The 576,716-nt window shown below is 37.8% G+C and overlaps 3 protein-coding genes, 1 long non-coding RNA gene and 2 pseudogenes across 12 annotated transcripts; 3 read left to right on the top strand and 3 right to left on the bottom strand.

Annotated features, from left to right (window-relative positions):
• Positions 1 to 13,822: 13,822 nt before the first annotated feature.
• On the top strand, positions 13,823 to 14,087 carry LOC123331236 (annotated as a pseudogene).
• Positions 14,088 to 93,987: 79,900 nt separating this feature from the next.
• Positions 93,988 to 438,960, top strand: SLC4A10 (solute carrier family 4 member 10). Of its 9 annotated transcripts, none has more exons than XM_025275927.2 (27): positions 93,988 to 94,211; positions 190,793 to 190,928; positions 220,409 to 220,490; positions 256,424 to 256,570; positions 272,836 to 272,974; positions 287,704 to 287,864; positions 299,658 to 299,846; positions 309,280 to 309,371; positions 310,326 to 310,415; positions 318,207 to 318,364; positions 322,756 to 322,843; positions 326,239 to 326,385; positions 333,542 to 333,642; positions 336,597 to 336,771; positions 337,342 to 337,475; positions 337,876 to 338,121; positions 390,952 to 391,057; positions 396,884 to 397,045; positions 398,537 to 398,650; positions 399,662 to 399,823; positions 409,926 to 410,177; positions 411,366 to 411,434; positions 417,824 to 417,997; positions 418,709 to 418,831; positions 428,828 to 428,895; positions 431,451 to 431,567; positions 436,889 to 438,960. In XM_025275927.2, exons 2-27 carry the CDS (start codon positions 190,848 to 190,850, stop codon positions 436,953 to 436,955), a joined length of 3,444 nt encoding a protein of 1,147 aa, XP_025131712.1. In that variant the 5' UTR covers positions 93,988 to 94,211; positions 190,793 to 190,847; the 3' UTR covers positions 436,956 to 438,960. The 9 variants fall into 9 exon arrangements, with proteins under 9 accessions (XP_025131712.1, XP_006074351.3, XP_044790625.1 ...); XM_044934690.1 differs by lacking the exon at positions 93,988 to 94,211 and adding an exon at positions 432,419 to 432,435 and having other exon boundaries at positions 190,575 to 190,928; XM_044934688.1 differs by lacking the exon at positions 93,988 to 94,211 and adding an exon at positions 432,397 to 432,435 and having other exon boundaries at positions 190,577 to 190,928.
• LOC123465290 (transmembrane protein 126A) lies at positions 253,297 to 254,107 on the bottom strand. The gene is made up of 2 exons (XM_045164044.1): positions 253,976 to 254,107; positions 253,297 to 253,940 (listed from the first exon to the last, which is right to left on the bottom strand). Exon 2 carries the CDS (start codon positions 253,931 to 253,933, stop codon positions 253,340 to 253,342), a length of 594 nt encoding a protein of 197 aa, XP_045019979.1. The 5' UTR covers positions 253,934 to 253,940; positions 253,976 to 254,107; the 3' UTR covers positions 253,297 to 253,339.
• LOC102414536 lies at positions 356,841 to 357,419 on the bottom strand (annotated as a pseudogene).
• A 5,813-nt stretch (positions 438,961 to 444,773) lies between the features above and the next one.
• Positions 444,774 to 529,806, bottom strand: DPP4 (dipeptidyl peptidase 4). The gene is made up of 26 exons (XM_025275905.2): positions 529,430 to 529,806; positions 528,824 to 528,911; positions 507,851 to 507,946; positions 507,353 to 507,444; positions 505,990 to 506,070; positions 498,455 to 498,507; positions 498,272 to 498,344; positions 497,351 to 497,471; positions 490,128 to 490,288; positions 488,601 to 488,713; positions 479,332 to 479,467; positions 477,169 to 477,213; positions 474,594 to 474,701; positions 474,254 to 474,321; positions 473,041 to 473,094; positions 472,539 to 472,660; positions 470,769 to 470,816; positions 470,430 to 470,528; positions 468,254 to 468,323; positions 464,690 to 464,884; positions 462,270 to 462,324; positions 461,560 to 461,659; positions 458,641 to 458,705; positions 447,844 to 447,916; positions 447,513 to 447,586; positions 444,774 to 445,887 (listed from the first exon to the last, which is right to left on the bottom strand). The coding sequence occupies exons 1-26, from the start codon at positions 529,433 to 529,435 to the stop codon at positions 445,786 to 445,788; spliced, it is 2,298 nt and encodes a 765-aa protein (XP_025131690.1). The 5' UTR covers positions 529,436 to 529,806; the 3' UTR covers positions 444,774 to 445,785.
• Positions 528,835 to 554,394, top strand: LOC123331227. The gene is made up of 3 exons (XR_006547765.1): positions 528,835 to 528,966; positions 530,247 to 530,438; positions 553,971 to 554,394. It is a non-coding gene; the product is annotated as an uncharacterized LOC123331227 (long non-coding RNA).
• Positions 554,395 to 576,716: the final 22,322 nt, after the last annotated feature.

Below are 576,716 nucleotides of genomic sequence, written 5' to 3'. Positions count from 1 at the left end.
TGCTGCGATGAACATTGGGGTACATGTGTCTCTTTCAATTCTAGTTTCCTCTGTGTGTATGCCCAGCAGTGGGATTGCTGAGTTGTATGGCAGTTTTATTTCTAGTTTTTTAAGGAATCTCTACACTGTTCTCCATACATAGTTGCTGTACTACTTTGCATTCCCACCAACAGTGTAAGAGGGTTCCTTTTTAACTGTACCCTCTCCAGCATTTACTGTTTGTAGATTTTTTGATAGCAGCCATTCTGACTGGTGTGAGATGGTACCTCATTGTGGTTTTGGTTTGCATTTCTCTGATAATGAATGTCCATTTTGAAGGAGATCAGCCCTGGGATTTCTTTGGAGGGAATGATGCTAAAGCTGAAACTGCAGTACTTTGGCCACCTCATGCGAAGAGTTGACTCATTGGAAAAGACTCTGATGCTGGGAGGGATTGGGGGCAGGAGGAGAAGGGGACGACAGAGGATGAGATGGCTAGATGGCATCACTGACTCCATGGACGTGAGTCTCAGTGAACTCTGGGAGTCAGTGATGGACAGGGAGGCCTGGCGTGCTGCGATTCATGGGGTCGCAAAGAGTTGGACACGACTGAGCAACTGATTTGATCTGATCTGATCTGATAATGAATGATGTTGAGCATCTCTTCATGTGTCTGTTAACCATCTGTATGTCTTCTTTGGAGAAATGTCTGTTTAGTTCTTTGGCCCATTTTTTGATTGGGTCGTTTATCTTTCTGGTATTGAGCTGCATGAGCTTCTTGTATATTTTTAAGATTAATTCTTTGTCAGTTGCTTCATTTGCTATTATTTTCTCCCATTCTGAAGACTGTCTTTTCACCTTGCTTATAGTTTCCTTCATTGTGCAAAAGCTTTTAAGTTTAGTTAGGTCCCATTTGTTTATTTTTGCTTTTATTTCCATTACTCTGGGAGGTGGGTCATAGAGGATACCACTGTGATTTATGTCAGAGAGTATTTTGCCTATGATTTCCTCTAGGAGTTTTATAGTTTCTGGTCCTACATTTAGATCTTTAATCCATTTTGAGTTTATTTTTGTGTATGGTGTGAGAAAGTGTTCTAGTTTCATTCTTTTACAGATAGTTGACCAGTTTTCCCAGCATCATTTGTTAAAGAGATTGTCTTTTCTCCAATGTATATTCTTGCCTCCTTTGTCAAAGATAAGTTGTCCATAGATGTGTGGATTTATCTCTGGGCTTTCTATTTTGTTCCATTGATCTATATTTCTATCTTTGTGCTAGTACCATACTGTCTTGATGACTGCAACTTTGTAGTATAGCCTGAAGTCAGGCAGGTTGATTCCTCCAGTTCCATTCTTCTTTATCAAGATTGCTTTGGCTATTCAAGGTTTTTTGTATTTCCATACAAATTGTGAAATTATTTGTTTTAGTTCTGTGAAAAATACCATTGGTAGCTTGATAGGGATTCCATTGAATCTATAGATTGCTTTGGGTAGTATACTCGTTTTCACTATATTGATTCTTCCGATCCATGAACATGGTATATTTCTCCAAGTATTTGTGTCATCTTTGATTTCTTTCACCAGTGTTGTATAGTTTTCTATAGGCGATCAGCCCTGGGATTTCTTTGGAAGGAATGATGCTAACGCTGAAACTCCAATACTTTGGCCACCTCATGCGAAGAGTTGACTCATTGGAAAAGACTCTGATGCTGGGAGGGATTGGGGGCAGGAGGAGAAGGGGACAACAGAGGATGAGATGGCTGGATGGCATCACTGACTCAATGGATGTGAGTCTGAGTGCGCTCCGGGAGCTGGTGATGGACAGGGAGGCCTGGCATGCTGTGATTCATGGGGTCGCAAAGAGTCGGACACGACTGAGTGACTGAACTGAACTGATATATAGGTCTTTAGTTTCTTTAGGTAGATATATTCCTAAGTATTTTATTCTTTTCATTGTAATGGTGAATGGAATTGTTTCCTTAATTTCTCTTTCTGTTTTCTCATTGTTAGTGTATAGGAATGCAAGGGATTTCTGAGTGTTAATTTTATATCCTGCAACTTTACTATATTCATTGATTAGCTCTAGTAATTTTCTGGTGGAGTCTTTAGGGTTTGCTATGTAGAGGATCACGTCATCTGCAAACAGTGAGAGTTTTACTTCTTTTCCAATCTGGATTCCTTTTATTTCTTTTCCTGCTCTGATTGCTGTGGCCAAAACTTCCAAAACTATGTTGAATAGTAGTGGTGAGAGTGGGCATTTTTTGTCTTGTTGCTGACTTTAGGGGAAATGCTTTCAGTTTTTCACCATTGAGGATAATGTTTGCTGTGGGTTTATCATATATGGCTTTTATTATGTTGAGGTATGTTCCTTCTATTACTGCTTTCTTGAAGTTTTTTTTTTTTATCATAAATGGATGTTGAATTTTGTCAAAGGCTTTCTCTGCATCTATTGAGATAATCATATGGTTTTTGTCTTTCAATTTGTTAATATGGTGTATCACATTGATTGATTTGCAAATATTGGAGAATCCTTGCATCCCTGGGATAAAGCCCACTTGGTCATGATGTATGATCTTTTTAATATGTTGTTGGATTTTGTTTGCTAGAATTATGTTAAGGATTTTTGCATCTGTGTTCATCAGTGATACTGGCCTGTAGTTTTCTTTTTTGTGGCATCTTTGCCTGGTTTTGGTATTAGGGTGATGGTGGCCTCATTGAATGAGTTTGGAAGTTTGCCTTCCTCTGCAATCTTCTGGAAGAGTTTGAGTAGGTTAGGTGTTAGATCTTCTCTAAATTTTTGGTAGAATTCAGCTGTGAAGCCATCTGGTCCTGGGCTTTTGTTTGCTGGAAGATTCCTGATTACAGTTTTGATTTCTGTGCTTGTGATGGGTCTGTTAAGTTTTTCTGTTTCTTCCTGGTTCAGTTTTGGAAAGTTATACTTTTCTAAGAATTTGTCCATTTCTTCCAAGTTGTCCATTTTATTGGCATATACTTGCTGATAGTAGTCTCTTGTGATCCTTTGTATTACTGTGTTGACTGTTGTGATTTCTCCATTTTCATTTGTAATTTTGTTGATTTGATTCTTCTCCCTGTTTTTCTTGATGATTCTGGCTAATGGTTTGCCTATTTTATTTATCTTCTCAAAGAACCAGCTTTTAGCTTTGTTGATTTTTGCTATGGTCTCCTTTGATTCATTTGCATTTATTTCTGCCCTCATTTTTATGATTTCTTTCCTTCTACTAACCCTGGGGTTCTTCATTTCTTCTTTTTCTAGTTGCTTTAGGTGTAGAGTTAGGCTATTTATTTGATTTTTCTCCTGTTTATTGAGGTAGGCTTGTATTGCTATGAACCTTCCCCTTAGCACTGCTTTTACTGAGTCCCATAGGTTTTGGTTTGTTGTGCTTTCATTTGAATGTCATGTTGACTCTTGTACTGGTAAAATTTCATAGTTTCTGGCAATGGAATCCACTTTATTAAGTTTAAGTAAGAAAGAATTATTAAGCTCACAAAATTAGTGGGAGAGCAGAAATAGTAGGCTATAGGTTGAGCTTTGTTGTAGGTTGAGTTCTCAGGAAGCAGGCAGAGTTTTGAGTATAAAATGTTTATTAGGGGTTAATACCTGTGATTCTGGGAGTTGGTGCTAGACAGGGAGGCCTGGTGTGCTGTAGTCCATGGGGTCACAAAGAGTTGGACATGACTGAGCGACTGAACTGAACTGGATACCTGTGAAAGTAAAGGGGAGGGAGTAGGATTGTGCAGAGGAAGAAGTCCAACTGCTCATGGAGATCAAATAAAGTCTTATCCCATGTGGAGGACTATATCATCAACAATTCACCCATAGTACCATTCAGATTTACTTTCCCTTATGTTTGGGAAGTAGCTCCATCAAGATTCTGATGGTTCTGTCTTCCTGAGGAGAAACTTAGAAGGGGAGATTAGGAGGACAAGCCACAGTATCTGTCACTATAGTGGACTCTGTGTTGTGAATGATGCTCATTGTTTTCTTCCTCCATTATCCAGCTTAGATTTCTCTACTCTCACTGGCTACTCTATTGGCCTCGAGGACTCATTTAGTGTCATGAGCCAGCCTCTACTTAGGTCAAGGTTGCTGTAACTATGTATTTATCGTCACAGTCTGGCAAGAGAGTATTAAGAGGTGCCCACACATGTTCTGTGCTCCACTCATGTTCCTCCCTACCCCAATGTGTAACAATAGTCCTGCCTCCTTCTGATGACCAGGGTCATTACTGCTTCCAAGATGATGATTTTTATTCTTGCCTACTGGAATAATGATTCCAAAGTTGCCTAGGTTACATCCATAGCTTATAATACAGTGGGATTCTTGCTGTATCACTGGGTAAAAGCGTGCCTGCTTTGAGGACCAGGACCTCTGGCTCTAGATTCCAAAAGCTGCAGTGATGGGAAGCACAAAGTCCTCCCTTGGGCCATTAGTAGTAATGGTAAATAGAGCCATACTCGCTTCTGCCTTTTAGTTCCCAGGCCGTATACTTTTTCTTTTGAGGACATTGTTATGTATATTGTTCTGTATAATCGTCTTTGATCTGTTAATAGTTAAGTTTTGTGTCTGAAGCATGAACTCTATTCTTGAAGAGTACTCTCTCTGAGATGTTCTAGCTGTGGCTTCTCCAGAGAGCTGAATGGTAGTTAATCAGGTGGGATTATCTACCTCCTCCATTCCCTTAGTGATATATTCTATTAGAAGACTATCAAAGAGTGCCATCTTCGTTCCAGTTCTTACAGTGAAGTGAAATGCTTTTTTTCAAATTTTGCTTAGAGTGTACTACTTACTGCAGAAATCAGTCATAATTAAGAAGGGTCAGTTTGGAAACCTGTAATGAGACTACCCTTTTCCTTTGATCAATTAAGTTTTTCTGAATTCTTTGTGCCTCTCTTATTTCTTCCTTCAGGTTATCTTCATGCTCCTCCAAGAATGGTCCTCATGGCTTAATAATAGGATTTTGGGTAGTAGGGATTAGAATGAGGCAATTTATGTCGGCTAGAACTTCAGCCAGTATTCAGGAATGTTCCAGCATGCCCCATGAACTGGATCAGAGGCACACCAGAAGTCATTTTGCTTTTACAATTTTTTCCTGGAGAAAGGAGTGTTTTTGAGTTAGTGCAAAGCTGGCATGTGAATGCAATAGTGTATTGTCTGTTTCAGGCATTAGTTCCATGTTTTGGCTCAGTGGACTCATCCAGTTCTGGGGAGAGAAATGCTGCATGTAGTAATTGAAGAAGCTTTCATGAGACTCTTTGGGATTATGGGCACAAGTAGCATTACTTAGGCTTAAGTGTGCCACATGGTGCAAAGTGGGAACAAGGTTATCTCTGACAACTTAGAAATTGGTGCTCTAGAATCATTGGATAGTAGCACCTTTGACAGACACAGCAGTCATTTCATGGTGGATACCATCAATATAGCAAAACCTGGAAACCCTTAAAGTACATTTAAGGCAACAAATACTTTGGGTGGAATGGGAGAGAAAGAATGACAAACATTCTAAAGTAATTCTATTTGAAAAACTGATTAATATTCACATTTGAAACATTCCTTGTTGGAGAGTGCCTTACAAGTTTAATGTCATGTGTTAGTCGCTCAGTTGTGTCTGACTCTTTGTGACCCTGTGGACTGTAGTCTGCCAGGCTCCTCTGTCCATGGGGATTCTCCAGGCAAGAATACTGGAGTGGGTTGCCATTTCCTTCTCCAGGGCATCTTCCCAATTCAGGGATCGAACACATGTCTCCTGCATTGCAGGCACATTCTTTACCATCTGAGCCACCACGGAAGCCCATTGTTGTCATATTAAGGGATTATTAGGAGCTAATATCGGAGAAGGCGATGGCACCCCACTCCAGTACTCTTGCCTGGAAAATCCCATGGACGGAGGAGCCTGGTGGGCAGCCGTCTATGGGGTCGCACAGAGTCGGACACGACTGAAGCGACTTAGCAGCAGCAGCAGGAGCTAATATATTTGTGATGAGAAAAACTCAACATGGACACCAAAATTACTGTGTAGAGTATTATTGGAAGGCTTGTATTTAGCATAGGTAAAATGCTGAAAATAGTTTTAAAAAAACATGGAAATGGAGATATAGAAAATTTTTTAAAGTTATAGAAAATAAATGTTTAGACTCCCTGACATTATTATGCTTATTTCTGTAGCCTCAATCTGGCATAATATCCAAATCATAGTAAATACTTTATAGCTATGAGGGAACAAATCCTTTTATGGTTCTCTTTATTAACATTGACTATTGATGGTCAAGCTGGTTTTAGAAAAGGCAGAGGAACCAGAGATCAAATTGCCAACATCTGCTGGATCATGGAAAAAGCAAGAGAGTTCCAGAAAAGCATCTATTTCTGCTTTATTGACTATGCCAAAGCTTTGACTGTGTGGATCACAATAAACTGTGGAAAATTCTGAAAGAGATGGGAATACCAGACCACCTGATCTGTCTCTTGAGAAATTTGTATGCAGGTCAGGAAGCAACAGTTAGAACTGGATATGGAACAACAGACTGGTTCCAAACAGGAAAAGGAGTTTGTCAAGGCTGTATATTGTCACCCTGTTTATTTAACTTATATGCAGAGTACATCATGAGAAACGCTGGACTTGAAGAAACACAAGGTGGAATCAAGATTGCTGGGAGAAATATCAATAACCTCAGATATGCAGATGACACCACCCTTATGGCAGAAAGTGAAGAGGAACTCAAAAGCCTCTTGATGAAAGTGAAAGTGGAGAGTGAAAAAGTTGGCTTAAAGCTCAACATTCAGAAAACAAAGATCATGGCATCCGGTCCCATCACTTCGTGGGAAATAGATGGGGAAACAGTGGAAACAGCGTCAGACTTTATTTTGGGGGGCTCCAAAATCACTACAGATGGTGACTGCAGCCATGAAATTAAACGACGCTTACTCCTTGGAAGGAAAGTTATGGCCAACCTAGATAGCATATTCAAAAGCAGAGACTTTACTTTGCCAACAAAGTTTCGTCTAGTCAAGGCTATGGTTTTTCCTGTGGTCATGTATGGATGTGAGAGTTGGACTGTGAAGAAAGCTGAGCGCCGAAGAATTGATGCTTTTGAACTGTGGTGTTGGAGAAGACTCTTGAGAGTCCCTTGGACTGCAAGGAGATCCAACCAGTCCATTCTGAAGGAGATCAGCCCTGGGATTTCTTTGGAAGGAATGATGCTAAAGCTGAAACTCCGGTACTTTCAGTTGACTGAGGACTCCAGTACTACAGTTGACTCATTGGAAAAGACTCTGATGCTGGGAGGGATTGGGGGCAAGAGGAGAAGGGGACGACAGAGGATGAGATGGCTGGATGGCATCACTGACTTGATGGACGTGAGTCTGAGTGAACTCCAGGAGTTGGTGATGGACAGGGAGGCCTGGCGTGCTGTGATTCACGAGGTTGCAAAGAGTCGGACACGACTGAGCGACTAATCTGATCTGATTAATTTTATTGGCCAACTGCTTATTTTTTGTCAGTTTATTTTGGACTTTCAGTTTATTGAGGGCTTTCTAATGTTTCTTCTTGCCACTATTTAGACATAGTAGGTTTTTATCCCCCCAAACAGAAGTACTTTAGAGAATTATTCCCCTTTTCGCATTCTCCAACTTCTTTTAAAATTCAGTTTAAATTGTTACCATTTGGGACTAAAAAAAAAGTCAATAACCAGGTTATGTCTCTTAACTCCTAGCCCAGTGATCTTTGCAGTAGGCTATGCTACATTTCAATTCTATGGGATTAGATCTGTCCCATCACCTTAAATATAAGTATTTGTGGATGCTGCTGCTGCTGCTGCTAAGTCGCTTCAGTCGTGTCCGACTCTGTGCTACCCCATAGACGGCAGCCCACCAGGCTCCCCCGTCCCTGGGATTCTCCAGGCAAGAACACCAGAGTGGGTTGCATTTCCTTCTCCAATGCATGAAAGTGAAAAGTGAAAGTGAAGTCGCTCAGTTGTGTCCGATTCTTAGCGACCCCATGGACTGCAGCCTACCAGGCTCCTCCGTCCATGGGATTTTCCAGGCAAGAGTACTGGAGAGGGGTGCCATTGCCTTCTCCAATTTGTGCATAGGAATATGCAAATTAATTATGCCTGTATAATCAATATTATATAATAATTATATACATGCAACATATTGTCCTGAGCATGCAGAGTTGATAACTGCTCACCTTGTGTCAACAGTAGGACATATCTGTGAATGAACTGCTTTTTCAAATATGGTGTGTTACTCTTTAGTAGTCTATACACCTTGGTCACCTTTTCTGATGTTGATGAAATGGTGGGCCTTTTATCCATCATTGAGATATAGTCTATAACCCTAAAGCAAAATTAGACCTTTTCCCCCAGCTAATTGGTTATTATAGCACTTGAACCCACATCCGTATCTTAATTAGCATAATGTTTCTCAGTTATGTTAAGTGGCTTAGATATTTGATCCTAAAATATCATTGCAGGAGAAGATAAAAATTTGGAGATATGAAAAAGTCTGTGAACATGAGGCTATTAGAATGTTATATATGTGTCCAGTATGTCTAAGGGTTAAAGCAAAACATAGCAATCATTTATTTGGAGGAGTTGAGGTACAGAGTTTATCAATGTCATCCCACTGATGGCATGAAAATAAAGGTCTTATGCAGTCAGCTGGCTGGAACTAAAGGCCACATCACCATGATGAGAAAATTTGCTGAAAATGATGATGTGTGAGATGAAATGATCATTTCCTTTTTGACAATTATGAAGTTAGGATAGATAGTGTGGGAGGTGTAAGGGTTACAAAGAGGATTAGGTGTAAGAATAATAAGGCAGAGTGGGAGGATAGCTTTTAGTGCAGATGGTAATGTAATATATTGTGGCTATATTGTAGGGCACATTAAAACTAGCTAAACAGACAATTATAAAGCTGATGGAAATGAAAAATTTTCAAGTTATCTTTATAAAGAGTGAATATTTCCCTTTTATCAAAATTAGGAATTGTTAACTCATTTATGAAATAAAATACATTTTGACTATATTAACAAAATGAGTGGATATCATTTTTGTAGAAGCCTAAGTGAAGTGATTATACCTATTTTCAGCAAATCTGCATCAATAGTAGAGGCCTAAGTATTGTACTCCACTCTTTTAGTAAGCATTTATTTGGATAGCCTGGCCTAATAAAAAGTAAACAGATTGTTGAGCAAGTTAGGTAGAGTGCAGAAGAAAATGCAGTTATCTTGGCTAAATTGGCAGTGATATCATAGCACAGGGATTTATATATTAGAAAGTTTCTCCCATAAATTTAATAATTTAATAATATACCTGTACTGCCTATAAACAGGTGCTCCATTTTAAGAAGCTTGAGTGATCCACACTAACTGTTGCTGATAAAACATGCTTCAGCAATGTATTTATTCCCAGAAACATCTAAAAATAAAATGTTAGGAAGGATAGCTTTCTGCTGAAATTAAAGTCCATTCTCCTGTGGGGAGCATATTTGTACACATGAGGACTGCCTGGTGCCTTAACAAAGTAGGCACTCAATAATGTTTATTGAACAAATGTGTGAATGAATGAGAATTGCACACAATGGGTAATCTTATAAAAAAGGCTAGCAAGAATCATGCAAGTGAAGTCATTTGAGGGATTTCAGGAAGGCCATTCTGTTCCAATTCATTATCCCCAGGATCTTTATATATTGTCTAAAATTGCATATTTGAGGTTCTTGCTGTTAAATTTCTTATTAAAATGAAAAAAGTCAGAAAAAGGTAATAAATTATCTGTAATACATAACAGCACACTGGTTTATAGTTTAGAAATTTTACCCCATAAAAACTGAAGGGAAATAGTGAGGGTGAGGTTAGAGGTTTGGTCAGAGGGAGGGAGAGATAGCTTAATTTTTTTTTGTGGGGAGGAGAAAGGAATTTCCTAGGAGGAGGAGCCCTCTTTGTTACCTTAGGCAGGTGGTATGAAAATTTTTTGTCAGTAATGGGAAGAAAAGGAGTGAAAAAAAATAATCAAAGCAAAATATCTACTATGTTATTTTTATATTAGTGAAGAATCCAAGAAGCTAAATGCCTATTGTGTTTTCATACAATCTGAGGGAAATGACCATGTAGATTTTGTGAATAAGGCTTCATGTTTTATATCATGTGACCTGATACTCTGGTCATAAGACTGGTAACCGGGGATTGGTGTTATTGCCAAAACACCCATCTGACCATCTGTTGGGTGGCCTGATTGGAATAGACACTCACTGTTGAGTGGTGATTAGATCAGCAAGGATTGTCTGTCTCAAGAGTTTTGAATTCCTGACAAACAGAAAGAGAGTCAGTAGAGGGAAAGGTAGACAGACACTGAGTCATAAGAAATAGTTAGTTCATTAAACAAAAACTGAATATTCTCTGTGTACCAGACACTACTCTAAAGTGCACGAGATGCAGTAGTGAACCAAAGTTTACCTTCATGGGCTTACTTTCTGGTTGGGGAGACTGACAATGAGTAGAGAATAATTATGTGATATTATTTTGGGTAGTGTTAAGTCCAGAAAGCAAAGTGAATCAAAGAAAGAAATAGATTTCTTTTAGGGTGGTCAAGGAAGGCTTCTCTTAGGAGGTATAGGTGGCCTACTGTATCTATGGGCTCCACATTCTTGGAGTCAACCAACTGCTGCTGGAAAATATTCAGAAAAAAATTCCAGAAAGTTCCAAAGCAAAACTTGAATTTGCTGCATGCTCAATAACTATTTACATGGCATTTCCATTATATTAGGTATTATAAGTAATCTAGAGATGATTTATAAGGGATTATGTTCATAGATTATATGCAAATGCAGTATTTTATTTAAAGGAATTCACCTGCAGTTTTTGGCATCCAAAGGGATCCTGGAATCAATCCCTTGAGACTATCAAGGTATGACTGTAGTTGAATAGAGAGAGATCTAGGTGACGTGAAGGAGAGAGCCATGAGAGCATCTGGGGTAAGTCTGGGGTAAGTATTTATAGACAGAAAAGATAATATGTGGAGAAGCTTTGAGGCAGGAGTATGTTTGTCATGGGTAAGGAATAGCAAGAAGGCAAATGTTATTGGAGCAGTGAGAGATAGAGTATGAGATTGGTAGCTAATGAGATTGGGAAGTATCCAGGGATAAAATTATATAAAGCCTTACAAACCATGGTGAAGCACTTTTGTTTTATTTTAAATGTGATGGGAAGCCAACAGGCAATTTTGAACAGGAAAATGACGTGATATGATAAGCACTTTAAGAAGAACTTGGGCTGCTGTGGGGGCGAACTGACTGGGGGAAGAAAATGGAAATAGGATGATAGGTTAGAAGGGGCTTGCAGTAGTTGACGAGAGAGAGCATGGTGGCTTGAGAAAGTATTAGCTGTGGAGGTCACAGGAAATTGTTGTACGCAGGCTGTATTTTGAATTTAGAGCAGTCAGGGTATGCTAATGATTTTGTTGTTGTGTATGAAAAAGAGAAGACTGAAGGATGGCTTAAAAATGGCAGAATTACTATAAGACAGGCAATACATACTTGAGGCAGAGGAGGTCATTAGATGAGCACATTATCAGGGCAGCTAGTTGGTTACAAGAGCTGCTTTGGGGGCTTTAAAACTGCTGTTGTATTCTGAACAACAAGGAGCTATTTTTGCACTTCTCCATGTTGTCTGGTTGTACAGTGGCTGAGTCAGTTTCCTGAGTTTTCATTCTCATGTATTTTTGCAGTAAATATGTCTCATATGGGCGCATCTATATTCCCTGCAACATGAAAGGCCATAATATAGTTTTGCTGAACACTCTCCAACTCCCCAGTGCCACATAAATATTACTGATGTTTATACCACTTAATACAGTACCTTATCAACATTTTCAAGCATTAAGCTTTACTCTTAAAAAACTTTGGTTTATCTCTAATGTTTCTTAATAATGGTCTTACAAAGCAAAATTTAAACTGTTTGAAAAATCTGTTTTTAAAAAAATCACCTGAAAAGAGGGATGCCATGACCTTTTCCAAAATTATTTAGTTGTTTGAATAGTTGTATATTCAGTAGCTTCACAAAACGAGTAACCTCCTTGAGAACTAGAACTGTATTTGTGCTCTATTACATCATATAATGCCTTGCCTAGTGCCTGACAAGCAGAAGTACAGAAAATCTTATCTTAAGGAATGAATGAATTGATGTATGCCAAAACAACAACAACAAATATTTCATCTTTACTGTTTAATTTATCTATAGAGACTATCATTCTTTTTTCCGACAAGTTTAGTGATCTGGTGCAAAACTTCCTTACAGTCAATGTAGAAGTTGATGTGAAAAGGATATATAACTACAGAGGGTAGATTTCAAGGAGTTGAGTGAGAAACTTACTTATTTGGGTTTGAAATGTACATGTCATTTGTTTACTTAAGCTATCCCCACCCCAATTTTGTGTGTTACATAAAAATAAGCATAACTAGAATAAGAAGAGGTTATTTTTGTTAACATCTGTGTACAAATTATTATTAGCACTCCTAATCCAAGAGCTTAATCATTGGCATGATACCTGTATCACCACCAGATGCAAGCTTTCTGAAACTAACAGTAAATAAATGATTTTGAATAATTTTAAAAAGAAACAAAAATGTAAACATTTTTTTCCCAAAGCTATCTCATTGGTTCAAAGCTAGCCCATTTATAAATGAATATTTTAAAAATGTGCCATTGTGTTTCTAAATTACAGTTTTCCTTTCATATAAAACAAAAATAGACATCCGTGAATAGTAGTTGTTATGAAAACAGAATTTTAGAGGATGTACCAACATAACTAGAAAAAAATACAGAAAGATTTTCAAACAAATTCAATCCTCAAGACAAGAAACTAACTTTTGTTAAAAATGGAAACCTACCACCAGCCACATCTGCCAATGAAATATTTTGTGGACAGGCTTGGGATAAAATAGGTGGTGAAGACACACTGAACTTGTAAAGGTATAGTGAATTAAGAATATAAAAACTGTATGGAGTTGGCCCACAATTTTTCTTGCTCTCTATTTAATTTCTACTAGTAGAATCAAAGGATATGTTATAGGTAGGAAGGCTTTCTTTTCCTTATATTAGTCTCAAAAAGTTAGATTTGGGGTTGGGCGGCCGCTTTGAACTGGTAACTTTACAACCCCATAGAACACCTCCAATGACAAAGCAGGTGACTTCTACCTTGGGGTTTTCCCTTGCTCCTTGAGGTCAACAGCTTGTGAATGACATCCATTAGGATGTCAAGAAACCAAGCAAGAAACCATTAGGTTGCCACAGACACGACTGTGCAAGGGGAACACAAGCTAGCAAGGAACGGTGTGGTTTTCTGGACTCTGTTTTTCTGATAAAGGAACCCTGAGGACGAATCAGTTTTTGCAGGTCTAAAACCATGGCCCGGGGACCAATAACACTCAGGGGTGTGGCCATAAGAGTTCTTTTCGCATGAGTGGGAGTTTCTCAACCCTCTTCAAAAGAAATTGTATTGCAATGTGATGATGGAGAATTATAGTAACTTGGTCTCAATTGGCCATTTCATTTCTAAGCCAGAGATCATTGTGTTATTGAAGGAAGGAAGAGACCCTTGGATGGTTGTGAAGGAAGAAACAAGAAGCTGGAATACAGATTTGGATTCAAGTTGTAAAATAATCAGCAATAGAAAAATGTTTGTATCTGGGAAACATTCATCTCTTTTTCTGCATCAGATCATTCACAGTGGTGAGAAACCCGATGAAGAATGTGGGAAGGCTTTTTGTTGTGCCTCAAACCTTGCTCAACACAGAAGAGTTCATATTGGAGCAGACTGCCAGGACTCCAAGATGGCATCAGTTGTACCATTTAAGGAAAAGAAACTCCTGCATGTCAAATTAAGGGAGCTGTCAAGCTGGATACTAATGCGAGATTTCATCCCTAAAGGCATTGCTGGAGCATTTCAGAGAGGTTATTGCCAGTATTACAACAAGTTAAACATGAAGAAAGGGAGCGTTGCCGGGCTTTCTATGGTGCTGGCAGCTTACATGTTTTTCAACTGTTTGCCGTTCTTACAAGGAACTTAAACAAGAGCAGCCAAGCGAGTACCACTGAAGAGGGCATTCTGCATTCTTTGCTGGGCACCCCTGAATCCTTTCATAGCCTAGTGGAGATTTAACAGCCAATAAAAGATGACTGGTTAAAAAAAATCTCTCAGCAACTTTCATTTCAAGAAATATGAACTATGATCACCATTCTGTATATTATATCCCCATGAGTTAATTATTTTATAATTGGAAATTTGTAGCTTTGGCCTCCTTCACACGTTTCAGCCACTGCCTCTGGCAGCCATTAGTTTCTTCTCTGTTATCTGTGGCTTTGGTTTCATCTTTTTTTCTTCTTTTTTCAGAGTCCATTTGTAAGTGAGATCATACAGTATTGGTATATGTCTTTCTCTGTCTGACTTCACTTAGTATAATCCATGTTGTCACAAATGGCAGAATTTCCTTCTTTTTATTATTGAATAATATTCAGTTGTATACATGCCACATTAAAAAAAAAACTCTCTTAATGATCTCTTGTTTCCATGACTTGCCAGTTGTAGAAAATGCTTCTTTGAACACTGGAGTGCAGATATATTTTCAAAATAGTGATTTTGTTTCCTTTGGGTAAATACCAAAGGAACTGTTGGGTTATATGATAGTTCTAGTTTTAATTTTTTGAGGAATCTTCATACTGTTTTTCTTAATATCTGCACTAGTTGACATTCCCTCCAGCAGCATGGGGCTTCCCTGGTGGCTCTCGGATGGTAAAGAATCCGACAGCTGTGTGGGAGACTCGGTTTCGATTCCTGGGTCAGCAAGATCCCCTGGAGAAGGGAATGACAACCCACTCCAGTTTTCTTGCCTGGAATTCCATGAACAAAGGAACCTTGCGGGTTACAGTCTGTGGGGTTGCAAAGAGTTGGATGCGACTGAGCAACGAACACACACACACAGACACGTACCAGCAGAACATAAGGGCTCCCTTTTCTCCATGTTCTTGCCAACATTTGTTATTTCTTGTTTTTTTGGTAATAGCCATTCTTACAGATGTGAGGTGATATTTTATTGTAGTTTTGATGTGCATTTCCCTGATTATTGCATTCATCTCACACGCTAGGAAAGAAATGCTCAAAATTCTCCAAGTCAGGCTTCAGCAATACGTGAACTGTGAACTTCTAGATGTTCAAGCTGGTTTTCGAAAAGGCAGAGGAACCATAGATCAAATTGCCAACATCTGCTGGATCATGGAAAAAGCAAGAGAGTTCCAGAAAAACATCTATTTCTGCTTTATTGACTATGCCAAAGCCTTTGACTGTGTGGATCACAATAAACTGTGGAAAATTCTGAAAGAGATGGGAATACCAGACCACCTGACCTGCCTCTTGAGAAACCTGTATGCAGGTCAGGAAGCAACAGTTAGAACTGGCCATGGAACAACAGACTGGTTCCAATAAAGGAGTATGTCAAGGCTGTATATTGTCACCCTGCTTATTTAACTTCTATGCAGAGTACATCATGAGAAACGTTGGGCTGGATGAAGCACAAGGTGGAATCAAGATTGCCGGGAGAAATATCAATAACCTCAGATATGCAGGTTATTGACACCACCCTTATGGCAGAAAAGGAAGAAGAACTGAAGAGCCTCTTGATGAAAGTGAAAGAAGAGAGTGAAAAAATTGGCTTAAAACTCAAAATTCAGAAAATGAAGATCATGGCATCTGGTCCCATCACTTCCTGGCAATTAGATGGGGAAACAGTGGAAACAGTGTCAGACTTTATTTTGGGGGGCTCCAAAATCACTGCAGATGGTGATTGCAGCCATGAAATTAAAAGACGCTTACTCCTTGGAAGGAAAGTTATGACCAACTTAGACAGCATATTAAAAAGCAAAGACATTACTTTGCCAACAAAGGTCTGTCTAGTCAAGGCTATGGTTTTTCCTGTGGTCATGTATAGATGTGAGAGTTGGACTATAAAAAAAGCAGAGTGCTGAAGAATTGATGCTTTTGAACTGTGGTGTTGGAGAAGACTCTTGAGAGTCCCTTGGACTGCAAGGATATCCAACCAGTCCATTCTAAAGGAGATCAGACCTGGGTGTTCATTGGAAGGACTGATGATTGAAGCTGAAACTCCAATACTTTGGCCACCTGATACGAAGAGCTGACTCATTTGAAAAGACCTTGATGCTGGGAAAGATTGAGGGCAGGAGGAGAAGGGGACGACAGAGGATGAGATGGTTGGATGGCATCACTGACTCAATGGACATGGGTTTGGGTGGACTCTGGGAGTTTGTGAAGGACAGGGAGGCTTAGCGTGCTGCAGTTCATGAGATTGCAAAGAGTAGGACATGACTGAGCAATTGAACTGAACTGAACTGATGATTAGTGATGTTGAGCACCTTTTCCTGTACCTGTTGGCCATTTTTATGTCTTCTTTGGAAAAATGTCTATTCAGGGTCTCTCCTCATTTTTAATTGGATTGTTTGCTTTTCTGTTAAGTTGTATAAAGGTTTTTAATAAATGTAGATTATAAATCAATTTATGCTCCAGTAGAAAATAAAAGTGGAAAAAAAGTTAGATTTAAAACACTGCAAATTTTCTTAAGTCGTTTTGGCTATCATATTATACTTTAAATAATTTTGAAGTTGTTTACATGATTAGTTTGTACTTCCTTGGAAGTAATGAATTTCATTTTGCTACCTCTTACTGTTGTAATGGGTTCCCTGGGGGCTCAGATGGTAAAGAATTTGCCTGAAATATGGGAGACCCAGCTTCGATCCCTGGGTTGGGAAGATCACCTGGAGAAGGGAATGGCAACCGACTCCAGTATTCTTGCCTGGAAAATCCCATGGACAGAGGAGTCTGGTGGGCTATGGTCCATAGGATTGCAAGGAGTCAGACACAACTGAAATCACTTAGCATGCACTCATTGTTGTAATATGCTTTTTTTCAAATTAGTAAATTCATCATTGCCGTGAAAGAAAAGGTCCTCCCCTCAGAGTCTTGGCAATAAGTTCAGTACTTTGTACTAACTTTGAAATGTTATATAGGATTACCAATTTTCTTATTCCTAGAAATAAATAAAGTAAGCAAAGATGGTCTTACTGACTTATTGTCACTTGAACATGGTCATTGAACATTTTTCTCTATGTATATATTATGACAAATAATATAAAATTCAGCATTTTAAGCATTTTAGTATCCAATTAAGTTATATTTAGTACATTCACAATGATGTACAACTATCATTACTCGCTAATTTCAGAATATTTTCATCACCGAGAAAGAAACTCCAGACCCATTCCACAGTCACTCCCCGTTTCTGTCTTCCCATAAACTCTGACAACCACTAATCTGCTATGGATTTGCCCATTCTAGGTATTTCATATAAATGGAACCATGCAGCATAGGGCCTTTTATGTTTGACTTCTGTCCTTACTTCTTACATTTGTTTTCTGTGTGTCATATTTTTTGTTTCTCAATTTCTCCATTATTACCTTTTGTGTTTAATTAATTTTTTTTTTATGATATACTGTTTTGTTTCCTTCTTTTTTTTCTATATTTTTTAGTCATTTTCTTAGTGGTTGCCATGGGGATTAAAATTTATAACAATCTTGTTTGAATTATTACCAACTTATTTTCAGTAGTACACAGAAACTCGGCTAGTATACAGCTTCATCCCAATTCATGTTTGCATTGTCATATGCCTCTACATTATGTGTCTATTAACATAGATTTGTAATTATTGTTTTATACATTTCTCTTTTAAATTATATTGGAAAGGCGAACAATAATATGCATTTCTTTTTAAAATTATATTACAAACCAAAAATACAATACCACTAGATTTTATGTTTATCTGTATATGTTTATCTATATCTTCATATGGTTTTAAGTAACTATTTAGTGTTCTTTAAGCCTAAAAGACTCCCTTTTAACATTTCTGGGACTGGTCTTTAGTAATTTAACATTTCTGGGACTGGTCTTTAGTAATGGACTTTCATCTGGAAATGCTTTAATTTCTTCTTTATTTTTGAAGGAGTTTTTTTGCCAGGTATAGAATTTTGGTTAACAGGTTTTTGTTTTTCCTTTTCACCACTTTAAATAGATGTTCTCACTGCCTCCTGGCCTCCATGTTTTTGGATGAAGAAATTGGCTCTTAATCTTACTGAGGTTTCCTTATATAATGGCAAGTTGCTTCTGTCTTGATACCTTCAAGATATTCTCTCTTACTTTGTCATCTTACAGTTTGATAATAATATGTCTTCGTTATGGACCTCTCTGAGTTTATGTTATTTGGAGTTCTTTGAACTTCTTGAAAGTGTAGATTCATGTCTTTCATCAAATTTGTTAAGTTTTCAGCCATTATTTCTTAAAATATTCTTTTTCTTCTCTCCTTCTGACACTGCCATTTTGTGTATATGTTGGTATGCTTTATGGTACCCCATTAGTCTTTTAGGCTGTTCTTTTTCTTTATTTCTTTTAGTTTCTGCTTCTCAGTGTAATTTAAATTGCCCCATCTTCAGGCTCACTTATTCTTCCTTCTACCTGCTCAAATCTGCTATTGAACTTCCCTTGAGTTCAATTAGAGGGGCTGTTGTACTTTTCAGCGCAATATTGTATGTATTGTTTAACTATTGTACTTTTACAGCTCTAGAATTTCTATTTGATTCCTTTTTATAATTTTCATCCCTTTTATGGTATTCACTTCTGAATCATGTATCATTCTCCTTATTTCTTTTAGTTTTTCTGTTCTTTGTTTCCTTTAGCTATTCAGTGGAAAAGTTATGACCAACCTAGACAGGCATATTAAAAAGCAGAGACATTACTTTGCCAACGAAGTTCCATCTAGTCAAAGCTATGGTTTTTCCAGTAGTCATGTATGGATGTGAGAGTTGGACTATAAAGAAAGCTGACCACTGAAGAATTGATGCTTTTGAACTGTGGTGTTGGAGAAGACTCTTGAGAGTCCCTTGGACAGCAAGGATATCCAACCTATCCTAAAGGAAATCCTAAAGGAAATCAGTCTTGAATATTCATTAAAAGGACTGATGTTGAAGCTGAAACTCCAATACTTCGGCCCCCGATATGAAGAACTGACTCATTTGAAAAGACCCTGATGCTGGGAAAGGTTGAAGGCAGAGGAGAAGGGGATGACAGAGGATGAGATGGTCGGATGGCATCACTGACTCAATGGATTTGAGTCTGAGTAAACTCCAGGAGTTGGTGATGGACAGGGAGGCCTTGCATGCTGTAGTCCATGGGGTTGCAAAGAGTCAGACATGACTGAGCAACTGAACTGAACTGATAAGTAAAACAGTTAACTCACAATTATTGTACATTAATAGTATGTCTGGTATCTGTGTTTCCTCAGAGATGGTTTCTTTCAGTTTTTTTTTTTTTTTTTCCTGTGAGTGGGCCATACTTTCCTTTTTATTTGTATGCTTTTAATCCTGAACATTTTGAATATTGTGATATTGTGACTCTGGAAATAAAAATCTCCTTCATCTCTTGGGATTGATGTTATTGCTTTTTGAAGGCTGCAGTCATCTCCTTAATGGCTTTTGCGAGGCATTTTTGCAAAACAGAGTATCACACAAGATACCGTCATGCACAGTCTTGAAGTCTGTGTTTCATTATCTTCACGGTCAGTCAGTGATCTAGAAGAGACTTCCTTCAAAGCTTGGATCCAATAAGAAAAGAAATAAAAATATGTTCTCACCTTAAATTCTTTCTACAGACACTTCTTGGGAAGCTGCATTACGTTGGTGGGTTGAAATAATAGCCAGCCTCTGGGCTAGTCCCCTGGAAGGGTACTACCAGGCAGATAAGAACACTTACCACAATTTTTGGAGGTCAGGGTCCCTATTGCCTAACTTGGCAACATCTAGCTACACCAAGAATTGGGCTTCTATTCCTATGGCTACCTGCTATATGGTAGACTGATGGGTAATAGAAGCTGCTATGCAAAACACTGAAATTCACAAAATTTATCAGCCTCTTTCTTCATCAAGCACTCCTTTAAACACTACAAGTGTTTGCCTAGATTGGAGTTTCCTTGTAGTTGATTTTGCCAGCTTTTGCCAGCTAAATGGTTGTTTTCATGGAGGGATTGATTCCTGGAGTTTCCTACTTGGCCATCTTCTGTGATATCACTCTGGGCCATGTTTTAAAATTCATTAGCTAATTTTCTCTTGGTGCATTTGGATCATTTACACTTAATGTAGGGCTTCCCAGGTGATGCAGGTCGTAAAGATTCCATCTGCCAGTGCAGGAGATGCAAGAGACACGGGTTCAATCCCTTGGTAGGGAATATCCCCTGGTATAGGAAATGGCAACCCATACCAGTATTCTTGCCTGAAAAATTCTGCAGATAGACGAGCCTGGTGGGCTACAGTCTATGGGTTGCAAAGAGTTTGACATGACTGAGCAACTGAGCATGCAGGCACACTTAATGTAATTATTGATATAATTTGCTGTTTTGTTGCTTGTTCTTTCTTTTCTCATTATATTGTTTCATTTTTCTTGTTTTTACATTTGTTACTTGAATTATTTAGAATTTCATTTTAACTAATCTTTAGAATTTTAAAATGTGTTTCTCTGTATATATTTTAAAATAGTTGTTCTAAGCATTATATTATGTGCGCATAACTTATTGCAGTCTTACTGGTGTCAACATTTACTTCCATTTAGGTCCCTTTAAATGCCTTTGGTGCCTCAGACGGTAGAGAATCTGCCTGCAAAGCGGGAGACCCGCATTCGATCCCTGGGTCAGGAAGATCCCTTGGAGAAGGGAATGGCAACCCACTCCAGTATTCTTGCCTGGAGAATTCCATGGACAGAGGAACCTGAAGAGCTGCAGTCTGTGGGGTCGCAAAGAGTCAGACACCACTGAGCGACGAACACTTTGACTTTCAGGTCCCTTTATACTCCCCTTTATAATGTTGTTGTTGTTCAGTTGCTCAGTCATGTTTGGCTCTTTGCGACCCCACGGACTGCAGCAGGCCAGGCTTCCCTGTTCTTCACCATCTCCCAGAGCTTGCTGTAACTCATGTCCATTGAGTCAGTGATGCCATCCAACCATCTCATCTCTGTCGACCCCTTCTCCCTGCCTTCATTCTTTCACAGCATCAGGGTCTTTTCTAATGAGTTGGCTGTTCACACCAGATAGCCAAAGTATTGCAGCTTCAGCTTCAGCATCAATCCTTCTAGTGAATATTCAGGATTGATTTCCTTTATGATTGACTAGTTTGATCTCCTTGCAGTCCAAGGGACTCTCAAGAGTCTTCTCCAACACCACAGCTCAAAAGCATCAATTCTTTGGCATTCAGCCTTCTTTCTAGTCCAACTCTCATGTCCATACATGACTACTGCAAAAACCATAGCTTTGACTAGACGGACCTTTATTGGCAGAGTAATGTCTCTGCTTTTTAACACACTGTTTATGACAGCTGTCCTCAATATTTTCCTTCTTGTACATTGAGAATTGCATTACACAGTGTTATAATTTTTACTTAAACTGCCTAACATAATCTGGAAAACCCAAGAGGAGAAGGATAGTCTATTATGTTTCCCCATATTTTTGCTCTTTTTGCATTTCATTCTTTCTTAATTCCATATATTCAGAGTTCCCTTCTTTTATCATTTCCTGTCTGTTTCAAGAGTTTCTCTTAGCTATTCTTTTTGAGTACATCTTCTGGAAATAAATTCTCTTACTTTTTTACATCCCCCAATTCCCTTCATTCCTGAAGGATATCATAACTGAGTATAGGATCTTGGGTTGACAGGGTTTCTATAACACTAAAACTATTCTAAAAAGTCTATTTTAAAAAAGGACCCAAGAGATTGATATTAAACCAAAGAATTACTTTGAAAATTGTTAACTGGAGAGCAATGCTTAAATATTTATTCCATCTTTCCTATAGGAACTATATTTCAGGGCCACTGAAAGGGAAAGCCCTATTTTAAAAAAGAATTCCACAGTTAGCGAAAGCTCTATTTTGTCATAAGCAGTGGCATAAGCTTAGAAAAAAAGCTAGAATTAGAAAATTAACATTTCACAATTCCTAATGAAATTATTATTTCAGACAATGAGTATTAATTGGTGTTAAAACTGTTAGATGAATGGTTGAAAATGAGCTGGACATTTGATTGGTGCTAAAGTCACATCACAGAGGTTCCATCTGAAAGCAGGGGAGGGACAGTATACAGTGGATGAGTAGTGTTGTCAGTACCCTAATGCTGTTTAAAAACTGTTTTCTTTTTTTTTTTTTAAGGCAAAACTAAAGAATACATGGTTTAGGGATCCATATACACATGGATAAAACTTTTTTTTAAACAAAGGGATGATGACATTCAGGATAGTGATTACTTTGAGGGAGGCAAAGAAGTAGGGTCAGAGAAGAACACAGAGTTTTAATCCTGATAATTTTCTTATTTTAAAAACATATGCTGGATTCATGTATTGTTTTGTATGTATCATGTATCAAACATTTCCTAGTAAAAATAAGAAATATTTATGAAATACTTATAGTGAATGTTAGGTTACATTCTTATGTATGAATATTTAGTCACTGAGAATGAAAAATAATATTCTTACCTTTAAATTGCTTTTTTCTGGATGTTGAAAGTAGTTTAATAGCTAAAGAGCTGAGATGGCGCTATTTTTAATAGGTCTTTCTTTGTTAAAAAAAAGAATGTTTAGTTCTGTTTCTCCATCTGGATAGCCTAATATGCATTTCCTAGTTTCTTTTTGCCAAACCATCTAAAATGGCATGATATCTGAGAGGCCGTACCTAACTTAAACTTTTTAATGGTTATTGAAGTGAAACTTGGTGTAGATTTCATTTCATATAATACTTTAGAATTCATCATATGGATCTTTAGGATGAAATGTATGTAGGAGCTAACAGTAAGAGTGTATTTTTTAGTCTTTTATTACTGTTTCATTAAGGATATTTACAGGACATGTTTTAGAGATAATATGGTTTTACAAATTTATGAATGTAATTCCAAGATAATGTGATGAAAAAGTTTGTTTTTCCTATAATATACAGACCCAGCATCATTACAGAAATCTTCAGAAGTGACCTAGGCACTATATAAAATCAAAATTCTATCTATTGACTTAATATAAGGCATAGTTCAGAGAAGCCACACAATTCTTATATGGTACCAGTTTCATTCATAACTAGATGTAAGTAATTCATTGTCACAAAATATGAAGCATATTTGTTCCTAAGGGTCTCTAAAACAGCCATGTTAGACTTTATGGTGCCTCTCAATTTCTAATTCTGTCAGGGCACTGCAGAATATTATATTAGCAAAACAAAACAAACAAGATAGATTGTATGCACACGTGCTTGTGTGCTGGTTCTAAGCAAAACTGTAAAACAGGCAAAATTAGTGTTACATGACTCCCCCCGCCATCAGCCTTTCAAATTTGTTTATGATTTGTATTAGTTTCTAGTTTATTTTTCCAGGATTTATTTTGCAAATTAGGCAAATACATAAACACACACACACGCATTCTTGTGTCCCTTCCTTTCTTATGAAAAGGGTAGCATGTTTTGTGTCTTGCTTTTTTCACATAACATATCCTGGAGGTCCAGCAAGATCTCTTCAGTCTTTTGTTGTGACTGGTTGCTATCTATACACTTTATGGATGTACGATAGTTTAGTTAACCTGTCACTTCTAAAGGATATTTGAATTGTTTTCAGTTGTTTGGTATGACAAATAATATTTCATTGAATAACCTTCTGCTGTGTTGTTTTGTATTTCTTGAAGTTTATCTTCAGAGAAGATTGCGAGAAGTGGGATTGCTGGGTTAAATGGTAAACACATCTGTAATTTTTTTGATGTTACCAATTTCTCAATAGAGCTCACATCATTTTGTATTCTGGCCACAAATGTTTGAGAGTGCCTGTTTCTTTATAGCCTTGGCAACAGAATGTATTGTCAAAATTTTGGATTTTTGCCAATATTATAGGTTAAAAAAATGGATCTCAGTATAGCTTTTGGTATTTTTCTTATGAGGTGGTAGAACATATTTTAACTTGTTTAAGGGCTATTAGCAATTTTTCCTGTTTTTCTGTTAGATTTTGGTCATTTTCTTTGTTTTTCAAGGCTCTCTTTGTAGATATCTATATGCACACATACATATGTATATATTTTTGCCATGCAAATTTATTTTGTATTTATAAAGTCAAACTTGTCAATCTTTTATTTTATTTTATGGTTTCTGAATTTTAAATCATAGTTAGAAAGACTTTGCCATTCCCAGGTTATAAAGGTATCCAACCATAATTTCTTCTAGTACTTACATGCTTTCAATTTTTATATTTAGACTTCTGAGCCATTTGGAGTTTATTCTGTACTGATCCAATTTTATCTTCTTCCAAATGGTTATCCAATTGTCCCAGCGTCATTTATTAAAAAGTCCCTTTCTCCAATCATTTGAGATGCCACTTTAATGATATACTAAAATTTGCTATGTACATGGTTCTATTTCTAGACTTTATAGTAGTCTGTTCCATTGGTCTATTTATGTGTCAGTAAATTATAGAGGCTTTGTTATGTTTTTAAGATCTGATGAGGCTAGCCATTCCCATCCATATTACTTTTCTTTATGTGTAAACTTTAGAATCAACATATCTAGATCCAAGAATTTCTTGTTTTTTTTTTTTTGAGATTGTGTTAAATTAAACTTTAGGAGAACTGATCATCTCAGAAGCTTGATATACCTTTTGTTATTCACATCTATTTTTTATTTTATTTAATGAGAGTTTCATAGTCTTCTACATGTTGGTTTGCACTTTTGTTTTTCATTGTAGAGGTTTTCTATTATATTCTAGTTGGTTTTAATTTGTATTATATATGAAAGCTGTTGATTTATGGGTTAATTTTCTCTCCTGGTACCTTATAGAGTTAACTGTTGTTGTAGTTTTCCCATTGATTTTCTTGGGTTTTCCAGTTATGTCACCTTGTTATTTGAAAATAATTTTCTTCTTTCTAATTTTTATTTATTTTTAATTTGATTGAGTTGGATAAAATTTCAGATACAATTTATTTAGTTGTGCAGCTTTATTTCTGACTTAATTTAGAATATAGCATTTTTTTTCAACTTCTGCAAGGCTCCTTCTATGCCCCCATTAGGCCTGGACAGCCTCTTTACTTCTACTAGGTCTTTTTCACCCATATTCTTAGCATTCATCCATATCAAAATATGCTGTCTTTTGGCATACTTACTGAAGGCCATGCTTTCCCTTCTGAATTGCAGCTTTGTAAATGAGGAAAATTCCCTTGTAATGAGTTTTAGTCCTTTATCAGGCAGCTTAAACCTAAATCCTATTGTTTGTTTTTTAGTAGAAGTAGACAAATAGTCCTTATAAGTATGAAAAAATTTCTTATGTATTAAGACTGCTGCTAAAATATCACTGTTCCTACCATCAGTAAGATAATATATGTTTTCTATGGGTAATTAAGATGCAATTAATAAAGCATGATTACTACCTCTCTGGTTCTTGGCTAAGCTTTAATTGCTCTCTTCTGTTTTGTTTCAAGCTTTATGCCAGCTGGCTTAGTGCCTTTAATCTCTGAAGTAGCCACACTGTATCATTGGTGTGAACTTCTTTAGAATATGGAAGATTGAATAGGATGCAGAACTATGGGACAAATCTTTGGAAGGTTGGACAAAATTGAGAAGATGAGTCTTGCTACTGGGAAACTCAAATAATTTAAGATTAAAATATAATTTTCTCTTTCAAATGTTTAAACTCAAGACAAATGTGAGTAGCATAACATGTTTTAACTATTAATTTTTCTGAAACAAAAAGTTTTTTTTACTCTGAATTTTATCACAATACACTTTACCAGATATATCTTCAACTCAAAATGACGTTTGATATATGAAAAGAATATAAACTGTCAATCTCAAACAACCTAAAGTCTACCAGAGATGGCAAATAACTCATTTCATGTCAATTTTGATTGACAAGGTTAGAAGATTATGTTGAGTGGTTCAGAAGTTGCATCTAGGTTCAGAGGAAAGGGTGTTGTGATGTCTGCCAAGAGCAGCAATGGAAAAATAGTGACATATATACCTTTTTGAGGGCTTCCCGGGTGGCTCAGTGGTAAAAAATCTGTCTGTGATGCAAGAGACATAGAAGACGTGGGTTCAATCCTTGGTTCGGGAAGATCCCCTAGAGGAGAGCATGGCAACCCACTCCAGTATTCTTGCTTTGGAGAATCCCATGGACAAAGGAGCCTGGTGGGCTACCATCCACAGGGTCGCAAAGAGTCAGATATGACTGAAGCGACTGAGCACGCACACATGGCTATTTAAAATACCTCACCTGTGCTTCAAAATACCAAACATATGGGATGGGCACTAATGAACTATGTTTTAGAAAACAGCCTTTAAATCTAAATTTAAAAATATATTGTCTGTAAAGAAATCTCATGTGTTTTTAATGTGTCCAAGTCTGAATTTCTAAAGACCATCTCTTTCTATGGTTTAAACATGAAAATCACTAAATAATTATGGAATAACTTGTAGATATTCCAGTAGATTAACCATAAGGAGGTAGTGTAATTGATCTCTGCCATGTGGGAATGATGGCAAACTATTAATCAAAGCCTTTACAAATTGTCATTCATTACCTTGGGATCAAGCCCTCAGCTCAACAGACATAGAACCTTAATTTTGTCATTAATTCGATCCATATATTATCAATGAGTCACAGTAGCCAAGCACGTAGTATATATTTGCTAATTTGTGCTGAGAACTTTACTGGAACAGGTACTAAAAAACCATAATTAAAGTCTGATTAGCTCATGATTCTTGTAGTCAAGTTACTTGGGAAGCCAAATCTTAATCCAAACATCAAATTATTGATTTATGAATAAAAATGTAACTACCATTAGAACTAGAATGAATACTCAAATCTGCATACCTACATGGGAATTAAAGACATAGTGTTCTTTTCTAAGCTTTAATCAGAACAAAGAAAGTTTGATTTATTTAGTAGTCTTTTCAGTGAGTTTTGTTTTGGCCCAGCACTGCCAAAGTGTTGGGAGGCTTCCTTATCTATGTATTTGGTTGGCCAATTCCTTTCTTTATGATGTATTTAATAAAGCATGGCAATATAATTGGTCAACTAGCAGCCAAATCTTTTAGGCTTGGCTTCCATTTGCCTTTCAAGGTAACTTTGAATCTCTACACTTGCCGTTAGGCATTCAGAGTTTTAAAGTCATAGAACAACCTTACTTCTCTAATTTCCAGGTTCTTGTGGGAAGCCTCACTAGCTCATAAGTACTTAGAATATATCTTACTGAAGAATTGTATTTAGGTTTATTTTTGGTGAGTAACCTGAGAATTGTTTCATTATCTCAGTTGTTTAAAACAGATGCAATAAAGTTAGGAAGGGGAAAGATGATTAAAAGTCACAAGTTGTGTGCCAAACAGAGAAAGTTTTTAATGGATGTTAGTATTCAGTAAACTATTTCAGAAGTGCACAGCTTTTCACACTTTTTTTGCTGCATGCTCCAGCTTTAGCCCTCAGACCTCTCATGCAGACAGCACATATGTTCCATGAGGCTGTGCTGTTAAAGTTAGTATCTAATGATGTGTGCTATTAGTCAGTGGTAATGGTCCATGGAAATTGAACTGGGCTCAGATTGTTATCCAGACAGTACTGCAGTGCTTACTAAAAATGTATTTCTGTTTTTTTCCCTCATTTTACTTGAGACTGTGTTTCTAATGATTTTTATTTCTGAAAACCCCACACTTCTCAAATTCTGTTTTATTCAACCCTGAAAAACAAAAGCTTGACCCCCTTACCAGTTTCATAGTAAATGCATACTATTAAACTTTATAGCAACACTTAGTCCTCTGTAGCTGTTTCTAGTTCAGGAACTCTAAATGTTTCATAAACATAACTTTCTAATATTTCATTTAGTTAGATTTGGGGGAAGGAAAGAAAGTGGCAAGTTTAACTTTAGTGTTAATTCTGTGATCCCTGTGTGGAATTACAATTGGTTATGGTGAAAACATTTCCAAAAGGGAAATAATTATTTTATATGAAATTGTTACTATTGGAGCAAATTCACAGGTATGACTTGGGGACTTACTACTTCTCTAGAGAACTGGGGACATTTACAAATGATTTTTATTTTGAAAGATCTTATGGTATGTAGTAAGATAAAATATTAAAAAAACAAAGGAGTGTTATTTTAAAATTAATATATCTGAATTCTGGGGTGGAAGGTGACTGAAGAAAGAGTTTAAGAAGACTGTATTGCACTTGGATCAGACTTGTGCACCTCAAGACTCTTGGTGATGTTTAAAGGAGGAGATGAGAAAAAGAGATCCCAGCATTGTTTTTCTTGTGATTTGAAGTTAGGGAAATCTTTTGGGGATGAGTAAGGAGTCTTTGACTGGGGCAGGTTAAAGAGGGAATTGGGACTGGCGGGCAGAGTGAGACAGAAGTGAAAGTGTGAGTAGACAGTGGAGGTGATGGTAGTAGTTCTGAATCTTTGAGTTAGTGCATTTGGCAACTGATTCCAACTCTTTGGGGAGAAGTTTTAATAATGTTTAAATTTTAATAATGAAAAGATATTGCACATATGTGAATCCAGAGGTGGGCCCTAAAAATGGAAGTATATGGCATTGGGCTTACTAAGAAATGACTCTCCCTCCATTGAGCATACTTAGTGGGGCACAATTCTGATATCCAGAAAGAGGATGCAGGGTCTAATTCTGTGTTTCAGCTCCTTTCCTTCAGGGGTAGATCTTCAACTTCTGGATACATTTTCTGAGTTTGGATAACATTTGCTTCCTTGAAAATCTGTGTTCTCAGTTGAGAGACTTCTTACAGCCTTTTTCTGTGACAAGATATTGAGTTGTCCTTTTCCTGTTGACTAGAACTCAAAGTTGGGACAGGGAGGCCTCATGTGGCTTAAATAGCATGAAACAATTAGAGGCTAGGCCCTGCACCTGTTTAGAACTTATTACGAGGTACACAGGTTCTACTCAGACAAGGCAATGGCAACCCACTCCAGTATTCTTGCCTGAAGAATCCCATGGATGGAGGAGCTTGGTGGGCTGCAGTCCATGGGGTCACAAGAGTTGGACACGACTGAGCGACTTCACTTTCACTTTCCACTTTCATGCATTGGAGAAGGAAATGGCAACCCACTCCAGTGTTCTTGCCTGGAGAATCCCAGGGACGGGGGAGCCTGGTGGGCTGCCGTCTATGGGGTCGCACAGAGTCGGACACGACTGATGCGACTTAGCAGCAGCAGCAGCAGCAGGTTCTACTACTCCTAACCATCATCTCCTTCCCTCCTTCTCCTCCCTCTTAGCTATCCAAACAAAAAGCCAGAAAACTAGGATGAAAGAAAGAAAAAGTTCTGGAGTTGAGTCATTAGCCTAGAGGGAGAGTTATGTGGCTTTTCTTTTTCTTTTTTTCACCGAAGAGAAGAAGGGGTATTCAACCCACATAAACTAAGTGAGAGAGGTTTCCTTGGAAATATTTTAAAGTTCTGGTTTGATGCCTGCTTAGTTGTAGACTTGCTGATCTGTCCAGTGCCTATCAGAACAGGAGTGTAGAAATTGGAGAGTGCAGGGTGGGGTGAGGGGCAGTGTGGAGCAGCCTGCAGTCCATTGTGATTTTAGGCCAATAAAAGATGGTGTGAGTTTCTGAAGAGTCAAGTGTGATGGTCGCTGGGCTTTAGCCATCTTGACAGAAGCCTACTCAAGAGAGATTGTCTGTCACCAGACCAAGTATATCCTGGCAGAAAGAAGATGTGAAATGAAGCAATCTCCAGGGCTGTAAACTGAAGGGACATTGGAAGAGGAAGGACAAGCTGGAGACAGATTTTCAACCTCATGGAACCATGTTTTCCTAGTGAAGGAGCCAGCATTTGAATGCCTGCCACACAGAGCTCATCAATCCCCAGCTTTGGCCAAGAAAAGATAACAACAGGGATCAGATAAGAATGAGCCACTTATCTCCAGCTCTTTCCTTCTTGTCAATGGGCCCTGAGAAAGGCTCCCAGCAATGGGGCTGGGGAGGAGAAGTAACAGATCAGACCATTTTATTTCTCACTCTAGGTCTTTAAAGCCTGGATACCACTGCAGGGGAGAGGATGAAATAAACTCCAGGTTGGAGCTTTCATATCAGATTGGGCTATTTTATGCCTGAAAAATGATCCAGAAAGTTCTGTAATTGTTCTGAGATGTCAGTAAGGGACGAGAAAGGGAGAATTAAACTAGTGTATCTGAAGACAGCGAATGGAGAAATATAAAACCCTTGAATGTCTATATCCTATCTGGGTCAGACTACTCTGCATTCTGGGGCTGCTTAGTCATATGTATTCCATAAAAGTCACTATTTCATAAAAACCAAAACCCCTCGATTCATGCCTGTAAATTGTCACCAGAACCCATCTCATCTTCACCTGTAGCAAATGTGAAAGTGGTTGAGGGAGGGAATGAAAAGGATTGTAATCTAGTAGATCCTGTTCAACTTAATTGGGAGCCTGCTTCCTTGACTAGCAGTAGAACTGAGATTTTTGATGAATTTGTATTACCAGTTCAAGGTGTTACCCCAACACTCATGCTTGTTACAGGAGCACAAGGACTTGCTTTAGATTCTGGCTTCAGTCTCTACCTGCCAAGGCCAGTTTTTATCCAGAAGTAATACTCCTCTGTTACAGCCAGTGTGTCCAGATGGGATGGACCCTCTAGACTCTTTTTCTGAAAGAATTTGGGCCCTCTCAGTATCTACAGATGAAGAATTTCTACAGTAGTGGGAGACTGACTGCTTTCTCCTTGTTACTAGTGGTTTAGGCAAAGGAACATTGCCCCTTGGGGATATTTGCTACTGCTACTGCTACTGCTAAGTCGCTTCAGTCGTGTCCGACTCTGTGCGACCCCATAGACGGCAGCCCACCAGGCTCCCCCGTCCCTGGATTCTCCAGGCAAGAACACTGGAGTGGGTTTCCATTTCCTTCTCCAGTGCATAAAAGTGAAAACTGAAAGTGAAGTCACTCAGTCGTGTCCGACTCCTAGTGACCCCATGGACTGCAGCCTACCAGGCTTCTCCATCCATGGAATTTTCCAGGCAAGAGAACTGGAGTGGGTTGCCGTTGGGGATATTTATTGCACTCTAAATTGTTATGTGAAACTCTGTGTTTATATCATTAAATTTTTAATTTTTCCATGTAATTGCATAGTCTTCAGAATTATTAAACTACTACTACATAATACATTCATTCCTTGATATATTGGGGATTGGTTTTAGGTCTCCCCCTCCAGATACCAAAATCCACCAATACTCAGCTCCCTTATATAAAATGCTGGGCTATTATATTTGCCTATAACCTATGTGTATCCTCCAATATACTTTAAATCATGTTTAGATTACTTGTAGTATTTAATGCAATGTAATGGCTATCTGAATAATTGTAAATAGAATATAAATGCTATGTAAATAGTTTCCTGCATACCTGCAATCTCAAGTTTTGCTTTTTGAAACTTCTGGAAATTTTTCCCTAATATTTGTGAACTTTTTTGGTTGAATCCAAGGATGTGGAATCTGCAAATTCAGGGGGCTGACTGTACTCTATTAAGAATATATGTCACACTTTCCCCAATTTTGGACACTGAACTGTTTTTTCTTATTTCCTAATAGAAATGTTACTTTGTATACCTGTTATTTGCCTTTCGTGGATTTTTGTTTCTTAAATTTTTTTATGAATTGTTTCTTCAGTAGAAGAATTTAAGAGGTATAAATGTTCAGTTTTAAGAATCTTTAAACATATTTGGATGCATAGTCATGAAAAATATTTCAAAATTGTCCTTCGCCGCCTCCAAACCTTCCACATCCCTGTCTGATTAACCTTCCAAATACATTTTTTTTTTTCATATCATTCTTGTGTTCAGAATTTTTAGTGGTTCCCATTGTCTCTTATTTTGTATGAGTTAAAACTTTTGACTTCATGGTTTTCATTCCAGTCTTTTTGGTTCCAAAGTTCTTTTAGTCCTTGTCACACTATATTTACATATGGATTCCTTACTCTATCCTAATTGCTCTGCTCACTGTTGCTAAAATGCACTGCCTCAACACCTTTGCTCACATCATTCCATCTACATGCATGCCCTCTTTTCACTTTTAATTCTAAGTTCTATCCATATATTAATGAGTACTTTCAAAAAACGTGCCTTTTTTTTTTGTAACCAAGTTTTACTTACCCATTCCTACCTTGTGCAAATTTGCTTTTTTCAGTTCTAAAGTTTTTTTTTCCCTCACCTCTAAACTTTTAAAGTATTTATTTTAGTGTTAATTTTTCACCATCATTTATTTTTCTGGTCTTCCCAGGTGGCACTAGTGGTAAAGAATTCGCCTGCCAATGCAGGAGATATAAGAGACGTAGGTTTGATTCGAGAGTTGGGAAGATCCCCTGGAGGAGGGGAGAGCAACCCACTCCAGTATTTGTGCATGGAGAACCCCATGGATAGAGGAGCCTGGTGGGCTATGGTCCATGGGGTCTCAAAGAGTCAGACACGACTCAAATGACTTAGCATGCATGCACATTTATTTTTCTGCTTAGTATTATAGATTGCCCAGCATGAAATGCCCAAGACTGAACAAACAAAAACAAAAACCAAACCAAATGAATAAGCTCCCCACTCCCCACAACATACTCACCTGAATGGGACTAGTAGAATCTAGAGAGCTGTTATTTCAAAATGGAAGTAGTCTGTCCTGCAAGAATAGATAATTTGGGTAATTCTGAGCATAGACATTTTAAGGGATCCTTTAATTGCAGTGAAACTCCAGCAACAACATACATTTTTATCCTGTAATGGTGCAGTGGCATAACCAGAAAAATATACAATAATATTGCTCTTTTGAGGTAACAAAATTCTTACATATGATGAATATATGGCTGAAAATCTAGTTATTTTAAACTTTGAGTGTGTATCTGTTGAATTATGTAGAAAATACCTGCAAGAGGCAAAGCATTATGCTGCTGTCTACAATTTATGCATGTCTTGGAAATGAGGTCTACAACTTGTGAGTCTTGGGGGAATTCTAACATTAACTTAAATCTTTGTTTCCAGGGTAGAGGGAAGTGTGTCTTACCTCTTTTCTCAAATGCCTGAGCCTGAATGGAACCTCTTTGGCATTGGCTTTTTCGTACAGTATCAGCTCAGCTTGAAACAATGAAAGTAGTGTATCTGATCACAAGCAGTTGATCCCCAGACATGTTTATTGATGGCACTATCAAGGAAAACAGCATACTGACATACAATACAAAGAAACTTGGCAGACTTTATAGTGGCAATTCAGTTTTGGCATTTATATTGGTAAAAACAGATTACAAGGCTTAGTGCAGCTCAAACCTTATTTAAGCTTGCAAAATGTCTGATTTGATCAGTTGGCATTCCACTGAGAGCAACACCTCTATCTCTAGGAATTCCTCTTCTGCAGTTTACACGGGTGTATTGCCTGTGCTTTGCTTTGAGTGTGTTATATAATCTAATCTTTTTCTTTCCCCCCGATTGACCCCATTCAAAAAAAATCAACAGTCACCGTGCCTCCGTCAGTGCAATTCTAAAATTTTTAACTGAACAGTGACACTTAGTGGCTAGAAATATTCATTACAGTGCTCTTCCTCAGGAATCTCCATTAACATGTCCCATGGTAATAAAATAAATGATACCAAAATGTAGTCTTCTTGGCAAAGTAATATATAGTATTTGAAGTGTTGTTGGTTTTGCAGCAGCTGTCATTCCATACCAACCCATTTAGTTAAAAAGCAAACAGGTGGCCTACACATATTGTTTGTACTACATAAATTTTAAAATTTTCTTTAGTCCTACGGAAATAAATGGGGGCATTTTTGCTGTTGATTTCAATTTACCAGAATATATAACAATGCAGTGAAGATATTATTAATTAAGAGCACTGTTGAAAGTGATTTCTCTCTTCTAAGCAAATATCTATTGCCCTGAAATATGAACAAGTATCTTAAGCTAGACAAGTAATTTACACTTATACCTATGAGACTGAAAAAAAAAAAAAGCAGACAAAAAAATTACTGTCCTTAATTAACCCTTTTGTTTTGGTACCATGGCATGTAAGAAGTTAAATTATAGTGAGGTTTTTAAATGTTTACTCCAAGATCAAGAGTTTATTCCTTTAAGATCTAGGTTAAGTTTTCTCTCAATTTTTATTGTATTTATGGATTTATTTTTGACCTTTAAAGAAGGTTTCAGGACAGTAATTAGTGTTTTATTTTCCTGTAAAATGAAAGCAAGCTTTCTTGCCTGAGGTTAATGTGTTTTTGAATCTCTTGAGGTACTGTGATTAGAAAGCAATTTATAATATTGTCTTCTGCCAGTGTCGCATGTAACAGAGATGAGTGGAAAATATTTGATTAGTGGGTACAACAGCATATGGCAAGATAGTCATGGAAGTGAATGTAAACCATGTTGTTAGACTTATGTATTAGATTTTTAGATACCAAAGTAAATACAATGAAAAGAAATTTTTTGAAAGAACTGATTTTAGGGGGTGGGAGGAGAGAGGTGATACAGTTGTTTTTTTAAAAGTGTAGTGAAAAGTCTTCTTAAACTTACTCGACGAAAAGATAAATTAGAATGTGATTATGAGGTTTATAGAAACACTGAAAGTGCTTAAAAAGCCTTTAAGTAAGACACACATTATCCAAAATGATAATTTTATTTAGATACTTTCTCAGTTGAGTAAATTGAGTAAGCAGTTAACTTAATTCTCTCCTCTCTGGCTCTTTCGACTCTTATTCCTCCTCTTTTTTTTACCCTTTCTACCTACCCATCAGGAGATGATGTTCCTCTTACAGCTGTCAGGGTATTATGGATGTACTCTTAATCCTTAACAGGCTGTGCTGAAATTGCCTGTAATTGTTTGTTTTTTCTCAGTTGGCAAACTCTTTGAGACTTGGGATTGTGTGTCTTATTCACCGTCTCTAGCATCTAGCACAGTGCCTGACATGTAGTAAATACTGATTACTTAATGTCTGTAGGGGCCAGAATGTTGGAGTACAGTTAGAGTGAAGAGGCAAAGTATAGTTTCTTCCTGGTCTCTAAGGGTTTAGGGACCCCATTGCTTATGGGGCTCTCTTTTGTGCTTTTCCAGAAGGGATGATGAGCCTCTAGGCTGTTGATGTTTCTTTTTTCTGTTGACAGTTTAGAGGTAATGGTTTGGGATTCAATCATCGTATATAAAAGTGGCCATTCTATTTCAGAGAGTGAGCAGTAAGTAAGAGTTCTGTTTCAGGTGGTATGCAGCAGATTCTTTATGTAATTCTCCAAATAGACATACTATCAAAGAGACTGTGTTCAGTCTTGGGAAAGTGTAAATCAAAGTACTATGGTGGAAATTATGTTGGATTGTTGAATGCAAGCTTAGACCTGGAAGGTTAGATCTAGTTCTACTACTAACTCTCTATTTAACCCTGACCATGTCATTTAATCTCTTTGATTCTCAATTTCTTTTATGAAATGAAAGAGTTGGGCTGAATGACCTCTAAGGATCCTTCTTATCTTTAATATTTAATACTAAGCTTGCATTGCTCACGAGGACATAAAACAAAGATATTGAGTTAGATTTTAATTACTTAGAAAGTCAAGACAGGGCTGTCCTCTAGGTGAAGTATAGGCTAATAGAAATTGCCTACTCTTTCTTTCATTATTTGATTTAATACAGATGTTCAACATGTCGCTCAGTTGTGTCTGACTCTTTGTACACCAGGCTTCCTTGTCCTTCAACATCTCCCAGAGCTTGCTCAAACTCATGCCCATCGAATTTGTGATGCCATCCAACCATCTCATCCTCTGTCATCCCCTTCTCCTCCTGCTTTCAATCTTTCCCAGCATCAAGGTCTCTTCCAATGAGTCAGTTCTTTGTATCGGGTGGTCAAAGTATTGGAGTTTCAGCTTTAGCATCAGTCCTTCCAGTGAACACCCAGGGCTGATTTCCTTTAGGATGGACTGGTTGGATCTCTTTGCAGTCCAAGGGACTCTCAAGAGTCTTCTCCAACACCACAGTTCAAAAGCATCAGTTCTTCAGCACTCAGCTTTCTTTGTGGTCCACCTCTCACATCCATACCTGACCACTGGAAAAAACATAGCTTTGACTAGATGAACGTTTGTTGGCAAAGTAATGTCTCTGCTTTTTAATACGCTGTCTAGGTTGGCCATAGCTTTTCTTCCAAGGAGCAAGCATCTTTTAATTACATGGCTTCAGTCACCATCTGCCGAGATTTTGGTGCCCAAATTACAGAGTCAAGATACAGAATATTTGGAGTCAAGATACAGAATTTGGAGTCAGGATACAGAGTATTTCCATCACAACAAGGGTGTCTCATATTGCCCTTTTATACCAACTCCCAACTCCTTCTCAAACCCATTTCTAAACCTGGATAACCCTAATATTTTATCCATTTATATAATTTTGCCTTTTAAAGAATGTTATATAAATGCAATCATACAGCATATAACCTCTTGCGATTGACTTTTTTTCATGTATTACAGTTCTCTGGAGATTTATCCAGGTTGTTGCATGTGTCAATAATTTATTACATTTTATTGCTCAGTAGCATTTCCCAGCATGGATGAACTACAGCTTGCTTAACAGTTGGCTCATGGAAAGACATTTACATTGTTCCCAGTTTTTTTCTATTATGAATAAAGCTGTTATAAACATATTCGGGCTTTTGTGTGACCATAGCTTTGAGATAAATGCCTGGGAGTGCAATTGCTGAGTCATATGGTAGTTGCATGTTTGGTTTTTAAAAGAAACTGCCAAATTGTTTTTGAATAGCTGTACCATTTACTTTCGTACCATTAATATATGAGTGATTCAGTTTCTCTGCATCCTCACTGGTGTATGGTGTTGTCATTATTTTTTATTTTAGCCAGTGTGATAGGTATGATATCTCATTGTGATTTTAATTTGCATTTCACTAATGACTAATGGTGTTAAACATCTTTTCATGTGCTGATTTGCCATTGGTGTGTCTTCTTTAGTGAAATGTCTCTTCATGCTTTTTTGCCTGTTTTCTAATTGATTTTTTAAAGCTGTTCAGTTTTGAGTGTTCTTTATATATTCTAGATACGAGTCTTTCGTTGGCTATGTGGTTCACAAATATTTTCTTCTAGTCTATAACTTATCTTTTTATCATCTTAGCAAAGTCTTTCAATGAGTAAATTTGAAAATTTTGAAGAAGTCCAACTCATCAATTTTTCCTTTTATGTTTTGTACTTTCTGTACAATCTGTTAAATCTTAGTACTCTGTCTACTCCTAGATCCTGAAGATTTTCCCCTATTTTAAAAAAATGTTTTACTGTTTTAAGTTTTATATTTAAATCGATGATTCATTTTGAGCTGCTTTTTGTATAAATGGGTGAGGCTTATGTTGAAGCTTATCTTATTGCCTGTGGATGTCCATTGGCTTCCCAGGTGGTATGTGGCATTAGTGGTAAAGAACCTGCCTACCAATACTGGAGACATGAGACAGGAGTTCAGTCTCTGGATCAGGAACATCTTCTGGAGGAAGACATGGTAACCCACTCCAGTATTCTTGCCTGGAGAATCCCCATGGCTAGAGGAGCCTGGTGGGCTATAGTCCATAGGGTTGTAAAGAGTTGGACATGGCTGACATGACTTAGCACCCATGCATGGATGTCCAATAGCTCCAACACCATTTGTTGAAAAGACTATTTTTCCTTCATTAACTTCTTTTGTACCTTTGCTAAAAATCAGTTAGGCTTAATTAGTATGGGTTTTCCCCTGTGTTCTCTGTTTTTTTATTCCATTGATCTGTGTGTTTGTCCTTCCACCAAGACCACACAGTCTTGATTATAAGTCCTGAAATCAAGTAGAGTGATTCTTCCCATTCTGTTCTTTTTTAAGATTGTTTCACTATTTTAATTTTTTTGTCTTTGCCATATAAATTTTAGAATAAACTATGTATCTAAAAAATCTCACTGGAATTTTGATAGGAATCACATTAAACCTATATGTCAATTTGGAGATAATGGACATCTTTAGTATTATTGAATCTACCAATCCATTACTATGGTCTGTCTATCTATCTGTCATTTGGTTTCTTTTATCATCTTTGTATATTTTCAGCATGTAAATTATGGATATATCTTGTTAGAATTATATTTAAGTATTTCATTTTGAGCAATAATAAATGGCACTATATTTTAAGTATCAATGTTTATATATTATTAGCTACCATATAGAAATAAAACTGATTTTGGTATGTTAATCTTGTATCCTGTGACCTCACTGAAATAATTTATTAGCTCTAGGAGGTTGGTTGTGTGTGTGTTAGTGTGTATAGATTTCTTAGCATTTTCTATATAGATAATCATGCCATCTGCAAAAAGGAACACTTTTATTTCTTCTTTTTCAATCTTTTTATCTTTTTTTTTCTTTCTTGTCTTATTGCAGTGGCTAGAACTTCTCCCACTATGTGTTGAACCAAGAGTGGTCAAAGCAGACATTTTTGTCCTGTTCTCAATTTTAGTGGGAAAGTCACTGTTAAGTTTAATGCTAGTTACGTATACATTTTTTGTAGATTCCTTTTTACCAAGTTGAGGGAGTTCCCTTTATGATTATTTATCAGAGTTTTTTTTTTTTTAATTATGAACAGTTGTTGAATTTGTTAAATGCTTCTGCATTGATTGATATGATCATGTGATTTTTCTTCTTTAGTTTGTTAATATGGTGGATTACACTGATTGGCTCAATTATTGAACTAGCCTTGAATTCCTGAAAGAAATTTCAGTTGGTCATGGTGCATAATTCTTTGTAACATATTGCTGAATTCCATTTTCAAATATTTTGATAAAAGATTTTGTATTTAATTCATGAGGGCTATTTATCTGTAGTTTTCCCTTTCTTTCTTTCTTTTACTGTCTTTGTTTGGTTTAGGTATCAGTGTAATTAGTATTAATTCATAAAACAAATTGGGAAAGATTTCCTTCTTTATTTTCTAGAGAGATTGTGTAGAATTGGTGTTAATTTTCCCTCAAATATTTGGTAGGATTATCTAGTGAAACCATCTGGGCCTGGAGATTTCTTTTTTTAAGTTGATAATTCAATTTCTTTTATAGTTATGGGGATATTCAAATTATGCATTTAATATGAGACAAGTTATGGTAGTTTGGGCTTTTGGGAATTAGTTCACTTCATCTGGGCTTCCCTGATAGCTCAGTTGGTAAAGAATTCACATGCAATGCAGGAGACCCCAGTTCAATTCCTGGGTTGGGAAGATCCACTGGAGAAGGGATAGGCTACCCATTCCAGTGTTCCTGAGCTTCCCTTGTGGCTCAACTGGTAGAAAATCTGCCTGCAGTGCAGGAGACCTGGGTTCAATCCCTGGGTTGGGAAGATCCCCTGGAGGAGGAAAGGCTGCCCACTCCAGTATTATGGCCTGGAGAATTCCATGGACTGTATATTCCATGGGGTTGCAAAGAGTTGGACACGACTGAGCAACTTACACTTTTCACTTCATTTAGGTTGTCAAATATGTATATAGAGTTATTCATAGTATTCCTTCATCTGTTTGGTGTCTGCAGGGTTTGTAGTGATGTTTCCTCTTTTATTGTTGGTATTGGTAATTTGTGTCTTCTCTCATTTTTTCCTTGTCAGTCTTGCCTGCAGTTTGCAATTAAAGTGATCTTTTTGAAGGACCAGCTCTTTTTTTTTCCATTGATTTCCTGTATTTTTTTTCTGTTTAATTTAATTGATTTCTGTTCTTATCTTTATTATCCCTTCTTTCTGCTTGCTTTGGGTTTATTTTTCTCTTTCTAATGTTTGCATTTAGTGCTATAAATTTCTATTTGAGCACTGCTTTAGCTGTGTCCAACAAATTTTATGTTGTATTTTTATTTTCATTCATTTCTATGTATTTTAAAAATTTCCCTTGAGACTTGTGTCTAGTTTCCTTTTTTTTTTTTTTAAATTTTTTTTTTTAGATTTTCTTGTTGTCTTTCTGTTTTTGATTTCCAATTTGATTCTATTATGGTCAGAGAACATTCCTCATGATTTCAATTCTTTTAGATTTGTTGAGGTTTGTTTTACAGCTCAGGATATAGCCTCTCTTTGTATATGTTCCTTGGGCATTTGAAAAGAATGTGTATTCTGCTCTAACTGTGTGGAGTGTTCTCTAAATGTTGATTCAGTTCTATTGATTGATAGTGGTATTGAGTTTTTTCTTCTATACCCTTGCTGATATTTTATGTCTTCTATATAATGTTCAGTGGGAGTACTGAAGTCTGGAAGTATAATAATATTGTATTTATCTGTTTCTTCTTTCAGTTCTTCTGTTCTGTGCATACACATTTAGGATTGCTTTGTCTTGGGGGATTGACCCTTTTATCTTTTATGATGTATCTTTCTGTTCTGGTCATTTTCTTTGTTCTGAAATCTATTACTTTACCTGATATTAATATAGCCACTGCTGCTTAACTTTGATTAACGTTTGTGTACTGTGTGTTTTCTCATCTTTTTACTTTAACTAGGCCTATATTGTTCTATTTGGAGTGAGTTTATTGAAGATAGTATTGTATTTTTCTAAAATTTCCATTTGATTCTATCTTTTCTTTTTTTGAAGCTTTCTATTTTGTTTCAAATATGTTTGCAGTTGCTCATTAAAGCACTTTGTAATGGTGACTTTAAAATATTTATTAGATAATACTGGCACCTCTGACGTTTCTTATTGGCAGCTATTGATTTTTTAAAAATTGAGTTTTAGGCCTTCCTGGTTGTCAGTGTGGTAAGTGATTTTTGATCAAAACCTGGACATTTTCATATTATATTATGAGACTTTGGATTTTATTTAACCTTCCCTTTTGGTTGACTTTCTCTGACACCACAGTGGAAGGTAGTGAGGAAGTCTACCTTGTTAATATGAGGTGGAGTCAATGTTGACAATTGAGTGGGAATGGCTCCTCATACTGCTGGGTGAGGGTGGGGATTCTGGTTCCCCACATGGTCTCCACTGACACTGTGGTAGGAGTGATCTAATTACCTTTCAGTTCAGTTCAGTTCAGTCCCTCAGTCCTGTCTGACTCTTTGCTACCTGTTTGATGGCAAAAGTCTTGTTCTGCGCTAGAGCCTCTCTGACTCTCTCCCTCTGTGCTAGGGAGGGTGCTCATTACTGCTGGGTTGGGGAGAAAGTTCCCATCCTTCATGTGGTTTCTACTGATACCGTAGGGAGGAGGAGATTATATTACTGGTCAGCAGAGGTGAAAGTCTCAGCTTTCTACTTGGCTTTCTTTGTCAGCACTCTGGTGAAGGTGTTGGAGCAGCTCTTATGAGAGTTGAACTCTAAGCTTTCCTGTCAGCCTTTTCAAGTATGGCTTGGAGTAGAGTCACAGTTTTCTTAAAAGTAATTAATTAGTTTGACTGCACCAGTTCTTAGTTGTGCCATGTGGGATTTTTGATCTTCCTTGCGGCATGCAGGATCTGTAGCTGTAGTGTGTGAACTCTTAGTTATGCCCTGTAAACAACTCTTAGTGGTAGCATGTGAGATCTAGTTCCCTAACCAGAGGTTGAAACCGGGCTTCCTGTATTCGGAGCACAGAGTCTTAGCCACGGACCACCAGGGAAATCTGAAGTCACAGTTTTTGTTGTGGTATTTGGCTGGAGTAGATAAGTTATTGTATAAATTTTTCCGTTTCACTAGGCTGACCTTTTGCTCACCCTTTGGTGAAAACAAGATTTCACTGGGACTGTTTTGTCTGTGGGCTTCCCTGATGGCTCAGCAGTGAATGATCTGCCAGCAATGCAGGAGATGTGGGTTTGATCCTGGGTTGGGGAGATCCCCGGAGGAGGAAATGGCAACCCACTCTAGTATTCTTGCCTGAAAAATCCCATGGACAGATGAACCTGGGGGGCTACAGTCCAAAGGGTCACAAAGACTTAAACATGACTGAGTGTCTGAGCATTTTGTCGGTACCTGCTGATGTCGTCAAGGTTCTTGGGTTCTTCAACTGCAAGTCTGGGATATAGGACGCAAAAGTAAAACCCAAGGAACTCACCATCGTGTTGTTCGTTGAGTTTTAATGTACTTAGCCAATCTGCTTTCTTCTCTCTGCTTTTCAGAATCTTCTGTTTATTTTATACATAGCCAGGATTTGGGGAATGATTTTTAAATTTGTAGTATAGTTGATGTACGAGGTTATATAATTGTACAATATAGTGGTTCACAATTTTTAAAGGTTATAGTCCACATATAAAATATTAGCTGTATTCCCTATATTGTATATCTTTGTGGATATATATAATATATATATTGTATAATATACTCTGTCACTCCTATAATATAGCCTTGTAACTTATTTTATGCATAATAGTTTGTACCTCTTAATTTCCTACCCCTATGTTGCCTCTCCCCTCTCCCCACTGGTAACCACTAATTTGTTTTCTGTATATGTGAGTCTGTTTCTTTTTTGTTATATTCACTGGTTTGTGTATTTTTTATATTCCACATGTAAGTTATATCATGTAGTGTTTGTTTTTATCTGTCTGGTTAGTGTAATGCCCTCCAAGTTCATCCACATTGCTGCAAATGGCAAAATTTCATCCTTTTTTATGGCTGAGTAGCATTCCATTGTGTGTGTGTACATCTCTCTCTCTCTCTCTCTCTCTCTATATATATATATATATATATAAATATATATATATACACCACATTTTCTTTATCCATTAATCTGTTGATGAACACTTAGGTTGCTTCCATACCTTGGCTATTGTAAATAAGGCTCCTATGAACATTGGGGTGCATGTACATTCATGAATTAGTGTGGTTTTTTTGGTATATATACCCAGGAGTAGAATTGCTGAGTCCTAGGGTGATTCTATTTTTAGTTTTTTGAGAAACCTCCATACTGTTTTCCACTGTGGCTGCACCAATTTACATTCCTACTAACAGTGTATAGGGTTTCCTTTTCCTCCACATCCTTGTTAACATTTGTTCTTTGTAGACTTTTTGATGATAGTCATTCTGACAGGTGTGAGGTGGTATCTCATTGTGGTTTTGATTTGCATTTCTCTGATGATTAGCAATGTTGAGTGTCTTTTCATGTGCCAGTTGGCCGGCTGCATGTTCTCTTTGGAGAAATGTCTCTTTAGGTCTTCTGCCCATTTTTTTAATCAGTTTTTTTTTTTTTTTATGTTGGATAGTATTAACTGTTTATATATTTTCATATCCAGGATTTCTAGTTGTACCCAGTGGTAGGAATATGGAAGAGTACCTCTACTCCATTTTCCTGGAATAATGTGTCTTTTAATTCCTCAAAATAGAGATATTTTATTAGGAAGTTAGGAGCTGTGTGAAGAAGAGTGGAATAGTTATGGGGAAAAGAAGAGAGTTTCACTGTGGTTTATTTATAGTGTTTTTGAATGTTTGAGAAGAGTAGAGGGAAACAGATTCTGCCACTCCTAAAAAAAGTGTGAATACCAATTGAATATTGGTGCATTCATTCGTTCACCATTCAGCACACATTTAGAAATCAACTGTATGCCTGGCAGTGTGATTGATGCCTGGAATACAAAGACAGGTAAGTTTCTTTTTGCCTATTAGGAGCTCAAAAACTAGTCTGTCGAAGCCTGACATCCAAATAAGAAAATAATGATAACATCTTCTGGTAAGTAAACTGAGTATTGAAGGATAAGTTGAAGTTCTATAGGTGAGCTGGAAAAAGATAATGAAGGCAAAAGAAATGGCTTGCTTAAGAGCACAAAAGCATAACATTCTGTGGATTTAGGAAAACAGCAAGCATCAATGTGGAAAGAATAAGGGGGTCATATATGTGAGTGGTGCAATATTAGGCTAAAAATACAGGTTTGAGGATTTTAATATGGTATGTCATGCTAAGGAAGTTTTACACTGTCTAAAGGCAATGGAGAGTATACTTTAAGCTATTTGACTGAGCATTTTAAAATAATGATTTTTGTTATATTTATATATATTCAAATGTATCCTTTAATATCCTTTTACATATGTGGATGTAAGACTTGACAGTCTGACTTCTCTCTTTTTCTTTCTACTTTCCCCTGTACAATCATCTGTGGCTAGAAATGGGGGAGAGAAATGTTCACTGAAACATCTAGAGTGATTTGTGTAAATGTAACAGATGCACAAGTGCAGCTCAGGATGAAGCTATTGTTTCAAACCTGTTCTCACAGACAGTTTCAGTTTTACTGGCTGGGTGTGTGACTATGTGTTTAAATACAATAACACCCAGTATTCATCCTAATAATCACCTCATAATTTGTTTATCCCCTCAGTCATTTCAGTTTACTTATAAACAGTGGTCTTTCATAGATTCTAGTAGAACTGTACACTGATGGGGCATATTAATTTTAGGAAATGAAAAATCCATATCTTCTCCAAGAATGGGAATGTATGATTTAGCTCATCTTGTTAAAATAGTTAAGATATTCTTTATCAGGCAGAGTGTTACATTAATTTTTCACTGTTTTCTTCTTAATCCTTCACATTTATGATCACTATTTCTTCTTGTCTTTAGGTATATACTATTAGTATCTATAAATGTTTCCCCTCTTCTGTAATAGCATATATTCAAACCTTACGGTATCCCTAATGTATTGGTGTATTTAAAAAAATTCCGTATACAATAACACTTTATTTTTATGCTGTCTAAATCTTTTATTTAAAGACATCTGGTATGCTTGGCTCAGCGGACAAAATATGACAGTGCTGAAAAGTAGTATTAGCAATTCTTATGACTTCTTACATATTTTAAGATGTTTATGCAGAAATTACATACTGTAGTGGATAGAGTAGCAGACTAAGAAAAATTTATCACTGATATACAATTGCCTACTTGTTTGTGACCTTGGAAAGATCAGTAGCCTTTTCTGATTGAATGATTCTAATTTTAACCACAATTTTATAATTGTGAAAGAAGAAAAAATTGCTTGAAATATCTGTGTAAGAATAATACTGAGATTTTAAGCATAGCTCTTATTTTTTAAATTTAGCATATTATATTGCTACTGTTAATGTTCCTGAAGTGGCTCACTTGAATTCAGTTTCTTGTAGTGATTAAAAACATCCTCTTAATATAGCCAGTGGAAACTTTTTGGCTTGAATTTCTGAATGAATTATAAATGAAAATATAATACTCACCTGTACTTTTACTTGTTAGATAAATTCTTTAGATGTTAAAACTGAATTAGTATTAAACTAAATTTGAGACATTGCTATACATTTCAGTTATGTTTTGCTGCTTACAGTTTTAATTCAGAAATATTAATTGACTGAATCCTATCTCTGTAATGAGACCATGACGGATAATGCTAATTATTAGATATGTGTAAGAACCAGCTCATAGTTTGTGATATTTCAGCTTGTGTGTACTGTCCTCTGCTGGATGGAAAATGTTCTTCCAGTTCAAATGAGTCAGCACCTTGCTGCCTTACTAGTGATTTATTTTGCTTAAACTTTGAAAGTCTTTGTTTGCTAAGGATGGAGTGAAGAAAGTTTCACTCACAAGCCTGATTCCCTCACATATAAGTGATTCTGGGAAGTTCTTTGATTGTGGAATAATTAATTTTGCTATAAAATTTTTACAGTTATCTGGGAAACTGGTTAAAAAGAGGAACTTTAGTTACTATGGCATGTCTATAATTTACATATATTTATGTATCTTTTATTGAAGCCAAAGGTCAAGATTCAGTCAAACCAGGGAACTCATCAAATCATGACCATTGGCAGTTTTTGTATGGTGAATAGCCTTGTGATTTTTGTGCATTTCTTTTTAAGACTGAAGTTACTTAAAAATTGGGCATGCTTGGTAGAGGTGCATGAGAAGAATGCTGGAATTTGATCTAATTCACTATGTACATGCCAGATATATTTTGCTTTCCTGAAAAAGTTGTACTATCTTTACTCCTTCTCTATCTGTTGCCTTTCTAAGCATGATACCAAAGGCAAATATCCTGAGAAAAAGTGATAGCTTTTACTACAAAATTTTAAAGTTTCTGTCTGCCAAAATCCATTATAAACAAGATCAAAAGGCAACTGACAACTGGGGACAATGAGTGCAATGCATATGATGAACAAAGAGTTAAAAAAGCATGTAGGATGTGTTAGGTCATCATTTCATCTGGAGAGCTAGGTACTGTTGTTATCTTTATGTTGCTGCTAAGTCGCTTCAGTCTTGTCCGACTCTGTGCGACCCCATGGACTTCAGCCTACCAGGCTTCTCCGTCCATGGGATTCTCCAGGCAAGAACACTGGAGTGGGTTGCCATTTCCTTCTCCAATGCATGAAAGTGGAAAGTGAAAGTGAAGTCCCTCAGTTGTGTCTGACTCTTAGCGACCCCATGGACTGCAACCCACCAGGCTCCTCTGTCCATGGGATTTTCCAGGCAACAGTACTGGAGTGGAGTGCCATTGCCTTCTCCCATCTTTATGTTATAGATGAGGAAATTGAAATTTGGAGACATCGTACTTTTAGTGATAGATTAAGGCTTCAAAACTCAGGCAGTCGTAGCCCGAGCCTATGCTATTAACCATTATATTACCTGCCCTCCATTCCTATAGATATCTAGAGACATGAACAGGCAATTCACAAAGAAAGACATCCATTAACCAGTAAACATGTAAAACATATTTACTTTTTAAAGAAGTCAAGTAAGTGCAAATGAAAATAAGAAGGTACTTTTTTATATGAAACTGTAACAGATGAAAAAATGATTATGCTCATTATTGGCAAGATATAGAAAAACCACACAATTGATAAATCCTTTCATTGGGAAAATTACCTTAAAAATTCTTTAAAATTCTATAAAGTTTTAACATTACAATTCAATTTTTAGTTCTTTGTCTGAGAAAATAACTGTATGTATGAGGTCTGGTTTCAAGGACGTGAACCCAATATTTGTTTATGATAGCTACACACTAGAGTCAGCCAAAATGCCCAACAATACAGTGGTTAAAAAAATTAGTGTGCATTTATAAAATGGAATACTAGTAGTTGTTTAAAATGATAAAAAATTATTTAATTATATATATATAGTATTAAGAGGAGAACCAGGTCATTAAATCATGAGGATTCCATTTAGAACATGTAAATTTTACACTAATAAAAGGCTGGAAAATTTAGAACAAAATATTGGTAGTGATTATCTCCAATTAGTGGGACTACAAGTTGGTGTTTTAAAATTTTCTAAAATTTCCATAATTTAAATTTTTTGATTTATGTTGAGGTTTGACAGAAAACAACAAAATTATGTAAAACAATTATCCTTCAATAAAAAAATTAAAAAAAAAAAGAGCTACTATGAAATTTCCTTTAAATTACCTATTTTTAAGATTTTTAAAAAGCATAGCCACAGATTTGCAAAAAGGAAATTTTGGTTTCTCTATTTTTTAAGTTCTGATTAACAATACATCTGGATCATTATTTTGGTCTTAAAATTGATAGTTATCAGTAATGTTATTCTCAAGTAAACTTGAATGATGTTATTTTATTCATAATTTCAATGTGAATTTTTCTTTATCTCATTTGTTGGCCAAATTTTTCTTTTTTTCTTTTCTTTAATCTCTCCACATTAATATTTGCCTTTCTATTAGCTATTTTTTTCCAGTGTATATTCTACTTTTTAAAAATACCTGTCTTGTTTTTAATATTTATTCTTTTGTAACACACTATTACTGTTGTTCATTTTTCCAATTTTCCTTTTCCCCATGCAGTGAAAAGTTTGCAAATTTGGTTTGAAATTTGTTGAATAGTAAATGCCTACTTGGTTATTTTATCATTAATTATTAAATATAATTAAGATTATAGAACCTAAGTCTCAATAATTGATGTTTTAATTCCAGCATTTGTTTATAAAATTGCATCAGTGTTTTTATTTTCTGTTAATGTGTGATTTATTTGTTAGGTCTTGTTCCTGAATAGCTGGATTTTTTTCCTTCCCTGAGAAAGTGACCTGTCTTCCCTCTACTTTCAGTAAGTCAGTTCTGATTTATATTTGGAGTCATGGCACAGTACTAGATGATTCAAGCAGAGGAAGAAAAAAGATCTGTGGCACTTTATTTTCCACTTTCCTCTGATAAAAGTCCTAAAGATATCTAATATATGCTGTTTTGCATTTTGCTTATATGTGTCATGCAGAGTAAAGTGGGCAGGGATTAGAGACCTTTATATTGAAAGGAATTATTTTGAGGCTGCTGTGACAAATCCAGTGGCTTTGATTTGCTGCAATTCTATAATTTGAACACTAAGTGGCACTAAAGCCTAGGTCACAGATGAAATATTGTCTATTTAAATTATAAGATTCAGGGGTCTCTTGATGGGTATGGCTTTATGAAAATGCAAAAAGGATCAGTAAAAGGTACTTTGAGCTCAAAAAAAAGATAAAAAGTTAGTTAGATAATCAAGTTATTTGGGGGAACTAGAAGTTTACCAACTCTATTGTTGTTTGAATATATTTGAAAGCAGAAAGTAAACTTGTTAAAGTGACCAAAGATGATTTACCTCCCCGCAACCTATTCTTGATTATTTTCCCTTTTTCTTTACGGAAGGGAAGTGAGTCTATACTTGCAGACAGAGTGCTCCCTTATGTATGTTGTTAATCTCCTATTCATCCACAGGTGGCAATACTGACAGTAAACACTACTTCTGAGCTCAAGCATCTTTAGAGACTGTTAATTATACCAAAAATGTATGTTCATACATTTGATTGAATCTGGGATATATCAGTGTCATTCCAGTAAGAAAAATATTAGAATTTATTTTGGAGGAGAAGAAAATTATACTTGTTTTACTTCTCTAAGCTTTAAATTCTTAATTTTTTTTCTACTAACATTCCACTGGTTTAAATACTTTCCCCAGAAGAATGACATATTCTTATCTCTTAAATTTTTTTCTAGCATGTATTGGACTTCTGGCTGTATCTCTTTTTATTATTTTAAAATTATTTTTTAAAAATTATTTTCTCTAAAATTGCAACACATATACTTTACAGTCTCTTTAGGGTTAATATTTTACTAATTCATCTGAATGATAAGAATTTTGCATCATAATCCATTTACCTACCTTTTATCATTATTATTATAATTGTTACTTATCTTTTATATAAATTAAGAGGAAAGAGCAATCTTTATATTTAGTCTGATATTTCTAATATTCTTAATGCTTTTACAAATATCTGATTTCTTCTCTGGTATCCTTTCTCTTCAGACTGAAGAACTTCCTTTATCATTGCTTGTTGTTCAGGCATCTTGACAATAAAATTTCTTGTTTTTATTTTGTCTGAAGATGTCTTCATTTTGCCTTTATTCTTAAAGAATATTTTCACTGGGTATACAATTTTGGGTTGGCATTTTTTCCTTTTAGAATTTTCCTATGTTGTTCTACTGTCTTCTGATGACCATAATCTCTGATGAGAAGCCAGTGTCCATGTGAGTCCTTGTTCCTCTGTAAGTACTTTGTCATTTTTTTCCTGACTACCTTTAATACTCTCTTTATATTTGGTTTTCATGTTTTTGATCATACTGTACTTAGAGTTTTATTGCTAAGTTACTGAAACTGTATATTCGTATCTTTCACCGTAGATGAGATATTTGGGGCCATTATTTCTTCCATTTTTTTTTGAAAGGGGGTGCACAAATTTTTGGAGAAGGCAATGGCACCCCACTCCAGCACTCTTGCCTGGAAAATCCCATGGACGGAGAAGCCTGGTGGGCTGCAGTCCATGGGGTCGCGAAGAGTCGGACACGACTGAGCGACTTCCCTTTCACTTTTCACTTTCCTGCATTGGAGAAGGAAATGGCAACCCACTCCAGTGTTCTTGCCTGGAGAATCCCAGGGACGGGGGAGCCTGGTGGGCTGCCATCTATGGGGTTGCATAGAGTCGGACACGACTGAAGTGACTAAGCAGCAGCAGCAGCAGCAGCACCAATTTTATTTTTCTTTTTTGTATTTGGGTCTTGGATTCTATTTTAACCTTTAGTCTTTTTGATATTTTACCACGTATCTCTTTAAGGACCAGCTTACATATTATTTATTTTATATTAGAGGTAGTGTTCCCTCATCTGAGCTTCAATTATTATTTGTTTATTGTAACATTCATAGTTAATTAATCATATATGTCTTTCTGCCCAGCAGGATTTTGCACTACGTTAACCAGGAACTGATTCACAGATTTAACATATATGGTATTTAGCATAATAAATATTTTGAATTAAAAAAAAAACTAGTGAAATTCCCTTATATATAATTTAATTGTGTTTATTGTCTTCTGGTTTCTAGTTCTAGTACTTGTATTGTAGCAAACAGTATCTTGGTAAAGAAGAGAATATAAAAATGTTAATGTATATTAAACTCTAATTACAAGGGTAACATCCATTTTTATATTTTCATATAATATATGATTAGTTTTTTCAGCTATTTTATTTTCTTTTTAAATGCTGTTAAAATATACATAACATAACAATTACCATCTTAACTATTTTTAAGTGTACACTTCAATGGTAATAAATAAATTTATTTACTTGTTAAATTTTAGGAATTCTGTATGTATTCTGAATATTGATCCCTTATCGGATACATGATTTGTAAATATCTTCTACTATTCTATAGGTTGCCTTTTTACTCTATGTGAGTGAAGTCACTCAGTCGTGTTCGACTTTTTGTGACCTCATGGACTATAGCCTACCAGCCTCCTCCATCCATGGGATTTTTCCAGGCAAGAATACTAGAGTGGGTTGCCATTGCTATTTCTGCAAAAACATTGGGATTTAAAAAAAATTGCAGTGTATTTCATTGACAGTGTCATGTTCATTTTAGGTGTACAGCAAAGTGATTCAGCTGTATATATTTTTTCAGATTCTTTTCCATTTTAAGTTATTACAAAGTATTGAGTATAATTCTCTGTGCTGTTCAATTGGTCTTTGTGGTTTATCTATTTTATATACAGTAGTATCTGTTAATCCCACGTTCCTAATTTATACCTTACTACCTTCCCCCTTTGATAACCATAAATTTGTTTTCTATGTCTGTGAGTCTGTTTCTGTTTTGTAAAATTTTTAAGATTTGTAAAATTTTGTAAAATTTTTAAGATTTCACATAAAAGTGATATCATGGTAATTGTTTGACTTACTTAGTATGATAATATATAGGTCTATCCATGTTGCTGCAAATAGCATTATTTTGTTCTTTTTTATGACTGAGTAGTATCCTATTTGGAGAAGGCAATGGCACCCCACTCCAGTACTCTTGCCTGGAAAATCCTGTGGACAGAGGAGCCTGGTAGGCTGCAGTCCATGGGGAAGCTAAGAGTCGGACACGACTGAGCGACTTCACTTTCACTTTTCTTTTTCATGCATTGGAGAAGGAAATGGCAACCCACTCCAGTATTCTTGCCTGGAGAATCCCAGGGACGGGGGAGCCTGGTGGGCTGCCATCTATGGGGTCGCACAGAGTTGGACACGACTGAAGCGACTTAGCAGCAGCAGCAGCAGCAGTATCCTATTATATATATGTACCACACCTTTATCCGTCCATCTGTTGATGAGCATTTAGGTTGCTTTCATGTCTGGGCTATTGTAAATTGTGCTTCTGTGAACGGGGTGCACATATCTTTTCAAATTAGAGTTTTCATCTTTTCTAGATACAGACTCAGGAGTAGTATTACTGCACCAAATGATAGCTCTATTTTTAGTTTTTTGAGAAATGTTCATACTGTTTTCCATAGTGGCTGCACCAATTTACATCCCCACTAACAGTGTAAGCTCCGATACTTTGGCCCCTTGATGCCAAGAGCCGACTCATTAGAAAAAGACCCTGATTTTGGGAAAGATTGAAAGCAGGAGGAGAAGGGGAAGACAGAGGATGAGATGGTTGAAGGGCATCATCGGCTCAATGGACATGAGTTTGAGTAAGCTCCAGGAGATGGTGAAGGACAGGAAAACCTGGCATGCTGCAGAGTCCATGGGGTTGCAAAGAGTTGGACACAACTGAGTGACTGAACAACAACAACAACAACAACAACCATATAAGAGGGTTTCCTTTTCTCTATACTCTATGCAACATTTATTATTTGTAAAGTTTTGATGATGGCCATTCTGATTGGTATGGGTGATATTCATTGTAGTTTTGATTTGCATTTCTCTAATAAGTAGCAATGTTGAGCACCTTTTCATGTGCCTGTCAGCCATCTATATGCCTTCTTTGGAGAAATGTATATTTAGGTCCTCTGCCCACTTTAAAAACATTTATTTACTTATTTATTTGACTGTGCCAGGTCTCAGCTGTGGCATGTGGGATCTTTTGGTTGTGGCATGTGAGATTTAGTTCCCTGACAAGGATTGAATTCAGGTCCCCTGCATTGGGAGCACAGAATCTTAACCATGATTGGGTTGTTTGGATTTTTTTTTTTTTTTTTTGTCTGACATTACTATAGCCATTCCTGTTCTCTTTTGTTTGCTATTTGCATGGAATATCTTTTTTCATTCTTTAACTTTCAACCTGTTTGTGTCTTTGGATCTTAGATGAGTCTCTTGTAGAAAGCATATAGTTGAATAATATGTTTTTATCCATTTTTCCAGTCTCTGTCTTTTGATTAGGGTATTTAATTCATTTACATTTAATTATAGAAAAAGGTGTAATCCAGAGTAAAATATGATTAAAAGTAGAGGTACCTTTCTTAGTCCCCATGAGAAACTTTTGAGTGTACTGGGGCAGGGATGAGTCATTTTATTTGGATATTAACAGAAAGGATGCAGGAAGTTGGAGCATTTAGGGACATCCGAATTACAAATAAAAGAATGAGATACCTATTGGGGTAAGTGTGGGAAAACTTTTGGAATGGTAAGTGTCTATGGAGGGTTGTGGAGAAAACATCTAGAATGACTCAGAGTAATGGTAAATTCTAGCTGATTACAAGTATTAAATCCATAGGTTCAAGCTGGAGGCTATAAATGAAAGGAAGGATTCTCTGGTTTTAAAAGTATTTTCAAGCCCACAGCAAACATTATTCTCAATGGTGAAAAACTGAAAGCATTTCTTCTATGATCAGGAGCAAGACAAGGGTGTCCACTCTCACCACTATTATTAAACATGGTTTTGGAAGTCCTAGCTACAGCAAGTAGAGAAAAAAAGTAAATAAAAGGAATCCAGATTGGAAAAGAAGAAGTAAAACTCTCACTGTTTGCAGATGACATGATACTGTACATAGAAAAACCAAAAGAAACTATCAGAAAATTACTAGAACTAATCCGTGAATTCGGCAAAGTTGTGAGATACAAGGTCAATACACAGAAATCACTTGCATTCCTGTATACTAACAATGAAAAATCAGAAAAAGAAATTAAGAAATCAGTACCATTCACCATTGCAACAAAAATAGTAAAATATCTAGGAATAAACCTACCCAAGAAGACAAAAGACCTGTATATGGAAAACTATAAGACACTGATGAAAGAAATCAAAGATGACATAAACAGATGGAGAGATATTCCATGTTCCTGGGTAGGAAGAATAAATATTGTGAAAATGATTATACTACCAAATGGAATCTGCAGATTCAATGTGATCCCTATCAAATTACCAATGGCATTTTCCACAGAACTAGAATGAAAACTTTCACAATTTATATGGAAACATGAAAGACCGCAAATAGCCAAAGCAGTCTTGAGAAAAAAGAATGAAGCTGGAGGAGTCAACCTTCCTGACTTCAGGCCATGCTACAAAACTACAGTCATCAAGACAGTATGGTACTAGCACAAAAACAGAAATATAGACCAATGGAACAAGATAGCGAACCCAGAGATAAACCCACACACCTGTGGGTACCTTATTTTTGACAAAGGAAGCAAGAATATACAATAATGCAAAGATAGCCTCTTCAATAAGTGGTGCTGGGAAAACTGGACAGCTATGTGCAAAAGAATGAAATTAGAACACTGCCTATCACCATATACAAAGATAAACTCAAAATGGATTAAAGACCTAAATGTAAGGTCAGAAACTATTAAACTCTTAGAGGAAAACTTAGGCAGAACACTCTATGACATAAATCAAAGCAAGATCTTCTTTGCCCTACCTCCTAGAGTAATGGAAATAAAAACAAAAATAAGCAAGTGGGACCTAATTAAATTTAAAGGCTTTTGCACAGCAAAGGAAACTATAAACAAGGTGAAAAGACGACCCTGAAAATGGGAGAAAATAATAGCTAAGCAAACAACTGGCAAAGAATTGATTTCTAAAATATACAAGCAGCTCATACAACCCATACCAGAAAAGCAAACAACCCAGTCAAAAAGTGAGAAAGGAACCTGAAGAGACATTTCTCCAATGAAGACATACAGATGACTAACAAGCACATGAAAAGATGCTCAATATCACTCATTATTAGAGAAATGCAAAACTACAATGAGATACCACCTCACACCAATCAGAATGGCCATCATCAAAGTCTACAAACAATATATGCTGGAGAGGGTGTGGAGAAAAGGAAACACTCTTGCATTCCTAGTGGGAATGTAAACTGATAACAACCATTATGGAAGATGGTATGGAGATTCCTTAAAAAGCTAGGAGTAAAACCACCATATGACCTAGCAATCCCACTCCTATGCATATACCGTGAGGAAACCAAAATTGAAAAAGATACATGTACCCTGATGTTCATTGTAACACTATTTACAATAGCTAGAACATGGAAGTGACCTAGATGTCCATTGACAGATGAAAGGATAAAGAAACCGTGGTACATGTATATAGTAAAATACTACTCAGCCATAAAAATAAACACATTTGAATCCATTCTAATGAGGTGGATGAACCTAGAGCCTATTATACAGCCTGAAGTAAGTCAGAAAGAGAAATATAAATATCGTATACTGACACATATATATGGAATGTAAAAAGATGGCACTGATGAATCAAGATTGCTGGGAGAAATATCAATAACCTCATATATGCAGATGACACCACCCTTATGGCAGAAAGTGAAGAGGAACTAAAAAGCCTCTTGATGAAAGTAAAAGTGGAGAGTGAAAAAGTTGGCGTAAAGCTCAACATTCAGAAAACGAAGATCATGGCATCTGGTCCCATCACTTCATGAGAAATAGATGGGGAAACAGTGGAAACACTGGCTGACTTTATTTTTTGGGGCCCCCAAATCACTGCAGGTGCAGCTATGAAATTAAAAGATGCTTACTCCTTGGAAGGAAAGCTATGACCCACCTGGACAGCATATTAAAAAGCAGAGACATTACTTTGCCAACAAAGGTCCATCTAGTCAAAGCTATGGTTTTTCCAGTAGTCTGGTATGGATGTGAAAGTTGAACTATAAAGAAAGCTGAGCACAGAAGAATTGATGCTTTTGAACGGTGGTGTTGGAGAAGACTCTTGAGAGTCCCTAGGACTGCAAGGAGATCAAACCAGTCAACTGTAAAGGAAATTAGTCCTGAATATTCATTGGAAGAACTGATGCTGAAGCTGAAACTCCAATACTTTGGCCACCTGATGCAAAGAGCTGATTCATTGGAAAGATCCTGATTTTGGGAAAGATTGAAGGCAGGAGGAGAAGGGGACAATGAGGATGAGATGGTTGGATGGAATCATGGACTCAATGGACATGAGTTTGAGTAAACTCCGGGAGGTGGTGATGGACAGGGAAGCCTGGCATGCTGCAGTCCATGGGGTTGCAAAGAGTTGGACATGACTGAGTTACTGAACTGAACTGAACTGTAGGGTGTAAGAAGAACCATTTCAATTGACCCATGTTATTTCTCCCCTAAGGTGGCATAGCTCCATGTTGAAACAGATCTCTGAGTACATGACTTCTCCCGTGGGGGAAAGTGAGAAATATGAGTGAGTGCTTGTTTTCTCAGCTGTTCAGGATGCTGCCAAAGAGACTGACTTCTTTCTCACTCCGTATAGAATAGTCTGTAGTGTGCCCTAAATAGGAGAACAGCAGGCAGTGCTCTTGAAGGGCATCAAGGGCTTGCTGATCCTACTGTGTCATGTACTCCATCAGGAAGCCCATCCATGAGTAACTGGTGACTCCTACTTCCTCCCCGCTTGCCCACAGGCCCACCTCATCCACACACTCCCTCCTCAACCATGGCTGGCTACAAGAAAGTGAGCCTCTATAGATGACTAGTGACCATGAGCAGAAAGTCAGACTGACTCTACAGGACTGGGAAAAATCACACTAACTGAGCATCCAGCACTGTCCTAGGAAAAGCAAAAGAGAGGCTGTTAGCACCTGGCCTGGCTTTGCATTATTGAGAGGTGGCATACAATCTTAAGAGGGAACAAAAGATATAGAGCAGGTGTATCCATAGGAAAAGTTTAAGAAACCCTGAGAATTCCTAACAGAGTGGACAGAAGGTATTTCTCTTCTGAAGCCAGCCAGTAAAGAGTGAAGGAATTGATTGCTTCTTCATATGTGAAAACAGCAATGAAAGACTTTGAGGAACATCAAAAATCAAGGAAACTGACCCCAAAGATATAGAGATCTGTGATTTTCCTAATACAGAATTTAAAATAGATGTTTTAAGGAAGCTCAGTGTCTAGTAAGACAACGCAGAAAGACAATTTAATAAAATCAGGAAAATAATACATAATAACAAGAAGTTTAACATAGATACAGAGATCATAAAAAGGATTGAACAGGAATTTTGGAGCTCAAAAAGACAGTAAGTGAAGTGAAAAATCAAGAATGAGCAACAACAGGCTGGATCAAGCCTAAGAAAAAATTTTTAAAATAGAAGATAGGTCATTTGAAATTATCCAGTCAGAGGAGAACAAATGAAAAAGAATGAAAAAGTGTAAATAAAACCTACATGAATTATGGAATTCATTAAAAGAAATAGTCTATGCATTATACAGGCTCAACATTCAGTAAACTAAGATAATGGCATCCGTTCCCGTCACTTCATGGCAAATAGATGGGGAAACAGTGGAAACAGTGGCTGACTTTATTTTTTTGGGCTCCAAAATCACTGCAGATGGTGACTGCAGCCATGAAATTAAAAGACGCTTACTCCTTGGAAGGAAAGTTATGACCAACCTAGACAGCATATTAAAAAGCAGAGACATTACTTTGCCAACAAAGGTCCGTCTAATTAAGGCTATGGTTTTTCCAGTAGTCATGTATGGACGTGAGGTTTGGACTATAAAGAATGCTGAGCACCGAAGAATTGATGCTTTTGAACTGTGGTGTTGGAGAAGACTCTTGAGAGTCCCTTGGACTACAAGGAGATCCAACCAGTCCATCCTAAAGGAGATCAGTCCTGATTGTTCATTGGAAGGATTGATGTTGAAGCTGAAACTCCAATACTTTGGCCACCTGATGTGAAGAGCTGACTCATTTGAAAAGACCCTGATGCTGGGAAAGATTGAGGGCAGGAGGAGAAGGGGATAACAGAGGATGAGATGGTTGGATGGCATCACCAACTCAATGGACATGAATTTGGGTAAACTATGTGAGATGGTGATGGACAGGGAAGCCTGGCTTGCTGCAGTCCATGGGGTCGCAAAGAGTTGGACACGACTGAGCAACTGAACTGAATTGAATGCATTATACATTATTGGAGTCCCAGAAGAAGAGAAGAGAGAAAGTGGGATAGAGAGCTTATTTAAAGGAATAATGGATCAGAACATCAAAAATCTGGGGAGAGATTTGGATATCCAAATTCATGAAGTTCACAGATTCCACCAAAATTTTGACCCAAAACAGTCTTCTCCAAAACACAGTATAATAAAACTGTCTAAAATCAGAGAGAATTTTAAAAGCATCAAGAGAAAAGATATTCCTCACATACAAGGGAATCCCCATAGGACTATCAGTGGATTTCATAGTGGAAACTTTTCAGGCCAGAAAAGAGTGCCATTATATGTTCAAACTGCTGAAAGGTAAAAACTGCCACCCAAAATACTCTACTTGTCAAAGTTGTCCTTTGAAATTAAGGACACATAGCTGAAAGTTCTTTAAGCTGAAATGAAAGACACAGTAGGGGCACAAGGTGACTGTGGACAAGCCAGTATGTTTTCTAACTTTACTATACACTCAAAAATCTCAGGTCTTATCACATAGTTTGAATTTTAAGAATTTGCTTTCTAATAAGTTCCCAGGTAATAACAATGCTAATGATCCATGTATAATACTTTGAATTTCAAGGACTAATTCAGTGCATATTAAAATCACCTAGGGAGCTTTTTACATTCCCACTGTATGGTTCGCAGCCTTACCATTTAAATCAGAATATAGAGGAGTGAGAACTAGGGATAAGTATTTTTTAGGGACCCCAGGTGATTCAAAAGTACAGTGAAATTTGGGAACTACTGGAAGTATGCTAAAATAGTCCCCCACCACCTTCTGGTGAATACAAGGCAATTTGTTTAGGCCATTTTCATTGTAATATAAAATGGATATCCAGCTGATTGGTGGGAATATGCAAGAGGAAGATACCTACATATATGTATTTATCTGTATACCTATCTATCTAAAATCAAGCAATCAATCTATCTGTCTGTCTACCTATCATCTATCTATCTTACATGACATATATAAGAGCTGGAGAGAGAACTAAAGTAGAAACTGAAGAATCTGACTCTAGATCACCCTGGTGTTTTTGGTGGAGGCACTTAACCCAGAAATGAATGACCTTTAAAGGTTTCATTGCCAGAGGGAAAAAAAAAACTTCCTTTACTAATTGCTCTTTGCTTACTGTCTATCCATATGTATAATCTCAGTTAAACCTGATGAAAATATTTGCAACAATATACTGACAAAATAGTATTCAGAAGGTATAACAAACACCTAAAAGATGAAAACCCTAATTTTAAAAAAAATGAGCAAAAGACACAAACAGGAATTTCTCCAAAGTTGGAACACAAATAACCTATAAATATAGAAAGGCTGCTCAACCTTGTTTGTAATCAGGTAAATGCAAATAAAAATTGCAAGATACAATTTCAGATCCACAAGACTGGCAAAACAAATGGAATGGAATTTATTAAGTATTGACAAAGATATGGGACAACAAGAATTTCATCCTTTACTGTTGGCCCCAGAAAGTGATATAATCACTTTGGAAAACAATTTAGCTTTACCTACTAAAATGGAACTTCTTAGTGTAAGTTGTTCAGTCGTGTCTGACTCTTTGTGACCCCATGGACTATAGAGTGCATGGAATTCTCCAGGCCAGAACACTGGAGTGGGTAGCTGTTCCCTTCTTTAGGGGATCTTCCCAACTGAGGGATCAAACCCAGGTCTCCCGCATTGCAGGAAGATTCTTTACAAGCTGAGCCACCAGGGAAGCCCTTCTTACCACCTTATAATTCCACATTCTGTTGCAGGAACATGCTTTAGAAAGGCTTTTGCACAAATGTACCAGAAAAAAATGTATAAAAATATTTATGGCAGCAAAGTTTGTTGAATCTAACCTTCATTAACAGAAGAATACATAAATATAGTGAAAGTGAAAGTTGCTCAGTTGTGTCCAAGTATTGAGACCCTATGGACTATAGCCCACCAGGCTCTTCTGTCCATGGGGATTCTCCAGGCAAGAATACTGGAGTGGGTTGCCATGCCTTTCTCCAGGGAATCTTCCCACCCCCGCAACCCCCCCAAGCGATTGAACCTGGGTCTCTTGCATTACAGGCGGATTCTTTACCATCTGAGTCACTGACAAACTCGTATACTAATAATAAAGAGGGGCTTTCCTGGTGGCTTAAGTGGTAAAGAATCTACTTGATGCAGGAACATCAGGATACATGTGTTCAATCTGTTGGGACCAATCCCCTGGAGATTGGTTGGGAAGATCCCTGGAGAAGGAAAAGGCAACCCATTCCTGTATTCTTGGAAAATCCCATGAACAGAGGAAACTGATGGGCTTCAGTTCACGGGGTTGCAAAGAGTAGGAATAACTGAGCATGCATTCACACCACACACACACACACACACACACACACACACTAATAAAGAGCTGTGAAGTTATTTGCCTAGCAATACTATACAGGCATTATTCAGTTCAGTTCAGTTCAGTTGCTCAGTCGTGTCCGACTCTTTGCAACCCCATGAATTGCAGCAAGCCAGGCCTCCCTGTCCATCACCAACTACTGGAGTGCACTCAGAATCACATCCATCGAGTCAGTGATGCCATCCAGCCATCTCATCTTCTGTCGTCCCCTTCTCCTCCTGCCCCAATCCCTCCAAGCATCCGAGTCTTTTCCAATGAGTCAACTCTTCGCATGAGGTGGCCAAAGTACTGGAGTTTCAGCTTTAGCATCATTCCTTCCAAAGAAATCCCAGGGCTGATCTCCTTCAGAATGGACTGGTTGGATCTCCTTGCAGTCCAAGGGACTCTCAAGAGTCTTCTCCAACAGCACAGTTCAAAAGCATCAATTCTTCGGCGCTCAGCTTTCTTCACAGTCCAACTCGCACATCCACACATGACCACAGGAAAAACCATAGCCTTGACTAGACGGACCTTTGTTGGCAAAGTAATGTACTTTGTAATGTACTAATGTAATTACTTTGTTGGCAAAGTAATGCTGTCTAGGTTGGACATAACTTTCCTTCCAAGGAGTAAGCATCTTTTAATTTCATGGCTGCAGTCACCATCTGCAGTGATTTTGGAGCCCCCAAAAATAAAGTCTGACACTGTTCCCACTGTTTCCCCATCTATTTGCCATGAAGTTATGGCACCAGATGCCATGATCTTTGTTTTCTGAATGTTGAGCTTTAAGCCAACTTTTTCACTCTCTTCTTTCACTTTCATCAAGAGGCTTTTTAGTTCCTCTTCACTTTCTGCCATAAGGGTGGTGTCATCTGCATATCTGAGGTTATTGATATTTCTCCTGGCAATCTTGATTCCAGCTTGTGTTTCTTCCAGTCCAGCGTTTCTCATGATGTACTCTGCATAGAAGTTAAATAAGCAGGGTGACAATATACAGCCTTGACGTCCTCCTTTTCCTATTTGGAACCAGTCTGTTGTTCCATGTCCAGTTCTAACTGTTGCTTCCTGACCTGCATACAGATTTCTCAAGAGGCAGGTCAGGTGGTCTGGTATTCCCATCTCTTTCAGAATTTCCCAGTTTATTGTGATCCACACAGTCAAAGGCTTTGGCATAGTCAATAAAGCAGAAATAGATGTTTTTCTGGAACTCTCTTGCTTTTTCCATGATCCAGCGGATGTTGGCAATTTGATCTCTTGTTCCTCTGCCTTTTTGAAAACCAGCTTGAATATCAGGAAGTTCATGGTTCACGTATTGCTGAAGCCTGGCTTGGAGAATTTTGAGCATTACTTTCCTAGCATGTGAGATGAGTGCAATTGTGCAGCAGTTTGAGCATTCTTTGGCACTGCCTTTCTTTGGGATTGGAATGAAAACCGACCTTTTCCAGTCCTGTGGCCACTGCTGAGTTTTCCAAATTTGCTGGCATATTGAGTGCAGCACTTTCACAGCATCATCTTTCAGGATTTGAAATAGCTCAACTGGAATTCCATCACCTCCACTAGCTTTGTTCGTAGTGATGCTTTCTAAGGCCCACTTGACTTCACATTCCAGGATGTCTGGCTCTAGGTCAGTGATCACACCATTGTGATTATCTGGGACATGAAGATCTTTTTTGTACAGTTCTTCTGTGTATTCTTGCCACCTCTTCTTGATATCTTCTGCTTCTGTTAGGTCCATACCTTTTCTGTCCTTTATTGAGCCCATCTTTGCATGAAATGTTCCCTTGGTATCTCTAATTTTCTTGAAGAGATCTCTAGTCTTTCCCATTCTCTTTTTTTCCTCTATTTCTTTGCATTGATTGCTGAGGAAGGCTTTCTTATCTCTTCTTGCTATTCTTTGGAACTCTGCATTCAGATGTTTATATCTTTCCTTTTCTCCTTTGCTTTTTGGTTCTCTTCTTTTCACAGCTATTTGTAAGGCCTCCCCAGACAGCCATTTTGCTTTTTTGCATTTCTTTTCCATGGGGATGGTCTTGATCCCTGTCTCCTGTACAATGTCACGAACCTCATTCCATAGTTCCTCAGGTACTGTATCTATCAGATCTAGGCCCTTAAATCTATTTCTCACTTCCACTGTATAATCATAAGGGATTTAATTTAGGTCATACCTGAATCGGAGAAGGCAATGGCAACCCACTGCAGTACTCTTGCCTGGAAAATTCCATGGACAGAGGAGCCTGGTGGGCTGCAGTCCATGGGGTCACTAAGAGTCGGGTACGACCGAGCGACTTTACTTTCACGTTTCACTTTCATGCATTGGAGAAGGAAATGGCAACCCACTCCAGTGTTCTTGCCTGGTGAATCTCAGGGACAGGGGAGCCTAGTGGGCTGCCGTGTATGGGATCACACAGAGTTGGACACGACTGAAGTGACTTAGCAGCAGCAGCAGCATACCTGAATGGTCTAGTGGTTTTCCCTACTTTCTTCAGTTTAAGTCTGAATTTGGTAATAAGGAGTTCATGATCTGAGCCACAGTCAGCTCCTGGTCTTGTTTTTGTTGACTGTATAGAGTTTCTCCATCTTTGGCTGCAAAGAATATAATCAATCTGATTTCGGTGTTGACAATCTGGTAATGTCCATGTGTAGAGTCTTCTCTTGTGTTGTTGGAAGAGGGTGTTTGTTATGACCAGTGCATTTTCTTATCAAAACTTTGTCTTTGCCCTGCTTCATTCTGTATTCTAAGGCCAAATTTGCCAGTTACTCCAGGTGTTTTTTGACTTCCTACTTTTGCATTCCAGTCCCCTATAATGAAAAGGACATCTTTTTTGGGTGTTAGTTCTAAAAGGTCTTGTAGGTCTTCATAGAACCATTCAACTTCAGCTTTATTCAGCATTACTGGTTGGGGCATGGACTTGGATTACTGTGATATTGAATGTTTTGCCTTGGAAACGAACAAAGATCATTCTGTCGTTTTTAAGATTTCATCCAAGTATTGTGTTTCGGACTCTTTTGTTGACCATGATGGCTACTCCATTTCTTCTGAGGGATTCCTGCCCACAGTAGTAGGTATAATGGTCATCTGAGTTAAATTCCAGTCCAATTTAGTTGGATTCCATTCCAACCCATTCCAGTCCATTTTAGTTCGCTGATTCCTAGAATGTTGACATTCACTCTTGCCATCTCTTGTTTGACCACTTCCAATTTGCCTTGATTCATGGACCTGACATTCCAGTTTCCTATGCAATATTGCTCTTTACAGCATCGGACCTTGCTTCTATCACCAGTCGCATCCACAGCTGGGTATTGTTTTTGCTTTGGCTCCATCCCTTCATTCTTTCTGGAGTTATTTCTCACTGATCTCCAGTAGCATATTGGGCACCTACTGACCTGGGGAGTTCCTCTTTCAGTATTCTATCATTTTGCCTTTTCATACTGTTCATGGGGTTCTCAAGGCAAGAATACTGAAGTGGTTTGCCATTCCCTTCTCCAGTGGAGCACATTCTGTCAGATCTCTCCACCATGACCCGCCCGTCTTGGGTTGCTCCATAGGCATGGCTGAGTTTCATTGAGTTAGACAAGGCTGTGGTCCTAGTGTGATTAGATTGACTAGTTTTCTGTGAGTATGGTTTCAGTGTGTCTGCCCTTAGTATGATCTAATTGTTTCCAACACAGAGGAGACTTTAAACCTAAATTACCATAGCCTGGTGTTATCTATATAAATCCATCCCATAATTGTGGGAGATTTTTTCCTCCTTTGCTGAAACTTTTCTTGTTGCTCTGATTGATCTTGAGTAATAGAAAAAAGCTCAAATTTGTGACCAGAGTCAGAGCAGGCATAATTAATTGGCCCAGTGAGGGGATCCCATCTAGTAATATCACAGTAACCTGAATATAACTATAATTTTTTTTTTAAGTAAATTTTCTCAGGGCCAACCAATTAGAGTCTTGTAGTAGATAAATTTAACAAGGTAACCCAGAACTAGACACAGGTAATTGGCCACAAACCCAACAATTGAATTGATTTCTAAAACTAGCATAGAATCAGGCCTATGATAGAAAAGCATTTGATTTATATGCAGAGGTCTAAGAAGTCAAGAAAACATAAATGATTATACAAATCAGGTCCAGCATCTTGGGCAAGCTGTCTACCTCTGATGTCATCGTCTTCTCATCCTGGTGTAGTGTAGTTTCTCCTTCTTGAGCATCATTTTAAAGTGAGATCAGGTCAGCTGTCTTCTCTATAGACCAATCCATTGTAGGGGCCGGTCAGGGCACTCTGGCTGGTTGTCCGTATCAGGAGGAGACTAGGGACAAAAGGGTCCCAATTGCGGCCGCTGGGTCTGGTCCATTGGCAGGCAGTCTGGCACCTGAGTACCCCGAGTGGTCAGGATGTCAGTCTCAGCGAAGAAGAATCCCCGCCAGAGTCGCCATTTGTTGCAGGAAGGCGGACCCCTTCCAGGGCCCGAAACTGGGCTCTTGTCTAACACTCGGAAATGAATTGTCGGAGGAGACACATGTGCTGACAAAGCAAGAGACTTTATTGAGAAAGTGCACCCAGGTGGAGAGCAGTAGGGTAAGGGAACCCAGAACAGGCATTATACATATTATCAAATGTAATCCTCAACAGTTAAATGATATTGGTACAGTTATTATCTGCATTTTAAAATCAGGATACAGAAGATTATAGAGAATTACAGATTTTCCCAAGGCAGTACGATTTGATTCAGCATTTAAGTCCCAGATTTAGCTCTTAATCACCATGCCAATGGAATTGGGATATAGAAGCTTGTTCTTAAAGTGTGATCGCTGGACCAACATCATTAGAATCACCTGGCTATGTGTAAGACAAGGTGAGGCCCAACAATTAATGGCTTAACAAGCGTGCCAGGTGATTCTAATGCACATAAAAGTTTGAGAACCACTGGACATACAAGATTCTACTAAATATTAATTAAAAAAGAGGTTATTATTTCAGAAAGAGAGAGGGATAGTCACTAAATGATAATGAGTTAACTGGCACATTTTCTTTCTTGAAACTTTAAAAACTTTTAACTTTTTCCAGCTTTAATAAGGTATAATTGACATATAATATTGTATAAGTTTAAGGTATATAATGTGATGATTTGATACACATGTATATTGCAAAATGATTACCATATTAAGGTTAGGTAATGCTTTCATCAACTCATGTAATTATCTTTTCTTGTAGTAAGAACATTTAAGATTTATTCTCTTAGCAACTTTCAAGTATATAATACAGTGTTAAATATAGTCACTATGTTCCCTGGTGGCTCAGATGTTAAAGAACTTGTTTGCAATGCTAGAGACTCGGATTCAATCCCTGAGTTGGGAAGTACCCTGGAGAAGCAAATGGCTACTCACTCTAGTATTCTTGCTTTCAGAATCCCATGGACAGAGGAGCCTGGTGGGCTACAGTCTATGGGGTTGCAAAGAGTTGAACACAGCTGAGTGACCTTCACTTCACATGCTGTTTATTAGTTCCTCAGAACTTTTTAACATTATAATTAGTAGTTTGTACACTTTGACTGGTATCTTCCCATTTTTTCCCACCCTGTCACCTGGCAGTCACTATTCTATCCTCTTTCTATGAGTTAGGGTTTTTTAGATTCCATAAATAAATTAGTACTTTTCTTAATCTGTTTTTTTTATTACACTTAGCATAATACCCTCAAGGTTCATCCATGTTGTCACAAATGGCAACATTTCCTTATTTTTATGACTGAATAATATTCCATTGTATATATACCCTACATCTTCTTTATCTACTCATCCATAACAGATATTTAGGTCTTTTTCATATCTTGGCTGTTGTGAATAAATGTTTCCATGAACATGGTGGGGCAGTATCTTTTTAAGAGAGTGATTTCTTTTCCTTCAGATATGTATGATGAAGTGGGATTGCTGGATCACATGGTACTTCCTAATTTTTGAGAAAGCTTCATGCTGGTTTTTCCCCCATAGTGGTAGCAAAGTGTGCCCTTTTGGTTTCTGAAAGAGTATATGATGCAATCACATTAACTTTTTAAAAAATGTTTGATGAAATTCACAGTGAAGCTATTTGCATCTGTGCTTTTCTTTGTAGGAAGATTTTAAATTACTAATTTAATCTGTTTTACTTGTTATATGTCTATTCAGATTTTCTATTCTTGTTTCAATTTTAATAGTTTGTCTTTCTTGAAATATGTGTACTTAATATGTTATTAATATGTTGGCATAGTATTCCAATATTCATAATATTTCCTTATAATTCTTTACATTTCTGTAAGTATAGTAGTGTATGTCTCTTTAACTAACATAATGACTTATTTCTATGTCTTCTTGAAGTATGCGATATAGTTATAATAATCATTTTGTCTTTGTCTACTATTTCTGCTTATCTGTTTTATTTCTGAGTCTATTTTTCTTGATTGATTTTTAAATCCTTACTATGGGTTGTATTTTCCTGCATTTTAACATACCTTATAATGTTTTATTAGTTGCTAAACACTGAATTTTACCTTGCTGAATACTGGGTAATTTTTAATTCCTGTAAATATTCTTGAGTGTTTTTTTTTTAAGGACACAGTTAAGTTACTTGGGAACAATTTATCCTTTCAAATCTTCCTTTTAAGGAACAAAGCAGTCTGTAAATTAGGGCTAATTCTTCCCCACATCTGACACAGTGCATTTCTGAGTAATCTATCCAATGCCCTATGAATAATGCGTTTTTTTACATGCTTAATCATTATCCAGCTAAAAACTGGAGGGGTCCCTCTACATATCTCCCTCTCTTTACAGCTTTTTCTTTTTTTGTTTGCTGTGCTCACTCTAATTACCTTGCCCCCTACCCTCCACCTGTGAAGGTAGCCTCTACTCCTAAATTTCATCTGTTCAACTTAAGGAGACCATCAAGCTATGCTTGGAGTCGCCCTTCTTGTACTACAGCCATTCTCTAAACTTTGGTAAGCTGGAGCATTCAGACGGTCCACTTTGTTTCCCTCTCTTAGGGATCACTGTTCTGCATTGCCCATGTTAAATAACTGTTTCACATATTTTGTTCAGGTTTTATAAAGGAGAGTAAATCTAATCACTGTTTCTGTAATGACTAGAAGTGAAAGTGGAGCTTATATTTTAGGGGAGATAGTTAATAAAAAGATGATTAATGTAAATTAAGATTTGAGTTCTTTAAAAAGAGATTTCAGGGAAAATTTCCTTGAGGATGAACTTTTAGCTTGAAATCTGAATAATGAGGAGAATGTCATTTGCAGATTTAGGGGAAGAGAGTTCTGGCATGGGGTAAAAATCTGGCTAGTGCAAAGGTGCTGCACCTAGAATAGATGATTTGAATCAACTCTATCTCTTTCTTTTAAAATTAATTCATTTATTTTAATTGGAGGCTAATTACTTTACAATATTGTAGTGGTTTTGCCATACATTCACATGAATCAGCCATGGGTGTACATGTGTTCCCCATCCTGAACCCCCCTCCCACCTCCCTCCCCATCTCATCCCACAGGGTCATCCCAGTGCACCAGCCCTGAGCACCCTGTCTCATGCATCGAACCTGGACTGGCGATCTGTTTCACATATGATAATATACATGTTTCAATGCTATTCTCTCAGATCATCCCACTCTTGCCTTCTCCCACAGAGTCCAACAGTCTGTTCTTTACATCTGTGTCTCTTTTGCTGTCTCGCATACAGGGTCATCATTACCGTCTTTCTAAATTCCATATATATGCATTAATATACTGTATTGGTAGAGAAGGAAATGGCAACCCATTCCAGTACTCTTGCCTGGAAAATACCATGGACAGAGGAGCCTGGTAGGCTACAGTCCATGGTGTTGCTAGGAGTCGGACATGACTGAGTGACTTCGCTTTCACTTTTCACTTTCACACATTGGAGAAGGAAATGGCAACCCACTCCAGAGTTCTTGCCTGGAGAATCCCAGGGACGGGGGAGCCTGGTGGGCTGCCGTCTGTGGGGTCGCACAGAGTCGGATGCGACTGAAGCAACTTAGCAGCAGCAGCAGCATACTGTATTGGGTGTTTTTCTTTCTGGCTTACTTCACTCTGTATAATAGGCTCCAGTTTCATCCACCTCATTAGAACTGATTCAAATGCATTCTTTTTAATAGCTGAGTAATATTCCATTGTGTATAGGTACCACAGCTTTCTTATCCATTCGTCTGCCGATGGATATCTAGGTTGCTTCCAAGTCCTGGCTATTGTAAACAGTGCTGCGATGAACATTGGGGTACATGTGTCTCTTTCAATTCTGGTTTCCTCAGTGTGTATGCCCAGCAGTGGGATTGCTGGGTTGTATGGCAGTTCTGTTTCCAGTTTTTTAAGGAATCTCCACACTGTTCTCTGTAGTGGCTGTATTAGTTTGCATTCCCACCAAGAGTGTAAGAGGGTTCCCTTTTTTCTGCACCCTCTCCAGCATTTATTGTTTGTAGACTTTTTGATAGCAGCCATTCTGATCAGCATGAGATGGTACCTCATTGTGGTTTTGGTTTGCATTTCTCTGATAATGAGTGATGTTGAGCATCTTTTCATGTGTTTGTTAGCCATCTGTATGTCTTCTGTGGAGAAATGTCTGTTTAGTTCTTTGGCCCATTTTTTGATTGGGTTGTTTATTTTTCTGGAATTGAGCTGCATGAGCTGCTTGTATATTTTTAAGATTAATTGCAACCCTATCTGTTTAACCTCATCATTTGCAGTTGAGTGAAAGTGAAAGTGGTTCAGTTGTGTCCAACTCTTTGCAACCCCACGGACTATACAGTCCATGGAATTCTCCAGGCCAGAATACTGGAGTGGGTAGCAGTTGTCTTATTATGACCTTATTATTCAGCCAATATGAGCTCTTTTTAAAATTTATTTTTAATTGGAGGATAATTGCTTTATGATATTGTGTTTGTTTCTGCTATACATCAACGTGAATCAGACTTAGGTATACATATGTCCTCTCCCTCTTGAACCTCCCACCCACCTCCCACCCCATCCCACCCCTCTAGGTTGTCACAGAGAACTGGCTTGTGAGATCCTTTCAATTTCTGAGTTAAACTGCTGCTTTTCTTTCTCCACTTAGGCCATCTCCTCAATATAAAATGCCTTATTCTTTATTTCTACCTCTGGAAATCTTACTCCTTGCTAATAACTAAGGCCAATTGCTATCTCCTTCATGGGTCTTCCTTGATAGCCTCAGTCAGCCTTTTCCCTCTGAATTCCTAATGCGTATATATATATATATATATTTTTTTTTTTTTATACCCAAGGTTCTTAACCCTAACTAGGTACTGATTTTTGTACTTATTATAGTCTGATTTTTCTTGGTATTTTATTTTATACTTTTCTTCAGTGCCTAGAACACCTCCTAGCATACAGTAGAACATTAATGAATGTTTATTGGGTAAATGCTTATATTATACTTATTTGTGAATATCTTTTTCTGAAATGACAATTTGATATAGCTAATTTGAAGTAGCCCTTTTGATTTGTAAATTGTAAAAGTACTTAATTTTTTTGTTTTTTTGAGGGTGGGGTGCTGTGCCATGCAGCTTGCAGATCTTAGTTCCCTGACCAGGGATCAAATCCATGCCATCCGTGCCCCCTGCAGTGGAATCTGAGTCGTAACCACTGGACTGTCAGGGAAGTCCCTGAAAAGACTTTTTAGAATTTGTGTAATGTGTTCAACAATACTGACTTTTATCTATGCATGAACCTTACTCTGTGGCTTGTTTCCAATCAATTTCTGATCCCATAACCAATCCTTTCCTCTTTACTGAACCTTCTTAACTTAGAGATCGTACACCAGTGTCTGTTGCACATATTGCTTGGTTGATATAACACTTTATTTTTACTAAGGTAGCATTTAATATTTATTTCATTCTTCTCTAAAAGCTTTTCAAGAATTATTAATAGACTTTCCTAGAGTTTCTAGTACTTTGCTACTCAAATGAGGTTTTCATACCAGCAACATTGGCATCACCTGGGTGCTTGTGAGAAATGCAGGATCTTGGGCCCCACTTCAGACCTACTGAACTAGAATTTGTATTTTAACAAGATTCCCAGGTGATTCATATGCATAGAACATTAGTATCATGTTTTATTTTACAGAGTTGTAACATGAAACAAGTATTTGTCCAGTGAATAAAAAGCTTCCAGATCAAATATGAGTTGTACTGCAAGTCCTTTATTAACAAATTATGTTGAATAGAAACTTTATGAGTTATGTAATATTAACCCATTTGCTAGTTCTGCAAATTCCGAACCCATCCACTATTGACTCTTTTGAATATAATTTATAAATACATCAGTAAATGTCAAAATGCCCATAACATAGTCATTTCAGCATAAGGCAAGTGGTTAGTGAAGGGGCACTGGTTTTAGAATTGAAAGAGAAAGAAATTCAGTTTAAACTAGCTTTGAAATAAGATGCTTATTGGCTTTGGTAATCAAACCACAAGAAGTGCTGGACTGTACATAGATTTGAGGGATAATTATTACTTGTCACTCATTACATCTCTCCTTGCTTATTTTCTGTGATATTTTATGCATTCTCCTGCAAGTATTTTTCCTATGGTGAGAGTCATGGTCTCATATCAGCTCTAGAGCCTCTCATTCCTCCAGTAGATAAGCATGGAGACTAGATGTGTCCCATATCAAGTTTAAGAACCCAGGAGAAAGATACTAATGCTGTTAGCTCACATTGGGTCAGATGCTCATTTCTGGACCAATAAATGCGAGCTAAGTGGGACATTTTCCATAAAAGAGGCAAAACAATAAAATTCCAATATAAGATCCAAACCATGGCTCTGAACTTGTATTCCACGGATAGGGTGGTTCATATTTTTTCTGCTAGATTCCTTTACTGAATTAATGTCTGGGACTACCAAAGCAATTTTTTGTGTTTTGCTGATATGTCTTGGTGGTTCTTTCCACCCTCTACTAGTTATTCACACACTGAAATATTGTTATTCTAGAAATGTACTGATGAATAAAGATGGTCTGAAGTTCTCAAAGCTGTTTTCCCCATATCCATTTGTTCCCATGTGGCATCATGTGGCAGGGCAAGCTCAATCCTCACCATAGAGAAATCTATAGCAATCCTGGATTTCGGAGAAGCTCCTTTTCATGCCCAGTCTAAGGCCTGCCCCATGATGATTGACAGAAAGAATCATCTATTTCTTTTAGGGAAATTCTCTACCCTCACGTGTGATGTAATCTCCATTACCCAGACAAAGAATAAAAATATTGAATAGTATATTCCTAAAAGTCTCTGTAATTTAGTAATAAGTGATATCAAGTGGGAGATATTAATATATATGTGGGAAATATTTCTCTTGTTCTAGAAGGGCACAGTTGGGCTAAAGATTAATCCATTTTATAGTGTTTAAATGACACACCTCTGAGCCTTCAACACCAGTATTCTTTTTTTTTTTAATTTAATTTTATTTTTTAAACTTTACATAATTGTATTAGTTTTGCCAAATATCAAAATGAATCCGCCACAGGTGTACATGTGTTCCCCATCCTGAACCCTCCTCCCTCCTCCCTCCCCATACCATCCCTCTGGGTCGTCCCAGTGCACCAGCCCCAAGCATCCAGTGTCGTGCATCGAACCTGGACTGGCAACTCGTTTCATACATGATCTTTTACATGTTTCAGTGACATTCTCCCAAATCTTCCCACCCTCTCCCTCTCTCTCAGAGTCCATAAGACTGTTCTATACATCAGTGTCTCTTTTGCTGTCTCGTACACAGGGTTATTGTTACCATCTTTCTAAATTCCATATATATGCGTTAGTATACTGTACTGGTGTTTTTCTTTCTGGCTTACTTCACTCTGTATAATAGGCTCCAGTTTCATCCACCTCAATAGAACTGATTCAAATGTATTCTTTTTACTGGCTGAGTAATACTCCATTGTGTATATGTACCACAGCTTTCTTATCCATTCATCTGCCGATGGACATCTAGGTTGCTTCCATGTCCTGGCTATTATTAACAGTGCTGCGATGAACATTGGGGTACATGTGTCTCTTTCCCTTCTGGTTTCCTCAGTGTGTATGCCCAGCAGTGGGATTGCTGGATCATAAGGCAGTTCTATTTCCAGTTTTTTAAGGAATCTCCACACTGTTCTCCATAGTGGCTGTACTAGTTTGCATTCCCACCAACAGTGTAAGAGGGTTCCCTTTTCTCCACACCCTCTCCAGCATTTATTGCTTGTAGACTTTTGGATCGCAGCCATTCTGACTGGTGTGAAATGGTACCTCATAGTGGTTTTGATTTGCATTTCTCTGATAATGAGTGATGTTGAGCATCTTTTCATGTGTTTGTTAGCCATCTGTATGTCTTCTTTGGAGAAATGTCTATTTAGTTCTTCGGCCCATTTTTTGATTGGGTCATTTATTTTTCTGGAGTTGAGCTGTAGGAGTTGCTTGTATATTCTCGAGATTAGTTGTTTGTCAGTTGCTTGATTTGCAACACCAGTATTCTTATTTATGGTTACATCACAGATTTCTTCATGATTATTCTCTTGAAATAAAGACAGTCTTACTTTTAAGAACTGTAACTCTTGAACACCTACAGTGCTTCTAAAACAAAGCCACTTTAATGTTTTACTACACCAGTGAGGTTAGTAATAATTTTTGGTTTGAATAATCAATATTGATAACGTGCAGTGTTTAAAGGGTTCTAAGTATGTGGTTCCAGTAGAGTTAGGTGTGGTGGTTTTTACTGTAGAAGTGTTTTTATTCGTTGAGACTCTTCCTGTGAATTTATAGTCTAATGTAGTTTCATAGGACTACGGTGCTATTCATTCATTTATTCATTTAACTAATTACTGCATGCTTTCATTCACTTGTTCACTAAAAATATTTGTTGAATTCATAATAGACATGCAGAGCGATGATGGATCCTGAAAAAACAACAGGGAACAAGACAAATTTATTCCATACTATCGTGGAAGAGACTCTAGTAGAATATTTTGAATGAAGCTCAAAATCAGTATCTTTTTTCACTCTTGGTGGAAAATAAAAACCCAAAAACTTCCATGCCCTTATGAAGAGAGTCGCACTGTTGTTATCCCTGATGTCCTGACCTGACTCTGGAAATTTTATTTAGTTTACCATAATGATTCATTCATTCATTCAGCTGAATCGCATTCTTTGCTTCCTGTCTCCAGCAGATCTATGTCTTCTGGGCCACAGGAATTAAAATTTCATGGTGAGAGAACTGACACCACGATACAGTTTAAAAATATTTGTGCACTTTTATGTAATCAGAGATTTTAACAAAAGAAATGATTCTTATTCATCTCTGATCAAACTACTAAACTCTTTTCCCAGTGAATATTCTACCTCCCCTTCTGATAAAAAAGATTTGTTGCTTATTTTATACATATTCTTACAGTTAATTTGTTTGAGACATTATTGTTACATTGTTGTAATTTGAGTTGAATGAGTCCTATTACTTCAATATTTTGCTAACTTGCTGCAGGGAAGGAAGCAAAAACAACAAAAATAAACCTCACAAATAGGATATAATGAAATAATTTGAAAAGACAAGATAATTTGAAAAGACAATAAATTGAAAAGACAAGGTGTTTATTTTCACTTTATTCATCTAGTTTTTAAGGTAAACAATAACTGACTTCTATTTTTTTAATTTTTGAGCCTACCTTCCCTCCAGTTTCTGCTCTCTTTGCTTTCTTTCTTCGTCTCCTGGAGTATAATTGTCTATACTTAAATTTCTCTCCTCCTATGGTTTCTTAAATTGCCTCCTACCACTCTATGAATTGCTCTTGTGAAGGTCTTCAGTAACTTCCTTCTTGTTAAATACAAGAGGAATTCTTACTCCTCATCTGTTTTGAGTAATGGAAATGCCATTCTTCCAATTTTCAGGCCCAAAACCTTGGCATCATCCTCAATTCTTTTTACATCCTGCAAGCCATCCTTAAGCAAATTCTGATGGCTCTATATTCAAAACATATCCAGAACTCCACCATTTCTCATCTAGTTCAAGCCATTATCATTTCTTGGTTGGGTTATTACAATAGCTTCTTACCTGGTTTCTCTACTTTCTTCTTTGCTAACCTGTCTATTCTTGACACTTATTCTCGTTGCTGGAGAACTGATTCACTCCAATTATAGCTTCGTGGTCCACTACTTCACTTCTTTCAGGTCTTCATTTACATGTCACCTTCTTAGTGAGGTCTTCTATGGCTACCTACTTAACGTTGAAAACCCAGACATGCCTTACTCTTCTTTCCTGCTCTCTATTTCTTCATTGTACTTACCATCATCTCAGATACTGTATGTTTTACTTATACCTATTTACTTTTTGTCTTCTCTATCCCTTTACAGAGAGCCCATGGGGTCACACAGAGTCAGACATGACTGAAGCGACTTAGCAGCAGCAGCAGCAGCATCCCTTTACACCAATTAGTCTTTTTGAATTTTTTATTTTCCTACTATATCCCCAGTTCCTAGGACAGAAATTATCAAGTATCTGGCACATAAAAGTGCTCAAATAATTATTCATTGAAAGGAATAAATTTTGTTGCTTCTAGGATAATTTTCCATTGGGTCAGAAATAGTCTGAATAGGTTTATTTCTATAGACATAGTTTTTACTGAGAGGGAGAATATTATATTTTTTTATTCAACTATAATGAAGAGCACAGCATAGGGTCTTGTAGGGTATTACAGTTTTGCAGGGGAGCTGAAATAGATAAAACATCAACACAGATTTATACAAATAAAAACAATTTTAAGAATATATTGAGTTTAAAGATACTTCTGAAGGTTGAGAAATGGTTGGATGTATTGGGAAAATGGTTTCTAGAGTTGCAAACTGGGAATCAGGAATAGTCGAAGCACATATTTAGGTAATAAATGGATCAATGAAAAGTCTGGAAGAGTTGAACCTTTTGAAGAAACACAGTCCATCATCAGGCTTTCTCCTGGTCCCAAACCTATATTGCCAACTCTTTTCTGATTTGTCTGCCTTCAGATGACTTCCACAACCTCAAATTCAATGGAATTATTATAATGGCCACCATTTGTCGAGGAATTACCATTTACTTGCTGCTATTCTAAGTGCTTCACATGTGCTAGCTGATTTAATCCTCAGAACAGCCTTGAGTTGGTTCTTTTATTACTTTAGTTTTATAGGTGAGGAAACTGAGACAAGGGATTTTTAGAAATTTGCCCAAGGCTACACAGATATTGGGGCTTCCCTGGTAGCTCAGATGGTAAAGCATCTGCCTACAATGTGGGAGACCCAGATTCGATCCCTGGGTCGGGAAGATCCCCTGGAGAAGAAAATGGCAACCCACTCCAGTACTCTTGCCTGGAAAATCCCATGGACCGAGGAGCCTGGTAGGCTACAGTCCATGGGGTCGCAAAGAGTTGGACACGACTGAGCAATTTCACTTCACTTCACCTCACTTCACACCACACAGGTATTAGGGCTTCCCAGGTGGCTCAGTGGGAAAAGAATCCACCTGCAATTCAGGAGACATAGGAGATGCAGGTTTGATCCTTGGATCAGGAAGATCTCCTGGAGGAGGTCATGGCAACCCATTCCAGTAATCTTGCCTGGAGAATCCCATGGACAGCGGAGCCTGGCAGGCTATTGACTGTAGGGTCACAAAGCACTGAAAAGGACTGAAGTGACTAAACATGCAAGCACACTAATACTAAATGACACTTCTGAGTACAAAGTTATATTCTTAATCACTGTTGTTATTTTCAAGATAGAATTTTGTAGGTGTTGTCTCAGTCTGTTTCTTTTACTGTTTTCCATATGTTGTTGAATGTTACCACTGTCTGTCAAGCCAAACTCCTACACATATTTATCTTCTTCTTTTTCTGCATTAGAATAATCTATAAGTCAATGTATTTTTCCTTTTATATATTTCAGATATATATATCCTTTTAGATATTTCATATCTATTTTCTTTTGTCCATTATTACTGCAGATATAATTCAGGCTCTTAATCATCTCTTATCACCAAGGATAACTAGTCTCTCTGCCACCAGTCTTGTCCCAGCATCTTCCATGTTATAGATTTTTTTTTAACTGCTTATATGTCGTATCACTTTTCTGCTTAAGATCCTTAAAGAGCTTCCTATTATCTGTAGGATAAAGTCCAATCTTATTTTGAGAATGAATTGGGCGTATGTCTTTGCTTCTTCCTTCTTTCCCTCCAGTTTTCTTTCATACATTCCATGTATCAGCCATATACAACTTCTCTGAGTTCTGGAACACTTGATATTCCTCTTGTCTGGAATACTTTTATTCTCTTCTCCTCTACAACCCATGCCATAATAAGTTGTCATATGGAGTGTTAAGTGAATTTTGTCTTTCCCACAGAGTTTCCCACAGTGTTAGCTCTCTGAGGATTTGCTTTATGCCTTATTTTTCTTTATAATCTTTGTACCTTTATACAGTTTTATTTATTTAGCACATATTGTAATGTATAATTTATTATAGCACATAATGTATGTACTGATTTATAAACCATAAGTCAATGAATGGATGAATATACAGATGAGTATCAGTAGGTATATATTTGTTTTTGCAATTTTGGGAATACTCTTCAAAGACTGAGTAGTTGAGGAAAGTAGTAGAGACAGTTATCTGATTGGGCTGGTTAACAGTGAGGTACAGAGTTGGAAAAGTTTCCCTTTTGAGTTTAGTTGAGTCTCTTATTTTTTGGATTAGGAAATGGAAAATGGAAATTCACTCCAGTATTTTTACCTGGAAAAATCCCATGGACATAGGAGTATTTTGGGCTACAGTTCAAGGGATCGCAAAAGTCAGACACGACTGAGTGACTGAGCACACAGTCTCTTATTTAGTTAATAAAATAAAGAAAGTACTAGCATGATTAATTTAAAAATTATAATTTTCACTCCAGTCATAAAGAAAGGCAATGCCAAAGAATGTTCAAACTACCACACAATTGCACTCATCTCGCAGGCTAGCAAAGTGATGCTGAAAATTCTCCAAGCTAGGCTTCGACAGTACATGAACCATGAACTTCCAGATGTTCAAGCTGGATTTAGAAAAGGCAGAGGAAGCAGGGATAAAATTGCCAACATCCGTTGGATCTTCAAAAAAGCAAGAAAATTCAAGAAAAACATCTGCTTCATTGGCTACACTAAAACGTTTGACTGTGAATCACAACAAACTGTGGAAAATTCTTAAAGAGACGGGAATACCAGACCACTTTACCTGCCTCCTGAGAAATCACTATGCAGGTCAGGAAGCAACAGTTAGAACTGGACATGGAACAATGGACTGGTGCCAAATTGGGAAAGGAGTAGGTCAAGGCTGTATACTGTCACCCTGCTTATTTAACTTATATGAGGGTAATCATGTGAAATGCTGGACTGGATGAAGGACAAGCTGGAATCAAGATTGCCGGGAGAAGCAGATGATACCACCTTTCTGGCAGAAAGTGAAGAGGAACTAAAGAGCCTCTTGATGAAAGTGAAAGAGGGAAGTGAAAAAGCTGGCTTAAAGCTCAACGTTCAAAAAGCTAAGATCATGACATCTGGCCCTATCACTTCATGGCAAATAGATGGGGAAATAATGGAAACAGTGACATACTTCATTTTCTTGGACTCCAAAATCACTGCAGATGGTGACTGCAGCCGTGAAATTAAACGAGTAAATGACCCTTGCTTCTTGGAAGAAAAGCTATGACAAACCTAGGCAGCATATTAAAAAGCATAGACATTACTTTGCCAAGGTCCATCTAGTCAAAGCTGTGGTTTTTCCAGTAGTCATGTATGGGTGTGAGAGTTGGACCATAAAGAAAGCTGAGTGCTAAAGAATTGATCCTTTTGAATTGTGGTGTTGAAGACTCTTGAGAGTCCCTTGGACTGCAAGGATATCAAACCAGTCAACCGTAAAGGAAATCATTCTTAAATATTCATTGGAATGGCTGATGCTGAAGCTGAAGCTCTGATACTTTGGCCAGTAAATGCGAAGAACCGACTCATTGGAAAAGACCCTGATGCTGAAAAAGATTGAAGGCAGGAGGAGAAGGGGATGAGAGAGGATGAGTTGGTTGGATGGCATCACTGACTGAATGGTCATGAGTTTGAGCAAGCTCTGGGAGATGGTGAAGGACAGGGAAGCATGGCATGGGCGGTTTATGGGGTCGCAGAGAGTCCGAGCCAACTGGGTGACTGAACTGAGTTGAGGGTGAATAATCTGTCCATGGTTCCCGAACTACTTAGAGACAGAGATTTCAAATTCCATACCTTGCCCATTGTAAGGCACAGAATATTCTTTTAATGTTCTTTGGAAAATTTTGAGTATATGGTATATTTAGAAACCCATAAATTTTTAGTGATAGGTTATGGAATGGTTTGGATACTTAAGAGTGTTGACTGACTGACTTAACCTGTTTCAACCAGTTAGTTGCTGGTCTTGAATTTGAGTCAGAGTCCTCAATTTTACCTATTTAAGTATTATGTTAGTGCAGAATACAACATGTTTAGTCCAGTCTCTTATTTAACTAATAAAATACTAGGGTGTGTAATCTCTCCAGATGGATCCAGAACTACTTAGAGACAGAAATTTCCAGTTCCACGCCTTGCCCATTTTAAGATGTAGTAAAATGTGGAGGTCAAGAAGCACAGGAGAGCAAACTTGCCTGGACTTAAATCCCAGCCTTGCCATTTACTGAGTCTGTGATTTTCAAAAATTCAGTATTATTTTCTGTAGAGTGGGGAAGGTATCCACATCCCAGGGCTAATGTGAAGCTTAAGTAAGTTAATACAGTGAAGCCCTCAGAGATTGCAGCATAGTAAGACAGAGGATGAGATGGCTGGATGGCATCACTGACTCGATGAATGTGAGTCCGAGTGCACTCCAGGAGATGGTGATGGACAGGGAGGCCTGGCGTGCTGCGATTCATGGGGTCACAAAGAGTTGGACACGATTGAGCGACTGAACTGAACTGAAGACTAATGAAAATATTACCTATCATTTTTTATTTAAAAAGTGTAGTAATAATGCTTTATCCTCCACTGAGTTCCCACTGAGTCTACATTATAGGATCTGTTATTCTGTATTGCAGTTCTTTTCATATCTCAACCCACTATGGACTGTGGGATTTTAAAGGGTAGATATCTTGCTCCAGTCAAGGATCTAGCATAGTGTCTAACACACAAGAGGCATTTGATATATATATTTAAAAAAACTAATAAACTTTCTTATCCTTGGAAAATAGCAATTAGATAAATATTTCATAGTATTTAATACTAAAAAAATAATTTATTGGAAATTTGTGAGTTATCAGGTCTATGAAAGAGAGCATGGAAAAAGAATGCTATGTGTTACTTGGCCAAAGAAAGACTTAAACCACCTGGCTCTGGGCATTGCCCCCTGCAAGAATTCTCACCCTGACACAGTAGTTATCACTCCTGTTATTTTGTCTAGACAAAGGATCACATGCTCCCTACTCAGTCTTTTCTGAATGAACTTCAGATCAGATCAGATCAGTCGCTCAGTCGTGTCCCACTCTTTTCGACCCCATGAATCGCAGCATGCCAGGCCTCCCTGTCCATCACCAACTCCCGGAATGCACTCAGAATCACGTCCATTGAGTCAGTGATGCCATCCAGCCATCTCATCCTCTGTCATCCCCTTCTTCTCCTGCCCCCAATCCCTCCCAGCATCAGAGTCTTTTCCAATGAGTCAACTCTTCGCATGAGGTGGCCAAAGTACTGGAGTTTCAGCTTTAGCATCATTCCTTCCAAAGAAATCCCAGGGCTGATCTCCTTCAGAATGGACTGGTTGGATCTCCTTGCAGTCCAAGGGACTCTCAAGAGTCTTCTCCAACAGCACAGTTCAAAAGCATCAGTTTTTTGGCACTCAGCTTTCTTCACAGTCCAACTCTCACATCCATGTGTGACCACAGGAAAAACCATAGCCTTGACTAGACAGACCTTTGTTGGCAGAGTAATGTCTCTGCTTTTCAATATGCTATCTAGGTTGGTCATAACCTTCCTTCAAAGGAGTAAGCGTCTTTTAATTTCATGGCTGCAGTCACCATCTGTAGTGATTTTGGAGCCAAAAAAAGTAAAGTCTGACACTGTTTCCACTGTTTCCCCATCTATTTCCCATGAAGTGGTGGGACTGGATGCCATGATCTTCGTTTTCTGAATGTTGAGCTTTAAGCCAGCTTTTTCACTCTCCTCTTTCACTTTCATCAAGAGGCTTTTTAGTTCCTCTTCACTTTCTGCCATAAGGGTGGTGTCATCTGCATATCTGAGGTTATTGACATTCCTCCCGGCAATCTTGATTCCAGCTTGTGTTTCCTCCAGTCCAGTGTTTCTCATGATGTACCCTGCATAGAAGTTAAATAAGCAGGGTGACAATATACAGCCTTGACGAACTCATTTTCCTATTTGGAACCAGTCTGTTGTTCCATGTTCAGTTCTAACTGTTGCTTCCTGACCTGTACATAGGTTTCTCAAGAGGCAGGTCACGTGGTCTAGTATTCCCATCTCTTTCAGGATTCTCCACAGTTTATTGTGATCCACACAATCAAAGGCTTTGGCATAGTCAATAAAGATGTTCTTCTGGAACTCTCTTGCTTTTTCCATGATCCAGCGGATGTTGGCAATTTGATTTCTGGTTCCTCTGCCTTTTCTAAAACCAGCTTGAACATCTGGAAGTTCATGGTTCACGTATTGCTGAAGCCTGGCTTGGAGAATTTTAAGCATTACTTTCCTAGCATGTGAGATGAGTGCAATTGTGCGGTAGTTCGAGCATTCTTTGGCATTGCCTTTCTTTGGGATTGGAATGAAAACTGACCTTTTCCAGTCCTGTGGCCACTGCTGAGTTTTCCAAATTTGCTGGCATATTGAGTGCAGCACTTTCACAGCATCATCTTTCAGGATTTGGAATAGTTCAACTGGAATTCCATCACCTCCACTAGCTTTGTTCGTAGTGATACTTTCTAAGGCCCACTTGACTTCACATTCCAGGATGTCTGGCTCTAGGTCAGTGATCACACCATCGTGATTATCTGGGTTGTGAAGATCTTTTTTGTACAGTTCTTCTGTGTATACTTGCCATCTCTTCTCAATATCTTCTGCTTCTGTTAGGTCCATACCATTTCTGTCCTTTATCGAGCTCATCTTTGAATGAAATGTTCCTTTGGTATCTCTGATTTTCTTGAAGAGATCCCTAGTCTTTCCCATTCTGTTGTTTTGCTCTATTTCTTTGCATTGATCGCTGAAGAAGGCTTTCTTTTCTCTTCTTGCTATTCTTTGGAACTCTGCGTTCAGATATTTATATCTTTCCTTTTCTCCTTTGCTTTTTGGTTCTCTTCTTTTCACAGCTATTTGTAAGGCCTCCCCAGACAGCCATTTTGCTTTTTTGTATTTCTTTTCCATGGGGATGGTCTTGATCCCTGTCTCCTGTACAATGTCACGAACCTCATTCCATAGTTCATCAGGCACTCTATCTATCAGATGTAGTCCCTTAAATCTATTTCTCACTTCCACTGTATAATCATAGGGGATTTGATTTAGGTCATACCTGAATGGTCTAGTGGTTTTCCCTACTTTCTTCAATTTAAGTCTGAATTTGGCAATAAGGAGTTCATTGTCTGAGCCACAGTCAGCTCCTGGTCTTGTTTTTGTTGACTGTATAGAGCTTCTCCATCTGTGGCTGCAAAGAATATAATCAGTCTGATTTTGGTGTTGACCATCTGGTGATGTCCATGTATAGAGTCTTCTCTTGTGTTGTTGAAAGAGGGTGTTTGTTATGACCAGTGCATTTTCTTGGCAAAACTCTATTAGTCTTTGAATGAACTTACAAGAAACCTAAATATGAAGCAGAGTTTGTATGCATTGTTGGTGACACAGATACTTCATTTTTGGCTTGATCAGGATTACTGTTAAAATTTTATGTCTGTAGTACCAACTTTGAGTTTGGAATTGGTGCTCTTATTTTTTTTTTGTGGTAATTAGAACTGGGGTAAACTTTTCCTCTGGCAACCTGGACAAATTAGAGATAAGTTATAGCATGACACAAAAAGAAAATGCTTCAAAGGCAGATGGCCTGGATTAGAATTCTGACTCTACTGCTTAATAGCTCTGTGGATTTCAGTGTTATTTAACTGCACTTAGCTTCAACATTTTCATGTATAAATAGAGGTTAAATTTACATATCTCAGAGTTGATATGAGCAGTAAATTAAATAATCATACAAAATACTTGATAGTATCTGACGTGTAGTAAACACTAAATAGATGGTAGGTATTTGTTTTTAAACAATGGATGTCATGTTAGTTCATTTAGGATCTATTATAATACAGTGCTATATATTGTTTGCTAAATAATTATAGATATTTAGCTATTAAATATTAATACTATTAGATACAAATAATATAAAAACATTAAAATTTTTTCCTTTTAGGAAAGGTAAGGACTGTAGTTAGAGAAACATAAAGTATAGGGATCAATTTTGAAATAGGTGATGCACAGATGTATCAGAGTCTCTTGTTAAAATACAGATTCCATGTCATCATCCCAATTTGCTGGAGATGGGACCTAGGAATCACATATTTTCAGAAGCACTCAACTGTATTCTAATGTAAATTGCCCTTGGATAAGCTTTAAGAAATACTTACCTATAAGGTATGTTCTTTCTTGAGAATTGTTAACTGATTTAAGTGTTTCATTTTTATATGAAGTTGTTTCTACTGAGATGACTTAACCTCTAACATTGATAATACAGCACCTGGTAGACCTCTTAGTTTGTGAGTATGTGAAATGATAGCATCTATATTTTCTGGGTGGAATTTCAAGGTCATATGAATTGTATTAATTCTTCTATTAAATCTATTATCAATTTTATTTGAAAAAACATGCTTCTGATTATAATGTCCGATTTAAACTAATATTTGTAATAAATCCAGTATTTAGTTTCTTTGCCCATGTTAGTTATTTAATCTTGATTTAGAGACCATCAACTTTAAACACCAAAACAAGGCACGCAAGCAAAAATAAAAACAAACCTGAAAGCAGACTCCAGTCAACCCTTCCTCCTGAATTCTACATTGAGCAACAGTTACTGTTTATACTTATGTAGTATGAACATAATAATGCTTATGCTTTTTTATATGCCTCTCTACTGTAATGTTCTCCTAACTTACTTTTTAATATGGCAAACTATTTCATATGTTTCATATACACTTCTCCTTTGGGAAGTCTTCTCTAATTTCCCTTGCTTCCACTAATCTGGATTAGGTCCCCTTTCTATTTCTTTCATATGCTTGTCACAGTGTTATAGGAAATGTCTGGAGTGTTTATTTTCCTTCCATACTGTGAGCTCCTTGTGTCAGGCACTTTGGATTTTCAGTTCCTAGTACAATACTGGCTCATAGGACATACTTAGTAAATGTCTACTAAATGAATAAATCAATTTATAATGTATTTTTCTGGGTTTATGAGATGATTATGAGAGGTAGCATTGAATTCAAACACTTTTATCAAAGTTAACTTTCTTATCACAATAAAAGAAGAATTTTCAGTTGTTTGATTTTGTCTTGTTTTATTAATATTGAAGTAAGATAGTCTTTTTAATCTTAATTATTCTTCCCCCTACATTTACTTAACTGCCTTACATTTCCTTATTTGAATATTGACATTTAATATCTCAGAAATGAATGAAGTAATAGAAAAGTCAATTTTAAGTTTGAGAAGCCTAAACCCAGGTGGACACAATTCCCAATAACAGCACTGTAAGAAAAGATGAGCACTGAAGAATTGATGCTTTTGAACTGTGGTGTCGGAAAAAGACTGTTGAGAGTCCCTTGGACTGCAAGGAGATCAAAACAGTCAATCCTAAAGAAAATCAATCCTGAATTTTTATTGGAAGGACTGATGCTGAACCTGAAACTCCAGTACTTTGGCCACCTGGTGGGAAGAGCTGATTCATTAGAAAAGACCCTGATGCAGGCAAAGATTGAAGGCAGGAGAAGAAGGGGACAACAGAGGACAAGATGGTTGGATAGCATCACTGACTCAATGGATTTAATGAGCAAGCTCTGGGAGATGAAGAACAGGGAAGCCTGGCATGCTACAGGCCATGGGGTTGCATGAGTGACTGAACAACAACAAGAAAAGATGAAGAGCTAGGCTGTCCATAGCAGAAAATTTTCTGGAGGGGAGGGATTGGAAAGGAGCAAGAGCTTTAACTGCTAGTGTGTATACTACCCTTGTGGCAGAAAGTGAAGAGGAACTAAAAGGCCTCTTGATAAAAGTGAAAGAGGAGAGTGAAAAAGTTGGCTTAAAGCTCAACATTCAGAAAACTACGATAATGCATCCAGTCCCATCACTTCATGGGAAATAGATGGGGAAACAGTGGAAACAGTGTCAGACTTTATTTTTTGGGGCTCCAAAATCACTGCAGATGGTGACTGCACCCATGAGATTAAAAGACGCTTGCTCCTTGGAAGGAAAGTTATGACCAACCTAGATGGCATATTGAAAAGCAGAGACATTACTTTGCCAAGAAAGGTCTGTCTAGTCAAGGCTATGGTTTTTCCAGTAGTCATGTATGGATGTGAGAGTTGGACTGTGAAGAAAGCTGAGCGTCGAAGAATTGATGCATTTGAACTGTGGTGTTGGAGAAGACTCTTGAGAGTCCAATGAACTGCAAGGAGATCCAACCAGTCCATTCTAAAGGAGATCAGTTCTGGGTGTTCTTTGAAGGAATGATGCTAAAGCTGAAACTCCAGTACTTTGGCCACCTGATGTGAAGAGTTGACTCATTGGAAAAGACTCTGATGCTGGGAGGGGCTGGGGCCAGGAGGAAAAGGGGACGACAGAGGATGAGATGGCTGGATGGCATCACCGACTCGATGGATGTGGGTTTTGGTGAACTCTGGGAGTTGGTGATGGACAGGGAGGCCTGGCATGCTGCGATTCATGGGGTCGCAAAGAGTTGGACGCAACTGAGCAACTGAACTGAACTGACTGAACTGAACCTTGAGAGAGAGCCTTGTATTCTTTCTTCAGTTGTTGAGCCTTTGTTTGGGGTTGGACGGCAAAGAGAAAATGATAGATAATTCAGATAAATTTGTAGTATTTTAAAGTAGAACCATTTCCCAGTCCTAAGTAGAGGCTTTGAAAGCTTCTCCATTACAGATACAGCATAGAAGAATAGGATAGATATATTTTTATAGTAGTAAATGATCACCTTTAAAGATTCTTTGGATATTAGATTTTCAATCAGGACTTCAGTTTCATATTTATGATAGATAATTCTGTTGTTTGAAATGTGATCAAAATAAAAAATGAACAGACTGGAGGAATCACACTCCCTGACTTCAGACTATACTACAAATCTACAGTAATCAAAACAGTATGATACTGGTACAAAAACAGATACATAGACCAATAGAACAATATAGAGAACCCAGAAAAAAATCCATACACTTATGGTAATTAATATAAGACAAAAGAGGCAAGAATATACAATGGAGGAAAGGCAGTATCTTTAATAAGTAGTTCTGGGAAAACTGGACAGCTGTGTGTAAAAAAAATAAAATCAGAACATTCTCCAGTACCATATTCAAAAAATAAACTCAAAATGGATTAAAGACCTAAATATAAGTCTGGATACCATAACAGTTCCCAGAGGAAAACACAGGCAGAACACTCTTTGACATATATCACAGTATCACAGCAATATTTTTTTTTGATCTCTCCCCTACAGTAAAGGAAATAAAAGCATAAATAAACAAATGGGACTTAATTAAATTTAAAACCTTTTGCACAGCAAGGAAAACCACTGACAAAACAAAAAGACAACTTACTAAATGGGAGAAAATATCTGCAAATGATATGACCAACAAGGGATTAATATCCAACATGTATGAACAGCTCATATAACATCATCAAAAAAACAGACAACCCAATTAAAAATTGTCAGAAGAACTGAATAGGCATTTCTACAAAGAGAAAATGCAGATGGTCAACAAGCACATGAAAAGATGCTCAACATAACTAATCATCAGGGAAATGCAAATCCAAACCACAGTTGAGGTTTCACCTCATCAGAATGGCTATCATCAAAAAGAACACAAATAACAAATGTTGGCAAGGATGTGAAGAAAAAGAAAAGTTTGTACACTGTTGGTGGGGAATGTAAATTGGTGCAGCCACTATAGAAAATGGTATGGAGGTTTCTCAAAAAACTAAAAAGAAAACTTCCATATGACCTAGCAATTCCACTCCTGGCTATATAGCCGAAAAATACCAAAACACTAATTTGAAAAGATACATACATCAAAATGTCATAGCAGCTTTATTTACAATAGCCAAGATATGGAAGCAACTTAAGTCTCCATCAACAGATGAATGAATACAGAAGATTCATACATACACACCACACACACACACACACACACACAGGAAAACTACTCAACCATGAAAAAGAAGGAACTTTTGCAATTTACATCAAAATAGATGGACTTGGAAGGCATTATGCTAAGTGAATCAAGTTAGTGAAAGACAAATTATGATATCACATGTGGAATCTAAAAAAATACAATAAACTAATGAATATAACAGAAAAGAAGCTGACTGACAGATATAGAGAACAAACTAGTAGTTACCAGTGTAGGGGCAATGTTGGGTCAGAGAGTGAAGGTACAATCTATTGGGTGTAATATAGGCTCAAGGATGTATTGTACAACATGGGGAATATAGACAATATTTTGTAATAACTCTTAAATGGAAAGTAACCTTTAAAAATTGTACATAAATTATTTTTACAGTTTAAAAAAATTAAGAAAGTATTCAACCATTAGGGAAAAAAAGTAATTCCCATTCCACCCCCTAAGTTTTAAAAGGAATATGTAAATGAAACATGCTGAAATATTAACAGCGATTATCTCTTGATGGTGGGATTATGAATGTCTGTCATTTTTATATTTATACTGGTCTGAATATTGAAAAAATTCCAGAATGCAATGGCTTGTGATTTCATCTTGGTTTGCTTGGTTAAACGTCACTCATCTTATTTATAGTTCACGTCTTTATCTTCCCCGTTAATCCTTAGTTCAGCAGTGTATCCCTACTTCATACTATTTTAATATTCTGGACATCTCATTCTCTACCATCAGTTCAGTTCAGTTCAGTTCAGTCACTCATTCGTGTCCGAGTCTTTGCAGCCCCATAAATTGCAGCACACCAGGCCTACCTGTCCATCACCCACTCCCGGAGTTCACTCAGACTCACGTCCATCAAGTCAGTGATGCCATCCAGCCGTCTCATCCTCTGTCATCCCCTTCTCTTCCTGCCCCCAATCCCTCCCAGCATCAGAGTCTTTTCTAATGAGTCAACTCTTTGCATGAGGTAGCCAAAGTACTGGAGTTTCAGCTTCAGCATCATTCCCTCCAAAGAAATCCCAGGGCTGATCTCCTTTAGAATGGACTGGTTGGATCTCCTTGCAGTCCAAGGGACTCTCAAGAGTCTTCTTAACACCACAGTTCAAAAGCATCAATTCTTCGGCGCTCTGCTTTCTTCACAGTCCAACTCTCAGATCCATACATGACCACTGGAAAAACCATAGCCTTAACTAGACGGACCTTTTTTGGCAAAGTAATGTCTCTGCTTTTCAATATGCTATCTAGGTTGGTCATAACTTTCTTTCCAAGGAGTAAGCATCTTTCAATTTCATGGCTACAGTCACCATCTGCAGTGATTTTGGAGCCCCCAAAAATAAAGTCTGACACTGTTTCCACGGTTTCCCCATCTATTTCCCATGAAGTGATGGGACCAGATGCCATAGTACTTTGAAATAATCACCTGTTTCGTTTTCTACAGAGGCAAGGATTATATCTTATTTATCTTTTTACTGACATATATTACAAAATAGGTGTTTGATAATTCTTTTTGTTGAACTAATTCAACAAAAGTTATTTTATGGGTAGCCCAAATTAAAGGTTCAGATAAGATTTTTCTCTTCATTAGAAAAAACTGCTTATAAATAGGTTGAAAAGACATAAGTGGAGACATATGAATTGTGGAACTCTGAATATTATTGCAAGTTTAGAACACAAGTTCAGGTTCTTAGTTAATGTAAGACCATGTATATAATATATCTGAACATCATGTGTAAAATATATCTGAAGACTATCTTCACTAATAGTTTGGTTGCTTGCGATGAAGCTTAGAAATTGCTGTGAGAAAGAGTTTTGATAGCTTTTCTTCCCTTTTTCCTGTATGGCATTTGTCATCCCTTGTTATCTTGTTTTTTTTTTTTGACAGTGTAAACTCAATAATAAACACTGAGATATTTTTCTTGTTTGTCTTAATTTGAGAATGTATAGTAAAATTCACACATGAGACACTGTGAATAATGATTACTTCAGTGTAATTTTTCATAACTTTATAGAAAAAGGACAAGTTAAGGATTATTTAGCTATAAGATTATTTCAGTAATAAGTGTGATAGTGATTATTTTCAAGTTAGGAATAGAAATGATACATTTAGGACCATTTAACAAAGACAGTGATAATTAGGCTTAAAGGCTGATAATTGGAGATGTAATAAGTTGAGGCATACATATACTTCTTGTTTACATAACAAGTAAAGAAAAATTAGAATTTTTTTTCCCACAAAAGGAAATTCCCTAAGGATTTTAAATCTCTACAGTAAAGGTGAGAAAAATGCTATTAAAAGTTAATCATTTTGTCTTCTAGTCTACCTCTGTTTTTTGCATATATTGTTACTTACGCACTTATCAAATATTTTATTTCTTTTCTAAAGTATGACCTCTGAGTCCAGGATTCTTGTTTGTCCCTGTGTTATTGCTAATGTGATATATACTCAAATATTTACTGAATTGAGTTAAATTGGATTAAGATGCTATCCTCTAGTACTCAATTTAGAGAGCAGGCCTACTATAGGTTTCCCTGTATGAGTCAAAGAATGAAAATCAAGTCTTTGTTCCACTGTTTAGGACTGGAAAAGCCAGTCATGAACTAAGAGAAATGGGACTCAGAGGATTTCTTAAATCTGGACATTCACCCAACATTGTAATGAGCTTCCTAATTATTTCATATGTTCCTTTTCTAATAGTTGATGGCTAGAATCATGACTATCGAGTTGGTGGCTAAGAACATCTGTAAAAAAGGAGTAATATTTGACGCCTTTAAACTCTAGTATTATACAATGAAGTTCCTTGTGTGCCAGATTTGGGACTGGAAATTCTTACCCTTTTCCTTGTTGGTCAGATATCATTATTTTTAAGCTGTCAAGAAAGAGCATTTTTGTTATTTCTTGAGTTTGTTAAATTTAACTAAATACTTTTGGATTGGTAAATCAGCCAGAACTACGTAATATGTGTTAGTTGTTCAGAACATTTGTACAGGTTCCAAAAGATAGAAGTACAAAGGGATAAAAATAAGTAAAAGATATGAACAGTGCTATGATATTTTTACACATGTGAAAAACAAGTTTTTGAAATATTAATATTAAGCTAGTAATGTAATCACCAATATAGTATTAGTATTCAGAATATATTTCTGATCTTGTTGCCTACCTAAAGTTCAGATACAAAAAAGAGATGAAGCAAAGGACTTTGAAGTCTAAACCAGAAACCTAATATTACCAGAACTGAAAAGGTATTCTCTTGAAAGACTAGTGTTGGCAGTACTTTTTAGAATCCTGTGTCTTCTTCAAATACAAATACTATTAGACAGCTTCTTTTCTAAGATAAACATTGCATTAATGTGCATATCTTAACCCCCAGGGGTTAAAATAGCAAAAGGAAGTAGGAACTGAAAGGATATTGGATGCATGCTGACTTGTATACTTGGGGGATTAATAAAAAATTGAGGTCAGCAAGAGTCCCATGATGCGGGACAGATCAAGGAAGGAAGCACACCATGGTGGTTGTGTTCCTTTCCTACTGGCCATAATGTGAGCAGCTGGAGAGGAAGGTGGCTCTTGTGTTTAGTGCTTTCTGTAATTCCTCTCTGTTTGTATGGTTGGCTTGTGGCCGATCACTGCTTTTTTTCATTCATCAGAGAGGAAAATTCCACTTTAATATTGCTGGGTATGATAAAATAGCTTCAGTAGCACAGCGCCTTGCACGTAGTAGGACTGACTGAATGAAAATCTGACTATTGTCTCATTCCAGTAGAGTGTCTGAAGCATTTAGTTTGTTGGACAAATTCAGTCTCGCAGTATTTAATTTGGTGTTTGAAACTGTCAAAATGTTCTAATAAAATCTGATTGGATTTCTAAATGAGAACAGACTAAATAGGAATGCATTTTTAACAATCCAGGATCCAAGGAAACTTGACTATAGTGTAAAGAGCTCTGGACTTGAAAAAGCATGAGTTACCTGGGAGTATTCCCACAGATATTATGTAGTTGAAAAAAAGCAGCTCATGCAATTTGGATTTCCTCTTCCCTGCCTTCTGTTCACTTTACCTCCTGAGTTTGAAAATCAATGGAGAAGTTGATCTCTAAGAGCCTATCTGTTACTACCATCCAAATACTAACCAGGCCTGACCCTGCTTAGCTTCTGAGATCAGAAGAGTTCAGGTGCATTCAGGGTGAATGGCCACAGACTATCTGTTAAATTGGATGGTTTTCCTCAGTGTGTATGCCCAGCAGTGGGATTGCTGGGTTGTATGACAGTTCTATTTCCAGTTTTTTAAGGAATCTCCACACTGTTCTCCATAGTGGCTGTACTAGTTTGCATTCCCACCAACAGTGTAAGAGGGTTCCCTTTTCTCCACACCTTCTCCAGCATTTATTGCTTGTAGACTTTTGGATAGCAGCCATTCTGACTGGCGTGAAATGGTACCTCATTGTGGCTTTGATTTGCATTTCTCTGATAATGAGTGATGTTGAGCATCTTTTCATGTGTTTGTTAGCCATCTGTGTCTTCTTTGGCAAAATGTCTGTTTAGTTCTTTGGCCCATTTTTTGATTGGGTCATTTATTTTTCTAGGATTGAGCTGCAGGGGTTACTTGTACACCAATGTTCATCGCAGTACTGTTTATAATAGCCAGGACATGGGGGCAACCTAGATGTCCATCAGCAGATGAATGGATAAGAAAGCTGTGGTGCATATACACAATGGAGTATTACTCAGCCAGTAAAAAGAATACATTTGAATCAGTTCTAATGAGGTGGATGAAACTGGAGCCTATTATACAGAGTGAAGTAAGCCAGAAAGAAAAACACCAATACAGTATACTAACACATATATATGGAATTTAGAAAGATGGTAATGATAACCCTGTATGCAAGACAGAAAAAGAGACACAGATATATAGAACAGTCTTTTGGACTCTGTGGGAGAGGGCGAGGGTGGGATGATTTGGGAGAATGGCATTGAAACATGTAAATTATCACATGTGAAATGAATCGCCAGTCCCGGTTCGATGCATAATACAGGATGCTTGGGGCTGGTGCACTGGGATGACCCAGAGGGATGGTATGGGGAAGGAGATGGGAGGGGGGTTCAGGATGGGGAACACGTGTACACCCGTGGTGGATTCATGTCAATGTATGGCAAAACCACTACAATATTGTAAAGTAATTAGCCTCCAATTAAAATAAATAAATTTATATTTTAAAAAATTGAATGGTTTTGCCGGTAAAAATTCTGCTACCTAGTGACGATTTTATTCCCAGAAGTTATCAATGTTTACCTCATTCACTGGAACTTGTTTAATATCTGGATATATTCTGTCAGGTTATGAACCTTAATTTTAAAGCCTGAAGTTGAAGACAAAGATAGTAGATTAAATGAGGATTACTTTATCTTTCTCCACTTTGTTTTTGCTAGGCTAGAGTTCAACCTCTTGGATCAGAGACCTTTAGATACATGGGCTTTTTTGGTTTTTAGAAGTCTAACATCTGCTGTCAAAATTCTGAGTAAGTCTTATACTGGTAGAAATAGTAGCTCTAGCATACGTAAGCACTTAAGAAATGATTGTTTCAACAAAATATCTGTATGGTTTAATAATACACATTGTAGGAAAATAGTAATTAAAAGTCACTTAAAATACTGTTTTATTTTTTGACTCTTGGAATAAAAGAGTTCAGACTTTTTCCTAGTTATATTTAAATTCTGTTTTTAAGAAATATAAACTGGGTGACTTAGGGTTTCTTAATGATATAGAAATAATTGTTCTAAATAGAAGTTATTTTTCTTCTAGTCAGTTGTGTGTGATTATTTGTTATGGTCATTTGAGTAAGAATGGAGCTTTTATTCTTCAGTTCATGGTAGAAAGTCAAGTTCAGAACTTATGGTTACTAGAGGAAAGGATGGGGGAAGGTATAGTTAGGGAGTTTGCGTGGACATTTACACACTACTATATTTTAAATGGATAACCAACAAGGACCTGCTGTATAGAACATTGAACTCTGCCCAATATTTTGTGGCAGCCTGGATGGGAGGGAAGTTTAGGAGAGAATGGATACATATATATAATGGCTGAGTCCCTTCACTGTTCACCTGAAACTATCACAACATTGTTTGTTAATCGGCTATACCCCAGTACAAAACGAAAAATTAAAAAAAAAAAAAGAAAATCTAGTTTAGCCCTAGATTAGCAAATTCTTTATCAGACATCTTATTATTTAAATCCTTGGTTTCATCTCAATGTGCTGTACACAAAGTTGCTACTCAAATATATTAATCATTATGGCTTAAGAATAAAATATTTTCTTATCATAAAATAATAGGAGTTTATATTATAAAAATTGCATTAAGAAGGAAAATAGATATGTATAATTCCACGTATGGTGAACATTGTGGAAAATTTTTGTGTGTTGCAGAAGATAATTAATATTCAGTCCTTCCGATGAAGAGTTTTTAAAATCTGGTGAAATTTTTCTTACTTAAACTATCTTAATAATTTTGTCGTTATCTTTTAACCTTTCTTCATTTGTAACCTCCTACTCAATCTGGGGTCCACTGATATATGACTTCATTACTTTAGGAAATCTGTATAGTCACTCAAAAAACAGTTTCAACAGCTTTTCCTACAGAAGAGCTTCTTGAACTTTTTTTTTCTTCCATGTATTAGTTGGAGAATCCCCCACCCCTCTTTCACTGAGACTAGTAAAGCAAAAGGGTATGTTCTTGGGTTACTTTGGTTTAGATTCATTCTTTTTAAAGTTCTTTAGTTTCCTCTCGGAGCAATGATACAAAAATACACAGGGAGGGAGACAGGAGGGGGTTCAGCTGGCAGGGGACATGTGTATACCTGCGGCTGATTCGTGCTGATGTGTGACAGAGGCTAACACAATACTGTAGAGCAGTTGTCCTCCAATAATTGTATTTTGTCCTATACTTCTCAATATTATACAATTATAATCTTTGATAATTATTAGTTACTCAAAAATACATTCTTTCCCTGTTATTTTTGTTGGGAAATAATAGAAAGATATTTTATTTGTAACAATGTGTGATATCTAAGGTTTTCACAATTAAAATATTGAAAGTATTTGTCTGCCAAATTCTTCTTAAGTCAGCAATGACCTAAAATGCTGGATTTTTTTGTTAGCGCATAATGTAGTTTCACTAAGAGATCAATTTTGATGTCATATTATCTGTTTTTAGTGACCCCAGGTATTCAGAGCAGGATACCAAGTACCTTATTAGATCATCTTGTTTGAATTTTGTCTCCTGTCAGTTTCTGGGAATAAAGTGAATTGGTTCAAAGTGTCAAAATCTGGCTGAACTGATTGGAGTCCGCCTTGGACTAGTCTATATAAGAAGTTAGCGTCTTATGTGAGTGTCTAATGTCCATCAGACTTGCAGCATTGCAGACTGTACTTTATGCCAGTAGCCAGGTGTGGGCAGTGATACTGGCTGGGGAAATCTTTCTTACCGGCCCAGGAATCCAAGGCATTCCGTGCAAAACCTGGCTAGCAGCCCGAGTGAGTAGGAGCCATGTGACTCTGGTGAGTTGGAGTGTGCAATTGCCTCCTGCTTCAGAGCTACCTGATCCGAATACTAAGCAGAGCGAGTGCCGGGCTGAGTGTAAGACACTGAAGACACTGCAGAGAAAGGTGCTTATTCCAGAGGCGTTACAGAACATGGAGATTAAAGACCAGGGAGCCCAAATGGAGCCGCTGCTGCCTACGGTAAGAGATAACCTGCTGTCACGTAGATTAGCAGCGTTTGCAGCAAAACCTGTCAGGCAAGCGGTCTGCAAGCTAGGTTCAATAAGTGTACTTTTGGGGTGGTGGATAGCTCCCACGACATATGGACAGGGGTCTCCTCCCATCTTGGGTGACTGAAATGCATAATACGAAGCACATGATTTTTTTTCCCCCTTCTCAATATGGATGCACGACGGTGATGAAATGTCTCATGTTTGCTGCTGTTTGAAGAGATGGCTAGGTTTAGCAGCAGGGGCAGCTGTGTATCTCTTTCCCTGTCTGTTACTGCCTGTCTCTCTGTTAGGCTGTGCAGTCAAGCCCCTGCAAAGAAGCCCTCTTTTAATCATTTTTCTTCTGTGATAAATTTCCTCCCCATGCCTCATCCCCCTGCCAGTGAGGTGAGGGAATCTGCTGCTGTTATAGCTCTAGAGATTTAGTCTCTGCAGAAATGAGGGAAAAGGAAAACAGAAGGAACGTGTGTGTGTGTGTGTGTGTGTGTGCGCGCGTGCTGTCAGTTCCTCTCAAAGGGAAATGTGTCATGGTTCACATACAAAGAAGGTATGTATTTTGGGGGTCAGGCACACGATTCAGTTTTGAATATCTGAAATGTCCCTGAACTGTCATTTAGAAATCGCCTGTTTATCTCTAGGTCACAGGCTGCCTCCCTGGATCTGATTCCTGGGTGAGCAGTTGATTTGCCTCTCCTCTCCACAATCTTTGGCTGGCTCACAGACTTTGTAGTTCTTCAGGCAACATCCTTTCTCAGTCTAGAGCAGCTGATGTTGCTGTGTTCAAGGGAAAAAAAAGAAAATAAAAACAACAGTACTATTTTCTTGAGGCAACAGAGATGCCACGCGCTATCAGCACTGTCACGGCTCAGGGCAGCAGAAATCTCCTCCCTGCACCAAACCAGGCCGAGGGGCTGTTCTCAGCTCTCTATTACTCAGGTTGGTGACCCACCTTGCAGACTTGGGACTGGCAGCAAGCTGTCCATTTCTGAGACCATTCCTAGTCTTTGAACACATCTTTCAATCAAATAATTCCCCAGGGGGAGTGAGTAAATTCTGGGCCACTGTATATTTAGGGCCTTACCTCTCCTGCCGGGCTCAAAATCTGCAGAAGATTCCAGTTTGCATCTCGGAATTGGCTGTGGTTACTGAGCATGCCCAGTTCTCCTCAGGACGCCAGTCTTGGGCAGGGAGGGAGCTGGGAGATGAGAATAATGCAGGGGTCACCACTAAGAATGGAGCCTAGATCTAAGGCAGGGAGAGTGTCAAAGGGGAAAAAGGAAAGCTTGCCAGTTGGCCTGCCTGCTTAAAAATAGAGAGATTTCTTTACAGATCAAAGTGCAGTTATTTTACAAAAATGAGACTAAAAGTCTTATCTGTATTTCCAAACTTGAATAGATACATAAATTAGGATTCTGTGGGTATTCAGAATAAAGAGTATCAAGAATGTCAGATAATAATTGTACCCTGTATGAGAGAGAGGAACTAAACACAGGAATTGGGGAATGAAGTTTTAAGGAAGATTAGGATATAGGGGAAGAACGTTTTTTTTTTTTTTTTTTTTAATTGGGAAGGGTTTTGGAGGTTGTCTTAGAAAAGCAGGCTGAAGTCAGTTTGATGTGGTATATGAATTGTCCCAGGTGGGAAATATTTAAAGGGTTTATGACCAAATGAGGATTAACTGGAAAAGTTTAGAGGATGATGACATTATTGGGCTAGATGGACAAACAGTTTGTGACTTAAAAGAGTAGAGAAAATACAAGTTTGACTAGAAAAGGTCTGCAGTAAGTTGGCTGGACATTTTTGAAGAGTTGAAAGTGCATTTCATGTGGATTATGCCCAGCACAAAATTGTTACAAAAGTTAATAGCAAGAGAGAATCATCTTAGCAGTTCATTATAAGGAAAATAAGCAAGAGAGGCTAAAATTCTTGTTGAATTATTGGCCTACTTTTATATCTGTATAGTATTTTCAACCTCTTCAATTGCTTTTATGACCTCTCTGCCTCAAATAATCATGTTGAGTAAAGCAGATTTTACTGTCTTAATTTTACATATAAGGAATGAAGACACAGGTAGTTTGAAACACATGTTTAAGGTCATATTAGTGATGAAACCAGAACTACAATATAGGTCTTTTAAATCTAGTTCAGAAAATAAAGCTTTTTAAAAAAAATATTATATCATTAACCAGACCTATAATAGTTGGACACTGGGCTGGAGTTTCTATACTTGGAAGAAAAAGGAAGAGATAGTTTGGGGCTCTGTTTTAGAAAATTAATCAGATGACTTTGCAAATAATTATGTGAGAGGCAGTATGACATAGTATTTTAAAACACAGTCTTACAGGTTCCAGCACTGCTACTTACATGCTATATAATTTTGGAAGACAGATTTAAGTCTTAGTTTCGTCAACTGAAAAATGGGAAGGTGATGGTAATTTTCTCTTGTGTTTTGTGATGAACAAATGAAATAATCTGTGGGAAATGGCTGGTATTTAGTTCTAAGTAAAAGCTGCTGTTATCATTGTTGATGGAAGTATAGATGAGATAAATTCTAGGTTTAAGGCTTTTGTGACAGATGGCTTATCAGTACTATCTGCTCAGAAGGAAAAGTGGGGAAATGGAACACTGGAAAACACTGTACAGTGGAGGTGGAAGGTGGAGTTTTTAGTTAGAGCTATGGAAACTTTGCAGCAGAAAGGCATTAAAAGCCAAGATTAGATATGGGAAAGCAGCAGGCAGAGGTAGGCAGAGAAGTAAGAGAGAGAGAAAAACAATAAGAATGGATAAGAATGCAAATGCCTGAATATATTAATTCTGACTTAAGTGAAAGGGTAGAATACATTCTTCTTAAGCCTCCAACTTTTACTTTAATTTAGTATATATAGAGTACATCTTCAGACTTTGTGTGAAGGAGGCCCTGCCAGTTCCCCTTTTCTCTTAGTCCTTCCAAGCGAGTGTCAGAGATTATTTTCTTCTGTTGCACCAGGCATGGTTGCGTTTGTAGGCCCTAGGTACCCTAAGGGTAGGACATTCAACTCTCATAGGCTCAGAATTGAGTCTGGTTTTCATTAACACCTGACTGTTATTTCTAAAGCAATAGAACAAACTTAGGTTCAGAAGATTCATTAACTTATTAAACGCCTGTGTGCTGTGCTTAGTTGCTCAGTCATGTCCGACTCTTTTTGACCCTATGGACTGTAGCCCACCAGGCTCCTCTGTCCTTGAGGATTCTCCAGGCAAGAATACTGGAGTGGGTTGCCATGCCCTCCTCCAGGGGATCTTCCCAACCCAGGGATGGAACCCAGGTCTCCTGCATTGCAGTTGGATTTTTTACCAGCTGAGTTACCAGGGAAGCCCATTAAATGCCTAATATTGGCCAACCATGTTCTTGGTGGTGGGGGTAAAGCAATGAACAAGACAGACAAATGCCCTGTGCATGTGGACCTCACAATCTAGCTAATCTAGAGTAGAGATAGGACTCCATTTAACTTTTTGAGAAACTGCTGTTTTGTCTTCAATATTTAATCATAGTTGTAAGCTCTTTGATATGAGTATATATAGAAACTCTATGTAATAGTAATGATGGTGGCATTACTTTAGAGGATGGAATTAATCTTTTAAAAGTATGAACCAAAAAAAAAAGTATGAACCAGTTTATTGCACATCACTTTCAGTTTTCTATTGACAGTGCTGAATTTGTTTTAGGGGTAAATAATTGGATAATCTTTAAATTATAGGCTATGGAGGAGGCTTCTAGGTGAATCTTTTTATAACAAATATTTCTATTTTATACCTTTAATCTTAGATGATATGTAGTGGTCCATGTTAGATCCCTTCTAAAATTCAGATGTCCCAAAAGGAACTTAATTTAAGTTAAACTTACTTATAAAACTGCCTTGAGTTATGCCGCTAGAATAAAGGTTGCTTTTTTAAAGGTAATGTACTATAGCATAGCAGAGAAGGCAATGGAACCCCACTCCAGTAGTCTTGCCTGGAAAGTCCCATGGACGGAGGAGCCTGGTGGGCTGCAGTCCATGAGGTCGCGAAGAGTTGGATACGACTGAGTGACTTCACCTTCACTTTTCACTTTCATGTATTGGAGAAGAAAATGGCAACCCACCCCACTGTTCTTGCCTGGAGAATCCCAGGGACGGGGGAACCTGGTGGGCTGCTGTCTATGGGGTCACATAGAATTGGACACGACTGAAGCAGCTTAGCAGCAGCAGCAGCAGTATAGCATAGATGGTAGAGTTTAGTACCATTTAGAATATTCATTCCAGATTTCCAAATGACCCAGTATATTGAATTGTTTTATTTGTGAAAAAATATTATGAAAACATTTTATATTATTATCTTAAGGAAAAGAAAAATGGAACTTAAATGTCAAAGTAACAAAAAGAGCAACTTAGGTTAACTAAGTTATATTGATGTTTCTATTTTATTATAATTTAGATTATATGAATTTAAAGAAAATGTACTCATTACACATGGTAATACATAGAAAGCAAGAAATACAGTATAAGAAATTAATTTTCTTATAAGAATTTTCACTTTCATGACTCACTTTCATGGTGAGTGAATATAGAAATAAATTATATGTATAGGATGCTAAGATAGGTATGAGTTGTTGTTGGTCAGTCGCTCAGTCATGTCCAGCTCTTTGCAACCCCATGGACTGCAGCATGCCAGGCTTCCCTGTCCTTCACCATCTCCTGGAGCTTGCTCAAACTAATGTTCATCGACTTGGTGATGTCATCCAACCATCTCATCCTCTGTTGTCCGCTTCTCCTCCTGCCTTCAATCTTTCCCAGCATCAAGGTCTTTTCCAATGAGTCAGTTCTTTGCATCAGCTGTAAGTATTGGAGCTTTAGCTTCAGTATCAGTCCTTCCAATGAATATTCACAGTTGATTTGCTTTAAGATTGACTGATTTGATCTCCTTGCGGTCTAAGGGACTCAGAAGAGTCTTCTCCACTACCATAATGCGAAGGCATCAATTCTTTGGTGCTCAGCTTTCTTTATAGTCCAACTCTCACATCCATACATGACCACTGGAAAAACCATAGCCTTGACTAGATGGACCTTTGTTGGCAAAGTAATGTCTCTGCTTTTGAATATGCTGTCTAGGTTGGTCATAACTTTCCTTCCCAGGAGCAAGCGTCTTTTAATTTCATGGCTGCAATCACCATCTGCAGTGATTTTGGAGCCCCCCAAAATAAAGTCTGACACTGTTTCCACTGTTTCCCCATCTATTTTCCATGAAGTGATGGGTTCAGATGCTATGATCTTAGTTTTCTGAATGTTGAGCTTTAAGCCAACTTTTTCACTCTCTTCTTTCACTTTCATCAAGAGGCTTTTTAGTTCCTCTTCACTTTCTGCCATAAGGGTGGTATCATCTGCATATCTGAGGTTATTGATATTTCTCCTGGCAATCTTGATTCTAGCTTGTGCTTCCTCCAGCCCAGCGTTTCTCATGATGTTCTCTGCAAATAAGTTCTCTGCATATAAGCAGGGTGACAATATACAGCCTAGAAGTACTCCTTTTCCTATTTGGAACCAGTCTGTTGTTCCATGTCCAGTTCTAACTGTTGCTCCCTAACCTGCATATGGGTTTCTCAAGAGGCAGGTCAGGTGGTCTGGTATTCCCATCTCTTTCAGAATTTTCAACAGTTTATTGTGATCCACACAGTCAAAGGCTTTGGCATAGTAAATAAAGCAGAAGTAGATGTTTTTCTAGAATTCTCTTGCTTTTTCAATGATCCAGTGCATGTTGTCAGTTTGACCTCTGGTTCCTCTGCTTTTTCTAAAACCAGCTTGAACATCTGGCAGTTCATGGTTCATGTACTGCTGAACCTGGCTTGGAGAAATTTGAGCATTACTTTACTAGCATGTGAGATGAGTGCAATTTTTATTTAATTGGCTTTAATTTAAAAGAATTGAATGAATTTTTAGTTAGATGCAATATTTTAAAATCCTAGCTCAGTTTTTAGCTATGTGAATCTGGGTAACTTATTCAGTCTGTTTTAGCATCAGTTTCTCATCCATCAAGGCTAGATAAAATTAGCAACCTATCAAGAGAATCATAAAGACTAGACATGTTTGTGCTTAGCACAAGCCTGAGACAGTACCTATTAATATTATTACTTCACAAAGATTGTCTAATTATCATCATCATTTCAATTCAGCACTCATTTGTTTATGCTAGAATAGGACAGTGGAAAGAATGATGAACTGCGAGTCAAGACCAAGCTCTGCCATTAACTAGTATAAGTGCCTGCCCTTAAATACATGTGCTTATCTCTTTGATGTTCAGCTTCATCTGTAAATTAAGTTAGTTTAAAATTCTAGTCTCCAATTGATTGCTACAGTTCTTTTCTGACCAAAACATATCTTATTTCAAGCAGTAAATGTATTATATATTAGTTATTCCCTTTTTCTAAATAAGAGCAATAAATCTCAAGGAGTATCTTAGACAATCTTTAAATAGGAAGGATATACTAGAACTTTAATTTACATTTATCTAAAAATAAGTAAGATGTAACTAATGTTTACTATATAGATTGAAAGTAGTATCTTCACAAAAAGCCAAATGATCAAGTGGCATGTATCGTATGAGATATGAGAAGGGAAGAGTGGACTTTTCTCTGCATAGAAAATGGGTTGAGAATGGCACCCACTAGTTTCCATTCACTTGAAGCATCTTACAATGCACTGCAGTCTATACCCAGTTTAGACTTCTGAAATAACCATCATCCTAAGGTTAGAAAGTAATGACACATTGGAGGTATGATTATTTTTCTGCCAGTCTCTCTTGACTATTTGAGTTCTAGATGAAGGTTCAGATATTTTGTAATCTTCCATCATAAACTATCCCACTTCTTTATCTGATTGCAGTATTTTCAACATAAAATTAATACTTGCAGGCTTTTAGATTATACCATTCATTAGTACTAGGTCAAGAAGCATGAGTTAGAACCAGACATGGAACAAAAGACTGGTTCAAACTGGGGAAAGGAGTATATCAAGGCTGTATACTGTCACTCTGCTTATTAAACTTCTATGCATAGTACATCATACAAAATGCCAGGCTAAATGAAGCACAAGCTGGAATCAAGATTGCCGGGAGAAATAGCAGTAACCTCAGATATGCAGATGACACCACCCTTTTGGCAGAAAGCAAAGAGGAACTAAAGAGCCTCTTGTTGAAGGTGAAAGAGGACAGTGAAAAAGCTGGCTTAAAACTCAACTTTCAAAAAATGACGATGATGGCATCAAAGAGCTGACTCATTTGAAAAGACCCTGATGCTGGGAAAGATTGAAGGCGGGAGGAGAAGGGGACGACAGAGGATGAGATGGTTGAATGGCATCACCGACTCAATGGACATGAGTTTGAGTAGGCTCTGGGAGTTGGTGATGGACAGGGAGGCCTAGTGTGCTGTAGTCCATGGGATCACAAAGAGTTGAACAAGACTAAGTGACTGAACTGAACTGAGAAATAAATAAAAATAAGAATCCCATTATAAAGTGAGCTTTAATATCTACATCTTCAAAAATGAAAGTTCTATGAAACAAGGTGCTATAAAGTATAAGGCATTGTAGGTTGCATATTGCAGGATTCCATTTATTGAAATGTCTGTAATAGGCACATTCTTAGAGACTAAAATGGATTAATGTTTTCCAAGGCTTAGGGTGTAGCAGAGAACTGAGAACTAAGAGCTCTGGGGTTTCTTTTTGGAGTGATGGGAGTGTTCTGGAGGTAGGTAGTGGTGAAGGTTGCACAACATTGTGGAAGTACTGGACACCACTGAATTGTACATGGCAAAACGGTCAATTTTATGTAAGAAAATCACAAAATAATTCATTGTTTACTCATTATCACTAACAGGGAGAAGGTTGATTTAGACAGTGCTTGTATTATTCATATTTATACAAATCAATGAAGGGGCAAATAAGATACTCTGGAAAATTAAAAATAACTTCATGTATACACCCACACCCAGTCCATACCATAAAATTTGTTCTCTTTGTGAATATAATGTTGAGGTTGGCCATGGTTTCAGCAAACTATTTGTAGAGATCTTCTGAAATATATATTCAAAGCTGAGTTAAGAAAGTATATGTCATATACAATATATAGAGAGGAAGAGAAGTATTTAACTTGGGTAAAATTGTTATTTCTTATCCAAATCACCTTTCTAAATTTCTCTTGATACTCTTTAAACTTTACCATAAGGAAAATCGAAGCAACTAAGTTTCTGAGAAGCTACTTTTTCCATTAAAGGTCACTTTGTTTTACTAATATTTTTAGGGTCATTGTTGGTCTAGTTTCATAAAATACTATGTTACTATATGGTAGGGTTATAGTTAATGTTAAAAGAATTTTTCAATGAGATTGTGCCATTTTACAGTTTTGGTTTTTCCACACTTTTACTAACATTTTTTTTTTAATACCCATTCGGAGTTAATTTTTATGTATGGTATGAGATAAAAGTTGCTATTTTTTGTTTTTGCTTTTTTTTTTTAAAAAAAGATAGATATCTAATTTCCCCAGCATCATTTGTTGAAAACACCTCCTTTCTCCACTGAATTTTCTTGGCAGCTTTGTTGAAATTAAATCGATAATAAGGTTATTTTTTTGGACTCTGATTCTGTTCTGTTGATGTACACGCATAAGTGAAGTGAAGTCGCTCAGTTGTGTCCGACTCTTTGCGACCCTATGGACTGGAGCCCACCAGGCTCCTCTGTCCATGGGATTTTGCAGACAAGAGTACTGGAGTGGGTTGCCATTTCCTTTGCATATCTTCACCTTAATACCACTGTCTGATTATTGAAGCTTTCTAATAATATTTAAAATCAAGTGGTATAAATATTTCACTTTTGTTCTTTTTCTAAGTTGTTTTGGCTCTTCTAGATACTTTACATTTCCATATAAATTTTAGGGCCTGCTTGTCGACTGCTATGAAAAGCCTGCAAGGGTCTTAATAGGAATTGCTTTGAATTTGTAGATCAATTTGAAAATTGCTATCTTGACAATATTGAGTCTTCCAAATGTGAACTGTCTCTACAGTTTTTAGATCTTTAATTTCTTGTGGCAGTGTTTCCTAGTTTTGTCTTGTGAGAATTTTTATGCGCTGTATCAAAGATGACATAAAAATTCCTGAGGTGCCATTTGTACAGACGTTTCTATATTAAGCTTAGACCCAATTCCAAATAGTTCAGAACTCCAGGGGTTTTCTCAGAGGGCCTAAATGGAGTTTAATATATGGACTCAGTGTAATAGAGTGAGAATGTAGTGTAGCCAAGGATTCTGTTTAGTTTTGATTTAATGATAAAGACCTTACATTATCAGTATCATCAAAACTTGCTCATTCATCATGAAAGTTGTGCTCTAAAAATCTAATAAGCAAGTTTTTAAAGAATTTTCTCATTCCATATTGAATGTGTTAGGTTGCTGGAGTGCCTCCAGTATTTATTTGTACTTCTGCTTCTTGCTTACCCTGAGAAACCAAAATTATTTAGAGATTGCTATTGCTTTCTAATGGCTTTTTTCCCTTTTTGACACATGAGGGTTTGATATCAAAGATGATGACCTAATCAAATTCCAGAAAGCAAATGCCATAAAAAGTAGTTAGATATATAACAACTACTGTAAAACATAGCTTTGTTTATGAAGCATATTTGATTATTGTTATATTTGTACTGCTTCTTTCATAAGTACAGTGGGCATAAATACAATGGTGATTTTTTGTTGCTATTTAAGCTGCTCTGGTAATAAGCTTGTTCAAACTCATTTTGATTTGCTCGGAAACAAGAATATGGTTAAAAAATGAAAAAGAAATGTAGACAGTAGACATAAACCTAATATATAATATGATTGTAATTTGAGTGCATACTGTACACTTTGTTTAATTAACAAATAGCTTCACAGTATAATGTCTGTCCAAAAATCTGATTTTTATGTAATCCCACAGAGCACTTCTGGTAGATATAAAATTTTGGTATTTTTTTCTGCTAAGCAAAAGGATTATTGAAACCCCTAAACTCAAAGACCACTTGCGTCAGAATCATCAGGAGGACTCATTAAAAATGCAAGTTCTGGGCCTTATTCAAAGTTATAGGCTTAGAATATCAAAGGGATGGTGCCAGTAAACAAGGAATTTAAAGAATTCTCCAGGTGATCCTTATGAATATGGAAGCTTGGGAATCTTTACCTAAACAAACAAACAAACAAAATTCTTTGAATTATTTTTCCTGTGGGAATGAATGGTAGAAGACAAAAGCTTGCAATAAAATAGAGCTGTTTTTAAATTTTTATTTATTTTTTAAATTTAATTTAATTTTATTTTTTAATTTTACAATATTATATTGGTTTTGCCATATATCAACATGCATCCGCCACAGGTATACACGTGTTCCCCATCCTGGACCCTCCTCCCTCCTCCCTCCCTGTGCCATCCCTCTGGGTCGTCCCAGTGCACCAGCCCCAAGCATCTAGTATCGTGCATATACTAACGCATATATGTGGAATTTAGAAAGATGGTAACAATAACCCTGTATAGGAGACAGCAAAAGAGACACTGATGTATATCATATATGTTTTTTTAAATAAGTCATAATGGATTAGAAAATTAAGTTCTTACTGCTTGTTTTACTTGTTTAGCATTTAGTACATATTACGTATCACTTTGTAATTTTTATATGTATGTAAAACTATTTTTACTTATATATAAATACATATACATGTAACTTGTTTCCTCAATTAGAGTGTAGGTTCTTAAAAGTAGAGTCTACTTTAGATACTTTTGTGCCGCTTTCACAAAGCTAAGTGCAGGAAAGTCCTTCTTAAATGTCTCTTGGGTTATTAGGCAGCGACACCAGTAGACATCAACTGTCAAGAACTGAAACTGAAGACAGACATTTCTAACTGTTCTAATTTGTAGGTATGACAGCATTGGCAAGTTGCCTAGTGGTTCAGAGCCTCCCTTTACTTATCTATAAAATAGGGATGATAACAATAATAGCATCTGTCTCATGGGCTTGTGAGGATAAACGAATTATGTACATATTACGTACATAATTGTGTACCCATACATATATATTTGCATGTATAAATATTATGCACTCATATTATGTTCCCATGTATATATATTTGTATATATGTTATACTTTTTTTCAGTAATGACAAATAGTGATTATTGTTGTTATTAGCTTAATTTTTTTCCTTTGAAAATAATTATATTGAAGATTTTTATAACTAATATGCACAATTCATTCAATCAGTGATTCAATAATGCTTATAAAATAACTTTATTCATTTAACAGTAATAAGATGTGTGCCAGTAATATAATCTTGGAAGTATAATAAAATATATTTTTCCTAATTATAAAATTAATATATTTTAGGGTAGCTTAGAAAGCATAGAAAAATAAATACAAAAGGAAACATTCATTTTACTATTTTTTAGCTCTTTATTTTGAGATTATTTTATACCTAAAGAATAATTGCAGAAACAGTACAAAGAGTTCCTGAATACCTTTCATCTATGTTGCCATGCTAATACCTTACACAACTACAGTTATTAAGTCCAGGAAACTAACATTGGGACAATTCTATTAACTAAACCAAATATTTATTAGCGTATCACCAGTTTTTCCACTAATATCCTTTTTCTGTTCCAGGATTCCATTTTGTGCTTAGGTATCATGTCTCTAATCATCTCCAATTTGTGAGGTACTGTCTTCCCTTATCTTTCATAACTTTGACACTCTTGAGGTATACAGATTTTTTTTTTTTTGGTAGATTATCTCTCAGTTTGTGCTTGTCTGCAGTTCTCCTAATTATCCTGAGGTCATGCATATTTTTTTATTTAATATCACTGAAATGAAATGAACTGTTCCAGTGCATCGTGTCAGGGGATAGATGATGTCTTATTTCTAGGGATATTAACCTTGATTATAGAAGTGTTGGTTGGATTTTCCACTATAGAGTTAAAAATTTCCTTTTGTAATAATATCTTTGGGGAGATACTTTGAGACTATGCAAATATCTTATTTCTCTTCAAACTTTTGCCTACTAATTTTAGCATTCATCAGTGAATATTTCCTGTGTATTACCTATTTATTACTTTTTTATTTGCTTAATAGTGACTTGCTATTTCTCTCATTCTTTCTGCATTTGGAAATTAGAATTTTTTTCCTGTAAGGAATAGCTGTCACTTTTCCTCCATTTATTTATTTATTTATTTAATTGCTTAAATGGCAACTTGCTCCAATATTCTTGCCTGGGAAATCCCATGGACAGAGGAACCTTGCGGTCTGCAGTCCATGGAGTCACAAGAGTCGGCTATGACTAAGTGATTAAACAACACAAAGATATTTATTTTATTTTATAGGCCGTAATCCAGTACTCTAAGAATTAATTCATTTAGTTGCTCAAATGGTTTTATATTTGGAGATTAGGAACTCCTTTCATCTGACTTCCATCCTTTCAACATGCCCCCATTCTTTTTTGAGCATTTCAGTAGTATCTGGGACCGTAAGATTTTCCAGGGTCATCTTTTATTTACCCTGCCTCAGACCCAGAATCAACTATTTCTTTAAGGAGCTACTAGGCTAAGTGTTAAGGATATTTATAAATACTGCCAATTTTTTTTTTCTGAAAAGATTATATAACCAGTTTTAACTTTCGCTTGAAGTTTCACTAGTGTTTTAAAAAGTGACAATTTGCCTGGTAAACTTTTTAACAACATAGCCTTTTGTATTCCGTTTCCAACTTTGTTACTCTTATGTAGTGTTTTTCTATAAAGTAGGTTTCTTCATATGAGGAAATATTGAACTACTTGAAAAATCCCTCTGTTTAATTCACCTTACATAACGTATTACCGAAATGCTGCATAAGTCGATTATTAACATCTGTTTTATACATGGCTCCTTTGTACAGTGAAGGTATGAGCCTCAAGCCTGTCATTACAGATCTGTACTAGGTACCATTTTGGCCATGAGAATTTTCAGTCTGATAGAATGAAATGGTTCCTCTACTTTCTCAAAAAACACAGACATTATTTAAAAATTTTTTTTTAAAAGAATGAAGTTGAGATGAGTCCAGTTAATAAGGTGTTTCAGTGTCTTGTCATTTTCCTCAGCCTTACTGTTACTGGGCTTCCCAGGTAGTGCTAGTGGTAAAGAACCTGCCTGCCAATGCAGGAGACATAAGAGACAACGGGTTTGATCCTGGGGTGGGAAAGATCCCCAGGAGGATTAGTCTGTTATAGAATAGATATAGACACTCAGATCTTATTTGCTGTGTTAAGATGATTCTTATGGACAGTGGTTTCAATTTTATCGATCCTTAAGATGATGAGACTATCATTTTTATTTGAGCCATCTAGGATCTTTCATGTCATCAAAATCATGTTGAGGAAGTACTTGAAGATCCTGACTGATGACAAACTTGACAAAAGTGAAATTTCTAGACCTTACTATCTGTTGTTATTTAAATAAAACATGATTTGGACTCTGAGCATAATTCTCTGATTTAATAATTCTTTTTATCTCATTAGTGGTTTGAAAAAAATTTGTTCATAAGAACTGGGGTTAGGAGTAATCTTTTTAAAATCAAGTAATTTAGTAACAGTTGTACAACAGTAACTGTTGCACATTTGTCTTGGCATTGTTAGTAAAAAAGTACTTTCTATTTAGGTCTTTAACATAAATATCCATTATAAATGGTTATCATAAAAGCTTAATAATAATAATTTCTGAATATTAATTCTCTTAGCTTGGTACTAGAAGCTTAGAAAACAGTACCCGTCTAATAAAAGGTACTTGGAATCTCATACAGACCATTTCTGTAATGTAAGGTAATAAAAAATATTTTTTCAAATCTTTATGAGGGCAAAAACACAGAAATGGTGAACTCTAATTTTGTCCATTCAAAAATCAATGATGCTTTCTCATAATTCAGGAAATTCTAACCCTAGTATATTCATTTAAAGCATATTGAGTCAGCCTTGAACCCAGCTTTAAAAAGATCAGCCTTACATGAACTCAATTTTAGTAGCTTATAATTTTGCTTGTTCCCCTTTTATGATTTAAAAACATTATTTCACTTCTGTTCACATCCTTAACTTTAACTCTCTCTCTTACCTATATAATTCAGTACTCCTAGTCTGTCTCATCTAAATAAATTTCTCCCATCTTTGCAGATGATTGCATGGTCTAGCATAGGACGAAAAAAGGCTTGTATCTTTGATTCTGCAGAATAATGTGTCTTGATGCAAAGTATCTAGTTAGCTCACAGTATCTAGTTAGCTCAATAGCTCTTGATTTCATATAGACCAAATATTTACCACCTAACTTCAATGGCACCCCACTCCAGTACTCTTGCCTGCAAAATCCCATGGGCGGAGGAGCCTGGTACGCTGCAGTCCATGGAGTCACTAAGAGTCGGACACGACTGAGCAACTTCCCTTTCACTTTTCACTTTCTTGCACTGGAGAAGGAAATGGCAACCCACTCCAGTGTTCTTGCCTGGAGAATCCCAGGGACGGGGGAGCCTGGTGGGCTGCTGTCTATGGGGTGGCACAGAGTCGGACACGACTGAAGTGACTTAGCAGCAGCAGCAGCAGCAACTTCATGACTGCATTGAAACTTTTGACATTAGAATCAGTTTTTCTTGGGAAAATATACTTTCCTGATGTTTTTCTTGGTTCAGAAAATATCTTGAAGGAAGGAATGAAAAGCCTTCCAAAGTCTATTGAATCGCAGATTGCTTCATAAAATAATAATTTGATGATGTTTCAGTAATTTATAAACACATGTTTATATTTATCTTAAAAGTACCTGCCTATATAGAAAGCAAGAAGCAAGAGCACTTGACAAAATGCAATTGAACTTAATATATAAATAGTTCATATTATTTAGTGAATCTGAAATTTCAATTAATTAATTTACATTAATTACTATTATAGGAGCCCTTATATTGGGTGAGAATGGAGAAGTAAAGAAGTAGCTTTACTGTCTTTTAAGAAATGCAGCAAGGATTCTATTAATACCTCTCTGGGAGCTATCATGAAATGTTCCAATCATGGCCTTAAGAAATATTTTGCACTGCTTTGATCATGATGTTTTTGTACAGATGATCTATGATAAAAGGAGAATAAGATCCATACAAATAAATGAGACTCAAAGATAATTAAAGTGATCTTTTTAAGTCAATAGTTTCAGTGTTCTGTGTTTTTTTGTGAGATGGCCAGTCAGGTACAGCCAGGAGAGGCTGAGTAAAATAAAATTTTCATCACTATCCAGTATTCTTCAAAGAAAAATAAACTCACAAACTAGAAAAATATATTTGTCAAAAAAATTTGAGGACTTTTGTACTACAATTTGAAATGACAGTAAGGTTAGAGTAAGATAAATATGGATGGATCTTAATCCATCTAACGCTTCACAATAAGTGATTAGGCATGTGAGAGTTAGAGACCATTTTATTTTCAAAGGTAATAATTTAATAATCAGAAGCAATTGAGGAGGACATTATGCTAAATGAAATAAACCAGATGCAGAAAGAGAAATGCTGCATGATCTCACTTATATGTGGAATCTAAAATAGTCATATAGAAGCAGTTAGTAAGAGAGTGGTTAACCAGGATCGGGGGAGACGGGGAAATGGGAGGTGTTGGTCAAAGGGTACAATATTTCAGTTATGAAAAATAAATACTTTCTGGAGAGCCACTATATAAAAAGTGAACAGAAAATATATATTTAAAAAAAGGTCAGGAGGAGCATTATTTTATAAAATTTGTCAATATTGAACAAAAGATAGGATTGAAACTATGTGTCAGTTGATCAAGTATTAATAAATATATAAAGGGAAATTATGTATGTGTTTGGAACAATATGATTACAAGTGACACGATTATCTCTAAAAGAGTTTGTGTTCTATGTTCTTTTATAAGGTCATTTTTTACAATGGTCACCCACTCCAGTACTCTTGCCTGGAAAATCCCATGGACGGAGGAGCCTGGAAGGCTGCAGTCCATGGGGTCGCTGAGGGTTGGACACGACTGAGTGACTTCACTTTCACTTTTCACTTTCATGCATTGGAAAAGGAAATGGCAGCCCACTCCAGTGTTATTGCCTGGAGAATCCCAGGGACGGGGGAGCCTGGTGGGCTGCCATCTATGGGGTCGCACAGAGTCAGACACGACTGAAGTGACTTAGCAGCAGCAGCAGCAGCAGCAGCCAGTTGTGGAAGAGACATGAGAGAGGCTTAGGAAAACCATGTTTATTATACTTAAAGGCCATAGACCGGAGAAGGCAATGGCACCCCACTCCAGTACTCTTGCCTGGAAAATCCCATGGATGGAGGAGCCTGGTTGGCTACAGTCCATGGGGTCGCTAGGAGTCGGACATGACTGAGCGACTTCACTTTCACTTTTCACTTTCATGCATTGGAGAAGGAAATGGCAACCCACTCCAATGTTCTTGCCTGAAGATTCCCAGGGACAGAGGAGTCTTGTTGGGCTGCCGTCTATGGGGTCGCACAGAGTCGGACACGACTGACGTGATTTAGCAGCAGCAGCAGCAGGCCATAGACAGGTCATCCAGGTCAAGCAGAAGCCCGGATCTTAGTCAGGTGGCAGAAAGCAAGAGCAAGGAAAAAGTTGAGGCCAGGGCCTTTACTGGGGTTTCTGCTGGAAAGGCAAGGTAGGGTAAGCAGTTTAGAACTGTCCAGTTTGAATACCTCTGGCAGGCTTTGTCTATTGGGGTGATCTCTAGTTGCCTGGTTACCTAGTCCTAGGATGATTTAGGGCAGGAGAAATATTGGCTTGGTTGTGTAAGTTTAACAAGGAGGAAGTTGAAGGTATAGACTTGGGTTTGGTTGGTTTGCATATGAAAGGCATGTTTATGGACAAGTCCTTAATTTTCTGTAGAATTTAGCTAGGCCTCAAAGGAGGAATCTCTCCTCCAGTCTATAAGGTTCCAGATGCCATAGTACAAATAGTACAAAAAATAAGAAAGTATATACAGTGACCATAATTGGTCTGATGATGAATAGATGTCAAATAGATAAATACAGATAAACACAGAACAAATGGATATCCTGTATTAATCTATAAATTCTCTTTAAAACAAAATAAAATAACTGTCAGGCCAGGTGTGACCAACCCACTTTATCTACATCCATTTGTGGGAAGGATTTTGGGAATTTCCCCAACACCTTTTTATTTTCTTAGTTTTATATGCTCCTCTGAAACTATGGACTTTGATGGAATTTTTATTAAAAATTGCAGATATATCAGTAATATATTTTATATTATACAATCTCATGATATTACTTGCTCATAGCTAATGTATGTGTGTGTATGTATATTAATACATATATATGTGTATATATTGGAGAAGGAAATGGCAACCCACTCAAGTATTCTTTCCTGGGAAATTTCATGGACAGAGGAGCCTGGTGGGCTACAGTCCATGGAGTCACAAAGAGTGGGACATGACTGAGTACATAAACACACACGCACACAAATGTGTATAAATGTATATATATGACATCAGCAAAGAGAAATGTATAGGAAAGACAATGTATAGTTCTCGTTAGCCTTACACTGATTTTTCTCTCTACCCTTTCGCAAATGGATTAGTGATTATTTAATGTTAGTCTGACTTCCTAATTACATACTCCTTTCTGATAGCCATTAAAGTGGTTTGTTTTATGTAAATAAAGGTACAAGGGTTCACCTTTGATTATTTTGGAAAAGCCTGCATGAGAAAACACATTGTATTGTTTGGACTTTGATATATTTTCAGGAAGCTAAGATTTTTAAAAAATGTAATATTCCCAAGAATTTATTGTTGGCAGAACATTCAAGTTGAAAACCAAGTAAAGGAATTTTGCATAAATCTGAGGGCCAGTCAAATAAAGACCAATGAACGTTTATCAAATGCTGAGAATGTATTTGGAAACTTCTTGAATCTTGGTTCATTTTTGTTCTGCTGAATTATATACAAAACTCCATTTAATATTAGTAAGCATTTACCTATGAATGAAAGGAAAAGACTTAAGATTCATTACAGACAGCTTCTATACTGCACATGACTATTCTATGAATTAAATCAAGTTTTTATAAAAGTTTGACAGAGTCTTAAATTTCCATTTAATAGTTAACTAACTACAAAATTTGGTAATTGCCCAATGTTTTCTTTGACAATTTTAACTTCTAGTACTAGTGACACTTTTTTGGGAAAGTCAATGGAATTCTGTGATCTATTTGTAATGTAGCTAAACATATAAATTGATTAAATTTCCAAAAGAGTCATTTTCAGAGTCAAGGTAGCAATGCATAAAAGCAAAGTATGTTATGGCTCGTAATTAAAATTTAGAGTACTCTCTGTTTAAACTCCTTGGATTAATCCTATTAAAGTCTGGCTACATTTATTTGTGATGCTCTTCAACTTGAATTGTTAAAATTTGTTTTAAAAATTCCTTTAAATCAAATTGACTCTTAGGATACAAAAATTTCTCTTCCACTCATTTTTCCAGTTTAAATTTTGCATCACAAATATATGGGAACTGTTTTGATCTGTGAAGCAAGAAACAAAAAAACTTCAGACTAAATTGATAATTTCCACACTATAATTTCAGGTACTGTGGAAGTCTTTATAGCTACACATTACAGCTCAGATTCATTCCTGTATAGACCATTGACTGATGTGAAGTTTCTATGTGGGAATCAAAAGAGAATCAAAAGAGAACATATCTCCAAATGTCTAAATAAGTAAAAATATATTTTATAATCAGGACTACTGATTGTGCTCTGAAGTTTTAACCAGCAAATGATTTCTCCTTTGTAAATTAGTTGCTTCAAAATTAGACATAACCATTGTCACGATTTTTATCCTTGAAATATTGACAAAAGCTTATGGCATGCCTAGCTACTATGATATAAAAACATTTCACATTTTGTTGAATTTCTTCCTTTTGTCCGATGTATTATTTCTGGAATTTTCATTCTTTTTGGCAAGCAGAATTTTATGACAATGCAGTTTCTAAGATTTTCCTCATCTATTCATAATTCTAAAATAGATACTATTCTTGTAGACTGCATATCTTTTATGCTCAAAAATTTAGAAGTCTTTTAAACATTCATCCTTTTTCTGGAATGATTATACAGAATCTTATTAATTGAAGACTTAACAAAATCTATTCTGATTGTTCTCGCCTTTGGAGAAATCAGATTACCCCAATTTAACTGGTTCCTTAGATGTCCTTGTAACCACGTAGTTAGCTATATTTACATGCCTATCATGTTTAATAGTGTTGTAATTCTTCAAACAGTTGAGCAAAATAATTTCAAGTGTTTTAAAGTCTGTCAGAGTTACTGTCAAGAAACACTTATTTTCATGTCCAAATTAGAGGTGATTAAACTGTGAACAATTTGAAACATTGATAATCAAGAAGATACGTCCAAATCAATGTACAAGTCTTATTTTTATGTACATGATTATAATTGAATTTTTGATGTTGTGTTTGATCAACAGTTTAGAGCATTTAATACAAAGTAATTTAAAGTTCTCAACTAGTGTAGATATCCACCAAAATTTGAAATTAATTTTGCAGCCAACTTAGAATAAATGTATAAATTGTTTTGTTTAAGGAAAAAACTCTTGGAAAAAGGGGTGAGTGCAACATAGTCACCAGAGTGATTAGTTATCTAATAAGTTTCTATCAGCAAAAAAGGAAACCTAGGTTGATTGAGCTAAAATGAAAGTATTAGTATGACATTATTGAAATTTATGATAATTCTCTTGGAAACTTCTTTTTCTACATTCAGTTTCTTTAAAATTTGAATATGGGCTACCTTGGTGGCCCAGTGATAAAGAATCCACCCTCAGTGCAGGAACTGCAGGAAACAGGGATTTGATTTCTGTTTTGGGAAGATCCCCTGAAAGAGGGTATGGCAAACCACTCCACTTCTCCACTTCTTGCCTGGAGAATCCCAGGACAGAGGAGCCTGGTGGGCTATAGCCCATAGTGTTGTGAAGAGTTGGATGTGAACATGACTGAAGTGACTTAGCACCCACACATTTCTGGATTTTTTACATTACAAAATTTCTTTCCATCATCCAGATGTCATATAGACCAACAATTTGGGTTAGGTCTAGTGTCATGGGCCAGTTTTTCACTAAGAGCAGTTGGACAGGGCAGTGATACCAACCCAATCAAATAGCACGATGACTGGTTTTTAAAAATTCTCCAGAAGTTCTTGTACTAGCATCCATGCATTTTTCAAAATATTATTATATCCATATCTCAATTCTGTCTCCCCGCATCCTCTGTCACATCTCTATGTTAGTAGGGCAGGCAGCATTATTATCCTGAAAATGTGATCAACAAATTCGAGCTCAAGTGGGCATTTGACCATCTTGCAAGAAGTTAGTCTCTACTGTGTTAGTCGCTCAGTCACGTCCAACTCTTTGCAACCCCATGTACTATATAGCCTGCCAGGCTTCTCTGTCCATGGAATTCTCCTGGCAAGAATACTGGAGTGGATTGCCATTCCCTTCTCCAGAGGAACTTCCCAACTCAGGGATCAAACCCTGATCTCCTGCCTCGCAGGCAGATTCTTTACTGTTTGAGCTACAGGGAAATCCTAGTTAGTCTAAAGCAGGGCTAAAACTCAAATGTCTTAAATCTTAAATTTGGTAACATTTTTCTGTTACTGTGTGAAATGGCAGAATTCCCTTATAATTTCCTCAGGTGAGGCTGTAACTGTATTTTCCAAAACAGTTTTCTTCTGTAGTACTTCATTAACTCATACACTTATTCATTCAGTTATTTATTGAAGACATACATTATGTGCCATTGAATGTCAAGGACTTGGCTCAGCTGATTTCAGTTTTCCTTTATGCTTGGTACTTCCTTGGTACTTCAAAGAACTTTGAAGAGATAGTTGTAATGTTTATTAGCATATTGTTCTTGCTAAGACTCTTAATAAGTAGGACTAAAATATTCTTAAAACAAGAAATTCATAAAGCTTAAAAAAAATTAGTGTATTTCCATTTAAGAAAATATAGAGGCCAAGGTTTCTGTTGATCACCACCCTGACTGCTTGCTCCCTCCATTCTTCACAGAATTAACCACTCTTTTCAGTTTGGTGAGTGTGCTTCTAGACACAGCATGTACCCATAGATAATATATAACATTGCAAGCGTTTACAAAATGACATCATACTATTGCTTTATAAATTGTTTTTTCTTTTTTTTAAATTTAAGCAGTATGATTTGGGAATCTATATGTATTGGATAACTGATCTAATTGTTTGTTAATTGTTTGTCTGTTTCATATTTCATGGTCTGTGTAACCATTTTCTATTATGGGCATTTACTCTGTTTTCAATTTTCTTTTTCTTTATGAACAATGCCATAGCAAAACATGTATTCTAGAGTTGCATTTAATGCATTTTAATTGCATTAACTTTTTAAATAAATGCTGAGAAAATTCCCCTCCAAATTGGCTGATCCAATTTTATGCCTCTTCTGAAATATTTTTGCTAACCCATGCCTTCTCCCAAATGTGATATGGTATAAAAAGTTGGTTTTGCTAAGCTAATATATGAAAAACAATTTGTAATAATTATAACATTTGTATTTCCTTAGAGTATTTTTATGCAGCCTATGAGATTTTTTAATTCTTGCCTTCTTTCAAACATATTATGAAATTTTTGTTTTGCCAATCTAATGGATAAAAAACAATATGTTTTTAAAACATTTAAATTATTTAAAAATTATTTCCTTTGAATATATTTTTGATTTGATTGTCCATTTCTTCTTCTGTCCACTTGAAAAAGACTTTTTCTTGTAGATTCTTACATAATCCTTATATGCTATGCTATGCTAAGTTGCTTCAGTCATGTCCGACTCTTTGCGACCCCATGGACTGTAGCCCACCAGGCTCCTCTGTGCATGGGATTCTCCAGGCAAGAATACTGGAGTGGGTTGCCATGCCCTTCTCCAATATAATCCTTATATGCTCTAATATTTGTTTGTTAATTACATTATACATTTTATTTTGCAGATTTTACGTGTTTATTTGTGATATTCTTCCTATAGAAGTGTTTCATTGTGAAGTAGTCAAATACTTGGGTAGACTTTCTTGTAGTGATTCAAAACCTAATGACTTTTTAAAACTAGCCATTTTACTTTGGAATAAATTGAGATTTATAGGAAAGCTGCAGAGATGCAGAGTCCCCATACACTCTTCACCCAGTTTCTCTAATATTAACATCATAAGTGGTACATTTGTAAAAATAAATTAATGTCGGCGTATTCACTTCAGCCATACTGCAAACTCTATTCAGGTTTCACTAGTTTATCCACTTTTGCTAATTTTCTGTTCTGGGATCTTATCCAAGATACATTGCATTCAGTATTCGTGTCTTCTTAGACTCTTCTGTCTGTGATAGTTTCTGTTTCCTCATTTTTCATGACTTTCAGTTTGGTTTTGTCTCACATTTTTCATATAATTAAACTGAGGTTATGTGGTTTAGGGAACATTACCACAGAGGTGAACTGCTTTTCTCTTTACATTATATCAGGTTGTACATGATACCAACTTGACTCATCAGTGTTGATGTTAATTAACCTTGATCACTTGGTTAAAGTAATGTTTGCCAGGTTTTCTTCATTATAAAGTTACTGTTTTATCCTTTCCATACTCTATGGAAGCAAGTCATTAAGTTCAGTCCACATTCAAAGAGAGAGGAAGTTCTACCTCCTGGAAGGGGGTAAGTATCTACATATATTATTTGAAATTCTTCTCTGAGAAAGATTTATCCCTTCTCTTCCATTAATCTATATATCCAATCATTTATTTATATCAATATGGACTCATGCATATTTATTTTATTCATTGGATTATGATCCAATAATGTGTTAGTATTTTTTTCTCAAATTATTCTAGCTTTGGCCATTGGGAATTTTCAGTTTCACTCCTCACTATCTTTCATTGTTGTTTTGAGGGATCATGTTGAATTAAAGAGAAAAGATATATATGCCTTGGGTTAAAAAAAAAGTAATAACACACAAAAATACTTATTTTTCCAATTATATTGAAATTATATGTATACATAATTTCCAGTTATATTGACCTTTTGCTTTGAAAATACCTAGGACTTAAAGTGATATAGGACATTTCATTTTTAAGAATTCTTTTGTATTTTGACAAGTCTCTTTATAAAGTTGTTTCAACTTATTACTGTCTAGTTATATTTTGTGTGTGTGTGCTAAGTTGCTTCAGTTGCATCTGACTCTGCGACTCTATGGACTGGAGCCCATCAGGCCCCTCTGTCCATGGGGATTCTCCAGGCAAGAATACTGGAGTGGGTTGTCTGTCATGTTCTCCTCCAGGGGATCTTCCTGACCCACGGATCAAACCTGCGTCTCTTAGGTCTCCTGCATTGGCAGACAGGTTCTTTACCACTAGTGCCACCTGGGAGTGGCAGCGTATTAAATAATGAATGATTTGTCCACTATATATAAAGGTTGCTGTTAAATTAAAAAATTTTTGCAAACAAGAAATATAGGAAAATTATTGCTTATCAATTGCAAAATTTTGTTTTTAAATAAGTGACTATATGTAGAATATATTAAAACCAAAGTGACCACTACTTAACAATTACTTATTCAGAATTTTTGGAAAATCTCTTATCTTTGAAACTGCATTCTAATAACATGTATAACATTAGTATAACATAAAATTAAATAACATATTTTTGCATAAAAGTGATAACTTGCAAAAGAAAATACTGTTTGGTTCATGGGCCACCTGTCATTCAGAGATTCCTAACTTGATGCTAATATTCAAGCCAATAGAACATAGACCTCAGAATCAGAACATTCTTTTGTAAGAATTTTTAAAAAATAGTTTGATTTATAAATATATTGTGAAATGCATATGTATTCTTAGTATAGGTGTCTATTTTATTTAGTCTCATATGATAAAAACCAAAGCTCATTTAAAATGAAATTTGAGAATTGTATGGGCTTAAAATTGGGATCCTGAACATGAAAAATATATACAGTGTGATCAAATTTACAAAGATTTACAATTTGCTGGATTCTAAGATAAAACATTTCAGATGATATTGAGAAGTATTTGATGATTCTACTTCAAACAGTAAATCTATCATCATTAAAATTAATATTTTAATGCTAATTAATTGTAGCAAGCTATAATAATCAAAACCAATAAATTTGCAGCATACAGAGTTAGTGATGTTGCTCTATGAATTTTTTTATTAATTAAATTATATGGTCACTGGGTGGGAAGATAAAACACTCTGTCTTAACTAGCTTACTCTGAACCTCGGTTTATCTGAAAAAGAGAGATCTAATAACACCTATAATTGCACGGTTTTTATAGTTATTAATGAGATAATTAGAAACATCTAATATTAACCCTGGCACATAAGTATAGATCCACAAATGTTAATTCCTTTCTTTTTTGCTTTATCATATAAAACTTATTAAAAAATAAGTGTTTTATAGTTCACTGATAGATTTTTTTCTAGAGTTATTAGTTATTTATAATATATTGCTTATATTTTATCTATTAAGACCACTATGGATATTTATAATGAATCAATACAAACAAACATTTTATAGGAGTTTTTTTTCCCCAATGGGGCAAATGTTCATAATTGGCTGAGAACACATTTTATAAAGAAATTATAACAACAACTTTTTGTTATATAAGATACTACCAACTAAAGAATGTCACTCCTATTCAGCTGTACAAGGATGAGGTCACTAGCCACGGCAGGCGCTGACTTTTAACACACTCTGAAAGGAGTTTGCTTCCCAGGTGGTTCAGCAGTACAAAAAAAAAAAAAAAAAAAAAAAATCTGCCTACCAATGCAGAACATGCTGGAGACATGGCTTTGATCCTTGGGTTGGGAAAATCTCCTGGAGAAGAAAATGGCAACCCACTCCAGTATTCTTGCCTGGGAAATTCCATGGCTAGAGGAGCCTGGTGGGCTAGAGTCTATAGAGTTGCAGAGGGTTGGACACAACTTAGTGACTGAGCAATGCACCAAAAGGCGTTTAGGGCAGAGATCAGGAATGAGGCACTCTGTGCTCTGGGAAAAACTGGCAGAACAGGCATTCAGATAATTAGATATTTTCAGGAGAAAATTTTAAGAACCCAATTTCTTATATCTTCTCACAAGCATTAAAACCATTAATGGAGACACCTGCTCCTTGTGACTAGCAGCAACCTTCTACTGAAATGCATGCTTGATTTCATACCTGTTACCAAAATCATATATACACTGACCTCCCCCACCACCTCTTTGGAGCAGATCCTCAGAGCTACCTGAAAGGCTGCATCCTGGGCTATATAGTCCTCAGTAAGCCCCAAATAAAACTGAACTCATAGCTCTCACATTGTGTATTTTATTTGTGTTAGTTGACAATATGATGACAGGCATTTATGGTTGATTTGATAAATTTATTAAAGCTACCCTTTCTGTAATTTGGACATTGTTACCATGGGAAGCAAAAAAGATATTTCCGTGAAATTAAAGTGTTAGCTTAAAAAACTAAAATAAGAAATTATAATAGACACGGGTGCATTTGTGCTAAGTCACTTCAGTCCTGTCTGACTCTTTGCGTCCCTATGGACTGTAGCCTACCAGACTCCTCTGTGCATGGGATTCTCCAGGCAAGAATACTGGAGTGGATTTCTGTGCCCTCCTCCAGGGGATCTTCCTGATTCAGGGATGGAACCCACATCCCTTATAACTCCTGCATTGGCAGGCAGGTTCTTTACCACTAGCACCATCTAGGAAGTCAGTAGACATGGGATCAAGATGCAATCCTCGGGGCAATGACAGTAAATGACAGAGTATTTTAGATAATAACATGCTTTTTTTTTTTTTTTTTCCTATTTATAGTGCGCTTCCCTGGTGGGTCAGATGGTAAAGCATCTGCCTGCAATGCGGGAGACCCGGGTTCAATCCCTGGGTTGGGAAGATTCCCTGGAGAAGGAAATGGCACCCACTCCAGTACTCTTTTCTGGAAAATTCCATAGACTGAGGAGCCTGGTAGGCTACGGCCCATGGGGTTGCAAAGAGTCAGACACGACTGAGTGACTTCACTTATTTATAGTGAGCTCATGCCATACTTGCTTATATTTTTTCTTTCCCTGCAAGCAGTGTGTGGCTTTTAGATGTTTTAACTGACTTGTTAATTTAGGAGATGGTTACTGCCTCAACATATGCTTACATTTCTTTTAGATTATCTTATTTGTTGATATATAGTTATTTATGCTAATATTTTATGATCCCATGTATTTATGTAGTATCAGTTGTAATGTCTCTTGTTTTATTCTCATTTTATTTTTTGAGTCTTCTCTCTTTTTTCCTTAGTCTAGCTAAAGTTTTGTCAATTTGTTTATCTTTTCAAAAAGCCAGCTCTTAGTATTGTTAATCTTTTGAGTCATTTTTCATTTCAGCATATGTTTACAGATTCCTTTGCCATCTCTAAAAACAAGAGTTTACAGTTCTTAGTTGTTTGCTCTTTTTTTCTTATTCAAAGTCAATCAGGCTTCTTAAATCTGTGACTTGATGCTTTTCATTAGCTTTGGGAAATTCTTAGCAATTACATTTTTGAATATTGCCTCTCTTATTTTTATTTCCTATCCTCCTGGGATTTCATTCAATTTAGGTTAGATTTTCTCCATATCTTTGACATCTTACTCTTTCTCTTGTATTTTCTATAGATTAATTCTTTATCCTTTTTTTTTCCTAGATTTTTTTTTTACCTATCGCTCATTCATTGAGGTCTTAGTTTCATTCATAATAGGTTTTAGATCTATATTTAGTTCTTTCTAGATGATTCTTTCATCAACATGTGAGACTCCTTTTTATAGTTTTAGCTTTAGACACATTTTAACTGATTTTTGTGGCTATAACTATAATAAGTACAGTTAAAAAAACAAAGTTCTGTCTCTGATAATTCTTTTCCAAGATGGGAAAGTGGTGAGTGTGTTTCTGTTTGTTATTTATGGTGGTCCCTATTCATGTTATATAGCTCATTTTCTATCTGGTTAGGTTTGGTCATGTGCTGAATATTATGTTTGTGAAATTATTCATAGAAATAAGTTAAGGTCTAGGATGATGCTATAAAAGACATTTTCTTTGCTCTGCTGCTACCAGGCATCCAGGGAACCAGCAATTCTGGAACATCTTAATCCATTTTTATGTCACATCTTTCTGTGCCATTCAGATAACTCAGTGCATGACCAAAATCAATGTTAAGGCTGTTTTACTTTCAGTTTATCTTTATATCTAGGTTCCTGCCTTTTGACATCTCCACTCCTCTAGACTTTACTCCCCAATTCAAAGAGGCTGTCAGAAGATATAGTTCATCCTCTCAACCAGATTAGATCAGGTCAGAGCAGCAACTGGCCCCAATCTGTATTTACCTCTTTGCTTTTCAGTCTGTTTTTTGCCCATTAATTCCTTACTGTTTCATTAACTCTTCTATGCTTTTAGAAAGATTTTAGTTGTGGTTCACCCATATTTTTTAAGTTTATTTAAAGGATTTTAGAGTTATCAGTGGGACGATTGGTTTGAATTACTCAATCCACTATTACCAGAAGTGCAAGTCCCTCTACAATGCCTGTCCACATTGGAATTAATGTAAAGTTTAAAAATAAAATAAAATTAAAAAAAAATAAAAAAATACATATTTATATAGTTCTTTGCAGGAAAATATGAGCAGTCAGTAAGTCAGTCCAGTTGCTCAGTCATGTCCAACTCTTTGTGACTCCATGGACTGCAGCACGCCAGGCTTCCCTGTCCATCACCAACTCTGAGAGCTTACTCAAACTCATGTCCATTGAGTAGGTTATGCCATCCAACCATCACATCCTCTGTCGTCCCTTCTATTCCCGCCTTCAGTCTTTACCAGCATCAGGGTCTTTTCCAATGAGTCAGTTCTTCACATCAAGTGGCCAAAGTACTGGAGCTTCACCTTTAGCATCAGTCCTTCCAGTGAATATTCAGGACTGATTTCCTTTAAGATTGACTGGTTTGATCTCCTTGCAGTCCAAGGAATTCTCAAGAGTCTTCTCCAACACCACAGTTCAAGAGCATCAGTGCTTCAGCACTCAGCTTTCTTTATGGTCCACCTGTCACATTCATACATGACTACTGGAAAAACCATAACTTTGATTATAAGGACCATTGTTGGCAAAGTAATGTCTCTGCTTTTTAATATGCTGTCTAGGTTTGTCATAGCTTTTATTCCAAGGAGCAAGTGTCCTTTAATTTCATGACTGTAGTCACCATCTCCAGTGATTTTGGAGACCAAGAAACTAAAGTGTGTCACTGTTTCCATTATTTCCCCATCTGTTCCCCATCTGGATGCCATGATCTTAGTTTTGAATGGTTTAGTTTTAAGCTAGCTTTTTCACTCTCCTCTTTCACTTTCATCAATAGGCTCTTTAGTTCTTCTTTGCTTTCTGCCAAAAGGATGGTGTCATCTGCATATCTGAGGTTATTGATGTTTCTCCCTGCAATCTTGATTCCAGCTTGTGCTTCATCCAGTCTGACATTTCACTTGATGTACTCTGCATTTAAGTTAAATAAGCAGGGTGATAATATACAGCCCTGACATGGTCCTTTTGAAATTTGAAACCAATCCATTGTTCCATGTCTGGTTCTAACTGTTGCTTCTTGACCTGCATACAGATTTCTCAGGAAGCACGTAAGTTGGTCTGGTAATTCCCATCTCTTTAATAATTTTCCACAGTTTGTTGTGATCCACACAGTCAAGGCTTTAGCGTAGTCAGTGAAGCAAAAGTTTTTCTGGTATTCTCTTGCTTTTTCTATGATCCAGCAGATGTTGGCAATTTGATCTCTGGTTCCTTTGCCTTTTCTAAATCCAACTTGAACATCTGGTAGTTCTCGGTTCACATACTGTTGAAGCCTAGCTTGGAGAATTTTGAGCATTCTTTGCCAGCTTGTGAGAAGAGTGCAATTGTGCAGTAGTTTGAACATTCTTTGGCATTGCCTTTCTTTGGGATTGGAATGAAAACTGACCTTTTCTAGTCCTGAAGCCACTGCTGAGCTTTCCAAATTTGCTGGCATATTGAGTGCAGCACTTTCACAGCATCATCTTTTAGTATTTGAAATAGCTCAGCTGGAATTCCATCACCTCCTTTAGCTTTGTTCATAGTGTTGCTTCCTAAGGCTAACTTGACTTTGTATTCTAGAATGTCTGGTTCTAGATGAGGGATCACACCATTGTGGTTATCTGGGTTATTAGGATCTTTTTTGTGTAGTTCTTCTATGTAGTCTTGTTCTGCTTCTGTTAGTTCCATATCATTCTGTCCTTTATTGTTCCTGTCTTTGCATGAAATGTTCTCTTGATAGCTCTAATTTTCTTGAAGAGATCTCTAGTCTTTCCCATTCTATTGTTTTCCTCTATTTCTTTGTATCATTTACTTAAGAAATCTATCTTCTATCTCCTTGCTATTCTTTGGAACTCTACATTCAGATGGGTATATCTTTCCTTTTCTCCTTTGCCTTTCTGTCTCTTCTTTTCTCAGCTATTTGTAAGGTCTCTTCAGACAAGCATTTTGGCTTTTTGCATTTCTTTTCCTTGGGGATGGTCTTGATTGCGGCCTCCGGTACAGTGTTACAAACTTCTGTCCATAGTTATTAGGCACTCTTGTCTATCAGATCTAATACCTTGAATCCATTTTTCACTTCCTCTGTATAATCATAAGGGATTTGATTTAGGTCACACCTGAATGGTCTAGTTGTTTTCCCTACTTTTTTCAATTTAAGTTGATTTGGCTGAATCTCATCAGGGCCTCATGAGCTCCACCATAGAGCCTTTGAGCCGACGGCCCACAAACTGGAGAACAGTTATATCAAAGAAGTTCGTGTACTGTTGCAAAGTTCTAGGGCCTACAACAGATTCCCCAACCTGGGGGTCTGGTAAAGGGACTAAAAACTCCCAGGGAATTTGACTCTGAAGACCAGTCGGATTTGAATACAGAACTTCCACAGGACTGGGGAAAGAGCCTCTTGGAGGGCACAAACAAAACCTTGTGTGCACCAGGACCCAGGAGAAAGGAGCTGACCATACAAGAGACTGAACCAGACTTGCCTGTGAGTCTTCAGAAATCTCTGGTGGAGGCATGGGTCAACAGTGGCCTGCTGCAAGATCAGGGGCACTGACTGCAACAGTCCTGGAAGTGTTGGCCAAAGTCCTTTTGGAAGAGGTCAGCACTACCACCATTACCCCTACCATAGTTTTGCCAGAGGCCAAACTACAGGGGGGAACATAGCCCCACTCATCAACAGAAAATTGGATTAAAGATTTACTAAGCATGGCCCCACCCATCATAGCAAGACACAGATTCCCCCTCAGCCAGTCTCTCCCATCAGGAGGCTTCCACAAGCCTCTTATCTTTATCCATCAGAGGGCATATAGAATGAAAACCACAATCAAAGAAAAATAACCAAAGTGATCACATGGATCACAGCCTTGTCTAACCCAGTGAAACTATGAGCCATGCCATGCAGGGCCACCCAGTGGGTCATGATGGAGAGTTCTGACAAAATGTGGTCCACTGGAGAAATGTATGGCAAGTTCAGTTGAGTTGCACACTTGTGTCCAACTCTTTGCAAACCCATGGACTGCAGCACTCCAGGCTTCTCTATCACCAACTCCTGGAGCTTGCTCAAACTCATGTCCGTCGAGTCAATGATGCCATCCAATCATCTCATCCTCTGTCATCCCCTTTTCCTCCTGCCTTCAGTCTTTCCCAGCATCAGGGTCTTTTCCATTCAGTCAGTTCTTCCCATCAGGTGGCCAAAGTATTGGAGCTTCAGCTTCAGCATCAGTCCTTCCGATGAATATTCAGGACTGATTTCCTTTAGGATTGACTGGTTTGATCTCCTTGCAGTCCAAGGGACTCTCAAGAGTCTTCTTCAACGCTACAGCTCAAAAGCATCAATTCTTCAGTGCTCAGCTTTCTTTATGGTCAAACTCTCACATTCATACATGACTACTAGAAAAACCATAGCTTTGACTAGACGGACCTCTGTCAGCAAAGTAATGTCTCCGCTTTTTAATATGCTGTCTTTTCTTCCAAGGAGAAAGCATCTTTTAACTTCATGATTTCAGTCACCATATACAGTGATTTTTTTGCCTTGAGAACCGCATAAGCAGTATGAAAAGGCAAAAAGATATGACACTGAAAGATGAACTCCCTAGGTTGGTAGGTGCCCAATGTGCTACTGGAGAGGAGTGAAGAAATAGCTCCAGAAAGAATGAAGAGGCTGAGCCAACACAAAAACACCACCCAGTTGTGGATGAGACTGATGATGGAAATAAAGTCCAATGCTATAAAGAACAGTATTGCGTAGGAACCTGGAATGTTAGGTTCATGAATCAAGATAAACTGGAAGTGGTCAAACGGGAGATGGCAAGAGTGAACATCGACATTTTAGGAATCGTGAACTAAAATGGACTGGAATGGGCAAATTTAATTCAGATGACCATTACGTCTACTACTGTGTGCAACAATTCCTTAGAAGAAATGGAGTAGCCCTCATAGTCAAAAAAAGAGTCCAAAATGCCATACTTGGATGCAATCTCAAAAATGACAGAATGATCTCTGTTCATTCCCAGGCAAACCATTCAGTATCACAGTAATCCAAGTCTATGCCCCAACCACTAATGCTAAAGAATGAATGATTCTCTGAAGACCTATAAGACCTTCTAGAACTAACACGAAAAAAAGATGTCCTTTTCATCAGAGGGGACTGAAATGGAAAAGTAGGAAGTCAAGTGATACCTGGAATAACACTCAAGTTTGGCCTTGGAGTACTAAATGAAGCAGGGTGAAGGCTAACAGAGTTTTGCCACAAAGACACACTGGTCATAGCAAACACTCTCTTTCAACAACACTAGAGATGACTCTATACATGGACATCACCAGATGGTCAATACCGATATCAGGTTGATTATATTCTTTGCAGCTGAATATGGAGAAGCTCTATACAGTCAGGAAAAATAACATCAGGAGTTGAGTGTGGCTCAGATCATGAACTTCTTATTACAAAAAATATGGGCAGAGAACTAAAATTTTATTCTGTACCTAAAATTAAAAACAAATCCCCATGGCTATATTTTGCTGCTTGTTTGCTATTTCAACTTGAGATCTATTCTAACTCAGAAGGTTTGAGTGGATGACTGCATGTAAATTTAAAGCTTTGTAGGAATCTCTATTTCTGGCAAATAATTAACTTTTAAGGAAAAACACTGGCGAGTATATAGATGGCCATGCCATTTTGTTAGAAATAAAATTTATAACACATGTTCAAAAATTTGAGTTAGATTTGAAATCTTACTCTGAAACTTTTAAAAGATGAAATAATGTTGTGTCAGAAAATAGCATGACTGTAATTAGATTATGTCTAGTAAGCATATTTAAATGGTTAGTTCTTATCTAAGGTGTAAAATTTGATTTTACATCTTCCATTTGACTGCAATCATCCATGTACATTATAACTAAAATGTCAGTTATGATGAAGTACCATAAAAAGATGTATTTAGTTTTATATTTAACTTTTTTAGTTAAAAACCTATTATTTACTTTATAATGTTTGTAGATATAGGAGCACTAAGAAAGAGTGAAGGAAATATTTCCTTAGTTGATGTTTGAGAGAACCCTATTCATTATCTTTTAGAGGGAGTGTGTCTTTTAATATAATTTGATTGTTTAATGCCAAGCATTGTGCTCCCTTGTCCTGTTTCCTGGGTTGCATGGTCAGCATATATTTCATGAGGTTTTATGTGATTGCAGCACTTATCTTCATTAGCAGAAGTGATTCTATGCATGATCATTAGGGCAGAGGCAAACCAGTTAGCAGCATTTTGGGTAACAAGTGGTTCAGTATTGCTCATGCTGCCTGGCTTGTAGTACTTCTGTACATTATGCACTTACCATGGGAACCAATGAATAGGGAACCAAGTAAGGCATACAAAGAAAAGATAAGAAAGTCACTATAATTTGATAAAAACTTAGTTGGTAGATATTTAGGCATCAAAAAAGCATCATTTCAAACATTCTAAAACCCATTTAACTTTTAATAATGAAACATTTGCCTCTTTTGGTTTCTTTTTCTTTCTTCTTTTTGTTTAGAAAGAATATTGAGTTAAGAAGCATTTCAGTCCTGTATTTCAGATAATATAATTCCTAGAGTTCTAGGGAGGACTTCTGGAACTAGACACTGTAACAGCAATGTAAATCTCTGTAGGTAAAAAGGAGAAGATAATAGTTCAAGACGTTTGAAGGAAGATTTAGAGGGAAACATATAGCAAATAGGAAGAAGAAATGTTTAAAGACAGCTATGGATAGTGCAGGAAGTAACATGAGCATATGAAAGAATAAGGAGAGTGGAGGAACTAGGTCAGTTAGTTGTCCTGTGTCATTTTTGCAGAAGACTGGAGAAGAATAAAGAATAACAGAAGCAAAGGAATACGCCAGTAGATCCTTCAGTTGACGCCGTATCTGTGAATCTACTTTTTCAGGATTACAAATAAAGAAAGGACATCATAGACTGTGAACAGAGAGAATTTAGTGACTGATGGAAGTTAACTAGATGCTTGATTGTAGAAACCCAGGGATCGAACCCAGGTCTCCCACATTGCAGGTGAATTCTGTACCAACCGAGCCACAAGGGAAGCCCAAGAATACTGGAGTGGGTAGCCTATCCCTTCTGCAGCGAAGGAATCAAACCAGGGTCTCCTGCATTGCAAGTGGATTCTTTACCAACGGAGCTATCGGGGAAGTCCAGTGCTTGATTGATGCTTTTAAACTGTGATGTTGGAGAAGACTCTTGAGAGTCCCTTGGACTGCAGGAGATCAAACCAGTCAATCCCAAAGGAAATCAGTCCTGAATATTCATTGGAAGGACTGATGCTGAAGCTGAAACTCTAATACTTTGGCCACCTAATGGGAAGAACTGACTCCTTGGAAAAGACCCTGATGTTGTGAAAGCAGGAGGAGAAGGGGACAGCAGAGGGTGAGATGGTTGGATGGCATCATTGACTCGATGGACATGAGTTTGAGCAAGGTCCAGGAGTTGGTGATGGACGGGGAAGCCTGGCATGCTGCAGTCCTTGGGGTGGCAGAGAGTTGGACACGACTGAGTGACTGAACTGAACATATGAAAATAGGGCTTCATTGTTATAGGACAGCTACAATTAGAACTACAGATGTTTTATTTTCTTTTTCTGTTCTTGGCTTCTCTCTTAAGTGTTGTGGAAAAGAATATTGTGAAAAAGGTAGGAGGCCAGGCATCAGAAGGCCAAGATCTAGTTCTTATTCACTAATTGAGTGAAAGGCCAACCTCTGAATGGTAGTTTCTATAGCTATAAAGTGGTAATAATAACAACAACTATATTACTTTCTTATATTGCTTCCTTATTTTAGTATAAGGAAGCATTGTGCTAGGGAGTCTTAGAGACCTAAGTGTAAATCCTGGCAGTCTCTTTTCCCTTTTTGTCTCATTATTTAATTTCTCTGATTAGAAATATTCTTATTTATACAATAAAGATACAGTAACTACCTTACAGGATTGTGAGAATTAATATGGCACTGTTTGTGAAGAATCTAGTGGGGTACCTGGCACATAGAAGGTGGTAAATGTGAGCCCCTTCCTTTACGTAGTGACATTAGAAATTTGCTCCATGGCATTTGGTCAACTTGTGTGGGTCTGTTTCTTTAGTCATTATTTATGCCTACCCCATTTGCACTCTGATGTATTTTGTTTTTATATTCCTTGTAGCTATTTGCATGCGGTATAGATAATTGTCTGTATGTTTCTGATTCTGCCAGTAAATGCTAAGCTGCTAGAGGATATAAACCTGTCTTGTTCACTCCATATTCTCCACCATGCGTAAATCATAGGCAGTTTTTCAATGTTCTATATTGGAAGGATCACTATTAGGTTCTGAATGAAGCTTCTTTGCTTGGTAGTGTCTTCAACTTGACTCTAAAGAATGGTTAACACTATAATACATAAGGATGACTATTTAGAAATTCAACCCTGTGTTTGTTCATCTGCTTTTGGATTTTGTCCTCATGCATGTACCTGTAAGCAATTGTCTTAAGTTGATACTTGAGTAGATACTGATTATTTTTGTAATGTTGCTACTTTAAGTCTATAATCTCTAGATCCTCTTTTAAAGGCTTCATTTGATTAGGTCAAGCCTTCCCAGAAAAACCTCCTTTTTGACTAAATTACTATTAATTAAGGGACCTTAATTGCATATACAAAATCCCTTCTCTTTTGCCACATAACATAACACAATTATGGGAGTTACAGTCTTCACTTCTGCCTATTCTCTGGGTTAGAAGCCGTTATAGGTCCTGCCCACACTCAAGGGTAGGGGATAACACAAAGCTGTAAATACCAGGGAGTGGTAATCATGGGGGCCAGCTTAGCCTTCTGCTTACCCAAGTGTTATATAAATTTGTGTCTGTGATTGTAAATTATGCCAACAAACAAACACTATGATTTGAGAAGTTCTACTTAAAGGAGACCAGTCCTGGGTGTTCACTGGAAGGACTGATGCTGAGGCTGAAACTCCAATACTTCAGCCACCTCATGTGAAGAGTTGACTCATTGGAAAAGACCCTGATGCTGGGAGGGATTAGGGGCAGGAGGAGAAGGGGACGACAGTGGATGAGATGGCTGGATGGCATCACCGACTTGATGCACATGAGTTTGGGTGAACTCCGGGATTTGGTGATGGACAGGGAGGCCTGGCGTGCTGCGATTCATAGGGTGGCAAAGAGCTGGACACGACTGAGTGACTGAACTGACTGACTGACTTACACTTTGAAATTAGTGATACTTTAATTCATTACTGTGAATGAATTAAAATTTTGCATTAGGATTGTTTAGTTTTTTAGACTGAATCAATTACATTTTAGATATCCTGGCCCAGAAACAAACAAAAAAAATCAATTTAAAGAAAAATCCAGATGAATAAAAACATTTAGAATAAAACATGGTAATGTTTGCCTTGCTTGTTTACTAGGTTCATGCCTTTTTAGTTTACTTGATAGAGAACAGGAGATAGGAGTTTGTGAAAAATTCCTGGTTTTGTGTCTCTTGGAACTTAAATCTGGTGATTGTTTTAATGGTTTAGCAATTTTGACTGAAATTCAAAATATAAGGGGAACTGGAACTGTGTATAGTATGGCAAACTTATGTTTAATTTATGATCATAACCACCAAGAAAAGGTATCTGGCACTTATAAAATATTTTTACTATGTCTTAATAATTTTATATATCTTTTAAAAATGAGTATTCAAAAATGGAATTGCTGGGGAAAATATGCTCAGAAAAAAACTGTACAAGAATAATTATAGGAATGTTATTTATAATAGACAAAACATGCAAAAACCTGAATGCCCACTGACTGATAAATGGTTAAATAAAATATAGTATATCCACATAATGAAATATTATGTGTAAATAAAGAGGAATAAAGTACTGATACATGTTATAACATGAACAAACTTTGTAAACATTATGCTAGTTGAAAGAAAGAAATCATTCACAAAACTTCACATATTGCATGATTCCATTTATATGAAATGTCCAGATTACGCAAATCCATAGAGACAGAAAGTAGATTAGTGGTTGCCTAGGGTCGGTGAAAGGGAGAGGGTTGACGGGGAAGAAAAGTGACTAATAATGGGCACAGAGTTTCTTTTTGGGGTGATAAAAGGATTTTGAAATCAATTGTTGTGATTGCATAACTCTGTGAACATACTAAAGGCTATTGGATTGTACACTTTGAGTGTGCAGATTGTATGTATGTCTCAATAAAGGTGTAAAGAACATGGAGTTGCGTGGCATTCTAGCATTTTGATACAGCCAAATTATATACTGCTCTCCTTATCTCTCTTTACTTTGTTCCGAGCATTTTATTATGTGGCAAGTTTAATCTGCTAAAACTTGAGTATACAAAATTGAAAAATGTTATTCTGTATTAATGATTTTCAGTAAGAAGCAGTGGAGGTATGTGAGAGCATTATTGTCCAACTTTTACTATATTTTCTCAAAAGCAGTATACAGTCCGCTTGAATGAAAGTGAAGGACAAATGTACCTTGTGAATTCATTAAATACTTCTGTGTGTGCTGTGCTGTGCTCACTTGTTTCAGTCGTGTCTGACTCTTTGTGACCCTGTGGACTGTTGCCTGCCAAGCTCCTCTGTCCATGGGATTCTTCAGGCGAGAATACTGGAGTGGGTTGCCATGCCCTCCTCCAAGGGGATCTTCCTGACCTATGAATCGAACTAATATCTCTGGCATCTCCTGCATTGCAGGCAGGTTCTTTACCCACTGAGCTACCTCGGACACCCATTAAATCAGATATAAGCACTGATTATATGAATACAATTTCAGAACACTGCAGATCACATGTTGTCAATTTAAAATTATAATCTCAGCAATTTTTAATTTATATTATATAGTTTTCTTTTCTCACTGCTGCTTATTAGAATATTTCAATTTAATTTACTTCTCTGCCAGTGTAATCATAGAAAGTCAAATAACAATAATGTTTAATGACAATGTAGGTGAAATAGAATAGATGCAGTCTTTATTCTGATTGTTTTCAGAGTACAAGCCTTCATGACAGTCTGGATACTTAGCTTCTGTTTGAAAATGCTTTATGAAAATTTCTTAGAGATAGAAAGCCTCTGAGAATGTACTTCTTTTCTTCCTAGTAATGTTTGTTTATGGTTGTCTGAAGAATTCAGTGGAGTGGGTTGCCATTTCCTCCTCCAGGGGATATTCCTGACCCAGGGATTGAACCCGTGTCTCCTGTGGCTCCTGCATTGGAGGCAGATTCTTTACTGCTGAGCCACTGGGGAAGCCAATATTTTTAAGTTTTCTGTTTGCTGGTTTCATTCCCATTTTGCAGATTGAATTACTCAAACTGCATAGTTCAGGTGATTTGTCCAAAGCTGAGTAGGGAGTATAAGTGTTGAAACATAAGCTTTCAGCAGAAAATTATGTGTTTTCACTATAAATTCATATTTTAGTACATTAGGATATTTTACTTCAGGCAACAGAATTTTATTTCACCTTGTAATAATACTCATAAGCTAAGCACAAGACCTCATAGCCATTACTTTTAAAAAGCATAAATAGTAGTCTTAAGAAATATGCTTTATGAAGAGATTCTCCTCATTAATAACTATTTTTATAGTGAATAATATCCTGACTATATGGAGTCTTTAATTTTTTCCCAGTGCTATGACCTAATATGGTGTGATAACTGCTGTGTACATTCCTGATATCATAGATAAGTGCTGAAGAGACCCAGGCTCTTTTTGTATGTCTTGGTGGGTTAAGTCAAATATTTTAGAGAATTATTTTTTAATAAAAAACATTGCTTAATTGTACATATTTAAAAGTATGTCTAAAATAATCAAACCTCTTTATTCATTGTTTTGAGGAGGCAAATACAGAATGGCACTCTAGTCTCTTTAAAATTATTATTTATCTTAGTTTTATATAGTTATTATAATTCGGAGAAGGCAATGGCACCCCACTCCAGTACTCTTGCCTGGAAAATCCCATGGATGGAGGAACCTGGTAGGCTGCAGTCCATGGGGTCGCTAAGAGTCGGACATAACTGAGTGACTTCACTTTCACTTTTCACTTTCATGCATTGGAGAAGGAAATGGCAACCCACTCCAGTGTTCTTGCCTGAAGAATCCCAGAGACGGGGGAGCCTGGTGGGGTGCTGTCGGTGGGGTCGCACAGAGTCGGACACGATTGAAGTGACTTAGCAGTGGCAGCAGCAGCATAATTATAATTAGATTAGGGTCTTCCCTTGTGGCTCAGACAGTTAAGAATCTACCTACAATGCAGGAGACCCGGGTTTGATTCTGGGGTCAGGAAGATACCCTGGAGAAGGGAATAGCAATCCACTCCAATATTCTTGCCTGAAGAATCCTATGGACAGACGAGCCTGGCAGGCTACAGTCCATGGGGTTGCAAAGAATTGGACACGACTGAATGACTTTCACATAATTAGTTTGTATTTAAAAGAAGCAGTTTTAAAAATAACTAATTGTCAATAATCCCTGTGACTAGAAATTATTCTATCTGATTGAAATAGTAGTTGTTTAATTGCTAAGTCGTGTTCAAATCTTTGCAACCCCATGGACTACAGCATGCCAGGCCTTGCTATCTCGATCTCCCAGAGTTTGCCCAAGTTCATGTCCATTGAGTTGGTAATGCTATCCAGCCATCTCATCCTCTGCCGCCTTCTTCTCCTTTGGCCTTCAATCTTTCCCAGCATCAAGGTATTTTCCAATGAGTCAGGTCTTCTTATCAGGTGGCCAAAGTATTGGCACTTCAGCTTCAGCATCAGTCTTTCCAATGAGTACTGAGGGTTGCTTTTCTTTAGAAGTAACTGATTTGATCTCCATGCAGTCCAAGGGACTCTCAAGAGTCTTCTCTAGTATCACAATTTGAAAGCATCAGTTCTTTGGTGCTCAGCCTTCTTTATAGTCCATCTCTCACATCCATACATGATGACTGGAAAAACCATAGATTTGACTATACGGACCTTTATTGGCAAAGTAATGTCTCTGCTTTTTAATATGCTCAATGGCACCCCACTCCAGTACTCTTGCCTGGAAAATCCCATGGACGGAGGAGCCTGGTAGGCTGCAGTCCGTGGGGTCGCTAGAGTCGGACACGACTGAGCGACTTCATTTTCACTTTTCACTTTCATGCATTGGAGAAGGAAATGGCAGCCCACTCCAGTGTTCTTGCCTGGAGAATCCCAGGGACGGGGAAGCCTGGTGGGCTGACGTCTATGGGGTCACACAGAGTCAGACACGACTGAAGTGACTTAGCAGCAGCAGCAGCAGGCTTGTCATAGATTTTCTTCCAAGGAGCAAGCGTGTTTTAATTTCATGGCTTTCAGTCACCATCTTCAGTGATTTTGGAGGCCAAGAAACTAAAGGCTGTCACTGTTCCCATTGTTTGCCCAACTATTTGCATGAAATGATGGGACCAGATCCATGATCTTCATTATTTGAATGTTGAGTTTTAATCCAGCTTTTTCACTCCCCTCTTTCACCTTCATCAAGAGGCTCTTTAGTTCCTCTTCAATTTCTGCCATTACAGTGGTGTCATCTGCGTATCTGACGTTATTGACATTTCATCCTGCAATCTTGATTCCAGCTCTTGCTTCATCCAGTCTGACATTTTGCATGATGTACTCTGCATGTAAGTTAAATAAGCAAGGTGACAATGTACAGCCTTGATGTACTTCTTTCCCAATTTGGAACCAGTCTGTTGTTCCATGTCTGGTTCTAACTGTTGTTTCTTAACCTGCATACATGTTTCTCAGGAGGCAGGTAGGGTGGTCTGGTATTTCTACCTCTTTAAGAATTTTCCATACTTTGTTGTGATCCACACAGTCAAAGGCTTTAGCGTAGTTAATGAAGCAGAAGTAGAGGTTTTTCTGGACTTCTCTTGCTTTTCCTGTGATCCAACGGATGTTGGCAATATGATCTCTAGTTCCTTTGCCTTTTCTAATCCAGCTTGAACATCTGGAAGTTCTCGGTTCATGTGCTGTTGAAGCCTAGCTTGGAGAATTTTCAGCATTACTTTGCTAGTTGTGAAATGAGTGCAATTGTGTGGTAATTTGAGCATTCTTTGGCACTGCCCTTCTTTGAGATTGGAATGAAAACTGACCTTTTCCAGTCCTGTGGCCTCTGCTGTGTTTTTCAAATTTTCTGGTATATTGAGTGTAGCACTTTAACAGCCTTATCTTTTAGGATTTTCAATAGCTCAGCTGGAATTCCATCATCTCCACTAGCTTTGTTCATGGTGATTCTTCCTAAGGCCCATTTGAATTCACACTCCAAGATGTCTGGCTCTGAATGAGTGATCACACCATCATGGTTATCTGGGTTATTAAGATCTTCTTTTTGTATAGTTCTTCTATGTACTTTTGCCATTCTTCTTAATATCTTCTGCTTCTGTTAAGTCCATATCATTTCTATCTTTTATTGCACTCATCTTTGCATGAAATATTCCCTTGATATCTCTAATTTTCTTTTTATTTTATTTTTAAACTTTACATAATTGTATTAGTTTTGCCAAATATCAAAATGAATCCACCACAGGTACACATGTATTCCCCACCCTGAACCCTCCTCCCTCCTCCCTCCCCATACCATCCCTCTGGGTCGTCCCAGTGCACCAGCCCCAAGCATCCAGTATCGTGCATCAAACCTGGACTGGCAACTCGTTTCATACATGATATTTTACATGTTTCAATGCCATTCTCCCAAATCTTCCCACCCTCTCCCTCTCCCACAGAGTCCATAAGACTGTTCTATACATCAGTGTCTCTTTTGCTGTCTCATACACAAGGTTATTGTTACCATCTTTCTAAATTCCATATATATGCGTTAGTATACTGTATTGGTGTTTTTCTTTCTGGCTTACTTCACTCTGTATAATAGGCTCCAGTTTCATCCACCTCATTAGAACTGATTCAAATGTGTTCTTTTTAATGGCTGAGTAATACTCCATCGTGTATATGTACCACTGCTTTCTTATCCATTCATCTGCCGATGGACATCTAGGTTGCTTCCATGTCCTGGCTATTATAAACAGTGCTGCGATGAACATTGGGGTACACGTGTCTCTTTCCCTTCTGGTTTCCTCAGTGTGTATGCCCAGCAGTGGGATTGCTGGATCATAAGGCAGTTCTATTTCCAGTTTTTTAAGGAATCTCCACACTCTTCTCCATAGTGGCTGTACTAGTTTGCATTCCCACCAACAGTGTAAGAGGGTTCCCTTTTCTCCACACCCTCTCCAGCATTTATTATTTGTAGACTTTTGGATCGCAGCCATTCTGACTGGTGTGAAATGGTACCTCATAGTGGTTTTGATTTGCATTTCTCTGATAATGAGTGATGTTGAGCATCTTTTCATGTGTTTGTTAGCCATCTGTATGTCTTCTTTGGAGAAATGTCTATTTAGTTCTTTGGCCCATTTTTTGATTGGGTCTTTTATTTTTCTGGAGTTGAGCTGTAGGAGTTGCTTGTATATTTTTGAGATTAGTTGTTTGTCAGTTGCTTCATTTGCTATTATTCTCTCTCATTCTGAAGGCTATCTTTTCACCTTGCTAATAGTTTCCTTTGATGTGCAGAAGCTTTTAATTTTAATTAGGTCCCATTTGTTTATTTTTGCTTTTATTTCCAATGTTCTGGGAGGTGGGTCATAGAAGATCCTGCTGTGATGTATGTCGGAGAGTGTTTTGCCTATCTTCTCCTCTAGGAGTTTTATAGTTTCTGGTCTTACGTTTAGATCTTTAATCCATTTTGAGTTTATTTTTGTGTATGGTGTGAGAAAGTGTTCTAGTTTCATTCTTTTACAAGTGGTTGACCAGATTTCCCAGCACCACTTGTTAAAGAGATTGTCTTTAATCCATTGTATATTCTTGCCTCCTTTGTCAAAGATAAGGTGTCCATATGTGCGTGGATTTATCTCTGGGCTTTCTATTTTGTTCCATTGATCTATATTTCTGTCTTTGTGCCAGTACCATACTGTCTTGATAACTGTGGCTTTGTAGTAGAGCCTGAAGTCAGGTAGGTTGATTCCTCCAGTTCCATTCTTCTTTCTCAAGATTGCTTTGGCTATTCGAGGTTTTTTGTATTTCCAAACAAATTGTGAAATTATTTGTTCTAGCTCTGTGAAGAATACTGTTGGTAGCTTGATAGGGATTGCATTGAATCTATAAATTGCTTTGGGTAGTATACTCATTTTCACTATATTGATTCTTCCAATCCATGAACATGGTATATTTCTCCATCTATTAGTGTCCTCTTTGATTTCTTTCACCAGTGTTTTATAGTTTTCTATATATAGGTCTTTAGTTTCTTTAGGTAGATACATTCCTAAGTATTTTATTCTTTCCGTTGCAATGGTGAATGGAATTGTTTCCTTAATTTCTCTTTCTGTTTTCTCATTATTAGTGTATAGGAATGCAAGGGATTTCTGTGTGTTGATTTTATATCCCGCAACGTTACTATAGTCATTGATTAGTTCTAATAATTTTCTGGTGGAGTCTTTAGGGTTTTCTATGTAGAGGATCATGTCATCTGTAAATAGTGAGAGTTTTACTTCTTCTTTTCCAATTTGGATTCCTTTTATTTCTTTTTCTGCTGATTGCTGTGGCCAAAACTTCCAAAACTATGTTGAATAGTAATGGTGAAAGTGGGCACCCTTGTCTTGTTCCTGACTTTTCTAATTTTCTTGACAAGATCTCTAGTCTTTCCCATTCTATTGTTTTCCTCTATTTCTTTGCACTGTTTACTTAGGAAGGCTTTCTTATCTCTCCTTGCTATTCTTTGGAACTCTGCATTCAAATGGGTATATCTTTCCTTTTCTCCTTTGCCTTCCTGTCTCTTCTTTTCTCAGCTATTTGTAAGGCCTCCTCAGACAGTCATTTTGCCTTTTTACATTTCTTGTTCTTGGAAATGGTTTTGATCACTGCCTCCTGTAAAATGTCATGAACCTCCATCCATAGTTCCTTAGGCACTTTCATCTATCAGTCGAATCCCTTGAATCTATTAGTCACTTCTCCTGTATAATCATAAGGGATTTGATTTAGGTCATACATGAATGGCCTAGTGATTTTCCCTACTTTCTTCAATTTAAATTTGAATTTTGCAATTAGGAGTTCATTATTTGAGCCACAGTCAGTTCCTAGTCTTGTTTCGGCTGATTGTATAAAGCTTCTCCATCTATGGCTGCAAAGAATATAAACAGTCTGATTTCATTATTGACCATCTGGTGATGTCCATGTGTGGACATAAATATATTAGACATTTATATGTATTTATGTGTGTACATATACACATATTATTTTCAGATTCTTTTCCAATATAGGTTATCACAAGATAGTGAATATAGTTCCCTGTGCTATACAGTAAATCCTTCTTGTTTATCTATTTTATATATAGTAGTATGTATCTGTTAATCTCATACTTCTAATTTATCGTCCACCACTCCTCTCCCCTTTGGTTATAAGGTTTTCTATGTCTGCAAGTCTGTTCCTGTTTTGTAAATAAATTTATTTGTATTGTTTTTTGGGGTCTTCCCCAGTGGTTCAGCTTTGATTCCATATATACATGGTATACAATACTTGTCTTTCCCTGTCTGACTTACTTTATTTAGTATGATATTCTCTAGATTCATCCATGTTGCTGCAAATGGCATTATTTTACTCTTTTTTATGGCCGAGTAATATTCCATTGTGTATATATACCACATCTTTTTTTAAAAAATACATTTTATTGAAATATAGTTGATTTACAGTGTTCTGTTAGTTTCAGTTGTACAGCAAAGTGATTCAGTTATACATATATGAATTTTTATTCTTTTTCAGAATTTTTCCTATACAGGTTATTAGAGAATATTGAGCAGAGTTCCCTTGTTGCAGTAGGTCCTTGTTGCTTATCTATTTTGTATATAGTAGTGGGTAAATATTAATCCCACACTCCTAATTTATCCCTCCTCCCACCTTTCCCTTTGTTTACCATAAGTTTGTTTTCTATGTCTGTAAGTCTGTTTCTGTTTTGTAAATAAGTTCATTTGTATATATATTTTTCAGATTACACATATTAAGGGATATCATATGATTTTGTCTTTATCTTTCTGACTTACTTCATTTAGTATGATAGTCTCTAGGTCTATCCATGTTGCTGCAAATACCATTATTTCATTCTTTTTATGGCTGAGTAATATCCCGTTATATACATATACCATATCTCCTGTACCCATTCATCTGTCAATGGGCATTTAGGTTGTTTCCATGTCTTGGCTATTGTAAATAGTGCTGCAGTGAACATTAGGGTGCATGTATCTTTTCAAATTATGATTTTCTCTGTATATATGCCCAAGAGTGAGATTGCAGGATCATATGATGTATGATATAATAGATCATATGATATCAGATCGTATGATAGACCATATTTTTAGTTTTAAAGAAATCTGCATACTGTTTTCCATAGTACCTGCACCTGCTTAAATTCCTATTAACAGTGGAGAGTTTGCCCATTTTTTAAATTGGGTTGTTTTGTTTTTTGTTATTGAGTTATATAAGCTATCCATGGAGAAGGGAGTGGCTACCCACTCCAGTGTTCTTGCCTGGAGAATTCCATGGAGAGAGGAGCCTGGCAGGCTACAGTCCATGGGATTGCAAAGAGTCGGACACAATTTAGCAGCTAACACTATATGAGCTATATTTAAATTATTGAAATTAACCCCTTCTCATTGCATTCTTTGTAAATATTTTCTGTCAGTTCATAATCTGTCTTTTCATTTTTCTTATGATTTCCTTTACTTTGCATAAGTTTTAGGTTTGAAAATGTTTATTTTTGCTTTTATTTCTACTGCTTTGGGAGACTGGTCTAAGAAAATATTGTTGTGATTTATGTCAGAGAATGGTTTGCCTGTTTTCTCTTCTAGGAGTTTTATGGTGGCATGTCTTATACTTCAGTCTTTAAATTGTTTTGAGATTATTTTTGTATATGGTATGACGGTATGAGAGAAATCAATAATTTCATTGATCTACATGTAGCTGTCTAACTTTTCTAATACTACTTACTGAAGAGACTGTCTTTTCTTCATTGTGTGTTCTTGCCTTCTTTGTTGAAGATCAATGGACCATAGATGGGTGGGTTTATTTGTGGGCTCTCTATTCTGTTCCATTGATCCTTATATGTGTTTTTGTGTCAATACTCTTTTGATTACTGTAGCTTTGCGGTATTGTCTGAAGTCTGGGAGGGTTATGCCTCCAGCTTTGTTCTTTTTCCTCAGGATTGCTTTGGGTCTTTTGTGACTTTATATACATTTTAGGATTATTTGTTCTGTGTTCTTGTTTCTCTACCCAGGACTGAACCAGTTGAACGTATGCTTAGTAACAGTTACCTATTGGTCCCTAAATGGACAAACTGTTGTTACCTGTGTATGTCCTAAGTAAAGCTTCTTGCAAGTGTCTATTTTGTCTTGAAGTGGATATTTTTGAAAAACCAACTTGGTGATGAGGGTGATTGTTAGACTGACAACATGTTTCTTTTTAACTTTCAATCAAGAGGAAAGATAGATATGAACCTGGTAGTTTTGGTAGAGAGTATTGTTCCCTCTGCTCAGCCACCTGGCTTTATCAGCTAATCTGAAATTTGCTGTAGAGAAGAACTACAATATCATGCTACTGCTCACAGTACCTCACTTGCCTTTTAGGAATCTCTCTATAAGTCAGTTTAACTGTTTATATCCTATATCATTTCTGAAGGGACTGAAAAAATGTTTTACCGTATTGGAGCTAAGTTTTCTAGAGAAAAACACCCACATTGTAAACCAATTTTAGGAAGATAGGAGTATTCCCCCAACCCCTGCAAAAGACTCCCCCAAAACTGAAGTGCAGAATGAGAAGTTTACCTTTGCTTATTTTGTACTTATAGTTACTCATCTTTTTCTTTGGTAGCTTGGTTTTAGAGTTCGATTTTTCTCTACACAATTATTTTAGGTCACTAATTTTCACTATTTTTGTTCATTCTGAATCTTTGCTTTCCCTTTTAAAGATTGTTGTTAAGTTGTGATATGATATTGTAATCATTACATCCCATTAGAATGTAATATTATCTAACACTTCCCTTTAACATATTTGAGTCTAGACATAGTCCTTATGAAATGGAGAAAGAGGATATAAAGTGGAGGAAAATGTAAGTTTTAAAACTGTTTAGTTAAAGAAGGTGAAGACCAGAAGTCTGTGGGGTGAGGGTGGTAATATAGGAGAAGCAGAAAACTCTCTTTGAACATACAGTTGCATTATCTGTGTTGCAAGGTATTACAAAGTTGGAGCAGTAGTAAAAATTTGTTTTATCTGGACACTATTTTTCTTTCAGGTTGTTTCCAGAGATGTTGATAAAACAGATTAGTTCTATTTACAATTATTTTTCAAATTATTTCTATTCTATAATATGAATTTTCTTGATGGCTGCTAGTTTAGTAAGAGACCTTGATATTTATGTAGAAATGTGGAAGCTATGTATTTCATAATCATATGAGTTTTCTGTTAATATATATTTATAACTTTATTAACCTACCAAGAAAATTTCTGAAGCAAAGTAATATGATGATCTTAAAGAGCATTTAGCAGTTAGATTTGCTTTATTGCACTAGTAAAATGTTAAGCTTCAATTAGGAAATATTTTAAATTGTTGCTGTTGGTTGTTGAACTAGGAAAAATGAAAACAAGAAACTCTGGGATTCTAACTCTGATTCTTCTTTTTTGATCTTGCATGTAATGCTATTTTCTTAATAAAATACATAAGAGTTTTTTGGGTGTATCTATGATTTAATCCATTTGAGCTGCTATAACAAAAATGCCACAGACTGGGCATTTATAAACAAAACAAATTTATTTCTCACAGTTCTGTAGGCTTGGAAGTCTAGGATCGAGGTGTTGGCACATTCAATGTCTGGTTAGAGCCCATTTCCCAGTTCACAGAGAGCCTCTTTTGGCTGTGTCCTCTCTTGGTGAAAGTGAAAGTGAAGTCGCTCAGTCGTGTCTGACTCTTTGCGACCCCATGGACTGTAGGCCACCAGGCTCCTCTGTCCCTGGGATTTCCCAGGCAAGAATACTAGAGTGGGTTGCCATTTCCTTCTCCAGAGGATCTTCCTGACCCAGGGATTGAATCCAGGTCTCCCACATTGCAGGCAGACGCTTTAACCTCTGAGCCACTGGGGAATCCTCTCTTGGTGGATGAGGGCAAAGAACTGTCCAGATTATCATTTACCAAAGCACTAAATCCCATTTATGACTGCTCTGCCTTCAGTCAGTTCAGTTCAGTAGCTTAGTTGTGTCCCACTGTTTGCGACCCCATGAATCACAGCACGCCAGGCCTCCCTGTCCATCACCAGCTCTTGGAGTTCACTCAAACTCATGTCAGTCGAGTCTGTGATGCCATCCAACCATCTCATCCTTTGTCGTCCCCTTCTCCTCCTGCCTCCAATCCCTCCCAGCATCAGGGTCTTTTCCAATGAGTCAGCTCTTCGCGTGAGGTGGCCAAAGTATTGGCGTTTCAGCTTCAGCATCAGTCCTTCCAATGAACACCCAGGACTGATCTCCTTTAGGATGGACTGGTTGCATCTCCTTGCAGTCCAAGGGACTCTCAAGAGTCTTCTCCAACACCACAGTTCAAAAGCATCAATTCTTCAGTGCTCAGCTTTCTTCACAGTCCAACTCTCACATCCATACATGACCACTGGAAAAACCATAGCCTTGACTAGATGGACCTTTGTTGGCAAAGTAATGTCTCTGCTTTTGAATATGCTATCTAGGTTGGTCATAACTTTCCTTCCAAGGAGCAAGCGTCTTTTAATTTCATGGCTGCAATCACCATCTGCAGTGTTTTTGGAGCCCAGAAAAATAAAGTCTGACACTGTTTCCACTGTTTCCCCATCTATTTCCCATGAAGTGATGGGACCAGATGCCATGATCTTCGTTTTCCGAATGTTGAGCTTTAAGCCAACTTTTTCACACTCCTCTTTCACCTTCATCAAGAGGCTTTCTAGTTCCTTTTCACTTTCTGCCATAAGGGCGGTGTCATCTGCATATCTGAGGTTATTGATATTTCTCCCGGCAATCTTGATTCCAGCTTGTGCTTCTTCCAGCCCAGCATTTCTCATGATGTACTCTGCATATAAGTTAAATAAGCAGGGTGACAATATACAGCCTTGATGTACTCCTTTTCCTATTTGGAAGCAGTCTGTTGTTCCATGTCCAGTTTTAACTGTTGCTTCCTGACCTGCAAATAGGTTTCTCAAGAAGCAGGTCAGGTGGTCTGGTATTCCTATCTGTTTCAGAATTTACCACAGTTTATTGTGATCCCCTCAGTCAGAGGCTTTGGCATAGTCAATAAATCAGAAATAGATGTTTTTCTGGAACTCTCTTCCTTTTTCCATGATCCAGCAGATGCTGTCAATTTGACCCCTGGTTCCTCTGCCTTTTCTAAAACCAGCTTGAACATCTGGAAGTTCGTGGTTCACGTATTGCTAAAGCCTGGCTTGGAGAATTTTGAGCATTACTTTACTAGCGTGTGAATTGAAGTGAAGTGAAGTCGCTCAGTCGTGTCCGACTCTTTGCGACCCTATGGACTGTAGCCTACCAGGCTCCTTAGTCCACTGAATTTTCCAGGCAAGAGTTCTGGAGTGGGTTGTCATTTCCTTCTCCAGGGGATCTTCCCTACCCAGGGATCGAACCGGGGTCTCCCACACTGCAGGCAGACGCTTTACCGTCTGAACCACCAGGGAAGTGTGTGAGATGAGTGCAATTGTGCGGTAGTTTGAGCATTCTTTGGCATTGCCTTTCTTTGGGATTAGAATGAAAACTGACCTTTTCCAGTCCTGTGGCCACTGCTGAGTTTTCCGAATTTGCTGGCATATTGAGTGCAGGAGTTTCACAGCATCATCTTTCAGGATTTGAAATAGCTCAACTGGAATTCCATCACCTCCACTAGCTTTGTTTGTAGTGATGCTTTCTAAGGCCCACTTGACTTCCAAAAAGGCCATTTCCAAATACTTTGACATTGAGGATTACGATTTAACATGTGAATCTGGGTTGGGATTGGAGGGAGGGGCACAAACATTCAGGTTATTGCAATGAATGTGTCACAAAAGTTGATATGAAAAAATGAACAGAATAGTTGAAACTTTTGTGCGGTGTTATTGAAAAAATCCCTAAAAGTTACATGGGCTAGCAAATAGAACAGCATTTGTGTTTAAACCTTGGTAAATTGTAGAATGTTGATAAATTAGACATTTGATGAATAAACCAATAGGAAAGCATTTTTAGAATTATAGCCAGAGATAATGACCCCACAGGAGCCGTTACAGATTCCATTACAATGGCTTTATGTAAACAAAACTGCCTCTAGTACATTTAGAGGATACATTTAATTTGGTCTATTACTAGACCAAATTAAATTACTTAGATTTATAGTTCATCTTTGAATACATCCTTTTCCAACAGTATTGCTCTTTTAAAAATGAACTGCATAAAGCATTAAAAATTTAAAAAGAAAAAAATATAAATGGGAAACAGTGACATCTTATGTCTAAATTTAGTGGGTATTGTTTTTCATTTTTGGAGAAGGCAATGGCACCCCACTCCAGTACTCTTGCCTAGAGAATCCCATGGATGGAGGAGCCTGGTAGGCTACAGTCCATGAGGTCGCTAGAGTCGGACACGACTGAGTGACTTCAGTTTCACTTTTCACTTTCATGCATTGGAGAAGGAAATGGCAACCCACTCCAGTGTTCTTGCCTGGAGAATCCCAGGGACCGGCAAGCCTGGCGGGCTGCCATCTATAGGGCTGCGCAGAGTTGGACACGACTGAAGTGACTTAGCAGTAGCAGTAGCAGTTTTTCATTTTTGGTATTTTCTGATTTTTAGAGGAATGAGTTAATATGACATCAGAAAGTTATATAGTTCCATAGTTGCTTTTATGGGCAAAGTTAGGTACTTTGGGGCTTCCTGCCTAGCTCAGTCAGTAAGGCATCTGCCTGCAACGAGGGAAACCTGGGTTCGATCCCTGGGTTGGGAAGATCCCCTGGAGAAGGAAATGGCAACCCACTCCAATATTCTTGCCTGGAGAATGCCATGGACAGAGGAGCCTGATGGGCTACAGTTCGTGGGATCTCAAGAGTCAGACAGGACTTAGTGCTATCTTTAGGTGCTTTAGCCGATTTTCATATTCATGTGGTTTTATATATACATATGGTTTTCCCAGTGGGCACATTTATTTTCGTGTGAGTATTTGAAGTTTTGAGAAATAATCTAAAAAGTGGCAACACCAAAAGATTCTATTTAGTATCTTGACATTTATTATAAATATTTATTAATAATGAATGTTATTTATTAATGAATATACAATTAAAATTTGAAATATATTCATAGAAAAGTCTCTTATGACATTTCATATGTGAAATATTTCAGAAATTGAAGAATGTATTTCTATAAACAGAATTACAGTAGCATAACTGAAATCATCCAATGAAAGACAGGTTTAATCTAAAAATAGTATCTTTTGATAAATGCTACTATAGTAATTCCTTAGCATGAGGTATTGTACCCTTGCAATTAGTGATAAATTATTTTGTATCTTAGCTTTTCCAAAGAAATTATTGTATCTTATTTTACTTTTCAAGGTCATGTATCTGAGAGCCTGTGTGGTATGCTGATAACAAAGGTAGAAGATTAATATTTTAGCCTGGCCTATGGCATGGATAGTCATTTTTTAGAAAAACATAGTTGATGCACAATATTAATTTCAGGTGCACTACATAGTGATTTGATATTTACATGTATTGTGAAATGGTCACCATAATGAGTTGAGTAAACATATATCCACATACAAAGTTATAATAGTATTGACCATATTCTTTATGCTGTATATTATGTCCCCATGGCCTATTTATTTTATATCTGAAAGTCTGTACCTCTTAATCTCTTTTGCCTATTTTGCCCAACATTTACCTACCTCCCCTCTGACAACCACCTGTTTTTTTCTCTGTATCTGTGAGTCTGTTTCCATTTTGTTTTGTTTACTTGTTTGTCTTTAGATATAATTATGTTTTGAATGAAGCCAGCTGTGGTGTTCTCTTATCACTAACTAAATATGATACATATGTTCTAATCTTAGTTGAATCCTTTTGCTTTGTGTAGTTAAATTCTATATGTAAAATGGCAGTGGTTTTCACAGAAAAGAAGAAATAGGAGATAGGTTATGTCCTATGGAAAAGAAAACATGTTTGAAGATTGGTTTCACCACTCATGTTGGGCTCTGGGGATTTAAATTAAAGGTTGAATACATAGTACCAGACACTTTGAACTCCTTATTTCTCACAAAGGAGCTAAATCCTAAGGTCTTTAACAGATGGAAAGAGACATTTATTTTTATTTTCATGAATAAACTCCATCTTATTATAAAAGTTAAGGTTTATGTGCAAACTTTCACATATCACACTGAGCCATATAGAACATTGGTTTGTATAAACTAGTCAAATTTGAGGTAGCTAGATAAAAAGTAGGAAGAGCCCAGAGACCATCTTTTCATATAGTTTATGTGTTGATATGTCATGGCCATTCATATATTTTCTCTTTGTTTGTTCAAAATTAAGTCTTTGGAGAAGTCTGTATATAACCCTTAAAATGCTATCATTTAATAGGAAATTATTTTATTAAAGTGACACCATGATTTTTTTTGTCCTTATCTATAAATAAACACACAAACTCTCAGATATTTTAAATTTCAGTGTAAGAAAAAAAAAACCAAAATAGTAAAACAAGGACAGGCATCATATACTTGTGTTATTGGCAGAACCAGGTTGAGATAAAAAGCTGTGTTAGTCAAAAAGTAATTGCTAACAATGAAATATTTTTGAGAATATAAAAATTAACATATAGTTTTGTCATGACAAATATCGAACCAAAGAAAATTTTAGAAGCTTGAAATGATACTCTCTTTGTTAGAATGCCAGTTCCTTGGGTATGTGTTTCCTTTTGTCACCTGGGGCAGTTTTTCCAACACGTAACACATGTGATGTTTTTTCTGCATTTGGAATAATCAGCTTTTCCCTGTGCTCATTAAGGGGGAAAAAACTGCAGCCAAGGTATTAACACAAAGCAAGGTATTAACAGTGCCCAATCTCTACCAAATACCAAGTTCCTTTGTCTATTACCTAATTAACATACTTTAATGAGTTCACCAAGTTTAATGAATACTTCATGTAAAACTCAGCTCTTTCTACCTCCTAGATTAATCTGACACCTGATGTAACAGATCTGGCTAGATATTATGAATAATTCATGAGCAAGTATTTCTCAAATAACAAATAATAAAGAATATGAAACATTTAATATAGAAGGAATTCTTAAAGATTTGCTATACACTTACTTGAATATACTATAATTCTTTCCAGCATCTATTGAAATTCATGTTCTAGTTAATAATAGCTTGAAAGAAACAGTGTAATTTATGTAAATATATTTCTGTTCATGCTAATGATTTTTAAAATGCAATGAACCATTTAATAGTAAAACTCACTGCTTATAAGTTATAGTCTATAAATAGACTTGGTTACTTTGACACTGTTGGGTTGGTTTGCAAAATCTTTAGTTGTATGAAGTGAATAATAAACATACCTTTCATTAAAAATAGGCTTTTTGAACTATTGAAACTGGAAAGAGTATTTATCATAATTTTTATTGACTTGTATTGACATATAGTTTATGGATTCATATGTATGTGCAACATTTCATTTACCTTATTTGGGGATATAATAGGCCTGAGAATTTTAAGCACCCTGTCTCAAGGTAGCATGTGGATGGTAGGATCTGTTTTCCTCCCATTTTTCCAACCTACTGAAAAAAAGAGGGGTGAAATATATGGATAAGTTATCTAATTTTACGATTTTTGAAAATATTGAGAATATTAGCAAGTGTTATTATTGTGTTCCAGGTTCTGTTCAAGAAGCTGGTGAAACAGTGATGAAAATTAATACCTCTGCCCTCAGGGAGCTTATATTCTAATGGGAAAGACAAGTTAGCAAATAATTGCAGTACCCAATATGTAATATATTATGTACATACACTTAGCCATTTATAATTCAGCAGTAAAAAGAAATGTCTAATTTGACATTGCATAAAGTGGAACAGAAGAAACTGTGACATCCCTACTTACTATTTCAGCATATGTTAAATATAATCTACTCATGCTAAGTTGCTTTAGTCATGTCAGACTCTGTGCGACCCTATGGGCAGTAGGCCACCACGCTTCTCTGTCCATGGGATTCTCCAGGCAAGAATACTGGAGTGAGTTGCCATTCCCTTCTCCAGGGGATTTTTCTAAAAGGGATCAAACCTGCATCTCTTACATCTTCTGCATTGGCAGGCGGGTTCTTTACCACTGAAGTGAAGTGAAGTCGCTCAGTCGTGTCCGACTCTTTGCAACCCCATGGACTGTAGCCTGCCAGGCTCCTCTGTCCATGGGATTTTTCCAGGCAAGAAAACTGGAGTGGGTTGCCGTTTCCTTCTCCAGGGGATCTTCCCAACCCAGGGATCGAACCTGGATCTCCTGCCTTGTAGGCAGATGCTTTTACCGTCTGAGCCACCCACCACCAGTAGTGCCACCAATATAATCTATAACCGTAAGCTAATATGGAGGTTTTAACATATCAAAATCTAACACGATACTGGATGCTTTGGGCTGGTGCACTGGGATGACCCAGAGGGATGGAATGGGAAGGGAGGAGGGAGGAGGGTTCAGGATGGGGAACACATGTATACCTGTGGCGGATTCATTTTGATATTTGGCAAAACTAATACAATTATGTAAAGTTTAAAAATAAAATTAAAAAAAATCTAACTATTACAATAACTTGATGTCAGTTACTTTGAGAAAAAAGTACATTCAAATAATACTGCCTTGAATCAAACTATGTTTGCTGTTCTTTTTTTTGACTTGTTTTCAGAGCCTACAGCAAATTGCTTTGATTTAGAGTTGCAGATTTTCATGCTTTGAGGGTAGATTTGGTTTTCCAAAAGATCCAGAAATTATCCAGAACAAAAGATATCAAATACAATAGTTAAATAAGAGTGCAAAATTATTTTTGTTGTTTAAAAATTATAATAAAATAACAGATACAGCAATCAAACAAGAGTGTGACTATGAGGCAATGAGTTTTATTTTCTTCTATAATTGTACACTGACTGTAAAGGCAGTTTCAAAAAAGGTGTTATCAAAACATGCTGCATTGGAGCAGCAATGCTGATATATGTTGCTTCAGTAACAGCAACTTTAGAGTTGCAGTGTGTATGTATTATTTGACTAATAAATGACGTATTGGGCGCAGATGGTAAGAATCTTCCTGCAATGAGGGAGACCTGGGTTTGATCCCTGGATTGGGAAGATCCCCTGGAGAAGGGCATAGCAACCCACTCCAGTATTCTTGCCTGGAGAGTTTCATGGACAGAGGAGCCTGGTGGGCTAAAATCCATGGGATCACAAACAGTTGGACATGACTAAGCGACTAACACTAAATGACATTGAAAACTTTTAAATATTCTACTAGAATAAGGACTATCAGATTTTCGTAAGCCTTCTTCTAGGGATTCCCTGATAGCTCAGTTAGTAAAGAATCCTCCTGCAGGGCAGGAGACCCTGGTTCTATTCCTGGGTCGGGAAGATCCGCTGGAGAAGGGATAGGTTACCTACTCCAGTATTTTTGGGCTTCCCTTGTGGCTCAGCTGGTAAAGAATCCTTCTGCAACGAGGGAGTCCTGGGTTCAATCCCTGGGTTGGGAAGATCCCCTGGAAAAGGGAAAGGCTATCCACTCCAGTATTCTGGCCTAGAGAATCCCATGGACTATATATAGTCCATGGGGTCACTAAGAGTTGGACGTGACTGAGTGACTTTCACTTCACTCACTTCTGGTCTATGTACTTAGAGTTTTGGATTGAAGAGGATAGCAGCTGGGGTTGAAGAAGAGGAGAAGAAACTTGAATATGCCAGCAAGGAATGAGTGAAGGAGTCAAGAAAATCTGGCCTAGGTGGGAGGGAATTCAGAGAAGATATGTTAATTGTTTGAAATTATCTGAAGGGCTTTCATGTAGAAGAATTAGGATTATTCTGTGTGTTCTAGAGAACAAAGCTAGAGCCAGTGAATGTGTGATACAGAGCAACAGTTATCTTCATTGGAAAAGGCACCTTCAGAAGCAGTAAGCTCCTCATCACTAGAAGTATTCAGGTAGAGAACACATGATCAGTTGATCATATTGAGGGGGAATTGAAATATTAGATGATAGTGTTTTGTCAACCTGTGATTCTGTGACAGCTGAAGATTTTCTTTTCCAAAATAGACTTTACTGGTGCAGGGAATCCAAAACATTCTTTACATACATTTCAATTCTCATATCTTGGAATATATTCAGGTTATAATATAGTCTCTTGGAATGCATTACTTGGTTTTGTTTTTTTTATCCCCAGAGAATATGGATATGCATAATCTCCCCCTTTTAGAGGAGTCTTTTATAGAAGATTTCTAACATTAATTTATCCTTATTCCTGGTTCTCTATCTTAAATTTGTGCACAGAGAAATAAGACTGCATTTTAACCTTTCAATTTGTTTCACTTTGAATGTTCTTCAAGATGCCATATTTCATTAAATTAAAGCGTGTCATGCTATCAAGTTCTAGTTTCTCATGATTTATGCTAGGAATTTTGTGTGGAAGTTTTCCTCCCTTTTGAGTGAATCAGTTTGTTTCTATTTCATGCTGAATTTTGCTTTCTGTCAGTATTTGTGATAAACTAGCATCTGAATTGGAGAAAGCAATGGCACCCCACTCTAGTACTCTTGCTGGAAAATCCCATGGACGGAGGAGCCTAGTAGGCTAGAGTCCATGGGGTCGCGAAGAGTCGGACACGACTGAACGACTTCCCTTTCACTTTTCACTTTCCTGCATTGGAGAAGGAAATGGCAACCCACTCCAGTGTTCTTGCCTGGAGAATCCCAGGGGCGGGGGAGCCTGGTGGGCTGCCCTCTATGGGGTCACACAGAGTCGGACACAACTGAAGCGACTTAGCAGCAGCAGCGTCTGAATGGACCTAACAGAAGCAGAAGATATTAAGAAGAAGTGACAAGAATATACAGAAGAACTGTACAAAAAAGATCTTCATGACCCAGATAATCAAGATGGTATGATCACTCACCTAGAGCCAGACATCCTGGAATGCAAAGTCAAGTGGGCCTTAGGAAGCATCACTATGGACAAAGCTAGTGGTAATGGAATTCCAGTTGAGCTGTTTCAAATCCTAAAAGATGATGCTGTGAAAGTGCTGCACTCAGTATGCCAGCAAATTTGGAAAACTCAGCAGTGGCCACAGGACTGGAAAAGGTCAGTTTTCATTTGGTGATGGACAGGGAGGCCTGACATGCTGCAGTCCATGGGGTCACAAATTCGGACACGACTGAGTAACTAAACTGAACTGAGCATTTCCTATCCAGAAACACTGAAAGATATCTCTAAGTAAAAAGGCACTTGATCTGTTTCCCTTATTTGAGATTATATATTTTACAAAATACAGATTAATGTTTTGGGGCTGCCCCCCTTTACCATCTAAGGAGATTAATTTGGCAGTTAAATGTGCCATGGTTACTTTTGGTGCAATTAATTTGGTACACAGGTAATGTTATGCACAATGCTAATACGAAGGCTCCCCTGGTGGCTCATTGGTAAGGAATCGGCCTTCCAATGCAGGAGACATAGGTTTGATTGGTCTCTGGGTTGGGAAATCGCCTGGAGAGGAAAATGGCAACTCACTCTAGCATTCTTGCCTGGGAAATCCCATGGGCAGAGGAGGCTGGCGGGCTATAGTTCATGGGGTCACAAAAGAGTCGTGCATGACTTAATGACTAAACACCAGCAACACAACAATAATGTGAATAACACATTTGGATTTAGAGCTCAGTTTATGATGATAGGTACCTTTTGTAGTATTAAATTGGTAATAAGAATATCATGTGATATATAAATATAAAGCCCAGTTGATGCTTTAAAATGTGATTAACCCTCACTATTCATCCAGAGTAGGCAGAGGAAAGTATGTTACTTTTTATTTTTATTTTAAGGATGAGGCAACAGACGCTCATTGTTGCTGTCACTGTAAAATAGTAGCGTGGTGAGTCATAATTTGGTTTCCCATCCAGGTCTTCAACTGGGTGACTCAGTGAAACTGACTAGACACATTCTGAAGCTGTGGTTTGATACATTCTCCAAGGGCTGAGGAAAATGACCTCCTTTTCAGGGTTATAAGTGCAGGGCCTGGAGTCAAATGATCTGTGTTACAATTCTGGTTGTACTGCTTACTGTTTGTATGCATTTTGCTGTCATTTTGATCCTCAGTTCTTGTATCCATAAATTTGTTATAATAATTGTACCTACTTTTTTGAGTTGTGGTGAGGATTAAATGAATTGTTACATATAAAATGTTTATAACTATGCCTGGCACAGAGTGATAAATATTATTATTTTAGACTCTAGGGTTACAGTATCTGTTTTTCTGAAAACAACCTTTTAAGTTGCTGTTTCCAGTTTTCCCTCCCTCCCTTTTTTTTTCACAGGCATTTATTGAGCATTTCCTTTGCTGTAGGCATTGTATATGAAGGGAAGAATATTTTTTTCCCCTGTTTGTTAGAGTGAACAATCTGCTGGTCTAGAAGGCCTCTTGTTTTGAACTGTTCTGCTGTCCAGAATGAAGGAGGCAAGGGTACTAGACTCTTTGATTCCCCTCATTTCTTCTTGTCTTTCAGATTTTGAATCCTTTCTGCTCTTGGCTAAATTTTATCCTACATCCACCTCATTTACTCCCCTGTTAACTTTGCTTTCAGATCATAATCAGGTCACAAAATTAACTGTCTGCAAGTGTTTTTTTTTTTTTTTTTTTTTCAGTCTGGCCCAACCTAATTTTCTTAGTTTTTCGAAAATTATGATTATTTATCTTGAGCATGTTTATCTCTACACCTTTGCTTACATAGTTCATTCTACTTGAATATAGTGTTTCCTGAGGTCAGGTAATTACATTCTCCAGATCCCAGATCAAGCCTTATTCTTCAATAAAGCCTTCTTAGAACACTCTAAGTGAAATTTATCTTCCTTCTTTGAGAGCCTGTTGCTGAACATTCTTTGAATGTGGGAGCCATTTTAATATTTCTTTGTATCCTTCCTTCTGACATTTGGTGTTGGACAGGTAAAATAATAATAAATCTTCAGTAAATATCAGTTGATTTCATTTATTGACACATGAGGCAGTTTCTTTATATTACACATCTTAGTGTTAAATATAATATAAATTCCATGTCTGAATATAACTGAATTATGTTAAATCTTTTTCATAGCAATTCAGAGTTTAGGGAATTTTTAACTTTTATATTATAATCATAATGCTAGGTATTGTGGGGGTATGTAGAAGGTTAATATGATCTTTGATCTCTAGGTACTTACAACTCAAAAAGGGAGGGAAAGCATAAATCAAGGCCAAAAGGAAAAGATTCTTAAGAACTGGTATTACTGGTGTGGGGAAAGGACTATTTAATTTTGATTAGGAGAATGTTTTATTAAGAAAATTGAGCTGAGCTTTAACTCCCAAAAGGAATTTGTTAGAAGGAGAATGGGGATGTTGGCAAACTGTCATGATAGGAAGGTAGGTCCTCGATGGGATGTGCTGAGGTGAGGCTGGTGATGTAGTTGGGAATCAGTTCATTAAAGATTTGATGGCTTTTGAGAAGTGAAATAACATGGACCAAACTGGTTAAGCATGACAGCCCTGCTGGACTCTTTATTTAGTGATAAATGAGATTTGAATGATTTGAAAAGGGAATTTCAATTTTACTGTAAGAAAATTTTCAGCTTTATGCATTTTTAGAAACTTGAAAAATATCTAAGGAGTGTCTTTCAAAATTTAATGCTGTAAAAAAAGCCCAGCATTTCTAATGAGAAATTAAATAGCAAGTATCTACCTCCCCTTTCTGTTTTGAATTAGAGGCAGCAGTCTTTCTGATTAACTGAGTTGTTCCTTTGCCTATTGATTTTCTGTATTGTCTTTTACTTTGAGGGGTGTTAGAAATATGAAAACATTTTATGCCGTACTACTTACTTAACTTTTTGTGTATAGAGTTTTGTTCTTTCAAGATAAACAAGCAGTTCACAATTTAGCAGAATTAATTGTGGCATTAACAACTGAGGTTATCAGGCTTTAACCTAGGATACAAATTATGATCTAATTCTTAGTCATTATTAAATTCCAGTGCTAAATTATACCAAAGTGACTGTCTAATTTTATACCTGTTTAAGTATAAAGAATGCTATGAAGGATTTTTTTTTACTTTTTTCACTTAGCTGTAATTATTATGGTTATTTTAGAAATTTGTGTTCAGAGATACAAGGTAAAAGAAAAACATCTTGGAATGGTGCAGCTCTGGAAATAAGGACAGTTATTTTAGGTCATCAAAAAAAAAAAAAAAAAAAAAAAGGGCAAACCACTCTGGAGTTTTCTGAGACTCAGACCAATGCTTATATTGTCTGGGTATGTTAATATAGTGTTATCTCATTCGGAAACTGCCTCAGGCAGGGAGCTGAGAAATGAATTGTACACTAACTGATACACTAAACTATAGAGCTAACACTCTTGAAGCAGTGGAATAACTAAGAATGGAATTAGCAACATGGAATTAGATACAACATTCTTGGATGGATGTTGAAAATGTCTGAGTTTGTATTTGGCCTCTTTCCCTAACTCATTGTGTGACCCCGAGATTTTAGTTTCCTCAGTTTAGAACACAGCATTCATTGCCTTGATTTCAGTTGGTAATGGTTTTGTCTTGAGGGTTAGTTTCATCAGATCAAGGTGTTCTTTGAAATATTTGATAGAAATAACCTGGTGAAATAATAGTCACTGTTTCCAGTGATGGTAGTCACTTAAAAAAAAGAGAAATTAGCATTGATTCTGAGTAAGTTGCTGGGGTTGGAAATGGGGAGGAGATAAATAACCATTTTATCAAAATTATCTAAAAGATGCAATCTGGTAAGATTTTTCCTGAGAGCAATGAGTATGATTTACTTTGACAAGCAGATTAAACAAGTAACACAGCCTCTGCTTCTATATTTCATTAAAATGCCACATAATATTTTTTAAAAATTGCCTTGAAATTGGGTATATTAGATAACAACGCATTTTTTTTCTTAAATGAAGACTAGAAGTTCATTATTTGAAAAAATCTATTTCCAGACATGTTTAAAAAAATAGAATCTATTAATATATTTAAAAATAGGTGCACTTCAATAAAATGTTCACATTTATTATCAGTTGAAATGGTTAAACATCATTTAATGGATAAATATTTATTAAATATTTTCCTAAGAAGGCAATGGGGTGTACTGAAATGATGTGGAATGTGGCATTAAGCAGGTTTGAATTTGAAATCCGGATCTAATATTTCTCTATGTGAGACTTTAGGAAGTATCTTGACCTCTCTAAACCTTAGTGTTCTTTTAATTTTTTTTTAAATAGAAGGATACTTAATTTACAATGTTGTGTTAATTCTGCTGTACACCAAAGAGATTTAATTATATATGTATACATTCTTTTTAAAATATTCTTTTCCATTATGGTTTAATCACAGGATATTGAGTATAGCTCCTGGTGCTATACAGTAGGATCTTGTTGTTTATCCATTCCATATATAGGAATTTGTATCTTCTAACCCCAAATTCCCACTCCATCCCTTCCCCACCCGCCTCCCCTCTTGGCAACCATGATTCCTGTTCTATCTGTGAGTCTTTCTGTTTTGTAGATAAGTTCATTTGTGTCTTATTTTAGATTCCATATATGAGTGATATCTATTGTCTTTATCTTTTTCTTCTTCACTTAGTATGATAATCTATAGGTCCATGCATGCTGTTGTAAATGGCATTATTTCATTATTTTTTATGACTGAGTAGTCTTCCATTGTATATATGTAACCACATCTGTTGATGGGCATTTAAGCTACTTCTGTGTCTTGACTGTGGTAAATAGTGCTGCAGCAAACATTGTAATGCATCTTTTCGACTTATGGTTTTGTCTGGGTATATGCTCAGGAGGGAGATTGCTGGATCATAAGGCAATTCTATTTTTAGTTTCTTGAGGAACCTCCATGCTGTTTTCCATAGTGGCTGCACCAACTTACATACTCACCAACAGTGTAGGAGGGTTCCATATATACATGTTAATATAAGGTATTTGTTTTTCTCTTTCTGACTTACTTCACTCTGTATAACAGGCTCTAGGTTCATCCACCTCACTAGAACTGACTCAAATTCACCCTCTTCTATAGCTGAGTAATATTCCATTGTATATATGTGCCAAATCTTCTTTATCCCTTCCTCTGTTGATGGACATTTAGGTTGCTTCCACATCCTGGCTATTGTAAATAGTGCTGCAATGAACACTAGGGTTCATGTGTCCTCTAGAATTGTAATTTTCTCAGGGTATATGCTCAGTAGTGGGATTACTGGATCATGCGGTAGATTTATTTCTAGTTTTTTTTTTTTTAAGGGATCTGCATAATGTTCTCCATAATGGAGAACACCAACGTGTAGGAGGGTTCCCTTTTCTCCACAAAATTTGCTAGAATTTTGTTGAGGATTTTTGCATCTATGTTCGTCAGGGATATTAGCCTGTAATTTTCTTTTCTGGTAGTATCTTCATCTTATTTTGGTATTGGGGTGATGGTTCCATTGATTCTTAAGTCTATTTTTGTGCCAGTATCATGCTGTTTTGATTATTGCAGCTTTGTAGTATTGTGTGAAGTCTGGGAGGGTTATGCCTCCTGCTTTTGAACCTTAGTATTCTTATCTGTAAAATGGAATAAAATTCTTACTTCACAAAATTGTGAGAGTTAGGAATAGCACATTTAAAGCACCTAGAGAAGGCAATGGCACCCCACTCCAGTACTCTTGCCTGGAAAATCCCATGGACGGAGGAGCCTAGTGGGCTGCAGTCCATGGGGTCACGAAGAGTCGGACACAACTGAGCAACTTCACTTTCACTTTTCACGTTCCTGCATTGGAGAAGGAAATGGCAACCCACTCCAGTGTTCTTGCCTGGAGAATCCCAGGGACGGCGGACCTTGGTGGTCTGCCGTCTATGAGGTTGCACAGAGTTGGACATGACTGAAGCGACTTAGCAGCAGCAGCAGCAGCAGTACCTGGTAGGTACTAGATGAGTGATGTATTATAGCAGATATTTAATAGATAGTAGTAACTACAAATATTACTTCTATAAATATGTAAATCATTTTGTTGAGCATGTACTTGACACAAACTACTGTATGATGTCCTAGGGATATATCAGTGAATAGGATAGAAATGACTGTTGGTATTAACAAGTCTGCATTCTACTGAGACAGACACAAAGAGCTAAGGTTTTTTGTTAAGCTAACTCAAACATTAAAAAAGAAACCATCTTCATTTTCAAGCATCTATCTTTCAAGCATAACATTTCTCAAAATGTGCAAGCATCTAGTGCTTGTTTCTCCTTTCAGGTTATAGCAGCTTAATGGGACTTTTAATAAAAAGTTCTTAACACTGCAGACCTGTCCCACTTCAATAATATTAAGAAAATAAAATCTATTTCAAGATTAGAATTGTGACGTTGCAATCGAAGCAGCTCACTGTAGGTGTAATTAACTTTGTGTGACAGTGTCCTGTAAGGCCAGAGCCTGTATTATGTAATGAGGGATAACTTCCACTTGGCCACTGACTTAATTGTGCCCTTGAGGCCTTCTTGAAACCTCATGAGTTTCCTCTCATTCTATTTTTGTATTTGATTGCCCTTACCATATACTAAAGATGACCTTCATCATAGTGAATATCTTTCTGACAGAGAGAGGATAGACCTGAGGTCTGCCTGCACAGTGTCTGTCCAGCTTAGAAGGCTCAGAATATCAGTTGCTCTGTTAGCTTTTTTCAAATAATAATCTTTTCAAAACTAAAAAAAAGGCTTCATTGCAGTTTTTTATTTTGAAAGATAGTTATGGGATTAAAAAAATTAAGAAAGCATTAAAAGTAAAAGTAAAGAAAGCATAATATATGCTACACTTGTTAGCTATGTGACTTTAGTCAAGGCTTTTCACCTTTTTGGCTTTCTGTTTTCCTCATCTATACGATACAAGGATTCTAATATTTTCTAAGTACTTTTCTAACTCCCAAAGAATTCTATAGTTTTGTAGTTCTTGGACTCTTTTTCTTATATATTATTTTACATTTCTACATTTTGTCTGTTTAAATATAAAATAGTTATATTTTGCTGCAATTCACTTTTACCAAAAAAAAATTGTGAGAAATGTGTAAAGCATAAGCTCTTAATTTAGCATTTTTATTTCAAAATAAATACCGTATATCTTGGCTTTGCTTTTCTATGCATATTTTTAAAATTCTCTGTCACAAGTATTTGAATCCCTCAATGAAATAATGTATCTTTTCTTTGGATTTTTATTCAAAATTAGATTTCCATTTTTGAATTAAGCAGGCTGGGAAAGCACCATTTATACTAAACCTCTAGATTAGAACCTGAGGGACAGAGAGCATGGATACATTTCAAGGTTCCATGAGTCAGTTGAAATTGTAGGCACAACACTTTGTGGATGTGTCTTATGTGTATATAAGAGAGCTGTTGTCAGATTATAAAAAGCTGTTGTCAGATTATGTTGTTGTTTAGTCGCTCAGTTGTCTCTGACTCTTTGTGACTGTATGGACTGTAGCCTGCCAGGTGCCTCTGTCCGTGGGATTTTTCAGGCAAAAATACTGGAGTGGATGGCCATCTCCTCCTCCAGGGGATCTTCCTGACCCAGGGATCAAACCAGCGTTTCTTGTGTCTCCTGCATTGCAGGCATATTCTTTACCTGCTGAGCCATCAGAGAGGCCCCAAAAGAGCTCATAATTCCCCAAAATTTAAGAGCTGCTTACTGCTTCAGGTAGATTAGCAAAAAGGTGTTATTTTGAAAGAGGGAGGCCTTTTTTCTCTTCTTCACCAATCTCATTTTCATTCTTTTCTCTCTTTTGCTGTGTATTTTAAAATGTTGACTTTAGACAGATTCATTTTTCTCATAACCTGAATTCCTCCAGCTAAACTTCTTTGAGGACGAAGTTTGGATGCTTAATTTAGATAATGAATCTGGGGGAGTTAGGAAGTGATTGAGTATGAAATGGGAATACAGCATTGCATTCAAGGTCTGGATACCTCCAAAGAGATAAGAAAGTGCTTTACCTACTTAAAAAGTAGTTCATTTCTGCTGTTTATAGTGAGGAAATATTATACACATGAAACTAGATGCTCATATTTTCCCTCAAAATACAACAGTTTGTTTTTATTAATGCCAAAATAAGGGATGATATAAATATTTAAAATTTGTATTGAAGTATAATATGCACATGATAAAATGCATATATCTTAATTGTGCAGCAAGTGGATGTTCGCATATGCATACACCTGTGTAACCACCATTCTAGTAAATAGATACAATTTTTTTCAACACCTAAGAATCATCTCTCTTGCCCCTTTCAGTCAATTTTTTCTTATACAGAAGTAACCATTTTTCCAGTGTCTATCACCAGAGATTAATTTTTCCTGTTTTTGAGCTTCCTATACATGGAAATCATATGGTATGAATTCTTTTTCCTGCTAGCACTTTTTAAAAAAGATTTGTTGATTTATTTATGGCTTTGCTGGGTCTTTGTTACTGCACATGGGCCTTCATTTGTGGCAGGTAGGGGCTACTCTTTAGTTGTGGTATGTGGACTTCTCATTGCAGTGGTTTCTCTTGTGGAGCACGGACTCTAGGCACACAGACTTCAGTAGTTGTGGCTCATGGCTCTAGAGCCACAACTCAGTAGCTCACGGCTCGATAGTTGTGGCCCACAGGCTTTGTTGTCCTGTGGCATGTAGGCTCTTCCCAGACCAGGGATGGAACGTGTGTCTCTTGTGTTGGCAGGCAGATTCTTTACCACTGAGCCACCAGGGAAGCCTCCTGAATTCTACTTTTGATTATCATTATATATATGAGATCCATCCATGAGCTTTCATGTGGTAATATTTCACTCTTTTGTCTGTACATTACATTACATTGATATACACCATAATTTATTTTTTACCCATTTTACTTTTGATCAGTATTGGATTATTTCAATTTTTCGCTATTATGAATAAAATTGACAAGAACATTCTTGCATATTTCTTTTGTAAAAAATATTTATTTATTTGTTTGGCAACTCTGGGGCTTAGTTGTAGGGTCTTTAGTTGTGGCATGTGGGATGTAATTCCCTGATCAGGGATTGAACCTGGGCCCCCTGCATTGGGAGCTTGGAACCTTAGCCACTGGACCACCAGGGAAGTCCCCATATTTCTTTTTTATAGACATGTAAACTTCTTTCTCCTGGGCTAAAATTATTGGGTCATAGTGTATGCATACATTGTGCTTTAGTACCTGTGGCCCAACAGTTTTCCAAGGTGGTTTTCACATTTCCACCAGTTACATATGAGAATTCTATTTGTTCCACATACTTGCTAATTCTTGGTATTGGCAGCCATATTTTAGCCATTCTGGTGATTGTTTGGGTGACATAGACAGTTCGTTCATGCATGGGGAGGAATTTAAGACTTGTGTATCTTTAATTTGTTTTTCTGTTCAACAGATATCAATATTTATTTCAAGCTTCTTGTGTTCAAGATGCTCAAATGTATTTAGTCCAAACTCATTAAGTCACGTTTTGGTTAAGTTCAGGAGCATAAAATACTTTATTAATTAGACATTTACTAATACTTGTTAAGTACTTAGTAGTGTGTTTAGTGCTGAGAAGGATACAAAAAGTAAAAGTAGAAGCATAGTGCTTGCTCTCAATGATTGCACAGTCTGTGTAGGGAGATAAAAACAATGCATATAAAATGCAGAGTCCAAAATGACATGATGACATGTAAATGCTGAGTTGTATGTGATAGACTGAGTAGTATGGAAAAAAGGAATTGACATTGGTGTTTTTTTAGATAAACTTTACAAGCACTTTTCTTCCTCAGTTTCTCATATTGAATCAATTACTAAATGCTATCAATTCTGCTTTCTGAATATCTGAAATCTCTTGCTTCTTTTACTGTAACTTCAGGTCAACATTTTTGACTTGCTGGTTTGTGTGTCCTATATTGAAATTGCCTTGGGAGTGATATTTCTCCCTTCATTTCGAGTCGCTTTTTGTCTATTTTCCCATTAGAATGTTCTCTCTAAAAGCTAGGTTTCATCATTTGAAGTCACTCTCCTACTTGATATTCTTCAATTGTTTCCTATTATTTTGGGGGCAAAATCAAACTTTTTACCAAGTTACTTAAAATTTTTATCATATTCTATCTCTGGACAATATTTCTTGCCTTGTATGTTGCCACCTCTCACGGGTATACAAATAATTTTCTGTATACCCTGAATTACTTCCATTTTTCTGAATCTGCTATGATATTTCATACTTTTGCATATGATATTTTCCTTTGTGTTTCTATTCCTTTAAAACTTGAATGAAAGTTTACTTCTAGGAAACCATTTTTGATTAACCATATCTCGTTTAAATGTTCCTTTTCTGTGCTCCATGTATTCAGAACTCCATGTATTCTGCTCACAGAGTATTGTAATTGTTGGTTCATTTATTCATTTTCTCTAGTTGACTGTGAACTTCTTGAAGGCAAAGCTGCTGTCATTTATAATTAATAGGCAGTCAATAAATATGTAGATTGGCTGGAATTTTAGTCACTTACTATATAGAATTTTTCTAAATGAACAGGATGGGATAAAGTATTTTTGAGAAGTGGAACATATACGAAAAGCATGGAGGTGGGAATTAACATTATGTGTATGGGCAACAGGAGAATTAAATGGAGAGGTGTCTGGAAGAGTGGCCTCTACTGGACTGAATGGATAGTTTATGTTGAGGAACAGAGGACTAGAGACTGAAAAGGTGGGATGAAGTCAGATTATGGAGGCCTTTAAGAGTCTTAAGAGGTTTAGGCTTGATACGGATAGCAAGAGGAAGTCATTAGAGGTCTTTGAATAGGGGAATAAAGTAATGAAAGAAAGTTTTAAGGAATATTATTTTAATAGAAATCTGCAGAATGAATATTAGAGGAGATATTAGAACCTATGAGATCAAATATAAGTTTTTCAAGGTAATCAAGATGAGATGATGAGAATTTAGATAACAATAATGACCCTGTGGATACAGAGGAAGAGATAGATCAAGTAATATTTTAAAGGACATATTGATATGACCAAACAATAGACTGGGACATAAATCCATTTCTCTTTTGAACTCTTTTCTGTTCAGTAAGAAACTGGGGATATTGGCTTACTCAGTTTTACATGAATATCAAATTGTACACCTTTCTTCCCTTCATCTTGGGTGAAGTTGATACTCTATACTTAAGATCCTCATTATTATTTACTGTCCACCCAAATCCATTTATAACACTCATAGGGAACATAATGGACTGACAATCTTCTTTTCCCTGCAGTTTGCTGTGAACATCATGCTCATGACTCACATAATTCCTCACTGTCAGCACTTCAAACCAACCATGCAGTGGTGAAGACTTAATCATCGTGTGGCAGGAATCCACCTTGAATCAGAGGCTCATAGAAGTTTGAAAACAGAAAGAATTTTCTACTATACATATATATAGTATATAACTGTACAGTTAATATTCATTTTTGAGGTGAGATCTGAGGCTAGAAATATTCCCTGACTTACCTAGTGTAATACAGCTAGTTACTTCTTAGTCTTCTGAATTTTAGTCCAATAAGCCTTTAATTATATCATAATGTATTTTCTAACCCTAATATTCTTTATTCCAAAACATGATTAGATCTTTCTTCAACCAAAATTTTAATAGCTTTACTCCTGTATTCCTGTACTAACTGAACAGGCTCCTCATCTTTACCAGGATCTGTGTCTTCAGGAGCTACTTAACTCAATTACACACCTTCTATTAATACCTACCTACACATGACAGCCTGTTTGGTCTATAGAACATATATAGCTGTTATAATACACTCCTTATTAATGTACTAAGCTTTCCTCGTATTTTAAATCTTTTAACATGATTCAGTTCAGTTCAGTTCAGTCTCTCAGTTGTGTCCGACTTTGCGACCCCATGGACTGCAGCATGCCAGGCTCCTCTGTCCTTGGGGGATTCTCCAGGCAAGATACTAGAGTCGGCTGCTGTGCCCTCCTCCAGGGGATCTTCCCAACCCAGGGATTGAATCCAGGTCTCCCACACTGCAGGTGGATTCTTTACCAACTGAGCCACCAGGGAAGCCCTGTGTTAGTTGCTCAGCTGTGTCCAACTCTTTGGGAACCCATGGACTATAGCCCACCATGCTCTTCTGTCCATGGGATTCTCCAGGCAAGAGCCATTCCCTTCTCCAGAGGATCTTCCCCACCCAGGGATCGAACCTGAATCTTCCACATTGCCACCACCTGGAAACTGTTTCTTGATCTTAATATGTCACTTTATCTTTACTTTGTCCATTTTCCTAAAGTGTGTTTAAAAAGCTAGTCCCACCAAATACTTTGTGGAAAACAGAATTCCAAATCAAATATATTTGGAAAATACTCATTTTATATTTCTTTCTTAAATTCAGTGAACTCAATAGCAAAGATTCTAAGAAATCTAATAGTAAAAACAATTTCATAATTTCATATAATCCATTGTTTTTCAAGGATACTTGTTTGTGGAATTATTTTTGTTCTAACATTAATTAATATCCCTTAATACTAATGTACCTTAAAAGGAGTGAATACAGATGATGGTTTTAGACTTCTATACTTGTAAGAATGGTAAGTGCTACTGGTAAAAGAAAGCTGGCCAGATGAAACTTGAATGGGAAGATAGATGAATTCAGTTTATAGTTTCTAAGATTGAGAAGTTAATGTGTATTTGAAAGTTTACAGGATTTAAGTATGGTGAGATGCTGTTTTGTTTATCTAATTCTGCACAACAAACCACACCCAAATTTAAATACCAGTCATTTGCTCATGATTCTGCAATCTGGACTGGGTGCATATTGATACCTGTTTGGCTGTTCTTGAGAGTTCTCATCTAGGGTTGGCTAGGAGTTGGGCTCAGCTAAGACTCTGGGATGGCTGGGTTTTTTGCCTCACTCCATATAGTCGTGGGACCTCTCCTAATTGTATCTCCTGTAGGGTAGACAGACTTTTTACATGGCAGCTCATGGTTCCCAACAATGCAAAAGTGGAAGCTGTCAGGCTACCTGCAGACATTGACTCAGAATTGGCACAACATAAATTTATTCTGCATTTTCTGTTTAAAGCAAGTCACAGGCCTAGCTCAGCTTCAAGGTGAGATGACTACATAAGGATGTAAATACAGAGTAGCATTGTTGACAGGGGACCACCATACAACAGATTACTACAGATGCCATACAGCAAAGGGAATAGAAAGTGGGTCCCTTTGAGAAAAAGTTTTAAATTTCCTAAATAGTTGAGTTTTTCCACACTAGAACTTTGAGTCAAGGGTTGTATTTGGTTTTCTATTACATTCCTGGGCTTCCCAGGTGGCACTTCCTTGATAGGGCTTCCCTGATAGCTCAGTTGATAGAGAATCCACCTGCAGTGCATGAGATCCCGGTTCAATTCCTGGGTCAGGAAGATCCGCTGGAGAAGGGATAGGCTACCCACTCCAGTATTCTTGGGCTTCCCTTGTGGCTCATCTGGTAAAGAATCTGAATGCAATGTGGGAGACCTGGGTTTGATCCTTGGGTTGGGAAGATCCCCTGGAGCAGGAAATGGCAACCTACTCCAATATTCTTGCCTAGAGAATCCCATGGACAGAGGAACCTGACAGGCTACAGGTCACAGGGTCACAAAGAGTCGTAGATGACTGAAGTGATTTAGCATGCATTATATTCCTAGCTATCTGCACAATGCGAAGTACTTAGGAGGAATTCAATAAACTTTTGTTTAATAAATGAATATATCTAAAGAGCAGATCAGAGGGTTAAGTACTGAAAAAATAGAAAATGAATCACAGATTGGGATGTGTAGAAGACAGAGAATTAGCCAAAGGGACAGTTTCAATGGAAAGGATGGTGGATGATAGTATTCACTGTAAAAGTCAAGGAGAATTAAGGTAGAGAAAAGCCTTTAAGATTTTATTAGCATTCCTTAAAGCAGCAAGTATCCTTCCTGTTCTGTTTTACTTTGTTGGTTGGTTGAAGAGATTTCTCAAATTTGTAAATCTCTAAACTTAACTAAATTTCTTGCTTTTGGCACTTTAAGTGTAATGACCCCAGTGAATTCATATAATGATAATTAGACTTAAAGGGGAATAATGCTTTTCAAGTAACTGAAACATTTTTGTAAAATGTTATAATTTTGTAAAATCTTTAATAATATATATAAAAACTCATAGGATCAGGAAATACAATAAACTCTAGAGTCACAATCAGCAGTGGAAATCATATCTAGGTTTTTTTAAATTGTGATAAAATTTACCATTTTAACCCTTTTGAATGTGCAGTTCAGAGGCATTAAACACATTCACATTGTTGTGTGATCATTATCACTGTCTATCTCCAGAACTTTTTCACCACCTAATTCTGAAATTCTGTAGCCATTAAACATGAACTCCCCATTTTTCCCTCTGTTCCTTACAATTCCTGGTAATACTATTTTACTTTCTTTCTCTATAAATGTAACTGCTCTACATTCCTATATAAGTGGAATCATACAACAGTTTTCCCTTTGTATTTGGCTATTTGACTTAGCATAATGTTTTCAAGGCTCACCCATGTTGAAGCATGATTCAGAATTCCATTCTTTATAAGGCTGAATGGTATTCCCATTGCATGTATATACCACAGTTTGTTTATCCATTATCCATTCACCTGTCCATAGATTGTTTCTACCTTTTAGTTTTTGTGACTTTTTTCTTTTGTTTTTTTGCATGAGAATAGTAATTTTGAATTTTTCTTAGCTTGAAGTCTGTTTGAATTCTCCATATTTCCTTTCCTAGTTCTGCTTATTCAGGAAATTTTCTGGAAAGATGCCCCAGAGAGAACAGTGAAAGACATATTACAGCTATAGATAGAAAGCAGGGCCATTCTTTTCTCATGGTTGGAGAAGGGCTTGAATAAGATGACGATGTTTGTGTGAAAATAGAGTTTTTATAAAAGGAAAGGGACATAATTTTGCCACTTAGGTAGCTGTGTGATCTTGGATAACATACTAGATCTATCTGAACTTTGGTTTCTTCAACTGTAAAATGTAGAAATAATATCTATCTCACAGGTTTGTTGCAGGAATTAAATTAAAGTACTTAGCTCATTAGAGGTTAATAAATTGAATGAAGGTTCTGCACATTTTCCCCCTGGCATCATGGATTTTGGATTTCACCAATATTAGATCAAATTCCAGGGATGATATAACTTAAAATGTGGATTTGTTGCATAATCTTTCAGGGGCTGGAGAAAGTGTAGTGAAAAATGGGTAATCATCTCCCAGACCTGCTGATACTGAAGTCCAAAAAGAGACCGGCTCAAAAGTCACATGGTACACATATTAAGATGCTGTGGGAGGAGAAGATAAGCAACAGGTTCACATATGGACCCCATAGAGAAGCATAAGGCAGATAGCCTGATTGCAGGTATTGACTTGCAACTGAGCAGCTTTATCACCTGGGAAACTCAATTTTGCTAGACTCAGGGTGATTCCCAGCAGAAATTTATTCAGTTATGGTTATTGATTCTTTTAAGCAACACCAGGTAGGTCAGTTAAAAACTAATGATAGCTACCACTTATTGAATGTTTACTATGTTCCAGACCTTGTGTTAAGTGCATCACCCGTGTCATCTCATATAATCCTCACAACCATTCTATGATGTATGTACCATCATGAATCCCATCTTATAGATGAAGAACTTGAGGTTTAAGTAATTTGTCCAAGATTGTATACTAAAAAGTGGTGAAGTTGGAATTTGAGCTCAAGCACTTTGTCTTAACTGAGCCTTTAACTACTACACAAAAATGATTTTTCCCCTTTTTATATCCTGATAACTATCATCCAAAGTTATTTGACTTAATACCAATTACATTTACCCAGAATTTATCTCAAAGATTCTCAATTACTAAGTTATAAAAGGAATAATTAGGAGGGTTAAAATGAGAAAAGATTCAGTATTTTGCTTAATGTTAATTTTTATCTCTCTACATTTCTACAAAGAGAAGCACTATACATCAAAATAATTCAGGGGCGAAGATGTTGCATTTAAGCTTGAGGAGGATGCTATGAAATCACTGAATATTGTCTTTTTCAAGTAATATTTTTATTCTTAAGTTTCCTTCTCTGGAACTTATACCAGAGCAAAGGGACATTCTTTCATTACATTCATCTGATAAATATTTATTAAACATCTCCTGGAGATTATGTATTCTCCATATTTTTTTAATTATAAAGGTTTAGATTTGCAATATTAAGAAAGGAGTCTTGCCTTCATGGAGGTGATTGTCTGGTGGTGGGGATGGACAGACAAGTACTATAATGAAGGACGAGGTCCTGGGGGCAGAAGAGTTAGCCCTCAACATAGAGGTCGAGAAAAAAGCTAGAGGAAAGATAATCCAGTTGAAGCTGAGTTGCCTGAAAGTTTAAGGGGAAATGATTAAAAAGAAACAATAAAACTAAAAACCAAGTGACAAACTTGGAAAAAGATGTACAGTATATGTGATACAAAATATGTGATACGTATGTATACTACTTTTATAAACAATTTAAAAATCAAACTTCTTAGACTAGGTTTGGAGAGAGGAAATTAACAAAGCACATTGTTAATGTCTTTGTGGAAGAACAAAAAGAACAAGCAATTCTCAAAAGAATTACAAATGACCCTAAAATAATAGAAATGACAAAAATGATATGTTTTTCAAATATCAACTTATTAAAAATGAAAAGCTTGATTATAGCCAGTGTTGATGAGGCAAGGGTAAGAGAAAGGGGCACTACCATTCTCTATTTATAGACACAGATTAGTTTCACTTTTCTTAGAGGATCCTTTGCCAACATGTACTGGGAGCATTCATTTCTTCTGTAAGAAAAATTTACTACTAGTACTTCATTTGAAGGAAATACATAATCAGAAGTCTGAGCAAAATTGTGTGTAGGAGTTATATTGCAGCATCATTTACATCAGCAAAATGATGGAAATCTTACTGGTTGATTGATGAGGTTTGTTTTTGTGACAGATTGGTATCCTGCCGTTAGCAATGGGTTGTAGAAGACTTTTTGTGTGCATGTAAGACTTTCAAGAAAGTAATAAAAAACATCCATAATGAATTCCTAAGTTAAAAAAGGTGTGTGTGTGTGTGTATACATTCCTAATATATACACATATATACGCATACCTATATTCCATATATATACACATATATACATATGTGTGTGTGTATACATACCTAATTATACTTTTTTCAGAATATGTATATATATATTCTTTTTTCAGAATACATATATATACTCAAACATATATATGTATTCTGATTCTGTGGATGCCTTTAAATATTGGAGGGACATACATCAAAATGTTTGCAGTGGTTCTCTCATTGTGTTAAAACTGCAGGTAAGTTTTTCTTCTTTGTGCTCTGTTTTCCATAATAAGCAGGTATATTTTAGCAATTAAGAAAAAATAAATGGACATAGTTTAAAATAATATCTTGGATTTATAAGTTAAAATGATCATATAAGTTAGTGTCAGTTCAGTTATGAAATTAAGTGAATTATAATAATTTAAAAGTTTAATATAGCCTTTCCTAACTTCTCTGATTTTTTTCTCCCTAATCTATACTTTTTTCCAAATAAAATGTCTTATAGACATTTATTAAGCAATGTCTTCATGTTAAGAGACATGGTCAGCTATGATCATCTTTCTCTCAATACAGTTGTTCTTTATTGATCATAAAAAAATAACAGTATAATTGTAGTTTATTCAGTTATCAAAGTGAAAGATCTTAATTATAGTAAGAAAACCACTTATAAACAAAGTTTTTAAAAACTTTGTTTTTAAAGTAAACACTAAATAGGGTTACCAAGGATAAGCTCTCCATTCTAAAAATCGTGTCTAAAAATAGGATAGAAAAGCCATCTGCTTTAGAAGGCTTAGGTGTTAATCCTTACTGAGGCAGAATCACTTGACTTAATGACCTCTTGCTATTGCTTATAATTTTTAATTTTATAGTCTTTAAGAAAGAGTATTTTCTCCATTCCTTGTATTTAGAAAAATGAAAAGTATACCCTAGAATAATGATTATAAAGTTACTGACTCAAATAGAGTCTCTAAATATATCTTCTGTGTAGAGTCTGAAATGCATTAGTACTGGCTGAGATTGGATAGTTAAGACGACAACTATTACATTGTTTCACTCATTAGTTCTATAAAATTATTAGGTAAAACTTCTACCTTCAAAACTATGGTTTTAAAATTGTTCTTTGAAACTATTGCTTTCATGTTAGGGAATGATTTTTTTATTGTGTAGGAACTGACTGAAGTATCTCTTTTGGCATTTTTATGTCCTTTAGTCTTCCACTCACAACTAAGTGATAAGGTATATTCACAATATTGTTGATGCAATTTAGTGGTTGCTTTCACTATTCAGGAAGGAATAAAGGGAAAATTATGAAAGCAAGCAGAGTGCTATCAGGCATGATTGATTTTCTAGTAATTAAGATTTAGAGATCATAGTCTTTTAAAAACAAGATCTTTACAGATGTTATAATGAATTTTTAATTTATGCTTCTGGGCACCAAAACTTTTTGCTATTTAAATCAACACTTTAGTGGGCAAGTCAACTCTGCAGTAAGAACAGCAGGCTCTTGGCAAAACTGGGAAGTAAAACAAACACATTTCTGGACCTTTCACCTTTTCTTTTGGGGCATTTCTATTCAGATTCTTTATCTAGATTCTACTTGGCAAGCTCTGCCCTGAGTACCCCCATATTCCCAGACTACTTAAAACTTTCTCATTTTTCAAAGAAAGTAGTGGATTCATGACACATACTCATCTTCAAAATGAATTAAAAGTTCCATTTAAGTAACATAATTTCTTAATCCAGTAAAATATGGAATGACAGCTGGTGCTGAGAATTTCAGGCACTGTTGGGATTTTTCCTGTGTCTTAAATCCCGGTGTGTGAGCCTGCCCAGTCCATCTTGGTCTGTTTCCAAAGCTACTCATACAGAACCTTGCTTATTTGGTTTCCTTTTATACTATGGCAGGTGCTGTTTGTGTACTAAAAAGATCTGGAGTCAACAACATAGAATCAATTTTCTTAAACTGGAATTTTAAAGAGGTGAGGGTCACATTAATATAGATATTAATAGATATTAATTTTATTTCTGTGTGAATATACACTATATATACATGTGTGTGCATAGAGAGAGTCTGTATAAAATATCTTTCACATTGTGTTTTATTGTCTGCAATCAGATATTATACAAAGATGAGAATATAAACTTTCATTGTACATTAAGAGAATAAAAAGCACATTTATGCAAATTTAGCCCAACAGTTTATTGCCTTAAAAATAGAAAGTTTAGAATTTAAATTTAAAAACTAGAGACTGTGTTCCTACAGATATATAATTAATATTGTCATCAATAAAAATATTACTGAGCACTTATTATGCACTCCATTCTGTGATTTTAAATAATCATAAAATGTTTCCTGCCATAACTAAGTTTATAATCTAATTGAAGTATCAGATAGCCTTTTATTCTTTAATTCAGCAGATATTTATTGAATGTTTATATATATAATTAAAAATCCTTTCAGAAAAATGGTACAGATAAACCTATTTGCAAAGCAGCAATACAGACACAGATATAGAGAACAAACATATGGATACCAATGGGGGAAAGAAGAGATGGGACAAATGGGAGATTGGGGTTGATATACACACACTATTATGTATAAAATAGATAACAAGAACCTACTGTATAGCACAGGGAACTCTACTCAGTGCTCTGTGGTGACCTAATGGGAAGGAATTCCAAGAAACAGGGGATATGTATGTATGTACAGCTGATTCACTCTGCTATACAGCAGAAACTAACACAACACTGTAAAGTACTATACTCCAATAAAAATTCCTAATAAAGAGTCTTAACAGGTAAGGATGGACTGTTCAAAATATTGTTTTTATTTAGACCTTGTTGCAGCTGTGCCTTTTCTCTGACATGGTGTTCAGCTACACTATCTAACAGTTACATATGAACTGCCTAAAGAGTTTTAACCATATTTGATTAAGTCATTTATTACAACAGCCTCTTTCTCACCTACCAAAGAGCCAGCCTTCTGCTGCAGTGTATAGAGCACGGTCTGAAACACACTGTGCGTCCTTGGGTTCCATATGCATCAAGACATAGGCAGTTAAAAGACTCCCATTCTTTTGCAAGTGCCTTGTAACAAATTTTATTTGTTAGAAGAATCTTTGAATTTTATCAATAAAAAAACAATAAAAATTTTTTAAAGAAAAAAATCCTTTCTCTGAGGAGTTTACAGGCTAAGGAGGAGATAAAACACACACATGGATATTATGAAACAAGCCTGTGAATGACAAACTACATTAAATAGACTTTCAAATAAAGTATTGTGTATTTGGGAGCTCATGTGCATAAAAAGAAAGATGTCAATGTAATGTAATATAGGCTAAATGCCAAATAAGTGAGGTTCATAACACGGAGCTTTAGAGGAAGGAGGAAAGAATAGTCACTTAGATATGGGTAATTGAAGAAAATTCCACTTATGAGGTAAGACTTAAATTCTTCTTAAAAAAGCAAAAATTACTAAGTAGAGCCTGTTGGTAGAACACTCTAGAATAAGGACTTAAAAACATATTGTTTCACTTACTGAAATTTGCCTTTTCATAAATCAGCATTTTTCAAAGATTTTAAAAGTTTTTTGTTGCTATGTAGAAATATAAAATCAAATTATTCAAATAAAATGTGTAAGAATAATGAAATATTATACATTTTCCTATGGGATGCAGTTTTATTTATTTTTGATTTTTAAAATATAAATTTATTTATTTTAATTGGAGGCTAATTACTTTATAATATTGTATTGGTTTTGCCAAACATCAACATGAATCCACCATGGGTGTACACGTGTTCCCCATCCTGAACCCCGCTTCCACCTCCCTCCCCATCCCATCCCTCTGGGTCATCCCAGTGCACCAGCCCCAAGCATCCTGTATCATGTATCAAACCTGGACTGGTGATTCATTTCATATATGATATTATACATATTTCAATGCCATTCTCCCAAATCATCCCACCCTCGCCCTCTCCCACAGAGTCCAAAAGACTGTTTTATACATCTGTGTCTCTTTTGCTATCTTGCATACAGGGTTATTGTTACCATCTTTCTAAATTCCATATATATGCATTAGTATACTATATTGGTGTTTTTCTTTATGGCTTCCTTCACTCTGTATAATAGGCTCCAGTTTCATCCACCTCATTAGAACTGATTCAAATGTGTTCTTTTTAATGGCTGAGTAATACTCCATTGTGTATATGTACCACAGCTTTCTTATCCATTCATCTGCTTATGGACATATAGGTTGCTTCCATGTCCTGGCTATTATAAACAGTGCTGAGATGAACATTGGGGTACACATGTCTCTCTCAATTCTGGTTTCCTCTGTGTGTGTGCCCAGCAGTGGGATTGCTGGATCATAAGGCAGTTCTATTTCCAGTTTTTTAAGGAATCTCCACACTGTTCTCCATAGTGGCTGTACTAGTTTGCATTCCCACCAACAGTGTAAGAGGGTTCCCTTTTCTCCACACCCTCTCCAGCATTTATTATTTTTAGACTTTTGGATAGCAGCCATTCTGACTGGCGTGAAATGGTACCTCATAGTGGTTTTGATTTCCATTTCTCTGATAATGAGTGATGTTGAGCATCTTTTCATGTGTTTGTTAGCCATCTGTATGTCTTCTTTGGAGAAATGTCTGTTTAGTTCTTTGGCCCATTTTTTGATTGGGTCTTTTATTTTTCTGGAATTGAGCTGTAGGAGTTGCTTGTATATTTTTGAGATTAGTTGTCTGTCAGTTGCTTCATTTGCTATTATTTTTCTCCCATTCTGAAGGCTGTCTTTTCACCTTGCTTAGAGTTTCCTTTGTTGTGCAGAAGCTTTTAATTAGGTCCCATTTGTTTATTTTTGCTTTTATTTCCAATATTCTGGGAGGTGGGTCTTGGAGGATCCTGCTGTGATTTACGTCAGAGAGTGTTTTGCCTATGTTCTCCTCTAGGAGTTTTATAGTTTCTGGCCTTAGGTTTAGATTTTTAATCCATTTTGAGTTTATTTTTGTGTATGGTGTTAGAAAGTGTTCAAGTTTCATTCTTTTACAAGTGGTTGACCAGTTTTCCCAGCATCATTTGTTAAAGAGATTGTCTTTTCTCCATTGTATATTCTTGCCTCCTTTGTCAAAGATAAGGTGTCCATAGGTGCGTGGATTTCTCTCTGGGCTTCCTATTTTGTTCCATTGATCTATATTTCTGTCTTTGTGCCAGTACCATACTGTCTTGATGACTGTGGCTTTATAGTAGAGCCTGAAGTCAGGCAGGTTGATTCCTCCAATTCCATTCTTCTTTCTCAAGGTTGCTGTGGCTATTCGAGGTTTTTTTGTATTTCCATACAAATTGTGAAATAATTTGTTCTAGCTCTGTGAAAAATACCATTGGTAGCTTGATAGGGATTGCATTGAGTAGTATACTCATGTTCACTATATTGATTTCTGATCCATGAACATGGTATATTTCTCCATCTATTAGTGTCCTCTTTGATTTCTTTCACCAGTGTTTTATAGTTTTCTATATATAGGTCTTTAGTTTCTTTTGGTAGATATATTCCTAAGTATTTTATTCTTTTCGTTGCAATGGTGAATGGAATTGTTTCCTTAATTTCTCTTTCTATTTTCTCATTATTAGTGTATAGGAATGCAAGGGATTTCTGTGTGTTGATTTTATATCCTACAACTTTACTATATTCATTGATTAGCTCTAGTAATTTTCTGGTGGAGTCTTTAGGGTTTGCTATGTAGAGGATCATGTCGTCTGCAAATAGTGGGAATTTTACTTCTTCTTTTCCAATTTGGATTCCTTTAATTTCTTTTTCTGCTCTGATTGCTGTGGCCAAAACTTCCAAAACTATGTTGAATAGTAGTGGTGAAAGTGGGCACCCTTGTCTTATTCCTGACTTTAGGGGAAATGCTTTCAATTTTTCACCATTGAGGACAATGTTTGCTGTGAGTTTGTCATATATAGCTTTTATTATGTTGAGGTATGGTCCTTCTATTCCTGCTTTCTGGAGAGTTTTTATCATGAATGGATGTTGAATTTTGTCAAAGGCTTTCTCTGCATCTATTGAGATAATCACATGGCTTTTAGTTTTTGATTTGTCAATGTGGTGTATTACATTGATTGATCTGCAGATAGTGAAGAATCCTTGCATCCCTGGGATAAAGCCCATTTGGTCATGGTGTATGATCTTTTTAATGTGTTGTTGGATTCTGATTGCTAGAATTTTGTTTAGGATTTTTGCATCTATGTTCATCAGTGATATTGGCCTGTAGTTTTCTTTTTTTGTGGCATCTTTGTCACGTTTTGGTATTAGGGTGATGGTGGCCTCATAGAATGAGTTTGGAAGTTTACCTTCCTCTGCAATTTTCTGGAAGACTTTGGGTAGGATAGGTGTTAGCTGTTCTCTAAATTTTTGGTAGAATTCAGCTGTGAAGCCGTCTGGACCTGTACTTTTGTTTGCTGGAAGAGTTTTGATTACAGTTTCAATTTCCGTGCTTGTGATGGGCCTGTTAAGATTTTCTATTTCTTCCTGGTTCAGTTTTGGAAAGTTGTACTTTTCTAAGAATTTGTCCATTTCTTCCACATTGTCCATTTTATTGGCATATAATTGCTGATAGTAGTCTCTTATGATCCTTTGTATTTCTGTGTTGTCTTGTGATCTCTATTTTCATTTCTAATTTTATTGATTTGATTTTTCTCCCTTTGTTTCTTGGTGAGTCTGGCTAATGGCTTGTCAATTTTATTTATCCTCTCAAAGAACCAGCTTTTGGCTTTGTTGATTTTTGCTATGGTCTCTTTTGTTTCTTTTGCATTTATTTCTGCCCTAATTTTTAAGATTTCTTTCCTTCTACTAACCCTGCATTTCTTCATTTCTTCCTTTTCTAGTTGCTTTAGGTGTAGAGTTAGGTTATTTATTTGACTTTTTCTTGTTTCTTGAGGTACGCCTATATTGCTATGAACCTTCCCCTTAGCACTGCTTTTACAGTGTGGGATGCAATTTTAAATGTTGAACATATTTGACCCATTTCATTGTGGGAAAATATTCTTTGTCTGCATTATGGTAGAATTTTCTTTCAGCATGTTGCACCCAAATTATTTAAATACAGGGTAATAAGTACCTTATGAAAGTTAAACCTTAGAGCCAACATATAATACATAGAGATATGAAACACTGATTTAAAGGGACCAAATGACTCCCAAATCTAAGAAAGTTTATTCAACTATTAACATTGGTAAAGAAAGACTATCCAGTCAGAAGGAGGAATAGTCAGCAGCTAAACATGGACAACAGAAGGTGACTAGGGCAAATTCTGATAGTACCCATTAAGTCCAGTGTAGGGAACTGTGTCCTTGACCTATCAAACACCTTAAATGACTGATAGATATATATGGGATGTCTTAAAACAATCAAACATTGTACTTTATACCCTAGTCATCTAGGTTTGATGCTATCCTCACTGAAACAGGACTTCCCTGGTGGCTCAGATGATAAAGAATCTGCCTGTAGTGCAGGAGACCCTGGTTTGATCCCTGGTTTGGGAAGATTCCCTGGAGAAGGGAATGGGTACCCATTCCAGTATTCTTACCTGGAGAATTCCATGGACAGAGGAGCCTGGCGGCCTATAGTCCACAGGGTCCCAGAGAGTCAGACATGATTGAGCAATAGTACTTTCATTTGGGCTTCCTTTGTGGCTCAGCTGGTAAAGAATCCGCTAGCAATGTGGGAGACCTGGGTTTGATCCCTGGGTTGGGAAAGTCCCCTGGAGAAGGGAAAGGCTACCCACTCCAGTATTCTGGACTAGAGAATTCCATGGACTGTATAGGTCATGGGGTCACAGAGTCGGACATGACTGTGCAACTTTCACTCACTCACTCACTAAAACACTTTCTAATTACAATTTTTCTTTCTCTGGTGATGTATTGGAGAGAGTTACTCCACAGTCATGTACTTTTAAACTAATAAATCTTGGTAAACAAACAAAATTGTATTCTGTAGGGTGGAAGTGCCTGTAATACGCTCTTTTGATTACTGTAGCTTTTAGTATAGACTAAAGCCAAGGAATGTGATTCCTCCAGCTCTGTTAGTCTTTCTCAAGATTGTTTTGGCTATTTAGGTCTTTTGTTTTGTCTATTTGGGTCTTTTGTGTTTCCATACAAACTTTAAGATTATTTGTTCTCATTCTGTGAAAAATACCTTTAATATTTTGATAGGGATTGCGTTGAATCTGTAGACTGCCTTGGGTATGACCATTTTAATAATATTAATTCTTCCTATCTAAGAATATGGTATATCTTTTCATGTGTTATTTCTTTTTCATTTTCTTTCATCAGTGTCTTTTAGTTTTCCGAGTACAGGTCTTTTACCTCCTTAGGTAGGTTTATTCCTGGTTATCTTATTCTTTTTGATACGATGGTAAATGGAGTTGTTTCCTTAACTTCTCTTTCTGATAGTTCATTGTTAGTGTATTGAAATGCAACAGATTTTGATATATTAATTTTGTATCCTTCAACTTTACTGAATTAATTGATGAGTTGTAGGGCTTCTTAATAGGCTAATTCTTGCATTCTACAACTATAGCACTAAAGAGAATAAAAATTAAACAGAACAAACATTTTGTGACATTTACTGACACTTAGCATACTTGCCTTATTGAATCATCTTTGAAACTGCTCCTGTATTTGCCATTAGAGTACCAGTTTTGAAACAACTATCCCAGAAAGGAAGATATGGATTTCATTCTTTCACTACTTCCATAGATATTTTCAAGTACATGTTAAGTTCAGGAAACTATATTAAGTGCAATATAAAAATGATCAAATATAGATTTTTATCTTAAAGAACTTAATAATTAAGACAGATTAGATAAGGGCATATATAACACTAAAAGAAAGCACAAATATTTCAGAGAAGTCAGAAAGGATAATTGAGGATTTGTTAAAGAGCTGTGAGAGAGCTAGGTAAGACTGAAAGTTTGTGGTAAGAGGAATCATGGAAGATTTGTTTGTTAAATTTTGATGAATTTATATGTGTGTGTGGAGAAGTAAGCTAAATTCAATGTCTAATAAATTTAGACCTATGGAGATGAGGAGAAGAAGGCATGCATTCTAACAATAACAATAATAGTTGTAAAGCATTTATTATGTTCTAGGTAGTCATTGTGTGCATTAAGCATTTTATATTTTTATATCATCTAATCTTCCAGGAGCACTATATAGATAGGTGCTGTTATTTTCTCCACTTTACTAATAGGGAACCTGAGGCCTGTGGAAGTTTTATAGCTTGTAAAATGGTCTTCAGTAATAAATAGCAGCACCAGGATCTGAACCAAGATCAAAATGTAATAGCATGAACAAAGCTAGAGGCCTCAAGCACAGAATGATTATTGGGAATGGTGAGCTATTGAGTTTAGGTGCAATATCAGACAATTTAAGGAGGATCCTGTTAATAACATTGGAAAGATATTTCAGGGTCAGACCATGGAGGTCATCAAGTGCTAAACTAGAACATTTGTAGAGAGTTCCTGACTAGGTAATGACACAGTAGTTTGAGATAGGTTGCAAATAACAAAGATAAAAAATGGTTGCTGGATTTGGTGACTAGCTGATTATTAATAAATCAACCACATTTATTCTGTGGTTACATTATGCCAGGATTTTGAGGCAGATGGCAAAATTGAGAATAATGAGGGCAGAGGTGGTTACTGTATTTGACAAAGGGAAAGGAACTGGTCATCTTCCCTTGTTTATTATATACTATCCCCCCATACCTTTAGCTTAACAACTTTTAAAATGATCTGTTGATTCTTCTTTTCCCTGAACCAATAAACAATAATAGTATTATTATTATTTTCATTGTTTATTGAGTTTATATTGTGTTGGCCAAAAAGTTTATTTGGGTTTTTCTCTACCATCTTACAGAAAAACTTGAATGAACTTTTTGGCCAACTCAATATATTAGTAGTTTGTGCTGACTGCCTTATATATATTCTCTTACTTAACCTTCAAAACAGCTTTGTGAGATACATGAAATGATGAAGTATGATTAAGTGTATTTTACAGGTGAAGAAACAGGTGAGGAGTTTAAGCAACTTGCTCATGGTCACTAACTGGTTAATCTAAGATTTAATCAATGTTTGTCTGACTTCAAACCAGTATAGTATAAAAGTTGTATTATATACCTAATTTTTAAAAAAAATATATTCTGCTTACCCAGGTCTGGAGGGTCTACACTCTCATCCTCAGATCTTGAACTCAATCATTTATATACTTCCAATTGTTTTATAATCTTATTGTATGTAGTTGTTTATTCTTCTTCATTTTTTTGACACTATAACAAACTTGCAACTGTGTCTTTCTTAGAATGGCAATAGCAAATATTTATTCAGTGATTCCTCTGTGCCAGGCACTGCTTTAACTGTTTCATATGTGTTAATTACATTTCATCCTTACAACAACACTAGTAGGATTATCATCATTTTACATAAGCAAACTGAGGCAGGGCTTTCCAGGTGGCGCTAGAGGTAAAGAACCTGTCTACCAATGCAGGAGACAAAAGAGACTGCGGGTTTGATCCCTGGGTGAGGAAGATCCCCTGGAGGCAGGCACTGGCAACCCACTCTAGTATTCTTGCCTGGAGAATTCCGTGGACAGAGGAGCATGGAGGGTCCATAGGATCACACCACACAGAGTCGGACAAGAGTGACTTAGCATGCAGGCATGCGCAAACTGAGGCAGACAGTATATAAATATTCCAAGTTTGTAAAACCAGGATTTGAACTTCACAGTTTGCCTCCATAGCTTGTGCTTTTAGCTATAAGCCTGAATCCTTTTAACAAAGGTTATTTAGGGGTATTTTTTGAGTCGTTTATTTGCAGTAAATAAAATTTATTTTTAATGTGACCCAAGTCCTATATTAAAATCAAAAAGGACAAACTTGTTTTCAATTTTTCATAATGTTCCTTTTAAATACAATTTTCAGTTCAGTTCAGTTCAGTAGCTCAGTCGTGTCTGACTCTTTGCGACCCCATGAATCGCAGCATGCCAGGCCTCCCTATCCATCACCAACTCCTGGAGTGCCCTCAGACTCACATCCATCGAGTCAGTGATGCCATCCAGCCATCTCATCCTCTGTCGTCCCCTTCTCCTCCTGCCCCCAATCCCTCCCAGCATCAGAGTCTTTTCCAATGAGTCAACTCTTCGCATGAGGTGGCCAAAGTATTGGAGTTTCAGCTTTAGCATCATTCCTTCCAAAGAAATCCCAGGGCTGATCTTCAGAATGGACTGGTTAGATCTCCTTGCAGTCCAAGGGACTCTCAAGAGTCTTCTCCAACACCACAGTTCAAAAGCATCAATTCTTTGGGGCTCAGCTTTCTTCACAGTTCAACTCTCACATCCATACATGACCACTGGATAAACCATAGCCTTGACTAGATGGACCTTTGTTGGCAAAGTAATGTCTCTGCTTTTGAATATGCTATCTAGGTTGGTCATAACTTTTCTTCCAAGGAGTAAGCATCTTTTAATTTCATGACTGCAGTCACCATCTGCAGTGATTTTGGAGCCCAGAAAAATAAAGTCTGACACTGTTTCCACTGTTTGCCCATCTATTTCCCATGAAGTAATGGGGCCAGATGCCATGATCTTCGTTTTTTGAATGTTGAGCTTTAAGTCAACTTTTTCACTCTCTTCTTTCACTTTCATCAAGAGGCTTTTTACTTCCTCTTTACTTTCTGCCATAAGGGTGGTATCATCTGCATATCTGAGGTTATTGATATTTCTCCTGGCAATCTTGATTCCAGCTTTTGCTTCTTCCAGCCCAGCGTTTCTCATGATGTACTCTGCATATAAGTTAAATAAACAGGGTGACAATATACAGCCTTGACGTCCTCCTTTTCCTATTTGGAACCAGTCTGTTGTTCCATGTCCAGTTCTAACTGTTGCTTCCTGACCTGCATACAAATTTCTCAAGAGGCAGGTCGGTTGGTCTGGTATTCCCATCTTTCAGAATTTTCCACAGTTTATTGTGATCCACACAGTCAAAGGCTTTGGCATAGCCAATAAAGCAGAAATAGATGTTTTTCTGGAACTCTCTTGCTTTTTCCATGATCCAGTGGATGTTGGCAATTTGTTCTCTGGTTCCTCTGCCTTTTCTAAAACCAGCTTGAACATCAGGAAGTTCATGGTTCACATATTGCTGAAGCCTGGCTTGGAGAATTTTGAGCATTACTTTACTGCATGTGAGATGAGTGCAACTGTGCAGTAGTTTGAGCATTCTTTGGCATTGCCTTTCTTTGGGATTGGAATGAAAAATGACCTTTACCAGTCCTCTGGCCACTGCTGAGTTTTCCAAATTTGCTGGCATATTGAGTGCAGCACTTTCACAGCATCATCTTCTAGGATTTGAAATAGCTCAACTGGAATTCCATCACCTCCACTAGCTTTGTTCGTAGTGATGCTTTCTAAGGCCCACTTGACTTCACATTCCAGGATGTCTGGCTCTAGGTGAGTGATCACACCACCGTAATTATCTGGGTCATGAAGATCTTTTTTGTACTTCTGTGTATTCTTGCCATCTCTTCTTAATATCTTCTGCTTCTGTTAGGTCCATACCATTTCTGTCCTTTATCGAACCCATCTTTGCATGAAATGTTCCTTTGGTATCTCTAATTTTCTTGAAGAGATCCCTAGTCTTTCCCATTCTGTTGTTTTCCTCTATTTGTTTGCATTGATCTCTGAGGAAGGCTTTCTTATCTCTTCTTGCTATTCTTTGGAACTCTGCATTCAGATGCTTGTATCTTTCCTTTTCTCCTTTGCTTTTCACTTCTCTTCTTTTCACAGCTATTTGTAAGGCCTCCCCAGACAGCCATTTTGCTTTTTTCATTTCTTTTCCATGGGCATGGTCTTGATCCCTGTCTCCTGTACAATGTCATGAACCTCATTCCATAGTTCATCAGGCACTCTATCAATCAGATCTAGGCCCTTAAATCTATTTCTCACTTCCACTGTATAATCATAAGGGATTTGATTTAGGTCATACCTGAATGGTCTGGTGGTTTTTCCTACTTTCTTCAATTTAAGTCTGAATTTGTTAATAAGGAGTTCATGATCTGAGCCACAGTAAGCTCCTGGTCTTGTTTTTGTTGACTGTGTAGAGCTTCTCCATCTTTGGCTGCAAAGAATATAATCAATCTGATTTCGGTGTTGACCATCTGGTAATGTTCATGTGTAGAGTCTTCTCTTGTGTTGTTGGAAGAGGGTGTTTGTCATGACCAGTGCATTTTTTGGGCAAAACTCTATTAGTCTTTGCCCTGCTTCATTCCATATTCCAAGGCCAAATTTGCCTGTTACTCCAGGTGTTTCTTGACTTCCTACTTTTGCATTCCAGTCCCCTATAATGAAAAGGACATCTTTTTTGGGTGTTAGTTCTAAAAGGTCTTGTAGGTCTTCATAGAACTGTTCAACTTCAGCTTCTTCAGCATTACTGGTTGGGGCATAGACTTGGATTACTGTGATATCGAATGGTTTGCCTTGGAAATGAACAGAGATCATTCTGTCGTTTTTGAGATTGCATTCAAGTACTGCATTTCGGACTCTTTTGTTGACCATACTCCATTTCTTCTGAGGGATTCCTGCCCGCAGTAGTAGATATAATGGTCATCTGAGTTAAATTCACCCATTCCAGTCCATTTCAGTTCGCTGATTCCTAGAATGTCGACATTCACTCTTGCCATCTCTTGTTTGACCACTTCCAATTTGCCTTGATTCATGGACCTGACATTCCAGGTTCCTATGCAATATTGCTCTTTACAGCATTGGACCTTGCTTCTATCACCAGTCACATCCACAGCTGGGTATTGTTGTTGCTTTGGCTCCATCCCTTCATTCTTTCTGGAGTTATTTCTCCACTGATCTCCAGTAGCACATTGGGCACCTACTGACCAGGGGAGTTCCTCTTTCAGCATCCTATCATTTTGCCTTTTCATACTGTTCATGGGGTTCTCAAGGCAAGAATACTGAAGTGGTTTGCCATTCCCTTCTCCAGTGGACCACATTCTGTCAGACCTCTCTCTCCACCATGACCCGCCTGTCTTGGGTGGCCCCACAGGCATGGCTTAATTTCATTGAGTTAGACAAGGCTGTGGTCCTAGTGTGATTAGATTGACTAGTTTTATGTGAGTATGGTTTCAGTGTGTCTGCCCTCTGATGCCCTCTTGCAACACCTACCATCTTACTTGGGTTTCTCTTACCTTGGACGTGGGGTATCTCTTCACGGCTGCTCCAGCAAAGCACAGCTGCTGCTCCTTACCTTGGATGAGGTACTCACCACTGCCCCTCCTGACCTTGAATGTGGAATAGCTCCTCTAGGCCCTCCTGTGCGCTCGCAGCCACCACTCCTTGGACGTGGGGTTGTACCTCTGGCCGCTGCCCCTGGCCTCGGGCAGGGGTAGCTCCTCTCAGCCGCCACCCCTGACCTGGGAGGCGGGGTTGTTCCTCCCTGCCACTGCCCCTGACCTTGGACGTGGGGTCAGTCCTCTTGGCCGCCACCCCTCGGGCATGGGGTCCTTCTGGCTTCTGCCCCTGACCTCGGACGTGGGGTAGCTCCTCTCTGCCATGCTAAGTGTGCCGATTGCAGCTGCTCGTGCAAATTTTAGTATTGCCCAAATTGTATTTTAATGAAAGCTAAATCTATCAGGAAGACCATAATATCTTAATATCTTCTGCTTCTATTAGGTCCATACCGTTTCTGTTCTTTATTATGCCCATCTTTACATGAAATGTTCCCTTGATATCTCTAATTTTCTTGAAGAGATCTCTAGTCTTTCCCATTCTGTTGTTTTCCTCTATTTCTTTGCATTGATTTGAGATTGTACTACATAAATATATTGGGATTTTGTTTTTCATTCAATATTCTATTACAGTACACATTTCATTGTCATTAACATCTTTGTTGGTTACTAATGCATTCCATTTTGTTGTCTCATAATTTAGTTAACCTTTCTCATATTATTTCTGTTTTTTCTCTTCTAAGAATGTAGCACCAAACATCTTTGTGCAGAAACCTTCATCTGCCTATTTCTTTTGTACAGATTCTCCACATGAAATACTAGAAAGGACTCAATGTTTTTAAGAATTGTAATGTATTTTGCCAAATTACTTTGGAAAGTGAACTAATTTATACTTTAAAAAGCAAATAAATAAATAAATAAAAAGCAGTATTACATAAAACAAAATAGATTAGTTAGGTTTTCAGAGGTATTCTCTGGAATAAACTTTTTTTGGGGGAAGAGGGTCTGCTTCGAGCAACAGGAGCAGCCCCAGCATGCCACCCAGCCATACCGTGGGTGGCTCCAGAGTCTCATACATTTGTTTCATGCTAAAGATTTTATTGTAGAGGATGCTACCCTCCTATTAGTAGTCCTCACCCACCATGGCTTGTGGGGTCAGTAGCCTGGCTATATCTGAAGTGAGTTTTTTTAATTATATAAGTTTCTTGGGTATAACATTATAATTTGGCATCTGTGAACAAAGTGATCACCACCACAAATACAGTTACCATACATCACCATGCACCTCCTTCATCTATTTTGCCCACCCTCCAATCCCTTTCCCCCAGTAACCACTGATCTGTTCTCTGTTTCTATGGGTTTGTTTTTTATTTTATTTTGTCTGTTTTGTCCTTTTAGATTTCACATATGAGTGAAATCCTACAATGTTTGTCTTTCTCTGTCTTACTTCACTTAGCATAATAACCCCTAGGTCCATCCATGTTGTCACAGATGATAGGATTTCATCCTTTTTATGGTTGAGTAGTATTCCATTGCAGAGAAGGCGATGGCACCCCACTCCAGTACTCTTGCCTGGAAAATCCCATGGATGGAGGAGCCTGCTAGGCTGCAGTCCAGGGGGTCACGAAGAGTCGAACTCGACTGAGGAGCTTCACTTTCACTTTTCACTTTCATGCATTGGAGAAGGAAATGGCAACCCACTCCAGTGTTCTTGCCTGGAGAATCCCAGGGACGGGGGAGCCTGGTGGGCTGCCGTCTCTGGGGTCGCACAGAGTCGGATACGACTGAAGCGACTTAGCAGCAGCAGTGTTCCATTGTGTATATGTATCACATCTTCATTAACAGTTCACCCATTGACGGACACTTATGTTGCTTCGAGATCTTGTCTATTGTAAATATGCTGCAATGAACGCAGGAGTTTCGAATTAGTATTTTCATGTTTTTCACTTCAATACTCAGAAGTGGAATAGCTGGGTCATGTAGTAGTTCTATTCTTGATTTTTTTTTTAGGAATCTCCATACTTTTTCCATTCTGCCTATACCAATTTGCAGTCCCACTAACAGTTTAGGATTTCCATTTCTTTACATTCTTCCTAACATTTTTCACATCTTGTCTTTTTGATGATAGCCATTCTAACACATGTGAGGTAATAGCTCATTGTGGTTTTAGTTTGTATTTTCCTAATAATGACATGATATTGGACATCGTTTCATGTGCTTCTTGGCCAGCTGTATGTCTTCTTTGGAAAAAATGTCTGCTCAGCTACTGGGTCCATTTTCAAATCAGGTTGTTTGTTGTTGAGTTGTATGAGTTGTTTATATATTTTGGGGTATTAGCTTCTGATCAGATATATGATTTGCAGATATCTTCTCTCATTCAGTATGTTGCTTTTCATTGTGATGATGGTTTCCTTCATTGTGCAGAAGATTTTTAGTCTGATGTAGTGGCATTTGTTTGGGGCTTCCCATGTGGCACTAGTGGTAAAGAACCCATCTGCCAATGCCGGTAGATGCCAGATAATGGTTCGATCCCTGGATCAGGAAGGTCCCCTGGAGGAGGGCATGGCAGGCCACTCCAGTGTTCTTCCCTGGAGAATCCCATGGAAGGAGAAGCCTGCCATAAGGTAGGTTATGATCCATAGCGTCCCAAAGAGTCGGACACAATTGAAGTAACTTAGCATGCCCAGTCCCAGTTGTTTATGTTTGCTTTTAATCCCTTGAGTTTGGAGTCAAATCCTCAAAACCATTGCTAAGACTTATGTGCATTAGGTTACAGCTTGTGTTTTCCTCAAGGAATTTTATGATTGTAGTTCTTACATTCAAATCTTTAATTCATTTTGAGTTAATTTTTGTGTATGCTGTCAGATAGTGGCCTAGCTTCATTCTTTTGAACTGAACTGAACTGATCCAGTTTTCCCAATACCATTTATTAAAGAGTCTATTGTTTCTCTACTGTATGTTCTTTGCCTCTTTATCATAAATTCATTGTACATACACATGTGAGATTTCTATTCTGTTCCATTAATCTGTGTTTCTTTTTTTGTGCCAGTACTCATAGTGTTTTGAACACCATAAGCTTCGTAGTATAGTTTGAAATCAGGGGGCATGATACCTCCAACTTTTTTCTTTCTCAAGGTTGTTTTAGCTGCTTGAGATATTTTGTGGTTCCATACATACTTTATTTTTTAAAAGTTATTATTTTAAATATTTATTTATTTATTTGGCCATGCCATGCAGCATGCTGGATCTTAGTTCCCTGACCAGGAGTAGAACTCATGACTCCTGGATTGGAAGTACAGTCTTAACCACTGGATCACCAAGAAAGTCCCTTCATACACATCTTAGAATTGTTTTTCTAGTTTTGTGAAACAGACCATTGGATTTTTGATAGGAATTGCATTGAACCTGTAGATTTCTTTGGGTAGTGTGGGGTAGTATGGACCTTTAAACAATATTAATTCCTGCATTTCATAAACACTGGATATATTTCTATTTATTTGTGTATGCATCAGTTTTTTTCATCAGTCTTATAGTTATTGGTGTACAGCTCTTTCACCTTCTTGAAATATTCCTGGATATTTTATTTTTTTGATGCTAATGGTGATGCAGATATAGAGAACAGACTTGTGGACACAGTGGGGAAAGGAGAGAGTGGGATGAGTTGAGAGAGTAGCATTGAAACATATACATCTCCATATGTAAAACAGATAGCCAGTGGGAATTTGCTGTAGGACACAGGGAGCTCAAACCTGGTACTGTGTGGCACCCAAGAGGGTGGTTGATTCATGTTGATGCATCACAGAAACCGGCACAATTTTGTAAAGCAATTATCCTCCAGTTAAAAATAAAACTGAAAAAAGAGAATGTTATATCAATATGTCTTTCTGATAGTTCACTATAAGTGAATAGAAATGCCAAAGATTTCTGTATCTTGATGTATCCTCTGGCTTTACTGAATTTATTTATCATTTCTAACAGATTTTGGAGGGTTCTGTCTTTAGGGTTTTCTATATATAATACCATGTCAGCTGCAAATAGTGACTGTTTCACTTCTTTCTTTCCAATTTGGTTGCCCACTACTTCTTTTTCTTGCTGAATTGCTATGGCTAGGAATTCCAATTCTTTGTTGAAGAGAAGTGGCAAGAGTGAGCATCCATCTTTTTCCTGATCTTGGAGGAAAAGATTTCAAATTTTCACCATTGAGAATAACATTAACTGCTGGTTTGTCATATATGTTTTTTTAATTATGTTGAAGTACATTCCCTCTATAGTTTGTTCTCTATATCTGTGAATCTGCTTCTTTATTGTTAAAATTTGTATGGAAACACAAAAGACCCTGCATAGCCAAAACAATTTTGAGAAAAAAAGAACACAGCTGGAGGAATCATGATCCCTGACTTCAGACTACTACAAAGCTACAGTAATCAAAACAATATGGTTCTTGCATAAACCAGATATATAGAGCAATGAAACAGGATAGAGCCTAGAAACAAACCCATGCACTTATGGCCATTTAATCTACAACAAAGGAGGCAACAGTATACAGTGGAGAAAAGACAGTCTCTTCGATAAATGTTGCTAAGAAAGCTGATCAGATACATGTAAAAGAAGGAAATTAGAACATTCTCTAACACCATATATAAAAGTAAACATAAAATGGATTAAAGACCAAAATCTAAGACTGGATATTAAAAAACTCCTGGAGGAAAACATAGGCAGAACACAGCATAAGTCACAGCAATAATTTTTGGATCCACCTCCTAAAGTAAAGGAAATAAAAGCAAAACTAAACAACTGGGGCCTAAATAAAAGCTTTTCACAGCGTTTATTTAGGAAACCATGAAAGAGATGAAAATACGACCTGCTGCTGATGAATGGATAAAGAAGATGTAGTATATACACACAATGGAATACTACTCAGCCATATAAAAAATAATTAAAATTTGCCATTTGTAGCAACATGGATGGACTTGGAGGGCATTATGCTAAGTGAAATAAGTCAGACAAAGAAAGACAAATACTGTATGACATCACTTATATGTAGAATCTAAAAAATACAACAAAGTAGTGACTATAACAAAAAAAGAAGCCTGATCATCAGTGTTGTGACAAAATATATGAAAGACAAGTACAATTTTCAGTTTATTTTTTGTTTATTCGTTTATAATAATTTTGCTCAAATTTAAGCACATTTTGAGAGGTCACAGAATGAATGTCAGATGAGCTTTCCTTCTCAACACTTTCTGGCTATTTTATAAAAACTAAACACATACATGTGAAATTAATGACAATACAATGGAACATGATGAAAGTATATGAACTGTCAAGACGAAATCTATAATAATTTAGGAGGTTATGAATAAACCTTGACACTTCTCTCTACCTCATTTCTCACATTTAGTCTTCCATCACATTCTTTCTAACTAAAAAGTATATCTGCTGCTGCTGCTGCTAAGTCTCTTCAGTCGTGTCCGACTCTGCGACCCCATAGATGGCAGCCCACCAGGCTCCCCCGTCCCTGGGATTCTCTAGGCATGAACACTGAGTGGGTTGCCATTTCCTTCTCCAATGCATGAAAGTGAAAAGTGAAAGTGAAGTCGCTCAGTCGTGTCCAACTCTTAGCGACCCCATGGACTGCAGCCCACCAGGCTCCTCCGTCCATGGGATTTTCCAGGCAAGAGTACTGGAGTGGGGTGCCATTGCCTTCTCCGAAAGTATATCTGGAATCTATCAATTTCTCTCCATCCCTACTGCCACCACTTGGGTTCAGGCCACCATTATCCCCTGCCCCAAATTATATATCTTGTCTTTTCCAGTTTTATTTTACTCAATTGATTCTCTCCCATAGCCAGAATAATATTAAACTACAAAAATGATTGTGTTTAAGGGTTCCCATTCCCCTGAAGTTTAAGTCCGTCCTCTTTAAATGGTTTCTGAGAAGTCCTGTGATTAGACCTTGGTTTACCTTTCAGCCTCATCTCTTCTCTCCATCCTACTAAGACTTCATGGTCTCACCATGCTGTATTCAGCACCCCTCAGATATCATTTACTCAAGATCTTCTCAGTTTTAACAGTAATTCCTTAGGAAGATCTTTTCTGGTCCTTACGTTAGGGATCTGTCCTATTAATCAGTCTCATATCCCTTGATCTTCTGTCATGGCAAAGCATACTTGTTTAATTATCTGCTTTTGTGATGGCATATCTTACTTTGTCATGAATTCTGTAGCACAGCATCTGACACAAAGAAGATGTTTAATATTTTCCACATGAATAAATAAATATAGAAAGGGAGATAGTTGTTAAGATAGCTCTTAAAGAAAACTTACCTATTTTGATTACAATAAGAGAGTAAATACTGCATGTATAAATCATAATACATATGATTTTCCATTCAGGTATGTCATTGTATACATACAGCCAAAACTACCAAACGTTTTGTCTGAACATGTGCAGTTAGAGGCAGTAATTTCTCTAAGGGTGTAATATGGATCAGACTATTAAATAAGACTAATTTCTTTCTTTCTACAAATAAAAATTAGATCTATTTAAGGTATAATCATTTCCCTTAAATTTATTGAGATATAATTGACATATCACATTGTATAAGTTTAATTTGATATACTTACACATTGCAAAAATTACCACCATATGTAACTTTCAAGTATATAATACAATATGATTAACTGTAATCACTATCCTGTGCATTAGATCCCTAGAACTTATTCATCTTGTAACTGGAAGTTTGCACTTGTGACCAACATCTCCCCTGTGCCTCTACCCATCAGCCTTTTAAAGAAGCCCAATTTTTAAGACTCATTAGTCTCCATGATAATACAAATTATGCTCAAATGTTCATCATATATTGTGAATGGGAGAAGGGAAGTTATACTGGTTTGTAATTAGTTTACACTTAAGAAACATTTTCTGTATAGTACTGTTAGCTATCATTAAATTTCATTTAGTTTATATCACAGGTATACACATAAAGCATTCATAGGTATATAAAGAAAGTGTTCATTAATTCAGGCTATATATAATGTGAGGACTCTTTTAGGGTAATATGTTATATTTGGTGTCCTAATTTTACATTCAATTAAATATAATTTTAGTCTTTGTTTTATTTCTAAAACATGATCTTTTATCACATGGTAAAGAGAAAGTATTTCCATTTATAATCTTGGAGGATATCAGTTTTCTATCATCAGAGTATTTTATTAATCTTAAAATTCCTTAATTCTACTCTGTTGTGGTAAAAGAAAGCATTATAAGAATCTCAATGAACACAAATAATATGCAATGAAAAACCACAATAAAAATGCCAATAACATAGGTTTAATTTCCTAGATTTAGATTTAACCATGCACTTTTGGAATTTGATAATAGCATTTTGTGTTTTGCATATTAAGTTCTATAGGAGATTTTGTACCTTTTATTAATAGTATAAAAATTATTTTGATTTGAAGTGTGTTGGTCTGAAAGATATGAAATAAAAATAGTTCCTGAGAATTAAAAAGTAAATATGCACTTACTTATTTATCTATCTGCTATTATACACAATTATCAAAGATTTCCAGAAGAAAAATTCATCATTTTTAGGAAATTCTAATTTTGATGGGTTGGATAAGTGACGATGCACATGGTTTGGAAGAAAGAGTCCTTTAAGAGAGAGTACAATGTTGCTTCTTAAATCATTAAAGCTTAGTCATATGTGGAGAAAATTGCCCAATAATTAAGAACTAACGCTTTAACATGGCAACAGATGCATTGGACAGTTAATTAAATAGAACATTGCTTATTTGTAAAGAAATGACAAAAAATTCAAACTTTCCTGGGCACGTGAAATCTTTATAGTATCAGAAGTGGGAAACCTGAAAGACGTGACTCATTCTCTGTTTGGATGATGCAGAATTGCTCTAAGCAGTAAGCTTACTGTTTTCAGACAGCATTAGCAGCTTCAGCACATACAACTGTGTCATCCTCTCTTAATACGCAGTGTTTATAACTGCAAAGGGGAGATGATAAACAGCATATGAGATCTGATATTTTCATGATGACTTAAACAGATACTGATGGACAGATCTGCTGTTTGATGTTTTCTTCACTAGCCCTGAAGATGCTGAGACATAGAGGTGGCTGTGATTATCTTTTGTAAGACAGGAAATGCAATCTTTAGGGATCTCTGGAAATAGAAAGGTCATGCAGTCTGGAACCTGTGAGTCTTTTCAATCTCTAAGTCATCAGGTATGACCTCATGAATTATGATGATGCTGTTAGATTGTAGAGTTATTGCTTTTTCTAGCTCATTTAGAATATATTAATCAATGTAATTGTTTATTATTAGATTCTCCTTAGGATATTTGAACAAGTAATATTTATAGTAATAGATGCCAGATAAACAATATGAGTTTTAGAAATGTGTGTGTGTGTTAAGTTTGTTTTTACTTTAGCTTTTTATGGGGAAGTGGGAAGTAAAGAAAGAGATCTTTTGTATGTGATTAAGGGCAAGGTTTTGGGCGCTACAGATTTTTCCAGATTAAACCTGAATACAGTCAAATTGCAGCTTTTATTTTGAATGATAAAAATAGCATAAATCTTTCATACTGATAAGTATACACCATAGCTAGCTGCTTATATATAGTGACATATTAAATTTTTTTTATCTGGGATTTCTTAAGCATAGAAATAGATGTAACTGCCACTGTACTGTGCAACCACACACAGCAACCCAACTGTGATGAGTAGAATTTACGTTTATCAGCATCTGAGCTATTTTCTTGAAATTATCTTTCAGTATCTAAATTGTTTTAAAAGGCATTGCTTTTAATTATATTTCAGATCTATTGACGTAATGATGCTTTGGTTCCTTAATGTAGAGATCTGCTAAGGCACTGCTTATAGATTAAAGCAGATAATAAATCTGTTTTTTTTCTTTGTTTTTTTACAAAGAAATCCGGTGACGTATAAGCTTGTTTAAGATTTTTGATCCAGAGATATTCTACTTTTGCTTACTTTCATTTTCAAAATGAAAGACTTAATTATATTAAACATGTTAACTACAAAGAATAGAAAATCATCACATCAAAGAATTTGGATTTATATATTCATTTTATTCTGAAACTCTGCTATTTATTTTAAACCATTTTCACCTATCATGTTATAATGCATTTAACTTTGTTTTTTTATAGCATATCCTCAGGGTTACATGCTTGGATAAGAAGCCTTGCCTCTGTTTGACATTCAAGTTTTGAAGGAATTTTTTTTTTTTTTTTTTGTATTACACATATTTCTGCCTCAGTATTAGGAGACCTGGCAGATACTTGCCAAGGCATCCCATATTAAATGAACAAAAACAGAGAAAATGTTGCAGCATTTCTCAGAAGATAGTTTTGTCTTCATGATTCCATAGCTTGATTAGGGTTTAATACCCCATCAAGGTAAAATGTTGTGTTAAATATGAATATACTTATCAAAGACTAAAATGGAAATCTTAAACAGTGATTTGATTCAGTTAAGGGGTCAGTTTCTCCTTTTTAATTGAAAGCACACTAAAAATTATGCTTACTGATATTGACTATTATTTTTTATATGCTATTCAGACTACTTAGCCTGCTTAGATTCTTATTAGCAGGGAAGTTTGCCATATTCTTAAGCTTGATTAGTTTTGGAATGATTTGAATATACCTTTTAGTTGCTACAAAACCTGTTTAATCTGTTAGAATTTATTTCCAGTATTTGCATGTATTAGTCACTATGAGTACATTCTGTTTCTTGGCATTGCTTTGGGATTCCTCTAAGTATTGGTTTCACAACATTCTGCTAGATTTTTCACTGTGTTTGTGACCTTTTAAAAGAACCAAACCATAAAGATTTTTAGTTACTTTCTTCAGTGACACTTAAATGAGGATATCTCAATAATTCTGTAAGGTGAAAAAATTACAGTCTTAGTCTCATTTCTTTTACAAGGTGGATAAAAGTGTTTCTCTGTTGCTATGTCAGAGTATATAACATTAAAAAGTAAATATTAGTTAGAATGTCAGAGACATTTAATATAATGTCAATCTTTTTCCTGTACAGCAAGATGATCTTGACCTTTAGAATGGTGAAATTGATTGTAAATCTGTTCAGTAACAATTGGTCATCTTCTTTTTGTAATGGTTGCCTTTATTGGTACCATTTTATACATGCATTTCATTATACATTGTAAAGATTTTTAAAGGTAAGCTGTCTATAAACAACTATTTGGGTAATTGTTCAATTCAGTGAGCATTATGTGAAAGCTGATCATTTGCACAGTATTGTATTTGGTGTTGAAAGGAATACAGAAAAGAAAGAGTTGTTTCCTGTTTCCAAGATTATGAGAAAATGTACATAATGAATTATGCTCATATTTTGAATTGCCTTTTCAAAAGTGGTATGCTACTATCAGTTCTAATTTATTAATTGGTGAACCTTAGGATGAGTTACATATAATTCTTTTTTCCTCATGTAAATCTCTTGATATTAGAGACATTAAAGATTGGATCAAACTATAAAATCAAGCATTATATAATTTTGATAACTGCATTAACTTCTTTTATAATAAAATTATTTTTATTAGGGCATTATAAACTGTTAATAAAATTCAGTTCAGTTCAGTTCAGTTCAGTCGCTCAGTTGTGTCCGACTCTTTGCAACCCCATGAATCGCAGCACGCCAGGACTCCCTGTCCATCACCAACTCCTGGAGATCACCCAAACTCATGTGCATCGAGTCGGTGATGCCGTCCAGCCATCTCATCCTCTGTTGTCCCCTTCTCCTCCTGCCCCCAATCCCTCCCAGCTTCAGGGTCTTTTCCAATGAGTCAACTCTTCACATGAGGTGGCCAAAGTATTGGAGTTTCAGCCTTGTACATTGTATAAGCCATAGTTTTCAATTTGAGAGCAAAAATATTGGCAGCATGCAGAAGCAGGGACCCCCAACTATCATTTCAAAACAGGGATGTGACCAATTTTGTATAATCCAGTTTGGGGATGGTTTAGTCACCAAGTTGTATCTGACTCTTGCGACCCCATGTACTGTAGCCTGACAGGCTCTTCTGTCCATGGGGATTCTCTAGGCAAGAATACTGGAGTGGGTTGCCATTTCCTTCTCTAGGGGATCTTCCTGACCCAGGAATTGAACCCAGGTCTCCTGCATTGCAGGAAGATTTCTTTACCAACTGAGCTATATAGGTTATTATGGAAGGGGATTTTGATTTCATAGGGATTAAGTTTTGGAAGTAAGGAGTTGTAAGTTTTGAACTGTTTGATGCTAGGTAGGTCAGGGTCATTTGGGGAGCCTGTTGAATAAATTGGGGAGGATAGGATTTACCTTAAGCTCTGAGGAAGGGGACTGGGAGGAACTAGTAGGGAAGTAGACCTTAACCATCTGGCTGTTGGACATCCACACACAACTGTCTTCTCTTTCATACCAGTGTGCTGGCTGAAAGCAGCATGGAGGTGGGTTGTTATTGTTCAGTTGCTCAGTTGTGTCCGACTCTTTGCAACCCCATGGGCTGCAGCATGCCAGGCTTCCCTGTCCTTCACCATCTCCCGGAGCTTGCTCATGTCCATCGAGTTGGTGATGCCATCCAACCATCTCATCCTCTGTTGTCGCCTTCTCCTCCTGCCTTCAATCTTTCCCAGCATCAGGGTCTTTGCCAATGAGTCAGTTCTTCGCATCAGGTGGCCAAAGTATTGGAGTTTCAGCTTCAGCATCAGTCTTTCCAATGAATATTCAGGACTGATTTCCTTTAGGATGGACTGGTTGGATCTCCTTGCAGTCCAAGGGACTCTCAAGAGTCTTCTCCAACACCACAGTTCAAAAGTATCAATTCTTTGGCACTCAGTCTTCTTTATGGTCCAGATCTCACATCTATACATGACTATTGGAAAAACCATAGCTTTGACTATATGGACCTTTGTTGGCAAAGTAACATCTCTGCTTTCTAATATGCTGTCTAGGCTTGTTTTCCTTCCCTGGTGGCTCAGAGGTTAAAGCGTCTGCCTGCAATACGGGATACCTGGATTCAATCCCTGGATCAGGAAGATCCCCTGGAGAAGGAAATGGCAACCCACTCCAGTATTCTTGCCTGGAGAATCCCATGGACAGAGGAGCCTGGTGGGCTCCAGTCCACAGGGTTGCAAAGAGTTGGACACGACTGAGCAACTTCACTCACTCAGGCTTGTTTTAGCTTTTCTTCCAGGGAGCAGGCATCTTTTAATTTCAGGGCTACAGTCACCATCTGCAGTGATTTTTGGGCCCAAGAAAATAAAATCTCTCACTGATTGCATTGTTTTCCCATCTATTTGCCATGAAGGGAGGTGGGTAGAGAAGATGCAAAAACCTTATTTCTCTGGAATCCCAGGCTGGTGCATGCTGTCCAATAATGCTTTTTTTCTTGAATTAAAGCAATAGAGAATTATTTACAAGTTCTTCTGGTTTGTATAGTATGGTAGTTAAGCATCCAGACTGCCATGATCACTAGATTCAAGTCTTACCATATCAAATCATACACCACTTACCAGCTGTATGATTTGTGGGCAAGTTACTTAACCTTTCTGGGTTTCAGTTTTCTCAGTGTGATACAGACATAGTAATGGTGCCTGTGGCAAAGAATTGTGAAGGTCAAATGGGTTAAGGCATGTAAAGCACCTTAAGAGTTCTGAAATATACTAAGCACACTACTGCCAACGTTACTTAGTGGCAGACATTATTATATAAATTCTTAGAGCTAGGATGAGCTATTGGTAATGGTCATTGTGAGTTTAATTTTGACCTCTCACCATCATTCTTCTTATCAAGTAAGAAATTCAGCTCAAAACACTTCATAACAGAAGACTACTGAGTCTTTGGAAAGGCTTAACAGTAGTATCAGGTCTTTTTTAAAAAATGCTAGTTAGAGATTAAAATTAAGGAGTAAAAATCAAGGTTTAAATAAAATAATAGAGAAGTTATAGAGCTTAGGTTTAATGACCTGAGTTATTTTTTAAATCATAAAAAATATCCTTGATGAAGACTCTTCACTCATATTTATACATAGCTTGTTTTAGTAATTTTATTTGTTAATGAAAACTTATATTCTAGATGAAAGACTAAAATGAAATATAAATACAATACTATATATGAATACAGCAGTTCAAGTTCCTGTTTGATAGAGTATAATATTTTGAATTACTGATGCTTATTTAATGTAAAGACATCAGTGTGCTTAAAAACTGTCAAACTCCTAAGTACACATGTGTAATTTAGTGCTTGGATGAAACCTAAATCTAAATCTTAAGTAATCTTGTGTTACATTTTGTGACATTTTTGCATTTTAGTTCTCTTTTGAGTACTTTTCTCAATGTGCAGCTATTTCCCTTGAATTGGCACAAGGTCGATCAAATTGCCGATCAAATTTCAGCACAATGCAATTTGTTAAAGCAAACAAAAAGCCAAACATGCAAAACCCTGTAGTATTGCAGTAAGCGCAGTACAGGGCAAGGATATAAAGACCAACAGGTCCTTGCCTTCAGGAAATCATAGATAGTGAATCGTAAACACTAAATACAAATGACTATAACAGGATGTGGAAAGTAGTAAGTGCCATAGAGTTTCAAAAATGAGATGAAAGAGGCATAAATCATTCTGCTGAGTTCAGCTGGCAGAATATTTCAAGCTAAGTGAGGAGAGGGAAAGAAAAGCTAGAAGAGGAGTTGGGGAAGTATGTCAAGGGGCATATGAGGTAGATAGACCTTGAAGACTGGCCAAGACGGGAAAAAGGTCATATTGGGTAGAGGAAATGACATGAGCAAAAGTTGGGAGACAGAAAGCAAATAATATGTTTGAGTAGTATGGAATGGTTCATTTTGGTCTATAGCCCAGTCGGGTAACTCAGACTATCAAAGAAAAGATTTGTTGGGACCAGATAATGTAGAATCTTGAGTGTTATATTATGAATTTCTAAACTGAGAACATTTCTGTGCTGAACTAATTATTTTTGGGAGAAAATAAAATAAAAGATAAAAAAAAACAGCACCTATATTTTGCAATCATATTCAGAGCTCTAACCCTCCTGAGACTTTGAAAATGAAAATTAAATTCCTGAGTAGATTTAGTAGTTAGTAGACAAGGTAGGGGGTAGAAGCAAAATGAAGGATTTTAATCAAATTCTCTATCAGAGTTGCACGTGAGAGTATTTCTTGGTCTGTCCACAACCACTCAGGAGCCCTAGATTTCAGACCCTAAGAGACCTCCTGCTTGTCCCTGATGTAAACTCCCTTTTATTGTTAAGTAATCAGCTTTAGCTTTGGCTTTATTTTAGACATTTCCTAGACCAAGGACAATCTAGAAGGATCATTTTAATACAATGAATATGCATATCACTATGGTGAATATTTGGATAATAAAGACTTTGTCTTAGGAAAAATTGGAAGGAGAAATTGCTACTGATAATCATGGAAGTTACAGGGATATTTAAGCTCTGCTTATTGCTAATATAGCAATGATAAAGTAAGTGTCATTGCTAATACCTTTAATATCATCTATAAATTTTCTGTTCCATACACCAGAACTTATTTAGTATTGTGTGAGGTTAGCAAAAAGGCTGGGTAACATCCAAGAGCAGATCTCCCTTAGGTGTGACATCTGAGATGTGACTTTTGTTATCAGGAGGATAGCATTTGTGCAAGGGAACTGAAAAAATTGGAACTGAATAGTCTCATTTAGTACATCATCCATATAAACGATGGAAGTAAACATGGAATTCCACAGTGTGAGTAAAAATGAAACCAGACACTGTTGCTCTTCTGACCCTTTATTTAGAGCAATAGCAGACCCATGTAATTGAGAATACTCAGTTTCTTTCTGTAGAATACTGCATTATTTGAAAAACCCATTTTTCTAGAAGTTCCTATGAAGTTGTTCTTATTAATCCTCTGGCTTCACGTTGCCTTGGGAAATAGCTATACATATGGTAGTGGCCCAGAAAATTGTCAATACTTATTTTAGAACCATAGATACATTTCTGGGAGAAACTTTGGAGAATACTGGATTTTAGGGTTTTTTTAAACTTTTAAACATTCAAACACATTTTAGCTTGCTTGCATGCTCAGTCATTCAGTTGTATCTGACTCTGCAACCCCCATGGACTATATAGCCTGCCAGGCTCCTCTGTCCATGGGATTTTCCAGGCAAGAATACTGGAGTGGTTTACCATTTCCTCCTCCAGAGGATCTTCTTGACCCGGGGATCAAACTCATGTCTCCTGCTCCTGCATTGGCAGGCAGATTCTTTACCACTGAACCGCCAGAAAGCCCTCCTTAAAAAACAGATAAAAGACATTTACTGAAATGATCCTTTCCTTATCCCAAGTCTTTTAGAAAATGATACTACAGGAATATAAATAAGTTAAAAAGACAATTGAATAATCTTTGTTCAAATTTCTCTTTGTAAAAGGCAACGGAACTTGGTTCATTAAATATTGCAATGCAAAATATGCTGCATATAAATGTATATTATCTATTTCGAGCCATTCCTTTTTTTTGGTCAAAATTTTATTCAAACTCATAATAACTTATTGAGTCTATTGTGTAGTGTGGAGGGAGGCAGGATAGCACAGTAGTTAAGAGCCAGAGTTATGGAGCTGGATCTGTTTGTTTAGATCCTATATCCTCCATTTACAGACATAGTTTATTTTAGTAATGTTATCTAATCTCCCTCTTCCTCAGTACTGTCATCTATAAAATGAGGATACTAATGTGCTAATCTCTAGGCTTGTGATGAAAATAAAATTAATGAATTAGCATAAGTAAATTACTTGAAACAGTGCCTAGCTTAACAAATATTGCTTATTAAAATTAGTCCCCACTAAACTAGGTAAAGTTAAGGAGAAAGCTACAAAAGATAAACAAGATATAAAATAAATCCATCACTTGAAGGAATTTGTGTGTGTGTGTGCTCAGTTGTGTCCAGCTCTTTGCAACCTCATGGACTATAGCCTGCCAGGCTCCTCTGTCCATGCAATTTTCCAGGCAAGAATACTGGAGCGGATTGCCATTTCTTCCTCCACGATCTTCCTGACCCAGCGAGCGAACCCCTATCTCTTGCGTCTCCAGCATTGGCAGGCAGAGTCTTTACCACTAGATTCACCTGGGAAGGAATTTACATTTTAGTATGTGTAAAGTATGATATATAATGTTATATATATAACACGCATACACACAAATACACATATTTAGTACATATGTATGTATAGTGTGTTAGTTGCTCAGTCGTGTCTGACCCTTTGTGACCCCATGAACTGTAGCCTGCCAGACTCCCCTGTCCATGGAATTCTCCAGGCAAGAATGCTGGAGTGGGTTGCCATTCCCTTCTCCAGGGGATCTTCCCAACCCGGGGATTGAACCTGGGTCTCCTGCATTGCAGGCAGACGCTTTTACCATCTGAGCCACCCAATAACACCCATGTATACATACATACTGGAGAAGGCAATGGCACACCACTCCAGTACATACATACACACATATATAATAGCTTGTCTAAGATCAAAATTGCCTACAAAAGATAGGATGATATGGGGTTCAAACCAGGAGGTCTAACTGAGCTCTTGCTCTTAACTACTGTGTTATGTATATGGCTTAGAGCTATATACATTCAAATTAGATTTTAAATAGCTATGTATAAGTTCATATATTGTAAATGCCAAATTGAGACGAGAGACATCAAGGTAAACTGAAAGTGCTGTGGAAGACTTCATGGAACAAGGGTGACAGGTTTTATATGACCCACTCTTCTATCTCTCTTTTTTTTTTTTTTTTTTTTTCAAATCCAAAGATTCTTTTTTTTTTTTTTTTTTTTTATTTTTTTTTTTTAATTTTATTTTATTTTTAAACTTTACATAACTGTATTAGATTTGCCAAATATCAAAATGAATCCGCCACAGGTTTACATGTGTTCCCCATCCTGAACCCTCCTCCCTCCTCCCTCCCCATTCCATCCCTCTGGGTCGTCCCAGTGCACCAGCCCCAAGCATCCAGTATCGTGCATCGAACCTGGACTGGCAACTCATTTCATACATGATATTTTACATGTTTCAATGCCATTCTCCCAAATCTTCCCACCCTCTCCCTCTCCCACAGAGTCCATAAGACTGTTCTATACATCAGTGTCTCTTTTGCTGTCTCGTACACAGGGTTATTGTTACCATCTTTCTAAATTCCATATATATGCGTTAGTATACTGTATTGGTGTTTTTCTTTCTGGCTTACTTCACTCTGTATAATAGGCTCCAGTTTCATCCACCTCATTAGAACTGATTCAAATGTATTCTTTTTAATGGCTGAATAATACTCCATTGTGTATATGTACCACAGCTTTCTTATCCATTCATCTGCTGATGGACATCTAGGTTGCTTCCATGTCCTGGCTATTATAAACAGTGCTGCGATGAACATTGGGGTACTCGTGTCTCTTTCCCTTCTGGTTTTCTCAGTGTGTATGCCTTTTTACTGCAAATAACACGTGTAAAGTCTTTAGCACAGTTTCTACCATAGGTACTCAATAAATTATAGTTGTTACTATTATCATAATCTTTCTGATAATTTCTTCTAGATCTCCCCTAATTGGACAATGTGCTGTTTGAAACCCTTAATTCTAATCTATACTCATGACTTAAATTACCCACCAGTGATTCTTAATTGTCATTATGCATCAAAATCAAATGTCTAGCTTTTAAAAAATACTGATGCTCTAGGCTTATTTCAGAAGTATTAAATAAAATCTATGGATTTATAACCCATGTTTTTATATTTGCAAGAAACTTTCCAAGTGAATCTGATGGGCAGGCAAAATTGAGAACTGCTGCTTTGCATGGTGATGACTTGCAAATCTGTACCTTAAATCCGCACTTTAACCTCTGTCTAGCGTTCCAGACATAGCATCTCTGCTCGTTTATCTTGTCAATATCTCAAACTTGGTATATCCTAAGCAAAACTTACTATTTTATCTTCAAAACCTCTTTGTTTTTCCTAGCATGATGACCTAGTAATAATTCTCAACTTTTTAATCCCAATCATAGGTCCAGTTACTCACCAAGTTATGTAGAGTGTTTCTCCTAAGGAGTCCAGAATTTACCTTTTGTTTCCATTCCCCATTGTCTTGACCTCAGTGTAAATTCACATTCATTTCTCACCTGAACTGTTATAGTCATTTCTTAATTGATATTTCTTTTTCTTCCCATTGCTCATCTCCAAAGCAGCCTATTCACCAATCAGCTGCCGGAGTAGTCTTTCTAAGATGGAAACCAGGAACAGATATTTCCCTACTTAAATTCATTCTAAGGCTCCCCATTACTTTCATAATTTTTGGAGTTCAGATAAGTGAGAACATGCAATACTTATCTTCCCCTCTGTGACTTATTTCATTTAGCATAGTGCCCTCAAGCTTTATCTATTTCACTGCAAATGGCAAGATTGCCTTCTTCCTCATGGCTAAATAATACTCCGTTGCATTTACTCCATTCATTCATTTATTGATATACACTTAGATTGTTCCCATATTTTGGATATTGTCAGCAGTGTGGCAGTGAACATGGAAGTGCAGATACCTCTTTGAGACAGTTATTTTATTACCTTCGAATACATACCCAGAAGCGGTACTGCTAGATCATATGGTAGTTCTATTTTTAATTTTTTGAGGAATGAGGAAGTGACATTTAAACTTAGCCATTTTTAGTTAAACTCACTCTAAATTCTACTAGTTAGAGACAGACTCTCTCAAACGTTTTAAAATGCTGTTCTCTTTGCCTATGTCTTTAGTCCCTCATTTCACTTGTTTTTACCTGGTTAACTATTTCTTATGTCTCAAGATTTATTTATATTAAGCACTGCCTCCTTTTGAAACATTCCTTCATCTCTTCAGAGTGAATTAGATGTTTTTTACATGTGTTCTTATGGATTCTAGTATTTACCTTAAATGAAGCCCAATACATGCAGTATTGAAGCTGTTGATTTTCCTGTCTTGACTCTGAGCTGTTTCAAAGGCCAAATGTCTTTTACTTTTTCACACCAGCACTAATATTGTTCCTGGCACACCATAACTATTTAATAAATTTTTGTTGAATATCCAAATGGGTAATTAGTATGAAATGTTTGTGTAAACATATAGTCTAGGTCACTTTGTACACCATTAGGAATTTATATTCACTGAGGTGTAGAAGTCTTTCCCATTTACTATTTCCTATCTATTTCTTTGCACTGATCACTGAGGAAGGCTTTCTTATTTCTCCTTGGTGTTCTTTGGAACTCTGCATTCAAATGGGTATATCTTTCCTTTTCTCCTTTGCATTTCACTTCTCTTCTTTTCTCAGCTATTTGTGAGGCCTCCTCAGACAACCATTTTTCCTTTTTGCATTTCTTTTTCTTGGGAATGGTCTTGATCACTGCCTCCTATACAATGTCACAAACCTCCATCCATAGTTTTTCAGGCACTCGATCAAATCTAGTCCCTTGAGTCTATTTCTCACTTCCACTGTATAATCATAAGGGATTTGATTTAGGTCATATCTGAATGGTCTGGTGGTTTTCCCCACTTTCTTCAATTTAAGTCTGAATTTGGCAATAAGGAGTTCATGATCTGAGCCACAATCAGCTCCCAGTCTTGTTTTTGCCAACTGTATAGAGCTTCTCCATCTTTGGCTGCAAAGAATATAATCAATCTGACTTTGGTATTGACCATCTGGTGATGTCCATGTGTAGAATCTTCTCTTGTGTTGTTGGAAGAGGGTATTTGCTATGACCAGTGCGTTCTCTTGGCAAAACTCTTTTAGCCTTTGCCCTGCTTCATTCTGTACTCCAAGACCAAATTTGCCTGTTACTCCAGGTGTTTCTTGACTTCCTAGTTTTGCATTCCAGTCCTCTATAATGAAAAGGACATCTTTTTTGGTGTTAGTTTTAGATGGTGTTATAGGTCTTCATAGAACCGTTCAACTTCAGCTTCTTCAGCATTACTAGTTGGGGCACAGATTTGGATTACTGTTGTATTTGAATGGCTTGCCTTGGAAATGAACTGAGATCATTCTGTCATTTTTGAGATTGCATGCATGTACTGCATTTTGGACTCGTTGGTTGACTATGATGACTACTCTATTTCTTCTAAGGGATTCTTGACCACAATAGTAGACATAATGGTCATCTGCATTAAATTCACCCATTCAAGTCAGTTTTAGTTTGCTAATTCCTAAAACATCGATTTTCACTCTTGCCATCTCCTGTTTGATCACTTCCACTTTGCCTTGATTCCTGGACCTAACATTCCAGGTTCCTATGTAATATTGCTCTTTACAGCATCAGACTTTACTTCTATCACCAGTCACATCCACAACTGGGTGTTGTTCTTGCTTTGGCTCCATCTCTTCATTCTTTCTGGAGTTATTTCTCCACTGTTCTCCAGTAGCATATTGGACACCTACCGACCTGGTGAGTTCATTTTTCGGTGTCCTATCTTTTTGTCTTTTCATACTGTTCATGGGTTTCTCAAGGCAAGAATACTGGAGTGGTTTGCCATTCCCTTCTCCAGTGGACCACGTTTTGTCAGAACTCTCCACCATGACCCGTCAATCTTGGGTGGCCCTACATGGAATGGATCATAGTTTCATTGAGTTAGACAAGGCTGTGGTCCACGTGATCAGATTGGTTAGTTTTCTGTGACTGTGGTTTTCAGTCTGTCTGCCCTCTGATGAAAAAGGATAAGAGGCTTATGGAAGCTTCCTTAGGGGAGAGACTGACTGAGGAGGAAACTGGGTCTTGTTCTGATGGGCGGGGCCGTGCTCAGTTCAGTTCAGTCACTCAGTCACGTCCAACTCTTTGTGACCTCATGGACTGCAGCACGCCGGGCATCCCTGTCCATCATCAACTCCTGCAGTTTACTCAAACTCATGTCCATTGAGTCGGTGATGCCATCCAACCATCTCATCCTCTGTTGTTCCCTTCTCTTCCTGCCTTCAATCTTTCCCAGCATCAGGGTCTTTTCAAATGAGTCAGTCCTTCACATCAGGTGGCCAAAGGATTGGAGGTTCAGCCTCAACATCAGTCCTTCCAATGAATATTCAGGACTAATTTCCTTTAGGATGAACTGGTTGGATTTCTTTGCAGTCCAAGGGACTCTCAAGAGTCTTTTCCAACACCACAGTTCAAAAGCATCAATTCTTTAGCACTCAGCTTTCTTTATAGTCCAACCCTCACATCCATACGTGACTACTGGAAAAACCATAGCCCTGATTATACATACCTTTGTTGGCAAAGTAATGTCTCTGTTTTTTAATACGCTGTATAGGTTGGTCTTAACTTTTCTTCAAAGGAGTAAGCATCTTTTAATTTCATGGCTGCAGTCACCATTTGCAGTGATTTTGGAGCCCCCCAAAATAAAGTCAGTCACTGTTTCTACTGTTTCTACTGTTTCCCCATCTATTTGCCATGAATTGATGGGACCAGATGCCATGATCTTAGTTTTCTCAATTTACTGGGCCACACTCAGTAAATCTTTAATCCAATTTTCTGTTGATGGGCGGGGCTGTGTTCCCTCCCTTTTATGTGACCTGAAGCCACACTATGGTGGAGGTAACGAAGATAATGGTGACCTCCTTCAAAAGGTCCCATGCATGCACTTCTACACTCAGTGCCACCAGCCCTGCAGCAGGCCAGCGCCAACCCTTGCCTCCACCAGAGACTCCTGGGCCCTCATGGGCTAGTCTGGGTCAGTCTCTTTTGGGGTCACTGCTCCTTTCTCTTGGGTCCTGGTGCACACGGTGTTTTGTTTGTCCTCTCCACGAATTTGTTTCCCCAGTCCTGTGTAAGTTCTCACAGCTCTGAGTGAGTGAGTGAGTGAAGTCGCTCAGTCATGTCTGACTCTTTGCCACCGCATGGACTATAGCCTACCAGGCTCCTCAGTCCATGGAATTCTCCAGGCAAGAATACTGAAGTGGGTTGCCATTTCCTTCTCCAGGGGGTCTTCCCAACCCAGGGATTGAATCCAGGTCTCCTGCATTGTAGGCAGACGCTTTACCATCTGAGCCACCAGGGAAGCTCACAGCTCTATGGTGGGGTTAATAGCAACCTCCTTCAAGAGGTCTTATACCATACACAGGTTTATTGCACCCAGAGCCCCTGCCCCTGCAGCAGTCCACTGCTGACCCATACCTCCTCAGGAAACATTCAAACACTGTTCTGTCTCAGTCTCTGTGGGGTCCCTGGGTCCTGGTGCATACAAGGTATGTTTGAGCCCTCTGAGCGTCTCTTGCGGGTATGGGGTTTGATTCTAAATGTCATTTCACCTCTTCTACCATCTTGCTGGGGCTTCAAAGACTAGAGATCTCTTCAGAAAAAATTAGAGATAGCAAGGGAATATTTCATGCAAAGATGGGCTCAATAGACAGAAATGGTATGCACCTAACAGAAGCAGAAAATATTAAGAAGAGGTGGCAAGAATACACAGAAGAACTGTACAAAAAAGATCTTCACTACCCAGATAATGATGGTGTGATTACTCACTTACAGCCATACATCCTGGAATGTGAAGTCAAGTGGGCTTTAGGAAGCATCACTACGAACAAAGCTAGTGGAGGTGATGGAATTCCAGTTGAGCTATTTCAAATCCTAAAAGATGATGCTGGGAAAGTGCTGCACTCAATATGCCAGCAAATTTGGAAAACTCAGCAGTGGCCCCAAGACTGAAACAGGTCAGTTTTCATTCCAATCCCAAAGAAAGGCAATGCCAAAGAATGCTCAGACTACCACACAAATGCACTCATCTCACATGCTAGAAAAATAATGCTCAAAATTCTCCAAGCCGGGCTTCAACAGTATGTGAACCATGAACTTCCAGATGTTCAAGCTGGATTTAGAAATGGCAGAGGAACCAGAGATCAAATTGCCAACATCCGTTGGATCATCAAAAGAGCAAGAGAGTTCCAGAAAAACATCTATTTCTGCTTTATTAACTATGCCAAAGCCTTTGACTGTGTGGATCACAACAAACCAGAAAATTCTTCAAGAGATGGGAATACCAGACCACCTGACTTGTGTCCTGTGAAATCTGTATGCAGGTAAAGAAGCAACAGTTAAAATTGGAGATGAAACAATGGACTGGTTCCAAATCGGGAAAGAAGTACATCAAGGCTGTATATTGTCACCCTGCTTATTTAACTTATATGCAGAGTACATCATGAGAAATGTTAGGCTGGATGAAGAACAAGCTGAAGCTGTTGAAGCTGAAACTCCAATACTTTGGCCACCTGATGCGAAGAACTGACTCATTGGAAAAGACCCTGATTCTGGGAAAGATTGAGGGCAGGAGGAGAAGGGGATGACAGAGGAAGAGATGGTTGGATGGCATCACCGACTCAATGGGCATGAGTTTGAGTAAACTGGGCGAGTTGGTGATGGACAGGAAGGTCTGTCGTGCTGCAATCCAGGGGGGTTGCGAATTGCCAGTCATGACTGAGTGACTGAACTGAACTGAGCTGAACTGATTCCCACTGCTTGTATAGATAACTGGCATATGTTAAATTATTAGTAAATATTAGCTCAATAGGTGCATTATGTTATATAAGTCTAAGAATACTAAAGTATAAGTTTATTGAGGGTTTTTTGTGCTGTGAATTAGAGATTAGAAAATTTGATAATAGTTACAATGAACTATAATAGTAGCATAATAAACATTAATAATAGAATAATTTTAAGAAGATAATACTACCCTGGTAGGTATTTTCTGAAAGGATAGCAAAGATAAAGGAAAATCAGGAGACTTTCTGTAAAACTACAAAGTAGAATACCCACAGCTAGTTTTTCTTTCTCCCAAAATCCCATGAAGAAAAGAAGTAATGGTATTTTTAACCTTTTTTCTAGGCTAATACTATATTAAGGTGTGGAGAATGGGAGAGGAAAAGAAAACAGTGGCATGTTTTGCCAGTCGAAAAACAGGAGGAAAATGCCGAATGATGTGACTAATGGAGAAAATAGAATTGTTAACCGGCAGTGGCAAAAGCTGAGAAACAGCCCAGTGTATACTGAAACATCCTGAACAGCACCGGATACCTCTGAAAGAGAGAATCAAGCTGCTAGTGTAGTGCATTGAAATTCAATCATATTTCTGGATCATCCTCCTTCACTTCAATCAACCGGCAAATATTCCAATGTCACTCCATCAGACAACTGAAGTTTTATTATAGGGAGGGGGTAAAATAGAATCTCTTTGGACTAAGAAACCCAGGAACAGATAAATTCATAAAACAGCATATTAAAAACAACTTCAGTAAGAATACTGTGATCCCAACTCTCCTCCATTTTGCTCCTAGAAAGTTGACAGCAAGGCTTTCGTCTGCCAGGCAGGATAATAAAAGATACAAGTGGACTCAACAAGCTCAGGACAAATGTCCCAGACATATTGACATCAGGGTTCCCCCAAGAAACAACCAAACCAAATCACTTTACAGTATTCTCAAAGCTGACAAGTCCTATCCAAATACACAGGGCTTCCAACTCACTTTTTGATTTCATCCTTGTACATATGAGCATGAAAGCAAAGAATGTAAGACCTCTGAGGAGAACTTCTAACATAAAAGATAGAGACCAATGAATTTTTTTTAAATTTGATATGAAAAACAAAGGTAACTAAAGAAAAAGTAAACAAGTAGAACTACATCAAATTAAAAATCTGTAAAGGAAACTATCCACAAAAAATAAGGCAACCTACTGAATGGGAGAAAATATTTGCAAATCATATATCTGATAAGGGATAAATATGTAGAGAACTCATACAACTCAGTAGCAAAAAGGATTGGATTAAAAAGTGGGCAGAACTCCCGAATAGACTTTTTTTTTCCACAGAAAATGTGTGGACACCCAACAGGTACATAGAAAGTTGCTCACTAATTATCACGGAAATGCAAATGAAAACCACAGTAAGATATCACTTCACACATGTTAAAATGGCTGTTATCAAAAAACCAACAAATGGCAAGTGTTGGAGAGGATGTGAAGAAAGGGAATCCCTATGTACTGTTGGTGGAAATGTAAATTGGGGAAACCACTATGGAGACTCCTCAAAATTAGAACTACCAAATGTCCCAGCAATTCCACATCTGGGTATTTATCCAAAGAAAACAAAAGCACTAACTCAAAAGATACATATGTATGTCCTAACATTCATGAAAGTAATGTTTAAATTTATCTTATTTTAATTTTGTTTTTCTTTATATCCTTCATTTTCTTGGCTCAGGATTCTTTCTTGCATCTCAGACATTCTTTCTGGGATAGTTTTATTTCCTCCTGATGTATGTTCCTTTAGAAAGGGTGCCTTAGTGATAAATTCTCTTAATTTCTATTTGTCTAAAGTACGTTTCTTGAATGATAGCTTAACTAAATATTTACTTTTAGATTAATGATTTTTTCCTTAGTATTGTGAACATATTATTTTACTGTCTTCTGGCTTCTATTTTTATTAGTTTGTCATTCCTTTGTAGGTAATCTTTTTTTTCCTTGTTGCTTAAAAAATGTGTCATTCTGCAGTTCCACATGATATGTGTATGTGTGAATTGTCTTTTAATTATTCTGTTTGTAATTCATTGTGATTCCTGAATCTGAGGATTCATGTCTTCTATCAATTTTGGAAGATTTTCACCTATTTTCAAACAGTACTTCATTTTCTCTGTTCTCATTTTCTAGAACTCCAGGTATATGTTAGACTTTATCATATAATCCCTCATTTAAAAAATATCTACTTCTTATTTTTCACAATATTTTTCTGTGATACATTCTGTATAATTTTTTCAGATATTTCCCCCAATTCCTTAATTGTCTCTCCAGCCCGCTCTTTTACCCATTCATGGAATTTTAAATTTCAAGTATATTATATGTGTGTGTGTGTGTGTGTGTGTGTGTGTGTATAAAAGACCTACAAGACAGATGGAGGCTTGCAAGGCATTTTTATATGCAAGCAGTGTGAAGAGAGTAAAGACAGCATGAGGCAGCAGCAGGAAATTTAGCAGCAGTTAGCATTGTTTTTCAGAGAAGGCAATGGCACCCCTCTCCAGTACTCTTGCCTGGAAAATCCCATGGACGGAGGAGCCTGGTAGGCTCCAGTCCAGGGGTCGCTAAGAGTCGGGCCAACTAAACGACTTCACTTTCACTTTTCACTTTCATACATTGGATAAGGAAATGGCAACCCACTCCAGTATTCTTGCCTGGAGAATCCCAGGAACAGAGGAGCCTGATGGGCTGCCGTCTATGGGCTTGCACAGAGTCGGAAACGACTGAAGCGACTTAGCAGCAGCAGCATTGTTTTTCTGGGTACAAAACTGGGTTAATCTGGAGAAATGAGGATGTAAGAGGACTCAGTGACACGGCAGGAGTTGAGAAATCAAAACAAGCAAACAAATCTGGAGGATCACATGGGCAAACAAGACAGAGACTCAATTATAAAAAATGCCCATTAGAATATTTTTGACCAATTGAAATTGTTCTTAATGTCTCATACACTTTTTATCCTTAAACCATCAGATGTAAGGCCCCCTAGGAGGCCTAACAGGAGAGAGAATATTCTTTGAATCACAGTGATGGTAATAAATGCAGTATTATATGTTGTGATGAAGGTAATCCTGAGCCAGAGATAGCTTAGCATTGCAAGATTTTCATCAGTAAGCTTCTCAGCATTTTAACATTTCAGTATTTCAAGCCTGACTCTGGACTACTTCATTTCCCTGTCATAACTCTGTAGTCTCTAATAGGTCTTTAAAATTTGCATGGGTGAAGTTTTCCAAGTAAAAGAGAGAAAAATCTTAAAATTTCTACACGATGATTAGTTTATGCTTTCTTATCCCTATTCCTATGACAGAGGGTTTTACTCTCCAATTCTTAGTCTCAGTTCTATTTTTTCTTGTATGTGTAAAAATGAAATAACACATTTACTTGGCATAAGCAAATGAAACCTAATTGCCACCTCCCCAGTTAGACAGTTTAGAAGTGGACTCATTGCCTTTTTATTAAAAAACACCAAAAGGAGAAAGATTTCTTGGGCTACTTTAGTATAAATATATTTCATATAATTCAGGTAGTACAGTGTATAAATTAGATGGATTGAACTTACATTACCATGAAATGGTATAGTCTATATTTTAAAATAGATACAAGATTTAAATACCTAATTGCAAAATAATATGCTAGTAAAAATATATGGTTTCATTTATTTTATTGAAATATAATATACTAAATGAAACTCAAACTTAAGCCTGATATATGCTTAGATTTCAGTTCAGCTAGTATTTATTGAACTCTTATGAAATGTTAATCTCTGAGCTGATGCTTTCTCATCTGTTGCACTGTGTAATACAGCATAATATAATTAGAGGTTAAACAATTAACCTTTTTCAATTTGTATAATGCTTTAGTTCACATGGAAAAATGAAAAAAAATAGGATGTCTCTAGAGTAAATATGGACACACATGGTGAATAGTAACACTGAATTCAGGTGTTAATGTTCACTTTTTATATTTCACAATTTAAAATAAAAAGTAATGAGATGGATAAGAAAACCAAGAAGTTAAAATTCTGCATGTTTTCAGCAAAACAGTAGCAACCCATTATTCAAGCAAAGTATGATAATAATATAGTATGTGACATGTTAAAGTTTTTTTTGTTGTTTTTTTTGTTTTTATAAAATTTTATTTTATGTTTTAACTTTACAATATTGTATTGGTCTTGCCATATATCAAAATGAATCCACCACAGGTATACATGTGTTCCCCATCCTGAACCCTCCTCCCTCCTCCCTCTCCATACCATCCCTCTGGGTCGTCCCAGCTCACCAGCCCCAAGCATCCAGTACTGTGCATCGAACCTGGACTGGTGACTCGTTTCATATATGATATTATACATGTTTCAATGCCATTCTCCCAAATCATCCCACCCTCTCCCTCACCCACAGAGTCCAAAAGACTGTTCTATACATCAGTGTCTCTTTTGCTGTCTCGTATACAGGGTTATTGTTACCATCTTTCTAAATTCCATATATATGCGTTAGTATACTGTATTGGTGTTTTTCTTTCTGGCTTCCTTCACTCTGTATAATAGGCTCCAGTTAAAGTTATAGAAAACATGTTTTAACATTTTTGAAGTGAAATGAGCTCTCAGGTCATGTTTATAAGATACATATGTCTGTATGTTCCTGCTGCTGCTGCTGCTGCTAAGTCGTTTCAGTCGTGTCCAACTCTGTGTGACCCCATAGATGGCAGCCCCTCAGGCTCCACCGTCCCTGGGATTCTCCAGGCAAGAACACTGGAGCGGGTTGCCATTCTAATTCTTAAATAAATACTGGAAAATGTTTCATTAATATTAACCAAGATATTAATCCATAGGTTGAGAGAGACCCTGTAAACTAAATTAAAAGGTAATTTCTGTGTAGAGCCTCATGGCTAGAAATATATACAGATATTACTTCTTTGCAAGTGTTTAATACTTATATTTGATTAGTTACTCTTTTTATTTCCTTTTACACATCCAGAAGTTTATTCTATCCCTTATTTTTCATTTATTTCATAAATTAAGCATTCTTGAACTGCTACTGACAGTTCTTTAATGATTCAGTCTCCTCCCTACCATTTTTTCCTCTAATCTTCATTTAACAGTATTTTTTGTTAATCATAACATTTTTTGAATTGTATGTCATTGTTACAGATTGTTTGTATACAAAATGATTGTATATTTGTAAAAATACAGATGTGATTATTTATTAGGTGGTATGTGTTTTTTATTCAAATATAGTTGCTTTACAATGTCATATTAGTTTCAGATGTACAGAATAGTGATTCAATATTATTATAGATTATACTGCTTTTAAAGTTATTACAAAATAATGGCTACATTGTCCTGTGCTGTATATATCTTTATTGCTTAACTATTTTATTTTATTTTATGAATTTTCCTTGAATTTTCTTTTTTTTAATTTATTTATTTTAATTAGAGGCTAATTACTTTACAATATTGTATTGGTTTTGCCGTACATCAACATGAATCCGCCACAGGTGTACATGTGTTCCCAATCCTGAATCCCCCTCCCACCTCCCTCCCCATACCAACCCTCTGGGTGCTTATCTATTTTATACATAGTTCAGTTCAGTTCAGTCGCTCAGTCGTGTTCGACTCTTTGCGACCCCATGAACCACAGCAGGCCAGGCCTCCCTGTCCCTCACCAACTCCCGGAGTCTACCCAAACCCATGTCCATCGAGTCGGTGATGCCATCCAACCATCTCATCCTCTGTCGTCCCCTTCTCCTCCTCCTCCCCTCAATCTTTCCCAGCATCAGGGTCTTTTCAAATGAGTCAGCTCTTCACATCAGGTGGCAAAAGTATTGGAGTTTCAGCTTCAACATCAGTCCTTCCAATGAACACTCAAGACTGATGTCCTTTAGGATGGACTGGTTGGATCTCCTTGCAGTCCAAGGGACTCTCAAGAGTCTTGTCCAATACCACAGTTCAAAAGCATCAATTCTTCTGCACTCAGCTTCCTTTATAGTCCAACTCTCATATCCATACATGTGACCACTGGAAAAACCATAGTCTTGGCTAGACAGACTTTTGTTGGCAAAGTAATGTCTCTGCTTTTTAATATGCTGTCTAGGTTGGTCATAACTTTCCTTCCAAGGAGTAAGCATCTTTTAATTTCATGGCTGCAATCACCATCTGCAGTGATTTTGGAGCCCCCAAAAATAAAGTCAGCCACTATTTCCACTGTTTCCCCATCTATTTGCCATGAATTGATGGGACCAGATGCCATGATCTTAGTTTTTTGAATGCAGAGCTTTAAGCCAACTTTTTCACTCTCCTCTTTCACTTTCATCAAGAGGCTCTTTAGTTCTTCTTCACTTTCTGCTGTAAGGGTGGTGTCATCTGCATATCTGAGGTTATTGATATTTCTCCCAGCAATCTTGATTCCAGCTTGTGCTTCTTCCAGCCCAGCGTTTCCCATGATGTACTCTGCATATAAGTTAAATAAGCAGGGTGACAATATACAGCCTTGATGTACTCCTTTTCCTATTTGGAACCAGTCTGTTGTTCCATGTCCAGTTCTAACTGTTGCTTCCTGACCTGCATACAGGTTTCTCAAGAAGCAGGTCAGATGGTCTGATAGTCCCATCTCTTTAGGAATTTTCCACAGTTTATTGTGATCCACACAGTAGTTTGTATCTTATTAATTCCATACCCCTATCTTGCCTCTCTTCCTTCCTTCTCCCAATGGTAACTACTAGTTTGTTTTCTATATGTGTGTCTGTTTTGTTCTATACATTCATTTGCTTTATTTTCTAAATTCAACGTATAAGTGAAATGTAGTATTTGTATTTCTCTGATTTATTTCACTGAGTATAATACACTCTAGGTCCATGCACAGTGTTACAACTGGCAGAATTTCATTTTTTTAATGGCTGAATAATATTTCATTGTATATACATACCCCCATGTTCTGTATCCATTCATCTGTTGATGGACACTTGGGTTGCTTCTGTATCTTGGCTAATGTAAATAATGCTGGTAAAGCAAACTTGAGAGAAAAGAATAAAACTGGAAATGTGCATCTTGACTTCAGACTATGCCACAAAACTTCAGAAATAAAAACAGCATGGTACTGACACAAAAACAAACACATATATCAATGGAACAGAATAGAAAGCTCAGAAATAAAGCCAATGACTGTGATCAGTTATTAATAGACTATGACAAAGGAGGCAAAAAACAATTGGAGAAAAGACAATCTCTTCAGTAAGAAATGCTGGGAAACCTGGACAGCTTCATGTAAAAGAATGAGATTAGAACATTTCCACACACCATATAGAAAAAGAAACTTAAAATAGATAAGATCCTAATCTAAGATTTGAAACCATAAAACTCCTAGAAGAGAACATAGGCAGAACACTCTATAACATAAATGGTAGCAATATTTTTTTTTGGATCTGTCTCCAAAGACAAGAGAAATAAAAGCAAAAAATAAACAAATATACCTAGTTGAAAACTAGACAGTGTTTTTGACAGATATTTTTTAGTCAAAGTTCTGTATGTAGGTGGCCATTTTGATTATATGTTCATCTCTACAAAACTGATGTCATAGTATTTAATCATTAAAATAAACGTGACATGTGAATCACAGTCATAGCAAGAAGGAGATTGTCACTCAAAAACTGTGAGAAAAATATTTAATGAAAGGACTGATTTGGATGAAATATATACACTGCTGCTGCTTCTGCACTAAGTTGCTTCAGTTGTGTCCGACTCTGTGCAACCCCATAGACAGCAGCCCACCAGACTCTGCCGTCCCTGGGATTCTCCAGGCAAGAACACGAGTGGGTTGCCATTTCCTTCTCCATTGCGTGAAAATGAAAAGTGAAAGTGAAGTTGCTCAGTTGCGACCGACTCGTAGTGACCCCATGGACTGTAGCCCACCAGGCTCCTCCATCCATGGGATTTTCTAGGCAAGAGTACTGGAGTGGCTTGCTTAATAGATAATTATCAAAGACCTACTCTGTGGCACAGGGAACTCTACTCAGTTCTCTGTAATGACCTGTATGGGAAAAGCACTGGTCTTGACAAACACCCTCTTCCAACAACACAAGAGTAGACTACACATGGACATCACCAGATGGTCAACACTGAAATCAGATTGATTATATTGTTTACAGCCAAAAATGGAGAAGCTCTATACAGTCAGCAAAAACAAGACCAGGAGCTGACTGTGGCTCAGATCATGAACTGCTTGTTGCCAAATTCCGACTGAAATTGAAGAAAGTGGAAAAATCACTAGACCATTCAGGTATGACCTAAATCAAATCCCTTATGACTATACAGTGGAAGTGAGAAATAGATTTAAGGGACTAGATCTGATAGACAGAGTGCCTGATGAACTATGGACGGAGGTTAGTGACATTGTACAGGAGACAGGAATCAAGACCATCCCCAAGAAAAAGAAATTCAAAAAAGCAAAATGGCTGTCTGAAGAGGTCTTACAAAGAGCTGTGAAAAGAAGAGAAGTGAAAAGCAAAGGAGAAAAGGAAAGATATACCCATCTGAATGCAGAGTTCCAAAGAACAGCAAGGAGAGATAGGAAAGCCTCCCTCAGCGATCAATGCAAAGAAATAGAGGAAAACAATAGAATGGGAAAGACTGAAGATCTCTTGAAGAAAATTAGAGATACCAAGGGAACATTTTATGCAAAGATGGGTTCAATAAAGGACAGAAATGGTATGGACCTAACAGAAGCAGAAGGTATTAAGAAGAGGTGTCAAGAATACACAGAAGAACTGTACAAAAAAGATCATCATGACCCAGATAACCATGATGATGTGATCATTCTCCTAGAGCCAGACATCCTGGAATGTGAAGTCAAATGGGCCTCACTACGAACAAAGCTAGTGGAGGTGATGGAATTCCAGTTGAGCTATTTCAAATCCTGAAAATTGATGCTGTGAAAGTGCTGCATTCAATATGCCAGCAAACTTGGAAAACTCAGCAGTGGCCACAGGATTGGAAAAGGTCAGTTTTCATTCCAATCCCAAAGAAAGGCAATGCCAAAGAATGCTCGAACTACCACACAATTGCACTCATCTCATACGCTAGTAAAGTGATGCTTAAAATTCTCTAAGACAGGCTTCAATAATATGTGAATCGTGAACTTCCAGATGTTCAAGCTGGATTTAGAAAAGGCAGAGGAACCAGAGATCAAATTACCAACATCCATTGGATTATCGAAAAAGCAAGAGAGTTCCAGAAAATCATCTATTTCTGCTTTATTGACTATGCCAAAGCCTTTGACTGTGTGGATCACAATAAACTGTGGAAAAATTCTTCAAGAGATGTGAATACCAGACCACCTGACCTGCCTCTAGAGAAACCTGTATGCAGGTCAGGAAGCAACAGTTAGAACTGGACATGGAACAACAGACTGGTTCCAAATAGGAAAAGGAGTACATCAAGGCTGTATATTGTCACCCTACTTATTTAACTTCTATGCAGAGTACATCATGAGAAACGCTGGGCTGGAAGAAGCACAAGCTGGAATCAAGATTGCTGGGAGAAATATCAATAACCTCAGATATGCAGATGACACCACCCTTACAGCAGAAAGTGAAGAAGAACTAAAGAGCCTCTTGATGAAAGTGAAAGAGGAGAGTGAAAAAGTTGGCTTAAAGCTCTGCATTCAAAAAACTAAGATCATGGCATCTGGTCCCATCAATTCATGGCAAATAGATGGGGAAACAGTGGAAATAGTGGCTGACTTTATTTTTGGGGGCTCCAAAATCACTGCAGATGGTGATTGCAGCCATGAAATTAAAAGATGCTTACTCCTTGGAAGGAAAATTATGACCAACCTAGACAGAATATTAAAAAGCAGAGACATCACTTTGTCAACAAAGGTCCATCTAGTCAGACCTATGGTTTTTCCAGTGGTCATGTATGAATATGAGAGTTGGACTATAAAGGAAGCTGAGTGCAAAAGAATTGATGCTTTTGAACTGTGCTGTTGGATAAGATTCTTGAGAGTCCCTTGGACTGCAAGGAGATCCAACCAGTCCATTCTAAGGTAGACCAGTCCTGGGTGTTCATTGGAAGGACTGATGTTGAAGCTGAAAACTCCAGTCCTTTGGCCACATGATGCAAAAAGTTGACTCATTGGAAAAGACCCTTATGCTGGGAAAGATTGAGGGAAGGAGGAGAAGGGGACGACAGAGGATGAGATGGTTGGATGGTATCACGGACTCGATGGACATGGGTTTGGGTGGACTCCGGAAGTTGGTGATGGACAGGGAGGCCTGGCGTGCTGCGGTTCATGGGGTCGCAAAGAGTCAGACATGACTGAGTGACTGAACTGAACTGATATAGGAAAAGAATCTAAAAAGACTACATATATGTATAACTGATTCACTTTGCTGTATGCCCAAAACTAATACAGCATTGTAAACCAACTATACTCTAATAATTTTTTTTAAAAAGTGTAGGCAGGATAAAGGGTAATCCTTAATCAAATTCTAGAAATGTGTAACATCTGGAAACTGTTACTACTCCTAGGCCTAAAGGAGCAAGGAAGTAGTTAATGCAAACCAGTGAGATCTATAGCTGTATAAGTCACATGACAAGAGCTTTGTTCTTTGATAATGGATCACAGTCATTGCCAAACTGTGGTCCAACAGGGGCTGTGTTTCTCTGGTCCCAGTCTATAGTGCTCTGTCATTATAGGAAGCTAAAAGTCAAGGGATCCTAGTAATGCAGTCTGTAAAGAAACAGAGCATGGTGAATAAGAGTGGAAAGTGGATCTGTAAGGATTAGTGGAGAATATATAGGACGCCATAATATCCTAATATCTGATATTTTTTTAAAAGGCAGAAAAAGTGGTTACCTTTTTAAAAATATGGTAAATAGTTATAAGGAAGAAAAAGTTCCGAATTGAAAAGGAACTGCTTCCTCCTCTATTAATCCATTTTCAAATGAGATGAGAATTATCAAAAGGACATGAAAAAGTTTCAATTTTCCTGTCCAGGGGATTGCTGTTAGATTTTAGCTTGTAAAACCAGAAAAGTTTATTTCACTGATGACTGTGCTCAAGAGCCATGGTAAATCAGAAAAAGGTGTTTTTTGCATACTCTTAAAGCTGATGATATTTATAAACAATTCTAGAAGAAATTTCTGTGTGAATGAGTTAGTCTGTCCCAGGGTCATAGTCTATACCGATGCTTTTCAAATTTTAGGTCACAAGCCATTTTTCAGTCCTTACATAAATGTAATGGGTAGTGACTAGGACTTCTGAATGAAGTAGTATACCCTTGAACAGAAAATATCAGAGTACATTGTTTGTAGTAAGAATCCATGCTAGTTTGTGAAACTTTTGATTACATGTATATGAATATGTGACTGTGTTGGGATATATATTTTTCACTATGGGCTATGTTCCCCTGCCCAATTAAAACTCTATTTTCTGGACTCAACCATCTTAAAAGTGTTTACCCAACAGTATAGAAAAGGTGAATTGTATTGAAAGGCAACACATAATATATTTATGTGCTGTCTCTCTAACGTAGTGCTAAAATTTGCTCCTCGATGAGTAAATATTAATACATATGGAAATTAGGGCACATATATATATATGTGATTTTTCACCCATTCTAAAGATAATGGCAGTTCAAGATGAAGTAAAAATTTTACTTATTGCTCTATTTGGGATTAGCACATAGACTGGACCCAGTGCCATATGTTGCTCTGCATTTCCCTATATCACACCTCATGTTTACCTGCTCCTGGTCATATGGGGGAAGGGGACTACTCTGCTAAAAGTCTTGAATAATATCAAAGCAATCTTTTGAGCTATAGCGAAAGTTGAGGAATTTCAGTATATGTATTAGCATTAATCTATATCTTCGGAATTTTTAGCTGCAAATGTGGAACAACTAGGGAATATAAACCAATACAATATTGTAAAGTAATTAGCATCTAATTAAAATAAATAAATTTAAATTAAAAAATAAAGAGGATAATGTGAAACTACAAAATGAGTCACTTACATTGAGTTATATTCATATTCTAGCTTCTAGTTCTTTTTCTTTTAAAGAAAAATTAAAATTAGGTCACTTCTGTTTGTAACCTGCATAGTATTTAATCAATCAGCTATTTCCTATTTAGATTCTACTTCTACTTCTGATTCAGAATTTTATTTTATCTCAGTATCTTAGCATTAGCTATTCAAGAGAATTAAATTTTGTATACAGAGAGTATACAAGCTTTATATAAATAAGGGGAAAAAACATTTTGTATAAGTTGAGAATTGCTTCAGATCTTTGAAATCAAAATCAAATATTTATGATGGGGAAAAACATCTTCATATATTCTATATAAAGCTTTCCATTTTGCAGTTGTTTTCAGAGACTGCCATTTTGAGTTATAGTGGAACAGTGCTCTTTCTGACCTTTGAACGAGGATGCATGACTTAGCTTTTGGCATTCTTCCTAACAACACCCCAGAGGGCAGAGTTGTGTTCCAATGTGACATATATTTGAAAATGTCTTGCACAGAGGATAAATTTCATTTGTAAATGTATCAAGAGCAGATTCAAAATAGGCTGAAGCTTGCATTTATTTGGTTCAGGAAAATGATATGTCTCGACTTTGGCTATTGCTGTTATTGCTTAAACCAACAGATTTTCTTAAACCTTGCCAAACAGAAGAGCAATGGGTTCTGAAATCTATCTTCATTTTAATTTTTTCTCTCATTATATTGTAAGTTTCTTTAATTCTAATTTCAAAGACTTTACCCTGCCTTGTGTCAGCACAAGTTGTCAGAAAGACAACAGGGTATAAAGCATGTCCTTCTGCTACATATTTTGCTGCGTTTGAAGCATCTGAGAGCTGATCTTTTTAGATTGAAATATGTCTATAATTTGGATTTCCCTGGTGGTTCAGATGGTAAAGAATCTGTGTGCAATTCAGGAGACCTGGGTTCAGTCCCTGGGTCAGGAAGATCCCCTGGAGAAGAGAATGGCAACCCACCAGTATTCTTGCCTGGAGAATCCTATGGACAGAGGAGCCTGGTGGGCTATAGTCCAAGGGGTTGCAGAGTCAGACATGACTGAGTGACTAACACTTTCACTTTTCCCATGTCTATAATCCTACAGCTGAAGGTACTGATTTGCTGAACACGGAGGACAAATCTTTATTAAGATTATGATCAGGAATTAAAAGACTTTCAAAGAAGAAACAAAAATATTTTACTTTTCTAATAGTTATAAACTTGAATAAGCTTAGACATAGATCTTGAAACATTCATTCAAATTTATTCTACCTTTCATTTCTCCTTTTGTGCCCATTGTTCACTTTTAAGGTAGTTTTTACATAGATGTTCACCATCAGATACAAGTTGTAAATAATCTGTATTTCTCTTCATTCAGTATTTTGTCCATTCCTACATGGTCAAACTGCAATATACTCACATCTCCCCCATTATTTTACTGAATACCTAATCACTGAGTCTACTGTTTTGAGTATGCGTATAGTGTTCAAAATACAGAGCCTATGTCCAGTTCTTCTAAATAGGTAAAAAAATTTAGAGAAACTGAATGAAGGTTAATGCATATGATTGTAATTTACAGTTTAGTTTGAATAAAATGCATTATACTGAAGCAAAGTCACTAGAGTTGTACTTTATTTAGTAATTGCTACTAATTGCTTTCAAGAGGTTAGTTCTCCTCAACCATGTTTATAACTGCAATGGAATTATTTGTCCCTGCCATAGAACTAGTGGTGTTAATATTAATGATTTTCACATTGCTTTTGTACAGTTCAAAGTGTCATCTTGTTAGCAAGAATTCTTTATCAGAGATAAAAATGGATATTACTAAATTGACAGGATAACTCTTTGTTTTCTGTTTTTCATCTCACTAACAAATGATACCAACTAGAATGTTTGACTGCTCTCAATTTCATGGAAAATCAAGTGACATTCCTTCTCTGAATGTGTGGTCAAATAATTCTTAGTCTTTTCTTTTGTAAACTAACACTTGATAATCAAACAGAATAGTCATGTGCAAATAGGTTTATGTTACTGAATTAGACCTCTAAATTATCATGTCACATTAAAATTTATTTTCTGAAATTAAGAGAATATATAGTACTATCATTTAGTCTTCTTTCTCTCTCTTCCAGAGAAATGATGAAGAAGCAGTTGTGGATAGAGGTGGAACTCGTTCTATTCTCAAAACACACTTTGAGAAAGAAGATTTAGAAGGTAAGACTTTTGGGGGGAAGGGGATACCTATTGGTATTTCAAAGAGATGTGAAGTTTTAGTAATGTGGAGAACTGCAAAAGTTGAAATCAGAGTAGTGGTGGTGGTGGGACCTGGATATGACTGTTTTGGTGTAGTCTGGAGAGCCAGGAGGCAGTCCTGCAAACAATGAGAGCATTAATTCATTCAACAGACCTTTACTGAACCTCTCCTGTGTTCCTATACTGTATTGTGTGCCAGTCTTTCAGTAACCCTTGCTTCAAGGAGTTAAAATTAATTGGGAAATGAAAAGAAAAAAATTTATGACAGACTAGCATCTTGGGTGGGGGCTATGTGACAGAGGAGGACAGGAGAGGCATCTCAGTCTGTGTTGTCAGAGTAGACTGTCACTGGGAGTTAAGGACTATTGGTGTTCTAGTTTTATTGCGATATCTGTGAGAGAGGGCTCAAGGCATCATTTGTGTGACTAGATAATTCAACAGGGAGATTCTGAACTAGAATATCCTGGGTTTAAATATCAGCTCTGTCCCTTATGTGGTACAGAACCTTTAGCTAGTTAATTAGTTAGCTTCTCTGTGGCTCCTCTAGTGGCTCAGATGGTAAAGCATCTACCTGCAATGCAGGAAACCTGAGTTCAATCCCTGAATCAGGAAGAGCCCCTGGAGAAGGAAGGGGCAACCCACTCCAGGACCCTAGCCTGGAAAATTTAATGGAGGGAGGAGCCTGGCAAAGAGTCGGAAATGACTGAGAGACTTCACTTTCACTTTCTCAGTTTTTTTCTCTGTTGTTAAAATAAAGATAACAATGGAATGTGTTTCCTAAAGTTCTTGTGAGAAATAAGGGAAAAATACTTAGAATAGTACCCGGTGCAAGAGTTACATAAGTGTTGGCAATTTTTCAGTTCAGTTCAGTCACTCAGTCATATCTGACTCTTTGCAACCCCATGGACTGCAGCACTCCAGGCTTCCCTGTCCATCACCAGCTCCCAGAGCTTACTCAAACTCATATCTATTGAGTTGGTAATGCCATCCAGCCATCTCATCCTCTGTCGTCCCCTTCTCCTCCTGCCTTCAATCTTTCCCAGCATCAGGGTCTTTTCCAATGAGTCAGCTCTTCGCATCATGTGGCCAAAGTATTGGAGTTTCAGACTCAGCATCAGTTCTTCCAGTGAATATTCAGGGTTCATTTTCTTTAGGATGGACTGGTTGTATCTCCTTGCCATCCAAGGGACTCTCAAGAGTCTTTTCCAACACCACAGTTCAAAAGCATCAATTCTTCGGCGCTCAGCTTTCTTTATAGTCCAACTCTCACATCCATACATAACTATTGGAAAAACCATAGCCTTGACTAGATGGACCTTTGTTGGCAAAGTGATGTCTCTGCTTTTTAATATGCTATCTCGATTGGTCATAGATTTTCTTCCAAGGAGCAAACGTCTTTTAATTTCATGGCTGCAGTCACCATCTGCAGTGATTTTGGAGCCCCCCAAAATAGTCTGTCACTGTTTCCACTGTTTCCCACCTATTTGCCATGAAGTGATGGGACCAGATGCCATGATCTTAGTTTTCTGAATGTTGAGTTTTAAGCCAACTTTTCCACTCTCCTCTTTCACTTTCATCAAGAGGCTCTTTAGTTCTTCTTCTTTCTACCATAAGGGTGGTGTCATCTGCATATCTGAGCTTATTGATATTTCTCCCAGCAGTCTTGATTCTAGCTTGTGCTTCATCCAGCCCAATGTTTCTCATGATGTACTCTGCATATAAGTTAAATAAGCAGGGTGACAATGTACAGCCTTGACGTACTCCTTTCCTGATTTGGAACCAGTCTGTTGTTCCGTGTCCAGTTCTAACTGTTGCTTCCTGACCTGCATACAGATTTCTCAAGAGGCAGGTCAGGTGGTCCTGTATTCCCATCTCTTTCAGAATTCTCCACAGTTTATTGTGATCCACACAGTCAAAGGCTTTGGCATAGTCAATAAAACAGAAATAGATGTTTTTCTGGAACTCTCTCGCTTTTTCGATGATCCAGCGGATGTTGGCAATTTGATCTCTGGTTCCTCTGCCTTTTCTAAATGCAGCTTGAATATCTGGAAGTTCACGTTTCACGTACTTTGAAGCCTGGCTTGGAGAATTTTGAGCATTACTTTGCTAGCGTGTGAGATGAGTGCAATTGTGTGGTTGTTTGAGCATTCTTTGGCAATTTTTATTATACCACAATTTATGTGTGCACACCATTAGTTGATATTTTTTATATTAAGAAAATTTAATGAGAAAATTAGGGAAGAAAATAGGTTACTATGGTGCAATTTCTACAGACTTTCAAATGCAGCTGTACTTCCAAAATCTTGGAATTAATAGCACTCAAAATTCCTTGGCCTTCCATTTATCAAGCAGCTGGGTGTTTAGCAAACAGAGGGCTAGAAGGAAAATCAAGAGACCTGTATTTTAGCTTTGACCTTGTAGTAAAGTGTATAGTTTTAGGTTGAGCCAATGAAGGGGGTGAAACAGACAATGATTATTACTAGTGGGATACAAGGTATATAGTATTTTTCATTTCTTTGTTGAAAAGTGATACCCAAATTATCTGAAGTAAAATGAATTGGAGATAGCTCCTAATAATCTACTGCAGTCTAAAGTGTTTATTCCCCTTAAGAATTGTAATGTAGCCACTTAAATTACAGTTAAATTAAATATTCTTGTGTCTTACCTTTAGCTACAACAATTAAGTAAGAGAAGAGGTAATATACTATCTAGAGACAACTTTCAAACTATACCTACTCTATGCCTGACATTTGCTTGATTCACAGAAAACCCCCAAGGTCTAGAAAGTTTATACTTACTGGGTGAGCTCAGTAATTTGCATGCTATCCATATTTATTATATAAACTGAAATAAGCAGAAAGTTGAAAAATCTAACCCAGTAATGAGTAATATAAAGGTAATTTTTCTTTAGATTTGAAATGCTGTTGCTTTTTTCTCAGCAGTATATTTACTGTCCTACTTATGTTGTACCATGACTTAAACTATGCTTATGTTCACTAACTCACACAAGAAAACCTAACAAAACAAGAATTTAGTGTAAGAATATACTCCATTCCAGGGAAAAATCATCTTGAGTTTAAAGATTATGATTGATAATCCACACACAGATAAATGCAAGTTAACAGTTAGTAATTTATAAATGGGGCTTCCTTGGTAGCTCAGACAGTAAAGCATCTGCCTGCAATGTGGGAGACCTGGGTTCGATCCCTGGGTCAGGAAGGATCCCCTGGAGAAGGAAATTTATAAATAGCTAATGTAAAATGGTAAATGGTCCCTTTGAATGGAAAATACATAATGCTAAAATAAGATTTATAAGGTCATTTTAATTATTGTGTTAACATATATTACATACATTTCCTTTTACTGGGAATGATTAGGAAATGCACATAACTGTGCACAATGCTTTAAAAGAGAGAACACATGTATACCTGTGGTGGATTCATTTTGATATTTGGCAAAACTAATACAATTATGTAAAGTTTAAAAAATAAAATAAAATTAAAAAAATAAATAAATAAAAGAGATTTCTGATAGAAAAAACACAATTGGATAAATCATATTTGTTTCATTTGCTGATGTCTATAGTGGGAATTTTAATCCCAGAAGTGAATAATTGTGACCAAGTCACTGGTGATTGAAAATAACATCACAGAATGCAAACATAATATTATATTATAGAATTTTAAAAAATGAGGAAAACCTTATTTATGTTGGTTTTATAAGTATTTGTTTTGCTCCCAGATCATAGTGAGTAGATAAATATTCCAGCATTTGAGGATGCTGTAGAGGATTCTGTTGTGATGCATGCAAAGAATAAACAAATCTGTTAGTGATTCCCAATTGATTACCCTGCATCAGAAAGTAGTGCAGGGCAATGAAGCAGCTATCATGGTTCAGAAAAAATCAACTGGTTGCATAATATGTTATAACATGGGCAAGATGAAAGCCCCAGACAGAAAGGTGGCATTTTTGAGGGTAATGGAGGTAGTGTGGTAGTTTCTCCTTTTGTGTAATTAAAGGAAAAGAGGGGAGCACCACTTTTTAAGAGCTTCTTTAGTAACATGAATAAAATATACCAATAGATACTTATTTGAAATGAAGTAGAAGTTCTTTGTGGTAAAAAAGCATAACATAAAATTTATCATCATAACCAATTCTAAGTGTACAGTTCAGTGTTGTTAAACCTATTCACAAGGTTGTATAAGCCATCTCCAGAACTTTTTCATCCTCAAAAGTGAAATTCTGTAAAGCAACAACTCCCCATTTCCTTCTCCCCTGGCAACCACCATTCAACCTTCTGTTTCTATGAATTTGGCTACCCTGTACACCTCATGTAAGTGAAATCATGAGTATTTGTCTTTTTTGACTGATTTATTTCACTTAGCATAATGTCTTGAAGGTTTATCCATGTTGTAGCATGTGTTAGACTTACTTTCCTTATGAAGACTGAGTAATATCCATTGTATGTATATACTACATTCTATTTATCCATTCATCTGTTTATGGACATAATTGCTTTCATCTCTTTGCTGTTGTGAGTAGTGCTGTTATAAACATGAATATGCAGATATTTCTTTGGGACCCTGCTTTCAATTCTTTTGAGTATATACCCCTACGTGGACTTGCTGGATCCTAGGGTCAATCCTAAAGGAATATCCATTGGAAAAATATCCATTGGAATGTCCTGAATATTTAATCCTGAATATCCATTGGAAAAACTCTGATACTTTGGCTACCTGATGCAAAGAACTGACTTATTGGAAAAGATTTTGATGCTGTGAAAGATTGAAGGCAAAAGGAGAAGTGGGTGGCAGAGAATGAGATGGTTAGATAGTATCACCAACTCAATGGACATGAATCTGAGCGAACTCTGGAGGTAGTGGAGGACAGAGAAGCCTGGTGTACAGTGGTCCTAGAGGTTGCAAAGAGTCATTACAATTTAGAGGCTGAACAACAACAACAAGGGTCATTCTGTTTTTAATTTTTAGAGGAATTGTCATATTGTTTTTCATAGTTTATGCACAATTTTACATTCCCACCAAACTGCACAAGGGTTCCATTTTTTTTTAACCTCCTCACTAATACTTGCAGTTTTCCAAGTTTTCTTGATAGTAGCCATCCTAATGCATGTGAGGTGCTTTCTCATTGTGGTTTTCATTTGCATTTTCCTAATAATTAGTGGTATGAAGCATCTCTCATATGCTTGTTGGCCGTTTGTGTGTCACCTTTGGAGAAGTGTCTATTCAAGTCTTTTGTGCATTATTTGTATTTTTAATGTTGTTGTTGATACATGATTTGTAAATATTTTCTCCTGTCTAGTAGATTGCCCCTTAGCTCTGTTGACTGTGTCCTTTGGTACACATAAAATTTTAATGTTTTGATGTAGTCCAATTTGTCTAGTTTTGCTTTTGTTGCCTATGTTTTTGGTGTTATTTTCAGGAAATACTTGCCAAGTCCAATGTCATAAAGCTTTTTCCTATGTTTACTTCAGTTTTGGGTCTTACCTTTAGGTCTTTGATTCATTTTGAGTTAGTTTCTGTATATGGCATAGAATGCTTGCCCTTTTATCCTTCATATTCCTTTGTTGCCTAACCTTATACTTGTTACAGCTTGCATCCCTCCTCACAGGTTAAACTTTACCCAAAATCATTGATATATATAAATAAATTCTTTAGTGAGTGAGATACAATTTGTTTTCTGTGTTTTTAGCACATATTTCTAAAATAATACCTGCTATTTTCTACAGCTTGAGAACATATAGGAGGCAGTAAAACCTTAAGAATATTATTAGAAACTTTGTGTTCAAAACCTTTTAGTTGTTCCATACCAAACTGGGGGCTTCCCAGGTGGCTCAGTGGTAAAGAATTCACCCGCAGTGCAGGAGACCTGGGTTTGATCCCTGGGTTGGGAAGATCCCCTGGAGGAGGGCATGGAAACCCACTGCAGTATTCTTGCCTGGAAAATCCCCATGGACAGAGGAGCCTGGTGGGCCCCAGTCCACAGGGTTGCAAAGAGTCGTACACGACTGAGCAACTAGGCACACAAATTGGGAACTTGCCAGGTGGCTCAGTGGTAAAGAATCCACCTGCAGTGCTGGAGGTGCAGATTAGATCCTGGGTTGGGAAGAGCCCTGGAGAGAGAAATGGCAACCCACTTCAGTATTCTTGCCTAAACAGAAATCCCATGGACAGAGAAGCCTGGAGGGCTACAGTCTGTGGAGTTGCAAAGAGTCAGACACGACTTCGTGACTAAACAACAATACCAAACTGGTGCCTTCTCATTTTCTCCACAAAGAATAGAATTTTCATTCTACCCATCCATTAGTGTTACTTGATCCCTCCTGGCAGAATAATTATCTTCCTCCTTCAGATAACTCTTTCTGAATTTACATCATTTCATATATTATTATTATGTATATATTTCTTATCATTCTTATTTGATTACAAGCTTGTCCAGGAACAAATCTTTGTTTTACCTGTTATTTGCATTATATCATGGTATCTATCCAGTACTTTTTCTTATACTCAATAGATACTAAAAAATGTGTTGCATTGAATCTCATTTATATGTAATTCAATAATATGTCACTAAACATGTAAGAAGTCAAGTTTATGTAGTATAATTAGATGCATAGTTAACACTCATCAAATATTTAATTACCTTTCAAACATTTAACATGTAAATACAGGAGGTTCTGATTATGTACTGTACCAAGATAAATAAAACTAGTTACATCTTAATTAGATATTCAGGAATTCATAAATTTTAAACTTTAATGGAAAAGTTAAGCTAATATTTAAATCTTGGCCTACAGATTAAATTAAAAAGACATTTTGTTTATTTTATGTAGCTTTTAGCAGAGAGCAAAATACTTTTAAGTCATGGATTTAATAAATTATTCCTATATCTTGATATTCTTTTGCTCACTTTATTTTAGACAAAAAATTATGTTTACGAGTTTACTTCTTTTGGGACCATTCAAAATATTGTGGACCCAAAGTCCAGAGAAAATATAAGTAAAATATGTAGTGCAAAGCTGTCATGCAACATAATTTTATCAGTGATAATACCTTCCCACTTTCTTCATTTCACCTAATGCATTCCTGTGCTCTTAAGATAACTAAAATGCTTTTCTGACCATAATTATTATAATGTCAAAAGTATTTTTCAGTAAAAACAGAAGATAATTGCTGATCCTATGATTATGATATGATATTTTTCAACCAAACTAAAAAATAATTTAAAAAAATAAAGAAAAATCCAAAAATTAGGCTTACATATTTTTCTTTCTGATTTTTTAATCTCCAAAAATTGCCGTCAGAAGGCAAAAATGAATTCTGGTGAGAGAAACAAAAGTTGCCTTCAGAGAGATTGAGATGGGCTTAGAAGGATGAATGAGAGTTCTGAGGACAAAGAAGGAAGGATTTATCATATTCTGGGAATGGCAAATATGGTGTGGCTAACACACTGGAATTGTGTACATGGAGGTAAGGAGTGACTGGAAATGAATTTAAATATTTGCATAAGGTAAGTCAAATAATGAAGAATGAATTAATTTTTTAAAGTTACTCAGTGTGGTAAGTGCTATTATCATCTCAATTTTATGGATAAAGAAACCAAAGCCCAAAGGATTGGGCTGCCCAGGCCCTGACTAGCAAGTGTAAGAGCAGGGATTCAGACACTCAAGGATCTGGGCTTTTAACACCTAGATATAAACATAATGTGGAGACTTGTTTTTTAGGTGACTGAATGGGGCAACATGTGTATTAACTGGAAGACTGGGGCATATTTACTCAGTCATAACTATTTTTAAAAAGTTGAGATTATCCAATGAAGCAATAAAGAATTTTATAGTACCTGCATTTCAATAGCTTTCCAAATAATTTTGCAAAAATTTGAAAAATTTAAAACTAGTAAATTCCCATTAGACCGATTCATTTACACAAAAGGAAGAGCTCTATCCCATTGGAGACAATTTTTAATGTAACTTCATGTTCTCTTATTTAAATTCTTGTCTCTGCTGTACCACAGAAAGAATAATCTTATTGTTTAGTTTTCAAATGTCTTTTATTTGAAAAAGAAAGAGCCATTTTTCCTGCTATTTTTGGTTTCTAGCTTTTGTGCAATTTAATATTGTGATACAGGTTCTATGTCACTGGATGGAGAAATTCTACTGGTATTTGGTCCATTGGTAATAATTAGTGAAGTTAATTAACTACATAGGATCCATTCAAAATTGTACATTCTGCCTGCCAAACACTTTAGATATTTGAGGATGGGAATTGGGCAGATAGTCTAATAGTGAAGATACCAGAAAAAAAAAAAAATAGCCAGTAGTAAATTTTATTTCCTAATTGACTATCTTGGCCATCTATGTACATTTCACAATGAATTGTTTTATTTTTCTCCTGGGTATCCTAAAAATAAAAACTAAATAAGAGAATGTTTGTTTTTAAACAGTCTAATAATGTAATTACTTTTATTCCTAAAATTAACTCCCAGGTGAGCTATACATCATGTTCCATATTTCTTCATATTAATTGTTCCACATGAATTTTGTGTGTGACCCACATCTTTATTTTGATATATAAATTTATTTGTGATATTTTTTCTATTTGGAGTGGTAGCTTGGTAGTTATTTATAGTCTGTTTTTGGAGTATATTGTAAATTTTAAACATCTATTTTTCTAAATTTGGTCATGGCTTATCAGATCATTTGCAAATAGTTATATCATTTGCAAGTATGTCCTTGCATGAGGATAGTAATAGTAACAAATATTCTAATGTGTATATGTGACTAAGAAATCCAGCAAATTTGTGGTTTCATAATTTAGGAGTCCTTGTTGTATTTTTTCCATCCCTAGTTTACAATGTCAGTTTTTAGGCAGCTGATTTTAGAATAGGAGCATATATTCTTAATCTCCCTCATTATTCCTTATAAATCTGTCTCTATTTACTACCTATTCTCTACTTATCAAAGGCACAGTACAGATTTGAAGTATTTGCTATGTAATGTGACCTAAGACATATACTTTGTGAATAAGGAGAACTGTATATTTGTGTGTGTATATGTAAAAATTTCAGTCATTTACTATTTTAGTGATATAATAGATGAAAAGAAATCCCTTTTCATTATCTTAAATATAATCCTATAAATATTAAAATAGGGTATTTTGCAGCAAAGAATTTATTCCTTTAATCCTTCTATATTTTTCTTCAAAAATATTTAATACTTTGAAGACAAACCACAAATGACTAAAGCTTCTTAATATGTTTATATTAACACTATACTTTTGAGTTTTCCAGACATCTGAGACTTAAATGAGTTGATTATTTTGTTATATAGTTTAATAGTGTGGGAGTAGTATTCTGAAAGTGACATTGTGAAGGAATCAATTTAGTCTACTTCTTGATTAAATTCTTCAATCTCTATTTCTACTAGCTTCCCTCTAGAGCTATCCTACTTTAAAACTCGTTAGCTGAATGTGATCGGAACCTCCACAGGTTATCCCCTCACAATTGAAGCACAGGTGGGCTACCAATCAATTTGGACTTCCCTTGTGAAGTCATCATCATTCACCAATATTAATTGAGTGCTAATGGTGTACAAGCTGTGAGCAAAACTTCTGCTTTATGCTCTTTATTTTCCAAGGTGGTTTACATACTGGTGCTATCAAAAGGGCACTTGAGCTCTAAACTTCCTTGGGAAAAATTACAGTGGCCACCTTGCACATAAATGTTTACATTTAAAATATCAATTGCAATAAATACTGATGATAGTAAGTGTTAAATAGTAATTGAAAGAGGTGATGTTCTTAAATTTCTGGATTTTTTTGTTGTTGTTCAGTTGCTAATTTGTGTACAACTCTTTATGACCCCAGCACTCCAGAATTCCCTGTGCTTCACTATCTCCTGGAGTTTGTTCAGATTTATGTCCACTGGGTCTGTGAGGCTATCTAACCATCTCATCCTCTTACTGCCCTCTTCTCCTTTTGCCCTCAATCTTTCCCAGCATCAGGGTCTTTTCCAATGAGCCGGCTATTTGCTTCAGGTGGCAAAAGTACTGGAGCTTCAGCTTCAGCATCTATCCTTCCAATGAATATTCAGGGTTGATTTCCTTTAGGATTGACTGGTTTGATCTTGCAGTCCAAGGGACTCTCAAGAGTCTTCTCCAGCACCACATTTTGAAAGCATCGGTTCTTCAGCGCTCAGCTTTCTTTAGTCCAACTCTCACATAGGTACAAGACTACTGGAAAAACCATACCTTTGACTATACGGACCTTGTCAGCAAAGTGATGTCTTTGATTTTTAATATGCTGTCTAGGTTTATCTTAGCTTTCCTTCAAAGGAGCAAACATCTTTTAATTTCATGGCTGCAGTCACCATCTGCAGTGATTTAGGGGCCCAAGAAAATAAAATCGATCATTGCTTCCACTTTTTCCCCATCCATTTGCCATGAAGCGATGGGACCTGATGCCATGATCTTCAATTTTTGAATGTTGAATTTTAAGCCAGTTTTTTCACTCTCCTCTTTCACCCTCATCAAGAGGCTCTTTAGTTCCTTTTTACTTTCTGCCATTAGAGGGGTATCATCTGCATACCTGAGGTTGTTGATATTCTCCCAGCAATCTTGAGTCTAGCTTGTGATCCATTGGAGCCCGCCAATGGATCCAGCCTGGCAGTTTGCATGACGTACTCTGCATGTAACTTAAATAGAGTGACAATATACAACCTTGTGGTATTCCTTTCCCAAGTAACTTTAGTCATGTCCAACTCTTTGTGACCCTATGAACTTTAGCCTGCCAGGCTCCTTTTTCCATGGGATTCTTCAGGCAAGAACACTATAGTGGGTTGCCATGCCCTCCTCCAGGGACTCTTTCAACTCAGAGATTGAACCCATATCTCTTATGTCTCCTGGATTGGCAGGTGGGTTCTTTACCACTAGCCCCACCTGGAAATCCCTTTCTGTATTCTACACATCTATACTTTTATCACCGGAGAAGGCAATGGCACCCCACTCCAGTACTCTTGCCTGGAAAATCCCATGGACGGAGGACCCTGGTAGGCGGCAGTCCATGGGGTCGCTAAGAGTTGGACACGACTGAGCAACTTCACTTTCACTTTCCACTTTCATGCATTGGAGGAGGAAATGGCAACCTACTCCAGTGTTGTTGCCTGGAGAATCCCAGGGACGGCGGGGCCTGGTGGGCTGCCATCTATGGGGTCGCACAGAGTCGGACACGACTGAAGCGACTTAACAGCAGCATACTTTTATCACACATTTTATAATTTTATACACATTTATACTTTTATTTTATATCTTATTTTCTTGGGCCCCCAAATCACTGCAGATGGTGACTGCAGCCATGAAATTAAAAGATGCTTGCTCCTTGGAAGAACAGCTATGACACATTGAAACATGTATATTATCATATATGAAACAGATCGCCAGTTCAGGTTTGATGCATGAGACAGGGTGCTCAGCGCTGGTACACTGGGATGACTCTGAGGGATGGGATGGAGAGGGAGGTGGGAGGGGGGGTTCAGGATGGGGAACACATGTACACCCATGGCTGATTCATGTCAATGTATGACAAAAACCACTACAATATTGTAAAGTAATTAGCCTCCAATTAAAAGAAATTAATTAAAAGAAAAAGAAAAAAGAAAGCTATGACAAACCTAGACAGCATATTAAATTACTTCACCATCAACGGTCCATCTAGTCAAAGCTATGGTTTTTGCAGTAGTCATGTATAGATGCTAGAGTTGGACTATAAAGAAAGGTGAATGCCAAATAATTGATGCTTTTGAACTATGGTGTTGGAGAAGACTCTTGAGAGCCCCTTGGACTGCAAAGGAGATCCAGCCAGTCCATCCTAAAGGAGACCAGGGTTCATTGGAAGGACTGATGCTGAAGCTGAAACTCCAATACTTTGGCCACCTGATGTGAAGAATGACTCATTGGAAAAGACCCTGATGCTGGGAGGGATTGAGGGTAGGAGGAGAAGAGGACAACAGAGGATGAGATGGTTGGATGGCATCACCTACTCGGTGGACATGAGTTTGAGTAAGCTCCGGGAGTTGGTGATGGACAGGGAAGCCTGGCGTGCTGCAGTCCATGGGGTCGCAAAGAATAAGACATGACTGAGGGACTGGACTGAACTGATACTTTTATCAGTGCTATTAATAGTATCACTGGAACCTTAATAGAATTAATTCCATTTTGTGTAGCGGTATTCTGAGGTTGCTTTTTGGAATGCTCTTTTATATTTTCTTCTGGTGACAATACCCCATTCTATCATTCCTCTTTCCTAACCTACCTGGTCATCCCTATTACCCTTAGTTTGTCAGGACTGCTGAAAGCATCATGAAGATAACTATCGTTTCTTTATTTCTCTACCATCTCTACTCCTCTATCATCTCTATCCCAACTGAGAGCTTTAGTTGGGAAGATAATACACAAAATCAAAACAATTGAAAGCATGATTAAAAGAAAATAAAAATTTGATTTTCTGCTGATAAATTTAGTTTTTATCTTGTCTCTGCACCAGGAATATTATGAATATCCTTTTTATTGAAGTTTAGTTGATTTACAATATTGTATTTACTTCAGATTATAGCATAGCCAATATTTTTATAGATTATACTCCATTTAACATTATTACAAAATGGATGCTATAATTCCTATGCTGTACAATATAGCTGTGTTATTTATCTACTGTATACATAGCAGTTTGTATCTCTTAATCCTCTACCCCTAGCTTGCGGCTCCCCCTTCCCTCTCCCTGATAGTGACAACTACTTTATCCTCTGTGTCTGTGAATCTGTTCTGTTTTGTTATATACATTCATCTTACTTTTTAGATTCCACATATAAATGATAACATAAAGTATTGTCTTTTTCTGATTTCTTTCACTAAGCATAATGCTTTCTAGGTTCATGAATCCATGTTGCTACAAATGGCAAAACTTCATTCTTTTTTAAGGCTGAGTAATATTTCATTATGTATTATACATTGTATATTATATATAATGACTTTAAGATTATACATAATGTCCTTAACTATTAATATTCCTTTTGACTTTTCAAAGCTGCTTCTAAATTACCTTTGGAGCATTTGTGAATAACATATTACAGTCTTATTACCAAAAGGATTTATAATATCTAGCTAAATTATTTAGAATTATACCTATTTTTTCCTTTGCATAACTCAATTTTTTCTTATAATAATAAATTGCTATTATTTAATAGGATGACAATATAATGGGAAAGCATTTTTTGATACTGTAATGCAAATGATAGTAGTACTGATCAGAACATGAAAGTCATGTTTGCTAAGTTGAAATAATGATTGCTTATCTCATGCTATCTCACTTTGATTTTCTCTTAAGGTTTATTAATATGCATTCTGTCTATTCAAAAGGTGCTCTTAATTGCCAACTACAGTGGTTCCCTCTTGTCAGTCCTTTTGAAATCTCAGTTGCTTGTAAAACTTTTGACTATACCTTTGTTTTTAGATCTTCCTTCTCTTTTCTCATCTCCCTTCCTGTGGCTTCTCAGAGAAGTCTTCCTTAGTATTTTTTCTGTTTATCCACTGGTCTCTCTTAGTCAACTAGAGATTTCTATGTTTATTCCCAAAATTAAAATAGTTTTTATTGTTTTAAAAGTTATTAAAACAATATTTTAAAACAAAAAAGTATAAAGAAGGCAAACAAAACAATAACCCCCCAAACTCACCACTTAGGAACAAAAATTATTATTTTTGAACAGAATTAATATTATAAACAGAATACAATTTAATTATGTACATAAACAGACATCAGTTCAGTTCAGTTCAGTCGCTCAGTCGTGTCCGACTCTTTGCGACCCCATGAACCACAGCATGCAGGGCCTCCCTGTCCATCACCAGCTTCTGGAGTTCACCCAAATCCATGTCCATCGAGTCAGTGATGCCATCCAACCATCTCATCCTCTGTCGTCCCCTTCTCCTCCTATCCTCAATCTTTCCCAGCATCAGGGTCTTTTCAAATGAGTCAGCTCTTCGCATCAGGTGGCCAAAGTGTTGGAGTTTCAGCTTCAACATCAGTCCTTCCAATGAACACCCAGGACTGATTTCCTTTAGGATGGACTGGTTGGATCTCCTTGTAGTCCAAGAGACTCTCAAGAGTCTTCTCCAAAGGTACACTTCCAAACTCATTCTATGAGCCCACCATCACCCTAATACCAAAACCTGACAAAGATGCCACAAAAAAAGAAAACTACAGGCCAATATCACTGATGAACATAGATGCAAAAATCCTAAACAAAATTCTAGCAATCAGAATCCAACAACACTTTAAAAAGATCATACACCATGACCAAGTGGGCTTTATCCCAGGGATGCAAGGATTCTTCAGTATCTGCAAATCAATCAATGTAATACACCACATTAACAAATTGAAAACTAAAAGCCATATGATTATCTCAATAGATGCAGAGAAAGCCTTTGACAAAATTCAACATCCATTTATGATAAAAACTCTCCAGAAAGCAGGAATAGAAGGAACATGCCTCAACATAATAAAAGCTATATATGACAAACCCACAGCAAACGTTATCCTCAAAAAACTGAAAGCATTCTCTACAGTCAGGAACAAGACAAGGGTGCCCACTTTCACCACTACTATTCAACATAGTTTTGGAAGTTTTGGCCACAGCAATCAGAGCAGAAAAAGAAATAAAAGGAATCCAAATTGGAAAAGAAGAAGCAAAACTCTCACTGTTTGCAGATGACATGATCCTCTACATAGAAAGCCCTAAAGACTCCACCAGAAAATTACTAGAGCTAATCAATGAATATAGTAAAGTTGCAGGATATAAAGTCAACACACAGAAATCCCTTGCATTCCTATACACTAATAATGACAAAATAGAAAGAAATTAAGGGAAAAAATCCATTCACCATTGCAACAAAAAGAATAAAATACTTAAGAATATATCTACCTAAAGAAACTAAAGACCTATATGTAGAAAACTATAAAACACTGGTGAAAGAAATCAAAGAGGACACTAATAGATGGGGATATATACCGTGTTCATGGGTCAGAATAATCAATAGAGTGAAAATGAGTATACCCAAAGCAATCTATAGATTCAATGCAATCCCTATCAAGCTACCAATAGTGTTTTTCACAGAACTAGAACAAATAGTTTCACAATTTGTATGGAAATACAAAAAACCTCGAATAGCCAAAGCAAGCTTGAGAAAGAAGAATGGAACTGTTGGAATCAACCTGCCTGACTTCAGGCTCTACTACAAAGCCACAGTCATCAAGACAGTATGGTACTGGCACAAAGACAGAAATATAGATCAATGGAACAAAATAGAAAGCCCAGAGATAAATCCATGCACATATGGACACCTTATCTTTGACAAAGGAGGCAAGAATATACAATGGATTAAAGACAATCTCTTTAACAAGTGGTGCTGGGAAAACTGGCCAACCACTTATAAAAGAATGAAACTTGAACACTTTCTAACACCATACACAAAAATAAACTCTAAATGGATTAAAGATCTAAACGTAAGACCAGAAACTATAAAACTCCTACAGGAGAACATAGGCAAAACACTCTCCGACATGACCCACCTCCCAAAATATTGGAAATGAAAGCAAAAATAAACAAATGGGACCTAATTAAAAGCTTCTGCACAACAAAGGAAACTCTAAGCAAGGTGAAAAGACAGCCTTCAGAATGGGAGAGAATAATAGCAAATGAAGCAACTGACGAACAACTAATCTCAAAAATATACAAGCAACTCCTACAGCTCAATTCCAGAAAAATAAATGACCCAACCAAAAAATGGGCCAAAGAACTAAATAGACATTTCTCCAAAGAAGACATACAGATGGCTAACAAACACATGAAAAGATGCTCAACATCACTCATTATCAGAGAAATGCAAATCAAAACCACTATGTGGTACCATTTCATGCCAGTCAGAATGGCTGCAATCCAAAAGTGTACAAGCAATAAATGCTGGAGAGGGTGTGGAGAAAAGGGAACCCTCTTACACTGTTGGTGGGAATGCAAACTAGTACAGCCACTATGGAGAACAGTGTGGAGATTCCTTAAAAAAACTGGAAATAGAACAGCCTTATGACCCAGCAATCCCACTGTTGGGCATACACACCGAGGAAACCAGAATTGAAAGAGACACATGTACCCCAATGTTCATCGCAGCACTGTTTATAATAGCCAGGACATGGAAGCAACCTAGATGTCCATCAGCAGATGAATGGATAAGAAAGCTGTGGTACATATACACAATGGAGTACTACTCAGCCATTAAAAAGAACACATTTGAATCAGTTCTAATGAGGTGGATGAAACTGGAGCCTATTATACAGAGTGAAATAAGCCAGAAAGAAAAACACCAATACAGTATACTAACGCATATATATGGAATTTAGAAAGATGGTAACAATAACCCTGTATGCGAGACAGCAAAATAGACACAGATGTATAGAACAGTCTTTTGGACTCTGTGGGAGAGGGCAAGGGTCGGATGATTTGGGAGAATGACATTGAAACATGTATAATATCATATAAGAAATGAATTGCCAGTCCAGGTTCGATGCATGATACAGGATGCTTGGGGCTGGTGCACTGGGATGACCCAGAGCGATGGTATGGGGAGCGAGGTGGGAGGGGGGTTCAGGATGGGGAACACATGTATGTGTGTGGGGAACACATGGAGAATCCCATGGTGGATTCATGTTGATGTATGGCAAAACCAATACAATATTGTAAAGTAAAAAAATAAATAAAAATACTTCTGTTATAAAAAAATAAGCATGGCCATTACTATATAGTTGCTTTAAATAGAGTCACCTATAAAAATGCTGTCCATGTGAAACAAATATAATTTTGTAAATCAACTACACTTCAATAAATAAAGTAAACCTTAAAAAAAAAAGTATTCTCCAGCACCACAGTTCAGAAGCATCAGTTCTTCTGTGCTCAGCTTTCTTTATAGCTCAACTCTCACATCCATATATGACTACTGGAAAAACCATAGCCTTGACTAGACAGACCTTTGTTGATAAAGTAATGTCTCTGCTTTTTAATGTGCTGTCTAGGTTGATCATAACTTTCCTTCCAAGGAGTAAACGTCTTTTATTTTCATGGTGGCAGTCACCATCTGCAGTGATTTTGGAGCCCAGAAAAATAAAGTCTGACACTGTTTCCACTGTTTCCTCATCTATTTGCCATGAAGTGATGGGACAAGATGCCGTGATCTTAGTTTTCTGAATGTTGAGCTTTAAGTCAACTTTTTCACTCTCCTCTTTCACTTTCATCAAGAGGCTCTTTAGATAGCTAAATTACATTTAAGTGAATTATAGTATAATTCATAATCTTTTAAACTACCCTCTTCATTACAAAAATCAGCATCATTCCATGTTAATATTGATATTGCCCATTTAATCATACTTTGTATTTCATTGCATGATTATATCATGCTTTATACCAATGCCTTATCAATGGATGTTTTATTTCTCATTTATCTCTTTTAAACAAAGTTTCAGTGAATTATTATTATATATATATATTTTTTGTGCACTTGACTTTTCTGATGTAATTCTCAGAAGGGTCACTGACTCAAAAGGTTATAGAGTTTAAAATTTTTGATCTATGTTTTACCCTCCCACTGACATAGTGTGAGAGGTTCCATCCATTTCATCAAAGCTTTGTCTATTCTCATCTATCATTCAACTGTTGGTTACTCTCTATATATCTCTCCTTGATTTTTTTCTTCTTTATTCTATCTCTGTATGATTCACTTCTTGGAATGTTTTTCACTTCTTGGAATGTTATTTCCACCTATGAGAGCTATAGGAGTCTGTATGGATGTATCCAAAGTGTTCCATGTGCATCATACGGACCTTCATACAGTGAATATGCCTAAAGTAGGCACTGACAAAGATGAATGTTTCCAAAGTAGAGGTCATCTTATACAAATATTAGTTGAGGAAAATGCTAAGGGAATACTTAGAACATAACTGCTAAATAACTGAGTATTTGAAAGACTGTTACATGAAAGATGAACTGTATCATTGTTTTATGTTACATGGAAATAGTAGGGTTTTGCATGAGGAAAAAAACTTAAGTTTTTAAAATTTCCCTATTGGATACAATTACTTAGAAATGCTTAGTTTTAGCAGTGTTGAGTTAAATTCTTCAACTTCTGTTTATTTCACATTTATATCTGTTTATTTCTCTCATGAAAATGAGAGAATCAGTCAGGTGCTCTCTAAATTTTGCAGCTCTAAATTCTATGATCTTTAAATGAATTTCTAGAGTATGCTTTAAAATTTAAATTTCTTGTTAACTGATACTTTGAAGTTTTCAGTTCTCTGACAAGAAAAGTTCATTAGTTTTGAATTTGAAAAGGACTGCTTGCTCTGTATAAGTGAGTGAAAGTGAAAGTCACTCAGTCATGTCCGACTTTTTGCGACATCATAGACTATACAGTCCATAGAATTCTCCAGGCCAGTATACAGGAGTGGGTAGCCTTTCCCTTCTCCAGGCAATCTTCCCAACCCAGGTCTCCTGCATTGCAGCCGGATTCTTTACCAGCTGAGCTACAAGGGAAGCCTAGGAATACCGGAGTGCATAGCTTATCCCCTCTCCAGAAGCTCTTCCTGACCCAGGAATCAAACTGTTGTCTCCTGCATTGCAGGAGGATTCTTTACCAAGAGCTATCAGGGAAGCCCTCTGTGTAAGTGAAGGGTTTAAAAAATGTCCTATTAATGATTCACGCTTCTTGAAAACCATGAAAAATTATTCTTTACCTTTCTTGAGAAAGAAAGAAATTTGAAGTAGAAAAGATGTGGCAAAATATCATCAAATATAAATTTTTTATGGAAAGGGTATATCTGGCTTTATTATTTTGAGATATAAAATTAGGTCATATTTGGTTAGCATTGATAATATAATAGCTCAGAGGTACAACCTGTCTGGATATCCAAAAGTAAGGCATTTCTCCTGGGGTTCTCCTTCCAAGTTCCATAGGGTTACTTAGACTAAATGGTTTAATCAGTCCTTAATATCTCTAACCAGTTGCCACCCTCAGTGAGAATTAATGGAACTTCAGATTCACTAATTCATTCATTCCTCCAGTTCTACTTAATGCCTATTATTAAGTGCTGGCTCAGTGGTAAAGAATCTGCCTGCCAGCACAGGAGTCACAGGTTTGATCCCTGTGTCAGGAAGATCCCTGGAGAAGGAAACAGCAATCCATTCCAGTATTCTTGCCTGGGAAATCCCATGGACAGAAGAGTCCGGTGGGCTACAGTCCATGCAGTCACAGAAGAGTTGGACCTGACTTGGGTAGTAGTAATATAGCAGTGAAAAAAGAGATAAAATATGGACATTATAAACTAGATATCTCCCTCATGGTTGATCTCAACAACTGTTTAACTCTAGAAAACTTAACCTATTAGTCTCAGTATCTTCTACTACCAAGTAGAAATCTGCTGGCATCCAGGGAGTTGGGATGATGCAAGATGCACTGGAGTTGGTGACTACTCACTATTATTTGGAACAAGCCCCTGTCCACCAAAGATCCTTCCCAGTTTATCTGTACAGGTTAATTCAGTCAGCTACACAACTTCCTCCTCCACATATGTGTGTACCAAAATCAGCCTTGAGACTTGAGTGTATACTTCAAGTTTTCCACACTCAGAGTAGGCTCTCTAGTACCTAAGTGACTTTGTTAGAAAGGTGTTTAGCATCATTCACATGATGGACCTAAAACCATCAATACACACACACACACACACACACACACACACACAGTAATCTGGTGGCTGCTGTTGAGTCTGGAAAAGGGTCCAAACTCTCCTCCCATCTATGGAGTTTCCTTTCAACAGAGAATGGAAGTGGAAGGCCTCCATGCATTCCTGCTTGTCTTCATTTAGGGTACCATATTCCTTCAGAAATGATTTAATGACTTTACATCTCAAAGCAAAAGGATTTGGGTGCAGTTTCCCTTCTTCCTAAAATGCTCTAATGATCCTATATAAATGAGAGGATGAAAACAGATGCCCCCTAACGTCACTTTCACCATCATCTTAGCTCTATGCTTTTGTATTGCCCCAATAATTTTTTTATTCTCTTTACTTAGAATTGGGTACTTGTTATACACATAATTACAAAACTATACAAGTGGATCTTTCTAGAAAATGAAGCCAGCCTTATTAAGGTAAATTGATCAGATCACATCTGGGTATAGACAGTTGTCAGCAAGTTAAAAAAAGGAAGTTCCATCTTTATGTTCCCACTAGGTACCAGGCAACGGTGTTTTGATAACCCTCCCTCCTCCTCTTCTCTTGGTTGCCTCCATAGCCTCAATTTATAGCATTTTCCATTTTTCATGGCTGCTTTCACATCATTGAAATGTTTTCACTGAATACAGAGTTAGGAAGAGACATGCCCAACTAGTTCTGGCAAATTGATATAAGCCAGTTTCAGCACACCATTGCTGTCAGGTTATATGTGGTGAAGTCATGGGCTTCATCTAATATATCCCATAAAATTTTTAAAAAGAGAAGTGTGGTTTCTATATGTAGTATAGGTATATGTTTCTTCGTGAGCAATGAATAAAGCATTTAATGAATAAAGTGTTCATTAAGCAATGAATATTTAAAGAAATAAAAATTCTGTTTACTTCCTGATAAAAACAAGTTACATGTCTCTGGACCCTCTCTGTGCTTGTGCCTCCCTTCACAAGGCATGCTATCTATATTTCACTTAGCAATACATATCCCATCTTCCTCAAAGTTACCTCTCCTCTGAGCTAGTTTTTAAAATTTCTAGCCTACTTCAGCATAAAATTGTATAAAAATGAGTTTGGATTTGTTGTCATTTATTTATTCAACACTTACTGAGCTTTTAATATGCCAGGTACTGGGAATGAGAACATGATTGTACAGACCTTATTACTGCCTCTAGAGCCTATCATAGGCATTATATACCTGATTATACAATTATTTAAGTGAATTTTTGAAAAATGTTATAAGGAAATATAAGGTGCATATAGAATATATGGGCTTCCCCAGTGGCTCAGTGGTAAAGAGTACACCTACAATGCAGGGGAGGCAGGAGATGCGAGTTAGATCCCTGGGTTGGAAAGATCCCCTAGAGGAGGGCATGGAAACCCACTCCAGTATTCTTGGCAGGAAAATCCCATGGACAGAGGAGCCTGGCAGGCTACAGTCTGTGGGATCTCAAAGAGTCAGACACAACTGAAGCAACAGCACCCACACAGGCATGCAGGCATAGAAGGTATACTGGCAATGGTATGTGATAAAATTAGACAGATTTGATACATATGATTACATGGTGGCATAAAAGGAAAAAAACCACAAGCTGTCTTATAGAAAGCAGTAGAGAAAAAAACAAAAGCTTTCTCTTTTTTGTATCACATGTGCCAATGTCCCAAAAGTCAGAATAAGTTACATGGCCACGCCAGGATTCAAGATTAGAAGAACAGATTCTACTATTTGATGGGAGAATCTCCTAAAATATTGTTGCCATTAAAAAAAAAATCTGCAACATTATTTCCTATTTGTAAACTTCTGTGTAGAAATGTTAAAAGTGTTTTCCCTCTTTGCTTTCAGATGTTTTAATTTTTTAATTCCTTCAGTTTCACAGTTTGAATTCCATCAACTGTCTTCATGGAAATCTTTTTTTCTTCAAAGTCTTCAGTTTTTCCAGGCAACCCTTCTGTCTTTAATTACCACAATTCTTAGAATGAGCCACTTTCTACATATGCATATGTCTTTCAGATTAATACAAGTCTAAATCTGGAAACTTTTGCAGTTTTACCTTTTTGCTCATATCCTAACAATTTCCCTGAAGCAAAGCATCAAGGCTGTTCAGAAATCATAATTTAGTTAAAATGAGGTTGAGGAGATGGGGAGCACAATCTTGTCTTTTGCATTCATTTTTTTAAAGTATCCCAGAACATATGTTGATCTCTTTTCCTTGTAAAATAAAATAGCAAAACATAAATATTTGAAAATAATAGTGAAATTGCAAGCTTTTGTAATTACAAAAATGCATGCTCTATCTCACCTTACTTTTCTCCTGCTGTAACATGCACCTCACATTATTCCCCAAAAGTGTTCTTCTATTTTTGTGCGATTTATCTTGTTTTTCTAGAATTCCCACTCCTCCATTTCCCATTCCCTAGTTTAATACTCAAGTCCTTCTCCATGAAACTTTCCTTGATAGCTCAGGTTACCTTTGATTTCACTCTCATGAACTCCTACAGCATTTACTGCTTGATACAACACAAGAATATTAGCTTTAATAAAGGGTTTTTTCTACTTTTTATTTGTTTCATTGATTGCTATTTTCTTTTCTGGCATTTGATTTTTGAGCAATTGGATGACTATCTTTTTTTTTTTTTTAAGTGCAGGGATCATATCCTATAAGCATTTCTTATTATTCCTGTTTCTTGACTGATTTTGACTAGATTCCCTTTGAGCACCCTAAACATCCAACATCAAGCTGTCTTACAATCTATCAAGATGAGAAATTCTCTTTTTTTTTCCTTAGAAGATACATGTTATTAGGATTCATTCATTTATTCAAAAAATATTGAGGCTTATTATCTTCCAGGATAAAAGCTAACATTGATATCTCAAGGTACAAAGTAATTTAGTTGTTATGTTTTGATAACAACTATCAAAAACTGGATAAATACAATCAAGATAGTATTATAAACTTATAAGAAATATTATATTTTAAAATATTCCACAGTATCTTCTAAACTAGTAAACTTCAAACTGTGATTTCTTTGATGAACAACTTTAGCACTTTCAAGATTTTTATTTTCTGTATGGAATAGTCACAGTCACGTGGTCTTTTGTTTTGTAATCATTACATATACGGTCCTAGCGTCAGGTGACTATGACCAGCATTGGTGTGACTTTTTAATTCTTTCAGCAAAATAGCACAAGAAACAACAGTGCAGTAAGTAGCCTAATAGTATCTCTTTGCAATGTACACAAACACACACTCACTCAACACCCTCCTGGTTTCTTTTCTTGCTCTCTATAGCTCTAATCTCTGCTCTTTGATATGTTATGATAAATGATGGCTTGTTGTGTTTTCTGACTCTGTTAGAGTATCCATGGAATTAAAGATCACATGCTTATTCAGCTTAATGTACTTGACCTTTTCCCATGATTGGCACGTCTAAATAAATGGCTGTAGCAACTCAGTAATTATGCACCAGCTGTGTTATATATTCGACTTCATTTCACGGAAAAAACACACAGTTCTCTTCAAGAGCAGATAGCTTGACCCCTTTCCTGCCAGCTAAATAAAGCAGAGTAGTTAATTAGTATTATTATGAATCGTAGTAGGATTCCTTTCCATCCCCAAATGCATCTCTTTTCTCAAAGCATTTTGTAAACACTCAGTATACTATGACCACAGACACATAAAGTGTTGTTTCACTACTGGTATTTCTTACATAATGAAAATATTTACAATAATTCTGGACCTGCTCAATAAGATAGTTCCCCACAATATAAGGGTCAGAAATCCAGGATTTATTAACAAGATTTGTGTTCAGAAAGCAGTATTACCTTTAATGAACCCTTTGTTTTTCTAATGGGAAAACTATTTTTCCTCACCTGACATACAAGTAAATTTCAAATGAATTCTTGTGTTCAGTGCTTATTTCTTTTAATAGCAGTGTTGCATTCTCACTTCTTTAAAATATATTCATATTTAAATATTTATTAAATTGGGTTTCTTAACATTATGTAAAATTAATTCTTATTGACCATTTTGATGAATTTAAGAAATGCTCATTTGAAACAGTTCCTTTTTTAAATAAAATTCTGGACTTTATAATAAAATAAAAACTGTTCTGTATCTAATCTTGAAAAATAAGTCCAGTCATGTTTAATAAGTCATTTCAGAACCATGTCATTTATCACTAAGTTTCTTGAATTCTTTATCTTCTTAAGTGGTATCTATTAAATTTTGAATATAATATTGTAGGAAAATTTTATGATAACATTAACCTGGAAATGTTACTTGTATATGTTTTTCTACAGACTCTAAGGTGTTTCTCTAATTTCTTAGGCCAGGCTTTATATAGTTAGGATTAGAAAAATTGGCAATATATCGAAAAGCTGGAAGACAATGAAGTAAGACAGAAAATTTGTCTTCCTCTTTCTTTAAGCCATTGAGAGTGAGTAGTATGAAGAGGGAAGGGAACGAACCCGTGTCTACCAGGTGATAGGCAACATGTTCAGTATTTTATACCAGTTATATTATCTCATATAATTTTTGTAGAAAATCTCCTAAATCTATTGATAAATTTTTAATACACATATTATTTAATTCATCCTAAAATCAAGCACAACGTTTCTGTATCAAAGGAGGACTATTATTATTTAACAGCAGTAACCACATTTGTTCTTCACACCCCATTCTTCCCCTTCAGCATAATGAGATGAGAACCAGATGGTAATATGCATAGAAAGGGAGCCCCAAAATTATGAATCTGGGAATTTATATAGGAACTACTATACAACAGTCTTTTTCCATCTTGAGAGGCAGATAAATCTTTTCTACCTTATGTAAACAAATCTCAGAGAAGATAAGGGGAAGGTCCCCAGTTTAAACCCTTTGGAATACAAACCAGTAGCTCTGGGACTTTTATTATCTTTTGAAATCTAAACATATAAATATGGGAGATAAGTGTCTATATCTCTTTGAAGGTCTCTATCTTTTACAGTTCAGTTCAATCGCTCAGTCCTGTCCAACTCTTTGTGACCCCATGAATGCAGAACTCCAGGCCTCCCTGTCCATCACCATCTCCCAGAGTTCACTCAAACTCATGTCCATCGAGTCGGTGATGCCATCCAGCCATCTCATCCTCTGTCGTCCCCTTCTTCTCCTGCCCCCAATCCCTCCCAGCATCAGAGTCTCTTCCAATGAGTCAACTCCTTGCCATGAGGTGGCCAAAGTATTGGAGTTTCAGCTTCAGCATCAGTCCTTCCAAAGAACACCCAGGGCTGATCTCCTTTAGAATGGACTGGTTGGATCTCCTCGAAGTCCAAGGGACTCTCAAGAGTCTTCTCCAATACCACAGTTCAAAAGCATCAATTCTTCTGCACTCAGCTTTCTTCATAGTCCAACTCTCACATCCGTGCATGACCACTGGAAAAACCATAGCCTTGACTAGACAGACCTTTGTTGGCAAAGTAATGTCTCTGCTTTTGAATATGCTATCTAGGTTGGTCATAACTTTTCTTCCAAGGAGTAAGCATCTTTTAATTTCATGGCTGCAGTCACCATCTGTAGTGATTTTGGAGCCCCAAAAATAAAGTCTGACACTGTTTCCACTGTTTCCCCATCTATTTGCCATGAAGTGATGGGATTAGATGCCATAATCTAGGTTTTCTGGATGTTGAGCTTTAAGCCAACTTTTTCACTCTCCACTTTCACTTTCATCAAGAGGCTTTTGAGTTCCTCTTCACTTTCTGCCATAAGAATGGTATTATCTGCATATCTGAGGTTATTGATATTTCTCCCAGCAATCTCGATTCCAGCTTGTGCTTCTTCCAGCCCAGCGTTTCTCATGATGTATTCTGCATAGAAGTTAAATAAGCAGGGTGACAATATACAGCCTTGACGAACTCCTTTTCCTATTTGGAACTAGTCTGTTGTTCCATGTCCAGTTCTAACTGTTGCTTCCTGAGCTGTACATAGGTTTCTCAAGAGGCAGGTCAGGTGGTCTGGTATTCCCATCTCTGTCAGAATTCTCCACAGTTTATTGTGATCCACACAATCAAAGGCTTTGGCATAGTCAATAAAGCAGAAATAGATGTTCTTCTGGAACTCTCTTGCCTTTTCCATGATCCAGCGGATGTTGGCAATTTGATCTCTGGTTCCTCCGCCTTTTCTAAAACCAGCTTGAACATCTGGAAGTTCACAGTTCACGTATTGCTTAAGCCTGGCTTGGAGAATTTTGAGCATTACTTTCCTAGCATGTGAGATGAGTGCAATTGTGCGGTAGTTCGAGCATTCTTTGGCATTGCCTTTCTTGGGAATTGAAATGAAAACTGACCTTTTCCAGTCCTGTGGCCACTGCTGAGTTCTCCAAATTTGCTGGCATATTGAGTGCAGCTCTTCCACAGCATCATCTTTCAGGATTTGAAATAGCTCAACTGATTTCCATCACCTCCACTAGCTTTGTTCACAGTGATGCTTTCTAAGGCGCACTTGACTTCACATTCCAGGATGTCTGGCTCTAGGTGAGTGATCATACCATCGTGATTATCTTGGTCTTAAAGATCCTTTTTGTACAGTTCTTCTGTGTATTCTTGCCATCTCTTCTTAATATCTTCTTGCTTCTGTTAGGTCCATACCATTTCTGTCTTTTATCGAGCCCATCTTTGCATGAAAAGTTCCCTTGGTATCTCTAGTTTTCTTCAAGAGATCTCTAGTCTTTCCCATTCTGTTGTTTTCCTCTATTTCTTTGCATTGATTGCTGAGGAAAGCTTTCTTATCTCTTCTTGCTATTCTTTGGAACTCTGCATTCAGATGCTTATATCTTTCCTTTTCTCCTTTGCTTTTTGGTTCTCTTCTTTTCACAGCTATTTGTAAGGCCTCCCCAGACAGCCATTTTGCTTTTTTGCATTTCTTTTCCATGGGGATGGTCTTGATCCCTGTCTCCTGTACAATGTCACAAACCTCAGTCCATAGTTCATCAGGCACTCTGTCTATCAGATCTAGTCCCTTAAATCTATTTCTCACTTTCACTGTATAATCATAAGGGATTGGATTTAGGTCATATCTGAATGGTCTATCTTTTTAGGCAATCTTTAACTTCCAAAGTTTACCCTTTAACTTAGGTTTCAGTTTATTTGGTGTATAATTCTCTAACCATACAGATAATATTTTCTCTATTTCATAGCCATGAATTGTGGCAATTTCAGTATCATTGCACTGAAATTTGTGGCCATTAGCTTTGTTTCTATTCTTGTTTTTTAGTGTGTTTAGTAGCATAATGCATCATTATGTCTGTTATCTATGTATTTTACTAAAAATATCATCTCTATGAAAAGATTTTTATGTGCAATAAAAATTTTTTAAGCATTAGAAACTATCGAGCACCATTCTAGATACTTGGGATACATCAGTGATCAAATTAGAGATCCCTGCTCTTGTGAAATTTAAAAACTTTCAGAAGAAACTAGAAATTCAACACTAAACATTTATTATGCTTATGTAAATAACTTGTATAGAAAGTTCCTGGTGGCAGTGAGGATGCCAAAGAAGCCAGTGTGGCTGGAGTGGAGTGACGGGGAAATCAGCAGGGGAGGCGATGGAAGAGCTGACAGGAATGGGGAAATCTCAGGGGACATGCGGATCTCAGAGGGCCTCATAGAGAATTAGAGAAATCTTGGCCTTTTCTCTGAGTGAAACAGGTTAGCAGAAGATTTAGCTGAGGAATGACATAATCTAACCTGCCTTTTAAGAGGGCTACATTAGCTGCTGCATTTAGAACAGATTGTAGGGGTTAAAGGTAGATTCAAGAAGACCTGTCTGGAGGCTAATGCAGTAATTCAGGTTGGGTGTGAAATGAAATAATAAGCAGACAAATTTTGGATATATTTTGAAAGTTGTCCCAACATTTTTTCCGATAGATTTGGTTGTAAGCTTAAGAAGAGAGGTCAAAAATAATTCCAAGGTTTTTGTTCTTCTGAGCAACTTGAAAAATGTTTAGTCATCAACTAAGATAGACAAGATTTTGGGGGAGCAGTTTATTTGGGGAGTTGTGTTGGGATAGATTAGGAGTTTAGTCGTGAACATGTTGATCTTGAGATGTCTTTTAGACATGCACTGGAGGTATCAGGTAAGCAGTTGGGTATGTTTGTTTGGAGTTTGGGAAAGAAGTTTGAGCTGGAGATAGAAAATTGGGAGCTGCTCACATAAAGGTTGTATTAGGGGCAGATTGAGGCTTTGTGTGACCTGAAGCTTAAGCAATTTTGAGGATTCTCTAAGAGAAAGAATTCAGAATTTGAATTCAAATTACATGTAAAGGTGAATATTTATTTATAATGAGAAAAATCAAAACACTTATTTGGAAACTGATAAGCAGTGCAAAATCATAACATTTGGAGAAATGGCATATTTTTAAAAACTGCCTGACATACCTCTGCTCAATGGACATGAGTTTGAGCAAACTCTGAGAGAGTGATAGGAAAGCCTGGCGTGTTATAGTTCATGGAGTTGCAAAGAGTCAGACATGGCTTAGTGACTGAACAACAGCAACAACATACATCTGTAATACTTTACTTCCAACATTCTTGAACTTTAATGTCAAAGATTTTAAAACATTATTTTCTGTTGAGAATGTGGAAAGTTAAATCAGTCTTTATTATGATTAATTAAAATTTAATTGTTACTAGTGATAGTCTAGAAAGATTTCTTTCATCTTTACAACTTACAATTTTATGAAAATTTTCAGGGTTGTCTTAAAGTTTAAAACTTCTATGAAGCTTCTTGCATATATAACCTGAAAGATTTGGAAGAATTTTCCAAAGACTAACTCTGACTCTATGCAGTTGAATCCATGCTTCTTTTCCACTGCCCACATGCTTCCAATACTAGGCAGATTATGATACCTCTTCATATTATGACACCATTTCAGCCCTGAACATTCGTGTCACAATGTAGCACAATGAGTATAGGCCACTGGAAATTATTCCTACTTTAGGATAGTCGGGATAGCTAACTAATAATTTACTCATATCTGGAAGTGATTGTGAATCACATAAATATGTTCCTTTAAACCCAACCTAAATGTATCTCCAACTCTATTTCCTCTTGTTATTGTTGTTTAGTTGCTAAGTCATGTCCAGCTCTTTTTGTAGCCCCATGGACTGTAGCCTGCCAGGCTCCTCTGTCTGTGGGATTTTCCAAGCAAGAATACTGGAGTGGGTTGCTATATCCTTCTCCTGGGGATCTTCCCTACTAGGGATTGAACCTGTGCCTCTTGCATTGGCATATGAATTCTTTAGCACTGAGCCACCAGGGAAGCCCCTATTTCCTCTTAGTTTCCCCAAAATGTTTCCAGATACGCAATGCCCCCCCATTATGAAGGTGTTTTATATTTACAAACTTTCCTAAAATATATGACCGTGAGAACACAATGTTTTAAAAAATTAAAGGACTGTACTTTTCAGAGCAGTTTAAGGTCTGGGGAGATTATATGGAAAATACAGAGTTCCCATATGCTCTTTCTCTCCCCTGCACACAGTTTTCCTATTATTAACATTTTGCATTAGAAAGTGAAGTCGCTCAGTTGTGTCTGACTCTTTGTGACCCCATGGACTATAGCCTATCAGGCTCCTCTGTCCATGGGATTTTCCAGGCAAGAGTGCTGGAGTGGATTGCCATTTCCTTCTCCAGGGGATCTTCCCGACCCAGGAATCGAACCCGGGTCTCCTGCATTGCAGGCAGACACTTTACTGTCTGGGCCACCAGGGAAGCCCCAACATTTGTTACAAATGATAAAGCAATATCAATAGGTTATTATTAACTAAACCTCATAGTTGACATTTGGATTTACTCTTTGTTTTGTATATTTCTGTGGGTTTTGGCAAGTGTACAATATTACATGTACATCATTACAGTATCATCCAGGATACTGTCACTTCTGTAAAAATGCCTGATACTCCACCTCTTCATCCCTAATCCCGCTCCCTGAACCCCTGGAATCTCTGACATTTTTAACTGTCTCTGTGGTTTTACCATTTCCAGAATGTCATATACAGGTTAGCATCTTAGAGTATGTTTCTTTTTCACTGACTTCTTTCACTCAGCAATATGAATCTTAGTTTCCTCTGTGTCTTTGTTGTTGTTGATACTCCATTGCATGGATGTACCACAGTTTGTTTATTCATTCACCTAATAAAGGACATCTTGGTTGTTTCCCGGTTTTTGATGATTATAAATAAAGCAGCTATAACAATTTGTGTGCATCCTTTTACATGGGCATTAGTTTTCAACTCATAGTGTCAAATGGCTAGTGAGTAAATTAGCACTTAAATTAGGATCTAGATACAGACCTTACACCTTTCACAAAAATTAACACCAAGTGGATCATTTACCTAAATGTAAAACAAAATTATATAACTTCTAGAAGATGACATAGGAGAAAATCTAGGTGACCTTGAGCTTGGAGGTGACTTCTTATATGCAACAACAAAAAGCACAATCCATGAAAAAATTTTGATAGATTAGACTTCTTTAAAATGAAAGCTCCTACTCTGTTAAAAACACTGTTACGGGATTGAAAAGACAACTGCAGACAGGAGAATACGCTTGCAGAAGATAACTGATAAAGGACTGTTACCCCAAAGACAACTGCAGACAGGAGAATATACTTGCAGAAGATAACTGATAAAGGACTGTTACCCCAAATATACAAAAAACTCTTAAAATTCAACAATAAGAAAATAACCCAATTACAAAATAGGAAAGGATCTGGAGAGAAATCTCAGCAGAGAAGATATATAGATGGTAAATAGCATATAAAAAGATGCTCAACATCATATGTCATTAGGGAATTGCAAGTTAAAGCAATTAGATACCATTACAGTACTCTTGCCTGGAAAATCCCATGGATGGAGGAGCCTGGTGGGCTACAGTCCATGGGGTCGATAAGAGTCGGACACGACTGAGCGACTTCACTTTCACTTCTCACTTTCACACATTGGAGAAGGAAATGGCAACCCACTCCAGTGTTCTTGCCTGAAGAATCCCAGGGATGGGGGAGCCTGGTGGGCTGCTGTCTATGGGGTCGCACAGAGTCGGACACAACTGAAGCGACTTAGCAGCAGCAGCAGTAGCAGCAGCACACATCTATTAGAATGGCTAAAATCCAAAGCATTGGCATCATCAAATGTTGGCAAGGATGTGGTGCAACAGGATCTCTCATTCTTTGCTCATTGGAATGCAAAATGGTACAACTACTTTGGAAGATAGTCTGATAGTTTCTAACGAAGGTAAGCCTAAGCTTACCATAAAATCCATCAATTACACTAATAGTGAAAAACCCAAATGAGTCTTCTTTTTAACCAGCCCTGTAGGATTCTGTGTCAGGAAATTCCTTCAGAGTGTTTTTTCTTTTCTGAACTAAAGACATTAGGTCAGCTCTGTGTCTTGGCATCCTCTTTTTATCTGGATATATTTGGATATAGTTTCAGATTGTTTATTTCAGCCTTGACTTGGCAACTTCTTAGGATGTTACTTCTGGAAATTGCCCATGATATTCACATTCTACAAACAAAGGCAATATTAATTACCCTCAACCACGCCCTGTGGACTGGCTGGTCAGGTCCACGATTCTCCTTATCTTTGTCTGTCTGGTAATCAGTTCAGTTCAGTTTAGTTTCTCAGTCGTGTCCAACTCTTTGTGACCCCATGGACTGTCTGGTAATGGCTTTCTTAATTCACAATTGTTAGGAGAAGGCAATGGCAACCCACTCCAGTACTCTTGCCTGGAAAATCCCATGGATGGAGGAGCCTAGTAGGCTGCAGTCCATGGGATCACAAAGAGTCAGACACGACTGAGTGACTTCACTTTCACTTTTCACTTTCATGCATTGGAGAAGGAAATGGCAACCAACTCCAGGGTTCTTGCCTGGAGAATCCCAGGGATGGCGGAGTCTGGTAGGCTGCTGTCTATGGGGTTGCACAGAGTCGGACACGACTGAAGTGACTTGGCAGCAGCAGCAGAAACCTTTACAACCTTTAAGGCTTAGCTCTAGGAAATAGTCACTGTCTAAACTTACAACTTTTATTCATTTCCCTATCCACTGGAACTGCTCTCAAGAAAGTTACAGATAAACATTAATTTCCAAATGTAATAGCTAATTTTTAGTCAATTTTGCTTGACTCCTTTATAGCATATAAGGTGGTTACTCTCACCTTCTTAAAACTCTTTTTCTTTGGTTTCTTTTAAAATTTTTAAAATTGTGAGCTGAAGCATACATATGGAGAAGTGCACAAAGCTTATGTAGAAAGTTTAACAAATATTTTTAAAGCAAAAACTTCTATCATGAAAGAACATTTTTAGCACCCAGAAGCTTTTCCTGTGGTAAGAAGCAAGTGTTTAATCTCCCATGTTTAATTTAATTGGAAATTCACTCTTCATTTTTTTTATTGTTTCTTAAGTCTTTGATTTTTTTCTGTAACTCTTTAGTGTTAGTTTTATGCAAGTCTCAATCTTTGTTGCTTTATACCTTCTCCATGATTAATAGCCTTCAACTTACTAGTGTAGAGGATTACAATGTAGTGATGGCCAAGTAATTCAAAATAATTAATGTTAAATGCCAATGTTTGTGACTTATTTTAAATATTTAACTTTATGGTATGTCCTGTTATCTTATAAGGTAAGTTCTCCTTCCTAGTGCTTCCTCAAAAGGTTTTTGTTATTTTCCTTTTAATTAATTCATTGAAATTTTATTTTTATATGTTTTAAAGGTTACAGTCCATTTACAGTTATTAAAAAATATTGGCTATATTCCCTGTGTTGTCCTATACATCTTTTAGCCTATCTTATGTCCAATAGTTTGTACCTTCTACTCCCTCTCTTCTATATTCCCCCCACTATTGATAACTGCTAGTTTGTTCTCTATATCTGTGAATCTGCATCTTTTTTTTTTTTTTTTTTAGGTTATTTTTATAGTTTTATTTTTGTGTACAGATTTGCTTAACAATCACTCAATTTCTAGGCCAGGTTCTGGTAACTGAAGAGCCTTTATAAGTAGTTTATATTGTCTAGACCCGAGGTATGCAGCAAACCCAGTCTGGAGCAAAATGGGAAATAACATCTTTCTAAAGACAGGCTTAGAAATCCTAATCCAGTAATTTAAGATGTTTCCTTTCTCTGGCAGCAGGGCTGAATTATACCTAGCTGCTAGGCCACCATTCACAGGGATAGCCAAGAAAACAGGGTACAGGCCACCGAAAACAAGACCAACCAGTCCACCTCGTGTTACGGTGCAGGTTTCACACTGCAGATCACCTGTATTCAAAGGTAAACTTACAAAACCTTTGTAAGATGCATTTGCTGTCAAAAATGGGATCACTGCCATTGGTAAGCCAGCAGCTATACGAGCCTGTGTCACATGTAAGATGCGGCGAAAAAGACTATTTGCTATTAGGCCACAGAGAGCAGCATTAAGTCCAACATATGTTGATCCATTTTCAAGCAGATTCCGTTCTGCTTCTGGGAGTTGGTTAATTTTTCTGGCTATGATATCAATTAAGTTCTCCTTGATGATAGTACCTTCTGGTTCATGATTTTCCATCTTGAGCGTTAAATCAAAATGTCATTTTTCAATAATGTGTATCTTACGCGCTCCTCCGTGCAGCCGCGGCCTCCGCGGGTCTCCTCCGGCCCCGCGAGGGCTCACGCCACGCTCCGCTCGAGTCGCCCGGGCGCGGCCATTTTGAGCGCCACGTGACCGGCCCGAGGAGGGCGTCGGGTCTTTTTTAATTGTATTCACTAGTTTATTGTATTTTAGTTTCCACATATAAGAGATATCCTTCAGTATTTGTCTTTCTCTGTCTGACTTATTTCACTTAGCACAATGCCTTCCAGATCCATCCATGTTGTTGCAAATGGCAAAATTTCATTCTTTTTTTAATGGCTAAGTAGTATTTAATTGTGTGTGTGTATATATATACAAATACACAGGGCTTCCCCGATGACTCAGTGATAAGAAATTAACCTGTAATATACGAGATGCATGAGAGGAGTCTTTGATCCCTTAGTCGGGAAGATCCCCTGGAGGAGGGCATGGAAACCCACTCCAGTATTCTTACTTGGAGAATCCCATGGACAGAGGAGCCTAGCAGGCTACAGTCCATAGGGTTGAAAAGAATTGGACATGACTGAAGTGACTGAACACACACACACACAGATATATATCACACCTTTATCCATTCATCTGCTGATGGATACAGGTTGCTTTCATATCTTGGCAATTGTAAATAATGCTGGTTATTTTTCTTTAAAGTTTTTCTGAGTGTATTTTAGATTGTTCCACTTCTGTTAAAATAATGATGTTGGAAATTTTTAATTTTTTCAGTATATAGATTAAATCATGTCTTTTTGAGGGGGTGGGTTCACATCTTCAAATTGATTCTAATATATACATTCAGAGCAATATACTATACTTGTGAATGCTAGTTTTTTATATAAATTGGAGAAGGCTGAAACCAGTTGATTTGTAAGAATAAAATAATGTCTTATGTGTATTTGCATCCCTGATACCCATCACGATACCATTCAATAAGTTGTTCATTTCAGTAAACATTTGCTAGGCATCTGTTACATGCTAGGCACTGTGTCAGGTGACAAAGATACAGACACATGGACCTTCCCCAGACAGGATTCATAAGAAAACTACTTATAAGTAAACAACTACAATCAAGTGCTTTGATGTATATGATTAAGCACCAGAGGATCCTAAGGGGAAAAACGGTCATGTATATTTAGACTGAGGGAGTATGAAAAGTTTCATACATGGCATAATCCTTGAACTAAGACTTGGGAGCTGAGTTAGGTATTCATCAGGAAAGACAAAGATATTTCATACAATCGGAAGAACAGTACCAACATTAAGTGAAAGAGAGACTTGGGAACACCTGGCAATTTAGGAATGAAAGGATACATGCTGCCTTATCGTGTGTGTGGCAGAGTGGAAGCCTAGAGAACTAGGCAGATGTCAGCTATTGTTTGGCTTTATAGATACTAAAAGCTTTATCCTTTAGGCAACAGAAAGCAATCAATGAGTCTAAAACAGGGAGTAATGTCGTCAGATTTGCATTTTGGGAAAAAAATGGCATCAGTATTCAGAATGGGACAAGATTGGAATTAGAGAAGAACATGCTACGGAGAATGCTCTAATAGTCCTGGTGAGAGATGAAGGTCCAAATTAAGACAGTGACACCAGAGATATTGAAGAGAGAATGAATTAATGAGATGTAAAAGAGGACCTGGTTACAAATTGGATGTGCTTTGAGATGACTGGACAGATCTTGCATGTACTGGATAGATGATACTTGGGAGACAAAGTAAAGGATGAGTCCCATGGAATTTAACATGCCTATGGGCAGGATGTCTAGGTGAATATGTCTAATAGATGGTTATGTAAGTCTACAGTGTAAGAGAGAATTGGTGTCAAATCCTGGGGATCCCAATCTTGAATGAATAAATAGAAAGAGAGCCAGAAAAGGAAACTAATTTGAGCAAAAAAAGAAAAATAAAGGAGGAGGATGACCTAGAGAAAGTTAAATCATAGAGAAGAGAATGGTCAATAGTATCAAATGCCACAGATAGAAACAGTAGAGCCTAAAAATTCGACAGGATTTGACATTACTAGGATCTTGGTGAAATCTGTTTTAATTAGAGATAATGATTGTTTTACACACTTAACTGTGAAGGGAAGTGAACTGGTAAAATAACTGGTTGGTTAAGTGCAGGGAGAAAATAGAACAAAAAATTTTTAATGAAAAAAATATAAATTATGCAGAATAGACACAGGGGATTGTTGTGATAGTTAATAAAATAATGGTGGTTATAAAATACTGTATAACCAAATACTTAGTATTGTAGATGTTTGATAGACATATGTACCAAAGTACAGTGCTAAGCTGCAAGCTTATCACATCATAAATACTCAAGAACCATTTAATGGATTGAATTGTATTGGGTTTCCAATAACAAGTAAATAATCATCTTCTGTGCCTTGGAATAATTCAAAGTTTAATTTGTGTATTTACTTCTTATACAGGTCATCGGACACTATTTATTGGAGTTCATGTGCCCCTGGGAGGAAGAAAAAGCCATCGACGTCACAGGCATCGTGGTCATAAACACAGAAAGAGAGATAGAGAGAGAGATTCAGGACTAGAGGATGGAAGGGAGTCACCTTCCTTTGGTAAGAATCTTCCTCTTTGTTTTAATTAAATTTATCATTGTAATATTATACTTGTTTAGACAATCCATAATGAGCAGTAATGCTTCATACTCATAAAATTGTTTATACCTTTATAAAAGATGTTGGGCAGTTTGAGGAAACGTGGGAGAGAGAATGTTAAATCTTTTTCTCTTGTGCATCTGTTTTGTGCAGGTGAGAATTAGCTTAGATTTGTGATTGAGGAAATATACTTAAGTAGTAGAATTTATTGTATTAATTCTTTTGTGTGTGTGTGTGTGTGTGTGTAATAAAGTTTTATTAAAGTATAAAGGAGCTAGAGAAAGCTTCTGACATAGGCATCAGAAGGGGGCAGAAAGAGTACCTGCTTGCTAGTGTTAACAATGAGGTTATATAATCCAAAGAATGTCTGGAGGTTGTAAAGACCTCATCAGACCTACTCCCATAATTTACATTTTAAGATAACAGAAGGTTGAATCCAAAGACTGTCCTTAGGCAGGATACATTATTGTTATATAATCCTAAGGAATGTGGAGAAAGAAAAAAAGTTTGTCCTTTCTTCCTCCTTGCGAATTCCAGACCCCTCTCTCCTTAGGGACCCCTAGACTCCCTATCAACCTGCCTAGGAACTGACTCTCTCATTCCCCCCTTTTCTTTTAGGAGAATTATGTTGCCTAGGGAAAAGGGGCGTTGTTCTCATTCCATAACTGCTTCCGAGCTGACAAGGGGCGTTGTCCCTAAATTGGTGAGGCAACATATTCTCCTAATCCTCATATTGAGGATATCTGATCCAGGGGCCCCAAATAGTTGTTGGAGGAAGCTACGGCAGTAGCAGGAGTTTGAGCAACCATTTGCAACTTAAAAGCTTTCATGCGGCCAGAAACAAATCCAGTTATACAATTACAGATGCAGGCAACATAGTCATTAAAACAAGTTAAAATCGAAATTAAAAGTCACATTATGTCCATAGTTAAAGTACAAAGTGTTGCACCAGTCCACTTTAGGGTTGGTAGATGTCATCAGATGAAGAAGAGGCATCGCATGTGATTGTTGTCGAAAGTATTCACAGACTTGGAGAAAGTCTTTTCCTTGAAGTGGGGATGTCCACCACGGGAAGCCTTCCACTGACGAAGAGGGGAGCGCTCCGCAGACCCAGCAGTTAGACCGATTGTGGAATGTAGCATAGGAGTGAGCCCAGGACAGGAAGACATTGTCTTGAGGATCCAATGGCAGACTCAGGATTTTTGGAGTCAGCAGAAGTAGACTCACATAGATTATCAGGCCCATCCGCTGCCCTTTGCTTAACTCTAGAGCTCGGGTCAGAGCCACAAGCTCCGCTAACTGAGCACTGGTTCCCTGGGGGAGAGATTTTGCTTCCAAAACCTGTTCAGCAGTCACCACAGCATAACCTGCTTTACGCTTTCCATCCCAAACAAAAGAACTGCCATCTGTAAATATTTCCATGTCAGGATTGTCTAATGGGGTATCCTTTAGATCCTCCTGAGCTGCATAGTTCAAAGTTAGGAATTGAGAACAATCGTGATCAGGTGTTTCATTTTCCTTCTCAGGAAGGAAAGTGGCAGGATTTAAATTTCCACAAACTTGAAGCTTAGTTACTGGTCCTTCTAACAACAATGACTGATACTTAAGAAGCCTACTGTCTGTCATCCAAATATTAACCTTAGAATTTAAGATTCCACTCACATCATGAGAAGTCAGTACAGTAAGTTTTCGTCCATTAATTATTTAAAATAATAGTGCTTGCTCTAAATTGTTTGAAAATCCAGACAGAAATGTCTTTATCAAGTTCCCATTTAAACTACTGCTGATGCTCTTCAAATTTCACTCTTAAGATGTGAAATTTCTACTATTTTAAGTGTTATTCTTTTGAAAGTATACAGTTGACCTTTGAACAATACAGATTTGAAGTTGGAGTGTCTACTTGTACATGAATTTTTTTTTCAATAGTAAATACCACAGCACTACGTTGTTCGTGGTTGATTGAATCCATGGATATGGAACCAGATATGAGTGACCATAAATTATATATGAATTTTCAACTGGGAGGAAGGTCAGTTCCCCTGATTCTCACATTGTTCATGGGTCAACTGTATACAGAATATCAAAGCACATTGATATGGAAGTTACTAACAATTCCTGAGTGCCTTGAGAGTCTGTGTATATGACATAATTAAGAACTTGACTTTCAGTTGTCTGACCGTCCCATTTCCTATGACCTCTTTCACTGAGCCTTGTTCACTTACTCACCTGTAGTCATGCCTCCTCTGAAGTCACTAATGCATTCATTTTGCTCTCTGACCACAGCTTCTCTCATTTGCTTGTTCAACTACTTGGCCTCTCTCCTTTTTTTTTTATCCATGTTACATTTATTTCCTTATCCTACTCTGATTTCATGGCCAATTTTAGTAGTACTTTTGCTAATATTCTAAATTACCTTAGGTTCCCTGTTTTAGTTTTATCCATACCTTCACCTCTAAACCATATTTATGTTGGGGTTCCTCCATGTGCCTACTTCCCCTGGTAGGCATGCTCTGCAAGTTGTAGTCATTCAACAGGCAGATTGTAGCAATTTAAATTCATTACTCAAGTGGGAATTCCCCAGTGGCCCAGTGGTTAGAACTCAGCGCTTTCACTGCCAAGCTGGGTTTGATCCATGGTCAGCACAGGTGTGCCAAAAAAAAAAAAAAAAAAAAATGTTAGTAACCGTGAACCTTCAACACTTTCTCCCAATTCTATTGCATTTTTTCAATTTTTGTAATAATTATTTTTCAATCTCCTTCCTTCTCTAACACCTCTTTTTTCATAGTCACTTAGCAGCCGCTTTCTACTTCAAAAGGAAAATATGTCACTAGAAAGAATTCACTCACCTTCCCTCCCATATAGACATAAACATACACCTATATCTGCAACTATGTTTTTTCCACTTTAACAATAAGGGAGTTTTCAATTATGTTTATTTCCTATTCCCTCCCACCTGGAAATTTACACAATTTATAATCTAGTTGATTTCTTCTTCTCAACTGGATTATTCTTGTCATCTATCCTTCCAACTTCCTCAAACCCACATTCCCCCGTCAGATTGTATTCAAATATGAGGTTAAGTTTGCATATTAAGTTTAGGGTAACAATTTTACTTTTAATACTTTATAGGCATTGCTTTATTCAATACCTAGTTTTGCTAAGTGTTGCAGAGAAGTTTTTAGTCTCTATATTTTTTCATTTTTTTAATTTATTTATTTTAAGCTTGAATGCTTATAGACAGTTTTTGGGGTTGTTTTTTTTGCATTCTCTTATTTAAGAAAACTTGCTAAGATAGGCCTAATGGTGAATATATTAAAACGCCTTTACAGTCTGCACACACTGATGTATTCCATTTAGAGAACATTTTCTTGTCTTTTCTGATTTTGTTCCACTTACTTTGGTCTCTTCTTTGTCAATTATTAATACATCTGCACCTTGGATTACATCTGCATCTTGGATTTATGATATCTGCTCTTTGTCCTTTTTTTGTAGCTTGAAGTTAGTCTCTCATTATTCGTTTGATTATCTGCAGTATCAGTTCTACATTTTACTACTTCTATTAGGGGTTTTGATTTTGCTGTTGTAGTTTTGGTTTTCTTGAGTTAATTTCTTATCTCATGTGATTTTTCTTTACATTTCCTCCTGTCCTTTCCTAGATTTTGGTTTTCCTGCTTGATGAGCTTCCCCGGTGGCTCAGATAATAAAGCATCTGCCTGGAATGCAGGAAACCCAGGTTTGATCCTTGGATTGGGAAGATCCCCCTGGATAAGGGAATGGCAACCCATAGCAGTATTCTTTTTTTTTTTTTTTTAATTATTTTAGTTTTGGCAGTACTGGGTCTTCCTTGCTTTGTGGCCTTTCTCTAATCGAGTCAGTGAGGACTACTCTTCGCTGTGGCTCACAGGCTTAATCGCTCTGCAGCATGTGGAATCTTCCTGGACCAGGGATCTAACCCGTGTCCCAGCAGAGTTGGCAGGTGTATTCTTAACCACTGGACCATCAGGGAAGTCCCCACTCCAGTATTCCTGCCTGGAGAATCCCATGGACAGAGGAGCCTGACAGGCTACAGTCCATGGGGTTGCAAAGCATGAAACACCACTGAACGACTAACACTTTTCTTGCTTGAGAGCCTGTTTTTAGTCCTTTGATGGTCTCCGTTATTTCTGGACATTTTCTTTTGATTCTGCCCTTTTTTTTTTTTTAATTTTATTTTATTTTTAAACTTTACAATATTGTATTAGTTTTGCCAAATATTGAAATGAATCCACCACAGGAAGCAGATAATTTTCAGGGGTATGATCTTCTTTGGGGCCATCAAGATTATTTGACTTTCTATTGATTTGTAGTGTTTTTACAGGCTCCCAGATTTTTTACTTGGCAAAGATATCCATACTATATATGTCCAGCTTTATCCTAAGAGTGCTTACGGAGACAGTGCCCTCAGCGTGCTGTTTGTCTCCATTGTTGTGTATAGTTATGGGCATTAAAATTCCCCAGATATATTGTACTTATGTCAGAGGTAGATTGATTGATAGTGGGGAACATATAAAGAAAAATACTCTGAGTCTCCTACACTAGCATGTTGCAAGGATGGTCATCTCTGAATTAGTGGGCAGAGAGTGGAGGTACGAAAGTGTCTCCCACATTTTTAGGGCTTTTTGTTTCATGAAGTGGGGTCTGGGAGTATGATAAAGACAAAGCTGGGTAGATTTCTCTTTCTCCAGCTCCGTCTGTGTAGTTAGGAAAGGCTCCTTCATAAACTCTAAGAATGGAATATCTGTTGGAATTAGCTTTCATGGTTACTTTGAGTTTTCATTCTCTTCTAATATTGGAGGAAATATATTCATATTATCTTAAAAGTGAGTAGTAAGCAAACAAAAATAAGCTTGCTCCCTCTGCTTCTGTCGTTTTATTCTTTTTTACCCTTATTTGGATACATTATGCCAGTTTTTCTAGAACAGTGGCCCTCACCTTTAAAACCCAGGAATTTTAAAAACATTTTGATGGCCAAATCCCATACTGATCAGAATCTTTGTGGGTGGGGCATAGGTATTTTTAAAAGTACCTCAGATGATTCAAAGCCAAGATTGAGATCCACTGTTCTAGATACTTTGCTGTTCAAAGTGTGGTCATGAGCCAGCAATATTAGCATCACATTTGAGCTTAGAAATACAGAATCTGAAACCCATTCCTAGACCTATTGAATAGGAATCCATGCATTAACGACAACCTTAGGTAATTTATATGCCAATTAAAATTAGACAGACTCTAGAATATTGCTTGTCAAATCTTGTTACATGTTAGAGTCACATGAAGAGCTCTTAAAAAATATTGATGCTCAGAGACTTTTACTTACTTAATTTTGGGTGTTTCTCTAGACACTGGTATTTTTAAAAAAGTACCCAGGTGATTAATATCCAGCAAGGATCAAGAGCCATTGATCTTAAGAGAGTCCTGCTTCTTTATTTGGTGAAACTTGGCAATAAGTCAGGTGAGCCAGAGTCTCGCTCTGTTGTGTTAGCCACTGTTTTTGGATGCCACCTATTCCTTCTTCCCCCAACCATCTGAGTATCTTTATTGATATTGAGACCTAAGATGTGTTTTATCAGGGACAAATGTTTGGCACTCTGGTGATCTCTAAGCAGTAGAACTTCCTAGATTTCACTTTTTTTTCAATTTCTTCAGGACTAATAATCTGCTTTTATTCCTATCCCACAGTCAGTTTAAATGCATTGATAATTTAGTACTCAGCTATATGCTAAGACTGAAACCATGTTATGAACACCATTCCCTTGATTTGGGCTTTGATAGTCAGCATAGTGTGAATATATGTGATTACTATTCTGAAGGCTTCAAAGAAAATTTCTGACTACTTAAGAAATATTTATTTTACTTGGAAAGATTTCCAAGAAAATGGTTTGAATGCATGCCTACAAGTGCTTTAAAATGATTAAAAATTCAGCTTCCAAAGAGGTATGGGTTAGAGGAGAGTGTAAGGAAGCATCAGGTTCCTCTGGTGGGCTTCCAGAGGTTTTATATTGTAAATTGGAGTGTGTGTCTATGGAGACATGGAATAATTTGGACTCATATTTCTGGAGCAAGGATCAATTTAACAAAAAGATTTTAGTGTAAATGTTTGAATTTTGGCACTCCTAAAAATTTTGTTTCTCCAGTGTATGAAAAACATCCAGAATCCCATTTTATTATATGACCCTGTCACATAAAGCGATGCTGTTAGGAACTTGATTGTGTTAATGCTGCATCCAGGGAAAACTGAGCAGGCCTTGCTGAAGCCAAAGAGCCTGCTCAAGTCACAGGCCTGGGACAGCTGGGTCTAGTCCGCCAGGGCCCATGGTTGGAATGTGATTTCTAGGTGAGTCCAAAGACAGACCCAGCTTCTGGCCGTGCAGTAATGGTGGTGGTGATACTTTGATTATACAGGAAACTTTTTTTTTTCATTTTTTATTCTTTTTTATATTCTACTTTTATCTTATTTTTACAAACCCTTGTGTTGAGGGCTGACTTTCAATAGATCACAGCGAGGGAGCTGCTCTGCTACGAACGAAACCCCGACCCAGAAGCAGGTCATCTACAAATGGTTTAGCACCCGGTTGCCCATGAACATGGGGTGCCTGATGGGCGAGGGGGCAGTCGCCTTTCTGGCCATGCCCTACTGAAAACTTTTGATTCTTGAAGTTAAATTCAACCTACTTTTGTTACTGCACTTAAACACAATTGTTTGTATAAGAATGTGATGACTAATTAATTTTTCTTCATACTGTAATCAATTTCCTAGTGACAGAAAACTGCTAAAACTTTACATCTTGTTATTTTTAATGTCATCTTTCATTCACCTAATATAATTTAAAATTATATTTTCAACTGGTAACATGGATGAATTGTTTAAAAATAAGTTTAAAGCGTAAGCTTGAAGTCAGTGAAAATATAAAAGATACTGAGGGAAATTCAGAAAATTCAGAACACTTTAATGTTAATTTGCTCCTCAGCCTCCCAACAAAGAATATAACAGGAATATGTACATTATAATTAGTTAATGTATAAGCATGGAAATGAATACTAAAGATATATACTTTATTAATTGCTTATTTAAAATATGGTACTCAAAGGTACTATGTGAATTAACACAACCCTGGAATTAGGCTTGGGATTTTTCTTTTCTTAGATGTTAAATTGTATACATGCTTTAGGACAAATGAAGCAAATACAGAAAATGTCTAAGTTCAAATCTGTTTATTGATGGCAATGGCTTTCTGTCCTATTTAACTCGCAGCTGGCTGATAGAAGAGAATATCAATTAGTTTTTTTTTTAAATATTTTTAATAAAATATAACACAAATATTTATAAATGTTAAAACAGAAACGCAAGTGTACAACTCAATGATTTATCACAGAGAAACATCTGTGTAACCGTTAATTCGGCTAGTGCTCCAGAAACCTATTTTGTCCTCACTCCCAGTTACTCTCTTGCTTCTCCCCAAAAGGATCTCTAGTCTGTCTTCTTATATTGGGTGTCCTGCCTGTTTTTGAATTTTTTATAAATGAAGTCATACAGGAGGTATATGTGTCTTGATCAGTTGCTCAACAGTGTGTTGCTGCTGCTAAGTCGCTTCAGTCATGTCTGACTCTGTGTGACCCCATAGACGGCAGCCCACCAGGCTCCCCCGTCCCTGGGATTCTCCAGGCAAGAACACTGGAGTGGGTTGCCATTTCCTTCTCCAATGCATGAAAGTGAAAAGTGAAAGTGAAGTCGCTCAGTCGTGTCCGACTCTAGCGACCCCATGGACTGCAGCCTACCAAGCTCCTCCACCCATGGGATTTTCCAGGCAAAAGTACTGGAGTGGGGTGCCATTGCCTTCTCTGAACAGTGTGTTATTGGGATTCAAAATGTTTTTGACTGTAGCTTTGGTTTATTCATTTTTATTATGGCATAGTGTTCATTCATTTGTAAATACCATGCATTCTACTATTTATGGACATTTAGATCATTTAATTTTTGGAGATACTATGAAGAACGGTGCCATGAACATATGTCTCTTGGCTCTTGGTGCATATATGCATTTCTCATACCTAAGAATGAAATTATTTATTACTGAGTCATAGGATATGTGTATTTCAATTTTAGTAGATGATACCAGTTTCCAAAGCAGGGTACATGTCTATACTTTCACCAGTGAAGTGTGAGAGTGTTTGTTGTTTACATTCTAACTAACAGCTGACAATTTCATTCTATTAACATTAACCATCTGATCAGGGGCATAATGGTATGTCATTGTCTTAATTTGCATTTCTTGATTACCAGTGAGGTTATGTAACTTAGCATTTGCCTTTTGGCCATTTGGATAGTCTCTTCTATGAAGTGCCTATTCAAGTATTATGCTTGATTTTCTTTTTTGATTGTTTTTTTTTTTCTTTTTGATTTGTGGAAGTTCTTTACATATTATGGATATAAGTCTTTTGTTTTCACATTTCAATTATCTTCCCACACTTGTGGCTTATACTTTCATTCTTTTAATGATATTGTTTGATGTATCTACAGATTCCAGAAGAGGCTACTAAGAGGCTGAGACCCTTATTCACTAGCGTAGTTTTCTATATTTTGTAATTTATTTCCATTATAATTTTACTAAATACAGAAACAAATCCTTATCTTAATCTATTAGAGCCTTAGCTACAGTTTGTATTACAATGATCTATGGACAGAGCAGCCTGGCGGACTATATAGTCCCTGAGGCTGCAAAGAGTAGGACATGACTGAGCATGCAGGTCAGGATGTTTTCAGTGGCTATCTTAAAAATAAATAAAATAGCTATCAACATAGAAAAATATTTATGCTTAGAAATTTTTTTCTTATATTGATATTACTATAATTTACATGATTTATGTCATATAATTTTAAGTTGAATAGACATTTAAAAGGTCATTGAATAACATTTTGAACATTTGCTGTGTTGAAACATAATCTGAATTTCTTTTTAAGACATTAAAAATATGGTGATAGGATGATCATAAAAAGATTTTTGTGAGCATAATGCAATATCTGTAAAATCATTTCTACTTTGAAGAATGAAAAGCCAGATACAAGAAGTTCTATTTATTTAAAACCCAAATAAAATATCTTTTGTCTAAGAATAAATTATCTACTTTTAAAATGATTTCCTATGCTATTATCATTGTGTCTTTGAGAAGTCTTTTAAATATATGATACCCTACCTCAGACTTTCCAAACCTCTTTATTCATAACTGTGAGGTTCTTATTTCTTCATATTATTTCATGGCTCTGTTGTGATGAGTGATCCTTGTGCTTTATTAGGGGAAACACTAAGAAGTCTTAAACATAAGGTTCCTGCCCATAGTAGAGTTAGGGAGATGGGGTACATGGTAAATATTACAGATCCCCAGATTACTGATGCAGAATACACTGAAATAAGTCATTGAAAACAGTGATGAGAGAAATTGTTTCGAAAGCATGAGAAACAATGCCAGTGTTGAGGCATGGCTGCTCTGGACTGTGATAAGTGAGTTAGTAGTTAAAACAGACTGTTGTGAGATACAAAACTGCTATGTCTTGTCACATGGATTATGTCTAATAGAAAAATATAATTGATTTCTTAGTGTAACTCTAAAATTGCAATTTTTTCTCTTTTTTTATAGCTATTTGAAACTCTGATTTAAGTTTTTTTTTTTTGGTCCAGAGCAACCAGTCATAAAGGTAACAGGCTGTCTTGACTCTGATATTGGGTTTAGTATTTATTATTATCACCCAGATATTGTGCTTTTAGTAAAAATATAATATTAGCATCTTACTTCAGATAAACTAAATCATAAATGTATCTGCCACACTGTAATTTCCTTAAGGACATTCATGGGGATTCAGCAGCCTCATTTCAAAATCAACATTCATATTACATCTAGGAAATTGGCATCTTCTTTTGAAGTAGTTAAGCTGGAGACTTGTCTATTGACTTAATTCTTATTCATTTTGCTGTAAAATTTAGTTAACAAATTTCTTAAAATATTTAGTAATAAAACCAAATCTTACATATTAGCATTCTAAAAGAGAAATGTTTTGCTAATGCCTGAAGCAAATAAACTATGTAAATGTAGCTTCTTTTTCCTTTTTTTTATAATTTCTTGAATATATGTCATTATATATGTGATACAGTGGTGCATATTGGTGGGAACAATTGAACAATTTGACAACTGAGGTGTCCTACATTTAAAACCTTTATTTTTTAGAACAGTTTTAGGTTTACGTCAAAATTCCCAGGAAGGTACAAAGAATTCCCATATACTCATTGCTCCCACTCCTTGTGTCCCCTACTATTAATATTGCTTACCAAAATGATACATTTTTACCAAGGATGAACCCGTGTAGACACAGCATAATCATGTCCAAAGCCATAGTTTACCTTAGGGCTCACTTTGGTGTTGTATATCTATGGGATTGAACAAATGTATAATGGCATATATCTGTCATTTAAATATCATACAGAATGTTTTAATGCCCTAAAAATCCTCTATATTCAGTCCTTAAATCCCACTCCCACTTCCAACAACCACTGACCTTTTTACTCTCACTGTAGTTTTCCAGAACGTCACATAGTTGAAATTGTACAGAATGTAGCCTTTTCAGGTTAGGTTCTTTCACCAACTAATACACATGTAAGATTCCTCCATGCCTTTTCATAGCTTAGTATCTCACTTAACTTTAGCATTGAATAATATTTTGTTGTCTAGATGAGTCATAACATATTTATCCATCACCTACTGAAGGACATCTTGCTTTCTTCCAAGTTTTGGCAATTATGAATAAAGCTGTTATAAACATCCGTGTATAGAGTTTCTTTGGTAGGCATAAGTTTCAACTCCTTTGGGTAAATACCAAGTAGAGCAATTACTGGATCATGTAGTAAAAGTATGATTAGTTTTGTAAGAAGCTAAGTCATCTTCCAAAGTGGCTGTAAGATTTTACATTTCCAGCAGCAGTGAATGAGTTTCTGTTGCTTCACATCCTTGCTGGGATTTGGTGTGGTTAGAATTCTGGATTGGGGGCATTTTAATATGTGCATAATGTTATCTCGTTGTTCTGAATTTCCCTGATAACATATGATGTGGAGCATCTTTTCATATATTTATTTCCCATCTGTGTATCTTCTCCGGTGAGTTACCCATTAAAATTGTTGACCTGTTTTTTAAAAACAAGTTGTTGGTTTTATTCAGTTCAATTCAGTCTTGTCCAACTCTTTGCGACCCAATGAACTGTAGCATGCCAGGCCTCCCTGTCTATCACCGACTCCTGAAGTTTACTCAAACTCACGTCCATTGAGTTGGTGATGCCATCTAACCATCACATCCTCTGTCGTCCCCTTCCCCTCCTGCCTTCAATCTTTTCCAGCATCAGGGTCTTTTCCAATGAGTCCATTCTTCGCATCAGGTGGCCAAAGTATTGGAGTTTCAGCTTAAGCATCAGTCTTTCTGATGAATATTCAGGACTGATTTCCTTTAGGATGGACTGGTTGGATCTCCTTACAGTCCAAGGAACTCTCATATTGGTTTTATTAATGTTGAGTATTAAGATGTCTTTGTGTATTTTGGATAACTGTCCTTTATCAGATGTGCCATTTTCTAGTCTGTAGCTTGTCTTCCAATTTTTTTTAACATTGTCTTTCATTCATGGATAGTTATCTTTGGTGCTGTATCTAAAAAGGCATCACCATACTCAGGGTCATCTAGGTTTTCTCCTGTGTTATCTTCTGAGGGTTTTATGTGTTTGTGTTTTACATGTAGATCTATGATCCATTTTGGGGACTTCCAGGTGGTGCAGTGGTAAAGAATCCACCTGCCAATGCAGAAGGCTCAAGAGATGTGGGTTTGATCTTTGGGTGGGGAAGATCCCCTTGAGGAGGAAATGGCAACCCACTGTACTCTCACCTGGAAAATCCCACGCACAGAGGAGCCTGGTGGGCTACAGTCTCTGGGGTTGCAAAAGAGTCAGATATGATTGAGCACACACACACACACACACACATGATCCATTTTGAGTTTATTTTGGAAAAGTGTTGTAAGGTCTGTGTCTAGATCAGTGTTTTTGCATGTGGATGTCCATTTGTTGAAGAAACTTTACTACTCTGGCTCCTTTGTCAAAAATCAGATGACTATATTTACAGAATTCTATAGTTGGGCTCTTTACTCTGTTCCATTGATCTATTTGTCTGTTCTTCTGACATTATCACACTGTCCTGATTGTTGTAGCTCTATAGTAAGTCTTGAAGTTGTGGAATGTCAGTCTTCTAACTTTGTTTTACTCCTTCAACATTTTTTTGGCTATTCTGGGTCCTGTGCCTTTACCTTTCCATATAAACTTTAGAATCAGTTTGTTGGTGTCCATAAAATAACTTGATGGGATTTTGATTGGGATTGCATTAAATCTACAGATCAAGTTGGGAAGAACTGTCATCCTGTTCTTCCATAATGTCTCATCCATTAATATTGAGTCTTCTTATCCATAACATGGATGTTATAGCTCTTTTATTATGTTCACTGCATTTTCAGACTGAGTGATGTGTGTCCTTTTGAGTAGTTTATTGCTCAGACATAAAGAGATATTATATGAAAATGCTCGATCCATAGAAGATATTGATACTTTTAAAAATCTGACTTTTTACCTTGTTTTATAGTCTCACCATAGCCAAACACTTTATAATTAGCATGTGAGTAACTAAATCAGTTTGAGTAACATAACTAGTAATGAAAAGGTTAAAGTTTGCAAAAGAACTTGCTTATTTCCAATTATGATTCTATTAGTGGGTTTCTTCCTATAGTATAACTTCGTAAATTTGATTTTAAGTAACCATTTGTTGAAAATATGGTCTATATTCCAATAGAAATAGTTTATTTGTGATTATAAAAGTAATATATGGTCTTTGGAATTCCAGTACTGTTGAATATTAAGCTCTTAGAATCCTATTACTCTCAGTCCTCATCAATGATTCTACAGCATCTGACATTATTGACTTGTTCTTTTTTACCTTGACCCTGTTATACTACTCTCTTCATCAAATGTAAGTTTTATAAGGGCAGAGGGTTTTTTTCTTTCTGTTTATGTCTGTCTAATTCACCTGACCAATGGAAGGTGTTCATTATATATTTGTTCAGTGTACCAATTCTTTTACATATCTATCTAATCCTTTTCTGATTTTTAACTCCTCTTCCTCATCCTAAATATTAAATCATATAATTCCCCTGATACTGAGCCTTCTCTTGTCTTTCATTTCTGAGTCCTCATTCGTTGTAATCGTATTACTTCTCTAGTTACGTGCAACCTGTGTCTTTACCTCTGACCTTGTCCTCTTTACTGAATCAAATATCCAGCAGTCCTGTGACCATCTTTATATCTTTGAACTATAATCACCTCAAACTCAGCATATCTAAAAGATGTCTCCTGTGCTCTCAGCCTACAATACTGGCTCCTCATTCTGACAACCCTTTTTCCCCGAGTTTTGTTGAAAAATAACTTATACCTCATGGTATAAGTACATGATGGTTTGCTTTACATATGTTGTGAAATGACTGCCATGATAGGTTTAGTTAACATTCATCACAGATGAGAACTCATAGAATTTACGTAACAACTTACTTACATATCATAAAGCTGTGTTAAGTATAGTCATCATGTTGTCTATTACATCCCTAGTACTTACAACTGGAAGTTTATACCCTTTGACCATTTTTTCTCCACTTTCTCCTCTTTGTACTCCATACTGCTGGTAAGCACAAGTCTGAACTCTTTTTCCATGAGTTTAGCTCAGATGGTAAAAATCTGCCTGCAACGCAGGAGATATGAGTTCAATCCGTGGGTCAGGAAGATCCCTTGGAGAAGGGAATGGCTATCTATACCAGTATTCTTGCCTGGAGAATTCCATGGACAAAGGAGCCTGGTGGGCTATAGTCCATGGGGTCACAAAGACTGAGCAGCTAATGCTTTGGTTTTATTGTTTTGTCTTTTTTTAGATTCCACATATAAGTAAGATCATATATTAATAGTATTTGTGTTTCTCTGTCTGACATTTCACTTGGCATCTTCAAGGCTCATCCATGTTATAACCCTCTTTCAATTAATGGCGCTAGTATTTTTCTCATTCTCCCTGCTTCAAATTCTAAACCTCTCTATTTTGACATGGCTATATTTTCATTGTATCCATCCCCACTACCACTAGAATCAGCATCAGTCATCATTAATAGTATTTGTATGATGCTTTATAATTTTAAAAGTATTTTTTGCATGCATTATTCTTCTTTAGGAACTTGATCCTATCTTCTTCTAGGAAACTAATTCTGGCAGCTGGAAATATTTTCTACTTAAAGTATTTAATTTGTTATCGAGCAGTAAATTTTAAATTGCAATTAAGGAAAGTATAATAAGGAGAAATATAGAGTGCTGTGAATTAAGATAACAGGTGCCTGACTTAATTGTTGCATATGAGTGCTCATGTGTGTGTGTGTGTGTGTGTTTTATGAGTCTGATTAGGTAGGCTTGCCAAAGTATATTATAGTGAAGTAGATGATGAAAGATACAGGAGATCTAGAGGAGACAGTATGTGCAGTGGCCCTGAAATGGGAAGGAACATGCTATTTTTAAAAATCTGAAAGAAAATTAAGGTACCCAGAGTGGAATTACAAGGCAGAAGCTAAGGCTATTAAGGTAGGCAGAAGCAAGGCCCCACTGCAAACATTTATTGATACAAAAAGTATGAGACTATATCATATTTTATATTATATGTATCTTTTTCACTTTGACTTCCAAAATCCTCACAGTTGTGACTTAATTATAACCTAATCCTTTAAATTACTTATTAATTTGTTTATTTTCACAAAATATTTAATATTATAGACTTAAGTGATTACTATGGTTTGTTACTGATTTATTCATTCTCTTGTGTTTTAAAAAATATTTGAAAATACCAGATATTTTATTGTAATAGCACTGAATTTATAAGATGGTTTTCCACTATTGGGCTTTTCCATTAATATAAATATATTCATTTATTTAGGTGTACTTTTTTTTTAGATTTTATTTTATTTTTAAACTCTACATAACTGTATTAGTTTTGCCAAATATAAAAATGAATCCGCCACAGGTATACATGTGTTCCCCATCCTGAACCCTCCTCCCTCCTCCCTCCCCATTCCATCCCTCTGGGTCGTCCCAGTGTATCATTCAATAAAGTTTTATAATTTTCATCACAAGTATATTGATTGAACATATATTTACCAGGTAACCCAGCAATTCTACTCCTAGGTATTTACCCCAGAGAATAAAAATTTACACTCGCACAAAAATTTAGAATATTTATAGCAGTTCTATTCATAATTGAAAAACTGTAAATTTAATATCCCTAAACAAATGAATAGATAAGCAAAACAAGGTACATTCATATAATGGACTATTACTTAGCAATAAAAAGAATGAATTACTGATATATTCCATGACACAGATAAATCTCAAAACCTTAAAGGCATATTGGTAAGTGAATAACAGTCTCTAAAAGCTATACACCATATGTTTCCACTTGTATGGCATTCTGGAAAAGGCAAAACTATAGCAGTAGGAACCAGATTAATGGTTGCCAGGGGTGAGGGGAAGGATAAGGGTGTAATTGCCAAGAAGCCTCGCAAAGGAGTTCTTTTTGGTAAATTATACTCAGCATAGTTTTAATATAAGTGAATTTTATCATAGTCAACTCTTCTGAATATGACCATAAAGGGAAGAAATGTGATAAGAGAAACTGTGCGTGTATGTATGAGAGATGTGGAAATATTTTCCATGATGCTTAAGTAATCCAAAATAATCATCACATTTGATTTTATCTTTGATAATATAGTACATTATTAAAGTACTATCAAATATAGCATATCAAATATAGTACTATCTTTGATAATATAGTATATTATGTAATATAGTACATTATAGTACATTATTACTCTATTATAGTATAGTATAGTAAAATATAACATATTTACATTTTATGTGTTTATGATCCCATATTTTACTGGACTTAATGTAATACTGAATTTGTCTTCATTTCTCAAGTCTACTCTGGATGAGTGCTGCGGTGGGGGAGATGTGAGTAGTGTGGAAGGTGGTAACTGAGACATTCGCAGCTCAGGGTCTTGTTGATGCATGTTCTTGTCTCTGGTATCCATAGACACCCCATCACAGCGAGTACAGTTTATTCTTGGGACTGAGGATGATGATGAGGAGCACATTCCTCATGACCTCTTCACAGAACTCGATGAGATTTGCTGGCGTGAAGGTGAGGATGCTGAGTGGCGAGAAACAGCCAGGTGAGGAATTTTTGGTTGAAGGGGGAAGTGATACAAAGAATTTTCATACTACCAGAAAAAAGAGATTTCTGTTGCCACAATTTTGCAGACATCCATCAGTGCTGCTGATTTCTGAAATTGCTAATCTGGCCTGGGCATGTCCTATAATGGCATATGGGTCAGAATGAGATCCGAAGGCTGTAATTATAGTAAACAGTGACGCAGAATCAGCAGCAGCTGCAGTCTTAAAGATAAACAGTAGCATAATTTGTGTGTCATCAAAGAAACAATAGCTATCTAACAGTAATTTATTTGTATCTTTTCAACTATTAACTTGTGCTCCAACTGGTGATATTATGTGGGACTTTTTAAAAGAAAGGACAAAAATTTTAAGAGATTTTAGTTGGAGTCCTGGACTTATGTACTATTTGTTGAGGGTGAAAATATTTGTAATGTGTTTCTATGAAATGTATACTTTTAAACATAGTGGTTTTAAAAAAATAATTTTTAAGAGATCACTTTTTCTGTCACTTGTAATGAATATTTCTATATTGCCATTTGATGGCTTGTGATAAAAGAGCAATAAATTTGCATCTATTTATTTATAAATACAATAAATTTATTTGAAAAATAAATAAATTTGCGTTTATTTTTTCATTCTTCTTTTCTTCCGTATTTGCTCATTTATTTAACAAACACTTATATTCTATTGTGTGCTAAGTTCAACAGAACAGCAACAACAACAAAAGTCTTAGCGAATACCCTGGCTGTTCAGTGGTTAGGACTTCATGCTTTCCCTGCAGAGGGCCAGGGTTCAGTCCCTGCTTGGGGAACAAAGATCATACAAGCTGCTCTGTGCAGCCAAATAAGAAAAACAAACAACTTAGATCTTGCTTTTATCAACCTCACCTCCAGTGCAGGATTTAGATCAGTAAACAAAGTTGTGAATACTGTATAATGAATGCTGTGATCCAGGTGTGCACAAGGAACTGCAGGCATACATAGCTGCTAAGTCACTCCAGTCGTGTCCGACTCTGTGCGACCCCATAGATGGCAGCCCACCAGGCTCCCCCGTCCCTGGGATTCTCCAGGCAAGAACACTGGAGTGGGTTGCCATTTCCTTCTCCAATGCATGAAAGTGAAAAGTGAAAGTGAAGTTGCTGAGTCATGTCTGACTCTTAGCGACCCCATGGACTGTAGCCTACCAGGCTCCTCCATCCATGGAATTTCCCAGGCAAGAGTACTGGAGTGGGGTGCCATTGGTTAACTATAAAATGGGAAAGACTAGAGACCACTTCAAGAAAGTTAGAGACACCAAGGAAACATCTCATACAAAGATGGGAAAAATAAAGGGCAGAAATGGTATGGGCCTACTGGAAGCAGAAGATATTAAGAGGTGGCAAAAATACACAGAAGAACTATACAAAAAAGATCTTCATGACCCACATAAACACGATGGTGTGACCACTCACCTAGAGCCAGACATCCTGGAATGCGAAGTCAAGTGGGCCTTAGGAAACATCATTACAAACAAGCTAGTGGAGGTGATGGAACCCCAGTTGAGCTATTTCAAATCTTAAAAGATGATGCTGTGAAAGTGCAGCACTCAATATGCCAGAAAATTTGGAAAACTCAGCAGTGGCCCCAGTACTGGAAAAAGTCAGTTTTCATTCCAGTCCCAAAGAAAGGCAATACAAAGAATGTTCAAACTACTACACAATTGCACTCACCTCACATGCTAGCAAAGTAATGCTCATAATTCTGCAAGCCAGGCTTTAGCAATACATGAACCGAGAATTTCCAGATGTTCAAGCTGGATTTAGAAAAGGCAGAGGAACCATAGATCAAATTACCAACATCCGTTGGATCATTGAAAAAGCAAAAGAGTTCCAGAAAAACATCTATTTCTGCTTTATGACTGTGCCAAAGTCTTTGATTTCAGTGTTGACCATCTGGTGATGTCCATGTGTAGAGTCTTCCCTTGTCTTGTTGCAAGAGGGTGTTTGCTATGACCAGTGTGTTCTCTTGGCAAAACTCTATTAGCTTTTGCCCTGCTTCATTCTGTACTCCAAGGCCAAATTTGCCTGTTACTCCAGATGTTTCTTGGAGAAGAAATGGCAACCCACTCCAGTGTTCTTACCTAGAGAATCCCAAGGAAGGGGGTTCCTGGTGGGCTGCTGTCTATGGGGTCTCACAGAGTCAGACACGACTGAAGCGACTTAGCAGCAGCAGCAGTAGGAGCCAGGTGTTTCTGACTTCCTACTTTTGCATTCCAGTCCCCTATAATGAAAAGGACATCATTTGGGGGAGTTAGTTCTAAAAGGTCTTCTGGTCTTCATAGAACTGTTCAACTTCAGCTTCTTCAGCATTACTGGTTGGGACATAGGCTTGGATTACCGTGATATTGAATGCTTTATTGACTGTGCCAAAGCCTTTGACTGTGTGGATCACAATAAACTGTGGAAAATTCTGAAAGAGATGGGAATACCAGACCACCTGACCTGCCTCTTGAGAAACCTATATGCAGGTCAGGAAGCAACAGTTAGAACTGGACATGGAACAACAGACTGGTTCCAAATAGGAAAAGGAGTACGTCAAGGCTGTATATTGTCACCCTGCTTATTTAACTTCTATGCAGAGTACATCATGAGAAACGCTGGGCTGGAAGAAGCACAAGCTGGAGTCAAGATTGCCAGGAGAAATATCGATAACCTCCGATATGCAGATGACACCACCCTTATGGCAGAAAGTGAATAGGAACTAAAAAGCCTCTTGATGAAAGTGAGAGTGGAGAGTGAAAAAGTTGGCTTAAAGCTCAACATTAAGAAAACTAAGATCATGGCATCCGGTCCCATCCCTTTATGGCAGATAGGTGGGGAAACAATGGAAACAATGAAACTTTATTTTGGGGGGCTCCAAAATCACTGCAGATGTGACTGCGGCCATGAAATTAAAAGACACTTGCTCCTTGAAAGAAAAGCTATGACCAACCTAGACAGCATATTAAAAAGCAGACATTACTTTGCCAACAAAGGTCCATCTAGTCAAGGCTATGGTTTTTCCAGTGGTCATGTATGGATGTGAGAGTTGGACTGTGAAGAAAGCTGAGCACTGAAGAATTGATGCTTTTGAACTGTGGTGTTGGAGAAGACTCTTGAGAGTCCTTTGGACTGCAAGGAGGTCCAACCAGTCCATCCTAAAGGAGATCAGTCCTAGGTGTTCATTGGAAAGACTGATGCTGAAGCTGAAACTCCAATACTTTGGCCACCTGATGAGAAGAACTGACTCAGTAGAAAGGACCCTGATGCTGGGAAAGATGGAAGGCAGGAGGAGAAGGGGATGACAGAGGATGAGCTGATTGGATGACATCACTGACTCAATGGACATGAGTTTGAGCAAGCTCCAGGAGTTGGTGATGGACAGGGAAGCCTGGCCTGGTGCAGTCCATGGTGTTGCAAAGAGTTGGACATGACTGAGTAACTGAACGGAACTACCAAATTTTAGTTTTACATATTGCCAGAGATCTTTTTCAGATATAGATTCAGGAGGGCTCAGGGACAGAGTTTCGGATCTTGCATTTAAACACTGTTTGATTCCTGTGTCAGGAAGATCCCCTAAAGATCCTGGGAAATCCCATGGACTGAGGAGCTTAGGGGGCTACAGTCCATGGGTTACAAAACATCAGACAGGTCTGAGCACCCATACATTTAACTCTAGCCATAGAAAAGTAAAAAAGCAAGAGTATTGTTCTATTCTTATTTATAGTATCTCTCCTCAAAGGCAATCACTGTTAATTGCTTCTTGTATATTTTTTCATAAACATTTTAATGCCCACATCTGCATGTAAATGTATGCCCTTTTTATGTTTATATAAGAGGAATTTATATTGTGTTCATGCCTTGTTTTTTTGACCTAATATATTTGGATCATTTTCCACATTATCAGTATAGATTACTCAGTCCTTTTAATCTATTAATGACTGCATTACATTTAATTATATGGATGAAATTTATTTATTCAGCCAGTCTTTATAAGGATTTAGATTGTTTTATTTATTTATTTTTGCTGTAATAATCATTTACACATATATTTTGGCATTATTTTGTAGGTATTTATGTAGGATGACTTTTTGACAGTGGGATTTGTATATCAAAGAGAGCAGACTTTTTACTTTTGTAGATATTACAAAATTGCCTTGATAAAACATTTTGGTAATTTGCACTTTCTTCAACAATGTATGAGGATTCTTATTTCCCTCAAACCGTTGCTACCGAAAATCATCAAACTTGTAAAAATTTTAGCTAATTTTATAGGTGCAAAATTTCATTGTTTTAATCTGTATTTTTAATTATTAGTGAGATTGAATATCTTTTCATATGTTTTTATGTTTTTCTGGAGAACTAGCTGTTTATTTCCTTTACTGGTTTTATTTCAAGTCATTCATTTTTGTTATTTGTGTTTTTTAATGCCTTAAAACTAGGGTATGTTATTCTGTGTGAATTACCCTTTTTAATGAAAATATATATATAAATTAAATTCTTTCTGATGCTATTATAATATTTTAAATATAGAACTAAATTTGAAACAGTTTTTATTAATATATGGCCTGTAAAATTTTAAGATTAAGAACCATCTACCTAATTTTTTTCTTTGAACTGCATCAAAACATAAGTACTATTTTCAAAGACATAATATATGTGCTCATCTTTTTTGATGACAGAAAAACAATATATGATAATATTCTCCACCAATTAGTTTTATAAATTTTGCTCTTTTATGATGAAAAGTTTTTGATAAGGAATTTAAAGTGCAGACCTCCCTGTTTAAGGCTAGAATCATCCATCCTCAACTAGTTCTAAGAAACAAGTGTTCCTGGCTGACTTAAACAAAGAAGATTGATGGTTATGATGACTGTACAGCTCTGATTACAGTTTCTTTAATCAATTGCTGAGAATTACTTCTTGGCAGCATTTTTTAAAAAATGTATTTCTTCTTTCTCATCCCTCAGAATAGAGCAGAGAATTAGGAATATGTGTTCTGACGTAAAAATCTAGGGTTTTTTACCTTCTAGATCAAATGGTGATCTATTCCTTTTAAACACTAACTTCTTGTAACTTTCCCACTCTCTTCAAGCTAGGAGATAGCAGAGTAATACCAGAATCTAGCTCTCTGCCTATCACAGTTGAGCAGGTAAGGTTTTATCATGGTCTAATGGATTAACTTGAACGACATTTTATTCTAAGTCACCAAAATATGTTGCTACTTATTTATAAAGAATGAAAGAGATGATCTAGTTAATTATTAGTATTATCTAATATTATTAGATAGGGCCTGTGTTCTTAGCCCTGCTTCTGGTGCATATATTTGAGGTTCAAATAAACATCTGATAAGCAGTCAAAATAGTAACAGACATTGAAGAGAAGAGTAGTAAATTTTGGCTGAGGCACAATACTTCAGGAAAGAACAGAACATATTTATTGAGGACTTAGAAATGAAGTAGGTTTTAATGTGGTGAAAGTAATTTTGTTCTGGACAACCTAGTTCATCTAAAAAGACTAATTTTAGTTAATTCATGACTCTGAGTTTTCAAATGCAGTTTAATTCTAATAGATCATTAGCCTAACCATTTGAACTATTTCTTTCTTTTGATTAGTATTCCAGGGGTAATTAATAATTTTCTACCCTAATAGTAGAAATTAAAAAGGATATTTTATCAGTACATTGCACCTGCCACATATCACACCTAGAATTTTCATGCCCACTGTTGTTGCCAATTAAAGCTTAGGTAAAGTTTTAGATTTTGAAGCTAAATTTTGAATCATAATTATTTAATAAATGTTTGTGAAAACCAGCTGTTCACTTTTAAAGACCCTAAAAGAAGCCATATGGCTGGGCTCATGAAATCAGCACAATTACAATGTCCTGCTTATAAATAGCATGTAATGTTATTAATAGAAAAGTACGCAAAGGTACCACAGCTGTGCAATTGTGGAAACATGTTTGACTCACTGTGGTTGCCCTTTAAAATGTTTCCCACAAATGAGCTCAGCAGAGGCAAACCAAGGGGTAGCAGTTAGGCCTTTGATACATAGATGGTAATGTGGAAAAAGATGATTAAATCAAACCAATTTTATTCATGATGTGAAGGTATTCAATATTCAAAATTGGTAGAGGTTCAAGTCAGCAAGATTTTTCAGTGGAGTGTGAGGTGTGAAAATAATATGGGTTAAGAACAGCTAATGTCAAAAAGGATGAGATGGCTGGATGGCATCACTGACTCGATGGACGTGAGTTTGAGTGAACTCCAGGAGTTGGTGATAGACAGGGAGGCCTGGCATGCTGCAATTCATGGGGTCGCAAAGAGTCAGACACGACTGAGTGACTGAACTGAAATGAATGTCAATAAACTCTAACTTTGGATATATTTTATTTTCCCTTTCCCCTTGAAATAGGCACTTTATGATCACATATTTTATTCTCTAGCCCCTATCCTAACCATGTTCCCTTTTAACCCTCAATATCCTTAACTCTACTCCATAAAAAGATGTTTTCTCTTGAAAATTCATGACTTTCCCCAAGGCTATGATTTTAGATGATACAGTAACTCCCTATTTGGATAGAATCAGAGAATAAAATTATTAGAAAAGTTAAACTGAATTAGTGAGAATAAAATAAACAGAAAGAGTTAAATTCCATAGAAAAAGTCCATTTCTAATTTACAGAAGAATTTTATTTTGTAGATTTCTTATATGTGTATTGTAGAGGAGATTATCATCAACTTAATCCTCAAAGAATTCAGGAAACACCTATTTTATGTTGTTGTTGCTTAGTAGAAAGAGATTCCAATGTGTTAATTACGGATGAAAACAGACCCAGACTTACTGAAGGAAATGAAAATAAACTCAAAGAGTTTAAATCCACCCTTCCCCCATAGAAAATATCATGCAATTGGCCTACAATTTCAGTTTTTCTTATTGTCTTTCACATCTCATTCATTCTCGTGAGACTCCTGTTTGCTTTGGTTTGCTAGTCAAACAAGTGTCAGCTGAGTTTATTTGAAAACTGAAATAAATTACAGCAGTTTAGGTCATTAACTGCAGTCAGGCATTTTGCAACTGACAGTATATTCAGTGACTACAGATCTTGAAACAGGATTTGGTGTGTTCTCAGGCCTGCTAATTTCTATCTTTAGAGTATGAAATGGAATGAAAAACAGAAAAGAGAGATATACGTATATATCTTTAAAATATATTCATTTAAATATCTTTCAAAGCTTTTGGCATCATTCTGGAGTTGGCATAAAGCACTGAATCTTGAAGTGTTTAGTAACTTGATATTTGTAACTCGTGGGTTCCTTTTTATGGGAAGCATCTGATGCTTCCTCCTGTAATACTCATAATGGTTATATCAAACCATCCATGCATATAACTTATATTTGGTCATCCAAACTGCATGAAACTCCCAAGAGTCTCCATTCTTTTCTGAAAGACCAAACCCTCAATTTGAAGGAAATTATTCTAAAGGAAGTAGTTTTGTTTTTAAAATGTCTTTTCAGAAACACATAGATCAATGGAACAGAATAGAGAATTAAGAAAGACTAACCCAAGTTCTGTGGTGTTGGAGAAGACTCTTGAGAATCCCTTGGACTGCAAGGAGATACAACCAATCCATCCTAAAGGAAATCAGTCCTGAATATTCATTGGAAGGACTGATGTTGAAACTCAAACTGCAATACTTTGGCCACCTGATGCAAAGAGCTGACTCATTTGAAAAGACCCTGATGCTGGGAAAGATTGAAGGAAGGAGGAGAAGGGGACGACAGAGGATGAGATGGTTGGATGGTATCAATGACTCAATGGACATGAGGTTGAGTAAACTCTGGGAGTTGGTGATGGACAGGGAGGCCTGGCATGCTGTGATTCATGGGGTCGCAAACAGTCGGACACAATTGAGCGACTGAACTGAATCCAAGTTCAGCTAAGTGATTTTTGACAAAGGTGAAGAAAGAATTGTCTTTTCAAAAAATGGTACTAGCACAGAGTTCTATAAGTAAAAAAAAAAAAATTAACTTCAATCTAAACTTCACAGTGTACACAATATTAATTCAAAATAAATCATAAATCTAAATGTAAAACATAAAGCTATACAAACATTATGGAAAATGTAGGAGAAAATCTTCAGGACCAAGGGCTAGAAGATGAGTTTTTAGACATGATATTGAAAGCACAATCTTTTAACTAAAAGAAAATATTTTAAAATTTGACTTCATTGGAATTAAAAACTTTTTGCTGTGAAAAAAACAAAACCTGTTAGAGGATGAAGACAAACTACTGACAGGGAGAAAATATTTGCAAACCACATATTTGACAAAAATATTGTATCTAGAATAGGTAAAGAGCTTTCAAAGTTCAACAGTATAAAAACAAATCAATTAGGAAAATGTGCAAAAACAAGTAAATAAACAAAGACCTTTCAGAGAAGAGATACACATTGCAAATAGAGATATAAGCAGTGTTCAAAATCATAAGTCATGAGAGAAATGTAAATTAAAACCACTGTGAGATACTACTGCACACCTAATAGAATAACTAAAATAAAAAAATAGTCATAATAGCAAATGCTGATGAGGATTCAAGAGACTGGATCTCTCCGCTATTGCTGGCACCAGTGTAAAATGGTAGCACTATTCTAGAAAACAGTTTGACAGTTTCTTATAAAACTAAGCATGTACTAGTGAATAAGACTCAGCAAATACAGTCTTAGGCATTTACCCTAGAGAGATGAAAACACATTCACACAAAAATCTCTACATGAATGTTCATAGCAGCTTCATTTGTGAAAGCAAAAACCTATAAACAACACAAATATCCTTCATTGGGTGAGTGGTTAAATAAACGGATACATCCATACAGTGGAAAACTTTTCACCAATAAAAAGGAACAATCTACTGATATATACAACAACTTGGATGGATCTCAAAGACATTGTGCTTTAGTGAAAGATGTCTATCTCCAAAAGTTGCAAACTGTATAATTACACACTTAGCCAACAAAGGTCCATCTAGTCAAGGCTATAGTTTTTCCAGTGGTCATGTATGGATGTGAGAGTTGGACTGTGAAGAAAGCTGAGCGCTGAAGAATTGATGCTTTTGAACTGTGGTGTTGGAGAAGACTCTTGAAAGTCCCTTGGACTGCAAGGAGGTCCAATCAGTCCATCCTAAAGGAGATCAGTCCTAGGTATTCATTGGAAAGACTGATGCTGAAGCTGAAACTCCAGTACTTTGGCCACCTCCTGTGAAGAGTTGACTCATTGGAAAAGACCCTGATGCTGGGAGGGATTGGGGGCAGGAGGAGAAGGGGACGACAGAGGATGAAATGGCTGGATGGCATCACTGACTCGATGGACGTGAGGCTCAGTGAACTCCAGGAGTTGGTGATGGACAGGGAGGCCTGGCGTGCTGCGATTCATGGGACCGCAAAGAGTTGGACACAACTGAGTGACTGAACTGAACTGAATGTCCTCAAAATGACAAAACTATAGTGATGAAGAAAAGATTAATGATTACTAGGGGACAGAAACAGGGTGAAGACTGAGACTATAAAGGAAGCTCATTTGTGATGATGGAGCAGTTACATATTTTGATTATAGTGGCAGTTACTGAATCTTTTGTTGTTGTTCGATTGCTAAGCTGTAGTTGACGAGCCTTATTAATGACTATCACATGGTCTCTGATGCATAATGACCCCGAAAGGGGTAAAAATTGTTAAGATTCACTAATATGAAAATATTCTGAACTGTGTAGGCAAAAATACATGTATATGTTGTATATAGATGTATATATATAATTGCTGTAATATTGCCACCATTTGAAGAGATGCTGTCAACGATTTGTGCTCAAGTGTAAGTTTTTTCAACCTTCAAACATTCTATAAACTCATGGTGGGCGTAGGTATACTCCTGTCTCTAAACTTGTGGCAGACATAGCCATTTTTCCCTATTAGTTTCCTTTTTACTTCCTGACATTTTGGTCCTTGAACACTAAGAACAGATCCAGAGTTTCTTTATCTTTCTTGGAACTCTACACATTAATCTTTCTGACTATCCCTTTTGGTTAGCTTTTTTAGCTGGCTAGTATACTGATTCTTTACTAGACAACATACTTGTCCTCTGTTGGAGTTGGAGTGTTTGATTGTATAATTTTTTTATGTAAAACAGTAATATAATATCATAGAGAGAGGAAGTTCGAGTGATACTGCATGGCAAGAGGAAGTTAGGGCAAAAGTGACAAGGAGAGGAAAAAAATGAGGAAAATGGTATGGAGTGAAGAGAGGCATTTAGGTGAGGGTTTGTTAGAAATGGTGGAATTAAATTGGTTATCTACTGAGATTAAAAAGGAAGTTCTTAAAAGAATAAGATATTTAGTATGACTGCCAAGCAGTAAAATCATCAATTTCTCTTTATTCCTTCCATTTATCTTAGTTAGAAAAAAATCTCAGATATTACTGTTCATTTCACTCCAAGAAGGCAGTGGTTTCCCATTTGGCACTGTGATATCAAGAGTCTTCTATTCTTAGCCCTGGCAGGAACATTTAGGTAATGCAAATTGAGCTCAGTTCTTATAGATTTAGTCCCTAGAAGTGACTGCAATCACAAGATTTTATGCAAGCAGGCCTAATAAGTATTTTTCCAGCAGAATAATCCTCAAATTATACTAGTTTCTCTAAAAATTGAAGGGCAAAATTTTCAAAAGTTTCGTATATTGTTTTTAGACTTTCCACTAAATAAAAATGACTACTCTTTCATTTCCTTTTGCATTTTATTATCATTCCATGAAGTGTACACTCTTTATTAGTTCTATTACAGATTCCCTGTGACCACTGAATAAACATTTGTTGTTGTTTACTTGCTAAGTACTGTCTGACTCTTGCCACCCCATGGACTGTAGCCTGCCAGGCTCCTCTGTCTGTGATATTTCCCAGGCAAGTATACTGGAGTGGATTACCATTTTCTCTGGAGATCTTCCCAATTCAGGGATCAAACCCACATCTCCTGTACTGGCAGGCAGATTCTTTGCCACTGAGCCACCAAGGAAGCCCGATTAAACACTTATATTAATATAATTTTCAGTTCAGTTCAGTTCACTCACTCAGTCGTGTCCGGCTCTTTGCAACCACATGAACCACAGCATCTCCAACTCCCAGAGTTCATCCAAACTCATGTCCATTGAGTTGCTGAGCCATCCAACTGCCTCATCCTCTGTCGTCCCCTTCCCCTCCTGCCCTCAATCTTTCCCAACATCAGGGTCTTTTCAAATGAGTCAGCTCTTTGCAACAGGTGGCCAAAGTATTGGAGTTTTAGCTTCAACATCAGACCTTAAAATGAACAACCAGGACTGATCTCCTTTAGGATGGACTGGTTGGATCTCCTTGAAGTCCAAGGGATTCTCAAGAGTCTTCTCCAACACCACAGTTCAAAAGCATCAATTCTTCAGCACTCATCTTTCTTTATAGTCCAACTCTCACATCCATACATGACTACTGGAAAAAATAGCCTTGACTAGACAGACCTTTGTTGGCAAAGTAATGTCTCTGCTTTTGAATATGCTGTCTAGGTTGGTCATAACTTTCCTTCCAAGGAGTAAGTGTCTTTTAATTTCATGGCTGCAGTCACCATCTGCAGTGATTTTGGAGTCCAAAAAAATACAGTCTGACACTGTTTCCCATCTATTTGCCACGAAGTGATGGGACCAGATGCCATGGTCTTAGTTTCCTGAATGTTGAGCTTTAAGCCTACTTTTTCACTCTCCTCTTTCACTTTCATCAAGAGGCTCTTTAGTTCCTCTTCACTTTCTGCCATAAGGGTGGTGTCATCTACATATCTGAGGTTATTGATATTTCTCCAGCAATCTTGATTCCAGCTTGTGGTTCATCCAGCCCAGCGTTTCTCATGATGTACTCTGCATATAATTTAAATAAGCTGGATGACAGTATACAGCCTTGGCATCCTCCTTTTCCTATTTGGAACCAGTCTGTTGTTCCTTGTCCAGTTCTAACTGTTGCTTCCTGAGCGGCATATAAGTTTCTCAAGAGGCAGGTCAGGTGGTCTGGTATTCCCATCACTTTCAGAATTTTCCACAGTTTATTGTGATCCACACAGTCAAAAGCTTTGGCATAGTCAATAAAGCAGAAATAGATGTTCTTCTGGAACTCTCTTGCTTTTTGGATGATCCAGCGGATGTTGGCAATTTGATATCTGGTACCTCTTCCTTTTCTGAAACCAGCTTGAATATCTGGAAGTTCATGGTTCACGTATTGCTGAAGCCTGGCTTGGAGAATTTTGAGCATTACTTTCTTAGTGTGTGAAATGAGTGCAATTGTGCGGTAGTTTGAACATTCTTTTCTTTGGGATGGGAATGAAAACTGACCTTTTCCAGTCTTGTGGCCACTGCTGAGTTTTCCAAATTTGCTGGCATATTGAGTGCAGCACTTTCACAGCATCATCTTTTAGGATTTGAAATAGCTCAACTGGAATTCCATCACCACCACTAGCTTTGTTCATAGTGATGCTTTCTAAGGCCCACTTCACTTCACACTCCAGGATGTCTGGCTCTAGGTGAGTGATCACACCATCGTGATTATCTTGGTCATGAAGATCTATTTTGTACAGTTCTGTGTTTTCTTGCCACCTCTTCTTAATATCTTCTGCTTCTGTTAGGTCCCTACCATTTCTGTCCTTTATCGAGCCCATCTTTGCATGAGATGTTCCCTTGGTATCTTTAATTTTCTTTAAGAGATCTCTAGTCTTTCCCATTCTATTGTTTTCCTCTATTTCTTTGCATTGATTGCTGAGGAAGGCTTTCTTATCTCTCCTGGCTGTTCTTTGGAACTCTGCATTCAATAGGTATATCTTTCCTTTTCTCCTTTGCTTTTTTCTTCTCTTCTTTTCACAGGTATTTGTAATGCCTCCCCAGACAGCCATTTTGTTTTTTTGCATTTCTTTTTCCTAGGGATGGTCTTGATCCCTGTCTCCTGTACAATGTCATGAACCTCTGTCCATAGTTCATCAGGCACTCTGTCTATCAGATCTAGTCCCTTAAATCAATTTGTTACTTCCACTGTATAATCATAAAGGATTTGATTTAGGTCATATCTGAATGGTTTAGTGGTTTTCTCCACTTTATTCAATTTCAGTCTGAATTTGGCAATTAGAAGTTCATGATCTGAACCACAGTCAGCTCCTGGTCTTGTTTTTGCTGGCTGTATAGAGCTTCTCCAACTTTGGCTGCAAAGAATATAATCAATCTGATTTTGGTGTCTACCATCTGGTGATGTCCATGTGTAGAGTCTTCTCTTGTGTTGTTGGAAGAGGGTGTTTGCTATGACCAGTGCATTCTCTTACCACAACTCTATTAGCCTTTGCCTGCTTCATTCTGTACTCCAATGCCAAATTTGCCTGTTACTCCAGGTGTTTCTTGACTTCCTACTTTTGCATTCCAGTCCCCTATAATGAAAAGGACATCTTTTTTGGGTGTTAGTTCTAAAAGGTTTTCATAGAACCGTTCAACTTTAGCTTCTTCAGCATTACTGGTCAGGGCATAGACTTGAATTACCATGATAGCCAATGGTTTTCTTTGGAAATGAGCAGAGATCATACTGTCGATTTTGAGATTGCTTCCCAGTACTGCATTTTGGACTCTTGTTGACTATGATGGCTACTCCATTTCTTCTAAGGGATTCCTGCCCACAGTTCAGTTCTGTTCAGTTGCTCAGTCATATCCGATTCTTTGTGACCCCATGAATCTCAGCATGCCAGGCCTCCCTGTCCATCACCAACTCCCGGAGTTTACCCAAACTCATGTCTTAGTAGATAAAATGGTCTTCTGAGTTAAATTCACCCATTCCAGTCCATTTTATTTCTCTGATTCCTAGAATGTCGACGTTCACTCTTGCCATCTCCTGTTTAGCCACTTCCAGTTTGCCTTGATTCATGGACCTAACATTCCATGTTCCTATGCAATATTGCTCTTTACTGCATCAGACCTTGCTTCTATCACCAGTCACATCCACAACCGGGTGTTGTTTTTGCTTTGGCACCATCCCTTCATTCTTTCTGAAGTTATTTCTCTGGTGATCTCCAGTATCATATTGGGCACCTAGCGATGTGAGGAGTTCCTCTTTCAGTGTCCTATCTTTTTGCTTTTTCATACTGTTCATGGGGTTCTCAAGGCAAGAATACTGAAATGGTTTGCCATTCTCTTCTCCAGTGGACTGCATTCTGTCAGGCCCATACGGCATGGACTAATTTCATGAGTTAGACAAGGCTGTGGTCCGTGTGATCAGATTGGCTAGTTGTCTGTGATTGTGGTTTCAGTCTGTTTGCCCTCTGATGCCCTCTCTCAGTGCCTACCAGCTTACTTGGGTTTCTCTTACCCTGGACGTGGGGTATGCCCTCACGCCGCTTCCTGCTTCTGCGACGCCCAACTGCCGCTAGCCACTCCTGTGCCAAAAAATTAATAAAAGTAACTTAAAGTTTTTCTTTGTTTTAAATATATCTCTCAGTGACAGATAGAATGTTAAATGGAATTAAAATGAAATAAACCAGAGGTCTTGTGTTGGCTTTTACTTCTAAAACCCTTGAAACCAAGAAATAATGTCAATATCTTTATGTGTCTACCTTTTATTATTGAGATAAAGATTCATTTATCTACAGTGTAACTCTCAGTGTGCTGATGATATTATTTATTTGTATAGGTGGTTGAAGTTTGAAGAAGATGTGGAAGATGGAGGGGAAAGGTGGAGCAAGCCTTATGTGGCTACTCTTTCACTGCACAGCTTATTTGAGTTAAGAAGTTGTATTCTGAATGGAACTGTGTTGCTGGACATGCATGCCAATACTTTAGAAGAAATTGCAGGTATATCTTTTATTCTCCTTAGTCTAGTTCATCATTATGGTGCAGCTGATTTTTTTTTACTCTTTTTTTTCCTTATAATTCTATATATGTATAATTTTTAGGAAATTAATTCTCATGATCAATGTATGAGACCTTAAAAATAACTTTGTTTTACCACCTCATTTAAGATAAAAGAAGTTGAATCTCAAAGATACATGGTCTAACTTACAGTGGCAAGTAGACAAGAACCTATATATCTTAGCTCCTATCTAGGCTATACTGTTTTTGTTTTTCAACATAGTATATAATTAGGCTGCCATGAAAAAAAACAGAAAGAAAAATCCATAAAGCTAGAGATTGATTTTTTTCAATATTCAGATACATGAAATAACCAAATGAAAAAATTTCAATAAATAGGAAAAATATTAGCTTAGAATAGAATGGAAAGCTATGGCCATTTATTTTAAATTATATATTGGTTTATGACTGTGCTGGGTCTTGGTTGCTGTGCACCGGCTTTCTCTGGTGGTGGTGCACAGGCTTCTTATTGTGGCTTCTCTTGTTCTGGAGCACCAAGCTCTCAGTGCTCAGGCTTCAGTAGTCACAGCACATGGGCTCACTGACTGTGACTCACCAGCTCTGGAGCACAGGCTCAGTAGTTGTGGTACACTGACTTAGTTGCCCCAAGCATATGGGATCTTTCCAGACCAGGGATGGAACCTGCCTCTCCTACATTGGCAGGCAGATTCTTAACCATTGGACCACTAGGGATGCCCCTGGCCATTTTTTTTAATTTATTTTTTTATTGAAGGATAATTGCTTTACAGAATTTTGTTTTCTGTCAAACCTCAACATGAATTAACCATCAGTTCAGTTCAGTTCAGCTGAGTCGCTCAGTCGTGTCCGACTCTTTGCGACCCCATTAATCACAGCACGCCAGGCCTCCCTGTCCATCACCAACTCCCAGAGTTCACTGAAACTCATGTCCATCAAGTCGGTGATGCCATCCAGTCATCTCATCCTCTGTCCCTTCTCCTCCTGTCCCCAATCCCTCCCAGCATCAGAGTCTTTTCCAATGAGTTAACTCTTCGCATGAGGTGGCCAAAGTATTGGAGTTTCAACTTCAGCATCAGTCCTTCCAATGAACACCCAAGACTGATCTCCTTTAGGATGGACTGGTTGCATCTCCTTGCAGTCCAGGGGACTCTCAAGAGTCTTCTCCAACACCACAGTTCAAAAGCATCAATTCTTTGGTGCTCAGCTTTCTTCACAGTCCAACTCTCACATCCATACATGACCACTGGAAAAACTATAGCCTTGACTAGACGGACCTTTGTTGGCAAAGTAATGTCTCTGCTTTTCAATATGCTATCTAGGTTGGTCATAACTTTCCTTCCAAGGAGTAAGTGTCTTTTAATTCCATGGCTGCAATCACCATCTGCAGTGATTTTGGAGCCCCCAAAAATAAAGTCAGCCACTGTTTCCACTGTTTCCCCATCTATTTCCCATGAAGTGATGGGACCAGATGCCATGATCTTCCTTTTCTGAATGTAGAGCTTTCAGCCAACCTTTTCACTCTCCTCTTTCACTTTCATTTAGAGGCTTTCTAGTTCCTTTTCACTTTCTGCCATAAGGGTGGTATCATCTGCATATCTGAGATTATTGATATTTCTCCCGGCAATCTTGATTCCAGCTTGTGCTTCTTCCAGCCCAGCGTTTCTCATGATGTACTCTGCATATAAGTTAAATAAGGAGTACAGCCTTGATGTACTCCTTTTCCTATTTGGAACCAGTCTGTTGTTCCATGTCCAGTTTTAACTGTTGCTTCCTGACCTGCATATAGGTTTCTCAAGAGGCAGGTCACGTGGTCTGGTAGTACCATCTCTTTCAGAATTTTCCACAGTTTATTGTGATCCACACAGTCAAAGGCTTTGGCATAGTCAATAAAACAGAAAGAGATGTTTTTCTGGAACTCTTTTGCTTTTTCCATGATCCAGCGGATGTTGGCAATTTGATCTCTGGTTCCTTTGCCTTTTTGAAAACCAGCTTGAATATCTTGAAGTTCACGGCTCACATATTGCTGAAGCCTGGCTTGGAGAATTTTGAGCATTACTTTACTAGCGTGTGAGATGAGTGCAATTGTGCAGTAGTTTGAGCATTCTTTTGCATTGCCTTTTTTTGGGATTGGAATGAAAACTAATCTTTTCCAGTTCTGTGGCCTCTGCTGAGTTTTCCAAATTTGCTGGCATATTGAGTGCAGCACTTTCACAGCATCATCTTTCAGGATTTGAAATAGCTCAACTGGAATTCCATCACCTCCACTAGAATCAACCATAGGTATGCATATATCCCCTCTTTTTTGAACCTCCCTCCATCTCCCTCCTCATCCCACCCGTCTAGGTTGATACAGAGCCCCTGTTTGAGTTTCCTGAGCCATACAGCAAATTCCTGTTGGCTATCTATTTTACATATGGTAATGTAAGTTTTCATTTTACTCTTTCCATGCATCTCATTCTCTCCTCCCTTCTCCCCATGTCCATAAGTCTATTCTCTATGTCTGTTTATCCATTGCTGCCCTGTAAATAAATTCTTCAGAACCATTTTGCTAGATTCTGTATATGTGCATTAGAATATGATATTTTTCCTTTTCTGATTCACTTCATTCAGTATAATAGGTTCTAGATTCATCTGCCTCATCAGAACTGACTCAAATTCATTCCTTTTTATGGCTGAGTAATATTCCATTGTGTATATGTACCACAACTTCTTTATCCATTCATCTGTTGATGGGCATCTAGGTTGCTTCCATGTTCTAGCTATTGTAAATAGTGCTGCAATGAACAATGGGATACATGTGTATTTTTCAACCCTCGTTTCTTCAGGGTATATGTGTAGGAGTGGGGTTGCTGGGTCATATGGTGGTTTATTCCTAGTTTTTTTTAAGGAATCTCCATACCGTCTTCCATAGAGGTTGTATCAATTTACATTCCCACCAACAGTGCAAGGGCATTCCCTTTTCTCCACACCCTCTCCAGTATTTATTGTTTGTAGACTTTTTGATGGTGGCCATTTTGACTGGTGTGAGGTGATATCTCATTGTGGTTTTAATTTGCATTTCTCTTAATAATGAGCGATATTGAGCATTGTTTCATGTGTTTGTTAGAAGACATCTGTATGTCTTCTTTGGAGAAATGTCTGTTTAGGTATTTTTCCCACTTTTTGATTGGGTTTTTTGTTTTCCTACTATTGAGTTGTATGAGCTGCTTATATATTTTGGAAATTAATCCTTTGTCAGTTGTTTTATTTGCTATTTCTCCCATTCCGAGGGTTGTCTTTTCACCTTGCTTATAGTTTCCTTTGCTGTGCAAAAGCTTTTATGTTTAATCAGGTCCCAATTGTTTACTTTTGTTTTTATGTTCCATTTATTTTAAATTGAATTAAAAGTCTTGAATTCCAGAGGAAGCCAAGTGATATAGTTGAGATTAGTTTGTAACTGAAAACTGTGACTTGCCTCTGGGATGAATGATTTGTATTAGAAGCCTGTTATCACACAAGCAGTTATATTTAGGAAGCTTCTTACTGTTACTCTGGAAATAAAAGAAAAGAACTCCTGTATCTTTGATCTGGAAGCAAACACATTTTAGTAAAAACAAAATAATAAGAAAGAAACCCCCACAGAAATGAGTTTTGAAAGGGTATAAATAAAATGGTTAATGAAGGTTTTTTCAAAATAGAAACAAAGCTAAGACTCAAGCAGTTTTAAAAAGATTTCTAGTTTGGAAAAAAATAAAAGCAGTTGCATGTGGAGTTTATTTGTAGACTAGAAATACTTCAGAGAGATTTCAATGTCTTAATTATATTGCAGGGATGGGAAAAAAAAACCCCGAAACACTGTTTTCTGATCACATGAGAAAATATTGTATTAGAAAAATAATATATGTAATTTAATCTTCAAATAGCCTCATAAAGTGTCATTCCCATATTTCAGTAAGAAAATAGAAATTCTGAAACTTTCACAGTTCAAGTTCCATTTAAGTTCCTCTGACTTTAATCTCCATGTTCTTTCTATGGCATTACAACTACTGTCTGAAGAAAGAGATGGCTTGAAATGGATGTTGTTCATTCCTCTAAAATTATTTATTTGGTTGTTGGTGCTAGTAGGCATACGTACATTGCAATATGTGGGGGAAAAAGTAAGCATGGAGAGATATTTTGTTTGTTAAATCACGAACAAAACATACACACACACAGGGAAGATAAGCTTCCTTCCCCTCAGTCATACAACACTTAGAAAGAAGTTACATTTTATTTATTTATTTTTTTTTAATTTTTAAAATTTAAATTTATTTATTTTAATTAGAGGCTAATTACTTTACAGTATTGTATTGGTTTTGCCATACATCAACATGAATCCGCCACAGGTGTACACGTGTTCCCAATCCTGAACCCTCCTCCCACCTCCCTCCCCGTACCATCCCTCTGGGTCATCCCAGTGCACCAGCCCCAAGCTTCCTGTATCCTGCATCGAACCTGGACTGGTGATTCGTTTCTTATATGATATTATACATGTTTCAATGCCATTCTCCCAAATCATCACCCCCCCCTCCCTCTCCCATAGAGTCCAAAAGACTGTTCTATACATCTGTGTCTCTTTTGCTGTCTCACATACAGGGTTATTGTTACCATCTTTCTAAATTCCATATATATGCGTTAGTATACTGTATTGGTATTTACCTTTCTGGCTTACTTCACTCTGTATAATCGGCTCCAGTTTCATCCACCTCATTAGAACTGATTCAAATGTATTCTTTTTAATGGCTGAATAATACTCCATTGTGTATATGTACCACAGCTTTCTTATCCATTCATCTGCTGATGGACATCTAGGTTGCTTCCATGTCCTGGCTATTATAAACAGTGCTGCGATGAAAAATACAGAACTAGAGCCTAAATGACTGTATAAAATATACAGCATACTTTTTGGAAGAACACAGGATACAGTAACATGTCACATTAACCAAGACTTACAGTCTGTGGGGTTGCAAAGAGTTGGATGACTTAGCAAGTAGAACAATAACGTGGGAATTAGCAAACTTCCTGAGAATGTTGGTATAGTAGCCTTCCAACTCAATTTCCTAGCTTTACATTATGGAGTATTGCTGATACCAATAAAAATTTTATGTTTTAATTAGAAATGAAATGGTAAGACTTTCTGTAGCACTTCACCATTTAGGAAGCTCTTTTTAGTAATTCTACAGCTATCTTTTTGATTCTCAGACTTGGAACCGAGTACTATTATTGCTATCCTTCATAAATGAAGAGACTCAGAAGGTTAAAGGTCTTGTGAAAATAAGGTACTATTTCTGCTACTTAGTCAGTAGCATTTCATTACCTTTGAAAAAGGATTAATTCAAATGAGTTTTATATTGGCTCTTTTTAATGAAGCTGTCAAATTCCTCAACATGGCAAAATTAGTCTCAGAAAGTAGTCCTCGTAGTTTTACCAGGCCTTAAATTTCTTAAAACATGTAATTTTGAATGGCTTCTTTAGGAATTTATTTCCACCAGAGAATATTCTGTTATAATTTGACGAAAACACTTATCATCTTAGCTTGGTTTTGTTGTCTAAATTTATGTTTCATTTCCCTAAACCTGCCCTCTTCCCCAAGCTCAGCTCGTTAGCTGTGTTGAATCTAGTTTTTTAAAGCAGATTACATTTTCTAAGTCTGTTCTTACAAATGAAAGTAGTTCAATGGAAGTCTCTGTACCCCAAATATTAATAGCTTTTTAGTATTCTTTATTCTCTTCTAATTAGTCTGTATCTTTCTGGCTCTAAAGTAGACTAACTTTTTTAATGTCTCATTTTCAATGTACAACAGTCTGTAAATTGCCATTCAGAAAAGGTCAGTAGTTTAGAGCTAATACCATGTAGAAAAATATGATTACAAATACTTGTGTAGATGATTATTACTTTAGGTTCCTTTTCAGTCATTAATGAGAAGAGATTCTCTCTGAGTAATTTTAATTTGGCTTATTTAATCCATATGTATTTATTTCTGTCCTCAATAAAATCTCATTAAAACATTTTCTCGTGATAGCTTATAATTATTTTCTTGTTGTTTACTCACTGCTATTTTTACTTCATGACAACTTAGCTGTATTATTGAGTGTGTAGTAAATATGTTTTACATTTTGAAGACTTCTAACTTTATATTTTCACATTTGTTACTATATTTTATTATCAAAGACACCTTGTGAGGTAGAGAGGAAACTATTTCCTCCATTCTATAAACAGATTAATAGTGATATATTACTATTCACTGCAGGAATATGGGAAATTCCTGCAGGAAATGGGAAATAGCTTCTTCTGATTAACCTATAATCATAAATTTTGTTTTATTCTACTTCATGATAATTTGGGACCATAGTGATTGTAATTAACTTTAAGATTTGGAAGTTTTTCTTCACCTCTTATTTATTATATATTTCTATACATTAGACAGTTACTAATGTATTAGTCATTAGTTTCTGTCTTGCGAGAGCTAGATATAATTGTTTATCTTTAAGAGCTCTAAGCCCTAGTACTTTGTAAATGCACAGACTCTACAGCTTAATGTTTTCTAGACATTTCCTAGTGGAGGAATATGGCCCAGATATTGTTTTAGAATGGTCAAGTATTTTTATATCAATGTTCTGATATGTTTTTGATCAACTCTTAAATAATTCCTTAAAGAGATTTTTGTAGACTTAGTAGGAGAAAATCCCATTTGTATCTGGCAGGTCTGTCAAGAATTTCTGGTGTAATTAAAGTAGGATTTTCTTCTGGATAAAGTTAATTTAAAAATGTCTATTTCCCAGTGTTTTAAGGAACTGAGAATAAATTTAAATTTATTCCTTCAAAATATTACTTAACCTTTTCAAATCCAAGATTCTCCAGATATATTTTATTATCACAATTTATTTTGATATAGAGATTAATTATATTAAAAATGCTGCTCAATTATATTCACATAAATTGTAGGTAATTTTGCAATCTATGTTAATCTCTTTTAAATTCAGCACTATAAAGATTAATAATGGAAATATTAGCTCTGTGGTATTTATATTTTAACCTAATTCTGTCAATGAAGGTAATATATTAAAACCAAACCAAGTTAGTATCATGGACAGATTAGCAATCATAGATCTCAGTTCGTTAAAACAACTTTTGTTGTTTAAAATCTTTCATCCAAAGAAAATCCATAGTTTGCTCCACTGAATATACTCTGCAGATTTGGGAGTATGAGAATAGCCATATATATGTTTTAAATGCCTATACTGTTACCATTCTTGGTCGGGAAATTAAGTATTTTTATAGTAGTTTATATCCCCTGAAGAAGGGCATGGCAAGCCATTCCAATATTCTTGCCTGGAGAATCCCATGGACAGAGGAGCCTGGCAGGCTACAGTCCATGGGATTGCAGAGTCAGACACAACTGAATCAACTTAGCACCAGCACCATGGTAGTTTTTATTACACATACATTTTTATTACACATACTTCTGTTGGTACTGGCCACCAAACTGTACAATTTAGAAGCCTCTATCCTCCACTTCTCCTCCAGCATCTTTTAAGTTAAGACAACAGATTATTCAGATCAGATCAGATCAGTCGCTCAGTCGTGTCCGACTCTTTGCGACCCCATGAATCGCAGCATGCCAGGCCTCCCTGTCCATCACCAACTCCCGGAGTTCACTGAGACTCACGTCCATCGAGTCAGTGATGCCATCCAGCCATCTCATCCTCTGTTGTCCCCTTCTCCTCCTGCCCCCAATCCCTCCCAGCATCAGAGTCTTTTCCAATGAGATTATTAAGACAAAACAATTGTATGATCATCTTTAAAGAGACAGAGATTTATATAGAGTCTATAGAATCTCATGGTCTCTAGAGGCTTTCATTCAATAATCAGAATGGACTAATCATGGTGACTTAATTGCCTTATTAGGACGAGAAGTATTTTTTCACTTTCGGAGGCTTTTTTACACAAATGCTGTTTTTCTGGAGTCCGTTTAGTGCTAGAAGATTGACCAATTTATTCTTTTTCTTCCTGCTCCTTCTGTTACCGTCAGATCCTGGCATTGTACTCTGGCAGGCTAGACTGTGTTATTTAGGCATCAGAGCCTGTGGAGATGGTCTTGACTCTGGGCTGAAAGCCATTATGACCCATTATCCTTTCCTACTTTGCAAGGTTAATACTAATGTATTTTATAGTGGTGAGGAGAACAATGTAAGTGATTAGTGAATCACACTCCCTTTGGTACTTAAATTCCACCTTTAGCATGAGTTATATTTTTAAGCAAGTAGATTAACTTATAGTTCATTAAGGCATTGCTAGATGCAGTTACTTCCGAGGAGTTTACTGTGTATTTATTTCTGTGTGACTAATGAGCAGATGAGTTTTTTTTTTTTTTCACTATTTATTTTCTCTTATGCAAATGTTTTATATAAAGACCTCATCTCTGAAAAACTTTTAAGCCAGTAACTTATTGCTTTTCGTGGTGCTCAAGCCTGGAAAGCTGTGCTTTGGTAAGAATGAAAAATTATAAGCATGTACATGTTTTATTATGTGATTAATTTTTATTCTGATTAGAATATTAAACTTGGGATACATATCATGACTTATAGATAAAACTGCTATGTGATGGTACCTGAATAACCTACTTTACAACTTCTATTATGAAGTATATAATGCATATTTGGAGAAGATTACCTGGAGAAGGAAACGTCAACCCACTCCACTATTCTTGCCTGGAAAATGGACAGAGGATCCTGGCAGGTTACAGTCCATGGGGTTGCAAGAGTTGGACATGACTTGGCGACTAAAACAACAACAATGATGCATGTTTTATATATGTTTTCCACTCTTGGCAGGGTTGCAATGTGAAGTCATATATGTTGACACGGAGAAGGCAATGGCACCCCACTCCAATACTCTTGCCTGGAAAATCCATGGACAGAGGAGCCTGGTAGGCTGCAGTCCATGGGGTTGCTAAGAGTCGGACACGACTGAGCGACTTCACTTTCACTTTTCTCTTTCATGCATTGGAGAAGGAAATGGCAACCCACTCCAGTATTCTTGCCTGGAGAATCCCAGGGACGGCGGAGCCTAGTGGGCTGCTGTCTATGGGGTCACACAGAGTCAGACATGACTGAAGTGACTTAGCATAGCATAGCATAGCATAGCATATGTTGACAATTTACCATTTCCTTTATTTCAAATTAATCCAAGTGTAGTATAACTACTAGTCTCCAAAAAATTGAGATATAAGTTTAAATATATTATCATACATTTTCAGAAGAGACTTTGGAGGTAATTATAGAGGATTTTATGGCTTGTTCCCAGACATGCATTCTACCTCTTTCCATTGTAAACAGCCAAGTGATAGAGCAAAGGCTGGCAAATTATGCTCTGTGTGCAAATATGGCCACTGCCTGATCTTGTTAGGCATGTGCACTAACAAAGAATATTACATTTTATATTATTAAAAGCAATAAAAAGAAGATCAATATTTTGAAATGTGAAAATTTTGTGAAATCCAAATTTAGTGTCCATAAAAATGTTTTATTGAAGCACAATTATGGTAATTTGTACATATTGTTAATGGCACCCCACTCCAGTACTCTTGCCTGGAAAATCCCATGGACGGAGGAGCCTGGTAGGCTGCAGTCCATGGGGTCGCTAAGAGTTGGACACGACTGAGCGACTTCACTTCCACTTTTCACTTTCATGCATTGGAGAAGGAGATGGCAACCCACTCCAGTGTTCTTGCCTGGAGAATCCCAGGGATGGGGGAGCCTGGTGGGCTGCCGTCTATGGGGTCACACAGAGTCGGACCCAACTGAAGTGACTTAGCAGCAGCAGCAGCAGTACATGTTGTCTGTGGCTACTTTCATACTATATAAATGGAGTTGAATAGTTGTGACAGAGATTGTATGGCTTGCAAAGGCTAAAATATTATCTGACCCAGTACATAAAAGGTTTGTTTAACTCTGAATTAGGGAAACGACTCCAGAGTAATGCGAAGTTCTTGATTAGCCTAAAGCAAGTGGGGATCCCATCTTCTTAGTCAGTGATTGGCTCAGCAAAGATAGACAGGACTATGTCAGTTGAGTTTAGAATTATCACTAGGAAGGGGGGAAAGGAATTCTCTTTTAAGAGAAAGTCACAAACAAGCAAAGAAACTCTGATATGAAAGAAGATGTGTATTTCTTTGTTGCTGCTGGCAGCCACTTTATGATAATGAGGAAAACAGCCTGAGGTTAAAGCTCACCCCTCCTCACCATGAGGAGGGGGAAATCTAATAGAATCACTGAAAAAATGAAATGAATCCAACTTAACTTTGATTTTTCTGCTATGTGAGCCAATGAAATTTGTTGTTTTAGATAGTTTGATTTGGATTTTCTGTTACTGATAAATCCAACTTTGCCTCTGCTTGATATACTATTATCAAATATAGATAAATGAATTAAAACTATCCAAAAATTTAAACCACAAACCCATAACCTACTTAAAGGAAATTTCAAAGAAAATCTTGTACCTGGAAATTACTGAGGACCTCCATATTCCAGTCATGCCTTATGTCCCGGCAACAGTGTTGGTATGAGATAGCTATTATCTCTGTCTTAGAAATAAGGACACTGCAGTTATTCAACATCACGAGGCCACACAGCTGGAACGTGAGACAGGACCCAAGTCTGCTTCCCCAGTCATTAGCCTTTCACATGGAAGGAAGACATTGTTTGGAAGGAGGATTCTGCTAGTTTTCAAATCTTCAGTATACTCAACGGGGCAGTGGAAGGCAATTCACTGTAATCTGCTTTATATAAGAAAATCAAACAGTTAATATTTGGTCATAGGAAAGCAGATTAATTACACTGAGGTTTAGTGAGGTGAACTTTGTATTATCAAGAAACCTAAAAATGCCTTTACTCATCTACTTATTTTATAGGCATTTCTGACACTTACATATGATAAATATCAATCTGCCTAACTATAGCCTTCTGAAAATTTCATCTTTTGTTCTTTATTTTATGGATATAGAATGTTTTTTCTTAAATATAAACACAGTATCAAGGAAGATTTGAGAGGATTGATTTTATATTAATGTGAAAGAGTTGTTTACTTGACTTCCCAAGTGACTCAGTGGTAAAGAATCCACCTGCCAATCAGGGTTCGATCCCTGGGTCAGGATGATCCCCTGGAGGAGGAAATGGCAACCTACTCCAGTATTCTCGCCTGGAAAATCACATGGACAGAGGAGCCTGGCTGCCAACAGTCCATGGGGTTGCAAAGAATCGGACATGACTGAGCACACACACACACAGATAGTTGCCTAAGCCGCCTTGCATCAGATTTTTACAGGTGGACTTTGGTTCACTTAAAGAAAAAACATTGAAGTTATTCTCTACTAGAAAAGGAGAGGAAGATCATATTAAAATATAAGTATGAGGCTATTTTCCAATTTTAGACGTACTATTTGTATTTATATCACCCCTACTACTATTCCCTCTCATCAGTGTAAATAAAGTAGACAATAAAGCATTTTGTTCTCAATACAGCTATTCATATTTAAAAAATAAAACTCCATATGATACATGTTTTAAAATGTTTGATTTATAATGAAAAAGTTCCCATGTCTTTCTTGTGTAACACTTCTACAAAGACAAACTTCTGTTTCTAAGATTACCTAGGGTATGCATATTTGGACTCAGTGTTCACTAATGTCACTTCACAGGAAAGCTATGCTTATATCTCCTTTCTGCCTTCACTCTACAGATATGGTCCTTGACCAACAAGTGAGTTCAGGTCAGCTCAATGAGGATGTACGCCACAGGGTCCACGAGGCTCTGATGAAACAGCATCACCACCAGAATCAGAAGAAGCTCACCAATAGGATTCCCATTGTTCGTTCCTTTGCTGATATTGGCAAGAAACAATCAGAACCAAATTCCATGGATAAAAATGGTAAATGTTTCTTTATTGTACTTATTGTTTATTATAGTTATCTGAAATATCAAAGTCCTTTAAAATATATCTTACTTGAAAATGATTTATTGAAATTCAAATTGTAGGAATTTTGACAAAGAATTTAAGTTTCCTGAAAGGCTCATGAAAGAATGCAAGGGAAACTTTTTTCTAATAGGAGGTTATAGACTCCATTGTAGCAAACACAAACTGTCAGTTGCATCCCAAATAAGATCCTAGTCTTTATGTCATAGCTTAATGAGCGTCTCATAGCTTAACAGTGCTTTGACTTAATGTCTTTTAGTTAACATGAATAATCATCAACATTTAGCGATGGTGAGAGGAAAATATTGGCTTCATGTTGTTCATGGTCAACGAATCCCTTTTGAGATCACGATTGAAAAGAGCAGCTAGTACCTTACTTGTGTCTCTACATATATTAAGCCTGATTTCAAGTTCATGGGCTCATTGCCCTTTGCAGTACTGTTTCATCAGTGTCCATGGAGCCACCACACTTACCATCTTGGCACACCAACATAGATGATGCCAACCATTGTTTTCTAGTACTCATTCATGACTTACTCCTTAGCAATCAGGAAGCCAAAACAATGTTTCTGACTGTTTTATCCTTTCTGTGTATTTTGTTCCCTCCTGGTATCCATTTGACCCTTCATCTTTTACACTAAGGAAGTTGCTTAGAGATCTGTCATTCATCCTTTCCATCGGTCCTGTGAAGGAAAATGAAGTTATCATGCAGATGATATGAGTTTATTATACTTCTGCTAGCTAGAAAAGTTCCCAGTTTTAGAAAATACAAATTAGTGAAAAGTAATTTCAGGTGTTTTACTAGAGAGACTGATTTCCACAAATGGACTGAAGCATGTATATTGGCAGCATAGACTTTATGTAATTTCTCTCCTGTTTTCAAAAGCTTAAAAGATACCTTAAATACAAATGCATGAAAATGAGGTTTTTCCAGATTCTACTTTATATAGGTACTTTGGTAATTTCCATACTACCAAATCAAATATAGACAGATAGAAGAAATGCTTTAATAAATCAATAAAAATGGTTAGATGTACTATTGTTTCAGAACACAGAACCAGTTCTAAACAGCAAAATAATTTTTGAAATACTAATTTGATTTTTTTAAAGAGCCTTTAATGACTGAATGTAAATCATTGTTATATTGAAAACTCTATAGTTGTACATATATAAAGTTCAATAAAAGTGTTATGAGTGCTTTATAGAATATACAATATTGTATTTATCAATCCCACTGGATATTTTGAGGATTTGTAGCTTGCTTTGAATTACATCATACATTTAAAATATATTCATATTCTAAATCACAATTTGTTTTAAAATATGTTATATATGAAAATGACAAAATGAAGTTTTTATATTCTGAAACTTATTATAAATATAGTGCTTTTATTATGCTCACAATACTGGTATTTGCTTGATATTTTTTAAGAAAACAGATTAAGAAACAAAAAACAGATTGAGATATTTGCTAATTTTGACTATTGACTTATATCTAGATGATTCTAAAGACCTTATTAAAATAGTATAAAAACAACACCTTATCCAATAAAGGTATATTTCAGAAATCTATAATAAAAATTATAACTAAAAAAAAAATAAAACAAAATAAAATAGTATCATGACATAAATCTCTTTGAATGCAAGCAAATTTTATAAAAGTTAACCTATTTTTATTTCATTACCTTTACTGGAAATCAGACAATAAAATATATGTCTGTAAGAATAATATGTGTTTATTCAAAGATGTAAGGACCTTGTGAGCTAGCCATAATTTGTATCTCAGATTTTCACTGGGGATAACATTTACTATAAAATGATTTTATTACATTATACTTTTGGAGGGAAAGGGCACTGAATTCACTGGATGAATTATTTATTGTAATATCATATAGACCTAGACACATTATTTGTTACAGCTGTAAACCTTCATTAAACATAGGAAGAGGTGATAGAATTATAGCTTTAAATAAAAAATCCACATAAAGATACAAAGTTTTTCTGAGCATGCTTTTTGTCTTATTGAGGCAATTGCTTAGTTTTTCTCAAAACTAGAATATGAATAGTTCTGAAGTGGTTCTGTCACCATCTGTATAATCAGTCTTTATCTGAACACATAAGATCTTTTTGAGGCATATATTAGGGTAATAAAAACTTGGAAACATTTCTACTAAAATGCATACACCCAATTAAGTATCATCATAAAGTACACTGTCAGAAGTGGTTTTCTAAGCCTAGGCTTATAACACCTCCCTGTGACTCTGTTTTGCCTCCTCACACACTTTGCATAATTATGTGTGTTAAGAATTCTGAAAATGTGAATAGACATCACCAATTTAGAAATAAATCTCCTATCCAGAAGTGAAAGAGGGTGAAAAGTGAAAGTGAAAAAGAGGGTGAAAGACCTTTATTACTAAGGTTCTCAATCTACTTATGGACTCTAAAAACTGGTTCACTCTAAATAAATACTCACTATAAATATAGATTTGACATTCTGCTTCAAGATATGTAATAGAGATTACATTTGTTTGTGCAGTATACTACAGAGACATACAAAAGGGTTTCAATACATCCAAAATGGTAAAGATAATATTTCATTATTTAAAAAAATCTCTTCACTATTTTATGCAAAAAGAGTCTTTTGAAAATTAAAACTATAGGAATTAAATAGAGTGAGGATTTCCTAGAAACTAGAAAACAGCAAACATTTTCCTTGCCAAGTAGAGGGATGGAAACAAGCCCCCTCTTGTTTAAAGTATTATATAATATATAAAACATTATATAATATAATACCTTTATAGAAGTGAAACAACTGATACTCCCTCAGCAACAAACTGATACTTGTATAGGGAGCTCTATAAAAGAGTCATATCGAATAAAGTTTCTGCTTCCTTGGTTGACCTGTTCCTTGAACATGCTACCTTGGTAGTAGTCCCAAGGGTTAAATGTTTAGACATTTCAACCTGAAGACCAAGTGGGATTCTTCTCCAAGTTGTAGATTAGACTTACAAGGTAATGATTTTGTTGCTCTTCTCCCCATCTGCTGTATTTTGTTCATAACTTTTTTAGTAACTTGTGATCATTTATCAATCTTCTCTCCAAGTATGCTAGCTTAACTTCTTTGTATAATTTTTTTCTTGGTGTACTGCACATTCTCTTAAGAGCTAAGACACAGGATGTTATGGATTCACCATGCATTTTTAATGCCACCATGCTGTGTTTAACTTTCACTTTTCATTAAGCATCAAAACTGTGAGAATTAAATGTCTGATTCTGATGTTTCAATAAAAAGTGACAGTTCTATCTGGCAAAACAACAGCAAAAAGATAATAGAAGGCTCATATCTTCTTTAACATTAGAACTCAAAAGAATACTGTGGAAAGTACTCAAATATATAAAGATATTTGAATAATTTCTTGAAACTGGAAGGACTTTCCAAAATAAAACAAAGGCTTTTGTATTTAATGATTTAGAAAGCAAGATATATCAGTATTTGTAGTAATCATTTAGATCATACATTCAATTGTATTTTTGAGACTCTGGATTACAAATCTATTCTAAAATATTATTACCCTTGTGGTAACCTTTACATTAAAAAAATAACTTAGACTTAGTTTCCTTAGGTGTAGGGTGTCTTCATTCCACTGTTTCCTTTACTAATAATTCTCTTATTTCTTTTCCTTCACTTATCTTTTCTCTCTCCTATTCTGAACACTTTCCAGTTGTACCTTTTATTTAGGATCTTAAAAGGAATTGCAGAGCAGAAGGTCTCTGACTTACTTTCAAAACTGTAGGTTTCTGGAGAACATTTAGATTTGGAAGGATGAAATGACTTGACTCTTTAGGCCGGCACAGATTTCAGCCCTTAAAGTGATGTACACGTCTGTATTGTGAATGATTTTTTTTTATGGCTTTAAAAATCAGTATTATGGCTTTATAATTGCATCTTTTACAAATGCTATACTTTTTCCAGATGTATAATGTTTTATGTGTTTACATATTTATGTGCTTTCTTATTTTTAAAATACCGTTACCTCATAAGAGATATCAAGAGTTTAAAAAGTATCCGTTTATAATGTTTTTAACCTTGATGGGAAAAAAAAGCTAGAATAATAATTCTTAGAATTACTTGAGAGAAAACATTTAAAAACTCATGTAGATGATACAATCAAACCTTATATAGTAAAAGTATTTTCCATTTCTCAAAAAAAAAAAAAATCAAGATGACGTTGACACAACTCGTTTGGTCTGTTGAGAAACTGTACTGTTGCTACTTAGTTTGGAAACTCGAGAGTATGTCTTAACAGCGAAAATATTTCTAGGGTGATGTGTTTCAATTTATTTCTTATGTTACATAATTATTTTAAGACATACTAATTTTTCTCCAAGTTTAATTATGTGCATATTTTCATGTTTTTGAAGTATAGCTCACCTAATCAACATTTTCTAAATATTTAGCCTTTCTTTCTTCATGTTTTCTATTCCCATGGATAAATGTATTATTACACATGTATGTAACTTTGTCATTCATTTTTATATTTCTTTATTTTGCTCTGTCTTGTGTCTGTCTCTAACAGGCTCATCTCATCTCTGTACCTCCCTCATCTCCTACCCTTTGGGTACTCTAAATGCGTTGAAGGTTTCTGAGGTAGTGTAAACCAGCTTGGTCTATAGGTTAACAGTATTGTACCTCCATGTCTTCATCCCAGTTTCCTTCTATTACATGTGATTTTCAGTGGATTAAGCAATAGAAAATACTGGTTTACTTCAGTGATATATTTTTCTCCTACTGATTTGAATTTGGCCAAATAGAGATTTAAAGGCTGCTGTTTTATATACATAATTTATTTAAAGAGGAAGAAAACTATAAGTAAGGACTTAAATGAATTAATGTAATTTTAATAATCTTTTTGAGAACTTTTTTATGGTTGTGTTTCAGTATTGAGAGGCTTTAATGATACTGACACTACTTAAAGTAAAAAAAAAAAAAAAAAAAAACAACTAATTCTTTTGAGATAATCTCATGTTCCTCCCCCACAACTTTATGGTGAGGGAAATGATTCTGCTAGTCTCACAACAGACTTGGTGAAAAATTTTTGTGTAACAAGCAGAGCTTCTGTTTTCTAGTTAGAGGTTGCTTGAATTGCTCTCAGTTTCCTCCTGTGCTTGCCCATATCTATTTTATGATTTGCCTTGCAAAAGTACATGGCATATAATAACTTTTTATTTAACTTATATATGATCCCTACATGGAGGTCCAGAGGAAAAAAATGAATTCATGACTCAAAGGAAAATCAATTCAAGCAGTTGTTGATATGAATACTATGTAATATATACTTTGATATAGATGTATAACAAATACTGGAATTTTGGATTTAAGATGGTGATTCATTTTGATATTTGGCAAAACTAATACAATTATGTAAAGTTTAAAAATAAAATAAAATTAAAAAAAAGATGGTGAATTCTTTGAATTTGAAAGGTTGGAAAAATAAAAGTACTGGTTTCTTAAGTGTTTACATTTAAATAATCATGAATGGTAGCCATTCCCTTCTCCAAGGGATCTTTCTGACCTAGGAATTGAACCCAGGCCTCCTGCATGGCAGGCACATTATTTACCATCTGAGTCAACCAGGGAAACCCAATCATGAACATGTCTCAGCTATATTTTAGCTAATTCATCAGTTTTTGAATAATTTACCCTAGATATAATAAAGTTTTAAGTTAATAAATGTCTTTTTTTGGATAATCATCTTAATCTCTAAAAGTTATTTAGATATTATAATAACAAATTGATTAAATATTGCAATGACATTTACTTATAGAATATATTAATATGGACAGTGATCAGTGGTTGAAATGAAGGTAATATAAAGAAACAGGCAAAAACATGTATGTTCAAAAACATTGTGGCATATTGATTGGAAAAATTATAATAAAAATAGCATTCATAGAACTTCTACATGTGTATGGGAGAAGGAAATGGCAACCCACTGCTGTATTCTTGCCTGGAGAATCCTGTGGACAGGGGAGCCTGGTGGGCTGCTGTCCATAGGGTCACAGAGTCAGACACGACTGAAGCAACTTAGCATGCATGCATGCATTGGAGAAGGAAATGGCAACCCACTCCAGTGTTCTTGCCTGGAGAATCCCAGGGACAGGGGAGCCTGGTGGGCTGCCGTCTATGGGGTCGCACAGAGTCGGCCATGACTAAAGTGTTAGCAGCAGCAGCAGCAGCAGCAGCAGCTACATGTGTATGTGAATGCTAAATCCTAACTTTATACTCTTTCATCCTGGAGTGGGGAAAATCCTAGCAAGTTCTTTGTTATCCTTTTAGGAAACATATTCACTTCTGGCTGAATATAAAATCCTGTACCTGAAAATTGTGTTCTGTGAACTAGTATTGCTTTAGATATGAATGAGAAAAAAAGGGAGGCTCTTTCAAAACCTAAATTTACTGATTCTTCTTATGTAATAATATTTGAGTTAATGAGAGTCATTTTGAAATCTAAGCCATCACCTTCTTCTGAAAGGCAGCGATAACTGGAATAAACTAAAGAAATCAGTGTTTAGACAGAAAAAGATAGTTGATAACAGAATTATAAAAATGATTTAATTTGTGAAATTTTCAGTAGTTAAATAGACTGTAGTTCATGTGCACATTTTAGACAGGTGGTAGGTAGATAGAACAAATAAAATTTTAAGCTTTATTTAAAGGCTTCAATTCTTTCAAAATAACCTAAACCAAACCTTATGTTTAATTTTTCAATAATAATATTATACCTGTGCATTTTTCTGTATCCTGTCATTTTCACATACTGCCTTAAAGTATATACATTTAATATGTGTTGTTTCATTTTAACAAATTAACATACACACTAGAAATAAGGGTTGTAGTACTTTTTAAACTTTGATGAGATTAAATGTGTTTACTAATATTTGTTAATATTTAACTATTATCACTGACATATGAGTGATATCAAACTTTTGGGTTGTATTCATATGTCACAAACTTACAGTTTTTATACTTTTTGTCCCCTGCATTGGCATATGCATTCTATGCACATACTTAGAATCTGGAACTAGTAGGAAAATTATTATCATCTAATATGTCTTCTGCTAGTTAAATACTCTCCACTGGTTATTATCCATGTCACTAAAACAGTTATAGAAAACATTTTTCAAATCCCTTCCTGATGGTCAACTTTATGAGGTATATTTTATAAAATTTTTAAAAAAAGAATAACAGTAAATCTCAAAATATATTAATGTTTATAAGAGGAAATACAAGTGCCAGTTCTAAAACATATCTCATGAGTTGAAGGAAATTTATGAAATAGTCTGCTTTTGGAGTATATATGTGAAAACATAGGCTGTGCAATTTCTTCAAATTTTAAGTTGCAGCATATTTTCTGTCCCATGAAATCTCTTTAAAGTTCATCCAACTCTTTTTACTAAGTTGACTATTTTTGTGTCTGCTCATTGAGTAAAATAATTGTTCTTCCATGTGGTTTTCTATCACATGAAATAAATTATTATAAGAAAGCAGATATTGTTTATTTAATTTATCCATGCCTTGAATTTCACCATTCAGCTTTATGGAACATTCAGTAAATTTAGGTTTAAATATATCTAATGTTCTAACTCATATGGAGAAATGATGTGAAACTGGTGATTGAAGACATCTGTTAGTAGCACAAATGCATTATGTATAAGGTTTTTTTTTAAGTATAGTTATTATTTTGAGAATGATAAATGAAATGTCTGCTAATGAACAGTTCACAGTCATAGCTGCACACTGCAGTTAGAAATGGGAGAATGAAAATAACTGATGAAGCTTAAGTCTGTCACCTCTCTAAAATATAATTTTTGGAACTTGCTGTAATCAGAATTGGTATACATGATTTAAGGTGAATTTTCTCTTAAAATCATTTTAAAAAATGTTCATCAAATATGTTACTTTACTTTGTTTAATGAAAGCAGTGAAATATTTAAACTTTAGAAGAATCTTAAGCCCATTACTCTCTGGCAAGATAATAATTTTAAACCATAAAAATTGTACCTATTAAAAAATGACCCCTGCCTGAGAGGCTTAATGTTCAAAAAGCAAAATGATAGTAATATTTGAAAGTAAATTATTAGTGTTTTACACCACACTTGGTAATTTCTAGCTATCAATGGATAAGTGGATTTCAAGAGAGAATTTAAAGAAGTATTATGTGTATGCACACTAGCAGTTTAGAGAACTTCAGTTATGTACAGACTGCAGTGATTAGAGATGAGTCTAAAAGTAAACTTTGAATAAAGTTGGGATTTAGGGAGGTAGAGAGAAGAGTTAGGCAGAGAGAAATGAGAATATTACCATCTAAGACAGTGGAGAATAAGAGCAGTATTTTGGAGTAACTGAGTAATGGTCATAAAATATGATCAAGGCTTCAAAGCTGGATTGTCATTACTCATATCACAGTAAAAATAACAAGTGAGGATAGGGAGAGGTTAGGGAAAAGAGAGATACATGTGAGATTAAGCAAACATTTATTTTTATAACTTAATTGCTAAATATGAACAGATTTCAGATAATGTGATTGAAAAGAATACTTCATATTTAGTGAATAATGAAACGTAATTACCCTTCGTTAACCATTGTGACGTTCTTAGCTGTACTGTCCACTTAACTAATATCATAATCTTTCTTTTAATGGGAAAAAGACTATGAAATAATTAAGTTGCTAGTTAGTATTAATGGAAAACAAATACAATTCAAATTTATTGATGTTTTGCAGACCAATATCAATATATTTATACAGTTGAATAGTGAGAAGCATAATATATACACAGTATTTGTAATATATGAGGTGAAGGTATTTCTAACTGAATCTCTCATATAGAAATTTCCAAAAGCTGTTGTCAAAGCACTTTTTCTCTTTGGTTTGTTTTTCAGATGCAGTAGAAAACTGTAAATACACTATGTACTTTTCAGATAAATATTTGCTCTTTAAAAAAAATTATCTGTAAAATTCTTCAGTCTGAGTTTAGATCATAAGAGATGTATATATATCATTAGTTTTGGATAAAATTTAAAAATCACTGATGTTTCAAGACTGTAATTAGATTAAAATCATTTTTGTAGTTGTTCTTTCTTCTTAGAGAGTAACTGTTTAGTTTTAATCTGAGAATGAATTTTCATCTCCTTGACTGAATTCTCCCATTTCTATCTGTAACTGATAAATAAGAATATTTGTATTTCTTGATATCTATTTATATTGACCCTTCATGCTTACCTCATAAGTTCATTAAAAAAACCTATGTTAGTTTAATTCGTATTGCATGCAGTATGTCTAGAATTATGTAAGTAATTGTTTGTAATTTGTAATAACAATCTCTTTAGCAGGCCAGGTTGTTTCTCCTCAGTCTGCACCAGCCTGTGTTGAAAATAAAAATGATGTGAGCAGGGAAAACAGCACAGTTGACTTCAGCAAGGTAAGGTTTTCTCCCTCTCATTTAAGTAGTCTGTTAAGTTGTTACTAGATGTTACCAACCATTTTAAGAGGTGTTCACACAATTTTTTGCATGCATATATGTTTTGTTTCTTAGCCAAAGCTTGATATTGTTATAATGTTAGCATTTAAGTTCATGTGTAATGTTTTGCCTATTCATAAAATCAAATGTGTAGATTTTACACATAGTCTTCAGGTTTCAGCCACTTGGTATGATGCATCTCTTCCAGTAAAAAGGATAACTGAACTTCACAGGGAATTTAACAGATGTTTACTGTTTAAAACTTTCACTGGTTTCATTTTTCAAAATCATTTCCCCCTCTATTTGTGGAAAATAAATCGTATAACTTAAAGCTTCATTGTTGTAATTAAGAGAAAGGCATTAGTGTTAAGAAACACTAGAACATATTAAGACTGACAGAATTTTGAATAAAAACATAATACTCTCTTGAGAGATCCATCTAATTGGATACAATTCAAATGAAAAATCATTGATTTGAATGTATTCTGTGAAAATAATGTGATTTTGCTTAGCAAATTCCTGATATCCTATATGTGCTATTGTAGGCTGTGGCAAACTAAATCATGAAAGAATTTTAATATTGACCAGAAATAAAGGGAGTCAACAGTTTTCTTTATTGAAGTGGCTGAAACAGCGGTACCTCAGAGTAATTTTTTTCTCCCCATAAAGTCCTTAGCACTGGCAATGGTTCTAACAGTGGGAGGAGATGGGAATGGGAGGCAGTGTAGAGGAGGTTGCCTGCATCAAGCTTCTGAAAAGAGTAATAGCGACCAGCCCCTTGTTGCTGTTTCAGAACCCCTCTGCCAAGGCCCAAATTGTCTGGATCTAGTCATGTGCATGCTCTCCCTCTGGTGCCTGGCAGAGTCCCTGTGGGAGCATGGTGTACCAGCTTAAGTCTGTTACTTATGCGTGCAGGGGCTGGGAGGCCAACAAAAGGGGCATACTAGCCCATGTGGGATGAAACAAAGACATGAGAAAGGACCTCCACACCAGCAAGACAGAGAGGTGAGGGCATCCTCGGGCTCTGTTTTGACAGTGGCGCGAAGCTCATCTCACTGTATGGAGGCGTGTGACTCAATATTAAGCCAGTTCAAGTGCATTCCATTTCTGCTCCAAAAAATATCTTTTTAAAGCATTACATCTTCATTCGTCTGCAAGTTGGAATAAAATTGTTGAAAATTGCCATACATTTAATTTCTTGATGTTCTTCATTTGAAATAATATCTTAAAAGCAATGACATAAAAAGTTGCTTACTTATTTGTTCAAGCATTAACAGTATAACAAGGGCACAGTGAACATTCTCAAAAACAGTGATAATAAATCACATCTTTTCAAATAAATTACCTTTTACCTTTTCTTAAGGGATATAACCCACTGACACTGAATTTTATATCTCTATATCATTTTGCTTTTAGTTGTCTGACCTATTTTTGCAGCCTTCAAAAATGCTTCAACACATTTGAAAGAAAATGAATATAGCCAATGGGAGACAGTAGTCTTATCTTCAGGGTCCCTAGAACAATTTGAACTATAAAAGAGTGAAAAATAGATTTTCTTTTCTTTAATCCTTTACTTTCTTATTACGTTTCAGATCACTGGACCACTCCAGTTTTTAATGGGAAAGTTAAATTTCTAGAGCTCTCTGTGCAGTGCCAACCATCTGTATTTCTTGGTGTCTTGCCCATAGCATGGCACATTGAAAAGAACATGTTTTTTGAGAACAAGTATGGGATCTTAACTCTACAATTTACAAGCTACCTGATATTGGAGAAGTTCTCTGAACTTCACCTTTGTCACTTGTAAAATAAGAATAATACCTATTTATAATTTTTTGTGAAGATTAAATGAGAAAATAGAGAGAGCCTGTCAGAGTGCTGGGTTTATAGTGTTCCTGTTGTTCACTCGCTGAGTACTGTCTAACTCGTTGCGACCCCCATGGACTGTAGCCCACCAGACTCCTCTGTCCTCTACTATCTCCTGGAGTTTGCTCAGATTCACGTCTATTGAGTCAGTGATACTATCTAACCGTCTAATTCTCTGCCAACCCTTTGGGTGTTCAATAAAATGTGGCTGCTATTATTATTGCTGTATTGTTGTTGATATTAGTGGAAACAGTAGTGCCAAAAGTAAACACTAGAGCAAAATTTAATGTGATTTGGTCTCTACTGGATCTTTAGTGTCTTGAACAGTGTCTTGGATGTATGTGTACAATGAATCCTGTGAGGTTCAAACACAATTTAAACCTTCGGCTCTGGATTTTTTTTTTCCCAGCAAAGTAATACTTCTTACCTTATATTGTGGAAGGGTAGAGAAGTAGGATTTGGAAAGAACAAAAGTGGTACATCATTATGGAAAGAGACTTTAGTGCCAGATTTTACAAGTATATGAGTTAAGGATTTTTAACCTAGGGATTTCAGATTGGTAGTAAATTTATCAAAGTGGATCAGTTAGTTTACATATTACCTTAAGTGTTTTAAGTTTAATATGTAGATTCCAAAACCTGGTAGAATTTTGAAATATGAAGGTGAAAAAAAAGTCTTTTTTCATTTCATGTTACTTGATCCTATGTTCTATCTACATTCAAACCATGTATCTTTTAACCCTTCCAGTAGTTAGGCCCATCAAACTTACTCATTTAGGAGTGGTTTTGAATATAATCTGAATTGTCAGTTTCATTTTTTTTTGATTCCTATAATGCTTTTAAAAAGCAGATATGTTGTGTTTTTAAACTGACGTAGAGACTATTTTATTATTTGACTATATATATGACTATTTTATTATTTCCCAAATGTTGATCAGTTCAGTTCAGTTGCTCAGTTGTGTCTGACTCTTTTCAGCTTCATGGACTGCAGCACAACAACCTTCCCTGTCCATCACCAGCTCCCAAATCTTGTTCAAACTCATCTACATTGAGTCGGTGATGCCATCCTACCATCTCATCCTCTGTCATCCCTTTCTCCTCCTGCCTTTAGTCTTTCCCAGCATCAGGGTCTTTTCCAAGGAGTCAGCTCTTTGCATCAGGTGGCCAAAGTATTGGAGCTTCAACTTCAGCATCAGTCCTTCCAATGAATATTCAGGACTGATTTCCTTTAGGATGGACTGGTTGGATCTCCTTGCTGTCCAAGGGACTCTCAAGAGCCTTCTCCAACACCACAGTTCAAAAGCATCAATTCTTCGGTGCTCAGCTTTCCTTATGGTCCAACTCTCACATCCATACATGACCACTGGAAAAACCATAGCTCTGACTAGATGGACCTTTGTTGGCAAAGTAATGTCTCTGCTTTTTAATATGCTGTCTAGGTTGGTCATAGCTTTTCTTCCAAGGAACAAGCATCTTTTAATTTCATGGCTGCAGTCACCATCTGCAGTGATTTTGGAGCCCCTAAAAATAGTCTCTTACTGTTTCCATTGTTTCCCCACCTATTTGCCATGAAGGGATGGGACCGGATGGCATGATCTTAGTTTTCTGAATGTTGAGTTTTAAGCCAACTTTTTCACTCGCCTCTTTCACTTTCATCAAGAGGCTCTTTAGTTCTTCACTTTCTCTCATAAGGGTGTTTTCATCTGCGTATCTGAGGTTTTTGATATTTCTCCGGCAATCTTGATTTCAGCTTATGCTTCATCCAGCCCGGCATTTCACATGATATACTCTGCATATAAGTTAAATAAGCAGGGTGACAATATACAACCTTGACATACTCCTTTTCCTATTTGGAACCAGTCTGTTGTTCCATGTCCAGTTCTAACTGTTGCTTCTTGACCTGCATACAGATTTCTCGGGAAGCAGGTAAGGTATTCTGGTTTTCTCATCTCTTAAAGAATTATCCACAGTTTGCTGTGATCCACACAGTCAAAGGCTTTGGCATAGTCAATAAAGCAGAAGTAGATGTTTTTCTCGCACTCTCTTGCTTTTTCGATGATCCAACAGATGTTGGCAATTTGACCTCTGGTTCCTCTGCCTTTTCTGAAACCAGCTTGAACATCTAGAAGTTCACAGTTCATGTACGGTTGAAGCCTGGCTTGGAGGATTTCAAGCATTACTTTGCTAGCATGTGAGATGAATGCAATTGTGTGGTAGTTTGAACATTCTTTAGCATTGCCTTTCTTTGGGATTGGAATGAAAACTGACCTTTTCCAGTGCTGTGGCCATTGCTGAGTTTTCCAAGTTTGCTGGCATATTGAGTGCAGCACTTTCACAGCATCATCTTTTAGGATTTGAAATAGCTCAACTGGAATTCCATCACCTCCACTAGCTTTGTTCCCAGTGATGCTTCCTAAGGCCCACTTGACTTCTCATTCCAGGATATCTGGCTCAAGGTGAGTGATCACGTCATTGTGGTTATCTGGATCATGAAGATCTTTTTTGTATAGTTCTTCTGTATATTCTTGCCACCTCTTCTTAATATCTTCTGCTTCTGTTAGGTCCATACCATTTCTGTCCTTTATTGAACCCATCTTCCCTTGAAATGTTCCCTTGGTATCTCTAATTTTCTTGAAGAGATCTCCAGTCTTTCCCATTCTATTGTTTTCCTCTATTTCTTTACATTGATCACTGAGGAAGGCTTTCTTATCTCTCCTTGTTATTCTTTGGAACTCTGCATTCAAATGGGTACATCTTTCCTTTTCTCCTTTGCCTTCTCTTCTCTTCCTTTCTCAGCTATTTCTAAGGCCTCCTCAGACAAGCATTTTGCCTTTTTGCATTTCTTTTTCTTGGGGATGGCCTTGGTCACTGCCTCCTGTACAGTGTCATGAGCCTCTGTCACTAGTTCTTCAGGCACTGTTGTCTATCAGATATAATTCTTTGAATGTATTTGTCACTTCCACTGTGTAATCATAAGGGATATGATTTAGGTCATCCCTGAATGGTCTAGTGGTTTTCCCTGCTTTCTTCAGTTTAAATCTGAATTTGTTAATAAGGAGTTCATGATCTGACTGTGGCTCATATCAAATGTTGATGGCTTCTTTTAATTTCAAGTGACTTAAAGGAACTGCCGCATTATTTTCTATGTAGAAGGAACTCACTTCATCATCAGTCTTTAAAGTATGAAATATATTGCATTATAAAATCCTAGAGTTCTAGGAAACCTTAAAAATCTCATTGAGAAGGGGAGAAAACTGAATCCCAGATTAAGAGAGCTACTAGAGATCACTCGCTGGTTAGTGTTACAAGACCATGTCTCCCCAGGGAATTTCTATTCATTTTCATGTACATTCTACAATGGGCTTGAGACTTAAACTTTCTCCCTAAAGACTTATGTGTATTTCCTTCACATCTTAGTGTGTAGCTTGTCCAGAGTCTTATGGTTCCACCATTATCTTTGGTCTAACCTTGTTCCCCAGTGATATAACTGTTTCTCATTCACAACTTAAGTGTCAAATAACCAGAATAAAGCATGTTTCCCTTCCTAGTGTAAAGGTCTGGAGACCCCAGATGCATGAGTATAAGTCCAGATCCATGAGTATATAGCTTGGTTTCTTCAAGATTCTCTTCAGAGGACTAGAAAATTCCAGGATTTCTTTATTCCATATTTGAGTCCACTTGAGGACTGTCTTAGGAATGTAGGTCAACCTAACTCCTCAGAGCTATTTTTGATATTTGTAGTTTTATAAAAGTTAAACTGTGGTCCTTAAATGTGACCTTTTGTTGTATTAAAAGTTAGATTGACAAATAAGGTTCTTTATGAATTGTATGTTAACATAAATATAAAAATATAGGGCTATCCCAGGAATAATATATAATTGTATAATATAATAAAATAAGTAGATAATATATATCTGTTACCCCCAAATATATGACTAGTCCAAGAATAATAAGTACTATAATTTAGAGTGGGCTTCCCTAATAGGTCAGTTGGTAAAGAATCTGCCTGCAATGCAGGAGATCCCAGTTTGATTCCAAAGTTGGGAAGACTCTCTGGAGAAGGAATAGGCTACCCACTCCAGTATTCTTGGGCTACCCTTGTGGCTGGCTGGTAAAGAATCTGCCTGCAATGCAAAAGACCTGGGTTTGATCCCTGGGTTGGGAAGATCTCCTGGGGAAAGAAAAGGCCCACTCTTTCTGGGCCTGGAGAATAGTATTATACTATATATATTAGTATTTAGTATAGTATTATACTATATATAGCATAGAGTATTACAATAATATAATGGGTCTTTTGATATATGTTATTTAACTATAATTTGTTACATTTTAAATCAGAATAAATGTCCTAATCCTGAAATTAAATTCTAAATATTTTAGTGGATTTTCTAAGTAATGGGTATCAATCAGTGATATATCAAGTATTATATAATGCAAAAACAAAATTTAAGGACCATGTATTTTCTTTTATAAAACTAAGCTACTTTAGCATAGGAGAAGGCAATGGCACCCCACTCCAGTACTCTTGCCTGGAAAATCCCATGGATGGAGGAGCCTGGTAGGCTGCAGTCCATGGGGTCAGTAAGAGTCGGACACGACTGAGCGACTTCACTTTCACTTTCCTGCATTGGAGAAGGAAATGGCAACCCACTCCAGTATTCTTGCTTGGAGAATCCAGGGACAGAGGAGCCTAGTGGGCTGCCATCTATGGGGTCGCACAGAGTAGGACACGACTGAAGCAACTTAGCAGCAGCAGCAGCATACTAGGTGGGCTTCCCAGGTGGCGCTAGTGGTAAAGAACCCATCTGTAATACAGGAGACACAAGAGATGCACGTTGGATCCCTGGGTTGAGAAGATCCCCTGGAAAAGGGCGTGTCAACCCACTCCAGTATTCTTGTCTGGAGAATCCCATGGGCAGAGGAGCCTGGCAGGCTACAGTCCATAGGGTCACACAGAGCCGGACATGACTGAAGCAGCTTAGCACACGTGCACACAGCGTACTAGGTACTCCTTGATTTAATTAAAGTAAATCTTAAAGCAGTCGTGTGAGTAGTTGCCCCGTGCCTGAGACACAGACATCAGTAGTTAAGGTTATGGCATATGTCAGGAAATATTGAATAAAGGAATTTACACAGTCTTCCAGGTTGAACTCAAACTTCTCATTAGAGTTATGACAGATATTACCAATATGACTCATATTGCTTACCAGTTGTAGATTTTCTTAAAAAGCCATTTTCTCTTGGTTCCAGTGTATTGATATCATATTTCTATTGGGGGAAAAAACTTAATAGTTTATTTTAGTTTTTTAGGCTCTGAAAGACTTGTGGAGATTTAATATGTTTTTCTCACAGAGCTAATAGTGTATAGGTATTACAAGTTTACAAATTTATATTTGGAAATATATTTATAGGTTAAAATTTTTGAAATTTATAATATTCATCAAATTTTATAGGCAGTTTTGCTTTGTTAAATCATTTTCTTTTTCTTTAAAATAGAACATTACTTCTATTTGATATTTTAGTGGCATACTAGATTATTTTTACATTTAATCCTTATGATAAAATAAATATTTCATATAATGGATTTTATGTTTTGAGGCACCTTTATCTCACAGAAAATTAAGTACTTATAAACCTTCTATACAAGTGTGCTGAGGTCTTGTTTCAGAAAGCGGCAAATTTAGTATAGTCAATATAGTCTGGCTATGGACTTCCTAAGTTATTCCTCCTAAAAGTTTTAATTTTTTTTCATTTTAAACTGCTTGAAAAAAATTTGAAAATCATTAAACAGAAGGAGTATCTGGCCCCCAAAAAAGTCTTGTTGACCTCAAGTATTTTTGAGAGCTCTTTTCTCGCCCTCTCTCTCTTCTTTCTCCTCTTCTTTCTCCTCTCTTCGTTTCCGCTTCCTCCTCATCTTGTCATCTCCCTCCCTCTCCTTCTTTCTCCTTCTCTTTCTTTTCCTTCTCTCTGCCTCACTCTCTCCTATTCCCACTTTGGTCTTTAGTCTCCATTTCATTAGAAGCATAGAAAGAATTATTACAGCAATCATTATTACCTACCAATAGGTTTCCATTAAAAGCAAGTCAATGAATTAGAAATAAGAAATAGGCTTTGTAAAAGTGACTTTAAAAATCACTACTAGGTTTTCACTGAGGCTCTCTATGTGAGAATTGATAGTTATTCTTTGAATATTTTACATTCATTTTCAGACTTCACCCTTTAAGCATTTCTTTTTATTAATGATGGATTTGTTTTGTGTGCATTCATTTCAGTCATAGACATCTCATATCAGAAATTCAACTGTGGCTCTTCAGCAACTCTAAATGTTAATATTTTTATTCTTGTTTCCTTTACTTTGCCATATCTAAATACTCTGATGAGAAATTGAAGATTAATCAGGACAAGTATTATGTGAAGGCTATAGAACAATTAAAATAAAGTTGAATACTAAAGTCATAATTTATATTATAAGGAAAATTTTGATTATGTTTCTTTTGAAATAGGCATATTTTATACATTAATTGAAATGTATTATGTACAAAATTAAGATAATGTAGTATACAAATATTTAAATATATTGGCAAGTACTAATTAAATTATGATTAGAATATATGCATTTTAATTGAACACATAATCTTTTCACCCTGAAAATTTCAAGATTACTGATGCTGAAAAGCATCTTTGAAAAGTATTGAGCAGAAAACTAGAGTATTCAATGTATTAACAAATTCCAAAAATACAGAAGTAAAAAAAGTATTTTTAAAGGGCAAGAAAGATGTTTAACTATTTTAAATTTGATTTAAATAATACTTAATATAAGCTGTATTTATTTAAACTATATTTAATGATGGGTTACCATGTGTGAAGTAGTCTGCTAGGAATGATTTAACAGGTTTTTCCAGTTTTGATGTGTTTTACTTTGTGATGCTCTCAGGTCGATCTGCATTTTATGAAGAAGATTCCTCCAGGTGCTGAAGCTTCAAACATCTTAGTTGGGGAATTAGAATTTTTGGATCGCGCTGTAGTTGCCTTTGTCAGGCTGTCCCCAGCTGTACTGCTTCAAGGGTTAGCAGAGGTCCCAATCCCAACCAGGTAAAAGTATAAGAGCGTCTTTTGCACTTAAGCCATTTTTTTGGTGGGGGGAGAAAAGGTATAAATATAATTTCCTCTGAGAGTTTTTTCTTGAAACTAAAGTATAATCCACAAAACTGTTGTTTCTTCTTTTTGGAAGAGTGCCAAAAGTGCTTTAAAAATTGTTCTGTTCTTTCTTCCTTCTTCTCAAATTTCTATGTTTTCTTTTCTTTCTTTCTTTATTTTTTAATTTTATTTTATTTTAAACTTTACATAATTGTATTAGTTTTGCCAAATGTTTTCTTTTAGGCACACTCCTTATCTCTGAATACCCTGGTCTATATCATCATGAAGTGAAGTGAAAGTCTCTCACTCATGTGCAACTCTTTGCGACCCCATGGACTGTACCGTCCATGGGATTCTCCAGGCCAGAATACTGGAGTGGGTAGCCTTTTCCTTCTCCAGGGGATCTTCACAATGCAGGAATGGACCGAACCCAGGTTTCCCGCATTACAGGCGTATTCTTTACCAGCTGAGCCACAAGGGAAGCCCAGGAATACTGGAGTGGGTAGCCTATCCCTTCTCCAGGAGATCTTCCCTACCCAGGAATTGAACTGGTGTCTTTTTTTTATCAACTGAGCTATCAGGGAATCCCTCAGAAGTTGTATAATCATTCTCTAGGCCAGAATACTGGAACTCCTTTTTTAGACTTTTGGTGAAAAGTGATAAAGTATTAGGCTTTTCTCAAAGATTGCATTAGACTATGGGCTAAACCGGAGAAGGCAATAGCACCCCACTCCAGTACTCTTGCCTGGAAAATCCCATGGACGGAGGAGCCTGGTAGGCTGCAGTCCATGGGGTCGCTAAGGGTCGGACACGACTGAGCGACTTCACTTTCACTTTTCACTTTCATGCATTGGAGAAGGAAATGGCAACCCACTCTAGTGTTCTTGCCTGGAGAATCCCAGGGATGGGGGAGCCTGGTGGGCTGCCGTCTATGGGGTCGTACAGAGTCGGACACGACTGAAGCGACTTGGCAGCAGCAGCAGCAGCATGAGCTAAACAGGGCCCCCAGGTGGCGCTAGTGGTAAAGACAGTGAAAGTGTTTGTCGCTCTGTCCTGTGGAATTCTTTGCGACCCCATGGACTGGAGCCCCCTAGGCTCCTCTGTGCATGGAATTCTCCAGGCAAGAGTACTGGAGTGGGTAGCCATTCCCTTCTCCAAGGGATCTTCCCCACCCAGGGATGAAACCTGGGTCTCTTGAATTGCAGGCGTTCTTTACGGTCTGAGCCAGTCGTAAAGAACCCGCCTGCCAATGCAGGAGACAAAGAGAGGCGGGTTCCATCCCTGAATCAGGAAGATTCTCTAGAGAAGGGAATGACTACCCACTCCAGTATTCTTGCCCAGAGAATCCCATAGACAGAGGAGCCTGGCAGGCTACAGTCCATAGGGTGGTAAAGAGTTGAACATGACTGAAGCAACTTAGCAGGCATGCATGCATGGGCTAAAGAGGATCTTGTATATGAGTGTGATCATACTCGATAAGATCAAAGTATTCAAGGCTTGGTTTATGCTTAAGTGCCATCATTAGGATACTACCTGCTGTGTCTTACATACCATATGTTTCAATCTTAGTATAGTTCCCATACATAGAGTCTTAAGAATCATTGGTAGTTACTGTGGTTGAATCTGAATCAAAAGGACAAATTTAACTTGATTACCTGAACGTGTTTTTCATTTAGGTGCACATAAAAACTAACAACTTTGCCATAATATTAACTGAATTTTGTTATTTATTATTTATCTCATGTTATAGTGATAAGACTGTCCAGGGGCAAATTCGTGAAGAAAAATGAATATTGGCCACAACACATTACATTCCTAGCAATTCTTCTAGGGCACCTTGTTTTCCTCCCTTCTCCCTCCATCAAATGTGATTCCTGTGTGCAGACAGGCTTTCACTCTGATCCTGTTCCCACAGCAAAATCTATGTATGTATGGCCCTGTTATCTATGTATGGCCCTGTTTCCATCATGACTGGTGCCCTTTGTGTGATGCCGTAATTGTCTCTTGGGCTTCCCTGGTGGCTCAGTCAGTATAGAATCCACCTGCAATGCAGGAGACCTGGATTCGATCCCTGGGTTGGGAAGATCCCCTGGAGGACGGCATGGCAATGCACCCCAGTATACTTGCCTGGAGAATCCCCAAGGACAGAGGGGCCTGGTGGGCTGCAGTCCATGGGGTCACAAGGAGTCAGACATGACAGAGCAACAAAGCACAACACACTATATAATTGTCTCAGATGCTGTTAATTGTCTCCTCTTCCAAACATTGAAGGTCTTAGTCAAGTTAAACTGATGATAATTTCAGGTGCTATGATAACTCGGTTAGTAGAATGTTTCTTCTATGAACCTTTCAGCCTTAACTCAAAACATAGCCAATTATATCACTCTGTGTTTTGATTGTGGATATGATATTCCAAAAATATAGAATAGTTTAGTCAGAAGAGGCCTCATTTCATTAGAGCTCAGCTGACTGGAAAGGAATTCAGTGTTTGAGAACCTCTGCCTGAACCTGTGTATGAACAGATTTGAGGCAGGAAACTAGCTACCAATTCAAGTTATAGAGAGAAGTGTGTCTGTTCATCTGGAGGGCTACCAAGACTTCTGATGCATACCAAGTTTTATTAAAAAGGAGAAGGATGAACTGAACACATTAAGGTGGTGTCTGACGTATGATTAAGGCTATACTTTTCCATATACACCATGTAATCTATTCAGAGTTTCTGGGAATTGGGGATTCAGATTTAATGTGAAATTTACTAACCATAGTGGTATTATTTTAGTAGATTAAAATTCCTTTGTGTCTTCCAAGCAGTGCATTCTTGTTCCACCAGCTAAGAAGGTGTCCGATGAACTCTGAATAAATGATGGTTATTTATGACAATGATAGCTCTTGTATTTCAAAGGAAAGGAAAAAAAAACTCCCAGGAGTAGAGAAAAGCCATAATGGGGTTATACACCCTCACTTTGAAAACTGTCAAGGTTTAAGTGACCTCATTTCATACTGACATAGCAAAGTGTGTCTAGAGAACAGTGGAGGAGAAATTAGGGGCACGGTGGAGGCACTGTGTAAGGAGAAATTTTAAAGACTAGACTGTTTAGTTAGGAAAGGTGAAAAATGGAAGAAGATTAGTTAGACAAATAGAATAAAGAAAGCCATTCAAGGTTCCTAATTATCCTTTATTAGGAGGACAAAAGGGCACACTGTGTGTATAACAGTAACACATAGTAAAAAATACCAGAAAATAATTTTAGGGTTTATAAATAGTCCATGGAATAGAAATGTGAAAATAGTAAGATGTACACAGGTTAGGAAATTTCTTAAAAGGACTATAATTAGTAAAGCATCTGCCACCACACTAAATTATTCCTGTTTTAAGTGTATAGTGGACATTTCTGTATAGTAGAATTGGATTCAGTTACAACTGACACAAAAAATTGTCAGATCCTCTAAGACTGTAATATATACATCATGTAAAAACATGTACAATCTCTAAAGTTTATAACTGAATGAAAGGTAAAATTGTGATATCTATTTCAGTATACCTTACAAAGTCATTAGTCTTCATACTTAAAAGCAGAAACCATTTAACAAGTGAATGCTGTAGTTATATTATGAAATACAGGGCGTCTTAAAATTCTCATAATTTCCTTGTAGAATTGACCTTTTCAGAGACAGAACAGTAATTGTCCTCCAAAGTTAAAACACATGTTGATTTCTTCAAAATTTCCAGTTGTGATGATGAATTTGCTAGACTTTCAACCTTAAATAGATGGAATATCACAGTGCAGCTGCTATTATTATTCCTCAAGCATTGGAATTAATGGAGTCTTTTAATTCTAATTTTTGATTCCGGGCAATCATTTTTTCTATTTAATGTAAATTTTGCACACACCAACTTTTTTTTTTTTTTACCATATATTCTTTCTTTGCTTATGCTACTGTATTACCATTCCCCTCTTCTACCTAATTCTACAGTTTACATATATGATAGTGAGTTCTCTATCTTACAATTCAAAAAGATTTAATCAGATTCTATTTTTCTTAACTTTCTCCTATAAGAATTATAGAATCCTTAAAATTCATACTAACTGCTTAAGCATTATAGGTAACTAAATGAAAGAAACAGCAAAATACCCCAGATTCCAATTGCTCAAGGATCTTAAGCATGAGTCATTTTGAAACATAAAATATTTCAAAATATGTAATAATAACTTGGAAAAATATAGAAATCCTATATTTACATTGAAATCCTATCTTCAGTAATTCCTTTGAGATGAGTGATGCTGTACTACTAAAATTATTTTTAATTTCTACATTGAAACATGTTTTTTTCTTCTTCATTACAGATTTTTGTTCATTCTTCTGGGACCCCTGGGAAAGGGTCAACAGTACCATGAGATTGGCAGATCAATTGCAACCCTAATGACAGATGAGGTATTTATTCAAGTTCATTGGGAACATTTCCCCCTACTAGGTACACCTAACTTTTGGAGTTCTGTATTCATGACAGTTTACTTTGAATCAGATTTCTCTGTATTGAATCCCCTTTAAATGCTTCTATTATAAAATTTCCCTTGGAAAAATTTGTTCAAAAAGGGTAATAAATTCATTCACACACATGAACATTTTAAAACCCTATACTTTAAAGAAAATCTGTTGTTTAGTGAATTTAGAGTGTATTTATTAATATTCCCTTAAGTGAACTGAGTAGCATTTGTGTTGCCAAAGTAAGCACCATTGTTAATATCATTGAGGGTCTTGTTTGGGGCAAAATAGTTTTAAGCTCTCAAAAAATAAAAGAGGCAGTTTATCTGGATAGTATACATGACACCAAAAGCTGTAAGACATCTATCAACTCTCTTTGTTACTGCCTAAATGGAGATGTTTTTAACCTTGGAACCTTTTAACCATTAGAGGAGCTGAAGATAGATTTCAAGGAGGCCTGTGATCTCTGACTCAACACACAATTTTTTCTGTGTACAAACACTGTATGTAGTTTTTTGAACTGGAAAAAACTTTCGTCAGCTTCTCAAAGAACTATGTCTAAAAAATGTAAGATCATAAAAATAAACATAAAATATCATATCATATAACTGGTTTCTTGAATTCTACTATGCTTTGCAAAAATCTATTTTTATTGTAAAAGAAGAGGAGATGCAAAAATCACAGAACTGACATAAATTCAAAATTCAGTAGTAAATACCAAATGAGATTATACATTTCTGAAATCTCATCTAAATAATTTAATAATTTATTGAAATATTTCAAATATCTATGAATTAGTATTGTATATAACTTTTAATTAGTATTTAATAATTTATTGAAATATTTCAAATATCTATGAATTAGTATTGTATATAACTTTTCCTAGGTTTATGAAATCTGAAAATTCGAACTTATGTTTGGAGTTCAATATAAATTCTATTATATCTGTTCAAATTATGTTTATTGATTTTATATGAGTTAGTTATTGATGTTTACACATAGGAAACCAAAAGTTAGAACAAAACCAATTTTTTCATCTGTTTTAGAAAGAACCAACTTAAAGAGAGTATTAGTTTCCTATATATACATGTATAGGACATGACTTAACAACTGCTGCTGCTGCTAAGTCGCTTCAGTTGTGTCTGACTCTGTGCGACCCCATAGACGGCAGCCCACCAGGCTCCCCCGTCCCTGGGATTCTCCAGGCAAGAACACTGGAATGGGGTGCCATTTCCTTCTCCAACGCATGCATGCATGCTAAGTCACTTCAGTCGTGTATTAGTTTCCTATATATACATGTATAGGACACGACTTAACAACTAAACAACAACAAATGAGCCCTTGAATGAAGGCTCAAACATGAATCCTTTAGACTTGAAAGTTAGCTTGGAGCAATTTCCAACTCTATGAGGAGCGAAACAGAGAAGAGGAAACTCAACCAGAAAGTTATTGCAAAAGATGAGAGCTGTTAATTATAATAGGATATGTTAATTATGAAGTACATTCATTGAATATTAAAAGAAAATTTAAATACTTTTAAAAGAGAATGAAAGGTTTTTATTGTTCAAAGCTCAGGTGGAGAAATTGTTCTGCCATCTAACTGCTTTGAAATACATTGAACAATTATATTCAAGAATAAAATTCAGTGTGTTGATTGATGCAATTTAAGAAAATGATGAAGTGAATTTCATTATTAATCTCTAAATTCCATGTGAGCAATTACCATTAATATTCATTTTTGTTCTTTGATTTTGTCAGGTGCTCAAACAGTGATTTGTTGACTAAGCTGTTCTTTTCCTCTCTGTACCGGGGACTTCTTGTAGGCAGACTGTCTTTTCCTTTCGTCTCTTCACATTTAGCGTGGTGTCTGGCCTTCAGTCAGGGCTCAATACATTGTTTTAATACGAATTAATGACTGAATGTTCTAGTCATCCTAGCAACACCTTATCTTGAATTAAGCTAGCCTCTTTTCGCCCTTCCTGTGGAGCATGACTGGAGATAAATCATATGATTTTGTTTATTGGCACTATTACCAATTTATTAATCCCTTCATAGTCTTGAAAATTATTAAGCTCTCCAAAGAGCTTTTGTTTATATTGATAGTATGCTGATATTTATAAGAGAACTTAAAAATGAGAATTTTTAAAAATATATTTGTGAATTTATTTTAAAATAATAATAAAGTAATTGTATATTAACATAAATAACATAGTTTTATAAGAACAAAAGCAAAAAAAAGGAAACTTTTCTTTTTCTTGTTCTGGACTTTTGTGTCAACAGTTTTCTCTCTCTGTCACATAGCCAAGTCAACACTGACTCCTTTGGTTCATTTAGCAAACAGGCCTAACATATAGTAGCTACTTAGAAAATACATATGAAATAAAAGGCCAGGATTTTCCCATCCTTAAAATTTGTTACTCCTTAACATAGCACGTCCCACTGAAGTGTTGGTTGAACCTGAATCTTAAGAGTTTTGAAAGAGTAATCTCTACTTGGTCCTGAATATAATAATTTCATTTATCTCAATGTATTGCAGTGTAATTTTTGTCACTACCACTCTACTGAAATTGCTTTCTGTAAGGTCATCATTTACAAAATATACTATCTTATGTTCAGTATTCATGTCACTTAATCTCTTATTGGCATTTGACATTACTGAACATGTAGTTTTTTTCCTCCTTGAAGAACAGAAGAAATTAGTTATGTGCTTGTTTTGACACTACACTAAATCTTGGAGATTTGCATTACTGTTTACTCTGAGGTCATAAATATATCCTTCTACATTATGTCCAATTAATTTAATAGTTTAACACTCATATTTAAGTTCTTAATACCTAGAATTGCTTTTTAAGTGGGATATGGATAAAGATCCTGTTTTACTTTTATGTAGATAATAACTTGGCTTAGTACTGTTTATTGATTAGTCCATCATTTATTCAAGCATTATTTTATGCCATGGTATAAATATTGTTATAAACTTTTATCTCTTATTTTAAAGCAAGGGCTTCTCTCAGAAAGTTTGATTTACATATATATAAACAATGTTTGTCAAACCTGAATCATTAATTCTAGTTTAATGAGCTTCCTTCTATTCTCCTTTTCCTTCTTTTTCTCTTTCCACCAGAAATTTCAACATTCATCTAGCATTCTAAGAAAAGATAAACATCTGTGCAATCATAGAATAAAAGAGACTATAATATTTTACACTAAAACTTCTTTAGTTAAGAGCTTCGTATTCAAATTGTTATAATCACATGTGTGCTAACTGGGAAATGAAAACACAAAATACATTAAGATTTTAGATGCATTTTTTAAATCTATGAATGGTTATTTTCTCTCTATAGGTGTTTCATGATGTTGCTTACAAAGCAAAAGATCGTAATGACTTGGTGTCAGGAATTGACGAATTTCTGGATCAGGTGACTGTCCTTCCTCCCGGAGAGTGGGACCCAAGCATTCGAATAGAGCCTCCCAAAAATGTTCCTTCCCAAGTATGTGTATATGCAAATACTCTTAGGACTACCATCATTTTTTTGCCTTTTAAATATATGTACTAAGATAGTATAGCTGAAGATTCAAATGATTTAAATTGTAACTTCTGTGATGTGATTATAATAAGAAATATTTATCTGGTCTCTGTCCCTATTTCTGGCACAGAGCTCTTAAAATGCTTGGAATTTTCTAAGTGAGGAAAGCAACAAAGATGTCTTTGTTATGTTAATGAGGTTACTTTAGAAACTCTCTTAAGAATGGGGGCTGATTGCCAGGTGGAGCCTGACCAAGAGATTAGAGTTTGGAACTTTCAGTTCCACCCTCCTGCCTCCAGGGAGGGGAGAGGGGAGAGGGGCAGGAGTTTGAGTTCAGTCACCAATGGCCAGTGCTTTAATCAATCATGCCCGTGTAATGAAGCCTCCATAAACCCCCAAAGGGGCCGGGTTCAGAGAGTTTTCAGGTTGGTGAACACGTGGAGATTGGAAAGAGTGGTGTGCCTAGAAAGGGCATGGAAGTTTCTCTCCCTTTCCCCATGCCTTGTCCTATGCATCTCTTCAATCTGGCTGTTCCTGAGTAATCCTTTCCTATTCCTGAGTATATCCTTTAGTAATAAAACAGGTGATCAAGTAAGTAAAATGTTTCTCTAGGGACTTCCCTGGTGGCTCAGACGGTAAAGCTTCTGCCTACAGTGCGGGAGACCTGGGTTCGATCCCTGGGTCAGGAAGATCCTATGGAGAAGGAAATGGCAAGCCACTCCCATACTCTTGCCTGGAAAATACCATGGATGGAGGAGCATAGTAGGCTATGGTCCATGGGGTCGCAAAGAGTCAGACACGACTGAGTGACTTCACTTCACTATGAGCCATTCTAGCAAATTAGTCCAACCTGAGAAGGGGTTCACAGGAGCTTCAGATATATCCCCAGTGGGTTCGGAGCACCAGCAATAATCTGAGCTTGTGACGGGCATCTGAAATGGGGTGTGAGGGGTGGATAGTCTTCCAAGGCTGAACTCTCGACCTGTGGAATCTGATGCTACTTCCAGGTAGATGGTGTCAGAATTGAGTTAAATTTCCCACCACATTTGATTTGGTGTGTGTTAGTCGCTCAGTTGTGTCCAACTCTTTGTAACCCCATGGACTGTAGCCCACCAGGCTCCTCTGTCCATGGGATTTCCCAGACAAGAATACTAGAGCCGGGTGCCATTTCCTTTTCCAGGGGATCTTCCGGACCCAAGGATTGAACCTAAGTCTCCTGCATTGCTTGCAGATTCTTTAGTGTCTGAGCAACCAGGGTACCAGAACCTACTTAACCTCTAAGAAGGCAGGGATGTGAAATTCCCTGACACAAAATCTTCCTTCTTTGTATTCAACACAAATTTGGTGTATCAGTGATACTCTACTAAACAACAGTACCGCATGCCTGAAAAGATTTTAGACCCACCTTAAAGCATACTATCGGAGAAGGCAATGGCACCCCACTCCAGTACTCTTGCCTGGAGAATCCCATGGACGGTGGAGCCTGGTAGGCTACAGTCCAGGGGATCGCGAAGAGTCAGACACGACTGAGCAACTTCACTTTCACTTTTCACTTTCATGCATTGGAGAAGGAAATGGCAACCCACTCCAGTATTCTTGCCTGGAGAATCCCAGGGACGGGAGCCTGGAGGGCTGCCGTCTATGGGGTTGCACAAAGTCGGACATGACTGATGTGACTTAGCAGTAAAGCATACTATACTGGAGGAAAATTTAAATTTTAATGAGGATGGAAAATATGCTTAAGAAAACCCCATTACGGACCAGCCATACTCAGATACATAGCTTTGAAGTTGGTGTTAGGAAAATTCAAAAGCATGATTGTCATTTTGTATGGAAAACTCCCTATTACTGTTGTTAACCAGATTTATGATTTCAAGAATTTTCTTCATAATTCTTATGTTTGTTATTACCTTTGTGTGGGCATGTGGTATGAAAATTGTAAAAATCCTCCATATAAAAATCTGATGTGCATTTTACTTGCATACAATGCAGATAGAAATAAAGACTATTGATACTGTTTGAGGTCATTTTCTTATGCAGGCACGACTTTGTTGAGGGTGGTGGCCAAATGTTTTTTAAGCCCACTGGTATTGCCATCTCTATTCCTAGTGCATCTGCCTCCTACAGCTCTCCCTGTTGTCATCTACTCACTCTTGCCTTTGGCTCTGGTTCCTATAGAGTCCAGCTGCATTTGTGGTTGACTCTGCTGCCTTAGTTGAAGTAACAGATGGCCTAATTGACCCAGCTCTAAGCATAGATGTTTTTCTGCTTAGCCAGAGATGGGTAAATGACTGAGTAAAAGACTTAACCATGAGTCTTTTAAAAAGTCATCTCAAACCCACTATTAATTGAAGGAAACTGTACTGATGGCTCATTTCTTCATTTCTATCCTGAAGTTATTTCATAATTATTGAAGGTTATTTGCTCTCCTTTTCTCAGAGGAGATTCTATAGTCTGGGATTCTATAATCGCAATCACATAATTTCATTTGATGTACTACTAAAATTAGTAAATTGCTTAAAGAGTAATTTTAAGGGTTTAGATTATCTTACTTTGTACTTGTATACATCCTCACACTAACAGTATTAATAAAGACACTGTAATGCTTCTTAAAGTAGTAAGAAAGAATCTCTTTAATTGATATTATTTGGAAAATTCAGTAAAAATATTAATATGCTGAATGTGAGAGTTTGAAAGACACTTGTTAATACCAATTTGTTTTTCAAACATTAAAACTAAAGTCAAGCATTTTTGGAAACACCTTGCCTTTGAGAAATGATGTTTCTGAGACAAGTGGAGACATGGGAGCTAAAATTAATTTTATGAGACTTTAAGACCAGGATTAATTATTGGATGTTGGAGTCTGGGTATTGAGAAGCAGTGGTCTCAGTATGCCAATGCAAGAGTGAAGTGAAGTGAAGTGAAAGTCGCTCAGTAGTGTCTGACTCTTTGCGACCCTGTGGGCTGCATAGTTCATGGAATTCTCCAGGACAGAATACTGGAGTGGGTAGCCTTTCCTTTCTCCATGGAATCTTCCCAATACAGGGATCAATCCCAGGTCTCCTGCATTGCAGGCAGATTCTCTACCAACTGACTTATGAGGGAAGCTCCCAGTACAAGAGACTTGCGTTCAATCCCTGGGGTCAGGAAGGTTTCCTGGAGAAAGAAATGGTAACTTACTGTAGTATTCTTATCTAGGAAATCTCATGGACAGAGGAACCTGGCGTGCTACAGTCCATGGGATTGCAAAAGAGTCAGATGTGACTTAGAGACTAAACAGTGACAACAGTAGAAAGAACACTGAACTAAGAATCAAGGCACCTGGGTTCTGATATTATCTCTTTTTATTACCTTAAACAGATGCTGTAACCTCTCTGTACTGATGTTATATATCAGTGTGTCCAATAGAACTTTCTGCAATGATAGAAATGTTCTATATCTATGCTATCTATTAAGTCAAGCCACTATTGAGCACTAGAAATGTGCTTATGCAAGTGAGGAACTGATTTTTTAATTTTAATTAATTTAAATTTAAATAGCCAACTGTAGTTAGTGGCTATCATGTTAGACAACACAATTTTATATAATGAGTTTGAATTAGATATGTTCTGTGTTTCTTTACAACATTAGTATTTTTAAAATGTATGTTGGAATTGAATAATAGATACTATGAAAGTATGTTTTCTTTTATGAAGTGGAGCAAAATGAATCAAAATAAATTAAGTACTGAATTCATATTCATTCAAATATTTTTCTCTCTGGGATAATCTCCATGGTTTTTATTCTTCCAGAAGTGTGTAAATCACAGTATTTTTAAAAAATATTTACTTTCAGTTAAGAGAATAATAGCCAGCACCTCAAAGGATACCCCTGAAAATACTCATTAGAACTTTATGTCAGTCATTATAATCACTCCCCTAGGTATACCCTCAACTTCCTTGCTTTTCTGTCATGCCACTTACCTGCTTAGATTCCCCAAACCATGTGTATCTACCTGCCAGCATCTGCACCTGCCTTCTCTGCCTGTTCCTATATTACTATTGATGAATTATCCAAAGTCAGTTTTCTACCTGTGCAGTAGATCTCATCTCTTTATACCTACTCAAAGAGATTACCCCACCAATTCCCTGTTTATCCCCTATGTCATCAGTTCTTTTGCTCCAAGCTACCATCATTTTTCTCCTGGATTACTGAAATAGCCCCCTAACCAGTCTCCTTGCTTCTACTCTCGTTTCCTGGAATCTGTTCTTGACACAGAAGCCAGAGTGTTAGATCATGCTCTCTTTGCCTTAAAATCCTGCAAAAGCTCCTCATTTCACTGAGAATAAAAGCCAAATATTTAAAATGATCTACTAAACCCCCACAGTCTGGCTTCCTTTTGCCTCTAAGTCAACTCCCATGTCTTTCTTTCTTGCTCACTCCTCTCCTTGGCCTTCTGCCTCCTTATTCTTCAATCTCTGCAGCACACTCCTGCCTTAAGACTATCCCACTCACTAGCTGTTCTTTGCCTGAATGTTCCCCCAGTTATTTTATGGCTAATTCTCTTGACTCCCTCAAGTTTTTCTCAAATGACACTCTCAGCCTGCCTGACCACTCTCCTTATCATTTCCATTTCTTCCTCCCCACACTTCACAGATCCCTTAAGTATGCTCTAAATTTTTGCTTTTTCATCATTTTTATTTCTTTATTTTTTTATTATTATAAATTCTAGATATGAAAAATAAGTTTAACATCATAACTGTCCCTAGAATCTGGCATGTACATAATGCTACATAAATATGGACATCTTGGGGATCTTATTAAATCTAGCAAACCTCTCTCAATCCCCAAAAGGAAGAAACAGATCTGTTCAGTGTTTCCTTCCAGTAATTCATATTGAAGATACCAGAAGAAACTCGGAAACAAATTTATTTATTTTAATTTTTATTGAAATATAGTTGATTTACAGTGTGTTTGTTTCAGGTGCATAACAGTGATTCAGTTTTGTACATATACATACAAATATACATATGTATGTGTAGATATATATATATATTGTTTTAAACATTATTTTCCATTATAGGTTGTTATAGATATTGAGTATAGTTCCCTGTGCTGTACAGTGGGCCCTTGTTAGTCAAGTCTGAACAACAAAAAAACTTTCCTGTATTTCCCTCAGAATATTCACCAGTACACAATTATTTTTTCTAAACCCTTTCTCCCTACTATAAGAAGGCACTCCTTGAGGAAATAGGTACTTTAGAATGATGACTATCTTTCATGGTTTATCATTTGCCTTATCAGTGTATAAGGCAAATAGCTTTTTCCCATTGTAAAACAATGAATTAATTTATGCAGTAAGGGATAATTCCCCAGAAGAACAAATAATACCACTTGCCTTCTTAGACTTGTTAAGAAGTGTTTCCCCAGGTGATTATTGGGTACTGAGGGTATTAAGGGCCACTGTTAAAGCCCTTTACTAACATATGATACTTATGTAAAGGCAGTTCCTTCATCTGTTGACAGACATACTGTCTTTTATCTTTGAATTTAATTTCATTGTATCTATTTATATACCTGGGAAATTATAAAATATCAGTCAATGAACTTTCCTATATTTTTTGCATTTCAAAATATATTTTTTGTCATGTTTTAAATCTGTACCATTTTATCTAAGTATCCCATTGTAATAAGATCATTTGATTATTCCCACTTGTTCAGTTTACACTAAGCATGAAGAACATGTTTATATGTTTACACAATTTTGGAATGGCAGTTAAGTAAAAAATTTAATTTCACCTTAAATTTTTTTTTCCTTTTAAGCATTTTTGAACACATCTCTATGCTCTAAGATCACCAGTAGGAAGGATTTTCTGATTTTTTAAAACTCTCTATCGCTGACAAAAGTGGGTGGAATAGATCTGAAGAGAAACAGCACTTACATAACCTCAGTATTTTGTCATTGGCTCAATTAAAAGCTTCCTTTTGCAGTAGTCTTTCTGATTGCTTTGTATCAGAAAGAAGCTTGAGTAGGAAGATACGAGCCAGAATCAGAGAGGGAAACATACTTTAAAAATAGCTAATGATAACAGTTAATGTTCATTGAACAGCTGAACTAGACCAGGCCTACACCACCATTAACACCTCCTTACCTCAACCTATCCTAATCCCAGTCTCCTCTCACCGCTTCTTGTTTTAGATTTTTTCAGATCTCTATCTCAGAGTATTACTGAGAGTGTTAGTTGCTCAGTCATGTCCGATTCTTTGCGACCCCATGGATTGTAGCCCTCCAGGCTTCCCTATCCAAGGAATTCTCCAGGCAAGAATACTGGAGTGGGTAGCTATTCCCTTCTTCAGGGGATCTTCTGGACCCAAGGATTGACCCCAGGTCTCCTGCATTGCAGGCAAGTTCTTTACCCTCTCTGGGTAGGAAAGATCCCCTGGAGAAGGGAACGGCTACCCACTCCAGTTTTCTTGCCTGGAGAATTCCATGGACAGAGTAGCCTGGTGGGCTACAGTAGCCCATGGGATCACTCAGAGTCAGACATGACTGAGCGACTAACACTGTTAGCTATATCATCTTTATCTCTCCCTGACATTATAGGATTATTTTGTCTCCACTAACAGAATGCTTTTTCTTGCTAACTTTTGCGTCTATAGCATCCCATAAAAATGAATGGCACACACTAGGCACTCAATAAATATTCGTTGAAAGAAAGAGTAAGTATCCCTTACCTCATTTCATTCTCTCAATGGAAAGTGAAAGTGAAGTCTCCCAGTCGTGTCTGATTCTTTGCCCCCTCCTTGGACTGTAGCCCACCAGGCTCCTCCGTCCATGGGATTTTCCAGGCAAGAGTACCGGAGTGGGTTGCCATTTCCTTCTCCAGGGGATCTTCCCTAACCAGGGATCGAATCTGTGTCTCCCGCATTGGAGGCAGACCCTTTGCCGTCAGAGTTATCACCAGTAAAAGGAGGCGAGAACTGAGGCTTTAGGTGGCTAAATAACTTTCTAGAGGTTGTATAGCAAATAAGTACAGAGCCTGGATTCTTAACTGCTCTGCATATTGCCTCAAGGGAAAAAAATTGTTTTTATTGTTTACAACTAGCACCTGAAATTAAAAACCGAAAAAACTTCCCACAGGAGAAGAGGAAGATTCCTGCTGTACCAAATGGAACAGCAGCTCATGGGGAAGCTGAGCCCCATGGAGGACATAGTGGACCTGAACTCCAGCGAACCGGAAGGTTAGTGAAAAGCCCTTGTATGGGACTTCAAAGACCAAATGGTATATCACTTTTGTGTTGGGAATTACTGTTTTGAGGACTAATTTGTTTTTATACTTTGAATACCTACTCTTTGGGGGTAAATATGCTAATAAATTTGATATCTCATCATTAATGATTGTCATTATTATTAAACCAGAACAGTGAATACACCATTCCATTTTATATACATAGTCTTTCACATTGCTGTGCATAAAACACATTCACAGATTCTTAGAATAAATGAGAAAACTGTCAGTTGCCCCTTCCAAAAGAGCCTATTAAAAACTTCAAGTTCAAAATGGAAACGAAAATAAATACCAAGAATTCAGTCTTATAGACCCTGTCTCATTACATGCAAGTGGGATGTATATAATAATATTTTTTATTTTTATGATAGTAATCTGAAAGAGCTATATGATTTATTTTTCTAATCACACATCTTTGAAGAGATGAAAGCTTCAATTTATTTCTTAAAATGATTTTTAAGTTTTTTTTGACGGCTTGTCTCTCTCCAAGAAATGTGTGAGCAGAAAATCAGAAACCTTTGGGTGGGTCTCTCTTCAGGGAATATGTGCACACAGCCTCCATTATAATCGAAGGCAATTGCAAAAACTTTGCAGGCTTGGTGCTCCCCTCTCCTCAGGGCCATCTCCTGTACCACTCTCCCTGTGTCCTCTAAGCTGACTTTCCAGTTCCTGACAACTCGGTGCATTTTAATTCTCCTCTATTCTTTCCCTTTTTCTATGTTTTGTCTCTAAGGAAATGTCTTCCTCAGTCTGGTACCTAATTTGAGATGATTCAGACAATTTTTTCCCTTTCCCTTTACTGGAAACATTGTAACTCCTTCTGTTTACTTCCAAATTTTCAAATGCTGTCTTTTTATTTTTGGTGTTATTTTTTTCCCTCTCTCTCAGGTGTAACGTGCCACGTAGCTTAGATTTTTTTTTTTCAAAGTTCACTTTTCCTTATTGCTTCCTAAATCCTCCCAGGTCACCAATATCCGGTATCTTCGCTTCTCCAGAGTTCTTCCACAGATTCTGTTGCTGACAGGACTTGAAGTATCCATTACTCATCTGCTCTCCTGGAGTTGCTGGTGCACATCTGGGCTGCTTTGTACTGTTCTCTGCAATGACCTCCCACTTCCGGATTTAGATTTTTGCTGCTAAAAGCACGTTTATTACACTGTAATATAACAGCTGTTTAGACTAATGTATGGCCTAATAAGTAATTAATTAGAAAACAGTAGTCTAATAGAAAGTGCTATCAAGCCTATGAATATTAACTACAAAGTGATCATTCATAACCACTTCACATTCTTTTGGGGATTAGGTGGGATGTAAAAATTAAGTACATGAATAAATAGACTAGTAGATTAAATCTGCTCTGAATTATGACTTGGAGAATTTAACACATCATTCAGAAATGATCCCCCAAATAAAAATTATGCATGTATTTTACTAAACACAAGTAGGAGAACCTAAACTAAGATGGTATCTGTGTATGTGTGTGAGTTTTCATAGGTTCTTTACAAACTTCTCTGAATTTTAAATGTCCCTTTTTTTTTCAATTGAAATTTCATCCTTTTCAACCTCTCCTAGTCCACATCCCTCTGGTGGATGTGGAAAATGTAATGATTCGATTACTCAAATAATAATAAGATAGCTATTAATATGTTACTATTGTGTCTATATCAGGGCAATTAAAAATAATAGAATTTGAGTTATTCTGAAGAGGTACGTTTTTCAAGGCAGATAGGAATTTGCTTCTCAAGAGAACAATCATTTTTGAAGTGATTCTTAGATTGCCACATTATATTCCTATTAAGAAAATAAAGAACAAACCTTTAATATTTTTCCATAACCCTGGTGTATTTAGCATACTTGCAGTATGTTGAACATAACAGTTTTTTTTAACCTCCATGTAGGAACTTAATCATAGCTTTATTCATTTTAGTATGACATCTCTATTCCAAAGAGCACAAAGAGCTTTTAGTAGTCAAATGTTAAATCTGCATATTGTTAGTCAATGTTCAAAGAATGAGAATACCTGTTTAATGCTCTCATTCCTAATAGATTAAAAAATTTCATCCTCAGATTTTAGACATTTCACAATTTAATGCTTCTCCCACTCCTCTCCTCCTACCAAAACATCATCCTTTACATGTTTTTAATGTGTTTTTGATATTTTTAGAATACACGCATTTACCCCAAGCAAGGTCATTATTGTCTTGTTAATTATAGATATTTGAATATGTTTAGCAACAGTGGATCAAAAGTACATTTATCTAGGTTGCTTATTATAAGGCCCCTGTGTTAGTTTTCCAAAAATGAAAACAAGAATGGAACTTACCTCTCTCTACTAAACATTATTGTCGTCCATAAGGCCATTTAAGTCCCTGTATGAAATATTATTTGGCAAGCGATTTTTTTGACAGAGTGGATAGCCGGAGCCATGGTTATATACACCTTTTCTCTCTAGGTTGATGTTCACTATTGGGCTATATAAAAATCAGTTTACCTTCCCTCCTTCACTTTCTGCTACACTAAATGGAATGTAAACAATTCCAATATTGCCAATGACTGAGGATAAGAGGCCTGATTTTAGGACTAGGTTTTTGTAAAATGGAACAGAGATTAGAGTAATCCTTAAATCTCACTGTTTGAATTTTGATTATTGAACAGCTGAGAACCTAGTCTGAGAGAACCTAGGGTTTTTGAGGTTGTTGGCATGATTTTTCGCTAGGAATTGAAGTGCCTTAGTGGTACAAAGCTATTCCTGTAGATCATGATGTAAAACCTAGCAGGTTAATACGGGTCTCATCTCTGCTGATGGAAAACCTATACTATGACCTGGCGACAAAGCAAACGAGTATTTTGACATATGTGTTTTTTATCTTTGTATGTCACTATTGTGTTTCCCCCCTCCCGTCTTAGGCTTTTTGGGGGACTTATTTTAGATATCAAAAGAAAAGCTCCATACTTCTGGAGTGACTTCACAGACGCTCTCAGCCTGCAGTGTTTAGCGTCTTTTCTGTTTCTCTACTGCGCATGTATGTCTCCTGTCATCACATTTGGAGGACTGCTGGGAGAAGCAACTGAGGGTCGAATAGTACGTATTATTCTTTTCTCTGAACTTTGAATTTGAATCCGCATTTAAGATTCATAGTTAGATGAGTGTGCGTTTCATTTTGAATTCCTTTATGAGGAGAGATTTGATGTATGGTCTAGCAGATAAACTTCATATGAATTTCTTGACTAGTGGAACTGGGAATCAGGGACTGGACTATCTCAGAACAGATAATTCTTACGTTGCACAAGGTTCTGATCTCATCCCTGGCCCCCAGTCTTAGGCTAGCTTTAGATTGGTTCTTACCTCTTAAGAGGCCCATTTCCCACTTATATAGGCCATGCTTCTGCCAGACATTTGTTGTAAATACATGTAAACTTTCAGTAAGTGAAAGAAAGGTAAGATAAGGAAGAGGGAGATAATGTATCCTTGCCTACTACCATTCATATTTTGACGGCCTGCCCCTTTTTTAATTCTCCCACTCTACCTCCTGCCCAAGGTTGCTGGTAGGTGCTTCAGAGAATAGACCCCATGTATTTTATATATTTTTTCCCCAGTTATAACGGTGGCCTGTACAGCTTAGACAATGGAATCATTTATATCTCCACACAGAGTGCAATCGAGTCTCTCTTTGGAGCATCCATGACTGGAATAGCCTATTCTCTCTTTGGTGGACAGCCCCTTACCATACTAGGCAGTACAGGACCAGTTTTGGTGTTTGAAAAGATTTTGTTTAAATTTTGCAAGTAAGTATTATATACTTTTCGCCCTTAGTCCCTGTCTATCCCTCTACTGTGTTTATGCTTCTCTCAACATCACATTTGGAAATCTGCTGGCAGAGGTGAAAGTTGCTGATTTGATTCAGTTTGCCATTTTTGTCTCTCCATGGAAATAAAGAAACAGTAAAATATTTATGTATTTTTTATGTAATATTTATAAAAAATTATATTCAGTTCTAAGCACTGAGAAACCTCTTTGAGTTTTATACCCTTAGGTGTTCCCTGTAGACAAAGTTTTGAGTTTAGATACTCAAGGGATGTGAAGCTTATTTATTTTCGCTTCCTGAGTTAGACTTATTTCCATCTACTAAAAATGGTGACAAGCTGTTCAGTGACCTTCTTTCCCCTGTTCTTTCCCTCCTCCTAGAGAATATGGGCTGTCATACCTGTCTTTAAGAGCTAGTATTGGACTTTGGACTGCAACCCTGTGTATCATACTTGTGGCCACTGATGCAAGCTCCCTTGTCTGCTATATCACCCGGTTTACTGAAGAAGCTTTTGCTTCTCTTATTTGCATCATTTTCATTTATGAGGCCCTAGAGAAGTTGTTTGAACTCAGCGAAGCATATCCAATCAACATGCATAATGATTTGGAACTGCTGACACAGTACTCGTAAGTACCATTTCCCCTGTTGGCTGTGGGGCTTTTCTTTATACAAATATTACTATTGTTATAAGAAACATGAGAAACTTAGTCAGCAGATCGACTTCCTTGAATTGATTCATGACCTAAATCTTGGTCTCTCAGTGCTGTACAGGATTTCATCTAATCAGCTACTCATCTGATACATGAGTTTTCTTTATAACATCAACTCCAATAATAATATCTTTTTGAAGTTCTATTTGTCAAGCATTCTCTGTTAAGCAGATAATGAACCATGATCAATTTTGCTATACAGAGATTGCTTTATTGCAAAATATTTTTGATTTTGGTCTTTCTTAGGACCTTTTCCATTTAATACAATCTAAAGAACCATAGTAGTAAAAAGCTAAGATTCCAGATTTAAAGCAGTGAGGTAAAAGATACTCATTGGGTCTAAATTGTATTAGCTTGGTGTTTGAAAATATGATAAACTCTTAAATAAAATAGCACTGAATTGAAATGTAATTTTGCTCTTGGAACCTATGACATTTATGATGAAAGTACCCTAATATGGTTGCTGAGGGTGATGTTACAGTTTAGGATTAAAGATGGAATTTCTCTAAGGCCATATTAACAGAGTATATGTGAACATTATATTACTCTTCTTTGATTTAATTTTAGGATTTTTTGTTGTTATTATATATACATTTTAAACAGCAAATATTTAAAGCAATACGTTCTTTACCAGGCAGTTATAATCTCTATATCAGCTACCAATACTTTTCTTATAAACTGCTCAGATATGCCCTCAAAATCTTCCTTTGAAGATTTTTCATCTTTGTTTATTATTAGAAGTTGATATTGTTAATATTAGGCCAAAATAGTGCAATGTTATAATCCTGTTAAGAATGATATAATGATACAGAGTTGAAAACAAGATGAATTAGTATTTTGATGTTTTCTTGGTCATTGCAGATATCTTTAACAGTGCATCTCTGTTTTAGGACCAAAAAAAAAAATCAGTGGAATATAAAATAACTTCCCCAATAAAAGTAAATGGTGAGGATGTTGTGAACAGGATTCAAAAGTAGATGAAGGAGGTGTCAGGGACATTCAGAAAGCAGGCAGATGGGGAGAGCAGTGTGATCACAATGAGAGATAACATTGATACATGGCTTTTCATTTATGTTTAGTTGAAAAGAGAGCAGTGTCACCAAATTTGGGTATCTTTGCTGGATATAAAATTACCTCTGTTTGGGATTTCAAACCTACTACATGCCCTAAGCTGGGTAAATCATGAATAGTCTGCTCTCAATGAGTTTCCAGTTTAGTAGGAAATATAGACCAACAGACAACCAAATAAGTACTGTGTTAAAGGATTGGTTCAGAATGCTATGGTACCATGTCAGAACACCTAACCCAGATCTCAGATTCAGAGAAGACTTCCTGGAGGAAGTGACAGAAAACTAGAAAATTAGTAGGAATTAAAAAGGTACTGGGGAGTAGAGCTGGAGAGTAGTTTAGGTGGAGGGAAGGACACAAGCTTGGATATAGAAATTTATTAACGCTTTGAAATATTTTTCCAAAGTTATATAGATAGTGGTAAAACAAGAAATTAGACTAAGGCTTTATGATCCTGATGTAGTTTTCAGTAAATTAGTGAAGCTCTCCAAAATAAACAATATGGAACAAATAAACAGATAAAATCAGAGCTATTCTGTTTGAAGTAGTGGGAAGGCACCAGTTGTCCACACTTTCATTCATTCCCTGGGTTCTCAGTGGCAGATTCTAAGGTATTTTAGATCAAGGAACACAATTTAAAATCCCCTGGTCTAGAAAGGAAAAAAAAACAGACAAGCAAGGACTGAACTCTGAATAATGGTCACAGCTTGAGGGAAGAAGAATGAAAAAATGCAACCAATAGATAAAAAACAAGAAAGAGTCATCAGAAAGGCAGAAAACAATGAGTAATTTCAGACTATAGAAGGCAAGGGTCAAGACTGTATCAAGAAATTTTTAGAGAAGACAGTGCTATAGAGATCAAACAGAATAAGGAAAAGAGATCATTGTTAGTTTTAAGGAAAGGTATTGGGTGAGGAGGGGAGCAGGACTATAAGCCTGTTGGCAAAAAATTCAGAAGGGAGGAGGTGGTAAAGAAATGGAAAAAGCATTGCATAGGCCATTTTGGTGTCCAAAAAATGAAAAAAGTGCCTCTGGAGAAGGCAATGAGATCATGAGAATGGTAACTTGTGATAGAAAAAGAGCTACATGTGTTTGAAAATGAAAACAGAGAGATGAGGGAAAGAGAGATTAAAGATCATGCAGAGAGCGCAGATAAACATGGATTGTAGCCTTCCAGAAGTCAAAATGTGATGAGATCAAGTTGAATTGTGGGTTAAGACAAATGATCAGAGGATATTTTCAGCATAAACATAGCTGTATTTGTCCATGATTCCTTCCTATCATGGCAATCAAGAGAAGAGTGGCACAGGTCCTCTCCTTTTCCATCTCCATGTTTTAAAGAAAGATGCCCACAGGTTTAAGTTACAGTTATGGTTTATCACAGTGTGCTTGTCTGAAAGCTAACAGTTTGAAGACTGAGCAGGAATGGTGTGCTAATCACTGTGTTCCGTTGCCCGGCTGTCCTCCCCAACCCACGTTAGGAGGTAGAAGCGATGGAAAGACTGGTTCATCCTGATAGTGAGGTTTTAGTGGTGCTTGACCCTGAAACGGGTAAAAGAAAAACACGTAGAATAAAAGTCTCCCTGAGAAATGTGGTGCTGACCACATACCCTTACTGCATTGTCTTCAGCTTTTATACCATGATTCCCTAATTTCTAGAACCACTCACACTGTATACATGAATTTGCTTAGGTACTGCCGTTACTTACTCTTTGGAGTAGTAAAACAAATCTTTTTTGCTATGCATATAATGCTTGTATTTATCATTGCACTTTTAGTCATGTGCATTAAATGAAAGTTATTGCTGACTATAGTGGCTACTCTAATGTATTATATAACCTCACACTTCTGCACAAAACATTTACTATTTCATGAACTCCACATGACACTTTTAGTGGCTGTCTTGTTCTTGTTGCTGGGAACTTTTCACACTAATAAATCTTTAAGCATCGTTATCTTTCCTTTTCTCCTTTGCTTTTCACTTCTTTTCTTTTCACAGCTATTTGTAAGGCCTCCTCAGACAGCCATTTTGCTTTTTTGCATTTCTTTTTCTTGGGGATGGTCTTGATCCCTGTCTCCTGTACAATGTCACAAACCTCCGTCCATAGTTCATCAGGCACTCTATCAGATCTAGTCCCTTAAAGCTATTTCTCACTTCTACTATATAATCATAAGGGATTTGATTTAGGTCATACCTGAGTGGTCTAGTGGTTTTCCCTGCTGCTAAGTCACTTCAGTCGTGTCCGACTGTGCACCCCATAGACGGCAGACCACCAGGCTCCGCCGTCCCTGGGATTCTCCAGGCAAGAACACTGGAGTGGGTTGCCACTGCCTTCTCCAATGCATGAAAGTGAAACGGAAGTCGCTCAGTCGTGTCCGACTCTTCGCGACCCCGTGGACTGCAGCCTACCAGGCTCCTCCGTCCATGGGATTTTCCAGGCAAGAGTACTGGAGTGGGTTGCCGTGGCCTTCTCCAGTGGTTTTCCTTACTTTCTTCAATTTAAGTCTGAATTTGACAATAAGGAGTTCATGATCTACTGTCAACTCCTGGTCTTGTTTTTGCTGACTGTATAGAGCTTCTCCACCTTTGGCTGCAAAGAATATAATCAACCTGATTTCGGCGTTGATCATTTGGTGATGTCCATATGTAGAGTCTTCTCTTGTGTAGCAAGAATAGCAAGGAGAGCCTTCCTCAGTCATCAGTACAAAGAAATAGAGAAAAACAATAGAATGGGAAAGACTAGAGATCTCTTTAAGAAAATTAGAGATACCAAGGGAACATTTCATGTGAAGATGGACTCAATAAAGGACAGAAATGGTACAGACCTAACAGAAGCAGATGATATTAAGAAGAGGTGGCAAGAATACACAGAAGAACTATACAAAAAAGATCTTCACAACCCAGATAAACACCATGGTGTGAAAACTCACCTAGAGCCAGACATCCTGGAATGTGAAATCAAGTGGGCCTTAGGAAGCATCACTATGAACAAAGCTAGTGGAGGTGATGGAATTCCAGTTGAGCTATTTCAAATCTTAAAAGATGATGTTGTGAAAGTGCCGCACTCAATATTTCTGCAAATTTCGAAAACTTAGCAGTGGCCACAGCACTGGAAAAGGTCAGTTTTCATTCCAGTCCCCAGAAAAGCAATGCCAAAGAATGCTCAAACTACTGCACAATTGCACTCATCTTACACGCTAGCAAAGTAATGCTCAAAATTCTCCAAGCCAGGCTTCAACAATATGTGAACTGTGAAATTCCAGATGTTCAAGCTGGTTTTAGAAAAGGCAGAGGAACCAGAGACCAAATTGCCAACATCTGTTGGATCATTGAAAAAATAAGAGAGTTCCAGAAAAACATCTATTTCTGCGTTTTTGACTATGCTAAAACCTTTGACTGTGAATCACCACAAACTGTGGAAAATTCTGAAAGAGATGGGAATACCGACCACCTGATCTGCCTCTTGAGAAGCCTGTTTGCAGGTCAGGAAGCAACAGTTAGAATTGGACATGAAACAACAGACTGGTTCCAAATAGGAAAAGGAGTACATCAAGGCTGTATATTGTTACCTTGCTTATTTAACTTATTTGCAGAGCACATCATGAGAAACGCTAGGCTGGATGAAGCACAAGCTAGAATCAAGATTGCCAGGAGAAATATCAATAACCTCAGATATGCAGATGACACCACCCTTATGGCAGAAAGTGAAGAAGAACTAAAGAGCCTTGATGAAAGTGAAAGAGGAGAGTGAAAATGTAAGCTTAAAACTCAACATTGAGAAAACTAAGATCATGGCATCTGGTCCCATCACTTCATGGCAAATAGAAGGGGAAACAGTGGAAACAGTGGCAGACATTATTTTGGGGGGCTCCAAAATCACTGCAGATGGTGACTGCGGCTATGAAATTAAAAGACACTTGCTCCTTGGAAGAAAAGTTATGACCAACCTAGACAGCATATTAAAAAGCAGAGACATTACTTTGCCAACAAAGGTCCATCTAGTCAAAGCTATGATTTTTCCAGTAGTCATGTATGGATGTGAGAGTTGGACCATAAAGAAAGCTGAGTGCTGAAGAATTGATGCTTTTGAACTGTGGTGTTGGACAAGACTCTTGAGAGTCCCTTGGACTGCAAGGATCCCCAACCAGTCCGTCATAAAGGAGATCAGTGCTGGGTGTTCATTGGAAGGACTGATGCTGAAGCTGAAACTCCAATCCTGTGGCCGCCTGAGGCGAAGAACTGACTCATTTGAAAAGACTCTGATGCTGGGAAAGATTGAAGGCAGGAGGAGAAGGGGACCACAGTTATGAGGTGGTTGGATGGCATCACTGACTCAATAGACATGAGTTTGAGTAAGCTCCGGGAGTTGATGATGGACAGGGAGGCCTGGCATGCTGCACTCCATGGGGTCACAAAGAGTTGGGCACGACTGAGTGATTGAAGTGTGTAGGCATAGTTAAACTCATGCTCACCTAAGGTTTTGTACTGATATTACTGGCCTCATGCTTTCACAGTTTTTATGAGAAAAATTATTAGAAAGTGTCATAGCTAGGATGCAGAATATCTGAGATTGCACTCTTTGTAAGCTTGATATGCTTGTGCTGCCACATATTTTGTTTAAGCGTGAGATATTGAAAAAGAGGTTTTATATTTAGCAACCTACATTTCAGATATTGTTTATACTTGGGCTTCCTACATTCAGATATCTTTAAATTCATAGTTATACCAACCAAATAACAAAATGTCTTTAATTTTTTAAAAAGAGTTTCTTAGCTCCTCTGTCATTCTAACCTTATAATGTGGTAATATATAACCCTATCTTTGAAGCAATAAGCTTTCCTCTTTTGCCAAGAACAAGTGTCAAGATAATTTAGTTTCAAGAATATACCAATTACCCCAGATGATCAAGGTGAATATTTCGTTATCAATAAGTAATCATTTTGTGGAAATAACTTTCTCTAGGTTGTTGTGATTTTAACAAATGGCAAAATAGAATAAATCATTCTGCTTATGTAAGATGAAATATTTCTTCAATATAGTAGTAAGCTAAAGCTCTCACGATAGCTAGCTAAAGAAAGACTAGAGACGTATTCATCTTTGCAGTTGGTTGGGTCAACACAAAGAAGAGGATCTATTATTCTAGTATCCAATATATTAGCAGACTAATATTTTATGTGTTTGTGTGATGCATGTGTAACTCCAATAGATTAACCTCCCTAATTTAGGTCCATGACTAGTTAGCACATCTTTGTACCCACCGTGTTTAGCACATATAGCACTTAGCACATATAGAATGAACATGTATGTTTACATTTTTAAATTTTTTGAAAATGTATCTTATAACCAATTAACACATTTAGCATAGAATTTAGAGTTTTTTTCCCCCTTAAAAAAGCTGATATTAAGAAACTGAATTATATGACATTTCAGAATCAAATAAACGTGATAGCAGGTACTCAATAAATGAATCAGTCAGTTCAGTTCAGTCACTCAGTCATGTCTGACTCTTTGTGACCCCATGAACCACAGCACACCAGGCCTCCCTGTCCATCACCAATTCCCAGAGTTTACCCAAACTCATGTCCATTGAGTTGGTGATGCCATCCAGCCATCTCATCCTCTGTGGTCCCCTTCTCCTCCCGCCTTCAATCTTTCCCAGCATCAGGGTCTTTTCCAGTGAGTCAGTTCTTGACATCAAGTGGCCAAAGTATTGGAGTTTCAGCTTCAACTTCAGTCCTTTCAATGAACACGCAGGACTGATCTCCTTTACGATGGACTGGTTGGATTTCCTTGCAGTCCAAGGGACTCTCAAGAGTCTTCTCCAACACCACAGTTCAAAAGCATCAATTCTTCTGTGCTCAGCTTTCTTTATAGTCCAACTGTCACATCCATACATGACTCCTGGAAAAACCATAGCCTTGACTAGACGGACCTTTGTTGACAAAGTAATGTCTCTGCTTTTCAATATGCTGTCTAGGTTGGTCATAACTTTCTTTCCAAGGAGTAAGCATCTTTTAATTTATATTCAACAGCTAAACTTCTGATAGCCCATCTAATTCTTGATTCTTAATCTAAACACTTGCTGTCCTTGGTTTCCTGTCTTGCTTTTGAACAAAATTCTAATCTTCATGATAAGTATACATTTAATATTTACTTGTGTTATCCTCACTGTTCCCAATGGATTATGAGTCTTTTGTGTATGAGACTGTCCTTTTAACTTTTTGCCTCCAGAAAGCCAGGGAAGTTGGTAGAAATCAGTAAGACTTTCTCAAATGTTTTTCAACAATGTTACTTCTCAGATTCACCTTTAGCTATTATTTTTCTTCTCTGTAACTACAGATATACAGAGCTTAAATAGAATTATTTTTATACTTTCTTATCAAGTAGCTATGAAAGGGCAGAAATTTAAATGAGCATCCCATATTAGAGTGAGAGCACTAAGCAGGAATTGATGGTTTCTTCTTTAAGATGCATTGAATGGCCAAAAGTTATGTGACTACATATCAAATACAGAGTATTTCACTTTGTGGAGATATGATGACCATTATCAGAGAGTTCACAGGCTTTGAAGTACTGACCCCATTTCTCTTCCTGAATTGACCTACATTTAAGGATATAATCTGAAATATTTAAAGTGGAATATTACAATGTTTTTTAAAAAATTTTTTACTGGCGTATAGTTAAGTTACAGTGTTGTGTTAGTTTCAAGTATACAGCAAAGTGAATCTTATACATATACATATATCCATGTTTTTAAATTCTTTTCCCATAGAGGCCATTATAGAATATTGAGTAGAGTTCCCTGTGGTATACAGTAGGTTCTTATTGATTATCTATTTATATATAGTACTGTGTGTATGTATGTGTCAATCTTAATGTTCCAATTTACCCCCCTCCCCCCCACTTACCCTCTGGGAACCATAAGTTTGTTTTCTACGTCTGTAACTCTATTCCTGTTTTGTAAATAAGTTCATTTATAGCCTTTTTTAAAAGATTCCACGTATAAGTGATATCATATGATATTTGTCTTTCTCTGTGTGACTTACTTCACTCAGTATGACAACAACTAGGTCCATCCATGTTGCTGCAAATGGCATTACTTCCTTCCTTTCTATGCCTGAGTAATATTCCATTGTATATATGTACCACATCTTTATCCATTCCTTTGTTGATGGACTTTTAGGTTGCTTCCATATCCTGGATATATATAATGATGTATTTAATTTACGTTAAAACTCAGCCCAGACCCTGAGGTAGCATGTGTATGTATGTATCAGATTAAGTTACAACCATGTACAGGTAATATTTTGATCAGGAGTTTAAACTCCAGAAGTGGTTAGCTAATATTAAAACGGAAAGTCTAAACTCCAGGAAAGGTTACTATAAACCCATCTGGTATCCACATCTCAATCAATACTAAGACTTTGCTGAATGACAGAAATGGATGTTCACTGGTGAAAGTACTAGCTTGTTAATCAGTGTACTGAACTATACTGGCGATATTAAAGGTAATCACTTTGAATTAAACAAAAATGAAAACACAGCTATAAGAAGTTGTGGGATGCTGTAAAAGCAGTGCTTACAAGGAAATTTTGGCCCATGAACAGAGGAACCTGTTAGGCTACAGTCCATGGGGTCGCAAAGAGTTGGACACGACTGAATGACTTCACTTTCGCTTTCACTTTCACATGGAAATTTATAGCAATAAATTCATGTTTTTTAGAAAAGAATATCTAAAATCAATGATCTGAGCTTCAACATTAGGAAACTAAAAAAAGAAGGAAAATTAATGATAAAGTAAGCAAAAGAAAAGAAATGATAAAAAAATTAAAGAAATCAATGAACTCAAAAACGGAATCAATAGAGAAAATTAATGATCTAAAATTTGTTTTTGAGAAGATCAATAAAATTTATAGCCTATAGCCACACTAATTAAGAGAAAAAAAGAAAGGATACAAATTGCTAATATCAGAAATGAAAGAGGGAACATCACTAAAGGTCCCGTGGATAATAAAATAGTACCATGAACAAATTTGCTACCGTAGATGAAATGGACCGATCCTTGAAAGACACAATATGCTAAAATTCACACAAGAATAAATAGATAAAATCTGAATAGGCCTATATCTACTAAAGAAATTGGATCAATAATTAATAAGCTTACAAAAAAGAGAGCACAGATCCAGATGAGTTCATTGTTGAGTTATACCAAACATTTAAGTATGAAATTATACTAATTCTCTATAATCACTTTCAGAGTATAGAGGCAAAGAAAATACTCCCTAACTTGTTCTATAAGGCTAGTCTTAGACTAATACCAAAACCAGACAAATACATTATTTTTTAAAAAAGAAATTATAGGCCAATTTCTCTCATGAGCATAGATACAAAAAATTCTTAACAAAATTTTAGCAAATCAAATCCACTGATGTATTTAAAAATTATACATGACAACCAAGTGGAATTTATCTCAGATGTGCAATCCTGGTTCAACATCTAAAATCAAGTAATGTAAGGCATCCCATCAACAGACTATGGATGAAAAAAATCACATGATCATATCAATAAATACAGTAAAAGCATTTGACAGAATCCAACACCCATTCGTGATAAAATTCTCAGTAAACTGGGAATAGAGGTGAACTTCCTCAAAATGTTAAAGAATATCTATGGAAAACACAGCTAATGTCATATTTAATGGTAAGAAACTAGAAGTTTTCCCATTAAGATCAGAAACGAGTCAAGGATATTGAGTTGTATGAGCTGTTTATATAGTTTGGATATTAACCCTTTATGAGTCATATAATTTGCAAATATCTTTCCCAGTCAGTAGGTTGCCTTTTTGTTTTGTAGGTCAATTTGGTTTTATAGCCCATGAACTTTTTTCTATGATGTATTAAAATAAAAATAATAGTAAAGGTTAATTTTTATTATAATTCTTTAAAGGCAATAACTGTGATATATTACTATATATTCCCCGTACTACTTAGCATAACACTGTACAAAATAATTTTAAACTGTTAAATCATTGAATCAACAAACAAGACACATGCTATGTGCCAGACACTTGGGTGTAAAAGTAGCAACATAGGTGAGTCTCTGCAACAGTGTAACATATTATCTACTGAAAGACATAAGCATTAAATATCACACAAATAATTACTAATTGTACTTGACATAAGTGCTATCACATAAAGGTACAAAATGCCATGAGAGTGAGAAATACTTCCAAAGTTATTTGTGTCTGGGGGCCAAGGAGAAACTAGCTATAGGAATGGAGATAAAATTCAGATGAGAAAAAGTTTAAGAAGAATTTCATGGAGAAAGTATGTTTTTAGTTTTAGCTAGTAGTGATGGTGTTTGGCAGAGTTATTTTACATATTTTGAAAAGCTGTTTCCTGCATAATATGATATAGCTATAAGTTTAAATAATTTATTAGAGAGGGAGAAGTGTTAAGTACTTACAGAATCTCTTCTAAGAATAAAATCTGAAACATGGAAATAGATGTACTCAAAAGAGACTATTATTTACATAGTTATCCTAATGGAAAACAGATTAAAGGTTTAGTAATAGAAGAACGAATGAACTGTATCACAACCATTAAAAATTGTGGTTATGAAGAGTAATGAGCAAATATTAATACAAAGTACTTACATTATAGTTCTATATCAAAGAGATTAGAAACATATGCTCATAAATATGTTGAAAATATAAATAAGAAGGATTACTCAAGAAATATATCAAAGAATTAGTTACTGGTGGGTTCTGAGAGATTTCTTTTTCATTTTTTATTTTATAAATATTCTATAATGTGGCTTTTGTTTTTTTGAAATTTATAATACTTTTTGAAAAATAAAAATGAATAGACATACAAACAGGTTTGACTTCTACAGATATATCATAATTCTATGATTTTTGTATTAATACCTAACTTGTCATACAGCACTCTTAAGGCAATTTAATAAATAAAGAGACTTGTAAAAAAAGAAAGAACCACAAACATTACTGTTCAGTGCACACAGGATGGTACTAATAATTTACAAAGGCAAAGCAGAGCATCTGCAACTCAGGGACTAAAACTGGTAATAATGTTGAAGGGAGTTCTACCAAATTATGTTTCTAGAAGGCACCCGTAGGCCCTTCTTGTGTAAGGAAGACTGATCACCTTCATTAGCCTTGTAACGAAAGCAGAGATTTCTGGATGAAGGCATTAATTATAATGTTTATCTAATCATTCCATAGCCATTTATATATATAGTTATGGTGGTTTAGAGCGCATACTTTTCCTTGGGTAGTAAAGGATAGTAGGGGTTGTGTTTGGTGAAGAATATGTTTTAAGCTAAACAGTCCAACACCAATGATGGCATTTTATGCTGGCGTTTTAAAAACATGTAGGAAAAGTGCCAATACTGCCCATTCTTTTGCCTTTGGATCATTGAATTTCTAATCTACGAGCTGGTGGTAGCGTAATTGTAATAACCACCACAACAATGATGATATCTAACACCTAATCAGTATTTCCTTACGCCAGACCCTGTTCTGGATGCTTTTACCTATATTAACTCATTTTACCCTCATAATAACCCTGTGAAGTAGATTGATATCACTATTCCAACTTTAAGAAAACTAAAACATAGAGAGATTAGGTAATTTGTCTAAGGTCACGCAGTTAAGTGCTTGGATTTGAATGATATAGGAACTCTGGCTGAAGAATCAGTCCAGTGTCATAGACACCAGGCTCTCTTATGTACCTAAAGAATTTTTTTTGCATTAATATTTCCATCTTAAGGACAGAGGCACTAAATTTTATTTTAGTACTTAATAATATGTACTTAACAGAAGGTCTTATTCTAAACTCATATTCTCTCTCCTCACATTGCTTTCTCTAGTTCTTTTTTGTTTTCTTTTTTGTAGGTTTGGATAAAAAATTATTTGGACTAAGTTCATCAATATAGGTGAAAAAAAAGAAAGTGGGATTTTTTTCTCCCTCATTTTATCTTATTTATTTAGAATATCTGCTTTTGACATTTTAAAAACATAAAATCTAAGCCAAAGCTCTCTTTAAGCCTTCAAGGGTTGGTACAGAGATCTTTATCAAATTTCCTATATAAATGTGAAGCCTCTGAGAAGTATCTGCAGAGATTTCAAATATTAGAGGTGTGGACTCAGGAAAGATCAATGATGATTTACTTGATATCTGTGATGTATAAATCTTTTAGGTTAAAAAACATACCTTTTCTCCTTGGATTTGATTTCTGGAAGAGGAATATTATTAAGCAGAGAAAGTCCTGCAAGGAGGCATAGGTGACTAACATTCACTTATAGAGCTGAATCCCTCCCAAAAATGTCTCCCCTATGAGCTTGACATTTGTATCCCAAATTTCTTAATACTTTTGTTACCAAGTCCACATTCACTCTGCCCGCTGTGCGATAGGCCATTGACTCCGAGAGAGGAGGTGTTGAGGCAAGGAAGAGACTTTAATTGGGGAGCCAGTAGACCAAGAAGATGACAGGCTAGCACCTCAAAATAATCATCTTATTGGGACCTGGATGCCAGGTTCTTTTATAGATTAGAGGGAAAGAAGCGATGAGGAACTAAAGTCAAAGGGCAGAATAGAGAGGGAAATGCAGTGGGGAAGTAAAGTGAAAGGGTCTTCAGTCTTGCAAAACATCTCCAAAGGAATGGTGAGCCTTCAGCAAAGTGAAAGTAAAAGTCACTCAGTTGTGTCCGGCTCTTTGCAACCCCATGGAATTCTCCAGGCCAGAGCGCTGGAGTGGGTAGCCTTTCCCTTCTCCAGGCGATCTTCCCAACCCAGGATTGAACCCAGCTTTCCTGCATTACAGGCAGATTCTTTACCATTTGAGCCACCAGGAAAGCCGAGAAAAGGTGTGTTAATCTCTTCTGTTCACAGGTGTGCAAGGACAAACTATCTCTCCATGAACTGAACAAAGGTACTTTAGTTTACAGTCAAGCAGAGAGACAGGGTCCTCCAGGCACAGCCTTGGAGTATGATTATAATGATAAAAGCAAGTCAAAAAAACAGTTTTCAACAAGGAGTCAGAATTCACTTTCCCCCTGCAACACTGTCAGAAAGTCACTCTTGTAATATAAATGTACTCCCAGGAATAGAGTAACACTTTAAGCCATTGACCTCACTAACACAGTACCAGCACATTGAAAAACAAGAGACCATGGCCCAAAGAGAATGGTGCACACAGCAAGCAAAGTGAATGAAGTGATACCAGCCTGGTGGCCAGATTTACATGAGGCTGTGAGGAAATAGGAATCTGGAAGTTGGACAAGGGAGGTGATAGTGATGTGGTTGTCATGATATGAAGGCTGGGCTGCATGGTGTTTTGGGGGGAATAACTTAAAGGAGCTGCTGCTGTTCCATCACTCAGTCATGTCCAACTCTTCTCGACTCTATGGCTACAGCCCACTAGGCTCCTCTGTCCATAGAATTCTCCAGGCACGAATACAGGAGTTGGTTGCCATACCCTTCTCCAAGGGATCTTCCTGACCCAGGGATCCAACCTGGGTTTCCTACGTGCAGGCAGATTCTTTGCAGTCTGAGCTTCCAGGGCAGCCTATATATACATATACCTATGCAGATATTTAAAATAATTATTTTTATCTCTGTAGCAGTTTAAATACTTTCTGTGAGCCAAAGAATAGATGCTTTTGAACTGTGGTGTTGGAGAAGACTCTTGAGAGTCCTTTGGACTGCAAGGAGATCCAACCAGTCCATCCTAAAGGAGATCAGTCCTGGGTGTTCATTGGAAGGACTGATGTTGAAGCTGAAACTCCAATACTTTGGCCACCTCACGCGAAGAGTCGACTCATTGGAAAAGACCTTGATGCTGGGAAAGATTGAGGGCAGGAGGAGAAGGGGATAACAGAAGATGAGATGGTTGGATGGCATCACCGACTCAATGGACATGGGTTTGGGTGGACTTCGGGAGTTAGTGATGGACAGGGAGGCCTGGTGTGCTGCTGATGGGGTCACAAAGAGTTAGACACGACTGAGCGACTGAACTGAACTGAATTGAACTGGTTCTAATAAGATGTCTTTAGGGAGCATACACCAGTTTCAAAACCAGGCACATGTTCACATGGCTCTGAGTTCGAGATCCCTGACCAAAGGATTGGACACCATCTGTCAGGACTGGACACCATCTGTCAGGAGGACCTTGATGTTTTTTAGCTGGCAGGTCGAGTGGCTTTCCAAGGTGCTTGCTGCTTCCTCACTCGCACAAACTTAGTTAGCTGGGATTCCCCATTGGGAAGTGAAGGTAGGTAGAATTTTGTCCTTCCCCTCACTGCCTTCAGTATATTTTACTCTCAAAACCATCCCCAGAGATTTGAAAGCATCAAGAATATAAAAAATATCTCTTCTTCACAAGGTTGGAGGCCCCAGAACTGACCTTGAAAAGATTTATTTTTACCTTTATTTAAAAAATGAGAATTTAGGCAGAAAAATATAGTAGATACCTGTTGTTAACATTTTTGGGGGCAATATTTGTTACATTAGGAGTGTAAGAATAAGATGGTTGATACATATTTGTTTTCTAATTATAATTTAGAACATAGTTATAAATACTATGGTTTATGGATTAAATATGTACCCTGTTATCTCCTAATCTACTCTGGAATAATAAAATATATATCACTAGGGACAATATTCATAGTTCTAGAATATTCCTAGCCATTTGGTTCCTTTACAGAATAAAGTTAAACTAGAAATAAGACAATGTCAAGTAAAAAAGTTGCCTTTGCCCACCTCATCTTACATGGGCTCCATTTTGGGGGGTATATACCATAATGATTTAATGATATATATTATATTGTGAAATGATCATCACAGTAAATTTAATAATAACATCCATCACCACACATAGTGAATATTTTTTTTGTGAGAAATTTTAATATCTTTCCCCTTAGCAACTTTCAAATATGCAATAGAGCATTGTTAACAATATCCCCATGCTGTATATTACATTCCCAGAATTCATCTTCTAACTAGAAGTTTGTACCTTTTGATCACCTTCACTATTTCACCTTTATTTGTGATGAATATATGACTAGTTATAGAGTTCTAGGTTGCCAAGGGTTTTCTTTTAACCCATTAATTACCTTATTCCATTGATTTCAAGTTTAGGTCAGTTCTATTTTTAGTTTTTTGAGGAATCTCTATATTGTTTTCATAGTGACCGTACCAGTTCACATTCTTGTCAACAGAGCATGAGGATTCCCTTTCTCTTCATTCTCGCTGATGCTTGTTATTTGTTGTGATTTCGAGAAGAGTCATTGTGACAGATGTGAGGTAGTATCTCACTGTGGTTGTTATTTGCTTTCCTCTGATGATTGGTGATATTGAGCATCTTTTCATGTGCCTATTGGTCATCACTATATCTTCTTTGGAAAAATGTCTCTTCATACTCTTTGCCCATTTTTTAGTTGGGTTGTTTATTTGATGTTGAGTTGTATGAGTTCTTTGTATATTTTGGATATTAACCCCTTATTGGATATATCATTTGTAAATACCTGTTTCCATTCAGTAAGTGGACTTTTCATTTAGTTGATAGTTCCTTTGCTGTGCACAATTGTTTTTTGTTGTTTTTTTTTTAGTTTGATATGGTCCCATTTTTTTATTTGATAAGACCATTATCTAAGAGGCTGCCACCTATGTTTTCTTCTAGAATGTTTATTCTTTAAAGTTTTACATGTCTTTAATCCATTTTGAGTTTATTTTTTTACATAGTGTTAGAAAATAGTCCAGTTTCATTCTTTTGTATGTAGCTGTTTAGTTTTCTCAACACCAATACTGAAGAGGCTACCTGTTCTATTGTATATTCTTGCCTTTTTCATCATAGATTAATGCCCATATGAGTTCATTTTTGGGCTCTCCACTTTATTCTATTGAACTATGTTTCTGTTTTTGATACCATTTTGATTACTGTACCATTGTAATATAGTTTGAAATCAGGAGGTATGAACCTCCAATTTTGTTCTTTCTTAAAACTGTTTTAGCTGTTCAGGGTCTTTTTGTTTTCATACAAATTTTAGAATTATTTTTTCTAGTTCTGTGAAAAATGGCATTGGTATTTTGATAGAGATTGCATTAAATCTGTAGATTACCTTAGGTAGTTTAATCATTTTAACAATATTAATTCATTAATTTCTCTTTCTGATGGTTCTCATTGTTAGTATACAGAAATGTAAGAGATTTCTGTATATTAATTTTATATCCTGCAATTTGATCAATTCATTGATTAGTTCTAGTTTGTGTGTGTGTGTGTGTGTGTGTGTGTGTGTATGTGTGTGTATGTGGTGTCTGTAGAGTTTTCTATGTATAATATCATGTCATCTGCAAACAGTGACAGTTTAATTACTACCTTTCCAGTTTGGATTCCTTTTATTTCATTTTCTGTCTGGTTGCTGTGGCTAAGACTTCTGATACTACCTTGAATGTAGGTGGCAAGAGTGGGCATTCTTGTCTTATTCCTGATCTTAGAAGAAATGCTTTCAATTTTTTTGCCATTAAGTATGACATTAGCTGTGGGCTTGTCACATGGTCTTTATTTTGCTGGGATGTGTTGCCTATGGGTTCCATTTTTAAAAGAGTACAGACCAAAATTCCTACGCCCTACTAGAGCCTTTCCATGGTACTAGACTGCTGGTGAGCTTTAGTTTCTTATTTTTAAATGGGGACAAAAGTACCTGTCCTAGCAGTCATAAGAATGATTTATAAATTTAATTCAATTATACCAAAGTACTTTATAACTCATGACATAAACTTATAAAATGATAGCTACTTTGTATTAAGCATCTGCTAAATTCTTAGGAATAGTACTGGAAGTTTTACTTGTGTTATGGTACTTCTTTTAAGGCTCAACATGATCCTGCACAATTGTTAAAATACATTTGATATATAATAGTTAATAAAAGCTCAAAGATGTTGTGTGATTTTCAGAGGTCAAATAGACCTAAAGGACAGAGTCAAGATTTAGTTCAATATTACTTCCAAATAGAGATGTTACTTTTCTTTGTACTCAGAACTAAGGCAACAGGATTATTTAATATTTTATGGTAGGTAGCATTAAGAAGGCGGCAAAAGTCACTGAATAATCTGCTCCTTCAGCAAAGCTAGCAAAGAAAACACCCAGATAAAGTTGTGCTTATATTTTACAGCAGATCACCTGAAAACCCCTGGGCTTCACACGTTTTTAAAATAGTTTTTGTGTGTTTGACTACACAGTAAGAAGGGAAAAGAATAGATGTTTTAGATGCAAAAGGAATATGGCATGCCATCCCTGCCAGATTCAAGCTTATAGTTTTCATTAGTTTTATTTTGCTCATTTTATCAAATCACAAGTGATAAAACAGGAGAAACATAAGGACTTCATTGCTTTTGGCTAATAGATGGGAAACAACAGAAAATTCTTTCCATAAATGCAGAAAAATAATTTTCTTCATAATAGCTAACATGCCTTCTTTAGGCATTAAGATACATTTCTGTTTATAATCTTAAGACAGCTATAATTTTACTCTTTATAAAAATGAAGCCTCCCAGGAAAAACAGGGTATTTCAGTGTCCTAATCTTTATTTTTTTAAATTAATTTTTATTGGTGTATGGTTGATTTACAATGCTGTGTTAATTTCTGCTGTATAGCAAAGTGAATCAGTTATACAAATGCATATATCCATTCTTTTCTAGATTCTTTTCCAATGTAGATCATTACAGAGTATTGAGTAGAGTTCCCAGGGCTACACCGTAGTCCTTACTAAGTTATCTGTTTTATGTATAGCATTGGGTATGTCGATCCTAATCTCCTAATTTATCCCTCTTCTCTTTCCCTTTGGTAACCATAAGTTTCTTTTCTACATCTGTGACTCTATTTCTGTTTTGTAAATAAGTTCATTAACATTTTTTTAAGATTCCACATATAAGTGATATCATGATATTTGTCTTTCTCTGTCTGATTTACTTAGTATAACAATCTCTAGGTCTATCCATGTTGCTGCAGATGGCATCATTTCATTCTTTTTAATGATTGAATAATATTCCATTGTATGTATGTATCACATCTTGATCCATTCCTCTGTTTATGGAATGCTTCCATGTCCTGGCTATATTTTCTCCAGATACATGCCCAGGAGTGGAATTACTGGATCATATTCGTACTCGAATCTTTAAATTTGGTTAGAAATGGTTGGATTGCTTCACTGATTCAATGGACATGAATTTGAGCAAACTCCAGGAGATAGTGGAGTACAGAGGAGCATGGTATGCTACAGTCCACGGAGTTGTGAAGAGTAGGACATGACTTAGTGACTGAACAACAACAATCTTTAAATTCCATCATTGAAAATGTAGGTGTGCAGCCCAGTTTCTAATCTCTTAGAATATTTTGCACAGTAGGTTTTAATCATTGGAGTGAATAATTGCCTAGGAGAGCAGTACAGCTTCATGCAATATGACTTGGTAGTCAACATTCTCATTTTCCAATAAAAGGGAAATTTCATGAACAGAAACAGAAATTTCATTGGACTCCTTGAAATTTCACCTGTGAAGAGAATTCTTCTGAGCAGCTTCTTGAGAAAGTATGTCTTAATAGGTTTATCATGAATATGGGGTCTTCATTGCTTATAATATCACTGACAGACACAATGTTAGCCACTGAGTTTGCATAGTTATGGAGAGTATCATGATCTGTTTTACCATTAACCTGTCTGCCAAAAGACAGGAACTGTGTTCTCAACCAACAAACTTTGGTATCATATCTTCAGTAAACTTCTACCCTCAAAATCCAGGTTCAACTGACATATCTAAGACCATGTCTATCTGATTAGCCCATGGTACCAAATACTCAACTGTAGTTCCTTGTTTGATGGCAAGTCCAACCTTTATCTCATTGCCCCAAATGTCTTTAATGAAAGCCCCTGGATTCTTGTATATATGGATTGACTCCTGTTATAGCCATTGGCTTTACCTACTCTTCCAGCCTAGAAACCATCCTGTGCATGTCAAAGAAAGGATCCTGTCCTCTCTGCTTTTGGAGACTCTACCATAGGGTGGCCAAAAGTAATGTGAATAAAATACCCATCTATTGTATCCAGGTGCAGATAATCAGCCTCAGAGGCCAGCATTTAGAGATTTTCAGCCCCTGAATTGGCCAGGTTGCTGCTGAAGATGGATGGGTCAGTCTCATAGCTAGGCATCATGATCCTGGTTCCCAGGGGCCAACTTACATGAGTCTTCCAGTAAGATGAAGGTTTTATCCTGATTTCTTCTTCTTTTAAAATGTACTAATTAATGCTTTAATCTTTGAACATGACTAGTAAATATTTTAATTTTGAACAAGGACTAAATTTTCATTTGAAATAATGATTAATTTTCCCAAGTGTAAAGTAAAGGGCATGAGTTATAGCTTTAAAGAATTTATTTTACTAACAGTTAGGTCCTAAATATATTTGCCTATTATTCAAATGAGTCAGAACTAGTAGTTTGCTTGGTTTTTGTTGCTTTAGTGGGGAAAGTTAACAGAAGAGTTGACTAATTTAGTGATTTTTGTAAAATATGCACATAAATAACCTGAAATATCCATGGATTAGCTGTTTGTTAGTATCTTGCTGTTGTTGTTCAATCTCTAAGTCATGTCCAATGCTTTGCGACCCCATGAACTACAACACGCCAAGCTTACCTGTCCTCTGATTTAGTAATATAAATGGGATCAAATGGCTAGCTAATAAATGTTTTTGTTCCCAACTTTCTTTCAAATAAAATTCTGTTATATATGTATACATATATATATGTGCATGTATATTTATGTTAGATGTATGTTTAATGCATACATTTACTATAATGCTAGATCTTTCTTACTGTATTCTCCTGTAAGACATTTGGCATATTTTCTTTATTTTGCATTTTAGTTTTCTTTTGTCATCAATAAATTTATCAAGTTTTCTGAATATAAAAGTATTTTCCCAGATTTTTCCCATTAAGTTCCTATAGTATTAGGCCTTTTTTTTTTTTTTTTTTTTTTTGAGGCAAAGTAACAAAGATTCATTTGGAAGAATTTCCAATCATAGAAGTACACTACCCTTTACTAGTGAACTGCCTTAAAGACAGATGTTGGCAAGTTCATATATGTATGAGCAGGACAGCAGCAAGACATTTGTATACCTGAAAGTCTTGCTTTTTCACCTAATCTAATCCTAGCACAACTATAAAATTGGAGCAAGAGATTTAAGACAAGACATTTGTAGACACCATGGATAATTTCTGGAAGCTACCATAAGTGTAATCTCTAAGCCTCCATTTAGAGGAGGATTCATGATCAGTGTGGAAAATTTTTTTTTCTTTTACTATTTTTTTTTTTTAGGGCTTCCCTGATGGCTCAGCAGGTAAATAATCTGCCTGCAATGCAAGAGATAGAAGAGACGCGGGTTTGATCCCTGGGTTGGGAAGATCCCCTGGAGAAGGAAATGGCAACCCACTCCAGTATTCTCGCCTGAAAAATCCCATGGACAGAGGAGCCTGGTGGGCTACATTCCAATGGGACAAAGAGTCAAACACAACTAAATACACATTTTTTTAAAAAAACATGTAGTCATATTACTTCACACTATGGACATGCTACTTGGAGCTCTATTGTTAATTTTTTTGTTCCCAGGCCAGTGTCTGGGTATCTTCATTAAGAGTGGAAAGGTTTTTCATATTAGAATTTGTCCTTGGCTCTAAACCTGGGACCCAGGAATCATGTCTTGGGTAACATGGGTTAGGCATCTGTAGTAGCTCACCTGATGTGACTCCTAATCTTCCCTTGGTGAATGCCAGCTGAAGGACCTTTCCTACCACAATTCCCTGCCATGTCCAGTGACTCCTTGCAAGACCTCTCAGTGACCTGAGTACTTTCCTTTAATGTCATTTCTTGAGAGCTTGAGCTGAAATTAATCTATGTATGCCTAGATCTGATCTTTTCAACTAATGATTTTAAGTACTGTAAATGAGGGCTGCATAACCAACATACATTCCAAAAACCACAGTAACAATGGGATAAACAAATCTTTCACAAAATCCTTCAAAGGCTTCCTACAGTTCTCATTTTAGCATTCAGAGTACTTACTAGGACCTTCAATTCTCAATTCATACAGTCTGGGCCTTGCTTATGCCACAGTCCCACCTCTCATATCTTCCTGACTACCCTTCTGTTTCAGCTATGCTAACAACCTTCCTGTGCATGTCTGCTCCTGACTCAGCCTTTCTACCTGCTTTTTGCTGTCTCTAGTCCACCACCCTCAATCCCCAACCCCCACCACTGTGTCCACACCATTTCTTACTAAATTTTGTTAATCTTTTAGACCTCAACTTAAACCTTGTTTTCTTAAAGTTTTCTTTCAGTATCTAGACTCAAAGTGTGGCTCTCCTTTTATTTATCTTTTTAGCAACCTAGACCTCTTCATAGTACATTTCGCAAATGTCTTTATATAATTATAATTGACTGTGTTGTATTTCTCTTCTGCATTAAAAAAAAAAAAAAACACTAGGATCATGTCTCTTATTTAATACTACACTTAGCATGGTGTCTTAGCATGGGCTTCCCTGTGGCTCAGCTGGTAAAGAATCCACCTGCAATGCGGGAGACCTGGGTTCAATCCCTGAATTGGGAAGATCCCCTGGAGAAGGGACCAGCTGCCCACGCCAGTATTCTGGCCTGGAGAATTCCTTGGACTATATAGCCCATAGGGCCGCAAAGAGTCGGACACAACTGAGCAACTTTCACTTAGCATTGTGTCTTGCATGATACTCATTACCTTTTTATTGAATTAATTAAGCATTGTGAATAATGCCTCATGACTGCACTTTCTGTGAATCCTTTTTTTCTGTTATCACACATATAGAACAAAACATACTGTAACCTCAGTTCCCCTGAAAGCATAGCCTAAGTCAGAGGCTTCCTTGAAGGTTAGTTGATCTTAAGGAGCAGGGGTGAAGAACATTAAAAGTGTGATTGCTATGGACTGAAGTATGTCCCTTCAGAATTCATATTTTGAAGCCCTAACTCCCAGTGACTGTGTTTGGAGACAGTGTCTCAGAAAGTAATCAAGATTAAATAAGGTAATAAGAGTGGGGCCCAAATCTGATCAGTTGTAAGGAGGGGGGAAGTGCTCTTATCTCTCTTTGCCATGTAAGGACACAGGGAGAAAATGGTTTTCTGCAAGCCAGAAGAGTGTCTTCAGAAGAACTCAACCATGCTGGCACCTTGGTCTTAGACTTGCAGCCTCTAGGTCTGTGAGAAAATATATTTATATTGTTTAAACCACTCAGTCTATGGCATTTTGTTATGGCAGCCTGAATAGGCTAATAAAGTGACATTGGGAAAGAGATAAAGCTGGTAAGAAATTGTGTTACTGCATTGGTTAAAAGTATAGGTGAGTGATGCTTGATTTGAAGACTTACGAAATTGTTTTCCCTGGGGATGAAAAGGGGAAGCATATATCTATCAGCCTTTGTAGCCCATTGGTTAAGGATGGCAGAAGTATAAGAGTAGGAAGTAAGATATGTGATGCAACCTGAAGAAAGGCATCAAAGCATTGCACTTGAAAGTGAGCTGTTGAAATCCATAAAGAATTGATCACTGCAGCAGAGGCTGGAAGAAGAGGTGTGGCTGATAGGATTTGAAGTGGTATACAAATTATCTCATACATAGACCACCACAAAAGTGTCCTGTATTCAATATCCACAAGTAATTTATGTTTTTAGTATTTCTGCAATGCTTATTCTACATGGAAAAATAAGTGAGGCAGTTTTTATAAACTAAAATTCATAAAAAGTTTGATTGCAAGTAAAAGCTAACTCTGACATTATTGTAGTGATTCTTACAAATAAAATCTCGAAACATAATTTTTCAAGGTGTCAAAAGAAATGTTATTAACAACTTAAGCATTGTTTATCTCAGAATCTAAATAAATGGATATGTTACTTACCAGAAAGCAAATTTAACATGATTCTTTATCATAGAAGCAATAAGCTGTGAATTACAGTGAAAATGACATTGAGAAATAACCTGTTTTAAAAGCTGCCAGGGACAGATACTGCTAGAGATAATAACTTTTTAAAATTAGTTGATGTTCAAAATAATTATAAGTTGAAAACAATCTAAATACCTTGAGAATATAATTTTGATCAATCTGAATATGATTTAAGAGAAATACTAGAATGGTTTCCCCGTGATTGGAAAACTTTTGTATATTTTAAAGAGAGAAAGCCTTTGACTGTGTGGATCACAACAAACTGTGGAAAATTCTGAAAGAGATTGGGAATACCAGACCACCTCACCTGCCTCTTGAGAAACCTATATGCAGGTCAGGAAGCAACAGTTAGAACTGGACATGGAACAACAGACTGGTTCCAAATAGGAAAAGGAGTACATCAAGGCTGTATATTGTTACCCTGCTTATTTAACTTATATGCAGAGTACCTCATGATAAATGCTGGGCTGGAAGAAGCATAAGCTGGAATCAAGATTGCTGGGAGAAATATAACCTCAGATATGCAGATGACACCACCCTTATGGCAGAAAGCGAAGAGGAACTAAAAAACCTCTTAATGAAAGTGAAAGAGGAGAGTGAAAAAGTTGGCTTAAAGCTCAACATTCAGAAAACGAAGATCATGGCATCTGGTCCCATCACTTCATGGGAAATAGATGGGGAAACAGTGGAGACAGTGTCAGACTTTATTTTTCTGGGCTCCAAAATCACTGCAGATGGTGACTGGAGCCATGAAATTAAAAGACGCTTACTCCTTGAAAGGAAAGTTATGACCAACCTAGACAGCATATTCAAAATCAGAGACATTACTTTGCCAACAAAGGTCCATCTAGTCAAGGCTATGGTTTTTCCATGGTCATGTATGGATGTGAGAGTTGAACTGTGAAGAAAGCTGAGCGCCGAAGAATTGATGCTTTTGAACTGTGGTGTTGGAGAAGACTCTTGAGAGTCCCTTGGCCTGCAAGGAGATCCAACCAGTCCGTTCTAAAGGAGATCAGCCCTGGGATTTCTTTGGAAGGAATGATGCTAAAGCTGAAACTCCAGTACTTTGGTCACCTCATGCGAAGAGTTGACTCATTGGAAAAGACTCTGATGCTGGGAGGGATTGGGGGCAGGGGGAGAAGGGGACGACAGAGGATGAGATGGCTGGATGGCATCACCGACTCGATGGACGTGAGTTTGAGTGAACTCCGGGAGATGGTGATGGACAGGGAGGCCTGGCGTGCTGCTGTTCATGGGGTTGCAAAGAGTCAGACATGACTGAGAGACTGAACTGAACTGAAAGAGAGAAAAAAAGATAAAACTAAATACAAGAGGGACCTCAAGATAATTTGTAACATTGAAATAAAAAAGTAAATTTAGAGCTTCCACAAGGGGAAACAATTATTTTTTCAGATACATTTTATTGTTATCAAAATAATCCGTATACACCCTGGAAAAATGCAAATAGTAAAGAAAGATTATAATCAAAGCACCAGCTCACTGAAAGACAACTCTTTTAACCTAGATTTGTGTTTATTTTGGTGTTACCTAAATTTCTCTAAATAATATGCTTATATTACCATTTCTTTGTTTACCAGTATTAAATGTGACTCATTTACTCTTGCTGTTATGCATATGGTTTTAATTCCCTTTCTATTCCCACTTCTGGAGAAGGAAATGGCAACCTACTCCAGTGTTCTTGCCTGGAGAATCCTAGGGACAGGGGAGCCTGGTGGGCTGCCATCTATGGGGTTGCACAGAGTCGGACATGACTGAAGTGACTTAGCAGCAGCAGTCTTTATCTTGTAGAAGGAAGTGCAACCCACTCCAGTATTCTTGCCTGGAGAATTCTGTGGACAGAGGAGCCTGGTGGGCTGCTGTCCATGGGGTCGCACAGAGTCGGACATGACTGAAGCGACTTAGCATGCATGCATTCCCACTTCCAGCCTTTCTTGTTGCTCTGTCTCTCCTTCCAAAATAATTCTGTCATATCTTAAGTTCCATCATTCCCATAACCTTGGTAACTATAAATACACAAGTAACCACAAATAACATAAACTATTTCTGTCTCCACAGGTTGTAGATAATTCTCATTACTTTCTACTTTGTATTGACTTAAATAGACTGCAAGTTATTTCTCTAGAAAAAATGGGTTTATTCAGGATCAGCAAAGAATTTCAGTTTGGGATCTGAAACCATGGCAAGCCATGTATAAGACCCATGAAAAAATGGAGAGAACTCTTTTATAGAGTGGAGAGGAAATTGGGAAACCCATGGTAACCCAATAGTCCATGGCTTTCCATTGGCTGAGTTCTGAAGTCTCTCATTGGATGAATTCTTGCCTGGAAAAAAAACAAACCTTTTCTTCTCTCTGTTGGGTTCTGCTGTTGTGATAGGACATGAGAGCTTCACTTTCTGGTCTCTTGACCCTATTTTGTTGAGGTTTCTGTTTATCCATTTTTTACGTTTTCTTCCTTTGATCAACGTCTTCCTCTGAAAATACTGCTGGTCAAGAGTCAGGTTTTCTGCACTGTTTGATATAAATCACAGCAAGATCCTCTATGACCCACCATCAAGAGTAATGGAAATAAAAGCAAAAATAAACAAGTGGGATCTAATTAAACTTAATTAACAGAAAATAATCAATAGAAAATTAAAGATTTACTGATTATGGCCCCACCCATCAGAACAAGACTCAGTCTCCCCCAAATTGTCTCTCCTATTAGGAAGCTTCCATAGGCCTCTTATCCTTCTCCATCAGAGGGCAGACAGACTGAAAACCACAATCACAGAAAACTAACCATTCTGATCCCATGGATCACAGCCTTGTCTAACTCAATGAAATTGAACCATGCCATGTAGGGCCACCCAAGACAGACGGATCATGGTGGAGAGTTCTAACAAAATGTGGTCCAATGGAGAAGGGAATGGGAAACCACTTCAGTATTCTTGCCTTGAGAACCTCATGAACAGTATGAAAAGGCAAAAAGATAAGACACTGAAAGACGAACTCCCCAGGTGCCCAATATGCTACTGGAGAACAGTGGAGAAATAACTCCAGAAAGAATGAAGAGATGGCGCCAAAGCAAAAACAACCCCAGTTTTGGATGTGACTGGTCATAGAAGCAAAGACCAATGGTGTAAAGAACAATATTGCATAGGAACCTGGGATGTTAGGTCCATGAATCAAGACAAATTGAAAGTGGTCAAACAGGAGATGGCAAGAGTGAACATAGACATTTTAGGAATCAGCAAACTAAAATGGACTGGAATGGGTGACTTTAACTCAGATGACCATTATATCTACTACTGTGGGCAAGAATCTCTTAGAAGAAATGGAGTAACCATCATGGTCAACAAAAGAGTCTGAAATGCAGTACTTGGATTCAATCTCAAAAATGACAGAATGATCTCTATTCATTTCGAAGGCAAACCATTCAATATCATGGTAATCCAAGCCTATGCCCCAACCAGTAATGCTGAAGAAACTGAAGTTGAACAGTTCTATAAGGACCTACAAGACCTTTTAGAACTAACACCCCAAAAAGATGTCCTTTTCATTATAGGGGACTGGAATGCAAAAGTAGGAAGTCAAGAAACACCTGGAGTAATAGGCAAATTTGGCCTTGGAGTATAGAATGAAGCAGGGGAAAAGCTAATAGAGTTTTGCCAAGAGAATGCACTGGTCATACCAAACACCATCTTCCAACAGCATAAGAAAAGACTCTACACATGGACATCACCAGATGGTCAACACCGAAATCAGATTGATTATATTCTTTGCAGCCAAAGATGGAGAGGCTCTATACAGTCAGCAAAAACAAGACAGAGCTGACTGTGGCTCAGATCATGAACTGCTTGTTGTGAAATTCAGACTTAAACTGAAGAAAGTAGGGAAAACCACTAGACCATTTAGGCATGACCCTAATCAAATCCCTTATGATTATATAGGGGAAGTGACAAATAGATTCAAGGGATTAGATCTGATAGACAGAGTGCCTGAGGAACTATGGATGGAGGTTAGTGACATTATACAGGAGACAGGGATCAAGACCATTCCCAAGAAAAAGAAATGAAAAAAAGGAAAATGGCTGTCTGAGGAGGCCTTACAAATAGCTGAGAAAAGAAGAGAAGGGAAAAGCAAAGGAGAAAAGGAAAGATATACCCATTTGAATGCAGAGTTCCAATGAATAACAAGGAGAGATCAGAAAGCCTTCCTCAGTGATCAGTACAAAGAGTAGAGGAAAACAATAGAATGGGAAACATTAGAGATCTCTTCAAGAAAATTAGAGATACCAAGAGAACATTTCATGCAAAGATGGGCTCAATAAAGGACAGAAATGGTATGGACCTAACAGAAGCAGAAGATATTAAGAAAAGGGGGCAAGAATACACAGAAGAACTATACAAGATAGATCTTCACCGCCCAGATAATCATGATGGTATGGTCACTCACCTAGAGCCAGACATTCTGGAATGTGAAGTCAGATGGGCCTTAGGAAGCATCACTATGAGCAAAGCTAGTGGAGGTGATGGAATTTCAATAGTTGAGCTATTTCAAGTCCTAAAAGATGATGCTGTGAAAGTGCTTCACTCAATATGGCCTAAATTTGGAAAACTCAGCAGTGGTCACAGCACTGGAAAAGGTCAGTTTTCATTCCAATCCCCAAGAAAGGCAATGCCAAAGAATGCTCAGCCTACCAAACAATAGCACTCATCTCACACGCTAGTAAAGTAATGCTCAAAATTCTCCAAGCCAGGCTTCAACAGTACATGAACCGTGAACTTCCAGATTTTCAAGCTGGATTTAAAAAAGGAAGAGGAACCAGAGGTTGACAGGTTGACACAAAATCCACTGGATCATCGACAAAGTGAGAGAGTTCCAGAAAAAACATCTATTTCTGCTTTATAGACTATGCCAAAGCTTTTGACTGTGTGGATCACAACAAACTGTGGAAAATTCTGAAAGAGATGGGAATACCAGACCACCTGACCTGCCTCTTGAGAAATCTGTATGCAGGTCAGGAAGCAACAGTTAGAACTGGACATGAAACAACAGACTGGTTCCAGATAGGAAAAGGAGTACATCAAGGCTGTATATTGTCACTCTGCTTATCTAACTTATATGCAGAGTACATCATGAGAAATGCTGGGCTGGATAAGGCACAAGCTGGAATCAAGATTGCTGGAAGAATTATCAATAACCTCAGATATGCAGATCACACCACCTTTATGGCAGAATGTGAAGATGAACTAAAAAGCCTCTTGATGAAAGTGAAAGAGGAGAGTGAAGAAGTTGGCTTAAAGTTCAACATTCAGAAAACTAAAATCATAGCATCTGATCCCATCACTTCATGGCAAATAGATGGGGAAACAATGGAAACAGTGACATACTTTATTTTTGGGGGGTTCAAAATCACTGCAGATGGTGATTGCAGCCATGAAATTAAAAGACGCTTTACTCCTTGGAAGAAAAGTTATGACCAACCTAAACAGCATATTAAAAAGCAGAGACATTACTTTGCCAACAAAGGTCTGTCTAGTCAAAGCAATGGTTTTCCAGTAGTCGTGTATGGATGTGAGAGTTGGACCATAAGGAAAGCTGTGTGCTAAACAATCAATGCTTTTGAACTGTGATGTTGGAGAAGACTCTTGAGAGTCCCTTGGACTGCAAGGATCTCCAACCAGTCCATCCTAAAGGAAATCAGTCCTGAACATTCATTGGAAGGACTGATGCTGAAGCTGAAGCTCTGATACTTTGGCCAGCTGATGCGAACAACTGATTCGTTGGAAAAGACCCTGATGCTTGGAAAGATTGAAGGTGGGAGGAGAAGGGAATGACAGAGGATGAGATGGTTGGAAGGCATTACTGACCTAATGGACATGAGTTTGAGTAAACTGTGGGAGTTGGTGATGAATATGGAGGCCTGGCATGCTGCAGTCCATGGGGTCGCAAAACGTTGGACATGACTGAGCGACTGAACTGAACTGAATTGAACTTAGAAAAGCTTTTGTGCAGCAAAGGAAGCTATAAACAAAGTGAAAAGACAACCCTCAGAATGGGATAAAATAATAATAAATGAAACAACTGACAAAGGATTAATCTCCAAAATATACAAGCAGCTCATGTAGCTCAGTACTAATAAAACAACTCAATCAAAAAGTGAGCAAAAGAGCTAGACAGACATTTCTCCAAAAACACATAGAGAAGGCAACAAACATATGAAAAGATGCTAAGCATTGTTCCTTATTCACTTCAGTTCAGTCGCTCAGTCGTGTCCGACTCTTTGCAACCCCATGAATCACAGCACACCAGGCCTCCCTGTCCATCACCAACTCCCGGAGTTCACTCAGACTCACATCCATTGAATCACTGATGCCATCCAGCCATCTCATCCTCTGTCGTCCCCTTCTCTTCCTGCCTCCAATCCCTCCCAGCATCAGAGTCTTTTCCAATGAGTCAACTCTTATCATGAAGTGGTCAAAGTACTGGAGTTTCAACTTTAGCATCATTCCTTCCAAAGAAATCCCAGGGCTGATCTCCTTCAGAATGGACTGGTTGGATCTCCTTGCAGTCCAAGGGACTCTCAAGAGTCTTCTCCAACACCACAGTTCAAAAGCATCAATTCTTCGGCGCTCAGCTTTCTTCACAGTCCAACTCTCACATCCATACATGACCACTGGAAAAACCATAGCCTTGACTAGATGGACCTTTGTTGGCAAAGTAATGTCTCTGCTTTTGAATATGCTATCTAGGTTGGTCATAACTTTCCTTCCAAGGAGTAAGCGTCTTTTAATTTCATGGCTGCAATCACCATCTGCAGTGATTTTGAAGCCCCAAAAAGTAAAGTCTGACACTGTTTCCACTGTTCCCCTATATATTTCCATGAAGTGATGGGACCAGATGCCATGATCTTCGTTTTCTGAATGTTGAGCTTTAAGCCAACTTTTTCACTTTCCTCTTTCACTTTCATCAAGAGGCTTTTGAGTTCCTCTTCACTTTCTGCCATATGGATGGTGTTCATTATTAGAGAAACACAAATCAAAACTACAATGAGGTGTCACCTCACATCAGTCAGAATGGTCATCATCAACAAGTCTGCAAACAATAAATTCTGGAAAGGGTGTGGAGAAAAGGGAACCCTCTTGCACTGTTGGTGGGAATGTAAAATGATACAGCCTCCATGACGAACTGTATGGAGATTCCTTAAAAAATTAGAAATAAAACTACCATATGACCCAGGAATCCCACTACTGGGCATATACCCTGAAAAAAACAGAATTAAAAAAGACACATGTACCCAATATTCATTGCAGCACTATTTACAATAGCCAGGAAATGGAAGCAACCCATACCCATCAACAGATGAATAGACAAAGAAGTTGTGGTACATATATACAATGGCATATTACTCAGTCACACAAAGGAATGCATTTGAGTCAGTTCTAATGAGGTAGATGAACCTAGAGCCTATTATACAGAGTGAAGTAAATGAGAAAGTGAAAAACAAATATCGTATATCAGCACATATATATGAAATCTAGAAAGATGGTACTGGTGAACCTATTTGCAGGGCAGCGGTGGAGACACAGACATAGAAAACAGACTTGTGGACACAGTGGGGGAAGGAGAGGGTGGGACAAATTGAGAGACTAGCATGGAAACGTACATTACCATATGTAGAATAGATAGCCAGTGCAAATTTCCTGTATGATGCAGGGAGCTCAAACCCATACTCTATGACAACCTAGAGGGTGGGAAGGTGGGAAGTGGGAGGGAGGTTCAAGAGGTGTGGACATACGTTTACATATGGTTGATTCATGTTGATATATGGCAGAAGCCAACACAATATTGTAAAGCAATTATCCCCCAATTAAATAAATTTGTTAAAAAAGAAGTTTTCTGGTTTCACCAGTTTTTTGTCCCTCAATACAAGGAAGGACCTTACCTGAGTATAGTGTCCCAGTTTAGAATGAAATTGCACAAATTTGAAACCTATTTGTCACATTTGAGTAACAAGGAGATCTAGGAAGAACTCTCAGATACTTTTTATCTAAGTCCATGTTATCAAAATCACAGACATTGGAGATCATCTGAACATATGATATCATCAAAGGTTTGGTGACAGATATCCAATGGCCTGATTTGTATAACTTGGAAAAGATGTCTCATCAGATGTCATCTGCTTCAATTCCGGAAAATCTTTACTTTGAAGTCAACAGATAATGTGCAATCCAGTTAGGATTTGTTGCTTTTTAGGTGTGTCATGTGAACTCAAGAGTCTATTCCCTGGAGTTTGGCAGCAAAAGGGCCAGTTAGCAACACTTAATAGGAACCTTTCCAGCAAGGTTGAAGAGAGTCCTTCTGGATGTGTTTTTTCCAATGACAAAATTTCACATTTCCAGGTCTGATGCTCAAGGTCTTTGTCTCCTGAGAGTGAGCTATGACAAGATTGCTCCACTGAAATATTTTGCATTTTTAATAGAAGTAATCAGGCCTTTGAAATATTGGAATATCTCCTTTCATCGGTTTGGAGAAGGAAATGGCAACCCACTCCAATATTCTTGCCTAGAGAATCCTGTGGACAGAGGAGCCTGGCAGGCTGCTGTCCATACAGAATTGGACACGACTGAAGCGACTCAGCATGCATTAATGCATTGGAGAAGGAAATGGCAACCCACTCCAGTATTCTTGCCTGGAGAATCCCAGGGATGGAGGAGCATGGTGAGCTGCCGTCTATGGGGTCGCACAGAGTTGGACACAACTGAAGAGACTTAGCAGCAAGCAGCCTTTCATCAGTTATGACTCAAAAGAGGCAAGGAGCCAAGTGCATTGGACATCCAGAGACTGTCTCAAAGAGTGAGAATTTATGAATTCTAAAAGAGGTGAATCTGAGATTTAAAAAGACCAATAGCAATGCTTTTGGCCAATATATTTGGAGGAATTTTACAAAATTTGCCAACTGAGTCTTAATAATGCCATTAATGGGCTTCCCAAGTGGTGCTAGTGGTAAAGAACCTGCCTGCCAATGCAGGAGATATGACAGGTGAGTTCAATTCCTGGATGAGGAAGATCCCCTGGAGGAAGGCACGGCAACCCACTCCAGTATTCCTGCCTGGAGAATCCCATGGACAGAGGAGCCTGGCAGGCTATAGTCCATAGCGTTGCAAAGAGGTGGACACGACCGAAGCGACTTAGCATATACACACAGTGCCATTCATGCATTCAGCTAAACAAGAGGACTGAGGTGGTGTGCGCAGTAAAAATGTAAGACAAGCCAAACAGTTCAGACTTGTTGAAGTACCTGACTAGTAAAATGAGATCACTATGAAGTTCAAGAGGAGTTCACTAGATGAGGATACTCTTTTCCAAAAGAACTTTAACCTCAGAAGAGGCAGTGGCTTGTCTGCAAGAGAAAGCTTCAGTCCAGTGTGAAAACATACAGACCATGACTAAAACATATTCATGAGACAGAGGAAATTGTATCACTCCATTTGCCAGACCTCAAATGGTCAATTAGGTGGTTTAAAATGTCCAGGAACAGTACAAACAGGCTTCCCCAGGTTGTATTTCAGACAAGCCAACAAGTAAAGTAGGCACTTTTTGTGGCATTGTTAAAGTTTCCCTACCAATATTAATTCATGAAGGCTATCATTTTGTCAGTAGACCAGAGATTTAATGCATGTACAGCGGTGAGGAGTGGGAATTTTAGAGTCTCCAGCAGGGCTAGATTGTTATTTAGTGCAAACCAGAGCTTTCTCTTTTTATCAAACCAACAATTCTTGAATTTCTAATCTTGCCTTTCCTTTTCAAGGTCAATTGTTGGGCTTCTCTAGCCAGTTTTTCTAAGTTGTCATTTGGAGAAATATCCCTTTGAACCATGGAAAGGTTTCTCTGCTGTTAGTTCCCTTAAGGGCAGCATTCCTTGTGAAAATGTAAGCCAGGCAATTTCCCTTAGCTTTCAGAGAGTCAAGTTTAGAATGACCCAGCATATTGATAATAGATAGCTAAGGTGGCAGATAGCTCCCCTGCTGACTCAGATGATAAAGAGTCTGCCTGCAATGCAGGAGACCCGGGTTCAGTCTCTGGGTCAGGAAGATCCCCTAGAGAAGGGAATGGCTACCAACTTCAGTATTCTTGCCTGGAGAATTCTATGGACAGAGGAGCCTGACAGCTATAGTCCATGAAGTCACAAAGAGTCAGACATGACCGAGTGACTAATACTTTAACTACTTTTCACAAAGTGGCAAATAAAAGTAATGCATCCATTAATTCTTAATCATAGGGGCCATGTTAAACTTTATTTCCAATGGAAGTAAAGAAGCCATATTGTTTCATAATATTAAAAAATCATGAAAGCATACTATTGCTATTGCTTTCAGAAGTTACTCTGAAAGCATATCTATTGTCAGTCTAAATATTGACAGTTTTGCCCTTGGTTAAAGTACAACCCTATGTAAGAGTGTATAATTCAGCCTTTGGGACCAAAGTACTCAGAGGAAAAGACGCTCCCTCAAAAATATTAAGGGCAAAAGCATAGCCATCACAATATATGCCATTTTTACCTTTAAAATAAGAGCCATCAGTGAGGAGTCAGCATTGCCAAAATGAATTTCCTGTAGATTATCATGAGTAGTAGGAAGGTGAGTCATCAGCATTAAGCAGTTGTGAGAGACTTCATCAATGACAGAGGAGAGAAGAGTATCAGGGTTAAGGTTATTACAACATAAAAGAGGAGGCGTTGACAAACGGGCTTCATAGGAGACGAGGAAGCCAATTGAGAAATGTTGAGTGGATTGAGAATTCAGGAGGGCTTACATGGCATGAGGTACAAAAATTGTCAGAGGGGTCCCACAACATTTTTCTCATGGCCTTAACCAAAAGGGCAGCGTTAGTAATGGCTCTAAGACAGCGGGGTTTGTCCTCTTGCCACAGGATCTAATTACTTGCTAAAGCACCCAGCACGTTGATGGTGGTCCCCGTGTTTAGTTGAGTACCCTAAAGGCATTCCCTTCCTTTTCACATAACACAAAGGAAATCTGAGAATAGGGGTGCCCGAGGGCAAGTGGGTTTATCAAACTCTCCTTTAAGTATTAGAATATTGTATCATCTTATTCTTCCATAAAATTGAGTCAGGATGGTTATTTACCAAAAAAACAGACTTTTGGCCATAGGAGAGAAATAGAAATCCAATTTCATCAATAACCAGCTAGAAAAACCTTGCAGTTGGTGCTTAGTTTCGGGTTTGGGGAAACAGACACCATGAAGCCTATCCAAATTTAGGTGTAACTCTTGTTCTGATATTAGATGCCCCAAATATCAAACTTGGGTTTGGGAAAACTGCAGTTTTTCCTTGGAAATCTAATGTCCCTTTAAGCTAAAAGCTTTAGCAAATGGATGCTGAGGAGGCTTGAGACAGAGAGCAAAGAAGCAAGTTATCCATATATTACAACAAAGTAGAACCCCTGGGAACTTTATGTCAACCAGATCAGCCTTCAGAATTTGTGAGAAATAAAAAGGACTCTAAGTAATACTCTGAGGCATTACTGTCCAGGTGAATTGTCTTTCTTTCCAAGTAAAGGCAAAAAGATATTGGCTAGCTTCATCAACTGGAATACTAAAGAATGCACCACATCACTCAACTAGAGTAAAGAATTTATTTCCAAGGGGAATGGATGTTAGAAGCATATGAGGGTTAGAAGCAACAGGGTGTCAAGGGATAATAATATTGTTTCTTGCTTGGACGTCCTAGACAAACTTGCATCCTTTTTACCAAAGGGAGTTACTGTTATACTTTTCTGTAAAACTTGTCTTTTCCCTTGCCCCAGCTTTTTTTTTTTTTTTTTTTTTTTTTTTGGTAAATGAATAAAGCTTGGTTCTTACTTAAGGAATAAACTCTCTCAACACCCACTGTGCCCCACCCCACAAAAATTAGAAGTGTCATAGGAACTAACTGACAAGGACAAGGGATAATGCAGTCTTGAGCCTTGTAAGCTTTTATTGTTGTTCAGTCATGCAGTCATGTCCGACTCTTTGCAGCCCCATAGACTGCAATATACCAGGCTTCCCTGTCCTTTGTCATCTCCCTGAGTTTGCTCAAGCTCATGTCCATTGAGTTGATGCCATCCAGACATCTCATCGTCTGTTGTCCCCTTCTTCTCCTACCTTTCCCAACATCAGGGTTTTTTCCATTGAGTCAGTTCTTCTCATTAGGTAGACAAAGCATTGGAGCTTCAGCTTCAGCATCAGTCCTTCCAATGAATATTCAGGACTGATTTCCTTCAAGATTGACTTGTTTGATCTCCTTGCTGTCCAAGGGACTTTCAAGAGTCTTCTTCAGCACCAAAGTTCAAAAGCATCAATTCTTTGGCACTCAGATTTCTTTATGGGCTTTATAACTTGAAGGATTTCTCTAATTATAAGCTATTGACTAATTCCAGGAAGAACTTTTGAAGGATGTATTTGAATATTGATGGGAGTTGTGCTATGAATTTTGCCAATATTAGTTGGAGATTTTCTCCATGAGGAGGATGGTAGCTGATTCAATAGGGAGAAATGATCAGTGTTTCCTGAATTCGGCTCTAGCACCATCATAGAGAGAACAAGTAAAAAATGTCAAAGAGCCATTTAAATCATCTTCTTGGCTTCCTAGATGATTACTGTGAAGTTCTAGAATTATTTACTCTTTTTGGGAGAAAGAAATTCTGGCATGATAGTTCTATAAGAAGTCTCAGCCTAGCAAATGCTTAGAGGCGGAAGAACTAAGAAGAAAGGGTGTGTATGTCTCAAAGAGCTTAAACAAAAGGAAATAGCTTCAGAGACAGGAACCTCTTGAGGTTCACTAGAGATGCCCACTATTTGGACTGTTTTAGTACACCAAGGCAGAGACTGCTTTGTTGTAGTCGGATTGAGGACCCAGAGTGTGGTTCTCTTGTCAGTTAGGACTGGGAGAGTGTCATCCTCAGTCTGAAGAAAGGTTTCTTTAAATCAGTTAGGAAGAAGATTGGGGAGAGCCCCTGTAGTGCCTCAGAGTCACATCATTGATAATTGAGTGGACATTGGAAAGGCTAGTTAGAGGGCTGAAGGTAAATTTGTAACAATCTCCTTTCCAATATTCTCTTTGCAATACTAGCAGAAACTAGGAGGGTTTTGGCTTCATTTAGGGGATTTAATTTGCTGGAGTTGAAGATTAAGAATTTTAGCAGTCTTCTTTTTAGGTTACTCATCTAGACCATGAAAGAGCTGGTTTGCCAGATTAAATCTAGAGTAAACACAGTTTCCTATTCCATCCTGTTCCTTCATACTAGAAGGGAAAGATCCAGGATCATCCCACTAATAAATACAGAATTAAAAGCTACCTTGGTGAAATGAACATCTGAAGGAAGACCAGAATTTTCTTTAAAAATAATCTGAAATTGATTGTAATTGTAATGAACAGAGTTATTAGGATTTTGTGTATAGGACCGAATTTTGTTTCAATTAATAAGCTTTGGAAAAGCCCTAGGAACTGCCCTATGAAGACACCTAGCAATTGCCTGAGCCTGATCATATAACTGGCTTTTCAGGTGGCACTCGTGGTAAATAACTTGCCTGCCAGTGCAGAAGACATAAGAGATGCGAGTTCAATCCCTAGGTTGGTAGGATTGTGTGAGTAAATGAAATAGTGCATATGATGCATTTTAGCATAGTACTGGGCCTATAAAAATAATGTCAGCTTTTATTATCACTCAACCCCAAGCTCTATAAGATAGGGACTGTATCTATCTTGATTATCACTGTATCATTTAGGGCCTTAGGCAAAATGTACTTAAAAGTCCAACACCATCACTTTTAAATGATGGGCATGAAATTTAGAAAATCCAAGTTTCAAGCCCAGGGGCTTCTGAGATGGCACTAGTGGTTAAGAATCCACCTGCCAATTTAGGAGACATGAGAGATGGGACTTTGATCCCTAGATTGGGAAGATACCCTGGAGGAGACCATGGCAATCCACTCCAGTATTCTTGCCTCAAGAATCCCATGGACAGAGGAGACTAGCAGGCTACAGTCCGTAGGGTCACACAAAGTCAGGAACGACTGAAGCAACTTAGCACAATCATATAATGTTAGTGGGCTCCTCTCTGTTTGTAATTCTAGAGACCTTTCAGGATTTTCCCAGTTGGCATTTTTCATCTAATGCTGAGTCTGGTCATCATGACAAGGATATGAGCTAGTTGATATTAGTCAGAGAAACCTAGTTGATAAATTTGACTGAGTATTAAATCCCTGAGCAAATCTGTGAGAATCTTCATTTATTTTAGGAAAATCTTTGGCTATGGCTGGCAGTTCTGCTTTAATCCAGGGAGTAGAAGAAATTAAGCATTTCACCTCTGGATCCTTAGAATTTTAATTTTAAGGGACAAGTTCAGAGGAAAGGGGGAGTGTGTTGTTTCAGAGAAAAAGGAAACGTCATTGAGAGAATTAATACGGAGGAACTAAGTGTACATAGATTGTGTGTTAGTCACTCAGTCATGTCCAGCTCTTTGCAACTCCATGGCCTGTAGCCCACCAGGCTCTTATATTTATGGAATTCTCCAGGCAAGAATACTGGAGTGAGTTGCCATTCCCTTCCTCAGGGGATCATTCCCACCCAGGGATGGAACCCAGGTCTCCTGCATTGCTGGCAGATTCCTTCCATCTGAGCCACCAAATAGAGGAGCTGTACATAGCACAGCAGGAAAGGAGGAAGATAGTACAAGAGGTGAGGCTTGAGATACAGAAACCAAGGAAGAAGATCATGAAGCTTAGGAAGCCATTTTATCTTTGTTTGCCTCAGTAAATCTTCAAATCTTATTGTGTGGTGTGGTAATTTTAAGCTCCTGATAACATTTGGAAGCCTCAAATGACTGATTGAAATATGAATTCCATTCAGTTTTGGACATTTTAAAGCTGTGGTTGTCCAATTCAGCCTTAAGAAAAGTTAAGGGGACTTCAAAATTTTCTCATAATGGCCATAGATACCATACATTGTCTTTGATTGGGTCAGTACATTTAGTTAGAAATGTGCCTGAATAAGAATCATGGTTTTCAAATAAAAATTGGCTAGAGTCTCTGTAAGAGGGGTACCCTCAAAATATTTAGATAACTGGGATCCCAAATCTTGGAGGGTTTTCTCTAGAGTAAAGAGAATAATTTTCAAGCAGCTCAAACAACTCAAATAGCTCAGATAGCGTAAACAGTGCAAATAGCCTGCAGGCCTAATACCAGCCAGTTCTAAGAGAACAGTCTGGTCCCAGAGCAGCCAGGCCAAAAGCTGCTCCGCACAGTTCCAATATAACAGCCCCTATTCAAAATGGAATGGGGCCAAAGGCTGAATCGGCACAACTCCAGTGAAACATCCCATGTTCCAAAAGGAATGGGCCGAAAGCTAGCAAGTTCCAGCTGGAACAGTCTGATTTCAAAAATCAGACCAAAGTGCCAAATGAATACTCACATACAGAACAAGGCCTTAACCAGAAAGGAAGAAACCTTAAAATAGATACTGAGTAAAACCTGGAGAGCTTCAAAATGCAAAGTAGATGGAAGCTCAGATCCAGGAGAAAGACCCACCGTCAAACTCCAGGGTTGGTGAGAAAAGCAGTGAGAAGCAATAGGTTCAATGTTGGTACCACACCTGTTAGCTCACCAGCTTCAGAGCTCTTGGGGGATTTCTGGGGATCCTCTTAAGGGCCATTAAATTGTTGACCTACAACAAATAGACTACCAGTCATTTCTCTAGCAAAATAAAAAAAAGAATTTATTCAGGACCTGCAAAGAATTTCAATTTGGGATCTGCAACCATTGCAACATGTAAGCTCCCTGCAAAAATGGAAAGGAGAACTCTTCTAAAGAGGGAAACGAAGTTGGGAGGGCCACAGTGACCAAACAGTCCATGCCATTTCATTGGCTGAATTGGATGAGCTCTTGCCAGAGAAGAAGGGGAAATGTTTCTTCTTATTATTGGAGTCTGCTGTGAGGCTCCCCTATCTGGTCTCCCAAGGCTATTTAATTGAGGTTGCTGTTTATTAATTTTTTACCCTTGTAAGAAGAGATAAACAAACCTATCTTTCCTTCCAGTTCTCTGTTCCTCCTCCTATCTCCCTTCCTCTTATTCTATTGTAGTGGTCCTTTATTCTGTAACCAAAGTTAAGTGTTAAGTAATCTGCCTAATCTCACATGCTAGCAAATAAAAGGTCAAAATTCTTCAAGTGAGGCTTCAACAGTAACTGAACCGAGAACTTCCAGATGTTCAAGCTGGATTTAGAAAAGGCAGAGGAACTAGAGATCAAAATGCCAACATCCATTGGATCATTGAAAAAACAAGATTGTTCCAGAAAAACATCTATTCTGCTTTGTTGACTATGCCAAAGCCTTTGACTGTGTGGATCAAAACAAACTGTGGAAAATTCTTAAAGAGATGGGAGTACCAGACCACCTTACCTGCCTCCTGAGAAATCTGTATGCAGGTCATGAAGCACCAATCAGAACTGGACATGGAACAATGGACTGGTTCCAAATTGCAAAAGAAGTACATCAAGGCTGTATATTATATGCAGAGTACATCATGAGAAATGCCAGGCTGGATGAAGCACAAACTGGAATCAAGGTTGCCCGGAGAAATATCAATAATCTCATATATGAAGTTGACACCACCCTTATGGCAGAAAGCAAAGGAACTGAAGAACCTCTTGATGAAAGTGAAAGAGGAGAATGAAAAGTTGGCTTAAAACTCAGCATTCAGAAAACTAAGATCATGGTATCTGGTCCCATCACTTCATGGCAAATAGATGGGGAAACAATGGGAACAATGACAGACTGTATTTTCTTGGGCCCCCAAATCACTGCAGATGGTGACTGCAGCCATGAAATTAAAAGACGCTTGCTCCTTGGAAGAAAAGCTATGATGAACTTAGATAGCATATTAAAAAGCAGGGACATTACTTGACCAACAAAGGTCCATCTTGTCAAAGCTATGATTTTTCCAATAGTCATGTATGGATGTGAGAGTTGGACCATAAAGAAAGCTGAGCACCGAAGAATTGATGCTTTTGAACTGTGGTGTTGGAGAAGACTCTTGAGAGTCCCTTGGACTACAAGGAGATCCAACCAGTCCATCCTAAAGGAAATCAGTCCTGAATATTCATTGGAAGGACTATGCTGAAGTTGAAGCTCCAGTACTCTGGCCACCTGATCAAAGAGCTGACTCCGTGGAAAAGACCCTGGTGCTGGGAAAGATTGAAGGCGGGAGCAGAAGGGGACAACAGAGGATGAGTGGTTGGATGGCATCACCGACTCGATGGACATGAGTTTCAGCGAGCTCTGTGAGTTGGTGATGGACAGGGAAGCTTGGCGTGCTGCAGTCCATGGGCTCACAAAGAGTTGGAGACAACTGAGCAACTAAATTACACTGAATTTGTATAAAGATCGGTTCTAAAATGTTTTTTTTTTTAACCCACATTTTAAAAAACCTTTACATAGTTATATTGATATAAATATTTCTCACTCCAGTCAAGTAGTGTGTTTAGGTTACATTTTCTTTTCTATGGCTCTAGTATTGTGACTCCTTTGGCATTCAGAAAACAATGTTCTTTCAGAATGGTTTCATAAGGAACTCTAAGGACCCTCACACTGGTGAAACAACTGTACTGGTAAAAAATCATTTTAGGAAGCAATAATAGAATTGTTTTAAGGGCATAAATCACTTTTATACGGAATCTAAAAAAAAAAAAAAAAAAAAAAATGAACATTTCCAAAGAAGAAACTGGCTCACAGACTTTGAAAACAAGTTTTAGGGATACCAGTGAGGAAAGTTGAGAGAGATAAATTAGGAGTTTCAAATCAACTCATACACACTACTGTGTATAACATAATCAACAAAAACCTACTGTATAACACAGTGAACTGTACTCAGGACAGTATTCTATAATAACCCATATGGGAAAAGAATCTGAAAAGGAATGGATATATGTATATTTATAAGTGAATCACTTTGCTGTACACCTAAAACTAACACAACACTGTAAATCAACTCTACTCTCATATAAAATAAAATTTTAACTAAATTTTAAAAATATTGGAAGTTTTGTTAAGAAGCAGTTAAGAGAAGGTAGGTAGCTTTATGAGAGACAGACTAAACAATAGGGCAGTTACTATACCAGAGAGAACCAGGGAAAGAAACAGCTAAGGAAAGTCCTCTTGGGGTCAGAAAAAACTCAAACAATAACCTCAGTTGCAAAGAAGCTAGAGTTTAATTGCATCATGTCACCAGAGTGTTTTATGCCCTAGGTTTCTTAGCCTCCAACTAAAATTAATTAATTTTTTTAGAATCTTGATTAAAAAAACAACAAACAAAACAATAGAGTAATGACCCGGCAGTTAATGGAGCCTAATAACTGAAGGTATGTGGTAATCCCTTCAGCAAGTCCTAAGAAAATAACTGAAAATATGTATAGTGAAGAATAAAACCCAACAATGTTCATAACATCATGATAAAATGAATTTTCCTTTCAACATTTCATGAGCTGCTCAAAATCATTATATAGACTTCAGTTTTCTTCCTCCTTGGAACATGTTTTTCTTGTAAAGCTTTTTTTTTCCCCCTTGTATTGCTAACTGCTCTTTCTCCAGCCTTCCACGCTTGAATGTCCTCAAGCTTTCCCAAGAATTCAGTAATTCTACCCTGTTAACTGCTTATTAAAAGTATAAGTATATAGAACAGCAGATGTTGCATGGCAGATCTCTAGAACTTTTTCATGGTGCATAACTAAAGTTCTATACCCATTGAAGCAACTCCTTATTTCTCTCTTCCCATCTTTGGAAACCACAATTCTACTTTCTATTTCTATAAGTTTTACTACTTTAAATACCTCATGTAAGTGGAATTATGTAGTATTTGCCCTTCTGTGGCTGGCTATTTCACTTTGCACGATATCCTCAATGTTCATCCATGTTGCTGCATATGAGAGAATTTCCTTTTTTTTAAATGGCTGAATAATATTTCACTGTATATATAATTACACTTTTTAAAAAGTTCATTTGTTGATGGATATTTAGATGGTTTCCACTTCTTGGCTATTTTGAACAATGCTGCAATGAATATGGGAATACACTATGTCTTCAAGATCCGAGTCTCTTTGGATCTAAAAATGATATTTCTGGATCCTGTAGCCCTCTTTTTATTTTTTGGAGGAAACTATATAGTGTTTTTCATAATGGCTGCACCATTAAACATATGTTTATTGCTGTTGAGTTGTAGTTACTCCTTATACATTTTGGATATTAATATCTTACCAGATATAGTTTGCAGGTATTTCCTCCCATTCCATAGGTTGCTTTCTCACTCTGCTTATTGATTCCCTGGCTATGTAAAAACTTTTTAGTTTAATGTAGTCCGATTGTTTATTTTTTTGCTTATATTAACTGTTTTGGTGTCATATCCAAGAAATCATTGTTAAGGCCAATGTAATAAAGCATTCCCCCGTTTTCTTCTAGAAAATTTTTAGTTTCAGGTCTAATGTTTAAGTCTTTTATTCATTTTGAATAGATTTCTGTGTATGATAAAAGGTCCAATTTTATTCTTTTGCTTGTGGATATCCAATTTTCCCAGCATTATTTGTTGAAGAAACTTCAACATTTCCACATTGCGTAGTTTTGCCTTTCTTGTCGAAGATCTTTGACTGCATGGGTGAAGGTTTATTTCTGGGCTCTCTGTTCTGTTCTATTGGTCTATGTATCTGTCTTTGTTCCAGTACCATGCTGTTTTTTTTTTTTTTAATTACTCTAGCTTTGCTATATATTTTGAAATTAGGAAGTGTGAGACTTCCAATTTTGTTCTTTTTGCTCAAGATTGTTTTGACTGTTCAGAATCTTTCATGGTTTTATATGAATTTTAGGATTAATTTTTCTATTTCTATAAAAAATGTCATTGATATTTTGGTAGCGATTGCACTGATTTGTAGATCACCTTGGGTAATGTGGGTAGTTTTAACAATATCAAATCTTCCAGTTCATGAACACATTTCTTTCTTTTCAGTTGTCTGTGTCCTCTTTAATTTCTTTCAGCCGTGCTTTGTAGTTTGTATAAGTTTGTACAAGTCTTTCACATTTTTGGTTAAATTTATTTCTAAGTATTTTATTCTTATTGATGCTATTGTAAATGGGTTTGTTTTCTTAATTCCCTTTTTAGATTATTCATTGCTAGTTTATAGAAACTCTACTGAGTTTTTTAATGTTTTAATGTTGCTTTTGATCCTGCAACTTTGCTGAATTCATTTATTCTTACAGTGTGTGTGTGTGAGTGTGTGTGTGATCTTTCGAGTTTTCTTTGTATTATATTATATAATCTGCAAGTAGAGATAATTTTCCTTCTTCCTTTCCAATTTGGATGCTTTTTTTCCCCTTAACCGAATCGCTTTAACTAGGACCTTCAGTACTGTTTTGAATTGAAATGGCAGGAATGGGCATCCTTGTTTTGTTCTTTATCTAAGAGAAAAAAACTTCTGGTTTTTCCCCATTGTTTACTATGTTAGCTGTGGGCTTGTCATACTGGATTTTATTATGTTGAGATAATGTCCTTCTCAGAGCAGATCAGATCAGATCAGTCGTGTCCGACTCTTTGCGACCCCATGAATTACAGCACGCCAGGCCTCCCTGTCCATCACCAGTTCCCGGAGTTCACTCAGACTCACGTCCATCAAGTCAGTGATGCCATCCAGCCATTTCATCCTCTGTTGTCCCCTTCTCCTCTTGCCCCCAATCCCTCCCAGCATCAGAGTCTTTTCCAATGAGTCAACTCTTCGCATGAGGTGGCCAAAGTACTGGAGTTTCAGCTTTAGCATCATTCCTTCCAAAGAAATCCCAGGGCTGATCTCCTTTAGAATGGACTGGTTGGATCTCCTTGCAGGCCAAGGGACTCTCAAGAGTCTTCTCCAACACCACAGTTCAAAAGCATCAATTCTTCGGCGCTCAGCTTTCTTCTACTCCTAGTTTGATGAGTACTTTTATCATGAAAGGATGTTGAATTTATCAGATGCTTTTTGTGCATCTGTTGAGTTGATCATATGATTTTATCCTTTGTTCCATTAATGTGGTGTAATACAACGATTAATATTTGTTTGGTGAACCATTCTTGTGTTCCAGGGATAAATCCTACTTGGTTATGATGTATGATCCTTTTAATGTGTTGTTGAATTTAGTTTGCTAATATTTTGTTGAAGATTTTTGCATCTATATTCATTAAGGATATTGTTTTTTAGTTTTCTTTTGATGTCTTTTTCTTTGGTATCAGGGTAATTATGGCTTCATAAAATAAGTTTGGAAGTGTTCCCTCCTCTTCAGTTTCTGGAAGAGCTTGAGAAGGATTGGCACCAGTTCTTTAAATGTATGGTAGAATTCGCCAGTGAAACCATCTGGTCATGGGCTTTTCTTTGTTGGGAGGTTTTTGATTACCCATTCAGTCTCCTTGCTAGTTATAGGTCTGTTCAGAATTTCTATTTCTTCATGATTCAGTCTTGGTAGATTGCATGTTTCTAGGAATTTATTCATTGCTTCCAGGCTATCCAAATTGTTGGCTTGGAATTTCTCATAGTAATCTCTTATAATCTTTTTAACTTCTGTGGCATTAGTTGTAATATCTCATCTCTAATAATTTTGAGTCTTCTTAATCTAGCTAAAAGTTTGTCAATTTTGTTGATTTTTTGAAAAAAAAAAAAAAAAAAAAACAATGCATTTTCATTGATCTCTACTATTGTTTTTCTATTTTCTATTTCATTTTTTTTGTTTATTTTTTGTTTTATTTTTGTTCTGATGATTATTATTTCCTTCCTTCTGCTAATTTGGGGATTCGTTTGTTTTTATTTTTTTAGTCTCTTCTGTTTTTAAGTTAGGTTGTTTATTTGCGAATTTTCATCTTTTTAATATAGGCAATTGTTCCTATAAACTTCCCTTTTTGTGCTGCTTTTGCTGCATCCTATATGTTTTAGTATTTTTTTCTGTTTGTTTTCATTTGTCTTAAGATACTTTCTAATTTCTCTTTTGATATCTTCTTTGGCTTATTGGTTGTTCAAGAATGCATTGCTTACTTTCCATATATTTTCGAATTTTTTAGTTTCCTTCTGTTTTTGATTTCTAGTTTCATTGCACTGTGCTTTGAAAGTACACTTACTTTGATTTCAGTCTTCTCAAATTTGTTAAGACTGGGTTGTGACCTAAAATGTGATCTTTTATGGAGAATGGTTTGTTTATGGAGAATGGTTTCTTGAAAAGACTGTATGTTCTGCTGCTGTTGGATGAAATACCCTGTATATGATATTTGGTTCATTTGGTCTATAGTATTTTACAAATCCTATGTTTCCTTATTCATCTTCTGTCTGGATTCTATCCATTATTTAAAGTGAGGTATTGAAATCTCCTAATGTTATTGTGTTATTATCTATCTTTCCCTTCAATTCTGTCAGTGTTTTCTTCCTATATTTGGTGCTCTGCTATAAGGTACATATATCTTTTTAATTGTTACATCTACCCAATTAATTGACTCTTTTATCATTTATCATGTCCTTCCTTGTCTCTTTTGACAGTTTTTGACTTAAAGTCTATTTTGTCTAGTATGATTATGGCCCACCCTGTCCCCTGCTCTCTTTTAGTTACTATTTGCATATTTTTTTGTATACTTTAACTTTCACTCTATGTGTGTTCCTAAATCAAAAATCTTTTCTAGATAGCATATAGTTGGATTTTTTCTAATCCATTTAACCACTCTATATCTTCTGATTAGGGAGTAAAATCCATTTACATTTAAGTAGTTATTGATAGAGAAGAACTTACTATTGCCATTTTGTTAGTAGTTTTCTGTCTTATATTTATCCTTAACCCTCTTTCCTCTCTTTTTTTCTTCCTTTGTGTTTTGTTGATTTCTTTTGGTAGTGATATGTTTTGATCCCTTTTTAATTTTCTTTTGTGGATGTTTTACACAAAATGGTACTTTCTTGGTGGTTACCATGGGCTTACATAAAGCATCGTATATTTACAACAATCTATTTTAAGCTGATAAAACTTAACTTTCAGTTCAGTTCAGTCACTCAGTCGTGTCCGACTCTGTGCGACCCCATGAACTGCAGCACACCAGGCCTCCCTTGTCCATCACCAACTCCAGGAGTGCACTCAAACTCACGTCCATCGAGTCAGTGATGCCATCCAGCCATCTCATCCTCTGTCGTCCCCTTCTCCTCCTGCCCCCAATCCCTCCCAGCATCAGAGTCTTCTCCAGTGAGTCAACTCTTCGCATGAAGTGGCCAAAGTACTGGAGTTTCAGCTTTAGCATCACTCCTTACAAAAAACACCCAGGACTGATCTCCTTTAGAATGGACTGGTTGGATCTCCTTGCAGTCCAAGGGACTCTCAAGTCTTCTCCAACACCACAGTTCAAAAGCATCAATTCTTCGGTGCTCAGCTTTCTTCACAGTCCAACTCTCACATCCATACATGACCACTGGAAAAAATATAGTCTTGACTAAACGGACTTTTGTTGGCAAAGTGATGTCTCTGCTTTTCAGTATGCTATCTAGGTTGGTCATAACTTTTCTTCCAAGGAGTAAGCATCTTTTAATTTCATGGCTGCAGTCACCATCTGCAGTGATTTTGAAGCCCAGAAAAATAAAGTCTGACACTGTTTCCACTGTTTCCCCATCTATTTCCCATGAAGTGATGGGACCAGATGCCATGATCTTCGTTTTCTGAATGTTGAGCTTTAAGCCAACTTTTTCACTCTCCTCTTTCACTTTCACCAAGAGGCTTTTTCGTTCCTCTTCACTTTCTGCCATAAGGGTGGTGTCATCTGCATATCTGAGATTATTGATATTTCTCCTGGCAATCTTGATTCCAGCTTGTGCTTCTTCCAGTCCAGTGTTTCTCATGATGTACTCTGCATATAAGTTAAATAAGCAGGGTGACAATATACAGCCTTGACGTCCTCCTTTTCCTATTTGGAACCAGTCTGTTGTTCCATGTCCATTGCATACAAATACTCTTCACATTGACTCCCTCTTCCCTATACTTTCTGTGTTATTGATGTCAAAACATTACATCCTTCTAAATTATGTATCCATTAACATATTCTTATAGTAATAGTTTTTGAAAATACTTTTGTCCTTCAACCCCTATACCAGAATTAAAAGTGATTTATGTACTATTGTTACAGTATTTTGTGTTTGTTTGTATATTTACCTTTACTAGCAAGCTGTATACTTTCATTGCTTTGTGTTGTTGTTCAGCATCCCTTTGTTCGAACTTGACGGAATCTCTTTAGCATTTCTTGTAGGCAGTTATAGTGATGATGAACTCCCTCAGCTGTTTTTTTTTTTTAAACATGGGAAGGTTTTATTTTTCCTTCATTTTTCAAGTACCACCTTTTTTTTTTTTTTTTTTTTTTGCCACATATAGTGCTCTTGGTTGGCAGTTTTCCCCTTTTAGCACCTTGAATATATCATCCCACTGCCTTCTGGCCTGTAGAGTTCCTGCTGAAAAATTCACTGATAGTATTATGGGACTTCTCTTGTGTATGGTGATTCACTTTTCTCTTGTTGCTGTTAGAATTTTCTCTGTACTTTTTTTTGACAGTTTGATTATAATGTGTCTTAGTGTGGATTTCTTTGGATTTACTATCGTTGGAATCCGTTGGATTTCTTAAATATGGATATAATTTCCTTCCTTAGTTTTGGGAAGTTTGGGGGCACTATTTCTTTAAATAAGCTTTCTGTCACTTATACTCTTTCTTCTTCCAGGGCTCCCATGATGCATATTTTGATCTGCATATGATATCCCATGTGTTCCTTGGGCTTTCTTCACTCTGTTTCATTCTTTTTTCCAATCTAGTCTTCTGACTGGATAATTTCAAGTGACCTGTCCTCAAGTTCACTGATTCTTTCTTCAGCTTAATTGAACGTAGTGTTAAATCCTCCTACTGAATTTTTTTACTTCAATTATTGTATTCTTTCACTCCAAATTTTCTGTTTTGTTCTTTTTAATATTTTATTTTTTGCTGATATTTTCATTTTGTTTATGCATCGTCTTGATCTCATAGAGTATCATTATAATGGTTATTTTAATTCTGTGTCAGGTAATTTACATGCCTCCATTTCTTTACGATAAATTTGATTTATTTTATTCTTTTGTATGGGCCATGTTTCCCTGTTTCTTCATGTTTCCCTTAACTTTATTTTAGGATTGGCACACTTGAAATAAAAGCCACATCTCATAGCCTTTATAGACTGGCCCTTTCTGCAGAAGACTTCTAATCAGCTTGACTAGAGATTCTGGGGGTCTCTGTAACCTTTTCTTAGAGGAAAGGGAATGTAAATTCTTTGAGCCTGTGTGTGCAATTTCTCGATTAGGTAGAGTTGGCTGATTTCTTTTTCCAGGGACTCATAATGTTTTGCTCTACCTGGGGTCACTCTGTGGTACTGCAAGTTGTCTGGTTTTACGATACATGTTTGTGTTGAGTTGTGTCTAGTTCTTCATGACCCCATGAACTGTAGCCTGTCAGACCCTCTGTCCATGGAATTTCCCAGGCAAGTATACTGGAGTGGAGTGCCATATTCTGTTCCAGGGGATCTTCTTGACTCAGGGATTGAACCTGCATCTCCTGCAGGTCCTGCATTGGCAGGCAGATTCTTCACCACTGTGCCACCTAGGAAGTCCTGGTTTTACAGTAGCGAGCTGCTTTGATGTCCCTTGTTCTCAGAGGCCTCCAGATTTCTGCCGTATGCTGACTCCCCATCAGCATCCTGGATTAGGTGAGACAGATACCAGCCCCTTCTGAACTCTTCTAAAGAGCTTGAACATCAGACATATGCTCCTTTCACTCCTTCCAGAGGGAGAAGCCTCAGATTGTTCTCCTACCCCTAACTGCATTGAGCCATCCTAGTCCCTGAAAGCCAATTTACCCATTCTTCTTTATTCTCAGTGGCACCAAGGCATCCAGACTACAATGGTTCTGTCAGTGCTCTGAATTAGGCAAGACAGATACCAGTTCCTCAGTAGCCCTCTGAAGAGCTGGAATGTCAGATACAGCCTCTACTTTTCTCTTCACCCCCAGTGTAAAAAGTGTGAGCCAGGTTATTCTCTACCACTGCTGAGCTGTGCCAGCTTAGAAAAGGGGCTGAGGCAATTAAAGTGAAATTGCTCTTCTTATCCATTTGAATGTGGCTTTTCACAGCTTTGCACTCTGGTACTGCAACATCTTGACTGGATTCTAGAATTCTCATTACAGTATTTTGGTCCATATTTTGTTAAATTGCAGTTTCTGTGGGGGAAAGAGAGTGGAACTTTGCATTCGCCCATCTTGTGATTCACTCCCTCTGTGATTTACTCTTGGCTCTACTGCATTTGTCCTTCTGAGACTCCTTTCACTGCCGTCTTAGGTCGGGAGCCCTCTTTCCTCCATCCTGTATCTTCTTTGTTTACTTACAAGTTATGCTTTCTAATTAATGACACATGCACAAAAAACTAAAATCTGCAAAGAATAAACATTTTTTTTCATTCTTCCTTATATTTGATTTGATGATTTCACTCAATAGAGACCTCTAGGTCCAAAGTAATTTTGCCTTACAGTGTTGATGGTATTGCTTAGAGAAAAGACTGAGGCTATTCTTGGAGCGGTACGTATGTAAGTCTGTAGCAGTTGGGGATGGATTTCTGGTATCAACTATTGTATAGTCAAACTTTAAACTACTTCTCATGTTTTTGGCTCCATCTGTTTACTCTGTTTCTTTTTTGAGTATAAACTCTTCTCTTAGTCAAGACCCTCTTTGATATTTTACTCATCAGGCCAGCTCCCTCTTTTACTGCAGTTGGAAGAATATATATATATACACACACACACATATATATCCTATATAAATTTATAAATTTTATTTTTATATGTAATTACATATATCTGTTTATATATAAATATATACATATATTTATGAGTGAGTGAGTAAGAGAGCACTACCTAGGTTTAAATTCTGGCTCTGGAATTTCTAGCTATGTAAACTTGGCCATGTCACTTGTGTCTCGATATATTCATGTGACAACCTAGTTTAAGGATTAAATGTAAAGGTACTATTATTAGTAGTATTGCTCTTCTGTTCTGCTTTTTCAAAAATCCTATTTTCATATGACTTTCATATTCCGTTTGTTTACATATCTCTCTTTTTGATGTTTTTCCTCGTGTCTCTTTTTATATTATTCCTTAGCTTAGTGAATTAGAGGTCATAACAAAATAAACGTGTATTCAGTCCTCTTTTTTAAGGTAGAAGCCAAATCTGATTTTTAATTTTAGAAAATAATCAGTGATTTAATGTAATTTTAATAATTTAAGCTATTTTTTAAATGAAATTATTCTCTCTATTCATATATTATCTTTACTGTATTTGCCTAGTGATCTAATGACCCAGAGTCAAAATTGAATGGGAATTTTCTTTCTTTTGATAGATTCTTAGTAGTGAAACTATTTTAATGCTGGTCAGAATTTAATTCTCTTTAAAGAATTGGAAGCAAAAGAAAAAAGAGTATCAGCATGTTAGAGAAAAGCCTATTGTTCTTTTTTGTATTACATCAATTGAAAGTTAACAGTTTTATTACATCTTATGAAAAACCAATAAATGAACCAGAAAATAATGATGATAATCATGATGATGATAGGAGCAACAATTACAAAATGCATAAATGTATACATGCCATTTAGTATATATCATGTTACATATTCTTCATAATAGCTCTACTAGGTAGGCATGTCAGTCCTCATTTTACTTTATGAGGAAACCAAAGTTTAGAGTGCTTAAATAACTTGCCCATGCCACATAACCAGTAAAGCTTTCTGATACAAAGGCCTGTGTTCTGTGATTATGTACAACTTATCTGGGACTTGGGAACCTATAGATTTGAACAAATTGCATTAATGAATGACTATTACTGCCTCTCAAAGACCTTTGTTTCCCTTTTGCTTTGTCTCCTCCCTCTGATACCACAGTGGCCACTGCAGCTACTCATAGTGGCTAATACTTCTTCTCTCATTCCCTTAAAATCCTCATTAACAACTTTCTCGTTGAAATCCTCTGTTTTTTTAGTGCCCCAGTCCCAAGTGAGCCCAGGTGGGAATACCTTAACCATCCTTAGTGAGAATAGGTGCAGGCCTGTCTGTATTGCTCAAGTCAAGTAGAATTTTATATAATAATAGACACTGAGTACGCTTTGAAAAATGAATGAGTGGTGATAAAAAAGAACAGACTAAAATTCCTGATGTAGAAAGAGAGACTGTAGCTCAGGCAAAGAAATTTATTAAGTAGAAACTGTAATATATTTTCCTATAGAAATAATAGTAGTTAAGTTCTGCAGTTCAATTAATATCACTAAAATAGCAGTCCAACCTATCTTTAAGTTTTGTAGTATATGTGGGTTAACCTGGGAGCCCAAATATGATTTTTATAAAATGCTTCTAGAAGAAAATGCTCTCTGAAGGGCAAATAATAGACTTAATGAATTTTTTAAACAAACCATTTGTAAATTGAAGTTAACATCTAAGACCATTAACTTGTTGATAATCTTTGCTTGTGTGTTCTCATTTACTTACAAAGTTATAAAGAATGTGATATCAAAAGCTGTTGTTTATTACATGGTAGTAACAATTGCCCAGATCTTTCCTATTCTTTCCGCTCTTACCCTCAGCATTCGTCATGTTACCCTGTATGTAGTTGTTGTTCAGTCACTCAGTTGTGCCCTACTCTTTGCAACCCCGTGGACTGCAGCAGGCCTGGTTTCCTTGTCCTCCACTATCTCTCAGTCTGCCCAAACTCACGCCCATTGAGTCAGAGATGCCATCCAACCGTCTCATCCTCTGTTGTCCTCTTCTCCTCCTGCCCTCAATCTTTACCAGTATCAGGGTCTTTTCCAATGAGTCGGCTCTTTGCATCAGGTGGTCAAAGGATTGGAGCTTCAGCTTCAGCATCAGTCATTCCAATGAGTATGCGGATGACAGAGGATTGATTTTCTTTTCTTACTGGTTTGCTCTTACCCTCAGCATTCATCTTGTTACCTTGCATATATAGTAGCTATTCAAAAAATATTTGCATATTGATTGTTTGGTTCTGAGATACACAGGGTTCTTACTTCAACTTAGCTTTAATTTAAAATTACATAGCAAAATTCTAAGTGATCTCTAGAATATGAAATATATATATAAACATATATGATATGTTCTTATAATATTAATAAAAATAAATTATAAAAATACATTTGGATATTTATCATTTTTTCCCACTTGACTTATGATTGAGGGGTAAATGGCTGTTGTAAGATTTAGAAAGCATCTTGATTTAAAAGGCCCCCAAAGCCTTGTGTTCTAACCTATACTTTAAAAAATTTCCTCTGACTGGAACAGAGAGGGAATGACATCTCATTCCAGGGAACATTAAAAGTGCTCTAATGTCCTAGTAATATATCTATCATATGTCTGAAAATAGTGTGTTTTGGAATATTTAGGATGACCTAACTACTTATCTCTCAAATGGAGGAAGGCTGTGACTGGGGAAGAGTCTGGTCACAAAAATATACTTATTTCATAAAAGACACTGTTTTGTCTTTGCAGATGTAACTGTGTGGAGCCACATAATCCTAGTAATAATACATTGAAGGAATGGAGGGAGTCCAATATTTCTGCCTCTGACATAATTTGGGAGAACCTAACTGTTTCGGTAAGTGAAACATATCTTGACTCTAATTACTATAAGATCTTTTTTGACATTTTGAATGAATTATTGCCACTAAGGTAAATTATTTTAAATAAATACTATTACAAAAGTGATAGTTTTATTTCATCCATTCAAAAATGCATAAGTTAACAGGGGTTTCCTTTCATTATTAAGCTTTTCCAGTAGTTAGTAGTCCTGAATTACTCCAAAAGCACACCTATATGGCATAATGTGACTAGATTAACTGAAAGCACATTAAATAAGAGCAATGTTGACCTAAATTAAACCATATGACAGAACTAAGTCAGCCTTCTGTGTAAAGAATGCTTTTACTTCGCTCCATGGTGCTGCTCCAGCTGTTCAGAATATGTTGAGGGGGAGGGGATGTTTGTTAATATTTTGGTATAAATATTGAACTTTTGGGGAAAACCAAAGTCACTTTTCTTAAAATTCTGGCACCTCCCTCAGAAAGAGTTTTCTTATTTCCATTTTCTCCTTATCTTCCTTCCATTTAACAAAAAGAATCACAACATATTTTTCATCTATCAAAGTTAAATCTTACACCTTTAAAAATATTTCTGTCTTTCCTTTTTATAATGATATCTTTTTTCCCCTTCGTAGTTGAATGCCTCTATTTTTCTTCAGTTCATTTCAGTTCAGTCTCTCAGTCGTGTCTGACTCTTTGCGACCCCATGAATCGCAGCACGCCAGGCCTCCCTGTCCGTCACCAACTCCCGGAGTTCACTCAGACTCACGTCCATCGAGTCAGTGATGCCATCCAGCCATCTCATCCTCTACCGTCCCCTTCTCCTCCTGCCCCCAATCCCTCCCAGCATCAGAGTCTTTTCCAATGAGTCAGCTTTTCGCATGAGGTGGCCAAAGTACTGTTTTCTTAATCTCTTGTAATATTTGTGCACACCTATTTCCATCTATATTTACATCCTTTACTTCTGGTCAATCAAGTCTCATAACTGGAAAAATACAAAGATTCTGCTTCTAATAAGATTTAAAATCTGAGTCATTCTAGTTTCTTTTCTGTTCTTCTCAGTTACAAACATTACAGTCCAAAGCTTCTGCCAATTTACCTACCTGTATAAGCTCAAATCCCATTATAACCATCAGCATAAAACTATATGAACTCTAGTTCATTTCATGAGAAACACATTTTAGTAAGTGAGCCAGTTAGTGATACACACAAACCTTTTTTGTTGCACGATTATAAAACTCTAAACGCAGTTCTTACAAGAGCACTTGATCTGTTGCCTATTTTTCTCACTTTTCCTCATTAAGTATTTTTTTCAGAATCAAAATTTTTAAAATTCTATCTTTGACCTATATTTTACTACCTTTCTTCTTACCCTAAGCATTTGCTCTAAAATGTCTTCACTTTCATTTTTTTTCTATTATAGTTAACATTTATTCTGTTGTATTTTTCCTTAGAAAAAAGATTTATCGAACTTCTCCCTTTCAGAGAGCCATTTAAGTTGACCAATAAAAGAAATGATGAGCTGAACAAGAAAGAATGCTACAGTTGTTCAGAATTTAGACATGGTTGATCCATTCAACAATGCATCTTCCATTTATATTCCCCTTTTATAAACTATAAAGATATTATATTTTAAGAGTTCCTTGCTTTTGTCCCTCATCTTGGTGTCCCCTACAATACACTTACCCAATAATTTCATCTCTAAATTATTTAATATGAAAATTTACTCTATGTGTTTATAGTCTTGAATAATTTAATGTTAAATAATAATATTTATTCCATATAGTAGCAAATCCTGAATCATACATTTCTAAGAGACTCATAGCACAATTGATCTACCTAGATCAATATTAGAAGTTTTAGGGTCAAGAAGAGTACAGTGAAAAATATTTTGCAATCAAACAAAGCAAATCTAATCCTGAGATTGTTATTATTATTTTTTTCTTTGTTAAGTTCTGCACTAGGTGTTAACATTCTGGCAGAAATTTTCATATTATTTTTAATTAGGTAAAAGCACTGTTTGCAATGAATAATTGCTAATCTTGACCAGAAATAGCACTTATCACCAAAGGGTATTCAACATAATGAAAAAAACTTAAAATTTTAAGTCATCGAGGGCCATAATGATTTGTCTTAATTGTTATTCTATTTTTTTCTCAGCATAACCATCAGGATCATCAAAAGCAAATTATTAATTTTATTAACAGTGCTAATGGCTATTATAACTAGTTTTGTAAAAATGGTCATGTAATATTTACTCTGTGTATTACTCACTGGATAATTTTTAATTGAATTGTTACATTTCTCATGAACTGTAATTTTTACCTTGCTAACTCAGCAATGGCAAGAACTTTAGCTTTCTTTGATTCTCCCAAATTACTGTATGCATAGTAAGTGTCCAATAAACATTTAATGATTATTTTGAAATGCAGTCTCAAATCACAGATTTACTATTTAATGTAAATGTCTTGGTTTATTTTGTTTTCTAGCTTTATTGAGGTATAATTGACAAATAAAAATTATGTATTTTAGGTATAAAATGTGTTTTGATGAATGTATACAAGGTGAATGATTACCACAATCAAGCTAATTAACACACATAGCACCTCACATAAGCAACCTTTTTACTTGGTGAAAACAATTAAGATCTACTGTCCCAGCAAATTTCAATTATTTAATACAATATTATTAACCATAGGCACTGTGTTATACACTAGCACTTCATAATTTATTTATCCTGCATAACTGAAACTTTGTTCCCTTCAACCAATATTTTCCCATTTTTCCTCTCTCCCTAGTCATTGGTAACTATCATTCTACTCTCTGCTTCTGAGTTTGACTTTTAGCTTCCACATAGAAGATAAATCATATAGTATTTGTCTTCTGTGTCTGGCTTGTTTCAATTAGCATTTCTTACAGGTTCATTCATGTTGTTGCAGTAACAACATTTCCTTCCTTTTTAAGGGTGAATGATATTCTATTGTATATTTATACTACAGTTTCTTAATCCATTGATCCATTGACAGACATCTAGGTTATTTCCATATCTTGACTATTGTGAATAATGCTTAATTCAAGTGTTTTATAGCAAGCTAGAGTACTTAAGTTTCTATGTTTATATATATATTTTAGCAGTATATCAAAATCTGTCATTATAAGGAATTCCTAGACAAGGTTTAAAATATTCACAGGCAATTAACTAGCAATTGGTTAAGAATTGTTTCAATGCCAGAATTACATATTTAGCTTATACATAAATAAGGGGCAGGACACTAATGCCAACTCTAATTTCTTATTTTATCAAACTTAATTTTTACCAACTTATAAAATTGTTGAAGCTTAAAACGTGTTGAAGAATAATTAGTAGAAATGAGTTTGTCAACAAGCATTTTTTTCATTTTCATAAGTGAAACCATATGTGAGACTCAAAATAAGAGAACAGGATTTAGATTTAGTTTTCTCTTCCAAATCTTAGGACTTCATGTGTGTGTGTGTGTTTTAAGGGTACAGTTGGTATAAACCAGAAAATAAATGTAGAATATAGTAGCTCACAATTTTTCCTTTTTAAATAACATACTGCCCTCCTAAAAGAAAGAAAAATATACTTTTCAAATTTGCTTTGAATTAAAGTGACTAGGCAGGCTAATGGCAATGTATTATAGCTTATAAGACAAATAATTCTTTAAATGGTTTCTATATTACCAAGAATTGAGAACAAGACTCAACCAAGTCCAAGACTTGGAAGACTTTTATATCTGCACAAAAGATAGAAGATGATCACAAATATATAGGTAAATGTGTTTACAAAGGAACTTTTAGCTCCTCTTTGTACTTATCCATTCTTCTTTTTTTTTATTTACTTTTAATTGGAGGATAATTGCTTCACAGTGTTGTGTTAGTTTCTGTCGTACAACAGCATGAATCAGCCATAAGTATACATATACCTGCCCCCTCTTGAACTTCTCCCCCAACATCCCACCCCTCTAGGTCATCTCAGAGCACCAGCTTGAGCTCCCTGTGTTATACAGCAACTTCCCACTAGCTATCTATTTTGTACATGGCAATGTATATATTTCAGCGCTACTCTCAGTTCATCCCACCCTCTCCTTCACCCAGTCACAAGTCCAGTCTCTATGTCTGGGCCTCTGTTCTTGCCCTGCAGATAGGTTCATCAGTATCATTTTTCTAGCTTTCTAGCTTCTATTCCATTACTTTGCTTAGTAATTGCTTTACTAGTAAAGCTGAACAAGGGGCAAGAGAAGGGACTAAAAATTTCAAGGATTTGTTTTTGCTACTTTATCCCTTTTAACAGAGTTTTGAGAGAAGGAAAAACTAAAGCTATAATTAAGGCTTGGGGATTTTTTTTTTTCCCCCAGTTAGCAAAGTTTCTGTGCTCTGTATTAACATGGTTAATTGGAATTCAACTTTAGCTAGCAAAAATTGTAGCATTTGCAGTTAGATTAGAAAAAGGAACAGAATTGTTTTAGATAATTATAAAGTATACAAACAATATTTCTCAAAAATCCTAGCCTTACAGGTAACTGTCCCAAGTGATTTTACTAGTTTGTTTTTAGATAACAAGGTCTGTGATTTAGTCTAGAATCTTTCAAAGGTATGTGTTTCCTGCTGTACTCCAGGGCTTGAAGCTTTGTTCATTGGACAGTCTCTGCTGGTGATCAATCTGGCAGTCCATATTTTCTCCTAAGATCTTCCTGTACCATGGCACAATTCAATTCCTAATTCAGGCTGAGAATATCTCAGGTACTAGCAAGGTCACTGGATCACTTAAACCATTCTTTTCTGTTTTGAAATAAAAAATTAAAATTTAATGTTCTAATCTTTAAAATGAAATGGTAAAACCCAATCTTATATGAACTTTAAAAAAAAGTCTTAATTTCAAAATAATTTTAAATGCTGTTTTTTCCTCCAAGAAAGAAAAATTTTTTGACTTTGCTGCCACCTCATGGCTAAGACAGCACTTAGAAATGGTTCTTCAGGGGCTTATAAAATAAATACCAGGAAAAAAAAAAAATGAAAGATCATGAAGTCATTTGTTGTTGTTGTTGTTGTTATATAGTTGCTCAGTTGTGTCTGACTCTTTGTGACTCCATGGAGTATAGTTTGCCAGGCTCCTCTGTCCATGGAATTCTCCAGGCAAGAATCCTGGAGTGGTTGGCCATTTCCTTCTCCAGGGTATCTGCCCTACCCAGGGATGGAACCCGGGTCTTCTGCATTGGCAGGTGGGTTCTTTACCTGTGAGCCACCAGTGAAGCTCCTGAAAAAGTCATAGTAAATATGAACTTTGCCCTGCTCCTATAGTACTTTTTCTCTTTTGTTCTATAATTTAAGTTTGAGCTCCATCTTTGACTTCTAGTTTCACTTCAGTAATAATATATTGTATTTTTTTGTTGTTGCTTTTCTCACCTTTCTTGGGAGCTTTAGGACTAGATAATTCTAGAGAATCACTGTTCTCCTTTAATATGCAATAATATTCCCACCAGCTCTGCTGCTGCCCAGCAGTGGTGAGGCTATAGCAAATTACTTACCTTCTCTATACCATATTTTCCTCAGATACAACATGGAAATAATAGCAACTACCTATTTTATAGGGTTGATGTGATACTTAATAAAGATGATGATTGGTGAATCAGTTTTATAGATTTAATTTTTAAAAGGCAAAAATTTTAGAAATAGTTCTTACTGCTCACTACCTATCCAAACATGAGCCTTAATGAAAAACCTTGGCAACTCAACTACAAGTGATCCTAAGACATTAGTTTTCTGAAAGAACTACGTCCACCTTTTTTTCCTTAATAGCTCCATTTGTTTTACTTCTCTGGCAGGAATGCAAATCACTGCACGGGGAGTATGTTGGACGAGCCTGCGGCCACGAGCACCCCTATGTTCCAGATGTTCTGTTTTGGTCAGTGATCCTCTTCTTTTCCACAGTTACTCTGTCAGCCACGTTGAAGCAGTTCAAGACTAGCCGCTATTTTCCAACCAAGGTACTCAGACTACAGTTTTTCTGATCAAAATGTCTACCAGCATAAAGCATGTTACAGTGATAGGTGTATTTTAGGACAAAAGAAAGAGCGATTACTGTCATTAAAGGGGCCACTAAAAAGTTTTTGGGTGATTGAGCTGCCATATTAGGAGTGAGGTGTGGTGAGGTGGGGAAGAGGAAGCATTTCGTGAGACTGATGCTGGGAGTGCAGATGGCCTCTAGGCTTATATCCTAACTTCAAATCCCAGAGATAAACTCCCACGTTCCGACTTTCATTTTTGGAACTCAAAAGCACAAGCACACACTGCATTACTGATTGTCACTTTCTTGCCCAGTGAACAGTGGGAACTATTCCAGCCTGACAGACACCTCATAGGAGCCACTGTTACATTTTGTAATTGGGAAAGCCCCTGCAAGACTCATTGGAACACTATCCTCTTTTTCATTTTTAAAGTGTCAGTCCCTCCCCCTAACCCACCACGTTTGCATCTGCATATTTGGAAAAGAAAGTAAACAGAGAAACAGCTTAGTTCAATATTTAACACTGCAAAGTAACACCTATAAGGCCTGACTCAGCCAAAAAAGGACTAAGGAAGGAAGGGAGGGAGACAGAAGAAAAGAAAGAAGAGAAACAAGAAAACAAGCTTTTGAGAGATGAGCTAAAAATTGTGATGAAAATTCTACTCTGGGAAAATGTTTTAAGAACTGTTTGAGAGAAGCTTCTGTTTTTGTTACCTCTTCCTTCCCTAAGTTGGAAGATTCATTTCTTTCCTCCAAAAGCTTAATTTGATTAATATAGAATTGATTTTTTTATTAAACTCCTGAATTTTGTATGTGTTTGTGTGTGTGACATAAAGGCATCCTAATAAAAGCCAGATCTTACTGAATATTGTTTAAGGATTTTGCTCAAAGAAGACTTTATAAATGAGAAATAGAATAACTTTTAAATTTACTTACTCTGTTGTGCACATTACCTGCTGCTATACTTACATCTCAGATAAACTAACTATTGTGATACTTCAATAAAAACAGATTTTATTTTATAGTGTTTGGGGGTTTATCATATTAAAATGTTACCTGTGTGAGAAAGAGTATTAAAATTTAGCCAAATTCTCTCCATCAATGTTATTCTGTATTTTAAATATTCACACATTGGAATTCATAATAAACTTAGATTTTTATCAGCATCACTGGTGTAATGGTGCCATGCATGATTCCCATAATAAACTTAGATTTTAAATAAATACTGAAAACAGCACAATCAGCATTGTAGCTATTCCATAATGCCTCATTTTGAAAATGTTGAGTATATATTTATCTTAATGACAGAGGTACATAAATATAAATATGACAGAATTAACAGTAATATTATAGTATGTATAAAATGTAATATTATGATATCATGTCATAAAGTGTGATTCTAGATTATGTTCCTGAGTATTCCTCACTATTTATAGTTCCTTCAAGTGACAAGTGTTTTAATTATCTTTAGGTTCGATCCATAGTGAGCGACTTTGCTGTCTTTCTTACGATTCTATGTATGGTTTTAATTGACTATGCCATTGGGATCCCGTCTCCAAAACTACAAGTACCAAGTGTTTTCAAGGTGAAGTTATCATAGCATTTACTATCTCTCCATCTCTGTAGGTCTAATTTTTATTCAGATGATGGCTATAAACCTACCACTTGGGATTTTCATGAAAATATAAAGAATAGTGATTAATATAACAGAAAATAAAATGCTCACAGCCCAACTACAATTTTGGCCTAATATTAAAAAATAAATAGTAATCACAGAAATAGAGACCTGGAAGCCACTTGAAAAAGTTTCCTGTTAATTCTTCCAGTAGGAATATCTATATTCCTAAAAGATAAGGAAACATTTTTAAAATAAGGGAAATGCATTTTCTTTTTGCAGAATTGCACAATGGATAGGGATTGGAAAACAAATAAAATTAGGTCTGAAATAGAGTTTGAACCACATTACAACTATGACCTTGGGCCAGTTATTTAATCTCTTTGAAGCTTGTTTTCTCACCTATCAAACAGAGCTGGGGACTTCCTCAAAGAATTGTCAAAATGAATTCATTTGGGACTCATCTCAGGCACCAACCATGTTTAGAACCCTTCCCTGAGTGTCTTTTTGCTGTTTTTACTTAGTGGCCTGGATACACATCTAAAATGAGTTATACACAGTTGTCAATGTGATATTTGTAAAAGTGAATGAATTTGCCAATCCAATAGCACATATGATAATGGTAATATAATTTTATTTAATATAGATATTGATTGAGAACACAGATTTTTGAGCCAGTCTATCAGAGTTGAAATCTTGTCTTCACCACTCACTAGCTTTGGGACCTTGAGAAATTTATTCCCTATGCCTGTTTCCTTGTCTGTAACTTCTTTAGACTGTTGTGAAGGGAAAAAGTGAGTTGAAATATTTAAAACACTTAGAATGGTGCCTGGTACCATGTTTTGTGAATATTGTTATTAAATATAATTACTTGGCATATCAGTTTATAATTAGGGCTTTCCTGGTATTGTCTGTAAAACTTCATTTGATTAGATATTTATTAATCCAGTTAATAACTATGCATTCTTTAATTTTTCACAGCCCACAAGAGATGATCGTGGCTGGTTTGTTACACCTTTAGGTCCAAATCCATGGTGGACAGTAATAGCTGCTATTATTCCAGCTTTACTTTGTACTATTCTAATTTTTATGGACCAACAGATTACAGCTGTCATTATCAACAGAAAAGAACATAAGCTAAAGGTATATTTTAGCATCTATTTTAATGTAAATCATTATGATTTAACTGAGATCAATTGATGTTTGTTATGTTTATTATGCTTTGTATTCTATATTATACTTTGTATTCTATAGTCATTTGCAGAGTGAAATATTAAAATTTTCAGATTTATAATTTTATTTTCTATATTCATGGTACTTTGTCTTACAATAAGCTTAAATTGATTATTAATTAATTTATTTATGGCACTTGGCTGAGCTCTAAATTCTAAAACCCTACCTCTAGGACTTAAAATTTAAAAATGTTGCCAAAGTTCTAGTGTTCTTTACCATGTTTAACACATTTTAATGAAATGGTCTGTTTTGGTGAAGTGTAGTTTTACCAATTTGTCTTACATCTGAGATTCTTCCATTTCTATATTTGACTCTGTCTATTAGATTGCATTTATTTTGGAAAAAATTACATCTTCAAATAATTCTCATTTTTCTTTAGTTATTTCTCCATCTATAATGTCTATGACATCAAAACCAAGTTATAAATGTTATAGTTTTTAAGTGACATCTTTGTTTAGTTTTATTGCAGATTTCAATGATTTTCTTTTACAAAGAGAATAAATATAAATATATTTTACTTATTATATTCTGACCCTGCCATTTTGCAACTGTGAATAAAGTTGTTCATTGGTATGAGATATGTAATGTGAGCACTGTTGTTTATAGGAATGTATTAAGTTAAATTGAACCAACAAAATCACTGAATGGTTAAAAGTACTCTGAATCAAACCTTATAAAAATTAGAACACACACAATCTTGTTTTTTTCTGGTATCATGGGATAATGGTGAGCTATCGTCATATAGTCTTTAAATTCTAGGAAAAATTTTGTCAGAGCATCAGAAATTATACTTTATAGAATTTTTAAGTATGTACCTTAGAAAGATTTTAAAAACCTGATTGAACTATTTGATAGGAAGTAGTAATGACATAGTAAAACCTGATGACTTCACAAAAGTTAATAAAGGACTGAATGAACCAGCGAATATTATCTTTTATGGTTTCTATCTGAAAAATTACAGGTTTGAATCTTGTGTTTTCTGGGAGTAGGGAAAACCTTCCTCTCAAACTAATTATGAAAATAATTTGGTAAAATTATATGTTATAAACAAAACAATTATATTTTCTCTCTATCTGACTCCTCCAGAAATTTGAAACTCTTAGGTTTCCAGTATGGAGAAGGCAATGGCAACCCACTCCAGTACTCTTGCCTGGAAAATCTCATGGGTGGAGGAGCCTAGTAGGCTGCACTCCATGGAGCCGCGAAGAGTTGGACATGACTGACTTCACTTTCACTTTTCACTTTCACTCATTGGAGAAGGAAATGGCAACCCACTCCAGTGTTCTTGCCTGGAGAATCCCAGGGACAGGGGAGCCTGGTGGGCTGCCTGTCTATGGGGTCGCACAGAGTCGGACATGACTGAAGCGACTTAGCAGCAGCAGTAATGACATAAATATAAGAAACCACAGTTATTTGCAATAAATCCTACTGAAAAGGAATTTTGTCTGTTATATTGGGGAGAATGTGTATCTGTTTTAAAATAAAGAGCATTTTTTTAATTTTGTTTTTAGAAAGTAACAAGAGTGCTCAAAACCTTTTTAAAAAAATGAGCTCATATTAACTTCTTGTTTTTGTCAAAGAAAAATTTTAATTATTAAAGGTATATTCTACAAAAATATCACATGAAGTTCTTAGTTACTAGACCAATGAAGTTCTTAGTTACTAGACCAATGATGTGCTGGTACATGTTTAACAACCAGTTCTCTGTGTGTAAAAAAAATACCCTGATTTATAATGTTTGCCGATTTTCATGATGTGAATACTCCCATCATGGCCCATTTCAAGCTACCAAAGTGACATCAATTGGCAGGAAGAAAATTGAAAATTAAACAATTGGCTCTTATAAGTCTATATGAGCTGGCTCCAAAATACTGCTGAACTACATTATTCAATATTGGAAACTTTGAATCATTTACAGCTCTCGAAATAAGAAATTCAGATTTCCAAGTTAGTAGTCAACTTATTTAATATCAATCATTCAAAAATATTTGATATTAAAATATCAGCCTTCTGCAAAAGCAAATACTGCCACAACCTAATTATTAAAGTTACAGAGTTAAGTAATCTATAAAGCTGGTGTTAAGAACTTTATGTTGAACACTGTTAGTCTGCTATTCTCTAAGAAGTAGGAAAACATTTTTCCTAGACACCAGTTTATTTTTTAAAACTGAAAATATCTCCATTTTTCTCATCTCTATTTTTATTGTATACCGAAATATGTATTTTCATACTGCATATGTTGCATGTTTTTTTTTTTTTTGCATAAGAGCATTATCATGTTAATCCTCCCATGTCAACAGTATAAGGCTGCATTATCATTTTAATGGAAGTTTATATATTTCCTTGTATGACACGTGTTTTTAAATGAACTAAAAGACTCTTGTTTTAGAAAGAAAGCTATATAATCATTCTTTCCCTTTCAAAGGAAGTTGGGGTTTTTTTTGTTTTTGCTTTTATAATTAGGCAGAAATATTACTAATTTCACTGAAAAATTCTCTTTGTATATTTGTTTTCCAAATATTAGTGGAATTATATTAAAACAGAACATAGAAGTAAATGAAGAATTGCCAAGGGTGATGTTACCTCTTTGGCTGTCCTGTATGCTTGCCCTTTCCAAATCTCTCTACCTTATAATCACATAATGCTTGTTCCTTTTCTTCCTGAGTCCATGGTAGGCCCTTGACATTCACAGACTTTCCAAAGCTCCAGATCAATAAATGTACTATGTTATTCCACCTTTATGTATCATGTAGACTAGCTAAAATATAGTAAAGCATTCTTTAAGTTGTCCTTTCAATTACCTTCTTTTCTAGAATTAAATGCTTTTGTCGAATTAAAGCATTTAATATTTTTGTCACTAAAATGAAGTTGAGACTATATTATTAAACTATATTATATTATTTATACATTACTTTTTATTGTACAAATTGCTGTGTAGTCAAAAGATGCCTATTTTACCCCTTAATAGCCTGGATTTAATAGACAGAGCAAATCTGGTTTAATCATAAAGCCAGATAAGGCTTTGCTATATTGTCACAAGAAGAAGAGTTGGTCTTTTCTTGGCCACTATGAGTCTGAACACCCCCAATTTCCTTTGGATACGGACATTTTCAAAGTAAGTTCTGTCCAGTGAACGTGTTTTATCTACACCGAATTCTTTTCTTTTTGGCCTCTAACCCTGTGTTCTCTAAGCTTCAGTATCACGTGGCCTGCTGCTACTGATTTTCCTGTTTAACAGCAAAAAATCACTTTCTCAGAATGTTCTTTACTCAGAGTAACGGTCTGGTCCATAACCGCTCTCCCCACCTGTTGCTTCCCTGAAATGTCTGCACGTTCTCTGCCTTTTACTTGAACCACATTGTCACAAAAAGACACCTGTTTCTTGAATATATCCCCAGACCACAAGTTAACCACATTATCAACTTTTGCTGATTTTCTTTTCTTATTTGAAAACCCGTTTTTTTCTTGATTGGAGCATTCCCTGAGATAGTTAAATGAATGACGGCTTCTAGATTCTGTATCAAGCATCTGGTAGAGGTCATGTTATATATTTAAGTCGACATCACATAGCCAAGTCACCTAGAAATTTCATCATTTCATTCTTTATCTCTTCCAAACTTACGTTTTAGATCTTTTCACGTTTTTCTTCCCTTCCATTACCAAAACCAGTTGCTGAGGTTTTCTCCTAGATGAATTTTTTTATTTTAGAGGATTTTTCTCCTACTACTAAATTTTTTTTTGTCATTTTGTGTTACAACGTATGCAATAAAGCTGTGTTGAGCTGAAGAGTCTAGCGCCAACTCACAGGGTAAGTGACTGACTCCTCCCTCAGAATGAAGAATTTCAAGACCAGCAAAACTTTAACTCACAACACCTCATGATCTTTAGGTCACTCAAAAGCATCAGAGTTGCAAATGTAAAAACTTGAGAATGCAAATTGCTATTCATATTATATGTAGATGCAAATCCATACTCTCTCTAGCATTTCTCATTTGTTTGTTTCTACCCTAGAGAAGTAGAATAAACATTGGTTAACTGAATCCCTTTGAAAATCATGAAAAATTTCCACTTTTAAAAGAAGTATATTCTCTAAAAGTGGAAAGCTACTGTCTTTCAGAAAAGAAAGTTTCTGTTAAGATATAACTGTGGGCTTTTCTTCATGTTTCTGTAGACAGTTCAGGCTTCTTTTGACATCATTTTTTAATAAACAGCAATACAATCCCAGATCACTGGAGTAAATGAATGCATTTGCCACATTCATTTGGCACCACATTCTCTTGATGATTATGGCATTTGATATGTTCTTTTCTGCCCTCTTTGTCAGCCTGGTTCTTCATGTCAATCTATAGTCTTTTATGTGGTTAACTTGACAGATGCAGGAAATTGCTGCCAAGCTTGGAATGAATTTTTTCAGCAGTGGCATCTGGGCATCAGATGGTCCTCTTGGCTGGCCTCTTGTCTTGCTGCATGTTGGTTTCAGTGGGGTCTGGTGTAGCATCACCTGTTGCTATGCTCCCTTTTCCTCCCATATGTCCATTTCCCGTGTTTCATGGATGAATGTGAGAATAGAAGCTCTGATTCTGTCTTTATTTCAGAAAAAAAATCTACAGAAATATGTTAGAAGGTACAGAGTTCTCTCTCTGACAAAGGGATACTTCCTTTTGGCTGGCATGCCTATAAGCTAATAATTTGGTTACAAAGACCATGGTTTTGAAGACATTTTAAATGGAAGGCAAGATGAAGGATGATGATTAATTAGTGGAAGTGCCAGAACTGCTTTATTTCCTTTGACTCACATTAAATTAAGCTGCTCCCATTGTTGTACAACATAATCAGGGGGAAATTGTATTTTTGATTTTATTATCTGCTTGGACTTTACAAAGCTAGCTTTCTAAATTTAAAAAGGAAATTATTCTCTTGGAAAGTGTTATTTTGTCTGCTTACTGCAGTCTAGCATCCCACAGTTTACATTTGTATCATATTTTTTTTAACAGCAAGCAAGTGATTTTATTTTTTAAAAACTTATAATTTTGTTCTGGGGTATAGCCAACTAACAATGTTGTGATAGTTTCAGGTAAACAACGAAGGGATTCAGCCCTACATTCTCCTCCAAACTCCCCTCCCATCCAGGCTACCACGTCATATTTTTGAAACACTAAGACAAGAACTATAGGAAATGGTTGTCATGAAGAAGGCCTTGCTCATGTTCTTATGCCATAGGGAGCATATACTGTGGGAAAGACCGGGGTGTCCTGAAAGCATAAGCCTGACTCTCAAGTCCCCATGTCCTCTGCCTTCCTCTCGTGTCTCTCTCTCAGCTGCTAGCACCTCTTCCATTCTCTCTTAGCACTACCACAGATTTGCACAACAGCCCAGGGGCACCATTTACATTGCACTGCCTCAGTGGCAAGGGCTGGAAGATCAGGTCCTTTGCTGTCCTATGTTCACACTGCACTGTTCCTAGGAAAAGACTTGTCTAACTGGTTAAGACTCTGTCCTTCTTTTTCTTTGGGACTAAAAATTTTTACTTATTTAATTAATTTATTTTTGACTGCGCTGGGTCCTCGTTGCTATCCAGGCTTTTCTCTAGTTGTGGTGAGTGGGGGACTCTCTAGCTGGAATGCACAGGCTTCTCATTGTGGTGGCTTCTCTTGTTGTGGAGCACAGGTTCAAGAGCATGTGGACTCAGTAGTTGGGACTCGCAGGCTCTAGAGAACAAGCTCAGTAGTTGTGGCATGTGGGCTTAATTGTCCCTCAGCATGTGGGATCTTCCTCGACCAGGGATCGAACCCATGTCTCCTGCATTAGCAGGAGGATTCTTTTCCACTGAGTCATAGGAAGCCCAATGGGACTAAAATTTGAGTTCTATCGTATGCAACTACATCTTCCAAGATGTTCTGCAAAAGGACTAGGGGACCATAGTCTGGCTCTGGTGAAGCTTCTTATACTTTCTTGGTCATGCTGATACAAAGGTGTTTCTCTTCCCGCCTTCCAGCTCTCTCCAGAAAACCTCTCCAGAGTTATTAGCAGAAAATGTCTCCAGATTTATTAGCCGAAAAATTGTCTAGGGTCATATTCACAAGTGAAATTGAGTTTAGGCATTTGGGTGAACCTGGAGCATTACTGCAGCTAAGCTGACCCAAGGAAGAGTGCCACTGAATCGGTGACAATGCAGGGGGAAAAAAGGTTCTTGTGTGGATATGTCTCATTTTCTTTTCTCTGTCATTTCCTGCACTTTTATAATTTGGCAGGGGTAAGCAGAAAGGGAAGGAAGTACAACTAATTTTAAGGGTGTTTTTCATAATAAAACAATGAAACAGAATAGCAGAAAGAAAACACTACCATGACAAATACACATCAAATACTCAGTATGTTTTACCTTCAAGGCTATATTGGCTTTCAGATAAACTAGACACTGCTTGCAGCTTGGTAAAACTGCCTGTAAAAACAGTCAAAATTACTCCTCTAGAATAATTAGGAATTTCTGCTCACATTCATAATAATAAATTTAACAGTTAAATTTATTTTAAAATTACACCTAAATTTGATTCTAAAAATGTTTCAGTTATGCATATTTCCTTTTAAAATTGCCAGTCTGTGACTTTTTGATTGCTTACTGTATGTTAATGATTGCACTAAAAACTGGGATATACTGAGAAATTATGTGATAAGTTTACCTGCCCTTAAGAAACATATACATATTTTTATTAAGCCTTGAAACAAGTAAGTACAAAAGAAGAAAGTTTTTGTTCAACTGTGAAAATATGGTAGTCCCTAACATTTACTTGGTGCTTGCTAATATATCAGACATTGTTCTAAATGATGTGAAAATCATTTGTAAATTATTTAATTCTCAGAACAACTCAGCACTATGTCTCTTGTCATCATCATCACCATTTTTCAGATAGGGGAACAGAGGCACAAAAGTTTAGATGATTCATTCAAGATCATTGCTTAAGCTGGCATTTGATTCCTGGCTGGATCATGGAAAAAGCAAAAGAGTTCCAGAAAAACATCTATTTCTGCTTTATTGACTATGCCAAGGCCTTTGACTGTGTGGATCACAATAAACTGTGGAAAATTCTGAAAGAGATGGGAATACCAGACCACCTGACCTGCCTCTTGAGAAACCTATATGCAGGTCAGGAAGCAACAGTTAGAACCTGACATGGAACAACAGACTGGTTCCATATAGGAAAAGGAATACGTCAAGGCTGTATATTGTCACCCTGCTTATTTAACTTCTTTGCAGAGTACATCATGAGAAACTCTGGGCTGGAAGAAGCACAAGCTGGAATCAAGATTGCCGGGAGAAATATCAATAACCTCAGATATGCAGATGACACTGCCCTTATGGCAGAAAGTGAAGAGGAACTAAAAAGCCTCTTAATGAAAGAGGAGAGTGAACAAGTTGTCTTAAAGCTCAACATTCAGAAAACTAAGATCATGGCATCTGGTCCCATCACTTCATGGGAAATAGATGGGGAAACAGTGGAAACAGTGTCAGACTTTATTTTTTGGGGCTCCAAAATCACTGCAGATGGTGATTGCAGCCATGAAATTAAAAGATGCTTACTCCTTGGAAGGAAAGTTATGACCAACCTAGATAGCATATTCAAAAGCAGAGACATTACTTTGCCAACAAAGGTCCGTCTCAGTTCAGTTCAGTTCAGTTCAGTCTCTCAGTCATGTCCAACTCTTTGTGACCCAATGAACTGCAGCATGCCAGGCCTCCCTGCCTATCACCAACTCCCAGAGTTAACCCAAACTCATGTCCATCGAGTCGGTGATGCCATCCAGCCATCTCATCCTCTGTTGTCCCCTTTTCCTCCTGCCCCCAATCCCTCCCAGCATCAGAATCTTTTCCAATAAGTCAACTCTTCGCATGAGGTGGCCAAAGTACTGGAGTTTCAGCTTTAGCATCATTCCTTCCAAAGAACACCCAGGACTGATCTCCTTCAGAATGGACTGGTTGGATCTCCTTGCAGTCCAAGGGACTCTCAAGAGTCTTCTCCAACACCACAGTTCAAAAGCATCAATTCTTCGGCGCTCAGCTTTCTTCACAGTCCAACTCTCACATCCATACATGACCACTGGAAAAACCATAGCCTTGACTAGATGGACACTTGTTGGCAAAGTAATGTCTCTGCTTTTGAATATGCTATCTAGGTTGGTCATAACTTTCCTTCCAAGGAGTAAGCATCTTTTAATTTCATGGCTGCAATCACCATCTGCAGTGATTTTGGAGCCCCAAAAAATAAAGTCTGACACTGTTTCCACTGTTTCCCCATCTATTTCCCATGAAGTGATGGGACCAGATGCCATGACCTTCGTTTTCTGAATGTTGAGCTTTAAGCCAACTTTTCCACTCTCCTTTTTCACTTTCATCAAGAGGCTTTTTAGTTCCTCTTCACTTTCTGCCATAAGGGTGGTGTCATCTGCATATTTGAGGTTATTGATATTTCTCCCGGCAATCTTGATTCCAGCTTGTGCTTCTTCCAACCTGTCTAGTCAATGGTTTTTCAGTGGTCATGTATGGATGTGAGAGTTGGACTGTGAAGAAAGCTGAGCGCCGAAGAATTGATGCTTTTGAACTGTGGTGTTGGAGAAGACTCTTGAGAGTCCCTTGGACTGCAAGGAGATCCAACCAGTCCATTCTAAAGGAGATCAGTCCTGGGTGTTCTTTGGCAGGAATGATGCTAAAGCTGAATCTCCAATACTTTGGCCACCTCACACGAAGAGTTGACTCATTGGAAAAGTCTCTGATGCTGGGAGGGACTGGGGACAGGAGAAGGGGACGACAGGGGATGAGATGGCTGGATGGCATCACCGACTCGATGGACATCAGTTTGGGTTAACTCTGGGAATTGGTGATGGACAGGGAGGCGTGGCATGCTGCAATTCATAGGGTCATAAAGAGTCGGACATGACTGAGCGTCTGAACTGAACTGAACCTGTCTCCAGAACTTATACTCTTAACCATCTTATTACACTACCTCTCATGAAGTAGTCATTTAAAGTTGGAATGTAAAATAGCGTTTGCTAACTCTTAGGCTTTACACTATTTCCTATGGGTGATGGTGACAGAGCTGTTCCTCATCTTGTTTGTGTCCTCTAAGGACTCTTAGCCAACCAGTTTCCTCAAGGTAACAGTCTTCAGTTCTCCACACCTCCGCATGTCCCATGCATCCATTTTTCCTTATTTACATTTCCTATCTCATTCAAGAGAGCACTGAAGTTTGCAACATCTGTAAGTCAGTGATGGAGTAGAATCATATAGGGGATAGAAAGCACAAAACTGTCATTTTAAGGAGAGGCCAAATTTTCTAGTGCTGCAAGAGATGAGAACAAGATAGTTCTATGCTAGGATAAAAATGAGTATGTAAAAGGAAGTTTAGGTTCTATGATATTATTTTTCACAATAAAAGTCAACCATTGAGACAAAAGAGGGTAAATGGAAAGGACTTAACAAGAGTTTATCCTTTAGGAGTTCTTAGCAAGGGGCTTCCTGGATATTGTCAGGAAGTGGTGTCTAGTCACAACCAGGCCATTCTTAGTTCTACTGGGGACACAGTCGTTACTTTGTTTTCTCAGCCTAATGCCTGATATATAATTGATGCTCAATAATTTTTTGTATAAATTAATGATGAAAGACATGAATTACAAATTAGCCTGCCCATTTAAGGAACCAAAGTAAAGGGACTGTATTTGATAATGACTTTACCTATTCGTAGAAATAGAATGGAAACTAATGTACTAGTAAGCCAGAATTATATCTATTAAAATATGTAGAAGTCACTATAATCATAATTGCAGTAGGAACATCTGTAGCTTTTCTGTAAGTGGACTGTATATTTTGAGACTATTCTCTTTTTATCTTTAATTTATTTTGCATTTCAGAATCAGTTATATAAGATTCAAAACAGTACCTCTTTTCTGTTCTGTGGTGGTATCATCGGTATTTATGCCAAATTCAGGTGGAATGAGAATCCTGTTTTCTTTCTCTTAACAGAAAGGTTGTGGGTACCATCTGGATCTGTTAATGGTGGCTGTCATGCTGGGTGTGTGCTCCATCATGGGCCTGCCGTGGTTTGTGGCTGCCACTGTCCTTTCCATCACTCATGTCAACAGCCTGAAACTGGAATCTGAATGTTCAGCTCCAGGAGAACAACCCAAATTTCTTGGCATTCGGGAGCAAAGAGTTACTGGGCTTATGATTTTCATTCTCATGGGCTCATCAGTCTTTATGACTAGTATTCTGAAGGTAATGAAATCTCCCTTTGTGAATTTGAGAAAAGGCAGAATATATATATTATTCTTTAAGAAATTTCATTTGAGTCTAAGCCATCAATTTGTAAATATTGTATGGCATGTGATGAAAGTGATGAATTTTTTTTATCATGTTTATATAGCTTCTTACCAAGGGAAATTATGTGCTATATTTTAGAATCCTTAAGTATGTAAAAAATTTAATCTGGCCAAGTAAATTTGATGTATAAATTATTATTGTAATTTTGAAATGGTAATCAGGTTCTGGGAAACAGTCACTCATCTCTGACTAACTTGTGACCTGAGTTTACTGTATGCCTACACAAAAGAAAGTTTCTAATTTCTTGTCAGTGGACAGATACATTTGCAATTGCTATTACTTAGTAAAGGGGGACGGAGAAGGAATGGCACCCCACTCCAGTACTCTTGCCTGGAAAATCCCATGGACAGAGGAGCCTGGTAGACTGCAGTCCATGGGGTCGCTGAGAGTCGGGCACGACTGAGCGACTTCACTTTCACTTTTCACTTTCATGCATTGGAGAAGGAAATGGCAACCCACTCCAGTGTTCTTGCCTAGAGAATCCCAGGGACGGGGGAGCCTCATGGGCTGCCGTCTATGGGGTCGCACAGAGTTGGACACGACTGAAGCGACTTAGTAGCAGCAGCAGCAGTAAAGGGGGAGGCATAGAGATAAGCAGTGCCACGATCATGGCCACATATACAGTTTTGTATTTTAAATGTTCCATAAAACTACTACATGGACATCGTTATTGGATATACTTTTTTTTATGTTTAAAATAATTGAATTCATTTTAAAGATTTTAATTCATTTAAAATAATTGAATTCATTTAAATTTCCCTAATGTAGCAAAATATACTTGATATTAATTGTTTATTATACATCATGTGATTTTATTGATTTTGACCTATTAAATATGTCTAATAGACTTCTTATTATCCCTGTTTAGATATTGGGAAACTAAGGCACAGAAAGCTTAGGTGACTTACCTGAGGCTATGCAGCTAAAAAGTGCTAGAGCTGGGATTTGAGCCCGTGTCTTCTGGCTCTGCCCCATCCTTCTAAAATATTTACCTTTCTGTGTTTTTCTTTGGAAGTACAAAATGTCTCAACCACATTATATTTGAAAATAACCTGTGCCTTTTTTCTAATTGTTCTTTTACAGTTTATTCCTATGCCAGTGCTATATGGAGTGTTTCTTTATATGGGTGCTTCATCACTAAAAGGAATTCAGGTAAATTACTTTATAGTAATATAGTAAGTGAAGTATCTACAGTACAGCTGTGATGCCAGGCCTTAAGGCCTGTTGATGCAAAGTCACTTGAGAGCCAAGAAAATGTCATTATCTGAGCAGTAGCTCTCAGTTACAGTTAAATGTCTTAAAAATTCTTAAAAATGGTTCATAATCTGAGGGTACTTCTGTTTATTATTAGTATATTGAAACTGTGGGGCTTCCCTGGTGGCTCACACAGTATAGAATCTGCCTGCAGTGTGGGAGACCCAGGTTCAATCCCTGGGTTGGGAAGATCCCCTGGAGACAGGAATGGCTGCCCACTCCAGTATTTTGGCCTGGAGCATCCCATGGACAGAGGAGCCTGGTGGGCTACAGTCTATGGGGTTGCAAACAATTGGACATCTGAGTGACTAACACACACACATGTTAAAACTGTAAAAAGTTTATACTTTATTATCCTTTTAGAAAAGGATATCAGTATATTTAAAACTATATAAAATATTAAAATGCTTTTAATCTTTGATACTGTATGATGTATGTGGATCAATGAAAATAGTAAAAAAAATATACACAACAGTAAAATAATTAAGCAATCTATGGTTAATTTAAATTTGATAAAGTAATTTAAAATTGATAAATACAATGACCATAAAAATAACACAGTAAAAATGCTTATGACAAAGCGAAATGTGAGGTGAAAAAGTGGGAAAACAAGTTGTAACTACCACAGGTTTAAGAAACTCTGAGTGTGGGTAGATTAAAAAGGAAGGTGGAGAAAGAAAAACAATTTGTTAAGGTAATAAGATTCTGGGTGATTTTTGCCTTTTATGTTTGCTTTTCTGTTATTATTGCAATTGTCTTTATAGAATTATTTTTATAAATTAATAAGGAAAACCTTATAGATTGTTTAATTATTTGTTAAATAAATATAGTTTTTGCATTAAGTTCCCACTGTTATCTAAAAAATTGCTATAAAACTTATTGGCTTAAAACAGTAAACATTTATTATCTCACAGTTTCTGTGGGTCATAAACTTGGAAACATAATAGCTGGGTGATTTTGGCCCAAGATGCCTTATGTGGCTGCTAGCAAGATGTGGACAAGAACTGCAGTCATTTGAAGGCTTGGATAGGACTAGAAGGTGTTTATCCAAGATGGCTTATCCCAGTGCTGAGGGCAAGAGATGGTAGTGCCTCTCTGGCTATTGGTAAGCGGCCTCTCCACAGCAGAGACCCTTACCTCCATCTGAATGAGAAATATGAGGCAGAGTGAGGCTGAAGTCACGGTGCCTACTGACAGTCTACAAAGTCACATGTGGTCACTTCCACTTTTCTTATATTTGCTAGAAGCCAGTCACTGTGGCCAGTTTGCACACACAAGGAGGGAAATTTAGACTCCATCGCTTGAAGAGAATAATATCAAAGAATTTGCGGATGCATTTAAAAAATACCAGAAGAGGAACTTCCCTAGTGGTACAGTGGATGAGAATCTGCCTGCCAGTGCAGGGGACACTGGTTTGATCCTTGGTTCGGGAAGATTTCACATACCATGGAGCCACTAAGCCCGTGCGCCACAACTATTGAGCCCGCGCTCTAGGGCCCTCAAGTCGCGTTTCCTGAGCCCGTGTGCTGCAGCTACTGAAGCCTGTGTGCCCTAGAGCCCATGCTCTGCAACAAAGAGTAGCCCCAGCTTGCGACTGGAGAAAAGCTGCCTGCAGCAATGAAGACTCAGAGCAGCCCAAAATTAAATGAGTAAAATTTAAAACATTTTTTAAGTGCCACAAGATTATTTTACATTTTTACTGAGACTGTTGGCAAATTATTCCTGCTTATGTTATTATAGTGAGTTGAATAGTACCCCTTCCCCGCACATCCACCTGGAATCTCAGAATGTGACCTTATTTGGAAATAAAGTCTTTGCAGATAAAATCGGTTATGGATTTCAAGAGGAGCTCACCCTGAATTTAGGATGAATCCTAAATCCAATGACTGGAGTCCTTATAAAAAGACAAGAGGACACAGAGACACAGGGAAGAAAGCCACATAAAGGTCGAGGCAGAGACTGGAATTTTGGCACCACAAGTCAGGGTATATCAGGAACCAACAGAAGCTGGAAGAGACAAGAAAATTTTCTTCTCTTCAGCCTTCAGACAGAACAAGACCCCACCAAAACCTCGATTTTGAAATTCTTGCCTCCACACCTGTGAGAAAATAAATTTCTATTGTTTAAGCCACCGAGTTATAATTTGTTACAGCAGCACTAGGAAACTAAGACAGATTTCTACCCGTGGCGGATTCATGTTGATGTATGGCAAAACCAATACAATATTGTAAGGTAATTAGCCTCCAATTAAAATAAATAAATTTAAATTTTAAAAAATGAATATACTACTAAATACACATACATTAGCAAATAAAAAAATAAATAAAATTTCCTTTGAATAATCTTGTTTTATAACAAGACTGTTGTTCCCAAACACTTACATTTTCTTGAAAAGGAGACTAGTTTGAGGATTATTTATTGTATAATTTATTTTTGTTGGCTAAAAGAAAATATGAATTGCCACTTTTTCTTTGACAAGATAGACTCATTACTGTTCAGTGACCTATAAAGGAACAGTCGTCTGACTAAATGTTATTAACTCGTCAAATTAACACTTTTTAAGTGGAGCACAGGGTGTTAGATGGTGAACTGGCGCTTTAACAACAGACCACAAGAGAAACAGAAATAGAAAAGTTTATCACTCATAGGTCTTCACAGGAAGGACCTGGTCTTGAGGGGCCACGTGGGGAGGCCAAGACAAAGTGGAGACAGAGAGAGACAGGACCTAGAGCAGATGCCTTTATTAGGGTCAGTGGGTGGAGCACTTTGGGGTTCCTTGGCTAAGGCTGAAACTGGGCTCTTCAGATCAGAAGAGCAGGGTCTGGTGAGCTTTACAGAGGTCTTATCTAAGGGGTGCAGAAGGAGAAGTAGGCGGGGGAGGTTGTTGATCACAAGGGCCATTGGGGAAATTATACTAGGAACTTATATTTACTTGTGACTCTGCAGGTAGCTATCTAAAGTATGCACTTGCATGAGGGGCTAGGGTAATTTAAGGTCGCTGCAGCCTGCTTGATGGGGCAGAATGGGTGATGTGGCAGCAGCATCGTGGAAGATCTTGGCTAAACTCTCAACGCTGAGGGACAGGCAGCACAGGAACTCTTCTCCTGAAAAAATAATAAATCAGCTTCTGACCTTGGGAGAAGGAAAACCTCTTAGGCCCGAGGATGCTATTGGATGTCAGAACCAAGACAAAACTTTAACATGGTGTTACTGTCAGATCACTAATCACCCAAAGTTGATAGGATGAGTGTGTTCATCCTGATACTGGGTAAAAGTAACTTGGAAGGAGATGTGTTGAATCTTAAGAAATAAAGTACAATCCTCAGGGTTATAACTGAATGTTTCACTGTTACAACACTTGAGAAGTGTTATGCATTTAATTTTACTCTAACTACATTTAATTTGTTCATTTATAACTTTATGTATGAAAAATATTTTTTAAAAGAATTGGTTTGGTAAGACAGATAGGGAAGAGCACTGAAGAGGTTTTGTTTATTTGTTTTGCTGGGGTTTTTTTTTGCCTTTGGCAAAAGTTCTATGAGTACTAATTTCATCTGTAAGTGAAAAGTATTTATTATTAGGCCTCAGGCTCACATAAATACAGCAGCAGAAGTTTAAGAAATAAAGTAAAATCATTTTGATAGCTTCAACAGATTTTCCCCCCTAATTCCACTCACATGATTTTATTATACCCATGAGCTTTGGAACTAAACAAGAATGTCAAATTTTGGAATTATTTGGGGTGTGAATCTTTCAAATGAAAGTTGAGGAAAATATTATCAAAGACCCATGAGAAAAGTATAATGAGTTCTAAATAGCACAGATGAAACAGCAAATAGGGTCTCACACTAAGAAACAGAGTTAGTGAAAATTTAAGTGAGCCCTGAACTCAGGGAACTGAAATTCCTATTTGGAATATTGTGGCTAACTGGATGGAGAAATGGGATGCTGATATTAGGACAAGATCAGAGGTACATGCAAAACTCAGAATACATTTATCATGACTATCATTAGGTACTTGAGCAGTAATAATTAAAAATGTGCAGAATATCAGCAGTTCAAGAAACATGTTAATTTGTTACCCCGTTTGTTCAAAGAATCTTGTATATTACCTGTTTGGCAATATTAAGAAATTTATCTAGGTTTCAGATTGTGCAACATGGCAGGAAAAACAGAACATAGTGTTCTTATGAACGCTGTTTCTGTACTCAGATATATAACCACATTTATATTCATTCCAACACTTTAAGGATCCAAAGTAAAGCAAATGTGCCATTTAAGCAATAACAATGGAATCACCCACACACTGAAGTACAGTTATGCAATAACATAACTTCACACATGGAGAAATGGTAGCTGGGGAAAAAATTAGTTCTATAGAAATTGAAACATTCATTTATAGCCCTGAGGATTTAACTTTATTTTTTCCCTATTCCTATCTCCACCATGCACTGAGTTTTATTTATTTAATGACATGTAATTTTAAGAGATATTTAGGAGTTAGAGATAAAAAGACCCAGTGAAATATTTGTGGACAATATAGAGAGGAACAAACCAGGAACTAATTCAGCACTTAGTACTCTGCATAGGTTTTCAACAAATTTTTTGGAAGGTGTAAATGAATATGACTAAATAAATGGACACTGGATGGACTCAGTTATGTGTGATTCTGGTTTAGATGCCCCAGGGAAGGTCATGCTGTGCCATAAGACAGGTAAAAACAGAAGGAACGTGTTGAACTGAGGATATGAGAAGGTGTCAGTAAAACATGATGTATGACACTACACTGCTGCTGCTGCTGCTAAGTCACTTCAGTCATGTCCGACTCTGTGCGACCCCATAGACGGCGGCCCACCACGCTCCCCCGTCCCTGGGATTCTCCAGGCAAGAACACTGGAGTGGGTTGCCATTTCCTTCTCCAATGCATGAAAGTGAAAAGTGAAAGTGAAGTCGCTGAGTCGTGTCCGACTCTCGTCGACCCCCTGGACTGCAGCCTGCCAGGCTCCACCGTCCATGGGATTTTCCAGGCAAGAGTACTGGAGCGGGGTGCCATTGCCTTCTCCGGACACTACACTGACACCTATTTGACTCTATGGGCATTTTTGTTCCTTGGCGTATTCGAGTAATTTTGGAAAATTTGGTGAAGATTGCTTACAATATTCTCATATAAATTAGCTAAGGACTAAATCTAATGTTACTCTTAAAACACATAGGAGATATTCCATGGTATAAAATAGAACTGACAGTGATTGAAACTGTCATTTTCTAAATCATCACTTCTTGTTGGAAACATTGAAAACTGTAAAATTTGGCCTGAGAAAAATTAAACAAAATGATCTGCATAAAACAAAGCTAACATGCAGTACATTTTGTTAAGTAAACTATGATTGAAGATTTCAGATTCTTGTGGACACTTAATCTATAAAATTTGAATTGGGAAAATTAACTTTGATGGGTAAAAATGTCAAAGCTATTAAAATAATATCTAGTCCAAAAATAATGTACTGTCTTTATGATAAAGTTTAAACAGGAATAACCTTGATCCAGATGAAAATAATGTTAATAAGATACAATTGAAAATATATATAAATGATTTGACAGTGTAGTAGAGGAAACTGATCAATAAATTAAACTGTTAAAATTTGCTCTGAAAATACTTTATTAATAACAATTCATCTAGGTTAAATCTTTATGTCCAAGGTATTTGTATCTTTAGAAACAGCACCAAAACCTTTTATGGGGATGAAAGTGGCAAGGTCAAAACAGCAGAATCAAAATAAGGAGGAACATCCCACACAGCAGCTGCATGTGAGTCTAGAGCTCGAGACAGAAAGAGCTGCAGTAGAGATTGAGGGCTGGGAGTCTAGCAAGTGTGTGAAAGCTGAAACAGTGGGTATGGATGAAATACTCAGTAAAGAAGGGTGCAGGGAACCCCAGTACTTAAAGGACAAGTAAGGGAAGAAATTGACAGGTGATGATGAAGACGAGGGTGATGATTATGTTTTGTCTCAAGGCTATCCTCTCTGAGGGAGCAATGTTTAGCATTGGCATCAGTGTTATTAAACTCTCTTAATTATAACCTGTATCCACATTTGAGAAACTATGGGATATTATAAAACTGAAGTTGTGGTATTTCAGAATATACACTTAACAACCGCATAGTCCCGACGCCCAGATGTCAACGTAAGTGTGATCTATATGTACCATATATTGGACTATATTATACATTTACTTGTCCTACTTTTATTGTTGTCTGTGAAAAGCAATTTAGTCTGTTTATCTTTTAGTTCTTTGATAGAATAAAGCTCTTCTGGATGCCTGCAAAACATCAACCAGATTTTATATATCTAAGGCATGTGCCACTTCGAAAAGTCCATCTCTTCACAGTTATTCAGATGAGTTGCCTTGGCCTTTTGTGGATAATAAAAGTTTCACGAGCTGCTATTGTCTTTCCCATGATGGTATGAAACTTCTAAGTCAGCTCTTTTTCTCCCTTTGATTTTCTGCTCTCACTAAAAATCAATGAACAAATTGGAACAATAGAATAATTTTGAACACTTATTGGAAACCTTGGTATAAACTTTAGCCACTAAAACTAGTAATTAAGATTGGGTTTTAGATTATATATGAATTTCAGTGATTCATACTAGTTTTATCTCTATCATTCTGAACATTAGTTTGAATTAATTAAAGTTGGGTAGAAAATGTAAACTTGCACAATTTAACTTTAAAAATATACTAGCAAATCTGAAAAGTTAAGGAAACTTTTAAAATTAAATTTTATTAAATATTTTAGATGAGTTTCAAATATTTCAAAGCTAAAGTACTAGAATTTGAATGACTATAAATGATTAAAATATTATCAGCATAGGTATTAAAGGTTTAATATTCTTAAAGTGTTTTTAAGGAAATGGTCAAAAATATAGTTTTTTCATTGCTTCTTTAAATGCCTCCTATAATGGGTAGAATCATAGCCGCTATTCTGGAGATGTGGTAAGAAAAGAAATTGAAGGAAGCAAAAGTTAGACAATATCTATTATACACACATATATCAAAATTTCATTTTAATATCAGACCTAATTTTAGTTGACTTGTTTCTACCAAAAAAAAACAAATCTAAATCTCCCATTTATATTTTTCCTTGTTTTAAAATCTTTTATTATTTCCTTCAGGTGTTAGCTCTGGTATTTGTAAGAAAATTGATGGACTTTTTGTTTACCAAACGGGAACTCAGCTGGTTGGATGATTTAATGCCTGAGAGTAAGAAAAAGAAACTAGAAGATGCTGAAAAAGAAGTAAGTCAGAGCAAAATCAATATCTTATAAAGAAAAAGCAACACGTGCACAGTAACAGCTCTGCAAAATAAATTATTGTGTTTATCTTTAGTGATTACTAACAAGCACAGGTGGACTACTTTGAAAGATGAGGGTATAAAATCATAAAGCTGAAACTTGAACAGAGAGAGCACATATCTTATATGAGCAAACTCTAGTGAAATATGCAAATACTTTGTACTTCATTATCCTTCAAATTATAAGGTTTATTTTTCTGATTCTTCCCCTTAGGATGGCAGAAACTTGCTGATCCTTAACTGTTTCCAAATTGCGATCAAACAGTGATTGCTTTTTGGTTGAATATGTGAGAAGGAAAAAAAGAGACATTATTACTGTTGGTATTTTCCTAGGGAACAAAGTTTTAATCAAAAGATTCTAATTCTAATTAAAAGATAAAATTAGTTATTCTTGAAATATATGAAATGTTTAATAGGAAAGCATGTTGCTCCGATTTGCTTTCATCACTTTTCGGCCTTTTGGTTAGATCAAGTGTGATTTTCTTTCAAAGTGCTTTCAGTTCAGTTCAATCACTCAGTTGTGTCTGACTCTTTGCAACCCCATGAACCACAGCACTCCAGGCCTCCCTGTCCGTCACCATCTCCCGGAGTTTACCCAAACTCATGTCCATTGAGTTGGTGATGCCATCCAGCCATCTCATCCTCTGTCGTCCCCTTCTCCTCCTGCCCTCAATCTTTCAAAGTGCTTTAGGACTGAGTAAATATTGTTTGAGAAACTTTGGGGATTTTATTACTTTCACAAACTACTCATTTATCCTATTCTGTTTTACATGTTAAAACAATTTGTTTTAAGTTTTATGACATTTAAAATTCATGTATAAATCTGGATCTATTTTGAAGGCTAGTAGTCATAATATTTTTAAAGTATTGCAAAGAGTATAAATAAAAAAAAAAAATGACCAGTACATCATTTAGCAGAATGACTGAGTCCATAAGTTGTAAAACAGAAGAACAAAATTTCTGTATAACTGGAAATGAATTTGAAAGAAAATACTTAGTGAGACTTGTGCATTATTCCCTCCCTTTTTTGTTCTACAAAGCAGTCAGTAAATGTATTTAGTTTCCTCTCTGTGGTATATTTTCTCAAGCCATGGGCATATTCCTCTTTCTTCTGGGGAATTTGTTTGCAAACATTTCAATGGTCTTAGGTTTTACTTAACCATTAGATGAGTCCAGATTAGGCCATGAAGTCTAATGGGATTTCTGCTCAGATGTTTCTACAAACATCTCTACATAATATGTGACCGTCTGGCATTTCTTCACGTTTCCATGGTGAAGAGATTGTCCTATATGTTGTAGAAGGCATACTTTGAATTATACTTCTAGCCATACTAAAGGAATGGCAAATCACTCCAGCATTCTTGCCTCAAGAACCTCATGAACTGTATGAAAAGTAATACTGATATAATGTTGAAAATGTCAATACAAAGTTATCAAGCTTCTTTATTTTTCTAAGGTTGATATACCCATATTTAAGTATGAGAAATTTTTTAAAAAATAGTGCTTTAACTATTTTTCTGTTTTTTTCTAAGCTTTAACTACTTTTCTAAGTTTATACTCTCATTTAAGTGTGAGAGATATTTTAATAGTGCTTTAACTAGGGTATTTGGATAATCTGTATATGATTTTAGGGCTTTATTAAAGGTTTGCTGTCCTCCTCAGGTACTATTCAAGAAAAATGCAACAGAATTTGGTATAAAATAAATGTAAATAAAGTGAACATGAGTATAGAAATATTAAAGGCTTAAACTATTCATACTTGACATAATTAAAATTTATTTAGGTTGAAAATAATTTCTAAGAAGTTTCAAATTCTAAGGAAGACAACTTTGAATACAAAACTCATTGACCGCAAGATTTTCCTTCGATTCCCTGATAATGAGAATGTTAAGTATTCTGATGCAGTAACTTGTAAATGTAATTTTGCCTTATTTTCCTGCTCTGATTTCCTGTCAAATGTCTTTACTACTTCTGTAGGAATCAGCTAGCAACAGCCCCAGGCATACAATGATATCTTCTGCAGCATTCATGTTATGCCATATCCATACCATGGAGCATTCTTGCCCTTCTAAAACTTTGTAAAAAGAAAAATACCATGTATATATAATTGTTATCGTCTTTCAATCACTGAGCTGTGTCCTACTCTTTGCAACCCCATGGACTGCAGCATGCCAGGCTCCTCTGTTCTCCACTATCTCCTGAAGTTTGCTCAGATTTGTGTTCATCAAGCTGATGATGCTATCTAACCATCTCATTCTCTGCCACCCCATTCTCCTTTTGTCCTCAGTATTTCCCAGCATTAGACTCTTTTCCAGAAGTCGGCTCTTCGCATCAGATGACCAAAATATTGGAGTTTCAGCTTCAGCATCAGTCCTTCCAATGAATTTTCAGGGTTGATTTCCTTTAGGATTCCTTTAGGATTAGGATCAACTGGCTTGATCCATATGAATAATATATACAATATATTATGCTTAATATTTCTTCCCTTTTTTCATTCAAAGAAAATTTCATATTCTTCCTTTATATGTCTGTGAAATAGGAGAAAGCAAATTTGACAGTAATCATAAATGTATTAGAATATGCTATTTCCATTGCTGAGAACCATTCACATAGCTGCATATGTATGGTACTCATATGTATGTGTGCCATATGTCCATTTTGGAATTTAGTAACTTCAGATAGGCAGAGATGCTATGGAATGAGCTTCTAATCTTTTTACATTATAGACTCATTATATACCAATGGTTATTGACTGTTTTATGATTATGTAGATAAATAATTTAGAAGTAATTAATATTACTAAATCTTCTAAGTATTTTCTAAAAGGATTCAAAAAGAGATAAAGGATTTATTGAGGAAAAGTTACAGCTGTATCCTTCAGTTCAGAGTATGACAAAAAGTAAAGGAAAATGCCTTGCAATACATTAATCAGGTAGGTTTACAGACCTTTAAATTCTCAATTAGATTAATATGATGTAATTTAATGTGATCCTCAGTACTTATAAAGAAACAAGTAAACCAATAATACAGTCATGAAATAATCCATAGTAGGACATTAAAATATAGTTCAGACCAGTGCAACGAAAGATAATTCTACATTTGACAACTGGAGAGAGAAAGTATAATTTAAAGATATTAACTTTCTAACCTGGAATTAGTATTAAAAGAATACGATCAGTATAGAGAGCAGGAAGATTTAAGAAGGATTATACTGAAACTCGGAGAGGGCAATGGCAACCCACTCCAGTACTCTTGCCTGGAAAATCCCATGGATGGAGGAGCCTGGTGGGCTGCAGTCCATGGGGTTGCAAAAAGTCGGACACAACTGAGCAACTTCACTTTCACTTTTTAGTTTCATGCATTGGAGAAGGAAATGGCAACCCACTCCAGTGTTCTTGCCTGGAGAATCCCAGGGATGGCAGAGCCTGGTGGGTCACACAGAGTCGGACACGACTGAAACGACTTAGCAGCAGCAGCATACTGAAACTAAAATTCTGGTTGATTTTCTACTTGGTAACCCAGATTTCCGTATTTCATTTGCTTGAGGCTTATGGACTCCACTGAAGAGTGTGATCTTACTGTAGCATCTTATACCAAGGCCCAGTCTTCTAGAAGACTGGAGAAGACATTTACATGAATGTGGTAAATGAACAAGTTCTACCCAAAATGTTGCGTTTCTGCAATTACTTAGATTAATTGAGTAACTCTGATTGTGATCCAGAAAGATGGTAAAGAGCAGAAATGTCTCAGCTCACTGAGATTTGAATTTTAAGTAGACTCACCTCTTGTCCTTTTGATGATAGTTACAAGCTTGTACCTTTATCTTTCAGGGCTTTACTATCAGTAGCCCACTTCTGGTCTTATGGCATTGAGAAAACATTAGTTTGACCTTAAAATTCAATAATGAGTTAAGCAGAATAAATAGCTACACAGGCCAGTCCAAGGTCGCAGAGCTTCTGTTCCAAATTTTCATGTACTTCATGCATATGCATATGCATATGGTTCAGTTTTTAGAAAGAAAGGATTATAATCAGGATAGAAATGAATATTGGAACCCTGACATTTTGCACATTGCTCTGTGTAAAGGGAAGACTGCAGAATCAAATTCTGGATGTCCAAATGTGCTCAGAGTACCAACACACTTTACTTCCTACTTCAGTATTCTCTAGGACATTGTACACATTTGACAAAAGGGCTGCTGATAAAGCAGAAAGCCCCAGCAGAATGTTTGCTCCTCAGTGAGGGAAGAGGAGGTTAATGTTAGATAAATCCTAGAAATTCAGCTCTGCTCAGTGATCATGATATTGACATCTCTTGGTTTGTGGGAGGTTCACTCCAACATATATGCTATGGGGAAGAAGAGGAGTCATGCAAGTGGGACTTATGATCTGTCTGAAGCAGGCTCGTGAGAAGGCCAAGATTATACATATTAGAGAGCATATCGTATGCTAAGAAAGATCAGCATCAGTTGTGGATTTAGGAAGCATGGCCTAATTATTGTACAGGCAAATCTTACTTCTAGTTGAATCTCAGAGCAAGGCAAGCATATTATTCTTCCTCAAACAGTGGTTTTCAAAGTGTGGTCCTAGGATCTCTGCTGTATCAGCCAACACCTGTCAACTTGTCATAAATCTGAATTCTTGGACCCTACTCCAGACCTACTGAATCAAAACTCTGGATATGGGCCCAGAAATCTGTGTTAACAAGATCTCCAGGTGATTCTCATGAGTTCTGAAATTTGAGGTATGACCTTTCCTAAACCCCCAGACTCTGTATCACCAGAATATATTCCTCTAAATCCAGAGTTACTCTGTCAGAATTTTTTTATTTTATAATAATTTTGATAAGTCAATTAGAGAAACTGAATCAAATATGCTGATGAAAAACGTATGTTGCCTCCATCTGTTTATATGAATTCTATATGGACTACTCCTCCTCCCTGTTTTTTTTCTTTTCAGTTTTCATCGTTCAAGTGAGTAGTTGTATGTATTGGCTCTTCTGCATATTGGAAGTCTTAAGGAATATCTCTTATAGTATTTTATGGTTTACAAATAATTCTAGGGGTGTGTATGTATGTGTGTGTGTGTGTGTGTGTGTGTGTGTGATGTTTGCAGCATTATCTATCCTATTAGTAATGAGGAAGGAGATGCTCAGGCACTTCATGCGTTCTGTTGCATTTCATGTTCTCTTGCATGAAATTAAAGGGGTTGAACTTGATTTCTGAATTCCCTTCCATTTTTAATATCTAGGAATTTTAAAATTGCTGAATGTTTAATAGTCTAGACACCTTTGTGAACATTGGCTCTGTGCTGCTGTTGTTTGTACTTTGAGCTGTTTGAGGACTCCTCCATAGACACAGACTTTACATGAAAAATGGATACAGTAGCATGCTATCTGTTTCACTAAAGGTAGAGCATTTGTAGATATCATAATATATGAATTGTATTTTTCACACTATCACAAACCATAATTCAGATTCATGCTTCTGTTGCTAAGTCACCTCATTCGTGTCCGACCCTGTGCGACCCCATAGACAGCAGCCACCAGGCTCCCCCGTCCCTGGGATTCTCCAGACAAGAACACCGGAGTGGGTTGCCATTTCCTTTTCCAATGCATGAAAGTGAAAATTGAAAGTGAAGTCGCTCAGTCGTGTCCGACTCTTAGCGACCCCCTGGACTACAGCCCCCCAGGCACCTCTGTCCATGGGATTTTCCAGGCAAAGTACTGGAGTGGGGTGCCATTGCCTTCTCCATCAGATTCATGATCTAACTTTATATGTAAATCCATCATCAAAACACACCACAATTTACCTCTGATTTTATTTTCCTTTTCTACTTAGCACAGGCCTTTTGCCCTAGCCAGGCTAGTTGTTCATTATTGTGAAAACATGTCTTATTTATTCCTACCTTTTATTACCTTGTTTCTTCCTACTTAAATTTCTTCCTTTCTATTACCAAACTGATCAAATGAGACTGGCCCAGATACCACTGCCTCTTGTTCTATTCTTTTTACAGTGATACTTCTTGTCCTCTAAGAGTAAGGTTTATGACTCTCTTTTCATTGTTGTATGCCCAGTACCTAGCATACAACCTGTCATGAAATCATGCTTAATATGTATTTGCTTACTGGATTCATGAATAGCTCCTGGATTATTCTTTTTATTCACTGCGTGCTTAGCACATGATTCATACCCAGTAAATGTTTGAGTGCTATTGAAGAGATTCATTTTTAAGCCTCTATATTTCTGCTTTTTCCTGGGTATAGAATCAACTGTCCTTCACTTGTTTAATATCAGAACAATGCTTTGGCTATCTGAATGAAAAGTTGGTGTTCTCAAATCAGACTATGAACATTCCTGTAATCAAATTGGCAAAACCCCCTCAAGTGCTCCTTGGTAAACTTTGATCATCATCCTTGTAGAACTCAGCAGATTTTTGATGGACACTGTGTAAATGAAATGCTGAATGGAACTCATTTTAGGATATTTCAGACTAACAAAGTTAAGGATACCCAGTAAGCTTTTTGCTTTCTCTCTCTTTCCTTGTATGATGGAGATAAAAGAGGTTGTGATTGTCGTGACGGCTAGTGCCTGATTTGACTGCTCCTCCCCAGAAAGTCTCAATTTTTGGCTTCCTCACAGAGCTGCCTGGGATGCAGCCGGCCCTCTATCCCCAAGCTCTGGGGCCCACCCAGCTTCCTTCTGGCACTGAAGGCAGCGGCTGCTCCGCCACCCTTCTCTTCAGATAAGCATGGCTTGGAAATGCTATCTTTAGAGGTGATGAGTTTTTGTTTGGATAGAATTATGACTAGTATAAAGCCCACACATGCTAACAAGCCACAGAGTGCAAAATAATTATTGAAAGTAATTTGAGAGAAAAGTGGAAAATCATCTGAGGAAAAAAACAAAATTGTTCCCAAAGCTTTGATCCAATTTTTTGCTGTTAGATTGAATCTTGAGCCTTCGTTTTCTGCTGCCAGGTAACCCAGGCATTGATGGCACCGTTGTTCTCTTCAGCTCTTTTTTTTTCCCCCAATTTTTACTCTTTATTAAACCTTTCTACCTGGCTTCTTTACATTTTATTATGAGTTGGTCAGAAAAGATACTACATACCAATCTTACCTTTCAATGGACAACCAAGAAAAGAACTACATTTTGCTTCTATTGGTTTTACTTAAACAGCATTGGGGATTGCTGATTATTTTCTCATTATGTCCCTCCATGTGCATCATCAGGGCTTCCCTGATAGCTCAGTTGGTAAAGAATCCGCCTGCAATGCAGGAGACCCCAGTTCGATTCCTGGGTCATGAAGATCTGCTGGAGAAGGGATAGGCTACCCACTCCAGTGTTCTTGAGCTTCTCTTGTGTCTCAGCTGGTAAAGAATCTGCTCGCAATGTGGGAAACTTGGGTTTGATCCCTGGCTTGGGAAGATCCCCTGGAGAAGGGAAAGACTACCCACTCCAGTATTCTGGCCTGGAGAATTCCATGGACTGTATAGTCCATGGGGTCACAAAGAGTCGGACACGACTGAGCAACTTTCACTTTCACATGTGCATTAAGATAACCTTTTCTATAGAAAAAATAACCTTTTATTCCTGAAAGGATAAATGTGTTCTACCCATGGCCTCAGTGGTGTGCATATAAATTAATATGGTCCATGTATCATTTCCATATATAGAAACTAATCCATTTGTAAGGCATGCGTCATTTTAGACTACAGATTAGCTCTGCACAAGTGCTTAAATACATAACTCAAACCAATGATACTGTCTACTCACTTTGAATTAGTTTTGATGGTACCTCCACATAACATGAGGAATAGGCATAATACATAAGAAATAATATATATCTGAGAGGTCTTCAAAGAAAAATTTTCCTTGAAATGTAACAGAGAAAGGGAATAGAATAAATTCCCATAATGCAAAGGGATAATAGCTACATGTCAATAGTATCACAGACTACAGATATAACACTGGGTTGGTTGGGAGGGCAGCTTCTAAGAAGAGAAATAGCAGATCCCATACAGTCCCCTGACCTCTCCTTTATTACATAGCATAGGTTGGGCAGAAGTATTCTAAGGCGTAAGGCCTCAGCAGAGGCTGAGGGCTCAGCAGCGGGGAGCCTGCCTGATCACAGGTTAGATCTGTTCAGAGAGCGTTTCAAGAGTGAAAACAAGACCTGCCACCACATTGCCTCATAAATTCATAGGCTAGCTGAAGAGGAGGTAGAAAACACCATTTCTTTAAGTATCAAGAAATATGGCAGTGGTTCTTCAGACTAGGCTCTATGCAAGTTGAGGACCCTAGGGAATAGTCTTATATGCCAGGAAAAATGACATCAACCAAAGCTGATTTAGACCAGCCTAGCTTCTGCTAAGCTACTGAAAGAGGGAAAGCGATGATCCTCCAGGGCCTTTCTTTTTTTCTCTCTTCAGTTCCCATTTGGTCAGGAAAATGACCTAGCTCTTCATCTCTCCACAACTTAAAATTTCATTTCTGGAGTTAGGGCCAATAATTCTAACAGTTTTAAATGGCCCCAAATAGTTTTCTAAACTTGAACATTCCTAATTGACCCATTTGAAAATAAATGCATGAAATAGGAGCTATAATCTGTAGAAACTACATTTAATTTTTGGTACACAGAAAAAGGCTAATGATAACATTATTGTAAATTAAACTAGGGTGTTTCGTGCTACATAAGTTATCTTCATCCCAAAGATATACTTTTAAAACGTTTGTTGTTCAATTGCTAAGTTATGTCTGACTCTTTGTGACCCCATGAACTTCAGCACACCAGGCTTCCCTGTCCCTCACTATCTCTTGGAGTTTGCTCAAACTCATGTCCATTGAGTCTGTGATGCCATCCAACCATCTCATCCACTGCTGCCTTCTTCTTCTTTTACGTTCAATCTTTCCCAGCATCAGGGTCTTTTCCAGTGAGTCAGCTCTTCTTACCAGGTGGCCAAGGTATCAGAGCTTCAGCTTCAGCATCAGTCCTTCCAATGAATATTCAGGGTTGATTTCCTTTAGGATTAACTGATTTGGTCTCCTTGCTGTCCAAGGGACTCTCGAGAGTTTTTTCCAGCACCACAGTTTGAAAGCATCAATTTTTTGGCACTCAGCCTTCTTTATTGTCCAACTCTCATATCCGTACGTGACTACTAGAAAAACTATAACTTTGACTCTATGGACTTTATATATGAAGAAATGAATATATGAAACATTTCTACCCTTTGGAGAAGGGTGGAATATTGCATTAAAGAAGAAATCTGAGGCCTAAAACAAAAACGTATAATGAGTCTTAAGTGGAAAGTACTCCTGTGTTCTGGTCCATTCAGGGAGATATCTTCTACTGTCTGTTACCAAGTCTCTAGAGCAATGGTTCTCAGTGTGGTCTTCAGACCAGCATAATCAGCATCACCCAAGATGTGTACTTAGGCCCTACTCCAAATCGACTGAATCAGACTCGAGGTACAGCCCAGTAATCTATATGTTTAATAAACCTTCCAGGTGATTCTGGTGTAAACGAAAGTTTGAGAACCACTGCTCTATTAAATACGTCTCTTTTGCTTTCTAATAGAGCATTCTGGGAATGTAATTTCAACTTTACAATAATGAAAATGATTATCAATACATTTGTCCTTGTAAAATTTAGATTTTTGTTTTAATCTGCTTGGAAATTAGCCATATTTTATATTGAATGACATGAAGGAGATTGTTGTTAGCATTTAAATTGCTTTGTGGTATGAGACTCTCATTAATTACTTCTGTTCTTGGTAGCTGATACTTTATTGAAAGGACCTGTGCTAGCATTAATAAATGCAAACAAAGTGGAAGGTTCTGAGGTTAATGAGATAGTGAAATATTAATTTCTGTTTCTCCTTTAATTTAAAATGGAGGCTCATCAGATTCACATTATATATTTTACATTTGTCTTTCCAGGAAGAACAAAGTATGCTAGCTATGGAAGATGAAGGCACAGTACAGCTCCCACTGGAAGGGCACTATAGGTAAGATATAAATGTAAAAACATACCAACTGGAGTAATGTAATATGTTGTTATATATGCTACTTGAGAATTTCATGTGTGTGGATTCCTACTGAGGTTTGTTGAAGTTGTGTTAGAGTGGAAAGAACTAAAACTGGGTGTTAGATTATCCTGCCCCAGTTTTGCCACCAGAAGCCGCGTGACTCTGGCTAAGTAGCTTAAAATGAAGTGAGGTGGGAAACTGTTCTCTTAGGTCTCGTATTTTATAATGAGCATGAAAGTTCTTTCATATTCTCTTAAAGTAGCACCTGAAGACAGATCAGTATTCAATTGTGGAATAAATGAGTTAGGTATTCACTAAAGCCATCACTTGTAAATGTTTGAACTCTGGGAAAAACATAGGATTTACTCCTACTGAAAGACACTTCCAAAGAGATAATCTATTTCCTGAATTGAAGGATTCAGTTATACTAGTAATTTTAGGAAATATTTATGTAACTCTCCAAAATATGCTAATCTTCTTCATGTGCAGAGACATAGCAAAAAAAGCAAACTCCTCTAAGTTATAATAAAAACGTTTGAAAGTATTTGGCAAAAAATTATATATATATGATCCCAAAGTGCTTAAGGATAATTTAGGGCCATGCCAAGAAAAAAGCATAGAAGGCTTTTGACTAAGGAGGAAATTTTTCATAGCATTAAAAAAATAGGAGTGGATCTTCAGGGTCTGACTGTAAGATCATATTTCCTAGATATAAAAAATACAATTATCATCTACCACTTAAGAGTGAGCATAAGTACAGAAGACATTTTTCCCTTTATCTTCTTTTTTTAAAATAATATTCAAGTTTTAAAATCCTGTTGATTGTTTAGTTGAATCAGCATATTCTCAACTGTATTCTATAGAAATCTGCCTAGTTTCCTGTGGTACCCCTCTTAAAAGGATTTTGTGGTTTAATAAGTCTGAAAAATGTTCTCCGCCACATTCCAGTTTAGAGATTCACAATGCATATTGGCATGTTAAAGAATCTTAACTAGTATTGGCATTTTTAAAAAAAGTTTAACTTTGTTGTAGCCAGCATTTTTTAAACTCTTTTGTTCACAAGACTCTTTTTCACATAATGTTATGAAAAACTTGTATTCTTCATGACTCTTTTGGAAACTAGTTGATCTCATTCTTTGCTACCAAGGGCTGAATTAATGAGACATATTAAGGAACACAGATTAGGATGTCCAGATTAGGAAGGAAGGAGTCTGTGAGAACTGTTTTGCTCCAGACTCTCAGTGTTCCTCTTAAAAATTTAATTTGTTGCCCTCTTGTGAATGTCCACAGTGAGGGGTATGAGAGATCAGTGTAGGATTTCTGTAGAACATGACTTTTTCCATAGCAGAGTATCATTTTTACCTGTGGTAGAAAAGAGTACTGATTTCTCACACAGTGACACTTTCTTTGGCTTGGCCTGTGTTTTATCTCTGTTGATATTTGGTTGCCTTTCTGGCCCTGGGAATGTTTTAGAGAGTTCTAAATGGACTTATAATTGGTGCAGTTTTAAAACGTAAAAAAATGCATCCAGCATAATTACAGGCCGTTATATTACAGGCTCCCCCAGCCACTGAATAAAATATTTGTTGAGTGGATACCAAATGTCAGACTTTGTCTAGGTCATGGCGAAACAGCAGAGGACCAATGTTCACGAATCCTTGTTCTCATGAAGCTTGCATTCAAGTAGAATAGAGGTAGGGGAGACAGAAAATACATAAATGAACAAGTAATATCGTATATATTTCAAATGGTGAAAAATGAAACAAAAACACAAAGCAGAAAGAGGGATGAAGTTGCTACGGGGAGATGGAAACAGAAATTTTAAATAAAGCAGTCAACAAAGGCCTATTGGAGCAGGTGACATTTGAACTAAGAATGGAAAGGGTTATTTATATTTGGTTGGCAAAAATGTTTGCTTGGGTTTTTCCTTAAATTATGGAAAAGCCCTAACACATTTTCAGACAAACCCATACCATGTAAAGGAACATTATAGGCAGAGGAAGAGAAGTACAAGACCCTGAGGGAGCAGCAAGCCTGTGGGGTCCCAGGACAATCAGGAGGCACTGCACTGTAGCTAGAGAGGAAAGATCAGGGGAGTAATAGCAGAAGGTAAAGCTGCAGGGGAAGCAAGCAGGGGGACAGAGCCTTAGAACCCATCCACTGGGCTTTTACTTTGAGTGGATGGGAGCCACTGTGGAGTCTGAGCAGAGGGGTGAAGTGCTATGCTGGGTTATGAATATAGGGACAAGAGGCCCAGCAGTGAATATGCAGAACCTAAACTCTGTCATTGGGAAAGAATTAGGAAAACTGTACCCCAAACCAGTTTCTGTATAACTAGAATCTTTCATTTAGATTTTTATTTTTCATAGTTGTGAAATTGTTTGGAGAGAACAATTATTAATAATACTTAATTTTTAATTATCAAAAATTCTGTACAGAGGCATAATACTGTCCTATATTTAGTGTCTATGGATAGATAACTGCAGTTTCTTATTTAATGTTTATTATCTCATTTTGGGTAAACTCCTATCTAGAGATGATCCATCTGTGATCAATATTTCTGATGAAATGTCAAAGACTGCCTTGTGGAGGAACCTTCTGATTACTGCCGATAACTCAAAAGATAAGGAGTCAAGCTTTCCTTCTAAAAGGTTTGAAATCTAAAATAATGTGAATTTGTACTGAACCCAGTCATTTAATGACATGACTCCATGAGCAAAAGAATAGTATTGGTTTCCATTTAACTTAGTTCTAAAATATTTCAGAAAATTAAAAAGAGGTTAGAAATCACAAGGATCCCATTTGTTGGTATGTTTTCAATATCTCCCTTTCAAATTAAAAGCTCACTCCAAAACTATGACAGTGGGGAGAAGTGGGGTATAAATGAGTTTCAATGCAGGATATTTTTGGACATTCATTTTGGCCTACTCTTTGACAGTAGGATTTAGTGTATTCCTTCATCATCCACTTCTTAGGACCCCCTTAGATGTCTGACCATATTTTGCATCCTCCTGTTGTTCTTTTTAAAACCCATATGGCACCTGCAATGGTAATTTTGTATTTAGTTTATTTCCAGTCCCTTATTCCAGCCCTGAAAAATCTTCCCTAACCTTTTTACCCCCAAACTTTCAGCTCCAGAAAGTTTTATGCATTTTTCTTCTCTGTATGCAAACATTACATACAACTCCTATAACTGTGGATGACAGTTTTAAATGCATGAGGTGGGAAGAATGTGTTCTTAAATACCAAGAGTCATCACAGGATTTCCAAAATGCATTTTCCAGAATTTAGAAGTAAGAGTTCAAACCATCTTGTCTTCTTAGATGTTGATCTGAAGAAAAATCTCTGTGTTATGCTAATACTTCTTATTAAGAGAGACTGAGGGATTTGGAACAGTGTTTAATTATTAATTTCCTTTATTTTTATGACCTTAAATTAACTTTTTCTACTTAATTTTTTATATTACGTTTTTGTCATAAGCTCCCCTTCCTAATCACTCTAGAAGCTGATTTCCCAAAGGTAAGACCCTTTCCCTCAAACCTATTCCTTGGTTGCATTTCCTTTTGTTAAGTGGTGTCTTCCAGAAACCTGATCAGCCCATGTTCTTTGTGTGAGTTTTGGGGAGGCAAAAGGCATGGAGAGTCTTGGGCTTAGGTCCAGTATCAGACTGTTTACAGTGTTCCTAAACTCCTCAGCTCTTTAAGAGGGTTTGCAACTTGAGTACTTTTTTCCTGCACGTGACTTATACAAATGCATCGTATATAAATCAATAAATCTCATAGAACTGTATTTTGTAATAACATCAGATTTCTATATTGGAAAAAGAAAATTTATCCCTTGAATTAAGAAATTGTAAAGCTGAGAGTTTCCATTTAACATGCCTCCAAAACTGCAAGCTTTATCTTCATGAGAATTATTTGGAAGCATGGGTTAGAAGAAGAAGCAATATTAAACTTAGAGACTATCTCTTGGTGCTGTTTTTTTGTCACCCCAAAATGGCATGCTGCTTCAGTGTCCTATCTATGTCAAACAGCAGTGGATGTGCAGAGAGCCTAGGGGTCTTCACCCCATAAAGCTGGGGATTACTTCCAGTTCTCTCTCTCCCTCTCCCTCTTTCTCTTTCTTTCTCCCCATCTCCCTCTCTTTCCCTCCTTCAAATACCTCCAACAGTTGTTCAAAAAGTTACTTGAAAGGCTCTTTCAAAGACTTCTGGTTGATATTTTCTGTCTTTTAACAGGGCTTTAAAATCTTCATGTATTTCTTCACTTGGCTCAAGTGGAAGTAATATTTTATTCTAAGCCATGCTTGATCTTCCTTTCCCAAAGATCCCTGCTGCAGTCTTATAGAGTCATCCTCACAGTAACTCTGTTTTGCTAGAAGTCTTGGAAGAAAATCAGAGTCATGAGAAGGGTAGTTTCTCAAAGATATTGCAATATATGCATGGGGACCCTTTCTCATTAAAAATATGGCATTTTTCTGATTTTTAAAAATGTGAACCCCGAGTTTATGAGCTCAAAATAAAATTCCAGGCATGAGAATATGTGGGAAATTTGAGGCAATCAAATTTAGAGATTGCTTTTCTTCCTGCAATATAGATGAAAACGCTTTCCCTATTTTCCTTTGGTTCAAGCAGCAGTTTTATGTCATGATATTTTAGGTACTCCTTAAAGTAAATGTCATGTGATGCTTTTCACCAGAAAAATTCAATTGTTTAAAATATCTATGTCAGATTACTTCTCACAGTAGATTAATTCCAGTGAACAATGTACCATGCTTAAAAGCAGATCCGATTTTAAATAGATCATCCTTTATATTTTCATCTAACCACTTTTTTTTTTTCGTATTCTTTGAACATATGTTCCCACTAGCATAAGATTCAAACTATTGTGGAATGAAAGTGTGCCCAGTTTTCTTTACCTTTAAATGTGATAAAAATCTGTAGCTTTCCATGTGATAAAATGTCTATTGGTTAGTGATTAATGTCTTCGTAACGGTGGAAACTGGCAGAAAGAGTGTGGCTTCTAGAAATCCTAAAACTACCAATACTAGTAACAGCAGCACTCTCCCAAAGCCACTGCGCTCTCTTGGTATCTGTTGGAGGCACTGCAGTTTGACGACTAGGAACTGTAGAAATGCTATACCTGCTAGAGTATCCACCGGCAAGAAAAGCCCTAAAGGCCAGCTTCCCAGGGTCTGACTCTCGAGACCTAAGCTGGCTTCCCAGTGTCTCTGACTCCCCAACCCTAGTTGTTTCCCTGCTGCCCCGCTATAGGCCCTACTGCCTATCAGAGAAGCCCAGGTACCTTCTTCTGAGTGGCAGAATACAGCGGTTATATTTTCTCCATTATTTCATTTACTTTACTTGTCTAAAAATATTCATCCAGTTTAACTGAAAGAAGGATCCAAGAACTGACTGTGGGCTCTACCACATCTGTGGGGTGTCTAATCTGATCCTAGTTCAACAGCGCTATACAAACCTGTGACAAGCTCCTCCACAGCTTATTTAAATGAACTGGTGAAAACCGGTCCCATTAAAAACCGCATTGACTCAGAGTAGGTGGGCAACTGCTTTGATAAACTGACACCCAAGAGCAGCATTTCTTGGGCAGGTACCTGGCAGCACTTGGTTTTGTTTTGGTGGCAGAGACAGGGTCTAGGGACTCTCTCGCTGCTTTCCTCTGTCCCTCCACCCCACCCCGCTCTGTGTTGGATGTTTCTTCACGCTGTTTTGCTAGGCCTCAGCCCTCTCATGACTGCTTGGTAAACGTTGTGTGTATCAGCTATTATGGTGTCATTGACAAATAGCAGTTTCATAGCTTGCCTGGCAGCATGAAGGTAGTGGGTCATGTTTTGCCCTCTCTTGAAATATGACTTCCTTATGTTTTGTCTCATCCATCTTGTGTCCCCTGGTCCTTATAGAGTACCTGGTATATAATAGGTATGCAATATGTGTTTATTGTGGTAGCATGTAATAGATATGATATAAATTTAATACATACATCTAATGTATTTGTTACAATGGAAGTTTAGAATTGGTTGGCATCCTGAAAATGATGTAACAAGGAATAGAGTAATAGCCATGCACTAAGAAGATTCAAGTCAATAATATTTTTCATTAAAGTCTTGAGCAAGTTTTAAAATTTTCATCAGATAGAATGTGCTTTTCTATCTTTCAAAAGATAGAGCTCACTGGAATTGAGACTATTAGCCTCAGGATTCTGGTATTCAAGCTGCAAGAAAATGAGAGGCCATTTAGTCCAAAACTAATTGACAGATGAGGAAACCAAGTCCCAGATAAATTAAATAACTAGTCCAAGGTCACAGAGCTCCTTCTTCGCTTCCTGAACTGAATGTCATCATCTGACTCTAAGCCCAGGGCTTCCTCCACTGCTCTATGCTGCCCCTTTTCATTGGCTTTGTTTTCCAGAAGAGATTGGGAGTCAGGTAGCACCCAGGGAAAAGTTAATTTGGAAAGTAGGGTAGCAGACACTTGTCATCTGAAAGGAACTTAAAGTAGAAGAAAGTGAGTCATGCAGATAGAGGAGTTAAAAATACAGAGTTAAGCCTCTCAACACATCATGTGCACACTGTCATCTTTTCTCATGGAAGGAGAAAAGAAAAGAGAAAAAGTTGCTTTGCTCTGACCTGTAAGGAGTGTGTGCTGTGAAGCATGGCAGGCACAAACCCGGGTGCCATAGACACCCGCTCACACCAGCTCTCAGCGCTGGCAGCGTGCCACAGATGGCAGAAGCTCCAGCACTTCTTACCTGATGGCGCCGGGTGGCGGTGACAACTGAGAAGGGCTGTTTCCAGCTTGAATTGGAGGAAAAAACAATTTAAAAAACACATTCTTAAAATGTGTCTTAAGTTATTGACCACTAAGAAAGCTGCACAGGAAGCCCCGTAGGAGAAAGGGGGTTTTAACTGTCACTTTTTTACTTGGAGGAGAGTTATATAAAACCAAGGGTGTCCCCACCATCAACCATTTCATAGTTATATTGAGCCAAAATTAGCACTAAAAATGTATGGGTTCTTGCAGCTGAGGGACCCAAAGGCCGACTGTGGGTTGCCCTCGAGTCAGCAGCAGGAGAGGCGGGGGAGAGGCCTCAGTGTGGGGCTCGCCTGTGCTGCACGTGGTTGGGAAGGAGCCGAGCTGCCCTCTGGAGCATGTGCTCTTGGTGTGAGCTTCCTGTGTGTCAGCACGTTATTTGAATTTTGCATGAAAACTGTCAACTTGAGATTAGGTAAAGTGTGTATTGGAAAAATATTTTTTAAAAAAATGAGAGAGTCACATTACCAGGTTGCCCATTGATAAAGTTAATTGGAGAATAGTTAAAACAGAAGCCACTTGGGAATGGGTTTGTTCCAAAAGGAGTGAGGTGAAACATGATTCCTCTAATGGACAGGAGGAGTTTGTGAGGAGATGGCATGGGTGTTTGGAGGGCAGTGTGCGGGGTGACCGGGTCCTTGAGACCAGCGGAGGCAGGCCTGTTCCCCTGACAACAATGCAGTTCTCACGCAAGATCAGACTCCAGTCTGTTCACAAAGGATGCGCCACTTGCAGCAGGGCCCAGAAATACCTACTGCGACATCTTGTTTATGTCATTCATCGTACAGTGCTATCTTAAGACAGGGAGGGGCATGACTGGCATTTGCAACAATCATCAATGATTCATTTGGCCAAATGAGGACCATGGTATTAATCTTGCATGCTTTGGGGGCTGTTTTTAAAATGTCTGGTTTTGTTTTTTAGTTTCTGTTTTTTGAATTTCCCTTTTTCTGCAGTTCTTGGTTTCTACCTCACTGAGTGCAGAGGATTTTAATCATTGCTATCTATGGATGCTTCACAGCACGAAAAAGCAATGCCTAAGGGCCCTTGTGGTCTTTGAAACTGATAGGTTTTGCGTCTGAATGAGGTCTCCCAGGGGCCTCACTGGACTGAAGTAATTCATTTCTCCTTTTTCCCCTGTAGCATTGAAAGCCGAAAAGAGAAGAAAGCTGACTCAGGGAGAGGTGTTGACAGGGAGACTTGTCTATGACTGATCTTCAGTTTATTTTTTACATATATAAGAGAAGAGTGCCACAATTATTCATAAAACCGCTTTGATCATGTATTATAAATTCTGTCTTTCATCTCAAATCCACCTTCATACTGTAAGTAGTGCAATACTTGTTTCATTACTGTGTTTAAACTTCTGAACAGTGAGACACCCTTGTGAGCATATACAAAAGCTAATGCAAGAATCTCTGTGTTCCTTGCTGTATTTTAGACATTTGTAAACACTAGATTCTCATTGTCAGTTTTACGAGAGCAATAGCTTTCTTAAAGAGATAAGTCCTATTTACCTAGTTTGTATTTTCCTACTTAGGGACCTGAAGATACCTGATAATTTCATTCAGAAGAATTTTGGAAGGTAGTCTTACTCCTTTTTATTTTTTATAGCTTAACATTAGTGACTTATTTCAAAATACCCAAATCAAAAAGTTAGTTTGAAAGCATTTTTAATAATTGTATTTATGCATTTCCTTGATTTAATATGATATTTAATACTTAAGAATTTATATGTAACTAAAACTTAAAGTCATTTTGAAAAATATATATGGAAACCTATTCACAACTTGTTTAAAAGAATCAGATACTAATGCAAAGAACCAAGTAGTATTTGCTTAATATTCAAGTTTTGATTACATGATCAGATACTAGGCTTGTATGAAATGCTTTAGAAAAACTTTGTAGGTTTTGTGAGATTTTCAATATAAATCTTTATCAGAAATATACTGTTAAATTTATCTCCCATTGACAAGTCTTTTCCAAATAAGCCTATTATATACATACTTATGGAATGCCACATGGTGAGTCATTGTATGTGAAATTCCACTCCTGTACATTTATTCCACTGCTAAAGGTCATAGACTGCTTAATGCTGCTTCTGAATCATGTTCTAATGTTAGACTGATGGTCTCCAATTGTCTTTTTTTTTTCTGCAGAGCTCTTTTCCACTTCTTAACTAAATGCATGTTGTAGAAAAATAATCTTTTAAATGAAAATCTCAGATTCTGTTTGAGAAGCTTCTATAGATATTTCAGTCTATATGAAATAATTAATCTTTACTAAGTTTATACAAGAGGAAGGAAAGTATAGAATTTTTGAGTAATGTGAATTAATAAAGATGAAATCTCATAGCGCTCTTGTTTCTTAAGAATTACCAATGATCATCAACCTTATAATCTTCAGTGTCTAGTTTTACAATAATTCAGAGCCTTGTGGCTTTTACAAACTATTTATAAATATTCTGAGTATAAATGTACATGAAAGTGAAAAAAAAAACACAAATCCTCTTGTGATTAAGCTTATGAAGGAAATAAACAACAGGGCCTCCACTAGGTTCAACATTTTGGTACCTTCTGTAAATTCCCCTTACAATTTTTCAAGGAGCCATTTCTTCAATGGAGCATAAGCCTAAAAAATATAAGAAGAGTTTATAGTTAATAAAGTCTGTGTTTATAAATGCCAAGGAAAAACTACAGAAACTTTCCATTCCAAATGCATTGCCTTTGTGTATTTTATAATACAGACACTAGATGTAAACATTCCCATTGTTTTATGAGTTAGACTAGCTGTACATGTCAGTCAGTCCCCAAAGCAGCCTTCTAGTGTTTTAATATATTAATGACTATTCTGTTTAAGATGATCATAGTGAATTAAAATCTTCACATGATCACCTATTTGAATAAGCACTCATATCCAGTAAAATTATGTATTTCTGAGTACTTTTATAGTCATTTTGTTCTTGTGTGAATTTTAATGCTATCCCTATGTTGATCTTAATATTTTGAAATCATATAAAATATAAGAAAAGCATAGTGTTATATATTTCCTCCTAATTTCAGATTCCTGGTCAAAATTATTGAATATCTTGAATGTAATTTATTGCAAAGTTTAAGTAATGTGTAAATGTGACTAGGATATTGTGTTTTTCACAACTAAGACATGTTATGTGGAAATAAATATTTATCCTAACTAATTTCCTTGCACATTTTAAATTGTGATGCAAAGTGTCTTGTCTTTTTTTCATTAGTGTTAAACAGTAAATCAATGTAGAACATTTTGAACATAATATTTAAATTTAGACACAAGTAAAGATGTCAAGAAGACTTGGTGATGTAGATGTTTCAAGAGTATTGAAACAATTTGAACTTCATGAGCAAACTATGATGAGAGATACATTAGGATGTACCTCTTCATTTTCCCAGAAAGCAGTGACTTAGATACAAATGGCATTGTACTCATTACTAGTAAAAACTTCCAAGATCATTAGTAAGGCTTCCCTTCATTGAAACTCTTTAGACTTCTGTTTTTACCCCTCTTGGGAAAAGCATTTCTTAAAATTTTCATCCTCCTTATTTTTTATAGTAGGTCAGATGATATTACTGTTCTTTTGTTGTGATCTGGCAATATGTTATGGAGATAACTGCCTTCAGAACTCTAATGTACTGGTTAGTAGTTTTTTCTTGACTTATGAATTGACTTTGTAATTGCTATCACTTAACAGCCTTCAATATTGGGAAGTTTTCTCCTAAATATAATTTGAGTGTCTCCTTGTTGTAGTTTAGCATGATAGAAACTCTCCACTGATGATTCACTAGCAACTTGTATTTAAAGACAATCCCTAGATCTTTCAGGACTTTTCTTGGCTCTTAAATGTGTGACTCAGTTTTTTGTTTTTGTTTTTGTTTTTTAATCTTCACTGATCTACCTCTGTTTCTATTTAACTTTAGCCTGTTTGCTCTTGATGTGGGACTATTTTACTATCATTGCAAGAATGCTCTCCAAATTTTCCTGTATATCTCTCTCACATATTCATACAATGAAAGAAATTATAACCATTTGAAAAACTTATGAGTGTAATTTGGGTAATATGATGATTCACTAAATATCTACTTTGAAAGGCTACTTGTAATCAGTCACCTTGAAGAAACCCAATGTTCAAGGATTACTCAGAATCCTTTTAGAGAGATCCCTGGGTGTTTTTCTTAGAAAATTGTAGCTCATGGATACAACTGTCACTTCATTACAGTTTCTATTGGTATACTAGCCACTACTTTCTGTGCTGGAACTTTGAAAATAGGACTGTGATCCTTTCTTCTAAGGGCAAGGTAGACACATAGCTTTAACATAATGTGATGTGTACAGAGTCGGTTGTACAATAAAAGCAACGAATAACTCAAGGATGGAATTTTGAGTACGGCAAACTTTGAAGAAAATGTTATATGAGGTAACATATGAATTAGGATGGTAATGGGGAAGGAAACCTACTCCAAGAACTGCAGTGATTCTCAAACATGTCAGTATAGAAAACAATAAAATTAAAAAGTAAATACATACGGTAATACAGAAGCCTGACGTACTTGATAATATAGGATTTTTGGAACTCAGCAGACAGCCCAATATGGTGGGATGTTAGGAGACTAGTGGGGACCCATATGAAAAGGTAGGAACACAAGTTGGAAACATTATAAATATTGTTAAATTCTATATTAGGATATTTCAACTTTATCCTTTAAGGGTTTTGAGTAATGAAGAGGCATGCATTTTAGGAAAGATTAGTCTGGCAGCACGATCGGAAACATAATGGGGAAAAAGTGAATCCTGTACCCAGAGTGACTCTCAGAAACTGAAACCAAACTCTCTATCAGTGGTCCATAAACTTGTATTATGATTGAAGCCAAACAGGCTGAAGCCTATTCTGTAGGTACTTAATAAGCAATTCCAGGCCCAAGAACTTCATGATACATCCTTTCACATAAGAGTATTCCTTTATATAATGTGTTTGGGGTTGATTTTTTTTTTAATGTTCAGAAAAACATGGTATCAACAGTAATCCTGAGACAATTAAAAACATTTAAGTCTGAAACAAAATTCAGCCAGGGGCTGGCTCATGTGAGTCCAGAAACCACCGTCCCCACTGCTTACCTTTTGATCCCACATTCCTCATCCAGTCTTCCCATAGACTTAGCTTTGGATTTATATATTTGTACCTTCTGGTGTGTGTAGAGTTATAGACCATTTGCTTATAAGCTCCCTAAAGCTAAGAATAGTGTTTTATCCCTTCTTAGTAATTCTCTAGAACCTAGCTCTTCCTGTGCTTTGGTGTTTATTCAGCCAGCAAAGGCTGTAGACAGAATTGTAAGTAAAATACATCAGAAGATGTGGCTTCTTCGTTTATTAAGAATGATTCAAGCTCCATAAAGGATTCTCACTGACATGGCAGCACTGGAAGAAAAGCACATGCTCACTGAGAAACTTCATGTGCCCTACACCCGTGGACACAAGACACCTGTGGGGAAAACTGGTGTAAACTATGAAATCACCAAACCAGGCAAAGTGCATAAATCTTCACAACAGTGTAACTGTTATGGAAGGTAGGCATTCTGGTATCTCTTTCAAATTAAGTAGCTGAATAATGTTCTTTAAAATGTTCCTCACTGTGAGTGTCCATGCTGAGATTGTAACGCACGTCTGTCTAGCCTAGACTGGAGTGCACTCACCGCCCAGCAGGAGGTGCGATGTGACCGCCTTCCTCCTTAACCGGACAGTCATTCAGGTTCATGCAACCAGCACAGGGTTGAATAATATTTCTTCTCAATGTTACATTTTCCTTGTCACTCATCTTTCTGCGATTCACACTTGAAACCAAACCTAATCAATGAAAATACTTTTTTCCTCACAAGTTACAAATATTATGACTTTGGATGTGCTCAGTCGCTCAGTCATATCTGGCTCTTTGCGGCCCCATGGACTGTAGACTGCCAGGCTCCTCTGCCATGGAACTCTCCAGGCAAGAACACTGGAGTGGGGTGCCATTTCCTACTCCAGGGGATCTTTCTGACCCAGGGATCAAACTCGTGTCTCTTGAGTATGAAAAGGAACACACTTAACACAGATTCGGACACACAACCCTACAGAGGGTTTAGAGGACTCATACAAGAGACCGTGCACATCTGCCAGAAAGTTCAACAAATAAGGTCAGAGGATGCTTTAGAAAACCCAATAACCCTATGACCAGGGGTGAGTTAAGCACCGTAAGTCAGCATAACCCTGCCATGCACAGGCAAAACTTATTGGAATAACTAGAGTTTTCGTTAAGTCAACACTTTTCATCATATATGTATTTTACATAATCTGACCAACTTGGGGTGAATGTTCAGATGAAAGATTATTTAGAATAAGAATTTTTATTGAGTTTACTGGAGATTAATTCCAGAAAAACCACTGTCAATTTAGCAGTAAGAAAATTACCTTTCTTTTTATTAATTCAAAGTTTTGAGTTTAAATGGTAATCCTGTCACAGAAAGGTGACATTCAGAAAGATGATACATTTCTTCTGAGCATGACATTGGTCTTATTAATACTGTACTCTGAGCTTTTCTTACGGGTGGTGACGTTATGCTTGACTACTCACATTCATCTCTCACTCTCAACCGTCTGTATCCCTCAGACATATCCTGAGTACACACTCCAAATCTTTCAGGATGTATATAAAAATGCTCTCGGACACTGCTGAAAGAACTGTCACAAAATTGGAACCACAAGATTCTCTTACTTCACTCTGAAGAAACCCATTCTTTTTTTTTTTTTCATTTGTTGTGTTCAGTCTCTCAGTCGTGTCTGACTCTTTGTGACCCCATGGACTGCATGCAGCACACCAGGCTTCCCAGTCCATTATCTCTCGGAGTTTGCTCAAACTCATGTACATTGAGTCAGTGATGCCATCCAACCATCTCATCCTCTGTCTCCCCCTTCTCCTCCTGCCCTCCATCTTTTCCAGCATCAGGGTCTTTTCCAATGAGTTGGCTCTTTGCATCAGGTGGCCAAAATATTGGAGCTTCAACTTCATCATCAGTCCTTCCAATGAATAATCAGGGTTGATTTCCTTTAGGATTGACTGATTTTTTTTTTTAATTTAGAGATTATTCAATCTTAAATATTGTACAAATGTAATAGTTTTATAAATTGGAATTCTCACATCAACTTAGAGCAAAAGCAACAAATGCCAAGTGATGAAACTGGTAGCCTTAGTGACCACCTGCAGATAAGAAACACTCAGAATGACATACAGCCTGATGTGATCCCTGAGCTTCACGGTGGTGGCCTAGAGTCATCAGGATGCACCGAATTATGGTCTATGCAGGTTATTTAAGAAAGTTTGAAGGTGTGTAATCATTTTTAGTAAGGTTTCCAACAAAAAAAGTTAAAAAATAATTTAAAAAGTGATTTTCTAAAAATCTTGGTCAAAACTTTAAGAAGAAACACTGTATCCATAGAGATGTGACCATTTCTTCCTTCCTTTGGGATGTGCACTCCTGGGTGCTGTTGTGGTCTAACAGGTTGCTTATGAAGGCATCTCATCATCCAGGTACCTGTGGACGCTGCGACAGTTACAGGCAAACAAGTCTGCATGTCTTACTGGCATGACTAGTTCTGTGTGTTTCAAATATACCCTCAGATTGTCTGTCTCTTATTTGTCAATTTAACTTCCTTTCCCAAAAAACTCATCTAAAACTCTTACTGGAGAGTAAAACTGTCTTATGAGGGTCAGATGAAATTAACTTCAAGCACATTATCACCCTTTGTAACTCTCATTATGTGAAAAATATGTGCTGGGATTTTTAAAACTATCTCTGGGCTCCATTGAAAACATGGAGCATGTTTTGAAACTAAAGAAACAATAAATTCATAGAGTTTTGATATTGTTCAATACTTGTACACTATCAGATATCATGCAATGGTCTTAGTATCTGTATAGCATCTAATATTATACAATATATATGGTTGTAAAATGATCTTATTAGTATCTAAACAATATCTGATATTGTACTATATCCAGTTTCAATTAACATAAAAGGAGAATTTCTACTTACTTTGCTTTTCTGATTACTAAATTCAGTCCGGGATGTGAACATGTAACCTATGATTTCTGTTTCTGGATATAGAACTCTTCAAAGATTGGTCTCACTACTCATGATGAATGAACTCTCTTATTAGAATTATGACAAGAACCCTATAGGTTTGAGGGTTGACTTATGGTTCCAAATGAATGAATAATATATGAGACTTAATTAAGAAGAAACCACTCAATTCCATGTTCTGAAAATACAGTTGAAACAATTTCAGAATCTTCTGTCCATTCCTATGCACAACTCACCAGTCTCATATTGAACTGATAAATTTTTTTCCAATTCTTCTATTTAGATTTTTGTGCTGTAGCTCATCCTGTCTGTGACAACTTTTTCTAACTATGTTTGAGTTTATAAAATCAATTGTTAAAAATGAGGCCATTTTACAAATAATTGAACAAAAATATTATGTGTTCTCATTTATCGAGACTTTACTTTGCTAGGCTAAATTCAGCATCTTAAATCTATGGTTTCATTAATATAGTTATGTCAACCAAAAATAATTAGTTAAACACTTAAGTTGTTGACTTTTTTAAACTTCCACTAAGCCATCTGGGCTATTAAGATGATATTTTTGATATTATGTGCCTCATCATAGTTCCCTGGAATGAAATTATAAATTACATACTACATAAATAACCAAAATTACTTTAAGTTGACTTTTAAAAGCTTATATATAAGTATGATAACAGAAATTGTATATAGAGAGATATTAGATTAAAACCCTATGAACTGCTTGATTTAGCACATCTCTTTGTATCTGTTTCTTACAAAAGCTGAACCCTCTCCATGTTTACAAGGCAGTTTGGGATAACAAGCAAAATAAACAAGAGCCTTTCTGGGTAAGCATGTCCATATGCCAATACAGTTTAGGTCTGATTCAAGACACAAAACACCTCTGAAAAAATGAAGGCATATTTATTACTGACCAGGAGAAATTCCACAGTATATAGAATGGGAATCATACTATATACATTTGTAGCTTATTTTCAATTTTTAAAAACAAGTCCAAGAAAGTTAAAATATTCTTTTTAATTAGATGCTCAAAGAAATGAAGTAAGAAAAACTGATGCAAAGACTCCTTCAAGTTAGGATTTGCAATACAAATATTTTCATATCTTAACAGGGCAAGCTGATGTGTTCACATCTCCATTCCAAGCTGCTTCTCTCACTAGGAAACATCAGTATTTTTAAAGCACATTTACAATGCTTTCCCATCACCCCTCTGTGTTTTTGTAGCACCTATAGCCATAACTGGCACCTGGGGGCCTTGCATTGTTGGCAGTTTTCCTCTCATTTCTTTGGAGTCTATTCAACTGCTGTGGTTTTACTCAGAAGTCAGTGCTTTGCATATATGATTTCCTGAGACTGTTTGAATGGTCTTTCTCAGAAAACTGTGCCAGTCTGGCTGTGAACAGCTCTTCTCTGAGGAGCTGACAGTAGCCTGGTTGGGTCAGCAGGCTTGGACTTGGGTTCACAGCCTTGCCCTGCCAGCTTCTCTCCCTAACCCCTCTTTTCTTACCCCTGCCTCAGTGACATCACTGCCCACATCCTGCCATTCCTTCAAAGAAGAGAACAAAATTTGCACTAGTTCAGTTAGAAAATAATGCTGCTCAGGGAACCTCTGCAAAGCTCCCATAAAAACAATTCTTAGTTGTTTCACCAACTGATATGGAAATTATTTTAAATAATAATAAAAAAATACAGACTGAAATTTCCATAAGGTAAGTCTGTTGCAAAGACAGAAGTCCCTACTTCAGGTTATAGATACGAAATTTGGGAACAAGGTAAACTTACATTTCTTGATTTGAGTGGTTTTTTTTTAAGGCATTATCCTGACAGTGCAGTTTTGAGATAATGAGAGCAAAAGTAGCTTTTCACAAGCTTTAAATGGCATGCCGTTTTGAGATGCTAAAGTAGAGAGAAGCATTGTTTTAGGAAGTGGCTCATGTGGGTGTATATGTGTTGGTGTGCTGTGCTGCTGGCGATCCCGTGGTCTTCATCTGTATACCACTGGAGAGACAAAAGAGAGAGGTCAGAATTAGGAAGTCAGTTGCCTTTTTTTTTTTTTTTTTTTAAATTCAAATGAGTTCTCATGAGCATACATGGAATAACACACAATGTTTTAACTCTTCAATCAGTTTGTAAACTGATCAAACAAGTTTTCTTATCCCCCTCTCCCCCCACCCAGAGCTTTTCCAAGACCTGTAGGCTCTGTCTTGCAGGAGTCTCCGATTGTCCCTGCTAAGTGCTGAGACAACTCACCATGAGTTTGACTTCACTGCACACTGCTTTAAGGATATGTGTATTACACGAAAATATCTAAGTCCATTTTCAAATTTGACTCAAAGGACACTTAGAAATTCATCATGCATAGGATGGAATGTTTATCCCATAAAGCCCACCTTAATTAAGTGTTATCACCTGTTAAGTTTCTCCTCCACTGCAGTAAAAAAAAAAAAAACTATTAAATGTTTTTAAAAAGCAATTTTTCCTAATGTATATCACTAAGGAACTAGAAAAATCTACTTCCATATTCCATATATATGTTTAGCATAAGTGAAGTCAAAAATCAAATGTATTCTTTTCAAACATGTAAGATTTTTCACTGGAATTTCTTATCTGTATGTCTGACATTTATTTAGGAAGAGTTGATGACCTGAGGCAAAAATTTATCAACTCATACCACCATGTTAAACAAGTGGGAAGTCACTGCCAGGAAAACATATATCATGGAGACATAAATTAACTTTCAAAAATTGCTTAAAGTATCATGTCTTTTCTTTGAACAGTGGAAATATACACCATAACCTCATAAGAATCTAACCTCAAAAATATATGCCATGTTTTCTGGTATCAAATGACTGTCCCGCTTTTAAATACAGTAGGTACTGCTTGAACTGAGCACAGAGCAAAGTGTGTATGTTAAAAGAGAGCGAGGGAAAGCAGGCTATTAAAGCTAATACAGACAAGAAAGCTCTTAACACAAACATATTTAGTGCAACACACACATATAATCTTTTTTTTCTCTTAATCTGAAAAGATCTAGTGCATAAAATGAATTTTGCTTAGTACCTAGAAGCATCCTCTGAACAGGCAACAACAACTCTCTAGCCATTTCTGACTTTATAAACCCAGCCTAATTGTTTATTACCTGTAGTTGCTCAACAAAAGATAACATGGAAGCTGCAAAAACTGAAACTTGCTGATTATTATACCCCACTTTTGTTAGAAGGACTAGGAACACGTACTAGAGATGGATTTTCATATTTGAGCTGAGCGATTATCATGCTGCTTTCACTTTAGAATTACTTTGCCATACTTTTCACTGGGTAAGTGATTACTTTTGAGTCAAATTAGGGAGAGAGGGGACAATCATAGGGCTAGAAGAGCAATCACAATACTAGGGATCTGATACTCACAAGATATGCAATATTGTGCTTTTCAACCCCTAACTGATATTGAACATGACTGTGTTTCTGGCTCAAGTATATCACTTCAACTTCTTACTGGAAAAATAAGACTCTTTTTTGCTTTTGTCCCTTTCTCCTGGGACCTTGATGAGAGAAGTAATCTTGAGAGGGGAACCAGACCCCACCAGGAAGTTCCTTCCCCTTGCAGGAAGCTTTGCTACATACCATTGACTGGAAATCCACTCCAGCATCCACCAGGGCTTTGGAGATCTGAGCTGACTGCTGAAAGTGAACGTTATCTGCAGGGAGAGAAAGGAAACAGAAAGTAACTAATAGCTGCTTCACTTTTCTGGTAGGAAAAGGCACAAGAAGAAAGGGGACTGTCTGAAGTTCTAGGACTCAGCATCCCATTTATCCCAAGACAAGTGAGTTGTGGAAAGCAACACTGTTTTATTGAAGTAAATGTAACAGTCTTGCCCCTCATGCTTTTGTTTTGTCAGTAGTGAAATTGCAAACCTGTCTGTGATACTAAAAAGTCTAATTAACTGAAACTCACCATCTGCTGTTCCATGAATAAGGAGGTACTCAACTTGTTTAAAATTTTCAGCTCTGCTCATGACTGTTGAATTCTGGAATTGGGAAAAAGAATGTCATTATTCAAAAAAAGATCTGCCATAAACTGATTTTTCACTTCAGTTTACAAAATAAAATGTTTTCAGCTGGGGCCCCCTTTGATACAAAATATAGCAAACCGATATTCAAGCAAATGCTGTCTCCATGCAAGGCAGAATGCACAGCATGCCCTGTGCTTGGGAGAAGGACTGGAAAGGGAGAATGCCACAGCTTCCCTGCACATGCAGAAGAGGGCACCTGCCACCCAGGCTGCATGCAAAACCCCTCAAGTCCCAGAACCCAGATTGGCTGGGTCCTATGCATTAGCACAGGGCAGAGTCTCATATTAGCAATGTATGTTCCATGGGCTTATGCTGTAGTTCAGCCAAAAAGTGTATTGCCATGGCAACCATGTGTCACATGGTGCCATACATGCTACATTTCAAAGAGCCTGTACATAGCATTTGCAACTAAACATACTCTGCAATATGTCATATGAACTTTGGTCCACATTGCTAGGCTCTGAATGAGAAGCAGGCATTACCTTTTTTGAAACAGATGTTTGAAACCTAGGCAAATATAACATATGGGAGGGTAGAGGGGTGACAAAGATCAAATATGGCCTTAGAAAATCATCAGTGGCTGGTTGCCTGCCTCATTCTGTCTTGAGGAAAATGTCACTATTGGACCAAGCCAGATAATTAGAAAAAATTGGGAGGTCAGCTTTGTGAAGGCTGCTTCATAACCTTAGGAAGGACTTCTAAAATGAGGCTGGGGTCTCGAATGAAAACATTTTGAAAGTATGGAACTAGTCATCCGGTCTTAATTTGGAGATGTTTGCAGAGTTGGGATGAAGGTAAAAATGTCACAGACATTGTAGTGACTTTGGGAAGGGGTGAGCTGGAGCCTACTTTTGTTGTCTCATTATGAGTTGGGCAGAGGAAGGGCCATTAGCCTCCCGACAGATTTCAAATCAGTCAACTTGTCCTGCAGCAACTTTATGAGAGGCAAGGTTTATGTTTTACAGATATCTTTGTAGCTAACATCAGGATGGGAACCCTGAAGGTCTGGCAGGAAGAGGATGAGGCTATGGTCCGAGTGTTTGTATTCTAGCCCCAGCTTCGGTATCAGTGAACTGTGCACCAGGAGACATACTGCTGAGCACTGTTTTGTTTGAAATGGGAGGAAGATTAACTCCTCTTACTGTCACTGAAATAGGAATCAAGAGACATGGCTTTTTTTAAGGTTAAATTACTGACACTGATGTCAGGATGCTGTAACAGTGTTCCTGGAAAAAAGACGTTCTGCCTACAGCTTTCAGGACAAAGTCACCCAACATGTTTGCATTGACAAAGTGATCTTGTCCCGGAAAACAGTGCAAAGGCCCTCTTACTCTGTGCAGGCTGGGTTCCACTTGTCCTGACCATATGCCATTTCTGACCCAATTGAGAATTTACCCACAAACTTTCAGGAGAAACATCTAGGACTCATTAAAAGTCACATTCTTATTTTACTTTACTTTTAGGGGAATGTGTTATCTGGTGAGATGTCCCATATGAATTCATCCATCCCTTCATCTGTTCATCCATCCCAATGTTACTTCATCCATTCTTCTACCCATTCATTTATTCATTGTCAGTCAATATTTGTTTGTTATATACGCAACTAAACAATAAACTCCATGAGAAAAGGAATTTGTCTATATTGTTCATTATTCTGAGCATTTAATGCAGTGCTAAATATCAATTAAAGGGATAAATGAAAGAAAGGTAACCACTTATATTGTACTGTTCACTATATTCCGTCCTACTTGTGCAGAGGCAAGTGGGAACAGCTAGGGGAAGTGAAATAAAATACTCTCATTCTGAAATTTACCGAAATATACTTTGCCCACTTTCAATCCATGCACAATGCCATTAGTAATAACAGCTGACATTTACTGTGTACTCTGTGCCAGTCACTCTGCTAAGCATCTTAAAGGATTTATCAAAGCACCGCTCTATTTAATGACGTTCCTACGAGATAGGTCTATTAATAGCAATCCCACTTCTACATGGAGACAATCAAGTGCACCAGGTTACAGGAGGAAATCTGAGCTGGACAAAAAGTCTGACGGTAGAACCTCTTTTACCTCCTAAGCTGCACTGAGTCTCCAGTGAAGTTCCAAGCTACTTATGATGTGATCTTCCAGCAAAAATACAGGAGGAAAGAAATTGTTACTGAACTGTCCTGGGATTTGCAGTAAACGACACACGGGGTATTCTTTGCACCTGCGTGCTCATGGCCTCCTTAGAATTCATCGGAAGAGAGCATTCATTGGAAGAGAGCACCCTTGCAGGGCCCTGCGAAATTTATGAGGCATTTTTGGACTGTGTGACTGATGCGGCGCCTATCGCAGCAATAGAACCCTGAGCGATGTTCTGCCCCGGAGAGAGGAAAGGGTCAAAATCAATCTACCAAAAAGGCCAGTGTAGGATTCAAACCTGGCGCCAGCAGAGGCTGGGGCTGACACACGGAGAGTGAACGCTGACAGTCGAGGGAGCCCCAGGCCCGGGCGCCCGAGTCCGTCCTGCGCCTGCGCAGTTGTTTCCTTCACCTTGTTTCTCCCGAGAAGCAAGTTCTTCATTTGCCAAAGACAGTCAACTTTAACACCTAGACCTGACCCGAATATACAGCTGTGTCACCTCCCCCGCCCCCCACCTCTAAAAGCCTCCCAGGGCTTCCTTGCTTGGCAGAGTGCAGAGCAAAAGCTACTTCACAACCTCCCTGAGCCATAAAACTGAGAAATGTCATTGAAACATAGAGTAATAGTTAGGAGACATATAAATACGCAGGACAGTTAGCAAGGAATGTGATAACTACTGGAGTTTGGACCAAAACAGTTTCTGGCTGCCTTTTTTTTTTCTTAAATGGAGTGAATACAGGCTGAAAGAAGACAATTTTTATAAACAAGTAAAACCCTGAGCCTAAGATAAATGTTGTGATGTACACACTGTAGCTGTGATGAACTAGACATGGTGAGAAATGCAACATACTGAGAAAAAGACGAAAACTGTGATAAAAGTGTCATGATGCAAATTGTTTTACATTAACAATATTACACTACAAAGAAAGAAAGACAAATACTTTAATGCAGCAAGCGAAAAATAAAACAAAGGCTTCCCCTGCAACCACAAGATAAGAGTGTCATTTCCAACGTGCACGTCCCCCTGCTCGCTGGGGATGCATCATTGGGACCTCTCCCTGCGTGGGAGCCAGGCAGCCTCAGGCACACACCCATTTCAAGGCTCTCAGGCTGCTGAGAACATTTCCCCGCCCCCCCTGGGAAAGATGCAGCTGTGTCCCCCTGCCTCCAGAACACTGATCCTTCCCTACCAGACTGAGCACCCTGGCTTCTCCGAAGAGAAAGACTCCTGACAGCCCGCTGTATGGCACACTTTAACCAGTGAAGGGCAGCAGCCAAAGCCAGTGAAAGAAATGCAGGCACTAATTTAAGGGAGGATTAATGACCAGAAATAATTTAATTGTGCTAATTCAACCCACCAAAATAGGATAATCCCCACTTGCCTATCGATGGAAACAGAAATAAAAAAGGAAATGGATGACTAAGTCAGAAGCCGAATAGTCTGTCACCAGCTCCTAAAAAGGAAGCTTAGAGTGATAAACGGGCAGGGATGCAATGGTGGTGCAGTTGGCACTCTCCCGAGGCTAGAAACTTCCGGAGAGCCCCGCTGCCAGCAACAGCCTGGCAAAGCGAAGTGGGAAGGACTGGACCAGTGGCAGCGCCGATCCTCAGCATCTCTGCGAGGAGCTTTTCCTTCAAGCCCCAAGAAGAACCATCTGTAGCTGCTCGTTGGATCATGCTGGTTCTTCAGTTACCTTCCAACAAATAAATCTTTGTATTTTTGAAATAAAAGAGAGAGCTGATAAGAGTGGGGAAGTACTGTGAGAAACAGAAGGTCTAACAATTTTTAAGCTACCCCTTGTGCCATCCAGGAACCAGAAGGACAGTTTGCTTCCCAAGGATAATGGTAGCAGCTGCCATGTTTTTGAAAGCTTACTTCATGGCAGGCTCAGGTGTCTCCTTTAATCCTTTCAATAACCTCAGAGACAGGTCTGATTATCCCTATCATCCAGATGAGGAAACAGCAGTTCACAGGGATTTAGTAACCTCTTCAAGCGAATAGATGGTGGAAACAGAATTTGAGCACAGGTCAAACTCAAAAGTCCTCACCTCTTAACATCATATTCTAATGCCCCCTTACTTCACAGCCAAATAACTCATTGTTATCTGGTAGAAAGAGCAGCCACTGGTCTAATGGACACCCCATTACTTCAGTGAGAGAGCACCCTCAGTGTGCTTACTTGCCCTGCGCAGACTCCCACTTGCCGTCAAAGCCTCATAAGTAATATTAAATGAAGCTATTTAAGGAAGCACCGTTCATGCCACGACAAAGGCCACAAAAAATTTTTAAGAAAAAATTAATTCAACCCAACACATCAGATGTTTTATTAGTTCACATCAATCAAACAACTGTACCAAGGAAACAGTCCCTATCCGCCGACAGGGGGCCCTACCTCAGGCCTCACCCAGCAACACTGGCTTCTTTAAAGATCACACAGCAGTCAACATTTTATCAGCACTCAACAAACAAGTTAAGGCTTGGCTTAAATCTGAAGGTCTCTCTCCCTTTGGCATATTCTGGGATAATAGAACAAATGTCAAATCAGTACAAGATGGCATATTTACAAAATTGCACCCTGTTTTGCATAACCTAACGATGCAGCAGTTCTTAAGGATTGAACATTTCAAATCTGCTAGCAGAAGACTGCCAAATCTATGACTGTTTCGTACACTTGCCAAAAGCCTATCAAATTCTGAGCAAAATGCAAAATAAATCTCCTCTACAAGTTAAATCAGTCCCTTCTGTGTGTTCCAGGCTGCCCTCTTCTCCTGGCAACGAGGCTCAGGACTCGGGCCTCATTTCTCTTGCCCTTGATCTGATGCTGCTCTCTGTGAATCCTTTCCCTCCCCAGCTTCCCATCCTGCCTTACTAGCCACCATTTGGCCTGCTCTTCCCACAGCCCTGCTCTGTGTTATCCCTCGGTTCATCCGATCTGCTTCACAAATCCCCGGAAACAGCTCTGCCCACCACTCCTCTACTGTGCTCCTCTGCCTCACCCCTAGGGCAGCCTACGGAAGGCACCTGTGCTCCTCTGTATCCCTGCAGTCTTCCTTGACTGGCTCCAGATAAGTGCCCTCTCCCTTTCCTACCCCTCAGTAGCTACATCTTATATAACATCACTGCACCTCAGTTTCTGGGTCAATAAAATGGAGATAATTAAAGCACTTATCTCAGAGAATTTGAGGGAGAACTGGACCTAATAATCCATGTAAAGAGCTTAGAACAGTGAAGTGCCAGTGACTCAGTTGTGTCTGACTCTGCAACCCCACGGGCTATAGCCCACCAGGCTCCCGCCATGGAATTTGCCAGGAAAGAAAACTGGAGTTGGTAGCCATTCCCTTCTATATGGGATCTTCCAGACCCAGGGATTGAACCTGGGCCTCCTGCAGATTCTTTACCACTTGAACCACCAGGGAAGCCCAACTGGTCATAGAAGCACTTAATGAGTGAATAAAAAAATGAATGAAATAAATGAAACTGAGTCCCCCTTGGTTGAGAGGAGTGGGGGGGAGGTGAAATCCCAGCTTCTCAGCCACTTCCCTTCCCCACTACCTGCTCAGAAGGCATGCTGGGGCTCCACAGTTACAATCTGGAAATCACTAACCTTTTCCATATATATTGGGCACTCTGTCGTGCTCGAGTTCATGCTTTATTACTACTTTAATTTCTCTTCAAAAATTTTGTCTCCATACTTTGTCCCACCAACAAGGTCACCAACTTTTGAACAACTAGAACACCAGGGACCTCAAATAGGTGAATGAAAGTCTACCCTGTTAATGATTTTTCACAGATTTGCTTGGCCTTGTAGAAACTGTGATTGGCCATGTAGAAACTATTCATCACTGTTAGGAACCCACTCCTCAGGGTGGGGCCATGGTTGCTATTTGCTTATTGCTATGGGGGTGATGGCTTCCCAGGTGGTGCAGTGGTAAAGAATCCACCCCCCAGTGTAGGATACACAAGAGACGAGGGTTCTATCCCTGGGTTGAGAAGATCCCCTAGAGTATGAGATGGCAATCCACTCCAGTATTCTTGCCTGGGAAATCCCATGGACAGAGGAGCCTGGTGGGTTACAGTCCACGGGTTGCAGAGTCGAGCACACATTGGGGGTGAGCATTGTCTTATTGTCTATCTGATTCTTTTGCTCAAATCTATTGCCATTTCTGTTGGCTATGGACTGAGACTCTGACTGAGACTTTCAGCAGAAAGAAAAATGCTTCCACAGAGCTTCACTGCCCTATTAGCTTCGCTGTCATCCCTCTGCTTTGCCTGCCTGCTTAGAGCTTCTGGGACCAGCTCCTTGGAGTTTAAGGGCCATGAATGTCTTCTTCCTCTTTAAGTCCCCAGTATTCTTTAAAAGTGCTTCTATCTTGCCACTTGGCAGTAGGTGGGTGATTATCTACAAAAAGGGTCTTATGGATCACTGCTTATGTCACGGCATTGGGTCCAAGCCTTAGTCCCAGGGTCCCATAATCTATATGGTGGCTTTGTAAAAATAAACAAAGGCACGCCTTCTGGTTGGATGCAGCCCCAGAGGTGCATGCCTTAGTGAATGGAGCTGACTGGCCTCTAGCAGTACACAAGCTGCACAGCTGTACATGACATCCCCACGTGTTCCATTTACATATACAAATGCTTCCTTCAAGTTCCTTTCCTAAATAGTAAGTATGACCTTTATTTCACAAAATGTCCTTCTCTTGGTGTGTTTCTCTACATTCTTCCAAGTCTTGGTCATTAATGACCTAATAATGAATCCTCTCCTCATCTGAGTTTCATCAAAAATTGTATTCTCTTCCAAAGGCTATAATTTTGGTTACAGATAAATGATTCTATAGTTGAAAAAGTGTACAAAGATCAAGACCTTGCTTGTTACACACTTCGGTCATTCCTATCCTGGATGTACTGAAGAAAGTCAACAGGCTATCCTATACAGGACTCTTTCAAAATATTTCTCCTGACCCACGGGAAGACAGAGAACAGGGAAATGCTGTAAGGAATTGTCTCCTTTGTTTTTTCCAAGAGGATAGGAGGAGGGAAGGAGAGGAGGAGAGAGAAAGGGGGGAAATAAAAACAACCTGGGAAAGAAAAGTAAAAGAAGATGGGGGTCCAGAGGGGCAGCTGGGGCCTTAGAGGAAAATAGAATCTTTGAATGTATTCCTGCCAGAGACAAAAGCACAGACTCATTTAAAAAACAAAGGAGGGCAGCTTTATTCTAAAGCCTGCTGTGCACCAAATATAGGTACTCAGATTCAGTTCTCCACTTTCTGAGGAGGCAACTTACAGGGCAGAAACAGTACAGAGAATACATTTACCTCACTTTCTCCTGCCCACCTTAACTATCGCCCACCCAAATAATTCCTCTGAGCAACACATTGGGAACCTTTAGCGCCCTGGTACTGGCAGTTTTAATGTGTCCATTGCCAGCAGAGAATTTTGTGCCAAGAAAACCCGACTCCTGGCGTGGAAGGATTAAACAGTCCTCGGGAGCCATCTGTGCAGCAAAGTGAGACAGTGACTCTGTGCTCCCAGCGCGCGTGTGTTGCCATCGGCAGTAGGAAGTGACTTCTATTTACATGACTACCTCATGCGGAGAACACCTAAGGGGAGGGAGGAAAATGGCCACCTCGGTGGGGGGGCAGAGTTGGAGAAGAGGGGGATGGGGATGGGAATCAGGAGCCTCTAGGAAAATCTGGAAAAAGATAGAGGCTGACATGGCGGATTAAAACTATTTATCCTCTAGGGCGAGGACTGACTAAAGAGGAAACACCCTGTGGGCTGATGTCTTTGGAGTGCAGTAGGGTAGGTGCCATGGACTTCCTTGGATATCAAGGTTTGGACTTCACCCTGTCCTTGGAGGTTCAAAGACTTTCAAGATGGGATTTTTAAAATTAACTTTGACTTATCATCCACCAGGATCTAGAGTCAGGATGAGGGTCCTGGGCAGTATACCTCTGATGTTTTGGGATTTTTTTTTTAGTACTTTGGGATTATTTGAGAAAGACTTTTAGCCATGGCCCAAATATGGCGCACCACAGGAGGGATGCTTTCAAGTGTAAGCATCCTGATTAGGTCACTGACAAGAAAATTAGAGCTGTAAAATGAGAGAGATGATGGAGATGTATAGTTTTTATAACAATGTTTCCACTCAAGAAGTTTTAAAATTAAATCAGAAAAGATTTTAAGGTTTCTATTTTATACTGGGTGATCCAAAGAATACAATATTGAGGAAAGCTATGAATGACTAATAATAAAACAGAGGGGGTCCAGAGGGATGGTACAGGGAGGGAGGAAGGGAGGAAGGGGGGTTCAGGATGGGGAACACGTGTATACCCGTGGTGGATTCATGTTGATGTATGGCAAAAAAACCAATACAATATTGTAAAGTAATTAACCTCCAATTAAAATAAATAAATTTATATTTAAAAAAAAACAGAGGGGGGGAAAGGAGTACAAAATAACTATGAATCCAAGAACAATAAATTAAGGATTGAGAGATATACAAGGAAAACGTCATGTGAGTCAAAAGAGAGGATGCTAGTTCACCAAGAGAGCAGTACAAGTGTCCTAATAGATGGAGTGAGTGACAGTCCTGCAGTCGAGTCCAACTCCCTGTGATCCCATGGACTACAGCTGGCCAGGTTCCTCTGTACATGAAATTCTTCAGGCAAGAGTACTGGACTGGGTTGCCATTTCCTTCTCCACCTAATAGATGGAGGTGGAAGGGGGAAAATGACATTCCAGGGCCGTTGTAAGAAAGGTATTGAACACCTGGTTAAAGAATAAGAGCTGGACTTAGTTGAGTCCATGGGAAAAGTCCATGAAAGTGCTGTGAGTATAGGTTAAGCTCCTACCTCTGTGTGCGATACAGCCTGGAGTGTAGGGACACCAGCTAAGGAATGAGCAGCGGGGTTATGGCTATGAAAGGTGGTGGTCACGTGACATCAGCAATGTGATCATGAAGCAGGGAAAGGATGTCTAAAGCAGCTGATTGGATGTGGAGGAGAAAGAATGGGAAACACTGAGTCCAAAGTATCACGTGGGACAATCAGAAGACATAAGGACAACCTGATTATGGGACTGCTTTATAGTAGAAGGTGATTCATACATCCCATTTCATAAGCTGTTACTTTTCTCTCTTTTTTTTTTTAAAGTATTGCAGTATAGTTACTTTATCATGTTGTGTTATTTTCTGCTGTATAGCAAAGTGAATAGCTATGTGTTTACATATCTCCTCTTTTTCTGGATTTCCTTCCCATTTAGATCACAACAGAGCATTAAGTAGAGTTCCCTGTGCTACATAGTAGGTTCTCATTAGCTATCTATTTTATACAGTTGTTACTTTTCTATTTTGACTGGTAAACAGAGATGAAAACACACACTCAGACACAAATGTACTCATACCCCTCTCCGCTACACCCCACACAAGCCTTGCTAAATAAAGCTGAAAGGAAGATGTAAAACTAAACTGTACATGTCTAGCAAAACTGGAAATTGTATTTGCATTTTATTGTGCTTTGATCAAATGGCTTCAGAACCCCTAACGATGATGACATCTTACAAAAATGTACAACTATGGCTTAGACCAATGTATGAATACAATGTGTGAATACAAAGCCCAAGCGTCCGAGAGCTGTGGCACAGATGAGAAGAAGTTGTGCTCTTAAATTATACGGGTTATTGTTTTTCTTTCTTTTTAATTCACTGTCCTGGGAAGAGTTTTGAATATCCTCTGAAGAATGTAAACACCGGATGACTGACCCAGCCATCTGTACATTTAGGGGTTTCCAACTTACATGACAAAATCTGGAAGTTTTGGGGAATGGTGCAATGCCCTGAAGGGTCCCTAGTACTTAGGCTGATATTCCAGCTGAAGCAAATGTGCTACCAAAGAGATGCCCTGGCCCCGCAGTGGCACCCACACTAGCATGCAGGCTGCCAATGATGGCTGCACCCAGGCCCCACTTCAGATGCTATAGCCCATCTGCGCAGTAACCTGCCCACTGGCTCTTCCAAGCAGGCAACCAGCCTGGTGGATGCTATTCAGTAATTTGGGTTCAAGAGCTTTTCAGAGTATTACCCTCCCGTACCTATAGGACACCTGCTTTACTCAAATCTTGTGTGAAAAAAAAATGTACACATTTGGCTAAGAATAAGAAAATTATAGGCTTGTACATACATCTTAATTATGATAATACCATAAGAAATTTTAATATGTGGTTAAAGACTTCGAGTGTCTTCTGGGCTCTAAAGGAATATGTTGAATTTGACATGTTTTCTAAACGGAAATTTTTTATAATTAAAGTAATTATCTGGTGTTGCTTTGTATTTCCATATGAATGCATATTGTGACCTATATAGCATACGATAAAGGCTGTAATTATGCAGAATATAGTAGGGGAAGCTACTGGAGTAACTCTAAACCACCTGTGTTATTTTTTTAACAAGAATTTTGTTGGAAATAAAAAATATATATTTTCTAGAATAGATGCACTTAAAAATGTTCTTATACCACTTATAAATAGGTTATAAAATGGATCTAGTTCACCATCGCTTACCCTGTAAGAGTCAAGGTTGTCTTCTGGAGTTGGAAGACCCATGTAACGTTCTGTGTACACGGAGTCTGTGATGGAAAAAAGAAAAAAAAAAACTTAATTCATACAATAAAAGCTTTACCCCCTTTTACTGGGTTACTTTATGTCTTAACTTGCGCAAAGGTCTACAATGTTATACCATCAGAAGTATCTTCTTCAGATCATTTCTGCTTGGCTTGTTGATGCATCCAGACTCCTGTCTTTCCATACTCAGCCCTGTAACCAATTCCCATTAGCCCTTCCCTGGAGGGCAGAGGGAGATCAAAACAGGGTGATCTAAAACCCAATCAATAACCCACCTGCAGAAAAGTCAAATGTGAAATGCTCAGTGACAAGGACATTACATTAAACATCTGACTCCCTTAAAGATCTTGATTAGCAAGTCATTTAATGTCTAAATTGTCTTGAATTTCTTGGTCCTGACATATGTATATACCCTACTTTAGGATATTCTCTCTCCTACTGGAAACACCTCATAATTTTCAATTACTAGTTGCTCACTTAAAACATATTCTTTTAGGTGGGGGAGGGACAGACTGAAAGGAAAAAATTCAGTTATCATTATTTGAAATACAACACCACACTGGCTCAGCTACTCCATCATAAGGCAAGTTAAACATCTGTTTTCTCTCATTTTGTGGAGAAAGACATATATATACATATAGCTATATGTACACATATATATATTTCTTAAAATATCAGTGAGAAAATGTATTGTTGCTGAATTCCAATATAACTTTAAAAATGTGAAATAACTTTTTGAAAAATGGCCAGGTTACAGTAAGTAAATAAGTATAATATGTTTCCATTGTGCTATATAAATTAATGGATGTCACTGTAATTGTACCAGTATTTCAATACCAATTTAATTAATTATTTAGAAGAACAGATCATCAAAACAATAAGATTAAGCAACATTCTAACCCTTTTTGAATGACTGGCATTGATAACTAGTATTAGCTGTTCCATATATATTGCTCAGGCCCTTTCTATGGAAATCAAAATATTTTCCTCCAAAATGAGTTTTTATTATTTTATCATTTTGATTAAAGTGAATATAGACTATATGCAATTGTACATATCTAGAGGACACTAATGTAGGAAATATAATATTTTAAAGCACACTTTAAAATATAAGACTTTCCCAAAATGTTCATCTTTTAACCCTAACCCTAACCCTAATTTTTTCTTAAATATAAATAACACGATGTACATTTAATGGGGTGGGGGAGTAGGAATAGCTTTTAAGGGCAAAGTAATTTTTCCCCCAAACAGGCACAATTCTTCTTGTCCTAGAACATAATAGCCCTTTCTTATTATGCTAACCAGGTTTTCTTGTGTAAGAAGATCTAAATTTTTTTAAATACTATTTAAAAAATGCTTAATGTCAGGGGTTAATGTGGGGCTTCCCTGATAGCTCAGTTGGTAAAGCATCTGCCTGCAATGCAGGAGACCTGGGTTCGATCCCTGTATTGGGAAGATCCCCTGGAGAAGGAAAAGGCTGCGCACTCCAGTATTCTGTCCTGGAGAATTCCATGGACTGTATAGTCCCCATGGGGTTGCAAAGAGTCAGACATGACTAGGCATCTTTCACTTTCATTAATGTCGGTGTAAACTTTTAGAAGTATGTCTTGCAATACCATTTATGCACGCCTTCCATTTGATTTTTGAGTAATATTGTTCAAATTTTCACATATGTAAGAATTCTAGAAAGTTCTTGTTAGATTGGTCCATATACATTTAATGAACTCTTCTTACCATTATATATTTCCAAATTCATGAAGATTGTTTCTATTATCTTACTGACCACCAGAGGTCTCCAGAAATAAGCCATCATACAGAACAATTAGTATCAAGCAGGAAAGTATTATAAGAAAACAAATCTATTGTGTGAGGGTCAATCCTAACCATGTTCTCCAATTTTTTTGGATAGAAAGACAATGATGTATCTTTTACACATTGGCTTCTCTTGACTTTGGAGTTTTCCACAGCTTTGGCATTACCATATACTACCATACATTAAGTCATAAAATATTTAATAAGCATATTCATTATCAATGATTCTATCATTATACTGCATAGACGACTTGAGATGGGGTCAGAAGAGATACAGGAAAATAATTCATCTTTTCACCACCTCTGGCTCTTCCCCACTACCTAGAGTTCCACTGCTTCCCCCTTCCCCTTGGGAATCATAGCCTTACATGTGTATGATAGAACAATACTTTCTCAGTGGTGAAAAGAATATTCTAGAGTGGCTTTCACCTACTTAGTGGAAACAAAGCCCCCAGGAATTCTCCTGCCAAAGTCTCTTCTTTCCACCCAAAATCCTACTTTATATTCAACCTTAACCTGAAGGGAAAGAAATACTTTTCTTATTCTTGTAATATGTGAAGCACCAAAGTAGAATAAAGATAAGGAAGGGTATCTGAAGAACTGTAGCATTGGGAATGTTTTAAAATGTGGAAAACATAATTTCTTGATAAGACATTTAGGAAACACAATTGGTTGCTAAGTAAATATGTAGGTAGCATTTACTTTCACTTTTCACTTTCACGCATTGGAGAAGGAAATGGCAACCCACTCCAGTGTTCTTGCCTGGAGAATCCCAGGGACGGGGGAGCCTGGTGGGCTGCCATCTATTGGGTCGCCCAGAGTCAGACACGACTGAAGCGACTTAGCAGCAGCAGCAGCATTTAATACCACCCAGCCTTTCCCAACAGCAGAAGAAGTGAGACTGTTTTATTACAGGTATCCATAAAGTACATCTAAGATGAATCAGCTTCTTCACTGTAGAAACAGGGAAACTAAAAAAGAATGATTATGGCATTGAGATGTGAAGGTTCGCACTCAGCATCTCTGTACCTGAGGGCCATCACCTACCATAGTACTCCCACTTGGATACAGGCGCCACGGCTATTCCACACTTGAACACACCACTTCCTGCTCCCAGCACCATTGAGGTTACGTACCCTCCGTATGACTAAGAAATGGAAACAGTTATTTTTATGGAGGTAAAGGAATTAAGGACATATGGTAAGCAAGTCGCAGTTTCCACATTTCTCACATCTTTATATACTGTGCCTCTTTCGAGATAGAAAGCAGGATAGAGGAGGCTTAAATTGGCCTTAATTGGGCAGTATCTAAAGACTACCCGTTCAGAGCCTTGGTCCCTTTTCTTGGTAGGTGTAAGAGGGAAAGTACTGACATTCTGCTGAGTAGTACTAATTAAAAACAAAACAACAAAAACAAAAAAAAGTTAAAGAAAACAAAACAAAAAGGCAATAAACTCTAAGTTTTTACTTTTTTGGACTCCCGAGAAAAAGTGTCTCTCCTTCCCTCTCCCCCTCTGTCTTTCCTTCTCTTTATCCCTCTTTCTTGCCTCCTCTTCTTACTTGCTCACCTCCTTTCCCCATTGTAATAAACAAAAGCGTAAGCCTGGGGAGGACTCATTGCCCAGAAATCTAAGACATTTGGACCTTCTTAGATGGACATGATGGTTGTGATTTACACCTCCAAATATGGACAAACAAAAGTAAATTATCCTGTTTTGGATTACATTCAGTAAGGAACACATCAGCCAAAGTACTCACCCAGCCCCAAATTGCAATCCGTTTGTCGTCCACAAATCCCATTTTTGAAAACTGTCTAAAATGCATGGAGGAAGTCCACGAATTAGTATCACACTGTGTATAGAAAACGAAGGTAACCGCACAAATGTGAAACCCTGCCATTTGTTCTCTATTTCATTCTCTTAGAAATTAAGATTAATTGCTGCCAGCAATCAAATAAACACCTGAGATCAATGTCTATCATTTTTAACTTAAGAGCCAGATGAACAAGGTTTACTTGTTTTGGAGTCCATAAAAATTATGTGTGTGTGTGTGTCTGTATGATTCACAGAAAACAAATCCTGGCTGTTTTTTTCACAGCTGTATATAAAAATTTGCAGCCCAGATGCACTTTTTTTAACATAATTGAATTTAAACCTCTCCAGATGTTTTTCAGTTTGAGAGAGGCTGCCCCTGCAATAGAGAAACATGGGAGCATGGAGAACATCTGTGCAGGGCTGAGAAGTATCTCTGGGCCCCCTACCTGAGGACTTAAACACCATTCTCTAAATACATCCCTTCTTATGATGGGTGTTGATTAGTTAATTCAACACTGTGAAATATGAGGCAATTCTTCCTTGAAGGACTAAGATGTCTTTTTGTCACTAAATTGTGTGGTTGGAATCCAGGTAAAGAAAGGAGAAAAATATTATTTGCATCTATTTCTTAGTCTTAGCCTTACATCAAAAGGCAATTGGTTTACTTAAAAAAAAAAAATCTAGCAAATGGAGTTCTTAACTTGGTAGTATCGAGGGAGGTGGGGGACCCTCACCCACTGACCTATATGTGACCTTAAGAACCTTTGTTTTCAATTGACGGTATATGTCTTAGACTGCTCTGAGTTAAGCAATATTAGAAAAAATTCAATGTAAGTACTTTTCAACTCATCTTCTCCATGTAAACTTTTTAAACTTAGAACACATATATATAGAAACGTGTACCAAATCACAAGTGTGCAAGCTCGTAAGCCTTTACAGAGTGAGCATACCTTAAACCAAAAAATGGGGCAATACTATCACCCAGAAGCCTCTGGGTCATTTTTCTCTTTGGAAAAAAAAAAAAATTCTTTCATTGAATCCCAGAAAACTTTCACCTGAATTTGTACCAATATAAATTCAATTGTGGATATAAGATATATACTTTTGTTCCTGGTTTCTTTCACTCATCAGTCTGTGAGATTCATCTGTGTTGTTGTACATAGTTCCTTTGAGTTGCTGAAAAAAAGTAACTACTCATTACTTTTGAAACAGAGTTGTATATTGTGGGTAACACAATTCTATCATTTTAGACTTGAGAGGCGCTGGAAGCCATGCCCTTCCTCACAGAGGACCAATCTGGATAAATAAAAATGAACTTGTAAAAATATCAAAGCCTCGCTCTTGAAAACAACTTATGGTCATATCTAAATCTTATTTATTTTTTTACTTTCAAGGAAAATAGCTAATCATTAACTTTGATTTAACAGATTTAGGATTACTTAATAAATTGTCATCTTTTCTCCTTGTTGGTTGTTCCTTTTTTTAAAGGCATTTTCTTCCATCCATTTAATCATTCACAATGTTTTTTTTTCCATTTCCTAGTTTCTGATTTCACAACACTATTTAAAATCGTTAATTTATTATGCTTTCCAGACATCTCTGCAGTTGGTTATGGAACCTCAAAGACTACATTCCCCATTTACCGGTTGAATGCAACTGAAAGTAAGTTGAAGGGAAACCCAGATTCAAGACCTGACCAGTCTTGGCAAATTATCTAACCTAAGAGCTTCCATTTCTTTACCTTAAGTGTAAGGTCTGAACACTCATCTCTGAGGGTTGCTGTGTAGCTTCAGGGATAAGGCAGGTAAAACAGTGCATGTTATATGTGCACTCCAGGATAACCACCAATTAAGATTAAAATCTTTCTGAAGTCAGACCACATCTATTTATAGTCTCACGACTGATGTGATTCTTCCTTAAAGAATCCCTTATAACTGAGTGACAACGGTCGTATTCCACAACTTTCCCAAACTGGGGGAGGAACTCTCAACTCAGCAGAATGTAGGTACCACTCCTAAGACTACATGGCTGTCATCCTACTCTGACATAAATGTACACCAATCTCCTCTATTTATCCTTGACCATAGGGGTGGCTTGCTTGTTTAGTTAGATGTTTACTCAGAGGCACATTTATCCCTGTTTTGTCCATGTGTTTGATGAATTCTGAGTCCCTATTGCTAGAAGATGGTAGCACGCATATCAATTCCCTTTCTAAGCCTAAACATAATATTTTCACTAAAAATCCAGCCCAGGGATGAATGATTCTTCCCAGGATACTTGAAATTCTTTATACTTCACAACTTTAAAATATAAATGGGGGGCGGGGAATTAAATAGCCTCTGAATTCACCTCCTAGTCACTCACCTGGTTGCTTCAATTTGATCTTCAACTTCAAATGTTCCCAATCTTCTGTTGATTGCGTGCATGATCTTATCTCCTTGGTAACCACTTCCTCTGCCATCAAAGCTAGCTACTATAATGTTTTCTGTGCTTGCAAGGTAAGTAGCCCAGTTGAGTCTGAAGATAGCATCTGCTTTTTGACTACAGGGGCCTGCATATCTGTGAAAAATCCCAAATTGTTAGCCTTTGTGGTTTTCCTGAGTCAAATGAAGAGGGCTTGCGTTTCTAATTCCCTGTGGACAAGAAGTGTACATCTTTCCTGTTCATGAGCCTGAAATCGTGCCAGCCACCAGGGAGTTCTCAGTGGGTCCTGTCAAACTTGATAGTCATGACAACATGACTATAATGGCTGTGTGTTTCCTCCGAAGATGCCCATCAGTTTTATCTTTGAAGATTGCTATCAAACACAGACTTCACAGGCCAATGTTTGCTGCCGCTGCTGCTAAGTCGCTTCAGTCATATCCGACTCTGTGCGACCCCATAGACAGCAGCCCACCAGGCTCCCCCGTCCCTGGGATTCTCCAGGCAAGAGCAATGGAGTGGGTTGCCATTTCCTTCTCCAATGTATGAAAGTGAAAAGTGAAAGTGAAGTCGCTCAGTCGTGTCCAACTCTTTGAGACCGCATGGACTGCAGCCTACCAGGCTCCTCCATCCATGGGATATTCCAGGCAAGAGTACTGGAGTGGGGTGCCATCGCCTTCTCTGAGACCAATGTTTACTAGGTTGCATATATCTTGGAAATCAAAAAAGTAAATACTCTAATAATTAGAAGAGGGGAGTTGTGTTATGAAAAAATAATGAAGATGACAATAAATGCAGCTTCAAATATATCTTTCTGATTGAGCTTACAAACACTCTTAGACTACACGTTTCCTTGATTAGAACTTCCTGAGGACTTCCCTGGTGTCTCAGACGGTAAAGCGTCTATCTACAATGTGGGAGACCCGGGTTCGATCCCTGGGTCAGGAAGATCCGCTGGAGAAGGAAATAGCAATCCACTCCAGTACTATTGCCTGGAAAATCCCATGGACAGAGGAGCCTGGTAGGCTAAGAGTCCATGGGGTCGCAAAGAGTAGGACACGAATGAGCAACTTCACTTACTTCACTTACTTCCTTAAGGACTTTGACTGTTGTAGGATATGCACTGCCTTTGCTTCAGTGGCCAGCACAGTGCTGCTCACTAAGGCTCCACAAGGCACTGTGGAATGGGCCAAAGTATGAACGGACACCTCAAGGAAGGGACTTCACTGGTGATCCAGTGGTTAAGACTGCACTCCCAGTGCAGGAGGCATGGGTTCGATCCCTGGTCAGAGAACTAAGATCCCACATGCCATATGGTGCAGCCAAAACAAACAAAAAAACAGACTTCAAAGGAGAAAGAAATAGACTATTGGAAAATGGGTTATTGTTGGCATTCTACTTATTAACAAGTTTAATTCTCTCATAGCTGCATTCTTCACAGGCTGTAACTTATCCATACATAGCTGTGTATACAGTCTTCATCAAGCCCTCTCATTTCCATTTGTTAATCAAGACATTCCCTCCAGGTCATCGGGTCTTGTAAATAGGTCTTCTTTGCATGATCTACAAGACTCCTGGACCCAGAACTTCTCGGGTAACTCTTCCCTTCCCAGCCCATCTCTCCTACTCATCTGTTCACTCTCCCTGCCAACAGGATTGGACAAGACCTGCTTGGACATCTTTGTTAACATCTTCCTCCCTTTCCTTGGGGATGGCAGTCAAAAGAACTTCAGTTTTAAGCCAAATATTATATGACTTTAATTTTGACTCAGATAGGTAAGAATGTGCCTGCAATGCAGGAAACCTGGGTTGCATCCCTGGGTTGGGAAGATCCCCTGGAGAAGGGAATGTCTACCCACTCCAGTATTCTTGCCTGGAGAATTCCATGGACAGAGGAGCCTGATGGGCTACAGTTTATGGGGTTGCAAAGAGTTGGACACAACTGATTGACTAACACTTTCACATTTTTTTTTTATTGTGCAACTTTAATTTTACACTAGATATTGTATCATTCTAAGTTTTAGAAAAAGAAGGCATTCATGAATTTCTTAAGCAAGTAAACATTTTTTTTAATTTGTGAAATACCCTGGTCCTTTCAATGATATTAAATTTGGTAGAGTTAATAGGTTCCCTTAGTATTAACTATGTGTCAGGTTAAATAAACTTGAAGATTAAGCAACATTATTTTTAAAAATAGAAAACAAAGATTTTGACATCTAAGAAAATGAAGAGGAAAATCACTGAAAAGAACTGTTTCTTAAAACTTTCCTAATGAAAGGGAGATTTAGTTAATATTTACTGAGCAGTCCAAGAAGATAAAAATATCACTTTTTTTCTTTTTAAACAAACCCTTGTGTCAAAACATTACTCTTTTTTAATTGTAAAGAATCTTGTTCAGTACTGGGGCTAAGGCCCCAAGCAAGTGAATGTTATTGTAGTCAAAATTTGACGAAATTAGGTGTAATGAGAATCCAACAGTGTATCTGAAAGTTTAAAATACCTCCTTCTCTTTTTCTGAACTTTTATGTTTGGCTTACATGGAATTGTAAATGCAGGGGAACGTGCTGTATAAAGGGTGTGTCTCATGTTAGTATCTGTATTCCTTCTTTTCTTTTTTTTTGCTAGTAACAACTGGAAAGTATCCCCAAGTTTTCAGTTTTCTTTTCTGTATAACGGACCCGATAGAACTGACTATACAGGCTTGCAGTGTGGACAGAATAAGGCAAATTACCCGGCATGCAGCAGGCACATAGCTCATGTGCTGGTTTGTTTAGTTTTGAATAAAGGAAATGAGGCAAGCTGGGATCGGAAGAGTGGCATTGTGGCACTATATGTGAGTCAGGGCAATTTTGGAAAGATTGAAGAAAAATGCTTTCCTACTAATTACCCAAAATACAAAGATACCATAGTTAGACCTCATGGGAGCTCACATTTACTGCTCAAAGACTTGTGATTTCAGAACTTTCTCTAGGACTTGGAGAAGTTTAAATTATATAATGAATACTTTCTCATATCATATCTTCTCTTCACCAAAAACGGGAATGGAAAATACCAGGCAATGATATTTCAGGAACTAAATAAAGAGAAACCTGACACTGGAATGAATTAAAGACCACCAATGAGAGATATCTGGGTAAATTTAGGGATAAGGAAACTGTGAAGACTGTAATACCCATCTATTGCTTATTAAAATGTCTAAGAGGTAAGGATGAAAATGGGGACTTGAGAATCTCTTTCAAATTCTCTTGGAGTTCAAGGGGGGAAAAAATCAAAACAAAACCCATATGCCATTATGAGGGAAAAAGAGTGTCTAGCTTCTCTATTAGAAAGATGGTAGACAATACAGGCTTGGATCTGTGATTGCAAAATGGAAGAATTATTAAAATTGCTCTACAATAATTCAGGAAGAGAGAAAGGATGCATTTGTCTCTATTTTTCAGTGAGCTACACCGGGTAAATATGTACAATGGTTAGCGTCTACATTATTCCTTTAGCTTGAATACTTACACTTCTAATAGCAGAGGATATTTCTTGGATTTATCAAAATGAGGAGGCAAGATCATCTGATACCAAAATTCTAAACAAACAGAAAGATTAACTAATGAATTAAGAACACATTAGCACATGGTTTTGGTTTCTTATCTCTGTCAGTGACAAGTTACATGTAGAGTTTAGCAATTTGTTAAATTAGAATAGAAAAAGAAAATGAACTGTTTTGATTTAGCATGCTTTTCAGCTATAAAAAATAGTCTCTTTCAGGTTAAAATACTAGTTTCAGGTTAAAACAAAGTTGTTTCTAATGGGTTTATTAAATACATTGGTGTTTTGTAAAATAAAAGTGCATCTTAGAATTGCTAATGTTTTGTTTTTATGATTCTGTTCTTTGGCATCTGATCTACTTATCTAGTTTGTTTATGGCTTATGTTCTAAGTTTTCCTCCAAAATGTTTTCCTCGTCTTGAATTTCTTTGAAGATGTTTAGGATTTTTAGTTGGCCTTAACACTATTTTAAAATTCTGATTTAATAACATTTTTGTAATCCTTACTGCCATCGCAGGCTGTAAGCTGAGTCCCCATTTCCAGCTCTGTGTTTCACAGAATGAAGCTAGGTTTATGTGGGCCAAACTGTTCTGCACGATCTTGTGCAGGTCCATTTAATTCGCTCCGTTTGATTTAACATCAGGTTAATAAAATTTGTCCCTAAACAATAAATTGGTTACCTTTGCTACCAAATTCAGGCTGATTAGTTAGACTAATCTTTAAAAACGAGAGAGAAAGAGAGAGAGGAGAGTTGTTTCATATTTTAATAAGATTATTTCCAGCTTCAGTAGATTTAACCTCCAAGGAAAAAAAATCCTTATCTCTAGAGATGTTTCTTCCTTATGTTCACCTTTCTTTTGTATTTTGGTTGTTATAATTATTTTAGTTGAGGAAAAAAAGAAAAGTTTTGGAGTAAAATATTTATATAGGTAGATTTTTCTTTAATTTGTATTTTGCTGGTTATTTTATGCTTTCTGATCAAATGTGCTTATGAGAACTAAAATTTTAGTCTCTTTTATATTTGAGTAGAATGTCAAACTATCAGTTGATCACGATGCTTTTTAAAAATATGTCAAACCCAGTATTTGATCTCTCCTTTGTTTGAATCAACACTAGTTAACTGGAAATGTTTTACTTCCTATATTTAAGATGCACAGTCTTTTCTCTGGGGGTCACATCCAAATATTTAATATGTTCTATTGTAATATTCAATGCCTTCTGTTCCAGGAAGTCCAGTTAGCTCTTCAAAACCCTAAGCCCTTGCCAGTCAAACCAGATTCAAGGGCCAGCAGCAGTAGCATCAGGTGGGAGTTTATTACAAGCGTCAATCCTGGGCCCAGGCTCACGGGCCGGCTCAAAATGTGCACATTAATGAGGTCCCAGGTGAGCCATAAGCACCTGCAGTTTCAGGAGCATTGCTCTAAGCTCTTCTTCAGAAGCACCCTCCACTCTCCATGCTTTTCCTGCCACTTAAAACTGGAGGAGCTGAATGTCTTCTACTATTAGCCTTTATTAAAAAATAATCTAAAATAAATCACTCTTAATGGATCCCCCCTTCCCTATGAATTATTAGCCCTTAATGGAAAAAAAACAAACAAAAACAACTACAAAAAAAGACAGGATTTCCTACTCAAAGAAACCCCTTGTTCTTAGTGGTCCCTGAACATAATACACGATCAGGCCATTAGGCCAGGGCCTATCATGGAGAGGAAGTTAGGAAAAATTCAAGATTTCTGTCCTGGGACTGAAGTTTCAACATTTTATAGCCAAACTTAAATTTTTTTACACAAGTCATTTTCAATCTGTTTGGGTTAAAGGCAAAATATATTAGTATTTCATTGTTAAAAACACAATTAATACTTAATAGTAGGATAAAATTACTAATGGGATGACGCTGAACTAGCTAGCAACAGTGCATTTTATCCAAATATTTTCCAATTAAGGTAATACATTTTATGTAGAATATTATATTTTTAGATTAAAAAAATATAAAACTAGTCATTCTTGTGATAGAACATTTTATGAAAAAGTAACATTATAATAGATTTATGTATAAAATACATACTGTCAGATCAAGTTACATTTAGTTATAATTTTATTGGTGTTTCCATGAAAAGTTACATTCCGAGAGAAATTTCACTTACTTGTCCCATGCAAATCAATGAAGTCCAGTTTCTTTGAGGGCATCTGGACGTCCTTCAGCACTTGATCCAAATCTGAATTGTTTTCCAGGACTCTCAGTTCTCAACAAACATTTGAAGCATTTGTTACAACGTGAAGAATTTGGATTGTGCAAAGCAATAAGGAACAAGTGGGTGATTCACTGATGAGACTATACATACTTCATATTTTAAGCCTTGTGTTCAAGTCATTGTCAAGACACTCTAAAGCTGAAGAAAATCCCATTATGCTAAGCACATGTTGCTCCTATTCACACACACTTTCCTAAAAACCAAACCAAGGGTAAAATATGAAAATGTTACCTTTATCATTGTTGCTGTTATGCAGAGTATAGAGGGGCAGACCAGGACCTGTTAAAATAATCAGGGAAAAAAATATATTTCAGAGCTTTAAAAGAAAAATACCATATTTTTCAAAAATAGCATTTGTTACCATTTAACTTTGATATAACTTTGACACCACTTAGCTTTGATAGAATAAATATCACAGTGGATAAGAGGCTTATAAGTGTTAGCTGATTTTCTTTTTCCTTAGAATGAGTGCAATTTGAGTCTAAGAAGTATTAATATTACTGGGAAGGTACAGAGCTCTGGAGAATGAAACAGAAATTGCACATCTGGCCCTGCTTAGTGCCTTACGCATATTATCATGTCTGAACCCATTTTTTTTCCTGTGAACTAAGCCTCTGAGACCCAGAGTAAGGCCCCAGCCTTCCTGGCTCTAACTCCGAGGTCCAGAGAGGCCACACCCTCTAGCAGGCCCTGCCCACTAGGGGTGGAGCTCAGGAGACAGGTACCCCGCCACCCACACTCCACTGCCACTCCACTTTCCACTTCCCCACCTTCAAAGGGCAGATCCCCTCCGCTGCTGTCCCCACTATGGAGGACTGGGCCAGGTGGCACATCTGCAATGTGCCTGACTTGGATAAGCGATTCCTTCCTGGCATGCGAAAGTGTTTTTCTCACACGCTCAGATCTTCACTATTTATCCCAACTGTGGTAGTTGCAGAGTGGAAGGTAATGTATAGAAAAAGCTACTTAGTGAGCTATTTAATTTTGACACATTTGGATCACACTATTAATTTTTACATTTGATCAGAACCACAGTGGAGGCATTCTAAGGACCTGGGATTGAATCCTTGACTTTCCTGCTTTGTGACTTAGGACAGCATACCTATGCTTCAGTCTCTTCATGTATAAAATTAGTATAATCATATCTACATTACAGAGTTTTATTAAGGATCAAATAAGATCATGAATACAAAACTTGAGCACAGTGCCTAATATACATAAAACACATGCCCAAAAATGGTGACTGGAAACAGCCATAGTAAAGAACTAGGAAGAAAAATATGACATTAAAGAAAATGTGCCAATGCAGAAAGGTTCAGATAAGGAGACCTCTTTTTGGCAATGGACAGTTCTTGTCAACTTTTCAGAATATCCAAATTTCTTCCTCTCACTTTGAGAAGTAATCTAGTGTTTAATGGCAGAGGTCTGTGTCTAAACCCTCTTGTGCTTCTTATGGCTGCATGACCTGTGAAATCACATTACCTCTTTGTCCAGATTTCTTCATTTTTAATAAAGAAAACAATAATAACAACAGTTACAGAAGATGAAGCTGTGAGCAGGCTGAGTCACAGGGCCCCGCCTTACGTACATTTTTCTCATTTAAAGGGGCAAGTGCATACAATTATAATTTGCATTAAAAATGCACACTAGGTGTGTACAGAAGGATGCACGTGCCTCTGCCATACATAAGCTCTGGGTACATGTGCTTTCAGCCTAAAAGCAAGCCTCTTGGTTAGAACAGGAAAGAAGGATGGCTAACTCACCACTTACCCGTGAGTGGAAAGGGAAAAGGACTTACGTGATTTCAAGCATTCAGATTCAATAGGAGAGAAGTGATCAAGGCAGAAAAAATATTTCCTAAACTGGACACTGAAAAGGAGGTTTCAGGGATGGAGATGCTGAGCCAGGAGGGTGGTGAGAAGGTTGTCCAGAGAGGGGAGGGGATGGAGGGAGCGACTTGAGAGGGACTTTGTGGGTACCCTCTGCTCAGTTCAAACTTACCGGAACATCTCAGCTGATAGTACTTTGCCTCTTGACTGAACGATACAGAGTAATACTGACACCTGTCTGGATTCAGCTCACAGCTGAGGCACGTCACTTTTGTGTAGTCATTAAGTTGGATTCTGTAAAACCAATGGTGGAAATTAAGTACTTGATAAAGGGATAAATGAAAGAAGGAATTAAATGATGCCAGGTACTAGTTTCAAAAATATCAGAATGCCAAGAAATACTCATGAAACTTAATGAGTTCATATGCAATAAATGCAGTCATTAATCCATGATAACCTCAAACCTCCCATTGTTTGCAAATATCACAAAGCATCTATAAAGTCATGCTCTTTTGATGACATATGGGTTGGTTTATACAGGAATAAAAGCATTCGATAGTAGTTCCAATTTAATATATTAGGACTAGGCAAAAAAATAAAATAAAAAATGAAAACATAAGAGCCGAAAATGTTCATTAGCTAAAAGCTCATTAACAATTTGATAAAATTCTTACTTATAAAGATTTCTTGCACCTGGCATTCCTTTATATTCATTGCTAATGTAGTATCTGGGGAGAAAACAAATGAAATGTATTAATTATGTTTTACAGAAAAAGTCAAGTATACGCCCTTGAACTCAACTACCAGCATTAGTGTTCATACAGGCACATGTGTATTAGTGCTTGCCCTACTTGTATCATTTTTCCTGCCCTTTTATTTCTCAGAAATAGGGGCATCATCTCTAAATAGGGGACTCTTTTTTTTTTTTTTAAACAGGCTGAAGTATCTGAATATGAGGATTACTCCCTTAGTTAACATGACAAGTAAAAACTCAAAAAAGTCTTTCAGAAAAATAAGACTGGACAACTAGTCTGAAGTTGAAGCCCCATTTATCTATGTGGTGGTGGTGGGTTAGTCACTAAGTTGTGTCTGACTCTTGCAACCCCATGGACGGTAGCCTGCCAGGCTCCTCTGTCCATGGGATTTCCCAGGCAAAAATGCTGGAGTAGGTTGCCTTTTCTTTCTCCAGGGGATTTTCCCAACCCAGGGATCGAACCCAGGTCTCCTACATTGCAGGCAGATTCTTTACCAACCAGGGAAGCCCCCATTTATCTGTACTATTTTCCATATTCTCTGTTTCATAACACAGCCCACTCGGTGGCAGGTGCCCTATCCTTCTGAGAGTGGCAGAGCCACTTTTAAACAGGACCTTCAAAAACTGCTTTGAGCAATGGCAAAACTCCTCTGTGGTGAAACTGATACAAAATTATAAAAGTGCCTCAGGTTCTAGTGGAAAACAACACTCCCTGACCCGCCATCTTGGGCATGGTCACTGAGCCTCCACAGAGCTTTCCTTTTGCCACAGGTGAAGGCTGAGACAGGTACAGTAGCCTCTCCAAGCCTTCTAAACATACGGCGTCAGCTGAAATCTATCAAAATGCCCCAGAATAGTTCAGTGTTCCAAAACGTTTAAGAAAAAGAGGCTGCAGCATTTCTAATGTAAAGCAGGTAAGAGCAAGAGGTAGTGCTGATTGGTGGCATGGTATCAAGTCTGCTGAGCATATGTGAAAATCATTAAGGCTTCCGTATGTTAGAAAGAAAAAAGTCCTGAACACATTCCAAATAGACTACTCTTTATTTGTAGAAGATTTTTTCCTTATTTCTGGGCAAAGGAGGGCGTGATTCTGACAAATACATCGACATCCTACTGATGATTAGAATACTTACAGATAATCCCTGGTAAGAGCTTCTATCCCAATGACCTCCCAGGCTCCTTTTGTAATAAATGTGCAATTCTGATGGGATTTAAAAAAAAATAGGTTTATTAGATTCTCTCTCTGATCAAGTTAAGGGGAGGATTAAATAATTTATATCAGGAATTCAGGTAATCTCAGGTCTTTTTCTTGGGTCTCTTTACCCCATCCTACCTTACTCCAGATACCACCGGGGTATCTGAATTAGTCTGATTATTTGTACATAGTGATCGACTTTACCACATGATTTCCACTTCAAATTAGTTTCCCAAAAAAGGAGATCAACCCAAAATAAATCATGTAAAAATACTCACTCTCTTATCTGTTTGGAAGTGACAAATGTGTTTGTAACCCTCTTCGTTGCTAATGATCTTGTAGAAGCTATTCCCGTCAGAGGTAAAATGAGGCTCTGCAGGCCTAAACTAGAAAATAATAGAAAACATGAAACATGTTAAAGCACATTAGTCTTAGCTCAGTACCAGTTTTAGTTTCAGAAAGTCCTTCCAACACCTATGCTCAAAACCCATGATTCATTTACTTGCCAAATGCAATCAGAGGGTCTCAAGAGAAAATTCTCCTAGAAAATACAGACAAAAGATTTAACTCCTAAGGGCTTTCTGGTGGGGAGCAAATGAAAGAATGGGCTTCCCAGGTGGCTGCTGCTGCTGCTTCTGCTGCTAAGTCGCTTCAGTCGTGTCCGACTCTGTGCGACCCCATAGACGGCAGCCCACCAGGCTCCCCCATCCCTGGGATTCTCTAGGCAAGAATACTGGAGTGGGTTGCCGTTTCCTTCTCCATTCCAGGTGGCACCACTGGTAAAGAACCTGCCTGCCAATGCAGGAGACGTAAGAGATGCAGGTTTGATCCCTGGGTTGGGAAGATCCCCTGGAGGAGGGCATGGCAACCCACTCCAGTATTCTTACCTGGAGAACCCCAGGGATAGAGGAGCTTGGTGGGCTATGGTCCATAGGGTCACAGAGTCGGTCATGACCGAAGTGGCTTAACATGCATGCATGCAAATGACAGAATGTAGGGAGGATTACACATGACATTCAACATATAGCAGTGGTCATTGTTAACCCTTAGGCATCTTCTATCTGTGGAGAATAATGCTATGATGTTGTGATACAAGCGTGAAAAAAAAATAGCATCAGTCTTTCAGTTCTATTAAGTAAATTTCCTCCATGTCACAACGTGCTTTCTTGAAACAGACTAATATTATTTTTGACTGTTTCTGGTTGGAGGATGGTTTGTAATTTGAGGGATGCCCCGCCCCCAACCTTGTTTCTTATACATCATTTTTTTGAAAGTCAGACTTAGAAACTCTTTAATCATTTCTGGACTAGATACCATAAGGAATGTCTGTCGTATATTTCATACGGAAACATTCATATAGTTATCATTTTTTATTATAAGCCTTCTCATTTTGCTAAATAGGATCAACAATTTACCCCAAAAAATAGTTGTATGGAAATATAGAACAAAATTTCCATTTTCTACAGTTCGATACAAGATAGTTCTCAGAACATAATGTCGTTTAAGCAGAAGAGGGTCTCTCCCAGCCTGATAAGAATATGTCTCTTTCCGACTTCGATTTCCTTACTACATTGAGAGCAGGTAGAAGATGGTCTTTTAAAATTGTTGGTTCACTTCACCCTCGCTGTTTCCTCTCTCATCAGCTCCCATTTTGGGAAGGAAGAAAAATGCTTCTGTCTTCTATTTAGTGATTCAAAGCGAATTCATTTATGGAGCAAGCCGAGGCGTGCAGTACACTTGGTGTTCTCATTACAGAGCTCGGAAACACATTCCCCTCTCTAGACCTGTGTTCACAGCCTTATCTTTTTAATACATTTCCCTGTTTCCCCTGGATGGAGTTGTGCCTAGTAGAAATGTGTGAAAAGTGGCATCTGTCTGGTTAAATACAGAGAGGAAAAAACATATTTTTTTCAAAGAGTCGTGAGGAAGTGTAGCATGTCTCTTGCCATGGAGGAAACCACTTTTCATGTTGGCAAACCTCTCCCCTCTGCCCAATCAATGCCTGAACAAAAAGGACGTGTGAATGCTCGGGGGCGGGGGCTCCAAGCCCAGCTGGAAGGGCTATGTTCCTGGACCAGGGGGCCGCACCTCTGTGCTCTGAGAGAGAAGAAATGTTTTTTAATGTCACTTTGTTTCTCTCATAAAGGGGCTGAATAGAAGTGGTTGTAAAAATTAGGTGTGATTCAATCTTCCTCTTTCACACCGCCACAGTGGCTGGAGTGCCTTCATCAGCTCGCTTCACTCCATGGTCTTGTCGCAGTGGGCCAGTGAGCCCTGACTGAGGCGTAGTGTGAGGCGGGAGAAGTCACTGAGGGGCACCTGCTTTCTTGGATAAAGTTCTGCCTCGGGGTATAATAAAGTATGAACCCACATATGATTCCTCCAAAGAGAGGGGCAGAGCGGGTGTGGTGTGTATGCCACCTCCATTCAACAGTAGGTAGTCATGTCTCCTTCTGCATTTGTGCAGGCTGTGGGCAAAAACCACGTTTTCTGCCTCCAAAGTACCTAACTTCAAACATGAGGTCAACAAGGACATTTGGTATCTTGGCTGCCTCTCAGCAACGGTTGTTTTTTAACTTTCCGGGAGCTAGAAATTTGCCTGGAGTAGGTCTTTTGTTTTATCTGCTGTTCTCTTGAATTTTCAGTTGTCCTTTTAATTTTTTTCAACTGAACATGTTATATATTCTCTATAAAAAGGTCTCGCTAGAGGGAGCATTTAAATATTATGAGAAAAAAACTAATATCTCTATTAATAACAAATAACATACAGCCCTTGTTTGTTATATCTGCATATGAAATAGCTCTGAGTATCTGATCCACAGAACAGAAAAATCCATAATTTTTACAACTTACTCTTCCAACCCAGCCAGTGGTACTTATTTCAATGTGTTGCCGTCCCTAGGGAGGGAAAAATAGAGAAATGAGATATGAATTGTATCTTTAGCTGCAATTGGTGGCAATATATGCAAGATTTATTGTACTGAAACGAAAGCTATCTCTATTCCCATATTTATATTTATGTTAGTACCTTTTACATGACTACATTAGAACATTTACCTCTCTTGCCTAGAGCTCTGTCCTGGGAGTGTAACTCGTAGGCCATCTCTAAAACTCATCTAGCATTTTCAATTCAGTGAGTACAGAACTGAAGATTACATCATCTTTCCTCCATCCCCGCCAGCTTGTTCTTACTCCTTTATTCTTCTCCAGGTTAGTGGCACCATTTATTCAAACCAGAGACCTGGGAATCATTCCAGCCTCCCACTCTTCTCACAAGAACCTCCTTAGCCCCTGTCTTCTACTTTTTGACTTCTTTCGCCCTTCTCCACTGCTTCTGCCTTAGTTGGTGTCCTGTCGGGTTTCCCAGGTCCACTGCCCTGATCTCCTGGTTGTAGACCCTGCTGTTCTGTTCTCCTTCCAATCTGCTTTCCACTCCACTCAACCCGCAGATGACTTCATCAGTCAACAGATAGTTTTATCTCATTATGATCCTCTCCTGTTTAAAACCTTGAAGTAAGCTCCCTCTGTCTTACAGGGTAAGGCCAAACCCCTCAGAATGGTACCCGAGCCTTAGCCTATATCTCAAACCTCAGCAACATTGCACCTCTCCCTCAACCCTAGTCCTGTGTATCCCCAGCCCCTGTGGGATCCAAGCTGTTCACTTTAGATGCCTTTGCACAGCTTCTGCTCATAGGGTCCACATGCCATCCTGTGCCCCACATATGGCAGCTTACTCCAGGCTGCTCTTGTTTCCTCTGTGTCGTCTCCCATCTCCCTTCGCCTGTCCCTAATCAAGTTGATTATCTCGTTTGCCCTAGATTTCCTTTGTACCTTACATATACACTTTTAGAGCACACTATCCTGATATTGGGATGATTTAATTCACAGGAAGCAAAGAGCTTGGTTTTATGGTTTAGATTCTGGCTGATGTTGTGACCTAAGCAAGCTCCTTAACATTACTGAGCCTGTTTCTGCAGTGTCTGGCTACTGTGAGTGTTCACAGTAATGCTAATTATTGTTGATCTGCATAACAGTATTCTCTACTAGAAAATAAACATTTTGGGGACAGGCATGCTACCTAATATTTTTTTCCACCCAGAGCCATGCATAGAATTCGGAACAAAATAGATATTCAATGATTGCTATATACATATGAATGAGTGGATCAAGATACAGGGCCCAAGATTTCTGAGGCAACTCTGCCCTGTGACTACCCAGAATGAAGTAGGGAGAGGGGGTGTGCAGGCACAGAGCCCATTACCAGAAAAGGGCTCATAGAGGTGTCCTTGGTATATGCCAGAAAACCTCCCCCAGACTTGCCCCTCCTGAGGCTATTGATCTCTAAGGGGCTTTATTTATTTATTTATTTTTAAATATAAATGTTTTTTTTTTTTAATATAAACTTTTTTATTCTAAGGGGCTTTAAATTTGATCCAAGAGCTGAACCTTGTGGTCTGTGGGCTGGAAAGGCCCCCAGCACGTCAAGGTTGGATTAACACTTGCCTTAATGTTGCCACCCTGTCAGCCTAGAAGTTATCTATTTACTTTCTAAAGCTGTTTACTGCTGAAAAGCAGTCATAGTCATAGGGTGGTTATTAATAATAGGTTTGTGGCCTCTTGATACTTGTTTTGTTTCTTGAACATATATTCAGCAAGTTACTCTGCATACTCTGTTTTCTCTATTGAAACATGTTTCCTTGACCTTGCAGCCCATGGACTGCAAGGACTTGGTGAAGTTTGACATCAAATTCCATTTTCTGGTTTTCCAGCCACCACCCATATCCCAAGTGATAGTCACCATAACTAAAACAGAGCAGTGAAAGAAGGTGAAATAGAAGTACCACCAGGTTATCAAATTATCTAAACGTCAATCAAGACTTATTCACTGCCTCAGGGTCAGACACAGTAGAAAGAATAGAAACTCAAACTGTATTTCCTGACAGCATTCTTCCTGTTTTCATACAGCCCTCAGAGCACATGGAGCTTTGGAAGCAGAATATCCCAATTCAGCCTTACCGCTGAGGAAATCCATCTTCCCGTGGACCGGTCATAGTCACAGATATCCATGATCGAATAGTTCTGAATCCTGCGGAGCCACTGCAACGAAATCCTTTCTTCTGTTACCCATGTCACATCACACAAGTAGTGATCCCTGAGAGGAGGGAAGGAAGGAAGGACAGAAGGATGCAAGGAAGGGAGGGTGGGGAAGAGAGAGAGAGAGAGAAACTATTTCCAGACCTTGGTACAAATAGACATTTTGCTCAATGAAATCAATCTTCATGGGAATACAATTTTCAATAGTTGTTGAAACCATTTAACACCATAGCATTTCACCCTTTCTTAGAGCACAAAGTGAAACTTAGATCTGAATGGAAATGAAAATGTATCTGACGGGAAGAAGCAGCTAGCATCCCACAGGGCAGCATATGTGGCCCATACCATGACTCAGGACTTTGCAAGTCCTCAACTGGCCTTTGGTGGAGCTGGGGTGTCAAGAGGGACCTTTTCCTGTCTCTTTTCTGCAGTCTTGAAGGAGCATTACAGTGAAGCCAGGGACTCTGGCTGAGATTTGAGTCTTTTCTGATGATTGGATGTGCTTCTCTAGAAAATTCCTGCTAGTAGGTAGAAACTAGAGCTGACCCCTTTCTCAACTTCATTTTCAAAGGGGGAGAAACACGGACTCATATCTCTGCAAACTTTGAAAATCAAATCATTGTATCATACTAATCTCTTCTCAAGTGTCAAAATATGAATCATGTGAAGAAATTAGGAAACTTTTGTTATTTTAGCATAAATTTATACAAATATCTCGAGCAGTGCAGTCTCCTCCAACACATACCTTTAAGAATTTTTGGAATTACATTTTGAGTGATAGTGAGATGCATGGAATTCATAATTTACCTTTCTGCTAGCCTCCCTAAATATTTGCTTTGGATAATTTATGTTATTTCATTTGCTTCCCACACCCTTGTGTGATTTTGTATGACTGTTCTTAAATCACTCTCGTTAGGTGTCTGATAAAAACCTTGCTTCCTTTTGTCACAAGGATTCCAAAGGAATCTTTTCTTCCAGCCCCTTCCCATCTGACCCTATGGCCGTATCTGTTCCCCCTAAAACGCTCCTTCTTTACTTCACAGGCTGCTCCCTGTCCCCTCCTCTTGTTACTAGGCTCTCTCCCCTGCTTAACTGCAGACTCTCTGAGGGTTCACGGGGTATCTCCAGGGCCTAACAGACTACCTGGCACAAAACAGGCACTCACTAAAGTTCTGTGGATGTGGCACTGAACAGACGGGGCAATCCTGTCCCGTCCTCGCCACCTAAATAGCTCTGTCCTTCCTCAGAATTGATAATCATTTCCTGTCTCCGCTCCCTTCACAGACACTGAATCAAACAACAAATATTTATCAAGCACTTAGGATGGACCAGGGGTTAGATAAAGCACTTTAAATCCTTCACCTTTATGGCATGGAACACTCACTGTGTTAATGTGCCCGGCGGTACCCGGGCCTCCAGGCTGCCCTGCTGCAGGTGGCAGGCGCTGAGAGAAAACTAGAGCCCCTCACCCAGCAGCACAGCACCACATTCACACAGAGACTCCTCTCTACTTCAGTCCTTTCTCTTGCTTATTAAGAACTGCGCCCTCTCCAGTCTGCACGGCTGGTGTCCCATGAACAGCCTATGAGGTTTCCCAGCTTTGTCAACCTGCCCTTCAGTTGACATGCTTGAACTTCCTTAGTTGTCGTTGCTGTTTAGTTGTGTCCGACTCTTTTGTGACCCCCGTGAACTATAGCCCACCAGGCCCATATGTCCATGGGATTCTCCAGGCAAGAATACTGGAGTGGGTTGCCATTTCCTTCTCCAGGGGATCATCTGACCCAGGGATTGAACTCACATCTCCTGAACTGGCAGGCAACTACTTTACCACTGAGTCACCAGGGAAACCCCTCAGGGTTTTCTTAAATATCCCTTGCCCATGAAGCTTTTTTGAAGAGATCTCCTTCTAAATGGCTATCACAGGTCTTGTGCCATTTATCCAAACCCCCAGGCTGCAGAGTCTAAGAAGCTGAACGCTGCTTCCGCTGACCCAGGAGTGAGGGCATCTCATCAAACTCTACTGCACTGAGCCCAAGGCAGAGGAGTTAAATGAGAAAATGGAAAGGCAAATCTATCTTCCTGGGGATAGGGAATAAATACTTGCAAAGGGAATGGAAGAATGAAGCACAAGATAGAAAACAAAAATTTTTGAAATTAACTTTCTAGACCAGGGGTCAGAATACTTTTTCAGGAAAGGGCCAGCCAGTAAATATTTCCAATTTTTTGGGCTACATGCTCTGTGTCACAACAGCTCAGCTCTGCCTTGGCAGCACAAAGCAGCCAGAGACAATATGTAAGGGATGAGTGTGGCTGTGTGCCAACAAGAAGAGGCTGAGATGTGAAGTTCATGTAAATTTCACGTGTCAGGAAGTATTATTCTTCTAATGATTTTTCTTCCCAACCATTCAAAAATGTGAAAACCATTCTTACTTGTGGGATCATCCAAAAATGGGTGGGGGCTGGATTAGGCCAGCAGGCCCCGGGGGTGCTAACCCTGGTTCTGTACCAGTAGTTTTTACTGTTTTAAGTCAAAACCCCTTTGTAAACTGGATGAAAATCATGTACCTCTGTCTAGAGAGAAAAAGCTTCCCCACACACATGCACACATTTTCCATGGGCTCCATGGGCATCAATAATGATAGTGGACTCCGGAAATAAACGGCCTTCCTCTTTCTAAATTTAGGCCTGGTAGGAGGAAGGGGCAGGTGAGGTGGAAGAAAACCCTGATTAACATGATTAGTGGGTCTCCTGGTACTATAAATTTATCTACTGAAAGCCGTAAATTGTGCTTCAGGTTCAGCAATCAGCCATATAAAAATCACTTTTTTCCATTTGAAAACATTGAGCAACAGAATTTGGGAAGTCTGCCAGGAAACTCACATGCGTCTGGCGCCTTCCCTGCCTGTTTCTAGATCAAAGGTTCTTGAACCTGTGTCTTCAGCTACCTTTGTTGCTCTTCATAGCCCAAGCTGTACTCTGCACCCTGGGAGGGCTCCATAAATGCGGTGCACCAGTGGAGCGGACCGTAAATTCTGAATTCACATATAAACGCACTTCTCTTTAATCACGGTTTCTCTTTAGGATTTGGAATTCAGGGGAGATGGAATGAGGGTGCATAATCCACCCCTGATCTGTGATCATGCCAGGTCAGGATGTCAGTGAGTCATGAAAAAGACATAAGGAAACCAATGGCTTAATTGTACTTTTTACAGGAAGATTTAAGTCCCCACTCAAGGTCAGAAAAATCCAACAAGCGGGATCATCGACTACACTTTGCCCTTGGTGCCAACTATATTCTGTCAAAACAGGCTGGTCATAGTGGTTGGGGGAGGGGGTGGAAGTGTGACCAGGCACTGTATAGGCAGCCTGGTATCCCCATGAGCTGCTGACTGCCTATCCCAGGTAAGACATAGTGATTCAACCAGCTCTTCTAACTTCTGGAACAGAATTAGTCCAGGAGGAATACGGTTGATTTTAATACTAAAGCAGTGAAGTAATTTCTGGACACAAGGGGAGTTCAAACCCATTTGGAGTCCACTCTGTGCTAGGAACTGGTCTAAGTGCTGACATAAAACTCATGACCACCTTATGAGGAATGTCAGAGTTCTTGTTTTGCAGACAAATAAACAGAAGTGTAGAGAGGTTAGGTAATTCATCCAAGGTCATCTGCTGGACAGGACTGGAGTCAGGATTAAAAATAAGCAGTTTTGTTTCATATATGATATTATACATGTTTCAATGCCATTCTCCCAAATCATCCATGTGGTGGATTCATGTTGATGTATGGCAAAACCAATACAATATTGTAAAGTAATTAACCTCCAATTAAAATAAATAAATTTATATTAAAAAAAATAAGCAGTTGGCTTCATATTTCCTGCTCCTAGTCACTCCCTCAGTAGAATCTCCACCCATCCCTCTGGTAAACATTGCTGGTTAGTTTCACTCTCTTAATTCTTTTCTGGATAAAACTTCTCACTCTATGAAATCTATTTATTCCTCAAGAGTGTGTATAGATAGACTATCTGAATATTACAAAGCAAACCCTATTTAAATGTGCAAGGAGAAACTTGCCTTTGAAAGCACATGACAGGGAATCCCTTTGTAAAGTGGCTGTTGCCTTTCAAAGAGGAAGCATGTAATAAATGTCTGTTGTGTGATATTAAGTCCCCTAATTTGTGTAAATGTTTCTTTTGGTATGTTAAAGATACTTAAAATAAAGTACTTATTATTAACTGGAAAGAATATTGGAAAGAATACCACTTCTAAGAGCAAAGACCCTGATACTGGGAAAGATTGAGGGCAGGAGAAGGCGACCACAGAGGATGAGATGGTTGGTGACGTCACTGACTTAATGGACATGAGTTTGAACAAGCTCTGGAAGATGATGAGGGACAGGGAAGCCTAGTGTGCTTCAGTCCATGAGGCTGCAAAGAGTAGGACACGACTTAGTGACTGAACAACAACACTAAAAGCAACTGTAGGTGGTGGAGTGATTAATTCAGTGAATCACTGAAGCGGGCATCCTGTCAGCGCTGCCACAGGTTTCATGCCACCCTCTGCTCTGACAGCAATGCCAGCCCTCCTGGGTCCACTGACAGATTGCTGAGGACCAGAATGATAGAGGTGAGGTGGAGCAGAGCTGAGGGATGCAGAGCCCAAGGCATGTGAACTCCGAAAGTGCCTCCTTTTTGCATACCTTGCAGCGTATTTCAGTCCAGTTCACTGACCTCCGGAGTGAAAATCCCAGACCCTGAAGGTCCCCACTTTTAGAACAAGGGTCCTCAATGGTTCAGAGGAGACACAAAGTCTGTATAAACTCCTATCCCCCCAACACAAAGTCACCTCAACCATCCATCTGTACACAAACTGATCTATTCACTTATTCTACATGTATTGATTAGGCACTTGCTATGTGCCAGGCACCCTTCAAGGTGCATATGTGCTAAGTCGCTTCAGTCATGTACGTTTCTATGTGATCCTGTGGACCATAACCCGCCAGGCTCCTCTGTCCATGGGATTCACCAGGCATGAATACTGTAGTGGGTTGCCATGCCCTTCTCCAGGGAATCGAACTCACATCTCTTATGTCTCCTGCATTGGCGGGCAGGTTCTTTACCACTAGCACCACCTGGGAAGCCCCCCTTCAAGGCACTGGAGATATTATTGTAGGATTGGCCCAACCCCTACCTATAAACTTGTCCTGTTTCAGTCCAGTCATGTGAAGCACTTCTCTAAGACTTAACGATTTTACGTTATCTGCTATTTTCTCCCAAATATTTTGAGCTCTCAAGTTCCCAACATAGGACTTCCTTGGTGGTGCAGATCTGCCTGTCAATGCAGGGGACTCGGGTTTGATTCCCTGGTCTGGGAAGATCCCACATGCAGAGCCCATGCACCACAACTACTGAGCCTGTGCTCAGCAACAAGAGAAACCACTGCAATGAGAAGCCCGCACACCACTACCAAGAGGAGACCACACTTGCCGCAACACTGAACAAAGATCCAGCACAATCAAAGATAAATAAATAAATAAGAAATAAAGAATAAAAATTCCCAACATAGGCAGTCAATGCAAACGAACAGTTTAATCTGATCAACTTGAACTTTTAATTCATTGAGGGCAGCCACTGGAGGACTGGCTGGTTCTCACTGGCTGTCAGAGGAGCCCCGTCTAACAAACGAGCCTAATCTTCCTGTAGGATTTCAGCTGCTGGGAGCTCTATGATGAAAGGATGAGGCCTAGAAAGAAAATCAGTGATGGGCACTGGCAGAGGGGGGCCTCACTCCAAGAGTGAGTGAATTACCATGTGACACCATAGAGGCTGCAAGGCAGCTGAAGAGGCATAAGTTGCCTGGATGAACCTGACCCTGCTGATCTTCCCAGGAGGCCAGAAAATGGAGCATCACTGTGTACTAGAAAATTTTTCACCAGAGGAACCTCAAGCCTGCTTTTAGAAAAGCTGCAGCTGTACTGATGCTAACAGAGACCAGAGCTGGATTTGCAATTTCATACACAACACAGTCCTGTAGCATTTCCAAAAACACTTCTTTGGTTGAAATACATTCCATAGAAAATACCCATAGTGAGTGAGGCAGCCCTCACCATGAGAGCAGCATGGAGAACTATGAAGAACAGAGACTTAAGGATTCATTCATATAGGGTGAAAAATAAATCTTTAAACTGCTTAAGTTTCCTGAGCTCTGAAATTCACAACTAGGCCTCAGAAAGTGATTTCCAAGTGGGGAAACGCCATCTCTTCATCTAGGAAATCGCCGTGAAAATGATAGCATAGACAGCAGCACGTGGGTAATAAATGAGACAATGTGAGCAGAGCACCAAGCACAATCCCCGACCAGTACAGCTTAATTACAGTATTCACTCTGGCTGGCAGACGGGGGCCTCTGTCCTATTTCCAGCTCCCAAGCCAACTTGCTGTGTGACCTTGAGCAAACGTTTACCTCTTTCAGCCTCAGATCTCTCATCTGTGCCTCCCAGTGGTATTCTGAGTGTTTCTGGAACAACGATGGGTTCTGCTATTCTGAGACTCCTAGGGGAAGGAGGGGGCACGGGGACTGGGCCTGTAACCCAAGCAGCCGCCTGCCATTTGCTTATTGGCACCACGCCTCTGTGTTTTATCTCACTTGCACCAAGGTTGCTGGGTCCTTAAAAACATCTGTAAGATCCAAAGTCCCTTCCTGGGCAGTCCTGAGCTTCCGCATGCTCGGCCATCCTTCTACTCCAACGCTCTTCCTCCGCATCATGCCCTGCCCAATCTGCTCATTCTCCACGATGCTTTCTTTGATTCCCCGGGTCACGGAAAACCCATCTCCGCCTCCTCAGAATGCCTCCTGACTTTTGTTTATGCCTCTGTCATAGGCGTTTTGGGAGTCATTTATTGACATAGTTTATATCCTCCACCCCATCATAAGTGTTGGAAGGCAGACTCACTCCTATGGACATCCATGAGTGTAAACAGTGAGTGCTTAATTAATGTTGATGGGAGAGATGGCTGGAGGGGATCAGACAGCAGATTTTAGAACCTCCAGGTAAATTTATACATCCTTGGACAAAGTCAGGAAAAAAAAAATAAAACCTTTTAATTGACAATTAATTTTCCCTCAGAATAAATAGGTTAATACAGATCTTTTCTAAGCAAGTGAATGAATTAATAACGATAGAGCAAAGCCTCCAGCTTGCCTGATGTAGTCAATGCAACCCTGAACAGGAAGATGCTTTTGTTTTGCTCTGATAATAACTCCAGGCATCTGAGGACACCAGCTGAATCCACAGAGGGAGAGGCACCTCACAGAGTGCTTATAAGGTCTTTCTTTCAAGTCAGAAAGGTTTGAATACAGACTCCTACTGGGTCATTTTCTAACCTCTAGACCTCATTTTCTTATCTGTATCTGGCATATAATAATAATTATTGGAGGGCTTCCCTGGTGGCTCAGTGGTAAAGAATCCACCTGCCAATGCAGGAGAGTTTCAATCACTAGTCTGGGAAGATCCCACATGCCATGGGGCAACTAAGTCTGAGTACCACAGCTATTGAGCTTGTGCTCTAGAAACTGCAAGCCTCAATTACCAGGCTGTTGGGCTGCAACTACTGAAGCCTGAGCACCTATAGAGCCTGTGCTCCGCAACAAGAGAAGCTACTGAAATGAGAAGCCCAAGCACTGTAACTAGAGACTAGACCCCGCTTGCTGCAACTGGAGAAAAAGCCTGTGCACAACAACAAAGAACCAGCACAGCCAAGAATAAATAAGTAAATAAACTTTAAAAACAATAATAATTATTATTGGAAAGAATTACTTAAAGACTAATAAAATAAAGCCTGTAATGCTCTGTATCTGGTACATAGAAAGTGCTCAATAGATGCTAGTCATCATTTAGAAGCAATGGCAAAACCAACATAAGTAATGGAAAATAGACAGCAACCTGATAGCCAAAAGTTTCATGCAGTTTAGTGTTTATAGGAAAATAAAGAAAAGGCTGAGAATTTCAAACCACCAAGCAAGTGACAAACCACCATTCAAGCAAGTGACATCTTGAGACCCATCAGTATCATGGGGCGGCAGTGGTCCCTAAAATTAATCCACAGTTTCCCTGAATTTGTCTAGGTCTTACCAGGCCCTGCAAAGACTCATGTGACCTGAGCTTCCTCCCACACTCCCCTCTCCACTCAGGTGCTCTGGAATCTGTGGCTCCTTGCAAGGCCTCTATGGTACCACACATGCTCCCTATAGGGACTTTGCACCTGCTCTTCCTCTGCCTGGCTACTGCTCCCCAAACTCTCCATGTGGCAGGATCTCCCCCTCTTCCTCCACATCACTCCTCACAGGCATCTTATTAGAGAGACATTCCCTGACCTCCCCCCACCATCACCATCACACCTGCCCTCCTTTGATTGTCTTCACATTTCACTGCCTCACATGATATAACCTTATTTGTACATGATATAACCTTATTTGTTTACCTGGTTGGTTGTCTCCCCTGCCTTGAGTGTAGGCTCCATGATACCAGAGACTCTGACTGCCCTATACGTTCTGCAAGCCCACCCCTAGAGCCCTGTCCAGCATGAAGACATGAAGTTTGTACTCAGTGAAGAGTATGTAGGGTCAGGCCACCCAAGATGGCTGTTCTCTTGCTCTCTGTACATCTCCTGCTGGACCAGAGCCTGCTCCACTTACACCCTACTCACCTGACCGACATTCCTACATACGTGCTCCAGGCCCCAGCTAGTGAGTGTTCTTATCAAAGGGGCGGTGAGGGGCATGCCCCTCTGCTGGTTTCCATGGTAACTAATAAGCCAAGCTGACATAATTCCTTCTATAACTGGCAATCTCCCCTTCCCCTCTGGGAGCAAAGCCTGCTGCCACGTCCTGTCATGTCACCAGAGCACATGTTGCTCCAGGACCTTGCTTCAGACATGTAGATCTACATTAAACCACTGATGTCTCTGTTGCTGACACTGGGCTCTGTCTTTGGTCTTAAATGTGGGCAAGTGCAGGCCTTGTAGGCTTGGGGGTTATAGCCCAACAGAGTGGTTGAATGGAAGAATGAATGATGGGCCAGGCCAGGTGACACCATGGGATGCTGCCATTGATTCTGTCACTCATTTTGAAAGTCTTCTCCCTGAGAACTGTGGAATTGTTTACAGCATGACCATTTGGGTCAAGAGTCTTACCCTATTAACACAGAACCAGGAGGAACAATTTGTTGGGAAGTTGCATTAATGTTCGGGCTGAGACTGCTGATATTTACAACAAAGAACTTTATAGTTGGATTCACAGCTCCTGCCTAGGAAAAAAACAATCACAGAATTGGTATTAATAATAAAAAAAAAGATATCATTGCACAAGTTTAAAGCTATACAAAAATGGCTAAATTGTGCCCATAAAATTATAACCAGACACTTTTAAACATTTTAATATAGATAAAATAAACCTAAAGGAGAGTCATGACATGCAACCTTCTCATATTCAGGCAGAAATACATAAATGGCTCCCGTTTAAGTAATGAATATTCATAATTTATGTACTTCAAGCAAAAAAGGATAAACTTGTTAAAATCAATTATTTTAATCTATAAATATATCCTGACTCTAGAAAACAAGACCGATGGCTAACCACTAGGAAGACTACCTGGGTTCAGCCAAAGATACAATTCACTAGTAAAATTAGTTTACCTGAGCCCAGAGCCAAAATGCTAATTAGGAAGCCAACATTTCCATTCCAAATTCAGGTTCACTACTTCAGAGCTTTACAGTCAATATTGTGACAGAAATCTATAAAATTATTTTATATATACACATAGATTTTCAATTGACAAATTAGAAATAATATGATATTTTTAGTGAGAAGGTTCTATGATTTTTTTTTGCCAGTTTACTCTTCAAAAAATAACATTCCACTGGAAATACATTCCCATATTTAGTCTCTGATTTTTTTTTCTTTTAACTTCCTCTGTCTTCCTAAAATGGCAGCTCTTCATAAAGCAAACTGAACAGTGAGTTAGTAAAAATAAAAATCCCTTTCCCCAAATTGCTTACAGCAAAAACACTTCACTATTAGATTTTCCTATAAAAAATAGTGTGGCCACTATTTTTATGACACTAGTGAAGAATCCTGGTCCCTTCCTAAATCTCCCTCTTCCTTGGCTTAATAAAGCTCTTCAGTTTTCATAAACATGCATCCTGGAGAGAGAAAAGACTTGAAAACCAAGACGTGACACTATTATTCCACGTGTGGGACGTGTGAAATTTACATCAATGCCAAATTTATCACAGAACTACTAAAACTAGTCATGTATCTGTTAGTTAGTAATACAACCTGATATATAGGCATGCTTTTCAACTTTATCTAGGGCACAATCCAACTTCTGCAAATGAGATGAGCTTCTGATTCAATTACAGCCTCTCTTTTCCTCCATTCAAATATTTTCATTCCCCCTGCTTCTTTCAAAAGCATTTTCCCCATCTTTTTCGGCTTGTCATTCCTCAAAGTTTTTGGAGAAATTACAAAACCTTAAATCACACTCTTTCCTGGGATAATAAAAATACTTTAAAATTGCCAGATGCTGTTGACTTCAGCAAGAGTAATCACAGCAAGCTGTTGAAGAGAGACTGACAATATTTTCATTAGCAGGAAAGGATTAAATGAAACCATTCTCTTCCCATCAAATCACGGAACCGCTATATGAACAGAGCACAGACCTTTGGATATGGAATCTTCACGGTCTTTGGATATTGCAGTGACTCATCGGAGTAGAAGGAGTATTCAATCAGCGGGACTTCTGTGTCGTTAAATTGGGCATATGCTAAAAAAGTGCTGTTTGGAGACCACCACAGAGCGGAATAAGCACTGAAGACTTCCTCTGAAAAAAGACAGAAATCGTTCTGTTACAAGAAGTAACTGATAAATTGGCTTTGGCATTCAAAATATTGTTCTCATTAGCTTTAGTAATTACAGTAGAGTTCAACTAATGAACCACTTTGCATTTGCTGGGCTTCCAAAATCAGAGTAATACAAATGAATAAAAATAAAATCTTCAAGGATAGAGCTGGATTGTAAAAATAAGTAACCCATTGGACCATTTTTGAATATTTTAGCACACAATATTTAATATAAACTCTACATTTTTTTCTTTATCTTATAATCCTCTAAATTTATGCCACAAAATATACTATAAGTAAATCTCACATAAGGGGCTGATTCTCCTTTCTAATTTTCAAACAGTCAACAGTTTGTACCGATTCTGCAGGGTACTGGTGGATGGTATGTGGCTCCAGGCTATCAAACCAATATGGTGCCCAGAGTTTACTCCTCTTGGCACAAAAGATGTGGGAAGGATGGATTTAGAATGGCAGGGAGCTCCATGAGACTCCTACCAAGGAGCTCCTCCTTTGCCTAGAAACTGAGAACTCTCTTGGATTAACACTTCCATCTGGTTTAAGAGACATGGGTTCCATCTCTGGGTCGGGAAGATCCCCTGGAAATGGAAATGGCAACCCACTCCAGTATTCTTGCCTGGAGAATCCCATGGACTGAGGAGCCTGATGGGCTACAGTCCATTGGGTTGCAGAAAGGTAGACACTTTTTTTCCCCTCTGCTTTCCTGAACAATGTTGGACTCATCCTCAATCTCTGGCAAAGGTAGCTCTTTCCTATGTTTATTATGGAGTCAATTCATGGGACTTCCAATCTCTGGCTCTTAAAATGCCAAAACCTCTTTCATCAACTGGGAAGAGAGGATTCAAGTGGATTTGATGGAGCCTTCTAGTCCTTATGCAGACTTAATCTACACATTTCATATTCTGCTGTGAGTGTAAAGGTAAAAGCAAAAGCATAAAAACTTGAATCTTAGAATTAGGAAATCATTTTATCCCACTTTTCTGATTTTCACAGCCTCCTGACAAAAGTTTATTTTTCAGATGCTTATTTTCAATAACAGTCATAATCATAGTAGTAGTTACAGTAATAATAATAATGATAAAATATAATCATTATAAGGATGAGAAGCTGACATTTGACGTCTGCTGTCCATGCACCAGACACTGATATCTGACATCTATTATTTCACTTAATCCTCATAATAATTCATTGTGCAGGTGAGCAAAGCAAAGTAGGTAGGCTTAAAGAGAGCAAGTCATTTACTTGGGAGCATGTGACCAATAGTTGCTAGAATCAAGAATGAATCCAGAGTTTCCTCTTTGGAATTCAAGTTCCACTGTTCATTCCTGCCTATTTCAGCACTTCTAGTAACAGAAACGGAGAAGGCAATGGCAACCCACTCCAGTATTCTTGCCTGGAAAATCCCATGGACTGAGGAGCCTGGTGGGCTGCATTCCATGGGGTCGCGAAGAGTCGGACATGACTGAGTGACTTCACTTTGACTTTTCACTTTCATGCATTGGAGAAGGAAATGGCAACCTGCTCCAGTGTTCTTGCCTGGAGAATCCCAGGACAGCAGAGCCTGGTGGGCTGCCGTCTATGGGGCCGCACAGAGTTGGACACGACTGAAGCGACTTAGCAGCAGTAACAGAAAACCTTCTACTTGATCAGGCAGCTTGCTCCTCCTTTGGCTGCTTTATACCGAGTCTCACTCGTGCAGCAATTTAGAATTCACAAAACACTTATCTAATTGAACCCTAGGTGACTCTATTCATAGACTATTTTACTGAGAAGACAACTAAGGTTTAGAGAGAGTGAGTGAATTGCCAGAGACAAGAACACAGGCCTTGTGACTCCAGACTAAGGGGACTTCCCACTAAAAACGTCTTCATACCAAACCGATGTCTCATTCCCTGTGGCTTCTACTCATTGGTTCTAATCTCAGATCAAGATGGAATTACATAAAATGCATACAGTGACAGCAAGGTAATGGTTTGTAAAGTCACGTTTAAGTACAGGTGGCAGGTAGAGTTAAATGTTTTGATTTAGTAGTTGTTTAGAATACTGAACTCTTCCTTTCTCTCTTTCATTCTTTATTTTTCTTTTCTACTGTGGTTTATCACAGGATATTGAATATGATTTCCTATGCTATACAGCAAGATCTTATTGTTTATCCATTCTGTATATAATAGTTTGTATCTGTTAATCCCAAACTCCCAGTCCCTTCCTCCCCACCCCCACCCCAACTTTGGCAACCACAAGTCTTTTCTCTGTCTGAGTCTGTTTCTGTTTCTTGATAAGTTCATTTGAGTCATATTTAGATTCCACATGTAAGTGATATCACATGGTACTTATTGTCTCTTTCTGAATTGGGAGAATACTGAACACATTTTTCCATAACAATGATGTGTCAAAACCATTATTATAAAACTACTCTGATCAAACTCAAAGTCCTAAGAATACAGGGATCAAGGGTAGGGAGAAAGAAGAACAATGAAGGAAAGAAAAGATTTGCAGCCCTACCTGAACTGGCTATGAGCACCCACTTACACACTATCCTGAGATACCTCCCATCCCACCACAGCCCCCATCTTGCCACTCTGAGTTTCCTTAGGCACCATCGGGAGCTAGTTTCCTCCCTCTAACCAGATTGCTCCATGACAATTATTTGCTGGCTTCTTTGTCTCTCTCTGGGAGCCGCAGTTGAGTAGCATTTGTGTCTGTTTCCCCAGCACCTGGCATAGCAACTGGTTGGTGGTTGGCACTCCATGTGAATCACACACCCGCTTATCAACACTACTGCCTCTGGGGGTAAGGAGTGCTCTTCTTCCCAATGATTTCCTTGCCTATCCCTTCTCATCTCTGCTCTCACCAAAATTTTCGTTTTCATCTCTAGGTCAGGTAAATGATATTCATACTCAAAAGTGATTGTTATGTAATTAACTTCATCCTAGAAGATAGAGTATTAAAAAAGAAAGAAGGAAACCATTTATTAACTAAACATTGAAGTTGAAGTGTTAGTTACTCAGTTTTCTCTGACTCTTTGTGATCCCATGGGCTGTAGCCCGAGAGGCTCCTATGTCCATGTAATTGTGCAGGCAAGAATACTGGAGTGGGTAGCCGTTCCCTTCTCCAGGGGAACTTCCCAATCCAGGGATTGAACCCGGATCTCCCACATTGCAGGCAGATTCTTTATCATCTGAGCCACCAGGGAAGCTCTTTGTTAAATAAATAATAATCAACTAGAAAATCATGAAATAATGTGAAAACAGAGAAATTGAGAGAGAAAACTATTTGGGGACCCAGGGTGGTGAGGGGGCCCAAGTTCCAGATTATAGGCTCCTCTGTGAGTGTCCCTCCCCAGGGCAACACATGGCCCTGTTTAGATCTTGCAGCTTTGTTCTTTTACTAATCAGCCTATGGATTCTCCAAATGTACTTTTTTGATCCCAACAAGTCTTCACGGTTGCAGCGGAGAGGGTGGTCCAAAAGGAGAGTGATCTGATATATGGAGAAACAGGTATGCTCTTTCTAAGTATGGAGTATTTGTAAATGTACAAAACCAATTGTAGGAATTTCCCTGTAGGGACTAAAGTCCCATTTTTAAAGACAGATCCACATTGGAACTGTGAAGCCATTCTTCTGCTTGTGAATAGCTTAGTCACAAACAGGCAAAACAAGATTCCGCCAGCTATTATCTACCTTAGAAAGAACCTTAGTGTTGGGATGTATTTATCTTAGAGATGCCCAGCTGTTCCAAGGAAGGGTGGGTCAGAGCTTTGGGAGGAGAATTTCTTTATCCAGCTCATGCTGGGGATCCTGAGGTTGTGCTGTGCTGTCCAACAAGTGTTAAAGATGCTTTTTAATATCTAAGTGACAAGTGTTAGTAAATTTTATTATAAGTTTTAATCTAACACTTGTTTCTGGTTCATGGGAATTTATTTGTCTATTAAAATGTTTTCTGTTGTTCTTACAATGTTATCCACTTGATTGAACTCAACTTGAACTGGTAAGAACCAAAATTGAGACATGAAGAAAAACTAACTTTTTTTAAGTATAGAGAAGAAATAACAGGTTAAAAAAAAAAAAGATGAGTCTTTAATAAGCATTATGCAATCTTGTAAAGGGTTTGGAATAGCCTCAAAATGCCTTTTTATCTTGGCAACTAGAGACACGAATACTATTTTCCTAATATTTTATAAAACTCTTTACCCTAAAAGAGAGAATCATTCTTTTTAACTTTTTTTGGTTCTGTTATTTGAACCCATTTTTGCCCTAAGTCTAATTATTTTTTTTCTTCTTTAAAAACAGGAAATGATAATTTGTCCAAGTTCAAATGAACCCAAATCCTCTATAAAAGAAGCATGTTCTTTCCCTGGACTCCACAATCTCCAGACAATGTTTTGTCATCTTTTGGAATGTTGTTGGAGTTTTTAGTTTTTCTTAGTAACTTCTGGGTTAGGTAGACTTGGTTTGAGAAACACCTGATGTTAATCTGGAGACTCTACACATGGACATTACCAGATGGTCAACACCGAAATCAGACTGATTATGTTCTTTGCAGCCAAAGATGGAGAAGCTCTATACAGTCAACAAAAACAAGACCAGGAGCTGACTGTGGCTCAGATCATCAACTCCTTATTACCAAATTCAGACTTAAATTGAAGAAAGTAGGGAAAACCACTAGACCATTCAGGTATGACCTAAATCAAATCCCTTATGATTATACAGTGGAAATGAGAAATAGATTTAAGGGCCTACATCTGATAGATAGAGTGCCTGATGAACTATGGAATGAGGTTCGTGACATTGTACAGGAGACAGGGATCAAGACCATCCCCATGGAAAAGAAATGCAAAAAAGCAAAATGGCTGTCTGGGGAGGCCTTACAAATAGCTGTGAAAAGAAGAGAAACTAAAAGCAAAGGAGAAAAGGAAAGATATAAGCATCTGAATGCAGAGTTCCAAAGAATACCAAGAAGAGATAAGAAAGCCTTCCTCAGCGATCAATGCAAAGCAATAGAGGAAAACAAGAGAATGGGAAAGACTAGAGATCTCTTCAAGAAAATTAGAGATACCAAGGGAACATTTCATGCAAAGATGGACTCGATAAAGGACAGAAATGGTATGGACCTAACAGAAGCAGAAGATATTAAGAAGAGGTGGCAAGAATACACAGAAGAACTGTACAAAAAAGATCTTCACAACCCAGATAATCACGATGGTGTGATCACTGACCTAGAGCCAGATATCCTGGAATGTGAAGTCCAGTGGGCCTTAGAAAGCATCACTACGAACAAAGCTAGTGGAGGTGATGGAATTCCAGTTGAACTCTTTCAAATCCTGAAAGATGATGCTGTGTAAGTGCTGCACTCAATATGCCAGCAAATTTGGAAAACTCAGCAGTGGCCACAGGACTGGAAAATGTCAGTTTTCATTCCAATCCCAAAGAAAGGCAACGCCAAAGAATGCTCAAACTACCACACAATTGCACTCATCTCACATGCTAGTAAAGTAATGCTCAAAATTCTCCAAGCCAGGCTTCAGCAATATGTGAACTGTGAACTTCCAGATGTTCAAGCTGGTTTTAGAAAAGGCAGAGGAATGGAGATCAAATTGCCAACATCTGCTGGATCATGAAAAAAGCAAGAGAGTTCCAGAAAAACATCTATTTCTGCTTTATTGACTATGCCAAAGCCTTTGACTGTGTGGATTACAATAAACTGTGGAAAATTCTGACAGAGATGGGAATACCAGACCACCTGACCTGTCTCTTGAGAAATCTGTATGCAGGTCAGGAAGCAACAGTTAGAACTGGACATGGAAGAACAGACTGGTTCCAAATAGGAAAAGGAGTACATCAAGGCTGTATATTGTCACCCTGCTTATTTAACTTCTATGCAGAGTACATCATGAGAAACGCTGGACTGGAAAAAGCACAAGCTGGAATCAAGATTGCCGGGAGAAATATCAATAACCTCAGATATGCAGATGACACCACCCTTATGGCAGAAAGTGAAGAGGAACTCAAAAGCCTCTTGATGAAAGTGAAAGTGGAGAGTGAAAAAGTTGGCTTAAAGCTCAACACTCAGAAAACGAAGATTATGGCACCCGGTCCCATCATTTCATGGGAAATAGATGGGGAAACAGTGAAAACAGTGTCAGACTTTATTTTGGGGGGCTCCAAAATCACTGCAGATGGTGACTGCAGCCATGAAATTAAAAGACACTTACTCCTTGGAAGGAAAGTTATGACCAACCTAGATAGCATATTCAAAAGCAGAGACATTACTTTGCCAACAAAGGTCCGTCTAGTCAAGGCTATGGTTTTTCCAGTGGTCATGTATGGTTGTGAGAGTTGGACTGTGAAGAAGGCTGAGCGCTCAAGAATTGATGCTTTTGAACAGTGGTGTTGGAGAAGACTCTTGAGAGTCCCTTGGACTGCAAGGAGATCCAACCAGTCCATTCTGAAGGAGATCAGCCCTGGGATTTCTTTGGAAGGAATGATGCTAAAGCTGAAACTCCAGTACTTTGGCCACCTCATGCGAAGAGTTGACTCATTGGAAAAGACTCTGATGCTGGGAGGGATTGGGGGCAGGAGGAGAAGGGGACGACAGAGGATGAGATGGCTGGATGGCATCACTTACTCGATGGACTTGAGTCTGAGTGAACTCCGGGAGTTGGTGATAGACAGGGAAGCCTGGAGTGCTGCAATTCATGGGGTCGCAAAGAGTCGGACACAACTGAGTGACTGAACTGAACTGAACTGAAAGCAGAAAAGCTACCTACACAGACAAGTCAATTGTAGAAGCAGAGCAAAGACAATGGGAGCATTGAAGTGACAGGAGGATGTAGCAGTAACATTCTCTGTGAAGAAATCCTTGGTCTGTGAGATAGATACCTGGTGCATGAGCGCTAAAGATTTGATGACCTTTTTAGAATACAACCTATTTTGAATGCTATTGAATTTCCCTGTTTTCAAAGACAAGTTTAACTGTCTTTGAAAATGAACAGATTTTCTGATTTGAAAACGTTTTACCATCTTTACCTTCATAAACCCAGTCAGTTATTCCATTATAGATTACATCTTTTTTCCCAGTCCATGTGATCCTCTGACTTGGAGAATTTGGTTCATTTTTCACATAAATATCATTGTTCCAAACGTATGCCTAGAAAGATTGGGAAAAAAGATGGATACACAACATGTTATATTTTATCCTAGAGTTTAAAAAATTTATCTATTATTTTATCCTCAAATAATATTCGTATGCAAGTGGAATGACTACCTTAGATTATTCCATTTGAGCAGGAGGAAGAGTCATTTACGTTCCTAAATGTATAAGTATACATGCTATAATATCCAAATAATCCTAAACACACCCTTTATCTACCAAAAAGAAGCAGCCGACAACCACTGCTATTGAATAGTAAAGTGTATGCAAATCCCAAAGACTGTCCACTTCTACAGAATGATGTGTGCTTTGCATTTCTCTCCGCAGGGGCTGAGTAGAGAGAAGGCAGCTGCAAGCCCAGAGTCAACTACAGATAAACAGTCTGTCTTCCTGTTTAGATTCGTCAGGACTTCTGACATTCTCCTAAGACTATAGAACATGAAGGTGTATCTATAGTGATATAGAAAAAGTCAAAGAACTAACAGAAAGTGGGAAAGCCTCAGAAAAAAATTAACAAAATAAAACAGAACAAAAAACAAAATACAACAGGGTTAGAATTTGAGTTTAATGAACATTTTGCCAGTAAATAAACAATTTCCTAAGAGTAGTTCAGAAACTTTCAGGAATTGTATTAATATTTACTTTGTTAGTCTAATAAAATGTTATTTTAGGCAATAACATTCTATGTGATAGTGACTACAGCCTTCCTAAGAATCTGCTCTGTATCAGGGTTAGGAGCTTCTGCAAATGAAAGATTTGAGCCATTGTTTTCCTGAAAAGAAGAGAGACTTACTAACCAATTTATGACCCACTGATGACCATGTGATCCACTGTGTGTTGTTTGGGATTCTCTCTTCTGTAATTAACTTCCTGGAAAAAGATAAAAAGAAATATTTCCAAGTGGATAAATCACAGTAGAATTTTTCTTTTTAATTATTACACTAGAGAAGCATAATTGATTTTGAGAGGAAGTCACTGACCTTTTATTTAAGTCATAAATGTCATAGGAAGCTGTGTAGGAATGCCTCCATTGCTACAAAAGAAAATAGACATTTCAGGCTTCTGTGATTCTTGATAGCTTGACCACTTGCTATAGAAGCTCAGGTGAGAGATAAAGCCATATAACATTGTATAATTCTCACATTTTATATCTTATAGTTCCCTATCTAGAGTCTTAAAATTTTTGAATTAGAAAGTATCTCAGAAATTATCTAGTACAAACTCCTCTGGATTCATTTATCATTTATCTCTGGCCTTGCTTCTGCAAAGGACCACAGTGGGCTGACGTTCCACTTTCTGTGCAAACATAATTCCCAGAACTTATCACAGTAATGCTAAGTTCATCTGTTTTAAAAAAATGCAAATGTTCACTTTTCAGCCATTTTATTGGCAAAATATCTTAAAGATCTCTAATTCTATTGGTGATAGTGATGAGGAGAGGTGTTTACTCTCCTACATTGGTAATGAAAATACAAAGTGCTATAGTTTTCTTGAAAGTCACTTGGCAATGTATATTAAAACACACACACACATATACTGGAGAAAGGAAAAGCTACCCACTATAGTATTCTGGCCTGGAGAATTCCTTGGACTGTATAGTCCATGGGGTCGCAAAGAGTCAGACATAACTGAGAGATTTTCACTTTCACGTTCATACACACACCATCAATATTTTAAATAACCATCTCAGGAAGCTAAAAAATGAAAAGAAAACTAAATTCAAAGAAATTAGAAGAAAAGAAATAAGGTAAAGTGTTAGTTGCTCAGTCATGTCCAACTCTTTGTGACCCCATGAACTGTAGCCTGCTAGGTTCCTATGTCCATGGGATTTTCCAGGCAAGAACGCTGGAGTGGGTTGCCATTTCCTTCTCCAGGAGATCTGCCCGACCCAGGGATTGAACCCAGGTCTCCCGCATTGCACGCAGACTCTACCATCTGAGCTACCAGGGAAGCCTAATAAAGGTAAAAGCAGTAATCAAATAGAAGAAAATACAATAGAGAAAAATCAAAAATGCTGAAAACTGGTTCTTTGAAGACACTAGTAAAATTACTAACAGAGAGTAAGAAAAAAAGTATGAATGAATATATCAGAAATAAAAAACGGGATACCACAACAAGCTTTGTGTATATATGTGCTCAGTCGCTCAGTTTTATCTGACTCTTTGCAGCCCCATGGACTGTAGCCTGCCATGTTCCTCTGTCCATGGGATTTTCCAGGCAAGAATACTGGAGTGGGTTGCCATTTCCTTCTCCAGGGGATCTTCCCGACCCAGGGATGGAATTTGTGTCTCCTGCATTGACAGGCAGATTCTTTACCACTAGTGCCACCTGGGAAGCCCCACAACAGGCTCCACAGACAAAGATCATAAGAACTTATGTCAAATGTGTTTTAGCCATACACTTTCTTAAAGAGTTTTTTGATATGCCATTTTAAAAGTCTTTATTGAATTTGTTACAACACTATTTTTGATGCGTTGGTTTTAGGCTGTGAAGCATGTGGGAATCCTAGCTCCCCGAGCAGGGATTGAACACCTCATTGCCCCAGATTGGAAGGTGAAGTCCCAACCATGATACGTTTACCCCTAGGAGTATGGTAGGGAAGACAAACATATAGACAAGTAATTAAAAAAAAATACCTTAAGATATTTTTATTTGTTTAAGAGAAAAGAAAAAAAATTTTTTTTCCTTGTATACATGGTAGGGAAGTTCCTACCTATACATTTTAAAAGTAAGATAAAAGGACAAATTCCTTGAAAAATGAGTTATTGAAAGTAAGATGAAAGTGTGAATCTGAGTAGTTTTACATCTAATAAACATCTGAGTCTATAAATAACCTCTGTACAAAGAAAACTCCCAGCTCAAATAATTTTGCCAGTAAACTCCTTGTTAATATCTGAACGAGTTGAAAACTTATACCTACATTAAAACCTACGCACAAATTTTTACACCAACTTTATTCATGTTTGCCAAAACTTGGACATAATCAGCCATGCAGACGATGGAATATTATTCAGCAACAAAAAGAAATGAGCCAGAAGACACTAAAAGGGATGGAGGAAACTTAAAAGCATATTGCAGAGTTAGAGAAGCCAATCTGAAAATGCTACATAGTGTATGGTTTCAACCATGTGACATTCCAAAAAAGACAAAATGACAGAGAGAGTAAAGATCAGTGGTTCCTAGGGGTTCACGTGAAGGGAGGGAGAAACTGGAAGAGCACAGAGGATTTTTAGGAAAAATGAAAACATGTCCAACACAGAGAGTAAACCCTAATGTAAACTACAGACTTTAATACATACAGACAAATATTCATGTTTGCCAAAACATGAATAAATCTGCTGTAAAAATTTTGTGTGTAGGTTTTTTTGCATAGGTATAAGTTTCTAGCTCATTTGGATAAATAACAAGGAATTTGCTGGTAAAATTATTTGAGCTGAGACTTTTCTTTGTACAGAAGTTATTTATGGATTAGTACAGTATGATACTATTAATGTAATGACAGAGAAAAGTCATTATACGTTATACATTTGTACAAACTCATAAAATGTACAACACAGAGTAAACCCTAATGCAAATGATGGGCTCTAATTAAAAATAATGTGTCAGTATTGGCTCATCAATTATAACAAATGTACTACTACACTAATGCAAAATGTTAATATTAGCAAAAATAACAGGGATGGAGTGTGGTGGAGTATATGGTAATGAAGTATATGGAAACTCCCTGCACTTTCCACTCATTTTCTGTAAACCTAATGCTGCTCTAAAAAATAAAGTCTATTAATTCAAAAAATAAATGAATTAGAGCCATAGCAGATGACTTGGAAGAATATCCACATGGTATCTCTGAGTGAGAAATGCAATTTACAGAAAAGTATGGAAAATAGGATTCCATTTTTATAAAAAAAGCAATAACTAAAAAGAATCTCTATCTTCATAGAATTAAGTGAATAAACAAATATAGAGAGGAATATACAATAGATTCTCAACATGGGATACCTGGGGAAAAGGCAATGAGATGAGGAGTAGTTGTTTAGTCACTAAGTCGTGCCGACTCTTTGCAACCCCGTGGACTGTAGCCCACAGGGCTCCTCTGTCCATGGGGATTCTCCAGGCAAGAATACTGGAGTGGGTTGCCATTTCCTTCTCCAGGGGATCTTCCCGAGCCAGGGATTGAACCCATGACTCCTGCATTGGCAGGCTGATTCTTTACCACTGAGCCACCTGGGAAGCCCATGAGGAATAGAGGGCCAAGCAAAAAAATGGAAAAACAGTGAGACTGAAGGCTTTTAAAAAATATGATCACATATTTGCATTTATGAAAAATTAATGTTTATATGAGGATGCAGATATAAATAAAAAAATTTTTTAAAACACTACTTGCCTATATATCTGTTTTTCCTACCATATTCCCAGAGGTAAGAAATTGTGTCTTATTCAGCTTTAAACACCTGGAGTCTGTCCTAGCACAAGCCACATAGGATATATTCAAGAAATAAACCAAACTAAAATAATTAAATGTTACCTATGAGCTGAAATAATGAAGTGGGTAGCCCAAGGACCCTGAGCTGTATTGGCAAAGCTGAGACACAAGTCAGGCTCCTAATCTTGAATAATACTGCTCACTCATCATTTATCACCCTCCTATCCTCTCATGTCAACAAATATTTATTAAGTCTCCTCTTTTTGCAAGTCATATATTTCTTTTTGAATCCTGGATTATTTTGAAACACTCCATGCTTGTTTCTGGGAAACCTCAGAGTATAATGCTCGCTAGAGCCAAAAGTTGTGGTACAGGCTAAAAATATTAAGAGATTTAAGAAGTTTTGAGATCATTTCAGGATGACAGATCTATCAGGGGCTGTAAAGGGAAATCCAAGATGTTTGTATATTCACTTCATCTTTTGAAACAGACTCATCAGTCTATTTAGGCTATAAACATTGGCACCTATCCTCTTGATTAGGCATTACTGGATAAGACAGGCTCCCTCTTTTTAAGGAGCTCATAGTTGAATGGGGAATATGGAGACATAAACTACCAGAAAAGAATCACAGAGCATGCAATGGGGATGGGTGGGGAAAGGCAGGAATCAAATTAGGAACTGGGGAGGCCTAGAGGCTTATGGCACCCCACTCCAGTACTTTTGCCTGGAAAATCCCATGGACGGAGGAGCCTGGTAGGCTGCAGTCCATGGGGTCGCTAAGAGTCAGACACAACGGAGCGACTTCACTTTCACTTTTCACTTTCATGCACTGGAGAAGGAAATGGCAACCCACTTCAGTGTTCTTGCCTGGAGAATCCCAGGGACGGGGGAGCCTGGTGGGCTTCCGTCTATGGGGTCGCACAGAGTCGGACACGACTGAAGCGACTTAGCAGCAGCAGCAGCAGAGGCTTATAGAAAAGGTGATTATTGGTCTCAGAGGGCTGCCACACAGAGATGGGCAAAAAAAGCCTCATGGCAGAGAGAGGTCAAAAAGACAGGAATGAGCATGTTTAAGAATACAAGCTTGGAGTCTTCTAATCTGGACTCAAGTCTTCCTGTAGACTGAATCTTTGTAGCTCCTCCTTTCCCCAATTCATATGTTGAAACTTTAACTCCTAACATGATAGTATTCTGGAGATGGGGCCACTCTGGAGTGACTAGGCTGTGCAGGGGGGAAGCTCTCATGAGTGGGGTTCATCTCCTCATATATTAGTTTCCTTGTCCCTTCCGCCATGTGGGGACACTTGGAGAAGATGGCCAACTATGACCTAGGAAGTAGGACCTTGCCAGACACTGAATCTGGTGCAACCTTGATTTTGGACTTCTCAGCCTCCAAAACTCTGAGAAACAAATTTCTGTTATTAAGTCACCCAGTCTGTGGTTATATAGGGACCCAAATGGATGAAGACAAGTCTCTAATGTGTAATATTGACAGGTTTCTTTTTAAGCTCCCGTTTTCTCTTTAGGAAGATGAGGATGGAGACAGAAACAATCTCGGGAACATGAGAATGCACGTGAAGGACTTAGCAGGGCTCCTGTGAACACGTCACAGATGATGCAACTATTACTCTCCGTACAGCATTAGGTCAAGTGGGGAGATACTATGAGAACATCTGTACTAGGCTGCCTGGTACTTATTTACATTCTCATTCACTCACTCACTTATCTTTTTATAGCCACAACTTAAAAGTAAGAATTAATCTTTCTGAATGTGCTGGCTCAGTCATGGAGAAGCCACACAGCAGAGTCTAAAGAACACTGGGAATAGACTTCCAGAGAAATGGAATAAAACTAGACTTTTCTTTGTTCTGGATATGTTTCTTGAATACGGGAGTGGGTAGCCAATCCCTTCTCCATCGGATCTTCCCGACCCAGGAATGAAACCGGGGTCTCCTGCATTGCAGGCGGGTTCTTTACCAGCTGAGCTATCAGGGAAGACTGTATCACTTGGGAGTCCTTAAAATTACCCATAGCTATGCTGTCTATGGGGTCGCACAGAGTTGGACACGACTGAAGCGACTTAGCAGCAGCAGCATGCTGAGTCAGATGACGTGGGGGAGGTTTAAAAAAACCTCCCCAGGTGATCCATTGTAAGCACAGGCCAAGCACGGTGAGTGCAGGGTTGGGGGGTGGTGGTGAGTTCAGAAGGGCAGACTGAGGTCCAATCACCCAGGCTTCTCAGGTTGCCTTGGTTAGAGTTTGGGTTTTATTCTGAAAGTGATGAGAAGCTACTGATCACAAGAGTTTAAGCATAGGCACGACATAATCTAACTTAGGTTTTAAAAGGAGCATGGATACTCTTGGGAAACGTGGATGGCAGGGTGAAGGGAAAAGAATGAAAACAGCAAAAGAAGTTAAATGCGCATGAAAACTTCAGTGACACAACAAATACAAATTACCAATGATGGTTGTCCAGCAAGGTCTACCCATGAAATATATCTGTTAGTACATATCACATGGCACTTGTTGAACTTGGCGAAAGAATAAATTGAGCTGGTATTTACCTTGCTGTTTCTATCTTATCTTTACAGTCATTATATGTTTGACTTTAACATGGGAAATCGTTAACCAGTGGTTCTCAACCCTGACTGCTCTTTAAAATACTCTACATGTTAAAAAAAAAAAACAAAAAACTGATGCCAGCTTCACCCCCAGAGACTTCACTTTATTCACCTGGGGTTGGACCTGGATACTTAGGAGTTTTTAAATGCTTCTAATGTGATTTTAATCTGTAGATAGCAATAAGAACCACTGAATTAAACAAATACTAATTCATTAATTGGAAACAGATGTGTTAAAGTTGGCATAGACTTCTGATTCGTTCCTGGTGGACTGGTTTAGCAGGATCTAGTCTTCATGTCCAGGAAATGGAGCCCAGCACAATGAACCAGGGTAAATATTATGATTGGGAGTCACGATCTTCAAATGGGAAATAGAGTATGGGATGGTTTGCATGACCTGAGTAAGGCAGTGATGATGTGAGCTAAGACCACTCAGTATTTACTCTTTATTCTAGAAAAGAAAGGCAGAGGTTGGGATCTCCAGCTTTGTGTTTTGTTTTTAAGCAGAATCTCTCTACAGGTTTCTAATCTTTCCTGTATGTTTCAAAACTTCTCATACTCAACAGCCATTGTCAAATCCATGACTAATCAAAAAGCTGCAGTCACAGTCACTGGGGATTGGCAGCCACCCTAAACATGAAAGTGTTAGTCGCTCAGTCATGTCTGACTCTTTGTGACCCCATGGACTGTAGCCCACCAGGCTCCTCTGTCCATGGGATTGTCCAGGCAAGAATCCTGGAGTGAGTAGCCATTCCCTTCTCCAGGGGATCTTCCTGACCCAGAGACTGAACCTGGGTCTCCTACATTGCAGGCAGATTCTTTACCATCTGAGCAATAACTTAGTGACTGAGCAACAACAACAACTACACATGAAAACGATGTGTGATTAGGCTGAAACCGCTCCTGAAGGCGTGAGAATCTGATGTTGGGCTGTGCGACTGGAGGAAGCTCAGTGCTCCCCACAGGGCGCTGGTGACTGCTGCCGAGCCTGCCCCTTAGGAACGGTTTGTATACGGTGGGACCTGAGGGCTGAGAGGTGGTCTGAGTCACTTCACAGAATCTCTTCTGGAATGAGACATTTAATTGTTTTTAAAGCAAATAATCGAGAGTCTTACTATTTGTCAGACAAAGGAAATAAAACAGTCTATTACTAGATATTACAAGTCAGACATGTAAACTGACTCTTAAACTATTAAGTTCTACTTTATTAACTTATAGTTTTAGTCTATATTGATAATATTAAACTTTTTAGTATTTGAAAACCCTAAAATGAATTTTAAAACACTCATCAGATTTATCTTGTATGAAGGAGAATGACCATTTCTTCTTTTGATACTGAATTAATGAGTTTTTAGAGCCTATTGCTTGACTTAGGTAACAACCTTAAATATTCATAGACTTGAGATGAGTGATAAAATAACACACTCATAGAATTCTTTAAATGTCACAGTGAAAAAGCATTTCTTTTACCTTCACATAGTTGTATTCGAAGAGAATATATTGTCTATCTGGTGAAACTGAATAATCATTTATAGAATGTCCAAATTCATCCTGTCAATCAAGTAGAAAAAGGAATGATTAAGGTTAAATGATTCCATTTAACTGCTATTGTTGAGTACCTACTATGTGGAGGGTATGATTCTAGACTTTGTCTCGTGCCTTGGGAGGTTCCAGTCTAGAAGAGGGGGCACATTCCCCTACACAGATGACCATGAGGCAAGGTGGGTGGTGATCAAGGTTAGAGAGTCAGGGAGGGAAGGATTAATTTTAAGCAAGGAAAGATGGCTATGAAGGTGGGGATCAGGAACAGAGAACTTTCTCAGGTGAAGGGGAATGGCAAGAGTATAAACCCAGATGTGGAAAGGGCATGCATATTTAGAGACTGCCTAAGTGTAATCTGAATACAGTATAGGGTGTGTCAGACAAAGAGAGGACATACAATTAGAAAAATAGGTAGTGTCTAAATACAAGAAATGGACCTATGAACTACTTTTTTGCACATGGATGTGACAGAATCTTATCTGCCTTGTCCAAAGATGCTCTGGCAACACAGTGGCTAAGATGAGATGCATTGGCCTTGGACTTGGGCAAAGTTGTGTTCTGATTTACAGAATGGAGAGAGATACACGTTATAATATAGTACTCACTGTCACAAAATTAATCAAGGCTTTCAACCAGGGCTATACAGTGGAAATGGAAAACTGAGAGACACTTGACATCACAAGAGAGAACGGATAGGGTTTATTGAGTAGCTAAATAAGGGGGATAACAGAGGAATCAAGGAGGATTCTGAGATTTCTAGCTTTAAGTGACGTGGAGGAGGGCGCTATTTACCAAGACTGGGAAGAGGAATAGGATGCCTTCCCTTTGCTAGGAGAGGGAAGTGGGAATAACTAGCTTAGCTCAGGATACTGAGTTTAAAATGCCTGCAGACCATCCATGTGCAGAAGCCAGTAAGCTATTGGAAACAGAGGTCTAGATCTTGGGAGGAAGTTAGTGTTACAAGCGTGTATTTGAGAAGCACTGATGCTGTGGAAATGCATGGAATATGCTGAAGGGGAGCACGCAAGGTGAGGAGGGAGGCTCGCAGTGAAGACAGGACCCTGAGGAGCACTTACACGTAAGAGAATGGGCAGAGGAGGAGGAATCGTCAAAGGAGACTAGAAAGTAACCAAGGCAGGGAGCATTCCAAGAAGAGAAAAATCCACCGCACCATATGCTGCAGAAAGAGTCCAACAGGATGAGAAACGATAGTACTCATGATTTGAAAGGTTATGAGAAAAAATCCCCAGAATTCCCCTAAAGCATGAATTAATTATGTGATTAAACATACAAATGTACTGTTCTCCAAGAAAATGGAGCTGTTTCCATATTCAGCATTGAATAGCAAGATATTATTTTCTTGTTTGTAGAGATATTCATGATCTAAAGAGAGAAAACGACCAGATCAATATTTCAAGTTGCTATCAAACATCTTCATAAACTAAAAAATCATGCAATAAAAATGTAAGATTTAAATTCATACAAGTTCTAAGTTGGAAAAACATGAACTGATAAATATTACACTAATATGCCTTCATTTCCCCATCATCATTGTAAAGGATTCAATTCACTTTTAATTTTTTATAGTACATGTCAAAGAAATACTAAGGTTTCTTTCTGTCTTATCTCCTTTTGCACCCTTAAGTAGAAAATAATACTTTCCCATATGGTTTTAAAATATAAGACTATATTCTCATTGCCATAAAGGTGCCCCACAACCTAAATGAAATTAAGCATAAAATGAAAATAAGCATAAAAATCAGCCCCTCTCTCCACCAGAAAGCCTTACCTGAAACCCATCTCAAGTTGTAGAATTTCATTCTAAAAGTATTTTTTAAATAATCGGCTAGAGTGTAGGTTCTGCGGCTATCAGTTGAAGCATCATCTGTTGGTTGGGAAAAAGAGTCAAATATTCAGTATGAAGGGATAACTCATTTTGAATAAAAGTTTTCAAAATGGATTTCTACAGTATACACTGATCACAACATACAGAAATACACTCACAAAATGCAAAAGACACTCTGAAAAATTTTGGACTGAGTAGATGGGTAAACATGCATTTAGCTGCTCAAGTGGAGATGAGCATGTGTTTCACAGTGCTACATTAATGAGCTTAATTTCAAAGGTCTAGTTCAGCAATGCTCAAGGGAAATATAGTATGAGTACATTTTCTAGTAACCATATTTTAAATTTTTTAAGGTAAAATTAATTTTAATAGCATATTTTATTTAGCCAACATATCAAATATGTTACCATTTCAATGTGTTATCAACATTTAAATGTTACTAATGAGATCTTTCAAGGGCTTCCCATGTGGCTCAGTGGTAAAGAATCTGCCTGCCAATGCAGGAGACACAGGAGACTTGGGTTCGATCCCTGGGTCTGGAAGACCCCTGGAGGAAAAAATAGCAACCGACTCCAGTATTCTTGCCAAGGAAATCTCATGGACAGAGGAGCTTGGTGGGCTACAGTCCATGGGGTCACAAAAGAGTTGGACACGCTTAGCAACTAAACAACAACGAGATTTTTCACATTATTTCCTTTCTGTATTGTCTTTAAATTCTGATATGCAATTGATGTACCGAGTTGAGTATATCTCAACTTGATAGGCACTTTTTCAGTCATGTAGCCATGCAATGGGTGACACAAAGCTAGATCATCCTTCTGTGAGGCCCTAAGGTTCACTTCTAAGTCCTCTTGCTCCACACAAACCTTTAAGATATGCTAATCACCTAGTTCAGAGATCTTTGTTTCTATCATCACTTTTCCTTGACCTTGATTAAAATTTACATGGAATCTTTCTCTGGGATTCTGTGACACCTCAGTCCTTCTCTTAACTCTCTGACCATTATTTTTCCATCTCCTACTTTGACTCTCTTTTTCTCCATTGACTTGTAAGGCAGAAATGCTTTGGAATTAGTCTTCAACTTTCTGCTCATCTCTCTCTACAGTCTTCCTTGCAGGGAACTCCAGAGAATGCGGCTTCAGGAATACTTTCCACTTAGATAAATGACAAAACCTGCACTCATTACCTTAGCCTACTACACCCACACTCACATTTCCAGTGCTGTGTTCAGCCTTCTTACTTGACTTGTCTCACTCTAAACCTATCATATCTTGTCTAGAATAATTGTCCACCTTTCAAAACTAGATTTCCATAGGAAATTGTGTGATTTTATATTCTGTTACTGAAGACCCAAATTCAAGATCTGAAGATCATTTTGATGTCTCCCTCTTTTTTACCATCACCTACAAACAATCTACCCTATTGACTCTTTCTTTGAAATCCTTTCTCCAGGTATCCTGCCATCATGTTCTTCCACACCAGTTCCTGTACTACACCATCACTGGAATGATCTTTCCAAAGTGCCAATGTCACCTGGTTAGCTCTTCCTCAAAAGCTTTCACTGAATCTTCACTGTCTACAGGAAGATTCAGACTCCTTCCCCTGGCACTTGCAGCTTCCACAATCTGACATGAGGCTCTAGGCTTATTTCTGCTCTCTTCCTGCAAGAACCTTCTGGTCCAATCACACTAATCTTGCTGGAGGCAGTGGATCCTCTCAGGCTTATCTATCTCTGTTCCTTGCCCTAAGCTACTTCCTGGAACGTCCTCAACTATTTCTCCATCTGTCACAATCCTCCAGCCTCCATTTCCTTCATCTAACATTCAGTTCTGCCTTTGACTTTTGCCCCTACACTACTCACTGGGCTCCTATCACTTAATACCTCGTGTTGACAACTCTTTTTCCATGCCTACCTGTGTGACCTACTCAGGTAGGCCATGTATTCTTTGAAGACAAGGCTTTGTGTTTTTGTTGATTGGTTTGGGGTTTTTTGTTTTTTATCAACCTTAGCATCTAGCACAGAGGTGTGCCTTAACATGTTGTGCTGTGCTTAGTCACTCAGTCATGTCCGGCTCTTTATGACCCCATGGACTGTAGCCTGCCAGGCTCCTCTGTCCATGGGGATTCTCCAGGCAAGAATACTGGAGTGGGTTGCCATGCCCTCCTCCAGGGGATCTTCCCAACCCAGGAATCAAACCCAGGTCTCAAACCCAGGTATCCCGCATTACAAGGGGGTTCTTTACCATTTGAGCCACCAGGGAAGCCCATGCCTTAATAAAGACAAGTAAAAAAAGTTTTCATTGGTTGGTGTTGGGTATCATTAAGCACAGCTAAGCCAATGTGATTCCTCTTCCTCAGTTCCAGAGCATCTGCTGACTACAAATACCCTAAAGTCTTTTTCCAAACTCTCTATATTTTTCACATAGATACAAACAAACACTCACAAAATTAGCCACTACCATAATATTCCTATAACTGCAGTTCTTTAAGAGGGATTTCAAAGCCAGCAGCATCTTCTCTTGTTAATTTTTTACAGCCCATGGAAAGGTAGTTCTCTTACAGGAAATGTCACTTCAAAATATGTTTTTAAGATTTTATTTCTTTGGATTTGATCTCATAACATAATCTTTTTTCTGCCTATAAAACCTTCAGTTTTGGCAGATAAACTTGCTACACTTCATTTTATTATTTTATTGATTTTGCTTAAGCCTAGTTTGTTAAGTAAAGATTTTTTTTTAACTATTGTTTTTTACAATTCAGTCCTGCATTTCTCCCCTGAAGGTTAGTAAAACATTTGTATTTGTTAGCAAAGATACAAGTGGGTGAAGCTGGTCCTTGAACCTAACTTTTAAATAAGAAATAAAGCCTTGTGCTACAGAAAATAGTATTTGTGACTCATATTGGACTACAAAACTACAAATCTGGATTTGTTCACTAAACACCCTCAATTGCCTATATTCATCCAATCATCCTATTATATATCAAATCATTATAAAGAGAATATTATTGCAGAGAATAAATACCATGCTATCAAGAGCTATTAGTCTAAAGTGGACAGATGTAAAACATATCCCCAAATTAGTACAAATCAAAGTATCAGTGGTTATAAATGTGCACATTCCAAATATTATCTGCTGATGAATATGTTTAGACAGATCTATAGAAATAGGTCGATTTATACACCGACCACACATATATATGCAACCAAATAAATGTTTGTGTCCTCTCAAAATTCACATGCTGAAATCCTAACCACCATGCGATGGTATTGGAAGGGGAAGCCCTTGGAAGGTGATTAGGTCATGAGGTGGAGCCCTCATGAATTGGATTAATACCCTTTAAAAAGTGACTTCCCACACTTCCAATGCAGTGGGCGTGTGTAGCATCCCTGGCCGGGGAACTAAGATCCCATGTGTCTTGTGACCAAAATAAAATAAAAAATTACAAAGTGACTCTAGAAAGCTCTCTTGCCTCTTATGCTATGTGAGGACACAAGAAACTAAGCATGAAGTCTGCTGGCACCTCGACCTTGGACATCCTAGCCTCCAGAACGGTAAGAAATAAATGCTTATTGTTTAAGCCACCTGTCTCTGGTTATTTTATAACAGCAGTCCACACATACTAAGACATACATATCTATAAGAAGACAGACATAGCAACATAAAACATCTATCACTGACTATTGAAAAAAAATTTTTGGCCGAGACACATGGCTTGCAGAATCTTATTTCCCTGACCAGGGATCAAACCTCTGGCAGTGAAAGTACCAAGTCTTAACTACTGGGCCACCAGGGAATTCCCATCTATCACTGACTTTTGATTTCATAAGAAGAGAATGAACTGAGTACCTACAATATAGATCAGATACAGTGCTATCTAAGTTGGGGTATTTGCCCAGCTTTTATAGCACACTTCAATCTGGAATAATAAAATAACTGGGGCAAAAGTCCTCTGTGATGTCACCTGCTGACCCCTTCAGAAGAGGCTGCTTCTCCTTCACGGGGCACTTACTTCTCCCACCACCTTACTCACCTCAGACATTGCGGGACTCATCCTCTCATCAGGCCTCAGAATTTCTAAACCCACCATCTCCACCAGATTCAGGCTCCCTTCTGCTCAGCATGACTCTAATCCATCTGCTGATGTTCAGATACCAACACTGATGCTGTGCTCTTGGTATGGCCCAAAACATGGGTGCGAGGCCTGGGCCTCCCTCAGCTTGTGGTACCCTCACTAAGTTCCTTTACAACTACCCTGCGTGCCAGGGTTCCCTATCCTGGTTCCCCACACCCCAAACACCACTGCAAAACTGGAACAAGCAGAGCAACAAACGTTCCTTGTTTTTTGCCTTGCCATTTGATGAGCAGCGCTCATTGGAAGACACTTTCGAAACCTCTAGATAAGCAAGTTCTATGAGATGTGAGTGCCAAGTTCAGGTTTTGACCTTTAGCAAGTTCACTGTTCGCTGCCAAGCTATTCTGTCAAACACCAGAGGACACGCTCACATTTCTCTTTCCTTGTCTGCTTGCTCACTGACAGGGCACCCCTGAAGGTCTTTGGCTGCTCCTTTGGTTTTCCTGGTGAGGGTGGAACATGCTGTTCATTTGACTGATCCGTTCAAAGCACTGTGCTGGCCAAGCAGAGAGGTTAATCATATGTTACCCATCAGATTATACCAAAACTCCAAGATTTACGCCTCCTTGAATTAAAAATCAGAAAACAGTAAACAACTTTAATACAGTAAGTACCCTATATACGAACGTTCAAGTTGCAAACTTTCAAAGATGTGAATGTGAGTGCCGGCCCCTGTATGCCAGCTGTTGCACTGTACTTTTATGCTTTTCAGTGTACTGTGCTATAAGATTAAAAATGTTTTTGATTTTTTCTGTTTGTTTTTTATGTACATGTGATTTGTATGAAAAATATTATAAACCTATTATGATATGAACCTATTACACACACAATGTATAACCAACTGTGTTAGTTGGGAATCCTAACTCTGTTGGATTGAAGAACGAACTGGACTCACAAATGCATTCTTGGAATGGAACTCATTCATATGTAGGGAACTTACTGTACTTTCTTCACTGAGAGCAACTATTACATTGAACAAAATGAAAATGTTATTTCTATCCATCAAAAATGGCAGAAAAGCAGCTTTTAGAATGGTTCAACCTAAGAATAATTTCTCTTTAAAGTGTATGATGGAGAAGGCGATGGTACCCCACTCCAGTACTTTTGCCTGGAAAATCCCATGGATGGAGGAACCTGGTGGGCTGCAGTCCATGGGATCGCAAAGAGTCAGACATGACTGAGCGACTTCACTTTCACTTTTCACTTTCATGCATTGGAGAAGGAAGTGGCAACCCACTCCAGTGTTCTTGCCTGGAGAATCCCAGGGACAGGGAGCCTGGTGGGCTGCCGTCTATGGGGTCACACAGAGTCAGACACAACTGAAGCGACTTAGCAGCAGCAGCAGCAAAGTATATGATATCTTAATGAGCCCTTGTCATAGGATCAAAATCATTTCTGAACAAAAAAGAATTTTAGAGTGCTGTAGTTCCACAGACTAGCCTTGCTTTGGCCAATGGTTATTTTATGATTATAGGATATTTTGAATATTTTTATACTCATTAATACTAAATTTTTTTGACCTGTATGAAACTATGATATAAATATTTCTACTTCAGAAAGCTAAATTATTTTGGTAAATAAATGGCTAATGAAATGCAACTAAAAAGAAATGCACACTTTACAGCTCATAAACTCATAAAGTTGTTAAACATGGGGAAAAGATACCTGGTTACAGAGTTCTTGTGTTCCATATGGTAATCAGTTAACATTTAATACTGATGTGAAAGAAATAAAATGAGTATTACTTTAGAATTTGCTCTATAAAAATAGCAGCCTTGACATTGGGAAAAGAGAAAGAAAAATCAAGAAGGCAGAAGAAGAAATTGACTGGAAATCAGCTCACATCCCTTATAAACCAGGAGCATATGTGGTCTGCTGCCCATCACCAATGAGTCAACAAATACCAATAAGGGGTTGGGTCCCTGGTGGCTTTGAAACCAGAGAGCTTGGATTTGAGCCCAGACCTAATTCTTGCACAGCAGCCTTAGGAAAATTATTGAAGCTGTCAAAACCTCAACTTTGTAATCTATAAAATAATAATAGCATTATCCAGTCTCAAGGGATCTACTACGATGAAATGAGATAGTGGATGTAAAGTTCTTGGCTCAGGACTTAAAATTTAGGAAGTCCTCTAGATAGGTTATACTACCTATTACTGTCTTCTTCCAAGTATGTGCTAGGCAATCAAGATAGAGAGATGAAAGAAGAGTCTCTCCCTGGGAGTACCTAGGAGTGCTGCTGAGATTAGAAACTTGACTGCAAATTTATTTATTTTTTAATTAAGTTTCACTGTGTTTATATAAAATAAAAGCTAATTAAGTTTCACTGTGTTCATATGCCAAATGATCCTAATAAGATAGCACAAGAGAATCACATTGAGAAAGCACCCAGGATAAGCACAATCGAATCATTTGCTCAGTACTAACGAACATCACTTCCTCCTTTGACAAGTTTAATACTATCCACAGTGTTCTCACATGGAGAGAAAATGTTGAGCTTAGGGGAATTACCGGATTTGTGAGGAGTGATTATTATACACAGAAGGTTATTATACACAGGAGGTATTGGAATATAATCACTGTCACCAGATTTCCCTTCTCAATAAGAGAAACTTCCCAGGGATGTCAAGTGCATCTGATAAATGCATTGCCATTGAGCTAGAGCCCTTGAACCTGGGACTGTGTCCCCTATGCATTTACTCTAAGATCAGAGTGTCAGATGACCAAACTTCTGTTAGGCATGTAACCAATGTATTTTCAAAGGTTATTTTGAAAGGCCAACCAAATAGTACAATGCACTTTTTCCAGAACAGCAACAGTTTAGAACAAAGGAAACAACTTTACGAGGGGTTGTCCATGTCATGGCTCTGGCCTCCATCTTCTCTTTCCCCTCCTCCTCCCCCTCCCTCTTCTCCTCTCCCTTTTCTACATCTACTCTGGCCTTCCCTCTGTTCCCCAGACACACTGGGCCCACTTCTGCCTCAGAGATTTTGAATTCGCTATACCCTCGGCCTGCAATGTTCTTCCCCTGGGATGTGCCCAAAGTTTGCTCCCTATCTCCTTTAGGTCTTTATTTAAACCTCACCTTCCTTCCCTGAACTAATGTTTACAATCTTCTCGTTAAGAAAGTCTCTTTGTATCACCCTTCCTGGCTTTACATTTTTTCCTCAACAGTGATAGCACCTGACATACTATATTTTTTAACTTGTCTGCCTCTCTTGGTCACCTGTGAGCTCCAGGAGGACACTGATTGGGTTGTGCTACCTTTAGTTTGCTATTATCTCACCATGGCCTAGAACAGTGTCTGGCCATAGCAGGTACTTCATAAATATCTGTCAAAAGAAAAGGTAAAAGCCAGACAACATCAACAGGAGAACACAGACACAGAAACACAGCTCTAAATATGAGCTTTGTGAACTCCAAGCTGCTGGGCCAGCTGGGTCTAAACAGAGCAGGGACAGGAGCCTCAGGCTCCGACCTTCCATGCGGTCACCAGGACATGTCGCTTCTCTACGCCTGTGACCGTCATTTACATATCGTCTTTCAGCTCAAATGTACACTTTTATTCTTTGCTCAGTAATGCTGAGCAGGGAGTCTACAGCTACGCTTCCCAGGCCCCTTCATCCTCAGGCTTCCTGTTGGGTCCTGCCATTAGGGGAACACAGAGAAGGAGTGGAGTGACTAGAAGAGCAGGGGGTCTTCCTCTGTCTTGCTCATTCCGTCAGCATGTGCCCCAAAAGGAGTGCCCGTGCTGGCTCACGCTTCCCTTCTTATACCTGAACCTACTGCATCCTGCCTCTCAGGGGTGTCAGAAGCAGTCACGCGCCTCACACGCCTTGCAGCTCAGAATCCAGACCTTTTGTGTTCCTCTTCTCCATTTTTTCCAAAGCCCTAGAGGTACCTCCTTCCTACAGCTCCTGTCTTTCACTTACCTCAGAAATATTTGTTGTTGTTGCTCTAATTTGTATAACCAATTCTTATATCAAATTTCTCTGCTAAACATCTAGTGTGATTTCTATATTTGTCATATCTCTGTGAAGATTTACACATCTTACCTGTAAAATGAGAAAGTCTCTTTTGGCTACAAGGTTACAACATCTAGATCTGAGGTTGGCAAACTTTTTCTTATAGGTGGTGGTTTAGTCTCTAAGTCATGTCTGACTCTTGCAACCACGTGATCTGTAGCCTTCCAGACTCCTCTGTCCATGGGATTTTCCAGGCAAGAATACTGGAGTGGGTTGCCATTTCCTTCTACAAGGGATCTTCCTGACCCGAGGATCAAACCCAGATCTCCTGTGGTGCAGGCAAATTCTTTACTGACTGAGTTACCAGGGAAGCTCCTTTCTTATAGGGCCAGATGCTAAATATTTTAGGCTTTGCAACCTCTCAGGTTGGCCATTGCAGCCTGAAAACAGCCACGGACCACAGGTAAATGAATGGATGTGGCTGTATTCCAAATAAAATTTAACTTGCAAAAATAGGCAGTCAGCCCTGGCTATGGCTTGATGACCCTATCTGGACATTCCTCAGAATGGTCAGTAACCATCCTGAAAAAAAAAAAAAAAAAGCTCCCAAGATCAGTTAGAAATATAGAAGCTGATATGGAAATTCTAATTGTCTTGAAACAACACAACTATCAACATAAGACTTCAATATATATGGCAGAGAAGTGAAATTGGCAGAATATTCATGTGTCAAATTTCAGCTCAAGATGGAAATATCTATAGCCACTGGTGAAGACATGCAAGGCTGAAGACACTGCCTGAACTAAATCCAGTTCACCCTGCTTCTTGCCAGTGAAGAGCCAGGAGGCTCTGCACACACAGGAAGCCAGCATAAACAGGACCTCAGGATGGCTTTATTCCTTTCTGAAATGCAAATTGTCCTATTTTTAAAAAAATTCTGATTATAGTCACTCCCTCACCGTTTGCTAGGACTCTTCTGAGAATAAAGAAACTGGATAATAGTGGCCAAAATTAATATTGACAAGGCTTTTATTCCTCACTATGTTGACTGACTTTAATCAGTGTAATCCAAGGTGATGAGAAACAGTTGAAAGTTAGAAACATCTTAACCGTATAAATAAATGACCCAGAGGCCTGTGGAACAAGCTACTATTTTAGCAAAGGGCTGGTTTCTCTTGAAAAATAGTCGGTAGCTGTAGTGAGACATCAAAGCTAAAAACGATTAGTTTGGAGAGAAAACTGATTAGAGAACTTCTCATCTGGGGAAGCTGAAAGCTCTAATACTTTGTCACTGAAGAACTCTCCAGAAGGATTTATAGGTATAATCAGCAAGACTACTCTCTGTGACACCTGTTTGTCTTCCAAGAGATGAAGAAAATGATCACTGGAAAACAAAACTACCACAGAATTGCCCTTTCCGGCATTCACCCAGCAAAACTTTCAAGAGTGTGAGACAAGTATTATTATAGTACATGCCTCTGGGACTGTTAAAATTTTTGTAATGTTAAAAATATATACAGAGGGAAAAGTGAAAGTGTTAGTCACTCAGTTGTGTCCAACTCTGCAACCCCATGGAGTGTAGCCTGCCAGACTTCTCTGTCCATGGAATTCTCCAGGTGAGAATACTGGAGTGGGTAGCAGTTCCCTTCTCCAGGGGATCTTTCCAAGCCAGGGATCAAACCCAGGTCCCCTGCATTGCAGGCAGATTCTCTACCATCTCAGCCACCAGAGATATAAAGAATAATCATTACAAACGCTCATAGAGACCTTCTGTGTGCTATTCTAGCACCACACACTTATTAACTTATTTTCATCCCCATTTTACAGGAAAGGAAACTGAGGTGTAGATAGAAACCAGACCCAAGTCCCATGACTAGTAAGCCCTAGGCAATAGAGTTCTGAAGCCTGTGGTCATAACCACCATTGTAAACAACCTTAGTGTTCAGCAGGGTGAGGTACATGGTTAAGGCTTGCTGGAAGTTTCTGTGAGTTAGCATAGATACATTAGACTTTATAGAAGTGTCTAGATGAAATGCTTGCAAATAATCTAAACAGGCAGCTTGGTAGCATCATTTGAACCTGGGACAGTAGATAGGTTACATTAGAATATAATTTTTTCTAGTGCTTTGAAGTCAAAGGGGCACTGATTCTTTCTGTATACCCTAAAATTTTCTCCCTGGAGTGTTATTAAGGATGGCAACTCTATGACTTATGGAAAGAAAGTTGTAGCACTTTTTTCTCTTCCAACTCGTAACTCTCATCTTTTCCCTACACTCATGAAAAGTAGTCATGCAAGCTTTATAACTGGTTTCTTTTCTTCCTGCCTTTTCCCCTTGTTTCCTAGATTTTAAATATAACAAATTTTGAATAACTCAGGCCCTGCAGTACACATATTCAAAAGAGTATGAAGTTTTCCAGTGAAAAGATTCAATGATTCCTCCTTTAGAGCAAAAGCCACCATAGGGGCTTGCTTTTTCCTGGGCTTTCCACTTCTGGCTGTCTGTTCTGCCATTTTTTAACCCTTTCCTTGGCAGTTGGAGTCAGAAATGGGCCTGCCTCGGGCTCAGATCCTGGTTCCTCTTAGAGGCTCTGAGGCTTTTCATCTCTTCTCCCACATCATCTTCACTTCCTTTTCATTGCTTACTTCTGTCCTGGACTTCCCAGGTGGTTGCTAGTGGTAAAGAATCCATCTGCCAACACAGGAGATGTGGGTTCGATCCCTGGGTCAAGGAAGATCCTCTGGAGGACGAAATGGCAACCCACTCCAGTATTCTTGCCTGGAGAATCCTGTGGACAGAGGAGTCTGGTGGGCTGCAGTGCATGGGGTCGCAGAGACTTGGACATGACGAGCAGCAGCTCTCTGTTAGCATCCACAGGGTACACCCATGTCAAACAAACACTGACCTTGCTGCCTCCTATAGTCATTTCCTTATTTCTTCTCTTGAACTTAGCAAATTTCTGAAGTAAACAATCCACATCTGTGGTCTTCAGTTTTTCATGGTCCCTCTTCATGCTCTGGAATTACCCTTGGCTCCATCCATCACACTTTGCTACCCCATCATCTTCTTTGGTATTTATTACCTATACCAAATTGTTTGCCAGTTAATCAAGTAATTTTCTATGGTTAGTTAAAAATTTAATCTGAACAGTCACATCTTAAGTAGACTGTAAGTAAGCTGAAAGGCTGAATTTATTTTATTGAAAAGCTGCTAGCACTGTACTGTATGAATAGGTGAGCATGATCTAGTGGTGGATGACTTGACCCCATATTTATGAAAGAATTTTAAAAGAATTAAAGTAACATTTAAAAATGTTCATCAAAAATATGTTTTTACATGAGCTCTAAGATAATTTCTTTATTTCACCAAATATTTATCAAGCTGTACTGGGCTGAGTGGGCTTTACAGGTGGTGCTAGTGGTAAAGAACCCACTCCCAGTGCAGGAGACATGAGAGATGTGGGTTCAGTCCCTGGGTAGGGAAGATCACCTGGAAGTGGGCACAGCAACAGAAGAGGCTGGTAGGCTACGGTTCACAGGGAGGCACAGAGTCCGACATGACTGAATAGACTTACCACCACCAGCACCACTGCATTGAGTAGACCCCCCAAAATCTTTATGTCCACTGAAAACCCCAGAAAGTTGACTTTATTTGGAAATAGGAGTTTAGTAGATGTAATCAGTTAAGTAAATGATGTCATACTGCCTACCATATAGCACAGGGAACTGTGCTCAAGGTTGTATGGCAGCCTGGATGGGAGAGGAGCCTGGGGGAGAATGCATATACATAGACGTACGGCTGAGTTGCTTTGCTGTGCACCTGAAACCATCAACATTGTTAATCGGCTATACGCCAATCTAAAATAAAAATATAAAAAATGAAGTCATGCTGGCCTGGTCATACTGACTGGTGTCCTAATAAGAAGGCCATGCGACATAGACAGGCTTTTGCTGACTTGGAAAATGAAGAGGATCATGCAGAAAGAGAGGGAAGGCCATGTAACAATGAAAGGAAAAATCGGAGTCATAGAGCTACAAGTCAAGGAGCCTCAAGGATGGCTGGTAACCATCAGCAACTGGAAGAGGCAAGGAAGGTCTCCTTCCCTAGAACCTTCAGAGAGAGTACAGCCCTGATGACACCTTGATTTTGGACCTCTAGGCTTCATAACTGTGAAAAGAATATTTTTGTTATTGTGGCTGTAAGCCCCTCAATGTATGGTAACTTTTTACAGCAGCACTAGGAATGTATCCACTGTGTCCTCAATGTTCTGAGCACTAGAGATTGGAGTGAACAAAACACGAAAAATTCCTGCCCTCATGAAGCTTACATTTTAATGGGAGTGTGGAGATACAGGAGCAAATAGTAGGTAAATAATGCCTTTTGTTGTTTTTCCCAGGTGGCTCATTGGTAAAAAAATCCACCTGCCGATGTAGGAGACTTGGGTTCCTGGGTCAGGAGGATCCCCTGGAGAAGGAAATGGCAACCTACTCCAGTATTCTTGCCTGGAAATTCCATGGACAGAGGAAGCTGGTGGGCTACAGTCCATGGGGTTGCAGAAGAGTCAGACATGACTGAGTGACTAAAACGACAACAAAAATACCCTTTATGAACTGGATAAAATATAACAGTTTATCTGTGCTTTTTATGAGAAACTTGGGAGTAATTTCCCTCAGATATTTCTGATCCACTCCATTTTCTGATTTGTATCTTAAATGTTACAAACTTAATTCTTTCATATTCTTAATCATTTTGGATGCCAAGAGAAAGCAAGTGCTGGGCTCAAAATTCCTTCAGGACCAAAAAAGGCAGCATCAAAACACCCTGTTTTACAATAAATTCATTTGGATAGGGAAAAAAAAGAGAAGAGAAGGAGAGAGAGTTATATGATCAGATTCTTTAGAGATCAGAGCTAGCTTAATCAGTAGCTTGACATCTATTTTCTTCTGTTAGCAAATTAAAATTTTCCAATGTAATGAAAAATGAGCAATCATAGAATATCTGATATGCCCACATAGACCTCCCCTCTCTTTCTTTTAGAATCTCCAGTTCAACTTAAGTAATTCCCTTTCCCCTTCCAAGGGCTAAGGAAAGAGCTTCTTCCTGGTGCTAAAAGATGAGTCTTGATTTATCTAGTCCAAGCATGTCAATCCATTTCCCTTGCCAGAGATCAGTTTAGAATAGACAAGTGACACAAATCTGGCCAAGGAGACATGCGGGAAAGTCTGCCTTGGGCCAGGGGACTTCTGGAAATAGTTTTCCTCCTTGATACAGAGACTGTGAATGAGGAACAGCAATCTCTCTGCCTTGTGAAATGGCTGTGTGAGCAAATGATGTGTTGCTGCAGTTCGACCTGAGAGGACAAGCTTGAGAATGAAAGTCAGCAGTATGAGAACAGCAGAGCTGAAAGCAACCTCAGGCTTTTGAAGAGGTTGGGAGGACCACTGCAACTCTAGAACTGTCCTCCTTCTGCACCTCCAGTTACAGAAAACAGTAGCAATAATGCAGTGTCTGTGTTCAGTCACTCAGTGATGCCCGACTCTTTGTGACCCCATGGACTCTAGCTCACCAGGCTCCTCTGTCATAAGGATTCTCCAGACAAGAATACTGGAGGAGATTGCCATGCTCTCCTGCAGGGGATCTTCCCAACCTAGGGACTGAACCTGCATCTCTTTTGTCTCTTGCATTGGCAGACAGATTCTTTACCACCTGCACCACCTGAGAAGTAATAATGAAATAGACTCTATAGTTTAAATCGGAGAAGGCAATGGCAACACACTCCAGTACTATTGCCTGGAAAATCCCATGGACGGAGGAGCCTGGTGGGCTGCAGTCCATGAGGTCGCTAAGAGTCGGACACGACTTCACTTTCATTTTCACTTTTCACTTTCATGCATTGGAGAAGGAAATGGCAACCCACTCCAGTGTTCTTGCCTGGAGAATCCCAGGGACGGGGGAGCCTGGCGGGCTGCCGTCTATGGGGTCGCACAGAGTCGGACATGACTGAAGCAACGCAGCAGCCGCAGCAGAGTTTAAATAACTTCGGGCCAGATATTTTGTTACATGCAGCCAAAAGTATTCTATCTGACACAACTTTCATACAGAATCAGGATGGGGGGAGGGGTTTTACGTTTTTGAGAGCTAAACACACAGGTGAACTGCAATCCTGGGAGCCAGTTTACTCTCATGGCCCCAAGGTTGGAAGGATTATATCCAGGCTCAATAATTATTAACTCTTTATGCTTGGTTGGTTTCCATATGAACTTTCCTGGGCAGCATTTATCATGTTCTCTGTAGACCTTCCACAGCACTTTGATCATTTACTAGAAGGCCGCTTAGGGCTTTTTATTATAGTTAATGTTTATGCTTCTTTTAATATTGTGAATTATTTGAGGGCAAGGGCCATGTCTATTATTTTTATATCTCCAGTGATCAACAAAGTGCCTGATGTAGAAAATACTCAATAAATATTTGCTGGATTAAAGAATGACCTTATGTTGACAGGCTGGGTGCATAATGTAGAAGGCCCTCAGAGGCCTGTCTTGGAAAGCGGAAATGTATCCAAGTAGGATGAGAGAGTTAGGGGAACCACGGCAGATTAGCTCTTGTGGCGAGCATAGAACCATGAGGGCAAAAGAAAGTTCTCCATTTGGCCTGGAACAGCCAGTCAATTGTTCAGGGAGTCATCCTTATGTCTTCTCCTTCCACTGATACCACCCTGTCCAAGTAATCATCATCTCTCACTGGGATAAATCACTCCCTACCCTGCACCATGATCTAGACCAGAGTCAAAGACATTTTAGAAATACAAACAAGATCAGGCCACATTCACACTAGAAACAGAGAAACTCCTTCCTGTGTCCCTCTGTGTTCTTGATCGCTTGTGCTTATTAATGCAGACAGTTAGCTAAAGCAAATGGTTTATCATTAAGTTTGAAAAGATTTCCTAGGAAGTTGTGACTTTGAAGTACAGTACACAACCGCAAGTATAGTACTTGGCAAAAATAAAACAGCTAACTCAGAAGTGCTGATTTTGTAGTTTCAGTTTGCTCTCAGATTGAGAGACACACCCTCTTTGGGAGGTCACAAGGGACCTCTGAAGACTAAAGGTAAAAATATTTACAAGATAATTGATTTACAGTAATGAAAGCCATAAAGCAATGATTAGTCATTAAGTTACAAAAGTTGCCACCAAAGTAATTCTTTAAAACAGTGTTCATGGAAATCAGTGGCTTCCCAGCTGGTTCAGTGGTAAAGAATCGCCTGCCAAAGCAGGAGACACAGGAGACAGGGGTTTGATCCCTGGCTCAGAAAGATCTTCTGGAGGAGGAAATGGCAACACACTCCAGTATTCTTGCCTGGGAAACCCCATGGACAGAGAAGCCTTGTGGGCCACAGTCCATGGGGTCGCCAAGAATGGGACACAGTTGAAGTGACTGAGCATACATGGAAATCAGCAGACTTAGGGAAGGCTAGAAGTTACAGGATCTGAATTCCCAAGTACTAGTACTTCCTCCCAAAGCACTAAACTTCTATGCCTTAGTTTTATTCCGTGTACCAAGTCAGGAAATTAATACCTTCTCTGACCTGGATTGTTTTGTGAGGATCAAATGAAATGACATAACATGCATTAGAAGCATGTGTAATCCAGTCCAAGTACTAAACCTGGACCAACTATCGCCACTGAAAACACCTATAAGACCAGTCAGAAGAGGTGACAAAGAATTCTCTGGTGATAAAGAATCTGCTGTGCAGTTCAGGAGATGCCTGTTCAATCCCTGGTCCAGGAACTAAGATTCCCACGTGCTGCAGGGCAACTAAGCCTGCTTGCTTCAACTAGAGAAGACTGTGTACCATAATGAAGAGACCAAGGGCCACAAGGGAGACCCAATACAGTCAGCACAGTCAAAAAAAAAAAAAAAGAGTGGCATGTCAGTTCTGGACTGGGAGTCATTGCTTCTCTACAGCTTTGTGTAGGAACAGAGGCAGCAGCGGCAATTACTTTCCCCCAGAACACTTAGCATTCAGGGATGAGCAGTCATGAAATGAAATACAGTCATATAGAGACGAAGCGGTCACATTTATGCTAATATGGCCACATTAATTTTATACTTGATCACAAAGTACCAACTGTAGAAGCGCGGTGTCTGAGCATGAATCCCAGCTCTGTGGAACTTTGAGCGAGTTCCTTAATTTCTTTGGTAGCCAGCCTCCACGATGGCCCCACTGAGCCCCACGCCAATATTCACAGCCTGTGCAATGCCCTCTCACTTTGTGTCAGGGTTGGTGTGTATGACCAATAGACCACAGCAGAAGTGGTGGTACAGAACCTCTGAGGCTAGGTCAAAAAGACTCTGAGGTTCCCTACTTGGTTGTTCTCTTAGATCCTTCATTCTGAGGGGAGACAGCTGCTTGGAAAGGCCCATTGTTTGGCAGGGAACTGAGGCCTCTGGGTAACAGCCACATAAGAGAGCTTGGATGCGGATTACCCAGCCCCAGTTAAGCCTTCAGATGACTGTAAATTCACGAGAGACCTTGAGCCAGAATCACCCAGCTAAGCCTCTGACAAATTCCTGACCCACAGAGACTGTGAGATAACAAATATTTGTTTTAAGTTTAGAGACAATTCATTATGCAGTAATAAATAACTAAAGTGCCCTCTCAAGATTTCTCTAAATCTTCTGTAAAACTGGAAATAATAACCTCTGTCAAAGGGTTGTAAGGATCAAATGAGAAGTGTATTGAACACCCTTGCCCAGTACCTGGCACAGAGTGAATCTGTGTTGGTTATTACATCTTTGCACCTTCTCTTCCACAAGGAAGGTGGTCCTGCATGTACTTACTGTCACATTTCCTAGGTTCAGTAGTTTAAGTCTTAAAATTTCAAGCACACTGATCTAGCTCTAGTCAGTCTCTTGATGTCACTTTTCTCTGACCATTGGTTAGGCAAATAGCCTTCCCTTTTTCTGACCTCTTTTAAGACGAGAGGCAAGATGTCTAAGATAGAGAAATTTAAGGCACATCCTATAGCTAGGGAACCAAAAGCCAAAATAGCTGGCCTGAAAACGGCCAACCCACTGACCTCAGGAACACTCTACAAAGCTTGATAACTGAGTGAGCTTGGAGTCAGCTAGAGCTTTTACAGGGCTCTTTGTTTAGAATTCGTCCTCTGAAATATACAAAGCTTTCATTCAGACTTGCTTCTGTGTTTTAAAATCTGGAATAGATCCTGGACTTCCTCAGGCAAACTTCATAGATGTTATCTTTTTTTTTTCTCTGATTATTCCTGTCTCCTCCTTCACATTTGGGTTTTCTTTTATTACTGGTGGATGGCAGAGCAGTCAAATTTCCTATGCACTGAAAGAAGATACTGAGGAAATTTACTGCTACAGCAGTGGAAAGAATACAAGAAGAACCGATATGTCTCTATCCCGTAACAAAACCCAGTAAGAAAACTATCTGACAAATAACAAAACTCAATAATAAAACAATTTGACAACTATTTTAAAAACTCAGCCTATAATATATCATAAAGAGGGAATTAAAGGGATTGCAAATACTGAGTGAGAAAGTTTTATTGCCTCTAAGCCATGAAGATTTCAATTCCACTATGAGTAAATTATTTTTATACATTTTATTGCTGATTCTTTGAAAAACGGTGTCTAAATATGCAATATCCTTCTCTCTTAGGATATTTGAGGAATTAAAAACAAAATTCAATCTGTTAGTATATATACAGAAGGAGGTAAACTTTTAATATTACCTGGTGAAATGCATAACTCCTGACCTCAAGAAGCTTTTATTCTAAAAAAATATTGTGAACAGTATTAAGCTTACACCTTTGTCTTTCTCTGTCTCAGCCTCTCTCTCTCTGCTCCAAGTGTGTCCAGAGTTCTGCCGAAGTCAGCTCTTCATATGGAAACACTTAACCTTTTAAACCAACCTCTCTGGGGGATGAACTTGAGTTTGCTCATTTCTTCTTCCTTTTTCTCTTGGCTTTTTAATACGTTGCTTTCCACGTAATCCAAAACTTTATTTTGTTGTTTTATCAAAATCTTTCTTCATTTCCTCTTTCCTTCTTTCTTTTTTCCCCCACTTCCTTTCCTTTTCATTTATATTTCCTTTCTCCCATCTCACTTCTTCTCTTCCTTTCTGGTTTTGACTTTAAAACCTTGATGGACAATATCGAGGGATGCTTCTTGGGTGACGTGACTGGATCCTTTGTAAAAAGGTTATCCCTTATTGTGGTTCAGAAATGGTATTGCTGGCTTAGCAAAAAAGCTGAGCTTTTATCTTTGTTCCTTATGATAATGGAGGAGTTGAAACAAGATAATTTCCCTTTTCTCCTCAAATATACATACATGCCAATTAAGAAATACAGGAGAAAAATAATTTGATTGCCTAAGTGTAAATAAAGCACACAATGAAACCACATCTCCACCAGTAGTTTAAGAGTTCTCAGCCACCCTATCCCCTTTCTCCCTATGTTTCCAATTATCAAAGTCTAGTCATACACATTTCTGAGTATCCCTATAGCCTCCAAATTCTACTCTGCATCGTCAATCCCCTGGTCACTTCCTTTTCTTCCCCTCCAGCCTTGTCCCATGTCCGTCCACCTTCCCACTGTCCTGCTCCACATTGCAGGCACACTAGAATTTTCCATCATCCATAGGTTAAAGTCCTGCCACTCACTCTTCTCTCTTGCTAAGAGTCCTCGAACGATCCCAGATAGAGGAGGTGATATTGTGTCTCCAAGATGACTCACAAGTCATTCTACATTTTCTTGAAAACTTACCTCCAGGAATTGATATTAACCCTTCAGGCCTCCCCACAAAAGAAACCTCTTGTGAGACATCTTTCCCAGAAGCGATCTTCCTAACACTCTGAGAAGTTTGCTCAAGCCTCTCTAAACTTCCTCACTGCATCATAATAAAAGTTAGGTGGAGACATGTGAACCTCTCTGGAAGTCCCCTTCAAGAGAATGTCTTTGAAATCTTTGTTCAAATTTCATTTGGAGAAGAGATTAGGTATGGTTTAAGGGAAATAGTGAAACAGCCCCTCCCCAGTCTGTATACTCCTTCCAGCAAAACAAAATCTCTGTAGTTAACTTAAACAAATCCCACAGAAGTCAGCTGCATGACTCAGGCCCCTAACTCATTTCACTGCCATCTCAAGTGACTTATTATCAAAGTTTGCTGTTCCTTTCAACTTTCTTGAAGGGAAGTTCTGACAATTATAGTTTCATCCATTCTGCCAAGGAGGCCTGGGTGCCTCACAATATGTTAGACATGAACAGACTATCCAGGTTACTTTGATTTGTTTGCATATCTGTTTCCCACTAGCTTGTAAACTTCCTGAAGTTGGAGGTCTTTATATTTATAAAATTTAATCTTTGGATTTGCAGCGACCTGCACAGTTCCTGGAACATAATGTAGGTCATGTGAATATTTACTGATTGTATGGGCAACCCATCCTTTCCCCACAGGAAGGCTTTGTGTGTGTGTGGTTGTTTAAATATACAAAGTACCACTTTATGAAAGCAGTTATATTTTAACAGCTTGTAACAAAGAGTTGAGAAAGTGGACAGATGCCCACCCATTTAATAGCCTAAAATGGTGGTAGCCATGGGTTTTTTAAGTTACTAAAGGTTATTATCAATAGGTCAACAGACTCAGTTATTTAACCTTTGGCACCTTTGCCGTGGCCCTGAAATTGCTGGCCAAACATGTTTTTGATGGTTCTACAAACTAATTCTGAACTGTCACTTTGAAATCTAGATAAGACCTCCCAGTATATAAGCACTGTCTACACATTTCCTGGTTGACTAGACCATCAGAGAAGGCACTTCTGTTAGCTGACTAGAATGTGAATACTTAAATGAAAGAACTATTTAAAAGGAAGTAGGGCCAGAGGGGAAGGAAATGGCAACCCACTCCAGTGTTCTTGCCTGGAGAATCCCAGGGACGGGGGAGCCTGGTGGGCTGCCATCTATGGGGTTGCACAGAGTCGGACACGACTGAAGCGACTTAGCAGCAGAGGCAGCAGCAGGGCCAGAGGAGACCCAAACTAGTTATTCTCACTTGTTTGCATCCAATACTGTGCATTTCATTATATGGATGTTTTATATTAAAAACTAGGACTAAACTGAAACAGTGAAGCCAGCTAAAAGAAACCAAGGTGGATTTAAATGAAAGACTCCACTAAACACAACTGATCCCACCTCCTCTGAATATCGCCATGGACATGGTGATAGTTTCCATCAGCTCTATGGAAAACCACCTGAATTTCACCATGGACACAGTGATATTTTCCATCAGCTTTATGGAAAACCACCTGGGTTCCCTATGGACTTTCTTTTCTCAAAACTGTATTTGGGGTTTTTTTTCTTAATTTTTTCCCTCCCTTCATGGCATCCTTACAGCTTGTTGGGATCTTTAAACACTGTCTCTTTTCCTTTGAAGATCACAATCATGAAAGTTCTTTTTAAGAAAAAAAAAAAAAAACGGAGATTCAAAAGGTACTAAATTTAAATTTGATAAAAAGAGATCTCAAAATTTCCCCTTATTTTCAGGAAGTATGTTTTTGCCATATGTAAAACGTGGCAGGTGCAGGGCTCTCGCAGCCTAAACACTGGAGACCAATGAAGCGAATCTAGCGGCTACGCTAGAAGCAGCGATCACGCCAGCGAAGCCTGAGCTCCACGACCTGGCACACTGGTCCCACCCAGTCCCCAGCAAAATTCCTAGGTCTCCTTGGAATGTTAAAATAGAACCTGATCCCGGTCTCCAACTGTCTTATCTTTTTCAAATGTTTTAAACTTACTGCCTTTGGTCAGCAGAACCACGGGCACAGTGATGACGGTGACGAGCACAGCGATCGCCAGCAATCCCAGGAGCACCTTCCATGGTGTCTGCAAGTCGGGCAGGTCAGGTCCAGTTAGAGCCAGCCATCTGGCCCCAGTCTGGGTAAGAGGGTCGGGGCCCCGGCTGCCCAGGAGGCAGCGGAGTTTGCCGTCGCGCGCACACTGGGAGAGGGGCACAGGGGGCTGGGAGAGTTTGGAGCTCGCGAGTCGGAGGTTGCAAGAGAGCTTTCCCTTGAACTTCTGGCCTCCGGGCAGTTTAATGTTTGCGTTTAAACGCACCTCAGAAGCCAAGTAAGGGTTCTGGGGCGTGTTTTGCCCGTGGCTCTCCAGGTCCTCCAAGGCTCGGTCCCTGGGTTCTTAGTCCCGCGGGTTCGAGAGCGAGCCAGGAGCCTTGGGGCGTCCCTTCACCTGTCAGAGGGTGGCTCTGGAGCTTCCGCCTAATGAGAGCCCCTGGTTTCGATCTGCGAGCTTTGGGTGGGGGGTAATCTGGGGAGACTTTAGTGAAGAGGCATCTACAACTCACCCCTGGGGCTCTTTGCGGGGTGGGGGACCCTTTAATCACTCACCTTCATGGTCTGCGTCTCTTCGAAACTGAAGTTTCGGAGCCGGAGCGCAGTCAGAAGTCTGGCTAGCCGCCCGGACGCGCGTGCAGCTCCGGAGCTCCGGGCACGTAGTCACAAGGCGCTTCCAAGTTTCAGCCCCGAGTTAAACATTAGTGAGCGCCGGGTTGGCAGGGTATAAAGGGCTGCAGGCAGGCTGCGGGAGAAGGCGCGCCGGCCCCGGAGAACTGGCGTCCCGGCCGGGGGGCGCCCGAGAGGCACCTCCCTATGGGCGCGCGGGGCACTGGGTGGCCGCCGGACGCGCAGGGTGCGAGGTCCCGGGAACGCGCTGGAGGGGTGTGACAGCCCGAGCTGCGGCGAGCGGGCGCCCGGCAGGCATCCGACGTGGATCCCGGAGGCTGCAGGTCGGCGGGAGAGCATGGCCCGCCCTCACTGAAAGGGACCTCTGCGCTCAATTCCCGCAACCTCGAGTGGGCAAGTGAGGGCACTTAGCCCAGAGAGGGTATAGGGCTCTGTAGACTCAGAGAGTTCATCGCTGGCAGCTGAAACTAAAACCCAGATCTCTGTCCTTTGCCAGTGAATGGTATGGTGAGGATTTCTAGGGTATTTAAAGCTCCTGGAAGGCAGAGAGATAAAAAGTGATTGTTTGCTTGTGGATGGCACTTAGAGGCTAAGTGTCTGGATTCATTCTCCGCAGGGGGTTTCTGGTTTGTCTTTCAGGCTTACCTTCTCATCATGATGCCAGAAATAATAACGCTAACACTTATGTGCAACTTACTTTTTCCCAGGAGCTGCTCTAAATATTTTTGTGTTTATTTTACAGGGAGGAAGAAGATGGTTAAGTCAGCCGGCCAAGTAAAGGCAGCTAGGAAGTCGTGGAGCCTGAATTCAGAGTACATGTTCTTAACTGCCGCTCCACACAGCCTTTTATCTTTCAGTCTTCCAAAGAGCATTTGGGAAAAAAAAAAGTAAAAGAGCAGGTGTGGCTTCTTCCTCCAGGTCCCCAGGATGCCCGGTAGGTTCCTTCACTCATTCCCCTTTTCCTTTACTCATTCATCCCCACATCCTCCCATTTATTTCACCCATCCCACAAATACTTGTGTGGATACAAAGCATCAGACTCTCATCTAGATTTCAGAGATAGAGAAGTGAGACAAGATAGATGAGGTTTGTGCACTTGGCACTTTCAGTCTGAAATATACAACAGAACCTTTGCATTAGGGTCCCTCTACTTACTTCCTCTTGTGGATAAGCACTCCTGCTCTCTAAAAGGCCTCTTCAACTTGTTCACTCAGCTGCAAAACAAAGTCTCTCTTCCAAAGTTAGAGGTAAAAAGTTCAAAATGCAGAGTCCTGTGGGGCATTAACATATAATTATGAATAAATCTCAGTTTCCATCCTTTATCTCCAGTCTGAACGGCGCTTCTGAACTCAGGAATCATTTTCCCCTCTGACGGCTAGTTGCTTATGACACATCCACTTACCCACACCCACCTTCAGAGGCCCAAACTGAACTCTTTATCCTTTCCATCAGTCTCACCTCACCTTCCTCTGATGATTTCTGTCTTCGTTAAAAGTACCCCCACTCACCAATTACATTAAAAGTGTCCTCACTCATCAGTTACAAGAACGAAAGACTTGAGTCATCTCAGTTTTTCTTCTCCATTCTTCTGCTACTTTCACATGGCCATCATTTCCTCTCAGTTCTGCCTTTACAAGTATTTCTCAGATCCATCTCCTCCTCCCTCTTCCAGCTGCTGGGAAAGGTGAATCAATAGTGTGGTTGCAGCCTGTGAACTGGAGCTGGAAAGGACTCCAGGGAATGGCTCAGTGCCGGCCTCAGCTCTCATCGGTTCGTGCACTCAGCAATGGAGAAGGGAAGTCTGTACAACGGCCCACATGCTTAACCTCCATACCCACACCGTGACACTATCCTTTCAGCAAGCCCCAGGGAAGCTGGCTGACATCCATGGGCAGATCTTCTTGTTCTCTGGAAAGTATTCCACAAAACACAAATATCTCCACACTCGGTCAACTTCAAGAGATTCGTTCCTAAATTTCTCCCACCTGACCTCTTTGTCACTAGTCTTTCCATCTTGCTCTTCCCAAGTCTCTAAGACACCAACTGGCCAACACATTAGCCGCCACGTGTAAGTCAGGGTAAATCTTATATTAGGCCATCTCTATTTTCATGCACAATGGAAAACAGATGTACTACTCCAAGTTCTCGCTGTTAGGAAGATTTCTTTTTCTACTCTATTTCAGAGCATCCCTGAGAGGGGCTATAATGTAGCAGCCATCATTCGTGACTGGTGCCAGCTTACTTTGCATAAGGCGGATTCTTCCCTTCTCTGTTGCCTGTTTATGAGGAACTGCTATGCAGTTATAGGTGTGTGTTTAGGGAAAAACACCAAGCAGAGGGAGAAGCACCATGGAGTCCAAGCTCATTGCTTAAGTAATTTTCTTATGCCATCTGAATCACTTGTGCTCATCTACTGAGTCTATAGATACCATTTTCACTTAATCATGGGACATGGCTGAACATACTCAGCTTTGTCATTTGGTGGGCCAGGTAACAACCAGTTTGTTATTGAAGTTCAGGTTGTATAGTTATGGGTTGAATTGTGTCACCTCCAAAAAAGATATGCTGGAATCCCAATCCCCAGTAACTTTCAGAAAGTTACCTTATTTGGAGACAAGGTCTTTGTAGAGGTCATCAGGTCAAAAAGAAGTCATTAGGGTGGGACCTATGAGTGGTGTCCTTATAAAAAGAGAAAATTTGAAAACAGAGACAGATACACATAGAGAGAAGATGGTATGAAGAGACTCACAAAGAAGACTATGATCTACAAGTCTAGGAGGCAGATTTAGAACAGATCCTTTCCCTCAGGTCTCAGAAGGAGCCAACCCTGCTGATCCCTTGATTTCAGTCTTTCAGCCTTCAGATGGATAGCATCACTGTCTCAGTGGACAGGCATTTGAGCCAACTCCGGGAGATAGTGAAAGACAGGGAAGCCTGACCTGCTGCCCTCCATGGGTCATGAAGAGTCAGATACAACTAAGCAACTGAACAACAACAACCCCAGCCTCCAGAACTGTCAGGCAATGAAATGCTGTTAAGCCATCCTATCTGTGTATTAAATGGCCCCTGCACACTAATATACCAGCTGTTCTACGATCATGTTTTCAGTGTCTACCAGGGCCCTGTAGAAAGAGAGGAACTGATTTTCATATAGTGAATAGTCATTGACTGTTGTAGCCCACATCTAAAATGAGCCCCAGAGTTTGGGTGTTACCTTTGTGTATGTGAGCTAAGTTGCTTCAGTCGTGTCCAACTGTTTATGACACCATGGACTGCAGTCGGCCAAGCTCCGTGTCCATGGGATTCTCCAAGCAAGAATACTGGAATGGGTTGCCATTTCCTTCTCTAGGGTACCTTCCCCACCCAGGGATCGAACTGCAGACTTGTGTCTCCTACATTGGAAGGCAGGTTCTTTACCACTAGCACCATCTGGGAAACCTTAATATACATCAAAAAATAACTAATATTTAGGCGAAGGGCATGACTTTTTTCTAAAAATCCTAGGCAGATTATCTGTGATTTTCCTTTTGGGGCTTGCCAGAAGCTTTGCCTGCCACAGACACTTGTAATACCTATTATCTGTTGGGTCATTAAGATCCAAGGATCAGGGCAGCTTGCACTATAGCCTAGACCTAGGGAGCCCTCTCTTGTTCTAGGTTCCATTCAAAACAGACAGCCATAGGTACTACCGAGCAAATAGGTTGGAGAAGCACAGCTGGTTGTGGTATATGGTGTCTCCAAAATCCAGAGAGTTCTGGCAAATACTGTTCCTCTTTTTGGTGGGCACACAGGGTGTAGTGGCTTACCCATCATTTTAGGGGGGATATCATAACATGTTCTAGACTGCTAAATCCCTTGAATCCTTGCAAACATTTTCATAGGACTTATCCTTTATTCTGTGGTCATATTTGTCTTGTTGAAATATATAAGGAACTTGCTACTTACTGTTCCCAAGGTCCAATTAGCTTGTCACCAATGTAATGGACCCATGTGATGTTCTATGGGATTTCAAGATGATCAAGATCCCAGGAGGCTATATTATGATAGAGAAGAGAGTTGGGGCTTCCCTGGTGACTCAGCAGTGAAGAATCCATTTGTCAATGTAGGAGACACAGGAGACAATGCAGTTCTACCCCTGGAGAAAGAAATGGCAACCTCCTCCAGTATTCTTGCCTGGAAGATCCCATGAACAGAGGAGCTGGGAAGGTTACAGTTCATGGGTTTGTAAAAGAGATGGCCATAACTTAGTGATTAAACAACACGATAGTTGACATTTCCCTGAAAGTAAGATGGTAAAATTATACTGCTTACCCTTCCAGGTGATGGCAATTTGAGATGGCCCTGAAGGAAAAAAAAAGTACTCTTCAAGGTAATAGCCACAGATACTAGGATTGTATTGTCTGGTCCAGTGAAGTTATCATGCTGGTACAATGGACATGGTTCCATAATCCATCTTTTGTCTGGGCTAAGCAGGAAGTTAACTGAGTATAGGGTAGGGAACCTGCACCATCTCTGTGGGTGAGGGGAGAAATGAGTCAAGAAATGCAAGCAGCCTCTTAAAGCCGGAAAAGGTAAGGAAATGAATTCTCTCCTAGAACCTCTAGAGGGTATGCAGCTCTGATGACACCTTGACTGTAACCCTGCTGCTGCTGCTAAGTCTCTTCAGTCGTGTCCGACTCTGTGCGACCCCATAGACGGCCTCCCACCAGGCTCCTCTGTCCCTAGGATTCTCCAGGCAAGAACACTGGAGTGGGTTGCCATTTCCTTCTCCAATGCATGAAAGTGAAAAGTGAAAGTGAAGTCGCTCCGTTGTGTCTGACTCTTAGAGACCTCATGGACTGCAGCCTACCAGGCTCCTCCGCCCATGGGATTTTCCAGGCAAGAGTACTGGAGTGGGGTGCCATTGCCTTCTCCAACTGTAACCCAGTAGGACCTATTTCAGACTTCTGAGCTCCAGAAGTATAAGACAATACATTTGTGTTGTTTTAAGCCACTAGGTTATAATAATTTGTTACAGCAGTAATAGAAAAATTAATGTACCCTGGACATGGCTGATGTTTTAACTCTATAGCAATGGATGTTTTAACTCCTAGAGCCAGGATTTAATAACTCCTGGGAGGTCTGGTCATATCCCTTCTCACTGAGCATTCTCAAACGTAGCTGTAAGTCCCATGTCTTTCTGAAGGAGACTGGGAAGAAGATTTAAGGATGTACTGTAGGAGCATTGCAGGCTCTGGCCTCTGTTTCAAACAGGGCGTTTTGGGTTTACGAAATGATTTGAATCTGGAAACGATGAAAAGACATGAATTTCTATTATGGCAACTAAAGTGAGATTTTTGACTCAGATTTAGAATTTTTCTAAGTGGTGATATCAAACCATAACTTAGAATGTTACCCATGAACTTCATTCTTAAGTACCCCATGATAAATGAAACACCACCGTTGGAGGTTACACGTTTTGATTACCATGTTATCCCTGGAGATGTTTATAGTAATAGCTTCTTTAAGGAAACGGAGTCTTTGAAGTAGGGTCCTGTGAGTTATTGCCCTGGAAGGATGCAGCCAATGTCAGATTGCAGCACAAAGCAGATAAAAAACAGACGGAATAAATACTCTGGTCTCTTTCTTCTAGTCTTTCCTGCTTGTATGTCCCAACTAAAGGCAGAGGACAAAGGAACCTGGATAATAGAGGATGTTATCTGCAGGCGTCATTTTCCTGGGGCAATGGGCAGGGAAGATAAGGGTAAAGGATGGACAGGAGTGTCTAAATGAAAAATAACCAAATAAACAGCCCAACACTACATATTATTTGTTAAATTGTCTCCTAATAAAGATTGGAGATGTTCCATTTATTCTTTTATCTTTCTCTTCCATCCTTCTCTCTCTAGTGCCTCGTTAAATGCCTGGAAAAGAGTAGTCAATCAGTGTTGGTGGAATAAATGAAAAATTAAATGAGCAAAATATAACATTGGGTCTTTCTCTGTGTTCTTGGTGGCTGCAACTGGAAGTGAGGAAAAAATGGGATCTCATGTGTGGCAAGAAAGGAGAGAGCGAGAATGACAGGGCTGAGAGCAGTGAGGGAGCTGAACAGATCTTACTCCTGTCCCTCTGCTCTGCAAGAGAAGTAAAGGAAGTACAAAGGTATTTCTTCTTTTGCCCAGTGCCCTCCTTGACCTCCACCTAATTAGAGAACTCTGTCCACCTGTGTGGGAATGACTTTTCTAGCATGTCCTTTATGCTGCTGCTACTGCTAAGTCATTTCAGTCATGTCTGACTCTGTGCGACCCCATAGACGGCAGCCCACCAGGCTCCCCCGTCCCTGGGATTCTCCAGGCAAGAACACTGGAGTGGGTTGCCATTTCCTTCTCCAATGCATGAAAGTGAAAAGTGAAAGTGAAGTCGCTCAGTTGTGTCCGACTCTGTGCGACCCCATGGACTGCAGCTCACCAGGCTTCTCCATCCATGGGATTCTCCAGGCAAGAGTACTGAAGTGGGGTGCCATTGCCTTCTCCGCATGCCCTTTATAACCCAGGTCAAAAGTCATTTCCTCCAGGTTACCTTCAACAATAACCCCATCTGTTTCCATACCATTTTCTGCCTTCCCTACCAACCAGAGTTTGGCAGATTATTCTACTTGTGATGTTGTTGTTCAGTTGCTAAGTCCTGTCCAACTCTTCACGACCCCACAGACTATAGTCACCAGGCTCCTCTGTCCATGGCATTCTCCAGGCAAGAATACTAGAGTGGGTAGCCATTCTCTTCTCCAGGGTATCTTCCTGACCCAGGGATTGAACCTGGGCCTCCTGCACTAGCAGACATATTCTTTAACACTGAGCCACCAAGCGAGTGTGTTATTTACAACCAAATTAATTTCCACCTAGAGATACAGAGATGATAGTTAGCTAGGTGGATAATCCTATGGATTTAGATGTTTGGAAAGAAGAAATTTCAAGCCAAAGGAATAACTGTACACAAAGGCTGAGTGAGAAACCTGGAGATCTTTAGGGACTATCTATTAGTTTAGTTTCACTAGGATATAGAGTATAAAGGTTGATCCTGGACATATTCTTTAGTCTTAAATTCAGTAAATTCAGTATTCTAGGGCGCCACTTAGAGTTTTTGCCAGGTGAAGGAACACAATCAGACTTAACTTTAGATATAAAAAACAGGCCACAGCATAGGCTGGATAGCTTAGAAATGGAAGAACTAGAGATGGGATGAGAATCATAAACTTGGATGTTGCAAAATTAACTGGTCAGGTGCTTCTCTCTGTGGAGCTTGTCATAAAAGAATTTAAATCATGTTGATTTGTATTTGTTTACATACAAGTCTCTAAAAACTATTTCCCATGTGTAGTGTGAAATGTTTTCCTTGCCCCAATGATCAGTAATACCAAATAGTAGTTCATCTTACACATAATTAAGGTCTCTTGCTTCCTATTAGAACAGACATTAGCCAGAGAGGAGGCTTTTGTGCAGTTCTTTGATTGTTCTTTGAATAGTCTATGGGTTTTTAAAAATTTGAACAGTTTGCTTATATTAGCTACTGACTTAAGAAATAATTATATGATGTTATGAGAAAATATGTTTAAGATCCTTGGAGCTAGATTCTTACAAAATGGCCATGGTTATGATAATTCCTTTATGGCTTGGGCTTCCCAGGTGGTGCTAGTGGTAAAGAGCCTGCTTGCCAATGCAGGAGACTTTAGAAACAACCCACTCCAGTATTCTTGCCTGGAGAATCCCATGGACAAAGGAGCCTGGTGGGATAAGGTCCGTAGGGTCACAAGGAGTCGGACATGACTGAAGAGCCTGAGCATGCACACGTGCAATCTGTAAATGGGAGGTGATGTGGTGATGGTAATACATGTATATGAGGCTGCAATAGTGAAGGAGTGGAGAGGCTGACTGGTGGACGCTCTCATTTTAGGAAAGAGCAAGAGCCAATAGAACAAAGCTAGCGACTCTAACTAAACTGAGATATCTAATTTGCCATGGGAGGGAACACATACTATGCTGAGTGGTAGAGCACATAATCAGAAAGTTATATGCAGAAAGGCCTTCAGATTCATTGTACGCTGTTAAGAACAGTAAGACAGGAAAAAAGACTTCATGTACACAAGGGTCTTTGCTATATGCAAAGCCCTTGGCATTGGACTAGAGTGAAAAGTTAGCCTGTCATTTATTAAAATTGTAGTCAAATATATATAATATAAAATTTACCATCTTAACCATTTTTAAGTGTACAGTCATTTCTTTTTTATCCATAATAGTCCAGTAATTGTAGTGTAATTTTAGTGGATCAAACATACAGGTTAAAATTACATGACTCTCCTTTATCTTGACAAAATGGTGGAGTAAAACCATGACTCTCATTGTATATTTTTTGAACTAACATCTGTTTTCTGGCAATGGAAAAGAGTGACTATGTGGGAATTGGATCTTTTTACTGATATTACAGGGGAGTCTGCTATGGCTGTATGGACCTTTATTCTGGCGATATACCTAGTGCTTTGAGAGAAGGGACAGTAGTTGTATTTAGAACAGAAACTAAACCAACTGGGGAGAAATTTCAAGCCAGAAATGACCAGACGAAGGTACTCCAAGAGGGAAGGTCCAATGCTGTTTAACTCCCTGGCGGAAAAGCTTTGTTTTAGGTAGAAGTATTTATCTAGGCTCTACAGCATGTTTCTCAAACTTTTAATTTCCTTATTCTCTACCCTCTCCCCACTCTCACTTCTATTTCAGAGATTTTTTTCCTGAGCCCCACATTCAACTTGAATTCTGTATGTCTGTTTATGTATTACATGTTCTATATAAATGCATATTATTATATGTTCTACATAAATCTGTGCTTCATACATCAGAAGAGAACCTTTTTTTGCCCCCAAGAACCACTCCCAAGGGGGTGATATTGCCCTCACTGAGAATGTATGCTCTGTAGCGACACTGATTTCAGAGTGGACGTGGCAATTACTCAGGATCACCAGAATATAACTATTTCTTTAGAGTGTGCTGGTTCTAGCATAGGATAGAAATACTGAGTTCACTCTGGTAAAGCTGACGTATGAAATCTTAACGCTGAGAGACTGAACACGCAAATAGACAAGGGCCAGACAATTGAATTCTCACTCACAGCCTCTACAACAATCTGTCCAAAGTGGTCACGTCTTCACTGATTGTCAGCTTCCCTATTTTTGCCCTTCTTTCCAACCCAGAACCAACCAGAAAAAGATGAATATGCTCATTAATTCAATCTTGTCAGAAGCCCCACTTCTCATCAGCCTGCCTCCTGTTTCCCACAGGAGACCCATCTCCAGGTCCAGCATGCTGGAAGCCCCCACCACCTTCAGGGTAAAGCACTGCCACTCCCTTGCTGCCCTTTGAGTCCAAATGTCGTTATGGGCTGATTCTTGCTATATTAAGCTCTGAAAAAATAGCCGCGGCTTGTTCTCATTTGGGTGATCTTTGTTTATTTCCATAATACAGAATGAAGATTGCAGCCAAGGAAGACCCTACATATTTAAAGAGACACTACAGGTTTAATAATTAACTTCTCCATTTCAGTGTTTCAGTAGCATGCATGGCTCATCTATGGATCTCTGTTTTCTTCAACCATCCCAAAGGCTGTTATTTATCTTGTCCTTTATCCGTCACACTGTGTGAATAACTCAAGTGATGTTTTGGCTATTTAACTACAGCAGTCATAATATTCAAAGATATTTGGAAATGCAGGCAAGTGCCAGAAGAGTTTAGTAAATCATTCAATGGGAGTCTTATACATACAAAGACACTGTTACTTACTTTCTTGAATATTTACATGTTAACTTCGATTTTAATATGGTCCAGAAAAAGGCTCACTGCTCAAATGACTACTTGAGGATTTTCCTAGAAATGCTTTCTCTTTAGAGTTAAGACTTTCTGTCATATCCACCAGTGGGCTGATAAACTAAAAAAAAAAAAAATTCAGCAGTAGCTAAAATGTGAATTGTGAATTCATGTGAATTGTAACAAAGCAAAGACCATCCAAAGACTTTTAGATAGAAACTAGGTGATGGCCATCAATATTGAGAAGAAAGCCTAATTGGTGGCTGCTCAAAGGTTAGCCTAGGAGTCTGCCTTCTACTAATGGGAGACCAAAATATTTCAATATGCCAAGTCTATTATGTAAAATACAAAATATATTTTAGATTTTTATTTTATTACTTATTTATTTACTTACCTTTTCTTATTGTTGTTGACTTTTAACTTAATTTTGTTATGATCAGAAAATAATTTTTAAGTTCTTAAGACCTACTTTATGGCTAAGCACATGGCCTACCTTTGAGAATATATAATGGGAACTTCAAAAATAAATGGGTATTACTAGTTGGTGTTCTAAAAATGTCACTAAATCAAGCATTTTCCAATCTTATTCAGACTTTGAAGACTTATTTTTTATACTTTTATTAGTTGGGTGCTAAACTATTCTACTAGATTCTTAAAAAATATTTTTACTGTGGGTGATTATTTATTTACATTTAACTTTAATTCAATCAAGGTTTGTACTTCTTGATATGCTACTTTGTCAGGCAGTGTACTGGAAAATTCACAGTGAACAAGTCAGGTCCGATAGGGGGATCACAGTGTTTACAAAAAATGTGAATCCATCCAAGCTTGTCAGCAAAACCCAAGACCAAATGTCAGAAATGATTAGGCTTTCATTCAGGTCAGTTCAGTCTCTCAGTTGTGTCCAACTCATTGCAACCCCATGAATAGCAGCATTCCAGGCCTCCCTGTTCATCACCAACTCCTGGAATTTACCCAGACTCATGTCCATCAAGTTGGTGATGCCATCCAGCCATCTCATCCTCTGTCGTCCCCTTCTCCTCCTGCCCCCAATCCCTCCCAGCATCAGAGTCTTTTCCAATGAGTCAACTCTTTGCATGAGGTGGCCAAAGTATTGGAGTTTCAGCCTCAGCATCAGTCCTTCCAATGAACACCCAGGACTGGTCTCCTTTAGGATGGACTGGTTGGATCTCCCTGCAGTCCAAAGGACTCTCAAGAGTCTTCTCCAACACCATAGTTCAAAAGCATCAATTCCTCGGCGCTCAGCTTTCTTCACAGTCCAACTCTCACATCCATACATGACCACTGGAAAAACCGTAGCCTTGACTAGACGGACCTTTGTTTGCAAAGTAATGTCTCTGCTTTTCAATATGCTATCTAGGTTGGTCATAACTTTCCTTCCAAAGAATAAGCATCTTTTAATTTCATGGCTGCAATCACCATCTGCAGTGATTTTGGAGCCCCAAAAATACAGTCTGACACTGTTTCCACTGTTTCCCCATCTATTTCCCATGAAGTGATAGGACCAGATGCCATGATCTTCGTTTTCTGAATGTTGAGCTTTAAGCCAACTTTTTCACTCTCCTCTTTCACTTTCAAGAGGCTTTTTAGTTCCTCTTCACTTTCTGCCATAAGGGTGGTGTCATCTGCATATCTGAGGTTATTGATATTTCTCCCAGCAATCATGATTCCAGCTTGTGCTTCTTCTAGCCCAGCATTTCTCATGATGTACTCTGCATATAAGTTAAATAAGCAGGGTGACAATATACAGCCTTGATGTACTCCTTTTCCTATTTGGAACCAGTCTGTTGTTCCATGTCCAGTTCTAACTGTTGCTTCCTGACCTGCATACAGGTTTCTCAAGAGGCAGATCAGGTGGTCTGGTATTCTCATCTCTTGAAGAATTTTCCACAGTTTGTTGTGATCCACACAGTCAAAGGCTTTGGCATAGTCAATGAAGCACAAATAGATGTTTTTCTGGAACTCTCTTGCTTTTTCAATGATCCAGCAGATGTTGGCAATTTGATCTCCGTTCCTCTGCCTTTTCTAAAACCAGCTTGAACATCAGGAAGTTCACGGTTCACGTATTGCTGAAGCCTGGCTTGGAGAATTTTGAGCATTACTTTACTAGCGTGTGAGATGAGTGCAATTGTGTGGTAGTTTGAGCATTCTTTGGCATTGCCTTTCTTGGGGATTGGAAGGAAAACTGACGTTTTCCAGTCCTGTGGCCACTGCTGAGTTTTCCAAATTTGCTGGCATATTGAGTGCAGCACTTTCACAGCACCAATTTTCAGGACTTGAAATAGCTCAACTGGAATTCCATCACCTCCACTGGCTTTGTTCGTAGTGATGCTTTCTAAGGCCCACTTGACTTCACATTACAGGATGTCTGGCTCAAGGTGAGGGATCACACCATCGTGGTTGTCTGGGTCTTGAAGATCTTTTTTGTATGGTTTTTCTGTGTATTCTTGCCACCTTTTCTTAATATCTTCTGCTTCTGTTAGGTCCATACCATTTCTGTCCTTTATTGAGTCCATCTTTGCATGAAATGTTCCCTTGATATCTCTAATTTTCTTGAAGAGATCTCTAGTCTTTTCCATTATGTTGTTTCCCTCTATTTCTTTGCATTGATCACTGAGGAAGGCTTTCTTATATCTCCTTGCTATTCTTTGGAACTCTGCATTCAAATGGGAATATCTTTCCTTTTCTCCTTTGCTTTTTGGTTCTCTTCTTTTCACAGCTATTTGTAAGGCCTCCCCAGACAGCCATTTTGCTTTTTTGCATTTCTTTTCCGTGGGGATGCTCTTAATCCCTGTCTCCTGTACAATGTCATGAACCTCCATCCATAGTTCATCAGGCACTCTATCAGTTCTAGTCCCTTACATCTACTTCTCACTTCCACTGTATAATCATAAGGGATTTGATTTAGGTCATACCTGAATGGTCTAGTGGTTTTCTCTAAGTCTGAATTTGGCAATAAAGAGTTCATGATCTGAGCCACAGTCAGCTCCCGGTCTTGTTTTTGCTGACTGTATACAGCTTCTTCATCTTTGGCTGCAAAGAATATAATCAATCTGATTTCATTGTTGACCATCTGGTGATGTCCATGTGTAGAGTCTTCTCTTGTGTTGTTGGAAGAGGGTGTTTGCTATGACCAGTGCGTTCTCTTGTCAAAACTTTGTTAGCCTTTGCCCTGCTTCATTCTGTACTCCAAGGCCACATTTGCCTGTTACTCCAGGTGTTTCTTGACTTCCTACTTTTGCATTCCAGTCCCCTGTAATGAAAAGGACATCTTTTTTGGGTGTTAGTTCCAAAAGGTCTTGGAGGTCTTCATAGAACCATTCACCTTCAGCTTCTTCAGCATTACTGGTTGGGGCATAGACTTGGATTACTATGATATTGAATGGTTTGCCTTGGAAACAAACAGAGATCATTCTGTCATTTTTAAGATTGCATCTGAGGACTGCATCTCAGACTCTTGTTGACCATGATGGCTACTCCATTTCTTCTAAGGGATTCCTGCTTACAGTAGTAGATATAATGGTTATCTGAGTTAAATTCTCCCATTCCAGTCCATTTTAGTTAGCTGATTCCTAGAATGTCAACATTCACTCTTGCCATCTCTTGTTCAATCACTTCCAATTTGCCTTGATTCATGGAGAAGGCAATGGCACACCACTCCAGTACTTTTGCCTGGAAAATCCCATGGGCAAACAAGCCTGGTAGGCTGCAGTCCATGGGGTCGCTAAGAGTTGTATACAACTAAGCGACTTCACTTTCACTTTTCACCTTCATGCATTGGAGAGAGAAATGGCAACCCACTCCAGTGTTCTTGCCTGGAGAATCCCAGGGACTGGGGAGCCTGGTGGGCTGCCATCTATGGGGTCTCACAGAGTCAGACATGACTGAAGTGACTTAGCATTTAGCATGGACCTAACATTCAAGGTTCGTATGCAATATTGCTCTTTGCAGCATCAGACCTTGCTTCTATCACCAGTCACATCCACAACTGGGTATTGTTTTTGCTTTGGCTCCATCCCTTCATTCTTCTGGAGTTATTTCTCCACTGATCTCCAGTAGCATATTGGGCACCTATGGACCTGGGGAGTTCCTCTTTCAGTATCCTATCATTTTGCCTTTTCATACTGCTCATGGTGTTCTCAAGGCAAGAATACTGAAGTGGTTTGTCATTCCCTTCTCCAAGCTTTCATTCAGTTCAGTTCAGTCACTCAGTCGTGTCCAACTCTTTGTGACCCCATGAATTGCAGCACACCAGGCCTCCATGTCCATCACCAACTTGCAGAGTTCACCCAAACTCAACTGGCCCCTAATACTGGATGAATCAAACTGGAATCAAGATTGCTGGGAGAAATATCAACAACCTCAGATATACAAATCTGATACCACTCTAATGGCAGAGGTGAAGAGGAACTAAAGAGCCTCTTGATATGGGTGAAAAAAGAAAGTGCAAAAGATGGCTTGAAACTCAGTATCCAAAAAACTTAATATCATAGCATCCAGTTCCATCACTTCATGACAAATAGACAGGGAAAAAATGGAAAGAGTGGCAGACTGGTGACTGCAGCCACAAAATTAAGACACTTGCTTCTTGGAAGAAAAACTATGACAAACCTAAATAGCATATTAAAAAACAGAGACATCACTTTAATGACAAAGGTCTGAATAGTCAAAGTTATGGTTTCTCCAGTAATCATGTACCAATGTGAGAACTGGACCATAAAGAAGGCTGAGCACTGAAGAATAGCTGCTTTTACAATTGTGGTGCTGGAGAAGACAACTGAGAGCCCCTTAGACAGCAAGGAGATCCAATCAGTCCATCCTAAAGGAAATCAACCCTGAATATTCATTAGAAGGACTGATGCTGAAGCTGAAGCTCCAATACTTTGGCCACCTGATTTGAAGAGATGACTGATTGGAAAACACCCTGATTCTGGGAAGGATTGAAGGCCGAAGGAGAAGGGGGTGACAGAGGATGAGATCATTGGATGGCATCATCAACTCAATGGACACACGTTTGCCCAAACTCCAGGAGATAGTGAAGGACAGGGAAGCCTGGGTGCTGCAGTTCATGGGGTTCCAAAGAGTTGGACATGACTTAGTGACTGAAAGACAATAGTAGACCCCTAGAAAGCATTTGGAGGGGAGGGTGGGGTGGGAGAGGTTAGCCTCCCAGGGACCACGGGAGTGTGTTGGCCTGTGGATCTGATGTTTAGAGTTTGGTCGTCAGTCCTCTTGGCTTCTTCCTGTAGATGCTCTTCCTTCTGTTTCCCTCCCAGGTCTTGCTGTCTCTTCTCTTTCATTTTCTATTCTGTGTTATGGTATCCCTTTCAGGAATATCTGTTTTGAACCAATCCCCAGAGGCAGAGGCTCGCCTCCCCTTTCTCTTCTCTCAAATTCCATCTCTTCTGTAGGCAGCTTTTCCTGGAGGTTGACAGGATTGACATAGGCATTTTGTCAGGACTTCTAAGGCCAGAAGCCTTCAAAATGTTTTGGCAAATACACCTGCACATACCTCCATCACTCCCCTTACTATGAATGAAGCAAAAATTCATATTCTAAGGCTAGTTAAGTAAAATGTAAGCATACTATTTTTTCTCTTCCCTGTGGCCATGTCTCCCCCCTCTACTATGCATTGTATATCTGCACATGCATCAACCAGGGTTCCTCATTGGCAGAAAATACCTTCTCAGCCATAAACAGCAACATTGTTCAAACATCAGTGAGATGATGCCCTAGGAGATAAGCTTCTTAATCTTGTAAGGGGCTTCAATGACCCATGACTCACTACTCACTTTGTACTTACAGATCTGGGTTGTGCAAACTATCAACATGATTTAATGTACAGCCCTCTGTCTCAAAAAGTTATATAACTGTGCTTTGACCTCTAATGGGAAGAATAGTTCTCCAAGCTTTCTAAGAGGCTTTTCCTGGGTTATAATCCTCAATTTTGCTCAAGTAAAATTCTCTTATTACTTTCCTAGCTCGACAGATTAATTTTTTTCATTGACATTATCTCTTGGCTTTCTATTTCTCTTATCCTGTTTTGACTGTGGCAGGTATGTATCATTAATATTTATATTTCGAGAAACTACAGAAGTGTTGGACTTGGGTGAACTCGGCAAAGTACCAAAGCTATGAACAGAGAAATACCAGCTTCATCTAGCCAAAGAATGTACCACCGAGGAGACAGCTTGGAGGAGACAAGAGCAAGGCTTTTGAAGTCAGACATGCCTGGGTCTGTCATTCAATTACTACATGCCCAAGGGTCTTTTTTGAGAAAGCTACTTCACAGAGTTGTGGAGATTTAATGAGATAATAACTGAGTAATCTCGGCCGTTCCCTGAACGTTGCACATTTATCTACATGCTGATGTATCTCTGTAGTTGGGATCTCTAGGCTGGATTCTGAGTCACTTGGATGTCCTGGCCTGGATGACTCAGAGGCCTATCAAGTGCAATTTATCCAAGAGTAAGTTAATTATTAATTATTGTTGCCACTACCCTGCTCATCCCCAGCCCTATCTACAAAGTTCTGGCCTTTCCCTCATGCCCCACTTTGGTAAGAGGTAGTGCTGCACATTGCCCACGCCAGAAACCCAGGGTCCTCCTCAGGGTCTACTCGCACCCCACACATCAACTTCATCAGCATCTCTTTTATTTGTCCGCATCCCTTTAAGCTCACTCCATCTTTTTTAGGCCTTTTTCTCTTCCAGTTCAGACCATCCTTCCAACCTTCTCTGATCTGTTCAGTCACTCAGTCGTATGACTCTTTGTAACCCCATGGACTGCAGAATGCCAGGCTTCCCTGTCCATCACCAACTCCCGGAACTTGCTCAAATTCATGTTCATCGAGTCAGTGATGCCATCCAACCATCTCATCCACTGTCGTCCCCTTCTCCTCCTGCCTTCAATCTTTCCCAGCTGGCCTCTTTTATTGTAATTTCACTCCAGTGAAGCCTCTATTACTTTCTTGTTTAAAGTTAGTGGCTTCTGATGCAGGATAAAGTCCAAATTCCTTAACGTGATCTTGTCTCTCCTTCATCTTCCTTCTAAGCTCACGTCCTTAACCTTTTACCTATATCAAGCGACTGGCATTTCTAAGCATTGCTGTCCTCTCCTTTACTTCCAGATCTTCAAACATGATGCTCCCTCTGCCTGGTATTCCATTTCCCTTGTTTTTCATCTGGCTAAATTCCAGTCACCCTCCCAGATTCCAGTACCATTCCCTCTAAGAGGCCTTGCCCACCACTTGTCCAAGTGAAGTGCTTTGCCTCTCTGCTTCCAGGGAACTTTGTGCTTACATCTTTTTAACAAAGCATTTGTCACTGAGTAATGTAATTATCGCGGAGAAGGCAATGGCACCCCACTCCAGTACTCTTGCCTGGAAAATCCCATGTACGGAGGAGCCTGGTAGGCTGCAGTTCATGGGGTTGCTAAGAATCGGGCACGACAGAGCGACTTCACTTTCAGTTTTCACTTTCATGCATCGGAGAAGGAAATGGCAACCCACTCCAGTATTCTTGCCTGGAGAATCCCACGGACGGGGGAGCCTGGTGTGCTGCCGTCTATGGGGTCGCACAGAGTCAGACATGACTGAAGCGACTTAGCATAGCAATGTAATTATCGAATATAATAATTGTGTGTGTGAGTTCGTGCTCAGTCCTGTCCGACTCTTTGCGGCTCTATGGACTGTATTCCGCCAGGCTTCTCTGTCCATGGGATTTTCCAGCCAAGAATACTGGAATGGGAAGCCATTTCCTCCTCCAGGGGATCTTCCTGACCCAGGGATCAAACCTGTGATTCCTACATTGCAGGAGCAATCTTTACTGCTGAGTCATCCAGGATTTATGGACCCTATTTTACAAGTTGGATGTTCCTTTAAGTTCTTTACTTGTATTAGCTCATTTAGTCTCATAAAAATCCTATGAAACAGGTACTGTTATCATCCTCACGTTGCAGATGGAGGACATGGAGGCATAGAGAAGTATTAACAAATATTTTTCTCAGTATCACACAGCCAGCATTTGAACCCAAGAGGTCTAACTACAGACTCCATATGATTATCCAATCTACATTTAAAAAAATATTTTTAAAGATTTTTTATGTAGATCATTTTTAAAATTTTTATTGAATTTGTTACAATATTCCTTCTATTTTATATTTTTGTGCCTTTTTTTTTTTTTTTTTTTTCCTGCCAAAGACATGTGGGATCTTAGTTTTCCGACCAGGGATTGAACCTGTACCACCCTGCATTGGATAGCAAAGTCAACCACTGGATGGCCAGGGAAGTCCCAACCATCCATTTTTGTATCCAATAATCTCCAAGGATTTTGTCTATGTTGTTCACTGATGTACTCCCAGGGCTTAGAATAAAGTCTGGCATGTAATCAGTTCAGTTAAATAACTCAGTCATATCTGACTCTCTGCTACCCCATGGACTGCAGCACACCAGGCTTCCTTGTCCATCACCAACTCCCGGAGCTTACTCAAACTCATGTCCATCAAGTTGGTGATGCCATCCAACCATCTCATCCTCTGTCACCCCCTTCTCCTCCCACCTTCAATCCTTCCCATCATTAGGGTCTTTTCCAATGCGTCAGTTCTTCACATCAGGTGGCCAAAGTATTGGAGTTTCAGTTTCAGCATCAATCCTTCCAATGAATATTCAGGACTGATTTCCTTTAGGATGGACTGGTTGGATCTCCTTGCAGTCCAAGGGACTCTCAAGAGTCTTCTCCAACACCACAGTTCAAAAGCATCAATTCTTCGGCACTCAGCTTTCCTCATAGTCCAACTCTCACATCCATACATACTACTGGAAAAACCATAGCTTTGACTAGGTGGATCTTTGTTGACAAAATAATGTCTCTACTTTTTAATATGCTGTCTAGGTTGGTCATAGCTTTTCTTCCAAGGAGCAAGCTTCTTTTAATTTCATGGCAGCAGTCACCATCTACAGTGATTTTGGAGCCCCCCAAAATAAAGTTTCCACTGTTTCCCCATCTATTTGCCATGAAATGATGTGACTGGATGCCATGATATTAGTCTTCTGAATGTTGAGTTTTAAGCCAACTTTTTCCCTCTCCTCTTTCACCTTCGTGAAGAAGCTCTTTAATTCTTCTTGGCTTTCTGCCATAGGGGTGGTGTCATCTGCATATATGAGGTTATTGATATTTCTCCCAGCATTCTGGATTCCAGCTTGTGTTTTATCCAGCCCAGCATTTCACATTATGTATTCTGCATATAGGTTAAATAAACAGGGTGACAATATACAGCCTTGATGTACTCCTTTCCCGATTCAGAACGAGTCTGCTGTTCCATGTCCAGTTCTAACTGTTGCTTCTTGACCTGCACGCAGATTTCTCAGGAGACAGGTCAGGTGGTCTTGTATTCCTATCTTTTGAAGAATTTTCCACAGTTTGTTGTGACCCACACAGTCAAAGACTTTGGTGTAGTCAATAAAGCAGAAGTAGATATTTTCCTGGAACTCTCTTGTTTCTTTGATGATCCAGCAGATGTTGGCAATTTGATCTCTGGTTCCTCTGCCTTTTCTAAATCCAGCTTGAGCATCTGGTAGTTCACAGTTCACAAACTGTTGAGGCCTGGCTTGGAGAATTTAGAGCATTACTTTACTAGCGTATGAGATGAGAACAGTTGTGTTGTAGTTTGAACATTCTTTGGCATTGCCTTTCTTTGGGATTGAAATGAAAACTGACCTTTTTCAGTGCTGTGGCCACTGCTGAGTTTTCCAAATTTGCTGGCATATTGAGTGCAGCACTTACACAGCATCATCTTTCAGGATTTGAAATAGCTCAACTGGAGTTCCATCACCTCCACTAGCTTTGTTTGTAGTGATGCTTCCTAAGGCCCACTTGACTTCACATTCCAGGATGTCTGGCTCAAGGTGAGTGATCACACCATCATGATTATCTGGGTCATGAAGATCTTTTTTGTACAATTCTTCCATGTATTCTTGCCACCTCTTCTTAATATCTTCTTCTTCTGTTAAGTCCATACCATTTCTGTCCTTTATTGAGCCCATCTTAGCATAAATGTTCCCTTGATATCTCTAATTTTCTTGAAGAGATCTCTAGTCTTTCCCATTCTATTGTTTTCCTCTATTTCTTTGCACTGATCACTGAGGAAGGCTTTCTTGTATCTCCTTGCTATTCTTTGGAACTCTGCATTCAGATGGATATATCTTTCCTTTTCTCCTTCCTCTTTCACTTCTCTTCTTTTCTCAGCTATTTGTGAGGCCTCCTCAGACAACCATTTTGCTTTTTTGCATTTCTTTTTCTTGGGGATGGTCTTGATCACTGCCTCCTGTACAATGTCATGAACCTCTGTTCATAGTTCTTCAGGCACTCTATCAGATCTAATCCCTTGAATCTATTTGTCACTTCACTGTATAATCATAAGGGATTTGATTTAGGTCATACCTGAATGGTCTAGTGCTTTTCCCTACTTTCTTCAATTTAAGTCTGAATGTGGCAATAAGGAGTTCATGGTCTGAGCCACAGTCAGCTCCCAGTCTTGTTTTTACTGACTGTATAGAGCTTCTCCATCTTTGGCTGCAAAGAATATAATCAATCTGATTTCAGTGTTGACCATCTGGTCATGTCCATGTGTAGAGTCTTCTCTTGTTGGAAGAGGGTGTTTGCTATGACCAGTGCATTCTCTTGGCAAAATTCTGTTAGCTTTGCCCTGATTCATTTTGTACTCCAAGTCCAAACTTGCCTGCTACTCCAGGTGTTTCTTGATTTCCTACTTTTGCATTCCAGTCCCCTGTAATGAAAAGGACATCTTTTTTGGGTGTTAGTTTTAGAAGGTCTTGTAGGTATTCTTAGAACCATTCAACTTCAGCTTCTTCCTCATTACTGGTTGGGGCATAAACTTGGATTACTGTGATATTGAATGGTTTGCCTTGGAAATGAATAGAGATCATTCTGTCATTTCTGAGATTGCATCCAAGGACTGCATTTCAGACTCTTCTGTTGACTAAGGGGGCTACTCCATTTCTTCTAAGGGATTCTTGCCCACAGTAGTCGATATAATGGTCATCTGAGTTAAATTCACCCATTCCAGTCCATTTTAGTTTGCTGATTCCTAAAATGTCAATGTTCACACTTGCCATCTTTTGTTTGACCACTTTCAATTTGCTTTGATTCACGGACCTAACATTTCCAGTTCCTATACAATAGTGTTCTTTACAGCATCAGACTTTACTTCCATCACCAGTCACATCCACACCTGGGTGTTGTTTTTGCTTTGGCTCCTTCTCTTCATTCTTTCTGAAGTTATTTCTCCATTAATCTCCAGTAGCATATTGAGCACCTACCAACCTGGGGAGTTCATCTTTCAGTGTCCTATCTTTTTGCCTTTTCATACTATTCATGGGGTTCTCAAGGCAAGAATAATGAAGTGTTTTGCCATTCCCTTCTCCTGTGGACCACATTCTGTCAGAACTCTCCTCCATGACCCATCTGTCTTGGGTGGCTCTATATGGTATGGCTCATAGTTTCATTGAGTTAGACAAGGCTGTGGTTCATGTGATCAGATTGGTTAGTTTTCTGTGACTGTGGTTTTCATTCTGTCTTCCCTCTAATGGATAAGGATAAGAGGCTTAAGGAAGCTTCCTGATGGCAGAAACTGACTGAGGGGGAAACTGGGTCTTTTTGTGTTGGGCGGGGCCGTGCTCATAAATCTTTAATCCAATTTTCTGTTGATGGGTGGGGCTGTATTCCCTCCCTGTTGTCTGACCTGAGGCCAAACTATGGTGGAGGTAATGAAGATAATAGCCACCTCCTTCAAAAAGTCCCTGGCACACTGCCTCACTCAGTGCCCTGGACCCTGCAGCAGGCCACCACCAATCGACTCCTCTGCAAGAGACTCCTGGACACTCATGGCAAATCTGGGTCAGTCTCTTGAGGGGTCACTGCTCCTTTCTCCTGTGTCCTGGTGTGCACAAGGTTTTGTTTGTGCCAAGAGTCTGTTTCCCTGGTCCTGTGTAAGTTCTGGTGGCTTTATGGTGGGGTAATGGTGACCTCCTCCAAGAGGGCTTATGTCATATGCAGGTCAGCTGCACCCAGAGCCCCTGCCCCTGTGGCATGCCACTGCTGATCTGTAGCTCCACAGGAGACACCCAAACACTCAAAAACAGGTCTGGCCTAGTCTTTCTGGAGAACGAAATGGCAACCCACTCCAGTACTCTTGCCTGGAAAATTCCATGGACTGAGAGGCTCCTCAGAGCCTGGTAGGCTACAGTCCATGGGGTCGCAAAGAGTTGGACACAACTGAGCGACATGACATCTCCTTGTGCGCACAGTGCTTTGTTTGAGCCCTCTGAGCATCTCTGGTGGTATGGGGTTTGATTCTAAACTCAATTTATCCCCTCCTACTGTCTTCTTGGGGCTTCTCCTTTGCCCTTGGACATGTTGTATCTTTTTTTGGTGGGATCCAACATTCTCCTGTTGATGGTTTTTCAGCAGTGAGTTGTAATTTTGGAGTTCTCACAGAAGAAGATGATCGAATGTCCTCCTACTCCACCATTTTCCAGTAAGGATTGGCATGTAATAGCTGTTCACATAGTGTTTACAGATTCATTGAATGAGTAAATGCTAATACATTTGTGTCTCTTCCTACTAAGGGCCAGGGAGAAGGTTTTATTCCATGTATTCCCAATAAGTAGCCTGGTACGTGGCATGTAAAATCAATAAACTTGTCTCTCTCTATAGCTTCACTGTCTCTCTGAGTTCCAAGATTCCACTTCTCCTCTGTGCTCTTTTTGAGACCTTGCATCCACGCTGCCACACCATAGCCCACTTTGCTGCATGTGAATTTTCAGCCTGTAGGAAAAAATCTGGCCAGCTGCTGCTCGACAGCTGGAAAAACAGAGCCACTCTGGAGGCAAACAGTTTTGTATCTCAGGGCAGCAGGGAGGAGAACCTCCTGCCTCATGTGGGCATGTGGGTGGAGAGCTGAGTCACTGAGTTCTTCGAATTCCTTGGAAAAAGATAACTCAAAGGAATATTACACAACACAGAGAAATAGGAGAGAATGAGTAGAGATAAAAAAAAAAAAAAAGACCTAAATGTTGAAAAATATGATTTCCAAGGCTAAAAAATAGTTGCAGTAAAATTTGGAGAAAAGTAAGATAGGGTCTGTATTCCAGTGCCCTGAGCAACCTCCAAACTCCAGTTTGAAGGCTTTTGAGCAGATGTTCCCAGAAGTCACAGAGAAGAGTGTGCAATAGGGCTAGACTGACCTCTGTAAGGCTGAGATATGGGGAAAGGGACAACTAGAGGAATGACAGGTGAAACTTCTGCAAAACATTATAAAAGAATATCCTGGGATATCCTGAGTGCTCTGGGATCCCACTCAGCTGGAAGGTAGGTGACAAGTATTGATAGTGTTTCCTGGGTTGTTGTTGTTGTTTAGTCGCTAAGTCTTGTCCAGCTCTTTGCAACTCCATGGACTGTAGCCTGCCAGGCTCCTCTGTCCATGGGATTTCCCAGGGAAGAATACTGGAGTGGGTTGCCATTTCCTTCTCTAGGGGATTTTCCCAACCCAGGGATCAAACTCATGTCTCCTGCATGGCAGATAGATTCTTTACCACTGAGCCATCAGGGAAACCCTTATTTCCTGGGTAGTAGGTGTATTTTACATTTTTTCCTCTAAATACCAATTGATTTTTTAAAATGTGTTGCAGATTTTTTCTAGAAACTTTTAAAACTGGATTGAGTGAGGGTGGTGAACTGGTCAGACTTTCATAGTCATGCCACCAAAAAAATCCAAGACAATTTTCATGTCTTAATCTCTGGCTCATTTGGTAGTTATTACATGGGAGATATGTTGATACAGTGAGAGAAAGGGCAAGGACTTACTCAGGCTATACCTCTTTGTCTTTTTTGAGCAGCACTTTGGTGCCTTAGATGGTAAAAAAAATCTGCCTGCAATACAGGAGACCCAGACTCAATCCCTGGGTCAGGAAGATCCCCTGGAGAAGGGAAAAGCTACCTACACCAGTATTCTTGCCTGGAGAATATCATGGACAGAGGAGTCTGGCAGGCTACAGTCAATAGGGTGGCAAAGAGTCAGACATGACTGAGTGACTAACACACCTGCAGGCTGTATTGTAAGCCTGATGTAAGAAAATACAGAAGATATGAAAGCGCAAGTGGTAGGCTCCAATGAGAGTGAGTTTATCATTAGTACTTTTTGCTAGCATTATTTTCTTAATTTTCCATCTAAGACTTTGGAGGTATTGCCTCATGGGGAAAACTGACTAAGGTAGATCCCAAAGTCAGTGGAACTTACAATTAGTATGAAGACACTGCATGGGTTTCCCAGATGGGCTCACTGGCTAAAAAGGGATTGTGAGAAGTGTTTTATCCAAGTTTGTTCCACAGCCGGTGTTTGAGCTCTTGAGAAAGGGGGTGGTATAAGTGTAACTGAAATATTTAATGTCCCAAGAGAGGAGGGGAATTGTAAGAGAAGATGTATTCTCTAATTCTTTTGTGTATAGTTCATCTTTTCTGCCCGAGAAGAATATACACCCTTTATAAGCAGAGACTATATCTTCACATTTGTTTTTATAACCTTTCTTTTTCTTTCTCTTAGTTTTCAGGAACTAAGAAGGCACATATGGATAAAACAGACCCAGAAATTCAAGTTACTTGTGTTGCTAAACATGTGTAGAGTTTCGTATAAATACAATTCATAAAATTATATTTGGCAAGATTTGATACAATTGTCAAGAGTTTCTATCCAATGACTTTGTGCAGCACCTGGTATATCACACATAGTGGCAAAATACAGCAACCCTTGGCCCTGCAGAGACCTCCACTCTATACATGGAATCTCCTTCCTGGATCTCCGACACTCAGAGGCATAGGATGCCTCTTGCTCTAGCCGTGATGACCTGCTGTCCTCTCCAGATCCAGTTTTTTTTAACAGAGGAGTGGCCTAGGCATTCTTATTTTTGAAGGGAGTGAAATAAAGCAGCCTGGAGTAACTAGGTTCTCTGATTAAAGTTCATGTTTTCCCAAGATGAGCCTCTGTTTTTCCCTACACTTCTCTATGAAGTCATTGCTGGTAGAAAATTTTCAGTAGCTTTCTCTTCTCTATTGTTTTGAAAGGCGTAATTGCTAAGAGATCATTTATGTTTAGCAACTACCCTTTGAAGTTTCAGCCAAACACAGAATTTACTGTAAAACAAGTCAGTCTTCATTATTTTAGTCTAAATCATAAAGTTAACTCAAACATATACAAAATCAGATTTCTGGACCTCTCATCCACTGAGTTTTTTTTATGAGTAGTTGATTTTTATGTATGGGTGAGATGGTGTGATCACTCACCTAGAGCCAGACATCCTGGAATGTGAAGTCAAGTGGGCCTTAGAAAGCATCACTATGAACAAAGCTAGTGGAGGTGATGGAATTCCAGTTGAGCTATTTCAAGTTCTAAAAGATGATGCTGTGAAAGTGCTGCACTCAATATGCCAGCATATTTGGAAAACTCAGCAGTGGCCACAGGACTGGAAAACGTCAGTTTTCGTTCCAATCCCAAAAAAAGGCAATGCCAAAGAATGCTCAAACTACCACACAATTGCACTCATTCACACGCTAGTAAAGTAATGCTCAAAATTCTCCAAGCCAGGCTTCAGCAGTATGCGAACCGTGAACTTCCAGATGTTCAAGCTGGTTTTAGAAAAGGCAGAGGAACCAGAGATCAAATTGCCAACATCCGCTGGATCATGGAAAAAGCAAGAGAGTTCCAGAAAAACATCTATTTCTGCTTTATTGACCATGCCAAAGCCTTTGACTGTGTGGATCACAATAAACTGTGGAAAATTCTGACAGAGATGGGAATACCAGACCACCTGACCTGTCTCTTGAGAAATCTGTATGCAGGTCAGGAAGCAACAGTCAGAACTGGACATGGAACAAGAGACTGGTTCCAAATAGGAAAAGGAGTACATCAAGGCTGTATATTGTCACCCTGCTTATTTAACTTCTATATTTTTAGGTATTGGTTAATGAGCTATATGCTATATGAACAGTACTTCCTTTAAGCATTCATTTAATGATTGGGTAAAGGACTTCTCTGGTGACTCAGTGATAAAGAATCTGCCTGCAATGCAGGAGACATGAATTCAATTCCTGGGCTTGGAAAATCCCCTGGAGAAAGCAATGGCAACCCACTCCAGTGTTCTTGCCTGGGAAATCTCATGGATAGGGGAGCCTGGAGGCTACAGTGCATAGGGTTGCAAAAGAGTCAGACAGTACTTAGCAACTGAACAACAACAAAACCATTGCTAATTCCTCCTGATAATGAAATGGATGAGAAAATCTGTATGGGAAGATTTAATTTGAACCATATGATATTGACCTTGACCATTTTTGATCTATGTAATTATGGTTTCACATAGTATAACTTAATATGTCCAGAATTTATTCATAAAACAATTCATTCTATACTATACTCATGTAAAACTGATGTTCTGATAGTAGCACAGTACACTTCAAAAAATTTTTTAAATTTCCAAAATTCAAAAGTTGTTTTAAGTACAGTTGCAAAATAGGAACATGATACCATAATTCCATAAGATAATAAACCAGTAGCTGATGAAAGAAGATCCAATTATGTTATTTTATACCCAGTAATTAAATATGAGCCTTATAATTATAAAAAATATATTGGTTTACTATTAGCTAGCCCTTAAGTCAATAACATTTTGTGAAGCAACTAGTTATTGTGTTCTTTGAGTCAGAGGTGAATGGTGTTGAGGAGGTTTGGGAAATCTCCCTTTATCTCACTAAAGACTATGTAGTTAAAAAAAAAAGCTTCATTTTAAAAAAACTACTTTGTACTGAATACAGTGTGCTAATATACAGTGTTAATCAAATAGAAAAATTAATAATAATTTTAATAAACTATAATAATGGGAATTTCAAGAAATAGATGAATCATTTTGGGTTTGAAAGTTTGACTAATGTTCAAAAGTCAACTCCCTCGCTTATATTTTAGTCCCTGTACAGTGAGAATTCACAACTCTAAATTATGCAAAAGAGATAATGCTCTTCTTCAGAGTGTGCGCATCCAATAGACAGTCTTAATGAAGGAGATAATGAGTATCTGATGGTATCGTGCAGCATAAACATAAGGAGGAAACTAAAAAGCTCACTAATTGTGGAGTAAATCTTTTTATATGGAAAACAAGAAAATGTTCCACAATTATAGAATGACTGCACCTTGACTAGAGAGGAAAGAATTGCTCCTTTCCTATTATAGGAAGTTAGGTTAAGACTTCTAGCCCCTTCAAAGATAAACACCTTAAAATACTTGAGTCCTTCTTTATTAGAGATATTCCCTCTGGATGCTGCAGTTTAAGATTTTTAAAGGAGGAGTTATACTTTAGAGCTTCTGAGAAGTCTCCACTTTCATCCATTGGGAGTTTTCATTAATACTAGTTTCCTGTGGAGTTCTCTGTGATAGGATTTCACCTGCATTAATTGTTTTAGTTTTCTTGGGCTTCCCTTGTGGCTCAGCTAATAAAGAATCCGCCTGCAATGTGGGAGACAAAGAGTCAGACACGACTAAGCGGCATTCACTTTCACTTTCCTCTCAATTGTCCTGAGAAATTTAACAAAACTTCATGGACAGCCCACAGGATGCTCTCCTTCCCTCATCAATGCTCCCCCCGCATTGCAAGCGAATTCTTTGCCAGCAGAACCACCAGGGAAACCCAGCTCAGGGAGGTTATATTCAAATGCAATATTGATCCTTTCATTTCCAATCCTTTGAACATGTCTATACACTTCTCTGTAACCTCGCTTCCCTTCCCCTTCTTTCCTGCCACCTTCTCTGCTGCTGCTGCTACTGCTGCTAAGTCGTTTCAGTCGTGTCCAACTCTGTGCAACCCCATAGACGGCAGCCCACCAGGCACCCCCGTCTCTGGGATTCTCCAGGCAAGAACACTGGAGTGGGTTGCCATTTCCTTCTCCAATGCATGAAAGTGAAAAGTGAAAGTGAAGTCACTCAGTCGTGTCTGACTCTTCGCGACCCCATGGACTACAGCCTACTAGGCTTCTCCGCCCATGGGATTTTCCAGGCAAGAGTACTGGAGTAGGGTGCCATTCCCAACCTCTGGTTGTTCAGTACTGTTTTCTGGGAGCTCTCTCCCCAGCAGCATCCCCTATGTCCTGCATTACCAGAAGTCAGATTAAGACCACTAGCCCCTTCAAAGATTAAATACCTTACAATGCTTGATAACCTGGGTTAGTCCTCCTTGTTTGTTTAGTTCCGTTCAGTCATTCAGTTGTGTCCAACTCTTTGTAACCCCATGGACTGCAGCACGCCAGGCCTCCCTGTCCGTCACCAACTCCTGGAGTTTACTCAAACTCATGTCCATTGAGGAGAAGGCAATGGCAATCCACTCCAGTACTCTTGCCTGGAAAATCCCATGGACAGAGGAGCCTGGAAGGCTCCAGTCCATGGGGTCGAGAAGAGTCGGACATTCACATTCACTGAGCGACTTCACTTTCACTTTTCACTTTCATGCATTGGAGAAGGAAATGGCAACCCACTCCAGTGTTCTTGCCTGGAGAATCCCAGGGACGGCGGAGCCTGGTGGGCTGCCGTCTATGGGGTCGCACAGAGTCGGACACGACTGAAGCGACTTAGCAGCAGCAGCAGCAGCACGTCCATTGAGTCGGTGATGCCATCCAACCATCTCATTCTCTGTCGTCCCCTTCTCTCACCTTCAATCTTTCCCAGCATCAGGGTCTTTTCAAATGAGTCAGCTCTTCGCATCAAGTGGCCGAAGTATTGGAGTTTCAGCTTCAGTTTGAAATTCCTCATCTGTTGTCCGTGTTTAAATGCTGCTTTCTCTAAGTTGCCTTCCCAGATCCGCCAAATGTGAATCCCCCTTGCATATCTGTTCCCCTCTCCCTGAAGCAGTGACCTCTCTATATTACCACTGCCTTTCTGCTTTTCTGAACTTTTCATAGTCTGCGAGCTCCTTAAGGACAGGACCCCTTGTCTGTCTTGTTCACCATTGTATTCCCAGGGCCTAGGACAGTACCTGGCTCAGAGTAGACACTGACTGTATACTTATGGAATAAATGGATGAAACAGACAGATGGACAGTCAGATTCACAATGGTGCTTTGGGTAGAGCTCCTGTCTTTGAGGAGCTTGTAGTATGTAGTATTTCCTGTACATTGAAAGAGGATGTGGAATGACAAAAAAAACACACACACACACACACTTTTTAAAGAGATCTGGATTTATATCCCAGCATTATGATTTACCAGTCCTGTGAATTTGGGCAGTTTATCCAACCTTCTTGAGATTTAACATATGAATCAGTATAGCAATAAATGACAACTACTTCATTGGGTTCTTATAGGTAACAACATAGGAGACATTAAACAAGTACCATAATAGACACAGGATAATGTTGGCTTCCTTTTTCTCCCAACATATAGCACAGCTTCCATTTAACATAAATCTCTACTCAACTTTCCAGTGGACTCAAGATGATCTTCCCTCATGGGTATGATGACAAGTCCACATGATTAAAAAAAAATTATATTGGGTAAAGGTAAGAGAGCTTTGGAGAAGGCAATGGCACCCCACTCTAGTACTCTTGCCTGGAAAATCCCACGGACAGAGGAGCCTCGTAGGCTGAAGTCCATGGGGTCATTAAGAGTCAGACACGACTGAGCGACTTCACTTTCACTTTTCACTTTCATGCATTGGAGAAGGAAATGGCAACCCACTCCAGTGTTCTTGCCTGGAGAATCCCAGGGACAGTGGAGCCTGGTGGGCTGCCATCTGTGGGGTCGCACAGAGTCGGACACGACTGAAGTGACTTAGTAGTAGTAGTAGGAGAGCTTTATATTTATTAAAAACATTCATAAGTATAACACATTAAGAGGATATGTCTATATAAAGAGTTTACAAATGTTTAAAACACTATGTGCCAAACATCCTATCCTAATGTACAGGATAAGTAAATTTAATATTAGATTTTGATGGGTAGAGCTCAGTTTTATGGTGTGGGGGCTAAAATTTTAACCAGCTATGCAATTTTATAGTGCATTATTTTAAATATTGTTTGTAACAGAATAAACTCCAAAAACACAATTTTAAATGTAAGTTAAAAAATGCAATAGCATTATGTTTTTATACTTGTAATGATGACATAAATTTCAGATAAAAAATTTTTTGTAAATAATAATAGTAATTATTCATTTTACTTGACTGTGTAATGATTTAAGAGATATGCAGAGAAAAGATTTTTAATTCCTTCATTGTTATTACTTTTTCAGTGAAAATGTATAATACTCGAAACTAGTTCACAACAGAAAGTAACGAGATAGCCTTATTTCCACAAAATTTACAACCCAAGGGCTAGTTTTGTATGTTTTCTTCTTCGGTTGGATTGTAGCTGATCATGGCCAAGTGTTTTGATGCTGTTGGTTTGGCTCTTAAATGAAACTGGATCTTGACAACAAAGTTCAAGAATTATTGTCGGCTTCTCTGCATAACTTAGAAGCATTTCCAAAGGCATATGTACTATTGCCCTGGCAGACATATATACACGAGTACAGTATAACACCTCCAGCCTCCATGCTTGGCAAGTTAATGTGGATGTTCATTTTTATAGCCGCTAACTTATTAGCTGTGGATTACATTGTCACTCTGTGTGTTACATTTCCAAGCATAAGAAGTGTGAGTGAGTTCTAAGACATGTGAAATGAAGGATCAACTTGCAAAAGCTGGTCTTGAAGGCATCAGAGAGTAGGGATAAAGATTTCATCATGCCGTTCATAGAGCTTGCCAATTCCTTGATTGACAGCTCTCTGTATGGCAAGTCTTGAGGGATTGGGTATTTAAATCTTAATTACAAAAAAGTGTTATAGAATACTAAAAATCATTCAAGGAAACTGGAAAGCTTATAATGTAGCATCCCTCTATTAATCTCTTATACAGAATAAATTTGATTGACAAGATCCATACAAATAGTGTAAAGGAATTTAGGAAATCAGTAAAAAACTGAAGGGAAAATTTTAAACTATGTGCCATAAATGTGTCCTAGTTTATAAATTAAAATTGTCCCACAAATATATACACAAAAATAAAACAGATTAAAATGAGATTTATTATAAGATATCACCCTAACTGGCTTAAAGAACTAAAATCTCACTAACAAAATTCAAACAAACAAAAATACAATACAAAAAGCTGCTTTACTCAGGGAAAAAAAATCACAAAACTTATTTTAGGAAAAAAAAATGGATTTCAAAAAATAGAAATAAACTAATAACTAGAGAAAAAATTTAAATAACAATTGGGGAATATTCAAGAATATAAGTAATGTTCTTGGTATTTTCATCCATGTCATTTTCTTATTAATTCATCAATTCAATAAATACTTATTAATAGATTGTTGTTGTTTAATCACTAGGTTGTGTCCATCTCTTTGCGACCCCATGTACTTGTAGCCTGCTAGGCTCCTCTATCCATGGGATTTCCCAGGCAAGAATAATGGAGTGGGTTTCTATTTCCTTCTCCAAGGGATCAAACTCAGGTTTCCTGTTTTGCAGGCAGACTCTTTACTGTTTGAGCTACTAGGGAAGTCCTAGTAGCTTTTGCCAAGCAAAGCTTGGAGATATTAATGGCAGGGTGAGTCCAAAATGAAAGCAATCATGAAAAAGTTCATAGCATAGAATGTCGTTCAAGAATAAATTAAAAAACCTGGATATCTTCTGTTCCCTTGCCCCCATATTCAATCTCCACCTTGCACTTTCCCTGGGGAGGCTGATCTGAGTGGGCTATATCAATGGGTTCTTTTGCCCTTTGGCTTCTGGTTAGGCTCAACCAATGGGGACCTGGGCAGCAGATTGGAGGAAGGGATAGCTGAGGTGAGGTATCGAACCCCCCTTCTCCTTCCACATGGGGCTGCTTGCATCTGTCAGCCAGTCATAGCTGCTTTCAGGAAACGTCCTCGAATTATTCTTTCGACTGTGCTGTCTGTTTCCTGTCAGACCCTACTGACACACTGTGGGAACACAGAGGAGAGAACTCTTTGGGGAATCCAGAAAGACTTTCACAGAAGTGGCACTGAGGATGGGTCTTTTAGGGAGGGGGGAGTTCCTAAAGAGATGGGGGAGAACTTCAAGGTGGCTAGAACATAAAGCAAATGGATAAAGGGAAGACAGAAATCAGGATACTTCTGGAGTGGATACTTGTGTTTCCTATAGAGGTATTTGGACTCAATCCAAAGGCAACAGGTTAATGGTGGGTTATTAAGCAGAAGACTGCTGCTGCTAAGTCGCTTCAGTCATGTCTGACTCTGTGCAACCCCATAGACGGCAGCCCACCAGGCTCCCCCGCCCCTGGGATTCTCCAGGCAAGAACACTGGAGTGGGTTGCCATTTCCTTCTCCAATGCATGAAAGTGAAAAGTGAAAGTGAAGTCGCTGAGTCTTGTCCGACTCTTAGCGACCCCATGGACTGCAGCCTACCAGGCTCCTCTGTCCATGGGATTTTCCAGGCAAGAGTGCTGGAGTGGGGTGCCATTGCCTTCTCCGTAAGCAGAAGACAGTATTTCCCAAATGTGATTATTCCATGCATCCTTTTAATAGAAATCTTTTTTGAAGACTTTTTCAAGATTGACATGTATTTTTATTATGATAGATATCCTATATGTATAGGCTTTGGCTAATTACATATAAATTCTTTTTGCTTATAATTTTTATACAACTAAACCAAAATTGATTGATACAATAAAAACAAAACCATATGAATTCTAAAGTTCACATTCTCATTAACATGAAGGAGTATGTTTTGCTAAAATTAATTCATGAAAAAAATTAATGTCTTTAATCATGAGATCTCAGCATGCCTATAATACTTCATGTTTTAAGATAATTCAATTCTTCCACTTCTTTCTGTTGCTCAAACTATTGCATATCTTTCATCTATATCACATGCTGTGAAGTCATTTGACCTCCATTTGCTATAAGTTTCCCTGAAAACTTAGCTGCTTAAATAGTCATTTTATTATGCTGATAGATTCTGTGAGTCAGGAATTCAGACTGAGCTGGGAATGGCTTCTCTTTTCTCCAGGATACCTGGGGCTTAACTGAGAAGACTCAAGGGCTGGCGATAACTCAACATCTTCACTCTGGTGATTGATGCTACCTCTGGGCTGGGACCTCAGCTGGGCAGTTGACTGGAGCTTCAGTACGTGCCTTTGCAGGTAGACTCAGCTTCCGCAATGCATGGAACCCAGGGCAGTCATATCATTGGCAGAACTCAGTGGTAGCTCCCATTTCTTACATGGCAGCTCAGAGCTCCCAAGTGTCCCAGCTCACAAAGTAGAGCTTGCTTCACATGTTCTGTTCTGGCTTCAGCAGTCACACAAGATAATTTCCTCTGTATTCTACTGGTTACAGTGAGACCACAAGTCTATCTAGATTCAGGGAGTGGAGGCATAGACCCCATGTCATAATGGGAGGAGTGTTGAAGAATTTTCAACCACATTTGAAAACTATCACAGCTATGAGAATAACACAAGAAACCAACATGGAACATTAAAAAGGCATCTTTATGTGGTAGTCATCTGGATAATCCAGAGTATGCTTATTCATAGAATAATAACTAAGTTTTTTTCCTTAGTCTCTAAAATTAGCAATTCCAAACACCACAAATAGGTGGTATCTCTCATTTTGGAGGGCGTACTATTAGGCATTAGATACACCGATTAGGACTAAAGAAATGGCCAAAGGCTTTGTTTTCTCCTTTCTCATGGAACACAGAGTGTCATGAGGTCCCCATGTTCCTCTGCCGCTATTCTGAGTGCTCAGCACAGCCAAGGTGGCACCTGCCGTCTGTACATGTACCTGTCTATTTCACCAGCCAGATGCAGACTACCCATCCTCGACAAAGTGCCAATATTGAGCACCATTCATGTTTTAATAGGAAATATCAATATCAGATTTGCTAAGGGAAGAAATGCCATTTAGATTGGTTTATAATTTCAGCTGTTAGAAATGTTTAATTAGTTGCAGATAAATGAATTAAGTTTTTCTGTTGTCAGATCTCAAGAATGTGAAGAGATAATCATTTCAAAGTCTTATTTCAAAGAGCTAAGGAGGAGTGAGGAAGACTAGGGGATGACTGATTATGAATATGGGGTTTCTTCATGAGCTGATGAAAATGTTTTAAAATTTTAGATTGTACTTATGGTTGCACAGTTCATCGATATATTAAAAGCCATTGAATTACATAATTTAGATGATTAAATTGTATGGCAATGTGAGTGATATCTCAATAAAGATGTTATTCAGGCATAAATCATCTATGAAGTTAGAAGTCAGATAAGATTTTCCTCTATTTTATTATGCTGATAGATTCTGTGAGTCAGGAATTCAGACTGAGTTGAGAATGGCTTCTCTTTTCTGCTGTAAGTGACTAGGAGGAAACACAAGGTAGACCCTGATGTTGGATTTTTATCTGGCTTTTGGCTGCATGGATGTTGCACTGTATGAAGATCTATCAGGCATTCTTCTGTATATATATATTATACTTTAATAAATTTTACTTTCAAAAAATCATACCAAAAGGGCTCTCCTAGTGGCTCAGTGGTAGAGAACCCGCCTGTCAATGCAGGAGGCACGAGTTTAAGCCCTGGTCCAGGAACATGCCGAGGAACAACTAGGCCCACGCGCCACAACTATTAAGCACGTGCTCTAGAGGCTGGGAGCCACAACTACTGAGCCCATGTGCCCATGTGCCACAGCTACTGAAGTCCATGTGTCCCAGAGCCCATCTTACTCAACAAGAGAAGCCACTGCAATGAGAAGCCCGTGCATGGCAACTGGAGAGTAGCCCCTGCTCACTGCAGCCAGAGAACAGCCCGCACAGCAACAAAGGTCCAGCACAGCCAAAAAGAAATAAAGCAGCCACCATGGCTGTTTTCAAGCTTACCAGCAGATTAACATCCTGCTCACAAAATTTCTAAAAATTTAACAATTGCAGCAGATAACGGGATAAAGAGATGGGAATAAGTCTAGCTGGATCGGATCTCCTATCCCCAGAATCAAATGGTGATGTTCTCCAACAAGAACACACTATGCCCCAAAGTGAACTTCACTCTGCCCCCACAAAGAAGCATCAGTTGGATTCCTGCTATACTGAGGGAGTGAAGAAGTAACCAGTGTAGCCAAGAGAGAACCACAACAGCATCTCAAGTAGTCCCCAGTCATCCCTTTCCATAACTCTTTTTCCCCCACCCACCTATACTTGCCAGAGAAGAGGCAATAATCAGGGCACTCTTGTGCCCTACAGATTTCAAGCCATAAAAGGTCAAGCAGCATGAGCTAAGAGTGGGAGGGAGGGAGCTCTATGAGAATAAAGTTTTAGCTGGATTAAAATGAACTAGATTAGAAATTATCTGAAAGTGACTGAAAGACAGGTTTGTGTGCATGCATACTAAGCTGCTTCAGTTGTGTCCGACTCTTTTAGTCTCTATGGGCTGTAGCCCACAAGGCTCCTCTGTCCATGGGATTATCCAGGCAAGAACACTGGAGTGGGTTGCTGTACCCTCCTCTAGGGGATCTTCCCAACCCAGGGATCGAACCAGCATCTCTTATGTCTCCTGCATTGGCAGGTGTGTTCTTTACCATTAACGCCACCTGGGAAACCTGAAAGGAGGGTTTATCCTAGTATGAATGAATGTGGCAATTGGAGAAATAAATAAAACTGTTTCCAGTACAAATTTGTGTCAGGTTTAAGCTATTTGAGAAGTCAATTATGCTCATTAAATAATTTGAAATTTATCATTGAAATAAAAACTAAAAAATTTAATCTTCTGTATAACTCACAGAAAGATACTTTATGAATAGACTAAATTGGAAGGATGAGTTAGGAAATTATTAAATGTTAGAATTCAAAGTTGATCACCTGATCTAAGGATAATCTGACCTTGGATGAAGACTGAGGCCGGATTCAAGAGGCAGTTACCTGATTGGGTAGCCAGTTTTTTATGGTGGGCAAGAAACAAAAGATATCAAGATTGATTCTTGTTTTCAGCTTAGAGGTCTAAATATAGTTTCACGGTTTTGGAACTAAGAGTTTTTAAAACTGGCATGAATTTATAAAACATTATTTTACATGTATGTATGTTGAAGTTGGAAGAGTCCTCTTTGAATAATAAACTAAGATAAAGATGATGAATATATCATAGTGCTAACATTTATTAAGATTCATGCTAATAATTTTGTTTTGCTTGTTTTAGAGCTTTATATAAATGGTATCATATTCAGTTTGGTCTTCTGGGACTTAATTATTCTACTCATTATGTTTCTAAGATTTCTCCATGCTCATTGTGTATTGCTGTAGTTCATTCATTTCCACCAAATGAATATTCTATGCGGTGAATATTTCATAATTCACTTATCTATTCTTTGTTTGATGGGTATTTCTGTTGCTTTCAGTTTTGTGTTGTGATTATATGTGCTATCATGTACATTCTCCTGGCGCACATATCAGGGACACAATGAGAAAGAGGACAGAGCATTCAAAATGTTTCAATTCTTAAGTTGTGGTGAACTTTTATTTCATTTTATGAACATGATTTATTATTTACATGTATATGTATATCCTTTTGTATGCATTAAATATTATACTTTAAAAGAATAAAATAGGACTATGGATAATATAAGTAGAAATAGGGAATAGGGAATGTTGGCTTAGAGAGGGAAGAACTGCAATTTTATCTATTTATTTTTGACTGGACTGGGTCTTCACTGATGTGTGGGGTTTTCTCTAGTTGCAGCACATGAAGGTTACTCTTTAGCTGTGCTTGGGTTTCTCAATGTGGCTTCTCTTGTTGTGGAACACGGGCCCTAGGGTGTTCTGGCTTCAGTATTTGCACTGCATGGGTTCAGTAGTTGTGGTTCCCAGACTCAGCACAGGCTCAATAGCTGTGGGGCATGGGCTTAGCTGCTCCTCGGCATGTGGGATCTTCCTGGACCGGGAATCGAACCTGTGTCTCCTGCACTGGCAGGTGGATTCTTCACCATTGAGCCACCAGGGAAGCTTAGAGCTGTAATTTTGAATAGGGAGGTTGGAGAAGGCTCACTTGAAGGGGCCATCGGGGGAAAACCTGAGGGAGGTGAGAAAGTGGCCATGAGGAGATCTGGGGAAAGAGTGTTAAAATACAGAGCTCATGTCAAAAAGTGAAAAAACACTAACAGCTATGAACGGAATCTTCAGGGAGGAGTGAGCGGCATAGCATCAGTTACAATGGCTGTTTCCATCTTGCCTTTTGCATTTCTCCCCTGGCTATCCAGTTAAAGCAGCTGCCACTACAGGATTTTACAGCATCTAGAAACAGGTTTCTTCAGCTAGCTTTGCCACAGTGGGGAAAATCCCCTTTCTTCTTAGCTTTTGGGAAACACACACACGGCTTTGCCGGAACACTTAAACATAGAAATGGATCCAGTTACAAAACACAGTCAAGTTGTTCGGTAGCAAGTAAAATATCACCTTATCTGGCTTCGGTATCAATTCCGTACTGCACGTCAAACCTGTTTGGCAAATGCACACGTTACTCCTTTGAATCTTTGAGTTGTCTCCTGTTCCAATTTCTAATCCTCTTCCTTTGCCATCAGACTTCACTCTCTTCAGGACTGGGTCAAATAGCTAAAGTGTGGCCCCCCTGCGTAGATAAACAGGTTCTTAGTAAGTTTACAGAGACCTTTCAAAGAAGGTATCTTTGCCACAAAAACATCAGAAATGTATCCGGGCTTTTTCTCCACATCTCCTCATATCACTTGCCCTGGTAAAGATGTTTTTCCACTCAGTTTACTATACTGTAGTGTTTTCAGTAAGCCTTAGAGGAAATGAGTTTTTAAAATAAACTTCAAAGGAGTTACTACAATCCATAATGGCTCCAAAAAAATAAAAGTCAAACAGTAATTTTCCATAAAACTGAAAGTGATGCAGTTTTGTTTCCTTATAGATGTTGAAAATGTCCTCATTATTCTCTTATAGCAATAAATGGTGATTCTATTGATAGTAAGATGTGGGAACCTTCATGCATCTCAAAGGCATAGTGAGTAGTCCATGTATTTGTTGGTGGTGGAAAAATATTTTTTAGCAACAAAGCACCTGCTATGGCAAATACAATCAGTGTATTAATGAAAAATAAACTGTATATAATGTTTTTCAGGCCACAACAGCCTGGGAGAGGATGACCAAGTTGTGTCCTACCCAGCAGGATTTCCGTGACCCTTAAGCTTCTGTCCCCCAGCTCTCAAGCTGATTCTTTGCTGTGAAATCTGGGGATCTTGGGTTTTTCTTGGCAGCCATGGCAGCCACAGTTGAGGTACTGGTACAGTTCACAACAACAAAAGATTTAGAATATTACACGAGCCTGTTATACTACTTGGTAAAGCAGCAGTAGTATTTGAGAAGATTGACTCCTATTTTGAAAGAAGTTCTACTGTGGGCAAAGTGCTATCAAACAGGATTGCACGCTACAGGATTGCATGCTACAAAGAATTTCTTTGTAAAGGGAAGAGACAATCAACAAGGCAATGTTCATTGTTGTCTTATTTTTAGAAATTGCCACAGCCACCCTAACCTTTAGCAACCACCACCTTGGTCAGTCAGCAGCCATCAACATCGAAGCAAGACCCTCCACTAACAAAAGGCTTACAACTCGCTGAAGGCTTAGATGATGGTTATTATTTTTTAGCAACAAAGTAATTTTTAACCAAGGCATTACATTGCTTTATTAGCCATAGTGCTGTTGAATACTTCATAGACCACAGTATAAGGTAAAGATAACTCAAATGCACTGGGAAACCAAAAAAATGCACATGGGATATTCTCTTTACTGAAATGGTCTGGAACCAAACCGCATTATCTCTGAGATCTACCTGTAGGTTGGAGAACTTCCAACCATGAGAGATGGGGGATGAGATTGGGAGCGGATAGTTGCCTCTAACCCCTTCTGCTCTTTGGGTCCTGCTGGAATGTCTGGTGGTGCTAAACAAATGCTGCCTTAAATGGGATGATCTTTCAGCCCCAGGATTTTTACTCACTCACTTTGTACATTGATCACCTTAGTCTAAATTATATGACAGGAATAAATGACCCACAAATAAACATGCTGTTCTTTCTTGCTCCGGTTACATGTGCATTGTGCATCATCTGGGGCTCAAATCTGAGTATTTGATCAATGACCCAGCAGTTACCTGGGGCATGCAGTCTATGCCAGGAAAAAGAGGGTGGAAGAATTGCTTTACAGTTTGTGTTGGGAATCGGCACCTGGCCTTCGGGTTTCCCAGGTGGCACAGTGGTGAAGAATCCTCCTGCCAATGCAGGGGAAGCAAGAGATGCAAGTTTGATCCCTGGGTTGGGAAGATCCCCTGGAGTAGGAAATGGCAACCCACTCCAGTATTCTTGCATGGAGAATTCCATGGACAGAGGAGCCTGCTGGGCTACAGTCCATGAAGTCACAAAGAGTGGAACACAACTAACACAACTCTTATTAGTCAACACTTTTACTACTTTCCTTTCCTCAAGCAGATCATCACAGCATTAAGCTTGATGTCAAAGATGTGACAACATCTAATCCTACAAGTGGTGCCAGGCAGCCAATATTGGAGAACAAAAAACACAACTTGACATATTACATGAACTTGAGCAAGACATTTTATCTCTCTGAGCCTCAACTTTGTCTTGTATATAGGGGATGGTAATAATATTCACCCCTCAGGGTTGTTTAGAGGTAAGATGAAGTAATGCATTCAAACAGCAGGTAAATGTGAGAGTGGAAAAGATTTAATTGCTGCCCCATAATGCTCTTTCTCAGATATCATCTCCAAAAAGTTATGCAATTTTTCCCTCTTCAATTTTTCATTCCAAACAGAAAATAAAAATTACATGTTTCAATAAAGTTATCTGCACATCTAAAAAGGTGTCTTGTTGACACTGACATTTTTCCTTCATTGTTTTACTTTGAAAATAGTGGTGTGATTTAGCAATTAGAGTAGGAATCTTCCTACAGCTTTTAATTCCTTATCCCCCTCCTCCTAAAGAGAGGTTAGGCTGTGCCTGCTTGTTATTTCCTCCTCCTGTTGCCCACCAGGTAAGTGGAATGTGGGTTGCAGAATTTGAGAATGAGGACAGGCAGCTAGAGCCTCGGGGTCTGGAGGAAAGGAGGGGGCGGAGTGGTTAGAGGCTTCCCTCTAATCATCAGACATTCCTTTCATCAGAAAGGGGAGATGTTTCTCTCTTGGGGCTGGGATTCTGGAGACTGCATGTAGGGGGGTGTTTCTCTCAGGAATTTTAGGAAAGGAAAATGCAGAATGTACAGATTTGACTTTAAATTAGTTTAAATTATGCTTGGCTGCAAGCAAGAAAAACTTCTAAACAATAATAGCTTACATAAGATAGAAGATTGTTCCTCGATCACTTACAAAGTCCAAATGCAGGTAGTATTTCACCGTCATGGAAGTTCCAGACCATCAAGGACTTGTGATCCTTTTCCTGTTCCATTAACCTTAGCATGCTCTCCCATGGTCCAAAATAGATGTTTCAGTTCCAGCCAAATCGTCTGTATTATTGCCAGCATAAAGGAAGAAGGGACACAGAGGGCCTGCCGACATTCTTTAAGGAAATTGCTTAGTCGCTTGACCACACCTGGGAATCGTCTGATTTTATTCGAGATGTACAGCCTAATGAAGAAAAGGAAAACACTCATTGGAGGGGAGGAATAGCAGACATCCCATACCGAAAGAGAAGATAATTTTAAGGTGGTGTTGTGGACTGTGTAGTTCAATGTTTTTAACAGTCCTTGAGATGTGAAGTGAAGAATCTGAGTTATTTTGAAATAAAACCTTGGTTTCTGTACTAAATGTCATTGTCTCTGACCTAGATTTGAGGCTGAGCCACACGAGCTATGGCTCAGTGCTCATCTGGCCACCACATTCACCACTAAGTCTGTGATTCTGGCTACCATGCATGGGCTCCTGCCACTGAAATGCCATCCTATTCCCATCTATATAACCATCTGAGACAGGAAAGCACCTCTTCACCATCAATATTTCAATTTATTGGAATCTTCAATGGGTGGCCTTGATCTCTTGCTCTCATACACTGTGGAGTAATACTATATTTAAGTATATTTACTCTTTCACCTTCTTTTATTTGTACAGATTCGTACAGAAGTGGCCAAAACACTTCTCTCTTGAGAACTTCAGTGTTCCAGGACAAGCCCAAGCCTTTGACTCTCTCTTTTGTCAAGATGTGGTTTCTGCCTTTAAGGGAATTTAGGAAATACCCTGTTGCTTTACTCATCTTTCATAAGATTGCTGACACTGAAGTCCTGTGAACTGCACTCCTGGCCACCTTGTGTCTTCATTTTTGCTGATCATCATACTAGTATTCTATGATAATTTATCATCCTCTGTGGGGATTTTAGAAAGCCCAAGTCCCAGAAATAAGTATAAGGATTAGCTGTTCACTTTCCTTTTCTCAGCATGCTAGTTATAAATATAGTATACTTTTTGTTGTTAAAGCAATACGTGTTCATTATAGAAAATTTGGATAAGTATCAGTTCAGTTCAGTTCAGTTCAGTCACTCAGTTCTGTCCAATTCTTTGCAACCCCATGAACTGCAGCACGCCAGGCCTCCCTGTCCATCATCAACTCCCAGAGTTCACTCAGACTCACGTCCATTGAGTCAGTGATGCCATCCAGCCATCTCATCCTCTGTCGTCCCCTTCTCCTCCTGCCTTCAATCTTTCCCAGCATCAGCATCTTTTCCAATGAGTCAATTCTTTGCATCAGGTGGCCAAAGTATTGGAGTTTCAGCTTCAGCATCAGTCCTTCCAATGAATAGTCAGGATTGATTTCCTTTAGGATTGACTAGTTTGATCTCTTTGCTGTCCATGGGACTCTCAAGAGTCTTCTCCAGCATAACAGTTTAAAAGCAACAATTCTTCCACAATAGCATGGCAAAACCAAAATTAGTAGTTAAAATTACAATTCTTATTTCAGAGTATATTTAATTACTATAAGCTTCTAGAGGTTGGGGACCATGCTTGTTTACCTAGGTTAGTTTCTAAAGATGACTCCCAACAAACCATGTCTCCCTGCATTCAGGATCTTGGGTAGTTATCTCCCACAGTGAATCCAGTCTTGTCCTATGTAGCTAATATAATTCAGTGGAATTGAGTCTGCATAACTTTTGAGGCTAGGTCACAAGAAACCTTGCAATGTTTGCCTTGGTCTTTCGGTGCTCCGGAGGAAATTGATAACTCTGGTTACCTGGGACTGCCTGGCTGTAAGGAAGCCTAACTTGGCTATGAGCATAGACCAGATGGTGAGAGAGCGATTTTGAGAGAGAGAGACAGACAGGCAGATTTGGCTAGCTCCAGCTGGTCCAGCCATCCAGGTTGCAAGCAAACACCGTGTACTGGTCCAGTACATCCAGACCAGTCAGGCCTTCATGTGACTTCAGCCCCAACCAGTATCTGATTGTAACTACATGAAAGACCTACATGACAACTACCCACCTGAGCCTAGTCAATCTACTGAACTATGAGAGATCATAATGAATTATCAGATCAGATCAGATCAGATCAGTCGCTCAGTCGTGTCTGACTCTTTGCGACCCCATGAATCGCAGCACGCCAGGCCTCCCTGTCCATCACCAACTCCTGGAGTTCATTGAGACTCATGTCCATCGAGTCAGTGATGCCATCCGTAGTAAGGTTAAAATTATGTTTTGGGGTGGTTAATTATACAGCAATAGATAATCACAACACTGTTCTATTAAATCTCTACTCTATCTTCAGCTCCTAGCATGAGTTGGCAAACTTGGTATATTGTAGATGATTGAAAAATATTTGCTAAATTAGTAAATAAACTTACAAGATTACTTGTACACAAATACACATACACACATGATTGTGTTTAATTGTGAAAATTCCTTAGAATGCTAAAAAAATGAGTCTTTTTATTTTGTTGGTTTTTGTTTCTAAGTCTCATTTCTCACTGGACTGGATCAGTGATGACTGATTTGGTGTTTTTAAAACAGAGTAAAGCCAAATGTCATAAATGGTTTATTGGAAAATTTCCTGTAAGCATCACTTGTTTATGTAGTTTGGAAAACTTGTTTTTCTAAAAAGTACAGTTTGGTTTTGCTTTGAAATTCCAAATTAAAAAACAAACAACGAATTGAGCATCCACACAGTATGGAGATGGTGCTGTGTCCTCACTCATGTGTTTATCACAGGGCAGGGAGTGCTGGTGAGGTGTGACGGTAGAGGACTCATGGAACCAGTGCAGCTATGGCAGGAGCTTAGATAGGGATGCTAAATACGAGAAAAGTTGTGATTTTTCATGGTTTGTGAACTTGAAATAAGGAGGAGAGAACTAGCATTGTTTCAAACATTCTTTGCCCAAATCCACCCTTTACTCTCTTGTGCTCCAAGATGGGTTTTAGAAAAAGAGCCAAGAAAATAGGGTGGAGGAAGAGATGTAGAAAGAGGAGGAACATGACCCTCTCGTGCAGCTTGTGCTTGCTTCAAGGAAGAAAGCTTCACAGGCATCATATGGAAAGCCAAGCATTGTTTTCTCAGTTCCTCTTTTCTCCCACTCCTCCCCTCTCTGTGAAGTTCAGTAGAATAAGATAGCACATTAGCCTTCTCATGAACCTTAGAAAAAAGAACCAGGACTCTCTGAATGAGGGACAGAAGTGTGTTCCTGTTCTGTCCCAAGTCAGGTGCCATAGGGACAAGTTTGCAGGCATCAGCAACCAGGGTTTTGTACTTCTGAATCAGAAAGTCCTGCTTCTCTGCCAAGATAGGAAATAATTAATGTGAAGAGGCTAGAACAGAGCAAATACTCAACAAATCTTTGTCACTATTCAGACTGCGCCAAACAGGAGCCTTGGTGCAAATTAATCGAGCCCCACAGTGTCCAAGGAGTTGACTAGCAAGTATGAAGTATCATCTGAAATAAGGAGGATTCTGTGTTATGGGCTATCAAACCTCTTTAGATGTTAGAATGGGTCCTGTCTTGTTGTCGAGGGCATCCCTTCCACCTCAAACTTGTGCTATCCTGCTTCAAACACTTAAGAACATGACAAGCGCAAACAAACCTTAGAACTCCTACAATGTATTCCCAGGACTGCCAATTTTATCCTGAGGGAAAGTTTTAGAAGGAATTATCAGCACCCATTTGAGACTTCTATATGTGTTTTGACATGAAATATACTAAAGAAGTGGACCTACAGAGGTTGCTGCCATATTTCTAATTCACAAAGAGGTGTGCTTTTCTCAAGATTTTAGTGGAGGTCTGGCTGCTGCTGTGCACAATTGGAGATATGTGGAGAGGTTTCTTCTCACTTAAAATTTTTTCTAACTAATCTAATTCTGACTTCCACTTCAACAGTCCTCTGCTCAGATTTTCTACTTTAAACAGACAACCCTCCTGACTCTTTTCTGTTCTCCAGGGAAATATGGGAGCTGAGTGGCTTTCTGTGGTGTGTGCTACTTGACCTCACCCTGGTGCATAGATGATTTTGCCTCCTGCGGCTCCAAAAAGCTTCTTTGATAAATTGATTTCTCTTTCTTAAATAGTTGCCCAGAGGGTCAAAATTTAATTTGTTTGTCACTGAAAGAAAAGGTGTGGCCTTGGGAGTTTTGACACAACCCCGAGGGCCTCACCAGCAACCTATTGCTTATCTAAGCAGAGAATTAGATGTAATTTCATGTGGGTGGCCCCACTGCCTAAGAGTAATTGGGGCAGCGGCTTTATTAGCACCTGAAGCTTTAAAAATAATTAATGGACGAAACCTTACTGTACTGACTTCTCATGATGTGAGTAGAATCTTAAATTCTAAGATTAATATTTGGATGACAGACAGTAGGCTTCTTAAATATCAGTCATTGTTGTTAGAAGGACCAGTGCTGCTGCTGCTGCTAAGTCGCTTCAGTCGTGTCCGACTCTGTGCGACCCCATAGACGGCAGCCCACCAGGCTCCCCTGTCCCTGGGATTCTCCAGGCAAGAACACTGGAGTGGGTTGCCATTTCCTTCTCCAATGCATGAAAGTGTCACTCAGTCGTGTCCGACTCTAGCAACCCCATGGACTGCAGCCTACCAGGCTCCTCTGTCCATGGGATTTTCTAGGCAAAAGTACTGGAGTGGGGTGCCATTGCCTTCTCCGAGAAGGACCAGTAACGAAGCTTAAAGTTTGTGGAAATTTAAATCCTGCCACTTTCCTTCCTGAGAAGGAAAATGAAATACCTGATCACGATTGTTCCCAGTTTCTAACTTTAAACTATGCAGCTCGAGAAGATCTAATGGATACCCCATTAGACAATCCTGACATGGAAATATTTACAGGTGGCAGTTCTTTTGTTTGGGATGGAAAGCGTAAAGCAGGTTATGCCGTTGTGACTGCTGAACAGGTTTTAGAAGCAAAATCTCTCCCCCAGGGAACCAGTGCTCAGTTAGCGGAGCTTATGGCTCTGACCCGAGCTCTAGAGTTAAGCAAAGGGCAGCGGGTAAATATCTACACAGATTCTAAGTGTGCTTATTTGACTTTACATGCTCATGCTGCAATATGGAAAGAAAGACAGTTTAAAACAGCAACAGGAGAACCTATTAAACATTTCAGAGAGATCAAGAGACTTTTAACTGCGATATATTGTCCTAAAGAAGTAGCTGTTCTGCATTGCAAAGGACACAACAAAGATGGGAGTAAAGTAGCTAAAGGGAATCAGCTGGCTGACTGTCAAGCCAGAAAAGCGGCACTTTACGAAACCCCTTCACTACAGACGCCTTTGATCTGGACAGGTCCTGTGGAACAGGAAAAACCACAATATACTGAGGAAGAATTAGAAAGACCCAAAGACTGAAAAGCTAGCAAAATCTGGATTACAACGAAGTGGAAAGTATCCTCGAGAGGACTGGGAAATTGATTTTACTCATATGCCAAAAGCTAATGGATATTCTTGCTTACAAGTTTGAATAGATACTTTTACTGGATGGATTGAGGCTTTACCCTGTCGTAGTAAACAGGCTAAGGAGGTTAGAAAGATTTTAATCCATGAAATTATCCCCAGGTTTGGGCTGCCATGGAGCCTTCAGAATGACAATGGCTCCGCCTTTAAAGCTGCTGTAACTCAGCGGGTGTCTAAAGCTCTAGGAATAGAATATCACTTACACTCCTGGAGACCCCAATCCTCAGGGAAGGTTGAAAAAGCTAATGACATTATCAAAAGACATCTGAGCAAATTAACTCAAGAGACACAGGACAATTGGATTAAAGTCCTATCCATAGCTTTAATGTGGGCTCGAACTGCCCCAAAAAAGGAGGGACTGTGCCCCTTTGAATGTATTTATGGAAGGCCTTTTTTATGCACAGACATTGTTATAGACCCTGAAGCCTTGAAATTAACTAGTTATGTAACTCAGCTCTCAGCTTTTCAACAGACATTAACAGAACTCTGGGAGACGACTCCTGACCCAGCCTCTGAGTCAAGCAAGCCTCTATTTGAGCCAGGAACTGAGGTCCTCATAAAAACACTGGGGCCTGGGGGCCCATCCCTTGAGCCCCTCTGGGAAGGCTCTCACCAGGTTATTCTTTCTTCTCCCACAGCTGTCAAAGTGCCAGGAATTGGTTCATGGGTACATCACACTCAAGTTAAGAGATGACACCCTGACCAGAACTAAGTGACTTCATTTTATGTCTTTACTGTCTATGCTCTGACTTTGTACTTTTCAGATGGGCCTGATAATCTATGTGAGCCTACTTCTGCTGACTCCAAAAATCCTGTGTCTGCTGTTTGATCCTCAAGACAATGCCTTCCTGTCCTGGGCTCACTCCTACGCAGGATTTCACAATCCGTCTAACTGCTGGGTCTCTGGAGCACTCCCCTCTTCATCAGTGAAAGGCTTCCCGTGGTGGACATCTCCACTTCAAGGAAAATACTTTCTCCAAGTCTGCAAATACCTTCCACAACAATCATATGCAATGCCTCTTCTTAAACTGATGACATCTAACAACATTAAGATGGACTGATGTAACTATGGACATAATGTGACTTTCCATTTTGATTTTAACTTGGTTTAATGACTATTTTGCCTTACGTCTGTAACTGTATAAAAGCTTTAAAGTTACAAATGGTTGTCCAAGCTCCTACAAATGCCACAGCCTCCTCCAACTATTACTTGGGGCCCCTGGATCAGAGACCCTCAATATGAGGGTTAGGAGAATATGTTGCCTCAACAATTTAGGGACCTCGCCCCTAAACAGCAGGAAGTA

This window comes from Bubalus bubalis, chromosome 2, assembly GCF_019923935.1.
Source record: "Bubalus bubalis isolate 160015118507 breed Murrah chromosome 2, NDDB_SH_1, whole genome shotgun sequence".
In the NCBI taxonomy this organism is placed as follows: domain Eukaryota; kingdom Metazoa; phylum Chordata; class Mammalia; order Artiodactyla; family Bovidae; genus Bubalus; species Bubalus bubalis.
Note: the sequence above shows the minus strand (reverse complement) of the source record. Positions and strands in the feature narration are given on the sequence as shown.

Excerpts from the sequence above, each read along its gene's own strand:
- SLC4A10 (XM_025275927.2), top strand. The coding sequence starts at position 190,848 with ATGCAATCTTTAGGGATCTCTGGAAATAGAAAGGTCATGCAGTCTGGA. Across the intron at positions 190,929-220,408 it reads TTCAATCTCTAAGTCATCAG|AGAAATGATGAAGAAGCAGT; the intron begins GTATGACCTCAT and ends TCTCTCTTCCAG. Across the intron at positions 410,178-411,365 it reads TTATGACTAGTATTCTGAAG|TTTATTCCTATGCCAGTGCT; the intron begins GTAATGAAATCT and ends GTTCTTTTACAG.
- LOC123465290 (XM_045164044.1), bottom strand. The coding sequence starts at position 253,933 with ATGGAAAATCATGAACCAGAAGGTACTATCATCAAGGAGAACTTAATT.
- DPP4 (XM_025275905.2), bottom strand. Across the intron at positions 470,529-470,768 it reads TAACAGCAACAATGATAAAG|AACTGAGAGTCCTGGAAAAC; the intron begins GTAACATTTTCA and ends ATGTTTGTTGAG. Across the intron at positions 462,325-464,689 it reads GATCAAATTGAAGCAACCAG|ACAGTTTTCAAAAATGGGAT; the intron begins GTGAGTGACTAG and ends CATGCATTTTAG.